Genomic DNA, 576,716 nt, shown 5'->3' on the forward strand with positions numbered 1-576,716 from the left:
ATAGAGAGTTAGAAACATCGATGAGAGAGAATCATCAATCAGCTGCCTCTTGCACTCCCCCTACTGGGGATGTGCCTGCAACCAAGGTACATGTCCTTGACCAAAATCGAACCTGGGACCCTTCAGTCCATAGGCTGACGCTCTATCCACTGAGACAAACCTTTTAATACACCTAACCCACTGAACATCATAGCTTAACCTAACCTATCTTAAAGGTGCTCAAACACAATTAAAAAAAAAAAAAAAAAAAAAAAAAAAAAAAAAAAAAAAAAAAAAAAAAAAAGCAAGCACGGGTACCACAGTACATCTACATCGCAGAGAATCAGCTGTTTGGTGTAGTGATGTGGGCTTGACCAGGATATGTGGCTGATGCCGCTGCCCTGCAGCATGAGTGAGTATTGTCCTGTATCCCACTGGACAGGGGAAAGGTCAGTACATATCCCTCTGCACCACCATAAAGCCAAGAAATCCTAAGCTGAGCCATCATAAGTCAGGAACCATCTGTCCATTTCACAAATTGCTTTCACTAGTTTAAAGAAGTTTGCTGACAACTGTTTTTAAAAAATGTCAGTGCTTTTTCTGCATTCCTGATAGTCTGTTAATATGTTGAATTACACGAGTTGATATTGAATATTAAACTGACCTTGTGCTACTGGCATAGACCTTTTTGTTCATGATATAGCATTATTTGTATGTCTTAACGGGTTCAAGTTTAACTTTTAATTAATATTATTTTTGACATTTCTCTTTATGAGGGATATGCCTTTTATTTTTATAATGTCTCTACCTCTCTCTCTCTCTCTCTTTTTTTTTTTTTTAAATGGGATAACACGTGGCATACAGAATGTGTTGATTTGTGTTGTTGCCAGCTTATTTTCCTTCATAAGTTTTGTGGGGGAATGGGTATCTGAAAATATGTATAGAATTAAATATTAGAATTAAATTAGAAAGGCATAGGGGTCTTATTTGTGGTAAAGTTTCTAAGTATAAACTCTATTTAATAAATATAAGACTATATGTTATATATTCTTTCCTATGTAGATTTTACTGTTTTTGCCTTTAAAAAATTAGTACATTTTAACTGTTTTTTACTCTTTTGGCTACGATTTATAGCAATATCTTATCTTTTGATGTCTCTATGGTATATAGTGTATTCCCAATTTTGTTCTTAATTTTGGTAATTTGTGCCTTTTCTAGTTGCATCCTTATAAGTATGGCTGGAAGTTTATTAAGTTAGTTGATTTTTCTCAAGAAGAAATAGATGCTTTATTGATCTTTCTCTGCTTTCTGTTTTCAGTTGCATTTTTGAAATTAGTAATATGATTTAAAAGTTTTTCTTTCAGTTGCCTTTATTTTTCTAACTGCTTATGTTGAAAGCTGAGCACACTGGTTTTAAAATATTTACCATGTTTAGTCATTTCTTGGCCCTCTTTGATGAAATAGTTTTTGTTGTGGTTTTAATCCTCACCAGATAATATGTTCATTGGTTTCTAGAGGGAGGGAGAGAAAGAGTGAAATGAACTTTGGTTGGTTTTCTCTCATATGTGCCCCAACTAGGAACAAACCTGAAACCCAGGTGTGTGCCCTGACTGGGAATCGAACCCAAGAGCTTTCAGTTTAAGGGATGAAATTCCAGCTAATGCAGCAACACTGGCCAGGGCAGATGATGAAATAGTTTCAATGTCCTTATTCACTATTTTTTTCATAGTTCCTTGTGTATTTATTTGAAAAATGTTTAAACTTAATGAACGTTTCTTCTAAGCTTTGTTCGATGTCAGTGATTGGCAAACGGTGGCTCGTGAGCCACTTGTGGCTCTTTGGCCCCTCGAGTGTGGCTCTTCCACAAAATAACATGTACACTAATTAAGTTAATAACGTACCTACCTATGTAGCTTAAGTTTAAAAATTTTAGCTCTCACCAAAACCGGTTTGGCTCAGTGGATAGAGCGTTGGCTTGGGGAGTGAAGGGTCCCGGGTTCCATTCCGATCAAGGGAATGTACCTTGGTTGCGGGCATATCCCCAGTGGGGGGTGTGCAAGAGGCAGCTGATCGATGACTCTCTCTCATCGATGTTTCTAACTCTCTATCTCTCTCCCTTCCTCGCTGTACAAATCAATAAAATATATTTAAAAAAGAAAATTTAGCTCTCAAAAGAAACTTCAATTAGACTGTTGATATTTGGCTCTGCTGACTAATGAGTTTGCCGACCACTGTACTATGGGATCAGAGCCAATTTTATTCCACAACTAGAGGCCCAGTGCACACAATTTGTACACTGGGGGGGGGGGGTGTCCCTCAGCCAAGCCTGCACTCTCTCCAATCTAGTACCCCTCGGGGGATGTCTGACTGCCAGCTTAGGCCTAATCCCACAGTCGGACATCCCTCTCACAAGCTGGGACTGCTGGCTACTAACCACTCACCTGCCTGCCTTCCTGATTGCCCCTAACCACTCTGCCTGCCAGCCTGTCTGATAGCCCCCTAACTGCTCCCCTGCTGGCCTGATTGACACTTAACTGCTCCCCTTCAGGCCTGATCATCCTCAACTGCCCTCCCTTGCAGGCAGCTGTGAACCTGGCTTCTGGCTGAGCGGCGCTCCCTTGTGGGAGCACAATGGCCACCAGGGGATAGCTCTTGCATTAAGCATCTTCCCCCTGGGTGGTCAGTGTACATTATAGCAACTGCTCGCTCTGCCATTTGGTCGAATTGCATATTAGCCTTTTATTATATACTAGAGGCCTGGTGCATGAATTTGTGCACTTGGAGGGTTCCTCAGCCTGGACTGTGGGATCAGGCCGAAACTGGCTCTCCATCATCCCATGAGGAGTTTTGTATTACAAGAGGGCATAGGCCAGGCTGAGGGACCCCACCCGTGCATGATTGGGATCAGAGAGGGAGACACAGGTGGTTGGCCATCCAGAGAGGGACTGCAGAAGGGCTCCAAGGCTTGTCCAGGCCAACTTGCTCAGTCCTGAACTGCCAGACTCCAGCAACAAGCTAACCTACAGGTCAGAGTGTCTGCTCCTGATTGTCCATGCACTTCATAGAGACTGGTCAACTGTCTGCCCCCTTGTGGTCAGTACCTGTCATAGTGAGCAGTTGAGCAGCCTTAACATATCATTAACATATGATGCTTGATTGGTTGAACAGACAACTGGACTCTTAGCATATTGGACTTTTATTATATAGGAGGATTGAAGTAAAAAATATATGTGGCTTATGAGAAAATATTTTATTTATTATATTTAATTCAAAGAAAACTATGTAACATTTTCTTTATTAAAATATCGATTAATTTTAGCTATTAGTTAACTCCACATAAATATAAATTATATTAAAGGCATACTCTATAATGAATTAGCTATGCATTGTTTTTAAAAGTAAAGCAAATCATCAAACTCACATTATATTATTTCTTTTTAAATAAATTAATAAAATTAGAACCAACATAGAATTATAAATGTATTCTAATGCAAAATTAGGATAGAAGAAAGAAAGAGTTCATCAGGGCCTCAGAGAGGACCAAACTGAGATTTGATTCTTAAGGTTAATTCCTTTCACATCTCACTAGTATGCAATGTATGCCTGGGCTAATCTGCTGAATAAGAACGCAACAGCATAAAGTATGTACAGTAGGGCAAAAGTAGCTTTACAGTTGTGATTAAGAAATAATTTATTCTTTATTATTCTTTATTAATTATTGTATTGTTTTCCATATAAATAGCTGTAAGCCTACTTTTACCCAATCCTGTCCAGGACCAAAAGAAGTTCACATTATTGGAGAAAATAGGAAGACAAATGACTTGGCATGAAGCTGGATAGAGCTTAGACCATCATCTAAGTAAACTATGAGGAAATTTGTGTATTACTAATTTTTGCCTTTATTTTTTGAAGAAAATATTTATTTTTTATAAGAAAATATTGCTTTTCTTTTCTTGATGAATAAAATAATTAATTTTATAGTTCAACATGACAACCTTGAATGAAGTGTACAGAACTGCTAAAAGAGGTTCTTAATTGAATAAATAATGCAGATTTTATTTTAATAACCTAGCTGAAAAATAAGGACAGCTCAAACTGCATTGTAGCAGTATGACATAGATAAGTGGAAAGATTTGAAAAATAATTGGGAAGTAAAATGCACATCATGTTGCCGAAACCGGTTTGGCTCAGCGGTAGAACGTCGGTCTGTAGACTGAAAGGTCCCAGGTTCGATTCCAGTCAAGGGCATGTACTTTGGTTGCGGGCACATCCCCGGTGGGGGGTGTGCAAGAGGCAGCTGGTCGATGTTTCTCTCTCATCGATGTTTCTAGCTCTCTATCTCTCTCCCTACCTCTCTGTAAAAAATCAATAAAATATATTTTTTTAAAAATGAACATCATGTTGATATTAATGATAGACATGAGAGAATTCAGCATAGTTTAAAGCAAAGGCAGGCAAGTATTATATTTGAACTTTATGAATGCAGCAAAAGAAAAGCACTCAGAGTTCAAAATTGAATAAACGTTTGGGAGAAAACTAAGGGAATATCCAAGTTTTTTTTTTTTTATCTGACAGTAGTATTGAATTTAAATTGTGAGCTGGTTTATTGAAATTTGAAATAACTGGTTTATTTTAGCAGAAATGAATATGTGTTATTAGAGGAATATCTACTAGAAATAAGGCCAAGTTTTCAGGAAAAGTCCAATGGCCATGATTAAAGCCATCATTCACAGTATAAAACATATTATGTTTCATACTGTGAATGAGTAAACAAATAAATTAATGTATGAGAGGAGATGAAGAATAATAATCATTATCAGTACTCATGTGGTTGAGAATGAGAAAATCTTGTTCTGAGAAACATTGATAATAGCCATAAGAAAGTTACTGATAGCCTCTGGTGGAATAATTTCAAGGATATTATACTACCAGAAAAAGAAATAAAGTAGTAATAAAATAAAATGTAGCATGACCATTATCATGTGTAACAAGTAAAACCAAAAGCAAAATTAGTCATTGTCTGATAAAATTCATTACGTTTAGTAAAATATCACTCTCTCCTCTATTGAGAGTAATCAGTCTGAATGCTCACATTAATAGAGGTGCTTCTATATTATAATTCTTGAGTACTGCTCATCAAAATAGTTTCAGTGCTCCTCTAGCTTTATTATTTTACTAGAGGCCATTTGCATGGTATTTGTCCAAGAATAGGCCATTCTTCCCCTGGCTTTGCTGCCAGTTACCCCGGAGCCATCAAGTCTCCTGGCCAGTGCATTGCTCCTGTAGCTCCCTCTGCACACCCCCTCATAGCAGGTATCCTGCCCTGCATGGCCACTCTTGCCAGCATATGCAAATTAACCCACCATCTTAATGTTGGGTTAATTTGCCTACTCATTCCCGATTGCCTGTGGGCAATGGTCAATTTACATGTTTGTCTATTATTAGGTAAGACTAGAGGCCTGGTGCACAAAATTCCAGGAACCCTCAGGGGATGTCCAATTGATTGCCGTGGGGACAGGAGAGGCTCTGGCCATCACTGCTGCACACACTAGCCCTGAGCCCAGCTTCTGCTGAATGGTGCTTCCCTTGTGGGAGGGCATTGACCACCAGGGAGCAGCTATTGCTTTGAGCATCTGCTCCCTGGTGGTCAGTGCATTTCATAGCAGCTGGTCATTATACCATTTGGTTGATTTGCATATTAGCGTTTTATATATAGGATGCTGTCAAATAATTGTATATAACAATCCTATCTAATAAAAAGCAATATGCAAATTGACTACACCCACAAGCCATGCCCACCGACCAATCAGGAGAAAATATGCAAATTAACCCAATCAAGATGACTTCAGCCATGGAGCAAGCAGGAGGCTTGGGTTTCCATGGCAATGCAGGAAGCCAGGCTTTCTGCCTGCCCTGGCCAGCCCAGTCTTTTACTCAAGGCTATAAAGTTTCAATTATAGAAGATAAATAAATCCCAATAAAAATGGCCATAGCGCTGCAGAGAGCAGGAGGGTTGAGTTGTCCCCGGCGATGGAGGAAGCCAAGCTTTCCACAGCACTGGCCTGCCTTGGCTTCCGCTCAAAGCTACAAAGTTTCAATTATATAAGATAAATAAATTTCAACAAAAATGGCTGTGGCCATGGCTTGGCTCTGCTCAAGTATACAAAGTTTTAATTATAAAAAATAAATAAATCCCAGATACCAGGGCCTCAACTTGGGTCACCAGGGGCGTGGCTGGCCTGCAAACCACCCTGTAAATGGCCTGCAAACAGGGCCCTCACCCAGTCCATCCCACCCCTGAAGGGAATCTCACCCTGATCCAGGACACCTGTAGGGAATGGTTATAGGGTAAAGCCTTGGACTAACCTGCTGGCAAAATCTCAAACAAGTCCCAGTTTGGAAGGCACAGCCCTCTAAGCATAATTAGGCTTGATCTTATGACAGCTCCCTAGATCTTTCCTGGGGAGCTAATGGGCTATGGGAGGGACAGCATGTGCTGCCTAAACAAGTGAAACCTATAAGAATCTTGTAAATTACCTTGTTTTCCCCTGACTATAAATAAAGCATCAGCTTTTCAGTCTGGATCTGTTCTGTGGCCTCAGCCAGGCACAGAAGATCCACCTACACCCAGCTTATTCTTTTGTCTGACTTTTTCTTCATCCTTCACCAGCCCACCCCCTCAGGCTTGCTGAACCTTGGCTTTGTTGTGGCAACCCAGACACCCTTCAGGGCAAACCAGCTCTATCCCATCTAATCCTATCTGCTAAAAAAATAATACGCAAATTTCCATCACTACAACACACAAGATGGCTGCCCCCATATGGTCAAAAATGACTGCCACCATGTGGACACAAGATGGCCACCACAAAATGGCCAGCAGGGGAGGGCAGTTGGGGGACAATTAAGCCTGCAAGGGAGGGCAGTTAGGGGGCAATCAAGCCATCAGAGGAGAGAAGTTGGGGGAAACGAGCCTTGCAGGGATGGGCAGATGGGTGGGTTTCAGACCTTCAGGGGAAAGCAGTTGGGGGAGTCCAGGCCTGCAGGGGAGGGCAGTTAGGAGCAATTGGGCCAACAGGGGAGCAGTTAGGTATAGATTAGGCTGGCATTGGAGTGGTTAGGGGATGATCAGGCTGGCAGGCAGAAGTGGTTAGGGTCAATCAGGAAGGTAAGCAGGTGAGCAGTTGGGAGCCAGCAGTCCTGGATTGTGAGAGGGATGTCCAACTGCCAGTTTAGGCCCGATCCTGGTTGGATCAGACCTAAAGGGGCAATGAGACATCCCTTGAGGGGTCCCAGATTGGAGAGGGACACCACCCCCCATGCACGAATTTCATGAACAAGGCCTCCAGTTCAATATAATGATGACCTTTTATTTTATTGATTTTTCAGAGAAGAAGGGTGAGGGACAGAGAGCTAGAAACATTGATGAGAAAGAAACATTGATCAGCTTCCTCCTGCACACCTCCTACTTGGGATGTACCCTCAACCAAGGTACATGCTCTTGACCAGAATCGAACCTGGGACCCTTCAGTCCACAGGCTGACGCTCTATGCACTGAGCCAAACCAGTTTTGGCTCTTTAGTATATTACATCAGGAGAATGTGAGTGAATTTTCTAAAGCTACACAGTTTATCTGTGGCTGAAATGTAGTGGAATCTGACATTTGTTTTATTCTTTATATTTCCATGTATTTTCATTATTAAAATTCTTCTATGTTATTTTGTTAAAACTTGACCACTTCTTAAGTTATATTAAAATACTTGCTATTAAGATAGAAATAAATATTGGTTGAATTATATTCCCAAAATAACCTACTTAATATGCTATTGTAGTACTATTGGAAAATTTATTATTATTATATTATTAATTATTATTGTTTGCTAAAGGTCAAGTACAATCAATCTTATCTGTTTTCTGCCAGGTTTATGTATTTATGTGTATATCTGTTTGTGTGTGTGTGTGTGCGTGTGTGTGTGTGTGTGTGTGTGTGTGTACGTGTGTGAATATGTGTGTGGGGGTAGCATTGGGAGTTGTCCATTTTCTCTCTCTATACATATATTTGAAAGAGGGTAGGTCAGAAGACAAAATAAAGTGCAATAGCTATCAAGATTGTATGTTGTCTTATTTGTTCATTCTCTCTATACCAGTAAGACATATCCCTCTGTATGGATTATTTGTCTGATAAGCAGACTTTAAAGAGATTCCAGTATAGCTTTGGTGTAACTGATATAAACGCTGGCTTTAATGGGGAGCACTATGTTCCCATTAAACCCGGAAAGCTCATATCAAAGGGTAAAGAGATAAGAAAAGCATGGAGGCTGCCTTGTGTTTCTTCAGCTTCCACCTGCCATGCTTGCTGCTTTGAAATATTTATGTCCCTCATTGTTCTGTCAAGTAGAAGACATCCTTGTTAACATTTAGACATAATTTAGGATGCACTTCACAAGCAAACTGTCAAATATTTATGTCTAGTGCTCATTACTTACAAAGCACTTCATGTATGCATCTATTTTCAATTATTAATGAAGAATTTGGACAGGCATTATTTTTATTATCTGTTCTTCTGAAGATTGACTTTTCATATTCTTCCACACAAATATCCTGAGTGGTTTATTGCTTGGTTGAAAGAGATTGTCTTTTTTTTTGTTTTGTTTTTTTACTGTTTTCTTTTTTTTAATGAATTTGTTTTGTGCCTATGTTTATAGAAAAGTAGATTTAAGAACAACATAATATAAAATTAAATTATTTACAAAAGTACACAGAAACCCATCTGCTCAAATGTAGACTGCCCAAGTTTATTTTTTTAGTATATTTTATTGATTTTTTACAGAGAAGAAGAGAGAAGGATAGAGTTAGAAACATCGATGAGAGAGAAACATCGATCAGCTGCCTCTTGCACACCCTCTACTGGAGATGTGCCCGCAACCAAGATACATGCCCCCAACCGGAATCGAACTTGGGACATTTCAGTCTGCAGGCCGACACTCTATCCACTGAGCCAAACCGGTTTTGGCCCAAGTGTATTTTTGAAAGAGAAATGTAGTTCAATGTTAAATATGAACATTTATGAAATTGTCTATTCTTTTAGCCATGTATGGCTAACAGCAAAGCCATCAGTAATTATAGATGTCCCCACTTTTTGGAAATTTCCTTTATACCATTCCACTTTTACAGAAGACCTAAATTAATACCTGTTTTCACTAACCGAAAGAAATATTAAGTGGATTTTCACTTCCATGATTAAAGGCAAAAAGCAAAACTAGCGTTCAGCATTTGTCTTGCAGGGAGCCAGTTCCAAGGTAGTGCAGTCCAGCAGCTGAATGGTCCAGCCGAGCTGCTTCCCTGGCTCTGCACTCAGCATCTCAGCATCATGCAGCCCTGGCTTTGACCTGTGTCTGTGAGCATCTTTGCTTCATTTCCATTTATTTTGTGCATCTGTTAACAAGATATGCTTTGAGATCATTGTTTCTTCCCTTTACATATTTTCAGCTTGCCAAAGGTTTCATAGAAACCCTCTACTTTCTGATAGAGGAGAAACCAGTATCATGAGAAATGATATTCTTTCCTTGTCTAGTTAATACAGTCATAGAGGCTCTGATGCACAGTTACATAAATGGGACCAGAGGAGCAGTGCTTCTTAGTGGAGTTAGGAATCATGTCAGTTTTAAAATTTCTCACAACTGCAGAAATGATAGGATAAATTTTGATTTCAATGCCACTTATTGCTGATTTTTCAAAACACATGAAGAACATAGAAATAAGTGGTCATTTACAGCCTCCAAATTAAATATTGAAACTTGGCATTGCGGTTAATTTTATTTCTGATGCATCTGTGAAAATGTGTAATTTCTTATCTCTGATAGATTAAATAAGTGGAATAATGATTAATAGAATTTGGCTAAGCTTTCCTACCATAATATTTTCCAGTTCTTAATTTTTAATATCCTATCTAATAAAGAGGGAATATGTAAATTGATCATCACACTATCACAAAGATGGTGGTGCCCTTAGCTACAAGATTAATAGAAGAAGAAATTAGACAAATTATAGGAGGTGATCGCTGTTATGAATAAGGAGCCAGAAGAATTAAAGTTTGAATGCTGTGTTACAAGAATGGTTTCTCTATAAAGGGGAAACAGTAGCAAAACATAAAGAAAACGATGAATCAAACAATGTAAATATTTTAGGGAAAGGTTTTCTAGTCATAGGCAGTAACACTTGCAAGGAGCCTGAGACACAATTTGACTGGTTGCTTTCTAGGGATACCAAAAGGATGTTGTGCTTTATATGGATAAATAAGGGACGAATGTTAGGATATTATATAAGGAAAAGAACGAGAATTGGTGGAGATAGAAAATGTCAGAGATTTCTGATAAAGAACAAAAAAGATCTAGGAGAGAGAATTGAGATGACTGTGAGCAGAGGTGTATAATTGGATTATCTATAACAAAAAAGCCTAGGATAGGATCACCCGGATTTGTAAATGTGCAAATGAAAATGAAGCAATGGAACATTCCTTAAAACATTTTCTTAAAATCCAATTCTTGAGGACAGGAGGGTAATGGGAAATAAGAAAAAAAGTAAGGGGGCAGTGGATATTTTGAGAAATAAGTGAGTTTTACAAAAATAAGGTTTTGTGACCTTGAAAAAAGTGAAAGTAAAATTCTGATTATAATTGGTTTGAAAAAATAATACATTTAATCAGAGAAAATACACTCTCACCCCCCCTTCCCCCGCCAGCACTTTTTTCTCCTGGTAAACTTCAATTTAAAAAAATGGACAATATTAGAAATAACTTATTGGGTGGCAAGAGGGATTTATTTTGATAGCATGGGGATTGTTATACCTCAGTTTTCCCTGCTGTGCTCTTTCAAGGTAGTGGTCGCTGCTGATTGGTTAGTGCCAGGACAGGAGGTGGTTAGTCACTGAAGTTGGTTCTGGTGTTGCCCACTTGGTTTTGCTGCTTTTCTGGGCCTAGATCTGAAATCCAACTGAAGCCTACATGGTTTCTCTGGGGAGGTGACCTTCTGTACATGATTGTAAATCGCTCTGCCAGTTTGTTCAGCTATCTGTCTCAGTTTCCAAACTATTCCACTTGCCCTGGGTTTCTGGCCTGTCTCAAAATGAGTCAAGTGGAGTTCTATGGAGAAATGAGAGAAAATGATAAAGAATTAAAGGATTGGAGTTCTCAATGAGATAAAATAGTTGTAATCAGGATTTTAATGGGTTCTAGCTGAAAACATAAAGGCTGGTGTTCAGAGTATGTTGTTTGACATTTAGGTTATGAGAGAGATGCAATTATTGGTAATGATAACTTCTAGGGTATGGCCACATTAACTGTGACTCTGGTGAAGGATAGAAAAACATGGAAGGAAAGGTAAGATTAATTAGTTTAATATTGAAACCATCAGCAATGTGGTCAAAAGGGGTGATAGAGAAAGAGACCGAGCCATTTAGAAATACTTTAAGGACTGAAAAGGACAATCCAGTTGACTGCCTACCACAAATTGTCACAGATGCATAAACTAGTGTGATGAGCCTTAACAGAATTGTCTTCTTTCAAGATTATTTTGTCTTAAATTTTCTTCAGGTTGATTAAGATATGGCCAGGTAAATATTTTTATGGTATTTTCCTGCTTGGAATTTTCTGAACTTCATGGATCTGTGGTTTCGTGTTCCTCACCAATTTGGAAAAATATTTAGTCATATTCCTTTAAATATTTCTTCTATACCTTACTCTCTTCATTTGTTTGTATTCCCATTATGTGTATTTTACATTTTTGTTATTACCCTATAGTTTTGGAATATTGTATTCTGTTTTTTATTGTTTTTATATTATCTTTATATTTCATTTATGGAAGTTTCTATTAACATGTTTTCAAGTTCACTGATAATTTCTTCAGCTGTATTCCAGTCTGTTAATGAAACTTCCTTTTTTTGTTATAATGTTTCAATTTATTTCTGATTCTTTTTTAGGAGTCTCCATCTCTCTGCTAGAGTACTCATCTGATTTTCAATGTTATCCACATTTTCCATTAGAGTTTATAGCATTGAAACCATTGCTGTTTTGAATTTGTGGTCTGGAATTTGAATATATCTGCCATGTCTGAGTTTGGTGCTGATGTTTGATCTATCTTTTCTGACCACGTTTTTTAGTATGGCTTGTAATTTTTGTTAAAACTGAATATGATGCACTGGGTAAAATAACTCAGGTAAGTAAGTCCTTAGTATGAAGTTGTACACTCATCATGCTAAGAACTACACTGCATTCACTGGACATGGTAGCTGTTGATGTTAAAGTCTGAAATTCCCTCTGGTGTCCTTGATTCTGTCCCCCACATTGTCTTTAGGTTCCTCTGCACTCCTTTTTGACATCTGAAATGCAGTTTGTTCCCTTGTGTTCCTTCATTATTATACAGTTTTACTCAAGTGGTGATAAGGTATGTCTGAAAGCCAGGCATTCTATAGTTCTATATCAGTCTCCGTTTTTTAGTGAAATCATACCTTTGAGCTGTGACTTACACAAGTGATGCTCAATTTAGTTTTGTTGGTGAAAGAAGATGACCAGAGGAGGCTTAAATTTTATATTCACCTTCCCCTAGTTCAGTTAGACTGATGTGATATCAGTTTATTAGGCTCAAAAATACTCATGCGTTCCAATCCAGTTAAAAACAAATGCTCTGTGTGAATTCCAAAATATCTACTTTCCTTATCTCCCTGCTGGAAGAAATAGGCATTTATTTTTTCTGATCTTCACAATGAGAATTTGAGAGGGCTCCAGTAAATAAAATTCATAAAGTGTGGGGCCCCTGGAGATTTTATCTCTGAAATTTGTCCACATTGACCCTTTAGAAACTCACAGGTCATTCCAACCCTGATAGTGCTTCTAAGTGCTCTGCTCTGTGCCTCTGCTTCAGTGAGCTATGATGCTCTGTAGCCACCTGTCTTTCTCTTCAAGTCTGGGGGCAGTGGCTTACACTGCACCTCAGTTCTCTGATAGGTCAGGAACAGCTGTTGATTTTCAGTATATTCAGTTTTTCTTCTTCTTCTTCTTCTTCTTCTTCTTCTTCTTCTTCTTCTTCTTCTTCTTCTTCTTCTTCTCTCTCTCTCTCTCTCTCTCTCTCTCTCTCTCTCTCTCTCTCTCATCTGTGGATTTCTATGCAGATTTTTAGGAAATATCAAAGAATCAGGTATGGAACCTGCAATAAAAATTAAAGATCACTGCCTTGCCAGTGTTGTTCAGTGGTTAGAGTGTTGGCCCATGTCCTCACCGAAGGATCTCGGGTTTGATTCACAGTATGTATCTGGGTTGCAGGTTCAATCCCTGGCCCAAGTCCAGGGAGGTGCTTGAGACAACCAATCAATGTGTCTTTCTTACATTGATGTTTCTTTCTCTCTCTCCCTCCCTTTGCTCTCTCTCTAAAAGAAAAAAACATTAGAAAAATATTCTTGAGTAAGGATTAACAAAAAATTAAAAATAAAATAATTAAGGATTACTCCAATTTTATGTTATACAAAGTGTGACAGAGAATTATGTTTCAAGCCAGCCAATATAATGCCTCTTTTTGATGCATTATATAATGATAATAAACATTAAAAAAAGAATTAAGTACTGTAGAATACATAATATTTTATTTAAGATTTGTGAAGAATGTATATAACAACTCAGTTTAATTATATATTTCTGACGTGAACATACACTTCCTGTTAACCTAATTGAATTCTAAAACACAGTGTCTCAGCAACCCTAGCAGGTTCCCTTCACAGATCACTAATCCCATTCACTGGTTCCAACTGCTGTATCATAAATACCAGAGGAGGTCACCATCCATCACAGGCGCATTTATATCATGGGGCTGCTAGGTCATGATGTAGACTCCACCTCAACATCTGTGGAGAAGAATGACAAGTATACAATTTTGGAATATTGTGCGCAGCATTTAAAATAATAAGGATTGGCTGTGAAGGTAATAGAATCTTGAAAAGTAGTGTGATAGGAAAAACTGCAAACCTAGCAAAAGCACAACTATACTGATTAACTCAGTTGGAATCTTTAGATACTATCTTAGACAACCATGACAGTTCAATGAACATATATTTTTATGGGACCCATTGAGATATAGGAATGGGCATAGTGAGAAGATAACCAAAACAATTCTCTAGTTTTAGCAAAGAAGACAATGGAAGGTTTTGCAGCTATTATACACACCATCTAACTAGGATTTTTAAGAGGTTAGACAAATAAGAGATTTCTTATTCTGCACACTATAATAATAATTTATACTGCCCTACCACTGGAAATAATATCATTTGTAAACATGTTTCTGAGGATTACCAGTCAATAAAGAGTTTCTTTAATCTGCCTTTTTATCTACTGCATAAATGCGTAGCTTGCATTTTTCCTAAAGTTGTGTGAGAATCTTTAATTTACAAGTAGATAACAAGATGCCCTAACACTGTATGCCCTGGTCATTTTTCATATTGTCATTCTCATTACCCATGAGTATATTTGTTCTAATAGCCTGTAATTTGCCCTGAGAACTAAGCCATTGTTCAGTTATAGAGCTAATATAGGCCACCTTTTTAACCTGAAAACATAAGTGTGCAATTAGAGATGAAACATATTCTGTACTAGTTCTTAAATTCCAACTGCTGGCTAGAGCCATTAGAATCAAGAAAAGTTGTGGTTATTATGAAATAATGACATTTAGGGCATAAAGATCTTATAAATGGAAGAAAATAATATTAAGGAAATAGTGGCATTTAAAAGTGAGAGCTTTGTTTCATTGTATGAATATTTAATTGAAGTTTCAGATAAAAATGAATATAAAGCATTTGTAACAGTTCACAGCTATAAATAAAAGGATGATTCAATCTCTTTTTATTGGAAACAGCGCTATATCAGAAGTTAAAACTTTTCACAAATTTCAGCAGACTTAGGAACAGAAATTTAAACTAAAAGGCAAAGTTGAAAGGTAGATTTCAAGAGAAAAAAGGAGGAAATCATTTCCATTGGATAAGCTCCGCAAAATCAAGGCTGAGTGACTATTACAGGCAAAGGAACATTAGGTACTTAAACGTTTTTAGTATTTTGGTGAGCAGAAAATAAAACAAAGTTTTATTTAGTCTGGATATTTGGGTTCAGTTTATACAAATTACGGGATGATATAGTTTTCTTTTTAAAACTAAACAAAATTTAACAAAAGTCCAATAGTCTCTTGCTCAGGCAATATTGTAAATCCATTTGGAACATAATGCAAGAATAACAGAAAATCTCATTAAGATATAAGATAACTATAATGTTATATTTACCAATCCTGAAATCACATTCCAAGAGTAAAACCCACTAATGGGATCATTAATATAATTATTCATTATAACCCAGATATAGACATAATTTTTACTAGAGGCCTGGTGCATGAATTCATGCAGGGTGGGGTACCCCAACCCACCCCTGCCTGGCCGGCTATTGGGGTCAATTGGGCCAATGAGCCTGCGGGTAGGACCCCAGGAGAATGGCTGGCAGCAGCAAATTGGCCGGCCATGGGAGGTTGATTGTAGGAGTGCACTGACCACCAAGGGGCAGCTCTTGCATTGAGAGTCTTCCCCCTGGTGGTCACTCCATGTCATAGCTACCAGCCAATTGTCCAGTCATCCGATCATCACAGTTGCTTATGCTTTTATATATAGAGACAAGGGGCCCAGTGCACAAAATTCATGCATTGGGGATGGAGGGTCCCTCAGCCAAGCTTCCCCCCTCACACAGACTAGGAGCCCTCAGGGCATGTCCTACTGATGGCTTAGACCCATTGGTAGTGGGCCTAAGCCACAGTCTGACCTCCCTTTGAGGGAGGCAACCAGGCTGTTCAGGGGAAGGTGCCATCCCTATCACCCCACTGATGCAGCCACTGCCAGTTACCACAGCCATCAAGGTGTGTTCCATTACACGGATTCCAGTCCCTTCACCATGAAAAAAATGACAACTTTCTTTAAGCATTTTCAAGATGTGTCTTTCATAGGATATGACATTTCTTTTCTTTTCTTTTCTTTTCTTTTCTTTTCTTTTCTTTTCTTTTCTTTTCTTTTCTTTTCTTTTTTTTATCCTCACCTGAGGATATGTTTTCATTGATTTTTTTCCCTTCCATCTGATCACAGGCTCGGCCACTACCCAAGTTGAAAGCCTCTACCCCAGCCTTTAGGCTTGAGCAGGGGGCCACCTGCACCTCCAATCACTGGCTCGGCCCCAGGCTTTAGGCTTGGGCAGGGGGCTCTCCAATTCCCTGAGGGGTCCAGATTGTGAGAGGACACAGGCTAGGCTGAGGGACCCCCACTGGTGCACAATTAGGGCCAGGGAGAGATGTGGGAGTTTGGCCAGGCAGAGAGAGACCAAGGGAGGGCTCCAGAGTATTTCTGGCCTGCCTTGATCAGTCCCAATCGGCTGGACCCCAGCAGCAAGCTAACCTAATAGTTGGAGAGTCTGCCCCCAGGTGGTCAGTGCATGTCATAGCGACTGGTTGACCAGTTGACTGTTTGTCCCCTGGTAGTCAGTGCACATCATAGCGAGCAGTTGAGTGGCCTTAGCATATCATTAGCATAGTACACTTCGATTGGTTGAACGGCTGAAAGGTTAACCAGACACTTAGTACATTAGGCTTTCTTTATATAGGACTAGAGGCCCGGTGCACAAAATTTGTGCACTTGGGGGAAGAGGGCTCCTAGCCTGGCCTGTCCCCTCTCGCAATCTGGAAGCCCTTGGGGGATGTCCGACTGCTATCTTAGGCCCACTCCCTGCAAGCCCAAGTGCTGCCACGGAGTTGGGAGAGGCTCCCACCACCACAGCTGCTCTCGCCAGCCATAAGCCTGGCTTCTGGCTTAGTGGTGCACTCCCTGTGGGAGCACATTGACCATGAGGGGCAGTTCCTGCATTGAGCATCTGCCCCTGGTGGTCAGTGCGTGTCTTAGTGACCAGTTGTTCTGTCATTCCATAGATTTGCATATTAGCCTTTTATTACATAGGATTATTTTTATTATGCTCTTTATAGGCACTCCTTAACAAACATGTACTCTTTGTCTTCATAGGTAATACATAGTTTATATAGAAACTCTTTGTAACCTTGATTTAATTTTCTAGTCAGTGATAGATCCATATATGACAGTGGTCCCATAAGATCTTAATGGAGCTGAAAATTGTCTGTGGTCCAGTGATATTGAAACTATCATAATATTGTAATAAAAAGGTTGCAAAAACCAACTCTTTGGTTGAGATGCCAAAACCTTTAACCTATGTGTGGATGAAGGTGACCTTGAGGAAATCCTAATGTCACCCTCATCCTAAGACATTGATTAATGAGTCGTTGGAACTGAAATAGGAATGCATAGATGAAGAAAAGGCAGGAGAAAAGTAACATGCAGAAGAAAGAGAAGTTGTTCCAAGAAAATTCATAGTGAAGGGGTTATCTGCCCATTTATATACATCAACTAGGTCTTTAAAATGTTTGAAAACATGGACCCTCAACATGGAAAGATTTTCATTGATAGAAAGGAATGTTCATGGTGCATTATCTGGTTACAGCTAATATATGTATACAATATACAAAAAGAGCGTAGTATGGATATCATATTCTAAAATTGTATACCTGAAATTTATATATTATTAACCAATGTTATCCCAATTGATTTAATAAAATATAACAGTTTTTAAAAATGAAACTGAGTAAACCACCATTGACATATTTCTAAGAGTGACACTTCCTCAAAAAAGAGCCTGAGGCAGGTCCTTCAGGAAGTATTATAGTAAAAGGGATTGTTGTCATTGGAAATGACAGCACTATGTGTGTGATTGACCCTGAGTTCCCTCCATTGGGATAAGATATGTAGTGAAATATAGTAATATTGATGATTGTGACCCTGTGTAGATCTAGGCTAATCTGTATATTTATGTCTTAATTTTTAAAAGAGGAGTTTAAAAAGTAACATAAATAAATAAATAAATAAAAAAGAAAGAAAAAAATGTGTATATAATAAAGATATAAAGAAAAATATTTTTGTATAGCTGTACAATATTTATGTCTTTTAAACTAAGTGTTAGCATAAAAAAGTCAAAAAGTTTAAAAATATTAAAAGTTTATAGAGTAAAAATGTTACAATAAGCTAAGGTTAATTTATCATTGATGAAGATAAATTTTGTAAAATTAAGTGGAGCCAAAGGTACAGTGTGTATAATCCTGCAGCAGTGTACAGTAATGTCCTAGGCCTTCACATTCACATTCACTTACCCAGAGCAACTTCCAGGTCTGCAAGCTCCATTGATAGCATGTGCCCCATATGGGTATATCATTTTTTACTTTATACTATATTTTTAATGTACATTTTGTATACTTAAGATTGTTTAGCTCCACAAATATTTACTGTTGTGTTACACTCCCCTAAAGTATTAAGTAACCTCACACACTATCAAGGTCTGTAGCCTAGGAGCAATATACAGGTGTGCTGTAGATTATGTACTCTATGTTCATGTAAGTACACTTTATGATGTTTGCACAATGATGAAACGGCCTTATTGACACATTTCTCAAAATGTGTTCCTGTAATGAAGCAGCATATAACTACATACTATTTTTTACAACTGTGGTGCAAGTCCTGTGACAGAGTAGTGACTTGCTTGTGGACTCCTGCCCTACTTTGCTGTTCCCATTACGTTAGTGGCTCCTTTCCAATTTTTTATGCAATCTGACAATGTATACTGCGGGTGCAGACCAATTCCCAGATATCTAGACCCTGCCATTGCAGTGTCTCCATGTCTGTCCATCCCAGGTCCCAGTGCTCAGCACATGTCCTAGTTAATTGCTTCCACTTTCTGAGTACCATCAAAGTGCAACTCCCACCCCTTCTTTCATTTTGTAAATGACAGTCAAGGCATAATTCAAGTTCATGATTATGTATTAAACATGGTTAGTTAAAAATAAACATGTAGAATAGATCCATGTTATCCATAATAAAACTTCTGATTTATGGTCTTCCCATCTTCCCAACAGTATCTCATTAGTGACATACATTGTTTGTGTTAAGTCATAGGAGACTCTGAAATCTTATGAACAACTTCTTTTAAAAAAAATATATTTTATTGATTTTTTTTTTTACAGAGAGGAAGAGAGAGAGATAGATAGTTAGAAACATCGATGAGAGAGAAACATTGATCAGCTGCCTCCTGCACACTCTCCACAGGGGATGTGCCCGCAACCAAGGTACATGCCCTTGACTGGAATCAAACCTGGGACCGTTCAGTCTGCAGGCCGACGCTCTATTCACTGAGCCAAACCGGTTTCAGCTGACCAACTTCTTGAGTGTAGCTATTGTGGGAAGACAATATTGTGGTGCATGACAAAATATGATATATTTTAGATATAAAGTGATTTGTCACAACATCACCACATTGCCTTTGTCTCCCTCCTCCCCCCTTCTTCCCCCCCCCCTCCCCTACCCTCAGCCTCAGATAATTTCAAGTAGTTGGGCACTTTCTACTCTTAAGAGTTTGTCTGGTGCTCACTATTTCTAACTATTGCTGGCTGTTTTTGCCCAGTGCTTCTTATAACTCAAAATAACTCTTTCCTTAGAATTGAAGTTAAAATATTTAGTAAAAATGTTTTACATAGCAATTAAAAAAAACAACATTCAATTTATTAACTAGATTATAATTATTTATTTCTTTGTTTTCTTTATAGTATGGTTTTAAACAAATTATTACATATAAAATACTTTTATCTTTCTCACTTTTCATTATAAAACATTAACATTATAATGTCAGTAGTATTGTGCCTACAAAATACATCAATTTGGAATTGCATTAATAGCCACTGCCTTACTAGAGGATAGGAATCAGCAGTTCAATGAGTTCCATTTAAGTAATATTATAACTAAGCTGAAAATAAATTTAAAATCTTGCCCAAGTACAAGGGACTTTCTAGAGTGGTTTAAAATAGTCCTACTTTAAAACAAGCAAATGATCACTTAGAATGAGGAATGTCCATTTCTGTGCTTTTCTTCGTGAACTCAAAAACAGAACAATCATGTTTCCTTTTTCCTTATTAGAATAAAGAGGGTTAATATTAAGATGATCATACTTCTGTGCCTATAGGTAAAAGGAAACCTGATATTCAAATTAAGCAGCCTTTTTCTCATTAAATTTTATATTCCTCCAATCCTGGAGGGAAAAAAAGACAAACTACACCCAAACATAGAAGAAAAAATAAAACAAAATACAGTGCATTAAGTAGAAACTTACACATTACATAAAATTGCATTGATTCTCATTTGTACAAAAAGTTCCAGAGGCAAAGTTTGATCAATTACCTATATCTTCATTGTAAAAAAGAATAATAATAATAAAATAAAAAACACAAAACAACCTTTAAAAAACTGAATAGTGATATCTACAGAGCTTTCTGAAACTTCATGTTGTCGATGCATCTTTGTTTTCAGTGGTTATTATTGAATTGAATGTGATTTAGCTGAAAATGTGTTAAATGTGATTTAACAATATCCATATATTATTCCCAGCCCATTGTCCCAAAATAGCCTAGCTCTAGATCTAATTTAGGAAGCATAAAATTGACTTCAGAAGGGATAGCTAATGATCTTGTGCCTCTGTGAATGTCCAATTTATGGACTTGTTCACTGAGTAAATGAGATATATATTTTTCTTAAAAATGTGCAATCTGGAAGCTTGACAAATTTTCCATTTAGATCATATCATAGATACTGGTTTTGATATGGCAAAACAGGGAATCTAGAGATAGATTTTCATTCATATTCACAGGTTTTATTTTTTGAGAAAATTAAAATTTATTTCATTTAACTTAAATAGCTTAGATGGAATAAAAAGCAGTAAAATTTGCCTTCCCAAATGTGAGCAAAATTGGTCATTATCTCCTCTGACAGAAATAATACTGAGGTTTATAGACTGAGTTTTTAAATAATAATAATAAAAATTACCATATACTTCTTTCAAACCTATGACACAATTAGTTCTTCCCTGGGGTAGTTGAGGAAGTGATCAATACATTAAATTAATTTAAAAATTTTGTACATTCTTCTTAATATTGAACTTTATAACCAAAGGAACTATTGTGACAAATATATAAAGTGCTTTATTTCTAAAAGCTTAACCAATTGACTAAGAAGTTCAATTAAGACACAGAATTTTTTTAAAAAAATTGTTTAACCACTATTTCATCAGAACACCTTTATATGTCTTGTTAAGATCACATGCATGTTAATTAGCCAACTTGCCCAGATGTCTTGAGCCTTTATCAGCTTTCTATTTACTGCTAAGTGTGGCCCTTGCGCACTGATACGGAGTTGACTTATTCTGATTGTTTCTCTTCCTAATTGTGTGATTGAAGGTTTATACTACTTTTTAATTTCACACTGTAATTTTTAATTTTTTATTTGTCTTCTGTTCCTGTACTTAAAAAAATAAATCCATTAACCTACTTTCTTTCTCCTTCTCCCTCCTCCTTTATTTTCTCCTTCTCTCTCTCTGGCTCTTGTCTTATTTCACATCCTCATTTATCTGTATGTCGCAAGTGCACAGCATTCAGCTTTCTGATTTTTGTCTTGAGAAGCATCATGGTTTGTCAAGTGGTTTCAAGTGTCTCATAACTGGACCACATCTATTCTAATCCAAATGTGGCCACTTATGGATTGTATGGCCTGGGCATTTACCACAAGCTATCTGTGCCTCAGTTTCTTTATCAGATCAAGGGCACAATAATAGTACCACTTTAGAATGCTGCTGCAGACATTATACATTATTATATGTAAAGCCTTAGGAAAATGCTTGCCATGTAACAAGTTCTATATAGAATTCTAATTTATTATCATTATTATTATTATTATTAGTGTTATTACATTTATTATATTATTATATCACTATTATTTATATTTTTCTTCATTTCAGCTTATTTTAATCTTCCATTTTTATCCAAATCACACAGGAATGCTTTTTATTTCTTAGAACATGATGCACTTTTGACTCTAAAGAGATAGAATTGCTAGAGATTATTTTTTTTCATAAGGAAAGGGAATTCCTTTTATGACTGGCTCTGGGATATCAATAGGTTCTTTGAATTTAATAATTACCCTTGCACATTTATAGTAAATTGAATATTATCAAATAGAATATAGGATGCAGATCCAAACTATATGTAAACAACTCATACCTATAAGATGCTTAAAATATGTACACATATATCCCATTGATTCTGTTCCTCCACTTGCATATTCCTTTTCTAGGAATAAAGATGGACATAAAATCTGATGAAAATATTAGAGACTAAGCTTTCATCCATTCTCTCATCACTTGGATAGACACTGAACTTCGTTGAAATTACAGTTTAAAATTATGCTACAATTGTGTTGCTATTTTTAAATTAAGAATTAGAACTCTGAGTCAGAAAACAAGGTAGCTATCACTCTCCAGATAGTCATTAGCCTCACATAGAAATTACCACAACCGAATCATAAAGCAAGTAACATTTATGTGAAAATCCATTTATTCTTTATTGATTTTAAGCTTTTTTTAAATTCTTTTCATTGGTACATTATATCAATTTATTACTGAGGTTTGATTAAAATTTTTTTGTAGTTAACATTGTATTATTTTAATGTTGTTTTTATGATTATTCTCTTATTTCTTATATCAGTGTGTACACTTAGCAATTATACTATAATGTTTTATTTTAAGTAAACATTTAGATAAAATAAGTCAAAATGAAGAAAAAAATACCCAAAATATGGAATAGTGAATAAATTTAGATGTAATAATCACAAAATGATATTAGAATGAATAGACATATTTTAGTGAAAATGGCAAGCATATCCTAGTGTTAGATGAGCACAAAACAGGTAAGTGGACCTGGTGTTGGATAGTGAAAGGGAGGTTTAAGTTGTCATGCAACATTTTCTAGGAAAATTGGCATCAGAATTGCTCAAAGAATTATTAATAGAGGCCTGGTGCACGACATTTGTGCACTGGGGTGGAGGGAGTTCCTCAGCATGGCCTGTGCCCTCTCACAGTCCAGGACATGGGGAGTGGGCCTAAGCCAGCAGGCAGACATCCCCTGAGGTAGGGGTGTCGAACTCAATCAGAGAAGGGGCCAAAATCTAAAATCCAGCCTAAATTGCGGGCCGAATGGTTTACTGAACAGTCATAAACTGACAATGTCATAAACTGACAGCGGAGTGCAGTGATGACAGCGCGGTGCGGGCCACATTGCAAGGCCTGGCAGGCTGGATTTGGCCCGCGGGCCGTGTGTTTGACACATGTGTGCCTGAGGGGTCATTAGTGCTGCCAGCAGAGGTGGGAGAGGCTCCTGCAACCACAGCTGTGAGCCTGGCTTCTGGCTGAGTGGTGCTCCCCCTTTTGGAGTGCACTGACCACAGGGGCAGCTCCCGTGTTGAGTGTTTTATCATTCTGACAGTCAGTTGATTTGCATATTAGCCTTTTATTATATAAGATGGTGCTTAAGTCAGAGCAGGAAGGGAGGAAGGTGTAGAGAGACTGCTGGTGGTTTGTTTTCCCTTCTTAGTATTTGTTGAATGATACCTTTTCAAATCCTAATCTTTCTACCAGCTGTTTCCCAAGCTTAGGCTGTGTTTTTCTTTATATTTATTTCATAATTAACTTCCCTGAACATTTATAATTTCAGTGTTGGTGACACTTCAACAGAGAAAACTTACCTGACTCAGCACAATGGATAAAGCTTTCCTATGTTATTTTTCCTTAGAAGCCTTTTTTTTTTCCTTGAGAGCATTTATTATATCATTGTTTGTAACTATAGATCTTTCTGCTTGTTTACTATGTGTCATCATCTCTAGATGGTAACTTCATGACAGCAGGGCTAGTTTTCCTATGTTTTGGCTAACAATATATCCCGAGAAGTCCTGCAGATAAATGCAGGTTGCTGAATAATTATTTGGTGAATAAATGAACGAATTAAATGTGGTAGGCAGAGAAACCAGTATGATACTGGGAAAAGTGCATGTATTTCAGATTGGTTTTATATTAACTCCAGAGTTTTGCAAAGAATAGTGTCTAAATAAAACACTGTATTATAATGCCCTGTATACTTGTCTTCTCCCCTTCATTATTGTCAATCTGTGGGTAGGGCCTTTACTTTTTCATTATACCTTCAGTGCTTAGAATAATGTCTGTATCAAAGTCGAACAAGAAGCTGTTTTTACCTGTTAATATACATTTTTCCTCTTCTATCTTTCCTTTCTCACTCCAAAACTTTGTATTGACTGAGTCTCACAGAGATACAATGGATACAATAGAAATGTGATTCTCAGAGTTTCCTCACTAGCATAGCTGGACCATAAAAGGGTGGATTTGAAGATGAGAACAAATAGGTAATTATATAGCACAGCATCCACATAGTATGGTTTAACAACAAAAAACTAACAATGATTTTTTTTCCTTAATAATAGGCCATTTTTTATTTTTTACAAATAAAATTACTCTTCACCAGATTATAAAAAGCCTCCATAATCATTCGGTAGGTCAGCATCTAGGAACAGTCCCAATATCCAGTTCTAGCTATGTCTGCATCTCACATTCATTCATAGACCCACCTGAATAATGCTGTAAGACAAAATTGTAAAATAACCACTATCAATGATCTTTGTGTAAAGTAATTAGGGGGAAGAGAGAAAATCAAAAATAAAATTATCAATAAAAACATATATGTAGATATAAACTCATATGTAGATAATAACCAAAGGAAAAATATATATAGCTGGTACACTTCTTGTTCCTATAACTGGTCATGAATTCTTAGTTGATTTGCTACTATCCACTCCATGTTTTCTTTGCTTTTAGATAAAAGCTCAATAGGCCTAATTGTTTACCCACTGGAATGACAAAACTCTTCATTCCTGGAGATACTGAATCCTTAATGGCTCTTCCTATGTTGCTTTGTTGTAATTTTGTATAAACTTTTACTATTGGACAAAGAAGAACTAAGAGGCCTCCTGTAGATTACAGACATAATCCTCCCAGACCCCCTATTGGGAAATAGCAATGCTATTTCCCCTTAAAATCATAATCAATCACCCAGAGTAGACTAATACTCCTTTTGTGCTAGTATAAGATCATAAAACAACAACAAACAAAGAAACAAATAAACAAAGCTAACAGCCTAGTTCCAGATTCAATTTCTAATTTAATGGAAATATATGTGTCCTCTCTAAAATATTCCTCTTAGGAGCCATGACCTCAACACCAGCAGAGCTCAAACCTGTCTGAATGAAATTGAGAGGGAAATGAGGTGAAAATGTTAAGTGTAATCATGAGAAAAACCACTTTTATTTTTACTACTTTATTCCCATACCAATATATTCTGCAACACATCTCGGGATATTGTCTGCCAAATAATCGGTTGAGTTGTCAAAGGCATGTCCTTATACCACCATGCCAGGTGCTCTTGGCTAATGGGGTATGTCATAAGACCTATGGATTCTGTGGACATTTGCTATAATATCTTACTTATATGGTGAAATCTGTACCTCTATCAGAAATTCTTGTGTACATAATACCATGATGGCGAATGAGGCAGTTGACAAGTTCATAGATGATAGTCCACAGATGGACAGGATATTAAATCTATATCCACAGTATATTTCTATTTCTTTGACAGCAGATAACTGACCCCATGATATAATTTATACAATGTAATTAATCTATCACCAGGAAATGTTTCCACATGCAGAATAGGATTTTTTCTTTGCTATAATAGTATATATATATATATATATATATATATATATATATATATATATATATATTTAACTTGGGTCCATTGTTTAAGCACAGAGTAGCTAAAGAGATAAACTGAATTATACCACAATATTAGTCATCTTGCTCACGTGATGATTTTTGAAAACCTCCTTTAGAGAGTATACATATGGAACTCAACAATCTTCACAATCTTAACCATTCTTGGCATTTTATACCAATATTTTTTCTTCTGACCTCCTTGCTATAAATCCTTAAAGCCTGTTCTTTTTTATCATCTATTCAGATTCCGAATAAGTTCTTATAAATTCATGCCAGTCTTTACTTCCAGGAATTTTTCAGCCTAGATTAAATATGAAACCAAATTTACTGATGGAATTTCTACTCACTGGGAAGATGTAGCTCTCATTGTCTTTAAGGACCACCTCTGGATTAGGATATATTTCTGCATCTATACAGTTACTGTTGGAGCCAGTATAACATGTAGGCCAACTATAAATCAGGAGCATGCCTTTTATTTCTCAGTCAACTACCCATAAGGTACTATTTATAAGACCATAAGTCCCTTAAGGGAGATAAACTATATCACAAGGGTTGATATGATGCAGTATGAGCCACCAGCTCTTGCAAGTTCTATCCATCTTTCAAACTTTTCTTAACTTCTTATCTTCTATTTTCACTTGATGATAGATTGATTCCCCATAAGAACAAGATTATGGTTTGGTGGGAAATAAAACAGCCAATTCATGATGAGCATTTCAATTCATGTGATTATTGATTTCCTATTGTTAGATTACAGTGACTACCAGAGTTGGCTAGAATCCCAGGGCTATTTCTCAAAAGGACAGTGGTTATCAGAGAGAGAGAAAAAAATGAATTTGGTCTCAAAGACTAGAAGTTTGTGCTGTTATTCTCTTATTGGGGAATTCCAGAGGCTTCATGCAACATTTATTTTTTAATAGAAATTTTGAATTTCATTGGCTATGCTTTCAGTCTCTATCAGAGCTGAATAAAAGCTAGAAGCTATTTCTCAAAAGGAGAATAGCTATTTTCTAAAGATTATATAGACTTACTCCCAAGTCCTAGGGATCTATGCTGTTATCCTCACACTGTTTACCAGAGGTTCAATGCATCATCCATGTTTGCCACAATAACTTTAAGTATTATTGGATACGCTGGGTTTTGAGTCCCAAGTGGAAGAGCAGCTTTCACAGCAGTCTGGACTTGTTGCCAAGCCTTCTTTTATTCTCAATCCTGCCCAGGACTATCGTTTTATGAGGTACTTTGGAAATGTGTTTGAGGAGCCCACTGAAAATATCTCCTGGCAGAGAGCAGATAAGTTTGTGTAACCCTGAAATAATACTGCAAATTTATACTTTTAGCCCCGCAAGGTAAAACTCAAACTGCTTTTAGGATTGCTTACTATTGGTGTAGGGAGATAATAAAAGTAAATTCCAGATGAAGGGGCTCATATTAGGTCCCGGGCTGAAGTGTTCTTTTCCAGTAAATATAAAATATTTAGAACAGCAACCAGAGTCATCGGTTGATTTAGATGCTAATAAAACAGTTACTCTCCAAGATCCATGCACTTGCTGCAGAGATCACGGAATCTTTCTATGTTCATTTAGTTAGCAGCCCAATGGTGCAATCTATGGAAGTCAATTCCAGTTTTTCTTCTTCTCTTTATCCAGAAACCTAAACAATGTCTATTTACCCCCGTCACCCCCTTCATTCTGGAGTTCTGGCAGTTGGAAGGAAAGTATAGCCACACGTGATTAATCAAGACATAATTAGCTCAGGATAATTTTAAGTGATTATGTCCCTCAGCTTTTCTGAAACAGAAACAGGTATTTTCCAGGATAGGACTTTACAAATTTGTGTTTTACAAAACAGTTAAAAAAAAAAAAACTTAGAAAGTTAAACACAGGGTGAGCTACTTCTGAATTTGCAGAAATTGCAGAAAGCAACCAAAGATCCTCTCTGCTGCATGAGACATTGAAAGCACTAGTGTGGTTTGCTGCGCTCCTCCAAAAGCTTCTGCAAGCCTCCCATTAGCCCTCGGCCCAATCTACTCCCCAGCATCAGGGGTTTGAAGGGCTCTCTCTCTGCTGACTTCATGATCTCCAGTAAGTGCCTCCCTTTGGAGAAATCAGAACCAGGATTCTGATAGCAAGCTCCTGTGCAAATTATAGTTTTAATGTTCGCGTCCTAGTGCATCAAGGAAGCACTTAAAAAGTCTGGGGTTGAGCTAAGTATCAGTAGACAATATCAGACACAGAAATCTTCATTCTGTAAGAATCTGTGAGTCTTACTGAGAAAAACATTAATTATAGGAATTTTCAGAGTAAGCAAAGATTTACATTTTATCTTGTCATACTGTATCGATCACTGTGGCAAAAATTACACTCCACAAGGTATGCACCAGAATACTCATTGGCTATAACCCAAATGGCTATAATCCAACACTAATGGTCTGAAAACAAGAGAAACAAGAGTGTATCTTGTTGAACTCATTAGAATTTTTTGTTTTTCAGTAACAAAGCTCATTTTCATATTTTTAAAGTCTTCTGTGATTACAATGGTTTCCTCTGGGCAAACATTAGCATTTTCTAAGAAAAAGCAAAACCACTGAGCCAGAGGGAAAAAGATTGGTGAACTATTTTTAAAGAACACTTCTTTAAAAAAAAATATAACTGGAGAATGTATGATCAGTAACCTGGATATGATTGAAGAAAGCTGGAAAAATTACAGGCCAGAAAATAGCTAATGGTCCCTGGGTCCTACATATCCATGCAGGAAAAATTGAAACTTGTTAAAGAAAATACCATTTTCCTTATAGTAAAGAAAAAAAAAAAGCTGAAAATTAGTGCTTACTTAGGGAATAAGCTTATTAGTTTAATGGGACACATAAGATTTGAAACTCATGTTAGATTTACATATAAAAAAGATAATTCTCAGTATACATCTAGGAGAAAATAAGAACTTAAAAAAAAGAAAAAAAAAGAAACCAAATACAACAAATGATTACATAGAAACATAATTCAGTTAACTAAGAAACTTTAAACTAAATCTAAACTACTTCACATAAATTGGAGAAGTCATTGGATTCAGGAATTCAAAACATGTTGACTATTAAAATATTACTTAAACATTTAAAATTCTTAGAAGATATTAGTAATTTAGAATTTCAAGTAATAATCTGGAATGCAAATATATAGAACAAAGAAAAAAGAATACAGTTTAAAATTACAACATTAAAAAACAAAAGAACAAATAAAAAGTAAAAGCTTGCACTGCAAAAACAATGAGAAGCAGATTGATGTAAAACTTCTTCGCTTTAGCACTGGATGATGTAAGAAAAAGGAGGACTAAATTAAAAGTGCTAAGAAAAATTTATTTTGAATTTTAAGCCACCTACTTATTAATATAATATTAATAGGAGATATTTTCATCCACATATGGATTCAAAGTTTAATTACTTAAAGCTTGCTAAAAGTATTAACTTGTAGAAAAAATTTACAAAGGCCATATTGTGTCAAAGAGAAAAAATGATTCTAAGAAAGAGGAATGTATGGGAAAAGAGACAAAATAGTTGACAAATCAGTAATGATTATAGATTGTGTAAACATTTGCTTACATATACTTTTTTTAAAAAGCCTGGATGGAAAATCCAAATGATTTCACTTTTGAAAGATGCAATTTTTGTTAAGCAGTGAAGGCATTTGTAATGAACATATCAATAAAAAGTACATCTATACTAATAATAGGTTAATATGTAAGTTGGTTGGGATGCCATCACAGTAACGACCCATCAGCAGGCTGCATGTGCAGCAGGCTTGAGCAGACAGGGGCCGGGGCAGGACCACGGGTGCACAGAGAGGCCTCTGCCTGAGGGGTGGCTCCTGGGCAAGCACCAAAGCTTTGGCAAAGTGACTGGCCAGGAGGCGGGTGGGCCCAAGGGGCACAGAGCAGTGTTGAGTCAGGTGCACCAGAAGGGGCTTGGGCCTGAGAGGGGCAGGAGGGCGGGTATCTGCCTCACCCACAGAGAGCAAGGTTCTGATATGGCCCCAAAATGCGGGTCAGCCCAGCGGGGACCAAGAGGCTATGACTGCAGCATGGAAGTATGCCCATTGAGGAGCAGTGCCACCTCAGTGGAGGGCACTGCACTGCTGGGTACCTGCCTGCGCTGGTTTGGCAAAGCTCCCAGCACTAACCAGGCATTTCACCCTGGTGGCCGTTTCCCTGTGGCGAAGGCCGCTTCACCACTCACCTTTCCGCTCCATGGCGAGACTGGTAACCGCCAGGCACCTGCACACTTGAGAGGTGGTGACTCCTGCGCCCACCTCACCCCTAGTTCCCACCCCACCCTGTCCCGTGGTGGCACACACCTGCTCTGTGAGTGCAAAGACTACCACTTGCTCCCAAGAAGGGGGGGGGGGGGCAGTAAAGATTGGGGGAGGGGGCAAGAGGAGAGGAAAGAACTTGAAGCGTCTGCACTGAAGAGGTGTTTGAAAACGAGGCCTGGAAGCCTGACGGGAAAGTTTGTTCTGTTTGCCCCATGACTGCCCCTTAGGAAGGACAGAGAGCACAGCTGTGAGGGCTCCCTGTGCACTGAGTCAAGTTCCAGGGCCAACTGGGACATATAAGGGGTTCTTAGGAGAAGAACATGAAAATAATAATGAGGCTCAGAAAGATTTGCCCAGTGGCTTGATGGTAAATGAGAAGTCTCAGTAGGCAGCCATCATTGATGAAAGACAAGAATTCAAATGGCTGGTCAGAAAGACCTTAGGGAGAGCATATGGCATGGAAGCCTTAAAGGCTACTAGGGAAGAATGGGATGCCTCTGACTGCTCAGTGGTGGAGTGTTTCTGTAATCTGGGTTGTCCTCTGTGCCCCCGCCTATTGCTGGTGGAAGTGACCTTCATGAGGTACTGTGGAAATAAGAATTTTCTGAGGCCCCATGAGAGGATAATGTATTGTGGAAAGCTTTATTTCTATGGAATTAAATCCCTCAGTTTTCAAAGTTCCATCTCCCTCCATTCCTCCATGTAAACAAACAAACAAACAAAAACAAAAATATTTTTTTTTTCTTCAGCAAAAGACAAAACCAAAGCCCCTGCCCAGAGCCCCTGCTCCATATTCCAGCATCTGGCTTGGTTAGCTTGTGTCCATAGCAGTAGTCCATTGCATATGGGGTGGGTATGGCCCTGGGCTAGGAGGCTCCCATAGCCACATAGCTATGGAGAGAGTATGAGTGAGTGCAAAGAAGCAGGAACAAAGCAAGAGGAGTAAGAGAGAGGGAACCTCTTTGTCTGGGGATTGTGTATTCCCAAATTTTTATGGGCTTGCATTGGGGTCCACTCTTCTAACCAATGGTCTTTGTATCCAGGTTAGACTAACAGGCAAGCACCTGCCCTATGTCAGTGGACTTCACTGCCCAGGCCCCAATTTTCCCCTTTCCCAAGTGATTTGCTGGGAATGGACCAGAGGTTCTCTAGGGAGTGTTAAGTGGCTGCTCCCTGGTGTAGCTGACCAGATGACCCTGCTTACAATATCTGGCCTCCCTTTTACTCTATTCCTATATTAATATTAATAACTAATGGGAACAGTTACCTATTAACAGTAAGGCCCTTATTCCTCTTGGCTAGGGTGCAGACCAGTGACTCAGAGCCCCAAGTTGTTGAACATTCAAGCTAGCAGAAAGAAAACTTTCTTATGAAGGTATTTGACATTAATTATCTATGGAGTAGAAGTAATATTGATCATAAGTTGCATTTTTAATATAATAAGAAGTGACAGCAAACTAAAATCAGTGAATATTTCATTTGGTAATTTGCAGTTATTTCATAACCTTGTTCATGTAAAGATTGTCAAATTAGAATATTGGTTTCCTTATAAATACATGAATAATGAGATAAAAATTGATGAAAAAAGTAAGTCATATTTTCCTAATTTGAATTAATTTTCAATTCTGCACACTGGGTATTTTTTTACCCAAAGAACTTTCTGCATGGAAGCTTTCATTACATAATTATGAGGAAATATATAGATTTATATATCTTTCATTTTATGGACTTTGAGTACTTAAGGAACAATTGGCATATTAAATAGCTGAGAAATAAAGAAATCACTCTTCTATAATTACTACTGCAGAGTAGTAATTGGTCTACACAAAATTTCTGTTTTACCAGCTTATCTGAAATAATTTAAAGGTAGGTGACAGACAAAAGGAAAACTGTCACATAAGCTCATTCAGACAAATGGATAAATGTTTAGATGATTTTAGACTGTCAGTTTGAATGTAAATTAGGTTCCTTAGAGGTATAACATCAGTGACAACTCAGTTTGCAGATTGACCTCATGTACTCAATAGTGTCATTGGCTTACGATTTACCCAGATCATGTAATAAGCATTTTTAACTGACTATGGCCCATCATAATGCAAGCATAGACATTGAGAGATGGCAGTTCTCAATTGTTCATTTTGTATTTGGGGAGCTGATAAAAATAGTATGTCAAAGTCAAGGGAATTAAAACACTGAATAAATTAGGAAAGGTGAATGCTTGCTATTATAGGAACATGACATCATACTTTTTTTTTTTAATCAGAAAGTTTTAATAGCCACTAAAGTTCTCTTTGAAAAGTCTTCTTACCATCATCACTAACCTTTTAATTAGTGGCTTGATAATTAGGCAGGAGATTTCTTACAAACATAGCTGCCGCACAATAATAATCAGCCTCATAATCATAGATTGTATTGAGAATAATACAATGAGGTCATTAAGGACATGAGTTCTGGAATCACACATACAAGTGAGTTTAATCCTTGAGTTTCCCATTTGCTAGCTAGGAACCATGCAATTGAGCAAAGAAGCTTTAAGGCAAGTTTTCTTTTTCTTTCTTTTTCTTTTTTTTTTTCTTTTTTTACCAAGAGGAAGAGAGAGGGGTAGAGAGTTAGAAACATCGATGAGAGAGAATCATTGATCAGCTGCATCTTGCACACCCACTACTGGGGATGTGCCTGCAATCAAGGTACATGCTCTTGACCAGAATCGAACCTGGGACCTTTCAGTCTGAAGGCCAACGCTCTATCCACTGAGCCAAACCAGTTTTGGCAGGCAAGTTTTCTTAATTAAACAGAAGAATCTATAGTAATAATACTCTCTAGTAAAAGAATAATATGCAAATTGACTGCACCTTTGCTACACCCACAAGCCATGCCCACCAGCCAATGAGTTATGAGTATGCAAATTAACACAACCAAGATGGCTGTGTCTATGGAGAGAGCAAGAGTCTTGAGTTTCCTGGGCAATAGAGGAAGCCAAACTTTCCACCTGCATTGGCCAACCCAGGCCTCTTCTCAAGGCTACAAAGTTTCAATTATAGAAGATAAATAAATCACAGATACCAGGAGCTCTGCTTGGTTTACCCAGGGTGTGGCCTGCCTGCAAACCACCGCAGGCCCCTCACCCAAGCTGCCTCACACCATAGCAGAATCCCCACCCTGATAGAGGACAACCTTCAGGGCAAACCAGTGGGCCCCCACCCATGCACCAGGCCTCTATCTTATCTAATCCTATCTAATAAAAGAATAATATGCAAATTGACTGTCACTCCAACACACAAGATGGCTATGACCAGGTGGTCAAAGATGACTGCCCCCATGTGGACACAAGATGGCCACCACAAGGTGGCTAGTAGGAAAGGACAGTTGGGGACAATCAAGCCTGCAGGGGAGAGCAGTTAGGGGTGGCCAGGCTGGCAGAGGAGGGAAGTTGGGGCAACAAGGCCTTCAGGGGAGGGAAGTTAGGGGTGACCAGGTCTGCAGGGAAGGACAGTTAGAGGCAAGCAGGTTTGCAGGGAAGCTGTTAGGCATCAATCAGGCTGGCAGAAGAGGAGTTAAGGAATGATCAGGCTGGCAGGAGGAAGGGATTAAGGGCAATCAGGAAGGCAGGCAGGGAAGCAGTTGGGAGCCAGCAGGCCTGGATTGTGAGAGGGATATCCGACTACCTGTTTAGGCCTGATCCTAAATGGGCAGTCAGACATCACTTAAGAGGTCCCAGATTGGAGAGGGTGCAGGCTGGGCTGAGGGACACACACCCCCATGAAGGATTTTCTTGCACCGGGCCTCTAGTCTATAATAATAAAAGGTTAATATGCTAATGAGACTGACATCTTCTGGACATCATTCCAGACTTCCTTCCTGACAAAGCTGGGGCTGGAGGGAAGCCAACTCAGGTCCTAGGTGCCTGCCAGTGGCTGGAGAAGGGAAGCCTGGGTCCCGGGTGCTCAAGGGAAGCCAGTGCTGCCAAACAGAGGAAGAAAGGACTACTCTTTCATTATTTTTTATGCAATGGGCCTCTAGTAAGACTATAATAACACAGACAGATTTAAAGAGATTTAAAAAATAATAATAACATGTGAAATGTTTAGCATAGTGCCTTGTCCATAAAATGGGATTCAAAAGGCAATTATCATGTCATTAGCTTTATTATCATTGTGACCAAATTTATCATAAAAACCAGTTAAAATTATTTCCCCACATTATTATATAATTTTTTTTCTATATTAGTAACTTTTGGGGTTATCATTAATTAATAATAATTTTCCAGTAAAAATAATTATCAATATTTAAGCACATTGCATTATAAAAATATTAATTTATTTATCATACAGATTAATTGCAGAAAAATGCCATAAAGAAGAGAAAAAGAAATACTGGATGACATATAAGTACTCCAACTTTATGACATACTCCAAAAGCAAATGATTTGCAGGCACACTTGATTTTCATGTCAAGTAAAACTTGAGTATATCACACAAAAGAAAACTAAATAAAAAAATTTATATTCTTTGAACATATTCATTTTTCTTATTTCTTTTGTATATCCAATGTCTGCTTTTATGTAAGTTTAATAACCTAACTGAGTTTAAATACCTAATGTTTTTAAAATGAAAACACCTTCATAAATACACTACAATATTTCATATCTTATTTCTATTATTTTATTTGCCTGATTTTTTGTAGTTAGAAAAAAAAAAGGTTAATGTAAAAAGCATCTTGTAAACTTTTACTATTAAAAAAAATACATAAAAAATAAAAATAAAAAAATACATCATGGGCAGACTAAACTTTGATATTCTTCTTCTACATTTCATGTAAATAAAACTTTTCATTATTGATCCAATATTAAAATCAAAGTGGATCTCATACCCAATCTTATGCTTTTTGACCAAGTATTGCCTGAGTACTTATCAACTCCAATAACGGAGTTTCAGTTCTCCATTAACACAATGCCACTGTAATTTTTCAAGGAATATTATTTATTGTGATTTTCAGAGGAAATGATGATACACCTACATAAGGATTTAACATGCATATAATAAATCTCTACCTCTCACTGGGTTTAATTACCAAAGTTTCTCTAAAAGGAAATTAAAAGAAGAGTGTAACAGCCTTTGCAATGATGTAACATGATAAAAAGGCAAGGCGGCAAGACATGAGGCTGCTGATTGAATAGAACCTAGTAACAGTGTTTACCCACTGACAAAAAACTGACATGGTGACTCAAAATATCTATTAGCATTTGGCATGGTGATCTTCATAGTGGCATAATTGCAAGAAAAACTTTATTTGCATTAAGATTAAAGGGAAATAATTGTAAAGATGAAAACTGTATGTAACATAATACTGAGCCTGCTTTTGCGAATGGTGTATTATAGCAGCCTTATTTGAGTTTCTGTTAATTACTTACTTGAAATTGCAATGAAAGTGGCCAAGGATAAATCACAAATTATAAATAACTTACTGAATAAATGACAAGTTCTTGCAATATTTAATCATACTTAATTTTAGTTCTATAGAGGTTACATCTTTTCTCTTTCTTTTCATGCCACTAATCTAAATAATGTTGCTAAGAGTACAGTCATAACTGGCATGTGTATACCATTTGTAAGACAAGCACACAGTTAACGGGCACTATAAAAGACACAATGCTTCCATTGCAGAATGTATATTTACAATAGAATTTAAAAAAATGTAGTGCTAGATCTCAAGAATACCGGAAAACTTTTGCAAGAAATCAGCAAAGCTTAGCAGTGAGATATTTTGAATGTCATCATAAGTAGTAGGAAATCAATGAGTGGCAGTGCCCCCATTTGATCTTTCAGTTTCAAAGTATGAATTTTCCTAAAATTCTGCTTATTTTATTATTTTTCTTTTACTCCCAAATCGATGTGCTTACATTGATTTTACCTTTGCTTTACAAAATCTCTTTTATTTTAACTCTTCAGTAAACATCAAACATAAATTATTTTTATATATCAATAATATTGCTTGTTGTATAAAAGGATAAAGATAAAAACACTTGACTACAACAGTTAAAATGTGGTTATATGGTCTGAATTATAGTAAAGGTACCAATCAACCACAGAGATAATTTTAAGAAATATATATATATATATATATATATATATATATATATGCAAAATTAAAATAAATACTTTAAATATTTTCTGAATTAGGCAATTATAATTTTCTTTATGTTTATCCAGTATACTTTCACATATGCTGTATTTTCCTGTATGGACTCATTTATTTCTTTATTAATTAAGTAGCATCAAAAAGCAATAACCTATTGCTTTATATGTCAATTGGGATTATTTCTAGTTGACACACATCCAACTTGATCCAACCGAAGCAAAAGAGAAAGTATATTTGTGTGGCTTAACTGTGAGAATGAGAGAATAGGTGCTGCCTTCCAAGGGAATTAGCGTTGGGCACAAAGCTCACTTCGGTTCTTTCCACTTTTCTCTGTGCATGTAGGCTTCTTTCTGTTCTGTCAGAGATGAACTTTCTCCTCCTTGCTAAGGATATGCCACTGGTAAGTTGACTCTAAGCTTCAGCACCCTACTGAAAATAACCTCTTTTCTCATCTCCTGTTCTAAAAACTGCAGGAAGAATTCTGTTGTCCCAGCCGATTAGCCAAACATTACACTGGAGAGGGCATCCTGGAGAGGTACCAGACTGCTTGTGAGAGGATGCAGGGCGGGCTGAGCCCCGCCCCCTCCACCCTGGCCAGTGCACAGATCTCATGCTCTGGGCCTCTAGTATAGTTCTACTCTTCATCTAACTAAACTCAGTTTAATAACAATAACAGCTTAAAATACATGGGAACTTTTAACTTAAGAGTGTCCTTAGGAGGAGGTGAGTCATTTTATTTTTAACATAGAGTGTACAGGGACCTTTATATGCATGATGTGTACCTCTAACCTGACCATTCTCTTTTTTATCATTTGTATAAATACTTAATTCTTAGTCTCCTTTGAGAGGAGCGAGTGCTGACAGTGAACTGCTTCTGCAAGCTCGCCTGACTAGCAAGGCAGAGATTGTTAATAAAATAGGAGTGTCAATCCTAACCCATTCTACATCTATCCTTTACTTTTAACTTTAGAGGTAAGTTTAGATTACCAAATTCCTCTGAAGCATGAACAAAATTGGGTTTTATGACATAAATATTGCAAAATTAGAGCAAATATATAGCCTCTATGGTTCTCTTTATTTTTCCCATTCTTTCTTACTAAACACATATATTCTTCTTATAATGGCAGTAGTATTATCTAATGGATAGAACCCAAATGACCACTGTTTGAATAGGTTCTTCCTTTACAACAGCAGGACTACAGAGCCCCTTCCAGTTCTGTCATTTTTGTCGTCCCCAGGTAGTTGCATTAATAATGGCAATTATTCTTTCCTCATTGTTATATGTTCACACCAGAATGACTTGGGACATTTTTGTTTTCATTCTCACTTTTCGAGGTAACGCTGAGGGTCTAGCAAATTGTGCTCGCCAGACATTTCCAAAGGTGCCAAATTGGCCCTGAATTTCTGAGCAGCACCTGGCCTCCCTGGAGGCTTGTGGGAGTCCATCTTCTCCAGGGCTGTCCTGCTCTGTCAGATTTCCTTCTCGAGGCTGATGCCTAGAGTACACTTGATGCACTTATCACTGTCACTATAGGGATTCAAACCCATTACTGAAGTAGGAGGTGGGATATATGCCATAGCATTATCTAATTCATCTTTCTCTTTCACCCCCCATGTTAAAACGCCTCCCTTCTCAAGCAGTTACAAAATAAAGCTTCCTCACTAATGTTTCCTGTACTCAGAGAGAAACTGGGGATAGTAGGAGATGCTGCTTACATAAGCAAAATCTGAACTTTAGCTCACCAGCTGAAAAAACCTTGTAAGAAGAAAGTAATTCTCATTTAACTGCTCCACAGGATGCTCAAATATAATTTCTCAACCATCTACATTTGTAACCAATTGATTATTCTTACATTCACCATAGAATGTATTTGAAATGCCTGTGATAGTTCCATTTCTAAAAATATTCATGTATTCATTTATGATTACACACAATTCACAACTTCAGAAAAAGTCAGCATAGGGAAAACATAATATTAGGCAACAAAAAATACATAATCACACAGTAATCAACTGAAAACCAGTGACATTGTCCCAGTGCTTTATTTCCTACATAAATACAGCATAAGTCAGAATTGAAAAGATTTCATGTGCTGCAACTAGAATATGTTTTATTTTTGGTATTATTCAGGAAGGGGTACTCTTTGCACAACCAAACATTCTATGGAAAATATTAATTTAATTTAATTTAATTTTTTTTAAATAATTTTCACCTGAGGATATTTTTCCATTGATCTTTAGGGAGAGTGGAAGAGAGAGGGAAAGACAGGAAAATCCATGTGAGAGAAACACATCAATCACTTGCCTCCTGCAGGAGCCTGGACCAGGGCCCAGGCTGGGAGGAACCTGCAACCAAGGTCTGTGCCCTTGACCAGAAATGAACCTGGGACCCTTTGGTCTAAAGGCTGATGCTCTATGTTAGTGCAATGGCAATTTTTTTAAGGTCAACTCAATCTACATATCATTAACCATGTTTCCTCATCACTGTTTGGTAAACTAATGTAATGTACAGGATATAAATGAAGAAAAGCAATGAAATTACAGCCTACTTGACCGGAATGTTGCCAACGAAAGCCTGCATCAACCCTGCTAACTTTATAGAGCTAATTTCAATGAATTTCAGGTAAAATTAAATTTTGTTTTGTTTTATAATCCCTACACACTAGAAATTTTATAATCCCTGCACACTATAAATTAATAAAATACCTACACTGAGTGTATAAATTATACCTTATTGTTGATATATAATCTGTTAGAACTCAGTTCCTTCATCCTGCTCCACAATGCTAACTGTCAGGGACTAGACTTTCTTAGATGTTGGCTATTTGATGGAGAAGCCAGGAGAAGTTGTGGGTATATAAGAGAACCTTTATGTAGGAGCCAGCAGCCATGTAGCCATTGCTAACAAGGAGCAACTAGACAAAACGGTTCTTCAAAGCAAAGTCCCACACAGTAAGTAGCCACATACCACTAGGTAACAATACATCTTTCCCACCCAACAGCAGCAACCTCTGTACTCCACAGCCATTATATGAGTAGTTGCATGTGTGCTGCTGGCTGGTCAGTAATACATCTTCCCCATAATACAACCCCGTACTGGCTGGTCAGTAATGACTTTATACTACTTAGTCAAAAGAGGATTCTTTTTTTTTTATAAATATATATTTTATTGATTTTTTACAGAGAGGAAGGGAGAGAGATAGAGAGCCAGAAACGTCAATGAAAGAGAAACATCGACCAGCCGCCTCCTGCACATCCCCCGCCGGGGATGTGCCTGCAGCCAATGTACATGCCCTTGACCTGAATCGAACCCGGGACCTGTCAGTCCGCAGACCGACGCTCTACCACTGAGCCAAACCGGTTTCGGCTCAAAAGAGGATACTTGAAAAATAGTGACTTCAGTCTTTTATGTTATAGAAGGGCACACTTGCACAGTGTACATGGAGATTACTATAGCCTTGCTCTTGCACCTGTGTATGGTCTTGAGGCACCCTGATTAAGATTCCCATGTTCAGAGTGGCCTTGAGAATCCTGCGTACTCTGAACAAGGCCTCTACACTTTAACTGGCCTTGAGCATCTGGTGTACTTTGAACAGGGTCACCATAAAATCCTATTAATATATTTACTTTCCTTCAAAGCTAGTTTTATGCCATGTATTTTTATTAGACTGCTCAGTATTTTACTAAATACAAATAAATAAGAATTTTAGTGTAAAATAAAACAATGACCTGTTTATCAATTTATTTATCATCTATTAACTAATTTTCTTACTTAATGGGAAGCTTACTTTCTTCATATGTTTTATAAAACATTGATTCCCAGTTGCTGGAGGCTTATTCTGGTTTTGGTCTTTCCCAGTTGTTTTTGTGTTTCTTTCTCTGTAGAGGTATGCATATGTGTGGCTGGGTAAGCGATTCATCTTTAAACCACTCTCACTAGAGGCAGAGAAGCAGATATCAAACATGTGTAACTTCACGCCCTTTCTTTGATTTTCTCCCAGAGATGTCTATTTACACAAAAATTCAATTGATAATACAATATTACTGAAGCTTAAAAGTGATGAATATATGTTTACTTTACAATAACAAAAATCCCTGAGTAATGAATATTTCACCACCACCATGTTCCTAAATCTTCTTAGCCCTCTACCTCTTAGACCTTTAAACATGAGCTATATGTTTGAATCTCTGGTAATCTATTTTTTTTTTAATATATTTTATTGATTTTGTCCAGAGAGGAAGGGAGAGAGATAGAAAGTTAGAAACATCGATGAGAGAGAGTCATCAATCAGCTGCCTCTTGCACACCCCCTACTGGGGATATGCCCGCAACCAAGGTACATGCCCCTGACCGGAATCGAACCCGGGACCTTTCAGTCCCCAAGCCGACGCTCTATCCATTGAGCCAAACCGGTTTCAGCTCTGGTAATCTTTTTCTGTTTCTCTGATTTCCAAAACCATCCCTCTTGACTATTTTGAGGAAACACAGTACTATTTTATTATTGAAGGCAATTTTATTCCTTATTCCGTACTAGGTTGAAGGCCCACTTTTACAAATTAAAATATACATTGATGTGTTAGTTAAAACAAGGCCTTCTATTCTGATTAATTTCCAGTAAAATACTTTACTAAACTTTGGTAATTCAAAATTTTGTTATTACTGTATCTTGAGCAATATTTGTAACAGAAATTGAATATCTTGAGAATTTAGTTTCTACTGATAATAATCACACTGACACCATTGAACCCTTTGTCCTAAAAGGCTATGTCATCTACAATCACTTTTATAAATGTAATGGTGTTTGCTCCTTACAACACTAAATAATAACCATGAGTTAGGGTTTTTTTTTTTTTTAATTAATTAGTTTATTTTTAAATAAATTTTAATTGATTTCAGAGAGGAAGAGAGAGACAGAGACATCAATGATGAGAGAAAATCATCAATGAGCTACCTTCTGCACTTTGGACCAAGCCCACCATCTAGGCATGTGCCCTTGATCAGAATCTAAACAGGGATCCTTAGGTCCACAGGCCAACACTCTATCCACTGAGCCAAACCACAGGTGTCCCACTCTACCCCGCCTTTCCATGCCTGCATATGCAAATTAAGCCACCATATTTTGGGTTAATTTGCATACTCACTCTTGATTTGCTGGTGGGTTTTGTAGAGTTATAGTCAATTTGCATATTTCTCTTTTATTAATGTAGATAGCTATTTCAAGAAATTTCTTTTTATAAATATATTTTATTGGTTTTTTTACAGAGAGGAAGGGAGAGGGATAGAGAACTAGATACATCAATGAGAGAGAAACATCAACCAGCTGCCCACTGGGGATGTGCCCACAACCAATGTACATGCCCTTGGCCAGAATCGAACCTGGAACCTTTCAATCTGCAGACCAACACTCTATCCACTGAGCCAAACTGGTTTTGGCTCAAGGAATTTCTTACATAAAATTACCTATTTGGGCAAAAGTGAAAATTGTTCTAAGTTATTGCAAAAACATAATTTTATATCTTGATAAATTTTAATTATCAAGTGTAATCTCTTTCTAAGAGGAACATAAATATTAAAGGCAAAATATTTTATTTTATTTTCATTTAACGTTTTAAATTTTTGCTTTAAAACTGTTATTTCTAAACACAGAGTGCAATTGAAAATGAACATACTATAATGGAAAGGAGATGGTTAAGATAGAGCAGATCAAACATGTAGTCATTGTCATATGAGAGTAAACTGTGTTTCAATTGATGCAATCTCACAAAACTTGATTTTATTATGAATCTACTAGAAGCCTGGAGTATGAAATTTGTGCATGGGGGATTGAGAGGGGAGGTGTATCCTTCAGCCCAGCTTGCACCCTCTCTAGTCGGGGACATCCCTCTCACAATCCAGGACCGCTGGCTCCCAACCACTTGTATGCCTGCTTGCCTGATTGCCCTTAACTGCTTCTGCCTACCAGCCTGATCACCCCCTAACAACTCTCCTGCTAGCCTGATTGATGCCTAACCACTCCTTTGCCAGCCCAATTGCCCCTAATTGCCTTCCCCTGCAGTCCTGGTCACCCCTAACTTCCCTCCCTGCCAACCTGGTCGCCCCCAACTGCCCTCCCCAGCAAGCCTAGTGCCCCCCAACTGTCCTCCCCTGCAGGCCCAATTGCCCCCAACTGCTCTCCTCTGCTGGCTTGGTCACCCCTAACTGCCCACCACTGCAGGCCCTGGTCCCTCCCAACTGCCCTCCTCAGCCAGCCATCTTTCAGCAGCATCTTGTGTCCACATGGGGACAGCCATCTTTGACGACATGTGGGTGGCCATTTTGTATGTTGGAGTGATGCATATTGCTCTTTTATTAGATAGGATGATATACCAATCCATAAACATGGAAAAGTTTTGTTATGCTGTATATTGTATAGTGAGCAAACTAACAACATTCCTTTGTTTTGTTTTTTGTGGTTGTTGTTGTTTTTTAATATATTTTATTGATTTTCTACAGAGAGGAAGGTAGAGGGATAGAGAGTTAGAAACTTCGATGAGAGAAAAAATCAATCAGCCGCCTCCTGCACACTCCCTACTGGGGATATGCCCACAACCAAGGTACATGCCCTTGATGGGAATCGAACCTGGACCCTTCAGTCCACAGGCTGACACTCTATCTACTGGGCGAAACTGGTTTGGCAACACTCCTTTGTTTTGTGAACCAGCGATTTATCCCAAGTATACTAAAATGCTGGGAACATTTTGTATTGATTTCAATGAAATAAGTAACTGAAATTTTGTAAGTAGGCAAACAATGATCTGGACTATGTCACTGCATAATCTGTGAAAAGCATTAATGCATAATGTTCTCTCCATGGCTATATGTTAGACAATGAAATTGCAGTTAGTGGTGTAGCAGCAATAGAATAGTACATTTATATGGTCCCCTGGTGTTCTGAGTTTATGAGCTTCACTGATCAGGCCAAAGTGACTTGATTTGGGAAAGAATAAGACCCCAAAATTAAATATTATTTCAATTTATAAGCAATCCTTTGTTTGGGAATTCTAGGTTCCATTTTTCTACATGACAGAATGAAAATAAAATGGATTATGAAAAAAAATGAAACAGTAATGATTATAATATATCTTCTAACATTTTTAATCCCTTTCAAATGAAAAAGAGATGAGACTTACTATTTCCTAAACTTAATTTAATGTTAAGAAAGGTACCATTTATATTTTATTTTTTGAAATACTTCTTATATTCACTTGTAGCTTCACACCTCTGATAATTATATTAAAATTGATTTAACCATTTCATAATATTATAATACTGATAATAATGGCTAATAATAATGTAACATGATATAACAAGCTTTATTTCAAGAATGTTATATTTATTAATGTCTTTAATCTTTACAGAAATTTAGAAGATATAATTATTTAACTCCATTTAAATAAAGATAATATGGTCACCAAGAATTAAAATAATTTGTCCATTTTACATGGATAGTCAATGGCACGATCAGGATTGAACCAGGTGACTTAATGTTCAGAATCTGAGTAATTAACTACTCTACATATTACTCTTCTTTTTACATGCTTTAATACACAATTTTAGACTTTAACCTGTTTACAGGTTTACTTGCTATTAAAGGACTTATGGAGTATTTTTATTGGTTACAAAATATACCATGTGCATTTATAGTTTAGTTTATTTCAAAGTGAAAATGACTAAAGTGCAAGCTATTGAAATGCTTATGATATTTTAGTTTTATTTAATAAAAACTAACACAATTTTCAAAATAGCAATTTTTATTTAAAAAAATAAAATAAGTAAAACTAAAAATATTCCTACTTTTTTCCAAAATGACTGCCATTTTTAAATTTTTCTGACTTTCTTATTAAAATAATGAAAAAGTTTATGTTGAGAATGAACTATAGTTTTAAAGGGGGCCCTCCCGTTGTTTACAGTGGGGAATTACATCGATGGAGAAGAACTTGCTTTCCGTGAGACATCATCAGAAGCACTAATTTTCATTATAAAATTTCTGCCATATTTGGTTACATAGTTGGGCCTTCACACTTGAGAACTGTAATAGTTTGACATATATAAATATTTTCATTAGCAAATAGATAAGAAAGTGTGATTAAATACATTTCCTTTTGAGATTCATTAATGTAATGAATTTTAAAATCTGGACTACTTTTAAGTGAAAACAAAAAAGAAAAAAAATCCAAAGACAAATTAACTCTAAATAGGGAAGTATAACTGTCAATGATGATAAAATGAAATAAGCACCTTATTTTTTAAGAGAAATTATAACTTAGTGGTACTTCAGTCACATAAAATAATATTGTAACATTTTCAAATTCAAGAAACTGCTTTCAGCCTGGCCGGTGTGGGTCTGTGGTTGAGCACTGACCCATGAGCCAGGAGGTCACGGTTTCATTCCTGGTCAGACAAATGCCAAGGAGGCTTCCTCCCCAGTGTGGGGGTGTAGGAGACAATGGATCAATGACTCTCTCATCATTGATGTTTCTATTTCTCTCTCCCTCTCCCGTCTTCTCTCTAAAATCAATAAGTAAGAAACTGATTTTATCCCACCAAGTAAAAACAATACATATTTACAGCAATGTGTACATTTATAGATTTCTCCGTCTAAAGGGCCTTCCAGTGTGAGTAGCACAAATACATGACAAGCTTGGTTAAAATTGAAGTATTTAGCTGAAACAAGAATATCTCTTCTCCACCTGATCTTATAAAAGACTATAAATTAGTGGTTTAATTGATTATGTGAATTTCCTTCCCTGTCTCTTCCAATCCCATTCCTTGATAGAAGTGTTAATGAGAAATGAAATGAGTAGAGGGTGAACAAGAAGAGAAAAAAAGTATGGTCCCTGGTTAATCACAAATTAAATTGTGCCTTTTTCTGCTGCCTTCCTTTGTGTCAAATGAAAGTGACCTTCCGCTTAATCACTTTCTTCTTAATGCAAATATCTTAAACATTTACTTTAGTAGCAATTCTACAGAACTGTTTATTGAACTTAGTTAATGCGCACAACTTTAATATATATATATATATATATATATATTGGGTCGGCAACTAAGTAATTGCGGGTTTCACACATATATGGCTTCAGTTGAATTTTTAGGTTTGCAGACATAGTACAAATGTAAAACACATTTTGTATTTGATAGTTGGCTATTCAGCTGTTAATCAGTAAAAAAAGTTTTTTGATCTGTTTTGTAGTTTTTGTTTGGCGTTCGTTGAAAAATGGAAAATCAAAAGGAACATTTTCGTCATATTTTGCTTTTTTATTTCCGCAAGGGAAAAACGCATCACAAGCTCATAAAAAGTTATGTGCTGTTTATGGTGACGAAGCCTTAAAAGAACAGCAGTGTCAAAATTGGTTTGCCAAATTTCGTTCTGGTAATTTTTCACTCAAAGATGAAAGACGCTCTGGTCGTCCAGTTGAAGTTGATGACGCCCTAATCAAAGCAATAATCAATTCGGACTGTCACAGTACAACACGTGAGATTGCAGAGAAGCTTCATGTATCACATACATGCATTGAAAATCACTTAAAACAACTTGGCTATGTTCAAAAACTCGATACATGGGTTCCTCACGAACTGAAAGAATCACAGTTAACGCAACGCATTAGCAGCTGCGATTTGCTAAAGAAACGTAATGAAAATGATCCATTTTTAAAACGACTGATAACTGGCGATGAAAAATGGGTTGTTTACAACAATATCAAGCGGAAAAGATCGTGGAGCAGGCCAGGTGAACCAACTCAAACAACATCAAAAGCTGATATTCATCAAAAGAAGGTTTTGTTATCAGTTTGGTGGGATTACAAAGGAATTGTCTACTTTGAACTCTTACCACCCAACCGAACGATAATTCTGATGTCTACATTGAACAACTAACGAAATTAAACAATGCAGTTGAAGAAAAGCGGCCCGAATTGACAAATCGAAAAGGTGTTGTATTCCATCATGACAATGCAAGGCCACACACATCTTTGGTCACTCGGCAAAAATTAATGGAGCTTGGTTGGGATGTTTTGCCACATCCACCATATAGTCCAGACCTTGCACCATCTGATTACTTTTTGTTTCGATCTTTACAAAACTCCTTGAATGGTAAAAATTTCAATAATGATGATGATGTCAAATCGTACCTGATTCAGTTTTTTGCTAATAAAAACCAGAAGTTTTTTGAACGTGGGATTATGATGCTGCCTGAAAGATGGCAAAAGGTCATTGATCAAAATGGGCAATACATTAAAGAATAAAGTTATTTAGTTCCATGAAAAAATTGTCTTTGATTTTCTTTAAAAAATCCGCAATTACTTAGCTGCCGACCCAATATATATTTAAATTAAAAATCAGTAGATACAATTTGTTTCTTTTTTTATGCAGTCTTCTGAGATATAACATGCTTGATAGGTTTTACATAGTCAAGAGCACTTTTAAGACATTATCATAAACAATGATACTGGAGTGCTAAACAAAGATTGAACCGTTCTAGACTCTATGGGATAAAAAGGACTGATATATATTTTAAAATAATGAATTGCATTTTCCCCCAAATAAGCAAAAAAAAACCTAATTTTAAAATCATTGTAAGCAAATTATTATCAGTTTCAAAGCAGAGCAGTAGATTTTCTTCAAAATGGTCATATTTATTAAGTTTAAGCAAGTTCAGTATACACAATGTATAAATTCTGAATAGTAATTTTATCATCATATTGAAAAGTTGCATATATGTCTTCCTGTCATACGTGCATGCAGGTGTGTGTGTGTGTGTGTGTGTTTGTGTGTGTGTGTGTATGTGTGTATGCCTGTGTATGTGTTTGCCCAAATATGCACTTTGTCCTTAGTGTCTTGGCACTGTTTTTGCTCCTAACTCTATCTCTAGGGCCAGAACCTAAGTACTATTTTCCAAAGAACTCTCAAGGCTCACAACTTTAAGGACACTTTAATATTTTCAAAGGAAAATATTAAAGGGTTATGACAAAATAGTGATTTTATGCATAAATTACCTCTCCCATTAGATTTCAAAATGAGTTTTCCAAAGTTCAAGCTAACTGAAAATGAGATTAAATTTCATATGTTTTAATCCCTGTGCTGGTGAAGAAATTGTGCTCTCAAGGCTGCTTAGCCTTTGCTGTTGTCTTTCATTATTTATCAAAATTTATTAAAGGGAAACCATCTTGTTTATTTCTATGAACCTTAAAATAATTTATTTGAATTTAGAATAATCATGTAGCTAAGAATTTGCACATAAAATAATAAAAAAGTTTATCTTAAAAAGCTACCACCATATAAATAAATTGTATATTAATATACTTATATGATAAAAAGAAGAGGCTGTAATACTTATTAAACACAGTCATTTAAATTGTACAGAAACTAATTATAAAAACCATAGAACAATGTCAATATTTACTTTTTCTTTCCTATAAATCTCATTCTATTAAAATCAAAACATAAATGTAATTTTTAAGTTATCTACTATAGTAGAATATTTTTATAATGTTTCAGAGAAATGAAATATATATATTTGCATAATACTAGAAGACTTTTTACTTATAGGTACTTTATATGTCGAATATGATATTTCTATAAAGCAATAATTGTTGATCCTCATTTAATGACACAAGCATCCATTTTTAGCTTTAAAATTTTATTTTAGAAAATCCATTTTAATAAATGTCATTTATCAAAAATATTGAAAATACACTTAAGAAAATGAACTTTTTGTGTCTATTGCTATTTGCTATAATGAATTTTATGGGAAGAAATACTTTAGACATAATAAGTAAAACTTTCCAGTGGATAAGACGATTTCAACACCAATCACCTTACATTCAAAAAGATTTTTCAAAAAAACTATTTTCTTGGTAATTCTAAATAACTATCCACTATCACATACACTGCCTATCCCTTTTTTTGTTGGAACACATTTTATCATGAGGATGGATTGGTCCATTCTAACATAAGCTTGAGGCCCACCCCTCTGTGCTCTGGAGCCTGAGGTAGTGCAGCTGGTGCTTAGGGACTCCTGTCTGAATTCTACTACACAACCGATCTCCATGCTCCAACACCGGCTGATACATTAACAGTGTTATTAACATTCCAGTACCAGTGTATGTCAGGATTTTAAATACGTATGTTACATATTTAATTATGCCCATGCATCAAACCAAAGTGATGGGTTGCATAATGGACACCCTACCTGATAGTTTCTCTGTGAAATAGCAAAGCTAGTACTAGAAGCATAATTTCTTAAGTTACACTGTGATGCCTACATGTTCACATTTGACTGTAAGAACTTTCAATTTAATCCTTCTGAGTCTCACATCACTATTTGTATAGTATATTTATATTGAGTAACGCTCTGCTTTATTGATGTCTCTGCTTTGGCAGACACTCTGCACTCAGCACAACTTTACATTGCATGTCTTCATTTTGAGCTTGTATCTCACTTTTTTCCTTTCAAAGCTATCTATATATATTAAGATGTAATATGTCAATTAGCCAGGATGCTGTAATAGTCACATCTGGCTCAGGAGGACATTATGTATGCAGAAGTATGGTGGGAGGACTACTTGTGCTGTGAAGCAAGCCACAGATGGCACAGCCTTGGAGCAGAGTCAGGGCCAAGCCACCGCCAACACCTGGCCCCAGCATCCCCGAAGGGGAGGCAGTGAGATGTTCCTAAGCCGCCATTGCCACCTGGTCCAAGCAGGTCAGGAGTGGAGGCAGGGAGGCATTCCCAAGCCACCGCTGCCCGAACCCAGCAGGCCCGCCTCTGCCTGTGAGCTGCAGAGGAAACACCTTTCTGACTGCTCATTGGCTAAGCCACTGGTACACTACTCACAGTGTTCTTGGTAACTTGGGTAATAAGAATCCAAGAAGGTGATCTAGGGTTTTTCCACCTCATTCTTGGAGGAAAAAACTAAGTTCTGCTACTGGAGGGCTAAGAAATGTCATATCCTGCTCTACCCAGCTTGGCTCAGTGGATAATGCCTACCCCTGCCGACCGATGGGTCCAGGTTTGATTCTAATCAAGGGCATATACCTAGGTTGCAGACTCCTCCCTGACCAGGGCCCAGGTCAGGATTCATGCAGTAGGCAATCAATCAAAGTGTCCCTCTCACATTGATGTTTCTCTCTGTCTTTCCCTCTCTCTCCCACACTCTCTAAAGGTCAATGGAAAAATAGTCTCAGGTGAGGATTGAAAAAAAGAAAGAAAGAAAGAAAGAAAGAAAGAAAGAAAGAAAGAAAGAAAGAAAGAAAGGAAGGAAGGAAGGAAGGAAGGAAGGAAGGAAGGAAGGAAGGAAGGAAGGAAGGAAGAAAGAAAGAAAGAAAGAAAGAAAGAAAGAAAGAAAGAAAGAAAGAAAGAAAGAAAGAAAGAAAGAAAGAAAGGTCATATCCTATGAAAGAGACATTTTGAAACTGCCTAAAGAAAGTTGTCATTTTTTCGTGGTGAAGGTACTGGAGTCTGTGTTGATGAAAACACGTTGGTGGCCAGCAGTGGCAGCAGCAACAGGGTGATGGGGGTCGTGCCTTCCGCTGATCAGCCCACAGAGGGAAGCCAGACTGTGGCTTAGGCCTGCTCCCCACACAGAGCGTGCCTATGCTGTCAGTAGGACATCCCCTGAGGGCTTCCAGACTGTGAGAAGAGGTAGGCTGGGCTGATGATCCCCCTCCCCTGCCCCAGTGCATGCACCGGGCCTCTAGTAGACATATACTATAGAGTTTGGCCATTTACAATACAAAGACAAGACTCAGACATTATTTCCTCCATGATACCCTACTATTTATTGACCTCATGAAAACCAAGTAAATGTAGTAGTTAATAGTACTTTTGTGGGTTATAACCACACTCTCCTTATTATGTAAGCAGCCAAATTTTCATATTGTGATTAAATTGATCTTAGGATATTGACTTCAAAATTCCAATTATATCTTAACTCTTAACATCTGGGTGTCTCTTATAACCTTTCTGAATGTATTTCAATTTCTTTTTTTAAATTACTTTATTGATTAAGGTATCGCATATTTGTCCTCATCTCCCCCATTCCCATCCAAAATCCCTCCCCATGCTTGCACCTACTTCCTATTGTCTGTGACCACTGGTTAGGCTCATATGCATGCACACAGTACTTTGGTTGATCTCTCTTCCTTATCCCCAACCCCCTGAGATCTGACAGTATGATCGATGCTGATCTTGTTCATCAGTCTATGTTGTTCAACATTTCCTCTAGATGAATGAGCTCATGTGATACTAGAAATACACTTACAAGAACCAAAAATGAGACAAGCAATAATGGTTATGCTGAGAGGCAAATGAATCAGTCTTTAGTGAATTCCTTTCTGGGCCAAGAGTTCTTTTGAGTCCCAATTTCTATGTCAAACAGTCCCTTATGTGTACATGTCAGCAATGATATTTCAGTTCTGGGTGGTGGACAAATGGTGGTAATGCAGGTCCGACTCTCTCTGGTTTGGTCCTGGGCAACCTGAAGTGATGCACAGCCACTGACTGCTACTAATATGGCAAGGCTTTGTCAGTGTCTTCCATCTCTGGAATGTATCTCTTCTGTCTTCATGGCTGGTGCAATCCTCTCAATTCCTCTCTGTTGCAGGAATCCGCATGATCTTGGAGTTGTTTTCTGAAAATACACAAAAATATTCTCAACGAAAAGTTAATAAAGGAAATTTTTCTATAAATTTGACTTGTGATCCTTTTTGAGTTTTTCCCAAACAATTTCCCTTTGGCTTGTTTTGAAATTTTAATTCCAACTGGCATTTTTGTCATAATACTCATTGGTCAAAATTTACTAACACCTGGAAACATACTTTATTGTATTTTCATGGTTTAGTGACTGGCATAAGGTGAATGTAGAGAAATTTTTCAGGGCTAGCACTATTAGGAATATTACTTATTTTAAATCAAGGGAAAAGAAAAATGTCTTGTTATGGTGGGATATAGGGAAGATAAATGGTGATGGAAGGAGATTTGACTTGGGATGGGGACCACACAATACAGTGTACAGATGTTGTGTTGTACAATTGCGTACCTGAAAGCTATCTAATTTAGTTTTAGCTCAAAAATTAACAAAAAGGGAAAAATAAATTATATATACTTTTGATGAATAGCACTGTACAATGTCCATCATCACAACTGTTAAAATTTTCCCACTCATTTAGCTATTATGAACTAATTGATTTTGTAGAGAGAAGAAATCGGCAAAGAGCAATTTTGGAGGGCCTGGAAATCATTTGAGAATAGTAAGCTTTTGTTTTAAGTTTTAACCACACCATCACTACTATCCTAAGAGATGATTTTAAAGCTTAAATTGAAAATTGCTCTTGGGCTGAAAGCTTATATGCCAAATGAAATTTCACTAAAGTAGGAGATTACAAGTGCTGACAAGTCCTTAACTATAGTGATGCTAAAAAAATTACTATTATAAGAACACTAAAAAAAAACTACTAGAGCTCTCAAATTCCCCCTTCAGTGTTCACTTACTTAAAGAAAGCATAAATATGCAACAAGAGAATGGAAGAGTTTTTTTTTTTTCTTTTTTTTTTTTTTTTTCAGAGGGGAAGACTATTGAAAATTTTAGAGTCACTTTGGGACATTGCCGGGATTCATCACACCATAGAAGAGTTTCTTCTGTAGCCATGGGAAGTGGGGGCAAACCAGAAATACCACGATGACACAGCTTTCTAGGACTCTGTTGGACTTCATAACTATTATATTGTTTTATTAAAAGTGAACAGCTGGCAACTTAATATCCCCCCATACTGAGATATTGTGTGAACTTAAGGGCTCTTCTGGTTTCCTGTTATGAGGCTAATTTAGTAATTGCAAGCACAAGCACATATAGGGGATGCTTTAAAAAGTAGATCATTGTTTGGCACATTGCTTTCTGTGACCTAGTAATCATATTTCCATCTCATCCATATTTATTTTAAAAGGGCAGTCTTATTTTATCAGGAAGGCAAGTATAATAACAAGTGTACCATCCTTGAGTTATGAAAAATTTCCCCTTTCACCATTTATTCAGGAATTCTAAGTCAGAGCTCAGCATTTTCTTTTTCATGAGCCAGGTTAATCCGAGTATTTTCTCTGTAACTGCTACACAGACACCTGCCTTATATCATCTCAGTTTTGTAGCAGAAGAAAATATTATTTCGGTTTTGGGTCATTGTGCCGGTATCTCACTGGTAACCTCATGCACCCTTTGATAATATTACAATATATGCACACTATTTCTGCTGAAGTAAGTCAAATAACACAAATAACAGACAAATGAACTGTTCTTTACCTCTTTATGTTTAGGGGCTTATTTCCTTTGAATCATAGTTAGGTAATATTATAAATCCTTCAATTTTGCACTAACCTGAATACTTCCCCAGATAACGGAAGAAATACAGGTTTGTTTTAGTAGAACTGTGAAGAAAACAATTCCTTTTCATAAAATTACCTTCCTTAATGACGATTTTGAGGCAAAATAATAGGCCAATAGTGTATCGATTTTTGAGTCAAGGAAAGCTGTTTGCTGCTTTTCACATTACCACAGAAGAAGCCCAATACAGTTTAGGATCTCCCTTTCCCTTAGCTCTTTCATTTCAATATATAAACATAATTAGTCCCTCTTATGTTCACAAATAAACAAAAATATTTTCTACATGTTTTCCTTGAAATCTCTTACTCTGGACTTCTAGTAATTTTTCAAAGCTTCTGGTCAACCTTAGTATTTTTATTCCTAAATTAACTCCAAGTTCAAAAAGTCAACAGTGCATATGGATTCTACCTTCTCATTACCTCATTTATTCTTGTCTTCAATGGATTTTCAGTTTTACCTTTCTCTCCAGATTGTAGCCTAATCTGTGGGCTCAGCCCCACTATTCTTCCATTGATGGCCTCTAGCACCAACAACATTGTCTGGTCACAGATGACACTTAATAAATGTGGGTTAAATTAATGAAGTTACCTATCTAAGTATATGTTTTATGTGTATAGAAGCTTCATAAGTGATATTTTAGAAAAGTTCCATACATTCTCTTCTTAAAACTCTATAAGTAAGTGTTCTATTATCAATTTCAGAAAACTGTTAGAGAGATCCAAGTAATTTAGATAAGGACATCCTATCTAATAAAAGAAAAACATGCAAATTGACCGTACCTTTGCTATGCCCACAAGCCAATCAGTGTGAGTATGCAAATTAACCCAACCAAGATGGGGGTGATTTGTATATCCAGGCCAGAGCGAAGACTGAAGACAGTGTAGAAAGAAGCCAAGCACTGCCAAGGGAGCAAAGCTGTGGAGAAGCAAGCAAGTGGGGTGGTGGAGAAGGGAGGAAAGCAGATGGGACTGCCTACCACAGCAGGAAGACCTATTGCCGGAATCTTCCTGCAATGGGCCTCTAGAATATAAATAAATATTTGAACTCACTCTAACTTTAATCTATATGTTTTCTTTTAAATACCATGCTGATAAAAAATATAACAATAAAAACATCAATGCTCTTGTTTTCTAGTATCTTAACTACTGATCTTGGCTGTGTCCTATACATGTTTCATACCTAGTTGGTGATGCTGAGTCCTTGAATTTGAATGGTTTCTCTTGAATTTTCTCACTCTAAGATAAATTAGCTATTCTCAGAATTGTTGCATATGCCTTGAAAGATAGTGGTTATTAAATTTGAAATTTTTAAAGAACTAACTAGACACTGACTGAGCTATAGTCACTTTCATTACTTTCCATTCTCTGAGAAATGAGATTTCCTTATTCAATTATATAATTTGTAAACAAATTTTATTTTGGTTATCATAACACTGGTTTGTCCCTCAAAATATTGGTTGGACATTTCAATATAGCTAAAAGGCATGATACTATACAAATAAGCTTTCAATATATAGTTGTCTGTCTATTCTTTTTTAACATTATTCTTGAGGCAAACAGAATAGATTCTGAGAAGGAAAGAAATATTATAAAATTTTAGTATAATTAATGTACAGTAAACCTTTTAAATTAATATATAGATGGGATTTTGTTTTGTCTATAGAGGAGACATATTATAATGACCAAAGAAAGGTCAGTATTGTCCCAGCAGAGAAATCAGATACTTTAAGTAACATCTGGTTTATTATCTATCGGTTATAATGGGAAATCATTTAAACACAGAGTCTTATTTTTATAACAATCATTAGAGCTATCAGTAAAGATTTTATGATTATAGTTTTGCACCTTGAATATTTCAGAAGGCACATAAGCCAAGCAAATGTTTTTGAGAACTGATGCTCTTAGCAAAGGAAGTGCTTAGTCAGGGGAATTTTGCTAAGCAGATGAAATGTAAGGAAAGATACAATTCCAGTCAGAAAGGACAGCATGTGCAAAGACACATAACATAAACAGATCTCCAGAGGTTGAGGGGCTCTACAGTGTCTCTATAGAACAGTGTCACGGGAGAGTGATAAGAAGGAGAGTGACCTGAATAGAAAGGGATTCTGTAGTTAAGTTTAGAAAAATAAACAGAGGTCAAAGCATGAAGGGCCTGTAAAATATACAGAAGCCTTTATATGTTATAATGCAAATTATCGGTGCACAAAGTCAATGCTTCCATGGATGGATCAGACAGCTGGCATAACTAGAAGAATCTAGTATGTTGGAGCAAAAGTAGTAGCCTAAGGTACTCTAGAGAGGTCAAGGGCATAAAAATTCTAATTAAAACAACTTCAGCCCTAACTGGCTTGGCTCAGTGGATAGAGCATTGCCCTTTGGACTGAAGGGTCACAGGTTCGATTCCTGTCAAGGCCATGTTCCCAGTAGGGGATGTGCAGGAGTCAGCTGATAGGTTTCTCTCTCATCAATGTTTCTAATTCTCTATCTCTCTCTCTTCCTCTCTGTAAAAAATCAATAAAACTATATTAAAAATAAATAAATAAAACAACTTCAAAAATGTTTCTTATGATCAGACACATTTGGGGGAGGCACTATTTGGCTTGTCAGAGGGCAGTTAACTCATATAGAGCATACAAGAAAGAGATATTTAAATGTTTCTAATATTGCAGTGATAAAATAAGCATTATATATTCTTTAGAAAGTTAAGTGAAGCAGAAATGTGGAGGCTGGGGAAGAGAATTACAATACAAGACTTCCTGAGACAATTATCCTACAAATGTAATTATCAAAGATAATTAAATCTTGGCTATAGAAGATAGAAAGAATTCAATGAAAAGGGGAAAATGGAGGAGAAATAAAGTAGTGAGAATAAAAGGAAAATATCTATTAATGGAGGGGTGATAAGACAGATTGAAAGTCCTATATTTTAACTTAGGCATCTACATGGATAATTTTATGGTGATTTTGGGAGGAGGTTGGCATGTTGGAGAGAGGTAGGAGACACAAGGAGTTCAATGAAGTTGCACACCTGAAATTTATATAATGTTATTCACCAGTGTCACCCCAATCAACTTAATAAAATACTGTTCTAAATTCTGTATAATAACTCAATGAGATTATTTTCAACACGGATATGGAGCTTGTATGAGTTTTGAGTCAGTGAAAATATTAAATTATTACTGACATGCTAATAATTTGTGATCAAATAATTATGAACCTATATCACATGTGTCAAACACAAGGCCGGTGGGCAAAATCCAGCCCGCCAGGCCTTGCAATGTGGCCCGCACCGCGCTGTCATCACTGCACTCCGCTGTCAGTTTATGACATTGTCAGTTTATGACTGTTCAGTAAACCATTCGGCCTGCGATTTAGGCTGGATTTTAGATTTTGGCCCCTTCTCTGATTGAGTTCGACACCCCTAACCTATATGAATAAAAACTCTCACAACTATGTATTTCAAGAAAAAATATTATGTGTGCTGCTCTCATACCCTTTCACATGGACCAGCTAGGCAAACGTTAAACCTCTACAATTTTAGGATCAGGGCTGGGCCAGCTGTGGGGAGGAGCCCAGGGCAATTGGCTGGCAGATCCCACCCCTAATTGGAAGTGGCACTAGCTGTGGGGAGGGTTATGGGTCGTGGTTAAGCTCATATATTTTCTTAATAATATAGACAGAAATCTCTGGCACTTTGGAATTGGGTTTGGAGTTTAGCTAGTCCTAATGAGTGACAATTAATGGAAACAAAGTGTGTCTGTTTGTGGCCCATTTATTTAATTGCTTGCTCAAGACGTCATAGATTTTCTTCCTGCCAAGGTGACTACAGGAGCATATCTCAGAGTGGAGCCTGTTTTAGTGTGGGGCTCTGAGGGAGGCCAGAATGCTGTTCCAACCTGCACAAGGGAAGTAGTGTGTGCCAAGAATAGGTTTATTTTTGTGTTAGTCACAAAATTTTTGTTTTCATATGAGAGGACATATTTAGTGCATTATAATCTAACCCACGTGATGCACTTAGACCTCCCCTACATTTAGGCAACTATGGAAATCTGTAGTTGTTTTGTAATGGATTTAAATTTATTTTGTCCATGCCCAACACATCTTTGGGAACGGGAAAGGGTTGTGTGTTTTCAAATGCATAATTCTCTGATATCCTAGCACTTGAAGAGCTGCTCTCATAGCCTTTCACATGGATCACCTAGGCAGACGTTACCTCTCTACAACTTCTTTGCTACCTTAGGCACAGGAGTATACCTTGAGTAGCAAGGTCTGGGCGCCTTCTACTTTTGGTGTATTTCAAAATTTACTCAAGGTTTTTGTTTTGTTTTTAAATCATGCCTCCTCACACAGAATGTGAGTATGGTAGAGTAAGATTGAGTGAGGATCACTTTTCAGGTATACATATTATATTTAATTTTATATTTCTCTTGTCTCAACTCTTTCTTATTAATTAATAAGCTTGATTTAAGGTCTTTATTAGTTTTATAACCTATGATTGGGGTCATAGGCCAGCAAATAGTGGCTCGCAGACCAAATTGGCCAAAAGTAAAATATTTTTATTTTTCTTTGGTCAGCCACTAGATTTTTATTTTACTTTATTATTACTTTTGGTATAATTATGGACTCACAGAAAGCTACAAAAATAGTGCAGACACACTATATATACTTCACACAGTTTACCTCAATTTTACCATCTTACATAACTATAGTAAAATATCATAACCAAGACATTGATTTTTTGGTAAAAATAGCCTACATAATAAAACCCTAATATGCAAATTGACCAAACAGTGGAACAACCAGTTACTATAATGTGCACTGACCACCAGGGGGCAGATACTCAACACAGGAGCACTGCTCAGCCAGAAGCCAGGCTTACAGCTGGCAAGTGTGGCAGTGGTGGTGGGAACCTCTTCCGCCTTCACAGTGTGAGGGGAGAGGGCCTAAGCCAGCAGGCCGACATCCTCTGAGAGGTCTCATACTGTGAGAGGGTGCAGGCCGGGCCAAGGGCCCTCTTTTTCTCCCCCAGTGCACGGATGTCATGCACAAGGCCTCTATTAAATAATCTGTAAAATGTATTCCAATTTCTCTAGTTTATGCATACATTCATCTGTGTGTGTATGCATGTGTGATGTTCTATGAAATTTATCTAATGTGTAGATTTTTGTAACCACTGCTGTAAATATTCAAAACAAAAAGTCATTATGCTGTTAATAGTGGTGACCCCTTTCTCCCCAACATTAATTACCAGAAAGCTCTAATCTATTTTTCATCTCTCTAATCATGTCAATTTAAAATGTGTCATATGATTAGGATCATACATAAGATGCCTTTAAAGATTAGCTCCTTTATTTTTAATATTCACCCAAGGGAATGCATACATTGATTTTTAGAGTGAGAGAGAAACAATCGCCAGTGCCTCCTTTACATGCCCCGATTATGGATGGTACATGCAACCTAGTGTGGCCTGACCAGGAGTCAAAACCGCAGCCTGTGGTGCACTGTATGACACTCAAAGCAAGTCACCCAACCAGAGAAAACTCGGCTCTTTTATTGCTTGACTGATACAGCTTATTATCCTTGAAATACATTAAGGACTTCTGTGTGTCAGTTAATATTTAGCTTATTTTTATATGCAAGTATTATTCAGTGGCTTAGATACACTACATATTTTTTTAACCATTTCATGTTGAAGGACAGCTATTCTTTTTTTTATTTTTGTTATGACAAATAGAACTGCTATGAACATTTGTGAAAACATAGTTTGAAATTTTCTAGGGCAAATTCTCAAGAGTGTTATCACTTTGGCATAAGGTAAGTATATATTTATTTTTATTTGAAAATTTAAATGATTTTTTCAGAGAGGCTTCAAATCAAGTGATTTACAGCCTGGCTAGCATGGCTCTGTTGGTTATCATTACATGAATCAAAGGTAACTGGTTCAGGGCACATGCCTAGATTATAGGCCCAGTTACTAGTGGGGGTGTGTAGGAGGCAGCCAATCAATGTTTCTCTCTCTTGATGTTTGCACCTCTCTCTTCCTCTTCTTCCTTTCTCTGAAATTAAAAACAAACAAACAAACAAACAAACAAAAAACAACCCACAAACATATATACATTTAAATCAGGGAGCTTGCTACAGCTTAGTAAGCAAACAGCAAAATATTCTATATGATACAATTCAGATAAGGCCTGTTTTGTTTTGTTTTTTGTTATTTGTTTTTAATATGAGACAATGGTGTAGGTTACAGATATTTTCTTTGGATCTATCTCTACACAAATTAATTATAATACATATGGTATTCCAAGCCAAAAATATCCTGTTCCCCGTATTAAAGATTGTTACTGACTTTTCTGATGCTTTGACACTTATTCTCTCCTGTAAACTCTTAAATGATTAAACATTGTGAATAATTCTATATTCCCCCTTTTCTAAAAATTATCCTAACAGTCAAAACAATCATTTCCAAGTTAGCTCTAAAATAATTTTATTACTGCCTCTAAAATTAGAGGATAAAACTTTTCCCCACTGTGTCAAATCAGAAAGGGCAAAATAGGTCCATCATATATAAAATTTCCTCCAAAGACTAGACGTGCAATTGAGAAATAGAGTAGCACCACTTAGAAATATAGGTATCATTTCTGTGCTGAAGATTAAAACAATTAGTCATCATGTTGCAGTGTATAATTAGGAAAAATTTTATCTTAGTAATGAGGTGTGTGTGGGTTTTTTTGTTTTGTTTTTTTGTTTGTTCTGTTTTGTTTTGTTTTAAACAGAGCCTTTTTTTTTTTACCTTTTTTAAAATTGTTAATCCTCATCCAAGGATATTTTTTTTATTGATTTTTAGATAGAGTGGAAGAGGGAGAGAAATGCAAAGAAAAATATTGATGTGGAAGAAACACATTGAGGTACGTGCCCTTGACTAGAATTGAACTTGGTACCCTTCACGCTGCAGGCCAATGCTCTATCCAGTGAGCAAAACAGCTAGAGCAGTAATGAGGTTTCTAAAGACTGAACTTTAATGGAATCAAGATATGAAAATAAGATTTTAATCCTGTTTACCAATTATACCAAGAAAATTGATACAAGATCATCATATCTCACTTCAAAGGACAATACAAAAAATCAAATGTGGCCATTTAAGGGAGCTTAAGCACTGGGTGAGTAAATCTAAAATACTATAGAATCCTCCCCAGTCTCACCTGTGGCTAGAGAAAGGCATTGTTTAGATGTTTGAATTTACATCAGAATATCCTGCTTTATTTTACTTACTCTCATATTTTGTATAAAATTATTACAATTATGACACGAAAAGATGTTGCTTTAAGTCCCACTCACTCCTACTTGGCCAGAGTTTAAAAACATTTAGTATGCTAATAGTGCTTTAAACAAAAGAAATATATTTATGACATGTTCAAATACTGTGGAAGTGCCTTGGTGAACAGTTGAACAGGACAAAATTTGAGTCTCAACAAATCATAAATTTACTAAGGAGATATAAACATTTACACACATTACTAACTAAATATGTGTTTACTTAGGAACACAGGTAAGATAGCAAAGGATTCCCTGGAATAATATTAAGTAAGTAATTAGAGAATTAGAGTTTTTGCAAAAGAGCAGGCATAGGAGTGGGTTTTAAAAATGCAAATTTAAGAAGGCAAGGTTAATGGTGAGACACTAAAAGAAAATAAAGTGCTGAGATACAGTTTTTCTATTTTTTCATTTGCAGTGAACTTTTTAAAAATTCTGCCTCATTAGATGGAAAAAGACAGGTAATGATTTTTCTTTTATTTGCTTCTATCTTTCATTTTTAAGAGTTTATATTTCTAAGCCTACAAATTCACGAATTCTTGCTTCTGCAATAACCTAAAGTACTGTGTGTCTTATACATTTCCATCTTATTGTATTTATTTTTATGTATTTGCATTGGGGCTTTTTATATCTTCCATTTCTCTATATAACATGTTCACTCATCTAATTCTGAATATATGGAATGCAGTTAATATTAATTTTTTTAAAAAATAAAATTTTATTTTCAGACACTCTTAGATTTACCTGAACGTTATAGTGATCGTGCAGAGAGTTTGCTTACACCAAAACCTACATCAGATTTCTTCTTTGGTCAACAGTTTACATCATGTGGCACATTTGTTATAATAATTGATGCAATGTTATTAACTAAAATCCATAGTTTACATTGGATTTTGTTTTACCAAATGTTCTCTTATGTAATAGAGTATTGCATGTAGGATATTATAGTACATGTATTAATCATGTCCACTTAGGCTCCTTTTATCTCTGATGGCTTCTTAGGCATCCCCTGTTTTGCATAACCTTGCCAGTTTCAGGTATTTTATAAAATTTCCTCTATTAGGCTCTGCCTAATATTTTTCTTCTGATTACATTGTCATCATCTATTTCTGAAAGAAGAGCACATATATTTAAATGTTATTTTTATCACATCATATCAAGAGTGCATGCTATCAAAATGACATAGCACTGTGGATGTTGGCCTTAATGACATGACTAAGAAAAATCTTGTCAGGTTTTTTGATGCTACAGGTATTTTTTATTTCCCTTTTATACACTGTACTTTTTGGAAGAGAATCACTATGTGCTGCATACATTTACAGAGCAGAGAGCTATGTGAAATTATTTTGCACAAGAGATTTGTTCATGCATGAGCATTTATGAATTTTTATTTAAACTTATGGACAAGCTGAAATTATTTCAACTTTGACCATTGGGAGCTTTATTCATTAGGCTCCTATGTCCCTTTGATAGAACCCTGTCACTGTGGGGTTTTTATTAGAATACTGGAGGCCCAGTGCACAAAAATCTTGCACTGGGGGTTCCCCTAAGCCTGGCCTGTGCATTCTACAGGATGGAGCCTAAGCCAGCAGTCAGACATCCCTCTCACAGTCTGGGACACCTTGGGGACTATGTAACAATGTGACCAGTGGTCAGGGAGGAGCCCAAATCCTGGGTGCTACTTGTGCTCATCCCAGTCCACTGTGCCTGCTGCCATGGAGTTGAGAGAGGCTCCCACCATGGCAGCTGCACTTGCCAACAGTGAGCCCAGCTTCTGGCTGAGTGGCACTCCCCTTGTAAGAGCGCACTGACCACCAGGGGGAAGCTCCTGCATTGGGCGTCTGCCCTCTGGTGGTCAGTGCATAGCATACTGGACAGTCATTCCAGTTGTTCCACCATAATGGTTGCTTAGGCTTTTATTACAATATATAGGCTAGAAGCTCAGTGCACAAATTTATGCACCAGTGGGGTCCCTGGCCTGGTCTGTGGGATTGGGCCAGAAATGGCTCTCTGACATCCCCAAGGGGTCCTGGATTTCTGGAAGGCACAGGCCAGGCTGAGGGACCTCACCAGTGCACAATCAGGACCAGGTATGGACACAGCTGGTTAGCCAGCCAGGGAAGGACTGCAGGAGGGCTTTTGGGCATGTCTGTCGCATCTCATTCAGTCCCAATTGGCCGGACCCCAGCAACAAGCTATCCAACCAGTCAGAGCATCTGTCCTCTGGTGGTCAGTGCACATCATAGTGATTTTTCAACTTGTTGACTGTCTGCCTCCTGATGGTCAGTGCATGTCATAATAAGTGGTTGAGCATCCTTAGCATATAATTAGCATATTATGCTTTGATTGGTTGAATGGCCTACCAGTCGACTGGACATTTAGCATATTAGAATTTTATTATGTAGGATTAATGTCTAGCACTACAAAATGCTTCAGTGTTATCTTGTATATTTCCTACCTCAGGTCTAGAATCAGCCATTTACCCAAATGGTTCCTCAATGTAGAAATGCATTAGAAAATATGATATCAGAAATCATGGTTGCTAGGTGTGTACATACTACTGGGATATAGTAGTTTCTAGGTGTTCTCAGGTGACAGAATAAAGATATACATGCATGCATACTACATTTATAGATGTTTCTATATGTAACCATCTGAATCTATGTTAAGTTAAACATGAGTTCTGCTATATTTTGAATGTTGGTGCCACACCAAAATTCATATATTGAAATCCTAATGATCAATGTGATGGTATGAGGAGTTGAAGTGCTTAAATCATGAGAGTGGAGCTTTCATGATTGGGATTAGTGGTTTTATAAAAGTGACCCCACAGAGTAACCCTTCCACCATAGGGAATTGCAACAAGAAGTCATTAACTTGGAAGAAGGCTTTTATCAGACTATGCTGGTGCCCTGATCTTGGACTTTCAGCCTCCAGAACTATGAGATATTTCTGTTGTTTATGATACTGCTGTAATTAGCTAGTTATTAATAAGAAAGAAGTAAAAGGGAAGGCCAGACACTATGGGCATATCATTTGAACAGCTTCACCAGGAAACTGCAACTTTGTGCTCTGCAGGAAACCACGGGCCTAATCCTTGCAAAACACTGAGGGAAAGAATCCAACAAATGGAAGATAGAAACATGCCCACTAAAGCTGGGATGACACAAGGAAGATACTTTTCTGTCAGTCACACCCGGGAACAGGAATCACTGTTCACAATGGGCGTGGCCACTACAAACCCACAAAAGTTTGGGAATACATAATCTCCTAAACAAAGGAGTTCACTTGTTCTCTCTTTTTCTAAATATGTTTATTGATTTTAGAGAAAGAAGAAGGGAAAGGGAGGGAAACATCCATGTAAGAGAAACATCAACCAACTGCCTCCTGCATTCCCCCTACTGGGGATTAAGCCTGTAACCCAGGCATGTGCCGTAACCAGAAAGTAATGGTGATGCACAGAGCAGCCATGGAAAGAGTTTGCTCTTTTGTTGCTCTTGTTGTAGTTGGTGTGCTTGACTCATGACTATTGCTGTGCTTGACTCTTGGCTGTGCGGCTCTTCTTCTCCTGCTTCCCTGCATTTCTGCTGTGGCCCATGGCCATGTGGACCCACATGCGATGGACTAGTGGGCTTCAGTGGGAAGCTAAGCTTGCCTGATGCTGGACTGGACCCAGCACCTACATGGAAAAGAAACTCTGGACCTGACTCAGAGTTTAGCTCTACTGAAGCCCGGCTACACTTCTATGACTGAACAAAGGGAAATGCCACTTTAGGAACTCAGGGATTTAATTTCATGCAGATAAAAATAATGCCTTCTTTTCTGAGAGGCTCAGAAAATTCCCTTTTTGAAATATCGCAAGAATTTCACCCCCATCAGCGTCCAGGAGAGAGGAGCTTCTCTTCCCTTTGTTAACATTGATAAGTTATCCAGTGGGTGGTACTTTGTCATATTAGCACAAACTGACTAATACAGGTTTATATGATAGATCCAACGCTAATCCACTGACATGTGAACTGTTCTGGCTAACTTTCCTTATTTATTAATAAACTAGAAGCTCGATGCATGAAGATTCATGCTAGAATGGGCTTTCCTTTCCCTGGCTGCAAGCAATGCCTTTCCACTCTGGCCCAGCCCCTTTCTACTCAGGCCCCAAAGCCACCTCTTTCTGCTCTGGGAGCCACTTCTTTCCGCTAAGGCCCTTCCTTCCCTCCCAGCCAGAGGCCCTGAAAGACCAGGGGTGGGGCAGAATGCCTTCATCCTGCCCTCATCACTCTTTGGCTGAGTATGCAAATTAACCACAACAATTGGTTGCCTCCCACACAGACCTCAACTGGAGTGGGGAACCTGTAGCCCAGGTTTGTGTACTAAACCAAAATCAAACCCACAACCCTTCTATTCTTTGACTAATGCTCTAATCACTTGTGCTGGCCAGGGATGTTCTGTTTTATTTTATTTTTTTAGCACTCTTTTTTCTTCACATTTTAGTTTGGGGAGTTTCTATTACCTTTCTTCAAGTTCACTGTTTCTTTACTCTGCCATATATAGTCTACTGTTGAACCGTCAAAGGCATTCTTCATTTCTGTTTTACTATTTTTTATTTATAACATTTGGTTTTTATTCTTTCTTATTAGAGTTTATATCTCTCTTTAAACCACCTATCTATTCTTTCACATTGTCTATTATTTTTATATTAGAGCCCTTAATGTAATAATAATAGCTACTTTAGATTCTGAATTTTGTATTCTTTGTTTTCCAACATCTTTGTCAAATGTGAATCAGCTTCTTATGCTTGTGGTGTTGTTTCAGATTTATTTGCTTCTTTATTTTGCCGTTATGCCTTGCGATTATATTTTGAAAGCCAAACATCGTGCATTGGGTGATAGAAACTGAGACAAATAGTCCTTCAGTGGTAGATTTTATATTAATCTCACTGGGAGTTTGTTGTGTTTAATGTTTGGTGTATCTGTAGGTGCCAGAAGCTTCACATTTCCCTGGTGCCCTAGTTCTCATCTCTCCTGTTGATTCTGGGCTTTCCTAAGTACATCTCTGAGGGTTGCAGCTTTTGCAACTGTAATATATTATCAGCAAAGTGGAGACCTAATCTCATGCTGGCAAGGTATGTGTAAGGGGGAACATATTCTATAAGTATGATTAAATCTCAGCTTCTGTGGGCCTGTGTCCCTTGTGTTTAAATCATTATTAGTGCTTCTCAAAAATGTTCTTCTACCAGATGAGACATAAAGGCTCTAGGGGGCTGGAATTGGAACAGTGCCCTTCCTCCAATTGGGATCAAATTCTAGCAAAATATTTTCTCCTGCAGAGCAAACCTTCCCAAAGAGAACACTCGCAGTGTATTTCATCATGGTTATTCTTATCCCCTCCTCTGCCAGAGCCAGGAACTTACCTTCCCCAGATCTTTACCATATAACCTTGTGATTTTTCCAGATTTCCAAATAAGGTCATCATCACAGGTTTCAGGTGGACATAGTTTTGACATGGCACTGTTCCATCAGTACAGTGTTCAATTTGTTTGTTTTCTGTCTTTCAAGAATCATTTTCTGAATACTGTGGTTTCATATATTTTTCCAGCTTTTCAGTTCTTTTCACATGGGAGAACAATCCCATTCCTTTTACTCTGCCTTAACAAGTAGCAGAAATCCTTCCCATCATTTCTGTTGGCCCAACACCTCTTCAGTAATTTAATTGGAATTCAGTGCACAACTTCCTTTTAAGAAAATATTCCACTGCCTAAAACCTACCTTAAATACATAAAAAATGTTAAATATGTCTTAGTAAAAAAATTAAAGAGGGCAAATGTTCAAATGCATTAGTTTCATGTAAATTGACTTGGTAAACATTGATATTTCTATATTATAGAGGACTGGAATGCACAATTTGTTCAGTTGTTCTTAGCTAAGTTAAATGTGGCACACATGAAATGGATATAGTGGAATGAAACAGAAAGTAAGGATTTCAGGAAAGTGTTTGCTATGGAAGTAAAAGGTCTCCTGACAATTTGTTGAGAAAGGATATAGTTAAATCACTGCTAGGGTTGAATTGTTATAATTGACAGTGTGCTGGGGAAAATTAAAATATTATGAAAATACAAAACAAGGGCCACAGCTAAGTGGTATAACTATTGCTATAATATACTCATGATTACAGTTTTAAAGAGTGTTTTCTGGAAAATCACTCATAAGTTCTTATGAAATGGTAAAATGAAGTAAATCATAGTTTGTGATGAATTTGTGATATAACTGTAACTATATAACCTTACTCTCATACTTCTATGATGTCTTTACTAGACTACTCTCTTTTTATCTGTTATGTCAGAATTCTATGATATGATTTTTGATAAAGTCATTTTATGAATATCAAAATGAAGATAAAATATTGTTAGTGAGTGGTACACACTTTTCAATATTCGATACATTTCCAGGTTTTAGAGTTTTAACATATTCTATGTATTCAGAATTTCTCTTAAGCAATATGGAAAATCTGACAGTGTATGAAGTTGACAGTTCACCACTGGAGAAACATGACTCTTGTATAAAAACATGAATCAGCCATAACCGCTTTGGCTCAGTGGATAGAGCATCAGCCTTTAGACTCAATGGTCCCAGGTTCAATTCTGATCAAGGGCATGTACCTTGCTTGCAGGCACACCCCCAGTAGGGGGTGTGCAGGAGGCAGCTGATCAATGTTTCTAACTCTCTGTCCCTCTCCCTTCCTCTCTGTAAAAAAAAATCAATTTTATATATATATATAAATTTATATATATATAAATAAAAATCAGAAATTTGATTTATATAACATGTCATAAAATGTTTTGGTTTTGCTTATCATATAATTTATTCTGCTTTATCCTATCTAATGCAGTTTCTCTGAAGTGTGTTTAAAACATTTTTACTGGACACATTTTTTTAAAGAGTTATTGTTTTTATTTACTTAGTTATTATTTTTAAAATCCATACCTGAGGATATTTTTCAATTGATTTTAAAGAGAGTGGAAGAGAGAAGCAAAGACAGAACCAGCCATGTGAGAGAAATACATTGATTGGTTGCCTTCTGCATGCACACAACTGAGGAATCCTCAACCTGAATCAAACCTGTGACCCTTTGGTCTGCAGGCTGATGCTCTATCCACTGAGCCAAACTGGCTAGGGCTGGATACATGATCTTAAACATTCATTTAAATGTGCTACAGTCCAAACTTTTTGAGGTTTTCCTCAGAGAAAATTTATTTTAAATGTATGTATTTTGTGACATTAATGTTATTCCTGGCTATATTTTACTTCTACTGTTAAAATATCAATATTACACATTTTTTATGCTTTTTTTCTTTATTGATTAAGGTATTACATATGTGTATTTATCCCTCATTGCCCCCCCCCACACTCTCCCACTCATGCCCTCACCCCCATGATGACTGTGTCCATTGGTTAGGCTTATATACATGCATACAAGTCCTTTGGTTGATCTCTCCCCCCTACCCTCACCCTCTCCTACATTCCCTCTGAGGTACAATGATTGTTTATTTGTTATATAAGAGGATGCATTAGCTAGAAAAATTATTTTTACTGATAAAAAGTAAATAAAACTTACCTAGATTTGGGACTATTTTAAGAGCTTGATGTATCAACATTATTTATTAAAGGAATCAAATCCCTCCATTTAAATGAGTTTCCTAAATTTTCAACTCTAACAAGTTTGAATTTTTGTATTGATAATCAATTATAATTTATAATTAGCTATTCTTTTTTTTATTGATATACTAGAGGCCTGGTGTACGTATTCGTGCACCGATGGGGTCCCTTGGCCTGGCCTGCACCCTCTCGCTATCTGGGACCCCTCAGGGGATATAGGAAGCCTGGTGCAGAGATTCAGCCTGATCCCTATAGGCCAGGCTGAGGGACCCCACCAGTGCACAAATCCATGCACTAGGCCTCTAGTATGCATATAAGATCTTTGGTTAATTTCTTCCTGCCCACCCTCCTATCCACTTCCCTCTGAAGTTCATCAATTTGTTCTATATTTCCATGTATATACATTGAGTATCTGCCCCCTGGTGATCATTATATGTCATAGCTATGGGATGAATGGTCGAATGGTAGGATAGTTGCTTAGACTTTTATGCATATAGATTAGAATTAAAATATGTTAAATGCTTACTCCATTCACAGATATGTTAAAGGTCATAGAATGGAAAAATTTTAACAGAAAATCTATTTTGTTCAAATATCTTTGATAACCAAAGGAGGTATATGGAGAACAAATTGTCCTTTACAATCCAGACTATATCATTCAAGGACTAAACATAGATTTGTAAACAATTGCTTTTAAAAATGAAGTGTGGTAAAGACTACATTCTGTGTGCGCAAACTACTGGTTTCACAAAAGATGAAGTGTTAATTCTGTCTAATCCAGAAGGTATATGCCTTACAAACTTTAATTTTTTCCATAAACTATAAATGTGTATCCTCCTGGCAGAGATGTAGGAAATGTTTATTTAAGGATGAGAGAATAGAATGTATAAAAGCATGGATGTATACTAGTAAAGTAGCATATATACTGGGAATGGTAGAAACACAGACTAGAAAGGGTGACATAGGACAAGAGAAAAATAGATTAATTGATTGAAGAACTTGTTAGAGTTTAAAGGTTAATTCTATATATAATGGAGTCCCATCTGAGGGTTATACCTCAACAACATGATGGTATTATTTTTCTCTACTTAAAAGTTTATTGTTGTTTTAGTTTTTGTTTTATTTTTGCTATTGTGGATGTTAAGGGAACAGAACAATATAATCAGAGATTATCTAAGCTTTTTAGCTAAAATGACTAATATAAGATTATATCAACTGTTAATTCTTTAAAACTTATTATAAATAAATAATTATTCTAATACATTCCCTATTTTCAAGGTGAGCTCAAGGAATGTATATAAATAGGTGTCTAAAAATTTAACTGAAAAAATTATATTAAAAATATTAAGGTGGTAAGATTTTAATGATCTTCAATACTTTTTAAATCCATATTATTCAGAAAAATATGTGAAACTGAAAACATTCTTCTTATTTGTATACTCAGGATGTAGGAACCTATCTTACCTTATTCAGGGTAATATAGAGAAAATTAAAAATCAATGGAAAGTCATCGTCTTAGAATTTGCCAGATCTTATCCTGTTTCCTTCCTAACTATTCTTACATTTTTTTCTTCCCAATACAGATTTATTTGTAATTTTAAGGATTTGGTTTTACTTACTATTTAATCTCACAGACAAAGTCTGAAGGGCATGGATAAATATTCCAGATCCATTCATTTCTCACTATGTGCTGTGAGTAAGGTTCTCTATATCTAGATTCCACTTTATTATTTCTATAATACAATGTGAACTGCAGAATCCATATTATAATATGAGAGACTATTTAAATGAAGTTATGCAGGAGAGATTTTTATTTCAGTGTCTGACATATGATTGTAGTTTAAGAAATCTTGGAACTTACTATTCCTGTAGGGATAGAAGCTTCTGAAAATGAGTTTTGGCTTAGATAACAATCTATGTTTTGGTAGAAATAACTTAAAAAATTGACATGCTTAGATAAACAGCTACTTTATAAGTTGTCATTTCAATGTTTTATGTAAAAAATAATAAATAAATTATATATTTATTCCACAAAGTGTTGACATTTTTATTTACACACAGAAATAAATATTACACACAGATAATAAATAGAAATTTCATATGGTTTAGTTTAGTCTCTTTTAAAAAAATTGTAATCTTATTTTTTTTCACCATTGAGCACACATTTGTTAGGCACTAATGTGATAGAAAGCATTCTATTCTTAAGAATGAAAGCAAACACTGATCTGTGGCCCTGCCATACCTATGAATTTGGAGGGAGGTCATGGTTTGATGCCAGTCAGGGCACATGCCTGGGTTGCAAGCTCAATCTTAGGGGTTGGGGGACAGGGGCATACAGGAGGGATCTTATCTATGACCATCTCTCATCATTGATGTTTCAATATTTCACTTCCTATCCCTTCCTCTCTGAAATCAATAAAAATATCTATATTTTAAAAATGACCTTGTGTTTGCATTCCAGAAATGCTAGTAAACTCCAAGATAGAAATTAAACACACACACACACACACACACACACACACACACACACACAGTGTGATTTCCACACCTAGCCTAGAGGATACAGTCTGAACATCATAATAACCTTCAGAGTTGAAAAAGATATATACATACACAGAGGTAGAGTGTACTTCTCTGACTCTAGAAGTATGAAATTATACAAGTAATGTTTCATGGGGGGTAGGGTGGGAAAGGAGATGGGAAATAAAATACTTTAAAAAAAAAAAAACACGCAAAAGTCTAATGGGCCAAAACCGGTTTGGCTCAGTGGATAGAGCATTGGCCTGCGGACTGAAAGGTCCCAGGTTCGATTCCAGTCAAGGGCATGTAACCTTGGTTGTGGGCACATCCCCAGTAAGGGGTGTGCAAGAGGCAGCTGATTGATTATTCTCTCTCATCAATGTTTCTAACTCTCTATCCCTCTCTCTTCTTCTCTGTAAAAAAATCAATAAAATATATTTAAGAAAATATTTTTTAAAATCAAACGGAATGATTCATGTACTTAACATGGCAATTTTGTCCCATGTAATAGCGTGTGTGTGATTTTTTGAAGGTTCTGTATGAATTCGTGTCACAATAGTTTTATATGCCGTGTAATAGAAATTATTATTTGAAAGAAGGCACTTTCCCAAAATAGTGATCCAGTGCTTACTATGTCAAATTTTAATTTGAAAAAGAATTTCAGGTTTTCTGCACAAAGTCCTCTATTTTAACTTTCAAAAATAGCCAGAATAAATTCCCCTTTGTTAGTACATATGTCTTCATTCAAACCCCATAATATCTCAAAAATTAACAATGGAAACATTCTAAATCTTGAAAACCAAGGGCTTTGTGCTACTTTGGGTAATAGATAATATTAATGAATATTTATTATATTAATTTAGCATTTTTCACTTTTCAAAGGGTTTTGAAAATAACATTGGCATATGTGTACCTGTTCTCTTTCTGTGCCCTAGATGAATTAGTTCCATGTGTAAACTTGCTTCTAAAATATATCCTTATGTTCTTTTTTTTCCCACTGTTCTACTTTTATGTGTGTATGTACATTATTGATAGGTAATGAAAAAAATTGTATCTATAATTTTGCACATGCTATAGCATCATTGGGTGTTTAGCAGTAGAAGGCAGATATAATTTTTAGCTTTGATATTTACTTTTATAAAGGCACTGAATTAAAAAGAAGGTAGGGGGGGAAAAAGAAACAGAAGAATTAATCTTAAATACACAAATATGTTAAATAATTATCAGTCTCAATTTCCATAGAAACATAATCATGATAGTAGATTTGATGAGGATATATTAATCTTTTCTCTTTTTCTAAGTTTAATTATCACTACTAATGTAGTAATGGTATCAATAACAGAGTTTTCATCTTCTGCAAAGAGCCTTTTTTTCTGAGTTTGCTCTTTGATTGCTCTGCCTTTTTTGCTGTTACAAATCAATGTTAGACATAGCAGGTCAGACCTTAATGTTTTAGACTGGGAAATGTAAAATAAAACCTAAGATTGTGGCCGGCATGACCTGATTAATAATGTGCATTTTTCTTCTTCACATATTGGTGGTATAAATTTTGGTGAATTAAAATGTAGCATAAACACTCCCTGTATTATATAATCACCCATGTATTTCTTTGTAGCATCCAGGGTTTACATCGTTCCTACTCACTATATTATTAAGATATTGCTCTTAAGATATTTTGTTAACTCAAATTAATAGTTCATGTTAATTAATTTTTTGTTTCAAGTGAAAAGGAATATATAGATATCTTTGAAAATTAACAAATCTTTAAAGAACACATTAAAATAGTTCACAAGTTTAACAATTAGACATTTTAACTATTTTTTTAAATCAACTTAATAGAGGTGTGTTTAACCCAACAATATGTACCCTCTTTAAATGTGCCATCTGATACATTTTGACAAATGTCTATGTCCAGGTAATCACCTTCACAATCCACGTATACAACACTCCTATTTCGCCAAAAAGTTCCATTGTGTCTTTTTACAAACAATGGCCCTGTTCAAAACCAAACTCAGGCTTCCTCTTCCCTGCTTTCTGTCATTTTAGTTTAGCCTATGTAGAGGGTCATGTTAATGCAATGATAGCTTCACCTAAAAACATTGTTCTTTTCATAGCAAACAGGTTACATTGTTATAAATATCAGTACTTCAATATTAAAGGTATTTACAAACACTTCTCTGAGTACATAACAGAAGAGGGGTCCCATCCAGCCCCTAAAATCACACTCTTACAAATAACAAAGGCAAAACCAGTGCCAGCAATGTGTGTGTCAGCGCCAGTTGGTCCACATCCTTGTATGATACTCGCATTTCACCAAGGAGAGATTATGAGTATTGTTTGTGCTAATTGGTCATTTGCATATCTCCTCTTGAAGTCTACTAAAAAATGTGTCCTTATTTTAAAATTGCGGTAGTAGCCTAATTTGTGAGTTGATAATTTGATAAATTATATTTAGTATATGTAAAAATTTCATAATATTTAATAATATTTACTCTGTGTATGCAGAATGAGAGGGCACAATATTTTAATAAAGTTCCAAATTATGCTTTTTAATGTTAATTTTTAATATTCTTATTAATTTTTATGTCCTCTCTAAGAAGTATTTGCCTATCTAAAGTTCATAAACATTTTTCCTAAATGTGCTTCATAAAGTTTATATTTTTATATTTTATGGTTGGCTATACATGTTGACATAATACAGTTTATTGTGTGAGAGATGTCCTAGTTCATTATTTTTCTTATGAATATCTAGTTATCTCAACACCATTTGTTTCAAAGACTCTCCTTTCTTAATAGTTACATCAGTGTTTTGGTTTAAAAAACATTCAACCAATGAATATATAAATAAGTAGAACAAGAAATCGATGTGTTTTTTTTTCTCTCTCTCCAGTCCTTACTCTTAAAATCAATAAAAACTTTCCTTTAAAAACAAAATAGTGACCATAGTTATAGATTTAGTTCTAGATTATTTAATCTCTATTTGCATCTGTGAATCAATTCTGTGTTCCTAAAATAATTAGTTTTTCATGTTCTCTTGAACTTAGACAATTACTTCTGCCCATTTTTTGCTTCCTTTCAAAATATTTTGCTTACCTAAGATTTTTTTTGCATTTCCATATGAATAAGACTGTAAATTTATACTTAAAAAGTTATGATGACTTCAATTTATTATGAATTAAATTTATAGATCAAAGTGTATAACAATGTGGACAAAAATGATGAATTTTAAAAATTATGTGAGTTCTATGAATTGTTCAGTTTACATGTCTTTGTAGTATTTTTCTTTTCCAAAGTGATCTGTGATATCTTCTCTGGTACTCTGCTCCATTAATCCCAGACTCCTTAGACTACCTGAATCCAATTGCTGTGTCTCCATCTCAGTGAAAACTGTTTATTCTGCTTGGGGTCCCTGTCTTTACTATCAGAAAACTGCATCCAGATAAAATGCATGAGTGGCTAGGTAGTCACTATACTATTTTTCTTTCTATCATTGGTCATTGTCCTGAATTGCCTATTATCCAATTTCTAAAAATCATTTCATACATTTCATCTATATATTCTAGTTAATTATGAAGAATAGGAATATATGTTAATCAGACATGCCATTATAGTTAGAAACAAAAGACATATTATCATATTTTTACTATTAATTTTATGTTCTTATTTAATCAGTTTATCATTTATTTATAACACACATTATAAAGTATTATCCTATTAAATACTTAAACAATCCTATTACATAGGTATTCTTAATCTCACATTTCAGATGAGAAAATTAAGGCATGATACAGCCAAATCACCTGCCAAAGATCAAACATCAAGGAAATGAGAGAGGCAGCACTTGAAACTGGGACATTTGCTTTGAGAGGCAGGATAACTCATTGGTTCATTCTAATAATTATATAAACTAAGGTATGCAATGAGTGTTTGGTACATATATTCTAATTTGGTTGGCATCACAGCGAGTTACATAATGACTCCCACAAAAGATATGTTCAATTCCTAACCACCAGAACCTGCAAATATGATCCTACTTAAATAAAAGTTTTGCAGATATAATTAAGTTAAATATCTCCAGGTAAAATGATTCTGGATTTAGAGGGGCTCTAAATGTCTTTACGGGATGAAATTGGAAGTGTATTTCCAACATAGAGAAACACAATGGAGGCCATGTGAAAATGGAGGCTGATTTGGAGTTATGCTGTGATAGGCGAATGAATGCCAATGATTTTGGCAGCTAGAAGCTAGGAGAAAGGCATGACATATATGCTTCCTCAGTACCTCCAAAAGGAACCAACCTTTCTTAAAACTTGATTTCAGACTGCTGGCCTTGAGAACTGTGAAAGAATAAATATCTGATATTTTCAACCATTAGGTTTGTGATCATTTGTTATGACAACCTATAGAAATGAATATAGACATTATTCCTGTGCATAGTATTACATCTGATTTTTTACCATTTGATTTAATATGTTGATGGCTTCATAATGTTTTAGCTTTTTTTCTATACCATACAATAATGTAAACTATTAAGTTGATTAAAATTTGCATTATTAAAACTAATATTCCAGTTAATCTCTCCCTGCATAAACATTTTTACAGATTTCTGTTTTATTAAAAAGCATTTATAATTACTTACTTATACCTAAGGAATACAGACAAAAAGACAACGTAAATTACTGTGGAAAATGTGAGCATTGCATATCAATTATAATTTGTCATTTTAATAGTACCTCTATTGTCAATTTTGTGTCACAGAGTAGTAAAGTGCATATAAAAAGTTTGTAGATTTAAAAAATATTTTAAGTTCACATACAAATAGAAATTTTAGATCCTTTATTTTAGTTTGCAGTTTAAGCTTCTTAAAAGCTTCTAATTTATTATTCTCTAATACATATTAGCCATTATAAGAGACATCAAAATGTAGACTCTTAAATACTCATAAAATTTCAGGATAATGAAAAGAGTTCATGTTAACTAGATTTAAATTTTTATTGGTTGTAGGAGTAATGGGTTCAAAATATTTTGAAATTATTGGGAAATGTATAAATACATATTAACAGTCAAAATTAAGTTTGGGAATATTACTAACTTTTTCCATGTATGAGTCAAACAAAGATCATGATTCCCAAAATAAAAAAAGTATTTTCTACAAAATTGGGTGTCTTTATTTCATAATTATTGACTTGAAGAATGATTTATACTCCCTCATCCCTCCTCATTATTATTGACTTCCAAAACATAAAAAAAAACTTTTAAAATACTTTTTGATACTGATGAATGTCTTATGGAACTCATCTATTCCGACACTAGTTATAAGTTGATAGTGAAGTATGTAAAAGTTGGCTTTTAATTTTATTAAAAGAAAAAATGTTATTCAAATCTTGAATTCTGTTAAAGTATGTCAGTGATTTACCAATCCATGAACACACAAAGTAAATAGAGTTTGTTGACCTGGCACTAGCAGAACTAAACACTAAGCATAGAGAATATTGGTTAATTTATTATGGAAGGTGCCACCAGGAGAAAGTCAGAACTCCTCTGGCATATAGGCTACAGATTGCTAGTATATAGGGGGAAATCTCAAGACAAGTGATTAAGGGGTTCAGGGGTCATGCTGAGTATTGATTGCTTGGAGATGAGTTAAGGCTGATAATTTCATCAGGTCTTAAGGATAGTTCTGAGGTCTTTTCTGGCATCCCTCCATCCAGTCTCGTGGGAAAGGAACCACCTTAGGGTTCAGAAAATGAAACATGACTTAGGTCAAGATGTTTCCTTTAGCCTGCCAGAGTGGACCTTGTGATCACAGTTAGGTTCTGGATACTGTCTTCTGCTGCCTTGGGGGCTGCCATTTATAGAGGGAGGGAGTCTAGGTCTATGTATACGTGTGTGTGTGTGTGTGTGTGTGTGTGTGTGTGTGTGTGTGTGTGTGAAGAGGAAGGAGAGAGAGGAGAGAGAGAGAGAGAGAGAGAGAGAGAAAGAGAGAGAGAGAGAGAGAGAGAGAGAGAGAGAGACAGAGAGAGAGACAGAGAGACAGAGAGACAGAGAGAGACAGAGAGAGAGAATTTGTAGAACTAAGATCTAAAACTAAATTTATAAGGTCCCTTGGTTTCAATTGTGATCATAAAATTTCTCTCCACTTTACCTATTTTTCATCAGCCAAATTATGCTGCATGTCTTTAATTATGATCATAAAAATCTCTAGATGACTACATATATGTGCTTGTATCAATACAATAAATAACTTGTATTAAACATATTTCTTCTATGTGTGATCTCTGTAACATATCTTCACCTTATTTCATGTATCTGTAAAATAAGAAAGTTGTGCCTCATATATTTATAAATTTTTCTAACCTCAAATTTCTGATTTAATAACATATCCATGTATGCCTGGGCCCGTTTGGCTCAGTGGATAAAGCGTTGGCCTGTGGACTGAAAGGTCCCAGGTTCGATTCCGGTCAAGGGCATGTACCTTGGTTGCAGGTACATCCCCAGTAGGAAGTGTGCAAGAGGCAGCTGATCGATGATTCTCTCTCATTGATGTTTCTGACTCTCTATCCCTCTCTCTTCCTTTCTGTGAAAAATCAATAAAATATATTAAAAAATAATAATAATAACATATACATGTATATTCCCGTACTGAAACTAGTTATTGTGATAAAATAATCAGTTCACTGATGTAACAATATAAATAACATGATAAATTTGTTAGAAGTATCCTATGGACTTCTCCTACATTAATCATTAAAGATAAATGGTCTCCTATGAAAAAAACTCACACAGAAAACATACAAAGGATCCAAATTATATGTGCATACTTGTCTTTTCTAGTTGGAAGGGACTTTTTTGCTTAAGTATAGTGTATCCTAGAGCATAACTTTGCCTCTGAGATTTCGTTCACACTTATTGAGCAGTAACAATGGTATAGTTTCTAATAAGGGATTTGGATGTGGCAGAAGTGTATCAAAGCAGTTAGTTCTGCCAATTAGATAAATGTTGTGGAAAGTGAATCTCCTACCACCCTGTGGTAGTTTAGAATCATTGCATATTTTCAGACTTCATTTAACTTGCCTGCTTAATCAATGCTTTCTTTATGAATATGTATATCAAGAGATTTTTGTGATATATAAAGAAAGTACATAGCACACCAAATATCTTACCTATTTTTTTTCTGGAAAAAAATTTGCTATATACAGAGACAAATTTTTAGATTTGGAACCAACAGTATGACACTTTCAAGTTTGTCATCGATAATTTAATTTGGAAGCCTTAGATTTTATTTTATCCTGTCAGAGATCTCTCAAAGAAATTATCACACTAAATACAATTCATTTCCATGCTGATTTATTTAAGACAGAATAATCTCTTCTGAATTCCCCTAAAATCCCCTTATCTTATATTATTGTTTTATTTCTGAATCAAGATAAATTTTATTTTTTATTTTTCTAATGAAAAATATTAAAAGGATAACTATTGATTTAAAAGAGATTCTGTAGGAATCATAGGTTTAATTTTTGTTCTTATAGTTGCTCTAATGCTTATCTGTGGCATAGTAACAATAAGCTATTACATATAGTATTACGTGTATAAATTATTATTGAACATTTACCATACAAAATTAAGGAAACAAAGCTACATGATCTAGCTTACATGTGGAATCTAAAAAACTTGAATATATAGAAACAAACAAAATAGGATTGTGGTTACCAGGGGCTGTGAGGTGGTAGAATAGGAATTCCTTGGTCAAAGGGTACAAAATAGACTTAAGTTTTTTTCTTTCTAGTTGTTTACGTAGGCTGTGTAGAAATACAGCTGATTTTTAATTTAATTAACATACATCCATATACCTTCAAAGCTCATCTGTTAGCTCTATGAAATTGGTGATATATTCTTTAGATATTTCATGTCTTCTGCAAATAATTTTTTTTAATCTACATGAACTCATTTTTTTCTTTGCTTATTGAACAGACGATGATTTTCAAAACAATATTTACTGGAAATGATGGTAGTGAGCAACCACGTAACTCTCTAGATTTAAAGAAAAATATTTCCAAGGGCGGGGCCAGCTCCTGGTCACGGAGACAGCACTTCCAGCGAGCATGGAGGCCTGAGTGGAGAGACGCTGTGATTCCAGGGCGCCATTCCGGCCACCATTGCAACGGCCAAGAGGAGAGGCTTGGTCTTCCTGGTGTTTGTGGCAGGTGTAATGAGCAGCCTACACAGGTGGCTGCAAGTTGGGAAGATGAGAAAGTGACAGAAGCATCTTCAAACAGAAGAAGTAGAAGCTGCTAAAGCTGCTGCCTTGCTGGTGAAGCAAACAGAAATGGAAGTGAAGAGGGAAGCTTCTGCAAGAGAAAGAAGCTCTGTTGCAAGAATTCAACTTTGTCTTCCTGATGGTTCTTTCTTTACAACCCAGTTCCCTTCTGATGCTCCTCTAGAGAAGGCAAAGCAGTTTGCTGCACAGACTGTTGGCGACACAACTGGTAATTTTTCATTACAACAATGTTTTCCAGGAGAGAATTTACCAAAGAAGATTATAAGAAGAAATTTTTGGATTTGGAACTTGCCCCAAGTGCTGAAGATCAAAGCATCTATGGTACATTCTTCTATGAAGACTTTTTGACATTGTTGGGGACAGTACTTTACCCATTCCTTGCCATCTGGAGATTGATTAGCAACTTCCTATTTAGTAATCCTCCTCCTGCACAGACCTCAGTGAGAGCATCTTCGGAATCCTCAAACCTTGCATTGTCCAGCAATTCAGAGAAAAGGGAACCCGTCAGAAAAAGAGTGCTGGAGAAACAGGGAAAAGACTTTAAAAAAGAGGGGGAGATATATAGATTGAGGACTCAGGATGATGGCGAAGATGAAAACACTTGGAATGAAAATTCTACTCAATAGATGTAGTGTGACAAGTACCTTATGTGAAATAACCATTGTTTCTCTTATGATTTAATTCAATTAAAATTCTACTGGAGAGGTGGGACTACTGTATGTTTTTTAACTGATCTACAAAGTGTCTCTTTATTCCTGCTTAGTGGGTTAAAGTTGTTTAACTCAGACAAGTCAAGAGATAAAATAACTCGCTGCTAGGTCCTTGCATACGGTAACCAGCCTAAAAGAGTCAAAAGGTCTACCACAACCTCCCTTCATTGGCTTTCTTACTCAGTATTTCAGATACCCGTTAGTCCTGTGCTCTCAGATGATACGTTCTGTTTAGAACTATTTTGCTCCAGAACTCGTAAGCCCACACAGAGTAACTACATGTCACTGTGTAATTTGACTCTGATTCAGAGCATTTAACTAGCAGATGATGATTTATGGATTTTTTTCTCTCTCTGCTCATCAGCTGCAAGTAAATTCTTGTAGTTTTTAATCTTAAACTTTGAATAAAAAATATCTTCCGAAAAGAAAAGAAAAATATTTCCAGCAAGCTTCCATTTGTAATGATATTTTCCTATGGTCTTTTATGATGATCTTCATCAGTTTAAGAAAGTTCCCCTAAGATGAGAAGATCTTTTAAAATAAATGCATATCAAGTATTACAAATGTTTTTTCTATGGCTAATAAAGTGGACAAATGCTTCTTCTTTTATCAGTTAACATGGTGAGATGCATTTATAGATTTTCTGACATTAATCTAGCTTTTATTTTAGAAATAAATATGTTAATTTTGGAGCATTCTTTTTAAAAATAATTTGGAATTTGGGATTTTGCTTGCTAATATTTTGTTTAAAATAATACTTTTATTAAAAATAAAAATAAATAAAAGAATGCTTTTATATATCTGCTATCATATAATACTTATTACTTTGGGACACAGCATACTATTCAAACTATCAATATAATTACTTCTTTATTTTAGAAATATATACTTTGATTTTTAAATACTCATATGTTTTTGATTTGATTAAAATATATATCACTTCATTACTATTTCCCTAATTACTTTGAATATTTTTTCTGTGTTTTATTCTGCTTAAATATATCAGGTCTTTTCTTTTGGTTTCTAAGTTTATTTTCATCAGGGCCTATTATCTAATTGTGTTGCTAATGGCATAGATACTATTATCATTTGATTTTTCTCTTCTTATTTATTTTAAGCTTTATCAGTTTATTTTTCATGATATATTTTCTTATATTTTTAAATTGTACTATTTTATGTTTCTTCATTTTATGAAGTACAAAGGAAAATAATTCCATCATGTATATTAATTTTAGTTTTATTATTTTTTGCAGTTGTTCACATATTTTAGCACCAATTCAATATAGTATTCTTTCTACTTACTACTATAATTTTTTGGGGGAACCATTTAAACTTATTTGAGAATTGCAAGTGTTGTCTGTTATATTTTAAGGATGACTTGATGGCTGCAAAACTGAAAGTTATGGATTTAGGTATGTTGGTTAAACATACTTATTATTAATCTTCCTAAATAATTGCATCTATTTCAGTTCTGGACTAGCAGCAAGAATGGCTTATAGTCTAGTGGTGACTTAGCATTTCTTTTCCTTCAAAAGATAAAGTCAACAGTGGTGCTTGACTCACTTTTCCTACCCTTAATGCATTAATCTCTTTAAAAACACAGTTTATCAATTACTAGTTTTTGGCTCTGCCTTCCCTGATGAGTTTTGTTTAACCACATGTAGAAAATCTCTGAAAACAGTAAAAATAAAAAAGAAAGAAAATAAGTATCGGTTTTATTGTTTAGAAAGTACAACACAGTGTTTCACAGTGTACACATGAATTAGCCTACAAAATCTAATTTATATCCTAAATGTCACTATTTTTCAATTGATAAGATTTACAGTAACAAGTATTTTCTAGTATATCTGAAAAAGGAGCTTCTTTTTCGCCCCTTTATTTTTTTAGTGTTCAGTTTTGGTTTTTTTTTTTAGAAGATTCATGTGGGACTTATTTAATCGGTATATTTTCTCCACTATTTTATTATGACTAGAAAGTAAAATTAGGGACATGTTATGCAAATCTTACTTGGCTGGAGTTGTTATGATCAGTTTCAATTAGAGATTAGTCAGTCAAGAAGATGAATTCACTCCACACTCTTTTATGAAGTACCATGCTAAGTGTACAGAAAGCATTGCTGAGGATATTAAAACCTATAGAAGGAAACCAAGAACATTTTTATGGCTGTGTGTCCCTGAGAAAGTTAGTTAACCTATAAAAGACTGAATTTCTTCATCTAAAATAAAAAGATAATAACTTACTGGTCTATAATTAAGTGCTTATGCCCTGATAAGGCAAAAACAGAACAAATAAAATAAAACATTGACATTATTATATGAAAAGTGTATTGAGCTTTTTCTTAATGTATGCAAAGAAAATAAAAGAAAAGAAGATATTAATACATGAAATGTAGATGATTTTATTTAGCAAATTTTTTAAAGATATGACAAATGATCTCAATGAAGTAGTGTATTAATTGTGCATATGGTACATAAGAATTTACTGCTTTGATTATAGCAACAGATCATGGTTGTAGTGTGTTCCAGTTTTTATATACTTTCTGACAGTATTATTGATTCAAGACCAACATTATTTTAGTCTACAATCTAGAAAATTGGTAATTCATAAGTGTACAAAACTGATACAGATATCAGTAAATTACAATAAGATTAGATCAATAGTTTTCAATTATTTTTAGAAAAACATGTTTATTTTTCCTAAGTAGCTATTATGAGGAATAGTAAAACAAATAACTGAAATGCATGGCAGTTTTTATTAAGAACAGGAAGGTGAACCGTTGTCCCACTAGGAGATAGACTTGTCTCTCAATTTGTTTGTCCCATAAAAAGCCACAATGCCCAATATAGTGCTCACTGATATTAGAACGCTGAAGAGGAAAGGCCAAGAGCTGTGTGAAATTTTCAGTTATCATTCAATTTAACATCGAAGTTAACATGTAAACATTAGTTCCTAAATAAATCCCTGTACCCTACATTGACTTCTGAGCAGCTTTTTTAATATCAGTACCAGGAGAGCATCCCTCACAGTGAGGTTCCTGAGTACAATTAGATATCCAGCATTGAAGGGATGTGGGTTATAGCATAACTTTCCCAGATTGGCATATTTACAAACTCAGATTAACCCAAGCAGTCCTTAAGTAATAAACTGAAAGGATGATAAATTAAATTATTTTAATATGCCCTAAAGTATAGCACATGATAATTTAAAACACAAATAGGAATCCCTGACCAGTGTGGCTCAGTTGGTTAAAGAATTGTCTCATACACAAGATGGTTGTGGGTTCAATTCCCAGTAAGACCACATATCTAGATCGTGGGTTCCTTTCCTGGTTAGGGCACATGCAGGAGGCAACTGATCTATGTTTCTTTCTCCCATTGATGATTCTCTATCTCTCCCACCCTCTCTATAAAATAATTTTTTTAATTAAAACACTAAAAGGAAGATAAAAGCAACAAGTGTTAATAATCAGTTATATTCAGAGATAATAACCCCTAAAAGTAAAGCAATAATTTATTTCAGAATTATTTTATTTCCTGTTGTGTAAGCATGCAGATTTCTCAATATCTTTTAAACTGGACTCTTTTACAATTGCATAATAATTTTTCTCAATGAAAATGATACTACTAATCAGGGATTGGAATAAGGAGTGTTATTCAGTATTTATTGTCTACTGTGAGAAGAAACTGCTTACAATAGCCCTATAAAAAACCACTGTATTTCATCATATACAATTTTCCTAAGAAAGTTCAGAAAAATAAGAAAATTTGTCAGGGGATATAGAGCTAGCCACTGGAAAGACACAGGATTCTGCTTTAAAGCTACTTCTGTCACTTACAAATGATAGATCACTCTTCCTAATTACATGTTACTGTAAGTATAGTTTACATATGAATGTATATGTATATGTGTATGTGTGTACTTACATAGATGTCCAGAGTTTGAATTTATACACAATAGGCTTAAACAATTTTCTTCAGTTATTTCCTGCATAAAATGAATAAGCCTCTACTGAACAACTGTCCTTAAGTTATTGATTATATATTATTAAAATGTATAATTTTATATATGTTTGTGATATAATTACAGAATTGTATAAAATTCACTTTAATGAGACTTATTTAGGAAATTTCTGACTATTATTATATTGTGGTTTTTTTCTAGTCAGATGATGAATTACTATGTTTTTCTAAGACATGAAAAAAGCATGCTCATCACAATAAAAACACAAAATCAAAAGTCAAGACAAGAACAATAAATAAAAATCAAGGAGATCATATAAAAGCTAAGGTGATTAAAGTGCATCTTCCACTATGTTTTTACATATTAGAGTCTCTAAAATAATTTTTCCTATGTGATCTTCTAACACAGTGAACTATTTCTTATTTAATGCTTGAAACGCTATACCTACCATTTCATGATGGCTGATTTGTAATTTTTCTTGCATTTTAATGCTAAACTTAACTAGTGACTGGAGGAGGCAAAAAAGAACAAGCTTCTAAATTCATATATTTCTTGGTCAACAAAGCATATACACTTAGTCTGTAATAATGCCATGCAAATGTAAGTATATATTAAGAAAAAAGCTGTGGCTATCATGGAGAAACCAAAATTCCTTTAATTTTCCCTAAGTAAAATAATAGACCAAAATTTTAATGAGAGAATTAAAATCAAATAGAATTAATATTTACAGATTTTGGCATTCAAATTTTGTATACATTCATAGAATTTTTCTTTTTGACACTGATTTTGCTCAATTACCTAAGATCTTATGCATCTATTTCAGAATCCTGAGCAATAAACAAAACTAACTGAATAATTATAATTATTTAATATTATATTCAATGATCAATCATGAAAAAAATAAAATAAATCAAAGTCTAAGTGTAAGTACTTAGTTGCTTGTAGCATAATAATTATTTTAGATTTGAGATGCAGTTATCTAAAACAACAATATTTAGAAAACTTTACATAAATTCTTAGGTATAAACCCTTATTCTTTGAATAGAATGAATTCTGTAAAGTCATTATTTTGTTATTTCAGTAATTTCAATGTATATTTACTTGAGAAAGTGTTAACATCCTTATCAAAGTTTATTTTATTGAGGAATTAAATTCTCACAACCAATACATAATGACTATATAGCACATTGACCTCAAATTGTATTTCAAATACATTAAAAAATTATTTGCTTTAATGGAATCTTTAAAAAAAGAGAGAAATTTGGCGGGAGTATTTTTGTTAGAATAACAATACCCAAAGAATATTTTAGTATATTGCTAGAAGGATATATATTTGTACAATTTATTTTTTACTTATTATTTTAAAATAGATATACAACATTCAGATTGGGGGATCCTTTTACCCCATTATTAAAAATTAATTAGTGTTTTAGATAAAATATGTAGTTGAGCCCTAACCGGTTTGGCTTATTGGGTAGAGCATCAGCCTGCAGACTGAAGGGTCCCAGGTTAGATTCAGGTCAAGGACCTTGGTTGCAGGCACATCTTCAGTAGGGGGTGTGCAGGAGGCAGCTGACCCATATTTCTCATTGATGTTTCTAACTCTCTATCTCTCTCCCATCCTCTCTGTAAAAAATCAATATTACCTGGAAGTAATTAGGTTATTGTCATGCATGGTTTAAAGTATAGAATACACTATGACATTGCTGGTCTAAAAAATATTTTTATATGAATAGTAGGTATTTAATACACAGTTACTTAATGCCAAGCACTACTTAGACAAATCATTATTTTATTTAAGTATAAAATTAAATTTATTTCCCAAACTCAAGGCCTGATGAAAGCATCCCCTAAGAATATCCAGTTCCATTTGCTTGACTTATATGATTACCAATTTCTCATCAAATTTGATTTCTACATCAGAACTAACCACTGTGAGAAAATGACTTGTGCAGGCAACCAGCATATTGTAAATACATAAAATAGCATTCTGTCTTATAAAGCACTATCATGAGAGTAATTCTTGTGGATTTCTTACTTGCAATCCAATAAATCCTCTTTATAACTCTGTATTCTCCAATACATTTTGGTACACTGAGAGCCAAAGTAAAGCTTACAATTTTAACCCTTCCATGCCTAGCACAATTATCGTGTCATTATGGGCATTAAATAAAGATTTGCTAAATGAGCTAATAGAGCAATAAATGGATGAAAAACAAAACAAAAACTAACAACGCTGGAGACTGAATACTGCACATGTGATATAAAAGCTCTCTTTTGAAATCACAAAGTCACCTCTCTCTAAAACAATTTTCTCTCTCTCTCTTTTTAAAATATATGTTATTGCTTTTTTACAGAGAGAACGAGAGAGGGATAGAGAGTTAGAAACATGGGTGGAAAAGAAACATCAATCAGTTGCCTCCTGAACACCCCCCACTGGGGAAGTGCCCGCCACCAAGGCACATGCCCTTGACCAGAATCGAACCCGGGACCCTTTAGTCTTCAGGCCGATGCTCTATCCACTGAGTCAAACCGGTTTCGGCTAAAACAATGTTCTCTTACCAGTTTCATTTAACTCCCAATACTATCATGTGGCAAATTTTTTTAAATATCATGAATAAATTGATTTTTGGAAATGTGAAATATATTTTTTCATTTACTCATCAACCAATACTTATTAAGATATTGAATGTATACTATGTGGCAAAAATCATACTCATGTTTTGTATGAATAGGTGTCAATATTTTTCCATTTTTTGGATTTAGACATAACTATATGTAATCAGGATCTAAAATATAATTGTAAAATATAATTTTAAAATACTTCACCAATAACATCATTTAAACAAAATTATTGTCTTAAAAAATCATATCTGAAAAATATATTGATAACTTTTCTGAAGGTCACTTCTTAAATTCCTTGCATTGATCACAAATGTACTAAAATTTCCATGATAATTTATATTAGTGTCCCCCCTCCAATAACTTATGCATTAAAATAGTATTAATTATATTCATTTTCTAATTTATAAAGACACAGAGAAATAATTATAACTTTTAGTTTAAAAAACAACACCTTTAACCTATTATTTTCTTCAAAGAAAGAATACCGCATCCACCTCTCAACCAACTTATATATAAGATCTTACTGTAATCTTTATGCCGAATATATATAAAGAATTTAAATATGCTGACATTACCAATATTTATGGACATTTTCCTTAAAATTAGGATTAAAAAGGTTATGAATAGAAGTCACAGAATACCTTTTCGGAGACATAGTTTGTGGAAAGTTGTCACTCTTAATGAGATATTCTTGACAACATTTGGTTAAGAAGTCTCTGTCTTGAGGAATGCATTATGATTCCCTGATTTCTATAAAAGCTCCCACATATCATGATGATTAAAAAACTTTTTATCTCTATGTAAATAATAAAACTATTCATAAGAGAACCCTTCTAGAGGAAGTTATTTCTATATTCTATGTGGTTCTTGAAAAAAACATATTTATTTTGAAAAGTTATATAAGACGATAAAATATCTTACTATTATTTCAAAGAATATCTTTTGCTAACGTAAGGATAGAGATCATCAGGACACTATACAATTGTGTAAAATTAATGTTTTTTTATTCACCCACTCCAAAAACTATGATAGTACGTATGGAAATCAATTCAATAATTTAGTTCCTCTAGCTAGTGTTGTGGCATCCCAGTACTTTGTAATTCTAACCTTTCATTTTTCTTCCCATGAAAACACTGCATTCATGATTTTTTTACTGTGATCTCTGTTTATTATGAAAATCAACATTTCTTTTTCAATTTTATCTTCTCCAAATGCATTTGCTTTACCACTATCCAAGGCTATTCAGTAGATAACACATTAGCAATGAATCTTACTACCTGCATTTTATCTACTCTGAAGTCAGGAACCCTTTTTCTTATCTCTATGGATGAAGACTTATCAGATTCTAATTAAGGAGATAGTTCTTTATAAAGTTCTATCCTAAAAAAATAAAAGGAAAAAATATTCAATCTAACTCTAAGGATGATTTATTTTCCTGATGCCTGGCTCCTGGAATGAATGATATATCAGCAACTAAACTCGGCCATGGCTCTTATAATTTGTCTTCCAGGAGAGATGATAATCACAAAACATATTTTTACAAAGATGTGAAAAGTCTATTGAAATTGGATCAAGGATAACAATTGAGAGGATGTAATTATAACTGTTGAAATTTAGCCAGAATTTTTACACTTCTTTCTAAGACAACAGGTTAGTAAAGGCTAATTCTCTACAACATTTGGAAACAAAAGCAAAAACAAAACTACTCGTAAATTAAATTACAATTTGCACTATATGAAAAATGAATTTGAATGTAAAACATCCTCATTAAATAATTGAATTTGTGCCCTTGTCTGGTGGCTTAATTGGTTGGAGCATCATTCCATACACCAAAATGTTTTGGCATCTCTCTCTCTTTCTTCCTCTCTCTCTCTCTCTCTCTCTCTCTCTCTCTCTCTCTCTCTCTCTCTCTCTCTCTCTCTCTCTCTCATCAATAAACATATCCTCAGGTCACAATTCAAATATTAATGAAATTTTAAAATAATTGAATTTTCTTTTAAGCCCCTATTAACAATGCAGTTACAAATAAGTGGTATTGATTTACAGAAAAGAACAAAATCTCACATTTCTGTAAAATTTACCAATTAATTATAAAGCATAGTTTATTTTCAAATAACTTCCATAGTTAAACCTATCATTCATTTATTTATTCTATTAGTGCATTATATTTTATTTTATGATCATTTAATAGATTGGGGTGACCATAGTTAATATGGTCATACAGGTTTCAGGTGTGGATTTCTATGTTACAAATCTTAATACTGCACTGTGTGTCCACCACTCAAAATAAAATATTCTCCTGTCACCATATATTAGAAACCTGTCATTTAGTTAATCAATTATATTCAATATTACCTAAAAGATTTTTATTAAACAATCTCTGCAAAAAGTTTTATGTGAAAAATGAGTATATGTCTGCAATTAGAGAGATGTCATTATAATATTAATTTTCTCATTGTTAATAACTTTTAAAAATAATAAGTAAGTTAGAAATAATTATAATTAAAATGTTCTTAATTCAAATATTTAATTAAAACAAGGAGAATATTAACAATACGATTAAATTCTGCCTAAATCTATGCTTATAATTACTTTAAAAGTCTGACAATGAAATTGTTTTCTCTTTCTTCTATTTCTTCCTCTTTAAAGTTTATATATCAATCACCTGGATTTGGTCCTAAAGGTGTAACCATACATTTCTTTTGCAGGATGTGTTAATGGATTTGTGTCCCACTTATGTCTGTGTGAGTTTATTCGTTTATCATCAAACCCCAGACTGCCAGGCAGGAGTAACCTTTCTGGTTCCTGTTCTGAATAACTGAAACAATAACTTTCATTTTTATAGTGCTTTAAAGATCACAAGATGCTTTCACATACATTATGTTTTTATTGTCACAAGAGCTCTGGAAATTCTTATTGTTAAATCTATTTTACAAATAAAGAAATAAAAGCCCAATGGTTAATGTCATAAATCTCATAAGTTTTATTTATTTATTTATTTATTTATTTATTTTAAATTTTTGAGTCAAGCCCAGACTGGTATTGCTCAGTTGTTTGGTTGGGTGTCATCCTGTGCATCAAGACACTTATTCAGTTCCTGGATTGCTGGCTTGAACCCCATTAGGGGGCATGTAGGAGGCAGCCCATGGATGTTTCTCATCTCTCTCTCTCTCTCTCTCTCTCTCCCTACCCTCTTTCTTCCTCTTTCTTTAAAATCAATAAAAAACATTTTTTTTTAAATCTATAAATCAAACCAGGTCATCTGATTTTCAATCTACTAATTTTGAATCCACTAAGTTTATTTTTCAAATACTCTAGAATTGCAGAAGTGTTGATTTCACTTTCTTTCTCTGAATTTTTTTTTTAAAGTAAAATATATTGACTAGTAAACACTAGAGGCCCAGTGCACAAAACACATGCATGGCCTCTAGGCCTGGCCTGCTTGCCTATCAGAGCCAATCAGGGCCTGATCAGGGCCTTCTGCCTGCTGGCTGGGGCCTTCATTTGTTCCATGCTGCCCCCTGGTGGTCAATACATCATAGCAAGCTGTTGAACTCCTGGTTGGTTGAATTCCCAAGTGGACAATTTCCATTTTAGCCTTTTATTACATGGGATGACCCCATCATTGCTATGCCTGCTTTGATCAGCACCCTACAGTGACAAGGGTATACTATCATAACTTACTGGCTGAGAGCAAGCATTGGAAGAATCCTTTCAAGTTCCTGAATGAAATCTTGAGAGTAATTTGATTTGTGAGCCGATCTCACATCCAGAAACCAACTGGACTATATGGGACACAGGAGGAAGTTCAGCAGGACTGAGGTCTGTGAATGGAAGTTGCTGCTGTTAAGATGTTAATGATGATAATGTTTCTTCCTAAAATTGCAGCATTTATAAAAACTGTTTAAAATATATTTTTGTCATATATTTTATATATGATACTATCATTTATGATATATCATAATACATGTAATGTCTCTTTTCAAACAGTAATTGCCAAAAATAAAAGAATTTGTTTATTCTTTTTTTTTCCCTTTAATCCTCACCAAAAGATCTCTTTTTTTTCTATTGAGTTTTAGAGACAGTGGAAAGGAAGGAGGGAGAGAGAGATAGACAGAGACAGACAGACACACACACACACACACACACACACACACACACACAGAGAGAGAGAGAAAGAGAGAGAGAGAGAGAGAGAGAGAGAGAGAGAGCATCAATGTGAGAGAGACACATCAATTGATTGTCTCCTGTCTGTGTCCCGACTAGGGTTGGGGATGGAACCTGCAACTGGGGTACCTGCCCTTGACTGGGAATTGAACTCACAACCCTTTGGTGTGCAGGCCGATTCTTTAAACCTCTGGGCAACACCACCCAGAGCTCTGTTCATTCTTTTGTATTTATTGTCTAGTTTGTGTCAATTACTTTCCTGAGCACCCATAACAGTACAAGAGCAAAGTAAAGTATTATCTCTCTTGGAGTATTTCTTTTAGTGAGAAAAAAAAGACATACGCAAATAAATATGGGAGAACTCTGAACTCTTTGCTTTAGTAATCTGAAGTTTTTCTCCCAACTGTCATGTAAAATTTCTTGAAAATGTGATTCAGTAATATTTCTCCTCCTCCACACCCCAATCAGCTTACAAGTAAACCTTTTCTCCATTATGTCTTAGAGACTGAGTGATCCCAAGTAATGTTTCATAATTTTTATTTTGAATATCAGGATCAAAGTCTTAATGACATCTAATATAGAATACAGCATATATAGCTATATTACTAGGATTTCTAACTGGAGTCATTCTACTAATTAACCCGTATTCCTTTTTTTTTTGTTTTGTTTGAATTGATAATTTGATGTATATTTTATATTTTATTGATTATTTTTTAAACATTTTTTAAAATATATTTTATTGATTTTTTTTTTTTAACAGAGAGGAAGGGAGAGGAGAGATAGAGAGTTAGAGATGTCGATGAGAGAGAGACATCGATCAACTGCCTCCTGCACACCCCCTACAGGGGATGTGCCCACAGACAAGGTACATGCCCTTGACCAGAATTGAACCTGGGACCTTTCAGTCTGTAGGCTGATGCTCTATTCACTGAGCCAAACTGGTCAGAGCGATTTTATTGAATCTTAGACTCATTGGTTTTAGATTGGCTGATTAGGCTATAGTCCATGCAATAAGATAGAAAAATGCTCTCAATTAAATTAGTTCTCAATCCATAAAATAGTCACATGACTTTTTGGTTGCTTAAAAATTTCTTCTAGTTTGTGGAATTTATCAATTTCCTGTGCCTTCAGCTTATTTCTTTATAGGTGACTTCTTTAATAACCATCCTATATAATAAAGAACTTATATACTAATTAGACCAAACTGCTGAACAACCTTTCAGAAGTCCTTCTGGATGATCTTCCAGATTAACCTGGGGCTGCAAGGGGCTTTGAGGGCCATCCGAGACTGAGGGGCTGTGAGGGCTGAGCCCCTTGCACAAATTTCATGCATCAGGCTTCTAGTCTCAAGAATAAAATGTTAGTGTTTTATTTGTGATACACTTTCCTTATTTTAGGTTCTGTAAAGAAGATGGTTGTTGCTTTACAAGAAAATATGGAATTGCAATAAGTTCTCCAATAATTAAAATTTACTTTTCTGCTCCCTTGATTTTCTACAAACCCAGCAACAGTTTTATTGCTTATAGTTTTGTAATGGTTAGAAGACATTATAATTAGCTATTAAAACCACAGCATACATCACCAAGAGTAATCAATTGTGGTGATAAAAATGTAAATAAGTCTGACCCAGATTGCCTGTGTACAACTAAATTGCATAACTACAATTTTAAAAAACTTTTGTGTGACACATTCTGTTGTTAAATACTATGTTAAAATGTGAAATAAATCAATACATCATAGAGTTAATAAAATGTAATAGTGTGTATGTGAAATTTTGTATGTATACACTTATATAATAACTAGAGGCCCGGTGCACAAAATTTGTGCACCATGGGAGGGGTGTTCCAATGCCCAGCCTGAACCCTCTCTAATCTGGAACCCCTTAGGGGATGTCTGACTGCCAGTTTAGGCCTGATCCCTGAACCGGCAGTGTGATATCCCTCTCACAATCCAGGACTGCTGGCTCCCACTGCATACCTACCTGACTGCCTGATTATCCCTAACTGCTTCTGTTTGCTAGCCTGATAACCCCCTAACCACTCCCCTGCTTGCCTGATCAATGCCTATTGCTCCCAACTGCCCTTCTCTGCCGGCCTGGTCACCCCCAACTGCCCTCCCCTGGCAGCCCAGTATTCCTTAACTGGCTTTCCTGCTGGCCTGATTGCCCCTAACTGCACTATCCTGCAGGCCTGGTCACTCTCAACTGCCTCCCCTACAGGCCTGGTCCTTTACAACTGCCCTTCCTTGTGTAAGAGTAGTAATCCATAATTCCCATGATGTTCAACGGCCAGCTGTAATAGAAAATATTTAAGCTATGTCATCCACATACAGGCTTAGCATAAATAATTTCAAAATACTACTCATCTTTTATTGTTCAGTATTACTAATTAATATGTGTACATCAAGTGATTAACAATTTAGAGTAGATAAACTAGTGGTCTCAATGCACTGGCATTTATATTAGACAAATCTACAGAATAATGTACTGAGATAAATAACAGATGTTTTTATAAGCAATCATTTTATTTACTCTTGGGAACCTTATTTTTTTAAATACAAGTTTTATTTTAGACTAGTTTTAACTTATAGCAAAGTTGTGAAGACAGTACAGAAAGTTCCCATATGCTTCACTTTATTAACATCTTTCATGATATAGTACATCTGTCACAATTAAAGGAATAATACTGATACATGATTATTAACTAAAGTCAATATTTGATTCCTACTTCCTTTGTTTTTACCTACTGTTCTTCTTCTATCCAATTATCACATCTTTGAAACCACTTGCAATCAGTTATGGCTCCACTGTGCTGTGACAATTTCTGTTTTTCATGACTTTGTCAATATTGAGGAGTACTGATTATGTATCTAATATTGGAATGTGTCTGATGTTTTTCTCATTAGACTGGGATTATGTATTTGTGTGAAGTAAACAACAGTTGTAAAATGCCATTCTCATCATATCACATTAAGAATACATATACAATCATGGCTCCTCACTGCTGGAGTTGACCTTCATCACCTGGAGGAAGTCATATATGTCAGGTTTCTCCACTGTAAAGATACTCTTTTCTTCCTTTCCACACTGCGTCAAATAGTGAAATCAAAAGGTTATTATGTCCAATCAGCTTTCTTATAACCACTCCCCTTTCTTTAATGTGAGCAGTCAGCTCATTTTATCTTCAAAATGTAGCAAATTTTGTTTTTAAATGAAAATATTTTTTCATGCTTAACCATGAATTTAAACTTTTCTTAAAACTGGAAACTAGAAAATTATGAAAATGTCCTCATGCTCTGAGAAAGTCCATGGACAGTCAGATACTGACTTTTTGTTTCATGGGAGGCAGAGTAACCAGGAGACAAATGATGATTGAGAAAAGCAGGTGAATGTGATTTTGTGGCATGATTTGTGGCATATATTAAGTATCATCAGAGATTATTAACAACTTCAAAACATTTGAATTTCATGCATTACTTTTAGAATAAATTTTGTTTTTTCTTTGGAGAATCGTTTTCAGTTAATTTAGCATGAGTTTAAGTAATATTGTTTGACCATCACTATAGTGATGTTGACACTATGAATGACTAAATTTTATTGATGTTACAGAAAATATCACAACAGCAACTTGAACTTTGAAAAAGAGGAATATTCTCCCCTTTTTAGCTATTTTTACATCTCTGTGTTGACTCCAGCTTTAATTTTGGGAATAGTCGTGATTCAATGGATTGTGTTTTGTGATTTGAAAAAGGATTTTTTAAATTAGTTTCCTAAATGTTGGATCTTACAATTTATTCTGGGATATCACAAATCTCTAGAAGATTACACAGACTACGTGTTTTGTTAAAGTAGGTTGAATTTAGTTTTGTTTGAACTTTCAAAGACTTTGATGCTTCTTAAAATAATTTAAAAGAGATTAGTATTTTGATAGAGTTTGAGGAGATCTGAAAAATATATATAGGGTGGCAACAATTATAAAACCTGATGATATTTGCTTATTATAAAAGGAAAATATTCACTTTGCTTGAAGATATCTTAAATGAATACTGTTTTACTCCACAGCTGGCACTAAGCACCTCAAGCCATTAACATAACAACAAATAATAAAACACACACACACACACACACACACACACACACACACACACACCATGAAGTTTGTGTGATCCATCAGTGAAAGCTAAATAATGACTACATTTTTGCTCAGCTATGGAATATCAGACTTTCACTGGGCTTATACTGGAAGCTCTCTCCGGGCCAATGAGTAAGGGCTCTAGTTTAACAAACTGTATCCAGCCATATAAATTCATTCTGTCCACAGTACACACTCTCCATTCTCAAGTAGCATGCCATGCCATGAACTCTTCTGACTTTCTAGAACATATCCCTGCCCTGAGTGTTTTTTCTTTTGTGACTCAGTGAACTGATTTCTGTTGTTGTCATATGATTTGTGCTCTCTTTCCTAGAAAGTAAATTGACTAACTGTGAACCCTCGTGCACTCTCACCTCCAGTGCTCTTTGTTTTATACTTTCACAGCATTATTTTCTTACCCTCTCTTGATTCTAAGATACATCCATCATTTTCATTCCTATTTGTTTACATCACAGAAACCAATGGCCTCCTATTAATATTTTTCACTTCCTATTTTCTACTTTGTTTCAATAATCTGCACTGACTGCTTTCTTACTAATCCAATGTTGGTGTACCTTAAGACCAAAATTTAATAGATTAAAATAACTTATTATCTCTTACAAATGTCTGGGTGACTCAGCAGCGCCTTTTTTTTTCCTTTGAGTCTATCATGTCCTATAACCAGACGTCTGCTGAGGCTTCAGCAATCTGAAAGCTCAGCAATGCTGGATGGCCAAGGCAGTTGACCTGAAAGTTTAGCAGTCAATGTTAGATGCTGGGTGGGAGCTCATCGAAGGATATTGACTGAGCATCTTCATTCACGGCTCCCTGTGACTTGTGCCTCCCTACTCCCTCCTTTGAAGATGGAATATAAGAGTGAATGTTCTGAGAGGCAGGATGGGAAGTTACCACAAAAAGGCACGTCTGAGTCTGGCATATTTAACACTTTCACCTCATGCTATTTGTCAAAGTAGACATGTGGATCCTCTTAGACCAAAGGGCATGCAAAAATTCACTTCATCTATTGATTAGATGTAACAAATCCACCTTGAAGAGCACAGGCAGGGAGGTATTTTGCTGAACCTTGGCACACCGACTTTTAATCTTTCCACCTAGTAAACTGATTAAGCACACACACACAGTGCACCCATGCACGAAGAGAGAGAGAGAGAGAGAGAGAGAGAGAGAGAGAGAGAGAGAGAGAGAGAGTAAATAAAGTGGAGACAGTTATATGGTACTATATATATATATATATATATATATATATATATATATATACATATATATATATATATATATATATATATATATTTCATTGATTTTTTACAGAAAGGAAAGGAGAGGGATAGAGAGTTAGAACACCCATGAGAGAGAGACATCCATCAGCTGCCTCCTGCTGGGGATGTGCCCTCAACCAAGGTACATGCCCTTGACCAAAATGAAACCTGGGACCCTTCAGTCTGCAGGCCTATGCTCTATCCACTGAGCCAAACCGGTTTGGCTGATACCACATATTTTTGTTTAATTCATTCTTTAGTTTGATCATAGCAAACATTTACTTTCTTATATGTCTGCAATGTTTTTACAGTATAAGAAAGCATTCAGAGTCCTATGCAGACAATAGTTATACAGGCACAGAATTCACACTTTGGAGTTTAACTTCAAATGCCATTCTCAGAAAAAACACTGGTTTATAGCTTTGAATAATTTCTGATTCTATGTTTGGCACTAATATTTTGGGTGACATTCGCCTTAAGAGGCTGACTATGCACATAAGAAAGACATTTCCATTTCTTTTGATTGTCAGTATGGATTAAGTATCCATGAAATTGCCCAGCCCCTTTGAAATTAGATTATATATTCAGATTATGATACTATTTTTGGAGTAGTTTTGTTCTGTGTATCATCTGTGCATGCTCATGCTAACACTGCATGCTAAACAATATTATCTATACAGTGACTTTCAATACACAGTTATTTTTGTTTTGTTTTCTTCTTTTTATTAACCATCTCACAGCAAGAGTGTGCATGGCTGGATTCCAAAAATCATATTTATTGATTTAATTTGTAAGCAGAAAATTGTTGAACCTTTCTAGGTAGGTGGGTTTTTTGAAAATGATCAAAGTGTTCACAATGTCTGAAGTATTTCTTTATAGATAAAAAACAAAACAAAAACTGTTTAATCTTCAAGTGGCTGTTGCACTGGCAGGTTGAAGTACTGTGCAACAGTCATTATAAGTTTATTCTGAATTGTGGTTTGTCTCCTGTTATCAAGGCTTGTGAATACAAGCAGCAGAAACCTCTTTCTTTGAGTAGGACACGATTTTTACTTAGCGGGACACTAAGAATGTGACAGCTTTTGATTTTTTATCTTTGCAGAGATGGGTAAGATGCTCTGCAAAGTGGCAGGAGACAATAATTGTGATAAACAGTACTGAGATATTTGTTACTTTATTTTCTCTCTCTAAAGAACCATGCTAATATTGAATAAGCATGGTTCCACAGAATCTCCACAAATTTACATATGAGAAAAATGCAGATTACACTGTGTGTAAACTTCCTCATATTTAACTTGAACTTGACATTAGGAAGAGCTAAATGTGTACACACAATATTAAGGTAAAATATTGTTGTTTTTTATAAAATAATTGGCTTTGGGATAGATAAAACTTAAAACTATACCATGTCCCTTAAATAAAGATACTATTTTGAGGTTATTATAGCACATTATTCTTGAGTCACTATTTTATTCATTTTACAATTGATTCCTATTTCTGTCATGCATAATGTTTCATTAAATTCAGAATTATCAAATATTTTAAATTGTATTGCATTTTTCTGTCTAGTTTGTGCAACATTTACATGATAATCTTGACACAATGTGAAAATAAATCGTACTTGGGAAATAAATAGTACACTTTTCAGTCATTGTTATTGTTAGTAAATTAACATGATTTTGCTTTGGGTTCTAAAATAACACATTTATTCTTATTTTTATATATTTTGTCTCATCTATTGTTGCCAGACTCCATTCTCATTACTAAGTTATTAAATAACCTAATAAGCAACGTGCTAAATACATAATATTCAAATACACTTGACAGTTTGTGTTTTGAGATAACATTTTCCTGTTAGTTCTGGTCATGTGAGCATTTTGATAACAGGAGTTATTATTTTAGTGTTGTTTGTTTTGTTTGTTTTTTTTATTCCCAAGCCAGAACAGAGGGTCTCAGGTTATAAGCGCTGTACAATTCCTCTTTGTGGTGAGATAATTTACAATGAATAAATGCATTCTAAATACCTCTGAAGAATGTTATTAAAATCTATAATATAATGCATCAATTTAAAAGTAGAAAATAACATAAACCCTACTCAAATGTGTTACATTTCTTATGTACCACGTAATGAGTGTCTATTTATTTATATGACTGGTTGCTAGCAGTTATTCTATTTTTAAATTATTCTTTTGATGCAATATTAAACTAGAAAGCTTTTCATTGTTCCTTAAAACAGCCATTTTCAGAATTATTTTTCAAAGTGTCCTTAGGGTTAAATGTTTTCCAAAGTTTCTTAAATAACAAATAATAAACTGCAATAAACATTCATCTTGTACATATGTTAATGCAACCCTTTCACATACTTGTAACCTAGGAAAACTCAAAGAGAATGAGCTCATTTTATCATTTTTAAAACTTCTCAGAAATCTCAAATTATTAAAGGTGTCTTTCTGATGATTATTTTTATATGGCTATTTAACCCTTTTTTTCATGGGGTAGCTAAGGATTCTTCATTGTGAATAGACCTGCTTCCAGGTTAGGAAACACAGACTTAAGTTTCTTTGTAGCAATAAAACATTTGAATTCATTTCTTCCAAATTAAGATGTTTAATAAGGATAATAAAAGCAGAAAAATATAGAAAGGGTGACAGGATGCAAAATATTGTGTGTACTTACACATAAAAGCACAGGTAAATTAGTAAGATGAACTCTCAGGAAGAAAGAGAAAATAAATATGGACAGAAAAAAATAAAACATTAAATGTATGTAAATGCAGCAAAAACAATGGCATATTGTTTTCACTTTGAGCAAGAGGCATGAACATAGATATCATGGAACAACTCAGAAAAGGATTTATAATAATGAAAGCATAATATGTTAATTAGACCTGTGAGCTGAATGACCTTCCAGATGACCTCTGGACGAAGCTAGGGCGGCAGGCACGGCTGCAAGGGCCAAGCCTGTTGTGTGAGTTTCATGCATTGGGCTTCTAGCGAGAAAATAAAAAGGTCTAATGCAGTAATACAGACAATAAATAAATCAAACCATGTCCAGTCATGTTAAGAAATGTATGTTCTAAATTTATTCTAAATTAATGTACTTGAGGAATGTGTGTGTTTGTGTGTGTGTGTGTGTGTGTGTGTAAGTGTGTCTAGTTTTCTATTTTTTTAAATATATTTTATTAATTTTTTTGCAGAGAGGAAGGAAGAGGAATAGAGAGCTAGAAACATTGATGAGAGAGAAACATCAATCAGCTGCCTCCTGCACACCCCCCACCGGGGATGTGCCTGCAACCAAGGTATATGCCCTTGACCAGAATTGAAACTAAGACCCTTCAGTCCGCAGGCTGACACTCTATCCATTGAGCCAAACCAGTTTTGGCTAGTTTTCTCTTTTTTTTATTTTCACTTCTAACTCCAGTGGTAAATTTTGAATGAAAATACATATGCAGAATTGAAATTGGGGAGAATTAAAGTGTATTTTCTGAATGTGAATAAGTATTTTTGGTTCATGAGATCACTATCTTATTAATAAAAGCCTACGTGGTTCTCATGCCATGATACCATGATGCCCTCATGCCCTCACAAGATGGCTGAGCACACAGTGGAGGTGAGGTTCTCCGCAACCCCCTATGTGCACTTCGGAGGCTGGATCCCAGGCTCCGGCCTACTTCTTTGGGGCGATCAATCACAGGGCTCCTGTACTGTGAGAGGGCACAGGCCAGGCTGAGGGGACCCCCCCCTTGAGTGCACGAATTTCATGCACTGGGCCTCTAGTTTTTATATTAAAGTTTCTGACAAATTAAATGGTTTTCTTTTGTTCTCCATGTGGTTATTAAAATATATATATATATATATATATATATATATATATATATATGTATATATTATTTTTATATATATTGATTTCAGAGAGGAAGGTATAGGAAAAGAAATAGAAACATCGATGATGAGAAATAGTTATTGATCTGCTGCCTCCTGCATGCCTCCTACTGGGGATTGAGCCCACAGCCTGGGCATATGCACTTGATTGAAATCAAACTCAGGACCTTTCAGACTGCAGGCTGATGCTCTATCCACTGAGCTAAACTGGCTAGGGCATGTAGCTATTTTGTATGAGCAGGAAGTTATTAGCTTTTTCTAAGCATAGATCCATACTATGTTCACTAAATATTTATATGATGTTTAATATCAAAGCACTGAGTGAATTTCTCTAATACTTGAAATATTTATATCTTCCTCAGAAATGTATTTACTTTTTCTATAAGTGTAGTCATCATGCTTTTTCCTTCCTTCTTTTCCTCCTTTCCTGTTTTCTTGCTTCATAGCTTACTAGATATTTTTCTTCAATGTTAAAAGAAATGATTGCCATAAATATTTAAAACTTCCACGTTAGTCTTTTTCATTTGTGTGTAATTTTTAATTTATTAACCTGTTTTCACTTAGTTCTTCAACCATAGTTAAGAGAATAACATCCTATATAATAAAAGCTCAGCAACCATATGGTGGAAACATCAGAGCAACTGTTGACCAATTGCTATGATGTGCACTGATGTGTATATTGCTTCCTGCATGGGCCCTGCCCAGGGCCTGCATAGGGGAGGAGCCTGCAACCAAGGTACGTGCCCTTGACCAGAATAGAATCTGGGACCCTTTGGTCCACAGGCCAATGCTCTAACCACTGAGCCAAACCAGCTAGGCCTGTTTATGGTAAAGAATTAACAAGTAGTCTGGATTAGTTTAATTTCAATAAATTTAATCTTCATGGTTTTCTTAATGTACTCTTTATTTTTGCAGCACTAAGTTTCAGATAACAAATATGGGTTTTAACAACAATCTGAGTCAACATTATAACATCTGAGGGAGCATGATATTTCACATAAAATTGTAAACAGAAATTGTGTTAACTTATGGATGTTGTTTATTTTCTAGTTGTGTTGCCACAGTGTTATATTATAATAGACTTACTAGTAAGTATTATAGTGATTCCTTGGAACCTTGAAAAGGTGGGGTATTTAATAGATTTTATGTGTTTTGCATTTTACCAATTCAGGTATACATAAAGTTGACTTAGTTGTAGAAATGTAAATTTAGGTCTAAACAGTTATGTGAGTCTGACTATAGGTCTAAACCCAAACAGATGGAAGAATAAGAATGAGAAAGAAAAGTATATTCTAATAATGCATGTTGGCACATAAATATTTTTGTAAGAAAGAAAGAGAAATTTTTTTTTCCAAATCCAAAAATTGTTTTTGAATTCTCTAGGAGAAAACAGAATTGACAATGCAATGATTTCTAAAACTATTTTATTTTATACTAGAGGCCAAATAAATGCATGAGATTCATGCATTCAGGAGGGGTGTGTCCTTCAGCCCAGCCTGCACCTTCTCACAGTCCAGGAGCTCTTGGGGGATGTCCAAATGATGGCTTAGACCTAAGCCACCAGTCAGACATCCTTAGCACTGCTGCGGAGGTGGGGGAGGCTTCTGCCACCACAGCTCTGATCACTAGCATGAGCCCAGCTTCTGGCTGAATGGTGCTCCCACTGTGGGAGTGCTCCCCTGTGGGAAGCTCCTGCCTTGTGTCTGTCCCCTGGTGGTCAGTGTATGTCACAGTGACCGGTCGTTCTTCTGGTCATTCTACTGTTCAGTCAATTTGCATATTAGCCTTTTATTAATAGGATATTGTTTAATCCTAACAGGAAGATATGTTGTGTTGTTTTTGTTTTTGTGTGTGTTTGTGTGTGTGTGTGTGTGTGTGTGTGTGTGTGTGTGTTTGTTTTTAATTGTCTTTAGAGAGAGAGACAGTGAGAGGGAGAGAGGTGTTTGTCTCTCGAGAAACATCAATTGTTTGTGAACCTTATGTGACCCAGCTGGGGACTGAACCACCAATTCAGACACGTGCCCTGACTCTAAGACCTTTCATTGCAAGGGATGATGATACTAGTTTGTTGGAGCCACACTGGCAGGGCAAAACTGTTTTATTTTAAATTTAGAAACAGATTATCTTCTATTTTATGACTTTAAAGAACTGTTATATATGTACACATACAGATACACATATACCACATAGCCATGCACCCAGAGACATTATAAAGCTATTAACTCTGTCTTTTATGAAGGTGCTATTATATTGTACTTTAGAGCATTGAAAAATGGTATAATAGCTTTACGTATTGATTTAACTTTTCTATATAGACAACAAAGAAGCCTATATATTACACAAGCAAAAAATTCAATTGAATAAATATTTATTGAACACCAATTATATATAAAGCAGTGCAATAACTTCTTGCAGAAGGCATAAACAAGAGTAATCCTTTGGTGTAAGAAGCTCACAATTTAGTAGATATGATAATGCAGTTTAAAAATATTTATTCCAAACTGCAAAATGGATAAACAAAAGAAAAATTGATATGAGCAAAGAAGCTTAAAATAGTCTTATATCCCTTTGTGTCCTATTAGCTTTCTCAGAAAGGAGATGTATGTAGGTTTCTTATTTGTGGTGGTTCTGACTCTACTCCATAATCTTACTATATATTTTTTCCTCAAATAATATATTGTTTGACAGTCAAAGAAAAAATTGTGATCCATAAACCGTGTCCATTTGAAAAAGGTAAATACTGATCTGGTTACTAATATGTTGGAAAATATTGAAAGTATTGCTTTAAATCTACTCACCTATTTTACTTAAAATATTTTAAATAGTAATATAACCAGTCCATTGTTAAAACCTTTATTTTGCTTCATGCTTATAGTTCTCTAAAAGACTCATGGAATGTTGTGCTTTGTAAGTATGATCCTGTGCTACTTTCTTGACTTGCCTTGGTCCTTCCCTCTCTTCCCTTTAACAACTCTTTTTTATCATTATGTATGTAGCTGAGAGTTACCACCTCCATAAAGCCTTTCCTCCTTTAAGCAACTCCCTCTTGCCTTTGTATCGGGTTTTTAGTACTCCAACGTCACACAGAATGGTAACAAGACCCTCCACTAACCCCCGGAGGAGGGAAGGTCTGGGTCTTTTCATCCTTGGCATTTGTTTTTAAACCAGTTTCTCACACATAACTGCATTCAACAAATGCTTGTGGGATAAAAATGCTAGTAACAGAGGGAAGAACAGAAAGACTAAAGATCTCACCCTCCCTGCTGGGTTGCTACTGAGGAAATTACTGTAAATGTACTACCATTCCTACATGGTTCAGGACTAAAACACAGCCTGTAAGTATTCTCCTCAAAGGGACCTTTCACATTTGGGGATCAAATCTTAGCTTCAAAAGTTAATTGCTTATAAGTCTGTTTAAAAGTATTACTGCAAAAATTAATTATGTGAATTGAGTGACAAAGAATTGAATGGCACCTTTTATAACTACTTAAAATGTAGATATGGATTAATTTTAACACATTTTTTAGCAAGACTACAGGAAAAAACCTCTCCCATAATTATAAATTCAAATAAAGTATATTAAAGTTCCATTTGCTCTGCTTCTTCTTATCCATATGCACCTTCACGGATTCATAGGCCCATTTTCTTAATGTACCCATTTGAAAAATTGCCACTTGGAACAATTAGGCATAATGGTGAACACAAGAGTAGAGCTCATTTCAGAGTCTTTGTCCTTGCAAGTGTGCTTAGTAAGATAAATAACAACAACAAATCAACATAACAACAACAAAACAAAATACAAGGGTGTTACAGAGTTTGAAAATATAAACCACAAAAGGGTGCTAATGTCATCTATAATAGTAAAAGTGTAATATGCTAATCAGACTGAACAACCTTCTGGACAACCTTCCAGGCAACCATGCTATGACTCACACGGGCACCAGGCCAGCCAAGGCAGGCGCCATGCCATTGGTCGAGGGCCTGGCCATCACCCCATGTTTGCCCTGCAGAAGGAGGCCCAGGCCACTGGCTGGAAGGGCAATCAATTAGGGGGCTCCACAATTGCCCCAAAGAGGGAGGCCCAATCCACTGATCCATGGGCTGCATCCGGTGGGCAGAGCCTACCTCTGTGAAGGAAGCCCAGGTCCCAGGTGCCAGAGGGAAGACGGTGCTAGGGACCAGGGGAAGGAAGGCCTACTCTTGCAAGAATTTCATGCATTGAGCCCCTAGTATAAAATATTACAATATAAGCAAATACTGTATAATTCTTGGTACTAGGAATAAAAAAAAATGTAATGGAACTTTGGAAATACCCAAACTAAAATTGTATTTCTTCTTCTGAGAAGTGATTTTTTTTAAACAATGTATTTCAAAGATAATCAGTTATCTAGCTTCTAATACATGACAGTTATCATTGGAGTGCTCTATTTTATTAACAGTTGTAACATTTAGAAGGGCATAGACCCACTGAATGATCTGAATCAAATTTTCAATAAGAGTAACTATATTTCTCTTATTTTAAGGAGTTACAAGCAGAGATCAGCGGTACACTGGTACCCTGAAGAACAGAGGGTCTTCCATTCATTTATCCCTGTTCTTTAGTGCACTCACTTTGTTTCAAGTTGTCTGTCCTTCAATACCATCACCTCTATCACCTTAAGAGTAAGGAATTATTTCCTAGGTCTCTGCCACCACAGCTAAATTCATATTCACAGGGATAAAATAGCCAGTAAACTGATCACCCCGGTCAAAAGAATACAACCACATGATTTTCATGAACAGGGCTCATTGCTGATGTATATTACTTTGCTTCTGAATACTGAGCAAACACAAAGCTTGGCTGAATACAATTGAGTTTCTCTTAGCCAAATTGAGAGATGGAATAAATATTAAATGGAAAAAAGCAGTGTTGCTAGGGCATTTATTATACTAATCGAAACAAAACATTATTGCCTGATACAAATAACCTAAGAAATATACCTCAAAACAAATCCAGAAAGAGAAAAAAACATTTCCAATTCCCCAGGGATATTTCCAAACGTTATGAAATCAAATAGTTTAAAATAATATCATGCCTTGGTTTTTCTGTAAATGTTAATCAACTGATGAATTCTGAGAGACTGAATGGTTGAAATTGAAATGAAACCCTGATGATTTCTTGATTGTAATATACTATTTATTGCTATAAGGGGAAGGGACACTAACTTTTGAAGTAAACAATTCCAACAAGTATATTAACAAAAACTGCAATTTTTTATCATGCTGTTTGAGTGACACTGCTTGGATTTTACTTCTTAATACATACAGCATGCATAATGGATCATTCAAAGCTTCTGGCCTGACCATTGAAGATTTAAAATTTAATACATAATAATATCTTGTGAAACCATCTTTACTTTTGTATAGCCTGTCTTTCAATGATTATAGCATTAGCAGTAGTTTCTTCTGAAATATTTCTAGGATTATTTCTGTACAATCTTATGAGAACCTAATTTTAGTTAAACCTTTTCACATAATAGCATAATGTTATTCTTTTTTACAATATAAACAACTGAGGTTTCTACTATAATGAAATTTAATAACACGCTTCACTGAATATAATGTTTTCACTTGTTTTCTGTTTTATTTAATCTTCAAAAGGTACATATTACCTAAAATTTAATGTAATTTTATTGGAGTATCTAAAATATAAAATATTTATAGCTCACTAAGAAAGCAGATAAGTATGTATTTTAACATTTGCATAGTCTATAACAATTTTGAAAGATATTTTGTTCTTAGTGCATTTATTGTGTATGTGGTAATAATGCCTGTATATAATTTTGTTATCATATAAATTTTACTATCACTGAGTGTCTGTTTTATCACTTACACATGCAAACTTAATTTGAAAAAGCTTTAGAGTAGGCCTATGAATATTACATGTGTATATTAGAAGTAAAAAAATGTAGTTGCTATATACATAATTGAAGACTATCTTAGTAAGAGATTGAACATTGAATTATACTTTCTCTTCAAATTCTCCTCATTTTCATGTTAATGTCTTTGCAAATGTCAGCTCTGTACTTTTGTGGTTACAAAGTTTCCAACAACTATCCATAAATAATGCATCAGTGACAATATTGTTCTAATAACTTATTTAGGCCATAATTAATTCACAGCTCTAGGCATATTTAAATGAGGGTCTTCTTTTTAAGTGTTTAGTTTCAGTGCTGTTTGTTTAGTCAATCTGAAAAAACAAAACTCAAAACCAAAATAGAACACTTCTTGTGGTTAGTTTGGAAATTACAATCTACAAAAAACATGCTCTGCTAAATGAATTACCTGAAATATCTGTATCCTTGTAAGATGTTTTTCACCTTCCCTTTAATTTGCTCTGGAGTTTTAATTGCTGTCTATGGATTCTCCTTTCCTATTCCCTAATTACCACTTTTCATGCAGAGGAGTTAATGGGGTTATAATCTCATAATTAAAGAAGATAATTTTAATTTATCTGATGACTTTTTATTATGATAATCTTGTTAAGATTATGGTGTTTCATTTGTTACTCCATGTGAAGAGTTGGTTTTGTGGGAGCAGGCTGTGCTACTAACTAATTTAAAAAAGTAGAACACTTTAGCCAGCAAAATTTTATTGCTAATGTAAGACCAATGTTAGTTTTAACTTTCTGTAAATCCATTGAATGAATAGGGTTTGCCATATGTAATACAAGTCACCAAATAAAAGATACAGCTTCATTGAGTTCATATCTGATTTCATATTTATTAAATAATTAATCTTTCCCGATTGGACATCATTATGCCATTCTGCACAGCACAAACTTAAATGATAAACTCCTTAACTTATTTAGCAAACATAATAATATTGAAAAATTCAAATCATAACAATATCCCATGCATGTAATGTGCTACAAGTAAGTTTGCATTTGTATTATGTATTAAGATGTACTTGTGAAAGAATAATCTTCTTGATTGTGCTGAGTCCTCAATGGTGTTTGACATGGGTAGCCTTTGTTTGAATGTTAACAGTCAAAGGCAACAATGCAATATCGGGTGGCAATATCCATGCCTTCACGAATTATATCTGGTAAGTGCATTTACACTTACACAATTTTACATATTTATGTTCTAAGAGATATCTTTTGCTTAACATCTGTTTGTCTAAAGGATTTTTTTCCCAAGTAAACAGCTGGGTATTTTTACAAAGCCTGCCTTTATCTTTATGGAATAATAGGTCATAGAAAACCAAGGGAGTTCAGATTCAGTAGCTATCTCTTCCCTATTTAAGAATATTTTGAACCAATCAACATTCATTATAAACTAAATTAAATCACTACTATTAAAAATGAAAGGAAGATGCTCTGAATGCAATAAAGATTGATTGGTGAGTTTCTTAGAGAATAGAATATCATTGAACACTTTTAATCAAACTTCACTATCACTTGTTGAGACTCTTCAAAACTATGGTCTTGTTACAGATCATGAAGCAATCTATTAATTGTCAAAAGATTTATCTGGTCTTATTACATGAGACATTGTAAAACTCTTTGAAGATCCTAACAGAATGAAAAAAGTAGTGAGTATCACTACTATATGATCCAGCAATCCCACTTCTGTGTATATACACAAAGGAAATGAAAACAAAATATCTGCCTTCCCTCATGTTTTAAAAAGGTATCTACCTCCCATGTTTATTGTAGCATTATTCACAATAACCAATAAATGGAAATAGCTTATATGTCCATCAACAGATGAATGGAAATATATAATGGAATGCTATGTAGCCATGATAAAGAAGGAATTTCTGCTATTCTGATGACATGAATGGATCTTGAGGATATTACTAAATGAATTGGGTCAGATAGAGAAAGACAAATACTGTATGATATTGCTTATATGTAGTACAAAAAAAAAAAAGCTGAACTCATAAAAATAAAGAGTAGAATGATGGTTGCCAGAGGATAGGGGGGTGAGAGGACTGTGGGTACGTTCATCGAAGGGTATGAACTTAGAGTAAGAAGAATAAGTCCTGGAGACCTAATGCACAGCATAGTGATTAGCCTCTATATTATAAATGCAAGTTAAGATAAATGTCAAGCATTTTTATTACTACATTATGTACAGCACTTCAAAATTCCCAGAATATTAGATCTTAAATGTTACCAACACAAAAAGAAATGATAATTATGTGACATGATAGAAGTGTTAGCTCATGTTAGGATGATAATTATACTATAATATGTAAATGTATCAAATCAATACTTTGTACACTTTAAATTTATACAAAGTTAAATGTCAATTATAAATTTCATGAGCCTCTAAAAAAGTAGTTAATAAATTTAATGTCATAATAAATAATATGGAAAAATCTAATAAATTACACCAGAAAAAAACGAGTAAATGCATATATTTTAGTGAGTAAAACATTCTAGAAAAGGATAAAACTTACACATAATCTATAATAATAAAAGCAGAATATGCTAATTGACCAGACAGCCAAATACTTTTCCGAATGTCCTTCCAGATGATCGCCCAGACAAAGCCAGGGCTTGGCCAGAGGCAAGCCACCTTGGCTGCGAGGGCCAAGCCCCTTGCACGATTTTATGCACTGGGCCTCTAGTATTCGGTTTAACTGTTCATGTTATACATAAGTATGTTAAGAGGCAAAATAAAAACACATACAACTTTATAAAGAGAAGCACTAAACTAAGGGGAAGAAAATTTGAGCATATTTATTTTAAAACCACATTTGATTATTTATTAATGATTTGAGGATAAAAATGCATGAAATTTATCTTAACTTGCATTTATCATCAGTGTTGTTGTAAATACATAATTTGTTTTATATTACCAACAAAAGCAGCTTACCCATGGAATAAACTTAGTAGCACTCACTAAAACAGAATTTACTTTAGTGGGGGGAAAAAGTGATAGAATGGTTGAAAACACACTGTTTTCAACATTTTTGTACTATATTTTGGAAAATATTAATAAAATGTTTGTGTGCTCTACTTAATCAACAACCCAGTAACTCTTAAAAGCAAGCAACTCTTCTTTTAATGCATAAGTTATTGAATCAATCAATATTGGGATAAATAAAATAAAAAACAAATATTTTGAAATTAAAATTTCAATTTAGATAATTATGTGATGATTTTTATACTGGTAATATAAAATATCAATATTTCTATAATTATATTTGCATTGTGTGTAAAAATTATGGTTGACCTTTAAAAATCTGGGTTAACCTTTAAAAATCCTACTATTGTCTGCATCAGATATTCTATCACAAAATTTTGATAATTTATATGGCATCTTTCTTAGCAAAGCTTAATGTAGTTTAGTTGCAATGTAAAGTCTATTAAAATATGTGTTAATATTAATTAACTAGCTCTCAATTTTTAAAGTTGCTTTCTTTCCAAAGGTTGCAAGAAATTATTTATTGTATGTCCACCTCTAATATCCATGACCTAGAGAAATTCTTACATAGTACTTGTGCATAGATGTGGTTTTTGCTACTGGAAACCCCCTTAATATTTAGTAAATGTTTAAACAGAGCATTCATGACCTAAAAATTCAACTATTTTGGTCAGCTTACTGGAAAAGTCCTTAATATGAGGTATTTGGATTCTTGTGGTGAATAAAACGCAAAATGCATCCTATCTTCCTCTCTAAAAAGGGAAGAGTGATGAAGAAACACTGGTAATTACTTTATGCAAACAAATTATCATATCTGAAATTTGGGCATACTAATTATCTTTTTGCCATGTTTTTGAAAGATTAGGGGGAAAAGGTGTTTATGAGAAACTTTGGTATAATTTTCTAGCCTTTCAGAGTTGCTCAATAAAGATTTTTTTAATACTATTTCATTGTATATATAAACATTTTTTGTTTGTTTCACAGAATTCTATTTGTATGGGGTACTCATAATGATTATGGGTCTTAAATTAACAACAGCAAAAACAAACCAACAAAAATGCATAGCCATTTATAACTATAAAAAATTAGAGAGAGGTTGAAGTAAAGATGAAATATTTATTGACAGTAGGATTTAAAAAATCTTTATGCAGTTTTTAACTTTTTAAAAAATATGTTTTTATTGATTTCAGAGAGGAAGGGAGAAGGAGAGAGAGGGGGAGAGAAACATCAATGATGAGAGAGAATCATTGATCTGCTGCCTTCTGCTCACTCCACTACCCAGAAATGTGCCCTGACTGGGAATCAAACTGACCTTCTGGTTCCTGGGTAGACACTCATCCAGTGAGCCACACTGGCTTGTCCCTTTATTTTTAAGTGATGGAGTGAAATTGGGGGGATGGAAGAAATTAATCAAAGAACTTATATGCATATATGTATAATCATGGACACAGACAATAGTGGGTGGAGACCTGGAGAGGGGATGAGAGTGGGGAGGAGGAGTCAAGGGAGGGGAGAAAGGGGGACATTTGTAATACTTTCAAAAATAAGATACATTTTAAAAAAGAAATATCTTCCTAATAAATAAAAATTATAACTCTTTCTGAAGAGTTGCATGTAACTAGAAACTTTCAGAATGTACTTTGGAAGAAAGTTCTTCAAACATATTCCACGTCCAGTATTAATTTCTGACCCAACTTCTCCAAACCTGCTTTATCCAGAGTCATCTTCCTCTCAGACAACAGCAACTCCATCTTCTGATTTCTTAGAAAAAGAAAACAAACAAATTACATGGTATTGTTCTTTTTTCTGTCTCTTTCCCACTGCTTGTGTGTGTCCTAGAATCTATTTTCAAACGAAGCCTGAGTGTGATCATTGCTCAGCTTCTCCTGTGTGACAGCCTGTCTAGACAGTATCATCTCCAGCGAGCCTGATTATCGAAGTCGCCCCCTAATCAGTGCACTAGCCCTGATAATTCCAATAGTCTGGAATATTACAGAACCCTTCTTATTATTACAGCAGCCCCTAGTATTGCAACAGCCCTTCATTACTGCAGTAGTTTCTTGCTTGTTGGAGCAGCCCATGATTATTTCAGTGGTCTTCTGATTACTGCAGTGGCCCCTAATTATTGCAGCTTTCTACATTATTGCAGGAGCTCCTCATTAATGTGTCAAAGTAGTGGCCTCCGTGTTATTGCAGAAGTTTCTCATTATTATAGTAGCCTCCTAACTGCTCTCTCTCTCTCTTTTTTTTTCTCCCCCCAAGCATTGCTCCTCTTTAATCTCTCTTGTACATTACAGTCAGCACGATCCTGTTAAACCTTAGGTCAGACTACATTGCTGCTTTGTTGAAAATGCTCCAGTGCCTTCCATTTCACAGGTAATAAAAGCCAAAGGATGTAGATGCCCTAAAGATTCCGCCACTGTTCAGTAGTAAAATCTCATGATTTTATATTCTGCTGTAGCCACACTGGCTTCCTCTGTTTGCTACAAGCATGATAAGAATGCTATGGACCTTAGTTCTTGCTCATCTATTAGGTCCTGCGTAAGTCATTTACTCTCTTAACTTTTGCCTTCTGTTCTCAATGCCACGTTGTCAATGAGGTTTGCCAGGCAGGCCACTGTTTAAAAACACAGCCCTTTCCCAACATTCCCTATCTTCCCGCCCTCATATATATATATATATATATATATAATTGATATTTTACAGAGAGGAAGTGAGAGGGATAGAGAGCTAGAAACATCGATGAGAGAGAAACATCGACCAGCTGCCTCTTGCATACCCCCTACCGGGGATGTGCCCACAACCAATGTACATGCCCTTGACCAGAATCGAGCCTGGGACCTTTCAGTCCACAGACCAACACTCTACCAAACTGAGCCAAACCGGTTTCGGCCTTTTATTTATCAGTGCTTAATATATATTAGCTTCTGTCATACTACACGTCTTTTTTACTATTTATCATATTTGTTTGTTTCTCTCTCACCCCAAATTATGCAAGCTTCATAAAGGTATGTATGGTTCTTACCAGTTTTCTAAAATATAAAGAAAACACTCAAATATGAAATTCATTTGGAAACATAGCAAATATGCGGTGAATTAATTAATCTCAAGTGAATGATTAAAGGTTCAACTACTGAAAAGAGGGAAACATATCTGCTTCACATCACGGCCAGGAAACTTCAAAGGATGCCAAACTTCTTGTTATCAAGCCCATTCTGGAATGACTCTATGGAACTGTAACAATCAATCCAAGGCTGATCCCAGATTGTTCTGTAAAAATATTACCTTGCTGAACTCTCCCATCTTTGATATTTTAACTTAATGATGAGACTAAGAATTCTATTGTGGGAGAGGACAGGGTTTCTCTGCTTGTGAGAAAGTACTTCTGAGAATGAGAGGATAATTCATTCTAAAGCTGTAAAACCTGGCCATTCTCTCAGGATAGATGTTGGGATTGCCCACAGGGGTAGGTATGCATTTTTTTAATTAATATATATATATATATTAAAAGGAAGAGAGATAGATAGAAATATATCAATGAGGATAGATAATCATAGATTTCCTGCCTCTTGCACACCCCACAATGAGGATGAACCCCTCAACCTAGACATGTGCCACAACTGGGATTAGAACCATGACCTTCTGGCTCAAAGGTCAATGCTCAATCACTGAGCCACACAACCTGGGCAGGCAGGTACACATTTTCAATGTGGCAGTTTGCAAATGATCTGGTCTAGGAAATTCCCAGGTTTAAAAACAGTGAAGTTAGGAACCATGATGAAATAGTGAGGATAGTTTTTCTTTGAATTATTGGTATTGTAATGTGAGAAGCATTTTTAATGTCTCCTACATTGGAAATACTTTTGGTAACTCCAGTTCTTCTATCTGTAGTTAGGAGCACATTGTGGGGAAGATGATTCAAATGCAGACATAAGAAAAAAAAACTTTTATGTCAAAATATATTTGAAAATGTGAATATTAAAAATAGTAGAAAACTGATGATTGTTAAAAACATACTACTTCTTCATAGGCCTGCATATCCTATATATAGATATTTGAACTAAGATATACTAGTATACTAGAATACATCCCTACTTCAATTAGAGAGGGCATTACAATATCACAATTTTTTTTAGCTCATCTTCTTTTGGCAAAATTATGAAAGTAGCATAAGATACTAGTGATATATATATATATATATATATATATATATATATATATATATATGGCCTAAGAGACTGAATAACTGAACAACCAGTCGATGGTCTCTGTGATGTACACTGACCACCACGGGACGGACACTCAGTGCACTGGATAGGGCTCCCTCCTGCCTGGATCAGGCTCACTCCTATTTGGATTGGGCCTGCAGAGATCAGGTAGAAGCTGGCTATCTGACATCCCCATGGAGTCTGGATTGTGAGAAATCACAGGCCAGGCTAAGGGACCCCACCAGTGCACAAATCTGTGCACTAGGCCTCTAGTAGAGATAAGAAAAAGGTATGTAACATATATATTTTTTGGTACAAATACTAAGTCACTAGTTAAAATGGGTGTCATTGGTAGAGCGTCGGTCTGCGGACTGAAAGGTCCCAGGTTCAATTCTGGTCAGGGGCATGTACATTGGTTGCAGGTACATCCCGGTAGGGAGCCTGCAAGAAGCAGCTGGTCGGTGTTCCTCTCTCATGGACGTTTCTAGCTCTCTATCTCTCTCTCTTCCCCTCTGTAAAAAAATCAATAAAAATATATAAAATAAAATAAAATAAAATAAAATAAAATGGGTGTCATTTCAATTGTTAATCATGATAAATATTCAGCCTTTTCCCATTTACTTAGATAATTTAAAAAAAATTTTAGATTTTTTTTCTTATTGAAAATTACAGTGTCGTTTCATATTCTTATATGCCCCTTGGCTGATGATTTTCTAAAAAAAGAAATCAAAATAAACAGGAAGCTATCACATTTATAGACATATAATACAAATGTGCAAAATAGGAAGGTTTTCAATTTCTTGGATGATGCAGATTTATGCTACTTGACATAATTCACTTTAATTTTCATACCAGTTTTGTGGTTAGAATTAGTGGCCTCTAATCATTGCTTATTGATTCAACATCTTATCCAGCCTTTGACATTTGATATACAAAGCAATCAAGTTTCACTACTTGAAAGTTTTTCTGCAAATGAAAGTCTCCACAATTATGGAGGAAACAAATTAATAGACTACTTTTGGATAAGCATATCTAAGTTGAGTTTTGTTACTTTAGCCATTTTAATTCTTATATATTCTCCCTCTTTTGATATAGCTCAAGAATAAACAGAAGATAGAACAGAATTTTTAAAATCCCATGACTTATATTTAAAAGATAGGGAAAATGGTGATTCAATTAAAATGACTCTTAAAGAGTAAGCACAAAAGAAAGAGAGAGAGAGAAAGAGAGAGAGTGAGAGAAAGAGAGAGAGAGAGAGAGAGAGAGAGAGAGAAAAGAAGCTCACATCATTTTCTTTTAATTAGCTTTATTAACCATACATTCATTTTCTTTTTATGGGAATGAAAATCAAATTAGCTATCTAAATAGCTAATACATAAAGTGAATTAAATTTTAAGATTATGGGTTTTACTTAGAGATATTTGAATGTATTGTTTTTATAGCTACTTTTTAATAGTATAAAGGATAGCACATTTGTGAAGTGTCAATTAATATTTAATACTCACAATATATTTGATTTTACTTACTAGTCAAGACAATTACTGTTTATTTAATTTTTAAATTTAGCATTTTAAATAACTTAAATATTTAGAAAATTAATTCAAGTTTGAGTCCTTGTAAGATTAATATATGCTTCTTTTCAGGTGCTTGCAGTATCAATAAAAGAAAAACATAGCATTAACATTTTAGTGTCTCTCATTCTAGATGCTTTTTACCAGTATAGAGGAAAATGGTATATTATTTTAGTGTTTGAATAAAATTCAAGATATTTTAGTTTGACTCTCTTTTTAACAGATTAGAAAACTGACACAGACAGAAAGTGATTTGACAAGTTTGCACAGTAAGTTAAAGAAAAATTGGTAACTCATATAGAAATGTGAAAGTAATTTAACTTGGGAAATAAATGATTCAAATAATAAATATTTAAATAAGTACATCCTATTTTTGGGATACATCTCATGCATTTCATGTCATTCTAGGTGTTACACATGTATCACTCAACTCTCACATTAATTTTCACTTAAGAAAAAGTTATTGTTATCTTCATTTACAGAGTGTGGAATTCAAGTGCAGAGAGAATTCAGATACCTTTCTAAGCACATATTAAAGATCTAGGTTTTAAAATCAGTTTTGTTTGACTTCACACTCTAAATACTTAAACATGGCTCTCAACAAATCAAGCTTCTGGACATGGAATTTCTACTAAACACTATCATTCTACAGTTTTGTTTTCCCTCTATACTCTCTGCTACACCTCTACTTCAACACTTATATTCTTCAACCTATAACCCTTGTATCCTTTTTATTTCCATTACTTCTACAACTCCTCCCTACCCTATCCAAGTCATGGCTATTCTTAGATCATTAAATCTTGGAATTGGATGGGACCTTAGGGGTCTGCTCTAGCTCTTTCATGTTACATATTCGGAAATTGAAATGTAGATACTTAAAATTACTTGCCTTAGGCCCTCCAGCTAGTAAATGATAGAACTATATAAATGAAAGCATACCTCCTAAAAGTTCTATTCTCATGACAGTAAACTTATTTCCCTTCACATAATGTTTACTCTACAACAGTAGGAACATGTCAGTTCACAGTTGTTTTAAAAGGATGCCTTAAAACTTGAAGGGACAATTTGGGTTTTATTCTGTTTTTTAAATTTCCTTTCATGAGGTGATTCGCTAACAAACTTAAAATTATAAGCATAAGAGTGAACCATTGACCTTTTAAAATATTAGAGAATTAGCTGAAACCGGTTTGGCTCAGTGGTAGAGCGTTGGTCTGTGGACTGAAGGGTCCCAGGTTTGATTCCGGTCAAGGGCATGTACATTGATGTGGGCACATCCCCAATAGGGGGTGTGCAAGAGGCAGCTGGTTGATGTTTCTCTCTCATCGACACTTCTAGCTCTCTATCTCTCTCCCTTCCTCTCTGTAAAAAATCAATAAAATGTATTTTAAAAATTCTAATATATATATATATATATATATATATATATATATATATATATATATATATATTAGAGAATTAGAACATATGGTTGCTTTCTTAGGATAAAATAAGGATGACAATTATACTACCATATGAACCAGGACCATAAGTAATAGCTGGTTTATAGACTCTTTAAAATCTTAGAAACTTAATTCAATAAATTTTTATTGTTTACTCAAGTCACAATTGGATGATACTTGGGTGACTCCACTGGACAGATCTCCTCATTGGCAATTGAGGGAGAGTACCAGCTCACTATTAGGAAAGAACTGTTCTCTACTAGTAGCTCCTACAAGTTGTCTTCTAGATCCTCTGTATTCTTCCAGTCAGTGTGCAGACAGGGATGCAGATCCTGCAAATTGTTTTACAACAAGGCTTGGATTCACACACATTGTTTCTGACCACATTACATTTGTATAGAATCTACTTTATGTCCCTAACATAATTATAAGAAAGACTGAGGAAGATAATCTTTCTGTGTATCTAGGATAAAGAAACTAAACTGGTACACATCTTGTCATTGGGTACCTCGGATTAAGTTCTACTGTAGTCTATTCAAAATGGAATAATAATCTGGTAACTAAGATTATGCTTTTAATCAAAAGTATCCAAAATCCAAACAAAATGGACAAAATTATGCAATATAAAAATTGAATTTTAGCCTAGCCAGTTTGGCTCAGCAGATAAGTCATCAGCAAGTAGATTAAAGGGCCCTGGGTTTGATTCTGGTCAAGGGCAAATACCTTAGTAGCAGGCTTCTCCCTGGCCGGGCTCCAGGTCGGGGCTTGTGCAGGAGGCAACCAATCTTTGCATTTCTCTCATTGATTTTTCTGTCTTTCCCTCTCTCCCGCTCTTCCTAAAAATCAATGGAAAAATATCCTCCGGTAAGTATTAAAAAATATACATTTTATAAAGACACATCTTAGTCTTTCATATATACAAGTGCATACAACTTTTTTCAGTTATGCATGTCCAAATAATTTTACCAGGCAGGTCCAACCTGTCATTCAAATATAAAACTTTGTGTGTAATATCTGTGTGCTGTTACTTTACACCCTGGGTATATTTTACTAAATCTAGCTTTGATTAAAATTTGGGATCAGAAGAAGCGTAGGCCTTTTGCACTTCTTTCTAAATGCATATTCAATCTCTATGTGTATCCCAACCCTCCTAAAACATACATGTGGCCTGCTTATCTTTTCATCTCCAAAAAAATTTACCAAATAGATGTAGATTATTTCCCATCTCTATTCAAATTATTGGCAAATGGCAAATGTAATATAGAACTATTAAATATATGTTGTTCTAAATTGATATACTGTAATAAATTGTAATAAATAATATAATTAACAATTGCAAAACATCAAAATCTTGGAAAACAATATAATACTACAAATCTACTAGAATGAACCATTTTTTTCCTGGAAATGATTTTTACTAATAGAAAGAACCCCTCAGACTCACATTTTATCATATAACTTTATCCTACAACTATAGTTGACTTGGTAAAGGTAGAGAGTTGACTTGGTTAAAGACAATTACAATTTGCCTCCTAGAAATATGAGGAGATCTTCAGAATTAAATTTAGGTGTGTTTGTTTTAATTTTGTTTTTGTTTAATGTATTTGGAACATTATAACTTTAACATAAGAGAACTATAAAATTTGAACTATCTATATTTTGCCTTGTGAAGTTCTGCTCAGAATATACGTAAATAGAAAGAAAAGTGAATGAAGCTGATATACAGAGAGAAGCACAACATACAGAAGATCTCTGGTTGCTTTGTCCAGGGACTAAGTAAAGCTTTTATCTAAAAAGTAGGATCCGTAAATTACTGTGAATTACTTACCTAATATTTATTTTTGAAAAGATGGGTTAGCAGATTTCTTTACTTAAATCAAAAGAGATTCAAGTAGAACAAATTCTACTTCCACCAGTTATCTGAACAGACCTCGTTGCCTTGCATATAGTCCCCACAATGGAGAACTCTCAACCCCCTGCTTTCCACTCCTTTGTTCTATTTTTTTTTTCCTTTTTCTGTTTTTTTTCTTTCTCCTCTCACCTTACCAAAAATCCCTCCCCATGTCCAATTGTTAAAATGTTTTCTAGTGACAGGACTCGGCCATCTTCTCAAACTAACCCACTCTTTAATAAACCACGTTTTTCTTCCACCAGCTTCTACGCTTAGTTATTGGCTTTTGAGCAGCAGGAGATGAACCTGGGTTCAGTATCATGCTGGTCTGCAATCCTACTGAGAACTGAGCTTTTATATGAGAAGATATAGAGTGCCCCAAAAGCTTTAATTGGTGGGGAAATTAGCCTGTGGAATTCATTAGGGGAAACCTATTTTAGCCCATTCTGAATGAACCATAGCACTAATAAAGAAATCTTGTCTCAAGGTGCAGGAGTGTAATGTTCTCTTTGTTACGAGCTATAATTGGTTAATGTATTAATATTTGTGACTCTCAAGAAAAGGGACTTCACTTGTTATTAGCTTCACAAATATATGTAACAGTAACAAACTCTTTGCTCACCAGCAGGTTCTGATAATTGAGTGTCATGGTTTACAGCAAAGAAATATCAATAGAATATGGTCCTATAAAATGCAAACATTCCCCTAGCTAACAGTGATAGCCAGAAATCTTTCCCAAGGACAAAATCACACAAGCCTATTTGTTTATCAGTGAGAAAATTTTCTGTAAAGTGGGCCTTTACAGTATAGGTAGCATAACATATAAAGTAATTAATTAATTCCTAGATTAAAAATAAACAGACTTCATTCAGGAGATTAATAAAAGCCAAAAATGAAAGGCTTATATCATTTCTGAATTATAGAGCAAATTTTTATAAATACTAAACTATAATACAAAAATGAATAAATATAAAGATAATAAAACAATTATTTTTGTACTCACTTAAAAAATAAAGAAAGCTGTATTTCTTCTTTGAAGTGGGACAAATTATGAATGATTTACATAGGGAAGACATGGGAGAAGGACAACGCTATGAATGCAGCTTTATTAAAAGGATCCATCATAAATCATCTTAACCATCTAAACAATTATTCAACCTACAGATCATTTTTATTGTCACTAGGAGCAAGTTAAAAGTGACAACCACCTAAAAGTTTACATGAAAAACGCATGTCCTTCAAATTTGTAAAATTGTATTGCATTATTTATTAATTGAGTCCCTCAACTTTATTTTTCTTGTTTTTCTCTTAATAGAACTCTTATTATGCAATTCAAGGAACTCCCAGACTGCTCCACTAATTTCCATTAATTTTCTTATCTTCTTTTTTTTTATTAAGATATTATATGTGTACATACCTTACCAATCCCCACCCCACCTCCACTCCCATATATGCCCTCCCTCCCCAGAGTTTTTTGTCCATTGGTTATGCTTATATGCATGCATACAAGTCCTTCGGTTGATCTCTTATCTTCATTCCCCTGTTTGCACCTATCAGTATTTTGTTGCCTTTGGGGAGATGTCCTCACCTTGATCTTCAAACTTCCTACAGAGTTTTTCGTTCCTAATTGCTTGTCTGTGTTCTCTGAGTGATCTTATTTTTTACAGGATCCTGGTTTTTGTTGGCTGATTAGAGTATATTTCTTATATTTCTAAGCTTATTAATAATATTTGTATGGGAAATATTTTCTATGGCCTCTGTTTCAAGGACATTTTCTTTTTCTTACTATTCATTTGTTTTGTTTGGTTCTCTCCACTTTATGTACAAAGTTTTAAATATTATTTGAAGCTCTTTTGTACATATTAATCTAATCAGGCTAAAAGCTGATTATAGGTTCCAAATATGCAGATGGTTGACCTTTGGTGTCACTCAACTCTATTCTGGTTGGGTTGTCCTAGGAAATTCCCAGGTTAATATCAGTAGAGGAATGTATAAGAATTTGTAAGTGTACATTTTGATTAATTTTTGCAAAGATTATATAGCCATTCAGCCACCACTCAGAACAAGAAGTAGAACATTATTAGCATTGAAGACACCCCATTCCAAAATCAGTCATCATTTCTTCTTCCTCCACAAGTATTTCTAACAAAAAAAAATTATGTTACAGTTCTAAATATAGGTCATAGCATAAGTCATATTATTACATGTATGGAAAATTTGCATTAGTAATGAGATTATGTTAATTATACACTGTTATTTGTCAGGGCATGAGAGTTAATCAAGTTATACATTGATTTTAAAAAAGCTTGCAATATTGAAACAAAAATGTGGTGATTGTGTACAAGTTCATTGTCTTACAAAACCAAAGAACGGATTTGCAGACAAAAACGGAGCAGAACCAGAGTTTATTAAGAGAAGCCAGTCCTGGAAAAGGTGCAGTTGGAGTTCCAAAAGCAGGCCAATGTCCAGAGCTGCTTCTCCATGTTGAAGCCAGGTGTAATTCACATCCTTGAGTCCAAGTGTGGAATCCCAGATGGCCACATGCCAGTGGGCACAAGGAGCGTGCATCTCCCCCACAGGAGAGTCAAGAACCCATTGTTTACCAGAGAGAGAGAGAGTCTGAGACGGAGGAAGTGCATGCTTTTTTATCTAGGGGTAGATGTTTGCCTTGCTAGCTTCTGATTGGATCTTTCAACGAGTTTTGTTTTAGTACTGGTCTTGGAATTGGTTATACCTGGTATGCCTCATTGTCATGTGATTGGTTATCAGTAAGCGGCCTGTCTTAGTAATATCTATGCATTTTTAAAGGCTAAGTCTTCACACATGTCCTTCTTTCCCTGCTCAGCCCAACTGAGTAGTATTAGAAACCCCACCTAGATAGGTCCCTGATTCTACTTCCTCTCCCACCCATAGTCCCCTTCCTATCTGATTAGATTTCTTCTGTATCCTCTTCAGTGTTTCCCAAACTTTTGACATATGTGTACCCCTTCTATAATTTTCGTAACGCTGAGTACCCCTCACACTCAAGAGAATATAGAATTAGACGCAGCTAAGCACGGTGCAGTGCATATCCCCACCAAACTCCGGTGCAATGTGCACCCCCACCAAACTCTTCCCATACCCCTGGGGGTACGTGTACCACACTTTGGGAAACACTGCAAACATTTTAAATAACATATTAGGTCTGAGAGAAAATGATAGCAATCCACCATATTATTCTGTCTAGAAATACATTATAGAAGTTTGGAATAATTGTCTAGGCCTTCTATTTTAGAATATTTTTTTATAACTCTCTTGACTTACAGAACATATTATTTATTTTATGTTTATGTATGCCAGCTTTAACTGCAAAACATACTTTTAGTGCACTACAATATTTGAATCAGGACCAAACACAGTACTTATTTTCTAGTTAGTTACATAATTGAATAATTATTTTATTGACATAAATTATAATATTGAAAAATATTTTACCTTTTGAAAAATACTATTTTTAAGTATGTGATATTTAGATACAGATTATATATAGACTAGATATACACATGTAAATCTCAAGAGATTTATCTCATTTGAAAAACATTTATATATGTATATATATATATATATGCATATATCTATACAAATGCATTGCATATCCATCTTAGAAATTATAGTAATATATATTATATTTGTATATATTTCAAGAAATTTGTGTGAAACAATATATATTATGTTGCAACACATGGATTTTTTTAAGTGTCTATCAATAATAACTTTTTTTTTCATTTTTTATTAAGGTATTATATGTATACATATCTTACCATTGCCCTCCCCGCTTCGCATACACGCCCTCCCTCCCCAGAGTTTTTTGTCCATGGGTTATGCTTATATGCATGCATACAAGTGCTTCTGTTGATCTCTTATCTCCCCCATATCTCCCTACCCTCCCCACTGTAATTTGACAGTCTGTTGCTTTACTGTCTCTGTATCTATCTTTTCGTTCATCAGTTTATAATGTTCTTTATTATCCATAAATAAGATCATGTTGTGTGTTTTTTTCATTTACTGGCTTATTTCACTCAGCATAATGTTCTCCAATTCCATCCAGGTTGCTGCAAATGATGAGAATTCCTTCTTTTTTATGGCAGCATTACAGTTCCATAAATGGTAATCTTTTAATGGGCTTGACTTTTTACAAACACTATCTTCTTGCAAACACTATAGAAAAAAAAAAGCACACTGAAGATTATGCTCTTATTTTATTTATATTTAAGCTATTCTTTTTCAATGCTATGACAACAATACTTATGAAATGAAGTGGTTTAGCAAACATTTATTTAGCTTACTATGTCCATTACACCATTCACCAAGACACAGCTGCTTTGATTGAGGACCTTATGTTGATCATAGTACTTCAAAGTTAAATTTTGTTAAGAATTGCAATATTTATGTGGATTGTATAATAAATACAAGCAGGTGATGCTCATTTTATTGTGATTATTTTCTTATTAATGTAGATTCCTCTTCATAAAATTTACTTTTTGGAATGCATTCCATTACTCATTTGCCTACTTAGTAATAATCAACAGATGGTATTCTGTTTTCTTTTTCTTTATAGAATACTAAAATATAAATATCCTATATAATAAAAGCTTAATATGCTAAGTATCCAGTCCTCTAGTCATCCATTCAACCAATCAAAATGTAATATGCAAATGAATGTTAAGGCCGCTCAACTGCTCTCTATGACTTGTACTGACCACCAGGGGTTAGCTGTTCCAATCAGTAGGTTAGCTTGCTGCTGGGGTCCAGCCAATCGGAACTGAGCGAGATGGTGTAGACATACCCTGGAGCCCTACCATCGTCCCTCCCTGGCTGGCTAACCTCCCATGTCCCTCCCCAGACACAATCACGCATCGATGGGGTCCCTCCGACTGGCCTGCAATCCAGCTTGCAATCCAGGCTGAGGGACCCTCCCATCCTGCGAATGCACCAATTGCATGCATTAGGCCTCTAGTAAACATATAAATCATATAAATCTTATATGACTTAGACCTAAATATTAGGTATCTTTATTTTTTTATTTTTTTAATATATATTTTATTGATTTTTTTACAGAGAGGAAGAGAGAGGGATAGAGAGCTAGAAACATCAATGAGAGAGAATCATTGATCAGCTGCCTCCTGCACACCCCCCACTGGGGACATGCCTACAACTAAGGCACTTGCCCTTGAGTGGAATCGAACCCGGGACCCTTCAGTCCGCAGTCCGATGATCCATCCACTGAGCCAATCCAGTTTCGGCTATACTACGTATCTTTAAAGTGAATTCAGTTTATGTCATATGTTATGATAACGCCTTCAAAAGAAGTTGAACAATATGAATATTTTCTTCTCTACAATAGAAGGGAAGATTGGTGATATTAATAGCAGTTGTGATATTTATACTTCAAAGACAAACTAATCATTTATTCCTCCCATTTATCAAACTACTTGCATATGCTCTCATCTTATGCATCCTGTCTCCTCTATTTAAAATCTCAAATAAGTAATCTACATTCCTCTTCATCTTTATTGTTCATTATTATTCCACTTAAAATGTGTAAGCAAATTTCATTAGTAGTTTAAAACTATTTGGTTAGTATAGAACAATATAAAATTAACTGTCCACTCAATGCACCAATGTATTATATAAAGAAACCTGCTAAACATTTATTTTTTTAAGAAAATTCCAATCAATTATCAACAAATAATAACAAACTCCATATTGCCCTAAAGGCTTGTGCATTTATTGGAGAAGGTTAAAGAGTTGCTGAAAAATACATTAGGGGTTAAATAGAACAGTACAGCAAATGAAATAGCCTAGAGGGAACTACGATGAGGAGGTCAGTTCATTTAACCTGGTGTGTAGACTCTAGATTTCTGGGAGAGAAAAAACCCTCCAGTGAAGACTTGTATACAAATTCTAAACTTGAGTCAGCAATCCAAATCACTTCCATTGTATTATAATTTCCAAGAGATTAATTTCATTTGAAGTCTAATTTTTATCTTTATGTATTTTTGCACTATTCAGTGCTACAGGATTTTGCTTTCAAACATAAAGAAAAGTTACCTTTGTGAAAATTTTCTAAATTATTATAAGATAAATATTAAGATGTTTAAAATAGGAATGGTCCAAAAAACCCCATAGTAATTATAATCATCCCTAAGTAATGATTTAGTTTTTTTCAGTGGTTAATATTATAGCTTCTCTTTCAATGTACAGAAAATTTCCCAAGAAAATTTTAAGAAGGGCTATTTTAAGATGTTAGAATGGGAGCTTCCTAAGCCAATAACATGTGTTCTTTGGATCCTAATGTAGTCTTAATACATTAATAACTGATGATAATATTAGACTACTATAGGCCTGGTGCACAAAATTCATGTATGGGATGGGGCGGTATCCCTCAGCCCAGCCTGCACCCACTCCATTCTGGGATCCTTCTCACATCCAGGACTGCTGGCTCCCAACCACTCGCCTGCCTGCCTCATAGACCCTAACTGTTTCTGCCTGCTAGCCTTGTCACCTCCTAACCACTCCCCTGCCAACTCCCCTGCCAACCTGGTCCCCCCAAACTGTCCTTTCCTGCAGCCCTGGTCCCCTCCAACTGCCATCCCCTGCAGGCCCGGTCACCCCTAACTGCCTGCCCCCTGCAGTCCTGGTCACCCTTTAATGCCCTTCCCTGCTGGTCCAGTCACCCTAACTGCTCCCCCCCTGCTGGCCTAGTCTCCCTCAACTGCCCTCCCCTGCAGGCCTGTTCCCTCCAACTGCCCTCCCCTGTAGGCCTGGTCCCCCCCAATTGCCCTTCCTTGCAGACCTGGTCCCTCCCAAATACCCTCCCCTGAAGGCCTGGTCACCTCCAACTGCCCTCCCCTGCTGTCCATCTTTGACCACATAGGGGTGGCCATCTTGTATGTTGGAGTGATGGTCAATTTGCATATTACTTTTTTATTATATAGGATGATATATGTGAAATCTTTTTCAAGCATAAAATAAACAAAAAAGTATGTTTTCTTGAAAGCATTTTACAAGCAGGGAGATGGAGGTTGTTTAAGACATTATGAAGACTGTCTTCCTTTCCGTATCATAAACTACTGAGTATATGAAGGGAGTTGATACTATTGAACCAAAATGCAGGGTTTGAGACCAAGTTTGCTGTCTCACAAAATTGAAGAATGAAGTTCTGGACAAAAATAATTATCAGAACTGAAGTTTATTGAGAGAAGGCAATCCTGGAAAAGGTGCAACAGGGTTTCCAGGAGCAGGCCATTGTCAGGCACTTCCTTTCCACGTTATAGCTGTAGGTAATTTATTGTCCAAGCAAGTTAAAGTCTATGAGTCCCTGTGCGGAGCCCACATGGCCATAAGCCCGGGTGGGCAAGGGGATGTGCTCCCCACCACAGGAATGAACATCTGGAATCCTTTACGTGTCTGGGAGAAGGGGGAGGGAGGGAATTTGTCCACTTTTTAACTTAGAGGGTGGAGACAGCTTTGCTAGCTCCTAATCTGTATTTTAAAAGAATTCTGTCTTAATAATATTCATGGGATTGGTTATCTGCAAGCTGTCTGTCTTAGCAACATTCATACATTTCAAAACTCATGTCTTCCCTGTTCACACTTCCTTCCTGGCCCAGTTGGATTCCCTGATTCTACTATCTCTGCCCCCATGGTCCTTTCCCTATCTACTTAGCTTCTGTCTGTCTTTGTTTCCCTGTTTCCCCCAAAATAAGACAGTGTCTTATATTAATTTTTGCTCCCAAATATGTGCTAGGTCTTATTTTCAGGGGATGTCTTATTTTTCCATGAAGAAGAATACGGCACACATTTATTGTTAAATGAAAATAAAGGAAATTTATTACCTGTATACGGCACGGTAGTACGGTAGTTGTCAACACAAACCAGACAAACTGTGAATCCTACAGTATGTATCAAGAATTTACTCATTTATTCAATGACAATCATGTCATCATCTTCTGCAACATCATCATAACAATCCAATTCCTGAATTTCCTGGTGAATTTCTTGTGACTCCATTTCTTTGAGAATCAGTGGACCAAATCTCTCATATTTAGCCTAGGGGGGGCCTTATTTTCGGGGGGATGCCTTATATTTCACTAGGAAGGAAACCTGTAAGTAGGTCTTATTTTCGGAGGATGTCTTATTTTTGGGGAAACACGGTAGTAGGCTTTGTTTTACTTCAAACTCACTTTCTTTTCCTTCTCTTCAATAATGGTATAGCTTTTAAACACTATCCAAAACTGGCTCAGAAATAGTAGTAAAAAATGAAGATTGCCCCTGATATAGAGACATTAAATTGTCAGTGGTTTCAGGTGTTGTTAATCTACCACTGTCAATCCTGTGAATCACATTTTTTCACTCTCCATTTCTCTGCAGTTATTAACTGTGTTTTGTTTGTTTGTTTGTTTTGTTTTTGCTTTTAAGAAACAATAACTTTCCCGTATCAATTGTATTTGGTAACTCTAAAATACAGTTCAGGCCAGAAAAGTAAAAATAAAATAAAATAAAATAAAATAGTAATAAAATAAAATAAAATAAAATAAAGGCACAGGAATATTTCTTATAAAACCTGGGCAAGACTTTAAAAACAGGAGAAAAACCATAAAATGTGATTTAGAAATATTTAAAACGAGTTGTTAAAAACAAACAATTCTAAGATATGTGTAATTCAGTGATCCTATATTATACAGTAGTTATTTTTCCCCTGAACAGTTACATTCAGTCTTTCATCTGATAGCCCAAAGCCTTCTTTAGTTTTAATTTGTGTTTGCATCTATATTTCATATAATGCTTCCTACTTGTAATGGAAAACATATCTTACAGTTATAATCTTTCTTAACCACGTAGATAGTGTGTCCAAAAACAACATATATACACGTAACAGCTAATAGGTCAATTGATGTTTCTTTCTTTTTAGATTTAACCCACTGAGGAGGTAATAATTACTCAAAGTGTGTACATATTTTGGGAAAACCACATACATTTATTTCAGTGGATGCCAACTTTTTTGACCCTAAACCAACTTAAAAAAAAAAAAAAAAGCCTTCTTATCTTCTTATCTTTCTGGATTTCTCTGTTTCTATTGTAATTGTTATTAAAGAAAAGAAAGAATTACCCATAGTCACATAATTCTTAAAATTGAATCTTTTCTGTATTTTGATTATTTTGGTCATAGTAGCTATAAAGGGACTTGTTGTCTTTTCAACTACTTTAAGAAATCCTTTACAAATCATCAAAATAAAAAATCAGTTTTAAAACACAAGTCAGTCCTCTCCCTATGGATATTTCTACCTCACTGTTGAGAATCATTCAGCTCTGTATAACATGAGAAACACATACATTGATTGGCAGGCTATGGGGTGGGAAATCTGGAAGAGCAGAGGCAGGGCATCTTGATGGAGCTGTTAGCTAATGCTATGTGGTAATCATCTTTCAATGCATAAATGAGTCAAGTCAACGCGCCTTATACCTTACACTTGTGCATTATATGTCATTATATCTCATAAGCTGGAAAATAAATAAAATAAAATGTTCATTTAAGAAATAGTATATATGTAAAATGATTTTCCCCATTAATAAACTATTTGGAATTCGATAAAACTATTTTATATGGATTAAGTAGATCTTTAATATTTTAATCTACCTCAAACCCTGTTATTTCCATATCTATTCAAGTAGTTTTTAACACACAAATACACAGACAATTCTTTAATTAGAATGTTCTTTATAGTGGGCAGATAATGGTCCCCAGAGATACTCACAGCCTATGCTCTGAAACCAGAGCATATGTTCCTTTGCATTGTAAAGGGGTGTTAAAATGGCAGATTAAATAAAGGTTGCTAGGAATGACTTTAAAGTAAAAATATTATCCTGAATTATCTGGATGGCTGAATGGAAATATGAAAGAAGGAAGCAAAAGAGGAAGTTAGGTGATATAAGATAACACTTGACTTGCTATAATTGGTCTGAAGGTGGATGAACAGGTTAACAGAGAAGGAATTCAAGAATTTTAAAGGGCAAGAACATGGCTTTATCCCTATAGCTTCCAGAAAGGAATGAAGCCTTGCTGACATTTTGATTTTGTCTAGTGAGACCTGCTTTGGACTTCTGATCTTCAGAAATGTAAGAAAATCTTTTATGTTGTTTTAGACCACTAAAGTGAAGACAATTTGTTACAGCAGTGATAGAAACCTAATGCACTGTTCCTCATTAGAAGAGGGACTCTGCTGAACAGAGTTAGATGTTAAGTTACAAAGTGTTTACGCGTAAAAGACCCTGAAATCATTAACCTGAAGTGTTATGTATTTCATGTTTTTCAGCTTCCCTTTTACACTATGAATACCAAACAGTGTTAGATACAGTTCTTAGGTGCAAAGTGAAATAGACATGGATAGCTTTGGCAGACATAGCTTTTGAAAGATTATCAGGTGACTCATAAACAAATAAAATGCATTGTCAGTCACAGAAAATATACAGAATTAATTGTGGGAAATCATACAGAAGACATTCATGTTTGGACGCTACCTACTGCCATGGATGGACTGCCAAGGTCACCCTTCAGCTTCTCCTCCTTGATATGTGTCACTGCTCCTGCCACTGTAAGAAGTCTTTCACATGTTCCTTTGTCTTTGAGACATTGTTCAATATTCAAAGTCCTAGTGTAAACTTCTGGAGGGCCAAACCTAATGTGCATACATGGTGTAGATTAGTGATTTCAACGGGAATCTTGCAAGAGGCACATGTGTGCTGCAAACATTTTTATAACATGCAATACCTGACTACTTAGTCAATGGCACTGACCTCTTTTAACAAATAAAAATAAAGATGACAACAGCCAACACAACAATAGCCATCAAGTGTGAATGAATCCAATGTATACCAATTTTTTTGTCAGATCAGCAAAAAGTATACTTTGTGATATGCCGCAGAATTTTAGTAAATAGTTTATGTATGCCATGAGATGAAAATGGTTGACAATTGGTGGTCTAGATGACAGGAGAAACTAACAGGTCACTTTGACTTTGGGGGAAGATCCATCCCTCTCTTCCTACAGAACTCACAGGAGAATTTCTCAAACTGAAGAGGAGTTTGACAAATGTTCTGTTACATTAAAAAAAATAGTATTGTTATTGTTATGTTATCCCATTGTAGTTGTGAGGAGGTTGAGGTTCAGATTAATGTTAATTAGGCCAAAGCCATTTATGTAGCCAAAAATAAAGAATCAATCCTTAGATTCCTGATCCTATCTCATTTTCTGCAAACATGACCCCTACAATTCAGCATATAGTTCATGTCCTGGAGTAAGAAAATGACTTCAAAACTCTAGCAATAATTAAGCATGAATATTGGCTTCAGAATAAGGTATATGGATTTCTTCAATCCAAAAAATTTTATAATTAAAATATTTTTCTTATATGCCAGCTCTACTACTTCTGTTGGTGGATGCATTCTCACCCGCAGTATTATTGAAATAATCAAATCACTAAAACTTCTTGATTTCAATAACTACATTAAACCCAAGTCCTGATGATACTAAGGAAAAGCTCCAGCTTGCCAATGGGAGGTAATAGTTTCTGTTTAATTAAAGTTCAGTTCTGTCAAAACCGATTTGGCTTAGTGGCCAGAATGATGGCCTGCAGACTGAAAGGTCCCAGGTTCAATTCTGATCTAGGGCAAGTACCATGGTTGTGCCCACATCCCCATTGGGGGGTGTGCAGGAAGCAGCTGGTTGATGTTTCTAGCTCTCTATCCCTCTCCCTTCCTCTCTGTAATAAATCAATAAAATAAAAAATAAAAATAAATAAAAAGTTCAGTCCTCTATTAAGGCTGTAGCTTCTCCCTCTGCCTTATTTTCCAAGATCTGCATACAGAGGCAGAGGGTCATTGACCTCTTAGGGCCTGACGTCAGGGGAGTGTGTGGGTACCATGCAACTCCATGCATATCCTCAACCAGTTTTATTCTGGGTTCTTGCCACGGGTTCACCTACCCCTGCAGCTACTGGTGCCATTGCAGCCTGCTCCTCCAGTCAGTGCTGGTGGTGCTCAATCATTCATCTGCGAACGTTCATCCAGCTCACAGGAATTGCCCTTTCCTCTTCTTGTTGCAGATTTCCCTTCTGTCACAACTTGCCTTTCAGTTACTATGTGACCACTGCTCCTACTACAAAAACTGTTGGGAAGTCTGCAGGGAAGAAACCTAACTTACACAAGGGGATATTTCTAAAAGTTTGTTTCATTAGAAAAGCGTCTCCTTAGAAGCACTTTATAAAAAGAGTTTTTTCTAACAACTGTCAACACTAGTGTCCATTATATTAATTTTTGTATACTATTTTATTACATATAATTATAAATATAACTAGGGGCCCAGTGCATGAAAGTTCATGCACTGAAGCTGGGCCACCTCAGCCTGGCCTGCCCCCTATCACAGTCTGGAAGCCCTCATGGGTGGGAGGTGACCAGGTAATCAGGGGAAGATGATGCCCCATCACACCTCTGCTGCTTTCAGGGCCTCAGCCGGCCAAGATGGCAGCACCCATTCCCCTCAACACTGCCAGGGTTGCAGGCATACGGAGCAGCTGGGCCTGCTCCCAGGCAGGTCCAATCACACAGCAAGCCTGCCTCCGGAGTCTCCCAGTTTCCTTAGCACCCCCAGCCGTTCAGGGCCAGATCGAGGCAAGCCTTGGATGTCGGCTGCCCAACTGCCCAGGGCCGGCCTGAGGTGCAGGCAAGCCTTGGATAGTCTCTGCCCAGCCGATGCCCAAGTGCAGGCAAGCCTCAGATGGTGGTTTCCCAGCTGCCCAGGGCCACCCAAGATTCAGGTAACCAGGGTTGGCTAAGGTTTGTGCTGCTGGCAGTGGCAGAAGCATAGGTGTGATGGGTGTGCTGCCTTCCCCTGATTGCCAGGTTGCCTCACGCTGCTGAGGCCTCCTGGACTGTGATGAGGGCAGGCTGGGCTAAGGGACCCCACTCTGGTGCACTGGGCCTCTAATATTAATATATATATTCACATATGTATATATCATAGGCACCTCTTACCAACCCCAGAGAGGTGTTCCTGGAAAGGACAGCCCCGTGAGCCAGTGGGAAAGAGCTGTCCCCAACCTCGATCCTTGTCTTCTCATCTAAATGAATTCACACAAGAGACCTGGGCTGCGTTTTGAAAAAAGAATTTAATAAGGCGATCAAAGCATGAATCTTTATTGGAGAAAAGCAATAGCAAAGCAAGCAAACCTGTACATCTGACTTATGTAGTACATACAGGCTCTCAGCTCCTTTAAAGAGCTGGTTGGGTCGGGGTCTGAAGCCTTATATACCCTCCTGTCTAAAAGTCTTAAAATGCCTCTGCTGACTATTTCGGTACAGATTAATTCTCAAAGTCCTTTTTTACCATGTTGTGGCCTTACCAGAATTCATGAAAAGCACCTGGCAACCTTGTCTTGCTAAGTCTCGATGCAGCTGGATATCTGCTTAGGGAGTAAACTGGTCCTTTTCATCCTTTCCCCTTTTCCTCTCCCTTTCTGCATTCTCTCATTAGGGAGGTGTTTTGTTTTGTTTTGTTTTCTGTTTTACCACTTGCTGTGATGTCCTTGGCTAGGGAAGGTAATGGTTTGTTAGTAACAAGCTGGCTACAAATTGCCCACACTGTTGGGCCTTGTTTTAACTTTCCTGTCTCAGTTTCCCTATCCTCCTTCCTGTAATCCTGTAGCATATATACAATATATGCTTTGTACATGTGCTTTCATTCTACCATTTTCCTTTTCTTAAATTAATTTACATATCCTTTAAACAGGGTTCCTACTTTTTACCCTTTTGAATGTTTCACTAGGAATCTGTTTACCACTTTGATCAGCTTGTGATCTATTTATAAATTAGAAAACACAGATAAATGAAAACACATCAGCTGAATAGGCACTCAGGGATAAAATGGTTACTCTTAATGTATCTTCTCAATTAGGATGGTTTGTGGTGTTCTAACAGTCCTTTCTTTATCATTCATGACTTCGGACTTCTGAAAATATCAATATTTAATTTCATTTCTTTGTACCATATCGAGCATAAATTCCTTTATGTGCATTTCAATTATTATATGTATTTTTCTATTTTTGTCTTTTAGTGACCAAGTTATCATTTTAATATATTTCTAAGGAGGTTATCTGTATATTAGTTCTTGCTTCATTATCTTTGCTGAGTCTCTTTAAGTTTCTGTAGGAACGTTTTTATTACTACCTTTGTCAGAAAGAGATATTGCTGGCTATGCAACCTAGACTAGAAGTAAAAAAAAAATGTAAAAAATCATGATTCTTTATTTATGCAAAATTAATAACACATATTCTCCCTAAGAACTTAGGTTTAACACTAGGTTTAGCTTAAATTAAAATATTAGATAGTTAAATCATAATTTAGTTTACATATTTATATAGAGAGAGAAATATCAATTGTATTTTTGCACTTTGTATTCTGAAATAATTTTCAAAATTTACATTTTATTTAGAAAATAAATTGTAATTTCTGTTATTCTACATTGGATTTAATTGCAAAGAAATATGCATTCTACAATATATCTTTTCTCATACCTCTATCAAATTTGCTTTCTTAAGCACATGTAATAGTTAGATTAGAATCTGTAAAAATTAATAAAGCTAAAATGCATCAACTTAAAAAACTTTCAGTTAATCATTCTTTTGGTGCTCTTAAAACAAGTGCTTCTATAAAACTGCATCACATTTAAATGCCGATTCCATCATATATGCTTCACACTCTTTGTTTCCCATGATGATTGATTGGTTTCTGCTGCAGTACAAAATGAAATTCAAATTTGTAATTTAAATAAATGTAGCTTCCCTTATATTGCATCCTTTTGAAGTAAAAGAGCCTCCACCGTCATCCATAAAATCATCCCCAAATGTGAGATTGTGTTTCTCTGTGTAGTGAGGGGCATCAGGTCATCAAAATGAGGACCATGGAAATGAAAAACTAATTTTAGTAGTCCTGGCAAGACCTCTGGGGATGGAATATTTTAAAATGTTTAGAAAACTGGAAATCCTCAATGTAAAAAATTAAAAGACTAACCTTTGTCTTAACAGCATCCAATTTTCAGCATCCAACATTCAGCAAAATTCTCAGAATGAGTTCACTCAGATGCATAACCCATGAGGTCAATCAATGAACAAATTAAGCAGTCAATCTTCAGAGAGTTTTGAAAAACTGTTACTGCCCCAAAGAGTTACTGAGAATGTTGTGTGTTGTCTTATGCAAACAGCAGCAAACAGCCACCTTAGGGACAGGAATTATGGCTTCTTTATATTGTGTTTCCTGGACTGGGGCGGGTGGGATTAAGACATTTCTGGGAAAGTAAAGATAGTGAACAAGAATTATCAAGGGCATATAGAGATGAATTCTCATGGACAGGGACTTGGGTGTTTGTGCTGATATAACCACAAATAAGTGCAGGAAGTCCGTAGATTTGGAAATCTTCAAGGCTAATCACATTGGTCACAGTGGTGTGGTGTGCTATGGTTTGAAATGGTGTTTGCTTGTGTGTGTGTTGGGTGGGGGGGACTTTCAAATTCTGCTTATGCAGATCTAGGGCTTGTGTAAAAATTGTTTTTATTTGTAAAATGCCTATATTTTATTCAAATATTATAAAATAGATTTTATGAGGGACACAGTTTCATGATCCCCAGAATACTAAAAAAACAAGGAACATCTGACCATCTAATTTCTTTGTTCCTATTACTTTTAAGTTAATGCTAAGAGGCATGGTTCCAAGACATGAATCACAGTCTATATGGAAGTCTCATATGACATAATTTACTCATATTAATTTATAGAATTTTATTTATGTATTCTCCTACATTATCATATTAGAAATTAGATTCCTAAAGTATGAAGTATTTGTGGAAGTTAACCACATCCATCCATATAATAATAACTGGAAATATATAATACATGGCTAGTGAAAATGGACTCATTGAGATTGTATTACCTGAGTTCTATGTTAGAAATGTCATATGTGTCCTTAGCAATATTTGGCTGTAAATTTTAGTCCATCAGTCTATATAAGAAACTTATCTTTTCTCCTATGAACATATGTGAGGGTCATTGTCTAGTCATCCATATTATTCTTAATGATGACAAAGTGAAAATATGTGATCTATATTTTTAAAGTCAGAAAATTAACCAACACCTACATATTTGTTTAATGAAAATTATCATTTATTTATTTCTGTTTTTCTGACAGAAATTTCTTTCATTGAAAGTCACAGCATTGCTAAAATGTAATAGCATAATATTTAGTTTTAAGATTAAACTATTTTTAAACAATGCTCAATATTTCTATTCATGGATATTAAAATATGTGATAGAATATAAGTGTGGTAGGTGGTCATATAGATATTATGGTTTTCTGCCAATAATGAGTAATAACACATATATGTAGATTTAATATCAGCATCAAAAATAAGAATGCACTTATTCATTCCATATACCCTGAATATTGTTATTATTTAAACTTAAAGTAATTTTATCTTATTAAGTAATATCAAAAGATTTTTTATTTGAGCAAGACAATATATTTTTAACCACACACTCTATTAGCTATATTTAACACACACATACGTATTTAGCTTGTGTTTATTATTTGACAGGAAATTGTATAAGTTTTTACATACATCATTTTATTTACAATGCAACAAAATGCTAAAATTAACTTATTTTAGAAAAGGAAACTGTGACTTTTTAATTTTACAATTTGTATAATTTGATTTAACTACAAATGATAGGCATCAATTTTTGAATCCATGTTTTATTACATCTATATTCTACAAGGCCAGTGGCCATAATTCCAGAACGCCAGAACATCCAAATGACCAGTCATCAGGAGGTGCATGGAGCACCTCTAGGTCCTTCCCCCAACCCACAAGCTGCTTGCAGCGGTGGGGCTAGCTCACAGATCACGTGGCACGGTGGGACTCGCGGCTTGTATGGTGTGGCAGGGATTGTAGCTCTCATAGCACGGTGGTAAGCTACTTGTGCATGCATGGCAGATCTGGGGTCCCACTGGCACAGCAGGTCTGAGTCTTATGTGATTTCATATGCAGGACCTCTAGTTTTGACATAATAAACATTCAGATACTTTATTTCCTATGATCCTCATTTAACCATCTCGATAGCCAGATTTTTCTTTATTTCTTTATTACATAAGTCAGAGCTAACATTCTGAGACAGAAACTTTAGGACTTTAACACTAGGGTAAGAACAAAAAATAGCTATTAATGGTTTAAAGTGATAAAAGATGTGGTTGTGATGGTACTTTGAACATTCAGAAATATCAAGATATTATAGACAATAGATTCCTACATGTGTTTTAGTGAAGAATGAAAAAGTAAATGGAGAGAGAGTAAAATGCATGAGAAAGAGAATCTATAATAATAAAAGGGCAATGTGCTAATTAGACCAGAGGTCCTTCCAGATAACCTTCCGGATGAAGCTGCAGCAGCAGCCCTGGGGTCAGGTAGCTGCTGCAGCTGTGAAGGCCTACTCCTGCGCGAGTTTTGTGCATCACGCCTCTAGTTGTTTAATAAAGAATATACTGAGGTAAAATGACAGAAGAACTTATCAAAAACAATGGTAGACGGTTTAGCTAAAAAAAAAAAAAAAAAAAAAAAAAAAAAGGCGAAGCCAAGGAGGTAAGGGGATTTAAAATATTAGAAAATTATGAGGTGGATGTAAGTAACCTGAAAAATAATGGGTGAAAGGGAAGTTTAGTAAATACAAATCCAATTGCTTTGAGCCCATAAGGAAATCAGGAATAAATTCTTGAACTAAAGTGAAAAGCTTAAAGTGGGTATAAGGATGGTGATAAAAGGTTTGAATTAGCACTAGTGTGGGAACCTTGCAGTCAAAATTAAACAAACAAACAAAAAACAAACAAACAAATAAATAAATAAAATGACTCACAAATAGCACTGGGTCAGGTAAAGCTACTTTATGTTGAATATTTAGTTTTTGAGAGATTATTTTAATCAACCTGCCACATCTTCCTGAATGACATGCATACTGAATTATCAACATGCTGAGACTTTTAATTTTCTAATTCAATCTTAATTACTACATGAATTTAAAAAACCTGCTTTTTTGTTTGTAATGCAGTACATTGTTAAATATTGCTCATAATCTTGTAATTTACATAGATTTGCCAACTGTGCACTTGAATAGATAAAAAGGACTTTTTAAGTTGTAGAAAATTTAAAATTAACAGAGCTCTAAGTACTCTTCAAACAAAGGCATATGTTTATAAAGATTAGTAATTCTCTCAAAGAATATTTTCAATTAAAATAGAAAAATCTCTAAACAGAGATTTTTTTAAAGGGGAAAAAATCAAAGGTACCCCTTTTAAAAAATATGTTAAAACCTTCTTCAGTTTTCTTGTCAAAGAACTGACTTGCCAACTCTGCATGCTATCATAGATGAAAAAGATCTTTATAAATTATAAACAATATAATTAATAGAGCACTAAAGAGTCTTCAAACTATTTTAAACAATATTTTAAATGATAAAAATCATCTACACAATATAATGTTTAAAAATAAGATGTCCCTTTTTCTGGAATTTGAGAACAATGTTTCATGAAACTGTGTTCAAAGAAATGGACCATCAAAATGGATTTTTAATTACAATATTAAGCAGGTGGACAATGAACTAAGATGATAATAATGAGAAAATATCCATTTCCAGAGTAGAGGAAGTTTGTTGGTCAAAGATAAGAAGTAGAAATCTCGGAGAGAGGGTGTTAGCATAATTTGCTAAATATTAATATAAAGAAAGAACTCAAGGGAAGTCAGACATTATTAATCATGGTTAGCTGGGGCCACTGAACCTGTTTGCTTCATACCCCCAGGTCCCACAACCCCCAGGGAACCACAGGTCTATTCCCTGCAGATCACCAGGGGGAAGGATAGAGCACTGAAGGGGAGGTAGGCACATGGGCAATGAAAATCAAAATGGCACAGTATAAGTACGTGACCATAGAGGCCCATCAGTCTAACCTGGAAAAAAAAAATGGCTAGGGCATGTGACCAATGCAAGCCTGAGAAAGCTCAAGAAGATGACTGTATATTTTGGAAAAAACTCCTATTCCTACCAAGGGGGAGAATATATAATCCCAGAGAATCAAAGAGGCTGAGTGCTCGCTCTCTCTCTCTCTCTCTCTCTCTCTCTCTCTCTCTCTCTCTCCCCACACTCTGCCAAGTCAAGCATTGTCTCTCACCTGGAATGTGCAACTATGCAGGTGTACTAGCAACCGGGCCCACAGACCACATGGGCTCCAAAAAAGCTAAGGTTTAATATGAAGCAGAAACTCTGAACACTGGCTTTTCTTTTGTTTGGCCTTAATGAAAACTAGGTTGTGCTTTTTCCAAGGCGAGAAGTAGAAAAATGAAAAGCAGGGAAACTAGGAGGGGAACTTCTTTGATTTTGCATCATGAATAAACCTAGCACACCACTATCTCCTATGCATGGATTTGTAAAATGCTTTTCTTAGATCCTGTAGAAGAGCCTAATTCCCACCAACATAGGGGGATGGATTACAAAGAAGAAGAGCTTAAGATGTGCAAATTATCTATTATAAAAACAGTCACAGAATGTGAGGGACAGTACAGAGAACACAGTCAATAATCCTATATAATAAAAGGGTAATATGCAAATAGATTGAATGGCAGAACAACAGAACAACCAATCAAAGTGTAATATGCTAATCACATGCTAAGGCTGCTCAACCACTCAGCTATGACATGCACTGACCACCAAGGGGCAGGCAGTTGACCAGACAACCAGTTTCTATGACATGCACTGACGACCAGAAGGCAGATGCTCCAACCAGTAGTTTAGTTTACTGCTAGAGTCTGGCCAATTGGGCTGGGAGAGATGGGTCTGACATACCCTGCAGCCCTCCAATGGTTGCTCCATGGTCCAATCGTGCACCAGTGGGGTCCCTCAGGCTGGCCTCTGCCCTCTTGTAATTTGGGACCCCTTGGGTGATGTCAGAGAGTTGATTTAAGCCTGATATTGCAAGCCACTCCTCTTGAAGTTCATGGCTGGCAAGTACTGCTGCAGTGGAGTTGGAATGAGTGGGAGTGGCAGGTAGGAGCTGCAGGTGGCATTGGACTCTGGGTTTCAGCCCCATCCTGACAGGCCACCCAGAGGGACACCGACCATGCACAAATTCGTGTGCTGGGCCTCTAGTGTTGTAATATTAATATATAAATAGTGTCACATTATTGGTATAATCACTTCATATGTTATATAAATGTGTATTTTCTGTTGTACACTTGAAATTAATATATATCAAGTGTAATTAAAAAATAAAAAAACATATTTTAAAAAAGAAATCTCAGAGATTTAAGGGAACAAATTGTTAACTGACTAAAATGTGCCATGCTCAAAAACATTTCTGAAATTATAATAGTGTTATTACTAATTTAATTATATGAATATACAAAAATTTTAAATATTTATGAACAAAATGCAAGTAAGTTCTAAATATATCATTTTATACATAGAAGAATTTTCACAAGTGTGGTATAATTTTTTTTCTCAATTTGGACCTCAGTCTATTATATATTTTTATTTCACTTTTAATGCTATCTTTTATGCATACTGAAAATATACTTAATACACATTCTATATAATAAAAGGCTAATATACAAATTGACTGAATGGTGGAATGACCGCTTGCTATGATGCACACTCACCACCAGGGGAAAACACTCAAGTAGGAGCTGTCCCCTGGTGGTCAGTGCACTCCCACAGGGAGTGCGCAGCTCAGCCAGAAGCTAGGCTCATGGCTGTTGAGAGCAGCAGTGCTAAGGATGTCCAAGTGCCTGAGCCATCAGTTGGACACCCCTGAGGGCTCCCAGATTGCAAGAGGGTGCAGGCTGGGCTGAGGGACACCCCCACAGTGTACAAATTTCTTGCACTGGGCCTCTAATATGGATTATAAAGAATAATACAATAAACATCTGTGTACACACCCAAGCTAAATGTGAGAATATTACTAATATTATTGACGACCATAAAACAAATGTTCTGTATATTTTGTTTTCCTTTTTGTGAGTTATTTAACATACCTACAAATTTAGCATAATTTTCAGTGTTGATATAATGGATTTTTCCCATTCAAATTATATTTTGAAATCTGTGCAGCTACAAATTGTTGAGTCATAATCACTCATGAATATAATTTTATTGGTTAAAAATGTTAAAGTTTATATTATTTGGCTGAAAACAGTTTAAAAATATATAATATACATAGAATTTGGCTATTAAGTTTCAAAGTGCCTATTGTCTAAACTTTATTCTAAGTGTAATTAGTATGAATTAAAAAATAGGATTACACCTTTGGTATTTTCAAAGAAAGATTGTAGTTTTAAACTTATTTTACTAAAGAAGTGTAAAGACATATTGATGTATTTTGAGATTTGAATACTGCTTGAATTTTCAATTGTAAACAAAAAGAAAAATAAATAAAAACTTTAGAATATATCTGAGTTCATGCACCATGCAAAAGATTACCTAGCATCAGCAAAAATAAATAAATAAATAAATAAATAAATAAATAAATAATAAATGAAATAATCCTAAGTATCAATGAAATTAAAATAAGTTCTATGTGCCTCAAATTATGCCACTTTTATTCTTTTGTTAGGATCAACTTCAAGAACTCTTGAAGGGAATGGAAAAAAACAAAATCACATAGAAATATTACTGAACACATACATTTAATTTATTTTAAATCTCAATTACAATCTTACTAATGAAATAGTGAATGTAAAATTAAACATTAAAATCTTAATAAAAATATGGTTATAAACAAAATTTAAAGTTAATTTAAAGTTGAATTTCACATATTGAACTGTCAGAAAATGTTACCAGAGAATACATTGAATTACTCAATGTTTCTTGGATTATAACCTGTCACTTATAGGCAGAGGAGATGGGAAAATAATTAAAAGTCAGATTGCTCATATTTACTGGGTGAAGTTCAAGTTGCCATTTTCTAGGAAATGTTCAATATGTGACCAATGTTCTCAAAGAATAATAAAAATGTTTACAGTGTCATACAACTAAGTGTATCATTTCTAATTCCAAATCCATTAATGTTTCTTTTAATACCATCCTGGAGATGATGATGATGATGACTGTAATTATTACTATGCTTTGAGATTATTAGTGCTATATGTCTGAAATATGGTTTTATCAGTCATGGGTTGATATATGTCTGAATTGTTCATATGGACTCTTGTAGATCTGTGTTCTTTTCCATGGTCCTCGAATACTGGAAGTTAAGGTTTGTGGAGCATCTGGAATCAAACTTTACATGTATATTTGTGGATGATTCAAGGGAGAGGACTTCTAAAATTTTTGTTTGTATTCTCCAAATTATTAGTGACTTCTCAAGATGTTTATAATAGATGCTATAGGAATTATGAACCATTCTTTTAACTTTTTCTACTTGAGAGAAAAGAAGCTTTTTATAACTTTATTAACACTTTTTATAAATTTATAAGAGATGCTTGTGAAAATTACTTCTTCCATTAATTTATTTGGATTGCAAAAGGATATGGCAATAATTCCAGTCCAATTGTATGTCAATTCAGTTGAGTTCAACTAACACCTACTTAGTATTTAATCTGCACTAGACATTCAAACAAGAACCCGAGATTTAAAGTTGTATAAAACATCATCTCTCTAACTCTTTGACTACTACAAAGCTTAGAAAAGAAGAAACGCATATATTAAGTTACACACAAGTGCACATAAAGAACAAATATATAAGTTATAATTTATATAATAAATAAATAACTTATAATTTGTTAGATTGTCTTAATTTACCCACCCTATTTTTAATGAGTTCTGCCTTGTGTCCTATGGTGAATGTAGACAAATATGAAAACTTTGCTTGCTTATTTTCTAAGAGGATTCATAATAAAGATGGAATATATCAAAATATGAATCAATAGGAAAGTTAGGTAAATGAGAAAGGCAAAGAAAAATAATTTTGTTATATTGGAGTTGTTAAGAATGATAATAGGTTTTTCAAATTACAGCAGTTACAAGGAAAATTGTTTCTGAGTTTATGACTAAAAAAATCAATTTTAACGGTTAAGTTTCTCATGAGAGACATAAACAAAATATCCAATAAGGATGGACACTGCATTTCTTTGCTAAACATGTACAGATTGTGAGAAAGTGACTTGAAACTTTTACCAAAATTTCAGACCTCTGCAGATTTTATGGGAAGAAAAGGCACCAATAAAACTGTCTTTGAAATGAGTTCTCAGTATCATGGAGAGCAAATTAAATGTGTGGTAGTTGTCATGAACACAAAAAATACTAAAATAACTGAGAAATAAAAATTAAAAAAAAACTTATGGTATATAATCATAGTTCAAAATCAGGCACAACTTTGGTGACTGACCTGTATACACAATGGAAACACAAAATAATATCCAGAACAAAGGGAGGGGAGTGTGTATTTGAGGGTCAAAATAGTATCATAGATACTTTTTAATCGTAAGGCCTGCTAAAAGCCAAATGTTGTTTCCACTCTTCTTTATTTTTAAGATAGCAAAGGTAATGGTTTCAGGGAGGCAGGAGAGTAGGGTTGATAAAAAAAATAAAAAATAAATAAAAAACAGAAATGTATGCATTGAGATTTGCCCCACATATACTTGCAAGTCCTATTTGCAGAAGGCCACTCAACAAGAGAGGATAAAATATCATATGACGACACAGTATGTAGTATAGTACCTTCTACAAGGTAATGCCTATTAAAATAAAATAAATGTGTAAAATAAGCCCATCTTGTATATATTCACTTGGTGTTAACACCAATCATTATAGAGATCAAAGTAACTTTCTAGATTAAATTTAGTACTAAAAAACCTTTGGGAATCTTTTAAAATTTATTTCAGAGAGAGGAAGGGAGAGGGAGAGAGATAGCAGAATCAATGATGAGAACCATCTATCTGCTGCCTCCTGCAGGCCCCCAAATGGGGATCGAACACCTAACCTGGGCTTATGCCCTGACCAAAATCAAATGATGGAGTCCTGGTTCATAGATCAATGCTCTACCACTGAGAAACACAAGCCAGGTGGAGAGTTTTACTTTAAGATGTTTAATCTACTTAATGACAAACCAAGATTATCAAGTCAAATTTATGAACATTCAAAGTGGAGTAAGTACCAAAGCCAAAGGAATTGCTAGTCTCTTACTAAAAGGAGTTGTTTTTTTTAGGGGTTAAATAGACAGGTTTAGGAATTAGGGGATCCATGGGGAAGAACCACAGGACTGCAAAGCTGGGAGCTCCAGAAGGTTCACAGAATAAATGAAAGGAACCCACTCATTCATAGAGGAAAGAGGAAGGCCAAAGGGAATAGAAAAGCAAAAGGGAGAAAAGGAAGGGAACCACAGGTGGGGTTTGAGCTCTGAAGCCACTATATTGACCAATCAGAGGGGATATCAGGACACTAAGAACTGAAGCCTTTATAACCCTTAAGAAAGAGGGACTCTCTCCCCAACATAGGAGCCTGTGCCTGTTTCTCAATAAATTTCCCCCTTTTCCTACACCACCTTTTGTCTGTGGCTTCATTCTTCCAATCCACTTGGGCAAGAACCCGGGAGGCCATCTTTGCATCCTGCCCAGGGGAACACCATGCGTTCCAGTTTAATTTCCGATTTTCATTAGGATGAACCAATATTTGGGTGTTTGGTGGTATCTGAGCCTGGCATCGTTGAGAAAAATCATGTCCATAACACCAGAAACTAACTACCATTTCTTAGGTTTAATCCTCCTGTAGCTGTAAGCACTATATGACACTTTAGATCCATTTCCTACTTTTCAGATCCATTTCCTACATAATTCATCACAATGACAATTTTAAATAACTTATTATTTTGACATTTTGGTTACACCTTATTGGCCCTGCCTTTTGAGGTCTGTGGTGTAAATATCTCTTAGCTGGCAAGTTATCCTATTGATAATTCTTTATTTTCTAATTTCTTTTGCAGGTTAAAAAAACAAACAAAAAAAAAAACCACATATTAGGCATACATCAAGAAATATTGACTAACGCTTGTTTTAGTCTTGGTGAAATTTAAGAAGATTTGTTTTTTTTGTTATATTAGAGATTGTGACATTTGCCATCATTTTATAGGTATTTAGCATATTTCCCTGAGGCCATCTAGGAATAGAATTTCAAAATTACACTGTTAAAACAGAGATTATTTATGATTTTAACTTTCTTACCTTTTGGATACATTTTAGTTGCCCAGTGTACTCACATGCTGCCCAACTATCAAATCTGAAATGATCATTTTAAACTTTTATTAGTTTCAGTTCTAAGCCTTATAGGTAAAATCTAAATTTAGTTGCTAGCAATTTTACTAACCTAATAAGTCCCATAGATTTCTCAAGAACTGTTTCTAATAACATTAGCCATGAGATCATATGCTGAATCTTAAATATATAAGATGCTGCCTGGCTGGTGTGGGTCAGTGGTGGAGCATGGACCTATGAGCCAGGAGGTCATGGTTTGATTCCTGGCCAGGGCACATGCCTAGGTTTGGGGCTCAATTCTCAGTAGAGGACATGCAAGCTGTTGATTTTCTCTCATCATTGTTTTTGAGAGAGAGATGTCTCTCATCATTGTTTGATGTTTCTATCTCTCTCTCCCTTCCTTTCTGAAATCAATAAAAATATATTGTATTTTAAAAAAAGAATGTACAATAAATCTTACTTGGCCATGGTGCATGAGCTTTCTAACATGATGCTGGATCAGAATTGCAAGAAATTTGTTGAGGATTTTAGCATTTTTTTTCATTGAGGATAATGGCCTGTAATTCTCTTTCTCTGTAGTCTTTTTCTGGTTTTGGAATTGGGGTAATGCTGGCTTTACAGAAAGAGCTTGGAAGTGTGCTTTCTTCTTGAATTTTTTTGGAATAGTCTGAGGATAGGCTTTAGTTCTTTGTATGTTTGGTAAAATGACCCTATGAAGCCATCAAAAAGAATTAGCCTAAATGTGAACTATATACTAACTGACAATATTTGGGGGTTCTCTCACATTAGGTAAGAGCGGGTATCTCTTAAAGTAAAGGTGCATTATGATTTTACGTATCAAAATAAAAATGGACAGAACAGTGTTCTTAGATTTTGAAAAGCCAAAGTGATGACCACCTGTCATTTTTACTGGTCAGCTTCAACTAGCCCCTTCCTCAGTGGGACCAGTCCCAGTTTTGAGGCAATAGCTTGAATCAAAAGTTAATTGTCGTGAAGCTCAGTCTAACAGATTCTCACATATGGAATTGTGAATCTAGATCATTTAATGCAAAAGAAGAAAAGTTTAAATTTTCTTAAGCTGGCAGTGGGACAATGTTTAGTGTGGTAACAGAGAGTCTAGTAAATTTCTGTCCAGATGTTTCTGCTGCTAAGTGCTCTGTGTCTCGCTTCTGTACATTTTCTTAACCCAGATTCTCCATCCTGCAATCAATATAATGATTCCAACCTGCACACATCCACTGCATTAAACTTCTGTTTAAACCAGCCTGAGTCTGTTTCTGTTCTGTTATAAACAAAAATAACTCATCCCATACTATTGTTGTCTTATCATTGTTTGTATTAATAAATATATTCCAGCCTATATTCAAGAAGAGGCAAGAAGTGCAGCCTAATAGGGAAAGAAATAGTTCTGTGCTACTTGTATATTTAACAAACAATATAAGTTAGAATATGGTGGCTCATATTCCCACAGCTTAAAAGTCATTTCAATTAACAAAAAGGCACAGATGTGTATTTTCTTTTGTGAAGTTAATAAGTATCATCAGTCAACATACTGTCCAGGAAAGAAAATCAAAAGTTTTTCACCAATAAAATTTCAAAGTCAGCTTGACTGTGCTCTTGTGTGGCACTGCTAATTAACCTTTTCATAATATATACACCCTTGAAAGCCTTGCCATTTTACTATTAGCATATCTTCATTATGAAGCTGTCAATGTCACTGCATACAGAATGCCTTTGGATCTTTTGTAGCAAAGGGCTATGATCACAAGGAGGAAAAGGTGAGAACAGATATCTTTATCAAGTGAAAATGTGAATACCTACATATTAATACAATATTAATTTGAACTAATTTGGATTATAAAAATAGCCAGTTTATGCCATGTTGACTTGAAGAATTTAGTGAATGGTCAAAACTGTGAGGTTTCCATCTGTTTTACAAAATAAAAGCAAGTATACACAATGTCTCTATCTAATGGGAAATGTATGTTTAATAAGACAAGCAATAAAAAGCCTCAAAATGTAAGATTTTTGCTTTTATTAAACAAATGCTTTATATCATTATGTGGTAAGTTCTACTTCTTTTGGAAGGTTCAGGAAAGGAAGTTATTTACATAATTCCATATTACAGTGGCAGAGATGAGAATAGAAAAGAATTATGATAAAAAGGTAAAAGTTTGTATATTCTATAAATCCTAAAAAATAAATTACTGATATTTAAGTTTACACAGGGAATGACTATACATTTTTGTGAATATGAATAAATTCAAACTTACACTTAAGTTTTGCAGATAATAAATATGTCACATAGAAGGTATACAAGTGAGACTATTTTAACAAAAAGTAATATGTGAATATTTTCTGGGAATACTACCAATTATTTAATTATCTGATTCTGATTGGAGAGCTACTATAAGTTGTGGTTTGTTTTTCTGAAATAATTAGGATGTTACAGTAATTTTTTTTTAAAAAATATTTTTTAATTGATTTTAGAGAGGAAGGAAGAAAAGAGAAACATCAATGATGAGAGAAAATCATTGATTTGCTGCCTCCTGTACTCCCCATGCTGGGGATGATGTCCACAACTGGGCATGGTCCCTGACAAGGAACTGAACCGTAACCTCCTGGTTCATAGGTCAGTGTTCAACCACCAAGCCATGCTGGCTGGGATATTATGGTCACTTAAAAAATGTTCAGTGCCTCTTGGTTATTGTAATGTGTGTAAATGCTATTTTCTCTTAAGAAGTGGAAAGAATCATAGAGGGCATGACATTTCCCTAGTAAATTTGTGAGAATGTGAACTAAAAGAAGCTCCTGTATAAAAATAAAAGTAAAAGAAATTACAAACATTTTCCTTTAGAAAGGCTTAGGAAAATTGAACATTTTTTAAATTGCCAATACCAAAGAAGCATAATCTCATTGCATTCTGAATTACAAAATAATTATATGTTCGCAAACACATTTGACTAGGATTCTTAATAGTGGATAGTGGGCATCCTTAAAAGTGATTTTTACTATTTATTTAAAAATCCTGTTGGATTTTTGGTATTTACATTAAAGACTCCTTTAGGATTTTTCTTATCACCCCCCCCAAAAAAAATTTTCAAGGCCAATTATATTTAAGACTGTATAAATGAGATTTTATTGTGTGAGCATTCCATACATTATTTAATGAATATGTCAAATCACTTAACCCTTCTATAATATTTTTTTAAAAATTGAGAAATATAATTTTATAGTTAAATTTGTTTATTTCAGTACTAGAAGCCCAGTCCACAACATTCATTCACTGAGAGGGTGTTGTCCCTCAGCCCGGCTTGCACCCTCTCCAATCTGGGACCCCTCGGGGGATGTCTGACTAGCAGTTTAGGCCCAATTCCTGTGGCAGGCAGACATCCCTTTCACAATACTGGACTGCTGGCTCCCAAACGCTCACTTGCCTGGCAGCCTGATCACCCCCTAACTACTCTCCTGTCAGCCTGATCTATGCCTCACTGCTCCTCTGCCGGCCCCATAACCTCCAACTGCACTTCCCTGCAGGCTTGGTCCCCCCCAACTGCCCTCCTTTTCAGGCCTGGTCCCTCCAACTGCCCTCCCCTGCCGGCCATCTTGTGGCAGCCATCTTTGACCACATGGGGGTGGCCATCTTGTGTGAGGGTCAATTAGCATATTACCTTTTTATTATATAGGGTTTTAATTTTATTTTGTAAACTATTTTTTGTTACTCTGTTCATCTTTGACTGTCTCACTTTGCAATTTTTAATTTTGTCTTAATGCTTTTTATCTATTTGCCGTGCTTTAATGCAATTTTTAGGTCATCCTGTAAAACACTGAAAAGAAAAGGAGATATTGAATATCCCCTTACAAGGGATATATCCCCTTACAGATCTTACAAGGAAATACTTAGTATGTCACTATTAAGTACAATATTAGCTGTAGGTTCTTCATAAAAGCTTTTTGCATTGAGATATTTCCCATCTTATGAGTTGCATGAGAGTTTATGTAATTTAATTATATAATTTATTCAATAGCTATCATTGAGTAACTAAATTTCTGATTTTTAATGGGATGTTTTTATATGGTTCAACATTTATTTTTCTGGCAAAAGATTCTTCTTAACTAGTAAAAATGTTAAGTAAAAAAATTTTAACATATATTTAATGTAAGGTTGTACAAGTTCTATAATGATGATTACATGTTTGTATAAAGATGTATCCTTACCCTTCAACCTGATGATTATTATATGTGAAACTAGTATCAGTCCCAGGCATTAATGATAACATGTTTTTGTTTTTAATGACTTAATAGCATTATTTTCTTTTATATGACAATCACAATAATATACTATTGTAATTTTTGTTCTTTTTTTTACTTTTATCCCCATCAACTTTCATTTGGCAAGCAGACTTTATAAGGCTTTAACAGTTTTTAAGTGGTTTATGGGAACTTGTATGTGCAAATTCTGTTAACAATGAGTGTTAATGGATATATATCCGTGAATGTAAAATTTTGATGAATATGTCACACTTACTATTTTTCTCTACTTGGTATCTTCAAAAGTTGTCACTGGTATATCTCACTGACAAAAGTTATATTAATAGAATAATATGCAGGGAAAATTCCATTAAACTTTCAGTTTTTAAGAATTCCATAATTAAAAGGCAAAGCTTTATTTCTTTTACATTAACACTATTGGGTGCCTAAAGAAGTTTTAAAATTCCTTCTAGAACATTTTCTTCTAGAAACTTAAATGACAAAATTCATATATCTGGAGGTTTTGTCTCTCACACTTTGATTCCATAAATTAATAAGGACAACATGTACAATAGACACAATGTGCCACGCAAAATAAATTCTCATAATTTTAGTTGCATTAACAGAAATGGTATGCAGTTTGAAATGCACTATACTTTTAAACAATGAAACAAAAAGCACACCATTAAAGTTGCATGCAATCTACAAAATACTGAAATGTTTGACATTTACTATGACTTTTTAAAAAAAAGTTTTTAATATATTTCAGAGGAGAAGGGAGTGGGAAATAGAGATAGAAACATCAATGATAAGAATAACTGATCTGCTGCCTCCTGCATGCCCCTCACTGGGGATCAGGCCCACAACCAAGAAACGTGCCCTTGACTGGAAAGGAAACAGGGACCCCTTACTTCTCAGGCTGATGTGCTACCCACTGAGCCAAGCTGACTGTGTATTGTGACTTTCTAATTACTGGTTTGGAACATAAGGGCATGGATTATTCATTTCTTTAAAGATTTATCCTGTTTTTTTTTTGTGTGTGTGTTTTATTTATATTATGAGCTTGGTTAGATCATTTAAATCCTAGTGATCATCAGAGTAGTGTGTAGATCTTGGTCTCACCTCCAGGAATTCTGAGTCAGTGGTTTGGGTAGGTCTCAGGAATTTGAATTTTTAAAAATCTCCCAAGTGGCCAAGACCAGTTTGGCTCAGTGGATAGAGCGTCGGCCTGCAGACTGAAAGGTCCCAGGTTCCATTCCGGTCAAGGGCATGTACCTTGGTTGTGGGCACATCCCCAGTAGGAGGTGTGCAAGAGGCAGCTGATCGATGATTCTCTCTCATCGATGTTTCTAACTCTTTATCCCTCTTTCTTCCTCTCTTTAAAAAATCAATAAAATATATATATTTTTAAAAATCTCCCAAGTGAAGCAAAATGAATGCTGGTTAAATAGCACTGAGGTAATAATATCAGAAATGTGCTATATTATCAGTACACATCACAATTGTTCATATTCTACTCAAATATTGTAAAATGTGTTGTATTAATATACCTAAATAAAAATATACTAGTATATGTTCTATATAAGAAATTATATTTCAAACAAACTTTTAAAATACACACATAGATACAAGTAAGTAACTTTCTTGGGAACAAAAGGATATGCTTCCTTAGTTACCTAGTTCAAGCTACCATTAATTCTCATCCATTTCATCGTAAAGAATTTCCTAACTGGCCTTCCTGCCTGTAACTTGTTATCCTCTGATGATGTCTGCAAGTTGTTGCCTGATTTTTCTATAACACAAATGACCAAAATTATATGTAAACTCTCCTTCAGGATAGAGCCCATGCTTCTGACTTTACATTAATAATATTTATGATTGCATTGCTGCCTCACCTCTGCTCCCAACTTCAGGGAACGAGTTACAGTTCCATCTTTATTTACTGGCCAAGTCTTTGCACAGAACATTCTTAAATCTGGGATTCATCTCCATTTCCTTGTAACTTTGTCTTGAGAACTCTTATTCAACTTCCAGATACTGCTTTCTCCAAGAAGCCCTCCCCACTCCTTAAAAAAATGAATTTCTCTTGTGCTCAAGGAGTGAGAATACAAGAAACAAAACAGAAAAGAGTGTATGAAGAAATATACAATATTAAAAAAAATGTTACTCTAGAACAGTGGTCAGAAAGCTCATTAGTCAACAGTGCAGCAAACCATGTCTCGTGAGCCGCATGTGGTTCGATAGTCTGTTTGCTAACCACAGCTCTAGAATATTAAGCAATATTTCCAGACAGTGGGAGCTATGCAGTCATTGGGTATATGACATAAAAATGCCCTGGGTCAAACTATTGTAATGCAAGCTATATATAATTAATCATTTGCTATTAAATAGATGGGGACAACTTCCTTTTTTGTATTATATAATAAGATCCTAATTGCAATATTTTTTTAAAATTGTATTTAATAATTGCATCCAAAGTAATACTACATCTTGCTATATGTGGAAACACACTGGGTGACACAGAAGTATATTGGCTTATATAGAAAAACTTCCATAATTGTGTTTTTAATCAAGGCTTTCAACTTCTGTGCAAACTAGAGACTTGGAGAGTTGCTAGTACACTTTATAAATTTGCTGTTTTATTTTATTCAGCCCTAATGATTTTCATTATCTCCTTAGTTGATAGAATCCATTTCCAAAACCAATAATCTCTTGAAATCCACTGAGCCACAAATTACTCATTAGAGAAAATTTTCAAAGATCATTACCTTTACCATAGATTTCCACTTTTCATCTCCTGCCTACTTGCTTGTAATGCTCCTCATAATAAGGGGAGAGGAGATTAGGTAGTTATAAAGAATGGATTCAATATAATACAGACCAATGACTTGTTTACCATTTAGAATCACTGCTTTTTATTAAAACTTAATATTTCATCATTTAACATTATTTTATATTTGCAGATCTAATATATTATTACTAAAATAAAAATGAATATGAATTATACTGTTCTGATAGTGTCTGAAGTATTTTATGATTGTATTATAATTATAAGAGAGGGCCCAATATCTATGAATATACATATTTGACAAACTTCCTTTTAGAGGAGAACAGTGATAGTAAAATAATTATTTAACATGTTTAACTTAGAGGATTCTTAATATAAGAACATGGGTTTACAAGTATAAAGCTTTTATATTTATAGTAAAATAAATATCCAATTTTTTAAGAAATCATGTCTATTGATGCGACTCAATAAGAGAAAAGGAAAAATTCCATCTTAACATGAATTTAATCACTTTGAATGAAATGGATATTGCCCTCAAAATCTCTGTGTACATATTCAAATGATCAAAATGAATGTTGAAATGATTGGAAGATCAATAAAATCTGAGTAATTTTGTCAAATGAATATTGCCACTAAGAAAAATTTCATGCCACTTAATGATACTTTTATTTTTTAAAACATTGCTATTGAGAGATTTTACAACTCTTGTTTTAGGAAATCTTGGTTTGAATATTGATGTATTATTTATTAGCCTTGTGATCTGACAAATTATTTCGCTTCTCTCTTCCTCCTATTTTTTCAGTTACAAAAGAATCACAAAGCTCTGAGCACAGTACCTGGCACATGGACATTTAATGGATGCTTGATTTTTTACTTTAAGAGCAACTCAACCTACATTTTCTGTTCTGGTCATTTTCTCTGTTATGATTGTTAACTGGCAGCAAATGCCTCCTCTAACACAGGGGTTGGCAGTGTTATTTGTTTACTTCTCAAGTCTCTATGTCAAACAGGACACAAGCATGTGACCCAGGCTCCTGCAATCAGAAACATCATGCCAACGTGGGCTCAGGAACATGAACAGACAAAGGTCAGAAACAAGAAGTGCTGTTTTGTTAATTAATAGAAAGAACTGGAATAGAGGTCAGAACATTACCAAAATAATTTTGGGTTATTATCATGGTAAGTCTGGTGTTAGGCAATATTTTTGTACTGGTCATTAAAATAAGCTTTGGGGCATTTTTCTTACAGCTTAGCATCTGACCTAGTTCCCAGCTTTTCTAATGATTCTTTGAAATGCCCACTATCCTCTTAATAAACCCCTTTCTGCTTCACCCAGCAAGACCTGCCTGAAATGCTTACAAATATGAGCATCCTCTGCTGCAGAAAGTGGTCACTGAATGTTAAGTACTATTTTCTTATAAAGTGGAGCAAGTAGTTTACAGGATTTATTCAATAGACGTGCAAAAGATTTCATTTGTAAAGAAGTGGGCTGCACTAGATGACCTTAACTTTACAACTAAAGAAATTCTTGTGACTCTGACATATCACACTAGAGGCCTGGTATACAAAATTCATGCACTTGGGGGAGAGGGGAGTCCTCAGCCCGGACTGCACCCTCTCTCAGACTGGGAGCCCTCAGAGGATGTCCGACTGATGGCTTAGGGAAGCAGGTCTAAGCCTTCAGACAAACATCCTTAGTGCTGCCATGGAGGCGGAAGAGGCTCCCACCACCACTGCTGCCATAGCCAGCCATGAGCCTGGCTTCTGACTGAGTGGCACTCCCTCTGTGGGAGCACACTAACCACCAGAAGACAACTCCTGCATTGAGCATCTGTCCCCTGGTGGTCACTGTGTGTCATAACGACTGGTCATTCTGCTCATTAGTCAATTTGCATATTAGCCTTTTATTGTATAGGATGAGTGTTATTATGGGCAAGGGGTCTATTTCAATTTTTTTTAGGTAGTTAAAGGGAGGGGCAGAATTTTCACTTGAGCCTGAAGCTAAAATTACCCTTAGATCAAAAATCTGCATACCACTGAGACACATATGGGTGAGGCTCATTCTGAACCCCCACACTGCTCTATTATGTGTATAAGTATTGGGAACCATTTTATCTCCTTAGTGAAAGGAACCTTTTGTTATGTTACAATGACTAACTTTATCTCGTGAGTTGTGTTTTGTCTTCAAGCCTGTATCTAGTATTCCTACAGCAACTTCACCTCTTCTGTTCAATATTTACCTGGCATATCTTTTATTTTATTTTTTTCTAAATATTTCTATATTTTTATGTATTAGATAGGAATAACCCATGGACACAGACAATAGTCTGGCTGGCGAAGGCCTGGAAAGGACGGGTGCAGGATGGAGGGGATCAATGGGGGAAAAAAAACACATACACAAAAAAAACTAAAACAAAGGGACATCTATAATACTTCCGACAATAAAGAAACATTTTAAATAAAGGAAAATATCTTAATTGAAAAGAGTTTTATGTGAAATAATGTAAGTAATTGCTCTACACTGTACTTTATATTCTCAACTCCTCCCAAAGAGATAATAACTGACCTTATGTTCATTTAACATTCATTAACCCTATGTTCACTGACTACAGGACTGACTTTCTCCACACTGGCCCAGCACTAACTGCCATGAGGCCTGCTGCTGGCCAAGGGTTCGGTCTCCATGAAACTCGGGTCAGTCTTTGCATCAGAGGAGTGGACTTGCTGAGGCCTATTTGAGAGTTGCCTTCCTTCCCCTGGCTGCTGGCATTTCTTTCACTCTGGCCAGAGCCGCCTTTCCACCTTCCCACACCGCCCAGAGGCCTGGAGTGTCTCAGGTGGTATAGAACACCTGAGTTGTTGCCTCTGGCCGCTCGGCACCTGAGTATCCAAATTAACCCACCATTTTTGTTGGGCTTATTTGCATATTCACTCCTGATTGGCTGGTGGGTGTTGTGAAGGTATGGTCAACATACATCTTACTCTTATTAATGTAGGCTAGGGGCCCGGTGCATGAAATTCGTGCTCTGGGGCGGGTCCCTTCAGCCCAGCCTGCCCCTTCTCACATACTGGGAGCCCTCAAGGGATGCCCTACTGACGGCTTAGGCCCACTCCCCTAAACCACAGTCTGGCCTCCCTTTGTGGCAGACAACCAGGCTGATCAGGGGAAGGCACCAACCCCATCAATCCGCTGTTGCAGCCACTGTAAATCACCACAGCCACCAAGGTGTTTTCATCAACACGGACTCTGATCCCTTCACCATAAAAAAATAAAAACTTCCTTTTGGCATTTTTAAAATGTCTTTCATAGGATATTACCTTTCTTTCTCTTTCTTTCTTCCTTTCTTCCTTCCTTCCTTCCTTCCTTCCTTCCTTCCTTCCTTCCTTCCTTCCTTCCTTCTTTCTTTCTTTCTTCCTTTCTTTCTTTCTTTCTTTCTTTTGATTTTTAAAGACTGTGGAAGAGAAAGTTATTGTAAATACAGAGAGAAACATCAAAGTGAGAGGAACATTTGGCTGGTTGCCTCCTGCATGAGTCCTGACCTGAGCCTCAGCCAGGGAGGAGCCTGTAACCTAAGTACATGCCCTTGATCAGAATCTGATCCAGACTCTGTGGTCCACAGGCCTAGGCATTATCCACTGAGCCAAACCAGCTAGGGCAAAATATAACATTTCTTAGCCCTCCAGCAGTGAACCTTTGTTTTTTTCTTCATGAGTGTTTTGGAAAAACCCTAGATCACGTTTTTGGATTCTTATACACAAGTTAATAAGGATATTACCAGTGGCATACAGGGAGCTTAGCCAATGAGTGGTCAGAAAATGTGTTTCCTCTGTAATTCACACTTATCTCCTCTGATCTACAGCTCCACCCCTGCCAAGGCCTAAAGCCTCCAGCCCTGGGCAGGGGACCCCCAGCATGCTCCAATCATCTGGCTCTGCCCCAGCCAAAGCCAGCAAAGGCAGGCAGAAAGATTGGCTTCCTCCATTGCCAGGGAAACCCAGCTTCCCTCCTGCTCTTTGTGGCTGCAGCCATCTTGGTTGGGTTTATTTGCATATTCACTCCTGATTGGCTGGTGGGCGTGACTTGTGGCCATGGCTTGTGGGTATGGCGGAGTAAAGTCATGTTACTCTTTTATTAGATAGGATAGGCCTGATGGATTTGGAATGTAGCTTTTAGCATATATATATATATATATATATATATATATATATATATATCTTAGATTCTAATCTAATTATACCTAGAATTGGTAACTTTTAAATATCTAATCCATATGCAAGATAAAGAGAGCACTAGATCCTTATGGAAACACATAAAGAAGAAGAAGGGCAAAATATTCTTAATTCTGAACTTTGAAAAATAAATGTGACATACAAAGGTTCAGGAATGTGTATTAATGATATCTTGTACTTTGCTGCTATATTTTCTCTCAAAATAGAAATAATAACATTCAAAAACATTCAATAAATGACTATCCTAATTATTTTATGTCATGCTTACTTACATTAGATAAAACAGACTGTTTTCATGCCATTTCCCTACATAGTCCTTGTGCTAATTAATCCGGCCGTACAAAGCCGTAAAATGAGCACTAAAAAGACATAAAAAATAATTGACCTCCTGAAGGCAACTTTCTTGGCTTTTCCTGGTAGGATATGGATTCATTAAAGTACTTGCCATTACTTGTGTTCATTAAAGGAAGAAACAATCTATTTTGTCATCCACAAACCAAACAAACTTTCTAACCTCTTGTTCCATGTTGAATTTTTTTTTAATTGGCCTGACCCTGACTATCTTTCAAGCTTTTTAAAGAAAAGAAAAAAAAAAAGGTAGATCCATGTGCAGTGAAATTAAATGTGCCTGGCACAATCTCCTGAAGTGGCCCTGGTAACTATGAATCCAGAACATACAAAACATTCAGAGTTCAAGTGAGTATGAATTATATGTGACTGCTGCACTGCTAGAGGCCACAACTAATCATTGTGGTTCTGAAGAATATTAATAGATGTTTTATACATTTTGGCTAATGACAAAATATTTTCTATTAGTGGCAAAATTTATAAAGTGTCATAATATAGAAATTTGTAAAAATATACAGGTAATAAAATGACTAGCATAGGCTTAATATATAATTGTCATTATATAAGAGGTTATGATTAATAAAGAAAAAGCTCTAGTAATTAAAGAACTTAAGTGAAGAAACACAAATAGATGATAAAAATATGTTCAAATGTTTAAGCAGTAAAAGACATATGCATATTTACCTTGTAACATTGTGTTTTCCATATATGCAAACTTGAAAAAACAAACAAACCGATATTTAGTGAGGAAAAGCTGCAATGGAAGAATGAGTATTATATATTGTTAGGCATGATATAAAACTTTCAGCTGGAAAGCAAGCACCAGAAGCCTTTAAACATATATCTTCCCTTTGACAAAGTGATTCTGCTGCAAGAATCTTCCCTAATTGAATAATCAAAACTTTTGGCCCCAGCCCAGCCTGCATACCTCAGTGCTAGAGCATTGACTTATAAACCAGGAGGTCACAGTTCAACTCTTAGTTGGGGCATATGCCTAGATATAGGCTTGATGCCCAGTGTGGGGTATGCAAAAGGCAGCCAATTGATGATTCCCTATCATAATTGATATTTCTATCTCTCTCTCTTTCCCTTCCTCTCTGAAATAAATAAAAATACATTAAAAAAAACAACACAACAAACCAACCTTTTGGCTGCCTTCTTATGACATTGCTTTAGACTTCTGACTTCAATTCTTGACCCAATTAAAATTAATCTCAAGACTCCTAACCCTATACAATGTTCTGTCCTTCTGACTTTTGTGACATTTTTCTGATGGGCTATGGTATCTGGAGGATTTGCTTGCTTTTCTTCTCATTGGGGCCTAGGGATTGTAATGGCGTGCTACTATCAGTCCTCAGTTACTTTGGTATCACTGTAGTTCTTCTCAAACTACACCTTTTTAAATATAAAAATTATAATAAGCTCTCTCACATTATCTAATTTTGAGTATGCCACTCTTCCTGTTAGAGTCTTGATAGAAGTATGTGTGTAAATTTATAAATAGTATATGATATATTCATCATTTTGAATTACTTTCTCTTCTTTCTCTATATTTGGTTTAAATCTTATGTAAATGTATCTGCCTTTATCATTTTAAATTATATATAATCTTAAATTGAATATATGCATGTAAATTGTATATGTTTATATTTTTCTCATAGTTTTAAACAATTGTGAACACATTTAAGTAATATGCATTAAAATAACTTTTTCTTGTATCAATATTTTTAATCTAATTATAGCCATGTCATTTTTATATTCATACATTAAGGACAGATTCTTGCTAAATTATATATCTGTAGTTATACCATAACTAGCACTATTCCTTTTAGGTACTGCTTAATTTGAAGAACATTGATCTTCGAGGACATGTGCTCCCCTTCAGAGTATTCTGTACAGTTGCTATGGTTGCCATTTTTTTCTGGGAGTTTCCATATTGCATCTCTGGGGCTATGTGATTTCCATTTAAAAACTTGTTGTTTATGTTTCAAAAAAGGAAAAACTTTCATAGTATGTTCTATCCTGTGATATAGAGGAAAAAATAGTCCAATTTGTATAAAACTGGAAAATAATCTTCCAATAGGGAAAATTCTCTGCAATATGAAGTAACTAGAAATAGTTACTCAAAAATTTCAAGCTTTCCTTATGTGAGGGTTAAAAATGCATGTTCTTTGATTCATGAGCTCTTTTCAGGCAACCACAAATATAATGTAGATTTTTGTTTTTTATTTTAGAGTTTAATCATGCATAATAAAAATTACATATTGCATTAAGTAGTCTCTAAATATGACCTTAAACTATTATTTAATTTTATTAACTTATTCAATATCTTATTATCTGGGAAAACCTTGACCTGGGTAATCAGCATATATTTATTGAACACCTATGTGTTAAGCATATATATGCTCAATAAAAACATTTATTCAAATTTATAAAACCTTGAATATATTCATTTAATCTTCAAACATGTATTTATTTTTTGCGGGGGGAGGGGAGGGGATTAAGAACACCTCTTTATTGGGATGGTAATAGAAAGCAGTTTTGTAGTTAAAAAAAATAAGAAGATGGTTCCAGTGCATTCTCCTTCTGCTTCATTTCTATTAACATTAGGTGCTCAATTCAGCATCAGCCAGAAAATGACAGAGAAATGATCACCTTCTGAGATCACTCTCCGTCTGTTTCTTCTAAATCAGTGGTTCCCAATGCCAGGCACATGCCCCACAGGGGGGCAATTAGATTTTTTTAAAAATATATTTTATTGATTTTTTACAGAGAGGAAGGGAGAGAGATAGAGAGCTAGAAAAGCCGATGAGAGAGAAATATCAACCAGCTGCCTCCTGTATACCCCCCACCGGGGGGTACATGCCCCTGACAGGAATAGAACCCGGGACCCCTCAGTCTGCAGACAGATGCTCCACCACTGAGCCAAACCGGTTTCGGCAAGGGGGCAATTAGATTTTTAAGAGGGGCAATTGAAGAATGAGTTCCTGACAGTGAATTTTTTGCATTTCTTATGGTTCTAGGGGCCTCATATACAGTATATAAATATATATTGTGACATATTAATATATTTCAGTTCTCTGTTATATGTTCCAAAACTTTACTTGCTATTTTTTATCTCATTTGGTATTATTATTATTATTTTTTTTAACAATTTCTCCCTCAGTACTTCAACTGTCCTTTTGTTCTTTGTTTTTCTCTTTTATGAATGCCATGTTCTTTGAAAGCTTGTTAATGGCCTTTTAGGCTTCCTCCATGTGAATAGGCGTTCATTTTTTAAGAATATATTTCTTTATTGATTTCAGAGAGGAAGAGGGAGAGAGAGAGAAAGAAACATCAATGATAAAAGTCATTGATCAGCTGCCTTCAGCATGTCTCTGTTATGCCCAGACTTCGTGATCCCCAAGGACCACCAGGGAGCCAGGTCCAATGCAATAAACAAAAGAGCCTCTTCCATGCTAGCATGGGCTCTGTCCCACTCATGCCGACCACATGGCGGAAGAGAGGCCGAATTTCTCCAAGCCCCGAGGTTTTACAACGGTGGTGATGTCACTGCTTTGGCTGACCCTGATTGGTTGGGTGAGGGCTAAGGTCCAGTTACACAAAATGGAGGATAACTCCACCTTGCCCCACAGTGGAGTCTGGAGTTTATCCTCACCCTGCCCTGCCCTCTCATTCCCCCCTTGTCTTATGTGCATGAGTCAAATTATTGACTCAGCCTATTTCCTTTCAGAATAAACAACAAATACAGTTACCAAAACTCTTAGTACCACAGTTCCTATTAGTATTGTCCTCACTGAAGTCCAGTTCCTCTCCTGCAGGCATCAAGTCTCCTCCTGGCCTGCATGTAGCCCAGGCTGGGGATCTCACAGGTGAGGCCGCTAGTTGTCAGGATCCAGGCCATGCAGGAGCTGGGAGTCATGTAGTCAGGTCTGTGTGCCATTTCAACAGCCGTGGGCATGCTCAGGATAACAGTGTAGCGTCCCTTTGAGTCCTTGGGCAGTGAATTTTTTTATCCACACTGAGTTCCCAGGCTACAGGGTCTACGGTGGGCACTGGGAATGCATCTGGAACAAGCAAACTGCAGAGCCTGTAAGGACTTGAGCAAGAAAATGGTTACCATACATCATCCCCCCCCCCCCAAAAAAAAGGGAAACTTGTCCCAGTAAGGGGTACACCTGTGGGTTGGTCTAATTTTCACTGATTTTGGACACATTTAGTTAACCCCCTTTTTCAGAGTCTCACTTTTGCCTGTCCTAAGGCTTGAGCTATACTTTGAGATACCTTGGCTACAAAGGTGGGGCTGTTATCTGATGCTGTCAGCCCGAATCTAGGTATAATCTCGGTCCAGAGAGCTCATTCGTGGCTGCATGGAGCTGCTGCCATCATCACCAGACGAGGTAGAGGCAGCGGTAGTCACCCTGGACCACACCATTCGGGCACAGTTCCTGAACTTTTGGCCTTAATCTATGCCCTTTGATGGGGACACTGTGCCATCCACGGCAGCCGGAAGGAATTGGCTGAACAGAAGCAAGCCACCGAAGGACCAGATGATTGGTGGACCCTCCAGATGATAGACTGTTAGTCCCAGAGGCTCTAGGTCAGAGTTTCCCAGTGACACCAGGTTACCCACTTAAGTGTCACCAAGACTTTGGAGCTTCTGTGAGGCAGAGTTGCTAGAAGTACTGTCTGTGTACAGGTAAATGCTAAGCAAGGTAAGGGGGTCCCCCTGAGAATTTGGGTCCCAGAAAACTTCCCCAGGAGAGCATGGGTGGGTGGATTTCAGAGATTAAACCACCAGTATTAAGGTCTAGTTTTTGTAGACATTTCAGATTAGGTTGAAGTATACCCCACTAGGACAGAAACTGCCTCTATGGTAGTCAAACATGTATTTAAACAGGCACTAAAAGACAAAGAAAGGCATTCTTCACAACTTCTCTATCATTAATAAATTCAATGTACTATTATTTTTCATGAATCTACTTTATTTTATCTATGCTCCCCTATACACCATAACTTGGGAATTTTTCTATCCGAATTTCCTTTGTATCAAGAACTCTTATAACAGTTTCCATCCCATACATAGGACTTATTTCATTATCTTCTTATGTAATGCTCCAGCAGTTCTTATCTATTCCAGGGTATGAAATGTGGTGCCACTGTGCCTTTCCCAAGCCAGAAAGGGTGATGCCTAAAGAAAGATTTCCTAAACAAATTAAAATAAAAAATACAATCTTAAACTTTGATTGAAATTTTAGACTTTTAAGGGACTTATGAATAATAGAAAACTTTAAAAGTAATGGAATGTTTTTAGCATTCCGTCTCCAAAATAAATAAATAAATAAATAAATAAGATATATATATATATATATATATATATATATATATATATATATATATATACACACATACACACACACTACTTTTTTATATAGTGTGCTTCGTTTTTTTTGGAGGAAGTTCAGAAATTTGAATACATCTCTATCTTTACTTTATACCATATTATCAACATACACCAAGGCAAAACCATTCACTTAATCATTAATCAGTGAACAAAATGAGTGGACATTGGAGATTTTATTTTAAAAATAAAAGTTCATAGCCCATGGACAAAGACAATAGACAAGTGAAGGCCTGGGATGGGGTAAGAGATGGGGGTGGAGAGGTGCAAAGAGGGGGGCAGGGATGGGAGACATCTGTAATACTCTCAACAATAGAAAGATTTTTATAAAATAAATATGAGATTTAAGCTGAAATATTGGAAGTAAACAAATCTTCATAAGGTGTGGACATTCACAACATCCTTCTCTAGCCTGCCAGCACAGTTAGCTGGAAACTGAAGGGGTGAGCTTTACTGATTCCTGAAACAGGCCCTTAGAGCAGTTTGGCTTGGGGATTGTAAAAGCTGGTTGGTTGCTTGTTGGCCTTGGCTAGGCGTGATTGGCCCATCTCCAGCTTGGGCACTAGTGTCTGACTAGCAGCTCACAGGAGAGGGAACCCAGCAGCCAGTGGGCAGCCTGATGAGTTGTGGGGCAGGTTCCCATGAGTGTGTGAGGTTCTGCATGCAACCCTGATTATCCCTGTGTCTCAGGGAATTTGACATTAAATAGCAATAAAAAAATATATCATGACAGGTAGACAGAAAGACTCTGGAAGAAAGGATGCTCTCTGTCTCTTTTTATTTTATTTTATTGATTTAGAGTGTGTAGGAGAGAACATTGGTTTGTTGTTCCATTTACTTATGCATTTATTGGTTGATTCTTTCATGTGCCCTAACCGGGATGAACCTGCAGCCTTGGCAAATGGGGAAGACACGCTGACTAACTGAGCTCCCCAGCCAAGGCTGTGACGTTTTCTACGGTCAGTACCTCCGGCAGCACTTTCTCCCTTCTTTTGGAGCAGAGGTCCCACGTGGGAATGATGCAGCATGGCTGATTCTAACCGGCCTGTATTTCCACTGACTACAGAGGCAAGGGAACACAAGTTCTTTTCGTTTTCTTTTTTTTTTTATATCCTCACTGTTTTGTTTGCTAGTTTGTTTGCTCAGTGTGTTTGACTTGTTTTAGTTTTGTTACCATACACATATCACATAGCAGAGAATGAGAATGAGAAACTATAAGCATTTTAAATCATTCCCATGAGGGTACTTGGAGAGGGAGTTCTCCATCACCCTTGAAAAATAAACTGGCCAAAATGCCAAAGTTCTCAGTGCTGAGAGAAGAAATGTAAGTGATTACCAGGGAGAAAATAAATCGCACATGTCAAGGAAGTCTAGTCAAATATCCCCAGTGGGTGTCTCTAAAGAACTCACAAGCTCCAAAAAAGCAGCTTGCGCTTTATTATATGTCAAGCTCAAAGTGCGCCTGTCACCTTGGCAACTACAAAGACCGGAAGTAAGAAAACCTAAGCACGTAGATGCCAGGAAAGGAGGACCGTGTGGCACCTTAGCTCTCCTGCTTTGCCATCTCCATGCCACTTTAGAGTCACAAGAAGCAGTCTCCTTAACGGGGAACGAGACATAGGGAACCTCGACAGGTGAAGGGAGAAGACTGGTCCAGCTACCTTCCTTCCAAAAGGCTCTGCACAGGGCTGGAGCTAGATAAGGCAAAGAAGCTGCAACTGGAGGCTTGGAAACTGGTCATTCCATGCACTGGAAGCTTGAAGACTGATCAGTGTTGCCATGTATAATAATGGCATGGCAATGATTTTGTGATTGATGATGAGGAGACTGACTTCTATTACTGAGAGGAACTGAGAGCATTGTGAGATTTGACCTTGATGTTATCATAGTAGCAATTGTTTGAGAATAGATTCATTAGGGAAGTCATAGTAAAAGTAAAGTTATGCCATGATTCTTAGTTTAACTCTCTATGACATGCACATATGAACTCACCAATTAGTCGCTGTATGTCAGAACAAAAATGTTATTGAAGCAATCTAAATTTGGATAAATAATGGATATTGCTTTAATTTCTGCAGTTTATTTACTTCTAATAGCTCTAAGATGTTTAAAAGTGAACCTAAATAACATATGCACAGACATGAATGGTCTGTGAATTCAATATAAGCATAATTTTCATAACTTATTTGCAATACATGAGAAACAATAAACTGTCTTTTTTTAAAGTTCTGAAACATTTGGTAAAAATATTGATTTATAACTTCCATTTATGTGTATAAAAGAATCCATTTATCACTTCTCCAGAGCGATTTTTAAATTTCTATGGCTATGTGCAAACTATTTCTCCCATGAGAACTTACTCTAAGGAGATGCAAATAGGAGAGCATTTATTTTTTCCTGTACTCAGAATCGTTAGCCCCGTGTAAGAAATTTCCAAAATGTACCTGGGCAGTGAATCCCACTGCTGTCATTGACACTTCTCTGCATTTTCTCAGAATCTGTAAATACATCTCTGAGTGGGATTTTAGAAATAATTGCCCCGTCTGAATAAATATACCCTGGAGCTGTTTAAATATCTAAATATTTTGGACAAATACATTTGCACAAAAATTGTAGATTCACAATCTGTATGCTAACCTGCAAGGGATTTGGTTATTCCTCTACCCTGGCATCAACTTTCCAGAAAATAAAAAAAAAACATTACATTTTAAAAGAAGCTTTAGTTGCTCTATAGACTGTGAACAGAATATGGTTGAACTTATGATGGTTTTCAGTTTAAAAATCAATTAATGAATATGATGGTGTTACATATTTGATTAAATAAAAAGAAATAGAATAATTACTGAAAAATAAAATATTCAGATGCTCAAGTAGTAGACATTGCAGTGAATGTGATAGACATTAATACTTTAAGTAAAATGTAATAGGATAAGTACTACATAACTGTCAGGAACAAATTCTTTGGGGAATATAAGGGAAATATCATTGAAATTATAAGAAATTTAGAAAGAAAAATTATGTATCATAAGAGAGAAAATATTTGACTAACCTTAGAAGGTTAGAGATTCTTTATCTTTAATTAAGGCAAAAATATACTGTAAAAAGTTAAGTAAATAACTCAATAAATAGTAATAAATATGCAATCAGCAAGCAATTAAATGGGCAACTTGATTTCAATTAGAACATTTTTTATAACATCAAGTGTATGCATAAATATTTGAATGTGTGGAAAATTAGAATAGAAACCAAGTTTCCAGATTTCACCAAAATATCGTAAGCTTTTCTCAGGCTAAGAGTTTTCTACTTTATCATATAGGATAATCAGGTAAGCTTTTCTTTGTCAACAGGCAACTGAAACATTATGAAAAAAATGATTGCAGAGGTAAAAGAGTAGATAATAATTCTAGTAGCTGAATACCAAAAGAAAGCTTAGATTAAAAAACTGCCCAGTGCACAAAATCATGCACTCAGGGGTCCCTCAGCCTGGCCTGCAACCTCTCCCAGTCCGGGAGCCCTCAGGGGATTTCCTTAGTGCTACTGCAGAGGCCAGAGAGGCTCTTGCCACCACTGCTGCCCTAGCCAGCGCTACCCTTGTGAGATCTCACTGACCACCAGGTGGCAGCTCCTGTGTGGATCGTCTGGCTCCTGGTGGTCATTGCATGTCATAATGACCAGTTATTCCATGTTTGATCAATTTTCATATTACCCTTTCATTATATAGGATTAAGAAGGGGTAGATTCAAGAAATATTTGGCCAGTAATGTCTAGATTGCATCCAAAATTCAGTTGTTGAGATGGAAATGAAGTTTGTTGAATTGGAGGATGTCCTTTAAAGGAAATAGATTGTAGAAGACCTAGCAGCAGCAATATTCAAACATGAAGGAGTGACACAGTTTCAGTTCTGTTTGACTACTTTACTACTTTTTTTCCCTGACAGCAAAGGGCCTAGAATCACACATCTACTTTTTTATTCTTTTTTCCCCCCTCTTTCTACTCTTATCAGAATATTTTTCCTTATATCTGAATATATATTTTTAGTTTCTATTTAAAAACTTTCAGTTTCTATTTATATTTTCTTCATTTCCAATTGAAGTTTATTTGTATTCTTTATATCCACTGTGAGTCAATAAATAGAATCTAGTTTCAGGGTACTCTCATTTCATCTAGCAAGGATCTCTTTCAGTAAGACTATAAAAATGCCTACCTCTTATCTTTAAAAATTTGCATGCATTACATTTACATAAATGGTTCTTTGCTAAGTCAACAACTCTTCAAAATTCCTAAAACTTGCCATAGCTTCTTCAATTATTGAATCTCCTAACCCTTAAGGGAAAAAGAAAACTCCAAATAAACAAAACAAACAAAAAGCCCCAAGGATTTTACAATTTTACTACCAGCCTTATATGTCATTGAAAGTATTCCAAATTGGGATATTTTATTTTGAAATAAACTTTTTTTTTGGTAACATTTCTTCCTACTGATAATCTTAGATTGCTATCTCCATCTGCCATGAGTAAAATGCTATTACTTGCTAGTACATCATTAATGTCTGCTACACATTTTCTCTAGCCCTATTTTTGTTTAAATTATTAAAATTGGAAAAAAATATTGCCCTTCCATTTAACACAAAAGAACAGATATATATTTTGTAACTATCAAATTCAGAGGTATTATATTATTTTTGGTCTGCTTATGGAAAGGGCCAATGAAAGAATACTCTACTAAATGTGGAGCAAATCAGAGTATACAAGGAAATATGACATGACCCATTTGTGAATGTATTTGGTAAAAATGGTCTAATGTAGCCACTTCCTAACATTAGAGTGCCAGTAGTCCAGTGTTGTTAAATTATTGAATTCAGATATTCAGAATAGAGATAAGCAAGGTGGTGTAGAACGTAAGAAATTTCCTATGTCTCTGCAAATACCTTAAAAGGCATTTTGATTTTGGCCAGAATGTTTGTAGGTAGTGGGAGTATACATGAAAAGTTTACTATATTTCTTCTGTAAGCGATAAGTAGAATTCAGAAAAAGATAATAGTCTGAATACCAAAAATTATAATAATTAACTTTAAAATAGTAAATTATTTACTAGCATTCATCTTCAACTCCTTAAAATGTTAGATTGTAGAAATTAATATAAATTTATTTTACTGTATTTTAAATTGCTTTCAGATAAATTGATTCATTTTACCCTCAGAATAACTATGAGCTAATTTCACATGTTTTGATTCTCTCTTTAACCACTTGATTTGGTTCATATGGTTAATCTGCAACTCTTATCACCTAATTTAATAATACTAATGAAAGGAATTTTAGGGATAAAATCGGCAGGTTTAGGGAATCTTAGGAATAAAGGGGGTCCATGGTGGATAAATGCATAGGTGAGGGCTTGGAGCTGTCAAAGGCATGCATTCAGGGAGGATAGAAAGGTGCCACAGGATAAGGGGAAGAAGACATGCATTCACAGAAGATATAGAAAAGTCACATAGTATCTGAAAAAAGGAAACATACTTTTACAGAGAAATGTTGGCAAATGCTGGAGAAAGGGAAACATGTTCACAGGAGTTAGAGAAATGTTACAAGAAAAAAGGGAGAGATAGAGGGTTACAACACATGGGTTTTGGACTTTGAAGCTGATAGTCTGCCAAAGACTGACAAATGAGAAGAGCACAGAGTCATAAAATGGGGAAGGGGTCCAATTAGAAGGGAGCATGAAGAGACAAAGAACTACAGCCTTTATAAACCTTAGAAAAAAGGAGCGTGGTGGCCCCTCTCTATGTGTTAGTTTGTATTTGCTTTCAAAAATTTCCACCCTTTTACTAACAATACCTTTTAGTTCTTAAATTTTATTCTTCAAACTTCATGAGGCAAGATCCCACAAGGAGGAGATCCGCTCCCTGCACCCCATGTTACATATAGTTACTTAGAAAATATCTCAATAGCCAAACTTAATTTTGGAAACATAAATGTTGGCTGTGGTAGCTCTGGTGCTCACTGGGAAACACAGTATATCATGCATTTTTTAAACAAATTAGCTTTTGTATAAAATATATTGAATTCAGATAAAAAAGGTGTCCAGTTGTTATTGTCATAAATATCTAGTTATTAATATTAATAATAGTAAGAGAGCAAAGGGGAGGTCAGACATTATAAACATAGTCACCTGGGAAGCTTCACCAGGAAGCTACATCCTGTACCACCATCCATTTCCTGTAGAGCACTTGGGGAAGGGATTGAGCAAAGAGGGATGTGTGCATGCACAGTGAAGTTGTGATGATAGAGGGAAGGTGTTTGCCTATAGGTCTAACCTGGGAAACAATCATTAGCTAGCGGGGTAGACCCCATGTAAGCCTGCAAAAAAAAATTGGAAGCTAATCAGTTATTTTGAATAAGCTTCTTGTTCCTTCAAAACCTGAGAATACAGAATCCCAGGTATACAAAGAAACCTGCTCTTTTGTGGTCCCTTGCTTTGTGACCTGCCCCTGCCCTGTGTGCTCATCTATTCTCTCTTCATATCCATGTTGCCTTAAGCAGCTGCATAAAGCAGAAGCTATGGGTAATGGCCTTAATTCTGGCCTGCTGAAGATAAGATTGGACTTCATCCATGGCATGATGAACAGAGATGGAAACTTGGGCGGGAGGGGAACCCTTTAATTTTAAGTCATCAATAAAGCTATCCACGACACCCCATCTTTCCATGGAGGCTTCCGGAAATTATTTTTCCTGCAGCACACCAAGAACTCCACTTTTACCGATAACAGACTTCCTAGAAAAGCTTCCAAGAGAGATAAATAATCTTACAATACTTTTGCATAGCATCTATATATAAAAGCCTAAGAAACCAAATGACCAAATGACCTGTCGAGCAGTTGCTATAATGCACACTGACCACCAGGGGGAAGACACTCAATGGTAGCCAGTGAGCCCCCACAGACAACCTCCCATAGTCTCCCCCCACTCTTCTCCAGCTGACCCCCATCTGCCCCCATCGCTGGCCAGGTCGAGGACCCACTGGTGCATGAATTTATGCATCAGGCCTCTGGTTTATTACATTATTTTGTAGTTGTTATTTACATTTTCTATCACTAACAAATGGTGTTAATTTTCTAAAGGGAAAATTTATCTCTTTTAAACCTTCATTGTGCCTAGAAAAATTTATGGTGCCTTTTTGATCCTAAACAATTTTTTTGTAAGCATGATTGGAACTCTCCTCTTTGCCCCATGTTGACCAAGGGATTTTTACCATCATGGAAATTTCAATTAATTCACAGATCTTGAGATTTCTCCCTAAAGCAATTAAACCCTGGAAAGAAGAGAGTAAAATAGAATTAGCATGCTATAAAAGCACTGGTAAAAACCTGCAAAGCTCTATTAATTCTTCCATCTTTTCTTTACTGCCAAACCCCAGAATTGTCCTGTTTAGGGATGAGTGCCTTCATTGACAAAGACTATACTATATTTACATGCCCTTGCTATCTGATCTGACATAATGTTCTTGGAGTGTGCTCATTATTATTGTTTCCTGACTCTCACAGATAAAATGTGCCATCAATTCTTCTTTGCTTATAGTAATTTATATCTATGTTTATTCTGAATATTTCATGGCTTGTATTTGGATCATATTCTATAACATTTGCATGTAATCCAATTCTTCCTGGTTCAGAATATCTCACTCTATTTAGAAACAACTTAATTTTTTTTTACTTTTTACAATGATATACTAGAGACATTTTTCAACCCTATGTTTTCTCAAATTTAAAATGCATTCCTGATGACTTGTGATTTACAGCTCACAGCTTAAAAGGTCTGTGAATGCATTAGTAAATACGATATTTGTATTTCAAAAATTTCTTGATTTATTTTTAAATTGCTGTTACATTTAGAGAAAACATCGTATGTCATTAAGGAAAAGTCTATCAAATATATTTCAGAAATTATATTTTAGCCACAAGCACTGCCAATTTTGGATATGTTTATATTATTGAAGTAACTAGGCAAAATATAAAAATATTACTTTATAAAAATAATATAAGGACAATGGAAGTGGTATCAGACCAGTGATTAAAAGTATTTTAGGATGACAGAGGCTAAAAAGGTGAGGAGCAGAGGTTTTTATAAAGTGGTCAAAATATTCTGTATGCTATCATACTGATAGGTACATGCCATTATGCACATTGTCCTTTTCTGCATAAAGAGTGAAACTGTTTGTATGCAAACTGAATACATTGTTTAGGAAACTGAGGGATATCAGAATAGGATGCAGCATATGACAAAACAATCTAGCTGTATTAAAATAAATGAACCAAACTCACTACATGGGATGGGAAAAAGATGCAACCTGTGACATTGAAAATGAATAGAGTCTGTAAAAATGAAGTCAAGTAGAACTGTGTATAAGAACTCTACTCTAATGGGTAAAGTTGTTTCCCATGGGAATTTGGTTAACAAATCTGAAACCACTATACATGTACACCAGAATTGAACAGTTAAGTGAGTAGCAGGTGGTGAGAGACAAGATTTTCACTCTTGAAGTGGGATGTTACACACAAGCTAGGAGAGGAGCCTAGAATGATCCATCTGATGATGGATTAAAATTGGAGACCTTTACATAAATTCATATTTAGCTTAATAGAGATGCAGATAGATCCATATAGATATATTCATTAATATGTGTATATACAGATTTGCAATACAAGGAGGGGACAACAATTAAAAAAGAATATTGATATTCTTGACATATTGGAGTGTATTTCTATATAACTTAGTAATCCAATGTGATAAATTGAGACTGAGTTAAAATTAAGAATACAAGTTTCAATTTAAAATAAGTTTAATATAAGCTATCATTTTTACAAGAACTTAAAAGAGTTGAGAGAATAAAACAGGTAAACCACATGGGATGTTAAATCTTCCCACTTCTAGGTTTACAGATGTGTCAGAATGGCTGACTTAGATCCTGCACACATAAGAAAAATGGGAGCAAGAGAAAACTGCCAGGGTGTGAAATGAAAGCTACAGGATACATCTGAATAAAGGTGCACATATATGTGACATATGACAGATTTTTGGAGCAATTTTATATTGTCAACCTTTACCCTCTAAGAACTATTTATTTGTTGACTGGATGAAGATGGGTTAATGAGAGAATTTAATGATAAGTGAAATCAATGATTCATAGTGAATACATGAAAGATTATTAAAAGCTAAATGTAAGCATAAGTGTTAAATGAAGTAAGGAAGGTTTAGTCCACAGAATCCATACAATCAAGTTTTATATACTTTTTAGAGGTAGATTTTAAGCTTCCTAGAAATCACTATGATGATTGGGAGATCTCTTGGTAAATACTATTTTTCTCTGTTACTAAGCCCAGAAAGATTTTTCCTTCATCAGTTTTCATAAACTGCATTGCTTATTTTAGTTTAGCTTATCTTAACAATCAAAATAGTAATTTACAGGTGTGCCTTATAATTAAAAAAAATGGTGCATGCAATGTTACCAATTATTAGCTCAAAAGATACACTATTGAATTTTCACAGCATAAAATTTTACTTTTCATTTTGAAATAGCATTTTCCTCCCAAAATTAATGTAAATAAGTAGGTTCAGTGAATCTTAAAGTTAGGATTGCAAAGTGAAAGTAGAAAAATCCCAATATTTGAAACAGCCATTTAAAAGGAGGATGGCATCAATGTTTCATGAACCTTTGAAAATTATTCTTCCAAATTAAAGTTAATAAATGAATTATTCAATGTTATATTTTCTTATTTTGCACTGTATTCACAAAAACAAATAAAAAGAAATATTTTTTGAATACTGCCCATTCCGGCAACCATATGACCATAAAAAAATGATTATCCCATTCAAAATTCAGAATCTACAAAGAGCGTGGAAGAGGGAGCAAGAAAAGAGGGGAAAAAAATCTGCTAAGTGGATTTTAATCAGGATTATCTTGTATTAAATAATTATTTGTGCCGAAACAGGTTTGGCTCATTGGTGGAGCGTTGGTGTGCGGACTGAAGGGTCGCAGGTTTGATTCCAGTCAAGGGCATGTACTTTGGTTGCAGGCACATCCCCGGTGGGGGGTGTGCAAGAGGCAGCTGGACAATGTTTCTCTCTCATTGACGTTTCTAGCTCTCTATCTCTCTCCCTTCCTCTCTGTAAAAAATCAATAAAATATATATTTTTTAAAATAATTATTCATAACCCACTGGATATCCTGGGATTCTTGAACAGAAAGCTATCCTGGGATTCCTGAACAGAAAATTATCCTGGGATTCCTGAACAGAATCACAGCACCTTCTCAGCCTATTGTCTTTCCATGTTCCATTTTATCTTCCTCACTCAAGACACTGGTGCTGTAGTCATACCCACTCTCTCATCACTCCTATGAACACTATTATGGGTGAACTAGAGAAACAGAGTTGAGATGAATGTGCAAAATGTACAGACAAATAATCTTATTTCAAAAATTCAGGATTACTTCACAAAATCCTCTTTTATAACTTCTAATATTTACTAGAAAAAAATGTTATAAAAAAAAAATGTTTACCAAGGATGTTAGTATTTAAAAGTATACCATGCAATTAAAATACATCAGCATCAGTAAACTGACCTTTTAAGGAAAATATATATAATGTTCACTGTGTTTCTTTATATTTACTATTTTTAAAAAATATGTATAATGGTTAACATGGAAACTTGGTTCATTATATTCAATTTTATTGACAAGGTAGGCATTTGGGGGGAAACATTAGAACTTTGCTTTCTCCCTCTTTCTAAACAACGTATTGTTTATTTGATAATAATTATCATCTAATTCCTGGTGTTAACATTAATTACTTACCTTGAACTTCAAATACATGAAATTAGATGTTTTTTACATTAAGTATCATAATGAATTAAAATATTATATTTACTATTGACAAAATTCCATTTGGAGTAGAATTCACTATCTAAATAAGATCCTAACACAAAGAACAATTCAAGTGATTAGGAAAGCTTATGAGAAGTTGTTTCTAGCCATGATATTTCAAGTGTGCCTGGTACAGAAGCTGGAATCTGATTTAATTGTAAATTTATAATATCAATATATTGGTTCACATTATAGAGTATATAAAATTTTTAAGGTAGTGCTTTCTTATTTATTTATTTATTTATTAAGTCCTCACCCGAGACATTTTTTCATTGATTAAAAAAAAAAATTTTAATGTTGAAAGTATTACATATGTCCCTCTTCCTTCCCCATTGACCTCTTCTAGCCCACTCCGCACCCCACCCTATGCCTTCACCACACTATTGTCTGTGTCCATGGGTTATGAATATATGCATACAAGTTCTTTGGTTGATCTGTTCCCAGCCATGCCTTCCTCTGGGATCCCATAGCCTTTTCCATGCTTTCCTGTATCTTGATCTATTTTGTTCATCAGTTTATTTGTTCATTAGATTCCACATATGAGTTAAATCATGTGATACTTATCTTTCTTTGACTGGCTTATTTCAGTTAGCATGATGCTTTCCAGTGCCCTAATGCTGCTTAAATAGTCAAGGGTAGTGATCAAACTTTAGGTAACTCAAACTTGGAATAAATATGAGAAGACTAGAGATATGAGCTCTAGGCCTAACTTCTAGAAATAAATTTTGAATTACTAAAAATTACCACCTGGTTTAAGGAAATAGTTATTTTCTAAGAAAATTTTGCTTTGCTCCAAAACAATCAGACTCTACTTTATATTTACCTTATTATAGACTGCTATAGGATACACAGAGCATACCTATCTGCAGTAGATATTTCAGGCATAATTGGATGCAGGCCAAAGAAAAAATATGCACTCCATCTGGGAATAGCTAGAGGACCATTGGTTGCTGAGGATCCCTCTGTATGCAGAGTGTCAATGGTCAGTACCTAAATGGCCAAGAGCAACATACTCAGAAATGAGCTGTATATTGTCTCCAAAGTCCAACAAGATTCATCTTATACTACTTTTATATTACTTCATTCATTTTGCAGGGACTAAACTAATATGCCCCTAACCTTGCAAAACAGACATTTCAGTAGCATGGGGAGACCTTCCAAGTTTCATAAGTGATGTGGGTCAATATTATGAAAATCTTCAAGTATTAATTATGGACAGCATAGGAAGTGTTGATAAAGCCCCAAGCAAAGTTATTATAGTTTTGAATGAAGGTACGCCTATATTTCTGCCATGGGAATGCAAACTGCTTCTGTTTTCCTCAAGTTATATTCATAGAGACAAATCATTTATAAAATTATTGGTTTTTCAACAGATACCAGGGTTGTGTTGATTTGTTCCATTAAAGAGTCTTTATATGAAACATCAACTGCAACTAGAATTGTTGCCCAATTCAATTTACAACAATCCACTATAATTTTTCAATATACATCTGCCTTACTCAAAATCAAAATGTGTAATTAAGTGACAGTGTAACAGAGGTCTCTTATTGTGCCTTCTTTTACACAGTAAGACACCAGTTTGTGCTGCTATTCCTGCAGGTCTTTGGTTTATTGCTTTGATAGTAAAGTTATATCCAAAATTTCCCCTTGGCATTTCTAATCAAAACCCCTTACCAGCAAAAATGTATTTAATGATTTAGCACATAAGGTTGAGGAAATCTTCAACAATGTAAAGTACAATGTACACAAAAATTTAGTATTTCAATTAAAGATTCATAGAAAATTTGTCCACTTTTTCAACATCTTTATAATAAAATTTCAGGTGAATGGAACAGAAAATATGAAAGGAGATACATTAATAAAAATTATTGTCTAATCAGATAATACTCATAAATATTGTATTTGAAAAGGCAAACAAATTGCCAAGCTAGTTAAAAGCATAGTAAGATGGATATGTTTTCTAAAATATCACAACATGAAGCATAAAAGAAGATTGAAAAAGCCTCCAGCAAGAGAAAGTGGTTTGGTTTCAAAAGAGCAAATATTAGATGTCTATTAAACTTGAATTTATATTATTGTAAAATAGAAGATAATTAAGCTTCTTAAATTTCAAAAAATATCTCAGACTTCAGATTTTATATCTAGTTAAAATATAAATCTGGTGAAAGTGAATCAGGTATAAGAGAGAGATAAATAATTTTTAGATACCCCCATTATTCACATATTCTTCTGATTAAAAAAAAAGAACAATAACAACACAATTTGGAACTTTCTTGCAATCACTATGGCTTAAGACATTTCATATCTCAAATTTTTAAAAAATGTTTCACATACAGATATAAACTTTAAAAAAGTCATCCACCATATTGCTGTTCATGTTTTTATTTTATTTCATTATTGTTCCTTTTTTCCCAGTTGCCTTAAGATAAATTAAAATATTGTTGAGATTCTATTTTAAATTCTATTATTTTTATGCCATAAGTAGTGATAGGTCTGAATATTAATACTATGTATTCTTAACTTCTCACAGTTTTCCTTTACATATTAGAATATCACTTCATATATCATATAAGAAGCTTGCCACAGTATAACTTATTTGACTCCTACCGGTTTTTGTATAAATGTTATCATATAACTTATTCATAAAATTATAAATTCCAAATTGCAGTGTTATTATTTTCCTCTATCAATTATCATTTAAATATTTTTTTATATTTAAAGAATACTTTAAATGTTTACTCACTTCATTGTTTTTCATTACTTCTAAAGATCTATTTCTTTAGATAAAAATATTTTTTCTCTATAAAGTTTTCCTTAATTGGTAGAATTAAAGGACCTACATCTGAGCATCAGTGACTGCTAATGCCATAAAAACAGAAAGATAGCCATTATATATTGCCAGATAAAAAATAATACACAGGCACATAATGCATGATTTCAGTATTAAGATTCACAGGCAGATCTACCCCTAAGAACTACATTGTGTTTCTTCCAAAATGTACTTCTTTTGTGTCTTGTACCCAGACTCACTTTTCTTGGTTAATAAATTTAACCAGGTAGCAAAGATAATTTATTAATTTATTGATGTATTCTTATAGGGTATTTCTGTTTTGTTTCTCAGCCAAGTCTGATTCCATTTTGTAAATGAAAGTCGTTTTGTTTTCTTTTGAGACTCTTTACTGGCAACATTGGGAGATTGGTTTTGCTTATGCTGTCTGACCAAATGGACGGTTTCAGGGGGCAGACACTGGTTGTATCTTTCTGTTTATCCCTGTGTTTTCTCCTGTTGGGGATTCTCTGGATTTTTAGAAACTGTTCTCTTTGACAATAGATCATGAGAATATGATTTTGAAAATGGACAGCAGACCTCTAATGCAAGGATGACAAACTGCTCATATTACACATTAAATCATTAATTATGTATTATCTGATTATTGGATACAAATCTTAAGGTTTGTGTTGTTTGTACATTCTGTGAATTTGGATCACTAAAAAGAAAAGGCTTAACTTCAAAAAGGGTCATTTGAATAGAAATCAGTTCTTGCTTCAAGGAAATCTCACTTAAGGAGATTTCCCATCTCTACCTGATCGTTCATACCAAAACTGATGCAGCTGATTGTTGAATTTGGTTAGAAATGCAGCAAATTGTTGCCTGTGTTTTCATTTGACCAGTGGCTAAAATTGAAAAAGTAAGGCTACTGGTTCTCTATGGTTTTTTGTGGTGAATTTGTGTACACCTAATTTTTAAAGCTTTCTTCCTCTCCAAAAAAAGAAAATATTTTGCTTTTACAATAGTTTGCTTCCAATTTAGTCCTTTTTATGCTATTGCTGGCTTTTTAAAAAGCTTTTGAAGATTAATTGGTCATGTAAATCTTTCCTTTGTGTGCAATTATAGCGCTATCTAATTGGAACAGATCTATTACAAAAGGTGTGAAATGTATACAAAGTTTTAAAGATTGACAATATTATTGCGTGATTTAGAGAACAGAAAGCTCTAACTATTAAAAAATGGCTTTCTTGTGAGAAAATTGTATAAATGAGTCTGAATTAATGTCATAATCAATGCACATAATATGAAATAATTCTGGCTTGTGAAGTGCTCGTTCCCTGCCTTAGATATCAGAAGGGTTCCAATTGCATGGCTTTTCCTCATTTATTTTTGGGAAAGAAACACACAAAACAAGAAATCCTCATGGAAATGAATAATATCTAGGCAAGATATTTTCAATAATTCTGTGTCTGCCAAACAATGTTAACCTTTTTTTTGACCCACAAACTCTAGACTAATGCTTTAGCAAACACCAAAAAAGAAACAGGGATATATATAGATATAGATATAGATATAGATATAGATATAGATATAGATATAGATATCCTTTGACCATAAGCCTCTTATCCTGAATTCCCTGGCATTCTAACTAATACAGTTCCATGTATATGATTATACTTCTTCCCCTCACCTTATAGTAGCTTCCATCACAAACATGATTTCAGTAATGCACTCTGATATCAAAGAAATCCTGAGATTGAGGGGAGAACTCAGTGTGGCCCAGGAATTCCTTTGTAGCAGAACTTCATTGCTATCTTCTGGAAAGTTATTTTTTGAATATTTCTTACAAAGTGGAGTATACAAGTATAAGAGAATTATTGGGCTTTGAAGATCAGTTGGGTCTTTTTGTAATATGCAGGAAATAATTTAATATTGACAAACAGAGCTCATTTAATTTGTAGAATATCCCACATTCTAGAATTTACAGATTAGAAACTCAATATAGAGCTCTGCATGTTCCTCTGGCCTCGATCTTTCATTAAAATTGGAAGCTAAATTTAGAAGCTTGAGCAGTCATAGATTTGATTCATTTGACAAGACCATTGGTGGTGTTTTATTTCTTATCTGGCAATATATAATGGCTATCTTTCTGTTTTTATGGCATTAGCAGTCACTGATGCTCAGATGTAGGTGCTTTAATTCATTAACCATAGAGTTTGACAAGTTTGATAACATCCTTCCTGCTAGATTTGGACACTAGGGATACTTATTGCTACTGGGTTAGTAATTAAAAGTTCTTCATTTTTTTATCCCTTAACTCTCCAAAAATCATACAGTAAAAATTTGTTAATAAATAAATTTTCAATAAATATGTTTACACATTTGAACATTTGTTATGGGCTGCAAACCTTGCACAGCTCCTCCGCTGCCTGGAGGCAGGAAGCCTGGGACAGAGGGAGGTGGAGTAGGTCACCGAACAATGGGTTGGTTGGAGTTTAGAGGGAGGTGACGGTTCAAGCTCTGACCAAGTATGTCCAGGCGTTACACCTGTGCACTGAGTTTCTTGGAAACGGCTGAAATAGCTTTTGTAACCTTTAAGTTGTCATTGTAACTGTCCTAACTCCCTCTTGTGGTTTCTGAGTATAAATTTTCTGTAACACCTGTGGTCTGCACTGCAGTTTGGCCTTTATTGCAGTGAAGTGCTGCAACTGTAGTAGCTAGCCAGCTTAATAAAGGCTCATAAATTTTTAAAAATATATTTTATTGATTTTTTACAAAGAGGAGAGGGATAGAGAGTTAGAAACATCGATGAGAGAGAAACATCGATCAGCTGCCTCTTGCACACCCCCTACTGGGGATGTGCCCACAACCATGGTACATGCCCTTGATGGGAATCGAACCTGGGACCTTTCAGTCCCCAGGCTGACTATCCACAGAGCCAAACCAGTTAGGGTAAGGCTCATAAATTTTGATCTCTGTCTCTGGTGGTCGTCTCTTTGGGCTGCCCCATAACACATCAATTCAACATAGAACCTGAATACCACTACTTTTTCTAGAGACCCTGATTATATTCATTTAAGTATATTTTACATTAATTGAGAGAAAATGTGGGCTGCATAGTAACATCTTATTCTGTGCTTCTTATTAAGTAGGAATTTCTTAAACAATATTTAGCAACTCTCTCATAGCTCAGAGATATTTATGAGTTTTATTTATTCTAACTATCCTCATTTGTTGAGGTAGGAGTAGATAACAGTTTTAAAATTCATATATTTAATGCTAAGTCTGTTTGCTGGGTTTAGAAAATAAATGCCTTTTCAATAATATAAATGTAGTCAAAAGTTGTAATTCATTCAAATACTGTAGAAATGGCAAAGGTATTGATTCATTTTAATCAATGTAGTGGTTAAGGATGGAATAATAGCCATGATGTTTTATCGTGTACATAATTTGGTTTAAAAAGTGTTTTTAAGGAGGTTGCAGTCAAGTTAGTAGTGTAAGTAAATGCAGTACTGGAATCATACCACAATCACATCACAATTACAACTAAAATACAGAATAGCCATTTCTGCCTGAAATCTAGCTGACCAGAATTCCTACAATTAAGGATATAAAGAAGATACATGAAGATTGGTAGTAAGGGAAGAGGCACGGAAAATGCTGGCCCCACACCCACCTGTGGCAGATAAAGTTGGGTTGGATGTGTAGATACCCCCTAAGGAGCGAGAGGTCCTAACCCCACACAGAAACCCCAGCCTGCAGTTCCAGTGCCTGTAAGAGAAGTCCCCATAACTTCTGGCTGTGAAGACCAGTGGGGACTATGGCTGAAGTGAGATGGAGGCTACTGGCATTCTGGGCATTCTTAAAGGGTCCACACATGTGTGTACTCCGACTCAGTTGCTTTAAACTAAAGCACTGGAGCACCAGCTCCAAAGGCATGAGGGACATACGAGGAGGAACTGAATTTTTTAGCATCAGGGCCAATTGGAGAAGCAGCGTTCTCTCAAACAGAAGTGCTGACAGAAGCCCTTGTTTTTTGTCTGGATCCTCTCCGCATGGAGCTGGTAGGCAGGCAGCATATTTGAGTCTCCATCCACCTAGCTAAAACAGTTTGCCCAGCCCTGGTCATTCCCTGTGATGCTGTCCTCTTCAATTTCCTGGCAAATCCAAGCCATTTCCAATGACTTTTTTTTCACACAAATGGACTGTCTTGGCTAATGCTCTAGACTTTCCTAAAATTTCTCAAACAAGCAGCATCTGGCCTTGGCCTGCCTTGTACCTCTAACTAAATGGGCCTAAGTCTGGCATTAGCAATGGCTGGCCTTGGTTTGCAGCTTGGCCTTGCCTGACAACTTCCAAGCCCATCACAAGTAAAAGCCATCTGAAAATCACTTTGTAGCTCATGCTAGGTGGCCCCAGGCATGACACAGGTGGCAGCTAACATTGATTTATGCATCCCTGGAGACTCCAGAGTCTGCACATGTGTGTGTGTGATTTGTTTATTGTTTTTTTGTTGTTTTTTTTGTTTGTTTGTTTGTTTGGTTTTTTTTTTTATTACGGTGAAACTGGCCTCATACAATGACTTGGGAAATGTCCCCTACTATTATAATTTGTTGAAGAGTTGGTTAAGAACTGGTATTAATTATAGTTTAAATGTTTGGTTTAATTCAATGGTGATGATAGTAGGACCGGGCTTTCCTATGCGGATTGTTTTGATTATTGATTCTATCACTTAATAACTGGTATAGGCCTATTCAGATTCTCTATTTCTAATTGAGTCCATTTCAATTGTTTGAATCTTTTTAGAAGTGTGTCATTTCATCTGTTACCTAAGTTTTCACACATAATTATTAATGCTATTGCTTTATACATTTTTTATTTCTGCAAAGTCAATAATGACCCTTTTTAAGTGAGTATTACCAATAATTTACATCTTATCTCTTTTTTCCCCCCTTGAATAATCTAGTTAAAAGTCTTTTGATTTCTTAAAATTTTTTTCAAAGAAACAGGTTTTTTTTTTTTTTTTAAATTATCTACTACTTTTCTAATACCTAGTTCAGGTATTTCCACAATATTCTTTATTATTCACAGATATAGCCTCAGCAACAGGCAGATGTTGCCAGCATGACAATTGCTGGCATTCTACATGTCTTGGGTGGCGGGGGGGGGGGGGGGGGCGGGGGGATAGTCCTTTGAGTAGCCAGAGAAGAAAGAGAACTTCATATTTTTGGGTGCACCAATGGGTTCTGGAATTTCTATCTCAGTGGGGAGGAAGGAGTGGGCAGGTCTCTGTTCAAATAGCATGGACTTTTTCTGTTCCTGTCAAAATGAAGTATATTTTATTGAATAAATATTTCTGAGGCTTTTGGACTCAGACTGGAATTACACCACCAGCTTCCCTGAGTTTCAAACCTGTTGATGGTATGTAGTGGTACTTCTCAGACTTCACAGTCATGTGACCCAATTTTTAAAGATAAATATATGTATTCGTTATCTATTGGTTGTTTTTCTTTGGAGAAACCCAATATACCCTGGCACTAACTTTGATATTAATAATTATACCATTCAACCCCATGCTTCAAGTTTCGAAAAATTGTCCCTCTTCCATTACTATACTTGAAGAAGGGCCAAAATGACATTGCAGCACATTGCAAAAGTCATAGAGTTTTGAAATCAGATATACCTGTAAATACTTCTTATGTTTGTCAGTATTATGTGTGAATGGGTAAACAACTATAATTATGTAATTGCAAAATGAGAAAAATAATTTTCTCAAGATTCTATTAAAACACAAACTTGTTTATCTTTTTCAATGTGATTTTATTCTCCCAGGAAATTAGTGTTTGTTGATGTAGCTCCATACTAAATACTAAATAGATATTTCTGACAACATGTGTCAAAAGATTTATGATTTAAAGATATAGTTGGCAGGAGGGATTTTGTCGTATATTGATATCCACAAGAGTACTTTACTGACAGTTTATAGAAACTAGGCAAACCATGTTTTCCCTTTCTATTTGCTGCTTACAAGCTGTTAAGAGCTTTGTTCCATTTATATATATTTTGGTGCAATAGTTGTGACCTCTGATTTCAATAAATGATATACAAGTTATTGTATCAATCACGTTTCAAACCACAGTGAATAATAAAACCCACTTTAAAATCTCAATTTTGTAATGTAGGACCTGCCCTTAGAAGATATAGAGGCAAAATTAACTAAACAGTAGACAACATAAAATGATACAATTCTAAGAAAATCTGTTTCGGTATGGGATTGCCACATATACCATTCTATTATCTATTTATCGTTTCTATACTAGCCTATTCACTATCTAGGATTCATGTCTTATGAGTTAACAAGATTATGGCTGCATATAAATTTTAGTATCTCTGATAAATATGGAAAAGAGGTAATTATCTCGTATGTAAGATAATATGGCTAATCTTTGTATTTAAGCATGATTACTCAGACATAATTTTCCTGGCAATATAGAAAGTGAAATGCTGGTGTACTTTCATTTAAAAACTGTCAGTCTTCTACATTGTTAAATACTAATCTATCTATATACTTTCAAAGCATTCATCATTTATTATCAAGACAGGTATTTTTTTTTTTTTTACTACAACTGAATTAAATTGAGGGGAATGAAGCAAAATTTTCTTGATTCAGTTACATCAATTAATTTATGCAATGCACTGTGGTTGAGGAGGTACATATAAAAAAAACAATTCAAATACCACTTTATTTCTAGAATTATAGTTTTTGTTCCAACCATACCAGGTTGATATTGTATATGTGACATGAGTAATGCAAAGACAAAGTGTTTGCTTTTTAAATGTATAAAAAAGCAGAATCCAATATGATGAATGTGGAGCTCTCTAGAGGATGGGACAGGTACTAGATGAAAAATTGATTAAAATATTTTTAAAACTTTTCCCACTTTAAAAATACTACTTCATTTTCCTGGTAAAAAAATAGTTTAGTGTCTGGAATCAGTCCTAGTTCTTGGCTGATTAGATTCACTGATTAAGTTTCTCTAACTGATTAAATTGCTTGGCTAAATGTAGGTCAAAGTCACACTAGCAGAACTTTTAGCATTTAACTATTATTCTAATGCAATTAGACTATAGAACTTCTTTACTTGAAAAACTTGAAATTGTCAGCTGTAGCTATGGTTGCAAAATAGTGATTAATTCTAGATACTGACATTCCTATAGCAATATATTTCAAACAAACAGATTTCAGATTTACCAATGCTCCCCAGATCAGTATAGTTCAACAGGCACAAACTTCATTTTGAAGAAGTTTGCTAAGTTTCTGGTATATATTTAGATTTTTTCCCATTTTTTAAAATTATTTGGAGTATTTTACTCTGGTTTATAAATTAATTGTTTACTCCATGAATAATTTTTTAACTTGAAATTGTCTAATACTATATCTAGTAGAGTATCATTAGAATAATTCCTGTGTGAGATTTGGTATTACAACCTTCACTACAATAGATTACTGGCTCTCTTTTGTTGCTAATTTTAGTACAAAACTGTGAAAGATAATTATTTTAATGGGAACAACTGAACTACCTTTTTATGGTAGGAAAAATTTAAGAATAAATGTCTAAAAAAGTGTTAGAATCATTTTTTTCATAATGATTTTAGTGCTTATTAGACATCAGGTATGAATTAGAAAATAGAAAAGCACACATTAGATCCTCAACTTCATTAGTCAAAAATAAATGCAAATTAAAAACACAATGACATGTCAATACATATTTACTGAAAAGGGAAAATAAACCAACAGAAACATTAGGAGGTAAAACAACCCCAACAATATCAGGTATTTGCTAGGTTGAGAAACTCTGGAGCTGTTATATAGATGGTGGCAATGGAAAATGGTATAGTCATTTTGAAAAGCATATGCTTACATAATGTTCCAGTAATTCCACTTCATGGTTTTTAGATTTTACCCAGTGAAATGAAAACATGTTTACATGAAAACTAGCAATGAATATTCATAATGGATTTATTTGTACTCATCTAAAACTGTCAACAATATAAATGTCATCCAACTGGTGAGTCAATAAATAAGATTTATTGTTTATATATTAGACAATAAACAAAACAAAAATACAGTGGATGGCAAAAGTAGGCTTATACTTGTGAATATACAAAACACAATTTATTTTTGTATTACATATTTTTCCATATGAACAACTGTAAACCTGTTTTGTTTTGTTTTTTCCCAGCCCTGTATATTAAATAAAATAAGCTTATTAAAAATACAGCTCTAACTGGTTTGGCTCAGTGGATAGAGAGTTGGCCTGCAGACTGAAGGGACCAGGTTCAATTCCAGTCAAGAGCATGTACCTTGTTTATGGGCATATCCCTAGTAGGGCATGTGCAGGATGCAGCTGATTGATGTTTCTCTCTAATTGATGTTTCTAACTCTCTAATCCTTGCCCTTCCTCTCTGTAAAAAATCAATAAAAATATTTTTTTAAAATACAAACCATGGGTAATTCACAAATAAATTATGCTATTTTAATATATCCAGACTCTAAAGTGTATCCTATCTAATAAAGAGGGAATATGTAAATTGACCATCACACCATCACAAAGATGGTGGCACCTATAGCCACAAGATAGCTGTGACCAGTACCCCAGTCGGACATGCCCTCAGCCCCCCAGCCACCCAGGGCCAGCCCGAGGTGCAGGCAAGCCTTGGATGGAGGCTTCCCAGTCAATGCCTGAGGCACAGGCAAGCCTCAGATGGTGGCTCCCCAGCCACCCAGGGCCGTCCAAGGCTCAGGAAACCAGGGCCAACCGAGGCATGCACTGTAGGCAGTGGCAGCAGCAGAAGTGTGATGGGGGCATTGCCTTCCCCTAATCATCAGGTTGCCTCCCACTTCTGAGGGCTTGCAGACTGTGAGAGAGGGCAGACTGGGCTGAGGGAACCCACCCTTCAGTCCATGAGTTTTCATGCACCAGGCCTCTGGATGTCATTATGATAAACAGTATCTCACCTATCTTCTTTCTATGAATGACATATTTCATAATACAATTTAAAAATAATACCTTCCATTGATAGTAGGTGCTTTAAATATATTTTCTAAAAAAGTAGAATAAGAGAAAAGATTTTAATTTAAATTAGACTTCATAATTTAGTATTTTAATCACTGACAACAATATTTAGTTGATTTGATTAAAAGATAGGTTTTTAAAAAATCTACCTTTATAGACTTCTTAAGAAGAAAAAAGAAATAATTTAATGTTAGAGTAACTGAAGTCTCATTAATTAATAAGTACGGTAATTCATTGTCTGTAATAGTATATTAAGAAATTGATTTCAACTTTGGGAGAACATTGGAAATAGTACTAATACATTAATTATCTTTAACTATATTTTCTGGATTTTCCATATTTTTCTGTTATTATAGTATATTAAAAATCATATTGACCAAAGTACATCCTAATATATAAAAACCCTGGGTCATAATGACCAGTAATGACTGAGACTCACAAACTGAAAGTCAGCACTGACTGCTTCCACTGCAGGCAAGGTGCCCAGTGCTGACTGCTGAGGGGGTTGTGAATCAGGGCCATAGAGAGGCCTGAAGAGAGAACCAGGGACTGATCCATTGCCTCTGTGGCAGCTTTTGATCAGCACCTGCCTCTGTCCTTCTCTCCCAGTCTGGGCAGCAGCCACAACTCCATTTCTTTCCAGGCCTCCCCCAGGGCTGCTGATCATCCCCGCCTTACTGATCAGTCCCTGTTGATAGACCCAGAGACACTGACTGGCATAGAAACTGACCAATCAGAACCAAATCTGGGTCAACTGTGAAGAGTCAATGACTGCCTAGGAGGCATAGTTTTTGATGCTGACTGGCATAGAAACTGATCAATCAGAACCAAATCTGGGTGAAGTGTGTGGAGCCAAAGGCTGCCTAGGAGACAAAACTTTTGATGCTGTCTGGCATATTGAAACCAACCATTCAGAACTCAATTGGCTGGTAGAAGAGGGCAATTAGGGGAAAGATCAGGCCTGAAGGATAGGGTAGTTGGGGGCAAGATCAAGCTGGCAAGAAGGGCAGCTAGGAGCAAGATCAGGCCAGCGGGAGAGGGCAGTTGGGGGAAAGATCAAGCCGGTAGGGGAGGGCAGTTGGAGGTGAGATCAGGCAGGCAGAGGCAGTTGGGTTTGAGATCAGGCCTGCAGGAGAGAGCAGTTAAGGGCGATCAGGCAAGCAGCAGGTGAGCAGTTAGGAGGCAGTGGTCCCAGATTGAGAGGGATGTCTGATTGCTGATTCAGCCCTGCTGGCAGTCGGACATCCCCAAGGGGTACACAACTGGAGAGGATACAAGCTGGGCTGAGGGAACCCTCCTCTGTGCATGGATATCATGTACCAGGCACTAGTGAGATCATATCCTCACAATATGTTTGCCAATATCAAGTTCTTTATTTTAGAAAAGGAAATAAATTTAGGCAGAAAATAACTATAAATATCCAATAATTTCTAGGGAGATATACACATATATTTAATTACATTGTAAGATGATGGATATTTTTAGAGTTATTTTTCCTATCCCAATATCCTATCTGGTTTAACATATTTTTCCTTCTATATCTCTTGTATAACTCATCAAGATTATGACCCAATCAACTAGAAGACACACTACCATAGTGCTCATAGTAAGAACTACAGTTTTCTAAAAAATGAGCACATAAATTTAATTCTAAACACCTAGGAAAATGTGTGAATCTTTCTCTGTGCTCTTGTCTTCTATTACTTGAGATGAAATACTTTTAATGTAGATTTTTATCTGTTAAGAAAATAATTTGTACATGTGATCATATTTTTTTCTCATTAGAAGATGCATTAATTAATTAAGACAAAATTATAAATTCTTTTCATATTGATTTTGCTTGTTCCCCCCTTTCATTTGTTATTATGACAAAAATTAAATATTTTCAGTACTATTAGAAATAAAATATTGCCTCAAATAATTTTACAAGTCAAAAGAAAATTCTTCAGGTATTTACTATAAACTCTTTAGAAAAATACTTCTATTCTTTGATGCAATTTTACATGTTTAATTATTTTTTATACCACAAATGTTTCTTTCTTTCTTTCTTTCTTTCTTTCTTTCTTTCTTTCTTTCTTTCTTTCTTTCTTTTTTCTTTCTTTCTTTGGTTCTTTAGTTGCCAAATTAGGAGCCTACAACTCCATCACTTTTAAATTTTAAAAAAGACAGATTCAAACTGTTGGTTGCATTATTTTGAGTATTATTCCTACACACAAGGGAATGAAGCATTTTTATGATTCTTGGATGTCCACAGTGCCATTACCAATTAAAATACTGACTAAAGGTCATAAATGTCTTTCTGTAATTATTGATATTTTTGTAATTCCTGTGTATAATATTCAACAGAAAAATCTAGGTACTTCTGACTAATTAAAAATAGTTTTCTTAATATATGTTGAAGGTAAAGAACATAAGATGCTGATATGTAGCATATTATCTGAATTTGTTGAAGATGTGGTCTTTGCTATAATGCAAATTAAAAGGTCAAAATATTGAAACTAAAATTATTGCATTTACTTTATGTATGTTTGCTTTACGTGTGTATGTGTGTGTGTTAAATTAGAAAATTAGAATTTGAGAGTGAGATTCCTGGCTCACTTCAGTCATCCTCATACCTACCCCAAAACAAATCTGAAATATATATAGTAATTTTGGAATTTGTTCTAGATCTCAAGGTATAAGATTTGTCAAGGCTTATTTATATTGAAAGATTTTCTACCACCAAACATTCACAGGATGAGTTGGGATAAGAAGTTTTTCAAAATAAAAGTCAATGTTGTCAGCAGCAATTTGTTTCTTTAGTTTGAACTTAAATTCCATTTTCTAAAATAGATAAGATCATAGGTATTTGTTCTCAGGGAAGTGAGCTAGAAGAGGCAACTTTGGAAGTTAATGTAATTAAATGATTTTAAAGAATACTTTGAAATCCACAAACTCTGAGTAAGACTTGATGCAGATTTCTTAACTAACATTGTATAGAAAATGTAAAGAAGAAAATGTAATATTTACAAATTTTATGAGCTTAACTTATATGTTACTTTATAACCATAGTCAGTTTGGCTTTAATATGCTCGATTTTAATATATGAAAACTGCTTGGAAAAAATAACCCACTATTTCATGTTTGTCTAAGGGAAATAAATATTATGATTATTTGTAGCAATGTTAATTTGCCAAAGCAAAAAAAAGAAAAAAAGAGTATGTATATTAACCCTTTGCACTCCAAACCATTCTGGACATTGGCTACCAGCTACTCGACGCTACTTTGCGGCGGGAAACGTGCGTTGAATTAACTCAATTCCCCGTAATCACTAATAAACTGCAATGTCCCCCCTGAGAGGGGACATCCGAGTGATATGCTAGAATTCCGATGTCCCCTGAGAGGGGACAGCAGAGTGCAAAGGGTTAAATAAGATTTTATTACTGAAAATCTAGCATTGAAGTTGGGATTAGTTCTACTTTTTTAAAAAATTGAGTCTATTTTGTATGAAGGAGAATACTTTCTTGTATACCAGATAACTCTAGAACCTGGATTGTCACTCTTATAGAAGAGTGTAGGCCCGATGCACAAAATTCATGCATGGGTACAGTCCCTAGGCCTGGCCTGTGATCAGAGCCATCTTCCTTGGCTGCCCACAGCTGGCTGAACCCCTATCACCACCCACCCTGGTTCCCCCTTTGCCATCTGGCAATCAGAACCTAAAGGCCCAGGGGAGGAACTGAGAGGTTGGCTGTTCCGGACTGTTCACCAGCCTTCCCCCTACCATGGGTGGTCCTCTGTGTGTGGGACAACCAGCTGGAAAGGGGCCTTGGACTGGCACCACCTGTGTCCCCTGCCACCTACACCTGGCTCCCCTTTCACCATCAAGTGATGGGAGCCTGCCAGCTGGGGAAAGGAACCAAGAGGTGGTCAGGGCGCCTCATAGTGACTAGTCCAGTGGTAGTTCTGGTCATTCTGCTATTAGGGTCAATTTGCATATTACCTTTTTATTATATAGGATGTGAAAGTCATCATACTTAAATCTAATTACAATTTATTAGGTAACTTGACACACTAAAATGGCTTCATTCCTTTACAAATAAGATCCATTTATAAAATATAGATATTAAATTACTAGTGAAACACTGTATTGTTGAAAATAATGCCTTTTATTACTCTGATTAAAACGTTTTTATAGAAGCCCAGAGATCAATGACCTCGGGAAAATTCTAGCTTCATAATAACATGTTTTGGTGTATAATAATAAAAGGTGTCTATCTAGGGAGTTATGCCAATCAGCACTTCCAATCTAAACTGATGAAATTCCAGCTGGTTGCAAACACTTCTTCTAACTTTTCATTTTCTTTTCTCTGAAGCCAAAGTTGTACAGCAATAAATTGTGGTAAAAGGCAGAGTTGTGATAATGTTACATTTATTTCAAGATCATTTGGTCATTGTAAGTGGAATTTTTTTATTTAAGTTCTGCTTTGGGTTTTTGACATTTCATTAACTTATTTTTCTTTTCAACACTCCATAATACAAATATCCCCAAATATAGTTAGGTAATGTTCCAGTGCTTTTTCTATTCTAAATATGTTGAACCTTCATGATTCTTTATTTTGAACTATACAAAGTAATATAATTTATTTTTAATTTAATTATCTGAAAAATCAATCAACATATTTCCAGTCTGATATGTATCTACATTTTAGACCTACAGTATTATTTTTATACTAGAGGCCTGGGGCACCGATTTGTGCACTAATGGGATCCCTCAGCCTGGCCTGCACCCTCTTGCAATCAGGGACTCCTCAGGGGATGTCAGACTGTGGGTTTCAGAAACCAGCAGTCCAACATCCCCCAAGGGATATAGTACTGTGCAAAGTGGCAGGTGGCCAGGTAGGAGCCCAAGCCTAGGCTGGGCACTGTGCTACTCCCACTTATCCTGGCCCTGGTGCACCTGCCACTGAAACTGCTGCTGCACCATTATGCTGCTGCAGAGACTAGAGCAACTTGCACTGCCACATCTGCACTCGCCCGCCCTGAGCCCAGCATCTGGCGCCCATCGGTCAGCTGAGCAGTGCTCCCACTGTGGGAATGCACTTATCACCAGGGGGCAGCTCCTGCATTGAGCATCTGCCCCTGGTGGTCAGTGCTCATTATAGTGACTGGTCAACTGGTCTTTTGGCCTTTCGGTCACTTAGGCTTTTATATATATAGATTCCTCAGAATAAATATGAATTTGGAATTTGTAATTCATGTGATGAACTGATAAAATATTAGAAATTATGACCAGAGTAGTAGGCAGATGATTTAGAGATATTTTACTCCCATTATGGAAAGTACAATATGATAATAAACACCAGGAACTTAACACCAATTAATTTTTGAAAAATAAAAATTATGAAGTTACATTTTCTAAGTTATGTTCTTTTAACTTTTAAAAACATCTTCTCTAATTAGGATTTTCCCATTCATTACTAAGAAATTAAACAGAAAAGAGACAAGGGTATAACAACTTTCAGAATGAAAGTAGCATATAACCAGAATATCAAACAAGGCAAAAGAGGTTAGAATTATGGGAATATTTATATGCTATACTAGAGGCCCAGTGCAAGAAATTTGTGCACAGATTGGGTGGGGGGTGTTCCTCAGCCCATCCTACACCCTCTCCAATCTGGGACTCCTCGAGGGTCGTCTGACTGCCTGTTTAGGCCCGATCCTGGGCAGTCAGACATCCCTCTCACAATCCAGGACTGCTGGTCCCCAACTGCTCTCCTGCCTGACTTCCTGATTGCCCCTAACCACTTCTTCCTGTAAGCCTGATCACCCACTAGCCAGCCTGATTGATGCCTAACTGCTCCCCTGCCAGCCTGATTGCCACCATCTTCCCTCTTCTGCCGGCCTGGTCACTCCTAACTGCCCTCCCCTGAAGGCTTGATCATCCCCAACTGCCCTGCCTTGCAGGCCTGGTACCTCCCAACTACCCTCCCCTGTTGGCTATCTTGTGGTGGCCATCTTGTGTCCACATAGAGGCAGGATCTTTGACCACATGCGGACAGCCATCTTGTGTGTTGGAGTGATGGTCAATCTGCATATTACTCTTTTATCAAATAGAATAGAGGTCTGGTGCATGAGTGGGGGCCAGCTTGTTTTCCCTGCAGGGTGTCATGGATCAGGGTGGGGTTCCCTTGGGGAATAGGGTGGCTTTGGAGAGGGGCCTGTGGAGATTTGCACGCCGGTCACACACCCCAGTGACCTAAGTGGATGCCCTGGCATCTGGGATTTATTTGCCTTCTAAAATTGAAACTTTGTAGCCTGGAGCAGAGCCTAGCCTCCTGCTTGCTCCATGGCTGCCGCCATTTCTGTTTGGATTTGTTTACCTTCCATAATTGAAACTTTGTAGCCTTGAGTGGAGGCCTAGGCCAGCTACAGCAGGTGGAAAGCTTGGTTTCTTCTGTTGCCTGAGAAACCCAAGCCTACCTTCTGCTCTTTGTGGCAGCAGCCATTTGGTTAGGGTTAATTTGCATACTTGTTCTGATTGGGTGGTGGGTGTATTGGAGTGGTGGTTAATTTGCATATTACTATTTTATTATGCAGGATATGTCATTAAAATTATGTATAAAAATTTATATGCTCTATTTGTTAAAAACAAATATAAAATGTATGGTACCAGATCACTTTCTCTCCCTGATATTATTCAAGATATTTATTTTCTAAAAATATTTAGAAAATACATACCCTGAATGGTTTGGCTCAATGGAAAGAGCATCGGCCTGCAGACTGAAGGGTCCCAAGTTCGATTCCGGTCAAGGGCATGTACCTGGTTGTGGGCACATCCCCAGTAGGGAGTGTGTCAGAGGCGGCTGAATCAGTGTTTCTCTCTCATTGATATTTCTATCTCTCTATCTCTCTCCTCCCTTCCTCTCTGTAAAAAATCAACAAAATATATTATAAAAAGTAAATACAGAATGGTACATTCTGATATGCTTTTTGTTGAATTTCTTTATTTCTCTATTAGTTTGTTTTTAAATTTACCTAAGACTTCCAGTTACTATAGTTACTCTGGGAAATATCCTCACATTATAAAACCCATGTACGATTTAGAATGATTGACAGGTTCCAATGTTGAGCGATCAAAACTCTACCAAAAAGGGGGCTTATGTCAAAATTGATGCACAAAAGATATCCACAGAATTATTTTATATATGTCTTACTAGGCATATATTTTGACTCAGTGCCTAATTTGCATGAATTTTGGAAAATGTTGCATATACCAGAAAGAGTAAATAATGAAGTAAAACTGAAAGTGTAAAATGCATTGACTGCAGAGAGCACAGTTGGTGATATGAAGATGTGCTGCACTGAAAGGGAATAAAACAACAGAGGATTCTCTCAATACTTCTTGGAAGATAGCATGATCAATAATAGAAGACTTTTACCACTAAGGAATAATGGAAGGAATTAAATAATCGCAGTATGAAATATGAATAGAAATAATACAGTTTTTTTCTGAGGTTACCATGAAGGAAGTTGTAGATAAAATGTCAGAATTAAAAACAATCCTTTATAAGAACCACATGAATATTTTCTTTAAAATAGACACACGCAGTTAAGACAAATGCCACTGGACACAGTGAGAGCTTCTGGATCATAAAATACATTAATAAATGTCAAGTGTATTGGTATTAGAAGTTATGGATGCTGAATGGTTGTAAGTTAATAAAAGTAAAAGCACAGTACTTAATTGGCATGATTATTTACAAAATATTCCCTGTAATATCTGTTGTGATTGCATGGTAGAGCTGCATAGCTGATGCAAAGGTTAGTAAAAGATTCTTTGTCACATATTTTTCTGTCATTTAAAGTTTACTTTCTTCTCTCTTATTTTTTTTAGGTTTGTATTACATTTATTAAAATAAGACCATGGGTTAATAGAAGCAGCAAAAAAAAAAGACAACAAAGAATCATAATGTAAGCTATATAAAACCCCCAAAGCATCTAATCTATTCATTCACTAGCTAAATGAACTTCTGTAGCAATGCTTTTCCATTTTTAATATTGAAACCCCCCCCCAAGTACTTTATAACGCAATCAAGTCTGGCAGGTTGTCAGGCTTGCACGTAGGGATGGCTTCAGGCCGGTGGGCTGTGCAGTCCCCAGGGCTTGCACTTGCAAAGGTTCCACACTTGGTTCAATGCTCTATCATGGCTGACCTAAAATTCTTAAAATTTTTTGAACAAGAGGCCCAGCTTTTTATTTTTCACCAAGTACTGCAAATTATGTAGCTAGTCCTGCATGCCTCCCTTTAAAGTTGAATATCTATTTCACTCGATTGTTCCACCTCTCCTCAGAGGCACATCTCAGTGAAGCTCCTTTGCCAGTCTGTCTTTAGGATCAATTGCTACCACTCTTTCATTTCCTCTGTGAGGAAAATTTCTGAGGGATAGTTTAAATTGTCTAGAGATGTGACATCATATGATTATTATTGTTGCCCAGGGATCCTTCTTATTGTTCTTCTCAAGTATTTTATTGCTGCCGCTTAATTTGGGGCACTTAGGGCAACGGAGGTCTGTGAGGAAATGAGGGATGTAATGCTTTTACAATTATTACGGGAAATTTTGGGGGGAGAAACCTAGGAGGGAATTGGTGAAATGACCTGGAGTTTAGGAGACTGATTTCAGATGTGAGTCATCAGCCTTTATGTTTTGTGTGTGTTTTTTTTGTTTGTTTTATTTTGTGTGTGTTTTTTGTTTGTTTTTTTTTTGTTTGTTTGTTTGTTTTCTGAAGGTTGTGATGTCAGCTTTAAGAATGAGCGGGCAGAGTAAAAAGTTCAAGGCCAGCCGAGACCGGTTTGGCTCAATGGATAGAGCGTCGGCTTGGGGACTGAAGGGACCCGGGTTCGATTCCGGTCAAGGGCATGTACCTTGGTTGCGGGTATATCCCCAGTGGGGGGTGTGCAAGAGGCAGCTGATCGATGACTCTCTCTCATCGATGTTTCTAGCTTTCTGTCTCTCTCCCATTCTCTCTGTACAAAGTCAATAAAAATAAAAAATAAAAAAATAAAAAAAAGTTCAAGGCCAGATACCTGGAAAATGCTGACTTAAGAATCCCAAGAGAAACCCATACTAAAAAACAGCATACAGAGAGGTTGAGAGAAAGAAGAAAAAAAAAAAATTTGAGGCAGAATACAGTAACAACATTTAGAAGATTTCAACTCCTTTAAATGTATTTTATGCTATTGTCACATTGGACTATTTTCCACTATTTGAAAGACACTTAACCTATCTGTTTATCATAAATTCCCCATTTTTCTTATAAAAACCTTGTTCACATTAAAGATCTAGCTCAAATATTAATCTTTCTGTGCTTTATTCTCTGGTTGTCAGACAGGGTTGTTACTCTGCTAATATTCCTAAAACTTTCTTTCTACATCTCTTTTATTCCCTCGTTTGTCCTTGTCATAGTTTTCTGTACTTTTCTCATTTTTCCTCCTGCATTATAGATGTTTTATGGATAATTCTTGCCTAAATACCCCTGTCTCTCCATCAGAAAGTAATATAGTTCACTGTGCATATCCATGAATGTATGTTGAATGAAAATTAAATTGTTAGAGTTGAGCTGTGCCTAGCCAGCTGAGCAGAATAGCTGGAGGCCCTGGCCCAGAGCCTGTGTGTGCCTCCAGGCACTCCAATCCAAGGACTTCAGAGGGCCAGGCCCATGCAGGGATGCTGCCATTGGAGCAGGCACATTGGGGTTCTTCAACTTTGCAGAATGCTTTCAGGCCCAGGCCCAGAGTTAGTCTTCCTGCCACAAATCTCCTTGCATCCTGGTGTGTGCTTCATAGTCTTCCAGGATCTCCTGGGTGAAGCTCTCTGTGGATGGGATTTTAAGGGTTGGACCCTGGGGCAGAATGCAACTAACAGTAATATTACAACTCAGAAGATTGTTAGAAAGATTCTTATTGTTAGCAGATCCAGGGGCATCTATTGGCAGTACAAGTCAGGATTAATCACTGGCCTGTTTATCACATTGACTGGCCAGCCTATCATTGTCCAAACTGACCCTGTGACCCAAGGTCAAATCAACAGGGAAATATCTGTAACTGGGACATGGAAAGTGTAGCACATAGAGTTGGACCCATAAGCGTAGGTCCAGATCTGGGTGGGGAAAAAGAGATTCTGCAGGTACAGAGCCAACAGGATCACACTCAGCAGACCCAGAAGCTGCCAGTTGTCACTGCCAGCTAGACACAAACACAGCAGATCTCCGTCCAGGAGAAGCAAGTAGCACAGACTGCTGAAGGTCTGACTATGTCCTATCAGCCAATTAATGCAGATGGCATCACTCTCTAGCGAGGCACGGCCACCACCAGCAGCCAGTTTGGCGGGAACTCAGACTGATCAGACAGGAGCCAATAACCACACAAGCAGCAGTGGGAAAGGGTCTGTCACTGTAACTCCACCAGTATATGTAAGCAGTTCAGCAGGGATGGCCATGACGGTGCCGGGAGCTGGCTCGGTGTCTGTTCTCCAAGCAATCCCGCCAACCGGGACAGAGAGGCTTGAAAACAAGCCACCTGATGCAAATGCCAAACAGTACCAGTGTCTTTGTACAAGTAGCAAGACTTGGAGAAGAGAAATCAAAGGAAAGAGGAAATACCTGCATGAGCTCTGCCACAGCACAGAAGTGGGGAGAAAGCGGCCATTTTTCTCTCCAAAGGACTAGTTCCCAAACACAGGAGCCACACCAAATAAAAAGAGCAATGACATGGATTCTGTGTTCTCACGCCAGACCATGTGATGAAGATGATCAAGGTTGTACTCCTTGCCACTGTTTGCACTGCTCTGGGAAAGCAATCCACTCTTTGAAGGGATGGATAATCACATTCTGCTCTTCTGTGCACAGCGGAGACCACTAGTTTTTCATACAGAGACTTGGTGTTATAATTGTAGCAATGTCTGACAAATTGAAATTGCAAGCCTTTCTTCTCTCCCCTCCAGGCCAGACCTATTTCTGACGGTGTATAACATTGACATTTCATAGATTAGGATGAATCAAAGGTAGTCATGCCAGCCCAGCCATGCACAAGCACCGGGATGCCAGCCATCCGGCTCAGTGAGGGAGAGCAAACTTCTCACTGTAAACTGCCATCAAGGCAGCCACAGCCCACTCCTCCCCACAGGAATCGATTAAACAGTACTATACATCTCTCTCCTCCTAACCGAGTGGGCATTTTATATTCAAAGATGGCTTCCAGGAAAAGAAATTCAAACTTGCTATCTGAGATTTTAATATATACACACATATATTTTTGGCTTAAAAAAATTATTTTAAAGAATGCTCTGAGAACCAGCAGATCAGAGTACATTAAAAGTTGACTTATGGCAGACAAGGAGTCCTGTGGTCTTTTTGATGAATATGTTGAAATGAAAGAGATTTATTTACCAGAGGATTTATCAGATTCCCTAATATTCTTAAGTTTTGTGAATATCTAAAAGGGAGATAGAGTGTTCAGTACTTGCTAATCCTCTGACCATAATACATATTTTATTCAAGTGGCTAATAGAACCAACTTTTCCATGAAATACATTTTGAGAAATATCAAGTTAAGATTTATTTTTTTACCTTATGGAATAAAATTTTTAAAGCTACCTTGCCTATATAAACATGACATTTTTATTATTAGTGAAATGCTTTGATAAAAAATAAATGTTTTATTTGATCTGATTTCTCTGTATTACTAATGTTTTCATTTTATGCATAATATATCTTTGCAATGTTGTGGCTACTGGTTGCTGAAGTTTCATAGTTGTATCTCTGCAATGATAACTTAGAATATTCTGAGAATTCACATTTTTTTTTGTCTTCCTAACTCTTACTCTTCACATTTTATGATATCATTATAAATGTTTTTTTTTTATTCAATTTTCTTTCACTAAACCAGTTTACCCTCTTCTTACATCTATACATATTAACCCAAGAAAACTGGAATTCACCAAGGACTCCCTCACTGTGGATATCTGCAATTCTTGAATATAATTCCAGGGAATCCTATATAATAAAGAGCTAATATGCAAATGGTCATCATGCTGTGATGCTGTAACTACCTATCAGCAGGGACTTGAGGCTGTATGGCACAGAGTCCAGGTGGGGGACATGAGGGCGTGCCTCTGCCCCAGTACCAGGACATGAGGCTGTGTCCTTTGCCCCAGGGGGCTTGATGAAGGTGGGGCCAGTTGGACCTTGGTATCTCCCAATGGGAGTGGGGCTGGCTAGATACTTCTATTACAGAAAAAGGGCAAATAGCAATATTAGAATATTTCTTCTAATTAATTCCTTTTTAATGTGCATGGATTTCGTGCACCCGGCCACTAGTATCTAAATAAATCCTACAACCACCTGCAAACTCCATTCTGACTTCTTCCTAATTTTCATTGTATCAGAGAGGGCTTTCCTGGATGCCTGAGTCTAAATAAAGCCATTCATCATTTGCTTCTCCCTGTCTCTTATGATCTACCTGTGGAGAAAGGCAAGTGTATGCAAATGTTCTCAAATATATGTATTTACTTAGGCACAATAAATGATGAGTCTTCAGGCCTGAAATAAAGAAAGAAGCTCTAAACATCAATAAAAATAAAGCAAAAATTTGATGTAGTCCAATGTGTCTTTTTTGTTTGTTTGTTTTTTGTTTTCCTTTTTTCTTTCTTTTTCTCTCTTCTCCTCATCCTCATATTTCTCTGGTAATCACCATATCATTGTCTGTGTCTATAAATTCTGTTTTGTTATACATTTTTTGCTTAATCCTTTAATTTTTATACCCAGCCCTACAAACCTTTCCCCTGATAGTTGTCAGTCCATTCTCTATGAGTCTGTTTCTAGTTTGTTAGTTAATTATGTTTATTAGATTGCACATATTCTATATAATAAAAGAGTAATAAGCAAATTGACCATACCTCTGCTACAACCATAAGCCACACCCTCCAGCCAATCAGGAGTGAGTATGCAAATTAACCCAACCAAGAAGGCTGCAGCCACGGAGAGAGCAGGAGTCTTGAGTTGCCCTCAGTAATAATGGAAACCAAGTTTTCACAGCTCTGGCCTTCCTTGGCCTCTCCTTAAGGCTGCAAAGTTTCAATTATAGAAGATAAATAAATTCCAGATACCAGGGCCTCCTTTTGAGTCACAGGGGGCATGACTGGCCTGAAACCTCCAGAAACCCCTCCCCAAGACTGGCCCAAGCCCCAAGGAAACCCCCACCCTGATACAGGACACCCTTCAGTCGGCCCCCACCCATGCACCAGCAGGCCTCTGTCCTATCTAATCCTCCTATCTAATAAAAGAATAATATGCAAATTGACCATCACTCTAACACACAAGATGGCTGTCCCCATGAGGACATAAGATGGCTGGCAGGGAGGACAGTTGTGGGTGATCAAGCAGCAGAGGAGGGTAGTTGGGAGGGAATAGGTGTTCTGGGGAGGGCAGTTAGGGGTGACCAGGCTGACAAAAGAGGGAAGTTGGGGGCAACTGGGCCTGCAGGGAAAGGGCAGTTTGGGTGGACCCAAGCCTGCAGAGGAGAGCAGTTGCGATAGACCAGGCCTGCAGGGGAGGATAGTTAGGGGCAAAAAGGCTGACAGGGGAGCAATTAAGAATCAATCAGGCTGGCAGGGGAGTGGTTAGGGGCAATCAGGTAGATAGGCAGGCAAGCAGTTGGGAGCCAGCAGTGCTAGGTTGTGAGAGGAATGTCCGACTGCCTGTTTAGGCCTTATCCTACCTGGATTGAGCCTAAACAGACAGTCGGACATCACTCGAGGGGTCCCAGATTGATGAGGGTGCAGGCTCGGCTGAGGGATCCCTCCCCCTGCACGGATTTCATGCACCGGGCCTCTAATGAGTGAAATAATAAGATGCTTATCTTTGTTTTTGTTCCCTATGCTTTTGGTATTATGTATAAGAAGTCATTGCCAAAACCAGTGTCATGAAGCTTTCCCCCTAAGATTTTCCTAGTAGTTTTTCAGTCTCAGATGTTGTGTTTGTTTTTTAGTTATTTTGTATATTTGTGCACTTTTGTGTGTGGTGCAAATTAAGGGTGAAATTTTATACTTTACATATGGATATCCTGTTTTTTTGAGGAGTCTATTATTTCTTCATTGGGTATTCTTGGCACTCTTGTTGATATTGACTATAAATGTGGATTTATTTCCGAACTCTCATTTCTGTTCCATTGGTGTGTGTGTATATATATATATATATATATATATATATATATATATATATATATATATATATATATATATTGGGTCGGCAGCTAAGTAATTGCGGGTTTCACACATATATGGCTTCAGTTGAATTTTTAGGTTTGCAGATGTAGTAAAATGTAAAACACATTTTGTTATTTGATAGTTGGCTATTCAGCTGTTAATCAGTAAAAAAAGTTTTTTGATCTGTTTTGTAGTTTTCGTTTGGCGTTCGTTGAAAAATGGAAAATCAAAAGGAACATTTTCATCATATTTTGATTTTTTATTTCCGCAAAGGGAAAACGCATCGCAAGCTCATAAAAAGTTATGTGCTGTTTATGGTGACGAAGCCTTAAAAGAACGGCAGTGTCAAAATTGGTTTGCCAAATTTCGTTCTGGTGATTTTTCACTCAAAGATGAAAAACGCTCTGGTGGTCCAGTTGAAGTTGATGACGCCCTAATCAAAGCAATAATCAATTCGGACTGTCACAGTACAACACGTGAGATTGCAGAGAAGCTTCATGTATCACATACATGCATTGAAAATCACTTAAAACAACTTGGCTATGTTCAAAAACTCGATACATGGGTTCCTCACGAACTGAAAGAATCACAGTTAACGCAACGCATTAGCAGCTGCGATTTGCTAAAGAAACGTAATGAAAATGATCCATTTTTAAAACGACTGATAACTGGCGATGAAAAATGGGTTGTTTACAACAATATCAAGTGGAAAAGATCGTGGAGCAGGCCAGGTGAACCAACTCAAACAACATCAAAAGCTGATATTCATCAAAAGAAGATTTTGTTATCAGTTTGGTGGGATTACAAAGGAATTGTCTACTTTGAACTCTTACCACCCAACCGAACGATCAATTCTGATGTCTACATTGAACAACTAACGAAATTAAACAATGCAGTTGAAGAAAAGCGGCCTGAATTGACAAATCGAAAAGGTGTTGTATTCCATCATGACAATGCAAGGCCACACACATCTTTGGTCACTCGGCAAAAATTAATGGAGCTTGGTTGGGATGTTTTGCCACATCCACCATATAGTCCTGACCTTGCACCATCTCATTACTTTTTGTTTCGATCTTTACAAAACTCCTTGAATGGTAAAAATTTCAATAATGATGATGATGTCAAATCGTACCTGATTCAGTTTTTTGCTAATAAAAACCAGAAGTTTTTTGAACGTGGGATTATGATGCTGCCTGAAAGATGGCAAAAGGTCATTGATCAAAATGGGCAATACATTACAGAATAAAGTTATTTAGTTCCATGAAAAAATTGTCTTTGATTTTCTTTTAAAAATCCGCAATTACTTACTTGCCGACCCAATATATATATATATATATATATATATATATATATATATTTTTTTTATAAGAGTGCCATACTGTTGTGATTAGTGTAGATTTATGACATATTTGGAAATCAGTAAATGTGATGCCGCCAGTTTTATTCTTCTTTGACAAGTTTGTTTGGCTACCTGGGGTCATTTTTGGTTTTACAATATATAAATTTCAGGGCTTTTTCTTTTTTCCTAACTCAGAAAAAAAAAATGCCATTGAATGAAAAAATATTTGTAAACCATATGTCTGATAAAGAGTTAATTCTAAAATATATAAGGAACTCCTACAATTTAACAGGAAAAAAACCTATTTAAAATGGACAGAGGACTTGAATATACAGGTGTTTTTTTTAGAAAATATAATATACAATGTCCAATAGACATATGAAAAACTGTTCAACATCATTAATAATCACAGAAATGAAAATAAAATTATATATCATCTCACATTTGTCAGAATGTCTATAATCAAAAAAGGGGGGGAGGGAAGGTAAGTATTGGCAAGGTTATGAGAAAAGATAAGGTTTGTATATGCTGTCAGTATAAATATAAATTATTTTAACTATTGCACTATGGAAAACAACATGGAAGTTCCTTAAAACTAACAAATATAACTATGATGTGATTCAGTAATCTCACTCTTAGATATATATCTAAAGGAAATTAAGTCAGTATTTTTAAGAGATATTTATGCCCTCAAGTTCACTGCAGCATTATTTACAATAGCCAAGTTATGGAAACAATCTAAATGTTTGTTGACAGATGAAGGAATAAAGAAAACATGATTTATACATACAATAGAATATTATTTAACCCTAAAAAAGGAAATCTTGTTATAGGTGATAACCTGAATAAACATTGAGGAAATTATGTTAAATGAAATAAGCTACTCACAGAAGAACAAATACTACATGTATCACATACAAAGGAATAAAAATGGGCATTCTCACTGGAGCAGAGATTACTGGAGGAAGGGGAGAGGGAATTGCTGCTCATTGGGTATAAAGCTTCAGTTATGCAAGATGATTAAAGTCCAGACATCTCTGTGAAATAAATAATAAATCATTAAATAACTCTTGCTGCCTCATCTGTGAACTGTCAGTTGAAGATAGAAAAATATGTTAAGTTCATTTCCCTCTTTTAAGGCCAATGTTAAATGCTAAAATTTTTGGGTGGGGTCAGTGACCCCCAAATTATCATAAATATTTCCAATCTAGTAAATAATATTTCTTCCCATTAAATAACCAAAAAGGATATGTAAAAAGAAAGTAGGATGTTTACATTCTAACTTCTTCTTTCCAGCAGAGTGTGGAAAAAAGCCTCTTTCTTGTGTGCAATTGAAAAGCAAAAGCCAAAAACGGAGTCTTTAGTGATATAGAATGCTATAAAGATATATATATATATATATATATATATATATATATATATATATATGTGTGTGTGTGTGTGTGTGTGTGTGTGTGTGTGAAAAATATACATTCAGTTCATTAACAATGCAGTTTCATAGTAGAAATGAGATAAGTAATATTTTATTTGAAGAATAGAAGTTGAGGAATGAGTAGATTGGGAGGCAACAAAAGGAACAAATTATTTCAAGAATTTTGGTTGTAAGAGAGAAAAAAAAAGTTTTATGTACCGCTGATTATAGTGATTGGTGGTGGTGTTTTTAAGACTGGAAATTCTTGAACAAGTTTTGGGTCAAGAATAATTAACAACCAAATAGGTCAGATAATGACCCTACTCACTGAGAATAGAATTCCTAGTGGATAATCGGTTCAAGGTTAGGGAAGCCCATTTGTTCCATTTTGAAAAAGTTGACCTGATACATCTGTGATAAACATTCTGGAAAAGCTCAAAAAGCATCTGGGGTATGGATATATTTAACTCAAAGAAGAGGTCAGAAAACCATTAGCATAAACGTAGATATATAAGCTGTCTATAGCCCTCATTTTCTATGGAAAGGATATTCTCCATTTAATCTAAGAATAATTTCTTCAACTGGATTTTAATTTCTGCCCTTTTTTCTGCAATAAGACTCTTGTTTAAATAGTATCAATATCACATTATTTTTTATTTGTTTTTGTGAAAAATTATATTGAAAAATAAGTACTTTTCTTGAGTTATTGCATGAGGAATTATTTTCATTTTTCCCTGACTATTCAAGCAGCCAAAATACTTTTTGAAATGTATTTTAATCAAAAGGTTGGTCAACACAGCATAGAAAGATTCAATTGAGATTTTTTTCATTGCTAGTTAAACCCATAGCAAATAAAAATTACTGATAAAAATATGATGTTATAGATATTTTCGAGTCCAACATTGGCTTTGAATATCAAGAGCCAAAACATCTGAGGGGCTCTTAACATGACTTTTGCATGTGAGAGATTTTGTGGTGAATTCACAGCAAGTGAAGGGTGAAGTAGAGGAGTATTAACATACTAATGGCACCTAACAAAGATTGTCACTATATTGGAAAGTAGAAGTAGGTTCAATAGAAATTTTAGGATAGATTTAGGAATCCAATAGCAGATGATACTTGTTCCTACATCTTTTCTTCAAATAATGAAGCAGTCAGCTTTGCAGAATATTTTATTTTTCAAGGCAGAAATGATCTGGATAAAAGTTGTAGCAGAACAGAGTATCAGAAACAGGAGTAAAATGGTTCCATGACCTGAGTTTCTTTCTGCAGATAGAGAATTCCTAAAGTCACTAAATGTATCACAAATAGAAGCAATTAACTGCAAATTTATCTTGAATTTTCAAGCAATTAGAAGAATCGTGTATGTATAAATCAAGAAAATAATTGGTCCAGATGTAGAGATATAAATTATTACATTTATAAACACTTATTAGATGTCTAATATATATCAATCCCTGCATTATGTTATAGAAAACAGGGGTAAGTGGATCCATAGGATTCTTAAACCCATAGATCTCACAGTGGATAAAGAAGGGAAACCATTAAATAGGTCTTGTAAATTTGATCACAGATTTATGATAGAAAGGTCAGGCTACTCTCTGAATGTACAACAGGCAGACTTAACATGGACATGTGACTTATAAACACCTGCCTGGCAAACTGTGACATTCTTAAACCAAGTCCTTAAGAGGGAGTTAGAGTTAAGAAGTCAAAAGAGAAGGTAATTTCTTGAGGGGAAAGGGATAATAAATATGTCTTAGACATAAAATAAAGGGGGGAAAATGAGGGTCATGTGATACAATAAGAGGTTATTATTAGTATAATATATTGGAATTTCATTTTTCAAATATATACTAAGTGCAATTATGTTTTAGCAACTGGGCTCACAGTAATAAACAGATTATTCCACAAAACTCCTCACATGAAAACACATAAGTAGACCTTTAGAAAAATGTTCTAAGATTTATAGATACCAGACATTATAGAAGTCTGAAAGGGGCACCCTAGTTTTTGACATTTGGAAAGTCTTAAGGAAGATAAGACTTACCGTATTTTTCGGACCATAAGACGCACCGGACCATAAGACACACCAGTTTTTAGAGAAGGGAAATGAAGAAAAAAAGATTCTGAAACAAATAATATCCTAAAATATTTTATGTGCATTTAAACCCAACATCACAGTCATAAACACATGTAATCAACCCTGTAAAGTAAACAGCAGCATTTAGAACCATTTTAGAGCCGGGCAAGCACACAGAGACCACACAGAGCCGGGCAAGTAAAAAAAACTTTTTTTTTTTACAGTATATGTGTAGGCTATATTTGGACCATAAGACGCAGGGACTTTTCCCCCCCACTTCTGGGGGAAAAAAAGTGCGTCTTATGGTCCGAAAAATACGGTAATTGTTATTGTTAGGGGGTAATTAAAAGTTCAGGGCAAGGTGAAATAATGATCACAGACATCATAGCTAAGTCATGTCAGTGCACTGAAACAGGAGCAATGTAAAAATGCACACAGTTCATAGTTCTGGAAGATGAATTCTGGGATGTGTGAACAGGAGACAGGAAAAACTTTGGATGCTCATCCCTTGGTACTCAGCACTTTTTTGCAGAGGTTCTAAGGTATTCTGAAAAACTTTAAGAAGCTAAGTCAGAATTATGCTAGAAAGAACACATTATAATTATGGTTTGGAGTCTATGGACAAAATAAATTAAAAACAAGAGCAATCGAAAGTCATCACAAAATTCCAGAAGATAAATTATGAGTACTTGAGATAAAGCAATAGCATTCCTTTGTGTGTACTGCCAGCTAACATAATTCATTGGCTACCTAGGATTGATTTCCCTTTTGCTCTATATTAACAGCTCAAAAAGGAAATTTTTGTTTAGATAATAAATAAAATTTTTTAAAATAACCAACAAAATCTGTAAAAATATTAAATTATCTAAGCTCATAGACACAGAGAACAGATTGAAGGTTGCCAGAGGTAGATGGAGCTGGTGGAAGATATGGGTGACTATTTTTTGTTTGTTTATTTTTTCCAGTTTATATTTATTGAATTGAAACAAACAAACAAGCAAACAAACATTATGCATAATCATGGAATCACAAATTCAGCAAAAAACACAATTGACCATTATTTTGTCACAATTCTCCTTATAATTGATGCCACTTTTTGTTGAGTTTTGTTTTTCTTCAGCAAAAACCATCCCAAACTATAAAACAAATATATTTGGAGTCATGTAGATAACTAACAATCACATTTAGGCCACATTTTATACCTTTTTTAGAAGATCTTGTCTCTCTTTGCCCTCTGCAGGTTTTTAAGAATTATCACATTTTATAAAATCTGTGAAATTGAATCAGGCCAGTTTAGGCACAAAGGGAAGCATTGACTTTCAATGTCCTTGCTTTAGCCTATTTTATCTGGCCTTTAAAGTTATTTTTATGTTGTTTTGGTACTTAATTTTTTATAGCATGTGAAAACGTATTTGTCTGCCAGAGCCTGGAGAGAATTACAGAGAAGGCTGACAGATGACTGTGTCATCATTCTAAATGTCATTACCCTGGCCCCTGTCTCCAGAGCAAACAAAAATACATATATAAGCGAGAAAAAGTTGGATCCAATATAAATATGTTTATAGTGACTTAATAATATCTGGTTACTTAAATAATATTCTTTGGGGTTGTACAGTTAATATATAAACTAATGTGAATGCTAAATAATAGTTTTTATTCCTCTATATCCCATCACAAATATATTAACAATAAAAAATTACAGAACATGTAAAAATAAAGTAGAATATTTCGTGCAAACCTATGGTGAATGACACAGTTTTAATTGGTGATGCTAAAAACAAAGCTAAAACTTCCTAGATAAGCATTTTGCTGCTTTAAAATATAGAGCAGGTGTACTTAGCAAGGCAAGCAAGAACAAAGATGTTCTGTCACTAATAACAATCGAATGTTCACCCTGTATGTTTTCCCTGTTTTTCTTATTTGTCCATGCTCTATATAATTGCAATTTATTTAAAAGGCACACATCCGTCTCTCTTTGTCTTTGTTTGTGCATCCCTCTCTCAGAAAGGATTCCCTCCCACTGTCTTTAACTGGTGAACAGCTTCTCATTTGCCAACCTTAGCTGAGACTTAATGAAGTTTCAATTGAATCTCATAGGTGACAGAATTAACAAGCTTCTTTTTTTCTGACATTTAATGAGATGGTAGCGGTGTAAGAGAAAGTAATCTGACCATTAGAATTCCCATGGCACTTCGTATATATCACCATTAAGTACTCTGTAGGAGTAGTGTATTTATTATAATATAACGCAAATTAAACTTAAGACTCAGAACTCCTTACTTACATAGGCCACTTAGAAGTGCCTGTGCATGATTTTTTATTTGTATCTTGAAACTTTTTTAAAAAGCACTCCTCCCCCCTTCCGCCCCCGCAATTGAATAAGCTTCAAAACTGAATATGTACTCTTTTCTCGTTTTGGTTCAAACTGATCTGCTCTTCTAATCTGAGATTTGTCTTATGCATTTATTTCTTTAGTGATTATTACTTTTTTTATATATATATTTAGCAGAGTCAATAAAGTTGTGTTGGAGAGATCATATTACTGACTTCAGGATGCGAAGTGGGTATACACCTGGAAAGGAGAGGGTATACATCCTTTAGGAAAAAGAAAAGAAGAAAAGCTGATCCATTTACTTCCCTGAGACACCCAAAAGATAGAACTAGAAAATGGTCATGTTAGCCCATACAGGTAGACAAACAATTTGACCAATAAGTTTAAGTTTATTAAAAACTCAGCTTCGAGTTTGAGGTAAACAGGGAATTTACTTGGTGGGTTCATTTTATTTCCAGCTGTGTGGCTGTGTTTACAGGAAAAATCACTTTCAAATATTTTTATAGTAGGGAAAGCCTCTGTAGAGAATTGAGTTATTTGAGAGTACACCTTGGGGAAACAGGAAAGTGATTTCTCTTCCTCTGGCACTGCTCTATCATTATCAGTAATCTGCTTTTGGGAACATTGTCATAAACCGGACCTTAGTTTCTACAATTCACATGTATGTATTTGTAGTGGAAAAAATACTGTTTGCTTGTAAAATTTTCAGGGTAAAGTTTAATTGAACTAGAACAATTATTCAAAATATAGCAATTGAGAAATAAGTATTTTAAAATTATTTTTATTATATATTAGGTGATTATTAGTAGTTTGGACTTTATACTCCAGAAAGATTTACTTAAATCCTGTGATAAAAAAATTAAAGTGAATTTTATGATCAGAACTAAAGTACTCATGTGTTGCTCTTCATTTCCTACTCTTTAGCTCTTTTCTATCTGTACAATATATTAGCGCATTCTTTATAGGTTTTTATGTCTTTCTCTCAAATATATTATTTAAACAACAAAAAAAAATTAGGATGATTAATGGTCATATTTTTAAACGAATTAATCATGAAATGTCCTTGAGCATTTGTTTTTAAGCTAATAGATTTTACATACTGATATCTTCATTTGTGCTAATTTCTGCTTATTAATAAACAATAATTTTTCATAAAATGGGACAAGTATCAAATTATTGTTATATTTATATAGTATTAAATATATTATATATTTATTTTATATTGCATACTATGTATTACATATTAAAACATAACTTGGGTAGATTTTAAATAATGACCTACATTATGTATTTTTAAATTACTTTCTAAGGTCTTGTTATAGAACAGTAAGAATCTAGAAAAATTCCAGTAGAAGTGGAATGGGGAAGCTGAGACAGTTAAACAGCAGTTTGCGTCCATCTAGTAAATCCTAACTTCAGCAAACCAAGGATACTTTAAGATTTGCACTTCTCCGCCCCCACCCCCACCCCCTCAACCAGAGGGTAAATAGCATAAACCTCCCTACTCAAAGAGGCAGAGACAGATAACAGAGATCCAATTAAGTGCCAATTGCCAACTACACCCATAGATTGAGAGAATAAATCTCATCAGCTTTATGCTGATGTATATTCCATTGCTCTGCCTTGAAGACCTCCCCTAAACTTCCAACCTATAAAAACCCGGAAAATGAAGGTCAAGGTTTGCTTTTCTATATTCTGTTTCTTGTTTTAAGTCTTACCCTCAAAAAGACAAGAACAGAAACAGATTCAGATGCAGAGAAACATCAATCAAAACCTCAAACCTCAGGGAAGAGGGCCGAGGGTGGGGGTAAAGGAGAGAGACCAACCAAATGACTTATATCAGTGTTTTTCAACCTTTTTTGGGCAAAGGCACACTTGTTTCATGAAAAAAATCACGAGGCACACCACCATTAGAAAATGTTAAAAAATTTAACTCTGTGCCTATATTGACTATATATAAAGTAATTCTCTTGAATAGGAATCAAATAAACACAAAGAAAGTATTTTATAATTACTTTATTATGAAATATTAAGTAAACAAAATAGTGAAAAATTATAAAATTCTTGTCTTGTCTGCACCTACGGCACACCAGGCAACATCTAGTGTGCCGCGGAACAGCGGTTGAAAAACGCTGACTTATATGCATGCATATAAGCCTAATCAATAGACACAGACAACAGAGGGGTAAGGGAATGAATGGAGAGTTGGGGGGTTATGGAGAAATAAAGACACATATGTAATACCACAATCAATAAAAAAATAAAAAAATAAAAAAAAAAGGCAACAACAACTTGATGTGGCTCAGTGCTTGGACATGGACTTAGGAACCTGAAGATCACACTTCCATTCCTACTCAGGGCACATGCCTGGGTTGCAGGCTCAATTCCCAGGAGAGGGCATGCAGGGGGCAGCCAATCAATGATTCTCTCTCATCATTGATGTTTCTCTCTCTCCCTCCCCCTTCCCCTCTGAAATCAATAAAAATTATTTTTTAAAAAGACAGGAACAGAGGTATCCTCATCTCCTCTTCTTTTTTCCCAGCCTGTAACTCTAATCAGTAAGTATTAGATAGGTATGTGTCAATTGAAATATTAGCTTGAGCTTAAGGAAATAGGTACATTTTATATTACTAACCTTTCCGGGAAAGTATTAGCAATATGCTCTATCAGTCTTAATCATTTCAATGACCTTCTTGATTTAATATATTTAAGTTTTTTTTTTAAATTTGAGATTTCTGTCAGAATAATTAAATAACTAGGTAAGGCATGTACCTAAACAAATTAGGTATTTTAATGAAACATTATTCACAGTTCATTAGATAAAAGTCAGATTTTTTTATTAACTTCAGTCATTCCAGAATTAAGTTCAACATTAAACATAATTTAAATTTTAGATTTAAATTGTTCACAATATAAACTACAATAAATTCCACATTAGTGATGTCCTTTGTGTCATATTGGTAGGTATAATTTCAAATTATTTGAATTTAAAAGAAGTAAAAAATTCACTTTATAAGGACTAAGTAGTTGAAGTAATGAGAATTTAAATATTGTATTTAGTATCCTTTTTTATTTGCATGTAAACTGCTATGACTATCACAAACTCTAGATGGATTTTCACAAGTGGTTCATGTCTATTGACCAAGATGACAATGCTTCCCTCAATTTTGCTAAAGTTTAGATACTCTTCTACCTGACTGCAAACCCTTTTTCTTTCTTTTCTTTTTTTTAAATTATATTTTATTGATTTTTACAGAGAAGAAGGGAGAGAGGGATAGAGAGCTAGAAACATCGATGAGAGAGAAACATTGACCAGCTGCACACCTCCTACTGGGAATGTGCCCGCAACCAAGGTGCATGTCCTTTACCAGAATCGAACCCGGGACCTTTCAGTCAGCAGACCAACACTCTATCCACTGAGCCAAACTGGTTTCGGCTGGAAACCTTTTTCATAGAGCATATACTTTGGTAAAATTGTAAGTTTTTTCACTATCTTTTTGAAATATAGGTGATTATTAATAGTTTGGACTTTATATTCAAGAAATATTTAGCAATTTATTTCTCAGTCTACGGGTGTAGATAGCAATTGGCACTTAATTGGATTTCTTTTTCAACCCAGCAATTTCTTTCCCCAGGACATAGGAGCTATCCCTTTGAACTATGACCAATCAAATAAGATTGTTGGTGCCTATGTTGGTGCCTTCATTTGGGCTGGTACCTTGCTTTACTGAGGCAAGTTTCAAAAAAAATAGGAGAGTAGAGCATTATTCTTCTGCATCAAGTTGGAATTATTTCATAGAATCATGTAGTCAAGTTGGGTTAGCCTCCCACCATAAAAAGTTAACTATCTCAAATAAAAGTTTTCACCACCTCCTGATTGGGTGTTATCTATTTCCTCCACTAGAATACAGAATCCTTGCAGTCAAGTGCCATTTCTATGTTGTCATTTTACTATTGTTATTATTTGTACATTAGGGTACCTGGCATATTTAATATGGAATGGCCAAATACCAAACATTATGAAATAAAGCAAATGCTGAATAAATAAGATAAAAAAGCAAAGGGAATTGTAGCTGGAATTACTGGACAGTTATGACTTAGTGGAGAGGAACATGTGGGAGAGAAAAGCTATTGCAATTTTATGGGCAGCAGATGAGCCAGTGCAATGCAGTTTTACATAATTGTTACTGTAAATTCATATTTACAATATGGGATTTTAAGGAAGGTTATTATGAATTGGAAAAATAAAATTTACTTTCTATTATAATATAATACTATTTAAAATTTATAACATATAAATATATCTCTCTCTCTGTCTCTCTCTTTCTCTCTCTCTCTCTCTAATTTCTCTCTTTCTATATTTCTCCAAATGATTTTTGTTAACACTGGAACCTATCAGGCGTTCTATTATTCATCTCTATCATGTTCTGCCGATCTTTATTTCTACTTACATGATATGTAAATGATTTGTTTTTATTCATATAAGTATGGATAACAGTGCAGATTAGGGAAACCATTGTCATTAAAAGTTATAGATAGGAAAGAAGAAAATTAAATTAAGAGCCCATAAAAACCATGAGAGAGTATTTCTGAAGTATGAGTTGAGGTAAACTCATATAGGCTTCAGTGTGTAGAGAAGCAGTGACTTAGATTACAGCATCATGATAAGCATTTGTCATGTAAAACCAACTGCAAACCAAATCACAGGCTACAAAAACTACCAGTTTTACATGAAACAAAGAAGAGAAATATCCCCTTGCATCCTTCTAATTCAGCTTTAAAAAAAGAACAACAACAAAAAACACAATGTTATTCTCCTGGGAAGTGACTCACCCAGGAAAATGAAGGGAAAAAAAGAGGGAATTATAAAAGTACAGTCATTCCCTGGTGTGCTAAATACCAAAAATTAATTGAACACAATATAAAAGAACTTGATTTTCATTATAGTCAATTTTGAAGTCGGTACTGCATACAAGTTCTTTGCTTGATCTCTCCCTCTTATCCCCATCCTTTCCTACCTTCTCTCTGAGGTTTGACAGTCTGATTAATGCATCTTTGTCTCTGGATCTGTTTTGCTTCAGCAGTTTATGTTGTTCATTATATTCCACAAATGAGTGAGATCATGTGATAATTATCTTTCTCTGACTGGCTTATTTCACTTAGCATAATGCTCTCCAGTTCCATCCATGCTGTTGAAAATGGCAATTATTACTTCTTTTTTACTACAGTGTAGTATTCCATTGTGTAGATTAGGGGTGTCGAACTCAATCAGAGAAGGGGCCAAAATCTAAAATCCAGCCTAAATCGCGGGCCGAATGGTTTACTGAACAGTCATAAACTGACAATGTCATAAACTGACAGTGGAGTGCAGTGATGACAGCGCGGTGCAGGCCACATTGCAAGGCCTGGCGGGCTGGATTTGGCCCGCGGGCCTTGTGTTTGACATATGTGGTGTAGATGTATCCCAGTTTTTTAATCCACTCATCTGATGAGCATTTAGGCTGTTTCCAAATCTTAGCATTGGTAAATTGTGCTGTTATGAACATAAATGTGCATATATCCTTTCTGATTGGTGTTTCTAGAAGTGAAATCACTGGGTCAAATGGAAGTTCCATTTTTAGTTTTTTGAGGAAACTCTATACTGTTCTCCACAGTGACTGCACCAGTCTGCATTCCCACCAGCAGTGCAAGAGGATTTCTTTTTTCTCCAAATCTTCACCAGCACTTGTCATTTGTTGATTTGTTGATGATAGCCATTATGACAGGTATGAGATGATGCTGAATTGTCATTTTGATTTACATCTCTCAGATGGGTAATGACTTTGAGCATGTTTTCATATGTCTGTTGGCCTTCCTTATGTCCTCCTTCAAAAAGTATCTATTTAGGCCCGTTGCCTATTTTTTTATTGGGTTGTTTACCTTTTTTTTTTTTTAAGTTGTATGAGTTCCCTGTAAATGTTGGAGATTAAATTCTTATCAGTGATATAGTACTGGAACTACTAGCCATAGTAATTAGACAAGAAAAAGAAATAAAAAGTATCTAAATTGGAAAAGAAAGACATAAATCTGTCATTATCTACAGATGACATGATACTCTACATAGAAAACCCTGAAGACTCCATCAAACAATTATTAGACTTAATAAATGAACTTGGCAATGTAGCAGAATACAAAATTAATGCCAATAAATCTATGGCATTTTCATCCACCAATAGTGAACTTACAATCCCATTTACAATCACACAAAAAGTAAGATACCTAGGAATAAACTTAACTAAGGAGGTAAAAGACCTCTACTCAGAAAAGTATAGGACACTGAAAAGAGATAGAAGAAGACATAAACAGATGGGAGAACATACCATGCTCATGGATTGATAGAATTAACATCATTAAAATATCCATACTACCCAAATAAGTCTATAAATTCAATGCGCTCCCCATTAAAATACCTACAGCATATTTCACAGACCTAGAAAGAACTCTCCAAAAATTCATCTAGAATAAAAAAATAAAAAAAGACCCTGAAGAGCTGTAACAATCCTGAGAAAGAACAATGTAGGAGGGATTTCAATACCAGACATCAAGCTGTATTACAGTGCCACTGTTCTCAAAACTACCTGGTACTGGCACAAGAATAGGCATATAGACCAATGGAATAGAATAGAGAACCCAGAAATTGACCCAATCCACTGTGCCCAATTAATATTTGACAAAGGAAGCAAGAACATATAATGGAGTCAAGACAGTCTCTTCAATAAATAGTGTTGAGAAAATTGGATAGATTTTCTCAAAAAAAAAAAAAAGAAAGAAACAAGACCACCAACTTATACCATACACAAAAAATAAACTCAAAATAGGTAAAGTACTTAAACATTAGACGGGAAACCATAAAAAATATTAGAGGAATCCATAGGCAGCAAAATCTTAGACTATGCTGAAGCAATATCTTCATTGATATGGCTCCTAGAACAATGGAAACTAAGGCAGAAATAAACAAATGGGACTACATCAAAATAAAAAGCTTCTGTAGAACAAAAGAAACCATCAACAAAACAAGAAAGTTCACTGCATGTGTAAACATATTTGCTTAATTACATTTTAAATTCATTTTTTCTCTTATATTTTTAAAAGTTATGAACTATCATTTAATTGTTAATTTTCACTTAAACACTGAATTTCTAACTTGCTTGATAGAATAAACTTTTTGCTAGCTTGAGAGGCTCATTACATTCCTACTTTTTACTTATGCCAACCAGAGAAGCATAAAGGTGGTTTTGAGTTTATTCACACAAATCATTCAAGTAGCCAAAAATATCATTCTGGATCTCTTTAGTGAGACAGAATCTCCCTGCAACTGTAAAGATTCTACATTTATTTTGTTAATATTTCCCTTGCCTTTCTTTTATTGCTTCTGATGAGGTGCATATGCAGTATTTCAACCTCAAATAACCCATGCATCCTACAGTACTAAGTTTTGAAATTATTATAAGGAGAACGGCATATGCTCCAAATCTCTCAGGTTGTAAAAATTGTGTTAGTGTGATGGGTCATAAATAATAGAATTTATTCAGTAAATTATTTAATATTTTTATATGGATAACAAATTATAAATGCTGAGTAGCTCTAGGAAAAACTTTTTTGAAACACGGGAGAAAGGATTTGTTAGATGGTTTTCAGTTTAAAGACATCACACACCTAAAGCATGATTGAAAAAGATATTGACCAGGGTGAAAATCCCTGATTAGAGATAGTAGTTTACTTTGAGAGAACAAAACATTTCAATGAACAAAATGATATTTGACAGGCATGCCTCAGAATGATTAAATGTCTTAGAATCATTTATTATGAGTTGCTTTATAAAAAGTTAAATTTCCAATAAAATAATCATTTGCATAATTTATGTAGAAACATATTTTGACCTAAGTTCTCAGTACACTGTAATAGGAAACGATTTCAGAAATAAAAATATGCACAAAGCCACTGATGTTGAATTATGGCACCTTGAAACATCTGAGTGTCATTATCTAACTAGAATAATTGTTAATTTATCTGGAAATAACCCTTGAAATATATTATCTTTTCAATAAATTATCATTTTTTTCTTTGTTTTGCTTCTATATGTCCTCTAAAGTTTGTATGTCACAAACCCCATGGTTTCTTATTTTAGTGAGAGAAATTTCTTTATATCCTATAGAATAGTCTATATACTCGAAAGAAAGGAGAAAGAAGGAAGGAAGGAAGGAAGGAAGGAAGGAAGGAAGGAAGGAAGGAAGGCAGGCAGGCAGGCAGGCAGGAAGGAAGGAAGGAAGGAAGGAAGGAAGGAAGGAAGAAAAAAAGGAAGAAAGGAAGAAAGAAAGAAAGAAAGAAAGAAAGAAAGAAAGAAAGAAAGAAAGAAAGAAAGAAAGAAAGAAAGAAAGAAAGAAAGGAAGGAAAGAAGGAGGAAGGAAGGAAGGAAAATAAGTTTGGAAAAGGTAAGCAAATGCAGGGCAACCTGAGTAATATTCAGAACACAAATATATTCATAAACGAATATATAGGCATTATATTCATTTATGAAGAACAATTTTATTAGTAAATCAATGGATTATTTTTAAGCAGAATTCCAAACAGAGCAAATGGAAACTGTGAAAGTTGAGGTAATCTCATGAAATATTATATTTCAAGTGTAAGGACAAATACAAATTAAAAATAAAAGACTCAATTCTTCCCGTTGAAAGTCAGGGAAGAGATTAGAGAATCTGTAATTGCAAGTACTTCCACCATTATCCTCTCTTTAAAACATGGATACAGGTACACCTTGGAGATATTGAAAGTTGGTCTCCAGACCGCAATACAGCAAATATTACAATAAATGAATTACACAATTTTTCCAGTGCATATGAAAGTTATGTTTATATTATACTTTAGTCTATTACAGGTACAATATCACGGTGTCTAAAAGTATATATACAAACCTTAATAAAAACTACTTAATTGCTAAAAATTGCTAAACATCATTTGAGCTTTCAACAAGTTGTTATCTTATTGCTAGTAGAGAATTTTACCTTCAATTTATAAAAAACCACAATGCCTACAAAGTGCAATAAAAAGAATATATAGCTGTATATTTTAAAACTACAGAGGCCTTTTCTCAGTTTTACGACCCAGGATTATTCTTATCAAGGCCTCAGTAACCATCTCATTCCAATGTAAACATCAAAGAAGACAGAACCCCTAACTATTAGTCTCTCCAAGAGGATGGGCCTTAACTTCACTGGGCACCTTGCTCCAGGTTACAAAACTATGCCCTCTCCTAAAAACATGAGAAATTTGTTTTCTTCTGGACAAAGCCAATTGCATAACACAGAGGGTAATCCCTTTTACTAGGTGAAACTAAGATGAATGTGTGACAAAAGGTGCTGTCATGTTTATCATGAGAACATATGTGTCAAGTGTTCCATCTCTTGCCTATATAAAAGGGAGGGATTTCTTTCTGTATTTGCAATCTTTAAGTGGATTTACTGTGTTGTGCATCACATTCTAGTTTAATACTTTTTCAATTTAAAAAAAAACACAAAACAAAACAGTTTTCTTTGTCAATTACCTTTATGAAGAGATATTCTTGATTAGGAGAAGATTTTGTTTTTAATTAAATTTCCTCGTCACAGATCATTCTTAGACATCTCTGTCTCCTTGGCTGTTATTATTTGCTTATGATCAAAAGATGTAAAATATAGATAAATATTTTTATTATAATTTCCTTAACATTTATAGAAATAGTATCATTAGGAATTCTATGTATCAAAAATAGCCTTTATAGAGCCACTGTGCTAAAATTTTGAGTTTGATCTATAAGATTTTCAGTCATTTTTTAAAGACTTTATTTTCTTAGAGCAAAGTTTTAGGTTTCCAAATAAGAGAGCATTACAGAGATTTCCTATAAACTTCCTGGCCCCTGCTTGTATAGCCTCTCCTATTATCAATAATACTCACCAGAATGAAATGCATTTCTAACCAATGATGAGCTTACGTAGACATGTCATAATCATTCATGGTCCATGGTTACTTTCTGATTCATTCTTGATGTTAAAATATTCTATGGGTTTAAAGAAATGTATGTATAATGATTTTAGTTATTTTTAAAAATGAATTCCCTCACTCCCACATGGAAAGGCATACTGGAATCTATATAGATTATTGAAAAAATTTCCTCTGTCATTTTTCAATGATTTTTTTTGACAAGTTGTTAGTAGCATTGCACTCTTGTTCTTCAATTTTAAACCGCCAGAAACATTTCTAACAAATGTTTAATTTCTGATAATTTGCACATACCTCACACACCCTGTAAATAATCTATTCAGGATAATTTCCTGACCACTTCTAAAATAACTGAATGGTTTTCCCACAATAGGTGACTCTTAGATGATTTAAATTCAGTAAAGACCCTTTACATTACCATTATATTGCCAGATCTAATGTAATTTGATTATATAGTACACATACACAGCTAGGAAAAAAACATCAATTATATCATAGATACTAAATTTGATCATATTCTATTAAAATAGTGTATTCAGTTCTAGAAAACATTTTAAAACAATTCAAAGTTAACCTTTTTAAATTTTGGTAGAATCAATAAGTTGGGGAGGAATGCTAAAACTCATATGAGAACAAATTTTCTACTTCATCATGCAAAATTTTAATAATGTACCATTTGAAAATGGCATGAGAAATACTAGTGTAATTATGTTAAAGACTTTATCACCCTAGAGACTTTTTAATATAATAGAATTGATAAGACGTGTTCACAAATATAAATATATGAGTAGATTTACTGCAAAAGAAAAAGTAGCCTTTATATAATCTCTCTCTCAGTCACTTCCTTTATACCCCAAGGCACTTTTAAAAAGTGTGGGAAGGAGCCAAAAACATAAAACATAGGGGAGAAAAAGGCTCTTCAATAAATGATGCTGGGAAAATTGAAAAGCCACATGCCAAAGAATGAAACTAGACTGCTGTTTGTATTCAGATGCAATAATTAACTCAAAATGGATCGAAGTCCTAAATATAAGACCTGAAACAATAAATTAATAAACAAAAGCATAGACACTAAACTTATAGATCTTAGTGTTTGAGTGGATTTCATGAATATCACCTCACAGTCAAGGAAAATAATAGCAAAAATAAATGAATGGGACTATGTCAAACCAAACCATTTTTGCACAGAAAAAAATAAATAAAAAGACAAGCAACCAAATGGGAGAAGATATTTGCAAACAATAGCTACCACAAAGGGTTATTATCTAAAATATATATAATTCGTACAAATCCTACATAATAAAGAGCTAATATGCAATTAGACTGAACAGCAGAACAACCATGGATGGTGACCTTCCAATCAAAGCTGGGGCTGCGAGGGCTAAAGCAGCCAAGGCTGCAAGGGCCAAGCCTCTTGCACAAATTTTGTGCATCAGGCCTCTAGTCAACAATAAAAAGGCAAAAAAACAGTCCACTTCTCCCAAATAGGCATATAAATGGCCAACAAATATATGAAAAGATGCCCAAATTCACTAGCTATTAGGAAAATGCAAAGCAAAACTACAATGAGATACCACCTCAGACCTGTTAGAATGGATGTTATCAATAAGACTATTAATAATGAGTGCTTGAGAGGCTGTGGAGAAAAAGGGACCTAATTTACTGCTGGTGAGAATGCAAAATAGTACAGCCACTATGGAAAGCAGTATGGAGGTTCCTCAAAAAACTAAGAAAATAGTTCCCATAGGACCCAGCAACCACACTTTTGGGCAACCCAAAATTTGAAAGCATTTATTCACAAAGATATATGCACTTCTATGTTCATTACAGCATTATTCACAATGTCCAAGACATGAAAACAATCAGTGTCCTTTGATAGATGACTGGACAAAGATGTTGTGCATATACACAATGCTCAGCCACAAATATATATATATATATATATATATATATATATATAAATTACATAAAGTAAAATGCTTCCATTTGCAACAACATGATGGATTTGAGAATAGCATATTAAGTGAAAAAAGTTAGACACGAAAAAGTCAAGAACCACATGATTTCACTCATATGTGGGATTTAAAGCTAAAAGTAACAATTGAACAAAAAAGACAAAATAAAACAAATAAAATGTAGTAGAGCAGAAAACTGTATGGTAGTCATCAGAGTGAAAGGGGATTGGGTGTGGAAACAAAGTGTAAAGGTGGTCAAATATATGGAGACAAAGAATATCTGACTTTGAGTGGTAAACACACAATAACAAATGTAAGTGATAAATCATAGAGTTGTACACCACATAAATTTTTTAACCAATGTCACTTCAATTAATTTAAGCTTACAAAAGAAAAAGTCGGGGGGGCAGATTTTTATTTTATTTTATTAATAAAGTGGACTAGCACTTCTTTCCTAAATAAGAAATGCTTAACTAGTCAATGGCACATGTGGACAATCACAGCCTTCCTTATAGAGACAGTAGGCTGTTTCAACAAGTAGACAAAATCCTGATGGCATTGAGTTTGGCACACTCAGCTCCTTCTTCAAAATTTAACAGCCAGCTAACTCATTCCTCCTCTCCTGGGGAAAAGTGAGTGGAGATGGCAGTGTGAAGCTGGAAGTGGTGTTCAACTTCTCCTCCACAGAAACAGAGGGAATAAGATGTGTGTCTTCCTGACCTTTTGTGTTAGGATGAAAACTCAGATTTCCTGCTGAAGGGATGTAGTGGACTGATCACTCTGGCTGTTTTCCCTTCTGGATCCACCACAGTGTTTGTGAGAGGTCGTGCTTCCCACAGCTGATCCCATGGGCAAGGTGAGGTACTAATTCAGGTGCATTCCTGTAGGAGGCTGGACTTCTCCAATGGGCAACTTTGACTTCAGGACACACATCAGCGTGGGCAAAACACTTTCTTAGAACTGCTCTGTAGCCTCCGCCCAATGCTCCTCATTTACCCCTCTCCCTTCACTGGTGGTAGGTTTGTACCAAACCTGAAGTTTCTCCCCACCTTTTCTTTCAGTTTCTTTTTTGCTAATGGGCAGTTTTTTAACTACCTGGAGTAGTTAACCATTGATTTGATAAGCTTAAACTGGAGACAGGAGGCTTATCAAATTGGAAATTAGATAAGTATATGAGCTTCACCATTTCCAATGGGTGAGACGCAATATAATATGGCGCTGTAATATTAAGATAAAGTTGATCTTAGCTATAGTAATAACAATCCCAAAATATTAGTGGCCAAACAATATGAAAGCCCATTTCTCATTATAGAAATTGTTGAATTTCTGATCAAGGAGTCTGTCCCCCAGGCTGTAATATATCATGGCCATCAGAAAGGTGATCATGGATCATTTACTTGAATTAAGTGTGAATCAGAGTTTGAAATTACTTCTCAAACTTTTCTATATTTAAAAATACATTGTAATTATTGAAATAAACTACTAGTGCCTCGATAATTATGAATATTTTAAGGGATTAAGAAGCACTATTTGCTGAATAAAAAATTCCGATACCAAAATCACAGTTGTCTATCAATAAAGTGATTAAATCACTGCTATGTAATTAAAAAAGAAAATATATAATTTCCCATTACTATGAACATTCATTTAGTGTCCCAGAAATCTTCTCCTAATATTTACTTTTCTAAAAAAAATTATAAAATCAATTTTTTTTCTAAATTATGTTACCATTTTAATAGAAGAAAGTTTTTCTCAAACAATATCTTGTTTTATATTAGATAAAATAAATTCAAATTTATTTTATTTCACTTAGCTTTCAAGTGAAAATTTCTTTTGAAACTACTTGATAAACATTGAAATGCATGATATTTCCTTTTCCTTATATTTCTAGTAAACCATAAAATTGGAAGCAATATTTAATGAGAACATTATCCACTAAGCCATTTGGGCTCACATGGATTACCTTTGTACCAGCTTTCAACTTTTAGTTCATTTTCTGGCCATCTCATCTCCCATGGGCTATAACTTCTAGTCCATTGTGAAGATTGGTTCTGCCCTTGCTGATCTTATACTCATTTATGTTATCCATGATTCAGCTTGGCTTAATTTTGCTAGCAAAATCTTGCAAGGGAAATTTTATAACTGGGGGCCAAATATATATGCTTTGAGGGAGGATTTTAATCAATTTGTAAATAAGTGAATTAAGAATATTAAGAGATTGACCTACATAAGAAAAATTAAAAGTCTGAAACTGCTGGTCTGAATAAAATATTTGAAAGTTGAGAGCCCATTAAGTAATCAATGTATTCATTCTTCACACTTAATCAATGTGAGAGTCAGAACAATTGATTGAACCTGGGAAAAATGTTCATAGGTCTCCGGAAAATTTTCTTCAATTAATTATGCCTCCCACTTTGAAAATGAAAATTACTAAACTCCTGGGGTTGAAGAGGCTCTACCAAAATGAAATCTTTATAAACAAAAGCCAAGGAGAAAGGAAGAATAAGTAACCAGAAAACACAAATAGGTCAAATGGCAGTTTGGACAATATTTGGATTATTATTTAATTATTGTTTGATTATAAGAGGCCAGTGTGCCAATCTCATTAAAGATAATAGAGCAATGCATTTGAATCAGTATTGTTTTTGTCCTGGCTTCAACTGATTTCATTAATATGTCACACAGAACAATCAGATGATCATTTAACTAATGAAGTATAAGAGACTCTTAGAACAAACACATTAGCATGACAGCGCAGCATGTCAGGAAACACTCAAAGAAAATATGTCAGCATACTTTTGCCTTTTGTAAATGACAAAGAAAATCAGCTGCTTTAGTCTTTTTTTTTTTTCTTATCAAACAAGTACATACAAGACTCCTTTATGTTCCACATTTAAGAACTGTCCTAAGGAAGAGATAAAACCAGTGACACAATGAGAATCATCTTCAAACTGGGACAATAGAACAGAGTTAAAGAGGAATTAAGGTAGAAAGAGAGTAGTTAATGAAAGAATAGCTATCTGAGCTAAAATATTTCAAATGTTATGACTAGATTTGTGAAATGTCAGTGTTTTAAAAGCATTGGCAAATGCAAATGCAATCCTCAAGCTTCTATCCCTATTTTCTAGTGGGTTGAGGCATGATGTGTACATAAAGAGAAATAGTATATTTTTGAGTTATAAAAATACTCATTAGACAATTTAATGAAATAACCTATCATTGTCATTATTTCCTTAAAAGAGTGCTTTTATTTTTCAAAAGCTATTATGTCTTAAAATAAGTATATTTATATTGATGAAAATTTAGCACTTATTGCTCTTTTACAAAAATTTTTACACATAAGAAAATATTACTGTTTTGTATTTGGAAACTAGTTATATACAGTGATTGATAAACTCATTTGAGGTGATACTGTGCATAGCATCTTGAAAAATCACTTTTCTTTAAAAATTTTTTTTTACTTATTTCAGAGAGGAAGGAAGAGAAAAAGAGAGATAGAAACATCAATGATGAAAATGAATCATTGATTGGCTGCCTCCTGCACACCCTGCTCTGAGGATCAAGCCCACAACCCAACATGTACCCTGACCAGGAATTGAACTATGACCTCCTAGTTCATAGGTAGATGCTCAACCAACTGAATGGTTGGGTTGTATTTTTAAATTTTATAAAATTACCTTAGTTCTTCTTGCTTCTTATTTTTTTAGGGCACAAGTATGGTGTGGCTGAAACAAAGTGAAATTGTAACTATTGGAGTAGTATAAACTTATTTATATTAGGAAAGAGAGAGCATCTATCAGTACACATTATTTAAACTTTACTTTTTAAAACTTTTTGCTGATTCTATTATTCACTGTCAGATATATCTGACCTGTTCTATTTGCCTTAAACTTTAACTTCACCAGAAAGTCTATCAGAAACAGCAGAGTATACTCTGAGCTCTTTCACTTCCCTTAGAAATCATCTGTGAAAAAAATCTCCTATTTTCATAAACATTGCTCTATCATTCAATTGAACAGATTATTGCTACTCTGTTGATAGTGTGGACAAAAATAAATGAAGTTGAATTAAATATTCTCAGGCAATTGTTCCAAAATACAAACACACACACACACACACACACACACACACACACACACCCCACAGGCACTAAATTCATTTATAAAGACTATTCTGATCTATCTTAAGTGTCCTAGAACACTTACATTAGCCGAAAGCTGGACAAAAATCACCTGACACAATGAGTATACTGTGTATTGTCAGTTATTTACTCTCATGATTATACAATTGACTGGGAGCTATGGCTTGCTGCTACTGCCCAGCATCATGAGATGTTGTCTTATAGTATGGTGTTAGCATAGGAAAAGAACACCTTCCAAAATTCAAAGTATGGTTTCTACTAAATGCATGTTGCTTTTGCACAATTGTAAATTCAAAAAATTATAGGTCAGGGACTATCTATATTTACATTAATGCCTCAAGTTAGAAACTTATATAGAGAAATCCACTTGGATTTCTGTTATAGACCCTGATGATTTATAGGATTTGTGGCACTGGTTTGGTATGGTATTTTAGTGGACATTGTTGAGACTTACAATGATTGAGACTTAAATTAATTCTGAATGAGACAAGTTGAATGAATTTTTGTGACAGTCAATGTTCATCAGATAAATCAGAGTCACCAACAAAATGGTGACGCTCAGAAAAATTCACCAGAAGCAAGGAAAGAAATTTGAGGTGAATATTGATAGGATAAAATTTGTTTTAAGTTTTCATGTTTCTGCCTGACTTATGAGAAGAGTAACTGATTGTCTTTTCTCTATGGTATCTTCTCAAAGATATTTGTATCACAAACAACTTTGGAAGATGGAGATTATGAACAACTATTTTCAGAACACAGAATAGTTTTGATTATAGCCTTGGAAAAGAAAGATAGCATCTTCTTTTTGTAGGAAATAGCGTGCATGTTCACTGAACATTATTAAAAAGTTAGGATCAGTAAGCTCACGGTTTCTCTTCTGTAATAAAACCATCTCTGATCAGGTTTCATCTGTCTCGCTCCATGTAACATTGTAGAAATTGTTACTTGTGGAATTTACACAAATTCTGATACAAATTCATAGCTTTTGCTGTGAATAATACACTTGCTTTGTCCTTGAGCCAGAAATCTTAAGTCTTCTATAGGAACAATGAAATGGTGGCAGGCTAATTTGTAAGCTAGAAAGTATTATAAAAACTTAAACCTCTCTCATTCTTGACCAACATGTACAATATATTAAATTGAAATATCCTATATCATAAAAGCCTAATATGCTAAGTGTCCAGTCATCTGGTCATTTTTTCAATCAATCAAAGCACAATATGCTAATGATATGCTAAGGCCACTCAATCACTCGCTATGATGTGCATTAACCACCAGGTGGCAGACAGTTTACTGGTTGACCAGTTGCTATGACATGCACTGACCACCAGGGGGAAGATGCTCAATGCAGGAGCTGCCTCCTAGTGGTCAGTGCACTCCCACAGGGGGAGCACCGCTCAACCAGAACCTAAGCTCATGCTGGCGAGCACACAGAGGTGGTGGAAGCCTCTCCCAGCTCTGTGGCAGCACTAAGGATGTCCGATTGGCAGCAGTTAGGCATCCCTGTGGGCTCCCAGACTGTGAGAGGGTACAGGCCAGACTAAGGAACCACCACCCTGAGTGCACAATTTCCTGCACCAGGCCTCTTGTATAATATAACTAAATATAAAAGATTGAACACATTCTTTAAGGAAATACCATAGTGTATCTTCATGTCATTAAAAATGTTCCTAAACAGGACATACAAAATTGGCTATTAAAATTTTTAAAAAAATGATAACTGCAATTCCATTAATGCTAATGGCTTAATTTCATTAGGAAAATGCAGGATGGGCTTAATGGAAATTTCATGATTAGTATTGCCAGAGATAGATGAAAGAAACTCAAAGTAATTATTTCAGATTATGTCATAGAAATTGAAAGAAACAGAACAGAAGTGATATTACCTTCAGAAGAGACAAATACAATATTTCTTAGGGGTAACCAACACCAAATTATATTCCAAATTTTCCACAAATTAATCTCAATCAATTATGGAACCAAAATTACATTATTTTTGCATTATTTTAGTAAAGCTTGAAATCATCTGGTCCTTATCCCTCTAAATATTTCCATTTATAATTTTAAGAACAGAGATATTTGCTTACATTATCATATAGTAATTACCAACATAAGCACATTAACATTCACCTAAAATGATTATCTATTCTGCAGATATTTTTAAAAACATTTCCCAGTTGTCTCAATAATGCCCTTATGGTGTTATGTGACCATGCAACCTTGGTTCTTGACTTCTTGAGGGGAAAGATTTCAATCAAGAGACAAAGTGTAGTAAATTAAGATTTCATTCACTTCAGAAAAAAATATACTTAGGACAGTGAATCAAGGAAGGACATAGAAGGCCAAAACCAGTTTGGCTCAGTGGATAGAGCATCAGCCTGCAGACTGAAAGGTCCCAGGTTCAATTCTGGTCAAGGGCATGTACCTTGGTTGCAGGCACATCCCCAGTAGGGGATGTGCAAGAGGCAACTGATAGATGTTTCTCTCTCATCGATATTTTTAACTATCTCTCTCCCTTCCTCTCTGTAAAAAAATATCAATAAAATATATATATTTTTTTACAAAAGGAAGGACATAGAAGAAGCAACAGGAGAGCCTAGGAGGGGCTGCTTTGGCTCACTGGGAAGTTAGAAAAGGGGTCCTTGGAGACAGGTTCAGTGGGTTAGCCTGGGACCAGCTGCCATTGCCTATTGCTCCCCTGTTTGTAAGTCTCATGGGGTCCCTTAAATAGAAGAGGGTGAAAGAGAATGGCATGGGCATGCTCCCCTGGGAAGAGCACACACTGAGTCCTTCATCCTGGATGTATGTCTCTCTCTAGCAGGTGGAAATTGTAGGGAATGTGTTAGGGGAGGGTCTCAATAGAATACTCATCAGTTTTCCCTGGGTTCTCTTTTAGGGCCATGGTCTCTACCAATTGGTTGACCCCAGGGCAACTACAGTCTTTCATTGTCTGTATTGACCATGCTTTTTTTTTTTTTTTTTTTTTTTTCTTCTTCAATAATTCTGTCCATTATTTTATAAAACATCTGCCATTTCTTCATGATTATATTAAAATGATGCATTTTTGGCAGTATATGACAGAAGTGATGTGTGTTCTTTTTAGTGTATTGTTATTAGAAGTCTCTTGGTAATGGTTTGTTTCAATATTGGATGTTAACTTTGATTATGTGATTAATGTAGTTTATGCCAGTTTTCTTAGATTAATTTTTACCTCTATGTCACTATACTTTAGAGTGATGCTTGGTGAACATGTATATGTGACTAATCATCAAACTTTTGCTCACTTCACTTTATACATCCATTGATAAATCTTATGTAATTTTTTATAAATAGTCATCTTTATATAAATAGTCATCTTTAAACTCAAACATTTCCTCTACATTTATAAATTGATATAAATTTATATAGTCATCTTTAAACTCAAACATTTCCTCTACATTTATAAATTGACATTAATTATAAAAAGTTTTTTTTTCAAATATTCAAGCTAACTGATATTTTAAAAAGCATTCTCATATTTACATTGTGACTTTACCTTATCTTTGACACCTTTCATAGTATGCTGATTTACTAAGATTGTGGATGAAAAGGGGCCACATGTTGACCTGACCAACTCAGGGAAGGCCTGCATGGCTGACTTACAAACTCAGAGACCTAAAGTAACCACAAAGGACGGTCTGAAATTAAAACTTGTTTAATTAAAAGCAGTTTATGGTGGTTTGTCATGTCCCAGACCGGTATATTCCCTAACAAAGGTCAATCTTTGTCGTAAGTGACTCTGGTGTTTTTTTTTTGTTTGTTTGTTTTTTGTTTTTTTTTGCATCAATAATAACAAATCTATGGAATGCCAAAGTAATTTTTCCTTTCCTGGAACCCTCAAAGCACAGGAACTGCTCTGCAGAGACCACAAATCGCCTGATGTTGTTGGACTAACTGTTGACTGTTGACTATCCTGCACCAAACTACGTAAGTAAAAGAAGGATGTGTCTATAATTTTATTTTTATCCAATCCTAGAGGCTACCCTACTTTTCTTTCTCCTGCCTCCCTAATATATCACCAATGGATTTCATGTAATCACTGATGTCTTCTTTTTTAGTTGTAATGTGTAAAATAAGGTGCAAAATTAACATTATCCAGAGCAATATCTCAATCTGTTGAGATTTTGCTTGACAGAAATTATCAACAGTTTTGGCTTAAATAAATTCATGAAAATTCTTCACAGGTTTGAATATATTTTAATTGACCTAAATAAGATCCTAAAAACTATGCTCTTTCACAATTTTAATGTACATTGTATTTATTTTTCTTAAGAAAAAAAAAGAGAATTAAGCTTTTTCAACCATGATCTAAAGAGTCCATTCTGGAAAATAATCAGTTTCAGAGTGTTATGAAATATCTCTAGTTTTCTTTCAAAGCTATATTAACCAATTTAATACTTCTCCAAAAAAAAAAAAGCCCCCTTCTTTTCATTCTGAGAACACTATGCATTATTTTCTTTTATTATCAATCTCTAATTTACTAATGCCTTGAATACTTATTTAGAGTTACTATATTTCTTTTTTCTTTAATATGTTTTTATTGATTTCAGAAAGAGGAAAGGAGAGAGAGAAAAAAATATATATATTAATATATATATATATATATATATATATATATATATATATATGTATATATCAATGATGATAAAGAATTATTGATTGCCTGCCTCCTTCATACCACCCATTGGGGATGGAGCTGATCAGGAATCAAACAGTGACCTCTGGGTTCATGGGTGAACTCTCAACCACTGAACAACACCAGCTGGGTACATTTTTTTTTAATTGAATTTATTTCTTTACATTGGTTAATAAAATCATATAGGTTTAAGGTGTAAAATTTTATAATACACCATCTATATGGCATATTGTGTGTTTACCACCTCAAGTTATGTCTCTTTCTCTTTTTATTTATTTTTTGTTACTTTCAAAAATATTTTTTGACTAAAGAAAATTTCAAATAAATACAGATGTAGAGATGTTGCAGTGGTGAAGTCACATGTCTCTGTTATCTAGTTATATAACTATTAACTCATGCCAATCTTATTTCATCGCTACTTTGACCTACTTCCTCTGGGTTATTTTGAAGAAAACCCCAGACATTATTTAATTTTATCTATAAATTTCTGAATATAAATCTCGGAACGATAAGGTTCTTTAAAAAAATCTTTATTGGAAACCAAGATGGCAGCATAGGTAAACAACTGAACTACTGCCTCGCACAATAATTTCAAAAATACAACTAAAAGACAAATGTCTACCACCCAGAACCATGGTAAAACTGGCTGAATGGAAGTCTTATAACTAGAAAGAGAAAGGAGCACAAACACTGAAAATTTGTGGTGCGGAGGCACACAATTCGGGCTGGTGGCAGGAGACTGGGTGCATGGCTTTTTGTGAACCCAAAAGGAAACAAGCTCCTGATCATTCTAAAATCCAGTTTCTGGGGACACGCAGGGGACCCAGACTCCTACGGGGAGAAGCTGGTCTGTCAGCCATCAGGTAGAAAAGTGAAGGTGACTTTTTTTCAGAGGTGTGCGCAGCAATCATTGTTTACTGTGCTGGAGCGTGGGGATGCAGGGACGCGGAAATGCGGAAAGGCAGAGAAGGCTGACAGCAGCCATGGCTATTTGCCACGCCCCAGACTAGTGACCACGCCTCACCCTGAGTTCCTGCCCCACATATTTTACAAACCTGTCCAGGCTCTACACAGAGGCTTTTGCATATAAATGGCCTGCCCTGTGGCAGCTTAAGGAAATAAACTGCAGCTCCAGTCAGACTGCTCCAAAACCACCAAATCCCAAGCAAAGAAAAGAAAACTGTAGTTCTTGCTGTAGCTCCTGCTGGGTGGCCTCAGACAGTAGCTGACCTACACCCCATTGGAGATCTAGAAACTAGTGTATCTAGTGGTTGGTGTGAGACAACACCAGATTTCAACTACTCTCCTAAGGGACACATTCAAGAGGCAGACTCAGTGAGCACCAAAGCCCTACTGGAACAAGTCCTGCCTCATAAACGTGTCTCCAGCACAGCAATTCTTCTATTATAGACACGGGGTCCTCAGCGCCAATTGGCCTGGAGGTCAATTCCTCCCAGTGACACCAAAAACAATCAAGACTTAACTACTAGGATGTACACACAGTCCACAAAGGGGTGCAACAAGAGTGTCCACCTCAGGTAACTGGGAGGCTGACCCATTGAAACATATAGGACACTCAGCACACAAAGCTATGCTACCAACTCAGGGAAGCAGCAAAAATGAGGAGCCAAGGAAACAATCACAAATGAAAGGAATGGAGAAAAACAAATGACTGGACATAGAATTCAAAACCACAGTTATAAGGTTTTTCAAGAATTTCCTAGAAAAGGCTTATAAATTTAATGAGACCCTCAAGGATATGAAAAAGGACCAACTAGACATTAAACATACACTAACTGAAATAAAATATATTTTAGCAAACTAGAGGAACATAAGAATCAAGTCAAAGATTTAGAATACAAAGAGGCAAAGGACACTCCTCCACAGAAGCAAGAAGAGAAGAGAATCCAGAAAGTTGAAGATTGTGTAAGAAGCCTCTGGGACAACTTCAAGCATACCAACATCTGAATTATGGGAGTGCCAGAAGAAGAGAGAGAGCAAGACACTGAAAACCTTTTTGAAGAAATAATGACAGAAAACTTCCACCACCTGATGAAAGAAATAAACTTCAAGTCCAAGAAGTGCACAGAACCCCAAAGAAAAGGAATCCAAAGATGATTACTCTAAGACACATCATAATGAAAATGCCAAGAGCAAAAGAAAAAGAGAGAATATTAAAAGCAGCAAGAGAATAGCAATTAGTTACCTACAAGGGAGCACCTATACAATTATCAGCTGATTTCCCAACAGAAATTATGCAGGCCAGATGGGAGTGGCAAGAAATATTTAAAGTGATGAATAGCAAGAAACTACAACCAAGAATACTCTACTCAGCAAAGCTATCATTCAGAATTGAAGGTCAGATAAAGAGCTTCACAGATAAGAAAAAGCTAAAGGAGTTCATCACCACCAAATCAGTATTATATGAAATGCTGAAAGGTGTTCTTTAAAAAGAGGAAAAAGAAGAAAAAAGTAAAGACAAAAATTATGAACAACAAAGACATATCTATCAACAAGTGAATCTAAAAGTCAAGTGAATTGCCGAAACCGGTTTGGCTCAGTGGATAGAGTGTCGGCCTGAGGACTGAAAGGTCCCGGGTTCAATTCTGGTCAAGAGCATGTACCTTGGTTGCGGGCACATCCCCAGTGGGGGGTGTGCAAGAGGCAGTTGATCGATGTCTCCCTCATCGATGTTTCTAACTCTCTATCCCTCTCTCTTCCTCTCTGTAAAAAATCAATAAAATATATTTTTTAAAATTAATTAATTAATTAATTTTTAAAAGTCAAGTGAATTAAAAATCTGAGGAACAGGCCAAAATCAGTTTGGCTCAGTGGATAGAGCATCAGTCTGCTGACCAAAAGGTCCCAGGTTTGATTCTGGTCAAAGGCATGTACATTGGTTGCGGGCACATCCTCGATGGGGAGTGAGCAGGAGGCAGCTGGTTGATGTATCTCTCTCATTGATGTTTCTAGCTCTCTATCTCTCTCCCTTCCTCTCTGTGAAAAATAAATAAAATATATATTTTTTAAAAATCTGAGGAACAGAATAAACTGGTGAATATAATAGATCAGGGGCATAGAATAGGAGGGGATTGACAATTCTCAGGTGAAAAGGGTATCTGTGTGGGGTACAGGAAGAGACTGAACAAAAATCATAAGTCTATGGATGAGGACAGCAGGGTGGGGGGTGGAGGTAAGGGCAAATCTTAAACATACTTCAAGATTTATAATATAATTTATTTCTCTGTGTTTTTTTATTATATAAATATGTATCACAACAAATAAAAAATAAGTCCCATATATCTCTGTAGCAGCTAAAACCAACAACATAATGCTAGCTGGTTTGGCTTAGTGATTAGAGCATCGGCCCTCAGTCTGAAGGGTCCCAGCTTCCATTCCAGTCAAGAGCATTTACCTCTGCTGCAGATTCCATCTCAGGCCCCAATTGGGTGCAACCAATCGATGTGTCTCATGTTGATGTTTCTTTCTCTCTGTCTCTCCCCTCCCTCCCACTCTCTCTAAAAATGAATGGAAAAAATATCCTTGGATGAGGATTAACAAAAATAAACCCAGCAATATATGTTAATGTGCTCTTTCACTCAATTTAGATTGATAACAGTATTATATTCTATGAGATTTTTATTTTTTTTAATATATTTTATTGATTTTTTACAGAGAGGAAGGGAGAGGGATAGAGAGTTAGAAACATCAGAGAGAAACATCTATCAGCTGCCTCCTGAACACCCCCTACTGGGGATGTGCCTGTAACTTAGGTACATGCCCCTGACCAGAATCGAACCCGTGACCTTTCAGTCCACAGGCCATGACCTTTCAGTCCACAGGCCGACACTCTATCCACTGAGCCAAACCGGTTTCGGCAAAACTTTTAATTTAGTTTATTTTTATATGCAAATACACAGAAAACATAGTCCTCTGAATATTATTTATACTTTCAGATTAAAAAAAAAAAGAATATGATTTAATGTCAGTCAATGTACTTACTATGAGAAAAATGATTATAAATAAGTTAATAGAATTAATAATATAACCTAGATGAATATTTGCATTTATTTTCACTGGCCAAATTGAATGCGGGCAATTAACATCATAGACTCTATACTGAAGAAGAATATGATTTCTACCTCCAATGTACTCATCTATAGAATGGGAAAGTGAGAATAATTAAAAGAGGTATTCAGTGTCTCCAGCATACACAGGGAGCAGCAAAAGTAGGTTTATTGTAGTCAGTATGCAGAACACAGTGTTTATTCTTGTATTGCTATTTACTAATTATTGTATTATTTTCCATATGAACAACTATTTTTGCCTCACCCTGTGTTTAATAAGATCTATTAAAATTATTCTCAATATTATGAAAATGACTGAAGCCCTCCACATTGAACCAGTGTTGCAAAAGTCTGTATCTCTGTCAATATAACATGATACTTGATACAGATAATATGAGAGCCACACTGAAAGAAAGTAGAATAGTAGAATAGTATGGAATAAATTTCAGACTTCCTCTGCTTCTAAATTTAGTTGTCATTTGAGCAAATTATGTAACTTTTGCCTCTAGTTCTTCATCTGTAAAATATTATATAGCAATGTAAATTAGAATGATATTGAAATATATAGCTTTGAAATTGTTAATTTCCAAAATCTATTTTTACCTGACGGGGAGATAAAAGCTCATTAAGTATATTTTGATGTCTACCCTTGATATAAGGCAGAGATCAAAGTGAGGTCTTCTAAGCTAGTATTTATCAAAGTAGAACTCTGACTTCTCCTAAGCAATTGTTCTCAGTAAGATATACATTCAGCCAGAAAGGGAACATTTGTCTTTTCCTTTAACTTTTTCATGGTCACTATTTTGTAACATTTCACCCTCTGGAGAAGTACTGTCTACTTTCCGTCAGTCTCATTAATAGTCCCTTCAGTGAACTCCTGGCTGAGGCCTAGCTCGGCTGCTTTTCTTCAAATGCAGTCTGGCAACATTGATAGAGACAACTGATTAGGCTAGGGTGGTTAGACTTTTAACCATCTGCTTTCACAGCAAAGTACAACAGCAAGCCTGCAGGCTAGGTACTAACAACAAATTCCTGTTTTGAAGATTGTAAAACTAGATGAGTAAGATCATTGTCTGATCTATATGTTATAAAACCAGGCCTAGTATTTGAAGGATAGTCACTAAATTATGCAGATACACTGGCTGGGCATATTTTGTACCTTTAAAATATTCATAATTAATGGAGTGGAATGGAAATGAAAGTATATAATAATTTCATACTTCTAGGAAGAAATCGCAGGAACTTCTGTGTATACAGGAGATTTTCTGTTTTGGGAAAAATCTCTATCTGTAAAATTGGCACATAAAATTTATATATGTGTGTGTGTGTGTGTGTGTGTGTGAGAGAGAGAGAGAGAAAGAGAGAGAAGAGAGAGAGAGAGAGAGAGAGAGAGAGAGAGAGAGAAGCTGTCATTTTTATTTGATGATTTGCATTTAGTCAGTGTACATGAAAGTATTTAGCAAATGAAAAGCTAAATTTTATATAAAAGGTATGTTTTCTTGATAGATCTCAAAAATAACATCTTCTATTACTATTCCATTGAAAGGCCAAATAACTCATTTGTAAAGATTTTTAAGCAATTTAAATTTCAGACCAAGATATGAAATTATTTAAACAAAAATGGCATTATTTCCAACCATTCCTTAAAATACAAATATATCCAGGAGAGCAACAACTTATACTGAGCTGCTGGAAATATATGTTAAATTTATTGTTATATTTTACAATTAATATGCATGTATAAGACATTGGCTCTTATGATCTCAAGTAAATAAAGTCGGACATTTTAGAATGAAAAAAAATGTTTTATTTCTATATTCTGAAGTATTTCACTAGCCATCAAAAGCATGTTTGCTAGCTGTTTCTGCTTTATAAACTGGATAGGGACTTCTATGCCAGATGTCCTGTTATTCAGCTGATTCATGGATGTGTTTTATAATTTAAAACTCAACTCTCTCCATTAAACTTATTAACATGAACCAATATGCCTTTAATCAAAATGCTTGTGTTTTAACTTTATTACAATTGTGTCATGAATGCAAAAAGAAGAAAACAAAATGTTGTCACCCCAAAATATGCCACTTTGGCATGAGATTTAGTTTGAACTCAAAGCAATTGAAACCCAGAAGACTGAGTGAAAGCTTTTCCTTTCCCCATCCACCACCTAAATTTACAATGAAAAGAGCTATTACCAGAGGTACGCTTTTACCTCAGAGATTTAGCTACATAACAGTAACCTTCCTTTTCCAAATATCCTGACTTCCTTCCTGTGAGTGACAGGAAGGAATGTGTGTGTGTGTGTGTGTGTGTGTGTGTGTGTGTGTGTGAGAGAGAGAGAGAGAGAGAGAGAGAGAGAGAGAGAGAGAGAGAGAGAGAGAGAGAGAAATAGAGAGACCACCCCAAAGACTCCAGACTATTTTGTTCTAAAGCACAAAACTTTGCTTTCCCCACATTTATCACATGTCCAAACACAAACTATTGTATACTTCAAGCAACATGTATTAGGGAAGGAGAATGCAGCTTAAAGCACAGGGTGGGGTGTCAGAAGTGAGTAAGGCCTCTCATGCCCCCAGCTGAAGCTCCTCGGGGCCTGCTTCTTTGTGAATCTACACTTATCGCTTGGCCTTGGCGCCTGGGAGGTTAGGGAGTGCAGCATTATCCTGGGAAGGGAAGGTCTCCGGGACTGTACCCATGGTACTCGCCCCAAGTTTCATTTCCTTACCCTCTTGGGTTGCTTTCCACCCAACCATTGATCCAGTTAGTGGGGTCCGAGGTCTGCAGCTGGATGCCTCCAGGCGGAGAGCACGCTGGGGGCTGGTGGTCCAGCTCCGAGGCCCCTGCGTCCATGCCCCACCCCTGCCAGATTCCAGCCTGAGGGCAATGGCTCCAGATATTATACCTTGCTGTGCACCAGCCTCAATCCAACTGAGTGTGGGGAGAGATTGGGCAGCTCAGTAGCAGGCAGCTCTGTGGCTAGCACCTTTGAATTGCATGCCACTGAGGGGAAAGAAAAGGCCTCCCCAGAAAGAGGTTTTTCAAAAGCCTTCAGGAAATCACGACTGTTAAATAGCAATCCCATACCATTTGGGGGATGTCCAACTGCCAGTTCGCCCTAAACTGCTGCTGACACTTGGTAGTGCTGCCACAGAGTCAAGAAAGGCTCCCGCCACCACAGCTGCATGCAGGCTAACCATGAGCCTGGCTTATAGCTGAGTGGCTCTCCCAGTGTGGCTTACCCCCCTGGTGGAGCACACTGACTACCAGGGGGCAAATTCTGTGTTGAGCACCTGCCCCCGGGTGGTCAGTGCTTATCATAACAACTGGTCAACCTCTAATGCTGGTCATTCCAATCAATCCGCCATAAAGGTCACTGGGCTCTTATCTACACTAATAAGAGAGAAAAATGCTAATGGACTGTACCTTTGCTATGCCCACAGCCCAAAGCTTCTGAGTTGAGCAAGTATGCAAATTAACCAAACAAAGATGGCAGTTAATTTGCATATGCCGAGGGAGGGAGGATTAAAGACTGAAGACTGCATAAAAGAAAGAGGGAGGGAGCCGGGACCGGTTTGGCTCAGTGGATAGAGCGTCGGCTTGGGAATTGAAGGGTCCCAGGTTCTGTTCCGGTCAAGGGCATGTACCTTGGTTGCGGGCACATCCCCAGTAGGGGGTGTGCAAGAGGCAGCTGATCGATGACTCTCTCTCATCGATGTTTCTAACTCTCTCTCTCCCTTCCTCTCTGTATAAAATCAATAAAATATATATATATATTGAAGAAGAAAAAAAAAAGAAAGAAAGAGGGAGGGAGGGAAAGCGGAAAGCAAAGCAATGGCAGGAGGGAAAGCATGGGTGGGGTTGGCAGCAGGCGGCAGCAGTGAAAAAGTGTGGGGCAGCAGCAGAAGGGAAAGCATGGGGCAGCGGTGGCAGGAGGGAAAGCCCAGAGGGGAGGCAGTGGCTATGGGAGAGAAAGCATAAGGTGGGGGACAGAGACAGTGGGAGGAAAGGGAAAGTACCATGTGGCTGCAGCTGCTGCGGGAGGGAAAGCAGCTGCAGCCACCTGGTGCTGGGAGAGAAGGGTGGCAGTGGCGGAAAGAAAAGCGTGGGGTGAGGGGTGGGGGGCAGAGGCAGCAGGGAAAGCACAGGGCAGGGGCAGGAGAGGTGGCAGTGGTGGGAGGGAAGCCTGCTTGGAGCCCTGTTCTTGCAGGAATCTTCCTACTTCAGGCCTCTAGTCTATAATAATAAAAGCCTAATATGCTAATTAGACCAGACATCTTTCCGGGTGTCCTTCCTTCCAAACAAAGCCACATTGGGCAGGGTCCCAAGGCAGAGGCCCGCAGCTGCTATGGCAGGTGGGGGCTGAAGCACAGGCGGCTGCCACAGCGGACAAGGGCCTAGTCCTTTGCACAAATTTTGTGCATTGGGGCTCTAGCATATATAGATTTAATTGAAAAATGTCTCTTCATGTGAAATACAATTGCATGAGAATTTTCAAATGCAGGTATTTGAAATATATAGATTCTAGAACATGGTTATTAGAGTACGTTAATTTCTTAGCATATTGTTTATAAGTAATGATAGAGAAAATTACTCTTTCAGTAAAAGGAAGTATGAATTAAAATTGAATAAAATAATTTCAAAGAAAAAGACTTTAATGACTTCTTAAATCATAACAGCTATTGTTATGTTTTGCACAAAGGATTTTGTATTCTATTATCATCATAATTTCTCTTTGGACTTTTAAATTATGTTTCCATCTAAAAATTCAATGCATTTCAGTCAATAGTCTTATTCTTATCAAATAAAAGAGTAATATGCAAATTGACCATACCCCCACTACATCCAAAATTAACACCCACCAGCCAATCAGAGTGAGTATGCAAATTAATGCCAACCTAGATGGCTGTGGCCACAGAGAACAGGAGGGAGGCCTGGGTTTCCCAGGCAATGGAAGAAGCCAAGCTTTTCACCTGCCCTTTGCCGACCTAAGCCTCCACTCAAGGCTGCAAAGTTTCAATGACAGAAGGTAAAGAAATCCAAACAAAAATGGCAGCAGCCATGGAGCAAGCAAAAGGCTTGGCTCCACCGCAGGCTACAAAGTTTCAATTGTAGAAGCTAAATAAATTCCAGGTACTAGGGCCTCCTCTTGGGTCACCTGGCAGTGTGGCCTGCCTGCAAACCACCACAGGCCCCTCGCCTAGGCCACCCCACACCCCAAGGGACCCCCCAACCCTGATCTGAGACACCCTTCAGGGCAAACCAGCCAGACCCTATCTGTGCACCAGGCCTCTATCCTAATAAAAGAGTAATATGCAGATTGACCATCACTCCAACACACAAGATGGCTGCCCGCATGTTGTCAAAGATCCTGCCCCCATGTGGACACAAGATGGCCACCAGAAGATGGCCAGCAGGGAAGGGCAGTTGGGAGTGACCAGGCGGGCAGAGGAGGGAAATTGGGGGCAAACAGGCTGGCAGGGGAGCAGTTAGACATCAATCAGGCTGGCAGAGGAGTGGTTAGAGGATGATCAGGCTGGTAGGCAGAAGCGGTTAGGGGAAATCAGGAAGACAGGCAGGTGAGCAGTTAGGAGCCAGCAGTTCTGGATTGTGTGAGGGATGTCTGACTGCCCATTTAGGCCTGATCCCTAAACAAGCAGTTGGACATCCCTCCAGGGGTCCCAGATTGGAGAGGGTGCAGGATGGGCTGAGGGACATCACCTCCCACCCCATGCACATTTTGTGCACTGGGCCTCTAGTAAAAAAATAAAATAACTATATTGTGTTTAATCACTGGAGTTGTTTTGAGAATCAGGTTCACATTGATAAAAATAATAAAAATAATAATTTAGGTAATTTTAAAAATACAACAAGATATAATAATTATATTGCACAACTATGTTCTTCAAATACCTGATATTAGGACATAATTTATATGTAATTGAAATAATTTTATTAACCATAATGGTCATTAATCAAATTCAAGATAGATGAATTGATTAATAACTCTTTGTGAAATTTTATGAGCTACCTTTTTATAAGGACTGAGAAAAAATACTTTGTTATATAACTTTTTAAAATAATATAGATACAATGGATTATTATATAAATTTTAAATTTAGTGTTAGTTTAGATTAATATAATTTTCAAAAATTATAAATTGTAAGAAAACAATTTAATAGATATTTATTAACATTAAAATATTTCTAAAGGCAATTTAAAAAATTAAATACAAGCTATACTTTTATAGAGCAATTCACTAGAATATATCATGTATTATGCTAAATTAAATTTACTCTATTTTCTGTGGTATTTGGGGCTAAGAATAAGTTAAGACTGAAATAGGGACTCAAAAGAATTGTTGGCCCAGAAAGGACCTCACTACAGACTCATTCATTTGCCTCTCAGACAAACCATTATGGCTAGTCTCAATTTTGGTTTTTATAAGGGGATTACTTGTATCACATATCTAACGCATCTAGGGGAAATAATGAACAAAACAAATTGATGAACAGAAACAATACTGGAGACAGAGAAGCAGTGATTAGACTGTCAAACCTCAGAGGGAAGGTAGGGGAGGGTGGGGGCAAAGGGGAGAGATCAACCAAAGGACTTGTGTACATGCATATAAGCTTAACCGGAGATCATGGAAAACAGGGGGTGGGCATACATGGGGAGTGGTTTGGGATGGGAATGGGGGGATAAGGACAATTATGTGATACCATATCAATAAAGAAATGTTAAAAAAAAAAAAAAGCATGTGTAAATTCAACATATAAGCTATACATGGGGTTCTAGGTAATACTTCTCTAATAATATCTACTTTTTATTAATGTATTAACAACAGCTGTTTAATAGAAAGAAAATTTTTTCTATATTATTCCTCCCATTTTTGGGGGGAGGGGTCCTAATCTAAATACTGAATCCGTTGAAAAATTTTACTCTTTCAATTCATTTACCAATCACATTTTTGAAGTTACTTCCTTTTCTGTTTAGGAGTGAATAAAATATTCTACCTTTACCCTTATGTGCTAAACAACAACAAAAATGACAAATATATTTTTAAAAAATAACTGTGGCTTCTGAGAAAAAGGAAAAATATGAGGTGAGAGATACTATTAATTATTCCCTATGGTTTTGGCTAGACTAAATTTCAAGATTCTTGCTCTCATAGTTCAGGAATATTGCTCAGCTGAGCAGATAGATATTGAAGTTTGGAAAGGAAAAATGGCTAGAAAATAACAAAATAGAGTATATATTTATAGAAACTTACACAAAAGAATAACTCACAACACTGCAATAGGGATCTAATTGAGTCTTTGACTAGACAACATTCTACATATTTGTAGGGTGAAAACAGATGGCATTGGGAAAGAACAGCATTCAAATAAAGAACAATTACCAGAAGGTTTTTAGGTATGAGCAATTCCCATAATTCACACAGTGCAAGAATTTAATGGAATTTCCTCTATCTGAAGTGGAGAATTCTCACTGAGTACATGAAGCATACGGTGTACACTTCAGAAGGAGTTGCATTGCTAATGATGCTAAATTAGTCTTAGAATGGAGGCTACCACCAAAGGAGTAAACAAATGCACAGGAATATAACTGCATTCCAAAAGATATCAATCAGCTTTTAGACGAATAACACAAAAGTCAGCTCTTCTATGTGCAAATCACAGCACTCAGAACCCCATAAAATATTACTAGACATATTAAACAGACAAATGGGACCCAGAATTAGAAGATATATCACTCATTTGAAAGTGACCTAAAAATGGCAAAGAAGATAGAATTCACAGAAAATGACATTAAAAGAGCAGTATAAGAATGTGTCGTATACTGAGGGTTGAATATAATGTGGGGAGAAAGGAATAATATTAAAAAAGACCCAAAATGGAACTAATACAGATGTAAAATACAATATCTGAAAATTTTTAATTTGAAGGGCTGTAAAACAAGTTTAAAAACCACAGGAGAAAGAAAATCAGTAAATTTAAAAGTGTAACAAAAGACATTTTCAAAAGAATATATCAGAAACAAAAATAGGGTGTAACACATGGTGCCATATCACATGATCTAACATTTAGACACACAAAGCACACACACAAACTCACATACAGTATATTCCAAAAGTGGAAGTGGGGCAACAGAACAAGTATTTAAATAAATAACCTCTGAACATTTTCCAAATTTGTAAAATCTATAAACTTAGAGATTTCAGAAACTAAAATATTTTAAATACCATAAATATAAAGAAAACCATTTCAAGGTACATTGCAATCAAATTGGTAGAGGACAGTGTTTAGGGAAAAAAAATATTGAAAACAATAAATGATAGAAGATAAATTACATAAAGTAGAAAAAAAAGATAAGACTGACAACACACTTCTGGTCAGACATAGTTAAGGTAGAAGATAATGTATCAATACTGTTAAACAGTAAAATAGTCCAAAAGCTTTAAAACTTGCATATTTTCTTTTTCTACAGAGTAGTTTTGGAGACTATTTATTTATTTTTTTATTTATTTTTTTAAGGATTGGTGCATAAAATTTGTGCGTGGAGGGGGGATTTCCTCAACTCGGCCTGGACCCTCTACAATTGGCGACTCCTTGCAGGATGTCTGACTGCCATTTTAGGCCTGATCCCTGGGATCAAGCCTAAACTGCTGTCATACATCCCTCTCACAATCTGGAACCACTGGCTCCTAACTGCTAACCTGCATGCCTGCCTGACTGCCCCTAAGAGCCTCTACCTGCCATCCTGATCACTCCTAACTGCCCTCTCCTATAGGCCTGATGTCACCCCAACTGCCCGCCTCTGCTGACCAATTTGGTTCTTATTGGTCAGTTCCTATGCCAGTCAGTGTCAGAAGCTCTGCCTCCTGGTAGCCATTGGTTCCCCACAGCACCCACTTTTGGTTTCGATTGGTTGGTTCCTGTACCAGTCAGGATCTCCAGGCCTGTCTCTGAGCCTGATCAAAGAGGTGGAGGCTGGGAGAGAAAGAAAAGCCAGGCTGCTGGAAAAGATCAGAAAGAAAGAGGGAGAGATAGAAAGAGGTAAGTACACTGGTCAATAGCTTCCACTGAGGCTGCAGATCAGACCCTGGCTCTCTTTCTGGGTCTCAACCACCTGGGCAGTCAGTGTTGGGTCACCAAGCGGTAGCGGGGCAACCCAGCACTGACTTCCTGATGGTCTACGTTTGGTCTCAGGCTCAGCCTCTTCCCAAGCCCCAGGCTTTAGGCTTGGGAAGTGCCTCTCCCTGCCCTGCCCCTTTGATCACAGGCTTGGCCCCTCCAATGGCTGGCTGGGAGTGACCTGGGTTCTGAGGAGGTTCCCCAGATACAGGTATATATGCAAACTAACCACCATCTTTGTTGTATTAATTTGCATACTCACTCTGATTGGCTGTGGGCATAGAAGAGGTATGGTCAATTTACATGTTTCTCTATTATTAGGTAAGATATCTATAACATATATAATATTATAATAAATATAATATAATATAATTAATATAATATAATATAATATAATTGATATAATTAATATAATTAATATAATATAATAAAATATAATTAATATAATTAATATAAATTTTTTCCCTGCTGTCCTCAGTCTTCCTTCCTAAACTCACTGTGTGCCATTCTTTCCACTTACTGGTGTAGGCAATCTAGGATATATCTGTGGATTTTCCCATGAAGCTTTGCTTTCCAGAACTACTTTTCTCTCTGTCCTTGCTATCTGAACCAGGTTATAGGGATTTTTATTCCTTTAGGCCATAACAAAGTGCCCGGTACACAGAAACATTACAAAAACAGTTAAATTTATTAAATCTTCAGTTTTCAGGAATTATTACTGTAGCTCTGTCCTTAATGGTAACATTGTACCACCTTCTTATTGAGTTTTCAAAAAATTGGATGATTTGCAATTCTGCTACAACCATTTTTGAGCCATAAAATTCCAAAGATGTGCCTGAATGCCAAGGAGGCTTACCACTTCATGTCCACAGAAGCTTCTGGGCCTCTGCCTAGATGTGTGAAATTGTAAATTTCTGTGCAAAGCTTCTCAAAATTAAGTATGTATAAAAGTCACCTGGAAATCTTAGATGGTAAATCCTTATTCAGCAATTGGAGTGGCACTTCACAATATGCACATCTGCAAAGATTTCATGATAATGCTGTTCTGTGGGCTACACTTTAAACAGCAACATTGTTGAATACTGCAGCAGCCGATACAGTAAATGCAATTTTTTAGTTCTAAAAATATGTTAATATATAATATGTGCATACTCTATGAATGTGGTAGACATTTTAGGGAGGACTGAGAAATGTTTTAAGTTGAAGTAATCTTTTTTAGATGAAATGGCAGGGTTCATCACCCTTAAAATATCCTTTGCTAACCCCCGTAAAGAGATTAACTAGCCTTTTACATTAGATACTAGTCTTATTTCCTATCTATACCTCCGTACCTTCCTTTCCTTAACATGTGCTTTTTATTGCTGATATTATCATAAAGGAACTTACCCACTTCGATAGTACTCAGCAAGGCACTTTCTTAAAGAAAAGTACTTTCTTTCATAAGGGAAGTTCTGGAACCAGTTATCAATAACACAATTCTTACCCCATTATGCAATATAGGTGCCAAAGGTCTATATATTACTGAATTCATTTAAGACTACTCCTCAGTTAACAAACAAAAATAAATTTAAAAAAACTATAAAACAGTCTAGTCATTTAAATCACTACAAAGGAATATTTTTTTCCCACTAGAAATGTATTTTCAAGTTGGTAAACCTCTATATAAAAGTATTTTAGTTTTTATTTAAATATCATTGTTTTATATTTTTAGAAAACAAAAAGACATATCTTAAAATGAATAATAACAGAAAATTGTTTTTAAAAAGCCACTCTTCCCGTTAAATTTATATAAGATGAGAGTTTCCAGGATATTAGAATTGGTACTTTTGTGAGTATTCAGAAAGTTTCTCCACAGTCAACATGTTGCTAAAGTAATAAAAGCAATCTATTGATTTTTTTTATGAAAAATCATCTTATATATAAAGATAGACATATTCCTTTTCATGCTACTATTTCTTGTATTCTTTAGTTTTTGTTCTTTTTCTCACTGAAAAGTAACATCTTCTCTCATTCACTCTCTCATTTTCCCTAGCTCTCTGCTTTCTGCTAAGAATAGATGGATCTTCCATCATAACCTTCAGCTTTCTGACAGTCTGATCAACTTCTGTTACATTCAGTTTTATCACACGTTCTGTTAACCACTTACAGGAAGTATGTAGACAAATTTCACAAGCAGAGTAACATTTATCTTTTACATCTATTACTTGTTGAAAAATTATTCATATATGCCAAAATATATTGCTATAAAAGGAAAATAAGTTGAAATCAGAAGCCAATTCTCAGAAGGAGAGAAATTGTTCAAAAGGAAAGACCTTATATTTTTTTCTAAAAATGAATTTCCTTTTATAAAATAAAAGATAGCAAAAAGCGATACACTAGTGATATTAGAGAGAAAAAAGTATTACTGCTACATACAATGCAAGGAACCCAATGTTCCAAAACCATACATCATTTTTTATTTATCTAAAAATATAATGTAAGCCTAATATACAAATCAACCAAACAGTGGAATGACTGGTTACTATGATGCACAATGATCATCAGGGGCAGATGCTCATTGCAGGAACTGCCCCCAGCCCACAGGCCTGCCAAGGCGGATGCCAGTGCCCCCCCCCTCCCCATCACCCTGCTGGTCATCCTGCATAGGGAGGGGGCCGATAAGCAGGCATTACCAGCCTAGCCAAGGTGGGTGCCAGCAGGACCCCCCTGATCGCCCCACTAATTACCCCACAGATTGGCACTGATCATTGGCCAGGCCTAAGGACCTTAACCATGCAAGACTTTTAGTTATATTTTAGTTATATAATACTAGAGGCCAGTGAACAGATTTGTGTATGGGTGGGGTCCCTCAGCCTGGCCTTTGGGGATCAGTGGACCTCCACCACTGCCGCATCAGGCCTTACCTGCCAGCTCATTGGCTCCCAGCCTGCTGTCTGCGTCAGTCCTGCACACAACAAAGTAGTATGCAAAATGGCAGGCAGCCAGGGAGGAGCCCAAGCCCAGGCTGGGTGCCACGCTGCTCCTGCTCATCATGGTCCCCCTGTACCTGCCAACACCATTCAGGCATGCAGGAGCAGTGTCTGAGGGAGAGGCTCACACCTCGCCAGTCATCAGCCCAGCATCTAGTACCCATCTGTCAGCTGAGCAGCGCTCCCTCTGTGAGAACACACTGACCACCAGTGTTGAGCATCTTACCCCTGGTGGTCAGTGAAGGTCATAGCTATCAGCCAGTTGTTCAGTCATCTGGCTGTCCAGTCATCTGGTCAGTTAGGCTTTTATATATATAGATATTCATTTGCTGACAGAAGAATTATTTTCATATGTACATTCTTTTTTTTTTATTATAATATCTTTTTATGGTCTACTAGTTTCTAAATTGATAAAAACTATGAACAAAAACAAAAAAGTTACCCAGTGAAATATATTCTAATCCTCCGGGAAAAGCCTTCAATTATAAAGAATATTCCTAAATATAAAACATATAACTAGGAAATACAATATTAGATTTTATCTAAATAGTATTTTATGCATTTAAAATACATTAAATTCACCTTAGGAAATGAATAAATCAAAAGTAACAATATGCTATATGAATGTACATGTGAGAGGTAAAAGCATATTAATTTGACAAAAATATTATTTCTGGAAGAACACAGAGAGTATTAGCAAACAGAGTTGTATGATGATGCTTACTGTATGGAAAGAAAATGTAGGAGAGACATCAAAGGAATGGCAGCATGAGCGATCCCCTTGGTCTTATTCCTTGAAGTTTCAATAATTTAAATAGCTGTAACTGAACAGAGGATTTCCTGCTCAACATACAAACACACCTGAGATATCTGCACATTGAAAGATCTCAAGGTGGGCAAGGGGAAGAAAACCCGAGAGGTGAGAAGTGAGAAGAGGTGAGAGCATCCACACACGGCTCTGCAACCAGGAGCTCATGGTGGAGCTCAGTCTGGAGAAGGGAAGAATCAAGTTGTGGCTGTCACTTTCTCTTTTTCTTTTTGTTAATGCTTACCCCAGGATATTTTTCCATTGATTTTTAGAGATAATAGAAGGGAGGGGGAAGACAGAGGAAGAGAAACATCTATGTGAGAGACACATTGATTGATTGTCTCCTGCATGTGCCCCAACCAGGGGCTGGGGATTGAACCCTGAGAAGGTACTCTTGACAAGTGTCAAGCCCAGGACCTTCAATCCATGGCCAATGCTCTATCCACCGAATTAAACTGGCTAGGGTGTGGCTGTCACTTTCTCCCACTGGGAGGACAAATAGACTTGGTGGGAATTTCTGTAGGAATAGGCATTTATGAGCTGAAGCTCAGCCTAGAGACCTGGACAGAGACACAGAAAGGCGGTGTAGGTGCGGTTGTCCAATGGTCAGCATTCCAGAGAAACAAAGCCCTGGATCCTGGCCTCTCCTGAATTTCCCAGAGCTCACCTCCCCTTGCCCTCAGTGTCCAGTTGCTGAGTTCATTATTTGCAAACTTGAAAAGTTGTATTACATAATCACTTTTCTCCCTGAGCAAAGTGTACCCTGTGTACCCTGTGACCGGTACTAGGATTGGGACATAGCGGAGACCCCATGGAGACTCAAGGTTAACATTACAGGAAGAGCATTACAAAAATAGTTGTATGATGCACAGAAGGCTGCTGGTACCCCAGCCAACCCACCCTCATCCATTGAGGCCTCACTGATGGCATTGTCCGGCTACTGAAAGTAACACAAGATTTTGAGCCCCTTTGCCAATCACATTCCCTTGCTGGACCACATGACTGTAGCAACTGGACCACAGAGGAGGCACTGACATACCAGAAGACAGCATCCTGCAGAGATCTAAAAAGCCATAAAAGGGCACGAGAGGTAAAAACTTGAGATTCATCATCACCTAATATGAAAATTAAAGACATCACCACTAAAGATGAAGAAGTCTGTTATCTTCACACTAGTCTGCTAGAGAGATGCCACACATACATAAATGCTTAGACAGAAAAGGAATCCATCAAATAGCATGAATGACCAAGGTAGTGAGGCAACTCAGAAGCAAAATAGAAAATATCCAGAAAACAAACTTAAAGACATGAAAATGTGATATAAATGACATAAAATTTAAGATTGCAGTTCTGAAAAATCTCAGTGGATGCAAGAAAATGCAGTCAGGCAGTTTAATGAGCTCTAAAAATCAACAACAACAAAAAAGGACTTTACCTAAGAGATAGAAACTTTCAAAAATAACCACACAAAAATTCTGGAGATAACACAATAAAAGAATCAATAATAAACATAAAGATGGTAATATGCATGTCACAGAGTTGTGCTGAAGATGAAAAAAGAATATTTGTGCATATGTTATCATTGTAAATATTTATTTTTCTTAAATCATCTTTAATTTTTAGGACTTTAGCAGATTTAGTGAATCTGAATCTTTTATTTTATGTTCAACACATAGAGATTTCCAAGTGATATTTCCAGTGGCAATTTTTTCTATACAAACTTATGTTTTTATTTATAGTGTCAGTTCCTACAAATAATGTCAACATTGAATACACTTTAAATTACTTAAATATTATTTCATGAAAAATATAGCAAACTAGTTATAAACTGAAACTGAATTTAGAATAGAGTATTTGTTTTTGCTCAGCTAAATTAGTAATGTAATCTTTAAAAATATTAAAATTGATAATGATCTTGCAATCTGATCATTTGACAAAGCACTGATGCATATAGAGCCAAATGATGTAAAGAGGGGAAAAAGAAAAAAAGAGATCAGTCCTGTTTGAATAATGGACATGTTTTCGTCATTAATGTCAAATTGTACTTTCTTCTCCAGTGAACTGATAATTACATCATTATTTGTCTTTAAATTTGAAAGATAGAATAGTGTCATTTACAACAACATAGATGGACCTTGAGAACATTATGCAAAATGAAATTAGTCAAACAGAGAACACTAAGAACTATATGATTTAACTCATATGTGGAATATAAAACTGAAACTTATGAACAAACAGCAGTGTGGTTGTTGCCATAAGGAGGGCATTGGGGGAAGAGAGAGGTCCTAATATGAGGTGCCAGGAGGAGATTTGACTTTGGGTGGTGGGCACATGGTCCTATATACAGATTTTTTTAAATTAGGAATCCATACATGTAACCTATATGCTCATGTAGACTAAAGTTACCCCAATAAAACTTAAAATAAAATATAAAAGAATACAATCAATATGGCCTATGCATCTGGTAATTCCTACCACAGAAATAGATGAGGTTGGGCTTTTAGATATATCATCAAAGCCACAAGAGACATTATTGAGTGGTTTTTGTTTGCTAAGGAGACTTGATGTTTGGCAGTACATTGTGGTTCACAGACAAGGCCATGAAGGATCAAAGCATGCTTATTGTTGCTGTTATGACTGGAGTAGGAAGGTATTTTTGAATGCATCAATTTGTCAAAAATAAATAAATAAAAACAAAATTAGAAAGACCTATCCTCAGCTTAGAATGCACCATTTTAGTAGTTTTATTGACACCAGAAAATGTTGATATAGCAGTAACTTGGACTGTATTAGTAATCCTACTGCTTAAATATGCCCTCAAATAGTTCATAGCTAATATATATATGGTAGGCCATATATATATAGTTTAAAGTTACTAATAATGTATACTACATGACAAAATGTTTATTTACCTTTCATTTACATCTGATCATTTAGGAAATACCATTAAAAAGTTACTCAAATGTTATTCATAATGTGATTCTGGTAGTTGGAATAAATCAATAGCACCTTAAAGAAAATGTTAATTACAAAGTTATACCTACTCTTCCAATCTTTTGCAATCTGTTATAATAGCTATAGAAAGGATAGACACTGGTGAATTTGAAAATTATTAATTCCTTTACTAATATTTGTTTTCACCATAGTTTAGATTACAACTGTGATTCTTGTCAGTATAAAATATCCCAGCTATGAAAATGATTAAGGAGATTTAAATAGCAGTAGCAGAATTAATTTGGATATCCTCTAATTTCTGCAGATCGAAAGTAACTTTGTACCATCCAAATCACAAATATTGGATTTTTCTGAGACAGTGAAATAGAACAATTTGGAACACTCAATTAAAAGTGAAATGTTACATTCATTTTTATAAGAAACCCATATTGTTTGTCTGATCTGAACTAATATAAAGCACATGCAATTTATCAAGAGTTGTCTTCATTTGTATTCTGGGAAATTAGCACTAAGGATATATCATTTTAGATAATTCTTATCAATGAAGTAATAATTTGAAGAGAATATGTATTAGAGAATGTAAACTTAATTCTTAATTTAATCTCAATGAGAGAGTTAAACATAGGAAAAATATACTTTATTTTTTTAAAATATATTTTATTGATTTTCCACAGAGTGTAAGGGAAAGGGATAGAGAGCTAGAATCATCGATGAGAGAGAACCATTGGCCAGCTGCCTCCTGCACAGCCTCAACTGGGGATGTGCCCACAACCAATGTACATGCCCTTGATCAGAATTGAACCTGGGACCTTTCAGTCCACAGGCCAATGCTTTGCCAATGAGCCAAACCGGTTTTGGCAGGAAAACTATACTTTAAATGATCATTATGTACTAGTCAGTTTCTTTAGTTTTATACTTGAGATATGGGAGCCACTCATAAGCACATGCAAATTTAATATATCAATAAATATCTAAAAGTTTGTTCTAATCCTACCTAACAAAAAGTAATATGCAAACGAACCATCACTCCTCTACACCCACAAGCCACACCCACCAGGCACGCCCTCCATCCAATCAGTGTGAGTATGCAAATTAACCCCAACCAAGATGGCTGCCACCACAGAGAGCAAGATGGAGGCTTGGGTTTCCCCAGCAACAGAGGAAGCCAAGCTTTCCACACACCCTGGCTGGCCCAGACCTCCACTCAAGTATACAAAGTTTCAATTATAGAAGATAAATCCCATGAAAAATGGCAGCAGCCATGGAGCTGGAGAGAGCAAGCTAAGGTTGCCCCCCCCCCGCAATAAAGGAAGCAACCTAAATGTTTACCAGCTGATAGATGAGTAAGCATATTTTGATATGTACATATCATATAATACAACAAAATAAACAAATAAATAAAATATTAACACAAAAATATTATAGATTAATTTTAAATCACTATGCTAAGTCAAAAATGTCAAAGTATAACTAGAAAAGTCAAAATGATAGTGATAGAAAGCAGATCTTTGATTTTTGTGGGCCAAAAGACAATGGAATTGATTGACTAAACAGGACCTTTGAAGTACATTTTAGGGAGATGAAAATGTTTTATAACTTGATTTTGGTCGTTTTATAGCTGCATAAAATTACCAAAGACATAAAAATATACTTTTTCAATGTGAGGATTTTATTGTATGTTTAACACACGTTCAAAAGCTGAACTAGCCCTGACAGGTGAGGAACCCCCAAATAATACAAATCAGATCTTATGAGGACTGGTGAGGACCTGTCATGCCTACTCTGGAAAGAGGAAAAGAGAAAGAGAAAGACATTTCTTTATTCTTTCCTTTTTGCTGTTGTTGTTCATCTTTATTTCCATATCTTTTTGGTGCTTATCAATATAAGCACATCTTAAAGAAAAAGCAAGTTCTTCATCTTTCTTCCAGTAATGTCTTTGAGGAGGGTGATGTCTGCATACAGAGTGTCTCCTGACACAACAATCTTAACTTGCCATAAGTGTCATTGCTCAGAGGATCTGAAATATATATATGAAATTCCTGGAGAATTCTCTCCCACCATATATGTTATTTTATATACTTGTTTTATAAATTCAAAATTGTCATATTTGTATTGTATTAAAATAATAGTCTATGATAAGCATGAGACTGTCAATCAGAGATGAAATTTGCAGTTTTAATCCTTAGTTTCAAATGTATTTTTATATTTCATTATAATTATTACTTAAGGCAAAAATCTTCACATATAGAGCTAAATGCTAATGACAACAGGTTTTAGAGCTTACTTGTAATCTCAAACTATCCTTGAGAATCATGACAAATAGCAAAATAGCTTTGTTTTAAAGTTAAATTACATGCTACCAATATAAACACTGTTTAAATACTTGTAATAAATAGAAATATCAAACACATGTTAAATAACACTTAGAATCAAAACTGACGTTCTTCTATGGGATGAGAGCACTACCAGAGTAGAAATTATTGGATTGTGGAACAAATCTGTAAAGAGGATTTGTTAATCATTTAGAAGAAGCAGCCAGGGTCTAAATTTAAAAAAAAAAAAAAAAAAAAAAAAAAAAAAAAAGGTATGAGCTTCTATTTTATCTAAAATAGACTTACATTTCATCTCTGATACAACTTTCCCAAGGGGAGGCACCAAGGCACGTGGATAACCATTGATCACATTGGATAGCTTCCTCCATGGGTAGATAACAATTTGTCTTTATTGAATAGTCCTTTATTTTTGGATACGGATTTATTTTCCTGTTTGCTGTTCTTTTGCAATGACAAATGAGGGAGAAGCATTGTAATTCTCACTGTGTTGGGGGTGGGTAGCAACATTTCTAAGTTGTCTTTTAATTCATTATCTTTTTTTTTTTTTTTATACCCAACCTATTAAAAAACTCAGCTTACACCTCAGGTACATAGAGTTTTGTAAAACAACTCAAGAAATTTGCTCTTCTACTCGGACTTTATAAGCCAGTGATTCTTGTCTCCAAGTTCCCCTATTTAATCTTTTTCTTTCCAGTAATGAGCTGACCCTGACAAGAATATACCAATTATCTTAACTGAATTGTGGAGAAAGACTATTAGTTCCTTTATCGGTGATGAGACACCTGTGTCAGTGAAATGGCAAATTACAGCGGGCTTATTTGCTGCAGCAAGACACCGCAAACTCTGTGCTAATATGCTGTCATCGTGATTTCAGCATTCCAATATCTTTAGGATATAAGCTGAATTTGAAAGCCACTGAGTTGTTTCTAATTTTTCTTTCATGCCAATGTGCCAATTTATCTTTTGGTTATCTATTGCTGCACATTGCTACATAACAACGCAAGCCTGAGTTGCTTAGAACAAGATCAATGTATCATTTTTCTTGATTCTCTAGGTTGCCTGGGCCATTCCTGGATTGTTATTCAAGATCCAGTCGCTTTGTGGTTGGGACTGAAACTGAAATTGATTTGCCCTTTCCAAGTCTGCAGCCTTACTGCTCTTCACTGTGGCCTCTCTCTTCCTAGCAGGGCCTGGGATTCTTAAAGGGGTAGCTCAGAGGCAGGAAGGGGAAGCTGCTACTCCTCAAATGAACTCAGAAATCCTAGAATCTTGGTCTGCAAACTGTGGCTTCTTAGCCACGTGTGGCTCTTTGGCCCCTTGAGTGTGGCTCTTCCACAAAATACCACAGCCTGGGCGAGTCTATTTTGAAGAAGTGGCGTTAGAAGAAGTTTAAGTTTAAATAATGTGGCTCCCAAAATAAATTTAAATCATTGTACTATTGATATTTGGCTCTGTTGACTGAGTTTGCCAACCACTATTAGAACAGCATTCAACAGCCTTCTATGGTTAAAGCCAGGAAAAGAAAGAATGAGAAACAGCTTACATAAGAAAGAGGATTTGGGGTTTCTTTTGTGTGTGTGTTGTTTTTTTATTGTTGTTTGTTTTTGTTTTTTTCTTTTCTGTGGAAGTTGGAATTTTGGAGACTATCTGCTGTATATGTCTCATTTGTTTTACATTCAAACAGCATTAGAAAAAAAAATCCAAACAAGTATAGATTTAGAGGCATTATAGTTAGTTAGTCCTTATATTAATTTAAATGATAAGGTTTGTCTGGAGTTGATATTCGTTATAAGGAAGAATAGAACTTTGGAAATGTGATCATGTAAATATATAAATGTTTCCATTATGAGGAAGGAATACCTTTATCATTGCAGTGGCTGAACTTTGGGAAGATTAACACTAATTTTATAATCTCATAGAGATCTGTGGCAAGATTAATAATTGTCCCATGGACTCAGGTGCTCTTGGACCACATAGATAGGCAATACATTTTCCATGCGTCTTTGCAATCACTAGTTATGTGTATCTCAATCTCCTGTCATACCCACCTAACTTGCTTAAAAGTCAATTGATTAACTTTTATGCCCTCTTCTTCCTTTGTGTTATCTGGAATGCTGATTTGCCTGCAATCTTTGTTAGTTTGTTTTGTTTTGAAAATATAAGTAAGAATAATACCAGATGGCAGGTGGAACAAGGAAGAAACCAGGATCCTTGATCCTTTGAGTAACAGAGGGCTTCCAGCAGAACTTTTAAATGACGGAGAAATAAAAGTTGTCTTTTTTCTAAACCACTGCACTTCAGTAAGTTTGGTAGGGATCTCAGTCCTTTCTAAAACTATTATAAAATTGTACCACAATTTTTGAGAAACTATGTAATAGTTGAGTTAACCTCACTTCAAATGAACATGAGACTAAAATACATTTTGCCTTGGAAATGATCAAAATGGAAATTGAAACATTGAAAGATGTATGAGTAAAATAATGGAGTAAATAGGGATGCTATTTTTAACTTCTTAAATTTGATTTGATATTAGGAATGATTATATATCTTTTAGTCTCATTGAAAGGGTTAGCTAGCTAGTTTAATTAGTCAGTTTTAGGAAATTTTAGGAAGGAAAATGACCCATAAAGGAATACATAATGGAGACTTAAAGACCCAAGGTGTTTATCTTACTTGTAAAGAAAATAAAGAAATGCCACAGGCCCGTGCAATTAAGACAGCCGTAAACCAAGGACAGACAGGAGTATCTGCGGCTTGAGCAATTAAAGTGACCATAAGGTAGGCCAAAAGTAGCCTTGGCCTGAGCAGCTGGGAGGCTATAAGATAAGGCCTTCTCTGCCAGCACCACTAGGAGAGCTATAAGATAAATCAACAGTGACTCCAACCAACAAGCTAAGGGAGAGAGAAGGTGGGGACACCACATGGGCTTTGAGCTTTGAAAACTATTATAACTCTATGTAGCAAAATGACCAATAAGAAGGGGTCAGGCCGAAACCGGTTTGGCTCAGTGGTGGAGCGTCGGTCTGCGGACTGAAGGGTCCCAGGTTTGATTCCGGTCAGAGGCATGTGCATTGGTTGCAGGCACATCCCCAGTCGGGGGGGGGGGGGGGTGTGCAGGAGGCAGCTGGTCGATGTTTCTCTCTCATCGATGTTTCTAGCTCTCTATCCCTCTCTCCTCCTCTCTGTAGAAAATCAATAAAATATATTAAAAAAAAAAAGGGGTCAGGTTCAGACCAAGAACTGCAGCCTATTTAATGCCTCAAGACAAAGAAGCAGTGGCCACCCTTCTCAGAGCCCCTCTGTCCGTCCAGGGAGGACATATTGTAGTTGTAGGTTTAGAATTTACAATTAGGCTGTAGAGGTAGTGTCTGCTTGCAATAAAGTTTCTGTACTTCTGACCTTTTTGTTCGTGGCTTCATTCTTCAAGTCCATCAGGACAAGAACCCGAGGAAACAGATCACCCTGCTCAACAAATCAACCCAAATCATCATTGAGAAAAATTCAAGCATTGGGTGAATTTTAATTAGAGGTAAGCAAATGATAGAAAAAATATAGAATATACAAGCATATAGATCTATGTGTGCAGCAGAGTCTCAGTAGGTCTAAAATAAACAATAGGCAATGTTAAAATATGTACACAGATAATAAATTAATAAAAAATGTAAAAAAATAAATAAAAGTAATGTAAAGGCAAAGAATTTACAGTGAAAAGAGAAGACACCAGAAGTCATTCAGCGGAGAGTTTTCCAGGGAGTTGTCTTCTCTATCCTATATAATAAAAGCCTAATGTGCTAAGTATTAGGTCGTCCAGTAGGCCATTCAACCAATCAAAATGTAATATGCTAATGATATGCTAAGGCAGCTCAACCACTCGCAATGACTTGTACTGACCACAAAGGAGAAGATGCTCCAGTGGGTAAGTTAGCTTGCTGCTGGGGTCCAGCTGATAGGGACTGAGTGAGATGGGCCAGAAGCACCCTGGAGCCTTTCCGCATTCCCCTCCTGGCTGGCCAAACTTCTGTGTCCCTCCCCGGCCCCTATTGTGCACGAGTGGGGTCCCTTGGCCTGGCCTGCACCCTCTCTCAATCCAGGACCACTCAGGAGGTGTCAGAGAGCCAATTTTGGCACAACAGCTGAACAACTGGTCAGTGTGACTCACACTGGCCACCAGGGGCAGACACTCAATGCAGAAGATGTCTCCTTGGGTCCGTGCACTCCCACAGGGTGAATGCTGCTCAGCCAGAAGCTGGGCTCAGGAGCCTCTCCTGCCTCCATGGCAGTCAAACATCCCCCGACGGCTCCTGAACTGCAAGAGGGTGCACGCCAGGCTAAGGGATCCCCTTGAGTGCATGAATTTTATGCAGCATGCCTTTAGTCCTGTCTAATAAAGAGGGAATATGAAAATTGACCATCACACACATGTGGTCAAATTCTTGCCAGGCTACTCAAAAACAATAGCACACAGGGTGCTAGGCTCATAGGCTCCTGCCTGAAGACCTCCTGTTTACCATATTTAACCCATCTGGGCTAGGGTAAACAGCCTTCCTGAAGGAGGTTTCTAAGGTTTTCTCTTAGTCTCCCATTTCTTTATGAACAATTTATCATCAATATCCCAAAAGATCCCCATCATTATTCTAAAAGGCAAAAGTCATATAATAATTTTATATGAGTTTTTCTTTCAGAATAGTATTTGCCTTCATTTAACTTTTCCTATCTACTGTAAATGTGCATTATAAAATAGTAATACAGAGATATAGAGCATGTCTCTATCTTTATTGATTTGTTCACATGCATAAACATATAATAATGGAAATTTTCTCCTAAGAAATAAAATCACATAGACGCGTGAATTTTGTTCTATTAGGTTTTATTCCTTCCTTTTTATTGATTTTATTTGTGATGCTTAGTTTTATTATGTTATGTATAAATACTTTTAATTTGTCAATTTTTATTTTTAATTTGGGAACTCAGGTACTTCAGAAATTAGTTTTTCATTTAGTGCCTCCAAATTATTTCCTCTCTTTTCTTTTCCTGGTATCTTCTGCTAAATTTTACATATCTAAAGTTCAGTTCTCTTATTTCTCATTCCTTGTATGTTAATGTTGTTATGTTGTTTTCGTGATAATCTTTTTCTTAATTCACTTAATTTATTTTTCACCAGCTATAGTCTGTCATTATTTTAATTTAGTTATTGGCTTCTACTTCTAGTTTTATTTTTAAAACACTTGTTTCATGGTTTTAATCCACACTCTTGCTGATTTGTAGATAACAAAATTAACTATGTTATAAATTTTTCATACTGCCCTATCATCTCTAATTAATCCCACGCAATTTTTTTTTTTCTGAGTGTTTTATTTTCCTCCCATTATGTTGACTTTCTTCACATGTTTTGTACTACTAAATTGATGGTTATCTTATGTAGAAGGTATCTCTTTATGTTTGGTTTTACAAGTTTCCACAAGTCTCACCTTGGTTGATTTTCCTTGCTAAGATCACTTTATTGTTTGGGGGAACGGGCTCCCTATTCTGTGTGTGTGAAATGGCATTGAGCCTCCCTTCCATGCTGTGGACAAGCTGCTCTCTCCGGACGGAAGTCCTGGTGGGTGGGCAGCGCTGCTCTGGATGTGCTTGTCATGGCCCGGCCCTCTTAGCTATGGACATAGGCAGCAAGGCCCCAGACTCCGGCTCTGTGCCTTACAGCCAGCTCGGTGCTTTGCCTTTCCCATCTGCAGTCTCTGTGAAAGCTTTTGAAAGCAATTCATTTTAAAGTAACATTTTAAGGCAGGGATCCTCAAACTTTTTAAAGTGGGGTCCAGATCACGGTCCCTCAGAGAGCTGGAGAGCCGGACTATATGAACTACTAATTCCTACTGTAACACCAAGGCTGCGCTCACTGCCCAAAAAACCTGGCGGACAGGATCAGACTCCTCTGCGGGCTGCATGTGGCCCGCGGGCCGTAGTTTGAAGACCCCTGTTTTAAGGTAATATTTTTATTTTCAATATTCTTATCTTTGGCTATTCTCCATGATCATGTATTTACATATTTGTGTGTATTTCTGTATGTAAAGCTTTTCTATTATTTGAAATACAAAGAGGGATTTTCAACATATTAACAATATTCTGTCTTGTACAATACAATTCTATGTATTTTTGTCATCTAAACACTTTTATTCTTTTTAAGAACTATCAAAAATATATTTTCTAAACTCCTTGTGGGAACTTTAGTTATTGAGGACTTGAATTTCTTACCAATGGGAATCTACTGTTTCTCAGTTATAACCTCAGGTTTTATTTTCAATTTGTAACAATTTCAGTGTTTCAAAGGGGAATATTATTAATATAACTCATATATTTAGAAAAATAATACATTTTTTTCTTTTTGCTACAATTGCAGACCCCTTTCTCTGTCCCAATAATTGAATACTGTGTGTATCGCTCCCAGCTACAGTGTAATTATTTACTAGCAAGAGTTATGATATATAATATGAAGGTATAAATAAAACACTGAAAATTTTTTCTGCACCAAGTATATTTTACTTTCATATTGTTTTACAATAAATGGTTCAAGTTCTCACTTTTAGCTGTAAGAAGTTATTAATAAAGTCTGTAGTGTCTGCACTAATTTTCCCCTTGTTATAAATTGTTACAGCATTGACATGTAGCTGCTGTAATAACTAGTCACTAGCTTAGAGCAACATCTTAGGCAAAATGTTCCAAGAAATGTGAAAGACTAATTTATTTTGTTTGCATAGAAGTCTCTTAATGGAAGAAACCTGAAAATATGATTTTGAGTGAAAAATCAAAATTTTATGTGATAATAAAACTACTTAAATCTTATTTATTGCAGGAAAACCCTGATGTTCTGCTGTATTTGTAAAGACTATTCATATCACTGTTCCTCTTGGCAATGTAGCTAAATGATTTATCACAGCTCTGTCAGCATTCATCTACATGAGGTTTTCTAACAGAGTATGGAAAGACATGCAAGCCAAAGTGAATCTTTATGACTTAGTCAGTGTACATGTGTTTGGTAGCATCAATGATTAATATCTTCATGATACATATCCACAACACTGCCCTGTTTAGCAAAAGGGAACTGAAACCTATTAACTTTCTTTTGGACACACACACACACACACACACACACACACACACGCGTGCGCGCTCGCCACACCACACCTCAGTATCTTTGGGATAGTTCCCTTGACTCTTCAAGGTTATAATTTGTTACATCCTTCAATTTTCTAAAACATTAAATTTATCTATCCACTGTGGTGAGGAATATGATATGTGAACTTTCCCTCTCCATAAGCTATTGAGAACCTTATATTTTACACTATATTTTTTTCTGTTGAACATAGAAAAATTAGTGTGTGGGAAAGAACTAAATTTGCATTCTTTTAGGAAATTTATTGGGAGATGTCCAACTATAAATTGTGAGAGTTCCAAGGATTGATAAATAAGTTTATTAAAATCCATAAGAAAGTCCCTATCAAATTGATTTGATCCTCTACCAATTTTGTAATATTCTCTCAGGTATGCAGTGAGGTTACCAGAAGTCCAAAGAAAACATATGCTTAATATTGGCTTGGCCATCTAACACTTATTTCTTTGTCAAAATAAATATGGTATAATTCCTTTGAGTTTGCCTCATACTTCCTAAGATATGCCATATTCTTTAATGTTGTCACATTTTCTTAAAATATGACTTAGAATTATTTTTTTCCTCTAACTATGTTGTCTGAAAATTTAAGTTAACTTGATATAAATCATGGTAAAAATTTATCCTAGTGATTAACAAATTCAACTCTGTGTATTGTTGACTGACTCGCCATGACCATAGAATGAGAATCACATACAATATTAATAAAAAATACAGCCATCTTCCTGATTGTATCTTAGATATCCTTACTCAAGCATTTTATATAGGGCCAGAAATCCGAGTTTTGCAATTTACTCTCATGTACAACTAGATTTGGATACAAATTATCTACTACTATAGTAATCCTCTAGTATACATAAATAAAAGTAAGTATATTTGATAATTATGTTAATAGCATTTACATTAGCTTTAGTTAATAAAATTGCGCTTTGTTTTTATGAAATTATCTTAATAGAAAATTCCATCAGAAGCAAAATATATATGATCTGTGTCTATACAATGAAATCTACTAACTTATTTACTTCTAGATAGCTCAGATTATCACAAATCTCCTTTTATATTTTTCTTCCAATTCCTTTTATTTAAATAACTTCTTTATAACAACATTTACATGGCATTCAACTCATTTGGAGTGTACAACTCAATGGCTTTTATTATAACCATGGTTATGTACAACCATCACCACAATTTTATGATCATCCTCCCAAAGTTACAACACATACTTTAGCTATTTCTCCCCTACAACCACTCCTGGCCCTAACCAACCTCTAATCTACTTTCACTTTAATTTGTCTAGTCTAAGATAATACAATTTTTCTCACTTTCTGTTTCCACCACACTTCATAGAATACAAAAGTTAGCATTCCATTCTGGGACAAAGATTGCATAATGTCAGAAAATGACTACCTACCTACATGCATATAATAACTATGAAGGGAGAGAGAGAATTACTCCTTCTTTCTTTAGTAATTAATTAACTGGGGGAAGAAATAGCACTCATTATCTTAATAATTCACCCATTCCACAAGCTAGAATGAAGTAATTTTACCAAAACGATCCAGTGTTCCTTACTGGATATAATATTTTTTCTAATCTAAACATGTATTTCTAGTCATTTGTTTCTCCATATATTCTCCAGGCACATTGGTTTTAACATTGAAATCTGCAAGTGATTGTTTATTTTCATTGAAGATAAATGAAGATAAATGTCATTCTTAATTTTTGTTGGGTATTCATGTTGACATTGCTTTCTCTCATTTCTCAGCTGTCTTCTAAATTATTCTAATAATGAAATTTTAAATCCATGGTTTAAAAAGTGATTGCTACCAATTTTGAATAAGAGAAAATAAGTGAACATTTGAGAATTTTCTGGAAATTCAACAATCAATAATTATATTAACACTTAATATTTATGACATGTATGAATCAGAGTGTTTGACAAGTGGCTGAAATTTACTATTTTGGTGAGCCAAAGCATGAAAGTGAAGGAAAAAGGAAAAATAGAAAACAAAAAGATGGTCAATATTGCAAAATGAGACATGAGAACATTATGAATTTATGAGCAAATTTTAAAAGTTGGTATTCATTGGGATTTATTTGTATCACCATCCTAGAATGGATCTTAGAAATCCCTAAATTGTGCTCGATTCTACAATCCACCTCAAGCAAATGCTCATATACAGTAATTTTCCAAATTTTGTTGAATCTAAAAAATAACTTGTCAAATATATTCTGGTCTAGAACTTTTGTGTTTCCTCACTAATTGAGTCATGTATTTCCTCACTAATTGAGTATTTAAGCTGCTTCTAGATAATTTAGAACCAAATTAATTGTATCAATTAATATTACAGATGTATTGCAGAGCCAATAAAATTCTCATTTCATATCAAAGCAAGCATATATATGTTTCTTTTATATGAAATAAGAATTTTACTGGCTCTGTAAAAAAAAATAGGTTATTTAAATTATTTTCTTTCTGTATGTCTTCTTTGGAAGTTGAAACTAACTACTCAACTTCTTTTTGGGCTTTGGACTCAAGATTGATTAAACTGGGTTTTTTAACATGACTATATGTATGACAATTTGGTCAAATATAAATTTTTTAATCCTCACATAAGGATATTTTCCATTAATTTTTAGAGAAAGTGAAAGTCAGAGAGAAATATTGATGTGAGAGAAACACAGATGGGTTGCCTCCTGCATGAGCCCTAACCAGGGCCCGGGCTGGGAGGAGCCTGCAACCGAAGTACATGCCCTGGACTGAAATCTAAGCCAAGACCTTTCTACCCACAGGCTGATGCTCTATCCATTAAGCCAAATCAGCAAGGATTGGTCAAATATACTTTTATTTCAAATTGAAGAAAAATAATCAAAGATTTTGAATATAAGATGATTTTTGGTTATCAGAAAATAATTATATTTTAGTTGCTTCTTTGATTTAGGCATTACTTGCATTGAGACAGAATACAATTAGGTTTTACCCATCATACCTCTCATAAACCCATACAATAAATTGTAAAAGATTACACAATCCTTTTTTTTTTTTTTTTTTTTTTTTTTAATATTCCAGATTGCTTTATTTTGACCTGCTGTCAGGAATAGGCTATAATTACCTTAATTGACTGAAGGCTTCCACAGACAATCTTTATGCCATTTAATTTTCTGATCCTTTTACTCAATGGGGAGTAAATTTATTATCATAGCTAACATTGTGGATGGCTCAGCTGGCATCTGTATCCACTTGAAAAAATTGCTTTCCTGACCATCATGTTAAGTATGCTCATACAAGGAATGTGAGAGATATATTGAATTATTTAAAAATTAAAGTTTTCATAATTAAAATGCAGGTAACATTTAGTTGAAAACATAAAGAAGGAAGAGTCTTCATGTGGTTTTAAACCATCAGATAACTTTTTTGATGTAAAGTGTTTTTTTTAATTAATCACTCACATTATGTTTAATCCACAAAACTCTAATCTTTACTTTTTGTATCATTCCTGTGATCAAAAGGAAACATCTTCACTATGTACATATTGCATTGTTACAAATTAATCTGGAATAAAACAAAATGAAATGATCAACTATACATCCTATATAATAAAAGGCTAATATGCAAATCAACCAAAGAGCAGAGCAACTGGTTGTTATGATACATACTGAACACCAGGGGGCAGACTCAACACAGGAGCTGTCCCCTGGTGGTCACAAGCTGAGCTTATGGCTGGCAAGTGCAGCAGCAACAGCAGGAGCCTCTCCTGCCTCTGTGGTAGTGCTAAAGATGTCCAACTACTGGCTTAGGTCCACTCCCTGTTAGTTGAACATCCTCTGAGTGAGTGCAGGCCAGGCTGAGGAACTCCCCCCTCCCCCACATTTATATGAAATAAACCATTAAAATACAACACAGAAATGCTCTTCATATCCCATTTTTGCCATAACCCATTTTTTGGAGTTGTAGACTATATTCTCAAGTATAAGAAATCAAAGCTATACTTTCACAATTAAATAATTCATGGGAAAATCATTGTAGATGAGTGAAAGAAAAAGAACAAAGGGGATAAGTTTCATTTGGTTGCAGAAGAATTAAGTGATATAAACAGGATTCAAAGACAAAACAGTATTTGTGATTTTAGCTGTTCACTGGCTCTCAATACCTGCTTTTATACATTTAAGTCTAGTATATCTCGACACTTTTTGGTCAGAAATATATATTGTATCATTTAAAACAAAATTGAGAGAACAGACAGTCATAAAAAAACTAGATAGAGGACAGGGGTGTGTGTGTGTGCGTGCGTGCTTGCATGTGTGTGTGTGTGTGTGTGTGTGTGTGTGTGTGTGTGTGTAAACTAATTTCTCAGTCCTCAGGTCCTTAGCACCTAATATTTAAAATATTATGAACATAAACCTGATGGCATATTAACAGTCCTATTTAGTTCTCTTTTTTAGGCCTCTAAACTTTATTTGCTTTGCATTCACAATGGCTATTACACACTCTACACTGACTTAAAGCTCTGCTCTGTTATGACCAGCTTCACAAATGTAATACCATACCAATACACATAAAATATGTTTATGCTTGACTAATTTATACCTTACATTTGAATTGCAAAAGAAACTTAAGACCACTTTCTTATAAAGAAGTAAAAAAAGAAAATAGGTAAATTATTATTTGATAAACTACCGTGTTTCTCCAAAAATAAGACATCTTCCGAAAATAAGACCTAGCACATGGAAAGATAAGACATCCCCTGAACATAAGACCTAGCGCAACTTTGGGAGAAAAAAATTAATATAAGACACTGTCTTATTTTCAGGGAAACAGGGTATTTAGCATATTCTGTGTAAGAATCAATGTGTTAAATGTACCTTAACAGTGATAGATAAAATGCCATTGATCCCTATCTTATAAATAAAAAACTACGCTTTAATGAGGTTAGGGCATTAGTCCGATTTCAGACCTGGTCAACAGTTAGGCTTAGAAGAGAAGTGTTTTGTCTCCTTTTTTTTCTAAAGTCTCTTTCTAAGCCTGTCTCCTAAAACATAAAATTGATCATAATTAATTATTGATGAATGACATCAATACTAAGTAATCATAGTGTCATGTTTTCTAACTTTGTCAAGATTTTATGCTGCACCAATTAAAACAGTTGGCAATTAATACTCTACAAAGATTCCCTTTGAGTATTACAGTTATTGACATGTTCACATAATTCTATAAATTCTGTTTCTCAATAAAATTCAAGTAAAATTTATATTATTGTGAAGGAAAAGGGGGCTATATAATAACCTGATAAGCTCAGGGTGGGCACATGGTAGGACTGACAATTCAGTGACCAAAAGTAACCACCCCTATAGTCAGATCATAAATTCCCAACTGCCTGTTCATGGAAGATAATCAAGTCCTAGGTCTATAGCTTTCCTTGGCAAAGGTCAAACTTTACCTTGAGTGATCCCTGCCAATTTTCTTACGCATCTAGTATAACATACCTTTAAAATTCTTAGGTAGGCATTAGATATGAATGAAATGGAGCAAATGGAGCCAGAAATCTAATTAAGCCAGATTAACTAGGAAGCTATAGATTCCAGGTACTCCAGGGGATAGATAGCCTTATTGTTTCACTGATACAAAATTTTTGGACTGGAACTCGGATTCTTTGTCCACCAGAATCAGAGAATGAATCCACAGACAGAAAGTGGTATAGCAAAGGTGGAGATTTATTAAAGAACAAGTACAGACTCCCATGTAGGGAGAAGGAAAGAGTCCCACAGAACAGACTCCGAAGTAGGGAGGGGGAAAGGATCCCACGGAGTTCCTTTTCCCTCTGGCTTATAAAGACTACAGATCCTGGTGCCCAGATATCCCCTCTGATTGGTCACTATTCCCTTGGACTGGTCACTATAGTAACTCGTGGGCTCCCCTCCTTCCTTATTGTCTATTCCCTTTAGCCTTTCTTCCTCTCCTTCTGAATGAAGGGCTTCTTTCTCTTTATTTTGTAAATCTAGGCCTTTTGCTGTTCCCAGCTCCCTCATTCAATGGAAATGTACCTGTTCCTGCTTTTCAGCTCCCCCATTCTATGGAAATATACCCTCTGCTGCTCTGCAGCCCTGTGCTTCCTCCATGGTGCCCTTAATTTTCAAAATTTCTAAACCTGTCTTATTTCACCCCAAAAATCCCTGTTTCACCACCAACGGGATTAATAGCCCTCCATTCTCCCACAGGCAAACACAACTGGCTTTCCAATCTCCCCAGGGCACATCCAGCCTGTTCCCCCAGATTGAGAGGACATGGGGACGGGGGAGAGAGAAATAAAGGGAAAGAAATTGCTCTACTGAGTCATGTAGTAGAGGGTGCACATGACTCAGCTCAAGCCCAAGAAGAGCTAGGAAAGAGATTGGTCAGTTTAAAAGAAAGCCTGCTCTTTCCCAATCTTAAAATAATACAATCAAAGCTTAACAAAGGCCTGGGATTATTTAGTTCATGACCACTTTCTCCTTAGCAGCTCTACAGGCCTGGCAGCCATACAAGCCCAAGTGCAATGCCAGGCATGGCCTAACTGCACCCTTGATGGTGGTAAACGTGCAGAAGTGGAAATGAGACACAGCAGTTGTAAGAAAAGGTCCTGGCCCTCCTAGGCCTCACAGATATAGGTCTAGGCTTGTAACAACAGAGACTGAAATCCTTCCACTGCAGTATAGAGCTGAACCACCTGTTCATGGATGATACATGGAGTACCTGGGGACAGTTCTTAATTGTAGCTCCAATAAACCTTGCCACTGATAGATCCTCTCTTCCCCCAACTGGTGAGCAGAGTATGACGTAACCGGCATCTGCTGCCAGGATATCCCTGAGAAATTGAACCACTGATCAGCACATGCTGAGGGCCCTGGGCCCCACCCCTTCCCGTTCCTCCCCTTAAAAGGTGTGTTCACCACCGCTGTCTTCCGCAGTCTGTGAGGCAGGGCAGTCCAACTGGGTTCTTCTCCTCTTCCTTCTTCTCCTCTAATCCTGTTTTTCTACCATCCTCCGCAATGAATTTCGCTCATTAGTGCAGAATAAACTTCTTCCTTTAACATGCCCTGGTCCCCAATTTCCCTTCCCTGCAGCTCGAACCTTACAGCCACAATTACTCACACCTCCTATATGAATCTTCCACAAAGTTGTAAGAAAAGCACTTTGTTTCTCTTGTTGCTCTCTTGGATCTTGGCTCATGGGGCTCTCCTGTACCTGTTTTCTTCATTCACCTCTGTGGCCCATGGCCATGCAGATCCCACATGCCATGGACTAATGGACTGCAGCTGGGAACACAAGCTAAGCTGCCTGATGCTGGAGTGGGATGTGCAAATATAGAAAGGAAATTCTGGACACTGGCTCTGATTCTAGCTCTCTTAAAGGCAAAATGAGACTTCTTCCTTGGTGGGACTAAGGAAAATTAATTGTGGAAACTCAGGGGTTTTATTCCACAGAAATAAAGTTTCCTATAATATTGTACCCTCCCACATAAGTCTCAGAAAATTCCTTTTCTTAGGTTATCACAAGAAGCCCATTCCCACTAGCAACAAATAGAGACATGGACCTCTCTCCACATAACATAATTATTAATAATCCTGAATAATAAAGATGCAAATGGTCATTATGCTGTGAAGAATAAAGACCAACCACATAATGATGGGATCATGGATAATCAGGAGGGTGGGGTAGGAAGCAGAGGGAGCTACAGGAGGGCAGGGCAGTGGGCAGAGAGCTGCAGGATACAGGTGGGTGGTGGAGAGCTACAGCAGGGAGTAGGACAGCAAGCTATGAGGGGGGTCAGTTGGAGGAAGGGCAGGGGGGAGCTTCAGGAGGGTGGGGCAGTGAGCAGAGAGCTATTAGAGGCTGGCAGTAAGCTACTGGCACACAGATTTGTGTGCAGGGCTACTAGTTATTTATAATGAATAACCATTAATAAAGTAACCACTACCATACTCTTCGTTTTTGACTAATATTAGATAATATAGAATACCATCTTTTAGTACAAAATATGAAAGGTATTCACATTAACTTAGTAATATTTAACTACCTTATAACATCTCCACACTAGAGCAACCTAGAAGTAAGTATATACATAAGTATAAAAATGCATCTACTTATTTTTTTCTATACAGGAGACCATCAACGAATGATGGCTGGTATAAGTAAAAATAAGCCATTTGAACCTTTTTTTCCCCCCACTTAAACTTAATACAGGCATATGCTCAAGTGTATTTGGAGTTGTGGGGTTGGAGAGCCAGTCTTCCTGGGAAGTACCAACCTGGCTTCAAAATTATTTTGGGCTGAAAATAATTAAAGCTCTACCAACCCAGAAATATATTTTTTTCTTTTCTGTTATATCTGTATTTTCTATTTTCTTCTTAAATAGATTTAGATAGAAAATAAAAAACTTCTTTAGCAAGGTAATGCTAGGATACTCATGCTTGCACATTCATTTTAGCTAACACATATAAAATAAGTGTGACAAACAGGAAGGATCCATGGAAAAATATGTTCACTATATTTCCCTCTGTCCCATTGTTTCCAAGTTGCCTAGCAAGATATTGTTTGCCACTTTTATTTTATTTTATCTTATTTTTTGGAGGAGTGACTATTTTTTAAATTAATTAATTAATTTATTTATTCAATCCTTATTGTTGAGATTATTGCATATGTAACACCACCCCCCCACCCCCGCCAAAGATCTTCTCCACCCAGTTCCCACCCCACCCCACCTCAGGCTCTCGCCATCCTCATGTCTGTGTTCTAGGTAATGCAAACATGCATACAATTTTTTTGTCAAATCTCCTCCAGCACCTACACACACCCCCTTGGCTCTGAGAATCCTCAGTCTGTTTCATTTCCATGTCCCTAATTCTATTCCCATTCGCCAATTTATTCTGTTCAACAGATTTGTTATTCATTTGATTTTTAGGTTCACTTGCTGATAAATATGTATTAGTGTCACTTTGTTTTCATATTTTTAATCTTTACCTTTTTCTTCTTCTTCCTCTTCTTAAATATAATAATATTCTTCAGCATTTCATATAATACTGGTTTAGTTGTGATGAACTCCTTTAGCTTATCTTGTCTATGAAGCTCTTTATCTAAATGATATCTTTGCTGGGTAGAGTAATCTTGGTTGTAGGTTCTTGTTATTCATCACTTTGAATATTTCTGGCCATTCCCTTCTTGCCTGCATAGTTTCTGCTGAGAAATCAGCTGAAATTCATTTGGGCATTCCCTTGTAGGTAACTCACTGTTTTCTCTTGCAGTTTTTAAGATTCTCCCTTTGTCTTTTGCCCTTGACATTTTAGTTATGATGTGTCTCGGTGGGTCCTCTTTGGATTCCTCTTGTTTGGGGTTCTCTGTGCTCCCTGGACTTGTTAGTCTATTTCTATCACCAGGTAGGGGAAGTTTTTGATCATTATTTTTTCAAATAGGTTTTCATTTTTTTGCTTCCTCTCTTCTCCCAACACTCCCACTATGAATGTTGGTATGATTGAAGTTGTTACAAAGGCTTCTTATACTATCTTCATATTTTTGGATTCTATTTCCTTTTTGCTCTTCTGCTTGGGTTTTTGCTTCCTCATATTCCAAATCACTGATTTTATTATTGGCATACTCTACTGTTGAATCCCTGTATATTATTCTTCATTTCAGTTAGCATATGCTTAATTCATTTTTCATGTCTTTGATGTTCTCATTAGTTTATTTGAAATTCTCACTAAGTTCAATCCTCACTAAATTTCCTGAAGCTCTCAGTAAGTTCCTTGAGCATCCTTATAACCATTGTTCTGAACTCTGTATTTAGTAGCTCACTTCTTTCCATTTCATTGAATTATTTTTCTAGAGATTTCTAAAATTCTTTCATTTGTGACATGTTCTTTATCTCTATATTTTGGCTGCTTCCTTGTGTTTGTTTCTAAGTATTAGGTAGAGTACTATTTTTCCTGGAATTGGTAGAATGGTCTTGTGTAGTAGGTGTCCTGTAAGGCCCAGTGGCTCAGACTCCCCAGTCACTTGAGCAGGACACTCCATGTGGGCTGTGTGCACTGGCCTGTTGTAGTTGAGCCTTGATTGCTGTTGGCATCACGGAGTAATTGACCCCCAGGCCAATTGGCTGTCAGGACCAGCTGTGATTACAGTGGAAGAGCTGCTGTGCAAGAGACACTCCTATGTAGCAGGATGTACTCCATGGGGCTTTGGTACTCACCGAGTTCGCCCCTTTAGTGTGTCCCTCATGGATGTGGTAGAATTGTAATCTGGCGTGATCTTCAGCCATCCATTGGGTACCCTGACTAGGGTCACATGGCATAAGCTGTAGAAAGATCTACAGATGGCTACTACTTGTGTTGGGCTTAGAGCTGCCCAGGAGAGGCCAAACTGTGAACCTTGGCAACCTGCTCCTTAATGAGAGGTGTGGGGCACACTGAGTCCACCTGCTGCTTATGAGAGAGATTTTAGGAAAGTCTAAAACATGAGCTAGAACAGAACATTCATATGTAAAAGGCACTGCAAACTGTGGACTCTTGTGATTCTGTTACTGAATCCAATGAATCCAATGGCTCCACCAAAAGTGTTTTCAAAACCTGTGTCTCTTCTTTTCTAATTCAATTATGTTTTAATTACATTAATTTTTATTCTCTATTAGATTGAAATATTTCCTTGTTTCCTTCCATTTGCTAAACATTTACATTCTAATAACTTGAAAGTAAGTCAAAAGAGAAAAAATTAAATGACTAATTGTGATGCCTTCATATTCTGATGGAAATGATTTTTGATTAGAGAAGGTTTAAGGTGTTCATATTCACATTTCACTAGTTCTTTTTTAGGAAATGCAACCTGTATTACCAGAGTGCAAATCTAAAATCAAACCAAAACCTTAAACTCTAATCTTGCTAGATTGAGTACTGCCTTTTATCTTCTTTCTTATAAATATAAAGATAAAATAGAAACTCAGCTGGATGCACCCTTTGGCAATTATTTCCCCTATGATCCTCACACCAGGATAAGGGTGACATGTGAAAAGACTTATGCACTCTGATAAAGATTCTCAGTATGAAGTCGCCTTTGCTGTATTTCATTCTGACAATTCTTACACTAACATTTTTTGGTGTCTAATTTAAAAAGTGCCATTTCTTATAAATGGTTAACTATTAAAGTTTTAGAATCTTTGGCTTCATTTTGCTTTTATCATTGACCCAATGAAGAACAAAGGTTTCTGAGTACGATAATTTCATCATTTATGGACCTTGTAAATTCGACAGTACATTACATTAAAAAGATAAGTCAGAAAGATGGTATTTATCAAGGTAGTTATAAATAAACTAGAGGCTTAGTGCATGAAATTCATGCCTGTGGGCAGGGGGTTCCCTCAGCCTGGCCTGCACCCTCTCCAATCCAGGACCCCCCCTTTGCTGGGTTCTTATCAAATAAAATCTGTGGAGAAACAACTAAGCTCACCATGCATTTAGGCTTTAAAGACTTAAAGTTGGGAAGTATAGAGTGTTTCTGAGGGTCAGTGGCTGAGAGGCAGGGAAGATGCAGGAATGCTCAGTGCCTGGAAGTACCTGAGGGTCTGGGATATGCAAATCTGCTGGGGGCAGGGTCAGGCCCTGTGCTCTGAGAAGTCAGGTCTAGAGAGAGGGCAGGGGTGTGTTTCCAGGGTGTCCCTTCCTGGGAGGCTCCTCCTCCTCCCCTTAACTCCTTCCTGTCCATTTGGATAAAGGGGGTGGGAAGCAGGGACACAATGCCTGGGTGGGACACCCCTCAGTCCTGGATCCCTGCGGGGCAGTGGAGGGGTGCTTGTATTGGTTTCTTTGATTCTTCTTACATGTTGAAGCGGGTGTCAGGGGAGTTGTCTGCCAGACAGGGTTTCCTTCTGCTTGCTCGCCAGAGCTGCCCCATGTGATGCCTTTCCCCTTTCTTGCCTGCTGTCCCGAGCTAAGGCACATGAGATCGCCAGGGATGAAACTGGGAACCTTGTTGTATTGTGTGGAGATTGCACTTCACAGGAACCTACCTGATCCACGGAGGGTTGGGGTCATTCACTGCCTGAAAGGCTTGATTTAAACCAAGCCTCAGCTTGCCTACACTGTCCCCCCACCCCCCGCTGGCCTGGTTGCCCCATTCAGCCTGCTGTTCAGTCATTTGGTCATCCCTCACAAACACCACCACCACCACCACCACCACCACCACCACCCCCCACCCCCCGCACCCTGACAGCCTGGTCACCCCAACCTGTTCTGGAACTGTGACAGAGTTCCAGACAATTTGCATATTCCTCTATTATTAGTATAGAAAAGCAAAAAGTGCTATATAATGAAAAGCCAATATAAAAGTGGGAGAAGAATGTTTACTTCTAAATAGCATTCTTAGGATGAAAAAAGAAAAAAACTTCTTCAAATATCTATCTCTAGAAATGCAAAGAACCATAGGACATTTTGTTTTCCTTCTGAAGTGTTTAGTATGCAGAGCTCAAGGTCAAAGTGTTCTCTTAACCCATGGCTCCAAAGAAATATGTGAGAGTAAAATATTGGTGGGTGATTAGTCATAGTAATATGCTAAAAGATCTATTATTCTTTATCATAGAAAAAACTATTTTTTCTGTTATGGTAGCTTTGTAAACATTTTCAGGTAATGTTGGATTAGTGAATTCTAAAAATACAAATATATAGGATTGTTATGGAATGATGGAAAATACATTAATATTTAAAATAGAACACTACTACATGAGTTATCTTTTATTCCAAACCACTTCAATGATGTAAAAAGACCATTTCCTCAAAATTGTGTATATCAGCTGTACAATCAGGTAGGATTATTCAGTGTGGCCTCATCTATAATTTGGATGACTGGTGCTGTCTTCACATGTGATGTCTTAGTGTCTATCCACACAGGCTTTTTTTTTATCCACACATATAATTTTTTCCACATTCTATTAATCTGTATGACCCACAGGCCAGTTCAGTTTTTAGAAGTGGATAAGCAAGACAGTCATCCTGGAAAATATTGTAGACACAGAAAGAAGTGATTCATGTACATTCAGAACTGTTCCTATAAACGTCTATTTTACTTGCCAAGAATATTATTTAATCTCAGATAATCAATAATATTTGACTCACAAACACTTTTACGTGTACTCCAGGGCAATGCTACTTGTGGTTATTTCTTCTAAATGGTAAAAAGCATTTAGTACTAACCAGCACTAAAACCATGTAATAGCTTTAAAATCATCTATTTAGTTTATGCACAGCTGTAATAAAATGTTATTATTATAATGAAAACATAGATTTAAAAATTTATCAGTGAAAACAAATTCACAAGAATAAGTCTGTACACTCCCAGGAGTTAAAACAGATCTTTATTTATCACCAGAAAGAACATTCCTTTAGAAAGTGCCTATATGACCACGTGCTGAGACATAATATGAAATATGTGAAAGAATAAAGTGTTTTCAAGAAAAAAAATTCAAAGTAAATTGAAGAAAGTATATGGTTTATTAATATTTTGTGTTATTCATCAATCATATTTTTGAGATACTTGAATCTAAGGGAAAATAAAAGTCTTACTATAATTCTATGCTCTTCCCAAAAAATATATTTTTATTTAGTTTTAAATTTAAGAAACTTATATGTCATAAATCACATCCAGGAAAGTTTGTGCAGGGTAAGATTTTTTTTGAGTGATATCACATTATAATACTTTAAAAAATAATTTTGATAAATATGTATATTTTAGTAGAACCATAAGAAAAGAAAGTCTTTTATAATCCTAAATTTCATAACAGAGTTTTTAATCCATCGGAACATTTTACTGTCTACCTATCTTGTTCTTTCTCTAGTTCAGGTTTGTTGATTATTTCATGCTGTTAAAAACATCTGATACAATTCCATGATCAGCAAGACCCCAGGAGAAAATGAAAAGGGTTATATCAACAGAGAGGGTGGTGATCTCCCACTGTCTTTTCCTGTTCATACATTGTATCTCTTGGATTTCAAAATAAAACACTTTACTTTCTTTGTAATATTTTCTGTTTATATGGTCCTAATAGTAGAAATGTAGAGATTGTATATATAGGGTATCACCAAATTTGATAACACTGACAGACTATATAAAGATTGCAAATTTCCATTCTAGTGTAGTGAATAAAATGTACTGTTAAGTTTTGTTTACTTTATAGATTCATATTTGTTACATTTCTAAATAGAGAAACAAGAGCACTTTCTGAGTAATTTCTGCAATGAATTTGCAAACAGCATATACTTCAGTAAAAAAAAAATCAAGCTCTGGTCCTGACCTGTGTGACTTAGTTGGGTGAGCATCATCCATGCACCAAGAGGACTCCAAGTATATTGCCAGTCAGGGAATATGCACAGGTTATGTGCTTGATCCCTAGTGGGGGGCATGCAGGAGGCAGCTGATCAATCATGTTTTCTTCTCATTTATGTTTACCTCTATTTCCCTCTCCCTTCCTCTTTTTCTAAAATCAATAAAAAACAAAACACCAAAATATATTCTATTAAAAAAAAATCAAGTTCTATTCCCTAAAAACGAATCCATATTTACTAAGATATATGTGATATGGAATGTGCTATATAATAATTTTAATAGTTCATTTAAAAATCAGTCTATAAAATTAGAAAATAATAAACAGTAGTAAAATTTTAAATTATACACAGTATACACAGAATAATAAATTGCAAATGAATGTTATATAAATTATAATGTGTGATATCATGATCCCATATATAATTCTCCCATGTCCACAAAAGATCTCTAGGAGTATGTTTACATGAGAGAGCGAGGAATTTTCTGGAAAACAGTAGCTGGTAAAGAGGAAGAGATGGTGAGGAATTTTTTTCTATGAGTAGTGTCTTCATCTTAAGGAAAAAAGTTGTTTAACAGAGCATGGGGAATGTCACTCAAAATAAAACTCCTTTTCCCATTTCACACTCAAGGACACATTCCTCTCCTTAAACTCCCTAGATAAAGTATACTATTACAAAGAACAGTCAAAATTATTTTCAAATCAAAAAGCTGTGAGAAGATTCCAAGAAAAAGGCAGAATTGCCTTTATAGCAAAATAATAGAATGTGTCACAATAGTGAAATAAGGAATTCTCTCTCCTTGGGTGGGATGAAAACCGGGAAGGGCAGTGATGTTGTCATTTTATTATTTTTTTTATATTAACAGTTGATAGGAACTGCACTATGAATACTATTAACTACAGAAACAGTTATTGAAAAATATCTAGTCAAGAACCTGACACCTGTTAAAGTTTAATTAAATATTTATGTGGTGATTGAAACACATAAGCAAAGCTTATGAAAGAGATAGCTGATTAGAACTGATAAATGAATTCATTAAAGTAGCAGGATACAAATGAATATTCAAAAATGGGTTTCATTGTTATACACCAATAATGCACTATCAGAGAGTAAAACTAAGTGGGGGGGAAAAATCCTACTTACCATTGAATTTAATAAAAAAAAAAAAACACCTAGAAGTAAATTTAACCAAGGAGGTAAAAGCCCTGTACTCAGAAAATTACAAGACATGGAATAAAAAAATTGAAGAAGATACAAATAAATGAAAGTACTATGTTTATGGATATAAATAATCAGCATCATTAAAATGTCCATACTAATTAAAGCAATCTAAAGATTCAATGAAATTCCTATCAAAATACCAAGGGTATATTTTACATATCTATTATCAAACATTATAAAATTTTATATGGAACAAAAAAAGACCCTGGATAGCTGCAGCAATCTTGAAAAAGAAGAACAAAGTTGGAGAGTCACACCACTTGATTTCAAACTATACTACAAGGCCATAGTAATGAAAACAGTGCAGTACTGGCATAAAAACAGAAGCAAAGACTTAAAGGTCAATGAAACACGGTAGAGAACCCTAAAATAGGTCCATGCCTATATATGGTAAACTAATATTTGACAAAGTAGGCAAGAAGATGCAGTGGAGTAAAGTCAGTCTATTCAATAAATGGTGTTGGTAAAACTGGACTGATACATGCAAAATAATGAAATGAGACCACTTTTTACACCAGATACAAAAAATTAAAAAAAATTAATTAAAGATTTAAATGTAAAACTCAAGAAGAAAATATTGGCAGTAATATCTCAGACATTTCTTTTAGCAATATTTTTCTTTCTGTTTTATCTCATCAGGCATAGAAAACAAAAGAGAATATAAACATACAGGACTACATCAAACTAGAAAGTTTTTGTACAGCAAAGATAAACATCAACAAAACAAAAAGACAACCTACCGAATGGGAGAAGATATTTGCAAATGATACTTCCAATGATTAGTTAATATCTAAGATTTGAAAGATTTACTAAATTAAAAAAAAAACTAAAAAAACTCAACTAAAAAAAAAAAACAATTGGAAAAAAATGGGCTGAGGACGTGAATAGACACTTCTCCAAAGAGGACATATAGATGCCCAGTCCCATATAATAAAAGGATAATATGTAAATTGTCCCCTCAACCAGGAGTTCAACCAGAGGGCAAGGCCAGCAGGCCAATTGCCACTGCCCCTCCCGCTGACCACCCTCATTTATCATCAGCCCCCCTTACCCCTATTGGAGGCAAGGTTGGTTGGCCAACTGCCCATGGCCCCTCCCCCTGGCCGTCCTTGCACCAATTGACCCTGGGACCCACCATGCATGAATTCATGCACTAGGCCACTAGTAGATATATAAGATGCTCAAACCTACTGGTCATCAGAGAAATGTAAGTTAAAATCCCAATGAGATATCACTTCATACTTTTAAGTATGGCTCTCATCAATAAATCAACAAACAACAAGAGTTGGTAAAAATGTGGAGAAAAGAGAATACTTCTACACTGTTGGTGGGAATGCAGATTGGTGTAACCTCTATTAAAAACAGCATGAAGTTACCTCAAAAATTAAAATATAGAACTGCCTTAAAACCCAGTAATTTCACTTCAGATTATTTATCTGAAGAAACCAAAAACACTTATTTGAAAGAATATATGTACCCCTTTATCTATTGCAGGAGTATTTATAATAGCCAAGATATGGAAGCAACTCAAGTGTCCATCAATAGAGGAGTAGATTAAAACAAAATGGTGGTACATATATACAATGGAATAATACTTGGCTATAAAAAATAGTGAAATATTATTATTTGTGATAGCACAGCTGTACTTAGCGGGTATTATGCCAAATGAAATAAGTCAGTCAAAGAAAGTCAAATATCATATGACTTTACTTATATGTAGACTCTAAAGGAAAATAAACAAACATCCACCAACAACAAAAAGAGAAACAGACTCATAGATGCAGAGAACAGATTAATGGTTGCCAGAGGGATAGTTACCAAATAGTCACAGGTATGTAAAGTATAGCATAGGAAATACAGTGAATAATATTGTAATAACTATGTAAGGTGGCAAGTGAGTACTGAAAATTTCAGGGAAACACTTTACAAAGCATATGATTATTTAACTACTATGCTGTACCTGAAACTAATACAAAATAATACTGAATGTACACTGTAATTTAATTTTTTAATTAAAGAAATAAATAGTTGTTTATTCAATTGCATTAATAATGCCTTTGAGTAGGGTAGCATGCAGGTGGTGGGAATGGTAATATTCTTGTTTCTTGTTTAGTAATTAATGATAAGTGTACCAGCTCCAGAAGGCAACGCTGATAACATTGGAGAGAACAAACTCAAAAGCATTATTATAAAACTCATTTTCCTTGATGACAATCTTTTTCATGTAGCAAGGATGATGATTCACCACCAGTAGGGGCCTTGTCAATGGACATAATTGACTGACAGGAGCTAGAATCATTAAATCTAAAGTGATGGTGGAGAGATGCTTTCTTACATACACACACACAATAAAGCTGTTATATGGGCTCAAAAATTTACAGGGAGGAATCTGAGGACATTGGTTGATATTCAAATAATGGTGATAGGGGCTGGGATTATGGTAATAATATATTGCTTTTGTATTTGACATTTCATATCAATTTAGAGTTCAAATGTTTTTCATTTTGAAATTAAATGATTATGACTATCAGCCTGCCTATTGAAAGATGATGTGTGACCCTGACCACTCTGGAGCTTATAAACATAATTTAAACCTAATTGTATCGTATGGTCATACTAGAGGCCAAGTGCACAAAATTCATGCACAGGGCATGTGCCCCTCAGCCCAGCCTGCACCCTCTCTAATCTGGGACCCCTTGAGGGATGTCCGACTGTCCGTTTAGGCCCTCTCACAATCCAGGACTGCTGGCTCTTGACTGCTCACCTGCCTGCCTTCCTAATTGCTTCTAATTGCTTCTGTCTGCTGGCCTGATCATCCCCTAACCACTCTCAAGCCAGCCTGATTGATGCCTAACTGCTTCCCTGCCAGCCTGTTTTCCCCTAACTGCCCTCCCCTTCAGGACTGGTTTCCCCTAACTGCCTTCCCTGTAGGCCTGGTCTCTCCCAACACCCGTCCTCTGCCTGCCTGGTCACTCCTAACTGCCCTGCCCTGTAGGCTTGACCACTCCCAACTGCCCTCCCTTGCAGGCCTGGTCCCTCCCAACTCCCTTCCCCTACTGGCCATCTTGTGGCAGGCATCTTCTGTCCACATGAGGGCAGGATCTTTGACCACATAGGGGCAGCCATCTTGTGTGTTGGCGTGACAGTCAATTTGCATATTACTTTTTTATTAGATAGGATAGAGGCCTGGTGCATGGGAGGGGGCCAGTTGGTTTGCCCTGAAGGGTGTCCGGATCAGAAAGGGGGTTTCCTTGGGGTGTGGGGCAGCCTGAGCGAGGGGACTCTGGTGGTTTGCAGGCCGGCCACATCCCCTGTCAACCCAAGGGGAGGCCCTGATATCTGGGATTTATGCATCTTCTACAATTGAAACTTTGAAGCCTGGAGCAGAGCCAAGCCTCCTGCTTGCTCCATCACCACAGCCATTTCTCTTGGGATTTACTTATCTTCTATAATTGAAACTTTGTAGCCTTGAATACAGGCCTGGGCCTGCCATGGTGTGTGGAAAGCTTGGCTTCCTCCATTTCCAGGGAAACCCAAGCCTCCTGCTCTCTCTGTGGCCCCAGCCATCTTGGTTGGGTTAATTTGCATACTTGCTCCTGATTGGATGGTGTACTGGAGTGATGCTTAATTTGCATATTAATATTTTATTAGCTGGGATATTTCAAAGGGTGTGTTTGGTTTGCTTGTTTTTCAGAATTATGTTGCAAGCTTTTAAAATATGCTGATGTTCAGATCTCATCCTCTACAGTTTTGAAGTGGGGCCCAAACATGTATTTTTTAAAAGCTCTTCAAGTGATTCAAATATGCAGCTAAGTTTAAGAACATAAAAGCTCTGAAAGGTTTCTCTGTTCTATGGACAAGATTAAGACATCCCATTCTCCTGAAATCATCCTCTCTGGCTTATGGTAATGAGTCATAAGTACTCAAATAATTATAATATAATTTTAATTTTTTGGCACTAGTAAATCAAACAATGCTACATACTGGAATTACCTATTTTCAGAGTTACAATAGTCCATGGGTAAGTTATTTCCTATAGACATTCCATGGGCTCATAGTGATGCAGGATTTTTGGGCTGGAGCTTGCAGTATTTCCATGGGCAGGATGGCTTCCCCAGGCTCTTTATCAGTAGGAGTCAAAGAATGAAACCATGGAAGGAAGATGGTATATAAAAGTTAAAAATTTATTGAAGAACAAGCACAGATTCCCACATGTGGAGGGAGAAAGGGTCCCACAATACAGACTTCCAAGTGCGGAGGGGGAAAGAGTCCCACTGAGTTCCTTTTTCTTGGTTTATAAAGGCTGCAGTTTTTGTGTCTTGATATTCCCTCTGATTGGTCACTATTCCCTTCTGATTTTGGTTACTATAGCAACTCCTGAGTTCAAAGATCAAACCTCACTTGGGATGTGTGAGGCCTTCCTTCTTCATAGTTCTCCTATTCCTTCTGGGCTTTCTTCTTCCTTCTTTATTTTGTAAATAGAGACTTTATATTAATCCTAGTCCAGTTATGGAAATTTAGCTGCTGCCTCTCCCAACTCCCTTATGAAAATATAATCACTGCTTCTTCAAACTTCCCCATCTTATGGAAATGTAAACTTTTGTTACTCTGTAGCCCTGCATTTTTTCCATGGACTCCCTTAATTTTAAAAAATTTCTAAACCTGCTTATTTCACCCCTAAAAATTGTTATTTCAATAGTTATAGTTTTTATTTACAGAACTAAACTTTGAAAAACAAAAAAACAAACAAACACATATTAATAATGAAGGATACCAGATAGGAAAAAAATAGACCACAGACTGTGTTAAGGTCAAAGTTGGAAAGCTATTTATAATATAAATTATAAATTTGTACTGAAAATCTCAGAGTTAAGGTTTGCACTCAGACTTGTTTGGGTCCCTGCTGTTTTAACATCAGGATGCTGTTATTGTTGTTTTTTTCAAGTTTCTCTCTCAGCCCTAATTGTGTTGTAGAGGACTGAAGAAACCCAAGCAACACTTAGAGAAATGGAGTTACACAGCTTTATTAAGCCAGTGGTCTCAGAGGAGTTGCCTCCAAAGTCTGAGCAAACCAATATGGTGGAAGATCTTTTATGCCCTTTGGTTTCTTTGTCCCCCAAATATGGGGGCTTCTGTTAATCCTAGTCCCCTGCAAATTAAGCTGCTGCCCCTCCCAACTCCCTTGTGGGCTTTTCCAAAACCCCTTGTGTTGGGAAGAAGGCCTGGAGACCATATCTAAGGGCCTGACACTAGCACTGACAACTCACTCTGGGGTTGTGAATTGTTCATGGTTTATGACCTCTGTTAAACGTGAGCATTTAGGTAACAGGTCTTGTAAGACCAGGTTGTGGAGAAAGGGGCAGTGACTTAATTATAGGTTATCAAGAACGTACATTAGGTTACTGCACAGATTCAGATTTCTAGCCTTCCCCCCCGCCCCCCCCCAAGGTCACAGTGGAGTTAGCCTTTTAACCTTCTCATTTGATTACATAACACAAAATGGTAAATTATGCAAAATTCTGGTGCTTAGTTACCAATTTCTTGTTTAAATACCAATAACCCTTGAAGATGGTGGAAGATAGTGTGTTGAGGTCAAGAAAGTTGGCTTTCATCTCTTATATTATTTTTATCTATATGTAAAAAATTTAAATCTTGAAATATTGCAAGTAAGGATGTAGAAAAAGAGGAGTTATTATTGGTGTGAAAAGGATGAGAGGGGATGGAAGAAGTCAAATATAAAGGAAGGTCAGAATGTAGAAGGCCAGAGTGTAGAGACAAAAAGGAGAGAATAAGTTGGAAAGATAATAAGGAGGAGAGTAAGAGCAGGATAGTGAGCAAGCAGCCAGCTTCTCTTCTTTCATGCAAGTAGGATTTTGGCCCTCTCATATGGCAAATCCACACTGGAGTGTGATCTTACTGAGCAAAGTGGTGATTTTTAGATCCTACTCATTTTAGATGTGAATAATTGTTTGAATATCACTTTTTAAGAATAACCAAATTTCTCAAAAGCTATTTCTTGAGGTGTCCTTCAATTATCACTAAAGTATTTTATATCTTCTAAGAATCATTTTCCCAAATCCAGTTGACTATGCTGTATTGTTGAATTCACAGTGTAATTACATTAAGTTTATCTTATTGTTTGTTAAGCCAGTTCTATAGTAACTTTTCATCTCTACATTTTTACTTTGTTGTTGTTGTTGTTGTTGTTGTGCACAGCAAAAAACCATGCTCCAAACAGCACAGCCTCTGAGACTATCATTATGCATGCACAGCTGCATCTTGCCTAACCAGTGATGGTGGTGATTTTTCACTAAAGAAGTCTGCATCTACTCATTATCCACAGGACAGTCTTCCTTGTCTTTATTTGTGCACAGCTCAGGAGTTAGACCTCCTGCAAGTTGCAATTTAGATGTAAAAGGAGTTTATTTTAGGAATGTTCATTTTTCTGCACAAAGGGTACATCTTTGTTGAAGTGCATGCAAAACCTCCACAGTTTTAATGAGAATTCTGTGTGCACACCAAGAGGAAATGGGGACACCTTTGGTCACAGACAATGTCTCCAGCGGTGAGAAAGGCATATTAACTTTTTGATCTGGCAGTTATCAAAGTCAGCATGAGCTCTCCTTTCTCTCAGGTAGGAACTGCGGGATTTGGAAGCTGATTCTCACTCCTCAGGGAGCATAATATGGAAGAAAGTTATCAAAGACAGATCATAAAATATTTATGAGGAACTCATGTCTATATTTTGCTTTGCTAGTGCCTATGATACAAATAGTGTAGAAAACATGGGCCCTCCATTTTAAACAGTTTATAATCTGAAGGAAGAGATAAACAAAAACTGGGGGGTGGAAGGGGAAGGAATAAAAAAATAAACATCAACTTTTTTTTTTTTCCCCTCAGTGGTATTTAGTAGAAGCCAGCACACATAGTAAGATAGTCACTGTAAGCCCACATATTAAATTTGGCCAACATTATGCCTGTTCATAAATTTTTACAGAAAGCTACTCATTTAACATTTTATACATATGCCTTGTTCTGCTATAATTGGCAAAAAAAAAAAATGCTATACAAAGCAAATACATGATTTGTCTTCAGGAACTATTTAGGAAAAAAAAATATAGGAAAAGTCAAAAAGATATTTACTAACTCAACTAGGACATACTGACATGCCAATACATATTTCATGGATACTCAGTACTATTTCAAGACAAATGATAAAAATCCAGGTAATCATATTTTGATGAGGAGTTTTTCCATTATGAGATAAATAAACATTGATTTAAAAAAAAGAGAGAGAGAGAGAGGAAACCCTAGCTAGTTTGGCTCAGTAGATAGAGCATTGTTCAGACATAGACTGGAGGGTCCTGGGTTCGATTCCAGTCAAGGGCATGTATACCTCGGTTGCCGGCTCCATCCCTGGCCCTGGTCAGGGCACATGCAGGAGGCAACCAGTCATTGCGTCTCTCTCACAGAAATGTTTCTCTCTCTGTCTTTCTCCTTTCCTTCCACTCCCTCTAAAAAATCAATGGAAAAATATCCTCTGTGAAGATTAACAAAAAATAAAAACAAAAAGAGAGGAAAATATTATGGTTGGGGAAAACATTTGAGTAAAGGTTGATAATGAGAAATAAAAATGGACTAGGATACCTGTCCTGAAGGAGGGTTTGTGTTAGGACTTGGAGAGACAAACTGGGTAAAACAGCTGTGATTTATTGTGCATGACCACAAATGTCCAGTTAAGGTGTTTGAGCTTGTTCTAGAGAATTATGAAGGCTTTGGAAGTGATGAAATCTAAACTAATTCTATTTAAAATAATCTACTACTTTTAGATATTAAGAAAAAAAAATGTAATGCAATGTTCATGAAGCAAATATAAAGAGAAGTTCAATATTATGATTAGTATAATAACAAGTATATGCAGGAGGCTGCTGGTAGGACAATATTCAGAAACACATTATTCAAATTTAGTTTAGCCTTGGAAGATACTTTCCTAAGTTATTTGGAATATAATCTGAAGTGAAGTGAACATATTTTAAAAGAAAAAAATGGTCGTTGATTGGTTGGATTGGGAGTTTCTTAACTGAACATGGGTCATTGTGGAGGGGGAGGAAAGCAAAAGTCAAGTTTGTGCATAAATTACATTTGCTATGACAAATAGCACAATCACCTTTTTACTGGACATACTGGTCTGACCAGCCAGATTTTCTAGACTGCAGGGATGTAAATGTTAACTCTCTGTGTCACATAAAGCAGCTGAGCCAACCTTAAGCAAACTTCAGTTTTTAATGGGCAGAAATAATTCTCTGCTTATTTCTGAGTCATGCACATCTGATATGTAAGTAGAGGTGAAGAACTGCACCTGTCTCTGATGCCGGTGGTAGGAGATCCTGTGGGAGCTCTGAGGTCTGTTTAGAAAGTGAGTCACTGTGATATGAATCCTGATTTTCCATATGATGTAACTGCATTACCTGCTTTTTTCCATAAAACAAAACAACAACTTTCTTTTTTGAAGTTTAGCTGTATTTTATTGGCATACATTAAACTTATATTTTAACTTGGGGGAGAATAGATATCTTTATAATATTATGTTAATGCAACTAAGAATGTGCAATGTTACCGTGTTTATTCACATCTTATTTTTTTTCCTTTTAATTGAATGTATAAGGGTGACACTGGTTAACAAAGCAATAGAGGTTTCAGGTGCAAAATTCTACAACACATCATCTGTACACTCCACTGCATGTTCACCACCACAAGTCAAGTCCTCCTTCATCACCATTTATGCCTGTAACCTCCTACACCCCCCTCCACCACACCTTTCCCAGGCAATCCCCAACACGGTTGGCTATATCCATGAGTTATTTCTCCCTCTTTTTCTTTTATTTTAAAGCAATAGTATCCAAATTATTTAAATCTAGCTTACTATGCAAAACATCTAGAGACTAAAAGCTTAACATTGAGAGAAACAAACAATCAATGCCATTATGTCCTTTCAAACCCACTAAATGACAGTTTGCCTGTTTTTTCCTATTCTGGTACTTAGAATAGTAATTAAACTGATTTATTTACATGGACAACTAATAGTGTATCATATAATGTACTATTAAATCTGTACCCTTTTAAAAAGGTGTGCTATTAATAATCACACTAGTACACCAGATGTACACTGAAATATGGTCACTCTGATAATAGAAGATCAGAATGTTCTTTCTTCTATATATATTTGCTCAGGATAATTTAAAGGCTCATTAAATAAGTGTTTCAATGTTTAATGTTTTGGAGTAGTGATAAACAAATGTTTCTGGGAAAATAATAAACAGAATTTGGAAACCGACAACGTAACAGGGAAACAAATTTAAGACTTAAAAAATCAAATAAGATTTTTTCACTGTGCATAATGGAAAACCTTAAAGAGACATGGGATTTTTTATTTTTTAAATTGTTTATGTAAATCTGGAGATAGATGGTTGCCAGCATTGGCCTAGTCTTTAGAGAGTTAATTATGTTAGTCAAGCAATACTGTATATACCGCAATGATATTATAGTATGACATCAATACAACTTTAGGAGTATCAATGCCATTAGTAGGAATAGGAAAGAGGAATTGTATTTGCTGTAAGAAAATGACAAGAATTTATTTGTAAGTTTGGATTTTTTTTTAATATTTCATACAATCAGTTTGATGTAAAGGAGAGACATAAAATTACCCATGGAAAGTTGAATATATGTAACTGGACGGTTCTGGGAGGATGTCAAACTTAAATTTCAAAGTTGAAACTCATAAGAATGAAGCCATGGTAAAAAAAAAAATGTCACAGAAGACAAAAAAATATACTGTGAAAAGAGGAGAGAAAAGATTTTCTTTATTAGGGAATATTTACACTTATGGCTTTAGACAAGCAAAAAATGCTTACCATGCAAAAATACATTTTTGTTTGGCTTAATTTATAGTTCAATAAGTCTCTTTTATCAAATTAAATCTAACTTTTCTTAAAATAGTACATAAGAGTGTATAGTAAAATTCCCAAACTGTGCAGCTACCATGGTAAATTAAAATATTCCAAATTGTTAAATAAATTTTGAATATTATTGTTCAACTACAAATAAAAAACATTATCACAACAAGTACAGACACAGTAACAAGCATCATAATTAAGTGGAGGAAGATATTAGAAAATCAATTTTATTTACCCTTCCAAGTGTAATAAAAAATGAAAATTTTAAAGGGATAGCAGATAGGTTTGAATCCATGTGTTTATAAGAAATAAAGAACTCATAGTCACATATAAAAAAAGAAATAGGAAAACAGGGAAGGCTTTTCTATCCATACATAGGCAGCGGCAGCAGCAGGTGCAGCTGGTTGGGCATGTGGGGCGAGGCTTGCTGAGGTGGTGGCAGCGCACAAGGCCACGGAGGGTGGGGGAGGTGGTCTTGGGCATGGTGGGATGTGGGGGACTGGCAGGGCACATCCCATCCATCCCGCCCATCCCACCCTGCTCGCTGCAGGAGGAAAGTTGGGGGGGGGGGTGATGGGGATGGCGGGAGGGAAGCCCTCCAGAAGTCTTGCAGGAATATTCCTGCAACAGGTGCCTAGTAATATATAAGATAGTCAGGCTTTACTACCTCATTTTGCACTTAAAAAAAGTGTCAGAATTTGTAAAACAAATAAATCTTGCTAACCAATATATGCACAATTAATAAGTGGTAGAACTGAAATTCAAGTTATAATTATTTAACTTTATTTACTTTACGTTTTCATTTGTTTGTATTCACGTGAGAACATTCAACCGTATTATTTACTTCATTAGCTTTTCCAGATAAAATTAGCCTGGTTTATGTAGAATTGCATGTTTTTTTCTGTTATCCTTTATATTGTGGGCTTAACTGGAAAAGTCCTACTGAAAGAGATAAAATTTCAACAAAAGCATATTTACACATCTTTCTTATGAATTTCATCTTATTTCTTAACTAAGAAAAAGTTTAATTTAATTTACATTATTTACATATATATTTCAATAAATTTTATTCTTTTTGAACTTTAGAAATATATATATTTTATTGATTTTTTACAGAGAGGAAAAGAAATGGATAGAGTTAGAAACATCAATGAGAGAGAAACATCGATCAGCTGCCTCCTGCACATTCCCTATTGGGGATATGCCCACAACCAAGGTACATGCCCTTGACCAAAATTGAACCTGGGAGCTTTCAGTCTGCAGGCCAATGCTCTATCCACTGAGCGAAACCGGTCTTGGCTGAATGTATTTTTTTTTTAATTCTCTTCTGGGAGTTCTGAACCAATACATTGGATTAAACTATTACCTAAATGCTGAGAAATAAGCCCTCACATCTCTATTTTTAGCCATTCAATCCTTTCCAAATTAGAAGAGATGTATCCAAATTCTTAGTGGTAGTTCTGTCAGAAGTTCTTCAGGTAACTAGAATCTATTGTATTCAGAATGTGACACATTATCTGTCATGACTTTCCAAGGCATTTAGGTCTATGAGCTAAATCAAAGCAACAAAATGGAATTTGAATGGAATTTTGTTCAGGGTTATGAACACTGTCTCGGCCTTGGAGAATGACCTTGATATAAGAAGATTCTTTCTGAAATTTGTGTTTGCAATCTTAGAATTTGAATTTTCTAACCATTTTTATGTATTTTTAATTTATATCAACATAATAAAAATCTAAAACCAATATTAAGTAATAATAAATAATTCTTCAAAGATTTATTTAAATATTCAATGTCTACTTATGATGTTAGGTACATCTACCCAAATTATGAGTTCAATGAAACTGATTCAGGTATTTTTGGACTGAGCTAAGTGTTCCCTACAGTGAGTTTTGCAAGTATTCCTGGCAAGTTCCCAGAAGTTTAAGGTGGTAGTCTTTGTCTTACTAACTTTTATAAAAATATTCATACCAAAAAGTACAGAAATCTAAAGTATACTTCATAAATTATCAGTTGTGTCATGGAAAGGTATAAGAGGATGAGGCACTATAGGAAAGGAAGACTGAATGTCACATATTTAAGAAGGAGAGGGAAATACTTGTTGTAAACAACTGTCTCTCTGTGCGAAGCAGGGACCTAATAAAATATAGGATTTAGAGAAGCAAGAAATTCCAGGATTGGTGGTCTTTCAGATAAGGTTAATGTCAGTTGTAGAGATGTGGTTTAAGTGAGATTTTTAATTGGTTGGCAGTATATTTCCTGTAGTGAGGCTTTAACTGATTGGTTCATTTTCAAAAGTATGGAGCTATTGCTGAGAAGTTGACTTTTAGATAATGGAATTGGTTTAAAGCAGAGGTTCCCAAACTTGTTTGTGCCGTAGACCCCTTGCCATGTTTTTCGGTTTTGGGTAGACCCCCTACTTACCTGATATTGATTTTTTTGTAAATTTCTAACTGTAGTGAAGTTTAGTGTTAAAATTTAATAAAAAATAATGTACCTACTTTTCTCCGGCATTCTCAAACAAAATAACACTGATTCACTATAATTTGTATGATAAACTACCAGTTTATATATTTTTTAAATATTTTCTCAGCACTTTCCTATTCAAGATTCAGGAAACGAATGAACGTATTTTTCTCACATTCATATTTATAGAGTGACGAATTGAACAAGTCGGTGCAAGCTCGCGAAGCTTTGAGACAAAAATTGGCAAGAATGTTTACTGCGTGTATGCTTGTAACAAGATGATACTGGTATATCATTATGTGCAGGTTTTTATCCTACAACTTACACAATTTTATAAACATATATAATAAATTTTTTACTTCATAGGTACATTTATAAATAATGTATATGTTTTTATATTATAAGATAATATGATGTAAGTAAATAGGTACTATCAGTGTATGTTGAGATCCACTATCGTGGACCCCCATTTTCATTTCATGGACCCCCAAATTTTTTTTTCGCTGACGTAGACCCCTTGCAGGTTGTCATAGACCCCTGGGGGTCAATATAGACCACTTTGGGAATCACTGGTTTAAAGCAACCATTGATTAAACTGAGGGTAGTCACCAATCAATTAAAAAACTAAATCAAAATCTGGTGTTTATTTGTTATCATAGCTACAAAATAATGTTGAAAGGATTTGTGTGTGTGTGTGTGTGTGTGTGTGTGTGTGTGTGTGTTGGGTTTTTTTGTGTGTTTTTTTGTTTGTTTGTTTGTTTGTTTGTTTGTTTTGTAAAATCAGAATTTGGGGGGTTGAAATAGGCAGATTTAGGAAATTTTAAAAATTAAGAGGTCCATGGAAAAAACACAGGGCTATAGAGTTGCTAAGTTTACATTTCCATAAGACAAGGAACAGCAGAATTTACATTTTATAAGACAAGGGAGCTGGAAATAGCAAAAGGTAACATTTACAGAATAAAAGGAAGGAGGAAGAAAGCCCAGAGGGAATAGAAGAACAATGGGGGAGGAGAGCCTCAGGTGCCCCATGTTCTCTACCTTTGAGCTCAGAAGTTTTGATAGTGACCAAATCAAAGGGGAATGGTGACCAATCAGAAGTAATACCGAGGCACAAAGAGCTGCAGCCTTCATAAACTGTGGGAAAAGGGACTCAGTGCAGCTCTTCTCCCCTCTCCAGGGGGAGTCTGTGCTTATTTTTCAATAAATTTCCACATTTGCTATACCACCTTTCGTCCGTGGTTTTATTCTTCGACTCCTCTGGACAAGAGCCTAGGAGACCATCCTGCTCAGGGAAACACTGTGAGTTTCCAGTCCAAAATTCCCATATCAATGTCTTCCCTTGGAGCATGGGAATTAAAAAAAAAAAAGTTTAATATACATATAAAAGGGTGTACCTATTTAATATATATGACTTGATGAGTTCATGAAATAAGTATCCATCTGTGAAATCACTGAAGCCACTGTTGGAAGTTCATTGTTTTAATTTGCATTTACTTGCTATCTAATGAGTTTGAAGTCTTTTTTAATACTGACAATTTTTACATTTTCTACATAAATTTTAACCCATGCATGTTTTAATATTGGGTTGTCTCTTATTTTCCATATTTAGGAGTTAATTTAGATTATGGATATGAGCTCTTTGTTAGAAGTAAATATTGAAAACAGTTTCCTCAATGTTGTTTGCCTTTTACTCTCCTAATGAGATCTGTTTATTAATAGAGATTCTTACATTGAGTGCAATCCAATTAATTAATTTTTAGTAGCTTTTATTTTTTTAGGTTAAAGTATCCTTTACTATCCTAACACCATAAACTCATTTTCTTATTGTTTTCTCAAAACCTTACTATTTTACTTTATATGTTTTATTATATGTTTTATTCTATTGTCTACCTTGCATTAGTGTTTTCTTTTTTGTTTGTTTGTACAGTGTGAGATTAATTTATTTTATATTTTTCTTCGTTTTTAATTTTTTTAAAAGTATAGATGTCGTATCATATGCTTGGAAGTCTTTCCTTTGTCGCTAGATTGCCCACTTTGTCAAATAAAGTGTTTATATAGGCCTTGGAAGCTTGTATTCCTCAGCCAGTTTGTCTACCTTTTGTGTATGTCATAATACCTAGTTATTCTAGACTAGAGGCCCGATGCATGAGATTCATACACTTTGTGGTAGGTCCCTCAGCCTGGCCTGAGCCCTCTCTCAATCTGGTACACCTCACTCCTGCATTGAGCATCTTCCCCCTGGTGGTCAGTGCACATCATAGCAACCAGTCGTTCCTCCTTTCAGTCGATTTGCATATTATGCTTTTATTATATAGGAAAGCTGGTTGAGTATTTTTCTCTCAACTTTCCTGTTTTCAAAATTCTAGTAGCTATTCTTGGTGCTTTGAATTTTTAGATATTTATTTATTTATAAATTTATTTATTATGTTTTATTGATTTTAGAGAGGAAGAAAGAGGGAGAGATATAAATATTAATGATGAGAGAGAAGTGTTAATTGGATGCCTCCTGCATATCCCTGACCTGACATGGAGCTCACAATCTGGGCATGAGCCTGACCTCCTGGTTCATGGGTCAGTGCTCAACCACTGAGCTACACTGGCCCGGCCCAGCACTCAAATGAAGCTGCCTGCCTCTATCTTTGGTTAGGGATGTGACACTGCCTGTGTGAATCCTTGTTTAGCACTCATGTTGTGGCGGGGGGAGATGGGTGTCATGCCGGGCTTGATGGGGGACCTCAGATCACGCCCCCTGCCCCAGTGCTGGGCCAGGAGACCTCAGGCCACACCCCCCACCCTGGCACCAGGCAGGGAGACCTCAGGTTATGCCCCCTGCCCCAGCACCAGGCCGGAGGACCTCAGGCCACATCCCCTGCCCAGCAGGGCTTGACAGGGGAATTCAGGCTGCAACCCCCTCCCTCCCTGGCACTGGGACAGAGGACCTGGAACTGCACCCCCTGCCTGGAAGGGCTTGACAGGGGTAGGGCTGGCTTGGTCTGTGTCTCCTTCATTTTTGAAGTGCATGCAGGTAGTGAGAAGGGATTTGACTCTAGGACCTGAGACTTGCCTCAGACTCTAACAGGAGAGATATTTTATATATATTTTACTAATTTTATTTCATCTCTGACACTTCTATTATAGAAAAAGGGCAAATAGCAATGTTAAAATATTTCTTCTAATTAACTCCCTTTTAATGTGCACAAATTCTGTGCACCATGCCACTAGTTAAAAATAAATGTCTAATAAGTATACTAATACACAGAGAGAATGCTTTCAATATACAATGAAATTCAAAGTATATTAATGTTACATATATTTGTAAATAATTATATTGGTATGACTAAGTTTTCAGGAATAAAAAAAAAATTAGAAAGCAAGAATATTAGGAATAGTGCAAAAAGAGAACAGAGAAGGAATGTAGAAAATGTGTGGGGGTTTTTAAAGAAAATTTGAGGATTATTATATACATTAACAAAATATGAAAACCATTTATTTAACTTTATACTCTCAGAATGAAATTTAAATTCAAATAATGTTGTCTTAATTTTTGTTTGCTTTTTTTCATTTCTTTTAAAAATAAATTAACTAATAGTTTATGCCTACCTGATGAATAACTGTAAACTTGTAACTTTAGAAAAACAATATGTTAATATGTAATATTTCTTATTAAATTGATGAGTTAATTAACATTATAGGGGAACAAAAATTTAATTAACATTATATAACTGTTTGGGTAAAGTAAAATGTTATAATATGTAAAAATTTTTTAAATAATTTAAATAAAGATATATGTAGAATGGAAGTTGGTACTGAAATTAATTCTCTTATAATTTATTTGATGTACTAAAGCTTTTAAAGTTTATTTGATGTACTGGAGCTAACCAAATATACACAGAAATATGTTTGCACTAGCAGTAAAGAACATAAATATTCATTAGCAGAAAGTGTTGAGGCATCACTCGGTACTTCAATTATGCTTATTCAATCTTATCTTCCTTCTGGTTATTCTTCATTTAACCACTTATGTCTCAAAGGCTTTCTGACATGAAGAAAAAAATGCAGCTTGAAGCAAAATCTGAATGCGTGAATGCCCTCAATTCATACACCTGGTTGTACTTTCACAATTCATAGAAGCAATTTTGTGAATTACCACTGCATCAGTGAAATGAGGTGAAAAACTAACATTGCATTTTACCTTAGGCTTCTCTCTTCCAGAAAACATCAGGGGCTTGAAAATGAGATTCTCTAATTCTTCATTTATCATATTTGTCAATTTCTTAAAGTAATTGTCTGCCATTCCCCATAGAAACATGACATTTCCACCTCCCTAGGTATTTGCGAAGTAGAAGTACAAACTGTATTTGTGAAAGCACCAATATATAAAAATATAGGTCCCCATAGCTCATGTCATTGCTTTCTCTGCTCACATAAAATTAATAATACAAGCTTTAATTATCCAGATAACATTGTCTCATATGGAAAAGCTCATTTTGCAATTTTTCTTTAAAATAATTATGATTAAATAAAATTGTGCTTCTTCACTTTGTAAGAAAAAGAGGGATATATTAATTATGTAACTTAGAGGATCTTAACAATTTATAAGTGAAAACAGAGAGAAAAATAAACCTACCTTGAGCCATCTCTGATCTGCTTTTCACTTCTTCAAGGTTTTTCCTTACATTTTCTAATTCTCTTTTTCTCCCTCTCTCCCATGCTACTCCAACTCAACAGATTTTTAGGAAATTAAAAATCTTGAGTTAGAACATGTCATTTTTATTTCCTGTTTATACCTATGATATTCTAAGGATTGGTTATTTTATCAGGCTGGCTAAATTTCCCCATTTGGTAGAAGACTATTGTTTCTAGAAATTGGGACTATCATTCTGCATGGAAAGTTAGTAAATTGAATACTTTGGTTCAGTGATTGTATCAATCCTACCTAGTGGAGAAGGTTATAACAGAGTTGTTTAATGCCCAGGAAATACTACTTTAATCATTCAATTCTAGTTATATATTGGTGACATGAAAATGAATTTCATGACATAAGACACTAAAACTATTTTTTGTTTTGTTTTGTTAATCTTACCATTGACTTTTGAAGAGGATGGAAGGGAGGGGCAGAGATACACAGAGAGAAGCATCAATGTGAGAGGAGCACATCGATTGGTTGCCTCCCACATGCTCCTGGACGAGGACTTGGGATCAACCCTACAACTGAGGCATGTGGTCTTGTCCAGTATTGAACTAGGGACCCTTCAGTTTAAAGGCCAATGCCCTTCCCACTGAGCCAAACCAGGTAGGGCTAACCCTATTTTTAAAATTTAAAAAATTCAAAACAGAATTTTCACACAAAGTTAGGTGGGAAATGCATTGAGAGCTTTGAATATATAAATGTGTTTGCATATGTCATTGTGCCTGGAGTTATTGACTAAATGCTTTAAAAAGTCAAAAGAATTTTCAGTCATTTAAATAAGATGTATCTTGGACTTAAAGTGTGATAAGTTTGTTTTGGAAGCACTTGAATGAAAGGGAAAAAAAATTCATTAAAATGTAGACATTGCAAACATTATGGTCAATACCTTAGACATCTCAGGGATTTTTAAATGCCTTGTAGAATAAATAAGAAGAATAAAAGTTGTTGACATAGCTTGATGAGTTGATTTTTTTCTCTCTTATTCTTGCTTTGAAGGGAGTGGCTGATACAAGCTGTTTGCAATTTTGCTAAGCTTCTAATTTCCACTCTCATTTTAATTAAAATGCCTACTAAAATATGGCTCCTTACTTGTGGAGACATATCATAGCAACTGAATTAAGTAGATAGAAAACATATTTTAACTAAACAAGTTATTATGTTTCCTGTAGTACAGAGCATGTAAAATTTCCAGCAACTAGAGTAAAATCCTGATATTAAAAAAATAAATAGATAATAACTAAACACATCTATATATATAAACCTAAGCAACCTGACAAGGGTCAGAATGACCAGAAAGACCAGAATGATGTGCACAGACCACCAGCGGGCAGATGCTCAATGCAGGATCTGCCTCCTAGTGGTCAGTGCACTCTCACAGTGAGAGCACTGCTCAGCTGAGACAGTCCTGGCAGCCCAACAGCCCACTGGCCCCCTGGCCAGCTGGCCAGCTGGCAGCTACTTACTCCCTCAGTAGTCCTACAAATCCAGTCTCCAGAGAACAGGCCAGGCACTGACAGACCAGCACCTAGGGCACAATCCCAACAGTGCTGCTGGCTTCCTGGAAGTTAGCCTCAGGCACTGCAGCCACTTCCCCTCCTTAGAAGCTCCATAAGGAAGAAACAGTATAAAAGCGGCTGCCAGGTGGCTCCACACAACTGGCATGAATGTCAGTGGGACGGATATGGATCTCTGGCTGGCAAGGGTGTCCCACCATCCTCCCATCCCGAAGGCTGGTCGCATCCAGGCCCTGCCCCTCTCAGGACTCCTCTCCTGCACAACTTCCTGCACTGGGCCTCAGGTTACTTTACAGCTTTGTTCACTAGTCTGTCTCTTTATATATTTTATCTGATGACATATAATTTTTCAAGGCAAGCAATAAATGGTTTACAATCTAAGATGGAGTTTATGAAATTACATTTATAAGAAACACTAGTCTACTTTTTTTTTTTTTAATATATTTTATTGATTTTATACAGAGAGGAATTGAGAGGGACAGAGAGTTAGAAACGTCGATGAGAGAGAAACATGTACCAGCTGCCTCTTGCACACCCCTACTGGGGATGTATCTGCAACCAATGTACATGTCCTTGACCGGAATCGAACCCGGGACCTTTCAGTCCGCAGACTGACACTCTACCACTGAGCCAAACCGGCTTCGGCTACTTTCTTTCTTGACATTGGAGGAGATACAATACTTGGCTCAGTGGCTACTAAAGAAAAAAAATACGCTTTCAATGTTAAGCTTTCTTCTTACCTGCCCTAAGAATTCAGACAAATGTGTTAATCATTAATGCATTTTTCATTAACCCAACTGGTGCTCCTATCTCTCAGTTCCTTCACCATCTGGCATATTTTTTTGAAGGTGACTTGTTACTGAATAAATTTCATTCAAGCAACTCTTGAGCAGGAACAAAAGCTTTTCTAAGTATATATGCATTAACAAACAAAGTATATTTTCTAACACAAGTAATTCTCTAAAGGTCATCCTATATTGTCTCAGGATTTTTGGTATTTGATGTACTTAGCCTCCATTTTAATTTAACTTAAAACATTTATGACAAACACAGAAAATGCTACAGGCATAAAAAAGGTTCACAGAGAATTAATTAGATCAATCAGGATAAACTTGAAAAATGGCAGGGAAGTGAATAGAAGGTCAAAGACAAATATTCTTCTGCTGAATATACACAAATTTTTTTAGTGCTAAAACTGAAAATGGATTTATGAATAAGGAAACTGTATGTTTTGACATTTGCAGGAACATGTTGTAGTAATAGCCACAGGAGGCAGTCTAAAATCTGACTGATTTGGATAGAAGATGAAATAATTATACTTAATGTATATAATTCTTTCCTTACACAGACAGTTCTAAGAAATAGGAATCAATCCAGAAATACCATATTCTGAAGGCAAATAGTGATTTTATGATTCAAGAAAAAAGAGTAAAATAAATAAATACCACATACTTGCTAATAAATGAATGAAAACTGAAACAGCATTCAGGAAACATATACGTTAGAATTAGTCTAGCCACTCTGTGATTTAGTTGTAAGTCTGGATATATTTCAGCATTAATGCATTTTGATGTCATAAATATACTTTATAGATTTATTTTAACTTAATGGCAACTTGAATTAACTGATGGCATTTAAAAAAAAGTTATAATGGTATATATTTTAAGAGCTTGAACATATCAGATATCATTCTATACTATTTTGCAACAGTATATCTAATTATCACAACTCATTGTGAAAGCTACTATTGCTTTTTACCTCCCTGTCTTTTCAGTGAGGAAATTGAACCTTAGAGAGATTTTAATATGTGTCTCAACTCTATGTCAGTTACTAACTTGATACTAGTTATGTCTTAGCCTAAAATAAAGATTAAAGCTTTACTTTGTGTTTACAAATGTATACAAGAAGTATTATATTGTTTGTTACCAATTTGTTTCTCTACTTCATTTCATATAAACTCAAAATTGCCAAATATTGAATAACATTCAGTTTATCACCAAATTAAAAAGAGATTTAATACTTCCGAATGCTGTATGGACTACAAATGGAATGTTTCATGACTGATATTCAGGCTTTAAGGGCATCAATCACTTGACAAGTACCATACTGAAGAGAAAAATAATGTATTTTAAAAATAAATTTGGAATGAAAAGAATGACTTCCTAATGTGGACTCATGACAAGATTAGAGGGCAAATGACTGGCACTGGCTCTGCCACTAACAGTCTCAACAGCTTCTTGAATAAAAGTATCCAGTATTTTCAGCCTCATTCATCTCTACTTTCACTCTACAAGTATTTAATAAAGACTTATGATGTGCCAGACACTGAAGCAGCACTGGGAATAAAGCGACTATAACAGAGCCATCAAAAGTCCCGGTGACATTTATAGGCATTGGGCGGCGTGAGATAACTTGGGAAGTGAGTGCAGAAAGAGCAGAGAAAATATTTGAAGTCTGAGTCCTGAGACATATGAGAGATTTGAGGCCCAAAAAACGAGGAGGCATAAGCAAAGGAGAGTGAGAAGCAGCTGTCAGTGTCACAGCAGCAAAGCCAAGGAAGAATGTTGCCCCAGTGTGGGGAATGAAATAGTTGTAGAATGAGTGGAGTGATACAGTGTGTGAAATAAGTATGCTAAGTCAACTTAGATAAGACCTGAGAATTGACACCTGTGCTCCTGCTGTGGGAGACAGGTATCTTGCCTCATGCTCTCAATAGGGTTTCCTTACTCCGTCAGAGTTGTACTTCCAGTTTGATGCTACAAAACAGGGGCACCAACAAATATCTACATTTACTTATAATAATTACATAGAGGGGAAAAAATTAACTACCAAAAATATACTAAGGTTATGTGGTTGACACATCTACACTAATAAAAGAGAAATATGCAAATTAACCATCACTCAGTAGATGGCTGGCCACGGAGCCAAAGGAAACAGGAGGCTTGGGTTGCCCCAGCAATGGAGATAGCCAACCTTCCTGCCAGCCCTGGCTGGTGCTGGCTTCCACTCAAGGGTACAAAGTTTCAATTATAGAAGATAAATAAATCCTAGATACTTGCTTCTAGCCAGCCCTGGCCTCCACTCAAGAGGTGCTGAAAAAAAAAAAAATTAAATAAAAAAGGAGAGGCTGAGGGACTGGGTCCTTGGGTTGCCAGGAAATGATCAGGCCAGGATGGGATGGCAGGGGCAGGGCCGTTGGGGGTGAACAGACCAGCAGGGGGGCCAGGTGGGGGTGAGAAGGCCATCAGTGGGAATCAATTGGAGGTGATAAGGATGGCAGGGGGAGCAGTTTGGAGTGAGCAGACCAGCAGGGGAGAGGGGGCAGTTGAAGGTGAGCAGGCTGGTGGGGGCATTTGGGGACAAGCAGGTTAGCATGCAGAGTGGTTAGGAGCAATCAGGTGACTGCAGACATCCCTCCCACAATCCGGGACTGCTGGCTCCAGCCACTCACCTGCCTGCCTGCCTACCTGATTGCCCCTAACTGCCCCCCTCCTGCCTTGCTGGCCTGCTCACCTTCAACCGCCCCTTTCCCCTCCCCAAACCCCCCCCCCCCCCCCCCCTCTCCCGCTCCCTTGCTGGCCTGCTCACTCCAAACTGCTCCCCCTGCTGTTCTGATCACCTCCAACAGACCCCCACTGACGGTCTTCTCTGTAAACCGGCAGTAGGACATCCTTTGAGGCTGTCCAGATTGGAGAGGGTGCAGGCCTGGCTGAAAAACACCCTCTACCCTCATGCATGAATTCTGTGCACCGTGCCACTAGTAATAATGTAAGCACAATTAGTTCTTAAGATTATATTTTAAACTAAGAAAAAGCATGCAAATAAAAAAATCAGCATAACTATGTAATGATTTTTTTTTTTCCAATTTCAACTTATTTGACAGCAGAAGACAGACACTTACTTTTTTAACTTCAAAATGGCAATGTTAATCTTGATTTTTGGTGGTTATTATATGTAGCATAGTATATGGGGAAGTATATTAAACTTACTAAGTTTATTATAAATAGGGAACTCTATTGAGATTATTTTTTAATCACTTCTTACGATTGTAAATGGTAAAATGCAATTATTATATTATAATTTATTTTACTAGTAATTCCATTTTATTTGTGAATTTAAACAAAATGTGATAAAGTTTTTATTTTAAGTTGTAGTATCTATAGTTGTTAGTTATATTAATTGTGTAAAAATTTTCAGGAGTTAAAATTAATTCAATCTGCTGATACTGGTTTGGCTCAGCGGATAGAGCATCAGCCTGCAGACTGAAAGATCCCGGGTTCAATTCCTGTCAAGGGCATGTACCTTGGTTGCGGGCACATCCCCAATAGGGGGTGTGCAAGAGGCAGCTGATTAATGATTCTCTTTCATCCATGTTTCTAACTCTCTATCCCTCTCTCTTCCTCTCTGTAAAAAATCAATACAATGTATTTTAAAAATAAATAAAAATAAATAAAAATAAATAAAAATAATTCAATCCTCAGAAATTTTGGAAAATAAATCTACTCAGAGATTAGAAGACTACAAGATTCATGAGGACATGCATATGTATTGGCCATTATTGTTTTCATAGAATTTACTAAAGGACCTTGTAGAGGACCCCCGGGGAAGGCACAGGATATTCCTTTAAATTGTCAGCTCCAGCCACTCACCTGCCTACCTACCTACCCCCAGAGTCATGCTCATAGTTACACCTCCCCCCAAGAGGTCAGGGGGTGTTATTATTCAGTTTATGACTTACCTTTGTCCAGGTGTCAGCAGGAGTGGGTCTAGATATGTAAATCTAGTAATGCTAGGGCCTAGTTAAGGATGCAAATAAGCTCCTTTGATCCTAAGTTTTGGTGTTACTGCCTGGATTTTTGGGATATAAAAATAAACCTGCTGCCTGGCTCAGGGAGTCGCTGCCTCTCTATCAGAGAGAATGGCGCCCACCTAGGTCCCAGCTTTATAAGTCTATTTCTGCATCTTGTTCTCTATCTTTCTTTAATTTCTTAATCCTCAACTCCTCCACTCAGCAACCAGACTGTTTCTTTTTCCGTGCAGGATGCGGAAAAGAGAGAAACATCTCTCCCCCGACAACACGTGGAATAGTGTAGTCATTCAATACGTATTTTGAGTATATTTATAAATATATCTTATATCTATGGAAGGAGATTCATTTTTATTAATATTACCAAAAATGATCTTGCTTGAAATTTTTGAGCACACATTTTACAACTGGTCAAATGAACAAGTAATGTTACAAAAATAATAAACAGTAGTTACAATTTTGAAATTTGAAATTGATTTGATTGAGTAAAGTTCTATGCAATCCAGTTTCATCTGGTCTGTGTGTTTTCTCATTTTGTTTGTTTCTAGAAATGTAAAATACTGTTCATTGACCCTTGAAAAAAAGATATGTTTTAAAAGATTAAATCCAAGCATACCAGGCCAAGCAGATGACAATCTATCTTTAAACTGTCTTAGAGGAACACAACCTGGTCACCCAGACCTCAATCAAAACCCATGAAAAGGTTTGACTATTAGGTAGAAATTCTCCTCCTTCTCATTTCTGTCCCACCTACTCTGGTTAAAAGAGATGAGAAACATTGTCCTTAGCAACCATTTGTATGCGTGCCTGAGTTTATTTTTAGTTATGTCTTATGAAGAATAATTCTCTGTTAACTTTTTTTTGTATGGGATTTTTCAATTTTTGTCTGATTTTATTGTTTATAATATGATTTATTTTGTGGGATCATTATTTTATTTTATTTTGTATTTTATTTTATTGTTCTTTCCCTGATACAGTTGCTTCTCTTTCTCTGCAGTGTGTGTGCTTTTGAGTACTTGTGTATCTGTGTATAAGAATCTAGGGAGTATTTAGTAGAGCGCTTTTATTTTTTTATTTTTTTTTAACATATTTTTATTGATTTTTCACAGAGAGGAAGAGAGAGGGATAGAGAGCTAGAAACGTCGATGAGAGAGAATCATCGACCAGCTGCCTCCTGCACACCCCCCACTGGGGATGTGCCCGAAACCAAGGTACATGCCCTTGACCGGAATCGAACCCGGGACCTTTCAGTTCGCAGACCGACGCTCTACCACTGAGCCAAACCGGTGCCGGCAGTAGAGCGCTTTTAGAGGTCTGATTCTCATGAGGCTTGTATTGGATCTGAGAATATCCAGAGTTGACCTCAGTCTAACTCAGTGTGAGAAATTTGCATGACATAAATTAAAACTCATTAAATAAATCGGAAGAGAACCAAGTTAACACAGCTTCTAATAGTCCCATAAGGTGTTACAGTTCATCTGACAAGATTATAAGGCTATTTCATTAATATGAATCATTATGCTCCCTCTTAATGTTCTTCAAAGTGAGAATGTTTACTTTAGCTCCCTGGAAGCAGTCACATTACCACCAGTGATAATTGCCATTATTAAAACAAAACCTTAGAAGAGCGGTAATTTGGGTGCTCTTGTAGTTCTTTCACAGGAAGTGTTACTTAATGAGTGGATGTTACACTTACTTTAACAGAAGCACCTAATAGTGATAAACTACCGGGTAACCTCCCACTGGGAAATGCCTCACCAAACACTACAGAATTCCACATTCCACAAGAAGGGGTTTTAATGCACATATAAGTGTAGTCATAACAATTTCAACTTGGTTAGTTATCTGTGTTTTAGTCAAGAACAAACAAGTACAAAATAAATTACATTTTGAGTTGAGCAAAGGGACATTGTCAACTGTTTTTGTTTTTGTTTGTTTGTTTGTTTTGTTTTTTAAGTGATAGTTATACTCTTTGATTGGGGAGAAGGCATGTTAAATATATCTATCTCATTGCAAAACTTAAAGACTTATAGGCTGTTGGATAATTGTTTTAAAATACTGATGCAGCTATGTGGAAATTATGGTGATAAAATATAGTTATTTTAAGTTTTTAAATATCTTGAATATGCCTAGTATTTTCACAAAATAATCATTTAGACCAGTAGCTCTCCTTTTTGGCTGTCCTTCGGCATCACTTCAGAGCTCTAAAAACCCTGGTGCACTAGAAGCAACCCAGCCCAATTAACTCAGCATCTCCAGGGGTGCAATCCGGGCATCTGTAATTTTTAAAGCTTCCCAGGTGATTTTACTATACAGACAAGGATGACAACCACTTAGTATGATCTGAATATATGACAAGGCTTCAAGCCAATGCGGAAGACATCTCAGCAAAAAAAGATGAATTTGTGAGTTCAAACAAAACATGATTTTTTAACTGACGTGTATTAATAAAATATTTTTAAGAGAATATGTATGATTTGAATTATTATCCCAACTAACTACCCATTTTAAAGAGACTTAACCAATATTTTAACACTTTCCTTTGTGCATTTGCAATAAAGATTAGTACCCTCTAAGGTTATTTCATTTATCCCCCAATTCAAATAAATAGCCAGTTTATTAGAATAAAATTACATTTGATTTTTTTTTCTCCTCAACACATAGGGTATACTGGAAGTGTTATATTACTTTTCAAATAGGGGGAAAACTACAGTTCCATTTTATGATAATAAGAATAGTTTAGAGCTTTGATCATATAGGTATTTATGGTGGTAAAGTAATATTTTGAAGACATTTACATATATGTTAAAAGAAGATAATATTTGATCCATTTGTATATTGTACTATTATGTAATTTTATTTAATATGTATGAAGACAATCATTGTTACTTCTATTTTCAGAAGGTAATTGAGGCTATTAATTATCTTGTCTAATATTTCATACTTATTTAATTCTAAGTAGTATTTGAGCTAAGATTTCCTACTTTTAACAACTGGAGACTAATAAATTCAATGACAAAAAATAACATAAAACAGTGACTTAAAAATAGTAATTTGTTATTTCTCGGGATTTGGTAGGTTGGGAGCCTGATGGTTATTCTTCTTTTCTTACCTGGAGACATCTGCTGCTATCACCTGCCATCTAGACTAGAGGCAGAGTTTGTCTCAGCCTGCAGTAATAGTTCATCATACACCAGCCTGCCATGACCCAGGACACACTAGTACTAGATATTTGTCTTTGAAGTCTGTGAGATGAATTTCAACTTCATATTCCATGCCCAAAACACATCTTCTGTCAGGAGCCGAAAAAGAATTAGTGACTACATCTTAAAAGACACCTCCATCTTAGACACTGAGTTTCTGACTTACCAGAACTCATGTGACAAGCTGCGGTGTGGCAGTTAACTAGAAACAATCTAAATGCCTAGCAGCATATCTGGCCATTGAGCAAGGCACACCTGTTGTGATAACTCGCCCCGCCCCGGAGAATCTCTTCTGTATCCTCCCCTGCAGACACATCCTGCTGGTACACAACCCTCCCCACCCTGGAATGTCTCCGTGGCAACTTCCCCCTACAGCCTGTGTACATATATTGCGGCTGCAACAAATAAAATTTGAGGCTTGATCAGAACCCTGTCTTGCCTCCATTTCTCTGTGTCTCCTGTCCTCCCTCATTCCCTTCCAGGTGTCTCCTCGTTCCCACCTTGCTGTACCGCTGGCCGGGGCAATCTTCTATAATCTCAGATCTCTGCATTTATTTGGGGTAGAAAAGTTTTTCTATGATCTGGTCAGGCACTTGCTGGCATCTGAACCTTCTCTTCACTCCTAGGCTTCTCCCTTCCTATGCTAACTCTAGTTTCTTTTTGTCATTGTTTGCCATAGAAACTGTATCCCATGATTAAGGCTTCATTTTTTTTTTTTTTTAAACTTTAATGGCCTTTCCATTGTTCAAAAAAAATGCCCACTTTGATAAATTAATTTCTTGACTTTCAAGATTATTTTTCTGCTGTAAGTTTCTGGAACATATTTTGAGACTACATACCTAGTAGTAATTATTATTTTCATTATGTAATCTAACCACCAAAATTTGAATGCCTCTAATTCAATAAACGGGTTACTAAATCTGTCAGATTGGGGTACATTATGTTGCTCTAGAACCATAGAAGCTTCTAAGGACAGACGTTTATTTCCTTTTCCTACTTAACTTCCATAGTTGCTCTGCTCAATGTCATTTAATTCACTAGGTAAATGACAGAAATTTCTATCTTGAACATTTCTATACATTAGAGTAGAAGAATAGGGACATCTGCACTTCAAGCTTCTATCACAAAATAACTCAGATATTTTTTTCTACATTTCATTGGCAACAATGGTCATCTGAGATGTACAGGGAGAAACTGCACAGTCTTCCCATAGATAAGTGTGATGGAAATCTAGCATGTTCACATAAATTGAAGGGCAAGCTAAACTTATGCTGCCATATTGGGTATTACTAATACCTATTACTAATTATATGAAATATCTGCCAAAAATCTCAGCACACGTTTTTAAAATAAATTCTCACCGTAATTTCATGAGTAAAATTTCCTAGACTGCACAACTTTTATTCACTGTTCCTGTATTAATATAAAATTGTGATTCCTGATGATGTGCTTTTTGACAAATTACTTTACCACTCATATTTATAAAATAAGATTATTATAGATTATCTCATAGGTATATTTGTATAGTATGTATAATACTGATCCTTCTAGTTTTTAACTCATGAAATAAATCTATTCACGCATCCACCATTCAACAAACATGTACTGAGCCTCTAATATATATCTGAACAATTCCTCTGGGTCACACTACTGACCAAAATAAACATATGACCTGCTTTCATGAGGCATACTCCCTAGAAGAAAATGCAGGCAGATCACTAAGGTAATAAGAAAATTCTAAATAGAGTAAGAAGAGTTACAGATGTGTACAATAGCAAGATATACTTTATTTTATTTTTTATTTTTTTAAATATATTTCATTGATTTTTAACAGAGAGAAAGGGAGAGAGATAGAGAGCTAGAAACATCGATGAGAGAGAAACATCAATCAGCTGCCTCTTGCACACCCCCTACGGAGGATGTGCCCGCAACCAAGGTACATGCCCTTGACCGGAATCGAACCTGGGACCTTTCAGTCTGCAGACCGACGCTCTATCACTGAGCCAAACCGGCTTCGGCAGCAAGATATACTTTAATTTGTGAATTTAGGGAAGGCCACACTGAGAACCCATTCTGAAAGAGATCTGAAGGTCGGGTTGGCAAATTGTTCCCCAGAAGCACTTCACAGCAGAAATGCAACATCTTCTTCACCATTACCATGTAATCAGGCATTTGTTTCATCTTTAAATCCACCATCACCCAATGCACTACTGTACACTAAGAAATGATCACATTTTTATATTTACTGACAACTAAAGTCCAACTGTAGTTGTTTAGCACATCCCAGGTATTTTCTGACTAAGCAATTTATGGAAAAGCATTGTGGTAAGCATGCCTGAAAGACGGTGAGCTCTGCAGAAAGAGTGTTAATATTCTTTGGAGCTCTAAGTGCGATGACTTGTCTCCTACCACCCACAACTGTCCCTCCTGTCTAATTCTAGATGAACACAGACAGTTCTAGAAGCTTGTAGCCAATGAAACTAGTACACTTTGTGGCCTGTGGTAAAATTGCTCTTTATCAAGTCAATTCCTTTTGAACTTGGCTTACACAGATGTCCCTGATTCATCACAGCTGTCATTCTTAATACGACATAAACATTGTCTAACTTCACAGTCAATATAAGTGTGCAAGATTTGTTTTTCTATATATAGTAAATGGATGTAAAAAAGTGATGTGAATCATTTCCCCTATGTAGATATTTGAATACTGCTTGAACAAATTTTAAATAGCATATAGGGGTTAAGTGTTTATAACTTTTGCTTCCTCTAAATTGATTTTTCTTAGAAATTTTATGAGTAGTTTATTACAATTTATTTTTACAAAATTATTATTTTATAGTTGACATCACTAGTATATTTTCAAGTATGTAGGAGGTATTTTGCCTTACAAAGTTTTGGCATTACAGTAATAATAGTAGACAGATCTTCATTTTAACAAAGTACTCACAGGTAGTGAGTAATACTTTATTGCAGATAAAAATCTTTGGAAAACCAACTTAAAACTACAAAGGAAGAAAAATGGAAAGGAAACAAGTCGTCTACAAATATTTATAAGTTTGTCTTAGAGAAAATATTCCTCTAACTCATAATAATAAATGTTAAACCAAAAATTTTAAAAATTCAAAAATATCATTACAAGAAATGAGTTTCTTATTTCTAATAGTACTTCAACAATTAATTTGGTAGTACAATACATAAAATAAAAACTCATGTGTATGTGTGTTGAGTTAAACTAAATAGAATTGCTTCTGATGAACTTTATTTTTGGTCAAAATGATTGCTGGCTGCAACAGACTATTTCATGAACAAAAACTGGCATGAGAAAAAGAACTACATCTAAGAATGAGACAGGAGAAAATGCTCTCATTTTATTCCATTGATTATTCTTTCTTGAGAAGAAAAAAGAGTGTAAATATTCTATTGTTTCTGCAACTCACAATAAGTGAATTGTTTTCTCTCCAATCTAGACTTTACTTTTTGGAATTTAACGTAATTTATCCTTGGTCTCTTTGTTTTTTTACTGTTCTTTAAAGTAAATTGTGGTTACTATTACATTATATTGAGTGTATTTCTCCTGGTGGAATAAAGAGTGATTAACAATCTATATTTCTGTTAGTATTATAGTATTCTTGTTTTTGAAATACTTTAACCACATCATCACATCTCATCTTCTATTGAACATTTCCACTATTTTCCCCCTTGTCAGACAGTGGTTAGAATTGTATAGTTAGAGCCAACAAAAAAATTTTTTTTTGGTATCTGTAGTTATATAAAACCAATCTGCTATTCAATAAAGTATATTTTTTTAAATTGGCAATACATCAGAAAAAAAAGACATTAAGAAAAAGACTATTCAGCCGAAACCAGTTTGGCTCAGCGGTAGAGCGTCGGTTTGTGGACTGAAAGGTCCCAGGTTCGATTCCGGTCAAGGGCATGTACATTGGTTGCGGGCACATCCCTGGTAGGGGGTGTGCAAGAGGCAGCTGTTCGATGATTCTCTTTCATCAACGTTTCTAGCTCTCTACCTCTCCCCTTTCCTCTCTGTAAAAAAAAATCAATAAAATATATATTAAAAAAATAAAAATAAAACACAGGGGAAAAAAAGAAAAAAAGAAAAAGACTTTTCTAAGGATCCATGGAATAAATTGCATCAGAGGATAATTAAATTCTCATTACATGCTGTCTTTTGACTCCTTTTACAATGTTTCATTAAGTTTTGTGTGTGTGTTTTTAATCAAGCAAATACAGTCAAAATATCCAAGAATATATAGCTATGAATTGAAATGGAAGTCTTTAATGAATAATACATATGGAAAAGGCAAAATTTACTCTATTTACCTATAACTATATTTCAATATTCTTTCAATATGTCTTTTCTGATACCATTTGAAACTTTTTAGTATACACTGCCTATTGACTGCAAGTGAACTTAAGTTTTTATATTTAGAATAATTTCTTAAATATATTATGGCAGCTTTTAGGGCCATATCAATGATAGTTAAGTTGATTTAAATGTTTTGCTAATAATAAAGTTAATGTATGAGTGTTCATGTAGTGTATTTATATTGTTTTCTTTCTTTAAGTAATGAAGGACAAATGAGTAAGTAACATGGTTTTAAAACCCCAAATAGCTTTTATCCACACCCCATTTGTTACTGTTGACAGAATTATGAATCTGTGTTAAAAAGTTTAACAATGCCCCCTTAGCTGGATATTAAGCAAGAAAAAATAAGAAAAATATAATTTGTAGCAAAGTAAGCATATATATCAATAGTATGATAATAATTGATATTTTGTGTTATTTACTATAGCTGCCATTTATATAGTCATTTTTAATTAATATGATCATTCTTCTTCATAATTTCTCTTATTACTTGATTTATAATTACTTCCATTCAGCACTATTTGACATGTTGATTAATGACTCATTTTAATATTTTATTGATGGACAATTACCATATTTTCTGGCGTATAACATGACCCCCCTAATTTTACAGTTAAAACATAGGTTTAGGCCTATATTCACTGTATAAGACTACCCCCCACTTCCGAGGCAAACCCAGTTCTTTTTTTAATAGACCGCCTCTCTGACTCTGGCCAATCTGAGCAGGCTTTTTTCCGTTTCAAAAGTCGTCTTATACACCGGAAAATAGGGTATCTGTACACATTTAAACTGTACAATTTGATGAATTTTGAAATATTCATCAATGCTTGATATGAACATTGCAATCAAATTAATGAATTTGTCCACCAACGTAATCCATACAGACAACTCCAACCTCTGATCCCCACAAGCATTGAGTTTCTTTCTGTCATTATATATTAGTTTGCTTTTTATAGAATTATATATGTATTTTGTACTCATTTTGCCTGTGGTTTTTTTTTGTATATTAATCATTTATTACTTTTTATTCCTAGTAGTATCTCATTTTATGGATATACCTCAATTTGTTTATGTATTTATTTCTTTTTTGATATTTGGGTTGTTTCCACTTTGAGGCTATTGCAAACAAATCTATGAAAATGTATGCATAATATTTTATGTGAACATAAATACTGAGGAATGGGATGACTAGAACTTTTAAAGGCTTAATTTAAGTCAGGAAGAATTAGTAAAGGCTATATTATAAAAGGTAGTAGTCCAAACTTCCTACCATTTTAATAAGCTGTCATTTTTAATGAATGGACATTTGTCCCAGTTTATTAAGTACATGCAAAATAATTGCTCACAATTTCTATAGTCTTTTACAAAGACTATAGAAATAGAATATTAAAATGTTGTATTCATTTGTTTATTAAAGAATTCTATTGTGTCCAGTTTCCTAAATTATAAGGTAAACAGTATCTAAGACTCCTGTACTTATGTAATTGAATAGGTATTTCCAACTATTTCTTTATTACTCTAAAACATGTGATACATATAACTGTTTGTATGCTAAGATTATGTATTCTGAAAATAGTATGCAAGTCTAAGAAGTTCACCCTTTTAATATTACTTAACTATACACACAGATATATTTTATAAACACAAGACTATATATTTTAAAAGCCCCCAAAAGTATATTGGGGTTTTTTAAAATATGATTACAGTCATACTTCAAAGGTAGTATGGTTTCAAAAGTAAGTGATTATTACTTTTGTTTTACACTTATGATACTTGTATGAAAAAAGAATCACTTAATGGCTATTATAGCAATAGCCATGTAGCTTAAAGTCATTATTTTAAAAATTTCAGTTAACCAATAATTTATAAACATCTCTATAGCTTAAAATATTACTTTATTTGGTAATTTCTGTACTGCTTAAATTCTCACACTTTAGAGAATATATTTCAACTCTCATTTTAACATTTTAACAGATTGCTCTGTACATGATTATATTGAGTCTGAACACTTTGTAATTTTACCCCACTAACCTAGTAATCTACTCTCTGAAGATGACTACATTCTGTTACCTGGATCTTCATAATAGTCTCTATGCTGCTCTCTTTGCTTTCACACTGACCATGGAGGAGAGAGAAAAATGCTTTATGAACAAAAAGCATTTCATGTTGAGCTTCAGCTTAAAACACATTTAGAGCTTTCCAAAACAATTTAAGTCAGAAATGCCTGACAATGTTCTACATGTTCCTCTTGAGATATTTCTTTATCCTTTGGTGTCTGCTATATCTGAAGGTGAGCAAGAGTTATGATTGTCTTATTGCATTTCAAGAATATAAAAACATCCCCACACATAGTAGGTACCCATGATGTATTTCTCTATTTAATCAATAAAAGTTTGCCATTTTTTTGCCTTTAATGTAATTGTCTTCATGTATTCTTGTTAATCTAAATTGCAAAAGTTTTATTTAAAGTAATGGATAGTTGTTGACTATAAGTGTCGATTATAATGATGAGAAAACTTGCCCAGGAGTATCTCTTGGAAAAGCAAATTTATAAGTAGTACCTATTCCCAGGGGTCAGAGAACAAGCGAGTTACAGTGAATGTTTGCAAATGTACTTTGCAATAATGTACCAAAAACTTCACACTAAATTAGCTGAAGCTGAACTTTATCCAAAAATCTAAATGGAAGTCTCAAATAAAGACACAGAAGAATGAAGAGGGTGAGAAGTAAAAGCTTCAGGTGGTTTGTTCTCATTTTAATAGGGATGTTGCTAAAATTGGATTCATTAAATGTGAATGTACGAGCAGGAGCTCTCTGAACTTCTATTTTTGTTAATAGTGTAGATTTGTCTGCCTCTCTTGGATGCAGTCCCAAAAGAACAATTCTTCTGAGTGTGGCTTCTCTGTTCCCTGAGGTGATAAAAAGAGTTGCCCCTGGTGTGCTTTATTTATACCAAGTGGGGAGAAATTATGCTGAAATCTGAGAATTTTTTGGACTTCCACTTTCTACAATGCAATCTTTACCTTAAACACTTGTCAAGACAGATGTACAAAAGCTATTGTGATTTTTTAGAATTTAAAATAGTGACTACTAAACTAATGACCTGTGGAGTTGCTTTGTCCAACAAAATTGAGTCAAATAAAATCTTTCCTTTCAATTAAGTAATAAAGCTTTGAGAAGATGATTCATCGCCATCTAAAAGAAGCATTGCTTTTTATTAAATATTACATTTATGCCATAGTAAAGTGATGTCAAATAAACAAGACTTTCATCAATGTTATTTATTTATTTATTTACTTATTTACAGTGGTGCCTCGCATAAAGAACGCCTCGCACAGCGAACGCTGCACACAACGAACATCATTTCATGATTCATGCAAAGAACTTCGTTTCACACAACGAAGTCGCCCGAACTTCCACGACCGCTTTGCCCGAGCTTCCACGACTGCTTCGCCCGAGCTTCCACGATCGCTGCCGATGTATTGCATCCTTCCGCGCAGGCACTGCAGGCAGTCGTTAGTCACTGCGCTTAACTTAAGCACGTATCGCGGCAATCGTTCTTCATTACAAATTAAATCACGCACGTATCACGGCAGTAGTCCTTTTAAGTTAAACTCAATATTTTTTTTATATCATGGCTTCTAAAAAAAGCAGGAAGGTGATTTCTGTTGAAATGAAACAGGAAATAATTAGAAGGAGTGAATGTGGGGTAAAACAGTGTGACCTCGTCAAAGAGTTTGGCCTCAGCAAGACCACCATTTTCACCATTTTGACAAATAAGGATGCAATCAAATCAGCCAAAGTAGCCAAAGGAGTATCAAAACTATTTCATGAAAAACATAGGTCTTCAATCCACGAGGAAATGGAGAGGCTATTAGCGATTTGGATTAAGGACAGGCAGGTGAAAGGTGACGTGACAACCCAAGATATTATCTGTCACAAAGCCAAGAGAATTTATGACGATCTAAAGAAAAACGTCCCTGGAAGTAGCAGCAATCAAGATAATGAAGAAGAATTCAAAGCCAGCAGGGGGTGGTTTTTTAGATTTAAGAAAAGGTGTGGAATCCACAGCGTTACTATGCATGGTGAGGCTGGCAGTGCTGACAAGAAAGAAGCAGAAAAGTTCTCTATTAACTTTCAAAAATGTATTAAGGATGAAGGATACTGCCCACAACAAGTGTTCAATGCCGATGAAACGGGTCTTTTCTGGAAAAGAATGCCGAGCAGAACCTTCATTACAAAAGAGGAGAAGAAATTGCCAGGACACAAAGCCATGAAAGACAGACTTACCCTTATGTTTTCGTCTAATGCCAGCGGAGACCTCAAGATCAAACCTCTATTGGTTTATCACTCTGAAAATCCAAGAATTTTCAAGAAAAATAACGTTATTAAGTCCAAACTGCCCGTCCATTGGAAGTCCAATCAAAAAGCCTGGGTGACCCAAGTTATCTTCAACGAATGGATTCTGGAAAACTTTGCTCCTGCCGTGAAGAAATTCTTGCTGGAAAAAGAACTGCCGCTCAAAGCCCTTCTGATACTCGACAATGCCCCTTCTCACCCAAAAGACCTAGAGGAAATATTGCAGGAAAATTATCCTTTTATCAAGGTGCAGTATTTGCCACCAAACACCACATCCATTCTTCAGCCAATGGATCAGCAAGTTATTGCGAACTTTAAAAAACTCTACACTAGAGCCCTCTTTAATAAGGTGTTTGAAGAATGCGAGTTTGGTGGAGACAATATGACTGTCCGAAAGTTTTGGAAGGAGAAATTTGATGTCCTTATGGCAATACGACTTATACAGAAGGCCTGGGAAGAAGTGTCACAAAGGACCCTCATTTCTGCTTGGAAGATGCCTGTGCCTTCGTGGACCCAGGAAGAAGCAGTAGTTGATGACACAGAAGTGGTGAAGGACATCATCACAGTGGCCCAAAGGTTGGAATTAGAGGTAGAGGAAGAGGATGTAGAGGAGCTTATTGAGGAACACGAAGAAGAGCTGACAACTGAAGAGCTCCAAGCACTTCTGGTCCAGCAACAGGACAATGCTCAAAGGGAAGCGTCATCTGATAACGAGGAGCAACAATCAAACAATCAACCAATCCCAACTGCTGACATCAAGAACATCCTGGTCAAATGGAAAGCAGTTCAGGAGTTTACCAATGCCCACTATCCGGATTCAGCTGAAGCAAACAGTATCAACGATCTTTACTCCGATACTCTTGTCCGTAATTTCCGGCAGATGTTGGAGAAAAGAGAAAAACAAACGACTTTGGACAGGTTTTTCATGAAACCATCGGCCAAAAAGCAGAAAATGGATGAAGATGTGCAAGATTCGGTAGACTCTACTTAGTCTGTCTTAAAATTAAAAAAATGTGTGTGTTTTTTTTTAAAAAAAATTATGTTTTTAGATGTATCTAAATAAAAATAATAACAAAAAATTTATCTTTTTTTATGTCATCTTAGCATATTTTATGCTACAGAACGAATTATTTTTTTTAACATGTATTGTTATGAAAAAACGCGTTTCACATAACGAACTTTTCACATAACAAACTTGCTCCTGGAACGAATTAAGTTCGTTGTGTGAGGCACCACTGTATTTACTTACTTATTTATTTATTTATTTACTTATGTGTGTGTGAGTTATGAAGTGTTTAATTCAGCATAATCTTACATACTCTGTTTTATTTGGAGACATAATCTATGTGCTTAGAAGAGTATATCTAATGTATTTATCTTTAATGGTTATATTTTTAAATAGTTTAAAAATATGTTAATGTCTTATGATTGTTTACTAGGTATGAATGGGATGGATTTGATACATATTTTTTGCTGTCCTATGTAACAACAGGCTAATATGCAAATCGACTGAACCTTAGAGTGACTGGTCTCTATAATGTACACTGACCTCCAGGGGGCAGAAGCTCAATGCAGAACCTGCCCCCTGGTGGTCAGTGTGCTCCCACAAGTGGAGCACTGCTCAGTTAGAGCCAGGCTCTTGGCTGAGGAGCACAGTGGCAGTGGCTGGAGCCTCTCTCACCTCCAGGTTGCACTAAGGACCCCTCAAGGGATGTCCACCTGCCAGCTTAGGCCTGCTCCCCTAAACCAGCAGGTGGACATCCCCTGAGGAGTCCTGGACTGCAAAAGGGAGCAGGCTGGGCTGAAGGACTTCCCCCTCCAGTGCACAAATGTCATGCACCAGGCCTGTAGTATGATATAAACATAAACATTCTAAAGTATAATATTTACTACATTAATATATATAAAGAAGTGTGTAAAAATAATTAAAGTAATCTCACCCATCCTGTTTTTCAATGCAATGTATATGGTAAATATTCCCTAATTAAACCAAAAATTGGTAAGCTACTTTTACAGAACCATTACTGAAGAATTACAAAGGTAAAAATACCTTTGAAAGATTTTTTTTCCTCAAATTGTCTTAGTATAGATATATTTTCCAAAAGGTATCTGCCTGTACAAATGCAATTGTCAGAATTTTTATATTTATTCAAACTTATTTCACTTTTGAAAAGGTTTTATGTTATCAGGATTTTATTTACTCTCATATTTAAGTGTAGACATTTATATTCAAACTAGAGGCCTGGTGCACGAATTTATATATGGGTGAGGTTGCTCAGCCTGGCTGGTGATCGGGGCTGATCAGAGCCGGCCAGCCAAGGAGAGGAACAGGGGAAGGTTGGTCATCTATAGGGGGTTGGCTGTGGCAGTGTGCTGACCACCAGGGGGCAGTTCCTTTGTTTAGGTTCTTCCCCTTGTTGGTCAGTGTGTCATCATAGTGATGACATATATGCTAAGTGCCTGGTGATCCAGTAGTCTGTTCAACCAATCAAAGCATAATATGCTAATGATATTCTAAGGTCCCTCAACTGCTCACTATGACATGCATTGACCACCAAGGGGCAGATGCTCTGACTGGTAGGTTAGCTTACTGCTGGGGTTACTGCTGAGGTCCAGACAATCAAGACTGAGCAAGACAGGCTAGACACACCTTGGAGCCATCCCACGATCCCTCCCCAGATGGCTGACCTTCTGGATTCCTCTTTAGCTCTGATCATGCACTGGTGGGGTCCCTTGTCTTTGCCTGTGCACTTTCACAATTTGGGATCCCTGGGGGCATATCAGAAAGCTGGTTTTGGCTCTATCCTGCAGCCAAGCCGAGGGACCTGGGCTCATGGCTAATAGTGTAGATTTGTCTGCCTCTCTTGTATGCAGTCCCAAAAGAACAGTTAATCTGAGTGTGGCTTCTTTGTTCCCGAGGTGATGGAAAGGGAATCATCTGCTAGGCTTTATTTATATTCAAGTGGTGAGAAATTATGCTGAAATCTGAAAAATTTTAGTAAATAATAAGAATTTCATTAACAGTCATTGAGTGGCTTCCCTGTGCTAGACACTGGGATCATTGGTTCTTATGAAATATCTGTCTATTCAAAAAAATTGTAAAATGAAAAAGCCATTCTTATTATTCCCATTTTATGGAGGAGAAAAGTGAGAGGGATAATGTAACTTGCTCAAAGTTGTATATCCACAAAGAGGAGAATTGGAATATAAGTCACATAATTCTAATTCTTGGTGCTATAATTCTAACAAAACAATCATGTTAATACAGGCATTACATGTCTAATTTTTTTTTTTGGCATAGAAAGATGATGATAATCATGAATATGATAATAATTTTATGTTATATAAGCCATTTTAACTTTAAACATCTGATTGGCAGACATGATTTATCCCATTTACAAATCCCAAAGGGAAGATTACAGTTCCCTTATTTTTCTGATGCAAGCTGATTCTTCAGTTCTGCTTGACAAACTTGAAGACCATGGATCCATCCTTACTTCACCTTCTTACCTTATGTAACTATTCCCAGCATTTTGTGACTCTTTTACTGCATATTATATAAATCTAGAGGCCTGATGCAAAGAAAAAGTACACCACCAGTCTAGAATCAAAGGGTGAGGAAATAGACTTTTCTCTTAATGGCACATTTTGCAGTCACATTGCAAATGGCATGCATAGCATAGAATAGAGAATGATCATTTTCCTGATAATACTGATATGTTAGTTTGTAATTGACATTTTTTAGTTTACTAAAGTTTAAATAGCATGGTGAATTGAAAATTTGTAATTATGTCTGAATGACTATATTAATCAAAAAAGATTGAAGAAGAATAGTCTAGTAACTAGTTAATAAACTATTAAAATAACAACTATAATAAAGGTTTTATCAAATTGTTTATTAGGACAATAGTTTAATACTAGTATACAGTTTTCAAAAACATAAATAATAGAATTAAGTGCAAAGTGAAAGATAAAATTCTTCATATTTTCTCTAGAAATGAAAAAAAATCTAAATTAAATTATTACTATTGTAGTAAACTAAAATGCTCTCTATAATTATAATAGTCAAAGAGTTAAACATATAAATAATTATCAGAAGAGTTTTATCTTGTAATTTTCCCTTCAAATGTAGTAACCAATTTTAATATTCAAACTTGTGATTTACATAGTTTACATTTACACATACAAAAATAATACTCAATTCAAGAATTTCAAGAAATAAGCATATATGTTATAAAAAATATGCCGTATTTTCTGGCATATAAGACGACTTTTGAAACGAAAAAAAGCCTGCTCAGATTGGCCAGAGTCAGAGAGGCGGTCTATTAAAAAAAGAACTGGTGTTGCCTCGGAAGTGGGGGGGTAGTCTTGTACAGCAAATATAGGCTTAAACCTATGTTTTAACTGTAAAATTAGGGGGTCGTCTTATACGCCGAAAAATACAGTAGATTTAGAATGACATTAGTGGTATGGGAAGAAAAAAGAAAACAAAGTTTTTTGTTGTTGTTAATTCACAGATTTTAATTACAACTTCCAAGAGCAAGAAGGATTTTAGATATAGCATTAGTGAATTAATTTTGACATAGTACATTTTATAAGCCCAGTGACCTCAATTATGGAATAATGCATGATGGCAAATACTCATAATCCAAGAGCCTGGTATTATGTCTTAATTTCTGAACAGAATCCAATACTTAGTTAATAAGTCTAAATCAAGGTTGTATTAATTATAAATTGTCACATCATTCATCTTTATTTCTGTGTATCATAAAAAGGAATTTCTGTTCTTAAAAATGCATTTGTAGCATATCAAAAACAAACTATAAAGTATTTTTAATTTTTTTATGAAGAAAAGCATAATACTTTTCTCACCACCATTCACTAGAAAAAAGCAGAACACTTTTCTGTGACTATTTTAATAACAGTCAAATAATTTATGTCCAAAGAACATATTTTAATCCCTTAAAGTTAATACATGGTTAAGAGAATTATACTGTCTGCTTAATAGAGTCTTCTTAATACCTGGCAAAATGTAGTTACTTCACAAATATTTGTTTAACAATAACTGCATAAATCATAATTGAAAGTAAATATTAAACTGTCAACAAGTTTTAATTTAAATTGTTAGGCCATAGTTACTTAATTATCAAAGGCCTTCTTTAATTATTGACAGAATGAGCACACAGGGTATACAATTAGTCCAAGGACACATTCTAAAGCAGATGCTTGTTTTTCTCTTTCAGTTTGGTCTCTCCTTCCTCTCACAGACCTTCCTGTCCCACACATTATTCCTCCCTGTCCTCTCCCACCAGCCAGCTCAGGGACACTGTGATCAGCAACTTTACTGAGACCTGATACTCTATGTGCCCCGGGGTTGCCTGCTGACATTAGGTCTTGTTGATGCAATCATGCTTCTTCTGATCTCTGTGTGTATAAAGATTAGCCCATATCTAGAGGTCGCAGGATAGGAGTTGCCCAGTCTTACCATACCTGGAAAGATGAATGACTTCAGATAAAAAAAGAGTAAAAGAGAATTTAGACAAAACTGGGTTTAAGTAGAGTGAAAGAACATCATTAACTGAAAGACCAAGATGACGTCATGTGCTCTTCTCTATTCCTGTTCAGGGAGAATTCCGTTAGAAAAATTTTAAAAAGTGAAATAAGCCAGTAAGAGAAAGACAGGTACCATATGGTTTCACTCTGTGGGAATTTAATGAACCAGCAAATAAAATAGAGATAGACAGACAGAGAGCAGGCAGACAGCTGCAGTGGAGGGGCAGTGTTGGGGGCGATGTAGAGGGATTGAGCAAAAATTAAACAATAAGCAATAAAATGTGTATTAAGTAAAAAAAGAACACCAAGAAAAGGAATGTCTCTGCTTGCTTTGACATAAAGTTTATGTAAATCTGTAATAGGACCCTGTGAATTCCTCTTAAATAGTTTTTTTTTTTTAGGTAATTTAATAAAAGATCTTTGTTGTTGGACATATCACCCATGTCCCCTTTTCTCCTCCATTGACCTCTTCTAGTCTGCATCTTACCCCTCACCCCAAGCCCTCACCTTCCTACGGTCTATGCCCATGGCTTATGCATATATGCATACAGGTTCTTTGGTTGATCTCTTCCCACCCATCCATCACCACCTCTCCCCTGAGATTCCAGACTGTCCATCTTCTATGTCTCTGAATCTATTTTGTTCATCAGTTTATTTTGTTTATTTCATATTCTTTAAATGCTCTGGGAAAAGTGAACAAAAGAGGAAATGTGGTTTATGATTTTTAAATGATAAGACATTGATATGTGTTACCCATTTTATTGATACAACTCAATTAATAAAAGTTTGTTCATGATTAACTGAGGCTTATGACAGCCATGACCCTGCTTAAAGGATTTGTTATCTCCTTTTAAAGTAATGTTAACACTACTCTGCTCAATACTATTATATTTTCCAGTTGACTGTAAGTTTTCTTATCATTAAAATCTCTGAAATTAGACACAATGGAAGGAAAAATACCGTATTTTCCGGCATATAAGATGACTTTTGAAACAAAAAAAGTCAACCGAAAATCGGGGGCAAAAGACCAAAATTGCACAAAAATTACCTGCAGATCTTGACAGCAAAGTAAGTCTTTGCTTTGAAGTCAGGGGAGTCTTATACAGCTATTGTAATATAGGCCTAAACCTATGTTTTAACTGTAAAATTAGGGGGTCATCTTATACGCCGGAAAACACAGTAAGTTATTTTCTCAGAGGTCTTTGTGTCAATGGTCCCAACTCAGGTTTGAACATTTTCTTGAAGAACACACAAGACACAGCATGTTGTCATTCATGTTTATGGCTGCAATTAATTGCATCAACACAATACAAAACAAAGGAGCAAAGGGAAAAGGTACACCAGGAAAACTTCAGAGGAAACCAGTCACAAGCTTCCAAGAATTCTATCCTAGTAGTAGTCACATTGGACATGTTGATTTGTTTTAACAATGAAGCTCTGGCAACACATATAAAATACTGTCTACCGAATGTGAGAATAAACAAATCTTTTCTGTCAAAGAACAGTTTAGACAGCCGCCATTTTGGATTGCGTAACTTGGCAGCCGCCATGTTGGCTGTATGGCTTGCAGCTCCCCTGGGGGCCGCCATCTTGGAAACAGCAAATGCCACCCCCTCCCTTTGAATTAGCCAATCTCAAAAGACTGTGCGCCTGAGCTCCAATCAAGAGCAAGGAACATAAGTCAGACCATGTGTGTGCATCATTCTATGTAGAAGTAAAGATATTTGCTATCCTGGCTCCTGAGTATGTTTTGTGTTCTACCAGGTCCCCTGACTTGGGGGGAAGGCAGGGACTTGCCTTATTTCTAACACAAGGAGGTTCACTGGAAACCCAGTGCCCAGGGTTTTTATTGGGGATGGTCACTCTCTACTTTGTACATACCAAAACTGCAGACTTTCAAAAGGTGTGCGCATTCAGTATAAACCATACTGTTCGCACAGTCTAAGTACCATGAGCCACTCAGGAACCCTTCCCCAACTCCAAGTCATCAGGTACCAGCTAACAAACGACTTTATGCACAGTCCTTTCCAAGAACATCAGCCTCAGACCTGCTAAGTTAATTCTTTTCTGCACAATCATCATTTGAAAAATGGAAATAAATTCTTACTGTAAATGTAATATATTTTGAATAACAATAGATGCCGTGTTGCAGGATTATGTCTCATATCCTGTGTATGTTATTTTTTAGATATCATTTGCTTTTATTATTGATCTAAAGTAATTTTGTGTACTGTGATAAATATGAATAGAAAAAACATTAACTTCCCTCCCCCCTGTCAATATTTTTAAATCTTGTCCTGACATTTGGTGAAATAGGTATAATGTGTATTCTCTGGCATTCAAAAAGTCAGGCTAACAAGACTTGCATTTGTATGTGAACACTGAGGATGCTGCAATAATGCATCAGAAAAGATGAACCTCTGCTGACAACTTATATTTTTCACCTATTTATGTATTTATTTAATGATTGTCCTCACTAAAATGTAAAATACATAAAAGCAGGAATCTTTATCTTTTCCCCATTAATATGTTCTCCTATCTGAAATAGGAAAATGATAAATCAATGATTGATAAATATTCAAGAATGAACTTGTCTGTGACAAATTTTTAGTTTAGCCCCCAGTGAACTATACATCTTGATACTGCTGTCCTGTTATAGATTCTTATATGAGTTCTGGTTGTGGCTTGTCATTTACTTTAACCAATAGAATATTCCAAAGGTGATACTGTTCAAGTATCAGACCCAGGTCTTAAGAAACCATGGCAGCTTCTGCTTTTGTGCACTTGAAATGCATGAGTGAAATAGAGTTTTGAGAAACTGAGCCGCAAAGCAATTATTCCAGCTACCCTGTGGTGAGGGCTTATGGAGAGACAATGTAGAGAAAACTAATAGAGCAAGAGAAAAGCTCATCCATCCCAAAGTCTCAGGTGAGCACAGCCCACGCACCAGCTGAATGCAGCCACACAAGTGAACATCACAGGACCAGGACAACAGCTGCTCAGCTAAACCCAGTCTACACTGATAATCATGAAAAGACATTGTATGCCACTGAGTCTTAGTGTGGTTTGTTTCACAGCAACAGAAAATAAACAATACTTCTGAGCAAATGGAACCACTACATTTTTACTTTATCTTTTTCTTTATTACTTTGTATTTATTTATTTATTTATTTTTATTGATTATGGTCTCACATAATTGTCCTTATTCCCTCATTCCCATCCTAAACCCCTCCCTAGATATGCTCCCCCCCCCCCCCCCCCCCCCCGTTGTCTATGGCCACTGGCTAGGCCCATATGTATGCACACAAGTCCTTTGGTTGATCTCTTCCCCTTACCCCCAACCCCCTTTACTTTCCCTCTGAGGTTTGAGAGTCTGATCGCTGGTTCTCTTTCTCTGGGTCTATTTTGTGTTGTTCTTTATTTCCTCTAGATGTGTGAGATCATGTGATCCAAGAAATACCCTTGTAAGAACCTAAACTGCAACAAGCCATAATGGTTATGCTGAGAGGCAAATGAATCAGTCTGTAGTGAGTTCCTTTCTGGGCCAACAGTTCTTTTGCGTCCTAATTTCAATGTCAAATAGTTCCTTATGTGTACATGCCAGCCATAATATTTCAGATCTGGTTGGTGGACAAATGCAGGTCTGCCTGTCTCTGGTTTGGTCCTGGGCATCCTTCAGCAATCAGCAGCTGCTGTCTGCTGGTATGCTGAGGCGTCGTCAGCATCTTCCATCTCTGAATTGTGTCTCTTCTGTCTTCATGGCTGGAGCGCTTCTGTCTACTGCTCTCTGTTACAGAATTCCAGATAGTCTCGGAGTTGTTTTCTGAAAATATACAAACATATTCTTGACCAAAAGTTAATAAAGGGATATTTTCTTTAAATTAAACTTATTTAAAAATTCTTAATAGTGCCTTCATTTTAAAAGTTCTTGTACATTTAACTAAGGCAGGAAGGACAGTGCCATGGAGTCATTTCACTAAGTAAAATTTATAAGGGTTGTATCACATTTAATATAATCTAATAAGCTCCAAAAAAATCTCATTGAATTCCTAAATAATAATTATAAATAATAAATTCTAATTTATCCCACATTTTATATAAGAAGAAATGGAGATAAGGCTATTTTCAAATTCTGTGATGACTTAAGGAGAATTTGACTTTGGTTCTTGATATAATTACAGTATACTAACTTAGGTAATTGTATTAATCATGAAATTATTCTGATGTCATATAGATCAGTTAGGATAGTCTGGCTACATTGTGATAACAAATCATAATAGATTGATAAAGGATGTTTCTCAGTCCCAACCATTCTCTATCTTCCAAGGGTTATCTCCTCATTTTATATTCCTTTGGTCTCAGTGACACTTCCTTATAAGCATTTCCTTACATGCTTACATGGGCTGGATCTAGAAAATCAAGAATGAAAAATTAAATGCTCATACCCAGAAGACAGAGCTATTACTTTTGCTCATACTCACTGTCAAAAACAAGCCATTTAGCTGTTGCCTAATTTAAATAGAGCAGACAATTTAAGTTCTCAGTGCCAGAAAGGGGAAGAGAAACTGATGTTTGGATTAACTGCAGTACCATGTTACCGTAAACTCTTAACTCTGTTGGGAATATTATTCTTATTTAAAGAATCCAATTTTTTGAGTTAAAAATTTGGTCCCAATGGTAACTACAATCATACACAATATGCCATAATTTATTCAAAGTGAAAATCTCTTGAAAACTCCACAACTTCAAAACATAGAACCTAAACCTGAGTAAGAAAAATTCATAAGAAAATTGTTTTTTCTATAGATCTCATATTGATTTATGAAGGTAATAATTTTCAATTTAGCTGTTAAAATGGACTATTAATAATTCTTGACATTTAAAAGATAATTTTTTCCTTCTTACAATTAAAATAAATCTATGACATTTTCAAAAATAAGATATATGTTATAGTTATGACAGGAAAAGCATTTCATACAATTTTCTTAGGAAAATGTAATTGCAATAAAGTTAAGACAGTCCTTTAAGGATATTTTCTTTTTAGAAATAGTCAATCAAAATTTAATCCAAATGACTTAATATTATTACAACAAAAACCTATTGACAATTTCCTGATTTAATTAATTGATAATGGAATTATTTTAAAATGATCCTGAAAAATCTACAATTTTGAAATAAATAATTTATCACTACTACATATAATTATGAAATCATTTTGACTTGTGACATTATAAAATTATGCACTTAAGTTAAAGTTTCTTAAATATAATCAGGTGGAACTATTTTTTGCAATATGAGGCATGATGGCTTCATATACATATTGCAGAAAGCTGTCTAGAATATAATAGCTATCTGATATGCATGAGGAATATAGCAAATCCAGATGTCAAATTAACTTTTGCTTCTTTGGAATAGAGCAAAACATTACTATTTTGGTGAGGGTGTGGTGGGTCAGGGAGTCTGCCTCTACATATTGTAAGATTCCTGAATGTTATCCAAATAAAATTGGCAAATGTCATCTATTTTTTTTTTCTATTACTTTTTAAAGCTTTATAATTTTTTTTTTTTTTTTTTTTTTTTTTTTTTTTTTTTTTTTTTTTTACTGTGGACTTCAGGGACTCTACTAAAGAAAAAATAGTGGCCATTTAGCTGTTCAGAGATGATTTTTAATAAATATAAATCCACAATTTTATAAACTCTGAATTACTCAAATGTTTCAAGACTAATGAACAAAATTGTATTCTTTATGCCTTTCATTGTTGAAACCAAATGATGAAAATTTTAAATATTTTAATAAAAAGAGAAAAAAAATGAAAAAGTGGTGCACAAGATGAAAAAAAAAGTTACTATAGAAAATGTACTTACCAGTTAGCAATATGAACTTTTTTCTTTGCTCTATGGGCCAATAAAATTATTTTTTTCAAATTTTAGCTAGACTTTTAGAAATTAAATATATTATCCACTATATCAATTCCAAAGTCTATTAAAATTTATTTTATTTTTAAAAATACATTTTTATTGATTTCAGAGAGGAAGGGAGAGAGAAAGAGAGATAGAAAACATCAATGATGAGAGAGAATCATTGCTTGGCTGCTGCCTGCACACCCAACACTGGGGATTGAACCTGCAACCTGGCATATGCCCTGACCGGAATTTGAACCATGACCTCCTGGTTCATAGGCCAATGCTCATCCACTGAGCCAAACTGGTCAGACAAAAATTAAATCTTAATATGCACTTCACCATTACCTAAGAATTTTAAAACATGAATGTAGGACTAAAATTTTGCCTATCATGTCTTGCTATGAAATATCACTAAATCTTTACTATAATTGGATTAGGAGAATGTATATTCTCTTAATCCAATTATCCAACTAATTTGTGATCTTCTGATTAGAGAATCAACTCATAAGGCACTCAATGAAATTTACTGAAATTTTTAGATGATCGAAAATATGGAGAACCAACACAAGGAATGCATTACTAATATTATCAGAATTTTTGAAAGGCATTAAGGGCCCTAAGGTTTATAAAGATCAATGTGAAACCAGAATGTGGTGGTTTGAGTTCCTTGGCTCACAAAACCAAAGAATGGATTTTCGGACAAAAACAGCAGAAGCACAGTTTATTGGGAGAAGCCAGTCCTGGAAAAGGTGTAGCTGGGGTTCTAAAAGCAGACTAGCGTCCAGAGCTTCTGGTCCATGTTGCAGCTGGTTTGGTTCAGCATCCAAGCGAATAAAGTCTATTAGTCCATGTGTGAAATCCCGGATGGCCACAGGGAAGCACATCCCCTCTGGAACCCAGAACTAGCCAGGGACAGGGAGAGAGATGAAGAGGGAGAGGGAGAGATGGAGAGAGAGAGAGGGAGAGGGTGAAGGAGACAGAGAGAGAAGAAAGAGGGATAGAGAGGGAGAAGGGGAGGGAGAGGGAAGGCAGAGAGGATGAGAGAGGAAGCTATGCTTTTTTTATCCAGGGGTATATACATGCCTTGTTAGCTCCTGATTGGTCCTTTCAAATAATTCTTATTTAGAAATAGCCTAAGGATTGGTTTATACACCTCAGTGCCTTGTGATTGGTCATCTGCAAGCTGCCTGTTTTAGCAACATCCACACATTATAAAGCTCAGGCTCTCATGGTGCCCCCTTTTCCTGCCCAGCTAGGTTGCTTTAGCAATTTTGCCTAGCTGGGTCTATCTTCTCCTCCCAGCAAGATCTAGTTTTAGGCCATTTTGTCTGTCTCTGTGTTTTTTTTTCTGAACAAGGCTCGGTCAGCAAGTTGTATTCTGTCCGTGTCTGCAAATGCTCCTTTTCCAGCCCCTGTGGTCCTGTCCCTGTCTACCTTGCTTTTCTCTGTCTTCTCAAATGTATAGACATCATTCAGATGTCAAAATCCTGTTCATACTAGGAAAATACTTATTAGAAAAAATTACTTGGTTCACATAAAGTTTCTAGAGTACATTTTTAAGTTAAAGGAGCAAAGCATAGATAATGCAATTTGTATTTTCATATACTATTGTTTGTAGTTTTTATTTACATGTTTGTATTTTGTTTTATATTTTTCTCCACTTTAAAACACACTAGAAAATATGCATAAAGCTTTTATTTCTATTTTAAAGCATTTTATGTTTTCAGCTTTTAAAAAACCATTTAAAAAAAACACATTTTCCTAGAATTTCTGAATCTGTACTTTTACAGTCCTAGAGTGACTTACTTCATTATGATAATCAGAAGTAGTTGAGATATTTGTAGAAAAATTTTAAGTTCTAAATAGCATTTAATACAGTGCAATATCCTTTGTTTCATATCCACAATACTATTATCAACTTTTCAGTATAATTTTGGGGTTCCTATAACTCACTCATAACAATTTAAAATTCAGAGCAATAAAATATAAAAATGTAGAGATTTTTTTAAAAAACTGTCTTGAGCTTCTTCAATATCTTTAAAAAAATATTTTATTGATTTTTTTTACAGAGAGGAAGGGAGAGGGATAGAAAGCTAGAAACATTGATGGAAAGCTAGGAACATCAAAGAGCTGCCTCCTACACACCCCCTACTGGGGATATGCCCGCAACCAAGGTACATGCCCTTGACTGGAATTAAACCTGAGACCTCTCAGTCCACAGGCAGATTCTCTATCCACTGAGCCAAACTGGTTTCGGCCTCTTCAATATATTAAGGGTATTATCTTATTTAGACCTTTCAATAAGTCTTTTTGTGGATATTTTATTCCCACATATCAACAGCTATAAAAGTCATAATTCATATTATCCTTATTATTTAATATTATTATTTCATGCAGTTTTCACAACATCTAGCTCTGAGGATTGATATCCTTTTTCCTATTTTTTGATTGATTTATACCAGTTCTCACCATATCAAAGATGACAACATGCAGAAACAGAGAGGTTATGTAACTTGCCTGAGATCAGACAGCTTGCTTGTGGCCGTACATTACTAAGGCTCTCTTAGAGATAATGTTATTCATTTGTGAAAAGTATGACTCACTTAGATCCTTAAATAGCCACAGCAATTTTAATAAACATTTACTTCAATTTATTTCTTTTTTGTATCATCTCTACTCCACTCTTTCCTTTCATTCTGTAAGAATTTATTTCTCATATGACGGTCTGAGATTAATTTTAGCATTACTGAGTTGCCCTAATAACGACATAGAATACTTGAGAGTGTTCTAGGATAAAGAGTCAATAAACACATGTCCCCTGGTTTCTGCTCACATTCATTGGATACAGATGTCTAAGAGCAACCTTAGATGTTTGCCAGTAATTAGCCCCTTCTTAGTTAGAAAGAAACAATGCAGCCCAATGAATTTTTGTATGTATTGGCTTTGTTTGATAAACTCAATACCAATAACAAACCAAGGAAATACATAGATATCATGATTTTCATTCTTTTTATTCTATTCAGACAGAAATATATATCTTGTAAGTATAGTTTAGGAACAGGAATCTAAGTATGTCACCTTGGTTTCTGCTGAAAAATCAGTCCTTAAATGTAATGGTGGCATTCTAGTCAGGGCAGCTATACTTCTGCTTTTGCCACAGTAAGCAGCAATCAGTATTTCTGAGCAGCTGCTGTGATTTCAGACTCTCTGATAAAGGTTTCACTATTTTCAGACTCTGGCCTAATCAAGTCAAGATATCAGGTTTTGTCAAACTGCTGAGATATTTAGAAACTCAGCAATCGGATTCACTAAATAATCCTTTACAATAGCAACAGGACTCCTCAGACACTTTCCCTTTTCAATAGGTTTAGGTGAATCATCTGATTGAGCTTGACCTCTTGTCTTCCTGTACCAGCTAAGACAGATTCCTAATTTAAAATTACCTGGGGAGTGAAATCGGTAGCATCTGGAAGAGAAGGCTTTGTAGCATCTGGAGCGATGAGAGCTTTTGATCCCCATTTCCCTGTAGGTCCCTGACTTTGCAATTACATTTGAAGGACTTCTCTATTGAATAATAGTTCCAGTCAAAGTGATATAATCACAGGAAAAATATAAAAACTTAAATGGAGACTTCCCTTTTCTATTAATATTCTTAAGAAAATAAATGTTATTTCTGGCCTAAATAGTTTTATTAAGTATATTGAGGGTGCCTTGGCTCTTATTAGGCATTTCATAAAAAGTTCTTATCCAATATTTTAAAAAAGTTCATATCAGTTGTAAAGCAAAAAATATACTTTTTGAGACATATACAACTAAAATTCTTTCTGTTAGCACCATGAAGCAGCATTATTTCAATTCCTATAATCAATTTTGTTCATTTTAAAAATAAAGAAATGTTTCTGTAAATTATATTTATATTTTTACTGCAAAGTAGCGAAGGACAAAAATAGAACAGGAGACAGTACCGGTTTGGCTCAGTGGATAGAGCATCTGTCTGCGGACTGAAAGGTCCCGGGTTCGATTCTGGTCAAGGACATGTACCTTGGCTGCAAGAGGCAGCTGGTTGATGTTCCTCTCTCATCCATGTTTCTAGCTCTCTATCCCTCTCTCTTCCTCTCTGTAAAGAATCAATAATATATATATATATATATATATATATATATATATATATATATATATATATATATATATATATGAAAGAAAATAAAATAGAACAGGAAAAGATGAAAGAAAATAAAATAGAACAGGAAAAGTACACAGTGGCCCAGAGCAGGCCTTATGGAGAACTGACATAGGAGTAAGTACCTGAGAGGGATGAAATAGCCAACTATGAGTTTGTCTGGAGGCTATTAAAATAAAGAGAAGAACCAATTCAACAGGCTTGAAGTAGGAGAGTGCTTGACGTGTTTGAGCCACCTGAAGGCTAATGTCACAGAGCTGAGTGAGCAAGTGAGAGAGCAGGACAGATTGCAAAAGGGAGGAAACAAAAGCTCTGATGCTCTAGGATCTTGGAAGGACTTTGGCTTTCACTGTGGAAAATATATGTTAACTGAGGAGGAACATGATCACACATACTTTTGAGTAAGATCAGTCTGACAGTTTTGCTGAAAATAGACTGAAGGGACGTGATGGTGAAAAAGCAGGCAGGCAGCTTAGGAGGCAATCACAGTGATGCAGGCATAAGACATTGGTCCCAAGTAGAGTAGCAGTTGAGGTATTTGCGAGTGTTGTTATAGTTTGGCATTCGCTATGACTATACTTGATAAACAATCTAATGCGGGAACACATTCAATATATAGACTCAGAGCAATAATGTATTCCAGGGATTGGGATCTGACATATTGGAACACGGAATTTTCCTTTATAGAGACAATGTTGGATTGTTACTAAAATACCTTGCCTGTGGTGATGAAAATGACACCAAGAAAACTGGTGCTCAAAATTGTTTCCTTTCACTAGCATCCAGAAGTCACTGAAATTTTAGCTACACTTCAAGAGCATGGCATTTTCTTCAAGTCTTGTTTTAAAATATAAATATTTCTTGTGTAAGGGATTGATGGGATAAGAGAAAAACAGCACCCCTTTAACAAATTACTAGTTAACAGTTTGTCAAATCAGTGAGCTATTATTGATCCAGAGTCTGAGGATTGAAACTACAGAAAAAAAACACAAAGGAGACACTACAATAAAGGGTATGGAATTGGTATAGGAAAACTTTATGAGGTACTAAAGGGTAGTAAATCTAGAAGTTAGGATGAGGGTGTTGAAGGCCATTGTAATAGGAGATGATCTATATAAAATACACTTAATCTACTTCTATAATTTGCCTTAACTAAAATAGTCTCATTCTTTATTAATTAAACACTGAAAGAAAAATAACCAACAAAATTAAAGCATATCATACTTCTTTATCAAAGTGGTTTTTCAAGATTTCATACCAAATTATTGTTTTATAGGACACTGTTAAAGGTTGTATTATAGATAGACATATCAGACCTTAAAAGCTTATCCTGTTATTATAAGAACTAGAGGCCCAGTGCACGAAATTTGTCCCTTCAGCCCAGCCTGCAGCTTCTCACAGTCTGGGACCCTTCAGGGGTTGTCCGCCTGCTCGCTTAGGCCCAACCGGGCCTAACCTGGCAGGTGGACATTCCTCTTGCAGTCTGGGGCTCTCACAGTCCAGGACCCCTCTCTCCTTACCACCTGTCTTCAGCGAAGGCAGGAGAGGTTCCCACCACTGTGAGCCTAGCTTCTGGCTGAGCATCACTCTCCCCTTGTGGGAGTGCACTGACCACCAGAGGACAGCTCCTATGTTGAGTGTCGTCTGCCCCCTGGTGGTCAGTGCACATCCTAACTACCAGTCGTTCTGCCGATTGTTCTGCCGTTTGGTTGATTTGCATATTAGGGTTTTATTATATAATAAACACCTAAGGTGATTTGGTTAAATAACTCCATGTGATAAAGTAGAAAACATACAATACTGTACTTTAACAATACTTAGTGGTAAAGTGAGTCATTCATTCAATGTTTATATAATTATTTGTAGTTGTCTAATCAGCCTTTAAAAATTTGAATTCTTCTAAACAAAATATAACTGCCATCAAATCTGCATTATTCTTCTCTGCACACAAGATTTACCATGACTCTCTAGAAGTTTATTATATTTTTTGTAGGATATGTCTAGTCAAAGATATCCATGGTTTTGAGACATGGGGTTAGGGGCATAGACTTTTCTTCCATAGGTCCTTACCCAATGAAGTTTGAAGAATAAACTGGCAGACAGAAAAGGTTTCTTTAAAAAAAAAAAAAGTGGACATTTATTGGAAGCATACACAAACTCTGTCTAGACAGGGGTGTCTCCAAAGGGGACCACCTGCGGAGGAGCCCCCCAATGGGAAAAGCTAGCTCTCTCTTTCTCTCTAATGGGAAAAATCCAAAAAATCTGAGTCTCTTTGTCTTTGAGTTTATAAAGGCTATAGCTCTTTGTCTGAACCTGACCCTCTCTAATTGGACCCTTCATTAATTTTAGGACCCCCTTGTTTTCCTCATTGGTCACTTTGCTACATAGTATCAGTTTCAATGTTCCAAAGTTCATAGTGGTCCACCCACTTCCTACCCCTCTTATCTTGCAGCATTCCTCTATTCTCTGTGAAAATATGTTTCATTCTTCCCATTATCCTGCGACTTTTCTTTAACCTTTGTGAACAGATGTCGTCCTCCTCCCTTATCTTGTGGCATTTCTCTATCCTCTGTACAAGATAAGCATTTTGGCATCTTGGAACTATTTCTGCCCTTCACATATGCATTCCTCTCCCATGGACCCTCTTTATTCCCAAAGACTTGCGGTCCCATCTCTAAAATTCATGAGATGATTATGATACCATCTATCTCTTAGATCTAAGAAATGGAGAAATAGTATTCTCTTTCAAACTATCCACATGACAATCCCACAGGGTGAATGAGCGCAGTATTTTATGTAAGAAATCTTCACCTCACTGTACAGACTAGGCCGTGCTTTCTAACACAGTAGTGTTCAAGAACAACTTTAAATAATTGATTACTCAGGTGTCATTACTACCTTGTGATCTTGAACAAGTAAACTCCTTTCAATTTTTATTTCTTCACATATAAAGAAAGAGAAAGTAAGGGACAGCCAGGTAATAGAACAGACAAGTGACATAGGGGTTGTTTTCCCCCACTCATTTCTCTAATTTCAGATTAATGTGCAGAAAAAATAATTTAAAAATAAGTTTAGACACACATTTACATCAAAGACTATCTAGTGTGCGCCATTTGCGACCATTATGTATTAACCACATGTTTATCTCCAAGGTTTCTTATAGTAGGACAAGACTATCAGACCAATGCTATGGAATATATTAAACAAAAAGTAATGTTCTGTAACCAAGGGTGTGTGAGTTGTTTTTGAGCAGACCATACCACTCTGTCAGCATTATTTAGTAACAGTAACTGCAATTTCATTTGAGGCTGGTCTTAATAAACTGAAGGATTTTGAAAGATTAGGCTGGTTATGTAGCTGGAAAGTGCTTATATAACCAGCTCACATAAGAGATTCCACCATATGCAGACCTTGGACTTCCTGATACTAAAGAGTACCTGCAGGTGCTAATAGAGATTCAAGATTTAAAGGCCCTTGTGATCCAAAAGTGTGAAGATGAATAAACCTATATCTCAGGACAGTTTTCAGGGTCAGTGCTTCTCCTGTTGCTGGTATCTGGAATAATTTGTTTGGATAGTAAAGCTATCCCATGGATATGAACACGGAGTACATTGAGTACAAGGGAATAATTGAGTTCAAGAAGTCAATACAGAGTAAATAATGCATACCATAATGCAAAAATCAAGGCAGATAAATTTTAGGAGCAATAAATAAAAATGGAATCCAAGTCTTAAGAGAAGCAGAAGCTAACATTTATCTATGATCATAGAAATTGGTTATAGGATTTAAAGGCCTATGGTGAAGAATCTGAATACTTCTCATATAAGAATTGAGTCTAGGAAATCACTGCCTTTTAGCTGACAAGCCCAAAGGCTGAAGTATTTCAGAATACCTGCAATCATGAAGCATTGGCTCTTTGAGAAAATTAGAGCTAACAGAATTGATGACAGTTCTCTGGAATAGTGAAAAGACCGATTGAAGTATGTTCCATCTATGAGTAGAAAAAGCATCATTTGCCAGAAGTTAAAACTATTGTCCTCTGCATTAACATAAGCTTAATAAAAAGAAGGCTGGCTTCTTTATATAGTCTCAGGACATGACTGACAAAATCCAGGGGCTATATATTTCTTTATTCACCCCAAGGGAGAAAGAAAAGGTTATATATTTAAGCTCTCCTAGAAAAGTTTAAAAAAAAAACAAAACTCTTCTCCTGATTGTAGACCATGATCTGGGTCACTTCTCCACTCTGGGAGCAATTACTGTGACTGTGGAATGAGATTGCACAGATTTGGGTTAGCTTTTTGCAAAGCACAGGGGATTCATGAAGGGAAAGATTTGTAGACCAAATGATCATTATCAAGACAGAGGGAAGGAGACTACAATTCCACTTAACCAGGAAGTTTAACAACTAAGCCTTAGAATATGTTAATAAGAAAAATTTTTTCCAGGGGCCTCAAAAGATGTTTCATTTGACTTTTTTATTAAAGAGAAATGTTTTTTAAATTTTTAAAATAAGAAACATAATAAGGAATATATTTTACATCATAGCCCCATGAATACATATCTGTGGATCTATGTTTATGTATCCATCATTATAAATATGTATAACAAATCAAATTCTCATGAAAAATAGTTATTTACATGTATGATGTTTATTTTATTTTATTCTTCATTTTTATAATTCTGGTCGTAGCCAGTTATTTTAATCACATATTAATTAATCTTCACCTGTAGTTAAAAATCTGCATTAGACGAATGACATAAATATATATATATATTTAATATAAATATTTAATATAAAGTACTTCTAATCTTGAATTTGGTTCCAAATTTCAATTACTATGTGAGAAAATATAATTGGCTGAAAATCAGATATTATAATTATGTCTTTATAAACCCACCTCAGGCTAGGTTAGCTATTCACAGAAGAAGAAAACATAAACTCAGAAGCTACTCTAAAATCTTCTGCTACAATATTATGTTTCTATAGGAAATAATTATTTAGTAATCAGTAAGACACTTTCTTAGTGTTCCAACATCCCCTCACTTAACAAAGAACGTTTTAACTAGTTAGTATTTTTTTATGGAGTATTATTGCATTTGTTAAACATACTAGTCAAAATTGCATAAAATAGTTTAGAAGACAAGTTTTGACTGTGTGTGTGTGTGTGTGTGTGTTTGCTTGCTTGTGTATGTTTGTCTGTCTCATTGAGTTGGAGAAGGACTAGTATTTTTGACCAAGTTCTGCAGCAGAATTTAACATATGTTATTCTATCTAAGCTTCCTGTAAGACTGACATTCTGTCTCAGCTTTAAAGGTCAGTAAACAGAAGCACAGATAGTTTAAGGGGTACACCACAGATCACATAGCCGATTAATGATAAAGTTAACACTGAAATACAATTCCCAAAATGTTTTATTTTACTATACTACTTAAGGATGTGAAGGAATTACTCAAGCCCATGTAATGGCTTAGCAAATTCATTCGAGGTTAATTAATAAGGTTTCCATTTGAAAGGACTGAACTATCCAGTATGTAAAATCTGGCATCTGTAATGAAAAAGAAAGTGGAAATCATCAAGTTTGAAATTTAGACATCTCATGCCTTGTTATAATTAGGGAACTATTGCTACTGCTTTTTAGTTTGAACTCAAAGTTCTGTGTCTAGTGCCAGACCTGACCAGCAGTCTCTGAGTGATGGATGAGTGGATTACTCTGATACTGTTTCACTGTGAAAGAGAAGGCTAAGGGACAGCCTGTCTGAAGGAGCTAGAGTGCCTAGATTGCCTGCCTTGTTAGGCTTTTTTGGGAATTTTTATCTTTAGATACAATACGGAGGGTAAGTAATCTTGGGAGGACACATGTGGTTTACATTGTTCTCTAGACAAGGGCATCTACGAATTTACATTAAGGATTCCAGTAAATAGCCAGGGATCTGCATATACACAGGCTTCTTTGGAAAGGTCAAGGAATAATTATGGGTGCCACCTCTGACATTCATCTAAGTCTCTCCTAAGTCACAGTTCTGACAAACAGGGCAGGCAGCCTTTCACACACTTCCCTTCTACCAGAATGTCCTCCTTACAACTTTCCAGCCAAGTCTTGTGTGCTCCTGAATAGTCTAGTTTTATTCTGCTAAGAGTGTAGCATAACAGCAAAGGAAAGGAAAACATATAGAGTGTTGCTGTCTTCTTTACAATAATACACTTGTAAATATTAATGCAGAGAAAATAAGAGACATAGTCTTGTGGGTAAAAAATAGTGACTAAGAACTAAACCCCCTTCCTAGGCGAGTGTGAAGGGAGTGAACATAGTCAGTTCACTCAAATCTCATCGTCCATGTTTTCTCCTAGATATTCCAAAGCCTATTTCCAGGACTAGTAATTCAAATCCCCTATTTAAATAAAATCTATTTTAATTAAAGATCAAAATATGATCCTTCTATTTTTAACAAACTGATAAACCTTTAAGTTGATTCCAACTCTTGCACCGTTATTAAAACAACCTTGACAAAAGGTGCCACGTTTTGAGGGAATCTTATCCTTGAGGAGTGATTTAAGAATCTTGGTTTAGAGTTATTGGCTTGCTATTTTTAGAACTTCCCTTCTCATGTATCTTTATTGATTCAAAGTGCCATTAAACTTCTGGAGCTGTAAGGAAATTGTCTGCTCACAACTCAAGGATTTTCTACTATGGACAAAATCTTGGATACTTCAGTTTTTCATTTTATGGAGCTGAGGGAAATTGCTCAAGTGAAGTTTAAAGTGCTGAGTTAAGAAATAGCCTTGAGGTTTTACTAAGTAGACACTACATTATAGTTGACAGTCCTTTTTGGAGTTTCCAGGCAAATATTAGTTTTTAAGTCAAGCTAACTAAGAGTTAGCTATAAAGGGAGGGGGTTGCTATTGTTTGTGAACCCTAGCCAGACTCAACATAAAAGAAAACTGAAATAAAGTTGCTGAACAACATAATCTGGGAAAGCCACCACCATATTATAAATATTATTGTCTTTTAATTGAATGAATCCAGGAAGACTGAATTTCTATAACATTAACCCCAGTGTACAAAATGTACCGTTACCACAGAGCAGCAAACTGGTATCTGCTGGTGCATATTAGCTGGACATCAACCTTGATCTCCCAAGGGATGCAGAGGTTAAAATAGAAATGCAGATTGCACAAAGGAATGATTGTGCAATGAAGGACACAAAGAATTCTAGCATAAATGCAAAAACTGGCATGACAATTATTACTGATAGTGAAACGAGTAAAAAGCTGTTTGAGAGACTAAAGTTGGTGACAGCAGATGAGAGAGAAAAGATTTGCAAGAAAAAAATAATCATGAGTGATCTAGACAGTAATGTGAGTGAATCTAGGAAAATAGAAAATATGGAAGTAAGGATATATGTTGAGGTAATGCAAGTAAGATGTAACAAGTAAAACCCAATTTTTTTTTTAAACATATTGCTTAGTGGAAGAAATACTCATTTCTAACTCCTTTAAAGACTGACTTGTACATCTATCACTGAGTTCAGGTGTCACATTGCATAGCATGCCTTAATTTCTCAAACCCTGAATTACAGTTTCAGGGAAGCTGACAGCCGAATAGAGGGATGGGTAAATAGCAAGTATATTAAAAACAAAATAGGCTTAAGAATAGGAAAAAAAAAAAAAAGAAGAAGAAGAAGAAACTATAGAAAGTAAGCTGTACGGGTTGTCTAATCACTATGCTGTATACCTGGAACTAATACAAAATATGATTGTATGTAAACTATAATTGAAAAATAAATTTAAAAAGAATGTGAACTGATCGGTTGCTGAACATTCAAATGCATTCACTCTGAGGAAAGGGCAAATTTTAGGCATAGCATAGAGTTAAAATTAAGTCTTCCTGCCTCAGTTCCTGCCTGCCTCCTGTGATGGGTGGGAGGGGCAGTGCATTCTAACCAACGGGATGAGCAGAAGGAAAAGTTCTTGCTCCTTCTAGTCTTAGTGCACCCTCTACTCCCTCACAGTTGTGCCATTTCAAAAGAGAGATGAGCCCAGCTAATGATGCTCAGTAGTTAGCGTGGACCTATGAATCAGGAGTCAATGGTTCAATTCCCAGTCAGGGCAAATGCAGGGGTTTGTGGGCTCAATCCTATGCAGGGGACATGCAGTAGGCAGCCTATCAATGGTTCTCTCTCATCATTGATGTTTTTATCTCTCTCTCCCTCTCCCTTCCTTTTTTTTTCAAATAAATAAAAAATATATTTAAAAAGAAGAATTAGAAGAGAGATGGTTCTTAAAGATTCTAGTTCACAGTAACTTGAATGAATAGTTAACCACAAAGGTAAGTGCTACTGCACATGGAGCTTCTTTGCTGCAGAAAGTTAAGACAACCTCTCACATTCAGCGCTGGCAATTGAACACATGGTTTTTCTCTGCAACACTAGAGAAATCCCAGGCCTCAAAGGTACATCAGGCCGCTCCTGTAGAACAGCAGATTAGAAGTGAAAGAACCACATTCAACGCACAGATTCTTTTTCAAGAAGACTCTAGGGAAACTCAGAGACAACTGGGGAAACAAAAAAAAAAAAAACAAAGATGAGAGGGAATTTGAGCCTCTCACACCTACAGCAACAGCAATAGTAAGCAGTCTAACTCCTAGCCAAATAAACATAAAACCTCGCATTTTTAAAGCTTATTTACCTCAGTTGTTTTTACCCAGTACATCATGTTCTACTTTCTACAAAAAATTGCAATGAAGCTAAAAGGCAAAAAAGCATAGCCTAAAGAAACAAAGTATGCATCAAAACCAGACTCAGATATGACAGTGATATTGAAATTATCAGGCAGGGAATTATTTAAACTACAGAAAATCAAAAGCAAAGAGAAAACCATGAAAGAAACCTGAGGAAAAATACCTACAGTTCTACCAGTATTCTTTGTAGTGGCTTGGGTAATGGTTACCTTTTAATGCTCACTCTTTAAACTCATCAACCTGCACATTTTTCTGTATACATGTTATTATTTTATCCTTTAATAAAATTTTATTCAAGTAAATTCTAGGTGCACTATTTGTGTTTTTAACATTATTATAAGTCTGCAACCCACATGAATAAAATTAAAATGCAAATATTTAGAAAATAATGTGTGTCCAGCTGATGAGGCTCAGTAGTTGAGTTTCCATCTATGAAATAGGGGGTCAAAGTTTGATTCCAGGTCAAGGGCACAAGGCCCAGGTTGTGGGCTCAATCCCCAGTAGGGGGCATATAGAAGGCAGGTGAGCAATGATTCTCTCTCATCATTGATGTTTCTATTTCTTTATCCCTTTTTCTTTCTACTGGAAATTAATAATAATAATAATAACATATATACATATATATATATATATATATATATATATATATATATATACACACAGTGGTGCCTCACACAACGAACTTAATTCGTTCCAGGAGCAAGTTTGTTATGCGAAAAGTTCGTTATGTGAAACGCGTTTTCCCATAACAATACATGTTAAAAAAAATAATTCGTTCTGTAGCATAAAATATGCTAAGATGACATAAAAAAAGATAAATTTTTTGTTATTTTTATTTAGATACATCTAAAAACATAATTTTTTTTAGAAGCCATGATATAAAAAAATATTGAGTTTAACTTAAAAGGACGACTGCCGTGATATGTGCGTGATTTAATTCGTAATGAAGAACGATTGCCGCGATACGTGCTTAAGTTAAGCGCAGTGACTAACGACTGCCTGCAGTGCCTGCGCGGAAGGATGCAATACATCGGCAGCGATCGTGGAAGCTCGGGCGAAGCAGTCGTGGAAGCTCGGGCGACTTCGTTGTGTGAAACGAAGTTCGTTGTATGAATCATGAAATGAAGTTTGTTGTGTGCAGCGTTCGCTGTGCGAGGCGTTCTTTATGTGAGGCACCACTGTATAAAACTAATGGATGCTAAACTCAAAGTTATGCCTCTTATTAGTAGATTTAGGAAATTCCTTAGAATACATTAAACCAGAATCTAATCCATAATTAACTACTTTTTCTATAATTTCCGATGGGTGGTTATTTCACCTGTGTATAGATGTTTTCATTCATAGGTATAGCATCATCCTGTTCCTCCGACCACTCTTTTATGCTACTTACAAAGGCTACAGATGTGATGATTGCTAGTTCCTACTACATGTGGGATAAAAACAGAATTCATTTGTAACAACCTTATTTTATAGATAATGTAAATAAAGCACATTCAATACATATATATCACAGAAGATAGAGCTGAGTAATCATGGCCAGGTTTGGAATATAGGGCAATGGAAAAGATATCTGAATGGTGACATTCAAAATGTACAATGTTGAAAAAAAAGAGAGGCAAAGGAAAGACAGTGAGGAATTTTCTAAAAAAGGGAATGGAGTCTATAAAACTAATTGTTGCTGCTGAGATGTATTTTATTTGGGAGAATAATGTAATATAAAACCAAAAAATACCTTAAATCCAGTGTGGAGATTTAAAAAAAAATTTTTTTATTTAAAAATTTTCCCACCACTATTTATACCTCTATGCTCTCTTCCACCTTCAACCACCGACCTCCCTCACCCAGCTCCACAAAATAGATCACCACACTGTTGTCCATGTCCATGAGTACTCTTTTTGTTTTTTCTTTTTTGCTTAATTCATTCACCCTCTCCCCCAAACACCCACACCTTTCCTGCTCTCTATCTATGAGTCTGTTTCTATTTTTCTTGGTAGTTCAATGTATTCATTAAATTCCACATATGAGTGAAATCATATGGGACTTGCCTTTTTCTGACTTATTTTCCTTAGGACAGTAGTCAGCAAACTCAATAGTCAATAGAGCCAAATATCAATAGTAGAACAATTTAAATTTCCATTGAGAACCAAATTTTTTTAAATTTAAACTTCTTCTAACGCCACTTCTTCAAAATCGCATCACAGGCCACGGTATTTTGTGGAAGAGCCACGCTCAAGGGGCCAAAGAGCTGCATGTGGCTCGCAAGCTGCAGTTTGCCTATCACAGCCTTAGGATAATGCTCTCTATACATTGTGTCACAAAAGGTAAATTTTTCTTCCTTTTTACTACTGAGTGTCATTCCATTGTGTAAATGTAAAAATCAGTGTGGAGATTCTAATGTCAAAGTAAATGGTTCCATAATAGGCACCTCTAATTATTAGAATATTTCCATGAACCTGATAAATGATTTCTTGCCTAATTTCCCAGGTTATTGTGTCTAGTACAAATTTGAAGAGATTGTGGTACTGGACATCTTCGTCTTTGTCATGATTTTAGTCTGGAAGCATTCAGGTTTATATAAGTGTATCAGATTGAGGAAATTTCAATCTCTTCCTAATGTGTTTATATCATGCAAGTAATTATGTTGAGTGATAATTCAAATTAAGATGGTCATATGTATTTTGTCCTTCAGTTTATTATTTTGGTATTTTATATCGATTATTTTTTATATATTAATCCATTCCTGGGATAAATTCCAATTAGGCATGGTATATAATTCTTTTTAAACTGGAGGCCCAGTGCACAAAATTTGTGCAAAGGGAGAAGGTGTTCTTCAGCCTTGCCTGCACCCTCTTGTAAGTCAGGACCCCTCGGGTAGAGTCCCTAGGGCTGGCCAGAGATCAGGGCTTATCAAGGCTTTCCTTCCCCTGGCTGCTGACAGCTGGCCCTGCCCCCACTGCTGCCATTGCTTTCCATCTGAGCAGCACTGCCCCCTACTCCCCTGCCACTGGTCACCTCCCTCTGTAGACTACGGGTGTGGGGTGTGATTGTTTGTCTGGCCTTTGCCTCCTTCTGCTGGGAGATTACTGGTCCTCCCCAGACACCTGCCACAGCTTTGCTAGCCAGTGGCCTGGACCTTCTCTGCTGGCAAATCCATTGCAGGGTTCCGCCTTGATTGGCCAGCAGAGGGAGTCCCCACCCATCCAGCTGGAGTTCTGCGATCAATCACCATGCAGAAGGTGGCCTGGTCCTCCCTCTTTGGGGCAATCACAGAGCCCACACACTCCCACCCCTGATCAATCACCCTGTCACCCAGTGGCCTTGGCCTCCCTCTGCAGGGCAATCATGAGTCAATGGTGGAGTTCCCTGACCAATCGCATCACACCCACCTTGGCTGGCCCGGCACCAGTGCATGTATGGAAGGTCATCCAGACATTGCTTGTGCTCTTCGGTCATTCAGTTGATTTGAATATCATTCTTTTATTATTATAGAGGTTTCTGGATTCAGCTTGCTAGTTTTTTGTTGAAAAATTGTGTGTCGACATTCATAAGAGAACACAGTGAAATATACTGTAGTCCTTAACATTCAAATTAATCTGTAATTGCCACTCTGTGATTGCATGCATATATATATATATATATATATATATATATATATATATATATATATTGAGAGAGAGAGAGAGAGAGAGAGAGAGAGAGAGAAAGGAGAGATATCGTTAATGTTTCAACCACATAATAATAGAACTTCAGTATATCAACTGTTCATGTCAGAATGTGATTTTACAAATTATCATTTATTACTTTCATATTTGAAATTTGATATTTATAAATAGTACACTATAATTATGAAACTAACTTCTACTAATTATGATTAATCAAGCTTTCAAATATGTAAAATGGTAAATACAAGTAATACATTTAAACAATAATGTTATCCCTGTTATTATCCATATAGGAGCATTTTAGATATCAATTCAGTAATACTGGAAATAAGAAATACATCACTATTATACTGAGCAACTATTCTTGCTAACAGTGATATAAACATTCAAATTTAGACTGATTTTATAGAAATTGTCACTAAGCCGGAAGCTGAAATCTCTTTTTCATCCATTTTACATGTCTTTGTCAGGAAATATAATCAGTTATGCAGACTGATTAATGTTTCAATAGACAAACTGATTGATCACAAATGTGTAGCTGTAGCTATCTTGCTGCAAAATAGTAAATCAGTGAGAAATGATCTACTACTCCCAGAACATTTTTGTTTCTTTTCTTTTTGAAAACAAAATTGTATCAAACCTGCTTATAGTTTTACACTGGTATTTTTATTTTATTTTTTATTTTTTAAAGCATTTTTACCTTTTTAAAAAATATATTTTTATTGAATTTTTTTATTTTATTTTATTTTTTTTTTACAGAGAGGAAGAGAGAGGGATAGAGAGTTAGAACATCTATGAGAGAGAATCATTGATCAGCTGCCTCCTGCACACCCCCTACTGGGGATGTGCCTGCAACCAAGGTATGTGCCCTTTTTCAGAATCGAACCTGGGAGCTTTCAGTCTGCAGGGTGATGCTCTATCCACTGAGCCAAACCGGCTTTGGCTACACTGGTATTTTTAAATCAACAACTTCAACAAATCTAATATGATGAAATGTAGTAGCTTTGATTTGAGTTTATTTTTTATAGATACACCTGACGTCATTGACTCCACTCTTGTTCTTATTCCCCATCTGTTCCCTAATATTCACTCAAGTAACATTCTGGTTTTAATGCATAAATGGATTCTTTATAATTCATACCTTTTTCTAGAATCCAACTTTAAATTGAGTTATGAGAATTATTGTTATTTACTATGATGTCTTGGAGCAGAATAAACATATGATTAGGAGCCAGACCATTTTTGATCTTATAACTAATTATTTATAGAAACCTGGGTATATTATCCAAACCTATATGGCTCATCCACAAATTGGGAATAATAGCCATTTTCATCTGAGCATATCCTGAACACTAAATGTGAGAATATATTTAAAAATCTAGGATAGGATCAATTTAGTGACATGTATATTTTAAATGGTTATGATTATTCTTATGAGAAGCAGTATAGTCATTATTTAAGATACATATTTAGATACATGCTTGTATCTAAGCTTTTATGTGTTAATAACACTTATTTTCTTTATCCCCTATACTATTGTTCTCTAAGATTCTGTTAATTATATTTATAAATATTAGGATTAAAAATAGAATAATAAATTGAAAACAAAATCGCAGAATCCTTGCCAAAAGTATATTTTAATGTTTCTCCATTTTCTCTATTTTCCAATCCTTCTCTCAGTTTGCTTTCAGAATTACATATATGACCAAGTCATCCCTCAATTAAGCCCCATTACTTCCAAAATAATAAATAAACTGTATTTACTAAGAATTTATTTCTGGAATGATCTCACTCTAATGCCTCCTCTCTTTTGATAGCATTCCTGCACTTCACTTGTCTTTATTCAGTATGAAAGAGTTTTGTATTCTTTTTACATGTCCCTCTCCCTGTCCAAATGGTTTTTATCTTAGTTTACCTAAAGAACATCAACTTTTCTAAGATTCTTTCTAAGTCACTTACTCTGTATGCCCTTAATGTGCTCATTTCTTTTAAATATATTACTCTTCATTCTGTGGTGTTGAGTAATTCTCCTTATACTTCTTTATAGAAACTTATATTGCATCTAATTTATACTGCCATTTTTATTTATTTTGTTAAGCTAGTGATTTGTTTTAATCATTTTATGATAAAATTATTTATATTTAGTGATCATTAAGTCTAATGATATAACTTCTTTAAAATATATATTTTATTGATTTTTTACAGAGAGGAAGAGAGAGGGATAGAGAGTTAGAAACATCGATGAGAGAGAATCATTGATCAGCTGCCTCCTGCACACCCCACACTGGGGATGTGCCTGCAACCATGGTACATGCCCTTGACTGGAATCGAACCTGGAACCTTTCAGTCTGCAAGCTGATGCTCTATCCACTCAGCCAAACCGGTTTCAGCTAATGATATAACTTTTGATTAGTTTGTCTTCACACTACCAGGTCATATCCTAGTGCCTCACATAGTGCCTCATTGAGATAGTTGGATCTCAATGGTTGGATTGAATGAAATAGTGATTTGATTGTAAAACTAATATAAATTCAATTTGTATTTTTTTTATTTGTTCAGGCCGTCCATCATACCTGTGGACCTCCCACAATATGAATATTATAGGCTTAGTAGTGGGAACAGTAGAATGATTAAGATTCATTCCTCAAATAGCTTAAAGTCAATATTATCAGAAAATAGGCATCTAATACTGTTTGACCAAATTTAATCTTTGTGGAAGGAATGATTGCTAAGAAAATATAATGGTCGTTTTTATTTTTAAAATGATATTTTTCTTCTGAAAAGTAGTCAAAGTAGAAACAAGACATTGGAGCAATATTAGCAGGCGAGGAAGCTGCAATTAGGAGTTTATATCTTTTCTTTCTGCCTGAATAACTCACCTAGTTGTTACCCTGGCTTTTATCTGTGTACAGAAATAGATAAAAGCTTGGGTAACAGCTAGGTGAGTTATTCAGGCAGGATTAGAAGGACTTATTAAAAATGAACAAAAAAATTTATGCATGCTTACAAGCTGTTGCTTTTTTTTTTTTTGATTTTAACTTTGTTTTTAAAAAATAAGATAGAAAGGGAGAAGCTTACCACATAGGACAGTGATTTTCAACCAGTGTACTGCAAGAATTTTTAAAAAACATGCAATACCTGATTAGTCATGGGCACTGTCTTATTTTCCCTTTGATTTTTAACTAAAAAAAAATGACAACAGCCAACACAAAAATAGCTCTTCTGTGTGAATGAATAAAAATGATTCATTTTTTGTCAGGTTGCAAAAATATATTTTTTGGTGTGCTGCAGAATTTTAGTAACTAGTTTACATGTGCCATGTGATGAAAATGGTTGCAAATCACTGACCTAGATGAAAGTGACAATATGTAGTGGAAACCTCAAATGGAGGAAAACAGGGAATGGGTACTTACAGATACACCAAAGAAACCTTTTTTCTGTAATATTGGAATAAAGACATTCATAATAGATATGTAATAAATTCTTGTTGAATTGTTTTAATTAATGTAAAAAACTTTTATGACTTTTAAGTGACTGACAAGTTTTGATCAGAAATTTCAGGCATTTTCTTTACTTTAAAAAGCTGTAGGCAGCTCATGACACTCACTTTTCTTTCACCTCATTTTATTGGCCAGAACTCTTCAAAATAACTTGATGTGAGCAAGGGCAAAAAATTAAGCCATAGTTGTTTATATTCTTACTGATGAAAGAAATATTTTTTACTTAGCTTATTCAATCAGATATATATATATATATATATATATATATATATATATATATATATATATATATATATCAGAAAGGACACAATTTTTATACCTGTATTTATAGCTGTGAAAAAAATTTTCTTCAAGGCAGATATACTCTTATTAACCTGATTTAGATATTGTATTAGCAATGGAGATATTAAGATGAAAAATTCTTCATAATAATGTCTTCTCTATTTACATAGGTTAAATATTATTGTAAAATGTTTCTTACAAACAAAACTATCATAATGGTTATAATATTGAAACATTAATGCTTTAATGGCACTAATGTATTTTCATAATAAAAAGATCACAGCTGAAAAAGAAATAGAGGATTTTTATATTTTACATTATTTTTACAAAATCAGGTAGTTACTTATTACAAAATATGATAGTAATTTAATTATAAAATTTAAAAAAATAATGAAAGAACACTAACAGAGTACTAAAAACATTACTAAGCAAAAATTGATTGAATAAATTTAATGCAATTGGTAAAAACATATTGAGGATGTAAAGTAGAAATGTTTGAATTGTAGTTTATTGTAGCTCTTTAATTAAACATAAAATTTTGAGAAAATGTAATAAAACATACTTTACTTATACCTTTCTCTTGATGTTATGAATATGAGTAATATTTTGGAAAATATGTTGGCAATATAACCTTAAAACCTTAATTCATTTATACCATTTAGACTAAATGTTTGTGCCCGTTCAAAATATATACACTGAAATCTGATGCAATGTGATGTTATTTGAAGGTGGGGGTTTTATTTGATACTAGTGGCCTGGTGCATTAAATTCGTGCATGCTGTGTGAGGGGGGTGGGGGGGTTGTCCCTCAGCCTGGACTGCACCCTCTCCAATCTAGAACCCCTTGGGAATATCTGATTGCCAGTTTAGGCCCGATCCCCGTAGCAGTTGGACATCCCTCTCACAATCTAGGACTTCTGGCTCCTAACTGCTCACCTGCCTGTCTGCCTGATCACCCCTAACCATTCTGCCTGCTAGCCTGCTTGCTCCCAACTGCCCTCTCCTGCTGACTCTCTTGCTTCCAACTTCCCCTCCTTGCTGGCCTGATTGCCCTCAACTGCCTCTCCCCTTGCCAGCCTGCTCATCTCCAACTGCCCTCCTCTTCTGGCCTGATTACCATAAATGTGTCTACCTCAGCCCCGCAACCATGTCTGGAAGGACATCCAGAAGGTCTCAGAGAAGGTCTCCTAGTCTAATTAGCATATTAACCTTTTATTAGTATAGATGGTAGTGAGTATGGGTTTCTCATGAATATAATTAGTGTCCTTATCAAAAAAGACTGCAGAGAGCTCCCTTGTCCCTTCCTCCAAATGAGTTGCAAGAAGAGTGCTGTCCATCAGAGAGCCTTCACCAGATATTGAATCTGTCAGTGCTGTGATCTTGGACTTCACAGCTTCCAACCCTGTGAGAAAAAAACATTTCTGATTTCTTGTAAGCAACCTAGTATAGCAGCCCAAATGGACTGAGAGAACCACTTTTCCAATATTCATGTTTAATAATGCCTTATATAACATGATATGAAAATAATATAATTTAAGTAAAAGTTATTTAAATTATGTTATCATAGAGGTATACACTTTGAAACCTATGTGATCCCATTAACTAATTACATTTAATAAAAAAAATAAATTATGTCATCTATAATTTTAAATAGGTAGAAAAATCAAAATACCGAACAACAGGAAAATAGGCTACTAGGGTGCTTACATTTTTAGGATTTTAGGAGGCGACAATGTAGTGAGGGCGGAACCCTCATGAATATGATTAGTGCCTCTATAAAAGAGACTTCAGAGACCTCCCTTGTCCCTTTCTCTGTGTTAGGTTTGCATCATTAACAGTGGAGTTATTGAAAATTAAAATTGAAAGATGATGTGGCAACATGGAAAAGTTTATATAGATTGCTATGAGTCAAAACAAAGCACACAAAATTTTATATCCCATGATTTCAACTTTGTGAGAAGGGAAAAACTAAGAGGACTAATTATTTCCTCTCCTGTAGTAATTCTGTAAGTGTAGTGATTTTATGAGTGGGCTGTCTATAAATTTGATTGTTTTGGTTCATTATATCATGTATTGATATTTTTATACTAAAAATAATTACTTTTGATATTTAAAAAGCCCTTAGAAAATTAAGTTTAGGAATTATTTCTATTTTATTTTAATATTTATTCCTAGTTTTGTATTATTTGAACTATTCCATAAATCATATTTTAAAGGCATATAATGGAGTAACTCCTTCTCCTTCTTAAAAATTGTGGGTTTATCATGCCATTACTCTGAATTAATGATTTTCTTTTAAGATAATTTTATTGGTTTATGCATTTGCTCAATCTATCCTAGGAATTATGAATACTCTAGAAAGAAATCAGGGAGTTTTTTTTAAGTTGATATATGGTACTCAAACTCAATAATTTGCAAACCCAGCAAGTTAAATTACCAAAAGGGAAAAAAAAATGTAGAAGTTAATTTTTTTTATGTTACCATTGAAAGTTTAAAATATAATTATGACAGGATGACATTTTCTTGCTTTTAGATGAATGATTCAGAGAAGGACTAATGGAAAAAAAGATATTTTTGTTAATCAAATATCCTCATTTATCAAAGTTTTATTAATTTTCTATCTGTTTCCCATTGGAACTAGATATAATACATATTTGTAATTCCTAGTAAAAGCACCCCATATTATTTTTCATTTGTGTTTCTATTGAACTATTTTCTAATGATAGTTGCATATAATATCTTATTACTTAGGTAAGTACTATTAATAATGTTCCCATTCATGGATGTATGTATTTTTATTTCAAATTTATTTTTACCATAAAAACATTTATTTTAAATGATTGCTGGTCAGAAGAAAATACATCTTATTTTATCAATGAAATTTGATTATAATCTACCTTGGAGAAATATATATTCTATCTAACAAAAGAGTAATATGCAAATTGACTGTCACTCCAACACATAAGATGGCTGCCCCATGTGGTCAAAAATGACTGCCCCCATGTAGACAGAAGATGGCTGCCACAAGATGGCCAGCAGGGGAGGGCAGTTGGGAGGGACCCAGGCCTGTAGGGGAGGGCACTTGCAAGTAAGCAGGGCAGTGGGGAGAGAAAGTGGGGGTGAGCAGGTCAGCAGGGGGGGCAGTTGTGGGTGGTCATGCCAGCAAGAGAGGGCAGTTGGGAGGGATCAGGCCTAAAAGAGAGGGCAGTTGGAGGTGATCAAGCCTACAGGGGAGGGCAGTTAGGGGTGACTAGGCAGGCAGAGGAGAGAAGATGGGGGAAACTGGGATGCAGGGAAGGGCAGTTGTGGGGGGTGGTGGGGGACCAGACCATCAGGGGAGAAGAGTTATGGGTGATGAGGCTGGCAGGTAAGGCAGTTAGAAGTGACTGGGCTAGTAGGGGAGGACAGCTAGGGGTGACCAAGCTAGCAGGGGAGGGCAGCTAGGGGTAATTGGGGTGGCATAGGAGCAGTTAGGTTTCAATCAGGCTGGCAGGGGAGTGGTTAGGGGGTGATTAGGCTGGAAGGCAGAAGTGGTTAGGGGCAATCAGAAAGGCAGGCAGGCAGGCTGGAAGGCGAGCAGTTGGGAGCCAGCAGTCTTGGATTGTGAGAGGGATGTCCAACTGCACATTTAGGCCCAATCCTACCTCCCTGTGTATGAATTTTGTATACCAGGCCTCTAGTAAATATATAAATTAAGATCAAAACAAATATATGGACACACACACACACACACACACACACACACACACAAACATACACATTTGAAATTTGATAGAGAATGTAAATATTCTCCCAGGTAGTTTTTTCCATGAAATTTTATACAATAATTTTTATATTTTTCTATCTTTACATGCATTTAGTATAAATGTGTGTGTATTCTATCAAGTATATATAAAATCTATATTGAATATGTATCACTTGAGTTTCAGCATTAGCATACTGCCATGTGATCACATCTTTAAGATCAAAAGTAGTTTGTAATTGAAAATATTTAATATAATATATAACTTATTCTTTTATTTAAGCCCTTATCAATCTGATAATCACTAAAGATATTTAATTTGACATTTGTTTAACAAAGAACGAAACAGGCTGGTATGGTCATTGAGGAGAGTAATTTGAAAATATTTGTGTGGACAAGTGTATGTATATATACATTCATATTCTTGAACAATATCATAAAGAAACATTCATATAGTTTCATAAGATATGCATATAGAAATATATTTGTGGCAGTTGTTTACAGTAATAGAGAGTAAGTAGCAATGTGTGTTTTTACCATGCAGTTCTTTGACTCAATAACCTCAATGCACACCCAACACCATCAATATGATGTGAAGCAGTGCTGAATGAAGAAAAAAATTCATGTATGACATATATAATTAACTATGTTTTAAAATAGATATTTACCAAATAATCCAAAGGGACAATTAGGGTGGTTAAAATTTTTGTAGGAAATGGGTACATAAAAATATGACACGCAAAATAGAAAGTCTTGCCTATTGCAATGGAACTTAAAATATAATTAACTGAATGTTCTCTATCAAAGGCCTTAATTGGATCCTACGTTAATCTGTTCATTCCAAAAGATTCAACAGAGAAAGCTGCAATATTGCATGAAGGTGTTTTTAATAAATTAACTACTCTTTTGGTTATTCCTTGTCTGGGGAGAAATGTCCTTATTTAATCCTAGATTTTTAAAGAAAGCGTTTTAAAAAACAAATTTTGATTGAGATAAAATAAAAACACCTTTGGATTACAATCATAAAAATTGTGTTGGGATTTCTCCCTGGATACAAATGACCAGACTAAATTTTAGGGGCTGCCTTTTGGTTGGCTTTTTATCCTCTACCACCACCAATACTACCGTAATCAGTTCAACAATGGTGCTTTCTCAGACTCAGGGCAGGGGAGAGAGGGGGGAGGGACTAAGATGCAGAAATTCATGTATAGTTTTCTTTCAAAGTGATAAAACCTGCAGCAGTGTATTGTGTTAAAACTGTGTCTTGGGTGACATACTCCTTGGCCTATTGTTATAGACTTCTTAACAAAGGTAGCAACTGGCTTAGCTTGGTAAGAAGTCACATGGGGATCAAATTATCTCCCTGCACATCCAGCAGTAATACCATGTAGTATCCACTGGAAAACAAAAACCTCTTGAAGAGCATAACTGAGAAATATGATGATTGGTTTTATTGATTTGCCATGATTGAAGAGGAGAAAAGGAGACAAAAGAACAGAAAGAAACACTGTAAGAAGAGCCATTTGTTAATGTTTATCTATAATAAAAATAACAAAGTGTTGTTCCTGGAGGTACCTAATATCAAATTAATCAAAACTATAGCACATAGAAACGTGAGGAACAGGGTATTAGTTTCTTACTTAATTAGAATTCTCTTTTGATGTTTCAAGAAGAAATGAGTGCATTTGAAGTTTGTTGTCCACTTCCCCCCACCCCCGCCCAGTCCTACCATTCTGCATTTAAAGTATATTACTGTGTCATAATGTTTGCATTAACCTAAAATGTAGTGTATCTAAACTTTGTGTGTATAAACCTTGTTTTTTCTCTGGTGTCCTCATATTAGTTTGAGGAGAAATGGTAATGTCTGTATTCCAGACTAGATTAAATCTCAGAAGACATTTTAGGAGATTTTTCTTTTTTTCTTTCCAGAAATAGCTTGAGGAAGAAGAGATGCAACCTCAATGCAATCACAGCAGTGACTCTTAATTCATTTTATTCAGGTAGATAAGGTTATTAAATATTTCACAATCTTGTAACTTGTGCCAAATGTGCCCATACAATCTGGACGCTACATCTAAGACTCAGTGTGCATCGCCTGGCTGGGACCTATTTGTCACCTGGGAAGATGATACTGAGTTTCTACCCAGCAGGGAAAATAACAACAGCAATAACAGCAAACCCATGCTGCTAATCTCTTGGCACACTTTATCCGGGATTACAGTTTAGCAGTCAGGAAATTGTTTAAACGCCTGGGAGAGCTGCAGAATCTCCCTGGGTACGTGCCCGGGAGAGCATTGCCCGAGACCCCTGGCCTCTCCTCAGCAATCGAAAGCCTTCGGAAGATGTATTAGTATTTATAAATATTTTAGTTAAGAATCACCGACCAAATACTGCCCACTTCTAAGAGGAAGCATGGAAGATGTTTATTACTCTGCCCCCCTTAGTCCTCGTGGACTGCATAAAAATGAATACTTAGTGATACTGAACTACTGAGATAAAGACAAAAGTGTGAGAAGAAATAACAGAAACTGTTCTACCCTAAATTCCACTATTATTTTTATAAAATATATTAAAACACAAAGGAAAGCCAGTATATCTGTTGTTAGAATTAAACAACAAAACAAAACAAAAAAAACAAAGAAACAAAAACAAAACAAAAACTTTCTAAGCCCACTTCAAGGACAAGGTCTGTGTCTTATTATTTCCTATAGGTTTGTCATCAAGTCAGTTTCTCTATAATCATAAAGACTACAGCAGAATAAATGTTAAAAGAAACACTTCTAAATAAATGAAGAAACTATAACCAGAGATCTGAGAAAAAAAAATTGCATATAGTAAGTACTTAACCAGAAGCATATTTTCCCCCTGAATCAAGTATTTCTTCCTGTTCCTTATTTCTTTGAATTATACCACCATCTAGCCAAGAAAATCCTAGGATTTTAAAAGTCAAATATGCCTTCTGATGTCTCTCCTATATTATATATCTACTCCATCCCAACCCTCCTATGGTGTAAATCACTCCACTTTCACCTGCTTGCACCGCTGTGCCATCTCATAACTGCTCTGCAGTTTTGTCTGTTTCCAGTTCATGTCCCATGTTGCTTTTAAGCTTATTTTTCTAAAGCAAATATTAGATCAACCTTCCTATATCTATTACAAATTAATTAATTATATCATTTTGTCTGCATCAGGAAGTCTAAATAAATTACTGTGGTTTATTTATGTTTCTAGAAAACTCTGATCATTAAATTATTAACTCACATATTTGGAAGGTAGGGTGACTTCAGGGTTTACTCATTCCCACCACAAATAAGGTAGCAAAGGCATAATTTCCCCTCATCTGACTTATTTGCCTATGATAGCAATACATTTATTTTAATGCATGTTTTATTCATTAACTAAAGATGACTACAGCAAACTTTCTACATATTTGAGAAAAAAGAAGTGTGTTTTTTAATCATGAAAAATGTCTTTCTAACTTCCTCCCCATGTGACAATTGAGGCATGTGCCCAACTTTGAAGCAACCACCAGGGCTATAGGAATAGGATGCATTTTATTGGCTCAGCTCAGCTAAACTATATTTTGCGCCTGGAACTAGAAAGGCAGCTCATAGAGAAAAGAAGCAATGAATGGTGGGAACATAACTATATGTTCTCCACATGCTGCTAACAGAAAGTCCTGCTTCTCTCTCTGCTTTGTTCATTCATGCATTCACAATGTTCAGATATGCATTCACATATCTGACACAAAATGCCCCTTTACACATGTTCTTACAAAACCCTCCTCTGGAAGCTCAGGAAAGTCATACAACGTGAAAAGGCATTATATAGTTTGTGTTTTGGATTTTTTTTTTCTTTCTGAAAAACCGAGCTCTGGTTTCAGTTCATCTATAGCATTAATCAACATTGACAAGAGGAAGGGAAAATTCTGTGTAGCTCCAGCCCCAGGGACCCTCTAAATATAAACTAAGAGACTTCTAGAGAATATTGCCCACCAGGAACCAGCAATCTCCAGAAGTGTGAGATAGAAAATAAAGTTATAATTTGAACCCGATAAGTACTGTGTGAATCTTGCAATCAATAGACACACAGAACACAATGATGCTAACACATCTTTGACATAGCACTTCTTTCTGCAAATTCTATTTATACTCTTGTTCCCTCATTTTGTTATTTTACCTTTTTAAGCTCCTAGAGCTAGAGAATAAAAAAAAGTATTCTGACAATACTATTATTTATATCTGTATCTATCATCAAATTGCACTCCTTGAGGGGATGAATTATGTCATAGCTTTTTTTTTCTTTACTGTGTAGAGTACAATAGTTACTCTATAAAAGTTTATTGAATTTATAATTGATCAATCAGTCCACAATTAGCTCAGAATTAATATGAACATTTAAATTGATCTTTACTTTTTTTAGGTTACACATTTCTATGTGTATGGCATGATAATATTCCAACCTTTCTTTACAATAATAGAAGTTTATAAAGTTTAAAAAATATATGGTACTTTGACCATTTTTGTATAAAGTTTGTAATTATTTTTCTGGTAATTGAAACTATTTCTAATTAGCACAATAGGTCTTGAAAGGAAGTGAATAAATTAACTATTATTGCCTTTCTTCCTATCTAGTTGCTTTGTTTAAAAACAAATGAATAAATAACACCAAATAAAACTTATGTTTACATAAAGATTTGCATATTATCCTTCTCCCTATGTCTGGGACTCCTACTGAAATAAAAGTTTCATTTGAACTAGAGTAAAAAATTTTCCTTGAGACTGTGTAGATTCAAGTCATTGTAGGTAAATCTTCCTTTCTGATAGCTATATATTTTCATTTAATTAAAAAAACTGCAATAATTTAGTTATTGCTTTCCAAAGGTTTGTTCTTCTTCTTCTTCTTTTTTTTATCACGGTTTCCTACCTGATTAACTTCCCCCATGATTTAGTAGTATTTTTTTTTTGTAGGAAATAAAAACTTTTATTGTTCACAATATGAGTGTCAGCATTTTCAATAACAATATGATCTTTTATATTTGCTTGGTTTAGTTGCCTAAGCCAAAAATCTGTATTCAAATGTATACTATCCCTTCCTCCTTTGGTGTTTTACTTTGTATGAGATTAGAAAGATGGAGAAGCATAATTTAAGAAATTTTTAAAACTTCTTTCGGCAAACTTTGATTTTCACTAAATACCAGTGAGAAATTGTTCATGATGTTATGGTATACACAGAGAAATATAAAATAACAGCCTCTGCCTCCACAAAAAAAAAAAAAAAAAAACCCACAACACTACACAGTAAAATGGTTCCCAAAGCAATAAGCATCAAAAGATATCTACAATGGCATGTTAAAATAATAAGTGGACTAAGAGATGGCTTCAAGCTGAGAAAATCAGAAGAGAATGGGTGGTTATGGTGTTTTAGCTGGGCTTTAAAGTAGTGTGATTTGCATATCCGATATGGCTGAAAGACACTGGAGTCAGAAATTATGCAATCAGATCGTAAAATTAGAAAACACTGCTGTGCTGGGCATCTTGTGGCACTGCCAATAAGATGCATGAAAAGATAGTAATGAACGTTGGAAATGACTACCAGCATGAGTTACTTTGGTCTTCATTTCCTTGGAATGATTTTCATTGTTGTTCCATTAGATCCATAAGAACTGTGTAGATACTTTTTAATCTTTAATTTAGGTAGAGTTGATATACAATATCATGGTAGTGATTTGAATTTTTTGTACCATACAATGTGTCCTTTGTGACAAAAAGTCCAAAGAAGCTTTTTTACCATCAGTAAATTTGGGCTAAAAACAAATAATATGTTGCTGTGCAAATGTATGATTTTAACCCATTATATTGATTTGCTTATTTGAAGTGGTTAAATATTGCTTTTATTTATTTTTTCTTCTACATCTAGTTTCCTGCTATTGGATCTCTTAAAATATTTATTCCACTATATGGAATGCAGTCAAAATAAATCATGACTATTCCTGTGCAAGAATAAGTATGAGTTCTTGGCTAAAATAAAATTTGTTTATGCTTTCCAACTATTTGTGTTAGTGTTAGTACTTTAAATACTAACTGGCAAGTATTTTAAATATTCATGAGTCATCTATAGCAGTGAAGAGAATTTTTTTTAAAGCTATGTCTAGAAAATTATATTTAGCAGTAAATTACCTAAGGACTTTTGTGAAGATCTACATACCATGAGTTTTGTTTGCTGCCATATTAATGATATGCTATAGCAAATTCACAAACTTGATGAACTGTTAAACTTAACAATAAACTCGAGGTATAGGAAATAATATAAAAAATATAAGTCAGGCTATAAAGGAATAATATAAACCTGCTGACTGAATAATTCACTATGGCATATTCTGTTTTGTTTTAGCATTCTTCAGCTGAATTACCTCCATTTCATCCTATTTTATTTTGCATTTCCACTCTTTTATTTTTCATACAGAGAGAAACTCATGCTAATGAACTATCTTGCTGAGGGTAACCCTTAAAACATGGTCCTGCTCTGACAGAGCTGACCAGGGAAGGATGAATTCTGCCCTTTGCTAGCCTAGGGCCTCTTGGAAAATGCAAAAGGAATCACTGGGCTGCTTTTAGGGTTGAGATAGCCTTCTGGGGATGGAAACCAAGAGGAGCTCAACAGTCAGAGTCCACTAGGCAGCCCTGGGTCAGTCCGTTTGGAAGGAGGACAAGAGAGGGGAAAAGGTGACGATGAAATGGCCATGTTGCCCAATGATCACAGGCTTGGAAGGAAGATATTAGTCTATTCAAAGAGAAGTGATAATCTGGTGGCTGCATTGACTTTTTGCAAGTTAGGAAGCTATAATCTTTTTAGGACTGAAAGATTACTCAGGAGTACAAGCTTTGCAGGAGCTAAAAATAGTTCAACTTTTGTGGCTTCATATCTAAAATTGTACATGAGATACACTTTAATTAAAATGACTTAAAATGAATTAACAATTCACTTTCTTGAGATAAGAGATTTTCAAGTATCTGTAATATATATCTTATTTTAATTTTAAGACTGCCATGAAACATACCTCTACAATATTCATCAGAAAAATCTAATAGCTTTACAGGGGATTTAAAATACTCTTCCACAAACAGACATTAAAATTTCAGAAATTTGCTGTTTGAAAAATCAATACTAATAAAAGGTTAATATGCTAATTAAACCAGACATCTTCCAGATTTCCTTCCTGACAAAGCTGGGAGCGTGGCTGGCCTACATACTGCCCTCAGTCCCTTGCCCAGGCTGCGTGCCCTCCCTCCCCCCCTCCCAGCAGGGCCCTCCACCCCTATCAGGGGCCCCCTGGCCTTTCACCTAGGCTGACCCTGACCCCAGCAGGAACCCTCACCCAAATCTGGAGTTTCCTTCAGGGCAGGCCAGCTAGCTCCTACCCATGCACCAGGCCTCTAACCTATATAAAAAGGGTAATATGCAAATTGACCCCAATGGCAGAACAACCGCTGGACAATTCACTATGAGGCGCACTGACCACCTCTTCCTCCTTTTCCCTGACTGGCAGGCCCTGATCGCCAAATCCCAATCTGTGATGGGGTGGGGCCAATGAGCAGGTTGGAACTGCTGACCTCTAAGTTCCTTCCCCTGGCCATCAGACACTGATCAACCCTCAGCAAATGGGGAACTGGAGTAGATGATGGCAGGGGCAGGGCCAGCTGCAGCAAGCTGGGAAAGATGGCCCTGATCACAGACCAGGTCTAAGGACCATACCCATGCATGAATTTTGTGTGTCAGGCCTCTAGTCCTATCTAATAAAAGAGTAATATGCAAATTGACTATCACTCCAAGACACAAAATGGCCACCCCATGTGGTCAAAGATGGCTGCCCCCATATGGACATAAGATGACCTGCAGGGGAGGGCAGTTGTGGGCAGTTAGGAGTGACCAGGCCAGCAGAGGGCAGTTGGGTTAGACCAGGCATGCAGAGTAGGGCAGTTGGGGGACGGGGGAGACCAGGCCTGCAAGGGAGGACCATTGGGGAGGACCTAGGCCTGCAGGGGGGGAGGGCAGTTGGGAGGAACTAGATCTGCAGGAGAGGGCAGTTGTGGGCAATGAGGCCAGCAGATGAGGGCAGTTGGGGGGGATCAGGCCTGCAGTAGAGGGCAGTTGAGGGGGAGCAGGCCTGCAGGGGAGGGCAGTTAGGGGCAATAGGGCAGGCCAAGGAGCAGTGAGGCGTCAATCCAGCTGGCAGGAGAGTGTTTAGGAGTGATCAGGCTGGCGGGCAGTAGCAGTTAGGGGCAATCAGGCAGAGACAGGTAAGCAGTTGGGAATCAGCAGTCCTGGATTGTGAGAGGAATGTCCGACAGCCCATTTAGGCCGTATCCTGGTAGGATTGGGCCTAAATGGCAGTTGGACATCCTTTGAGGGGTTCTCAGATGTAGAGGGTGCAGGCTGAGCTGAGGGACACCTCCTGCCCTATGCACAAATTTTGTGCACTGGGCCTCTAGTAATACATATAATATCAATAGTACAGCTTGCTGCCATTTTCTTAATTTCTGGTATGATACTTCCAGTTTTACTCACCACTGTTTTATCAATATCAATGCAAATGTCAACACAGCAAGAAAATAAAATAAAATCTTAAAAATCTATAAAAAGGTTTGATTTCTGAAATCCCTGGTATGGATCATGAGTTTTATTGAAGTGTTATTGTGTTGTTATTTTTAATATTTTCAACTAGTGCTTTAATTTATTTTTAAATAAAAATTCTTCATTGGAGGAGTTGTCTGCTTTTGCATGGATAATATCAACTATTGATAATTATTATATCTATTATTTCATTAGGAATATCAGATTGTAATTTTTTAAAAACATCATTGCCCCACTTTAGAGGCTTTTAGTAAACCTACTTACTGCTTGAGAATGAAACGTGGGGCTCGGGGTGCAGACTTTTCTTCTATGGGTTCTTGTCCTCGGGAAGTTTGAAGAATAAACTTTCGGACAAAAAGGCTTTTTTAATAAAAAATGCAGAAGTTTATTTTAAGCAGATACAAATTCCATCTGGGCCCTTTCTTCCTGGAAAAAGCCTGTTTTCTCTCTCTCTCTCTCTCTCTCTCTCTCTCTCTCTCTCTCTCTCTCTCTGAAAATTTAAAATAATCCCCCTCTTGTATCCCTTTGTTTCCAGTTTATATATGCTGCAGTTCTTTGCTTGAATCTGACCTTTTGTTATCGGTCCCCTTCCTTAATTTGAACAATCCCCACCCCTGCTTTACTTATTAATCATTCTGCTACATAGAATTCATTTCAAAGCTCAAATCCCGTGTGGTACTCCCTGTGTTCTCTCCCCTTATCTTGCTGGCTGGCGTCACGTTTTATTTATATCATGGTTTCTCCCAGTTGTGCTGGCAGAGAAAGCCTGATCTTATAGGTCTCCCAGCTACTTAGATCGGGGTTACTTTTGGTCTAACTGATGGTCACTTTAATTGTTCAGGCTAGAGATATCCCTGTCTCTCCTTGGTTTATGGCTCTTTTAATTGCTCAGGCCAGAAATGTTTCCATCTGCCTGTGGCATTTCTCTAATAGAAGTAAGATAAGCACCCTGGTGTCTTCAGGTCTCCATCTATGCATTCCTCTCCCATGGACCCGCCTTATCTCTTGACTCCCTAAACCTTCCTAATTAAGCTAGCTATATAACCCTTTCCAAAGTAAGCCAATATGGGAAAGAATATGCATTTATTGTTTTCTCTGTGTAGCCTCTAATAACACAGTTCTCCCACCACCAATATTCTACATTTTATATTCATATTTTAAAATTTAAAGTAACTTTTTAAGCATTATATATTCCAAATGGAAATTATTATATAGCAATCAGAAAAAAAAAAGATTCTACCACATCCAATTGGGCTCAATAATAGACTCCTCCAGGGTGGCATCATGTTGGTGAATGATTTGTCACTTCCCAGTGTTGAGGCCTTAATATTTTCATTCTCAAAATCTAAATTAGAAAATAAATAAATAAATAAATAAATACATAAATAAATAAATAAATAAATAAATTTATTTTACTAGACAGTGTCACAATGTTACTGATCAAAAAACTTCAAAAAGCCAAAATGCAAAATGTCAGAGTTTGGAGTAAGAAAATATTTTATTAATCAGGAAGGCACCAATGGAGAAAATGGGAGCAGTAGTGGTTTCTCTTACCACGTACGGAGTTGAGACTTCTTTTATGTCAAGGGAAGAGGACATAAGAGGGACTGTCTTTGAAAACTCAAGCCCCAAGCAGAATTCCTCTAATGTCTAGAATGTCTATATGCAAGACTAAGCAATTAGCCTAAAGGCCATGGAAATAAAACAGACTTGAACAGAATGAATCAAAGAGAGACCCAGCATTTCACTCTGTTATATAGTAACTATAGCAAAAATCACAAATTCTATATAATAAAGAGGTGATATGCAAATTGATCCTCACACCTTCACAAGATGGTTGCCTATGATCAGGCTGGCAGAGGGTTTAGTGAGGGACAACCAAATGGCTGAATAAGCAGGCTACATAAGGTGACCAGCTGGCAGAGGGTGTGTGTGTGTGAGGGGCAGCCAGGCTGGCAGGGGGGATGTTAGGGGTGACCAGGATGTCAGAGGGGTCAGTGAGAGGTACCAGGCTGGGAGGAGGGAGAGTCAGGGGTGACCAGGCCAATAAAGAGATATATGTAGGGGTGACAAGGCCAGTAGGGGAAGCAGTTAGTATGATTAGGCTGTCAGGGCAGGCAGTGAGGGGCTACCAGGCCAGTGGAAAGGCAGTTGGGGTGAACAGGCTGGCAGGGTTACCAGTTTGGTGCAACCTTGCCGGCAGAGGAGGGCAGTTGGGGTGACCAGGCCAACAGGTGGGGCAGTAAGGGGTAACCAGGAAGGCAGGCAGGTGAGCTATTAGGAGCCAGTGGTATGGGATTGTGAAAGTGATGTCTGATTGTCGGTTTAAACCAGCAGGTGGACATACTCCAAGGAGTCCTGGATTAGAGAGGATGCAGGCTAGGCTGAGTGTGAGAAGGCTAAAAAAGGGCTAATTCCAATGTAACCCTGATATTTGGAGGGCTAGTCTGAAACCATGCCAGCAAGCTCAGTGTACATTCTTGATAACCTATAATTGTCACAAACACCTTCCCAGATACTGGTCTTGCAGAACCTATTGCAGAGGCCATAAAACTGTGAGCAGTGCACAGCCCCAGAGGGAGGGTTATTAATGTTGGTGCCAGGCCAAACCATCAGATATATCCTGAGACTCCCAACACCTGGGGCCTTCTTGCAAAGTGTATGGAAAGAGACCGGAAGCATAATCCATGTTTTTGGGACAAAGACCACAGGGAAATATAAAGAGAACACAGGGGAATATAAAGAGAAGCCCCTTTAATGTTACTTCACTCAGATTTGGAAAGTTATTTGCTGAGTCTGCTGGCGTATTAAACAGTGTCTCCTTTTCTTTAAAGCATCACTTGGGTTTTCTTTGGTCTTCTGCAACAAGGGAATCCTCCCCCACAATGCCCAAATTTCATGCACCAGGCGTCTAGAGTAGAATAATATTTAGTAGAACAATTAAAAGAATGGAATCAAATAATATTCATAATTAAAAGAATGGAATCAGATAAAGAGAATGTTACTCACCTCTTAATACATTCTATTTAGCCTGGGCATGTAGAACCCTGAGGGCAAGAATTTTTCTTCCATGAATAGAACTAAAGTGAATAGTGTTAACAGTCCCCTCTCTTATGCTCCTTGAGTGTGTGTGTGTGTGTGTGTGTGTGTGTGTGTGTGTTTATTCTTCTATTGTTGACCAATTCTGAACAGGCCACAGAAGTTATTTGGTATTGGGTATGATATTGTGATTTATAATAAGAAAGATATTTTCAAAATTATGGAAAATCTCTGGCTGGTGTGGCTCAGTTGGTTGAGTGGCTTCCATGCACCAAAAGGTTGCAGGTTCAACTCCCAGTCTGGGCCCAAGTTGTGGGTTCAGTCCCTGGTTGGAGTGTATACCAGAGGCAATTGATCAATAAGCAATGTATCTCTTTCACAAGGATTTTTCTCTCTCTTTCTCCTTTCTCCTTTCACTCTAAAAAAATCAATAAAACTTTCGTTGTTGTTGTTTTGTTTGTTTGCTTTTTGTCTGGTGTTATTTTTTTTTAAAGAGAAAAAATAAAATAAAAAATAAAATAAAAAACCCCTCTGGCACAGAGCTCCAAAAATCACTGGAATTTCTTAAGAGATGAGGGCGATAAAGGTATATTTTGTTATGGTAATGAGACAACTTCTAAAAAGTACATAAGTAACCTAAAAATGGTGGCAGGTTGCCAGAGGGCCCAACCATGTGATTAGAGGGGAAGCAGTTTCAGTCCTCTTTTATACTCCTCACCAACCTCCAAGGAGAAAAAAAAAACTGTAGGTTAAATCAATCACCGAGGGCCATAACGTAATTAATCATGAGGATGTAATGAAGCCTCCATAAAATCCCAAAAGGATAAGCTCTGGAAGGCTTCTAATTTGGTAAACATGTAGGGGTGCTGGGAGAACGGTGCCCTCAGAGAGGGTGTGGAAGATCTACACACTTTAGCCATACCTTGCTCTATTCATCTCTTTTATCCAGTTGTAAATAAAGCATTCCTTTGAGTTCTGTGATCTATGCAAGCAAATTAATGGAACTCAAGGAGAAGGGGTCATAGAAATCACTGATTTATAGTCAGTGGATCAGAAATACGGGTAACGACATGGACTTGAAGTTGGTATGTTAAGAAAAGGGCAGTCTTCTGAGACTAAGGCCTTAACCTGTGGGATCTGTTGTTATCTCTTGGTAGATATTGTCAGAATTGAATGGGACAACTAGCTTTTGTCTAAGACTTGCCTGAGGCAAAAGCCACATATTAGAATTAATAACTAGAAACCTGAAGAGAAACCTGAAGAGAGCTCAGAGTCAGACACTTCCTGGGGACTTATTTTTTTTTTTTTTTTTTTAATAATGCTCTATTCAGTTCTGACCCATTATGGATAGAATTATATTTTAACAATCAAAGACATGTTATTTCCTTTTCTTAGGAAGTGCTTTAGTTTTAGTTCCAGTGCCATTGCTAATTACATTACAACTCTTTAAGAATTATTGGAACAATAGAATCTGCCTCCAAGAAGATTTCCTCAAAAGTTTAGGCAAGAAGGAGGTAAGATGGCGGAAGAATAGATGGGCGGATTCTGAGCCCTCTCCCGAAGCAGAAAGAGAGAGCAACTGAGGGTCTTGTGCTGTGAGTGTTTATTGGCAAGCTGGGAAACAGCGAACACCAGAAGAAACTGCTGGGGGGCTGCTGACAGAGGTGCCCCTCACAGGGAAGCACCCATGCGGGCTGTGTCCCTGCCCGGAGCTACCTACCGGCTTGGACGGGGAAACCTCGCCATCTTGAGAGGAAGATAGGATCGTGTCAGAGGCCTGAATATCCACAGCCGCAGCGACCACCAAGCATCTGTGACCCCCAGAACGCAGATCCCAAGCGGCGCGAACACTTGCCCTCACAGGATTGCCCCACTGCTCAGCGAAAAGGTCAGATTTCTCGGGGAGAGGGTGGAGAGCACTCGCGGCGAAAACAAAAAGCCTGTGCGCACAGAGCGCGCTCCCGGAAGCTGGAGGACAGGGGTGGTGATTACAAGTAGAAGCCCCCGCTGTTGGGCGGTTGTCACCCTTGAAAGTGGACAGGGCTCCTAACAGGGGAGATATCTAAAGAGCAACACATTTGGATCCGGCTCGGAGGGATATCGGAGAGTTGCGGAAGATTGCAGTTGCTTGGGCCTGCCCCCTCCCCCCTCCATAGTTCCTGCTGCAGAGAGGGCGGAGAGAAAAAAAAAAAAAAAAGCTGGAGAGGCTCTAGACTAGAGTCTGGAAACTCAACCTAGAAACACTGCCCCCAGAGGCTAATTCACAAATTGACTCTAGTGTAATAAAAACAAAGCAAAACCTGCCTAAAAATCAGGACTGGATCATAACAATAGAGGAAGCGAATGACCTTCATTACTGCTAATTTTAATTAAATTTTTAAAATTTTATTATTATTTTTTTTTAATTTTTAAATTTTTGTTTTTTACTTTTGTTTTCATTATTTACAACGTTTACTCAAGAAACTATTTTTTTTCTTTTTCCTCACTTGATTTTATCTTGATAATTATTACATTGTATATGTAATCAACATTATTACTACTACTAATTTACCTTTTTCATCTTATTTTCTTTTGTTTATTTTTATTATTTTTATTCCATTTGATTATATATATATATATATATATATATATATATATTGTTTTTTTATTTTTTTTTAATTTCAGGATTACTGTTCTACAGTCTTTATCTATCCTTCTTTCTCCAACGCTTTATTCTATCTCAACCCTACCTTTATGCCCTCACCCTCTTTCCAATCTTTTCCTTTGATACCCTGTTTATCTTAACCCTTTCCTGCTCTAGATTTCCCCCATTCCATCTGTCTACCCCCTCCTAAAATTTTACCCTACTTGTATATATCTAATTTCCAACTACCTGCTCCAAACCCATTCACACCTCCCTCGCAGTTGTCCTAAAAACAAAAACAAAAAAACAAAAAAAACAAAACAGTCTTACTCTCTAACTCTGAAGTTGTATGTTGAATGTTAACTTTACTGAAGTTGTATGCTTTTCTTTTATAAGATTGATTTGCCTATGCTTTTTGTTTGATTGCATGTTTTTGTTAGCTGGGTTCTAGTCACCCTTATTGGTGGTTATTAATATCGCAAACACATTTCGATTCAGTGCCTTGTGTGTTGTACCTGGTTGTGTTGTATTTTGTGCCTTTAAATCAAAGCAGGAGAGAGAGAACTACACAACCAGACATCATAGATCATGGGGAGACCAAAAAACAGCCCGCATATGAAAGAAAAGCAGGCTTCACCAGAAAAGGAAGTAAACGATATAGAGGCAAGCAACCTACCAGAGCAAGAATTCAGAGTAACGATCTTAAGATGGCTAAAAAGAATGGAAGACAAATTTGACAATTTGAGTAAGACCCAAGAGGAAATGAAAAAAACCCAAGAGGAAATGAAGATGACTCAAGATGAAATGAAAAATGACATCGCTACTATGAAGAACTCAATAGATAGCATCAAGAGCAGACTAGAAGAAGCAGAGGATCGCATCAGTGAGCTAGAAGACAAGATGGAAAAAAATACCCAATTAGAGCAGCTTCTAGAAAAAAAAATTAAAAAGCAGGAGGAGAGCCTACGGGAGCTTTGGGACAATGCAAAACAAAACAATATTCGAATAATAGGGATTCCAGAAGGAAAGAAAACCGAGGTAGACATGGAAAATGTATTTCAAGAAATAATGACAGAAAATTTTCCTGAGATAGAGAAGAAAAAACCCACACAAATCCAAGATGCTCGCAGAGTCCCAAGCAAAATGGATCCCAGAAGACCGACGCCAAGACATATTATAATTAAATTGGCAAACACCAATGACAAAGTTAGAATCTTAAAAGCAGCCAGAGAGAGACAGAAAGTTACATATAAAGGAACCCCCATCAGACTAACAACTGATTTCTCAACAGAAACTTATCAGGCCAGAAGGGAATGGGATGAAATATACAAAGTCATGCAAAGAAAGGGTCTGAATCCAAGAATACTGTACCCAGCAAGACTATCAATCAAAATTGAAGGGGAAATCAGGAGCTTCACAGACAAAAAAAGACTAAAGGAATTTATCTCCACCAAACCAGCAATGCAAGAAATGCTCAAAGGTCTACTGTAAAAATAAATAAATAGGAAGCGAAGAAGGAACACAGGGGTATAGAATAAAAATGGCATCAAATGAGTACCTATCATTAATAACATTAAATGTAAATGGTTTAAATGCTCCAATCAAAAGACATAGGGTAACAGATTGGATAAGAAAACAAGACCCATACATCTGCTGTCTACAAGAAACCCACCTCAGAAAAAGAGATGCACACAGACTGAGGGTGAAGGGATGGAAAAAGGTTTTCCAGGCAAATGGAAATGAAAAGAAAGCTGGGGTAGCAATACTTATATCTGACAAATTAGATCTCAGAGTGAAGGACATAACAAGAGACAATGAAGGCCACTTCATAATACTAAAGGGAGCAATCAAACAAGAAGAAATAACCCTGGTAAATATATATGCACCCAATACGGGAGCACCCAAATACATAAAAAAACTGCTGGAGGACATTAAGGGAGAGATTAACAGCAATACAATCATAGTAGGAGATTTTAATACCCCACTGTCACCCTTCGACAAATCATCCAAACAAAAAATCAGCAAAGAAATATCAATCCTAAATGACTCACTAGACCAGATGGAATTAATTGACATCTTCAGAACATTCCACCCCAAAGCCACAGAATATACATTCTTCTCAAATGCACATGGGACATTCTCAAAGATAGACCACATTTTGGGACATAGGCAAAGTCTCTTCAAATTCAAGAAGATAGAAATCATATCAAGCATCTTCTCAGACCATAATGGCATAAAACTGGAAATTAACTACAATAAAAATAATCCAAAGAAATCAAACACATGGAGACTAAACAGCATGCTATTAAACAAGGACTGGGTTACCAGAGAAATCAAGGAAGAAATTAAAAACATCCTGGAAACAAATGACAATGAAAACACAACAATCCAAAATCTATGGGACACAGCAAAAGCAGTTTTGAGAGGGAAGTTCATATCCTTACAAGCCTATTGCAAAAAACTAGAAAAAAGTGTAACAAATGATCTAACTCCACAACTCAAAGAGTTAGAAAAAGAGCAACAAGAAAAGCCCAGTGTAAGTAGAAGGAAGGAAATAACAAAAATCAGAGCACAGATAAACGACATAGAGACCAAAGAAACAATACATAAGATCAACAAAACCAAGAGCTGGTTCTTTGAAAGGATAAACAAGATAGATGGACCTCTAGCCAGACTAACCAAGAAACAAAGAGAGAGGACCCAAATAAACAAAATCAGAAATGAAAGAGGTGAAATAACAACAGACCCCACCGAAATACAACGGATTGTTACAAAATACTATGAACAACTCTACTCCAACAAACTGAACAGCCTGGAGGAAATGGACATATTCCTAGAAAAATATAATCTTCCAAAACTCAATCAGGAAGAATCTAAAAATCTCAATAAACCAGTGACTTGGGAAGAAATTGAAACAGTCATCAAAAAGCTTCCAGCAAACAAAAGCCCAGGGCCAGATGGCTTCACAGGAGAGTTTTACCAAACATTCAAGGAAGAACTAAAAACTATCCTCCTCAGACTATTCCAAAAAATCCAAGAGGAAGGAACACTTCCAAATTCCTTCTATGAAGCCAGCATCACCCTAATACCAAAACCAGATAAAGACAACTCAATGAAAGAGAATTACAGACCAATATCCCTCATGAACATAGATGCTAAAATCCTCAACAAAATTCTAGCAAATCGACTCCAGAAGAGCATCACAAAGATCATACACCACGACCAAGTAGGATTTATTCCAGGAATGCAAGGATGGTACAATATCCGCAAATCAATAAACGTGATACATCACATAAACAAATTGAAAGATAAAAATCATATAGTCATATCAATTGATGCAGAAAAAGCATTCGATAAAATCCAACACCCTTTTCTGATAAAAACTCTTAACAAGGTGGGAGTACAAGGATCATACCTCAACATAATAAAAGCTATATATGATAAACCCACAGCCAACATTATACTCAATGGGCAAAAACTAAAACCATTCCCTCTAAGAACAGGAACAAGACAGGGATGCCCACTCTCGCCACTCCTGTTTGACATAGTACTGGAAGTACTAGCCATTGCAATTAGACAAGAGGAGGAAATAAAAGGCATCCAAATTGGAAAAGAAGAAGTAAAGTTATCCTTATTTGCCGATGACATGATATTGTACATAAAAAACCCAAAAGACTCCATTAAAAAACTAATTGACTTAATAAATAAATTTGGTAATGTAGCAGGATACAAAATTAATGCCAAGAAATCCATGGCTTTTCTATACACCAACAGAGAAACTGCAGAAACAGAGACTAAAAAAGCAATTCCATTTACCATCGCACCAAAAAAATTAAGATACCTAGGAATAACTTTAACTAAGGAAGTAAAGGACCTATATGGGGAAAACTACACGACACTGAAAAAAGAGATAGAGGAAGATGTAAGGAGATGGAAGAACATACCATGTTCATGGATTGGTAGGATCAACATCATCAAAATGTCCATACTTCCTAAAGCAATCTATAGGTTCAATGCACTCCCCATTAAAATACCAACGACATATTTCACCGACCTAGAAAGAACTCTCCAAAAGTTCATTTGGAACAATAAAAGACCCCGAATAGCCACAGCAATCCTGAGAAAGAAGTGTAAAGTAGGAGGGATCTCAATACCAGACTTCAAACTATATTACAAAGCCACTGTTCTCAAAACAGCCTGGTACTGGCACAAGAACAGATATATAGATCAATGGAATCGAATTGAGAACCCAGATATCAACCCAAATCACTATGCTCAACTAATATTTGACAAAGGAGGCACGAATATACAATGGAGTCAAGACAGTTTCTTCAATAAATGGTGTTGGGAAAATTGGACAGACACATGCAAAAGAATGAAACTAGATCACCAACTTACACCATTCACAAAAATAAACTCAAAATGGATACAGGACTTAAACATCAGACGGGAAACCATAAAAATACTAGAAGCATCCACAGGCAGCAAAATCTCAGACGTATGCCAAAAGAACTTCTTCACTGATACTACCCCTAGGGCAATGGAAGCTAAAGAGAAAATAAACAAATGGGACTACATCAAAATAAAAAGCTTTTTTACAGCAAAAGAAACCATCAACAAAACAACAAGAAAGCCCACAGTGTGGGAGAACATATTTGCAAATGATACCACTGATAAAGGTTTAATCTCCAACATCTACAAACAGCTTATACAACTAAATAAAAGGAAGATAAATAATCCAATTAAAAAATGGGCAATGGACCTAAATAGAACATTTTCAAAAGAAGACAGAAGGAAGGCCAAAAGGCACATGAAAACATGCTCAAAGTCACTAATTGTCCGAGAGATGCAAATCAAAACAACAATGCGGTACCATCTCACACCTGTCAGAATGGCCAACATCAACAAATCAACAAACGACAAGTGTTGGCGAGGTTGCGGAGAAAAAGGAACCCTCGTGCACTGCTGGTGGGAATGTAGACTGGTGCAACCACTGTGGAGAACAGTGTGGAGTTTCCTCAAAAAACTGAAAATGGAACTCCCATTTGACCCAGTAATCCCACTTCTAGGAATATATCCCAAGAAACTAGAAACACCAATCAGAAAGGATATATGCACCCCTATGTTCATAGCAGCACAATCTACAATAGCCAGAATTTGGAAACAGCCTAAGTGTCCGTCAGCAGATGATTGGATCCAAAAACTTTGGTACATCTACACAATGGAATACTATGCGGCCATAAAAAATAAGGAATTCTCATCATTTGCAGCAAACTGGATGGAACTGGAGAACATCATGCTGAGTGAAATAAGCCAATCAATGAAAGAGAAACACCACATGACCTCACTCATTTGTGGATAACAAAGAGCATTATAAACTGATGAACCAAAAGATAGATATAGAGACAGTAAATCAACAAGTAGACTGTCAAATTACAGCGGGGAGGGGAGGAAGATCTGGGGGAGATAATAGATCAACCGAAGGACTTTTATACATGCATATAAGTATAACCAATGGACACAAAACTCTGGGGAGGGAGGGGATGTGTGGGAGGGAGGGTGGGGGGCAAAAAAAAAAAATCAATAAAATATATTAAAAAAATAAAAAAAAATAAAAAATAAAAATAAAATAAAAAATAAAAAAAAATAAAATAAAATAAAATCTTGAAAAAAAAAAAAAAAAAAAAAAAAGTTTAGGCAAAATAGCTGAAACCGGTTTGGCTCAGTGGGTAGAGCATCGGCCTGTGGACCAAAAGGTCCTGGGTTTGATTCCGGTCAAGGGCACATACCGTGGTTGCGGACACATCCCCAGTGGGGGGTGTGCAAGAGGCACCTGATCGATGTTTCTCTCTCATCAACATTTCATATAGTTTTATGAAAAGATACTTTGGCTTAGCTTAGCTATGTATGCCTTCAATATTAAGTACTAAATATAAAGTTTTAATGGCACCCTTTAGAACTGATGAAAAGTCAAAATAAAAAATGTTATTCTGAATTGCACTTAACAGAATCAACCAAAACTTTAATTTTGAGGAATTAATGTTTAAGAATTATTTGTTCATAAGAACATTTTATCCTAATTTTAAATTCCATATTTTGATATGAACACAATATTTTGGGGTATATATTTTGGATTAATTTACCTTTTTTAATGAGGTAAACTTCACATAAAGTAGAATTAATCATTATAAAGTGAAAATTCTGTATCATTTAGTACATTAACAAGGCAGTGCAGCCATCATCTACATCTAGTGCCAAACATTTTTCTCACTACAAAAGAAAGCCTGTTTATTAAGCTGTCATCCAACTCCTTGATATTTAAAGGTATTTTAGATTTTATTTTTTAGGGCGTACATTTGTTTATTTTTATGTGTACTTTCTTTGCTAGATTACTTTGTTTTATTTTTTTTATATGTTTTTTTTTAAATTGATTTCAGAGAGAGGAAGGGAGAGGGAGAGACAGATATAAACATTGATGAGAAAGAAACACTGATCAGTTGCATCCTGCACAGCCCTACTGGAGATCTAGCCCACAACCTGCGCATGTGCCTGACCTGGGACAAACTGGCCACATCCCAGTGCACAGGATGAGGCTCAACCACCTGAGCCACAGCTGCTGGGCTAGATGATTTTATTTGAAGCATTATCCCTGGTCTATAAAAGAAATAACCTTTGGATCTCAGATTTGTCTTCTGTTTTAACTTTATATTTTATAAACTTGTCCAGATATTGTGCATGTTAAAAATACCCAAAAATAATACATTTGATTTTGTCAATTATAGTTTTAATTGATATTATTAATGTTAAATTTGTTGACCTTAAACAAATAGACAACCAGATACGTCTCCAGCAATATGAATTTATTAGAGAACCAAAAAGAATTTCAATTTGGAAGTCTAATAGCAAACCATGCGCAAGTCCAGAGAATAAAGGAGGAAAATGGTTCTTTTAGAGATTTTGGAAGGGCTGTTGTAAACAAAGATTCCATTAGGGGAAACTGAACTTTTGAAGTATATCGACTTTTCCGTGTAATCTCCCATTGGCTGAACAAGGAGGGCAAGGAGGAATCTTTTCTTCCTCCTGCAGAGGTACTGAACAGTATCTCTTCCTCTTGGAGATGCAAGTTGTGGCTCTGTCTGTTGGGGTCAGTCGTGTGTGTTAAGGACACATCAATGTGAAAGAGAAATATCCCCCTGCTGCCTCCTGTGAGCCCCCAACAGGAGGTTGAGCCACAACCCAGGCCTGTGTCCTGAACAGGAATGGAACCAGCAATCTTCTGGTACATGGGACAATGCTCATCCAACTGAGCCACATGGACCAGGGTCCCACTCTGTTTTAAATAAGGTTTTATTTATTAATTTTTACAAATTATTTAACTTTAACACTTTAAAATATAATTTTAAAGCTTTTGCAGAAAATGGCATATTTTAGAACCTCAGTAAATATCGGCTAAATGAATATTCACTTCTGAAGAGAATTGGAAAAAAATCTTTTTTTATTGTACTTGTTTTAACTGAGATTCATAACTTCAATTATTTAATGAGGGAGTAATAATATTAAAGCAAGCGTTGTCAGTGAAAGACATGTTGAATATTCCATCTGTAAGTGTAAGAAATGGTAAAAAGCAATCAGGGCACTGATGACAGTTTAGCCAAGGGAGATAATCCCTATTTCATCAACTACATTGAAACAACTGGGTTTCACATTTCCTCCTAAGCACTTTGCACATGTCACAGCACAAATTAGTGAAGTCTAAATTTCAGTTTAAGGCTCCATGTGTCATTTAATAGCATACATTTGCTAACTGTAGCCAAAAAGCAGACTTCTTCAGGGACTCTGGAGCTCCTCATTTACATAAGAATGGGAAGTTAATTGTGTTACAGATATTCTGGTCTCCCCAAGGAGTTCATTAAGCATGCTGAACATGCTGAGATTATAATTTAGCTGTCACTTCTGAGAAACTGGGAAAATTCAACTTCAGATACAACACCCTTGGCAATAACAAGCATAATTTAATGTATACATTTCCCTAAATCAGAGATGGGCTTCTATTGAAATTTATAATATCTCTAATTTTTGTAATCATTATGAAAATAGTATATAATACCTTAAAACTTAAGGCTTAAGTGGACTAGAGTCCTAGCAGCCCACCCACTCCTGTCCTTAAAAATATGGGTACATTATTACCCACAGGTTTCAGTTACTGAAAACATTTTATGGCATTATGGGGTCAACTGAAATGCCTCATTTGCATTACTGAAAGTTGTAAGAATAAATAAGAAGCAAAACTGGATAAAATGCAAATATTTAAAAAGAAAGAAAATATCATATAGGTGTATACATGTATATACATGTATGCATATGATACTACCAGGTGTGTGTGTGTGTGTGTGTGTGTATAAATCTTGAGGGAAATTTAATTTTATAAGCATTTTCCAAGTAGGCATAAATAGGTGACAACCTGGGATTGTTTTTACTATGACAAAATGTACTAGGACATTGAGAATTTTAATTGGATGATCCGTTTCTATAGTATGGGGTGAAAAGCGTAATTTTCCTCCCATTTTCTAAAGTTTTCTAGCTGGGCTAATAAACTAACAGAGACAGATTAATAAGAGAAAATGCCCAAAGTTTATTTTATGAATGCACATTTGGTGGTACCATAATAATAGAGATGCAAGGACAGATTGGCAGTTGAGTATTATATGTTATTCTGGAGCCAGTGAGAAAGATGGGTTTTGGTTTGGGACTTAAAAGGCAGGAAAGCAATTTACACAGAGATGGAAAGCAAATGGTGGATAAATAAATGTTTGCCTGGCCATCTTTACCAACAATAGGGCACAGAGAGGACTTTGAACAACTGGGCTTTGCTAGGTATGTGCCTATCGCATACTAGTTTATATTAAACTACAGTTATCTATGATGATATCTCTCTTCCTATAGCAGATCCTTTATATAAATTCCTTCATAGTTAGAAGGGAGGTCAATTTTTTTTCTGAGTCTTTTGTTCCTTAATAGCCAGCTTTAAAAAAATCAATATCCCAAAAGCCACAGTTGTGTGGTTGCAATCTCTGCTTCACTTCAATAGTAAAACTGTTCTTCCCTTTATAAGATGCCTTATCCATTTAGGAAAAAAACATTTAAAACTTTAAGGAAAGAGGATTTCTCTTCCTAAAATTGTTTTAGTGTGTCCATGTAATAAATGTCCAAACCTTTAGAAAATTTTTATTTTTTATAAGAGTTTATTTGAGCCAAACTGGTGGCATTGTCAGGAAGCAAGAGCTTAAATGCCTTGGATAACCTCCCTCTCTCTCTCTCTCTCTCTCTCTCTCTCTCTCTCTCTCTCTCTCTCTTACATACACAACATCAACACAGACACACACACACATAAATATAATTTTTTTGTGTGTCATCCTGAGCAGTGAAGGGTTGCTGCTTCAATTCCCAGTCAATTCTCAGTCAGGGCACATGCAGGCTTGATCCCCAGTAGCGGGCCTGCAAGAGAAGGCCCTTTGATGTCTTAATTAATATTTCACTCTCACACTTATGTTTTTCTCCCTCTCCCTTTCTCTCTCATTAAAAAGTCAATTAAATATTGATTTACCAGTAGAAGTGGAATTCTTAGGGTATCACTGGAATAAGAATTTCCAGAGGCCCCCATGAGAGGATAAGTAATTGTAGAAAGCTTTATTTCTAAGTAATTACATCCCTGAGTTTCTAAGACCCCCTCTCGCTCCTTCCCACCATGGAAGAAGTATAGCTGAGGCTTCAGCAGAACTAAGATTAGAGCCAGTGTCTTGAGTGTCATTTCCACATCAGAGTCATGTCCAGTCCAGCATCAGGCTAGCTTAGCTTATGTTCCCCACTGCAATCCATTAGTCCATTACATGTGGGGGTACATATAGCTGTGGGCCATACAGTGAATGCAAGGAAGCCAAGAGTGAGCCACAAGCTGAGAATCACAAGAGCAATAAGTACAACAAGAGAGCGAACTCCTATATTTAGGGGATTATGTATTCCCACTTTTGCAGGCTTGCATTGATCCCACCCAATCTGGCCAATTCATGGATCCTCAGGCTTGACTAAGAGATAAGTCCTTTTCCGAGTCACCCATGCATCTATCTCCCATTTATAGGATCCTATCCCCCAGTGGTCTGCAAAGAATGGGACAGTGGAACCTTCAGGAGTGTGTAATTGCAGTTTTCTGGTGAAGCTGCCTCAATAACATGCTTACAAAGACTGGCCTTCCCTTTGCTCCTTTATATTATTAACTCGAGGCTCAGTGCACAAAAATTGGAAGCCCTCAGGAGATGTCCAGCTAACGGCTTAAGCTGGCAGTCGGACATCCTTAGCACTGCCAGGGAGGTGGGAGAGCTCTCCGCCACCACCTCTGCACTCACCAGCATGAGCCCAGCTCAGGGCTTTTGGCTGAGAGGCACTCCCCCCGTGGGAGTGTACTGGCCACCAGGCGCCGCCTGTCTGAGCGTCTGCCCCCTGATGGTCAGTGTGTGTCATAGTGACTGTGGTTCTGCCATTCAGTGGATTTGCATTTTAGCCTTTATTATCTACTAGAGACCTGGTGTATGAAATTCATGCATGGGGGGTGGGTGCCCTCAGGCCAGCCTGCACCCTCTCCAATCTGGGAACCCTCAGGGATGTCCAACTGCCCATTTAAGCCCAATCCTCAGGATCCAGGACCACTGGCTCCGAACTGATCATATGCCTGCCTGCTTGGTTACCCCTCACTGCCCCCTCTGCCAGCCTGGTCGCCCCTCACTATACATCCCCTTGGGCTCCCATATATATATATATATATATATATATATATATATATATATATATATATATATATATATATTTACTAGGGGTTCACTGCATGAATTCGTGCACCTTAAAAAGAGCCGTGGGCTGTGATGCTGCAGTGGGCACAGAAGCTGGTCTCAGCCCATCCTCCGTGTCTCCACCATGTCCCCGGTCCCCTGTCTGCCCGCAGCCCCAAACTTCCACCAACACTCCCATCTGCTAACAGCACTGGCCTCACTCACAACCCTTGATAGCTTGTAACAATGGGGGCCAGTGCCAATGTCAGAGACAGCTGCTGGCCCCAACTGCCCCTTGGGAGCAGGGGGAGATGAAGAAGCCCTGAGGGGCGTTTGGGGCCAGCAGCTGCTGCTAGCAACCACTGACAGCACCAAGCAGTCAGGACCAGCACTGGGTGCCAACAGCGGGTGTGAGTGGGGCTGGCACCAGCAGCAGGTGCGAGCACCCAAGGGGACCATGTCACACAGGAGCAAAGAGTTTTCAGTAACTACCAGAGGCTTGTCCTGATGACAGCAACCTGCACCCCACCATGATCTGGTGCCCCTACTCACCGGCTGCATCATCCACTGTGGCCTATGCCAGCCATGTTCTGAGCTCTGCTGCCTGCTGCCTACACCCACCATGTTCTGAGTGTGCCCTCTGGTGGTCAGCACATGTTATAGCAACCAGTTGTTCTGTTGTTCTGTTGTTCGGTCTATTTGTATATTAGGGATTTATATAGAGAGATGGTATACTCCTCACTTTTGCTTAAATACACACATACACACAAAAATATTATTTAATTCTTTCAAGTTTTTTTTTTTTCTAAAATTATATGAATGTTGTAAAAAATTTAGGGTATTTTGTAACTTGCTATTACTAAACATTTTATTTTGAATGTTATCCATGTGGTTTTACAGGCATTTTATTATCAACTCCCATATAATGAACTTTCTCTTATTTATAGTGTATGTCTATAAATAAAACTTGCATCTTATAAAATACCACATTTGGCCTGGCTGGTATTGCTCAGTGGTTGAGCATCAACCTATGAACCAGAAGGTCAAGGTCAATTCCTAGTCTGGGCACATGCTCAGGTTACAGGCTTAATCCCCAGTGGGGGAAGGGTGTGGGAAATGATTCTCTGTCATCATTGTTTCTGTCTCTCTCTCCCTATCCCTTTCTCTCTGAATTATATATATAACTTCATCATCCATTGCTAAACAACATTTCCCGTGTTTATATATTTTAATTCTGTAACTAATGACACTGTGCATTTTGCATATCTTTACTTGTATCCTACTGTAAATATAATTCTGAAGTTAGCATGGGTAGATTATTGGGGTATGTATTTCCCTTTAATTAAATTGCCACATCACTCTTCTTTATGATTGCATTATTTACTTTAATACTCTCAATTTATGGGAGTGTTTTTATCACAGCTTTCTTGTCTCTACATTTTAATTCACCTTTTTCGTTGTTTTCAAGGCCTCTGGAACTACTTATTGCAGTAGCACCCCAAGAATTCTGCTCCCAATAGCAACAGCCAAAGACCATCCACACATTTCTCCTATAAGAATATTAATTTTTTCCTGCATGTCTAATGTTCTTTCGTGGTGTGTTATTAAAGAGACTATTCCTCAGGCTGAATGTGTGTAATTCCCAATATCAAGTGTTGTATATTTATTTCTCTCATAAATTTGTCAATAGTGTTAATAAGTTTGCCTAGTATTTGCATTTTATGCTGGCTTATTTAAGGTTGAATATATCAGCATTTCATAATATCACACAAAACATCCCCTCTGGATGTACATTTTCTTGTGAGCTGAGGAGCAATGAGAAGATCGGGGGCAGTAGACAGCCTGGGCATGGAACTACGAGATGGTACAGTGATACACACTGAATCAGAGACTTAAAGGTTTTGTATCAGAATAAAAGGGAGAGGATCTATAGAAGGGCATAAGTGAAGAAGATAAAATAAAAATGCAAAGGAAACACTCTGAAAATAAATGTCATAAATTTGATGTATCTGTTAACCTCCCTCCCTGCCAAGATAGCAGCATCTTTCAAGTATTTCATAGGCAGAGTGATTATATGGCAAACACTAAAAACGAGGTGTTATGAAGAATTCTCCTTGTATAAATAAACTAAAATCTATTTTACTAGTGGTTTCTTGGGAATTCAGCATAAACACCAGGTTTTGGCCAACTTCTTCCTTGTTGCCATTCTTATTGCCTCTAATTTCTCCTCCAATTACTAGACTAGAAAAAATGCAAACATCTGTATGTTTAAAAACAAAACAAAACACACACACACACACACACACACACACACACACACACACACACACAGACACCTGTAAAATGAAATGCATTCCCACATAGCAGATGATCATGAAAACAAACAAAAAAAAACGGTGTGAAATATAATAACTGATATCATTAAAAACATTTGTCTGATTTTCTTTAGCCTGATTTCTTTGGGACTATGATCCCTAGAATTGGGCTTATTCTCAAGAATGATTGTATATTATTTTGGTTATTACTGTGATTACTATCATGTGAAATGAATTTGGCAGTCACCACGTAGTGTTAATTTCCATTATTCTTACACAGTGTGACACATTGGAATCAATGGCAGTAAAACAACTGAAATTGGATAGAGAAGTCACAGTAGATATATGTTCCCTGGACACACATTCCCTATTTTACTGCCAAGAGAAAACTGAAGTAGTTGTTGACATCCCCGCTAAATCACATAAAAGCATGTAAAACAGGCTGATTTGTTTGCCTTAATATTTGCCTCCAAGAAAAACATATAAACTGGCTAGTATGAAAAATACATTATGCGATTTAAAAGGTATTCAAAATGTTTTGAAATAAATTTATCAGTTTATTTTGTAACATGTATTGTGTTTTGTTTTTATATGTCTAGCAGAATATTCTTAATGTTACTTGAATTTCTGTAAAATCTAATCTGAAAATTGAAAATCTTTGAGTTTAGAGGATGCATTTTACTGAATTTTATTATTGGAGATATTTGGATTACACAGGCGAAATTATACCCATTGTAATTGTCTACATAAACAAATAAATATTAGAAGTTTTCTCTAAGAAATCTATTCACCTCACTACCAACATAAAGCGGCTTTACTGTATATTTATTACTTGATTATTTTATTTTGTCTCTGTCTTGCCAAACAACTATCTGTTGTTGAGTTTTTTCCCATATAACTCCCTGTTTTTTTAACATAAGAGAGATAAGTGATCAGGTATTGTGTTTAAGGGCGGGAATAAATGAGGTAAAAAGCCCAAGATTGGATGTAAGTGGTAAAGTGGAACACATACTTCATTTTCAGGATTGCCTTATAATTGCTCATTTGCACATTCTATGAAGTAAAGCAACTAAATTTGCCCACTGTATTGCCAATTAAATTGTTTAAGAAAAAGATCTGCTGACAACATATTAATGATACATGTTCTTCTCATGCGTATAAGTGCATGCTGCTGTTTTGTAATTGCAAAGTTCAGTTTCTTTTGGATAGGCATGTCACCTTGCTCCTGTTGAGAACATTTCTAGTCCTTGCTTAAATTGTCTCCAATGAGTAATGTTTTAACAGACATAACAACATTTAACTGTTTTACTCTTAAAAGTATATGCAAGGCCATAATTTAGTTCAGTACTACTTATGTTTTCACCTCTTTTACAACAGCTCTTGAGATTGCCACCCTAGAAAAAGAAAATTACATTCACGGTTCTTTTTCAGTAAACAAATCTTAATTTTGGGGAAAAATGTTCTTATCTTGATTATTAACCTGTATAACATCTTTGAACCAGGACTTATTGAGCATGTCTATATTTTAAACATTAGGTACTTAGAGCTTATTGAGTATTCACATGCTCCCTACTTGGCAGAGTCTATAGTATAGCAAAGTTTTGCTTCAATCATGTCCAAATGTTAAGATAGAAGTAGACTGACAAGGTGACCTGTTTTCTAGTTTTCATCCTACAATGAACTAATGTGATGCTGAACAATTATTTAAATGATGTGGGTCTCAATGTTCTTATCTGTAAAATAAATCTGCTATACTCTCAAAGGATACTAAAATTAATGAGAGTATTTAAATAAATGTGAAATGAAACTAGGTAGTGCCTAGGGCTGAGGGGCAGTTTACTTAATGATGAATTTTAATTGTGCTAAATGCCTCAGAAAGTAATTTTGGTGACTAAAGGTTTTGATGGCTGTTTCAACTTTTACTTTGTAGTGCTGAATGACCTTTTAAAGAAACAGGATCATATGGTATATTTTTAGCTCCAAACTGCTAGTTGAACTCTGGAGTTAAAATATTGCATATTTTGAACAGTGAAATAATGAGCATCCCATGCTACTGCCCTACAATCCCAAAATAGATCTGTAGAGTACTGCTATCCTGGCGGAGTTCTGACAATGTGTACTTTGTTTGGAAGCAATAAAGTATTAAAACATTATAGATGATTCTGTAAAATTACTGTACTACCCTCCCTGAGCTTTTACATGAGAGAGAAATACACATTTATCTTTTTTAAAAATATATTTTATTGATTTAAAAAAATATATTTTATTGATTTTTTATAGAGAGGAAGAGAGAGGGATAGAGAGTTAGAAACATCAATGAAAGAGAATCGTCGATCAGCTGCCTCTTGCACGCCCCCTACTGAGGATGTGCCCACAACCAAGGTACATGCCCTTGACTGGAATCGAACCTGGGACCTTTCAGTCCACAGTCCAATGCTCTATCCATTGAGCCAAACCGGTTTCGGCATATTTTATTGATTTTTTACAGAGAGATAGGGGAAAGGGTAGAGAGAAGCATCTAGAGAGAGAAACACCGATCAGCTGCCTCCTGCACACCTCCTACTGGGGATATACCCGCAACCAAGGTACATGCCCTTGACTGGAATCAAACCTGGGACCCTTCAGTCCATAGGCCAATGCTCTATCTATTGAGCCAAACTGGTCAGGGCTACACATTTATCTTTTAATAAAAGAAATAAAATGCATGCTGGGTGAACCTACTCAGCATACCAACAATGAAGCCATAGTCAATGGCAGTTTTCTTTGTAGCCACTTTACTACATTCTCACCCTATGTGTTATGTCTTTGTCACTGAGGAGTTATGGTAAAACCATTCTGTTTTCTTAAGTAATCAGTTTATTTAATAGCAAGGTTCCCATTTACTAGTTACTGCGATATTACAGTTATTGATTTTTACAAAAACACAATTCAGATCCCTAACACAAGCTTTACATATTGCCTATCATCCTTCTCTTTAATGTCCTAAACTGTACCTTATCCAATCTTCTTTCATACTATTACTAATCTTCTCATTTATTTCCTTACCTCTGGTAATCTTAACTTTCAACTGCTATCTTTTCTATTATATTTTCATTATTATTATTATTAATTATTATTATTATTATTATTATTATTATTATTATTATTATTACTAGTGGCCTAGTGCATGAAATTTGTACATGGGGGAAGGGTGTCTCTCAACCAGGCCTGCAGCCTCTCCAATCTGAGACCCCTCGAAAGATGTCCTACTGCTTGTTTACAGGGATTGGGACTAAACTGGCTGTCAGACATCCCTCCTGCAATCTGGGACTGCTGGCTCCTAACCGCTCACCTGCCTGCCTGCCTGCCTGATTGCCCCTAACCACTCTGCCTGCTGGCCTGCTCACCCCCAACTGCCCCCCACTGCCAGCCTGCTTACCCCCAAATAACCCCCTCTGTCAGCCTATCACCCCCAACTGCCCCCGTGCCAGTGTGCTTGCCCCCTGCTGGCCTGCTCATCATCAGCTGTACCCCTGATGGCCTGCTTGTCCTCACCTACCCTCCCCACTGGCCTGCTGGATCCCAACTGGCCCCCTGCTGGTCTGCTTATTCCCAATGGCCCCACCCCCCACCAGCCTGATCATTCACAACTGCCATCCCATCCTGGCCTGATGACCCATAATTGCCCTTCCCTCTTGGCCTCTAACTGCCTTTACCTCAGCCCCGCCACCATGGCTTTGTCCAGAAGAATGTCTGGAAGTTCTCCTGGAAGGTCTAATTAGCATATTACCCTTTTATAAGTATAGATAGAAGCCTGGTGCATGGGAGGGGACAAGCTGTTTTGCCCTGAAGGGTGTCCTGGATCAGGGTAAGGGCTCCTTTGGGATGTGGGTGGCCTGGGAAAGGGGCCTGTGATGGATTGCAGGCTAGCCATGCCCTCCCAGCAAGGACCCTCACCCCATGGGAGTGTGGTCAGCCTAAGTGAGGGACTGATGGCTGTTTCCAGGCTGGACACACCCCCCGTGACCCAAATTCCCAGTCCCTACTGTTTTTCTTTTTTTCTTTTTCTTTTTTTTTTTTTTTTCAGTGCCTCCTTGAGCGGAGGCCAGGGCCAGCTGGAAGCAGGTATCTGTGATTTATTTTTCTTCGATAATGAAAAGTTTGTAGCCTTGAGCGGAGGCCAGGGCCAGCCAGGGCTGGTGGTGAGCTTGGCTTCCTCCATTGCAGGGGCAATCCAAGCCTCCTGCTCACTCCAGCTCTGTGGCTGCCACCATATTTGTTGGGTTCATTTGAATACTCACTCCTGATTGGCTGGTGGGGGTGGCTGATGGGTGAGGTGGAGATATGGTCAATTTGCATGTTTCTCTTTAATTAGTGTAGATTATTAGCATTATTATAACCTTTAATTCTGGTGGCTGTATGTGTCCACCAAGGCAAGAATGATTTGTCGCGGTTCACAGGAATCATGAAGATTGAGAAGAAGGTTATACATTTCATGCCTATATTCTTTCTGTTAAAATGTATCAGTGGAACAATTCCAGAACTAACAGAAATGAAACTATAGAAGGTTTATCCATAAAACTTGACCATCTTCTGCCCCAAAAATGATACCAAGAAGAAATACTTCGCTATTTTCGTTAGTCAACAGAAGATAAAAAAAAAATGGAAGTGGTAACTTCAATATAAGCATTATTAAATGCTCATCTAAATAATATTGTAGCTCTGGCCGGGTACTCAAGTGGTTAGAGCATCATACTCCAAGTTAGTGGGTTCAATCACTTATAAGAAAATGCCCTGGAACAACAAGTCAATATTTATTTTTCTCTGTCTGTTGCTTTCTCTCTCTAAAATCAATCGATCAACACAAATTTAAATATCATTCCATTCATTCAATTTGCCAGTTATCTATTTATATAATAAATAAATATGCTAATTTACCAGGATGCCATAACAGATCGACTGAACAGGAGGAGGTTGCACGTGCAGCTGTGTGGGCAGGGCATCAGGGCCCCTGCGCTCCTGGGCTGGGGGCGGGCCTGGTCAGCAGCGTCCACAGCTGCTTCAAGGGTCGGAGAGGGAGGCAGGGCTGGACCAGCGATTCAAGGGTGGGCGGCGCCGCGTGCTTTCAAACTGTGCTCCGGGCTCCTCGTCTCTTTATAAAAAAAATAGCTTTTAAAAAAGGTTCATGTTAAATCATAGCATATTTAATATTAAAGATGTCTTTATATCCTGATACTTGAAAAATTATGTAAATTATTTAATTTCCAATGTATTTAACACAAATATTTTGCTATTCATTTATTTCTCATAATATCAGTTTTCCAATTTAGTAAATTTCCAATTTATCATTTACTTTTAGTAGGCTTCTTAGAGAATTAAAAATGCATCCTAATCTGCAGTCTTCTAAGTACCATATTTTTATCTGCAGTCTTCTAAGTACCACTTGAAACAAAATCAATAACTGCAGAAATATGAACCTAGTGACTCTAGATTTATCAAAATAATATTTATATAATCAAGGATTTTCCCCCTAAAATTGTGTGTAATTTTAAACATTTACTTTTGAAACATACTTTTTAAGTTTCATTCAAATGCCTTGAATCACCTAAATTTTATTCATCACACTTGCAAATTTTACCAGGAACATGGTTACAAATAAAGAGCATGAAATTCAACACTGATTTTGTCTAACACAACACAATATCCTGCTGGTACAGCTAGGCATTTGTAACATTGCTTTCTAATATAATAATCTGAAGGATGGTTATATATGAGACATAAATGCAGTCCTAGGATGTAGATTGGAGCCTAAATGTAGATGTCAAAAGAGATAAGGAGAGTTCTAGCCATATGTGTATATGATTCAATGAGGAAAGCTATATTGCTGTCTAATATCAATTATGGTGTTTTCCAATTCAAACTATATATTAGCTATGGATAAACCATTGAACACCAGTGATAGAGTAAGAGTAATGATGAAGAGTAACTGGGTGTTTCATGCCACTTTCTAGGACTCTTGATATAAAAGGCAGACACATTTCTTGGAAAAGAAGGAATGCTGTGGGTTGTTTCTATACTTTCTGAACTCTTAACACAATTTGTAGTCATAGTGTTAGAAATAAAAACCTTTGGTCATCTTCTCAACTTTTAATTAGCAAAATCATCCCTCTTCAAAATTATTTTCTTATATAATCCCTTCTTCAGGACTCTAATGTTAGTACCTTTTAAAAATATGTATTTCTTGTAGAAAGTACTACTTTTTCCCCCCTCATTTACCTCTTCTAGCCCACCCGCTCCTCCCACTTCAGGCCTTCATCCTATGGTTGATAGACACCTAAAGGTAAAATAACATTGTACTTCTAGTCTGCTCTCCAGAAGAAGTTCATGTCTTCAATTACAAGAATGCTTAAACAATAAAATTTATATTATAATATACAAAGTCTACATTAATTTTGCAATATATGAAATTTCATATATATATTTCCCATTAATTATGTGTACTTAATGTTTACTTTTTAAATAAATGCAGGGTGCTTTAAAATCTGTCTAAAAGTTTGCCCAATAATCTCATACTTTATCAATAAGCTGCTGTTATGTTTTAGAAAATGGGAATCGTTCCTGTGAAATTAGCACAGGGATATTTTTCTTATTTTCCTCCTTTACAACAAGTTCCAACATAAAATTTCCAAGCTTTACTAGTAATATTAGCCCTGCATAGGGTGGAGTAGATTTTCTAGTGTTAAAAAACAGAATTTACAATTAGGATAAAAGGAGTCTAGATTGACAATTTACTTAACATGTAATCTTCAATAATTTTCTCATCCCATCTGAATGTGTCTCAGTTTCACAATCTGAAAAATTGTTAATAATAAATTATGTTCTTGAATGATAGAAAGGGGGGAAATGGTATACCTAATAAATGTAGAATGCATAACAATGTGTGTAAATAAATAAACCTTCTTAGAGTAAGATATTATTACTGAATCTCAATATGCACCATAATGAGAAAATTCTGAGCTTAAACATTTAAAGAACATACTAAGAACAACACTATTAATGCTATACCATTCCTAGTAGAAATATGTATCCTCTTCTCTCAATGTTCAAAAGAAAGTAGTTAATTTCAATTCTCTAGAGAAAAATATGAGAAGAATAGTCATAACTTTCCAGCAAATGCCAAATCTCTCCAGCTTCCCCATATAAAACAAGGAGTGAGGCACAACTGAACAGAAGGAAACACATGTGGCTCATCAGCTTAGGGACTTCTGAGTTCTTTATCTTTGAAAAAGCTTCACCTGGATGCCTGTGTTTATCTCTGTAAGGAGGTAAGTGATCTACCACTTGGGTACATCTACACTGAGTGGACAGATTATTAAGATCTCTGAATGCATAATAATTTGGCCATTCAGTGTGTATCCTCCTATGAAATAAAAGGATAGTATGCACTGCCCATGTTCCCTCCCCCTGGCCAGGCTTGCCATTCCCCACCCATGCAGGAATTCATGCACCAATCCTCCAAATATATATATATAAATCTGGCCACTCAGTATATACTTGTTTCTCTCTACCTGCATTTATATGAGGAATTTCCATTTAGAGTTGGAAGTATTAGGAAACAGACTGTCTTAAATCTAAGCTACATTAATCAGGTTTACCAGCAATAAAAATTTACCTAATCTTCATGTCTCTAGTCTTATTTTTTACTAGGGGCCTGGTGCACAAAATTTGTGCACTGGGGGTGGTGTCCCTCCACCCATCCTTCACCCTCTCTAATCTGGAAATCCCTTGGAGGATGTCCTACTGCTGGTTTATGTAGTTTTACATCCCTCTCACAATCTGGGACTGCTGGCTCCCAATGGCTTGCCTGCATGGCTACCTGATTATCCCTAAACGCTTCTGCCTGCCAGCCTGATCATCCCCTAACCACTCCCCTGCTGGCCTGATTGCACCCAACTGATCTCTGCTGCTGGCCCAGTCACCCCCAACTGCCCTCCCCTGCTGGCCTGGTCGCCCCCAACTACCCTCCTCTGTAGACTGATCTCCCACAACTGCCCTCCCTGTCAGCCATCTTGTGGCAGTCATGTTGTGACCTCATGTAGGCCATCTTGTGAGAGGGCATGATGGTCAATTTCCATACTACCTCTTTATTATATAGAAATTTTCAATTGATTCTAACTTTGAATGAATGATGCAGAGGAGCAGTTATCAGTTACTCTTAGAAAAGCTCCAATATTTTTTTCCAAATATCTATCTCATATTTTTGTCAGGTAGTCAATATTGTCTTAGAACCAATGTATCAATATTTTAAAAAATATAAATTTTGATTTTGATGATGCTAAGAAGTAATTAATATTGAGTGGAATTATGAGAGATATAGTTTAGTCTTCACCATTCTTTGTTATTAAAAATGAAGCATAGAATATTAAGAATAAATGAAAAAATTATTAGAACTAATGTAATACTCAATGAATCATCACAAATAATTTCTAATTATCCCAAAATACATTTCCCAATAAGCCAGAATAAATGAATTCAACAAGTATAAAGAAAAATAAGGAAAAATGTTGGTCTATTTGCAAATAGAAATGAATTATAACCTGTAGATCATTATTTATAATTTAAAATCAATTAATCGACAGAAATAATGATTTAACAAATTAATTATTCATATGATATGAATCTACATTTTAACAGAATAAAACATAATTAGAATTGTCCTCATATTTTAACATAATGATTATTAGTACTCATTACTCATGTCTTACTGACAATAATAACAAATACATATCAGTATAAAAATATATCTTAAGTACCAGAATCTGGTGTTTCTCTTCTTCCTTACTAATAGAAACCCATGTTTTGTTGGAGAAACAATTTTTCAGCTTAAAAAGCTAGATTTTCCAGTGTACATTGCAAAGATGGGGGGTAGTTGGTTAAATTGTAGTCAGAGGAGTAGACATAGAAGTTAAGGATACATCTAAAAGAGTCCCTTTAAACATTCTTTTATACATGTTTCATTGTTCTTGCTTCCTGAACCACAAATATGTCTGAAGCCTTAGCAGTCTTTTAAAAAGAAAGATGAAGGCTGAAGAGAGCTAGAAAGAGCCTGGCACTCTGATGACTCAGTGGGGCCATCAAAACAGCCTGGGATATTTCCCTCAAGACTTTCCCATGATATGAAATGAAAGTAAATGCAAGATTTATGATGTTTTTTTATTTTTTTCTTCAACATGCTACTGAAATCAAGTTTTAATACATAGGAATTCTATACTACCTTTAACCAAGTATAGATGGCTGAGAGTTTGAGATACATAGGACATCTCTCAGCAGTATATTGGCTTTGTATGTTGTATAGCATATTATCACAAAATTAGTGACTTAAAACCACACCCATTATTATCTAACTAGAAGCCTGGTGCTTGGGTTTGTGCATTGAAGGGGTCCCTTGGCCTGGACTGCAGGGATCAGCCCAAAACTCACTCTCCAACATCCCCCAAAGGGTCCCAAATTGAGAGAGGATATAGACCAGGCTGAGGGACCCCACCGGGCCTGGAAAGGTCCATGGAAGAGTTCCAGGGCATGTCCAGTCTGTCTCACCCAGTCCCAATTGGCTGGACCCCAACAGCAAGCTAATCTACCAGTTGGAACATCTGCCCCCTGTAGGCATGTTATAGGAAATGGTTGAGTGGTCAGACACTTAGCATATTAAGCTTTTATTTTATAAGATAGTTTTCATTGGTCAAGAGTCAGCACAGCTTAAATGAGTACTCCTCTTCTGAGCTCATGTGGTTAGTGCAGTTTTCAGTTCTTTGACATTTTAGGCTGGAATTAAAATTCCTCAGAAGAGAGACGTAATTTCTTGTCATGTTGTACTCTTCATGAGAATTTCACATTTTAGCAGCTTGCTTTTCAAAGCCGACTGAAGAGTCTATCTAATGCATATAGAGAGAGAAATAACCAAATCATGAGAATGATATCCTATCCCTATTACCTTTGTCATATTTTATTGATTAAAGACAAGCCACAGGTCTCAACTACACTCAAGGGGAGAGTATTTTAGGGAATAACACCAGGGTCTCGGAAACATGGGGCCCATATAAAAATTCTGCCTAGTACACCAAGTCTACAAAGTTATTCTTTCAAATATATTCTGTTTGATGTCTCCATCTTCTTCTACATTAATTTACTAGATAGTATATTCTAGATGGCTTTTAATAGAACCCATTTTAATACTTCATAGGCCCCTTAAACACATCTCAGATTACATCATAACAACATTATTCACTAAACTTTTCAAATTTAAACCATGGTTGAAACTAACTTTCCAGATATAAAAATTTACTTCTCACGAAGAAAAACTCTAACCGAACACAAAGTGATCTTTATCAAAAGTTTCAAAAATTGTAAGGCATTCTAGAGTTTAATATTTCTTTAATCACAAAATTATATTATATAAGTTTATAATAAAAATTTCTGGACAGAGAAATGTCTCCAAATTTACCATTAAGAAGTTTATATCTCTTTTTCCTTGTGTTTATTGCTTTGCCATTTAAGGTATATGCACCGTTGGTAGTGTATAAGAATAAAGATTTCTACTATATCTTTTTTCTTTTTCCCTGTCTATAAACTTGAAAAAATATTTTCTTTTTTTTCCTTCTAACTTTATACTTAATACATTGAGTTGTAATGATCAGTTTTCACATTTACTTTTACTACAGAACTAAGCTGAGATGCTAAGTTTCCCAAGATAAGAGTTTCTCTCTTTTTTATTTCCTTTTTATTGAAATTACTGGGGTTATATGGGTTTCAGGTGCACAGTTCTACAGCACATCATCTGTACACTGTGTTGCGTGTTAACCACCCCAAGTCACATCTTTGTTCATCACCAGTTAGCCACCTGTACCCTCTTCCATCACTTCCCATCCTCCCCTCCTTTTGGATAATCACCACACTGTTTTCCATGTTCCATGAATTTTCTCTCTCCTTCCCCCACCCCCTTCAACTTCATTAAATCACTGTTTGTACTTCAGTGCTTACCCAGGCTACTAAGGCATTCATTCTACCCCCATTATTTCAATTGAACTGAGAAAATGAGGTTTCATAAAAAAAAAAAAATAATAATAAATAAATAAATAAATAAATAAATAAATAAATAAATAAATAAAAAGCCCAGATCAACCAATGAACTCATATGCAGACATGCATAACCCATAGACACAGACAATGCGTGGTGAAGGCTTGGGGGATGTGGGGTGGGAGAGGATAATAGGGGAGAGGACAATAAATATTTATTTTTTAAAAAGCAACAATAACACAAAACATTATGTACTTTAAATGTCACTTTAGACAAGAAGTAATACATTAATATCTGTGTTCTTAGAAACCAGGACTCAGTTAAAAAAAAATAGCCTAAAATCCATGTTAGATATCTAAAGCTAGCTCATATACTTTAAACAGATTTGTTAATATTGCATGACATCTGTATGCTTGTTTTAACTGAACTTTGGACAAGTTAAGATTTAAAGGTTAGAATGTACCAAGATAAATTCACTCCTATACCGTAAGAATAATGATCTTTGTGCTGAGGTGCTCCATATGAAAACCATCAAACAGTAGTCTGTGCTTTCAAAAATCAGCACTAAAATAATAGTTAAAATTGTTAACCTTTTAGGTTGGAATCTGGGAATTTCACTTTGTTTGAATGTCAAAACTGTCAATGCAATCCTGACATGAAAGAGACTGGACACTTTAGTGTATAGACACTCTGAAGTTGTTATAATACATATAGCTTTCAAAATATAAAAATAACTAAAGGTATATCGTATATGTAAGTTTCTCTCTTGGTGTCTCTCTCTGTCTCTCTCTCACACACACACATTCACACACACAAACACACAGACACACAGATATATCAGGATATTTAAAATTTCCCATGTTTATAGAAAAATGTATATAAGCTAATTCCTTATGAGCTTAATTTTTTAAAATGAGTACAAATCCTGAAAACAAAATAAAAATCATACATTAAGAGTATGTTAATGTGCTTTGTATTGTGTGGATGCAAGATATATTATCATGGAGAAAACTATATTTAATTGGATTAATTGTATAGTATGTGGATTACATCACAATAAAGATATTTGTTATTGCTTTAATAGTCATAAGGGAATGTAAAGACACACCATACATTGAAAAAAACCTTTGCATATCTCATATCTGATAAAAAATCAGTACCAAATTACGCAAATATCTTCTAAAACTTAACAATAAAAAACAAACAACCCAATTATAAAATGGGCAAGTGATCTAAAGAGACACTTTACCAAAGAAGATACACAAATGATAAATAAGCAAATAAGAGGATAGCTAGAGTAAATATCATCTGTCATGATGAAATTGAAAATTAAAACGATGAGATATTACTACAAACCTATAGGATGCCCAAAATATTGATCCAGAATATGATAACACCAATACTATATAGGATGTATAGCTATAGAAACTATTATTCCTTGCTGCTGATAGTGAAAAATGGTACAGTCTCTATGGAAAATAGTTTGGCAGTTTTTTGAAAAATTAAACATATCTTTACCACATGATCTGGCAATTGCATTCTTTAGTTTTTACTCAAATAAGTTGAAAATTACGTCCACACAAGACTTGCACATGAATATGTATAATTGTGTGCTTCAATAGGTTGTTGGACAAATAAACACAGGAATGTTACTCAGTTACCCCCCTTCCCCAAAAGAGCTATGAAAATCAAATGGGAATAAAAACTCCATATTGCTAAGTAAAAATGAACTTGTCTGAAAAGCCAACATAATTTCATTTATATGATATTTTGGAAAAACTATACAGTAAAATTATAAATAGTGGCCAGGGACCTAGGAAGGGAAGAAGAAAAGGGTGAATAAATAAGGAACAGATAATTTTTAAGGCAGCAAAACTTTCCATATATATTGTCATGGTGACTAAACAGTGGATACACGTATATATTTGTCAAACCCCATAGAAAATACAACACAAAGAAAAAACCCTACTGTAAATAAAGCATGAAATTTAGTTGATAATACTATATCAATATTGGTTCATCAACTATAACCAAAGTATCCTATATAATAAAGAGGTAATATGCAAATTGACCATTACGCCTTCCACAAGATGGCCATCCCCATGTGGTCAAAGATGGCTGCCCCTATGTGGTCACAAGATGACCACCACAAAATGGCTGGCAGAAAAGGGCAGTTGAAGGCAGTCAGACCAGCAGTTGAAGGCAATTGGGGGCTAACAGGCCTTCAGGGGAGGGCAGTTGGGGGTGACCAGGCCTGCAGGGGAGGGTAGTTGGAAGCAATCAGGCTAGCAGGGGAGCAATTAGGTGTCTATCAGACTGGCAGGGGAGTGGTTAGGGGGTGATCAGGCTGACATGCAGAGTGGTTAGGGCCAATTAGGCAGGCAGGCGAGCAGTTGGGAGCCAGCAGTCCCAGATTGCAAGAGGGAATCCAGATTGGAGAGGGTGCAGGCTGAGCTGAGGGACACCCTTCCTCTCCCAGTGCATGAATTTCATGCACCAGGCCTCTAGTATATAATAAAGGAGGCTGTGTGAATGTTTGCAGGGACAGATGAGATGGCATATGTCTATATTTTCTACTCATTTATTTTTCTGAAAACTTAAAACTGCTTTAAAATGAAATATTATTAATTAATAAAAAGAATCATGAAGTACATAAATGAAACACAAAGCAAAGCAACAACCCAGATATAATAAAGTGAATGAAAGGGCTCAATTATATGGTAATTGACTAAATCAGTAAACTTGAGAATAGATCAACAGAGGTTACCTGATCTGAACAATAAAGGATATTGGTCAGAGAAAATAGGCAAAAAAAATGAATTTAGCTTCATAGACCTATGGGACAACAACAAAATTTCCAATATTTCTTTCCTCACAATCCAAGAAGAACATAAAAAGGAGATTAAAATACTATAAAAAATAATGGCTGAAAATGCTCCAAATTTGGCAAAACACACAAATTTACAAATTCTGGAAGTAGACAAACCCAAAGCAGGATAATTCAATAGAAATCCATAGCAAAGCACTTCATAATTACCCTTATGAAAAGTAAAAGAGAGAGGGGGGAAAAACTGTGAAAGCGTGGAGAGAGAAACAATGCATTTTTGTAGGAGAACACCAATTTAAATGCCTGCAAATTCATCTGAAACCATGGAGACTAGAAGAAACTGGAACACAATTTTCCAAGTGCTGAAAGAAAAGAACTACAAACTATAAATTCTGTATCTAGTGAAACTATACTCTCTGGAATGAAGGAGGCATGAGGACACTTTCAGTCAAAAGAAAAGTGAAAGCATATTTTGCTAGAAGACCTATATTTAAGACTGGCTGAATAAAGATTTTTCTTCAAAAGAGTCATGATAAAATAAAGAATGCTGGAGTATCAGGAAGGAAGAAGAACAGTGTAAAATGCAGAAATATAGGCACATACAATAAACTACTCTTCCCATGTAATATATAAGTCATGTTTGGTGGTTGAAACTAAAATTTTAACACTATTTGACACTCAAAATAATATTTTATTGGAGAATGTAAAGGAACATAAATGAAAATGAAATCTTCACAATTTACCTCAAGTTGAAAAATATGTGATTTCACACATGTATATTTTATTGTTTTATTTAAATTATTTAGTGTTTAAAGTATTACAAATGTCTCTTTTCCCCCATTGACTTCTCCCCAGCCACTCCTACCCTGCTCCCTCCCTAACCCCTCCCCCCCAAACATGTCCTCATATCCCTATTGTCTGCTTACAGTCCATGGGTTATGCTTACTAGTAAATGCATGCATACAAGTCCTTTGGTTGATCTCTTATCCCTTCACCCACTACCTTCTTCAGAGGTTGTACAGTCTGTTAGATGCTTCTATGTCTCTATATCTATTTTTTTGTTGATCATTTTATGTTGTTTATTATATTCCACAAATGAGTGAAATCATATGTATTTACCTTTCTCCAACTGCTTATTTTACCTAACATAATGCTCTCCAGATCCATCCATGCTGTTGCAAATGGTAAGAGTTCTTTATTTTTTACAGCAGCATAGTATTCCATTGTGTGGATATACCACCATTTGTAATCCACTCATCTGCTGATGGACATTTTGACCGTTTCCATATCTTAGCCATTATAAATTATATTGTTATGAACATATGAGTGCATATATCCTTTCTGATTAGTGTTCTGATTTTTTGGGATATATTCCTAGAAGTGGAATCACTGGGTCAAATGGGAGTTCCATTTTTAGTTTTTTGAGGAAACTTCATACTGGTTTTCACAGTGGCTGCACCAGTCTGCATACTCACCAGCAGTGCCACACATATATATTTTCATACTTATAGTAACTACAACAAATCCAATACAAATATCACACTCAAACACACTATAGATAACATAACAGGGAATCTTAAAAATATTAAAGTAATACATATAAAGGCTATAAAAATTGAAAAGAGGAAACACAAAGAAAATTAATAATAACACAGTAAAGCATTAATGTATCAATAATTACTAATACATTATTGATCAATAATGTATCAATGAGATTACATTAAAAAACACTGTATTTAAAAATTGACCCATTTATATGTAACATATTAGAAGACACTCTCACCCCTCTCAAAAATTGATAAAACTACTGGGGGGGGGTGTGAAAGTTCAAAAAGGACATGGAGGATCTAAACAAGATAATCAGTGCATAGGATATAATTAATATATATTGAATAGACCACCCAGCAACAGTGGAATATACAATTTTATTTTAAGTACCAATGGGACATTCACCAGACCAGCCATATTCTGGATCATAAAACAAACATCTATAAACTAGCAAAAAATGGCATTCTATACACTGTATTCTCTGACGATAATGGAATAAAGTTAGAAATTAATAACAGAAAGTCAACAAAATATGTTACATATTCTAAATTATTCATTGATTAACAATAATATTTCCTAGTAGTACTTCATTTTCTGTTGTTTAGTGTATCTATAGGTATATTGAGAAATTTAAAAACAAATTATACATGTAAATGCATTTAGGATAATGTTTACAAAAGAATAAACATATACCCTAGTGTTAGTAATTATTATCATGATTTATAAAATTATTTATTTTTTTATCATCTATTAATTTAGCTATGGTTCTTGTTCAGGTAAGATGCTTATTCATCTGTGTGTCTAATTTTAAAAAATATAAATAATTTATGTTAAATTCATATTAAATTTTTACATTAAGACAACCAAATTGTAATCTCTTTCTCATTTTCTCTCTCACACACCTTCACATACATTAACTACAAGTAATGCAGTAGCATTAGAGCTGTTACAAATAACTTGAAACCATTTTACAAAGAATCTAGAGCAAGATTAAAGGAGGTGAGTGTGTCTATGTGTGCACATGCTAAGGTAGCAGTGCATTTATACTGAGATGTGGTTGGATGCCATTTGAAGCTTTGAGCATAAACATTTCTAACATTTAATATGCAATCATAAGATTTTAGTTTGGCCTAAATGAGATTGGATTTCATATCCTTTCAATCTTATTAAATTTGGCTTAAGGCAGGTGTGGAGAGGAAAAAATAATCTGAAAATTTTAACCCGAAGAACAAAATAGACACAAAGGTTTTGGTTGTTATCTTTTCAAGCTAAACCAAAAAGATGAGTCAAATCCAGACCCATTTACATTTCAATGAAGGCTGTTAATCAGTCAGAGACTTTATTTTTTTAATGTATTGGGGTGATATTAGTTCATAGGGTCATGCAGGTTTCAAGTGTACACTCTCATGATACACTATCTGTGTATTGCACTGTGTGACTACCACCCAAAGTCAAACCACCTTAGAAATTTACAATGCTCATTTCATTTTTTCTTGGTTTCATATAATAATATACTTTACATAATTTACACACAAATTCTTCCTGGAAAACTTTTAAAATAATGTTTACATTCTTATTTGCAAAAGTGGACATCTTGGGGAGGTCTTGGTGTTTATTTTATTTGTTTATTTGTTTGTTTTTAAGTAAAATGAATTCTTAATTTTTCAATAGTTTGAGAGAAGACCGTAAGAGTCAATATTTGTAATAAAAATAAGCAAGCAAATCAATTATGTTGTTTCCAGGAAAGATAAGGTTTCAAAAACAATCACCATGTTAAATGAAAAATTAAGGTATTTTCTCTGAAAGGAAAAACTGGGACCGAATATTTAAAATTGGAAATGTTGAAATTACACTGATCAATTTAAGCCATATTTAGATTTTGACCTTTTAGGATTAACATATAAAACGTTTGGTCTGAATAACAAGTGTGAAAATATATATACCTTGGCTAGGTAAAAATAATGATTAATCATGGCATTATACTACACCTAGTGGCACTGAGAAAAACAGAATATTAAATTCAGATTTCTGAAAGACAAAATTGATTTATATTTAGGTTGAATGTTTCTTGAGACTCTAAAAAGACTAAAACCTACCATATAAAAGAGTGTCTATTTAAAATCTGTATCAGACAAAAAAATTGGGAAAAATACAGTCTCTGCTTTCTCTAACGAATCAGAAAAGAAACAACAAAACTAGAATTTAAAAATAAATGGTAAATAGAGGCAAATTTATAAAAAAAAAAAAAAAGCATTTTACTAAAATTACTGATTAATAAGATAGATGTCTATGTTAGTGATCTTACTATAGAGGTATTGAATGCACTATTAGATGATATGTAACCAGAATAAGATGAAAGATATTCTCCAATTCATTCATTCAGCCAATAGTTAAGCACCATGTGCTAAAGATTGTGTTAATGCTAGAGATCTGCAGGTACACAAGCTAGACATTGTTCTTCTCCCAGGGAATTTACACTGTAGTGGTGCAGATATCGGGTCTAGTAATAATTAATGTCGTTTTAACATTCGTTTAAAATCTTGCTTGGCGTTGACTTGTATTGACATAACCTTCAAACACGTGGTATCTACAGAACGTGTGAAGTGCAATTAACAAGTTTTGCTTGAAAGAGTTTGTGTTTGGTTTGGTTTTTGTTGCAAAACTAGGGCTAAGAAGATGGCTGATGAAGAGCATATTCAGCACTGCATGCTTTACGAGTTCCAATTAGGAAGAAAAGCAAGTGAGGCTGCAAAAAACATCTGTAGTGCTCTTGGTCAAGATGCAGTTAGCGCCAGAAAATGCCAGCGTTGGTTTGAGAAATTTCGCGAGGGAAATTTTTCGTTAGATGACAAGAGTGGTCGAGGCCGTGTGTCCAATTTTGATCAAGAAGCTCTTCAAGCTCTTTTGTTGCAAAATCCTCAAATTACCCAACAAGAGCTTGCGACAACTTTCAATTGTTCACAAAAAACAATTTCCAATCAATTGCGTGCACTTGGCAAAGTCCAAAAGTTTGGAAAATGGGTTCCTCATGAGTTGACCGACAACAACCGTAATCAAAGAGTCACAATTTGCAGTTCGCTCCTCTCTCGTCAAAACCGTTTGCCGTTTTTAGAGCAAATTGTTACCAGAGATGAAGAATGGGTGCTGTATGTTCATTTGAAAAGGCGGCCTCAATGGTTGGACAAAAATGAGGCTCCGCAGCCCACGCCAAAATCTGACTTGCATGCGAAAAAAGTGATGTTGTGTGTTTGGTGGAATTTTAAAGGAATTCTTCATTATGAACTTTTACCATCTAACCAAAGCATTACAAGTGCAGTGTATAGTGCCCAATTGGAAAGGTTAGCCCAAGCTTTAAGAGAAAAAGAACCCGTGCTGATTAATGGGAAGGGCGTAATTCTTCACCACGATAACGCACGACCGCATACTGCAAGAATCACTGCTGAAAAACTGCGCCAGTTGGAATGGGAAGTTCTCCCTCAACCTGCATATTCTCCTGATATTGCCCCTTCCGATTACCATTTGTTTCGTTCTTTGCAAAACTTTCTTCTTGGAAAAAAATTTAATAATGAAGAATGCCTCAAAAATGCATTGACCGAATTTTTTGCATCAAAATCACAAGAATTTTACAATAGAGGGATTAAAATGCTTCCTGAGCATTGGGCACAAGTAGTAGAAAACAACGGCAACTATATTGTTGATTAAATTTTGTTGTATTGTTTAAATAAATTTGATTTTAAAAAGTATTAGGAAACGACATTAATTATTACTAGACCTAATAAACAATAAGTTTTCAAATATATAAACAGGATTTTATTATATATAATAACTTGTTTGGTGGTGTGTATAAGTATGTTAAAATAAAAAAGACCAATGTGGAGAAGCATAAATGAGATGGGACCTTGTATTATTTAATCTTATCAAATGTGGCTGTTATGGGCAAAATCTTTGTGCCCTATCCCCCCAAACACACACACACACACACACACACACACACACACGCACACACACGTAAGCTCTAACACAGAATGTGATGATATTTGGTTGAAGGTTGGGCCTTTGGAAGGTAGGTAGGTTTAGAGGAAGTCATGAAGGCTGGAAGTCAAGAAGAGATACACCCTTATAAGAGGAAGACACAGCACAGTGCTCATTCTTTCTGCCACATGATAACAGTGAAAAGGTGGCCTGTCTGGAAGCCAGGAAAAGGGCTTTTACCCTGCTGGTATCTTGATCTCAAACTTCCAGCCTGTAAGCTGTGAGAAAATAAGTATCTGTTATTAAACCCCCCAGTCTCTAGTAAACTTTTATGGTGTGGGATCTGCTACAGATGTTGGGAGGAGGAATAATCTAGAAATCTTAACCTGAAGAGTAAAGTAGATGTAAAAATTTTACTTGTCATTTTAATGTAAATTAAGACATGAATGATGAGCATGAGAAGTCAGAGAGTTCTGCAAAAGCCAAGGGAAGGCTTTTCAGGAAGAAGAAACAAGTGCAGAGCTCGCTGAACGTTAATGGAAATATCAAGGAACTTGCATGTTTGAGTGAGTGAGAAAGTGAGTGGCAGCAGTTGATGTTGGAGGGTGGGCAGGAGTCAAATTGTGCGAGGTTTTTTCAGACTTACTAAGACTTTGGGTGTTATTCTAAGTGTAACAAGAAGGCATCGAAGGATTTTCAGCAGAATTTGATTTAATATGTAAAATGTTAAATTCTAGCTGTGAGGCTGAGGGTGGCAGAAACGGAATAAAAAGAATGATAAGGAAGCTATTGCAGAAAACAATGTGAGAAGTGATAGAATGTGGATTAGAATTATGGATTGGAAGACAGAGAGTTCAAAATATATTTGTTGAGCAGAACTAACATGATTTCCCGATGAATCAGATTTCAGAGATTTTTTTATATGAACAACCAGATTTTTTGTAGTGTCCTTTAGTAAGATGAGAGGCTGGGGGGGAAACTGATTTGAAAGTGGGGAAAAAGTCACATTTGGACATGATGAATTTGAAATATCATCATTGTCTCACTGACCAACCTCTAAGCAGGCTTCTCTGAGCCTCTTTTTGACTATACTTCTTCTTTGGACCTTGTCCTCAGCCTGTCTAACCCAGTTTTAACAAGAATCCTGCTAAGGGAATGTAGAGAGAATCCTCCTGAACCCTTTGTATCTGATCCTCCTTGACATGTATCCAAGTTACTTATTCCATTCATTGGATACCTTGAGCAAGAATCTTATTAAGTCAGTTTAGCAAGACTCTCCCTACCAATGACCTTTTCTTTAAGTAATTTTCAAATACTGACCCTCTAACTCTGCCCTTTGGGTATACATTCCCTCTTGCTTTTGTTAAGTTTACAATTCATCTCAGTTCCAGATTAAAATATCTTCCCCTTGATGCAAAAGTACTGAATACAATCAGTCTGTACTGCCTTTCACTAGTGTATCTATTTGTAACAGTTTGTATTATTAGGCTATGTTTAATACCAAACATGAATGCAAATCTCTAACAAATACATATTTTCTCTGCAGCAGATAGCCAGTTTGAATATGATTCCCAATTCTTTTCTTCCTCAGTGAAACACCTGGTGAGCAAAATGCAATCAATGGAACCAGAAGTATGTCTGCTACCATTAGAAATAGTGTCAACAATAAAAATAAATAAAATAAGTTGCTCAAAAATGTGTAGACCTATGTGCCAAGTTGAAAGGTGCTTCTGAAACAAGCAAAACCAGAACACCTCCATGGGTCAGCACAAATACTGCTCTCTGTAGAAACACTGGCTGGCCCGGCAGGTTAAGTAAATGGGGTTGTTTTCATTCCAGCACTAACATTCTTTTGTGCTTCCACCTCATGTACGTCCGTAACACTTGGACTCTGAATAATGCTTCTTAACATGTTCAAATGTACTTTGATTTAAACTTATTATAGCTCTGGAAGATAACACATTATGAAATCATTATACTTTAAGGTAAAGAAAATATCACCATGAATAATATACTTTATAATACTTAATGATGCTTTTGCCTGTGCTATAAAAAATTGACTTACTTAAGTTACATTGGCTTACTAAACATAGATTAATATAGAGATATAGATACACTTTTAAGCCTCAAAGCAGAATCATTTGCTTTTTAATTATACTGTATTTTTTTCTGTTTAATAAGAAAACAACAAGTCCCATAACCAATCCACCACTGGCAAAAATGAAGCAGCAGTATAAAAATTCTACTGCTGTTTCCATCAGAAAGTATAATGTCAGTGGTAGTGGGATAGAACAAGGCAACAATTTCACCAGGCAAAACCTGTTTCCTAGGACTGATGTCCAAAACTGTCTGCCTCTACATTGGGTTGATATCAAACTGTATTGGTAACTGGTATGTTTGCTATTCAGCCTGACATACACTCCCTGCCTATAATTAGATTTGGGAAGAAAACCTAATGATATTTCCCTCCCACTATATCTGACAGTAGCAGAATAGAAGACACTTTCTATCCTGTGAAGAGTAGTCACGGCAGAAATTTTCTTCATGGAATTTGCTTACAATGCACTATGACATTTTGAAAATAATAATAGTAGTAGCAATGATAATAGTAATACTATAACGTACAGTAAATGGTATATACCACACCATTTAAAAAAATAATTTAAGTCACAAATGACAAAATTTTCATCTTGCACACTGTCAATTTGTTTTTCCCCCTGAAAAGTTAGAATTGAGTTTTTTGGTCCAAACAATTTATTTGTACTTTTAAAATAATAAACCCCTTAAAGGGGGCATATATTAATACATAAAACAAATTAAATGGCACTAAGTCATAGGTTTTTCTTTACTTATCTGAAAGGTGAATGATTTTCATTCACCTAGAAATATTTTAAACCCTCTATAATAATCGGCTAAAATGTCAACAAAACTATAAAGTTATAGCTGGCTTTCCCCTTCAGAATTATGTGAACCTATTTTCCCTCCTAATATTCAACAAATATATGTATTTATTTATATTTATTTATTGACTATAGACCAGTTTTGAGAGAAGAGATAAAATGGCAATTAAGAGAGATATGTTCTCTCTTTAATTAGGCTCACATGCAGAAGTGAATTTAAATGACTAAATAAGATAATTGTAGATTGTGATAAAGATCATAAAATAAATAAGTAAGGTGATATATGACAAAATATGTGACTAGGTAGGAGTTAATGTTTTTGACAGATAGGATACTACCTCTTATAAAGCTTCAGATTCCTATCTTTAACAAAAACCATAAAAGTAGTATTACAAAACTGTTTGGTTTATAAAAGAATAAGCAATTCCATTATATGTTTATAATGCTCTAAGAGGTTTTAAAATAATTACTTTGGACCTTTGCCATTTTTTAAATTGGATTGTTTGTCTTCCTTTCATTAAGTTGTATGAGTTCTTTATATAGTTTGGATATTAACCCTTTATCAGATGTGTCATTGCAAAATATGTTCTCTCATAGAGTGAGCTCTCTTTTCATTTTGTTGATGCTTTCATTTGCTGTGCAGAAGCTATTTATTTATTTATTTATTTATTTAATATATTTTATTGATTTTTTTTACAGAGAGGAAAAGAGAGGAATAGAGAGCTAGAAATATCAAAGAGAGAAACATCAATCAGCTGCCTCCTGCACACCTCCCACTGGGGATGTGCCCACAACCAAGGTACATGCCCTTGAATGGAATCAAACCTGGGACCCTTCAGTCCACAGACCAATGCTCTATCCACTGAGCCAAACGGGTTTCAGCAGAAGCTTTTTATTTTTGATGTAGTCCCATTTGTTTATTTTCTCCTTAGTTTCCTTTGCCTTAGGAGATCTATCTGTAAACATATTGCTATGAGAGATATCTGAGATTTTGCAATATATGAAATTATATATATATTTAAAAACTATTTAAATTTACTAAAACTGATAAATGAGTTCAGTAAATTAGCAGGATAGTAAATTAATATTTAGAAATTAATTGTATTTTTGAACATTCTTAAATTTACTTTTAAGTAGTATTATTTAAGTTATGATGCACTTTGCATCTTTGTGACTATTTTTTAACATATATATGGTGAATTCATGAATCTAGATTAATATTTTCATATTAAGGCTACTGAGGCTGTGAGGTCAGATGTAGCTACTGTAAGAGACTGTGGGGTCAGAGGCAGCACAAGCTGCTCAAATATAAGTGTGGGGACAGAGGCTGCACCTGCTTTGTGGGAAAGATGATTTGTTAAGTAGTCCGTGAGCAGCTACCTACTATATAGGACTTTACTTTGGAGAACTGCTTTGTCTAATAGTGCTCATTAGCAATGGCAATAAGGGCTACCATAAAGACTCTCATATATCCAAACCTCTCCTGGCTGCTCTGTCTACTACCCGGCATCCCAGAAGGTCCAGACCCTGGCAGAAGGGCTCAAACCCAACACTTGGCCTAGTAGGGCAGGATCAGGACCAGTGCTCCCACACTTGGACCAGGAGGCAGGATGGAGCAGTGAGCACTTCCAACAAAAGTACAATGAGTAGCATCCAGGCCTGGAGCAGCAGGCGGTCCCAGAGCAACCAGGCCCGGAGCAGCCAGGCCCAAAGCATCCAGGCCCAAAGCATCCAGGCCTGGAGCAGCCAGGCCCAGAGCAGCCAGGCCTGGAGCAGCAGCAGCCAGGCCTGGAGCAGCAGCAGCCAGGCCCAGAGCAGCAGCATCCAGGCCCGGAGTATCCAGGCCCAGAGCATACAGGCCTGAAGCATCCAGGCCTGGAGCAGCTATGCCCAGAGAAGCCAGGCCCGGAGCAGCCAGGCCCAGAGCAGCATGTTCCTGCTCATGCATCTGTTAGTTCCAGTCTTCTGCAAAGTCTTGTGCAGCAAGTCCAAGGATTCTGAGTAGATCTACACCAGCAACAAAAGAGACTCATTTATTAGCTAAAAATATTAATATATCCATAATTCTGATTTCTCATTTTGTTGTTTTGCATCGGCATTGTTGTTATTATTTAATAGCCAGAGTTTTGCTCTTGACATTCAAGTTTTGAAAATAGCATGTATGTGGTCTAGTTTTTGCATTGGCATTGTTTGCAATTGTTTTTAATTTTAGAAGCCTATTATTGATGTTTAAATGTTATTTTAATTAGTAAAAACAAGGTGAGATGTAGAGAGCAGCCTGAGAAGGCACATGGACATTCTTCTAATTCTTATCAGCTGAGCCCAAGGGCACTGGAAGAATCCTCTTATCAGTGCTGATTTCTTAATCCATGTGCTTGGAATGAGAAACAAATAGGACCTTGACTCACCCAGGTCTCCATAAGCTAAATCTTATACCAAAAGATAGGGAGCTTACCCAGATTTTGATGAATGGGATCTGGGCTCACCAGAATCTCCTTTTGACCTTAAACTCCTCTTTGGAAGCCAATAAAAACAAACAAACAAACAAAGGAATTAAAAAACCTGATGAACAATAGTAACTGTTGAATATAATAGAATCAGAGGTATGGAAGGGGAGTTGACTGATGATTCTCAGGGAAAAGAGGAGTGGGAGGTGCTGGAAAAGACTGAACATAAATTGTGCACCTATGGATGAGGACAATAAGGGGTGGGGAAAGGGCAGAGGGTGGGGTGGGAACTTGGTGGAGGGGGGAAAAATGAGGAACTTTTGTAATAATATGAACAATAAAAGTTTACTTAAAAAAAAAAAAAGTACAATGAGCAGGCTTCAGGGAGGAACTTGCACTGTAAGCAGGATTTAGGAGTAAGTACTCCAAGAATTAAACCTTGCTCTGACACATATAATCCCTTTAAGGAAATATAGAACTAACTTTATTTTTTTTTAAATTTTAAACTGACCTTTTTTGTGAGTTTATGATTTATATGTCATATTTATCTCTAGAGATGAGTAGGGGTATTTTTTACAATTATTTATATAGAGTAATATTACTTATGCTGAAATATCTAATTCCTACTCTTTATGACATTATTTTGTAATATGTAAGATCCACCTTTTCCAGGTCATGTTTATAACTTTTATTTCACTCATCATAGTCTATCTTTAACACGGATACTATGCACAACTCTTATTCTCTAAAATATTAAATATCTTCAAGGAAATTATATTTATTTGTTATGTAGATTATCTCTGTCACTCTTAGTAGTAGAAGTATAGCAAATGTGGTAGGTACTTGAAAAATATTCTGTGAATTAAATGTGTCATAACTTAAAAATTTTTTAACAGTTAACTTTAGTTTTTTATTTCAGATGGAGACTAAAAATCAATAACAAGTATACCTATGAATGGAGCAAGGTGGTAATTATTGACTATAAGCAAAATGAAATATGGTAGCAATCATACTTGGGTAAAAACTACTGTTTGAATTTTAACCCTACTATTCTGACTTCGACCTTCACTTACTTGCTTTGTTCATCGAGCAATGGGCTTAGGGAGGATGAGTTTAAGTTCTGGGCAAGGTTACAGGCAGAACTTTCTTTTTCATTAAAGAGCCAGCCCTATGTGCACTTAGTGGTTATCTTGATGCTGGCCTCGAAAACAATGCTGTTCTGTCCAATTAAGAAAAGTGAACCTGGCATGGTATTGAGATTGTGGGCATATCTGTTCTCTGGCCTGCAAGGTCAGACAGCTAGGTTTGTCTTCATCGTTCTTCAAACGGGCTAAAACAAACTAGAAAGCAACATTTTATCTAGGAAGAACAGCAGAAAATTCCAAACAACAGTTTGTTGTAGAATGGGGGTTTTCCTTCTCAGAACCTTTAAAAATAACTACCTGCCCCTAAAGAAGCGGCACAGTCGTGTGGAGTCCGCCTGCGTGCGGTACTCTTGCGCCTGCCCTGGCCAGTCAATAAATCCTTGTTTGCTTTTTTCAATAAATTGTCAGCCTCCGGTGGTCTTATTTTGAACCCAGGGTTCAACCCCACAACACAAAAGCCCATGTACATATTTTATATTAATTAAATTTAAAAAAATTAGTAACTTAAAATAATAATTTCTGCAAATATGAAAATCTACCTGATATTACTATATATTAACTAGATTATATTGTTAAATAGCATATTAAACTATGTTTAATATTTAAATATTGAAAATACATTTATTCTTCTTTTATTCATTTAAAAATAATTTATTGATGTGGGCAAATACTGTTATTGGTATTTGGGACAATGCTTTGAAGAAAAATAATGATTTCCTTAGACACATAGAGTTTATATTTTTTATTGGAATGGGTAGTGAGAGCAAAGGAATATAAATGAATGAATAAGTAAATCTATTATAGGCTAAATAGTGAAAATTCCTAAAATAAAAGCAAAGTAAGGAAGATTATCAGTGCCAGGTAAGGAGACATTTCTATTTTGTATAAGATTTGTAAGTATTTTAACTACAGTTTATAGGGTAGTCATGGCAGACCTCATTGCTAGAGTGTGATCTGAGCAAAAATTTGAAAGGAGTGAGACAATCAGCCATGTAGCTAAATGGGGGCAGAGTATTGAGTACAAATATGTCATGGAATCTGGGCACCAGATTGTTGAACAACCAAAGACTTTGTGTGCATATATGCATAATCCATGGACAAACAATAGTGTGGTGAACACCTGAGGAGGCAGAGGACAGTCTAGAAGAGGTTGATGGGGAAAAAAAGGGACAGGTGAATACTGTCAACTATAAAGATTTAAAAAATTAAGTAGATTAAAAAAAAGGAAATGTTTAAGAAGCAAGGGCATCTATTGAATAGCTTGACTGGAGAGGGAGTGAATGAGCAAGAACATTGATAGAAAATGAGATTGGAGGTATAATTTCAAAACACAGGCTGTACTTCTTGTTTGAAAGAACCTACAGTTTTATAATAATAAATTTATTTTATAAGTTGTTTAATTGTATTCTTTATAGACCAAGCATAATTATAAATAATAATATAAGTAACAGTATTTAATTCTTCTAATCATCCTATAAGAAAGCCTAAGAAAGGTCATATGATTTGACAGTCATGAAACAGGTATGTTCCTGAATTGGGTTTATTTTTATGGCAACTGTTTTATTTCATTAATTTTGAAAATTATTGATAATTCATTACTTTAAACTTATTTTAACATTTATATTAGGGTGAAATAACCTAAGTCAAAATTATATTTAACATGCAACTAACAGTAGCCTTGTTTTTACTGAAGTGGCTAAAATACACTGCAAAATAACACTCTAATCTCTGATCCATTGAGCTATACCTATTTTCCATGTATGTGATAATCGTCTAACAACTTCATTTTTGCTCTTATGACCTGTTTGAATTTTATGTCCTTTACAAGTGTTTGTATGCTATATAAATTCAACTTCAAGTTGAATATCTGAATTCACAGATAAAATTAATAAATTAATTATCTGAATTCACAATTAAAGTGTAATGATATTTCCACTATAAATTAATACACTTTAGCTTGGTGAGGAAACAGAAAATAAGTTTGATTTTGAATTCATATTTTATTCAAATATAATTTCTTTTTATGAGACCATTTTCAGAAGAACTATTTTTACTCAATACAATTCCATCACCCATCACTCCAAATAGGATGTGAATGGAAAATGAGAATCAGTGTTAATGTTTTAACAAAGTCAGAACATAGAAGAAATTTGCCTATCAATGGATCTTGTACAGTTTGGATAGATTGTTGATGAACCAGAAGGCTCTTTTGAGTTAAATCTCAGTCATTGAAAACCTTTCAAAAGTGTAGACAACAGCAATGCCTTGCAATTTCTGATACCAATGACAAATGACCTAAATAAAAAATACTGGATTTACATATTCATAATGCAGTTTGAGTACTAATGGTTTTGACCACTAGGGAACTCTTGATTATAATTATGTTAATTTCCAATATGTTTCCCAGTGTTTTCTCTGTAGCAAGTAATTGCTTACAAGAAACTTAATACTTTACATTTAAAATGAAATATGAAAATAAATATCACTTTGTTCCATAGAAACTGTATTATATCAGAAAATATATTCACATAAGCAAATATCAAGATAATTGACGGATTATAATTGAGTTTGTAGCAAGTGTTTTGTTTATATTTAAATTGCCTTTATATCAAAATCACAATATTGTAACATTTCAGTGAAAAATGCATTGATCATGTCCATAAGACAATGCTACATTTCATTTCTCTACCTGAACTACTGATGCCAAGGTTTCTTGATCAACTTGACTGCAGTGATATATATATAGATGATGTAACCAACAAAATAAATGAATTGATATGCCCCTGTCGGATGTAACCTCAGAATAAAACCTGACAATTAATAAGGAAATTCATTTCATCAGTATATAATTAAAATTTGATAATGAGACTATATAGAACCTGAAAAATAAATAATATAAAAACCACCTTTTGTTCAACTTACAAACATAAAATGAAATTTGAGTCTAAATATTTCCATCAGGTTATAGGGATATAATATGCACATTCCAATGTATTTACACACTTACGTTCTCTTCTTTTTAAATAAGCTAGGTAAATTCCTGTCATGGAGCTATTAAACTAACTTTCTCCAATTTACCCAGACAAGAACATCAAAAATGTCTAACTGTAAAGTCAATAAAGTGTTTTTTATATTCAAAACACTATTTGAATACACCAATTTTCTTTTCTTAAATATGGTGATTATAGATAGAAAGGTATGAGAGGAATAAATGAGCACAACAAATACCTATGAAACATATGAATTAGGGAAACTGTGAGGCAATAGTGTATTCATTGTGATGATGACTATAATGTTAAATTTAGAAGATTAGTTTTATTGTGTAGATTGATTTAAATAAAAATAGTAAATTTGTATATTAATTTTAGTTACTTAGCAAATGTTCTTATTGAACAAAAATAAAAGAATTGCTGATTAGAAGCCCAGGGTTCTGGAGCTCTGCTTTATAAAGCTTTCTGAGAATTTGCACACGATCATATGTGAGTGCCTCAGTGGTAACCTTAAAAATAAGGAGTCATTGCTGAAGTTAAGAAAATGACATTTTTGTTCAGCAAGGTTTAACTGGAATGAATAACAATGAGGTCATTAATCAAAACAACGTTAATTCCGAGATATTCCTAATATTTAGGGAAAAAAATATTTCTGCATGAAGGGCAAATTGTCAAGTTAGATAGTGGTAAAAAAGGGAGGAGAGCAAGAAAAAAAAAAGGATCAGTGAAATAAATTTGCATAATGTTGCACCTCACCTTTATCAGGGGAAAGAGGACATTTGATCAGCCCTAGCCTGCTATCCTTTGTAATTGTAAACCTTAATTATTAAATCTAAAACAAAGTAGGATAGCATGGATTTGCATACGTAACTGTTTCTGCTAATGTTTTACTATTATACATACTCCTTCCAAAGTTTCTAAAATAAAAAGCATACCTTCATAGACATATTATTTTATATTGACCTAATTAGTATGGCTTGATATTGTTGCTTTATTATTCTGTCTGTAGTTTTTGTTACTAAAATAATGAGGCAGAGGATACAGTTTGTAGTCCCTGACTCCCAAGTGGCCTATTAGATTTTCCCAAGCCTGAAGGATCTGCAGATAGTCAGTTTCCACAGTAAGTGAAACTTAAAATTGAGTTGTTATCCTAAATACAGCCTTTCTTGCACATCAAGGAGTCTATTTTCTTTCGTCTACAAATTTCCACAATATTTCCCGATCTTGTTGATTGACTCTCTGTGCTTTTCTCACTGTGCTCAAAAAACCTTGCTAAGATGCAAAGTCTAAAGGTCATTGTTTTTGTTTGTTTTTGTTTTTTTGTTTTTTTCTTTGCTGAGCCTGGTTCACTGTTCTGAACTCTGTATTCTACTCGCTCAATCAGAGCTAATTGATCAGTTTTCTTGTGTTCACTTTATTTCCTCTCCACAGCAGTATCTTTTTCAAGGAGGATCTTTTCAGCATCATCCTTGAGATACTGCTGTGGAGAGAAAATAAAGTGAAAACAGAAAAGTTGACTCAAAGTTAAGAAACCCACTGTAGCCAAAACCGGTTTGCTCAATGGATAGAGCATTGGCCTGCGGACTGAAAGGTACCAGATTTTATTCCAGTCAAGGGCACGTACTTTGGTTGTGGGCACATCCCCAGTAGGGGGTGTGCAGGAGACAGGTGATCAATGATTCTCACCGATGTTTCTCTCTATCCCTTTCTCTTCCTATCAGTAAAAAAATCAATAATAAATATTTAAAAAAAATAAACATTGCTAATTTACACCTGTTTCTTTAATAGTGTATATTTTATTAGCCAAATCACATTTTACATTTTGTTTTATTTTATTTCTAAAAAAATATATATTTTATTGATTTTTTACAGAGAGGAAGGGAGAGGGACAGAGAGCTAGAAACATCGATGAGAGAGAAACATTGATCAGTTGCCTCCTGCACACCCCCTATTAGGGATGTGCCCACAACCATATATAAAAAGGAGACATCTGTAATACTTTCAACAATAAAGATATTTTTTTAATGAAAGAAATGTATAATACTAACAATGGTTGGTTCATGATGTTTAAGGAAAGATGATGTCCTCATAGTATAACAGTGCAAGTGAAGCAGCAAGAGCTAATGCAGAAGCTGTAGCGAGTTATCCAGAAGATCTAAGATAACTAATAAAGGTGGCTGCACTAACCAAAGGAAGAGTTAATTGATGCCACAAAGTTCATTATTGTGTTATTTAAGAAATTGTCACAGCCACTCCAACCTTCAGCCACTACCACCCTAATAAGTCAGCAGCCTATGGCATCCAAACAAGACCCTCAACCAGCAAAATGATTAGGAAGTATTAAAGGCTGAGTTGATGGTTAGCACTTTTTAGCATTAAAGCATTTTAAAATTAAGGTATACACTTGCCTTTTTAGAAATAATGCTATTGCACCCTTATTAGACTACACTATAATGTAAACAGAACTTTATATGCAGTGGGAGACAAAAAAAATAAACAAACAACAACCTCATGTGATTCACTTTATGGCAATATTCACTTTATTGCACCCATTCTGAACCCAAACCAGCAATATATCTGAGGCATGCCTGTAAATAATTCAGTAATTTTAAACTTCTACATTAAAGATAATTTCATAAATAAGATTTTAATGCATGCATATCTCTTTCTCATTTTTTACTTCCACTCTATTTTTCAAAAAAATGAAGTTTAAAATTTCATCAAAAAGTGAATTTTTAAACTTCATTAAGAGACTGTGTGTGTGTGTGTGTGTGTGTGTGTGTGTGTACACAATAATCAGGGTTAGGCCTTATGCTGACTTCCCAAGTGGGGAAGACACCCTTCCCTCTAACCCCTTGTCAAGCCCAGAGACAGTCTGCAGGCTAAGCAGAGAAGGTGCAGATGCACCTTGCCAGGCCTTGCTCATCCTGTGCTTTCTCAGAAGCCTGGGGGGCAGGCCCAGGAGGCTGCTGTGCTCCCTGAAGCCAGGCCGGAAGACACAGATTGGACCCCATATCTCACAGCCCCGCTGGGCTGGGGGATGCCTTCTGAGGTCCCCTTCTTACTTATAGGAATCCAATTCTTAATTACAGGAATTAAATTCTTTTTTTCTGCCATTACCTTTCAGAGTTATGAAACCAAGCAAGATAACTTAGGTGTAATTTCTTATTAAAGTATTTTATTTGCTGAATTGTTACTTGGTGTTAATGTGTGTAGTTATATAATAGTCCCAGCCCTAAAGACATTAATTTTGCTGTCTATTACTAACTTCTAAAAAATGTCACCTGACAAAAAATGAATCTTAAAAGCACATTTAAAGTGTTTGTCTATCTACTTAACCACCTTAGTTTTACTGAGAACATTTTTTCCCTCTTTATCAGAAACTTCTTGAGTTCTTCACAGAGGCAGCAACAATAGAAAAATGGCAGTAACACTAGCAGATATTTTCTCCAGATGGCAGTGACTCAATTAACAGCAGGGAAGCAAACTTAAGCACCCAGCTTGCATCCAGTTCAGTTAAAGGTACTCTAAGAATATGTAAGTTTGGTCATCAATTAAATTCACTCTGAGAGACCATTAAGGTATAATATATTGTCAGTATGGCCAAATTAGAGTCCTAAACAAAATGGGCTTCATTTGTCCTCTGTCTGTAGCTCCCCCTGTTGGCAATATCACGCTGTTTACCCATAGCAGATAGGATAATATCTAAGAGTAGTGGCAAATAACTCATCATCTGCAAGGTCAAGACATCTTCATATTTCTACCCAGATGCCTGTGGGTTCCAAGTTTCTATACCATCTCTCACAATTGCAATGCATTAGTAATAAATAAAATCAGGGGAAATATTGCCTCATTTAGAAGCTAGGTGAATTCTCTATCAGCTTCTCTTATTTTTCAGATCAGCCCTCCAGATAAATCTTCATGAAACATGCGTGCAGTTCATCTTTCAGAGTGTTAATGGCTAGCTGTGGCTTAAAATATTACACGATGAACATTTTATTCAGGAGCCTCTGCAGTTGATTAATTCTCCAAAAAACTTTGTGAAAAGTTAGCAGGGATAAACTTAAATTTTGTCAAATGAAACTCCCTTGTTTTTTTACAGGCAAATAAAAAAAAAATGAAGCCAGGTTCACTAGCATATGGGATTATGCTTGAATTGTTGAATTGTTGAGCTTTATAAAATAGAAGATATTAATGTTTATTCTTCACCTCCTTGGTAATCTGCTAGATACCTAACTGTTTAAAGAAACTGCATCGACAAACATCAGAGCTCAGAATCTGAGCATTACACACAGCTCATCATGCTAGGATAATTAAAAAGGAATCCATTCTTAACTCACATCTGTCAAAGATCATTAAAAAAACACACATCTAATTCATAACCAGGACAATACTTCTGAAGGGCTGCATTTCTTTTTTCTTCTTAATTTTCTCCTAAATCACACTCTAAAGAGCTTCTTGTTTGCCAACTGCTCTCAGCAAATCTCTCTATTCCCAGACATATTCTTCACAATTCTGCAGAAATTTTATCTTTGCAAAAAAAAGTAGTTTTCCATTTCTCTTGTCCAGTTTAGAAAATTCCCTGCTCTAAATAAACTTACTTCTAACAAGACTGGTGGTATGGATGGGCCTTCCAGTTACAACATTCTTTGTAGGGGAAAGTAGGTATTTTACTTTTATCATTATTTTTTTAAACCAGAAAGATAGTTGTTTATTGTCATTATCATTCTGTACTGTACATAAGTGTATGTGTTATAATTTTACACAAATGGCAGCACAGTAGGGTTGTTTACACCAGCATCAACACAAATATGTCAAAAATAGACTATGATGATGACTAATTTATAGAATTTTTTTAATATATTTTATTGATTTTGTACAGAGAGGAAGGGAGAGAGATAGAGAGCTAGAAACATCGATGAGAGAGAGTCATCGATCAGCTGCCTCTTGCACACCCCCCACTGGGGATATGCTCTCAACCAAGGTACATGCCCTTGACCGGAATCGAACCCTGGTCCCTTCAGTCCCCAAGCCGATGCTCTATCCATTGAGCCAAACTGGTCTCAGCTGATGATGACTAATTTAATATTTCAGTCTATCATAAGAGTCCATATGCTATAGAATGTTTTTCTGAATTAAGGACAATCATGTTTAAGTCCAAAACTTTTTTCATATATTTATAAACTGAGGTGGTAAAAATGTCAAATGATAAAATCTGTTTTGATTTTGAAACTACTCTTTACCTAAATATTTATGCTTCAGAAGAATTTAATTTTTATGAATAGAAATGTTGAATTTTTACTAATCTATTTTTTAACAACTTGATATCTCATTTACATAAAGTCCACATATTTTACAGTGTATTGTTAAATGGTTTTAACTATATTTAGAGTTGTATAACCATGACATCTTAAAAATGTTTTTATTATTTCCCAAAAAAATATTTAGCTCTTTACAAGTCACTTCCATTTCTCCTCCTCCTGCACTTATTAGCAACCACTAGTATACATTCTGTCTCTATACATTTTTTATTCCATTCATTTCAGATAAATGAAATCAGTCTTTTGTTTCTGACCTTTTTTTAAAACATATTGTTTAGAAGAGTTATCTATGTTGTAGAATATATTATTATTTTATTGCCTATTATTGTTTACAATAGGGCCGACGCACAAAATTCATGCACCAGGGGCACCCTTCAGCCTGGCCTGCCCCCTCTCCAATCTGGGATCCCTCTCACAATCCTGGACTGCTGGCTGCTAACTGCCCACCTACCTGCCTGCTCGATTGCCTTAACTACCTCTGCCTGTCTACTTGACCACCCCTTATCACCTCTGTCTGCCTGCCTGACCACCCCTAACCACTTTCCCCTGTTGGCCTGATTGTCCCTAATTCCTCTGCCTTGGCCCCTGCCACTGTGGCTTTGTCCGAAAGGATGTCTAGAATATGTCCTGTCTATCAGTCTAATTAGCATATTACCCTCTTATTAGTATAGATGGTATAAATATACGATATTTGTAAGGCTATTATATCTCAGAAAAATATAGGACTTCATTCTGGTGATCATGAACACATCATCTTAGCTACAACCCCAAAAGCACAAGTAGTAAAAGAGAAATTTTGTCTGTTGGTTTGGACTACATTAAAATTAAAATATTTTGGGCTCTGCAGTATACCATAAAAAATGAAAAGGTAATCACAAAATGTGAGAAAAAACTTGCACATCACATATCTGATAAGGACTTGTATCCAGGATATATTTTAATAACTCAACAAAAATACAACTCAATTTTTAAAAAAAACACATGATTTGAATAAAGAAGACAAGTCAATGACTAATAAGCACATGGCAATTTACTCAACATCATTAATCAATAGAGGACTGCAAATCAAAACAAGGAAATATCACTTCACTACTAGAAAGGCAATAATCTTATTTAATAAAGAGGGAATATGCTAATTGACCCTCATTATGTTGCAAAGATGGCAGTGCCCACAGCTAATGAGGGAATATGTTAATTCACCACTCTCAAAAATGGCAGTCCACAGTCACAAGATGGTGGCACCCAGTCCCCTCTGCCCTGCCGGGATAGCAGGCGCACAACAACCCCAGGGAGGCCTAGCCTTGTCACGCACCTCCCTCCAGAGTTCCCCAATCCCTTTAGCCCCCCAGCCACCCAGGGCTGGCCCAAGGCACAGGCAAGCCTTGGATGGCAGCTGCCCAGCAGCCCAGTGATGCCCAAGGCTCAGGTAACCAGGGCTGGTTGAGGCTTGCACTGCCAGCAGCAGAGGTGTGATGGGGGCATTGCCTTCCTCTGATCGCTGGGTTGTCTCCTGCCCCTGAGGACTACAGTATTGTGAAAGGGGGAAGGCCAGACTGAGGGATCCCCCACCTCAAGTTCATGAATTTCCATGCACCAGGCCTCTAGTTATTTATAACAGCCAAAAAGTAGAAGCATTTTGCTCTTTAAGAGTAAAATGAATAATAATGTTTTAATCTAATTTTATAAGATTTTAAAATGCTGTGACATTATTAGTGAAAAAATGAAAAATTTCTAAAATCAATATATATTAGTTATTTTATTATAAAACTAGAAAAATAAATATACCCTTAACACCATTTCATTATCTAAACCCAAAGCTCTTTTTTTTTTATTGGATCTAATTGACACTCAGATGGCTTATTGTTACTTTGAAAATAAATCATAATTTATTTTCTGTGACCTTAAAGAACTTCATCAGTGCCTACTCCCTTTTTCAGATCTATCAACTTTCTGACATAATCATTATTGAGTGTGTGATGAAATGGCATAGTGTGTTCATGTTTCCTTTCTCCTCCTTCTAAAATATACATTCTCTCTTTCCCCCATTGGCCCTACTTATAACACAAATGGAACTCTTTCTGTTTTATAATGAATTTATTCATCTAGTCAACATTTCAGTACCTGTCTTGTATTACACACTAATTTAGATTGTAATAATATAGCAGTTAATAATTAAAAAAAGAACTATGTTCTGTCTTCACAGAATTTATGTTGTTATAATCTTAGATAATCCTTGGATAGAATTTTCCCCAGAAAGTGAAATATGACCACCCACTGCTGCCCCATCATCATTTGCACAACTACTGAGCACCATCATTAATTCTCTTTAGGTGAGATCATAGTATATTCTACTTAAAAAGAATATATGTCACATTTTATATCATTTATGGGATTAGTTGTGGGAAAGAATGCAATGTTTGCAACTGAGAATTGTCAGATAAGGATGGATTTTTTTTTTTAAGTGAACCTCCATGATGTGGGGGTCTATCACACATTAGCTTCCTAATGCTCAAGTGGAGACACGAATTTCCATACAGTAAATACTGACAAAAACATCGGTTTCCTTGGCTTCTTGATTTGATGTTGTTATCTATGTCAATAGCTCTGTGAGTCATAAGTCCCTTTTTGCATAGAAATGATACTTGTTCTACCTGGTAAGTGGTTTGATGCTCCACTTTTGAAATATCAAAAAAAAAAAAATCACTTCACTAAAGAGTATACACAATTCAACACTTTTGCTAGGTTTTCAAGAGCTTTTAGAAATGAGTGGTTAATATGTTACTATAAGCCTTTGCCTTTCCTATGAGAATATAAAAAATATGAAAAAAATAATATCTGTAGAAATTTTAATTGTTGACATAGGATATTTAAAGAAATGTAAAATATCTGTATACTTAAAAAAAATTTTTTTCATATGCACATGTGATGAATTTCACCCCATAATGAATGTTTAGGCACTTAATGAACCAGAGTCTTTCCACTGCATAAAATAGAATAAGTAATGTACATTTTAGTACTTCATTAATTCAGGTGACTGAGATACCATTTAGTAAATTAATACTTAAGTGCACTAAATTTCATATACTTATATCAAAGTGAATTTGATGAAATAAACATCCATTTTCTTACTACACTTATTACCTATTACGTTCTTCATAAAGTCTATACTACTGAAATCTCTTTTTGTTTTGTTTTAATTTAAAAAGAAAAGTGATTCTCATTTTTTGACACATCATAAATTAGACTAGATAAAATTCAAGAGAATAGGGAGATAATGATAATTTTACCAATTTTTACTTTAAATAGTGGACAGGGAAGATTTATTAGGTTAAAGGATAGAATTCCACCTTAAATAGGCTTTAAAACAAACAACAACAACAAAAAGAAAGATATGGAGAGCATGTATTGACTCACTTAACATAAAAAATACTGATGTAGATTAGCATGGATAAACCTATGATTCCAACCCTTTCATTATTATGCAGCATTTCATGTTTTTGTTGCTATGTTTTGAAGGTGTTGATTTTAACGTCCCACAGGCTTTTCATTCCTGGTATCCAGGCATAGTCACAAAGATAATTGTTGCCTCCTTTAATACATCCTTTAACTTAGCAAAGTAAATTTTAGGTATCATGTTTTTCTCAATAGGGTTAGCAAAGGTAGCTTCATGATGAACAGAAACAGCACTGGGGAAAGTTATGAAAGTTACCCATCCGAACTACATAGGCTGAAAGTGAAGTGAATGTAACCTGTCTACTTGAAAATGATTGCAAATGAAAAATATCAGAAATTTACCTGGAAGTCCAAATTGCTATTAACATTCTAAACTAATCCTATCTAATAAATATAATCCTATGCTAATTGGTCATCATACCCTCACAACATGGTGGCACTCAAAACCAATGAAGTGGGAATATGCTAAGTGACTACCAAGCCCTCACAAGATGGCAGAGCCCACAGCCAGAAGATGGTGGTGCCCAGTCCCCTTAGCCCCGCCTCATCCTGCAGCATCCAGCCTCATCAGCCTCAGTCTCCCATCCCCTCAGCCCTATAGGGGAAGGCAGCTGGGAATGATCATGTCAGCAGGGGAGCATGTTAGGAGACTATCAGGCTGGCAGGCAGACTGGTTAGGGACAATCAGACAGGCAGGCAGGTGATTGGTTAGGAGCCAGCAGTCCCAAATTATGAGAGGGATCCCAGATTGGAGAAGGTGCAGGCTGGGCTGAGGGACACCCTACCCCCATGCACGAATTTTGTGCACTAGGCCTCTAGTCCATACATAAAATAGAAACCAACCATATAATGTTATAAAAATCCACTACTGACCATTCTTTTTTGAGTGCCTACATTGACTATATTTAGTCTGATAAACATAAGTTTTATACTTGAAATTCTCCCTTTCCTTCTCACCATTTAAATCACATATGTCAAATGCTCTAGTTAGGAATTCTATGTTAAGGATTAAATTAAGGAATAAATTCATTTTACTTGATACAGATTTTCTAAGCTGGATAAATCGAGGAACAGTAAAGGATTAATTAAAATACCCCTGGCTCATGATTTGAAATAGAAATAAAGGTCCTGCCAGCTTTATCCCTCATTTTTATGATGGTCTGCTTGCATATAATTTATTGAAACACTTTTATTTCCCACCGGCAGACCTTTTATAGAATGTCCCACAATAAATTTTTAAAAACCGATTTTAAGTGGTAAATCACATTTCAATATTAATATTAAGATTTAGGAGTAAAAATATCTCCTGTGTATTCCAAGAAAAAAAAAAGGATAAGAGATCAATAAAATATGTCCAAAATATCCAATAAGGCAACTTTGATTTAATTGTTCAGCATACATAGCCACAACCCTGGGTGGGAGAATCTATACATGTAAAAGCCAGCGACCTGAGCACTGTAAGGATGAGAACAACCTGTCACTATGACACCTATTGTAGCCAGTGAACCAGCCCCATCAGGGGCAGGGCTGGCTGGCCAGCCACCTGCATCCCTCCCATCCCCATGTCCAGCCCCACCTCTGAGAAGGCCCCACCACCCCAATCTGCCTGTGGTCCCTCCCCCAGACAGCTCAACCTCCTATCTCTCCCCCACTCCAATGAGGGGCAGGGTCAACTGGCCTACCACCCATGGCCCTTTACCCAAGCCACTGGCCCAAATTGGCCCTCCTACTCCATTCTGGAGTGGGGCTGCTGGCCAACCTCCCCTGGCCCCATTTGGGGGTGGGGCCAGCCAGCCCATCACCCACAGCCTCTCCCCGTGGCCAGCCCCACCTCCAATCACCCCCCTTACCTCAACCTCCCGCCATCTCCTCCTCCTGACAGCCTGGCCCTGATCCACTGATTGGGGCTGGGCCAGCCAGACCTCACTCGTGCACTAGGACTTAAATATTTCTGGGGCCTCTAGTACTTAAATATTTCTGAAAGAACCTTTAATAAATGAAAAATGAGCAATGTTTCCATGTAGTTAAATACAATAAACTGACTTCTGGAAAATCTCAAGAGAAGAGTTACAACACAAAGCACTAAGGAGCAAAACTATGCCTTTGCCGACAGAGAAAAGCATGGTACTTGTAAAAGTTTTGAGTTCACAATAGACAATACCTTCCTGTAGGACATTAAGCGATTATGGAATTGGAACTGTCAAAAATGAACTGCATAAGTATTTTCTGACCCACCAAAATATAATAATGGTTAGGAAGTCATTGCAGCAACCCACTGTACCAGGCAAATGATGCATTTGGAATGAAAAGCCCACATTGAAGGATAAAACCTACATGGTATCTCAATGACTAGCTCAGAAGTCTTCACAACTTACTTTTGTCACACTTAACATTTATCCCTTACCTTGGTCTTTTTGGTTTGAGGGTTACAATAGACTAGGCAGGAAAACTAGATTATAATAAGCTACAGTATCTATATTCCTAAAGCTGATACTGGAGGCATTAATAGTTGTCATTTTCTTTCCTACAAGCCATGCTAGATTTGGATGGCTGATGATGAGGAGGGTAAAGGGAAAAAAAACAACATGAATCTCAATTATAGTTTCAGGAGCAATTGCAGAAGTGGTAACTAATTTCTTCTTCTTGCACTTTGATATTGTCTATTTTTTGAAATTTCAGCTCGTCAAAAACTGGAAAAATCAGTGACAGAGTAGATGTAATATGGGTCATGAGACCATCTGCCCAAAGCAAGAGATGAACTCTAGCAGATGCTCTGGTCTGCCCTTTCCATCTTTTCGGACCTCTCTGATTTCATCCACAGATGTGGAGGAGAGCTCAGTGCATATAGACAAGTGTCACCTCAAGCAATCACGGATCTCAGTTTCCTGTCTCAGAGCTCCACTTTGAAGCCCAAGATGCTGTTCATTATGAGCAGGCCCAACTCGGAAACTTGAGAAAGTTAACTCCAGTGACAATCTTCAAAACATAAAGGAGGGACGAAAGGGCATAGATACTCCAATCTTCCATCCTTTGGGGGGAAAAAGATCAGCAGGGAACTTGAAAAATATCTCAGAGGCCCCATGACAGAGACCTTTATAAGACAGCATTTATTAACATTTTCTCCATCCACGTGTCCCATTTCCTTACTTTTTCATCTTGTATTACCTCACAAAGTCAATTAATGTATCTGTGACTTTGTCTTGTGCTATACTTTCAGAACCCCAAAATTAGCACTATTATAATAGCTAGCGTGCGTTATCCCCTGATTCCTCATTTGAAGCAGCATTTCATTATGGGTTGGAGGATTCTGAAAGGTGAATAAGAATAGCTGACTTAAATACATGACTTGGTTTATCTTTTGTATTTTATTAACAGACTGAATTCACTGAAAATATTATTCTTGATAATTTGGAGGGAGTGGAGAAAACAAAAATGTCTTTATAAAACGAATGAAGTGAGATTCATGACCCCAATATTTCAATGGTCCTGGTAAGGAAGGGACTGAATGCTGCTCCTTGGCACTACACAATTGTATGTCATGACCTCAGAAAAATGTGTGCTCGGCGTAACTGCGCACAGGTGTTCACACTGAGCAGTTTCACATTGTCAGTGAATAAACATAGAATTGCATAACATCAAAGGAGCACTGAGAGTTTGAACAAACCAAATATTAGTAGTGACTTTATTTGATGGAATAAAACTTCTGTACTAATTAAGCACCACTTCGTTATCCCACAGTGTGAGTGACTTCAGTAAATAATAATAATATAGTTTTTTTCTCTCATATTTTTAGGTATGGATCTCTTAATTGGGATTATATTAATTTAAAGATATTAAATCTAAGTTTATAGATTAAGAATCACTGTGCTTAACTCTTACTTGAACTATTTAGATCTAAAGTTGTTGTTATTGATGCATACCAAACATTTTTATAAATCAGCATAGTCAGTGTAGAATATCAAAGGAAAATATCTTCTATTTTACCTGATAATAAAAAGAACAAAAGTAATGATTAGAAATTTGAATAGGAAATAACTTGTTTTATGTAATATGTAGATATGAATGAATTAGATTAGATTTTATTAACTCTAAGATTTATGCTTTTTCATATTTAAATATCTGTAGAGTTATAATATGTCTAATAATTGATGGCTGACCATATTTTAATTGGCAGCGTATTTTCTTTCTCAGAATTGCATATGATACTAGTTTGTCTTACAATTGAGATGGCTCAGATAAGATAAAACAAAGGATATCCCAAATAATGTATACACACACTTTGAATATTTATAAAAGCAATGTTTATTTAAAAAATTTCATTTTTATTTAAAAAATTTAAATATATTTTATTGATTTTTTACAGAGAGGAAGGGAGAGGGATAGAGAGTTAGAAACATCAATCAGCTGCCTCCTACACCCTCCCCACTGGGGATGTGCCCTCAACCAAGGTACATGCCCCTGACAGAATCAAACCTGGGACCTTTCATTCCGAAGGCCAATGCTCTATCCACTGAGCCAAACTGGTTTCGGCTAAAAAAAATTCATTTTTAAAATTGTGTTATCAACTGTTAAAGTGTGTATTTATTTTTTAGTGCATCCTATAGAAATGGTACATTTTAACATTTCTTTAGCCTGTATCATATTCCAGAGTTTAACATCAGTCATTAAAAGGCACGCTTTAAAGAGCCAACTGCTTAGACAAAATGAGAGTGTGAGCCTCATTAGTGTGCACTGAATTGTCGTCTACCACATTATACGAGTTGCCACCAGTCAAATGACCTTTTTTTCACAGAAAACATTTCATTGATTTCCAGAAACAGAGACTATGGTAGTTTTCTAAATTAGCTCAATTGCATAGGGTGTAATTCACAGGCAAACAGTTATAATAGAAGGAAGGGAGGGTATTCTCAGCTTTTCATTGGTAAACAAGAAATGGACAGTAAGCAAGAGAACCTTTTGGAATGACACTATACAGGATTAGTCAATAGTTTCCTTTAAGGTGAAAAAGTTTTAAAGTGGTAATATTTAAGTTCTTTGTATTACCCAAAATCACTTTTAATATACATGTATACATGTATACTTGTAGTAAAAGAAATACATATGGTAATACATTAGGGCACTGCAATATTTTTCAGTGTATCATATAATTTTAAAGATAGGGAGGGTTTTTTTTTTAAAAAAAAAATAACTATTAGAAAATATTAGTTTAAAGCAAATATCTTATGTATTTCCTTATCCCATGCAGGCATATTTGACTACAGATAGATTCACAGTAGTTTTGTGTATTTCATAATTATTTTATTAGTTTTCTACTTCTCTTCATATTTATTATAAGAAGAGTTAATGTGCAGAACTGATGAATTTGCATGACAGAAACTTTCTCTAGAAAACAAGTAAATATACTTCTCTATGCAAATGTATCAGACTGAAGTTACAGTAAGCTCCACTGCAAAGCAGTGGGATAATGTTCATGGTTACAATGTAGGAAAGAAAATGAATATGTGCAGTTCCCATAATAAGGAGAAAAAATGCATGGCTAGATATAAATAATCTGATACACTCAGGTTAAACTTCAATAAGTAGTGAGTGCCAATAATGAAGATAGGAAGGAGAATAAGCTGAAAATAAGTTAAAAGATACGGAAATTGACAAGGATATACATATATAAGGAAAGATAACAATGCATAGAAGCGATAGCCCAAATTTCAAGTTAGAAGGCTAAGTGGTAAAACAACAACAACAACAACAAAAACCAGAGTGTTAGGAGAAAAAAGCTAGATATAATCATAGGTAGAGAGAAATGGAAGCAGATTATATAAATTAATAGTCTGGAAACTGGTAAGTGAAGGATAAAAGCAGAAGATGAGCACAACAAGAAAATGTGGACACCTTATCACTGGAAGGAAAAGAGCGCAGAAGAAAGAAGGAGATGAAAGAAATCAATTCCACAAGAAATGTGACTCTTGTCAGTTATAGGTGGGAGAAATGTTTCATTTCAGACAGCAGGAAATGAAAGCTTGGTAGGTTAAAGCTGAATGACCCTACCAAAAGTTTAAATGAAAAAGTGACCATTTTGATAATAAAAAGAAAGTGAAATAAAATTTTTGATTTATGCTTAAGCCAAGAGTCATGTTATTGCTTCTATGTAATGAATTTTCAGCACAGAAATAATTTATATGTTAAAAATAAAATTTCAGACAGCATATGAGAAAATTCAGAAGATAGCAAATTTGTTGTGAAATGTAAATTCCTTTCCTTCATCTCTCTGAGTTAGAATATTAGACACTGTTATCTACTGTTTTGCCTCAGACTATTGGTAGTGTATTGAGACTGAGACTGACTTACCAAACAGAGAAGTGAAAACCCAAATTATATTAATTTACTCATTCATTTATTCACTCACTCATACACATCCCCAGTTTATTTTGTCACAATAGTATGGTAGGCTTTGGATATTTAGAAATGAATTAGACACAGTTCTTATCCTTTCAAGCTGTGAAGTAAAAAACAGTGGGAGAGAGATAAGAAGTCAGGATCATTAGGGAGAATGATACACGCTGTCATTGATAAATGCACTAAGTAGTATGTTGAGAGGACAAGGTTGGGCAGAATGAAATTCCAGGACAAGAGTCGGAGTAGGCAAATCAGTGCAGAACTAGAAGGGCAAGGAAGAAAGGGCAAATCTAATTCTATTTACATTTCAATGAAGATTAGGGAGACAATTATTAATGGGCCTTTAAGAATTCTTGCATTTTTATTCCTTTCTATGTCATATTTACCATGGTTTTCAGATAATTAGTTTTTATAAAAAGCCTTGAAAAAATGATGGCACTTTTTACTTAAAAACAAGTGAAGGACACAAATTGGGAGGATGATATTTAAGGTGAACAAATGCCACATTTTTCTCTCATATCTATATAAAAGACAAAAACATGTTTTGCATCCCTCAGATACACAACACACAACACACACACACACACACACACACATACACACACACCACACACATACATTTTCTAAAAATTTTGTGAGCCTTTTTTTTAATTATTATTCTGGGAACAGAAAAATGCATAAATTACCTCCAGGATCAAAAATTATTGTAAAGATACACATAAAAATTAGCTACATGAAAACACATTCCCTCCCACCTTGTGTGGTCAATTGTTTGAGTATCAACCCATGCACCAGCAGGTCACTGGTTGGATTTATGGACAGGGCACATGCCCTGGTTGTGGTCTTGGTCTCCGTCAGGGGGGTATGAAGGAGGCAGCCAATGAATAATGCTTCTTTCTCATTGATATTTATATATATGTACTAGAGGCCCAGTGCACAAAATTTGTGCACGGGGCTGGGGGTGGTGTCCCTCAGCCCAGCCTGCACCCTCTCCAATCTGGGACCCCTCAAAGGATGTCTGCCTGCCAGCCTGATTGATGTCTAACTGCTCCCCTGCCAGCATGTTTGCCCCCAACTTCCCTTCTCTGCCAGCCTGGCCAACCCTAACTGCCCTCCCAAGAAGGGTTTATCACCTCCAACTACCCTCCCTTGTAGGCCTGGTCCCTCTCAACTGCCCTCCCTTGGAGGACTAGTGCCTCCCAACTGCTCTCTCTTGTTGGCCATCTTGTGGTGGCCATATTGTGTCCACATGGGGGTAGCCATCTTTGACCACTTGGGGGTAGTTATTGTGTGTGGGAGTGATGGTCAATCTGAATATTACTCTTTTATTAGATAGTATAGAGTAGGGGTGTCGAACTCAATCAGAGAAGGGGCCAAAATCTAAAATCCAGCCTAAATCGCGGGCCGAATGGTTTACTGAACAGTCATAAACTGACAATGTCATAAACTGACAGCGGAGTGCAGTGATGACAGCGCGGTGCGGGCCACATTGCAAGGCCTGGCGGGCTGGATTTGGCCCGCGGGCCTTGTGTTTGACACATGTGGTATAGAGGCCTGGTGTAAGGGTGGGGGCCAACTGGTTTGCCCTGAAGGGTGTTCTGGATCAGGGTGGGGGTTCCCTTGGGGCAGCCTGAGGGACCAGCCTGTGGTGGTTTGCAGGCCAGCCACACTTCCTGGAGACCCAAGTGGAGGCCCTGGTACCTGCAATTTATTTACCTTCTACAATTGAAACTTTGTATTCTGGAGTGGAGCCAAGTCTCCTGCTCGCTCCTTGACCAGCAGCTATTTCTGTTTGGATTTGTTTACCTTCTATAATTGAAACTTTGTAGCCTTGAGTGGAGGAATAGGTTGGCAAGGGCGGGCCATAAAGCTTGGCTTCCTTTGTTGCCTAGGAAACCCAAACCTCTCTCCTTCTCTCTGGGGCTATAGCCATCTAGGCTGGGTTTATTTGCATACTCGCTCTGATTGGCTGCTGGGCATGGCGGGTGGGTGTGGCTTGATTGTGTAGCAGAGTGATGGTTAATTTACATGTTATACTTTTATTAGGTAGGATAGAGGCCTGGTGCATGAAATTTGTGTGTGTGTGTGTGTGTGTGTGTGTGTGTGTGTGTGTATGTGTGTGTGTGTACCTCAGCTCAGCCTGCACTCTCGCCAATCTGGGATCCCTCTCAAATCCAGAACTGCTGGCTTCCAACTGTTCACCTATCTGCATGCCTGATTGCCCCCTAAACACTCCTCTGCTAGCCTGATTGATGCCTAATTGCTTCCCTGCTGGCCTAATTGCCCCTAATGCCTCTCCCCTGCCAGCCTGGTCACCCCCAACTGCCCTCCCCTGCAGGCCTCAGTTCCCCCCCCAATGGTTCTCTCCTGCAGGCCTGTTTGCCCCCAACTGCCTTACTCTGCTGGCTTGGTCACTCCAAAATACCCTCCCCTGCCAGCCGATCTCATCCCCAACTGCTCATCCCCAACTGCCCTCCCTGCAGTCCTGGTTCCCCCATCTACTCTCCCCTGCTGGCCATCTTTGACCACATGGGGGCAATCATTTTGTGTGAGGCTGTGAGGGTCAATTTTCATGTTATTTCTTAATTATATAGGACTAGTGTGGAAAAAAAAAAAAAAATATATATATATATATATATTAAAAAAAAAAACAATTTTATCATGCTAACACATCATATCTCCTGGTAACTATAAAGGCTTTGCAAGATACAGGAGAAGAGAAATTTCAGCTTCCAGGATCAAAGCCCCAGCTACTTTGCCCTGCATCTTCTTTCTTCTGTTACCTTCTTCTCCTCTCCTTTACAGATATCCCTATTTTCTTATCTATGACATTTTCTGACTCACTGCATCTACTTTTTATATTCCACCTGGTTTTCTGTGTCTACTACTATGATAACCCTCTATGACTCTATGGTAGGCCTTAATGCTCCCCTCAGCTTGGCTGAACTTTAGACTGGCTTCTCCCTGACCATAGACCCCAGACCTACTTTATTTTAGAGCATTTTTTTAATGAAAACTTATAATTATGCATCTTTCTCTGCCTCTCCTCCCAGCCTCTTGCAGATTTACAATTCAGAGATATCTTTCTCAGGACCTAAGAGCCACTTCTTCATATATAATTATCATGAAAGATAGAGCACTATCTCTCAGTCTCTGTGGGGAGGTGGGAGACTAACTATACTAACTGTCAATTAGCAAATACAGATGACCTCATCACATCTACCAATGTACATTTAGTGACCTCCAGTAATTTTCCATTAGATCATCTCAACATTTAAAAATTCTTCTGCTTTTTATCTGACTGGAGTTGAGTTCAACCTCCTTTTCCTATTGCCATAGTCCTGAGTAAAGTTTTCCTTGTCTGTTCACCCTGCCCAGTGTATTTTTTTTAATAGTAGACATATATTTTCTATAACAGATGTCCAAACCCTCAGCTCTGAAATGTGGATATATTATATTACATCTCAATAGGGATTTTGTGGATCTAATTAAGGCTAATAGTCCTTAACACAGGGAGATTAACCTGAATTTTTCAGTTGGGCCCAATCTGAGTACAAATTTAGAGCAAAGATCTTTAGTCAGTTAGAGACAGAGATATATGGCAATAAAAATAAAAAAATTCAGAGCTATTTAAGCATGAGTGTTATTTGATGCCCCCTTTGTTAATTCTGAGATATAGGGGTCCATGTGCAAGAACCAGAGAAAGTCCTCTGGAGGTTAAAGGTGAACCCCAAGTGGTAGCCATTTAGGAAATGGGGACGCTATTTCCACAATAGCAAAGAATTAGGTTGTGCCAACAATCTGAGTAGCATTGGAAGCACATTCTTTTTCATGGCCTCTGGATAAGAGCTTCTGCCAGATGACATCTCGATTTTGACATTGTGAGACTCCAAGCAGAGAAACCAGCCAAGTGCATTCAGACTTCTGAAATATGGAACTATGAGCCAATACTTTTGTATTATTATCATCTGACAAATTTGTAGCAATCCTAATATATAAAGAACCAGGGTCTGTAACAACCTAAATGATTAGATGGCTGACCAAACAGGAGGCTATGCAGGCGGGACTCAGTCCTGGGTCCTGGTCCTGGCAGCGGTGAGAATCAGTCCTGGGGCCTGGCTGTGGCATTGGTGGGACTCAGTCCTGGGACCATCACCAGTTAGAAGGCATCTCAGGGTGAGGACCATCACCTCAGCCAGAACTCAAGATGGTCACCTGGCCTGGCCTGGCCCTTCTTCAGAGGAAGCTCCTTTCCTCCATGTACCCTGCAGAGGACAGGCAGGGATGCCTAAGAGGCTGGGACCATGGTGCCCCATCCCTACCCTATTCGGCTGGCCGCCTTCACCTGTGGCCCCCACAGAAGAGTGTATATTAGATCCTTTCCCCTGCTACCTCTCACCACTGTCTCCAACCATCCCTCAGCACACAGTCATATCGGCTATCAAACTTGCCCTACTCACTTACTTTTACCCCCTTCAAGGGCCTCTGCTCTGGATGGGGCCCTTGGAATCCAGGGCTCTGGGGTTTTACAACAGAACTGGCGTGGGAAAGTTTAAACAGCACCAAATATGGCTGATATGGACACCCACCTCTGCCTCAGCGTGACCAATTAGTTCAGTCTCAGAACATGGCACTCAGAGGGGATCCCTACTTCCCCAGCAATGGCATCACGACTTCCTAAATGTCTTTTCTTTGGATCACATACTTTGGAAGAAGTCAGATGCCACTTGTGAGGTTACACATACTTGGCAAGAGTTCCATGCAGCAAGCAGCTCAGACCTCCTGCTAAGACTCTTATAGGCAAACCTTCTTGGAAGGGGAGGCCTCAGCCCATGTGAGCTTACAGAGGGCAGCCCCCCCATCTCACAGCTTTATTGCCACTGCGTGAGCATTCCTGAAACCGTTGAAGGGACAGATAAGAAGTCAACTCTTCTAAGCTACTTATGAAATCCTGACCAAAAGAAAATAAGTGTTAGCAAAAATTTGTTGTTTTGAGGGCTGTGTCTGGGACTGCAAGAGATAAATTATAATACATCTTCTACATAATTACAATTTCTATGGTCCTATCACACATTTCATTCTGTAAAATGCTGTCAAGTCATTATTATTATCTCATAATTTTTTTCTCATGTCCATATGGAGCATAAAATATAAGATTAAATTATCTGTTTCTATACCAGAGTGTGTGTGATTTCCCATTTGCACTGCCATATTATATATAAATAAAACCTGAAAATGTTTTTAAAATCTGTTGATTCAAAGCAGATTTTAGCTGTTATATTGTAATATGTCATCTTTCCTAAGTTGTTCACTTTTTATCACCAACTGTAATAAGGTTATTACCTTCTATGTACAAATATCCACTTTTATTGAAATAAATAGTTTATAGGTAGAAAACATGTATACTTCAAGAATTACATTACTTATTAAATAAATATAGTCTAATGTAATTGAACAACTTATTTCATCAAATTGTCTTGCTACCTAGTGCCTAACATCTAATTTTTATTATTTTACCTGAGTTCTTTGAAGGAATTGTAAAAGGACCTTTGCAGTTATGTCAGCGAAAGCAAGTGATACTAAACAGATATGATTGAAAATCCTATGCTGCATATAAGGTGAAGATTGGGTTAAAATGTGATCTGTAATAAATGGTTTATGATATATGACCTCACTGCTACAAATCTTCCCTTAGACCTGAAATATCATATAAAAGTCAACCATACAAACGACTATACTCTATTCCCTTAGAAAAAATGGGGCCCATACTAAGTTTCCTCTTTGAGAGAAATTGTAACGGGCCACATTCCATCACATCTTCTTTGGTCAAAGCTGAGTAGACCAAGGGACATCAGTTGATCCAGGAGACATAATTCATTAGTTGGATAGTGACCTATGACGTGACCTATTGTTAAAAAAAAATTATGTCCTCAAAGAGAGACAATGTTGGATACAAGGACATCATCTCCTTTGGCAATTATAACTAGAATATATTGGGGGAGGAGGGGATACAAAACAAGCAATTTCTAGTCAGAACAGACAACCAAAATAGATATAGATGTAAGGTCAGAAGAAGGAGAGGCAATGATTGACAGTAAGTGGGTCTAAGTTATGAGTAACAAGAAACTACAAAATAAACAAAAGCCCTAAGTCAAAAATCTATGAAGAGTGTCAGGGACAGATGTAGTAAATTAAGAATAAGAAAAATAAAAATCTCAATAATGACAAAGATTTTAAATCACTAATCCCAAATGAATGATATAATATAAAAATAATATTAATCACTTCCATTCCCAAAAGTCTATCACTATCTCTATAAGCTAAACTTTTTGTTATTACTGTTCTTTACATGAAATTTCATGGCCATTATAACCACACATATTTTAAAAATCTGCAATGCTTGAGTTAGATTAAATATGCCTCTCTTAGCAAAAACCAATATAATGCAACTAATACAGGATGCTGATTGATTATAGCCATTTGCACATTTCTTGATAACCACACATGTTATATAGATTTTCATGTGTATAAGTGCAGACAGGCCAGTTCTCTTTTTGTTCTACCATAGTTATTACCCCTATCATTATTAGATCCATATAATGGAAAACAGTGTATAATTTCAAAAACACATTTTCCTGCTTGGGAAAAAAGTATAATGATAGTGTATTGATTGATATACGGAAGAGTTTTCAAAGTCTATGATTAACTCTAACAAGTATTCATCCAAGATGTTATATGTGTCTGTGTATCTGTGCTGGTACAGTATTGAAAAACATGGACATTAATTTTGTGGTGGAAACTAATGCTCTAACTGATCTACTCACAAATACTGCTAAAGAGGCATTATTCCTACAGCAAACTAAATTTCCAAACACTAGATTTAAATTTTCCACACTTGTATCTATGTGATCTTGGGCAGTAATTTTCTCTCTCTGAATCTAAAAGACTAACTTGTATGGCTGTGCTGCTTAAAATATGGAGATATTATGAGAAGCAAATATGGAAGTACTACATAAATTTTAACAGATAGCACAAATATAAGGCATCTACAAATGACCATGGGCATGCAAACTTGAGAGGGAGTTTTGCACCTGCCACATGTTATATCCACACCACTCAGAACTAGGCAAGATCTTTCTAATAGGAACAGTAAATTCTATCACATCTTTATCCCCAAATCTAGTTGCCTAACATATTATAGTCTAAGAATGACTATTATTTATGTTTTTAATTTTAGGTTTTTTTTAATATTTGTGTTATGTAATAACAGTTATTGATCTAATAACTGAAGGCTTGTAGTAAATATAAAAATATTTTTCTTTATAAATAATTGTTAAATAATTTCCAAATTGGAAAAATAATGTAAAATATTTTTCTTATTTAGTTAAATGATGAACGTTCATTTATATATCTATTTAACATTTGTTTTGTTGCCAAACATATGCCACATTCCTTGGTTCAAGCTGAGTTCCATTAAATAAGAAGCATGTATAACTGCAGTGACATTTTAACCATACCAGGAGTTATAATCTCTTGATCCTGTTAACTTTCCATTTCCGTTCAGCTATATCATATCCTTAGTTTCTTTTGTAAGCAGATTAAAACCCTATTTCAGTAAAATACTTTCAGCTCTCCTGACCCATTTTCCTGTATCATATTTTCTAGGCCAGACACCAACACTGATTCAGCACAAATTTCAGCCTACTCCACTCCTAAACCTTCACTACTGAACATGGCTGGAGAAAACACATAATTATGTTGACTAGTCTAATTTTAAACTCATGATCTTTAAAAGTTAGGAGCACACAAATAAATTTCTCTGCAATTTTTATGCTTCAAACCTCCCTCCCATTCTCACTCTCAGTTTCACTGAGAAAATTGAAACATTCCGATGAGAACTTCCACAACTTTTATCACCACATCTCATATCTACCTTTTCTATTACTGGGGCTTAACTTTATCAGTATTAACCAAAGACAATCTTTTATTCATGAGAAAGCCTATCTTTTCTTACCAATAGAAGGCCATGCACCTTCTATATCTTCCCCAACAACACAAAAACATTGTTATATATCCACTTCTTTTAAAAGCTTCTTTGACCTTGTTTCCCTAGATATCTACTAAAATTATTAGAAATTGTTTTGATTTGTGTACTTAGTCTCTCTAAGTACATTTTCCCCATTCTCTTTCAAATCCAATCAAATCAAGCTCTCATCTCATGCTGTGACATAAACAAGCCAGAAGATGCCACTCTATTTTGATGTCCCCAGTGCTTCCCATTATCACTAAGACAGACTGAACTCTTTTAAAACATTGTTTTTAACTTTATGTGACTGGTTTTATTATATTTTATCATCTGTAAAATTGGTGTCAATGATAAACTTATTACCCAAGGAATTTGTGAGAATTAAATTAAGATTTGTTCCTTATAAAGCACAAAGTAAGAAACAATATTCAATGATTAAACCATTATTATTATTATTTTTTGGTTTTTGGTCTGAATCCTTATTTGGTCTGAGATACAACACATGCCTTAAGAATACCCCAATATTTAAAAATATCCCTATTTCTTTTACTCTTTCTACTTCTCAAAATGAAAATTATAGAAATCTAGTTGTTTGTTGTTGTTTTTTATGTGTGTGTGTGTGTACTTGTTTTTTTTTTAACATCAGAAAGCAGAGCTAACAGATTATTTTCTTTATTACATATAGCCCCAAAAATAATTTTGTTAATTATATATTCTCTCAGATATAAATTTGCATTTAATATGGATCTACAATGCCTCAAGTTTAAAAAGTACATTAATATGATATATTATAGAAATTCAAAAGAGAAATATTAACAAGCTGGAGGATATCTGGTGTTCTTCATATTTCACAAAGTACTTAGGTTCCTATCTCACCTACTCCATGTGAAGTCACTTGGAAATTAAATGTATATCTGTTTCTTTTAGTCTGTAACAAAGCAGAGTATCTTACCATTTTAGTTGAAAGATATACTTCAGGAATGTTTTAAGAAGATTATTTAAACACACAGACACAAAATCATATTTCCTTTTCTCTTAAGCTACTATCACTGTATTCAAACACACACCTAAGTTCAAAATTTCAAGTCATGCCAATTTGTTGTGGTGCTACCTCAGGTACTTGTACACACCCATTAGTGATGTCCATATTCATTATTACTTCTTATAATTCACATGGGTCTGAATCATGCATAACAAAGAAAAGGCAAGTTTTGCTGCCATTTTAGTCAATCATGCCATTACCTCATTTGCATATACTGGGATTTGTTAGGCTGAATGATGGAGTGAGGGAATGAGACTCTTAATTAATTTGTCAGGTAGGAAAACCAATTAGGAAAAGTAACGTATGCTTTATAGTAATGAAGGAACAGTGAACATAGTGTGCACTTATGCAATAGACAAAAAAAAAGAGAGAATGAAGTAAGAGTAATAAAGATGGGGTTAAGAAAATACAGAGTGCTTAAAAACAATAATAACTAAAAGAACTATGCAATGCATGAGAAGCAAATATCAGAGTAGGGTCTTGTCTTGTAAAAAAAATAGTAATATTAATTTTAATCATGCTCACAGAGTGTAAGTAAAGGAGAGACTAATGAATGTGTGTCAGAGTCATAATTACCATAGACACAGAATCAACAATGCAATATGCTTCTTGGTATGCTGGTGGGCATCTGTTATCTCCAATCCTAGGAAAATAGTTGAATTTAACAGATATTTTAATCAGGTCTTCCTCTGTCTTGTTTGTACCACCAAATTCAAATAGCATTCATTATGCAGATATGTATATTTGGTAGATTTTTTTCCACATTAATACATCAGACCCATGTTACCATTTTCTTATATCACTTAAGAGGTGACATTTGGTAAAAGCATCATAAAGTTTATTTATGTAAAATTTTTTATTGTAGTTAAATTTAGCTATTGATTATATTTTTAAAAGGAATTATTTAATAGATTTGATTTAGTATCTGAGATATAATTATAGGTAAAGAATGGATTATAATTAGTATAATGATTTCTGATTAACATAATTTAAAAATTTAAGAATAAATCAATTGTGGGTAGATTATAAATATATTTAAAAACCATAATATCATACTTAATTGAGTTTCTTAAATTCTCTTTATGTAGATAATATAATCTCACAAAGAAAAGTTTTGTTTAGAACTTCTCCAAACAAATACACACCACACACACATCTACACATGAAAATCATATTTATATTGTTACCTTTGATGAGAGTTCCCTGAATGAGAAGAATTAAAGATGAGTAAAAGGCCTAGAATTTGAATATAGCAACAGCAACATAAGGGCAAAGCACACTTATTGAACACCCACCATATTACAGAGAACATATTTCTTCTAAATGTCCCAGCTAATCAATGAGGCATGACATTTTCATCTATTAAGTGAATAAAATGAAGTTTAGAAGTTAGGAAATGGAAATAAACTCACAATGGCTTCAGGGTGGCATTTGAACTCAGACTACTATAACTCCTAAACCTGTGCAATTAATATAAATTATACAGCTTCCTAGTTGCATTTTTTGTACCTTCTAAAATAGTTTGTAACAAATTATTTTGTTAATTATATATTATCTCTGATATCCTCACAACCTGCAAAATATAAGATGTTTTACGTTTTGAAAATCCACTTGGAGAAAATACATACATAAAGGCAAGCCTACTACATTAGTAAGCAAATATTATCTTTCTTTATTTTTAATATTATCTTTCTTATCAAAGTTCAACAGAAGCATAAGTAATTTTAGTTCTAGGTAAGAACAAATTGAAAAGCAAAATATTAAACCAGAATTAAAGTGAGCAAATATCAAATGTTTGATTGCATAATTCATGGTAATAAAACCCAGATGTCTCTATCAAGGGAGAGCTACTGAAGCAGAGAAAAGAAAAAGAAGAACAGAGGATATATTCTATATACAAAATAAAAGATGGTCTACTGCATACAAACTAAATCACCAGACAGAAAAATTGGTTTAACTTACCTAATGTCTTTGATGGCTAGAAGGTTTACTCTGTGTGTGTGTGTGTGTGTGTGTGTGTGTGTGTGTGTGTGTGTGTGTATGTGTATGTATAAAGAGAGAGAGAGAGAGAGAGAGAGAGAGAGAGATTGTGTGTGTGTGTGTGTGTGAGTATGAGAGAGAGAGGAATTTGTCAAAAGAAAACCCTGGAATGTTTCATTATCAAATGCTATCAGTCTATGTTTATATGTTGACCTCCACAGATGATAGCAAATTCATCTAAGTTCACAGATCTGCTTTTTTTACATATATGTTAAAGGTATCAAATTTTCATTTCTAGACAAGAACTTTTTCTCAGCTCCTAACTTCCATTTTCAACTCACTATTAAGGTCAAGTATCCTGGTGAATAGTTTATACGTGTTAAAATTGAATTATACATTGAAATAAAGTTATTTATTTATATATCACAATAATGAATTGCTTTTCTAAGAAGGAAAAAAAAAGACTTTTCTCCATGTCTCTTTTAGTTTAAGGAAATTATAAGAAAATATGTACATCAAATATGGAAAAAATAAGTATTAATATTAGCATTTTAGATAATTTAAATTTTCATGTGATCTTAATATCAGAAATAGACTTTTTATTTAGTTTTGTTAGGTTAAATATAATTAATTTGTTTTATAGTGGTTATTTCAGTTGTCATAAGAATAGAACCATAACTGAATGAGAAAAGAAAGAAAAAATAGGCTAAATATTATCTATCTACAAGCCACTTAAACCTTTATAAATCAAACCAACTTGACAAAGAAAATCCCAGACACAGAAATATTTTCCCATCTTCACTGAGTGGGAGAAAAAATAAGTTAAGATAAACCTAATCTTCAGACACAGGTTAAAAAAGTCAATATTGCAGCTTGATAAGTAGCAGATATAATTTTGAAAAGTTATGGAACCTTCTTTTCTCAAGGTCATTAGGAATAAGATTCTTAGGCTTGGGGAGGACTCAGTTGTATTTTACACTCAAGACAAGAAATACTAAGTAAACTCAAGGCAACTCCCAGTTTTATTTTTGTACTAGAGTCCCAGTGCACGAAATTCATGCATTGGGGGGCGGCTGTCCCTCAGCCCAGCCAGCACCCTCTCCAATCCAGGACGATTGGCTGTTGGCTTTTTTTTTTTTTTTTTTTTTTTTTAATATATTTTATTGATTTTTTACAGAAAGGAAGAAAGAGGGATAGAGAGTTAGAAACATCTATGAGAGAGTATCATTGACCAGCTGCCTCTTGCACACCCCCTACTGGGCATGTGCCCGCAACCAAGGTACATGCCCTTGACTGGATCAAACTTGAGACCCTTCAGTCCGCAGGCCAGTGCTCTATCCACTGAGCCAAACTGGTTTCAGCGAGGACTGTTAGCTCTTTACCACTAGCCTGCCTGCCCTGCCTACCTGATTGTCTCCAACTGCCCTCCCCTGCTGGCCCGATCTCCCTCAACTACCTTCCCCTGTGGGGCTGAGGGGACTGGAGGGTTGAGGCTGAATTAGGTGGGGCTGAGGGGACTGGGCGCTGCCATCTTGTGGCTGTGGATGCCACCATCCTGTAAGGGTGTGAGAGTCAATTAGTATATTCCCTCTTTATAAGGTAGGATTAAAAAATATGCATTTATTTTTTAAATTATGTTTTGAATAAAAATATAAGGGAGTCTCAGAGACTGATTAGCTGGTAATAGGTAGAAGTATTTCAATAATTCTTGTGAAGCAGCAGGGGAAAATGGATTATTGTGTATGTGAGTGAGCAAGAGAAATAGTGGCTGGGCCTGATTATCCCTGCCTCAAAAGGTATGCCACTGCCATGAAGAAATTTCACCTGGTCTTTAAAATGAGTGTGAATGATGTAACATAAAGAGAAGCACAGTCAATCAAAACCCATCAGAAAGCATTATACTTCACACTGTGCTTGGTTTTGTATAAGATCCAATTAAATGGAACTAATGTCTAACCCCACTAAGACTCCACTTTCCTTTTGGAGGTACTTCCTATTGTTTCAGAACAGCTGTACCTATGATCTCCCATTCAGATAAGCATGGACAAGACATCAGGGAAAGTATGGGTAAAATAAATATATTGAATAATTCATACACTTTGTCAGAAACAAAAATACATGTGTGGTACCCTCTTGTGCACAAAAAGGAATAAATTGTTGAGTATCGGGGTACTGTTAAGATTTTAATGAGAATATGTATCAGTATGTCCTATATTATAGATCATATAAAAATTCTTGAAGTAGAGGTGATACTAACAAGTTTATCACAACTTTGCACTATTGCTTTAAGTACATTCAACACATATTTCCACAATCTCACAGGGAGGACAGGGAATCATTTGTGACAAACTTCCACTGACAAGTATAAATTCTGAGGTGACCTTTGCTAATGGGGTTTCATCTTATGATGGATATGAAGTGTGGGAGGTCAGCAACACCCTCTTAGTTAAAGGAGAACATAAGGACACACTGTTTATCCATGTTCAAAATTCATGAACAGAAGACATTCTGTTCCAATCATGATAAACTGTCAGCAACAAACTCACAGAGAATCTTTTCCAGTTTGTCCTTTCAGAATGGTCATTAACCTGACCCACACATCATTTTGGTTTTGACATTTGGAAAAAAATATATAGAATACCTTTATACTAGAGACTAATGAAGAAGTTTAATTCACTATATTGTTGTTCAGGTGTCTTCAGCCTGATATCCATACATATTTTCCTTCTCAGCTAAGGCACAATAAGTCCAAAGTTTTACAAGCCAGCACATACTTTATGGTACAAGCAGGGACATAAACAGAGACTCATAGAATTTTTAAAAAATATATTTTTTTATTGATTTTTTACAGAGAGGAAGAGCAAGAGATAGAGAGTTGGAAATTTCAGTGAGAGATAATCATTGATCAGCTGCTTCTTGCACACCCCCTACTGGGGATGTGCCCACAACCAAGGTACATGTCCTTAATAGGAATTGAACCTGGGACCTTTCAGTCCACAGGCCTATGCTCTATCCACTGATCCAAACTGGTTTTGGCAGAGTCTCATAGAATGTTAGTATCACAGCACACACAGGGCAAGCTGATTGAATTTTGTGTATCCTGGATTGCAATATGTTTAAGTATTACCAAATGACTATTTGGGAAGCTCATGAAACCTGAGTAAGGGGCTCTAGGATAAGTCAAAGTCTATCCTTAAAAGAGGCACACACATACCTTTCAAGAAAAGGAAGAATGGTTAACAGATACTTAATAAGACATTATAACTTACTTATACTACTGACCTAGTCTTCAACTACTTATATAAGGCAGTAGGCCTGCAGGAAGTTTTTAAAAATGTAGGTTGGGACATTGAGAATCACAGATTCTTATTTTTTAAACCAACCACAATAAAAGGCACATAGTTATAAATGATTTTACAAAGGTCATTCAGAGGGACAAGGGTATTTGCAGTGTCATCAGTTTTTCAGTGCCTTTGGTGTTAAATTTGCCACTATTAACTTGGATTATAACACGATATACCGCCCTCCTGAAAAGGAGCTGGCAAGGAGGAGAGAAGAGTATGCCAAGTCCTGAAAAACACCACTTAGATAGTCAGAGAATGACTTGGCAGAGGTGGCAAAGGAGCCGAGTTCGCACCATGACAGGTAAGGGCAGATGAATCCTGTTTGTATTCCACTACGAGTATCTCTGTGAATCAAGATTAATTGTACCTGAGAAACACATCACATACCAATTATGGTCATCAATACAAAAACAGAATTTGGATTCTGATTAATGTTCCCATCTTTTAGGTTCTTTTTCAGTACTAGAGGCGCACTTCTAATAGAGACACACATGCTAAAGGCACCAGTCAGTGTGCAGGAAACCATGTCAACACCTGCCCATAGCCCTCTATCCCCTTTCAAGAAACCAGCTTCAGCAGCTGTCTCTGTTTATTCATTCTGGAAGAATAGATGTCCGTTCTGCCCCGAAGTCCAAAAGGCAAAATGTGACAGTAAATTACCACTCCACTCAACACTGCTCTCCACTCAAGTTCTCTCTCCATTTTTTACTCTTTCTGCCTCTTGCCTCCAAGTTTACATAAATAGTTTCAACCTAAATTCCTCAGATCCCTCACCATTCAAGTGTTTTACAGAATTTCTAAAAAAATGTCTCTATGGGATTAATAACATATTTTCTTATTTAAAATATGTTTTTAATGACTTTAGAGAGAGAAAGGGGAAGGGAGAAAGAGAGAAACATCAACATGAGAGATAACCATGATATCTTCCCTCACACACCCTGACCAGGGTCTGCCTGCAGCCGGGCATCTACCTGACAGGCAACATATCAGTATACAGAACTACACTTAACCAAACCAAATGAGCCACACATTCCAGAGCAACAAATTACTTTTTTAGCTCCCTTGCTTTTCTAGTTTCATTTCCCACTATCTCACCTCCCCAATTATGTTTCATGCAACTCTAAAATAAACTATACAGACTTACACTGAGTGGCCAGATTATTATGATCTCTGAACACATAATAATCTGGCCACTCAGTGTGTGTGTGTGTGTGTGTGTGTGTGTGTGTATATATATATATATATATATATATATATATATATATATATACACTAGATCCCAGGGCATGAAATTTGTGCATGGTAGGCGTGTGTCCCTCAGTCCACCTGCACCCTCTCCAATCTGGGGCCCCTCAGGGGATGTTAAACTGGCCCTTTAGGCTTGATCCCAGTAGGATCAGGCTTAAATGGGCAGTTGACATTCCTCTCACAATCCAGGACTGCTGGCTCCCAACTGCTTGCCTGCCTGCCTTTCTGATTCCCCCTAACTGCTTCTGCCTGCCATCCTGATCACCCTTTAACCACTTCCCTGCCAGCTTGATTGCTCCTAACAGCCCTCCCTGAAGGCCTCGTCATTCCTAACTGCCCTCCCCTACAGGCCTGGGTTCCCCTCAACTGCCCTTCCCTGCAGGCCCGGTCACCCCCAAGTACCCTCCTCTGCTGTCCTGGTCACCCCTAATTGCCTTCCCTTCCCCTTCAGGCTTGATTTTTCCCAACTATCCTCCCTTGCAGGCCTGGTCCCTCCCAACTGCCCTCCCCTGCTGGCCATCTTGTGGTGGCCATCTTGTGTCCACATGGGGGCAGCCATCTTGTATGTTAGAGTGATGGTCAATTTGCATATTATTCTTTTATTGAGTAAGATAGAGGCCTGGTGCACAAGTGGGGGCTGGCTGGTTTGTTCTGAAGGGTGTCCTGGATCAGGGTGAGGGTTCCCTTGGAGCATGGGGTAGCCTGGGCAAGGGGCCTGTGGTGGTTTGCAGGCTGGCCACAACCCTGGCGACCCAAGCAGAGACCCTGGTATCTGGGATTTATTTATCTTCTATTCTTCTATAATTGAAACTTTATAGCCTTGACTGGAGGCCAGGGCTACAGAAAGCTTGGCTTCCTCCATTGCTGGGGAAACCCAAGCCTCCTGATCGCTCTGTGGCCACAGCCATCTTGGTTGGGTTAATTTGCATACTCACTTCTGATTGGCTGGTGGGCATGGCTTGTGGGTGTAACAGAGGTTTGGTCAATTTGCATATTATTCTTTTATTAGATAGGATATATATGTATTAGAGGCCTGGTGCATGAATTCATGTATGGGTGGGGTCCAGCCTGCCTGGCCAGGGGGAGGGGACATCAGTGGTTGGCCGGCCTGCCTGCTGGTTGAACTCCTAGTCGAGGGGACAATTTGTATATTAGCTTTTTATTTTATAAGATATACACTGAGTGGCCAGATTATTATGCATTCAGAGATAATAATAATCTGGCCACTCAGTGTATATTGGCACTTGTGTGTGTTTTTTCACATATCTGTGGCAACCTTACACTCATTTCTAACTGCTAAAGAAAATATAAATGCTTAGTACTAACACAAAAAAATTATTATTTGAATTATCAATAAGATTTATAAAGATACAGCTAGTTAGTTAAGTTAATGTGAAACACTGTTTTATATTAGTTGATCTGATCATTAAAGGATAACTGAATTATCAGTTGAATTATTTTAGTAAATGATCTTTTTGGGACTTAGATTTTTTTAATTTAAATTATTCATTGTTTAAAGTATTACATTAGTCTTCTCCCCCCCCACACACACCGACTTCTCCCCAGCCCTCCTCCCCCAGTTCATGCACTTCCCCCTCCCCCCTACTGTCTGTGTCCATGGGTTATGCTCATATGCATGCATACAAGTCCTTTGGTTGATTTGTTACACATACCCCATCCCCTGCCTTCCCTCTTAGTTTGGATGGTCTGTTTAATGCTTCTATGACTCTGGCTCTATTTTTGTTCTTTAGTTTATGTTGTTCATTTTATTCCACATATAAGTTAAATCATGTGATATTTATCTTTCTCAGACTTGCTTATTTTAACATAATGTTCTCCAGGTTCATCCATGCTGTTGCAAATGGTAAGAATTTCTTCTTTTTTACAGTAGAGTAGTATTCTATTATGTACATGTACCACTGTTTTTTTAATCCACTCATCTGCTGATGGGCACTTATGCTGTTGTAAATCTTAGCTATTGTAAATTGTGCTGCTCTATAGGGGTGCATATAACCTTTCTGACTGATGTTTCTAATTTCTTGGAATATGTTTCTTGAAGTGGGATTACTGGGTTAAATGGAATTTCTTTTTATAATTTTTTGAGGAAACTCCAGACTATTTTCCACAGTGGCTGTACCAGTCCGAATTTCCACCAGCAGTGCAAGAGGGTTCCTTTTTCTCCACATCCTCTCCAGCATTTGTAGTTTGTTGATTTGTTGATGATAGCCATTCTGACAGGAATGAGATGGTACTTCATTGCCATTTTGATTTGCATCTCTTAGATGATTAGAGACTTTGAGCATCTTTTCATATGTTTTTTGGCCTTCCTTATGTCCTCTTTCAAAAAGTGTCAATTTAGGTCTATTTTTATTTTTAATTAGTGTAAAATAAGCATTAAAATGTCAAGATTGAATTCTAAGCAAGATATCACAGATCTGCTCTTTTAGTCTCCTTGTTCATTTTATTAACACTGCTATCCAACTTGAAACATGATACATCTGCAGACTGTGGGAATTTGGGTTGAGATAAATTATCAGCAGAACAATTGCCAAGGCAGCACAGGGGTCTAGTAAGAAACAGGCTCACTTAGGAATTTGAGACCAGCCAGTCTTATAACATCTTCTAAACTAAGGAATGCAGCCAATTTGAATTACTACCAGAACTGACATAAAATATCACACAGATTCAAGGCAGAGATAAAAGATTCAGTAGGGGGAGGAAGAAGAAGAAAAATAGTATTTAATTGTTAACATTGAAGTAATTCAGCAAACTACAGAATTCTTATAAATTTCAATTTTTTTCTCTGGCTTTCTTTCAGAAAAATAAAATAACTTTATCCATAAAATGAGTTATGTTTGGTTTCTTCAAGCCAATCTCATACTGGAAAGAAAATTTTGACAGAAGAGAAATGTGAATTCTAGCTCTGAATTCTAATTGACATTTGGCAAACAACCACATCTTTGAAATCCATGAGTGTAAGGTTGTCCATGATAATGAGAAAATGCCTCATATACTTTTTAAGAATCTGAGTCAGGATATGCAAACCATTGTACCTAATATGTCATACACAATTATGACCTAATACACACACACACACACACACACACACACACACGCACACACACACACAAACACACACACACACACACACACACACACACACCACTAGTAAGAAATAAAAATGCGTCTTTATTTTCAATTTGAGTACCAATATGTACAGTTCATATTCTATCAATTCTGTTATCCAGTTTTGAGACTTCAGAAGTGATTAAGATTTTTTATTCTTCTCAGGAAGTTGCAGTGCTTCTCTGAGATTGGTTACTCAGTTAAGACCTCAAAGTAGAGAAGTAGAATGCCAAATTAAAGTGGGATATTTATGGTAGGCAGATGTTGGACAATGTTACCATGGCCAAAAGAAGTATGGTTGGAGTAACCAAAGAGGCAAGGGGGTTATTGCAGGAGCAGAGGAACCTGGGTGACACTGGTGAATGATCAAGTGGCAGCTGTAGCTAAGTGAGGGTTAGAGCATGAGAGATTCTCTAACCTAAGAACAATGGAAAGTTTTTGAATTGATTTTTTTAGAGTTACAAAATGATCAAACTTGTCTTTTAAAATGACTTTACTGGCTGTAGTATTTTTAGAATGTTCTGAGTAGCATACTATTGATTGATGATGTGGAAAGAATTAATGATGATATACTACAGGAATGGAAAGGCAAAGAACCAGATCATGACCAAAATCAGAAGTCAAATTGTTCTCTCAGAATCAGATAGATTATGCTGCAGGGACAAACAATGGCAGGGTATTTGTAGCTTATCACAACAGAGGTTACATTTCCATCCATGTTACATATCTACTGCAGCTGTCCCTTGTCATTTTAACTTTGGGTCCCAGCTGATGGACTCGCCTTTATCTGGAGCTCTGCTGATAGTCCTGGCAGGAGGAAATTGGCAGAGGGCATGCTGGCTCTTAAAGCTTCGTTGCAAAGTGACCTATGCCATTTTCTCTCATATTTTATTGAGAAGGTCACAGATTCAACTCTGACATTAATGGGATGGGAAATACTATCCAGGACAGACACTGCAGAAAAGTGAATTGGAATGGACTAATAGTGATACAGCCTACCACATGGTAAGGAACTCAGGCTTTATCCATAGCATGAAGCCTATCAGGAACCAGTGAGCAATCTCAAACAAAAATGCATTTTAAATAGTGCATATATAAAAAGTCATCAGATACTAAGTAAGGTATATATAGAAGTCATTAACTATTACTCAACAAACCACAATGAAAAGATAGATATATGTACACACACACACACACACACACACACGCACACACACACAGTCACATATAATTTTCAGACTATATTATTTATTTAAACAAACTAATAACACTGGTAGCTATGTTTGCAGACTTGGTCTTGGTGGCTCCACCAGGCCTATTCAGCCAAATTTTATTTAGACTATCCTTATTTCCCTTCCACACAACTTAGTTCAGAAGGCTATATCTCTTGATCTGTCACTTTCAAACTCTAAGTAGGCAGGAGATACTTCAGATTACAAATGTCCCCGCCTTAAATTAAAGTTTTTCTGGATGTTTTTCCTACTTAAAAATTCTTTAACTTGCATATATTTATATTATATGCATACATATATTTTATAGTAAAGAGTTCCTAAGGATAGAACATTTCAGGGAGCTGCTTTGCTCAAGGTCCTTGAGTACAGAGCTTCATAGTTTGTAAATTTATTCAGATGTTATCCATTTTCTACTAATGATATAGGCAACGTTCCCTCAATAAATTACCTACATGACTCAGGACATTAGCAATTTTTAAAACTTTAAATACAATTTTAAAAGCAATTTTAAATACAAATAAGGAACCGCTGTAAACATAATTGCAGTCTAAGACTCCATGTTACTAGAAGGTATGTACACATGGCAGCAAACATTAGCCAATAACTACAAAACTCTCAGAGTAACTGTTCAGTCTGCTATAGATCCCAATTCCGTTTTTGACCCAGTTCATTTAATGAGCATTTTTTATTTTAAACTCTATTGTATTATTAATGTAAGCAATGAATATGGTTGCAATGATTGGATTCAGATATTATTCATAGGAAAATACTTTAGATATAAAAACAATGAGTACTCAAATTATTAAAAGGAAAAGGGATGTATGATATTCTTCCCATAACAAAAAGAGGCCTATCAACCAAGAATAATGAATTAGTTTAGCAAACTTTTATCATTCAATTATAACCAAATTGTAAAATTCTACATTTCTATAGATTTTTTCAACTATGAAATAATAATAAAGATGGAAGTTGTAGCACTTCAAATAATTAGAGAATATTTTTTAAAACTACAATTATAAATGTCACTAACATGGACTTTCAAGTAAATTTTTTTTTGCTTTTATTTTTTAACTGATATCTACCTATCATTCATATAACCTATCATCTCTCTAATATCTATGTTTATCATTTAAATTGTCAAAATAAAACACAACTTGACCTTCCATAGAATGATGAATATAAATGAAGCACATGTACACAAAGGCTGGGCATGGCTTGAGTTTGAGATTTGGAACTTGACTTGTGGTTGACTAAAGCAGTGGCTAACAGGAGTCAAGTTACAATAAAAATAAGGCTTTGGTTTGAATTCCTGGTGCATCATTTTGTAAATGATATGTCGCCTCCCCAAAAAGTCTATCTATTATCATAGCTTCTGGAAGATAAACTCTAAACCCTTTGAATTCCTAATTGATGTGTTTCTGTTATTTATGGTGGGCCCTTCTAATCACACCTAATAGTTCATGCTAATAGAGTAACTCCTAGTGTCAATAGTTATAGTATTGAGATGTCATAGAATGGGGCTGGCCACACCAGACAGACCAAACTTGTGAGTTGATGGTTGGCTCTTGTATCACATGAGACATCTTCAGAGGGGAGGAGGACTAGAGATTTAGTTCAATCACATGGGTAAAGAATCAATCATTCTTCTTAAGTAAGCTTTAATAAAAATTCTTGAGTTGAAGGTCCAGTGAGCTTCTTGGATCAGTAATGCTTTTTATTGTAATAAAATATAAAAGGAGCCACTCCAAAATGGAATTGGAGCTGCCATCCCGGAGGAACTATCTTAAACACTTACTCCTCAAACCTTTAAAATGTTAAAACCGGGCAAACTAACTTTTGGACTGGGCCCAAGGCAGCATTACATTCCAAACAACTATTTGCAAAGCTAATAGGAAAGCAGACATAACTATGGTAATGAAAATAAACTCATTCTTTAGTACTGGCATTGCTATGTTAGCTTATATACACCCAAAGGAATTCCTCCCTTAGTTTAACTCCCATATAAATTTCTTCCTTCTATTCATATAATTACTCTCCATCTCTTTATCATAAATACCCCTTTCCTTCACTTCCTAATTGATCACTATTTCGTTTCCTGCCTGAATTAGTGCTTTGAGAATAGCTACTTTTTGGATCTTAAATATACATTTGTTTCCTTTCACTTTGATCTTTTATTTAGGTTAATGTATGTATTCCCACACATTGATGGTAGGATATGAAAAGCATCTCAGAAGTCATCAGAGGCTCTCAGACTTCAAATTATGGGTCTCTTCCTTCGGTTCTAATTTGTTTCTGTTTTTACTGTACTAATCACTTGGTATAGTCTTTCCTGAATTCTGTAAGTCATTCTTGTGCAGAAAAGTAGTCATGAAATGCCCAGATTTTGTGTCTAGCTAGTCTTGAATGAAAGTAGCTCTAGGAATGCAAAATTACAAATAATATCTATATATATAAAAGACTAAGTGACCACCCATACATCTGTCTGACTGACTGGCAGGCCAGTACATATGATGTGCACTGGAAATCCTATATAATAAGAGGCTAATATGCAAATCAACCAAATAGAAGAACAACCTGTCACCATGATGCACACTGATCACCAGGGGGCAGATGCTCAATGCAGGAGCTGCCCCCTGGTGGTCAGTGCGCTCCCACAAGGGGAAGCACTACTCAGCCAGAAGCCAGGCTCATAGCTGGTGAGTGCAGGAGCAGTGGTGGGAGAGGCCCTGGGCAGCCCCCCGGTGATCAGTGCACACAGAGGGAGCACTGTTCAGCCAGAAGAGTGGGTCACAGCTGGTGAGTGCAGTGGCAGTGGTGGGAGAGGCCCACAGCAGCCCTAAGGATGTCTGCCTGCTGGCTTAGGTCTGCTCCCCCTAAGCCCGCAGTTGGACATCCCCCAAGGGCTCTTGGACTATAAGAGGGTGCAGGCCGGGCTGAGGGACGTCTCCCACTGAGTTCATAACTTTTGTACACAAGGCCTCTAGTCTGAAATAAGAATAACTTTGAGAAATTTTTCTCTTAGGCTATAGTGTTTTTTTTAGTTTTTTGTTTGTTTGTTTGTTTGTTTTTTTGTTTGTTTGTTTTTTTTAACTGATTTGTAATTATCAGGAGTAATTCTGAGCTATGGCATTGGGTGAAATAGGACTTAAGGTCAGAGGAATTAGGGGTCTGATTACCAAAACTCAGTTCCAGGAAGGCAGATCCAATGAAAATTTAATTTTCTTAAAAATTAAAATGTCAGTTTATGGAATAGTCCACTAAAAAGTGAGAAAACATATATTTTTATCCCTATGCTCTCCTTTACATAAGACAATGGTGGAAAATTAGTATCAAAAGCACTTTATAAATACTAAATATATGCTGTTAATATTTCCTGATAACTGGAAATAAGTGTATTGAATCAGATCTTTCTAAGTATATGCATTGAAGCTCAGCTATTAATTATTTGCATTTTTAAAGTATATATTTTAAATAAAATGTATGCATAATTAAAATATATACACTTGTGTACCTTTATATTAATACTATAATATTAATTTATGTCCATTAAGTATATGAGTATATTTTCATTATATGGATTTGATATCTACACTTAAATATATTCAATATTAAATATCTATAATAAATAAAAGATTAATATACATATTTCTGAAGTTGTTAATTTAATAAATAATAATAAATTAAAAGATTAATGTATTAGGTCTAGTAATAATTAATGTCGTTTTCTAATACTTTTTTTAAATCGAATTTATTTAAACAATACAACAAAATTTAATCAACAATATAGTTGCCGTTGTTTTCTACTACTTGTGCCCAACGCTCAGGAAGCATTTTAATCCCTCTGTTGTAAAATTCTTGTGATTTTGATGCAAAATTTCGGTCAATGCATTTTTGAGGCATTCTTCATTATTAAATTTTTTTCCAAGAAGAAAGTTTTGCAAAGAACGAAACAAATGGTAATCGGAAGGGGCAATATCAGGAGAATATGCAGGTTGAGGGAGAACTTCCCATTCCAACTGGCGCAGTTTTTCAGCAGTGATTCTTGCAGTATGAGGTCGTGCGTTATCATGGTGAAGAATTACGCCCTTCCCATTAATCAGCACGGGTTCTTTTTCTCTTAAAGCTTGGGCTAACCTTTCCAATTGGGCACTATACACTGCACTTGTAATGCTTTGGTTAGATGGTAAAAGTTCATAATGAAGAATTCCTTTAAAATTCCACCAAACACACAACATCACTTTTTTCGCATGCAAGTCAGGTTTTGGCGTGGGCTGCGGAGCCTCATTTTTGTCCAACCATTGAGGCCGCCTTTTCAAATGAACATACAGCACCCATTCTTCATCTCTGGTAACAATTTGCTCTAAAAACGGCAAACGGTTTTGACGAGAGAGGAGCGAACTGCAAATTGTGACTCTTTGATTACGGTTGTTGTCGGTCAACTCATGAGGAACCCATTTTCCAAACTTTTGGACTTTGCCAAGTGCACGCAATTGATTGGAAATTGTTTTTTGTGAACAATTGAAAGTTGTCGCAAGCTCTTGTTGGGTAATTTGAGGATTTTGCAACAAAAGAGCTTGAAGAGCTTCTTGATCAAAATTGGACACACGGCCTCGACCACTCTTGTCATCTAACGAAAAATTTCCCTCGCGAAATTTCTCAAACCAACGCTGGCATTTTCTGGCGCTAACTGCATCTTGACCAAGAGCACTACAGATGTTTTTTGCAGCCTCACTTGCTTTTCTTCCTAATTGGAACTCGTAAAGCATGCAGTGCCGAATATGCTCTTCATCAGCCATCTTCTTAGCCCTAGTTTTGCAACAAAAACCAAACCAAACACAAACTCTTTCAAGCAAAACTTGTTAATTGCACTTCACACGTTCTGTAGATACCACGTGTTTGAAGGTTATGTCAATACAAGTCAACGCCAAGCAAGATTTTAAACGAATGTTGAAAAACGACATTAATTATTACTAGACCCGATAAATATTCCTGAAGTTGGTAATTTAATGAAGAAAATAAAATATAATTCTCCTATTCTAAATATATATATACATATACCTATGTTTTCAATACAAAGAGTCATAAAGAACCAATTTAACCTAATGTTTACAATATTACCATTTTCTATTTTTCTATGAAGTTCTTAATGTGTTTTTTCTACATTCTTTTCAAACCTGTGTAAAAGATCACTCCCATTGAAAGCTATATATAAATGTGGAAGGGTATTTTAAAATCAATAATAACATCAGCATCAGGAATATCTAAATAACATTCCCAAAAACTATTCTTTAAATAAAAATATAAAAACAATTTGGCAAAACCTGCTCAAGGAAACTGAAGACCAACAGAAGTAGAAGGTGATCTCTAGAGTGTACTTTGAGCTTATTTGTGGGAAGCTAAAATGAAGAGTAGCACTTTTATTAGTATTTGGGATGAGCAAACAATCAAGTACATCTTCATGAATGCCAGGAATAAGCAGCTCACTGTCAAGATATGTTTAGTTTTCTAGAGAAGGGGCTTGGGAGTAACTAACTGATTGTGTAACGAAAGAATGCCAACTGTGTGGCAGGCAATGCAGTTCAGGTATTTGTATGCTCAACCTCATCAGTAATGGCAACCTTGTCACTGAATATGAAACAAAATTATCTATGTTATGGCTTTTTAACCTCTGATCTAAATGGTTTTTTAATTGCTTGGGAATTGCTCAACATACATATCTATATTAAAACTATGCTAAGTATATAAACATTAAAATGAACTCTTTGAAAGTGTCATCTGATACTGTTTACACAATTAGAGTAAAAAATGTAAAGTATGAAAATGTTTAAAGTTCATTTGAGTGAGTAATTTATAGTCATCAGCTTTAAACAGTAGAACTAATGAAGCACTGGCGACTGAACACCTATGGCTATGTTCCTTATTATTTCTCTTCTTAAGCCTTAATGAGCTGTAATTATAGTTGCTTGTGTTTTGTCTCAAACATGCTTTATTATAACAAAGGGTAGTGACAAGGAGCTGTATCTCACTCAGGAACACCAGACTTACTACAGATATGTAAATGAGAAGCCGCAAAGCAACAGAAGAGCCTGGAGATGTTAACATCTGTGTGAATGAAGCAGCCATTTCACAATCCAGTGGACCTTAAACACAGCAGACATTGAAATCTGCTCATACATGGGGTGGATTTTTAAATATTCTCAATTACTGCTTGTTTCCCAGCTGCTTCTCTGAACATGGCTTCTGCAATATCACAGAGTCTGCTTTGACATCGCTGGCATGGAAAAATCATTTTTACCCCCAGATTAAATGACCATCCCATCTAATTAAGAGGGCGTACACTAATTGAGCCTCACAACATTACAGAGATGGTGGCACCCACAACCAATAAAGAAGGGATATGCTAATTGACTGCCCTGCCTTCAAAGACGGCAGCACCCACAGCCACAAGATGGTGGCAACCAGACCCCTCAGCCCCACCAGCACGCCTACCTCCAGAGTCCCCCAATCCCCTCAGCCCCCGAGTTGCTCAGGGCCACCCGAGGCTCAGGTAACCAGGGCCAGCCGAGGCTTAGGTAGCCAGGGCCAGCTGAGGCTTAGGTAACCAGGGCCACCCGAGGCTTAGGTAACTAGGGCCACCCGAGGCTCAGGTAACCAGGGCCACCCGAGGCTCAGGTAACCAGGGCCAGCCGAGGCTCAGGTAACCAGGGCCACCCGAGGCTCAGGTAACCAGGGCCACCCGAGGCTCAGGTAACCAGGGCCACCCGAGGCTCAGGTAACCAGGGCCGGCCGAGGCTCAGGTAACCAGGGCCGGCCGAGGCTCAGGTAACCAGGGCCGGCCGAGGCTCAGGTAACCAGGGCCGGCCGAGGCTCAGGTAACCAGGGCCGGCCGAGGCTCAGGTAACCAGGGCCGGCCGAGGCTCAGGTAACCAGGGCCGGCCGAGGCTCAGGTAACCAGGGCCGGCCGAGGCTCAGGTAACCAGGGCCGGCCGAGGCTCAGGTAACCAGGGCCGGCCGAGGCTCAGGTAACCAGGGCCGGCCGAGGCTCAGGTAACCAGGGCCGGCCGAGGCTCAGGTAACCAGGGCCGGCTGAGGCTTAGGTAACCAGGGCAGGCTGAGGCTTAGGTAACCAGGGCCGGCCGAGGCTTAGGTAACCAGGGCCGGCCGAGGCTTAGGTAACCAGGGCCAGCCGAGGCTCAGGTAACCAGGGCCAGCCGAGGCTCAGGTAACCAGGGCCGGCTGAGGCTTGTGCTGCTGGCAGTGGCGGCAGCAGAGGTGTGATGGGATGTCGTCTTACCCTGATCCCTTACCCAGGTTGTCTCCCGCCCCTGAGCGCTCCTGGACGGTGAGAGGGGCCACCTCAGGCTGAGAGAACCCCCCTCGGGTCTCTAGTTTAAAATAATAATAAATACAAAGTTGAATTACAACATTCTCAAAGCCTCTTTTTTGGGGTGAAAATGTTAAAGTAGACTTACTCAGAAGAAGGGAAATATGAGAATGACTTCTGTCAACTTTGGTTGTTATTGTGTGTGTGTGTGTGTGTGTGTGTGTGAATTTGAGAATGAATATTCTATATATCCAACTTACAAATGAATATATTTCACATAAGATGATTAAGTCAATGAATATTTTAGTGAGATGCTTGTGAGTAAGATTGGTTTTCCTGAGCAGGGTGTAAGGGTGGTTTCTTCCCTGGGTTCTTGACCAGGTGGATGTGAAGAATGAAGCCACAGACAAAAGGTGGTAGATGAAAAGGGTGGAAATGTATTGGAAGCAAATACAGACTCCCACATAGGGAAGGGGTTCCCAGGGGTAACTCACTAAGCTCCCTTTTGTTCAGGTTTTTGAAGGCTCCAGTATTTCTCTCTTCATACTGCCATCAATTGGTCACTCCTTTGCAAATTATCAGCTTCAAAGCCCAAACACCACATGGTGCCTCTTCTACTTTTCCACCCTCAGGGGTAGAATTCTCTGTCTCCTGTGAAAATCTGTTTCCTCTTTCTCCCATTTGTCAGCATTTCTCTATCCTCTGTGAAAGTGTGTTTCCTTGTTCTCCCATACCCTGTGGCTTATCCCTACCTTCTGCGAATGGATGTCTTCCTCTCCCCTTATCCTGTGCCACTTTTTTTTCTTTTTCCTCTATGAATGTATGCCTTTTGTCAGCTCCAAATCTTCATCTATGCCTCCCCTGCACCTCCCAACCCCCACCCATAATGGACCCTCTTTATTCCTAAAATTCCCTAAACCTATTTTATCCCTAAAAGTCCTTTCACTTGCAAAATTAAGGGAAAAAAAAATAGTAGAAATCATTCAATCAGAAATATAAAATAAGTAGTTTGTAAAATCATGCTTATTTGTCTTCAATTGACAATTTTAAAATATTATTTTAATATTTATTTAAAAATGAACAGGATCTTCAGGGAATTTGTGATCATTTTTTTAAACTGCATGAGATTTCTACATTAGAAATATTTTGAGAGACCATTTATATATATGAGAAAGATTCTATACTTTATTTTTAATTATTGAAATGCAATCATTTTATTGAAAAGCATAATTTTTAACTAATAAAATAAAACATATATGCCAACAAATTACAAAAAAAAAAATCACATTATATTATGAGTTCCAGTATACAATTGATTTAGAAGTATGCAATTACTAGTTTTTCCAATATCATTCTCCACTCTTAACCTTTTTAATCAAAATTGGTTTTGGTGCTGAATATTTGCAGAAATGCCACTGTTCCCATTTAAAATGTCAATTTCATGACTTTATGAGTATATAATGGTATTAAACTGCATTATTTTCTTTATGTTTATTTCCTCTATAATTTTAATAGACTATTTCATCCATTAGTCACATTTAAAAATCTAGGTGACATATATTCTGAAGTTTACACAAATTATTATAAAAATCCCCTATATATTAGTCTTAAGAATCCCAGATAAGTAATAAATATTTTAAACAGTCACTCAGACTACTTAAACTCTACATTTAGTCCAGTAATTGAGAGTCTCCTTGGGTGCATGAGAGATGATATGTTGCATATAAATTTTCAACTTTTAAGCTTATTAGACCATGTGAGGAAGGACTTTGGATGACACACTTTAAAAGGCTATAACTTTCTCAGAGTTATGTTGCAAGTTATTTTTATTACTCCCAAAACATTTCTATAATGTCACTTCTTGGCCTTTAACAGATTCATGTTTTTTATTTCCTCTATGTGAAAGGGTGTGGATTGGTATGTGAAATACATTGGAGTTAATTCGAGCCATGCTTTGAAGAAGCTTGCTTTTGTGACTCAGAATTTGAGGAGTATTGTGCTAATCATAATTTTGAGAGCTCTTTGTTTTCCTTAAAATGTAGAATATTTGTAACGGAATAGTATAACAGAGTCAAAACCATATTATGCCAAACATAATCATTTATTTGAAGCAGTATGCTAATGACTTTCAAAGGTCAAGTCTATTAAATCTCTCAGAAGACAATTTCTCTCAAAAGGGAATTCCATATAGTATAGTCATTTTATCTGTTATTGATTCATTCCATCTGAAGTGGTTGTAAAATTATATTCCTGCTGCTTTACATTATAAAAACTAAGACACTAAGGGTGGTATAATAAATGAGAACATTCTTACAATGGTCTAAGTAAGCAAAAAATAAACTTTTATCACATATATATGTATTTCTAAACAAGATGTTGTTTATTGTTTATTTTCTTTTACTTTAAAATACAATTTTGGCATTCATTCAGCAATGGCTTTTTATATATTTCATATATATTAGGTACACTTGTAGGTTTTGGAGATTGATTTAAAAAAATGTCTTCATGGAACTTGCTCTGTAATAAAGCAGAAAAACTCATAAACAAATAAATAAGCACACACAGTCAATCAAGCAAACAAGTAAATAATAGGTAAGTGGAACAGAATTCTGAGGCAGGATCATTTTTAATGAGGTGAACAGGGAATGCCTTGCTGATTATGCACCAGTGAAGCAAACATTTGAAGAAATGGTAAGAGGGCTCCATGCGAAAAACTATGGAAATAGTACTAAGCAGACATAACAGGAAGTGCAAAGATCCAAAGATGGAAACATGCCTGGCTTATATCACTTGGGACATTTTGAATGATTATTCTCTTATTAAAAGCATATATTTAATTTTATAACTAAGTATTTACCAAAAGAAAAAAAAGAACTAGATAATATTGTAGTTAAACATAATCAAGAGAAAAAATGTTTTCTAGAATATTTAATATTGATTTTTAAAAAAATCTCTAAGTCACAAAATTAGCTGTCAGTATGTTTAACAAAATGTTCTATGACTCCATTCTCATATGTGGTATAGCATCTTTTAAAATAACAGCAAATTATGATGCAAAGTTTTTATAGTTCATTAGTAACTAACCATTGATTATGTGTGTATGCTGTGTGATGAGGGGAAAAATTGCCCAAAACACTTTATGTGTAGTTATTGGTGGCAAGTGTGTGTGTTTGCATATGCCCGTGATGGGGGACAAAGACAGGACTAGTAAGTTCTTTGGTGCTTGCTGAATATCCAAAGGATAAATATTTACTTAAACAAAAATAAGTGCAGAACTTATATCATAATTGAATATAAAAAGATAATATCCATCTTATAGATATTTAACTCTTTCAGCTTTCCTTTGAATGACAGGTGCATAATATTAAGTTAATGAACCACTCAGGTCATAGCCCAATTACCTTGTAGATGAATGTAAGGCATAACTTAATTGTTTCAATAATGCTTTATTTTATTGCCATCTACTGCTTCCCTTTATTTGTTTTTGCACAAGCGCACTCACCCTGAAATATTAAAATGTGAACATAGGTAAGTGTATATTCTGAAAACAATAGATGCATACATTTATTGCTTCATGAACATTTATTACTTTCATGCTCTTACAATATATATATAGTGTATAACAATATATATATATATATATATATATATATATATATATATATATATATATATAGTTATGATGAATAATTTTCAAAGTCCTATTTAAGTTGCCGTATATAGAACAATGCAATGATGTTTTGGTGGATGGTATTCCACAATTTGCCCACATTACCACCTTATACTCACTGAATTTTTCACTGATAGACTCTAATATGCCTCTGAATTCCTGCTTCTATTACCACACCTGACCATGGCCTGTGTAGGAAGTTCTCTTGGACATTTTCCTAGTAAAATAGCATATGAATGAGCCTATGAATCCACAATCTTAGCATAATTTTATTTTCTGAATTGGATTTAGAGATTAATACACAGTAATACATACAAAGTTAGGTATAAAGTATACATAATTTTCATCTTTGTTGTTATATTTCCTTGTATTTACCAAACTTATCAATATCATTATACCACTTATATTTGTGCATCTGATTTTTGTTGTTGTTGTTGTTCAATAATCTCACTTATTCCCCCTTTCATCTAGGAAAATGTATTGGTTATGAAAAATTATATTCCATGGAGTAATTTTTATATATGAAAATATTTTTTCCATCTGAACTTTTCTTTTGAAATGTTTTTCTTTTTATTGTGTTTACATTTTTGCAAAGTAACTAAGTGGGTAATTTGAAATCTGTATATATATATATATAAAAGGTTAATATGCAAAGTGTACCCTCAGGAGTTCAACAGGGTGGCCAGGACTTTGATTGCTCCCTATAATGTGTGCTGACCTCCAGGGGGTGGTGTGGAATGAAGGAAGGCCCTAATTGGCCCTGATTGCCAGCCACGCCTACGGACCCTACCTATGCACAAATTTTATGCACCAAGCCTCTAGTTGCATATAATTAGCAAACTCATTTCATTTGTCCAAGTATGATGTGAATATACTTTACTTTTTTACTGGAAGCTATCCATTGTCTACAGTGTTTCCCAAACTTTTGACATATGTGTACTCCTTCTATAATTTTCATAACGCAGCTAAGCATGGTGCACCAAACTCCAGTGCAAAGCATACCCCCATCAAACTCTTCCCGTATCCCTGGGCATACACTTACCACACTTTGGGAAACACTGGTCTACACTATCACGAAAATGCAAACAGGGAACCCAGAAGGCTAATAGACCTTGAGCTTTGGCAAGGGCTAAAAGCTATGCACCGATTTTTCTGTCAAGACAATGTGGCTCAAGCAATTTCCTAACTTAATATTCTCAAAGTGAATCTTTACTAATATTTACTGACCTTGAAGATAGTTTGTCTGCTACCAGAATTGCCTGCCTAAGGGCAAGATGTATATTCTAATATTGAATAAAAGCTAACAGGGCCTGAGCCACAGTGAAGCCTTTCCACTTGAGAGAGGTTCTATGCCTGGCTCCTGTGATTTCCAAATTTATATTTCTTGTCTAGTGTATTCATTTGTGCATGGCTCTTCTCCAGTTGTGCAGGTTGCTGCTTTCACACTTTTTCTGTATTTACCTGAAACTATTCAATAATCCTCAAGCAGTATTTTGAAATCTCTGCATTGTTGTCTGATCTATAATCATTGTCATCTCCCAAAGTTCAAATAGGGTCTCAGCTGGGACAATAAAAGCCATGATTCATAGGCTTTGTCTCAGCTGCTTATTTATAATTTGATTAACAGCTCTCTACCATCCCCAAACTAGGCTTTATTCCACATAGTAATCTCTAATTTATACAAGGAGACATTCAAACTTTTTTTTTTTTTAATACAAGGTCAGTCACAAATCTTTTACTCAAAATGACAATAACTTCTTTAAGCATTTATTTCTGCAAGTTAACTCATTTCTTTTCTAATTTTTTTAAATTTTCCCTGTTGCCATGGGAAGAAAGACATGAATTTTAGCCATCATATTAATGTAAAAGTTTAGAGAGATATAACTGTGTGTCTCAGCAACCCCCGGTCCTTGCCTTATATATATATATTTTTCTCATTTTCTTTTGTTATCATGAATCACAGCATATATTCCACTTGCTTAACCTGCTTCAGTGGCTTTTCATTACTTTACCATGAATTCTAGACCTACCATGATGTAAGAGACCTCGGATTACCTAGCCCCTTAATATATTTGAAACCCATTTTATTTCACTCTTGTGTGCACAAACAACACGTAAATTATCTGAGTTTCCTTAAAAAGATATAAAAATATAAGTTTTGTGCATGTATATGTGTGTATATATTTTCTACCTCTCTTCATTAATGGTCCTTACAAAAATGGCAACCTCTAATTAATGAGGACACCTTGCACCCAGATATTGGTTTCTAAATATCACTTTCCAATAAAGGCAATAAACTTATTGAATAAGTTTATTTTAGGACTGTTGCTAAATGTAATAGATAAGTCTGGAACATCTTGTGGTGCCAGGAAGTAAAAAAAAAATGATTGAAAAATTAGAGGAGCATATAAAAAGATTATAGGAGTCAGCAGGATAAATCTGTCAACTGGCCAACTCAGAGTTATTTTGCACCATAACATAAACAATATTGTACTGAACTATAATGGACAGAATAAAATATCCACAACTACATATTAGTATAAATTAGTATAAATCTCATGACAAATATAAGCTAATTACTAAAAATTCTACAGCATACACAATAATAATTTTTTGCCAATCTGGAAAAAAATGTATCATTTTGATTCATTCACACCAGATGTCTATTGTTGTGCTGTTTTGTTTTGTTTTGTTTTTTAGTTTGTTTGCTTTATATTTGACACTCTAAGGCAAAAGGGTCAGTGCCCCTGACTAGATATTCAGATAGTGCACATTTTAAAAATTCTGCCCTCTGTGGCACACTTGTTGAAAATAACTGGTATAAATAATAAAACAAGTGAAGTAATGGAGAAGAAAGGAGAGTTTTCCCTTAGAATAGAGATCAAATTAATAAATGTAGAAAGACTAATGGACACAGAAAATCACTATTGGCAAATATAATGGTCATAAATATTGTAGGCAAGAATAATTGGGAGATGTTATATTGGGTGAGCAAAGGTATAATGACTCCCAGGATATCTCTCCACAAATAGTGATTCATTAAAAATGAAAAAAAGAAGCAACATTTATAGTGGAGAAAATTGTAAGGCACCACCTCAACAAAATGCTCTAAGGTAATATTACTCTTGAGAAGACATATGAACATTATGTACTTGCTGTTATTATGTACATTATGTACTTTGTTCTTCCAGGAAGAACAAAGCAACTCTTGTCTTATATTTCTGCCAAAATCACACAAATTCAGTCTAATCTGAGAATCACATAAGATTCATCTCAGTTCTGTAAAAGACAAGTAAAATGAAGGAATGCCTATATTGAAGAATATTAAGGAGATAAGACAAATAAGAACAATATGAATTCTGCATTTGAGCCTATACTGGGAAAAGAGTAGTATGGGACAATAAGCATAATTTGAATAAGATCTGTGAATTATTCAATAATATTGCATCAATGTGAATTTCCTGGTTTGATAAAAGCACTATGACGGTGAAGGCCTGATGAGGGTGACTGATGTGGGCCAAGGAGGGCAAAAGGGGACATTTGTAATATTTTCAGCAATAACAATTTTAAAAAATAAAATAAAATGCAAATGTCTGGGAAAAGATTCCTGCAATGTAATTTGTGGTATCATGTATTTTTTTGTTTGTTTATTTAAAATTGTCTGGTAATTACATACATTACTCAGAGAAAATTCCAAAATTCTTAACATGGTCTCCAAGGTGCTACATGGTCAAGACCTACCTATCTTTGATTAATCTCTTTTCAAACTCACCCCATTGGCTGTTTCAACTAAAATAGCCTTCTTTTTTCCTTCTTCAAAATTCTAAGTATGTCTTATCTAAAGGCCTCTGAATTTGCTGTTCTCTGCCTAGAAGTCACGTCCTCAAGAATGGATGACTCCTTTTTTCCATCCATTCAAGATTTTACACCATATGAGGCAAAATAACGGCTCCATTATCACTACACATTAATCAACTTTGTTATGCTTTTTAGTAGTATATAGCATGCCTAACATTTTGTCATATTCATTATTTTTTTTAAATTTTAGTCTTTACTCATGAGTCAAAGGCAACTAAATTAATTCAGCATCCAAATTCCACTTTCATTCAGTAAAATTGTTTGAAAGAGAATACCATCTTGTGATACCACTCCCGAACCCTTGCTGTATCTAGGTGAAGCCACATAGTTATTTGTAGCAAATGTAATTTGAGTGCCTTTGTGTCTTTTCTGAGTTAACAAATATATGTATTTTCCCAAGAGGCTTTTTCCTATCTGTCACTTTAATGGAGATGATTCTGAGGACCAAGAAGAGGACTGAAACACAATATGGAAGAATTATTTTTTTCAAAATAGCCAAGTGGAAAGCCAGTTCGCCAGGAGAGTTTTTGGGGACTGTGACACAATAACAAAATAAAGGTAGATAATGTTAAATTGATGAGAATTCAGAATTTACACTTTACTATATCAGGGATTCTAATGAATAATAATGAAATGAGTGTTTTTTAAATAAAGGTGAGCTACATTTTTTGGCTTCATAGTTGATCTGAAAGATGAAGAAAAATTTCCACCATAACAATCAAGACTGAACATGAACTAATTTAAACTATGAATCTAAACAAATGAGTTGAAAAACCAGAATGCTACTTAAGTCTCATATATATATATATATATATATATATATATATATATATATATATATATATAGTGCTTAAAAATAACCTTTTGACTTTTGAGCATTAAAACAAAAATTAGAAATCATTATAGCAAAGCGAGAAGCTTACTAGAATCATATACAGTGCCTGAGGAAGGCATACTTTTCTACTTCACCTTCCCATGCTGTCAAAGAGGAAACTATCAAGGGAGAACTATTCACCCTGACATACAGAGCAAGGACTCCCGGGGAACATGGAGGAGGTAATTCCCACCAGAAAGTGAAACCCTATCGAACCTGAAAGGAGAGCTGTCCTCCAGCCACGCCACACCATGCAACTCAGGCTTCATCATCCCTTTGAAGTAATTAAGTGAGGTGTGGCCCCAATTCCTCGTTTTCTCAAGCTGTTTTGCTGCTGCTGTTTGTTTTTGTTTTCATTGGGGTTATACTTTGTCCCAGCCCAACACCTGTCCATTTGGAGTTTTGGAGTGGCAGACACTTACATATTTTACCTCACAGTTTGTTGCCCAGAGAAGAACTACATAGATCTTATGGAGACAACTACTCGTGACCTGCACTTTAAACTGGTCGCAGTTATTAGAGGTACTTGTGTCATGTTCTTTGAGGAGAGGACAAGATGTTCTGTGTTGGAAAACAAGCATGGGAGAGAGATTTATTTATCACCCTAGGGGACAGTTGCAATGACAGTTAGCCGATCGTACACGTCTTGATCTCCCTCCACAGGGTCTAATTTCGCTCGGAACCAGTTATGAAATCAAAAGTCACAATTCCTGGTGTTGCTCCCTATGTCCTAGGCGGTGCCCCGAGCCTTGTCCTTGTCCATGGAATGTGAACAGAAGTGATCCGTGCCTTTCTAGCTGAAGTAGGGAAGAGGCTGCTGTTCTCTTTTCCTATCTCACAGGTAACTGGAAAGAAACCCATGACTGTCAGGGAGAGCATCAGATTCATGAAGACTGTTGGTTTTTGTTCATTGCTTTATCCACAGCCTGTAGAACAGTTATAAAGGGAGAAGTATAATAATTAATTAATTAAGAAAGAAATGAAGGAAAAGAGGACTTAATATATTTATTGTATCAATTTTTTTTATTATGTAAGAATATTAAAAATAACACTAAACGCATACCATCTATAATTTATCATAATTTCTATGTTATTACTAGAGGCCCGGTTCATGAAATTCATGCACAGTGTGGGGGGGTGCCGGGGAGGGGAGTCCTTCAGCCAAGCCTGCACCCTCTCCAATCTGGGACCCCTCGAGGGATGTCCAACTGCTGTTTAGGCCTGATCCCACCAGGAAGTCGGATATCCTTCTCACAATCCAGGACTGCTGGCTTCTAACCACTCACCTGCCTGCCTGCCTGATTGCCCTAACTTCCCTCCGTTGATGGCCTAGTTGCCCCCAAATGCCCTCCCCTGCTTGCCTGGTCACCCCTAACTGCCCTCTCCTGCTGGTCTGGTCCCCCTGCAGGCCTGGTTCCTCCCAACTGCCTCCCCTGCAAGTCTGGTTGCCCCTAACTACCTTCCCCTGCAATTTTTCCCTTATTATTCTTTATTTTATATATATATATTTTATAAATTATTCATGTCTAAATGAAGCAAAAAATTAATGCCATAGTTCATTGAGACAAATATGTAGGTATTTTTCAGTGTTTATCAATTATTATAGAAAAAAGGTAAATCAAAACCTTCAGGCAACCTATACCCTTGGAAATAAATTTAGAATGAAATTATTTTAAAAATGAAATTATTTTTAAAATAAATTATTTGTGTCATGCAAACTGAAGGAAGTAATACTTGATAAATTTTTCTTAGTTGTTAAAATGCTGAATATAAAGTATCCAATATTAATCCTGAAATTAATATTTCAATGTGATAGATTCTCCTCATAAAAAGGGGAAGATTCATAGGAGACTCTTTGAGGAGGTTAATCATTTGATGAAAAAGGGATTTTGGTTTAAAATTTATTACACATGAATACAGTGGATATGAAATATTTTTTTGAATTAAATAAACATGGATTTACCAAAGAATTACAAAAATCCTGAATCTGCCCTTTAACTGCTCAGCACCTTTTGTGAGTCATTTATTGTCTGAGCATCTAAATTTTCATTAGAATAATGAGCATTCTTTTCTTTTCTGTAATACAATACCATTATTGTATGCAATAATTTGTGAGAAAATAACCTGTTATTGTTAGTTTCTTCTCTATAAACTTGAACCCTAATTTCCTTTAACACCAAATACATGTTGAACATCTACCATGTATTCAGAACTGTGATAGGCTTTGAAGAGACAAATCTTAACAAAACCACATCTTGAACCATAAGGAAAGCATATCAACCTGGAAATATTGTATTTCTAATTTCTATCTTCTCCCCTATCAAGGATAATGATTTATTGTGCCAGGTTTTCAGATAGCAAACTATGAGTATTTAGGTTATAATGCAGTATTATTTGGAAAATGTGTATTAACATCTCTGTACATGTTATTATAAATGGTCTAAAAGTAAGAAACTTGAACTATACATGCATTCTTAGAAAATTGCATTAGTAGATACAGAGCCTCAACTTAAAAAAATCACCCCATCAGGCATGAGCATCAACCTATGAACCAGGAAACAGATTCCTGGTCAGGGCACTTGCCCAGGTTTTAGGCTTGATCCTCAGTAGGGTTTGTGCTGGAGGCAACTGATCATTGATTCTCATCATTGATTTTTCTCTCTCCCTCTTCCTTCCTTTCTGAAATCAATAAAAATATATTTTAAAAAGTCAAATGTTCCCTATATGAAGAAATAACTCAATATGTATATAGTTTCCAATGTAATGTTTACTTTACACTGACTCTCAAAAATGTCAATATTTATTTATTTTACTGCTTTTCCCCCCCAATCATTATTCTTCTGTTATAGTCTGAAGATATTTAATCTAAAGTCATTAAAGTTTTCCAACTACATCAACTGTTTCTCTTGAAATATAAACCATTTTCCCCCTATATCTGCTTCCTGAGCATTTTCTTACACAAATACCAGCTAAGATTGTATTATTCACTTAATGGCAATTTAAAGAAAATATGCATCTCTTGTCATGAGTTTTGCCCTAAAAAGAATGGGGGGAAAAAATGCAAGCCAAAACCGGTTTGGCTCAGTGGTAGAGCATCGGTCTGCAGACTGAAAGGTCCCAGGTTCAATTCCGGTCAAGGGCATGTACATTGGTTGCGGGCACATTCGTGGTGGAGGATGTGCAGGAGGCAGCTGGTCAATGTTTCTCTCTCATTGATATTTCTAGCTCTCTAGCCCTCTCCCTTCCTCTCTGTAAAAAATCAATAAAATATATATAAAAAATAAAAAAAGAAAAATAAATGCAAAACAGATAAGCTATACTGGATATTAGGTGTATTAGAAAGTACAACAAACTATTCAAAGATATACATACCCTAGTCCTAGAAAACCAGGAATATGTTTATTACCTTAAATGACAAAAAAAGAAAAAGAAAAAGAGTGTGCAGATGGGTGGAAGATTAAGATGTTTGAGGTAGGGAGATAATCCGAGATTATGCAATTACCCACTAACTCATTGAAAGGAGAGATCACTTCCCAGCTTTAGTCAGAGAGCTGGGGGGAAGGGATCACAACCTAGAGTAAGGGTGTCGAACTCAATCAGAGAAGGGGCCAAAATCTAAAATCCAGCCTAAATCGCGGGCCGAATGGTTTACTGAACAGTCATAAACTGACAATTTCATAAACTGACAGCGGAGTGCAGTGATGACAGCGCGGTGTGGGCCACATTGCAAGGCCTGGCGGGCTGGATTTGGCCCGCGGGCCTTGTGTTTGACACATGTGATAGAGAATAAAGGAAGGTTTCAGAAGCTGGAAAAGGCAAGGAAATTTCCCATAGAGCCTAGTGAAAGGAATTCAGCTCCCCTATACCTCCATTTTAGCCGAATGACACTTAAATGGGATTGTGACATACAGAACAATGATGGTAATAAATGTATCTTGTTTTAAACCTCTGAGTATATAAAAAAATATGTAATGGGCATATTTCACAGACCTAGAACAAACTTTCCAAAAATTCATCTGGAATGAAAAAAGAGCTTGAATAGCTGCAGCAATCTTGAGAAAGAAGAACAAAATTGGAGGGTTCAGAATACCAGACATCAAGCTATATTTCAAAGCCACTGTTCTCAAAACTACCTAGTATTGGTATAAGAACAGACATATAGACGAATGAGACAGAACAGAGAACCCAGAAATTCACCCAAGATATTATGCCCAATTAATATTTGACAAAGGAGGCAAGACCATACAATCGAATCAAGAAAGTCTCTTCAATAAATGGTGTTGGGAAAATTGGTCAGATACATGCAAAAAATGAAACTAGACCACCAACTTACACTATACACAAAAATAAACTCAAAATGGATAAAGTACTTAAAACATTAGACAGGAGATGATTAAAAACCTCATAAGAATCCGTAGGCAGCAAAATATCAGACATATGTCATAGCATTATCTTCACCTTCACAGATACAATTCCTAGGACAATGGAAACTAAGGGGAAAATAAACAAATGGAACTACATCAAAATAAAAAGTTTCTGCATAGCAAAATAAACCATCAACAAAGCAACAAGAAAGCCCACTACATGGGAGAACATATTTGACATTGTTATATCCATAAGGGACTAATGTTCGAAATTTATAGGGAACTTATATATCTTAACAAAAAGAAGATAAACAATCCAATCAAAAAATAGGCAAAGGACTTAAATAGATACCTTTTGAAAGTTGACATACAGAAGGCTAAGAGACATATGAAAACGTGCTTTAAATTGTTAATCATCTGAGAGATGCAAATCAAAACAACAATCTCAGACCTGTCAGACTGGCTATCATAAAAAATCAACAAATGACAAGTTCTGGTGAGGATATGGAGAAAAAGGGGCCTTCCTGCACTGCTGGTGGGAATGAAGACTGGCGCAGCCACTGTGGAGAACAGTATGGAGTTTCCTCAAAAAATTAGAAGTGGAACTCCCATTTAACCAGTGATCCTACTTCTAGGAACATATCCCAAGAAACTAGAAACACCAATCAGTAAGGACATATCCACCTCTATATTCATAGCAGAACAATTTACCATAGCTGAGATTTGGAGACAGCTTAAGTACCCATCAGCAGGTAAGTGGATTAAAAACAGTGGTACATCTACACAATGGAATACCACTCTGCTATAAAAAACGAAAGAACTCTTACCATTTGCAACAACATGGATGGACCAGGAGAGCATTATGCTAAGCGAAATAAGCCAGTTGTGAGAAAGATAAATATCACATGATCTCACTTATTTGTGGAATATAATGAACATTATAAACTGATGAACAAAAATAGAGACAAAGGAGCATTGAACAAACTGTCAAATGTCAGAGGAAAGGTAGGGGAGGGTGAGTTTAAGGGGGAGAGATCAACCAAAGGACTTGTATGCATGCATATAAGCATAACCAGGTGGTGGGTGTGGCAAGGGGGGAGAGGTCAATGGTGTTAAAAGGAGACATATATAAAACTGTACGTAATATTTTAACAATAAAATAAAATTTAAAAAAAGAAAAAAATGTGTTATGGAAACAGTAGAAACTAATATAGTATGTAAGAATCAGTTCCAGTTAAGTGGTTTTTCTAAACATAGGGAAATGAAATTTGTTTCAGTAAAATTACAAATGAAATGTTAAATATATTGTTAGGTCTATGTATTAGTATTGAAAGTATAATATTAATTTCATAAATTACATTGGTTTAGTATTTTATTAAGTAAGTACTGAGACAATTTACATAAATTCTTGAATAAGTACTTAAATGGGGTTGATCAGTTTATACCATATTCCTGTCTGAAGTGTCATTTTTATCAAAGCAATTCTAATTGTATTACTACAGAGGGTTATAAAAGTCTTAATGTGATTAAAACAACATTACTGAGGATAATATAAACTATAAAAAAATAAGTATATTATATTTGGAAGATCATTTAAAACATATAATTTAATGCAGTTAAATATATTTTCATTTAAGGTTTATGCTCCTCTTCGTTCAAAGTTGCATTAAAGCCAAAATATATTAAAACCATAAATCATATAAAAGTTATTTCAACAACTTATAAAACCACTTGTAAGGCAGCACACCTGCATTAACATAAAAATTCATTTCTACTTATCATGTAAAGGACATAAAATTATCTCCTGAAAAATTAATATGTGCTGTTCTGCCTTCACTATTATCTAGGAGTTTAACATGATTCATGAGGGATAAGAGATTCTGGCTGTTAAACAAACTTTTAAGTATTGGTTTCCCCCCTAATGATAGGTAAAATAAAAGATATGCATTATAAGACATATGACATTATTAGAATTGCTTCTGTTCCCCTGTTTTTATCTTTGGTAATTAATTAATTATTTTTTTATTTAAAAATATATTTTTATTGTTTTCAGAAAAGGAGAGATAAATAGAAACATCAGTGATGAGAAAGCATCATTGATAGGCTATGTCCTGCACCCCCCCATTGGGGATTAAGCCTGCAACCCATGTTGTCCTGGTTTATAGGTGATGCTCAAACATTGAGACACACCAGCCATGTACAATTAATGTTTTTAAATTAAAGGATGAATATATGAGGATACATAGTGGAATTTTCATTAACTCAGAGCTCAACATTTAGCATAAAAGAGAACATCAGAAATACAGTATATATTATCACCAATATAAAAAAAAAATCTTACCATTATTGCATAGTGTTTATATTCTCATGTCCATTCAGAGGCAGAGACTGAAAATATTTATCAGTAAAAATAAACATCAATCATTTTTCAAGAAGTTTTAAGCCTATTGGGAAAATGCAATAAGACAGAAGCTAAAATCACATAACACAGTATTACACTATGAAAAAGAAAAGTTTAAATTTGCAATTAAAGTTCTTTATCAAAATTCTAGAGATTAATTTTGCCAAATATGCAACATAATCAAAGCATCTAATAGTTGAAATACAGATGTGTCACTAAGGGTTAAAGATTGGATTATCCCTAATACACTCTATAGTGACTCTCAAATTAGTTGAAATAGGATTATTCAATTGGCCATTAGTCTTGAAGTGCATATTAATGAACTAGAATTCTTAATATGGAATGTAGACAGTATATTAAGCTATCTTAAAAATTATTTCACAGATAAATGATTAAAAGTATTAACATGGAATATTTAAGAGGGTCAAAACAACTTTGTTCATATTTTTTGGAAACCATCATTTCAATAATGGAATCTACTTGATCTATATTTCATCAGAGACAAAAGTAGGAAGAGAGAGCATAATCAATAAAATTATTCATCTCTTTAGTTTTTTTTATTATTATTTCACTATTAAAGTTGCATTCAAATGGGAGTCTGCCAAATAATCAGCTCAACCTGAGAGGGTCCACAGATAGATTGGGTGCATTTTTTATAGGGCAAAGACTTTCTGCAAAAAACAATGATGATCTGCTCTTAAAATGAACTTCAAGAAAACTGAGATTTTTCTCAGGTCTGAAAAGCTATTATTTTGTCCAGGGTTAGTTCCTATAGATAAACATTGCTTTGCCTGAATTTGCAACACCTATTCTAAACATATGCTCATTTCAACATGACAAATGATGCAATGGTATTGTTACCATTGTAATTAGCAAGTTATTAATATTAATAGTAGAATGAAAGCAAAGGTAAGATCAGATGTTATAAGCACAGTCATGTGGGCAGCTTCACCAGGAAGTTGTAACTTCACCTTCCACAGGGAACACTGGTCCATGTCCTGAAAATCACTGGGGAAAGGGAGATGGACACATTCACAGTGAAGTTCAGGAGACATAGTGAAGGTGCTTGCCTGTCAGTCTAACCTGGGGACAAAAATAATTGGCTTGGGGTGGATCCATGCAAAATCTTGAAAGGATAAAATCCCTCTGACAAAGGAATTCTCCTTATCTTCACCCTTGCACTACTACTTCTCCCTTGTCCTGTGACCTGTGCAAGCTCACCATGTGACTCTACATACAATAGACTGTAGCCCAGAACACAAACTAGCCTAACCAGATACTAGATTGGACTCTTTAAATATGGAGCAGAAACTCTGGGTATGGATTTATTCCTGATTCTGCTGAAGACAAAATGGAACTTCTTCCATGCCAGGACAGAGGGAGATGGGACTTTGAAAACGCAGGGTTTAATTCCACAGAAATAAAGCTTTCCGTGATACCTCATCCTCCCATGGGGGCATCAGGAAATTATCATTCCCATGGTATCCTAAGAAACCCACTTCAACCAGGAAGAGGTGAGAAGAAAGAGGACAACCCACGAATAACAGTATCAGGTACATATCAGGCATTTCAGGGAATTAATCTATCTATATAAAAGACTAAATGACCATTACTTCCGAACACCTAGCCATCCGGTTGTAATGGTCATTTTATATAGATAGATTAATTCCCTAAAATGACTAATGCACACTGACCACCAGGGAGGAGATGCTCAATGCAGGAGCTGCTCCCTGGTGGTGAGTGTTCTCCCACAGCCAACCTCCTGCAGCCTGCCAGTCTCCCACAGTCCTTCCCCTGGCTGGCCAGCTCTTATTGTCCCTGATCACTGGCCAGGCCACGGGACTCCACCCGTGCACGGATTAGTGCACTAGGTCTCTAGTAGGCCATAATTTTACTCAGCAGAATCACTGGTATTACCTACCTATTTCTTATGCCTTGAACAAAATAAAACAACTATTTTCTAAAATAATTATTTCTGCTTAATTTTTCTACCTGAAAAAATGCTGAGTAAGAGATAAATAAGAAAATATTAAAGATAAAACCTCAACTGAACTAGAGGCACACAAGGAAGTTAACAGCTTCTCTAATCTTTGACTTCTTATTCAAGCAGATAAAGGTTCTCATCTTCAGTTTGTGACTTTTTAAACTTTATTATACTTCCATGACAGCTCATTAATCGTAAGGAATACTTCTGCAAAGGTCCCTTAGAACTATGTTAATAATATTAATGATACTTTCATAACAAGATGAGCTACTCAATTTTGACAAAGGATGAACATCCTAAAGGAGTTTCTTTTTTTCTCCTCTTCCCTACCCTATGCCATCACCAAAAAGCAAATTCTGAAGTTTAATCAGAATGACCTTCCAGAATAAAGAACTGTATGAAGACAGTTATAACCTTTTAGAGTTTGGTAATGTCATTTTTATTGATAAACCATTTCTACTACATATTATTTACTACAGTGCAAGTCATATTTAAGGTAATTCAATTTTTTTGATTTTGCTATTAGAAAAATGTTATGTTTTCAAATGATTTCCATATGATGAATGATATGGAAATTATTTGAAAACATAACATTTCTAATAAATGTTACTAAGTTATTAATAAACATTAAAATAATAACAAATGTCCCCCTAGTAAAATTTTTCCATTTTTAATGATTTCTTGTGATTTATGCCTCCATGTCTCTAAATAAGGTACTTCTATTTATTTTATTTTTAATTTAGAAATTTTAGACCGTATTACTTGTCAACATCTATATAATAAAAGCTTAAGCATCCGTTATAGCAGAATGACCAGAACAACCAGTCCCTATGATGTGCACTGACCACCAGGGGACAGATGCTCAATGCAGGAGCTGTTTCCTGGTGGTCAGTGCACTGCAATGGGGGAGCGCTGCTCTGCCAGAAACCTGGCTCTCTGCTGGCCAGAGCAGTGGCAGTGGCGCAAGCCTCTCCCACCTCCACAGCGGTGTTAAGGAGCAGTGAGCAGACAGCAGTAAGGAGTGAGGAATCCCAGACTGAGAGAGGGATGTCTAACTGCCAGACTGAGGGTCATACCCCGAGGCGTCCTGAACTGTGAGAGGGCACAGGAAGAACTGAGCCCCCCCCCCCCCAACCTCAATGCATGAGTTTCATGCACCAGTCCTCTAGTGTTATGATAAATAAGAATCATCACTGTTTCAAATCCTTATTTACTTGTCCCTGCATTTAGTGGATAATTGTGTTTTTGATTTGAATTAAGATGGCCAGTAGGGGAGGGCAGTTGAGAGGGACCAGGTCTGCAGGGAGGGCAGTTGGAGGTGATCAACTCTACAGGGGAGGGCAGTTAGGGGTGATCAGGCCAGCAGAGGAAGGAAGTTGGGGGCAAACAGGCTGGCAGGGGAGCAGTTAGACATCAGTCAGGCTGGCAAAGCAGAGGTTATAAGGGTGATCAAGCTGGCAGGCAGAAGTGGTTAGGGGCAATCAGGAAGGCAGGAAGCTGAGCAGTTGGGAGCCAACAGTCCTCGATTTGAGAGGTATCCCAGATTGGAGAGGGTGCAGGCTGGGCTGAGGGACCCATTCTTCCCCTCCCCCTGTGCATGAATTTCATGCACCAGGCCCCTAGTTATTATTATAATAATCCTACACAATACTGATCAATGCTCTATTTCTTATTTAAGCAGTCTTTGTTGCCTTCATGTTTGTTTCATTGTTATAGTTGTTTTTTTATTTTTCTTTTGTTAGAGAATATTCTGAAATACTGGTGATATTTGTTGACATTTAATTTACTTCATATTTAAAAGTCAAACTAAAAGTTTCATTTTTAAGCCCTGGCCTGTATGGCTCAGTTGGTTGAGTGTCCTCCCCTGAATTTTAAGATTTGATTCTATATCAGGACACATGCCCAGCTTGAGGGTGGGAATATGAGACTACCAATTGATGCTTCTCTCTCATATTGATTTCTCTCTCTCTCAAAAATATCAATAAAAACATATTTAAAAAAGAGTCTTTAAAAATTGAATGAAGTTTGCAGTTAGAGGAAAACCCCAATACTTTCAAGACAGGGTGATAAGTGTAATGGAGGTTATTTTACAAGCGACTACCAAATACCACAAAGTACACTTGTGTTCCTTAGTTTGTGATTCTAGCTGTCACACTGGAGGCCAATATCTTGGCATTCATCATTCAGTATAAGAAAAGTGTAGCACTGCCAGCATGGCTCAGTGGTTGAGCATCGACCAGGAGTTCAAGGTTTCCTTGTCAGGGCACATAGCCGGGTTGCAGGCTCAATCCCTAGTGTGGGGCATGCAGTGATTCTCTCTCATTGATGTTTCTATCTCTCCCTTTCCCTTCCCCTCTGAAATCAATAAAATATATTTTTAAAAATAAATAAAAGTGTAGACATACAAAGTGGACATGCAGAAGGCCAAGATACATATGAAAAAAATGCTCAAAGTCACTAATCATCTGAGAGATATAAGTTAAAATGACAATAAGTTAATCACTTCAAACATGTCAGAATGGCTACCATCAACAAATCAACCAATGAAAAGTGCTGGTTAAGATGTGGAGAAAGAGGAAATCTCATGCATTGCTGGTTGGCATGCAGAACTGGTGCAGCCACTATGGATAACGGTTTATAGTTTCTTCAAAAAATTAATTATGGATCTGCCATTTGACACAGTGATCCCACTTCCAGGAATATAAGAAACCAGAAACACCAATCAGAAAGAATATGTGCACCCCTCTGTTCATAGCAGTGCAATTTATAATAGCTAAGATCTGAAAACAGCCCAAGTGCCCATCAGTAGATGACTAGATAAAAACAAAACAAAACTGTGTGGAATGCTATACAGCAGTAAAAAAATAAATAAATAAAAATCTCTTATCCTTTGAGATAGCAAGGCGGGACCTAGAGAGTATTATGCTAAATGAAATAAGCCAAGTAAGAGAAAGACGAGTATCATATGTCTCACTCATATGTGGAATCTAAAGAACAAAATAAACTGATGAACAAATAGATCCAGTGATATAGAAACATAGGGCTGACTATCCAATCTCAGAAGGAAAGGGAAGAGGGGCATTGATAGGTGGAAATAGATCAACCAGATAATGTCGATAGTGTGGTTAAGGTCTGATGTTGGAGGCAGGTCTGAGCTAGGAGGGATCAATGAGGGTAAAAAAGTCTGTAATACTTCCAACAATAAAGATTAATTTTTAAAACAGGAAAAGGAAAGTACTGATTAATCTTATTCTTCCTCCCATAAACTTTTACATGCCATTGGAACTATCAGCAGGCATCCTTTTTTGTGACAAATTTTAGCCTTTTCATGGATCTAAGAGGATAATTCTTTCATATTTAGTCATTTACTAGTACATTACTGCATCCATCTTCTCTCATCTAAAACTTTGTGTAATTACTTATTTACTCTGTTTTATATTCCTATTTTACCATGGTAATTAATGTCTTCAACTTTACTTTCCCTTTAGTGGGCTTTAAAGACAAAAAAGAATATATGTATGGACAAATTGTCATTGTTAATTAAAGTCAGATTCCCTTACCGTCTTAAAAGCTCACATTACACAAGGATACAAGCCAAATCAGGGGCAGCCTAGGGACTATTTACTAGAAAATAGCTCTAACTACCCATAACTGTGAATTTAAGCACAGATTTTCCTCACTCAGAGGAACCTTTGCTTAATCACATATTATCTCTGTAATTTAGTGAACATTATTCTCCCATATTTATCTCTTCGTTTTTAAAATTTTTCTTCAAATATATTTAATTTCACTTGCATTTAACTTTTTTTAATTGTAGCAAGAACACTTTTTTTTTTAGATATACCCTCTTAACAAAATGGTAAATACACAATATATTGTTAATTACAGACACAATGTTGTACAGCAGAATTCTCGAACTTAACTTCCATAACAAATTTATACCTGTTGAACATCAATCCCCTGTTTCCCTCTTCCATCATGTGGCAACAACCATTCTACTCTCTGTTTCTAGGAGTTTGACTCTTTTGGGAAACTCATAAAGGTGGAATGATACAGTATTTGTCCTTCTAAGTCTTTATTAATCTCACATAACATATTGTCCTCCAGGTTCCTCCACATTGGTGCATATGCAGTATTTCCTTTTTAAGGATCTGTAATATTTCATTTTATGTACATACCACACTTCTTATATCTTCATTTGTCTATGGACATTTCAGTTGTTACCATGTCTTGCCTATCCATACTAATAAAAGGGTAATATGCTAATTATATGAGGTCAAATGGATACTTTACTATGTCCAACTTCCTTCCAGACAAAGCAACAGTGGCAGGGGTCAAGGCAGAGGCTATTAGGGGCATTCAGGCTGGCAGGAGAGCAAGCAGTTAGGAGCAATATCAGGTCAGCAGGGGAGAGCAGTTAAGGGGCAATCAAGCTGGCAGGGGAGGGCATTTGGGAGTGATTAGGCCAAAGGGGAGGTCAGTTGGGGGAAATTAGGCTAGCGGGGGAGTGGTTAGGAGGTGATGAGGCTGGCAGGCAGAAGAAGTTAGGGGCGATCAGGCAGGCAAGCAGAGTGGTTACAGGTGATCAGGCAGGCAGGTGAGCAGTTAGGGATAATCAGGCAGGAAGGTGAGTGACTAGGGGCAATGAGACAGGCAAGCAGGTCAGAGGCAAGGAGCCAGCTTGCAAGAGGAATGCCTGACTGCCAGTTTAGGCCTGATCTGGCAGTCGGACATCCCCCAAGTCCTCCCAGATTGCAAAAGGGTACAGGCCATGCTGAGGGGCGCCCACCTTCCCCCCAGTGCACAAATTTTGTTCACTGGTCTCTAGGTATGAATAATGCTGCAATAAATATGGGCCTGCAGTTACCTCTTCAAGATCCTGATTTCAATTATTTTGGATATATACCCAAAAGTGAAATTTCTGGATCATATTGCAGTTTTATTTTTAGTTTACTGAGGAAACTATACTCTGATTCCTATAATGGCTGTACCAATTTACATTTACATCAACATTGTACATGGTTTCCAATTTCATCACATCCTTGCCAACAACTTTTATTTTATTTTAGATAATAGTATTATAACAGGTAAGAGGTGATATATTATTGTGGACAAAATATATTATTTTGGAAAAAATATATATAATAAATAATATATTATTATGAATAAAAATTGTTCATGTGACTCAGTGATGCCACTTGTAGAAATATATTCCAAGAAACCAGAAACACAAATCAGAAAGGAAATATGCATCCCTATGTTCATAGCAGCACAATTTAGAATAGCTAATATTTGGAAATAGCCTAAATGCCCATCAGCAGTTGAGTGGATTAAAAAAAACTGTGGTATATTTACACAATGGAATAATATGTTGCTTCAAAAAAGAAGGAATTCTTACCAGTTGCAACACCATGGATGGAACTGGAGAGCATTATGGTAAGCAAAATAAATATTATTGTTGACAAAAAAATCCCTATTTATACTCAACTTCATAATCATGTAAAAAAATATCAATACAAAAGTTTTAATAATTTTCTCCCCACCATTTAAGTTCTTCTGGCTGAGCTAATCATCAATTAACAGAGACATATTAACAGGAAAAGAAATCAAATACATGTGCCTGAGGAACAAACATAAACATGAAAATTCCAAACACAATGAGGAGAGATTGGGTATATAACACATTTTTTAACAAAGCAGAAAGAGGGAGAAGCGTAATAGTACTCTTCAAAAATGAGAATGTGTGATTTATGGGTATTTGGGGAGAACAGGAACATAAATGGCAGGAAAATTCTTGCTGGGTAACTCAAAAACAATGGACACAATGGTATCTAGCTAACAAACTTGGAGTCTTCCCGCTAGGGTGGAGATTTTTAAGGTGATTAAAATAAGGTTATTCTCCCAAATCAGTTCTGTGTCTGAATTCCTTGGGCAGGAAAGAGGGGGAAACTTAAAGGTTCTTTCTGAGCCTTCTGTTTTCTCAATAAGCAGCTTGAAATCAATATCCCAAAAAGCAGATTGAAGGCTGCAGAATTTTCTTTCCTTTCACTAGTTCAGTATAAACAGCCTCACATTTCATTTAATTTCTAATTTTAAGCTATTATTCATAAGTTTAAAAATAAATGTAAAAATAAAATCTCAGAATAGATTCCAAAGATTCATTTTAATGTTTCTTAATATTCACTTTATTTATATACTTGATACCACCAACCACAGAAAAATAATTAAGTGTCCACAGCTGCATATAACTAATTGATGACCAGAATTTATAAATGATAAAATTTTTAAAGGAAATGTGCAGTGTATTGGGTTAAGAAGTTTAAAAAGCTTTAGCAAATTTCTGTCAAAAATAAGTTTTGTTTAATTAATGGTGTTCTTCCAATGAGTTGTATATATGCCACATGACAATGTACCGTATTTTTCGGACCATAAGACGCACCGGACCATAAGACGCACCAGTTTTTAGAGAAGGGAAATGAAGAAAAAAAAGATTCTGAAACAAATAGTGTCCTAAAATATTTTATGTGCATTAAAACCCAACATCACAGTCATAAACACATGTAATCGACCCTGTAAAGTAAACAGCAGCATTTAGAACCATTTTAGAGCCGGGCAAGCACACAGAGACACACAGAGCCGGGCAAGTAAAAAAACTTTTTTTTACAGTATATGTGTAGGCTATATTTGGACCATAAGATGCAGGGACTTTTTCCCCCCCACTTCTGGGGGGAAAAAAGTGCGTCTTATGGTCCGAAAAATACGGTATATACCATATGGCAATGTATATATTTGCTATTGAAACACATGATATATAAAAACATCAATATAGGGGATTTATATCATTGTAACTTAATCTTCTTATTAATAATGGAAAGGAGCAAAGGAAAGGCCAGATACTATAGGCATGTCATTTGTGCAGCTTTGCCAGGAAGCTGCAGTTTCATTCTCCCAGGCAGCCACCAGACAGACAGGACAAGGGGAGAGAAGATGCATGCTCACTAAAGTCTGAGTGACATAGGTCTGTTAGTCACACCTGGGAACAGATCACTGGCCAGAGTAGATGTGGCCACTGCAAGCAGGGGAAGATATTTAATCTCCTGAACAAGAAAGTTTGCTCTCTCTTGCTTTGTGCTCTCACCATCTTATGTTTTGGGGACTCTTATTGCAAGAACTGTGCTCTCTTGGCTCCTATGCATTTTCCCACATGGCTCAGAGCTATGTAGACCCAACCATGACTAATGGACTACAGCTTGCTTAAAGTTAAACCAGACCCAGCTCTACAATGAAACAGAAACTCTAGAAATTGGCTTTGCTTCTAGCTTTACTGAAGGATGTAATTGCAATAAAATAAAACTTTCTACCCCATTGCATCTCCCTGAGGGACCTCCAGAGTGCTTATTCCAGAGGTACCCAAGGAACCCCACTCTCATTAACAATGGAGAAGACTATCCATACTTTTCTCCCATAACATAATGACACCATAAAGAATACTTTTGTAAACTACCAACTCAATTTCAATATGGAAACACTTGTTTTCAAAAGATGAAATAGGTCCATTTCATCCTGTTATGTTCCATCTTGGTTTACAAATAAAGAATAAAAATAAATAAATAAATAAAGCAATTCATTTTCCAAAAATAATGAGGAAAACCCTTGACAGAATTAGAATAACCAGTGGATGGCCTTCAGGAGTTGTGCAACAAATGAAACTGTTTTACTCTATATACCACCTTATACCTTTACTGAAAATGAAAACGTGGCAAGTTACACTGAAATATTAATTTGTTATAGCATGAGTATATTTAATGATAGTATTTTAAGTCACAGAAAATGAGGATGTCCACTAGTGAGTAACATTTATATTCTGAAGAATAAACTGTATGTATTGACTAATGTTTTAAAAGCTGTTCCAATCCATTGCCTTTCGTGGAACTCATTCTTCCAGACGGAGTACTGTGTTTCAGAGCTCCCTGTTTAGCACCTTGCCATGTAGTTGACACTTCTGTAGGTCTATCATTCCAATGCTCTGAGCTGCGTGATAGCAAGTAATGGAACTAGAGATTTGATTGCATGACAAAGTACTATATAATGAGAAAGTTGTCAAGCAGTCGAAAATGGAGACAATAACAATAGACTGAGATTAAAAGCTGTAAACATTCTGACTCTAAAACAATTAAACCAAACCAAAACAAACAAACAAAACAACTCCATTTTCATAAAAATACCATCATCTTAAAACGTACATTTTTTCATTTTAATTTCATTTTGAGAAGCTAGATGAATTTGTGACTCTATAACCTAACTTTCTCAGTATGAAAGTGATTTTGTAAATTTTGATGACTGACCCACATTCACTTGATTTGATTCAGTCAATAAATATTCATTGAGTGCCAAGTGCAAGGTCTTAGACTAGTCATTTTGGCAAGTACTCTGGTGAATAACATGCATATTGATACATAAGATATCATTCCCTCCATTTAGAAGATGACATACATTTATGTATATGGCTATATGTGATACAATTTATATTGAAAAAAAAAACAACCAAAGGGTTTGGAGAATATGGGGTTATGCATATAAGATATACATCAATATAAGGGAAAAGTATCTGTAGGTATATTATTTACTTGGATGAGTATTAAAAAGGCAGGAGGATATTGACTATGAAGGGAACAAAGTTTTGCCACCCTGTAGCTGCTGGTTTGGGATATTGATTTAAAGCTATTCATTATGAGATAAAAGATTCAGAAATAATCTTTTTCTGCCCAAAAGATTCAGCCAGAGAAACCTGCTTAAGGAAGATTTTTAGGATGTGCCCTTACCCTAATTTAAATTAAATGTGGCAAATAGAAAGCTTCAAGAGGAGCCTGTTAGCTAAATAACTCCTGTGTCCTACTGTTTCTGAGTTACTTATTAAGTTTCTGATAAATTGCCCATTCTCTCTTCTGAAATCTAAAACCCCATCTCCTTCTTTTCTCCTTTGTCTAAAATGTCTTATATACCCAATGTTGACTCATCGACTTTGGAAATTGGATGCTTATAAAAATTGACCATGAATGTTTATTAAAACTTTGGCTTTCTCCTGCTAATCTGTCTGTTAATTTTCTAATTAGCCCAACAAGAAGAATTTAGACAGTTGGAAGAAAACTATTAATATTTTTTTAGCCCCCACATTACCAGGGCAATTTTTCTCCTTTATATAACATTATGAAGACAGTAAACATTAAACAAAGCATCTCTGGGAATGACTAGTTGCTTTGTGTCAGAGTCTAATATTCAAGCTTTCCTGCTTTAACATCGCTATTGTGGTTTAGAAAATCCTGGTGCTGTTATGGGCACTTACTCATTGGTATACAAGTCATCATGGGAACAATTTGAAGTGGTACTTCTCCCTACCATGAAGAGTAAAAAATAAATTTAATAATGATAGCGGGTAATCCATGACTTCAGCAACATACAGGAGTTATTCAGGAATTATAAGGAAGAGTGCCAGATAGAACTTGATCAAAAACCAGAAACAAGAAAAATCATAAAATGTCCTGAAAAATGTGATGTAAGTCTGGATGAGGTAAAAGCATAAAGGTTTTTCTAACATTTTTAAAAGAGCATGAATATTTTCACAGGAGTGGAGGATTTTAAGTACTATAAATTAAATGATGAATTTTTTCTTCAGAAAGATATAAATTGTATTTGCCTAATATTATAATACAATTCAAGGGATATCATTGTACACAGAAATATTTAGCAATACTTAGTGAATGAAATGAAAGGAGTTAAAGCAGAATTAGGTAGATGGGGTAAGGGGTGGAAGAAGGGGGAATCAGGGAGCCAGCTGAAACCACAAAATGCCTTGCAAAAAAACAAGACAGCAGAAAAACTGGGTGTTTTTAAGAAAGGATGTTTTTCTTGCAAGTGCAAAATATAATGTTGAAAAAGGAGCCAATAAGAGAGTAGCACAGATAGACAAAGAGCTGGCCTTCCGCAGATATAAGGGGAGGAGCAGAGTGCTTGGGGGAAGCCATTTGAATCCCCTCCCAGAATGGGAAGCCTGTGTTTGTTTGCAATAAACTCCTGTCTTACTTCATTTTTCAATTCCCTGAGACACATAACTCCGGGAAGAATTTCTGCTCACTGGTTATGGTAGCATAAAATATATTCCACTTTTATTTGATGTTGAGTTTTAAATAGTTATAACAGTCATATTAATAGCATATAGTTTTATCAGATACCATTAGGAAATATGTAAGTTTATCTAGATAAGGGCTTTTTCTTTTCTAATCCTCACCCGAGGATATTTTTTCCATTGATTATTAAAGAGAGTGGGAGGGAGGGAGAGGGGGAGTAAAAGAGAGAGGGAGAGAGAGAGGGAGAGAGAAAGAGAGAGAGAGAAAGAGAGAGAAGTATCTATTTGAGAGAGGCACATCCATTGGCTGACTCTGAGGGGGCCAGAGGTGGGACCTGCAACCCTAGTATATGCCTTGATGGGGAATCAAACCAGAGATCCTTTAAAGCTCAGGGCCCATGCTCTAACCACTGAGAGCCACATTGGCCAGAGTGGGTTTTTTAATTTTTATAAATCTTTTATTTCACTTAATCCCCAAACTAAAAAATTTGAACTTTGAGAGAAATCAATAAAAACATCAAATGGTATTTAGACTTTATTATCTTTCCTCCCAGTGAGACAACAGAGAATTCTCTAATAGAAAACAATGTTGTTTCTCTCTTTTTCTTTTTAATATATTTTATTGATATTTTACAGAGAGGAGGAAGGGAGAGAGATAGAGAGCTAGAAACGTCTATGAGAGAGAAATATCGACCAGCTGCCTCTTGCACACCCCCTACCAGGGATGTGCCCACAACCAATATACATGCCCTTGACCGGAATCAAACCTGGAACCCTTTAGTTTGCAGACCAGCACTCTACCACTGAGCCAAACCGGTTTCGGCAATTTTGTTTCTCTTATCTTTTCCTCCCCAGCATGAACTGAGCTGGCTCAGTTTGGGATCCTTTTTTTTTTCTTTTTTTTTTTTTTTTTCTTATTCCTACCTAGCTGTTGTTTCCTATTTTAATGTCAATTCACCTTTCTGATTTGCTGAATATCTTTCACATTTTGAAGTTTCAAGAAATAAAATTGTTCTCTGATTTTGAGGCAAGTGGAAATGAGGGAAACGGAAATAAGATAATTAACATCCTGCTAATAAATCACAAGATCTTATCTTCCTAGGACATTTAGAAGTGAACAGTTTATACCTTTCCTCCACCAAAGAGTAGCTTAAATCACCTTGGTAAAGGAGAGAGATAACAGAGACCCAATTAGTGTCATTCCTGCCAGCCAAACCCAGAGGAGGAAGTTTGGTGTGCCCTCCTCTGTCTAATCTCTTTTTCCCAGATTTTCCCAGGCCAGTGCTCTTCCCCTTTTGTGTCGCCATTTTGGCTTTTAACCACACAGGCCTGGTAGTACCAACCACTTTGGGTATCATTTGGCTTCTACTGTGCATGCACTTGGTAAAATGAATACCCCCTACCACTTCCTCCTTCCCCCACCCCACTGGTGGGGCAGGCTCCCCAGGATGCCAGAAAGCCCCCCTTGCTCCCTAGTGGATGCTTTGATGTTTGGTGGAACCATGTGGGTTAGTCCTCAAAGTGGATGTAAAGCCATTTTTTCCAGCTTAATCAGGTATCTGGTTCTGTTCACTCCCTTCTCTTTTGTTAATATGAGACTACATGCCTCTAATAATCCTCACTGCAAGAACTCTGGGACTTGTAATCTTACCAGGGTTTTATTATCTCTCTCTCTCTCTCTCTCTCTCTCTCTCTCTCTCTCTCTCTCTCTCTCTCTCTCTCCCGTCTCTGAATTCAATTTTAAAAAAAATTTAAAAAGAAGAAAACCCTTGACTTTGACTTTTCTCATTGAAAGGTGAGGCCAACATCTCCTCTTTTTTAGTCTGGGTGAACTTTTGCCTTCTTAAATCATGGAGAACTGTGGATATAGCACTATGTAACTTCAAAGGCAAAGGGGCTCTCACTCCTTCACTGTTAAACTTGTTGGAGCCCTAAGCTGCCCTGTAGGAAGTCTGACTATTGAAAAGCCACTATGCTGTAGGGAAGCCCAAACCACATGGACATTCCCACAAAGCACCCCAGATTAGTTCATGGCTGACAGCCAGCACCAGCTGCCAACTGTGTGAATGAGCTGCCTCAGAGATTTAACTCTGGTGAGCCTTCAAATGAGTGAAGCCTCCAATATGATTTTATTATAACTTTGTGGGAGACCCTAATCAAGAACTGACAGATGGCTCTTTCCAAATTCCTGACCTGCACTACTGTGAGCAAGATAAAATAGCTATTTTAAGCTGCTAAGTTTTAAATTATTTGATACACAGACATAGTTACTTTAATGCTCTGCTATCCTTCATCATGTATCATTATGGACTTGTAATTTACTACTAAAAGTTCAATTTCTAGAAATAGAAAGTATTAAACAAAACTATTAAAGACCTAGTATTTCCCTGGCCAGTTTGGCCCAATGGATACAGTGTTGGCCTGAAGATTAAACGGTCCTGAGTTCGATTCTGGTCAAGGGTTTGTACCTCAATTGCAGGCTCCTCCCTGGCCTGGGCCCAGCTCAGGGCCTGTTCAAGAGGCAATCAATAAATGCCTTTTTCTCACATCAATGTCTCTCTCTGTTTTTCCTTCTCTCTCCCACTCTCTCTAAAAATAAATGGAAAAAATATCCTTGGATAAGTATTTAAACAAAAACAAAAAATAACCAAAAACCCGGTATTTATATAAGTAAATAACACCTTATTTGGTAAATTGGTATATGGTGAATAAGAGATGCAGTCAATTATTTGAATTTAAAATAATATAACTGCCCTGGCTGGGTAACTCAGTTGATTAAAATGCTGACCTGAGATGCCAAGGTTGTGGGTTTTATTTCTGATCAGGGCACATTCAAGAAGCACCAATGAATATATGAAAAAATGGAACAACAAATCAATGTCTTCTCTCCCTTTTTCCCTTTAAAGTCAGTCAATCCTATAAAATTAAGAGCTAATAAGCTAATTAGACCAGGTGGTGGAGTGACCTTCCAGAACGACCTTCTGAAATGACCAGTGGTTGGGGGGAAGAGATCAGGGGCTGCAAGGTAGCCGGTGCTGCAAATTTCATGCATTGGTCCTATATATATATATATATATATATATATATATATATATATATATATATATATATATATATATATATATGATATATACACACACACATACACACATAGTAATAAAAGCCTAGGTCAGTGGTCGGCAAACTCATTAGTCAACAGAGCCAAATATCAACATTACAATTGAAATTTCTTTTGAGAGCCAAATTTTTTAAACTTAAACTTCTTATAATGCCACTTCTTCAAAATAGACTCACTCAGGCCATGGTATTTTGTGGAAGAGCCACACTCAAGGGGCCAAAGAGCTGCATGTGGCTTGCAAGGCACAGTTAGCCTATCACAGGCCTAGATGGTCCTCACACCCTCATGCATGACTTCATCACAAGATGGCCACACCAAAGATGGTCACCACAAGATGGCCACAAGCACAGCAGAGGCGGGGCCCAGCGGCCACCTGCATGGTGGGTCCTGGGGTCTCGTGGTTCCACACAGCACAGAGGAGGCTGGTCCCAGCAGAGGAGTCGAGTCACAGCAGGGGAAGGCAGTTGTGCGCAATTGGGCTGGCAGGGTAGCAGGTAGGTATTAATCGGGCTGGCAGCGGAGCAATTAGGGGGTGATCAGGTTGGCAGGCAGATGTGGTTAAGGGCAATCAGGCAGACAGGCAGGGTAGGGGTTAAAAGTCAGAGGTCCTGGATTGTGAGAGTGACGACTGACTGTCCTAAACCAGCAGTTGGACATTCCCTGAGGGGTCCCAGATTGGAAAGGGCATAGTTCTGGCTGAGGGACACCCCCCATGCACAAATTTCATGCACTGGGCCTCTAGTAAATGAATAAAATGTAATATGAAAAATAATATAACTATATCTGCAAATATAACTGTTTAAAAAGAACATTTATGCAAACATTGCTTTTATCCCCACATTATTAACTGTCTTCCATTAAAGTGACAGTTCATGTATTATGTAGGCTTATTCTATTACTAACTTAAATAAAAGTTTAGGGTTAGAATGAGGCTTTATCAATTGCACACAAGATAAGATATAAATAATAATTTATATCAATAAAGAAAGTAGTCTCCATTTCCACAATACACAATGACACATTAAATAACAGTATCAGTAATATATTTTTTCCAGTTTCAAAATTTCTTTTCTTTTTTCTTTTTTAAATTATTTTATTGATTTTCCACAGAGATAAAGGGAGAGGTATAGAGAGCTAGAAACGTCGATGAGAGAAAAACATCAACCAGCTGCCTCCCGCACACCCCCTACCTGGGATGTGCCCGCAACCAATGTACATGCCCTTGACCGGAATCGAACCTGGTACCCTTCAGTCCGCAGACCGATGCTCTATCCACTGAGCCAAACCAGTTTCGGCCAGTTTCAAAATTTCTAATAAAATACCTAAAATTAAAGTGGGTCAAACAATTAAAGATAAAGACCACTTTTCCAGCTTTGGAAATTACTGTGGCAGATGCTGGACCTGATTTTTGGCAGAAGCATGGAGACCAGTTTTTTGTTTGTTTGTTTGTTTGTTTGTTTTTGTTTTATTTCCAATAAACCATAATCTTTACAAAGATACTAACATATGATCAAGCCTCACTAGATGCATAAAATAAGTGAATATATTATTTATTTAATTCCAATATATACAAACAATAGCAGGTTGTTGAATTCTCTGTGATTTCTCTTTGATGCTAGTTCTAGCAATTACAAATAAGTAGAGTTATTCTAATCAGATTCCTCTCATTGGGATACACAAATACTTTATTAATTATGCCAGTCTGTTACAGGATGCACAGAAAAGAAAGCAACTTTGAATTTAGCCAGTCTCACTACACTGTTTCAATTCCAATAAGAAATATAGGCATACTATTGCAAAATTATAGTGATTAAATTTCCATATTACATAATTCAACTTATACTTGAGTCTGTAAAATCATATTACTTCACTTCAAAAATTAATGTGATATGCCAAGTTAATTAAGTTTAAGAATACCAAATAAAAACAATGCTATAATTCAGTAACAATCTAATAACCTCTTCTGCTGTTTAAATGTGCTTGGTCTATCAGATTCTAATTCTTACATAAAAATTAGTAGTCTTGATACCAATTTTTTTTGTGTGGGTCTCAAAATACTGAAGAATGAGTTTGTGGACAAAGAAGGTAAGTGAAAGCAGAGTTTATTGAGAGATAGACTTCTTCTGGCAGCGAGTGGAAGAGGAAGTGGTAGAGGAAGCTGTCTTCTAGGGACAGAGGGTGCTCTCTGTCTACGGGTGTGGGTTCTTCCTGCCTGGTTGGGTTGACCCAGCAACTCCCTTCTAGCTGGGTTTTTGCTCCGCTGGGTTGGCTTAGCAACTACTCAGCAAGCTATATCCTGTTACTCTTGGACTTTCCTATTTTCTTCCCCTCCCATGGTTCTGATCCTGACAACCTAGCCCTCTTCTATCTCCTCATGCTATATAATAAAGCCTAATATGCTAAGTGTCTGGTTATCTGGTCATCTGTTCAACCAATCAAAGGATAATATGCTAATGATATGCTAAGGCTGCCCATCTGCTCTCTATGACTTACACTGGCCACCAGGGGACAGACAGTTGACTGGTTGAATAGTCACTATGACACAGACTGACCACCAGGGGGCAGATGCTTCAACAGGTAAGTTACCTTGCTGCTGTGGTCAAGCCAAGGGGGACTGAGCAAGAAAGGCTAGACATGCCCCAGAGCTGGCCAACCCACAGTCCTACCCCAGCTGGCCAACCTCCTGTATCACTCCCTTGCCCTGATTGTGCATCAGTGGGGGTCCCTTTGTCTGGCTTGTACCCTCTCACAATCCAGGGCCCCTTGAGGGATATCAGAGAGCCGGTTTCAGCCAATCCTGCAGTCCAGGCCTAGGGACCCCTTTGGTGCATGAATTTGTGCACTGGGCCTCTAGTTCTTACATATACATAGATGTTAAAATAATTCATGGGCATAACGAGTGCTTTCTTTTTAGCCTGTTTATTGACCACAATATAATTTATTATTGACATTTTTAATCCAAATTCTTGCAGATATCCACAAAACTTCCAACATCAAGTTCTACAAAGGAAACTATAAAATATTATTTCTAGAGTTTTATGGATTCAGTTTAGATGTTAAATAATAGTTGCAAATTACATATTAAACTTACTTCAATTACAAATATTTTAATTTGTAATATTAAATTCAAATATTTATACTGAACAAGTCCACATAATATATTTTGTGTTGTAGCATTTTTACTATGAAGAAATTTGGAAATCCATTAGTGAGTATATTTCTAGCACTCTGAACTTGGTAATTCAAAGTAGTTAAAAAATCATTGTTGTGCTTTTTTTTTTTAAATGCATGTTTTATTTGTGCATTTTGCAGAGCCATTTTCTTTTCTTTTTTTTTTCTTTTATTTTTTTGTAAATATATTTTATTAATTTTCCACACAGAGGAAGGGAGAGGGATAGAGAGCCAGAAACGTCGATGAGAGAGCTGCCTCTTGCACACCCCCTACTGGGGATGTGCCTGCAACCAATGTACATGCATGCCCTTGACCAGAATCGAACCTGGAACCCTTCAGTCCGCAGGCCGACGCTCTATCCACTGAGCCAAACCGGTTTCAGTTGTTATGCTTTTTGTTATTGAAATAAAATGTTAAAGGAAGGGTGGGGGTGTGTGTGTGTGCGCATATAAACGCTCAATTAATTTGTTTTTATTATAGAAATTTGACTATCATGTTATATAAAATTAATTAAAATATAAACTCTTCAGATAATACATTTTAGCTAGAGATTAAAATATTTACACTATCATACTGCTAACATAGAAATATACTATACAAGTCTATCCATAATCATTTATATCTATCACATTTGAACTCTATTTCTCTAATTTTTTGTGATATTTTAAAAATTGTTTGACATATAAATTTACTAAATTTAAAGTTAGCTAATCTACCTAAATGCAAGCAGTTTTTTATTCAAGAGAAAAATCTATGGAACTAAAGAAAATGGTCAGGATTATTTATTCTGCTTATCATTAGTGTATGTATCTTTATGTTTTAATTTGAAATGTGATAAGTTGCTTTAAATCTCTATCTAAATATCAAATGCATAAAAATACACTAGCTAAAAATAACTGTCAAAATGTTATAGGAATATAAAGATAAATATTTTGGAGAAGACCTTACTAAATGTAATTAAGTATGTTATTTTCATTACACAAAATAATTAATGTTAAATGCACTCACATTTGATAATCATATAATAATGTGTTCTAAAATACAAAGAGGGTAGTTATATTTTGTAGAAATTGTATTTCTAACACTAGACTATTAAAGTGTTCTCTCTCTAGACATGTAAAAATATTTCACTTGTTAATTAGCTTCTTGTCAGAGTGTAATTTTATGACAGTCAGAATTTTAGGTTATATTTTCATCAAGTATTACTGACAACTTAAATTGCTTGATTGCATGTCCCCTCTGTGCAAGACCAAACTTGACCCTAAGAATTACTGACAAGACTTAAGACTTTAATACATATAGAAGCTCTAGACAAGTCTAAAATTTAATTTGTCCCAAAAATTTACTGTTTTTCATGAAGTTTTACAAAGCTAAAGCTAAAAAAAATGTGGACTATTTAACTTCAAAATATGTAATTTTACAATAAAAAAGGCTGATAAATTTCAACATTATTTTCTGTGCAGTTTTAATCCCATCAAAAATACATTAGATAAATCTATTTTAAGAATTTTTAACAGAGCAACAGAGTAGAGGATCATATTGCAGAGATACATTCAATCTATCCTATTTATTAAGAGAATAACCGAGGAACTGGCTATTGCAAAAGAAATGTTTATTCTGAGGCTAAAACACTAGTTTGGTTTTTATTTGGACGGTGCCTCAATATAAGCAACAACTCTGGGCAAGACTTGCCCACTCCCTGCTGGTGCTGGGGATTTTTGTACAGGTCTGTGTTCTCCGCTTTTCTGCAGAAACACAGGCAAAATTTGAAGACTGGGTTACAGGACAGGCAGCCTCAGGTCTTATTTGAGTGAGTGAAAAGTTATTAGGCAGAATAATTTTTCAGGGATCTTGACAAAACCAAAGAGACTAAAAAAGTTATATCACAAATTGATGAATAATTTGTGTAAAGATTAATCTGCTTTTATGGAGAAGGAACAAAGTAGTATTTAGAGTTTCAGAATGTAAAACCCTGTATTAGCAATAACCAGGATAATTCTGATCAAGACTGTGAAACCCCTATGAATCACTCCTTAAAGTTGTTTATAAGATTCGGTATTCTTAATGATCTAAGGAACTGCTCACAGAAAGAGCATGAGAAACATAACAATTGCAGGCAAACACTCACTCTGCTTTCATTTAAACTTGAATGCTGAGACACCTCTTGCTGTTCCGACATAGGAGAGCAGATCAAATTATTGGTTGCCACTGATATATCAAGTCTCTTGCCATAGCAACAGGAAAAGGGCTTTCAAAGACCCAGTAGCTAAGGAAGTAAACAAGCTCATTAAAAAAAAAAAAAAAAAAAAAAAAAAAGGTGTCTAAATTATATATCTCTATCTAAAATACTGAAAAATAAACAGTATTTACAAACTTATCTATTTATCATTTTTATTGGTAAATATCCAATAGTGTTTAAAAATTATTTTGTGAAAAGTTTTTCCCCCTCCTGTTATTATCCCTCATCTGCCAGTTGCCCTTCACATAGGCCAGTATTTCTTGTGCATCCCCTTTCTTATTTATCCTTTCATAGACGTTCCCTCCATAAGCATGTATATGCTATTAATAATAGTAATAATTAAAACACTTAAGCAAAAACATCAAGAATAACTAAAGCAAGTCCTTATCTCTACTTTATGTCGGCCATAGGCTTTATTTGATTTTTGAAAATGGAAAGCTTTCATTGATTCCTGTCCCTCAAGATTTGCATTATAGACCTCCCTTCTTCTCCATCCAAAATAATTATATGCAGCCCTCACTAATAAAGTGATCACATTTAAGACTTAAATGATATCCGAAATAATTTTAGTGATATTTCACAAAGGCAATTAATCCATACTCTATTCTATCCCACATTATCATCCTACATTTTTCCATTCTCTTCCTCTTACTTTTTCAAAAGCACTTGACCTTTTCTTTCCACACTTTATTTTATCCTTCCAATCCTTCTTTCTATTTCTTTTCTTCCCTCCTTTCATTCCTTTCTTCTTTACATCCATTCTTCTTGCCTTGTTTTCCCAACTTCATGAAGTTGTTCACATCTGTCTGAATAATCTCACAGGACTTCCACTGTCTGTGCCCTCTTGCAGTCTGGGAGCCCTCAGGAGATGTCCAACTGATGTGGAGGTGGGAGAGGCTCCTGCCACCACCCCTGCACTCACCAGCCATGAGTCTGGCTTCTGACTGAGCAGGGCTCCCTTGTGGGAGCACACTGACCACCAGGAGGCAGCTCATGCATTGAGTGTCTGCCCCCTGGTGGTCAGTGCGAGTCATAGAGACTGGTTGTTCCTCCATTTGGTCAATTTGCATATTAGCTTCTTACTATATAGGATAGAATGTTCTCAATATATGTTAGTTTAAATGTTGGATGATTAAATATATTAGAGCAAAAGTTTGATGATACCTCTCACATGATTGAAATATTAGAATTCTGTGTGCCCATGAAGCAGTAAGTAGACATGTTGATGGAATCTAAAAGGAGATTTCAGTTTAATATATTAATGATGAAATCAAAAGCAATGTGCAAGAAAAATACCTCATTCATTGTGAGTGTTGCGACGTTCTCTAGGCATTACAAAGAGTATGGTAAAGATTAGATATGAGCATTGATATCTAGGTGGAACTGTTGTCCAGAACAGTAGTCAGCAAACTCATTAGTCAACAGAGCCAAATATCAGCAGTACAATGCTCGAAATTTCTTTTGAGAGCCAAATTTTTTAAAACTTAAACTTCTTCTAATGCCACTTCTTCAAAATAGACTCACCCAGGCTGTGATATTTTGTGGAATGCGCACACTCAAGGGGCCAAAGAGCCACATGTGGCTTATGAGCCTCAGTTTGCCGACCACGGGTCTAAAAGATGGGCTTTTTATTTTATTCTATTCTTTTTTACTTTCCTTGAAAGGAGAAGCTGGAGGACAAAAAGGCCTATGCCTGAATAGTGTGTTTGAGATTGTGACCCTAGAATAAGGACTAAAGAGCAGGTAGAATACGGGGTTGGCCATCTGTTTTGGGGTTATTGTTTCTTTACTCCCTCAAACCACCTAAAAATTCCTGTAAAATGTGTGCCTAGGTGAAAAAAAAGTTAAAGAATTTACCTACCAGTCCCAAACTGCTCTGACCAAATGTCAGGTTACACCTGCATTGAAATTGCCAATGCCTTTCTGAATTCCTCTCAGCTGGCTTCAGTGGGAGACATTAGAGGTGAGACTGAGAGGAAGAGAGGTGATGCCCAAGAGACAACTGATTCCCACAGTTATCCAGATTTTATGCTTCCCTTCAGTGACTTCCAGAGCAATTAATGAGTAGATTGGTTTTCTAATTATTTCATGTCTGTCTGATTTTTTTTGTCTCCTTCATTTCCCAAGTAACTAAGTTATAATATCTATGGGGGAAATGAGTATTGAATACAAACAGCTTCTCTTTGAAATCTGGCTCTCTACTTTATGAATTGGGTCTCATTGGCAAGTCATTTTACTCTGCTGAGTCTCAGTTTAAACACTTTGCAACTGAAAAATAATAACCAACAACCTAATAGTATTATTATGAATGTGCATTGCAATTTAGGAATCAAATGTCTGGCACATAATCAGTGGAAAATAAACACTAGATTTTTGTCTCTTCTCCCATCCTTCAGCCTATTTTCTATTCCCACCTCTTCCAGTAAGTTCTTCCAGCTTCTTGCCTCCATCTCCCAGTAACTGGGCTAATGGGAGAGCATAATAAACTGGTCTCTTCTTTCTGCTCTGGGATTAAATCTTTTGGTCGAGGATGTTCTGTCCCATAGGGAGCCTGTGAAGCTGCAGCTTGCTAGTTAATCAGGCTTAATGTCTGATTCCATTTTCTCCCTTCCTTTGTTAATAACTAACAAGCTCTCTTCTGCAACATCTTCACAGCCCAAAAAATCCTTTGAACTCTATTTGTTTCTCATTATTCCATTAATCCTAGCAACTACTAAAAGCATATTTTTATTGTTTTCATACTTTGTCTTTTCCTGAACATATAGTTGGCATTATATGGTATGCAGTCTTTTGAGATGGTTTCTTTCACACGGTAATATGCATTTAAGGTTCCTTTATACCTTTTCATGACCTGATGACTGATATATTTGTAACACTGAATAATATTCCATCCTATGATGTACCAGTTTATTTACCCATTCTCCTACTGGGGGACATCTTGCTTGCTTTCAAGTTTTGACAGTTATGAACAAAGCTGCTATAAATATCCATGTGCATGACTATGTGTATATAAAAATATCAATGAGCACAATTTCTGAATCATATGGTAAGAATGCCTTTCATTTAGAAAGAAACTGCCAAACTCTTGTCTTTAAAAAAAATGTTAATCTTTATTGTTGAAAGTATTACAGATGTTTCATTTCCCCCCACTGACCACCTCTATTCACTGTCTCCTCCCAGACCTTCACTGCACCATTGTTTGTGTCCATAGGTCACGCATACCTGCATAGCGGTTATTTGGTTAATCTCTTCCTGCTCCTCTTCCCGATGAGATTTTTCAGTCTGTTCCATAACTCCATGACTCTTTATCTATTTTGTTCATCAGTTCATAGTGTTCATTACATTCTATGTAAGTGAGATCATATGATACTTATCTTTCTCTGACTGGAAAATTTTGCTTACCATAATACTCTCCAGGCCCACCATGCTGTCTCAAAGAGAATTCCTTCTTTTTATACAGCCACACAGTATTCTATTTTATAAATGTACTTCTGCTAGGTTTTTTTGTTTGTTTGTTTGTTTGCTTTTATGCACTCATCTCAAAGTAGCAATACCATTTTGCATTTCTACCAAAAATGAAAAATATTGTCCTGTTGCTCCATATCCTTTCCAGCATTTGGTTTTGCCAATGTTCTAGACTTGAGCCCTTCTATAATGGGTTTGTAGAGGTATTTTTTTTTGTCTTTCATTTACATTATTCTAATAAAAAAATATTGTGGAGCATGTTGATGATATGTAGAGATGTCATCTTCTTTGATGAAGTATTTGTTAAGGATGTGGACCCATTTTTAAATCAAGGTGTTTGTTTAATGATTGCTGAGTTTTAAGGCTTTTTATTTTTTAAGCAAGAGGCCCAGTGCATGAAATTCGTGCACAGGGGTATGTGTCCCTCAGCCCAGACTGCACCCTCTCCAATGTGGGACCCCTGAAGGGGTTTCCAACTGCCCGATTAGGCCTGATTCCTAAACAGGCAGTCGGACATCCCTTCCACAATCCAGGACTGCTGGATCCCAACTGCTCACTTGTCTGCCTTCCTGATTGCCCCTAAATGCTTCTGCCTGCCAACCTGATCACCCACTAACCACTCCCCTGCCAGCCTGATTGATGCCTAATTGCTCCCCTGCCAGCCTGTTTTCCCCTAACTTCCCTTTCTTACATTCCTGGACCCACCCAATTGTCCTCCCCTGCTGGCCTGGTCACCTCTAACTGCCTTCCTCTGCAGGGCTGCTCCCCCCCAACTGCTACCCCGTGCAGGCCTGGGTCCCTCCAACTGCCCTTCCCTCCAGATCTAGTAGCCCCCAATTTTCCTCCCTGACAGCCTGGTTACTCCTAACTATCCTCCCCTGCAAGCTTGATCACCCATAACTGCCCTCCCTTGCAGTCCTGGTCCCTCCCAACTGCCTTCTCCTGCTGGTCATTTTGTGGGGGCCATCTTGTGTTCACATGGGGGCAGCCATCTTTGACCAAATGGCGGTGGCCACCTTTCTGTGTTGGAGTGATAGTCAATTTGCATATTACTCTTTTATTAGGTAGATTAAAGGCCTAGTGCATGGGTGGGGGCCAGCTGGTTTGCCCTAAAGGGTATCCCAAATCAGGGTGGGGGTTCCCTTGGGGTGTGGGGTGGCCTGGGCAAGGGACCTGTGGTGGTTTGCAGGTCATCCATGCCCCTCAGCCACCCAAGTGGAGGCCCTGGTATTTGGGATTTATTTATCTTCTATAATTGAAACTTTGTGGCCTTGAGTGGTCAGGGCTGCAGAAAACTTGGCTTCCTCCATCGCCTGGGACAACTCAAGCCTCTTGCTCTTTCCAGCTCTGTGGCTTCCACCATTTTTGTTGGGATTTATTTATCTTCTATAATTGAAACTTTATAGCCTTGACTGGAGGCCTGGGCCAGCCAGGGTGTGCGGAAAGCTTGGCTTATTCCATTGTCAGGGAAACCCAAATCTCCTACTCACTCTGTGGCCATAGTCATCTTCGTTGGGTTAATTTGCATACTTGCTCCTGATTAGATGGTAGGTGTGGTTTGTGGATATAGCTGAGATATGATCAATATTATTAGATTATTAGATAGGATATATTATTAGATAGGATATATTAGATAGGATATATCCTATTATTACATAGGATATATTTTTATTGATTTTGGAGAGGAAAGGAGAAAGAGATAGAAACATCAACATTGAGAGTGAACCATTTACCAGCTGCCTCCTGTATGTCTGCCACTAGGGATCAAGCCAAGAACCAGGTCATGTGCCCTTGACTGTAATCAAACCCAGGACCCTTCAGTCCACAGGCTGACACTCTATCCACTGAACCAAACCAACTAGAGCAGTTTTAAGGATTTAAAAAAAAAATGTGAGTCCTTCACCAGATATGTCTTTTGAAAATATGTCCACCCAGTTTATAACTTGTATAACTTTTGTTTTCTTATATTTTCAAGATGTTTCTGGATGTTAAAAAAGCAGTGGTGGGAAAGGACATCCTTATTCTGTTCCCAATCTTAGTTGGATAACTTCAGACTAGTAAGTATGATGTTTCCTGTAGATGTTCTGTACATTTCTTTTATCAAGTTGAGGAATTTCCCCTTTATTTCTGGCTTACTCCCAATTTTTATCACAAATGGATGTTGGATTACTATGTCAAATTCTTTTTATGTGACTATTGATAGCATCATGCTATTTTGAGTGATTAATTTTTAAGATCTTTGTTAAAATTTTATTTAATTAATTTTTAAGATTCCATTATTTCTATCAGGTTTCAAAATAATGGAATCTCAGAGATAACATAATACTACTATAGAGGCAAGTTTTGAATGGTCAGAATTATTGGATTTAAATCCTGATATTGGCATTTACTATTTATACCACAACTGCCAAGTTACTTGATCTCTCTATGCTTCAGTTTCCTGTTGGCATGATGGGGGCTATAGAGTGCCAGATTCAAACGATTACAGTGTAATTAAATATTTAAGAGACATAAGAGTGTTTGGCACTGATGCACACTATAGAAGTATCCCTGCTCCCTTTCAAGTGATAATCTAAACACCAAAGAAGCTGGTTTATTTAACCTATTTATACATTATTATATCTACTGTGCCTAGAACAATGTCTAGTTCCTACTTGCACTTGAATGTCATTGGTGAAATTAACCACTAAACTATAAAGATATATAAAGAGGACTATCAAACAGAGTTTCAAACTCACAATGATAGTTTTATTCTATAAATAAATTATATATTAGACAGCATTTATTCATTAGCAAGTAAGGCTGCTGCTTGCACATAAAGGCCCCTTTGTGAAAATTAGATAGGATTAGATAGGAAACTTAGAAGCAATCCTATTCCTATAGTATACTGATTTTCCACCACTGTGACACAAGAACTTTTAAAACATGCAGTACCTGACCTTTTTTTGCCATAGAATGACAAATGCTAACACAACAATACTGTCCTTGTGAGTGAATTAAATTTATACCTATTTTTTTTTTCAGATTGCCAAAAAATATTACATATATTTGTTGGTGTGCCACAGAATTTTAGTCATTAGTTTACATATAGCATGAGATGAAAAAGATTATAAATTGCTGCTTTAGTACAAACTATCACTGAGCCAGGGAAGATGGCTTGGTGAGAAAATTATTTCTATTATGTGAGAACAATATTCATCCCACAGCAGACCCTTCTCAATAGATAAATATCACTGAATATTGAGGATATTGGTAAATCAAAAAGAGATAAAAATGGTTAACAGTTAATAAAATCAGTGTCTATTTTAGGATTAATAACTTTAAATTGGTATTTTAAATTGCTACTTCTTTTATTTTCTTTTTCTTCCTGCTTCCTCGGCTTATACAGGCTACAGTCCCTGAGTCATGATATCCCCTCTGATGGGTCAATATTCCCATTCAAATTGGTTACTATAGTACCTCCTAAGGCTCTCCTTCCTCATTGTCCTCCTATTCCCTGTGGGCTTTCTTCCTCATTCTTTATTTTATAAATGTAGACCTTTTTTGGCTATTTTGAGTTCCCTTGTCTTATGGAAATGCAACTGCACCTGGCTTCCTTGTGTTATGGAAATGTATCTTCTCCCCATCTATAGCCCTTTGTTTTTCAATAGACCCCAATTCTAAAAATTTCTTAAGCCTGCTTATAGTCCCCTAAAATTCCTGTTTCATTACCAATTCTAATGTTTGCCTAGATAGTGTGCCTACATTGAAAAAGGAGCTGTAGAGATTCAACATTTATTACAGGCAATTTCATTAAAGTTAAGAGGCAAATGCATAAAAAGAAGCTGTTATGAAATGTTTGACCAGGTCACATGTGAGCAATGAGGAAGAGCAGATATTTTCTTATAATGCTTCACATGTGCTAAAATAATTTTAACTATGACAGCTCATTGGCCTAAAGTTCTAGAGAATTATAAATTTAGCTGGTACTTCTCTATTTTATTGCTGTGAAAAAAAATATGCTTAGAAATATTGTATATTTATAGATCAATGGAATACAATAGAGAATCCAGAAATCTACCCAAGCCACTATGCTCAATTAATACTCAACAAAGGAGGCATGAACATACAATGGAGTCAAGATAGTCTCTTCAATAAATGGTGTTGGGAAAATTTGCAAAAAAATGAAACTAGACTATCAACTTGCACCATACACCAAAAATAAACTCAAAATGGATAAAGGACTTAAACATAGGATGGGAAACCATAAAAGTACTAGAGAAATCTATAGCAACAAAATCTCAGACATATGCCAAAGCAATTTCTTCATTGATACTGCTCCTAGGGTAATAGAAACTAAGGAGAAAATTAACAAATGGGACTACATCAAAATAAAAAGCTTTTTCACAGCAAAAGAAACTGTCAACAAAACAACAAGAAAAACCACTGCCTGGGAGAACATATTTGCCAATGTTATCACTGATAAAGGTTTAATCTCCAACATCTACAGACAGCTTATACAACTAAATAAAAGGAAGACAGATGATCCAATAAAAAAATGGGCAATGGACATAAATAGATACTTTTCAAAAGAAGACAGAAGGAAGGCCAAGAGACATATGAAAACATTATCAAAGTCACTAATCATCTAAGAGATGCAAATCAAAATGACAATGAGGTACTATCTCACACCTGTCAGAATGGCCAACATCAACAAATCAACAAAGGACAAGTGCTAGTGGGATGCAGAGAAAAAGGAACCCTCGTGCACTGCTGGTGGGAATGCATTCTGGTGCAGCCACTGTGGAGAACAGTATAGAGTTTCCTCAAAAAACTGAAAATGGAATTCCCATTTGACCCAGTAATCCCACTCCTAGGAATACATCCCAAGAAACTAGAAACACCAATTATAAAGGATATATGCACCCCTATGTTCACAGCAGCACAATTCACAATAGCTAAGGTTTGGAAACAGGCTACATGCCCATCAGTAGATGAGTGGATTAGAAAACTGTGGTACATCTATACAATAGATTATTACACTGCAGTAAAAAAGGAGTTCTTACCATTTGCAACAGCATGGATGGACCTAGAGAGCATTATGCTATGTGATATAAGCAAGACAGAAAAAGATAAATATCACATGATCTCACTCATTTATGAAATATAATGAATAACAAAAACTGATGAACAAAAACAGATCCAGAGACAGAGAAACATCAATCAGACCATCAAATTTTAGAGGGAAGGTAGGGAAGGATTCAGATAAGGGGGAGAGATCAACCAAAGGACTTGTATGCATGCATATAGGCCTAACCAATGGACACAGACAACAGGGTGGTGAGGGCATGAATGGGGGGAGGTGGGCAGGGAATAATGGGGGAATAAGGACACATATGTAACACCTTAATTAATAAAGAAATTTAAAAAAATATTGTATATTTATATACTTAAGAAATCATTCCAGGTTAACTCTGCTTACAACTTAATGTAGTATGAATGGTAGAGAATTAAAACAACCAAGTCATAATTATATTATCTGCCACATGTTATTGAAATATTTATCAACCCATGAGCAAAGTATGCTCTTCCATTTGTTTTTGTCTTCCTCTACCCTGGGTGGCAGTGTTTCTGTATTGACATCCGGGGCTATGAGTCCTCTCTACCAAGTATTTAGATATTGTTTTCCCTGCCACTCTTAATACTGGCTTGGGGGAGTGGACTGCCACAGAACTGTTTTTTTGGTCATTTCTCCCTGCTCTGATCCTTAGGTTCCACAAAAACAACTTTCCCCTGCAGTCTCTGTGAGTATTTTTAATCGGAAGGTCCTATGCACTGGGCTTAGTAATTAAAAGTAAGGATTTAAAGAGAAAAAAACAGAGTAAGCACATGGACTCACAACTTTTCCCCAGACACTGCCTGAGTCTCTGTGCCCATCTCCACACATGTCTCTTTCCCCTGGCACTGCGCAGCTGGGATACTGGTAGAACTTCAGGCTACTTTTCTGTGCTCAGCCCAGCTATGGGTTGATTTCTAGAGTTCCCTTCTGCCAGCAGCCCTGTGGACCCCCTTCCACATTTGCAGGCTCCACTGACCCTAAAGTCTGCAGATTTTGTGGGGTACAGACTTCCTCTTTATCTTTAGATCCTGCTGTGCGTGTTTCTCCCTCCAGCCTGGATCACAGACCTCACCTTTCTCTGGGCAAAATCTGACCTTTCCGTGAGAAGGTGCAGAGCTCGTCTAAGTCCACAGATTGGCACTGCTTGAGACTGTTCCTGGGTGTTGTGGTTGGAGGGTCCTGGGAGGTATTCGAGTTTTTCCCAGTTGAAGGTAAGGCTAGGATTCTAATCACAGCCACTCTCCCCTTCAAGATGGTGCGGTCTCTATGGCGGAGCTGGCTGATCCAGGAGAGATTTCAACAGCAGTGGAGGCTGCCCGGTCAGGGGAGCCCGGTCTGGCAGTCCCTAACAGTCCCTTGGAACATAGCTGTTTCTCACTCACAAATACACCCGCCCACATGTGCACACACCCTCCTTTCATTCTCTCATTCACACATCATCCTGCAGCCTGCTTTCCCATCGACAGCCATCTGCCTAGTCCAACCCATTTATTGCTTTAAAAAATGCAAAATAGTATAGCCATTTTGGAAAAATGGCTTGGCAGTTTCTTATAAGACCATATGTTTAAGTAATTTTTCTCCTTTGTATTTACCTAAAGTAGTTGAAAACTTATATCCATAAAAACACTTTTTCAGGGATATGTATAGCTGTTTTATTCTATAGTGTCAAAACTTTGAAACAATCAAGATGTTTTTCAATAGGTGAATGGATAAATAAACAGTGGTACCTCTGACAATGGACTATTAGTCAGTGTTAGAAATGAGCTACCAATACACTTACATGTGGACTCTAAAGAATATACAAAAAACAAACAAACAACAAACAAAAATACAAATTTAAAGAGACTAAACTGATGGTTGCCAGAGGGGCGGGTTGGGGACAGGGTGGAAAAGGTGAAGGGATTAAGATGTACAGATTGGTAGTTACAGTCATGGGGAAGTAAAGTACAGTATAGGGAATAGAGTCAATAGTCCTATCTAATAAGGAGGGAATATGCTAATTGATCCACACCCTCAAAGATGGCAACAGCCATAGCCACAAGATGGTGGTGCCCAGTCCACTCACCTCCCCTCCACCCCCAGCCGCCCAGGGCTGCCCAAGGCTCAGGTAACCAGGAACAAGGCTTGTGCTGCCAGCAGAGGCAGCAGCAGAGGTGTGATGGGGCATCGCCTTCCCCTTACCGCTGGGTTGCCTCCTGCCCCTGAGGGTTCCTGGACTGTGAGAGGGGGCAGGCCAGGCTGAGGGACCTCCCTTCCAGTGCATGATTTTTCATGCACCAGGCCTCTAGTATTATAATAACTACGTATGGTGCCAATTGGGTATTGGAAATATCATGGAGGACAACTTGTAAAGTGTGTAATTGTCTAACCACTGTGTTGTACATATGAAACCAACCATATATATATATATATATATATATATATATATATATATATATATATAGTGTGTGTGTATATATATATATATATATATATATATATATATATAATATATGTAAGAAGTGTGTGCTGTGTGAGTGTTTTTGGGCCCAGGAGCTATATTGATTATATATATATATATATATATATATATATATATATATATATATATATATATATATATATCACCCTAATATGCGAATAGACTGAACGGTGGAACAACTGAACAACCATTCACTATGATTTGCGCTGTCCACCAGGGAGTGCCTGCAGACAGGTAAGCCGGGGTGCCAGACCAAGGCGGGGTACCAGTCGCTATCATTGGGGTGAGCAGCAGATGGTTTTTGGAAATCCTTTGCTCCCATGCACCATGGTCTCGCCCAACACTTGCACCTGCTGCCAGTGCCGGCCCCACTCACACCTCCTGCTGGTGCCCAGTGCTAGCTCCCATAACTCAAAGCTGTTAGTGGGTGCGAGCAGAGGCTGCTGGCCCCAATCACCCCTGTGGGCTTCTCAATCTAACCCTGCTCCTGAGGGTCGATGGGGCGGCAACTGCCATTTGCACCCATGGTGGTGCCAGCCCCGCTCACACCCGTTGCTGGTGCTGGCTCGAATTGCTCTGCTCCATCAGTGCGTGGGAGCAGGGCCAGCGCTGTCAGCTTGTGGGCGTGGCAGCAGCGGGAGCAGGGCTGAGGCAGAGAGGACACCAGGGGCCATGTCCGGAGGTATGGAAGATGGGCCTAGACCTGCCCCTATGCCAACTGTGTACTCAAAACCCACATTTGTGCACTGGGCCCTTGGTACAAAATAATGTGGAATGCAAAGTGTAATTTTAAAAGTTTTTTGATAATAAAGTAAAAAAAAAAAAAAAAAAAGAACTATCAAGCCACTAAAGGACATAGAGAAACTTTAAATGCATATTCCTAAGTGAGAAAGGCTGATTTGAAAAGATTATATACAGTGTGAATTGAACTATCTGACATTCTGGAAAAAGCGAAACCACAGTAAAAAGATCAATATTTTCAGGGGCTGGGAGTGGGGAGAAGCAAGGATGAACAAAGTTTAGATAATATTTAGGGCAGTGAAAATATTCTAAATAATATAGTATTGATGGTTACATATCATTATACATTTATTTAAACCCTATTATACCAATAATGACCTAATGTAAACTGTGAAATTTAGGTGATTGAGGCATGTAAATGTAGATTCATTTCTTGAAACATATGTACCACTCTGGTGAGGAATGTTAATAATAAGAAGCGTGTGCTGTGTGTGTTTTTGGGCCCAGGAGATATAAGGGAACTCTTACCTTCTCTTCAAATGTGCTATGAGTTTAAGGAGACATAACAGCTAAACATAATACATGTGGTCTGGCTGATATCCTTGAACAGAAAATTGACCTTAGGCAAACTAAAGAAAACTGAATGAATTATGTATTTTACTTAGTTAGTGATAATGTATCAATATTGATTCGTTAATTATAACAAGTGTATCACCATGATATTAGATGTTGTTATTGGGGGAATTTAAGTCATTTAAACCTCACAACTATTTTAACACATGTAATTGTTTATCCCCAACCCACAGAGGCTGAGGGATAAAGGGTAAGCTATTTGCTAAAGGGGACAAGAGCTAATTTGGTGGGATAGCCAAGATTTAAATCAAACCATCTTGGTTAAAAACAAATGTAAAAAGCTAAAATACATTTTATTAAAAAAATAAAAGAAATTGCAAAATAAATAACAAAATAGCAGAAAGTATTTTAACTCCCTCTCTCCCAAAATAGCATTCAGAATAAAGTACAAAGTAATAAAAAAATGCAACACAATAAAAAATGGGGAGGATATAAAAGAATTCATGTCACAGAATGTATGAATGTTTAATATATAGGTGAATATACTCTAAAAGTCAGTATTTCCTATAGAGAAGTTGTTCTGTTTTGTTTTGTTTTTTTGTTTTTTTTTTCCAGTATAAGAATCTTTTAGTAGAATCTGATTGTGAAAGATTTTTCCATAACACTGACTTTATCAATAACTATTAATAATACTTTATACTTTTTTTTTTTTTTAGCATTTTCTCCATGATTCCATCAATGCATTTATCAATAATAATTATCATTTTTAAGTTGTCTCTCTTGTTTTACCTATGAACATTGTGAGGGCAATTATTATGTTTTTGACTTAAATACCTCTGAAACGTTTTTGCAAATAAATAAATGTCTGCTGAATTAAAAAAAAAAATAATTGTCTTCCTATTGTATTCAGTGAACATTCATGTTTGTAGTGCTGTTAGCACAGTAGGCACTCATGAAAAATTATTTACTTTATTGACACAATTTCTTACTTTAATTTCCTCATTTCATTCTAATGTCATCCTTCAGCTTATTTCTTCATTTACCAAAACACATAGGATCTCAGTAGTAGATATTTGGAATTAGTTCAAAATATTTGAAATGCTTTTTGTGTAGGTTATACCATTTAATTTACTGCATAGGAAAGCAAGATAATTGCTATTGCAGTTTAATGAAATGAACAGATGAAAAGACACTAGTAGACAAAATGGTTATCCAAGTTTATATTTATACTAATAAAAGGGTAATATGCCAATTAGACTGGATAGACAGGACGTCTTCCGGACGTCCTTCTGGACGTCCTTTGGGACAAAGCTGCAGCGGCTGCAAGGGCCGAGGGCCAGCAGCATGGGAGAAGTGTTGGCATGGGAGAGGCAGCGATGTGGGCCGGTTCCATTGCTGCCCCTTCCACAGAGGCAGCCACAGAGGCAGCATCACAGGCCCAGTCTTGGCGCCAAGCCTCTGAAGAGGCTGGGCGGGTGCAACCTGCTGTGCCTCAACCTCCCACAGCTCCTTCCCCAGCCGGCCTGGCCCCAGATCAGCCCCCACCCACTGGTGAGCAGGGGCAGCACCAGTGCTAAGAAGTAAGGGCCAAGGGCCAGCAGCCATGGTGGCAGGCAGTGGCAGCAACAGTCAGGTGACAAGGTGGCTCCTTCTCCTGATTGGCCCAGTTGCCTCCCACAAGGAGCAGGCCTAAGCCATCAGTATGACATCCCCTGAGGGTTCCTGGACTTTGAGAAGGGGCAAGTCATGCTGAGGGACCCCTTCCTGCCAGTGCAGGAGCTTTTGTGAACCCAGCCTCTAGTAGATTATAAAGGGCAAAGCCAGAATCTCAATCAAGAATTTAAAGGAAATAATGAACAACACAAACAGACCCAGAGAAAGAGAACCAGTGATCAGACTCTCAAACCTCAGAGGGAAAGTAAGGGGGGATGGGGGTAAGGGGAAGAGATCAACCAAATACATATGGTAGGTGCACACATATGGGCCTAGCCAGTGGCCATGGACAACAGGGGAGCGAGGGGAGAGGGGCATATCTAAGGAGGGGTTTGGGATAGGAATGGGAGAATAAGGACAATTATGTGAGACCATAATCAATAAAAAAAAAAAAAAGAATTTAAAATCCATTGCTCTTGTGATTACAAACATCTACCTACTTATGTTGTATTCTCTAATTACAAAGTTGTAAGGTGTTAAATAATTGAAGGTTCTTTAGTAAATAATGTGATAGAAATCGTATTTTTATAATCCTATTATAACTTCTTTATAAATAAATAAAATGGAGAAATTATTGATCATTTGTACCAATTTGAAGGAGAAAAGGTGCTTCAAAAGCATTTCTGTTCTAAAATCAAGAGGATGTGACCTTATTTTAAAACTATTGGGTATGCCAAAACCAGTTTGGCTCAATGGATAGAGCGTCGGCTTGGGGACTGAAAGGTCCCTGGTTCGATTCTGGTCAAGGGCATGTACCTTGGTTGCGGGCAAATCCCCAGTAGGGAGTGTGCAAGAGGCAGCTGATCGATGACTCTCTCTCATCGATGTTTCTAACTCTCTATCTCTCTCCCTTCCTCTCTATACAAAATCAATAAAGAATATATTTAAAAAAAAACAACTATTGGGTATATGAGGAAACTCTATGTATTATATTACTAGAAGCCCTGTGCACAAATCCGTGCACCAGTAGCTCTCTGCAGGGTCCGGCCGCTCTGTGCCCACTGCCCAGAGGCTCTTTGTTGCTGAGAGGCCCTCCACGGCCAGGGTGGAACACTGGCCGCATCACCACATCCACAAAGCAAGCATTCTATCAGGTTGCTCTCAGTGTCCGACTCCTACCCCCCAACCACCACCCTGGACTGGGGGACTCTGGCAGGGCTGAGAAGACTGGGCACTGCCATCTTGTGGCTATGGGTGCTGCCATCTTTGTGACAGAGTGATGGTTAATTTGCATATTACCCTCTTATTAGATAGGCTAATTTAATATGTAAGACTATATAATATGCTATAGAAATCTTTTTTTTTTTTCCTCAAATTTAAAAGGAGCCAAGCACAATGGATACGCAAAAACTTAAAACAGATCTTCTTGTTGGAGAGGGATTTCAATTTAGCAGATTACTCTTAAATTGCCTTCCTAGTTTATAGAATTTTTATACATACACGTGTAAAGTCATAATATTAGAATCAGTATTGTATTTTGTCAAATAAATAATATTTCAATGTGCATTTTTTTAAATATGTGATTTAAAACATTGACTTACATTTCATGTAATTGATTCATTCTGAGTCCATGCACACACTAGAGGGGAAAATGGTACCTAGTTGCTGTGTACCATTTCCTTCAAAACTATCTTTCCATAAATATGTAAAATACTGCCCACCAGCTTTCACCAATTCAAATTAAATTCAGCTACCTACGCAAATATGTAGTTACTTACACAAATCAAAAGACCTAAAAACTATACATAAAAAATAAGGTAATGTTTGCTGAACTAATGAAAATTGAAATCTGCTTTCTCTCTGCAATTCTGGCTCCAGGAAATAAAACTTGGTTTGGCTAGTGGCAAAATCTTTATGTAATTAAAAGAGACATTCTCTTTTTTCTATACACAAAACTGCCTTTTTGTGATAAGATGATTTGAGATTAGGGGCTTTTTTAAAGGCCTTTGTCCATCTCCTGCTTCACAGTGTAATTTCCTCAAAGTGCTCAAAGTTGAGGTTTACTATTTATATCTAGCAAATGGTTTAATCTCTATCTATTCTTTAGTGTAAAATATAGATAAGAAAAAAATCCTTTAATATAACTTTTTATGCAATTAGTCCATGAAGCAAAACTCACATAATTCCTTTTTGTGATATTATCACATTTTTCTTACCTTGGTTACACAGAAAGCTTAAATTTATATAATACTACAGTGGCTGTTTCGCTTGACTGTTACTATTTTTGAATTTGTCTCATTTTCATTCATATGTACTAGTGGCCCTGTGCATACAATGTGTGCATGGGGAAGGGGGTGTCCCTCAACCAGGCCAGCACCCTCTCCAATCTGGGATCTCTTGGGAGATGGGAGATGTCCAACTGCTGGTTTAAATCAGCAGTCGAACATCCCTCTTGCAATCCAGGTCCGCTGGCTCCTAACTGTTTGCCTGCCTGCCTGCCTGATTGCCCCGAACCACTCTGCCTTCTGGCCTGCTTGCCCCAACTGCTCCTTCTTGCCAATCTGATTTCCCTAACTGCCTCCCCCTGGCTTTATCATCCCCAACTGCCCCTCACTGCTGGCCTGCTCACCCTCAACTTGTCCCACCTGCCAGCCTGATTGCCCCCAATTGCGCACCCCCAGAAAAAGCCTGATCACCCTCAACTGCCCTTCCCTCTTGGCCTGATCACCCCTAACCGCCTCTGCCTCAGCCCAGCCACCACAGCTTTGTCCAGAAGAACGTCCAGGAAGGTCTCCTGGTAGGTCTCCCAGTCTAATTAGCATATTACTCTTTTATTAGTGTAGATGATTTTTAAGAGTGAGTGATGAGGAGTGCTAATGTCTAAACCCATTAGCACTCTGATCTCTGGAAGCATATGTTTCACAGTAATTTTGTGTCTATTCATTTGGGTATTTGGTGAGATTATTATTGAATAGATTAGGAGGAAGAGTAACAGCAAGTTTTGACGGGTAAACAGATTAGAAAGGAAAATATTGAGAGTGTGGGTCATGTTTGTATCTATAGTCATGTGTTTCTTTTATTACATTAAAATTTATGGCAAAGATAAATAAAATATTTGCCTAAAATTAAAATTTAAACTTATGACAAAAATAAATAAAATGTTTACTTATATATCAAAATTAGAAAATACAGTGACAAGAATGACCAGCTGGCCTTAGACTTTAGGTCTTTGTAGAGATTCTTTTATATTTATTAATATTTGTATGTATTTCAAATTTGACTTTGAACAGTCAGGTGAAAATATACATAAGTAATTCTAAAATCTTTTATTTAGTGGTAAGAGCTTATTACCTTTAAAAATAGGAGGTGAGTTTGAAATTGAGATATTTGGGATTATTTTGGAAGTTTACTAAAATTTTAAGAATTTGAGATTTTTAAAAAAAGATTAACATCATCAAGATCTTTGAAGACAATTATATTAAAATTTGATTAAATAAATAACAACAACTTTAAATGATCTTTCAAATATTAATTATAAGCCCATGTTGATTCTTAAACCGAATGTATGTGCATATATATATATATATATATATATATGTGTGTGTGTGTGTGTGTGTGTGTGTGTGTGTGTGTTTAAAGAGTTATTTTATTACCTTCGTTAGCAAATAAATCACAAATTTATTTTCTGAGAACCATAAAATGAAACCAGTATATCAACAGTATACATGCCTAATCTTTTATCGTGGTGGGTCATACCCCTTCTAAGCATATGTTGAAATTTCTGATGCCTTTTAATGGTATACATCTGTCAAGAATGAATATCTTAAATTAGCTGAATAAAAGTAGTGCCAAAAAAAAAAAAAAATCACCTAGGGAGTTGATAAGCAGGCAAGTTAAATAGGCAAGGGAGACTGTATCCAAAGTACACAAATTATTGCAATAGAGGAGAAAAATCGAACTCAACTGTACTGAAACAAAAGTTGGGAAGATTATCTAGCTTTACTGAAGTATTACTGTCAAAACACACACACGCGCACACACACATATATAGTGTACAAAGAGATGATTTGATATATGTAAACATTGTAAAATGGTTACTTCAGTTGATCTAATTAACTTTTCCACCACTTCACATAGTTACTATTTAATTATTTTTTTTAGGATAATTATGATTTACTCTCTTAGCAAATTTCAGGTGTATAATACAGTGTCATTAACTGTAGTCACCATGCTGTATATTAAATCTCCTGAAATTATTCATCTTAAAACTGAAAGTGTGTGACTTATGCAAGCAAGTCCCCATTTCCTCAAACACTCAGCACCTAACAGCCACTCTTCTATTCTGTGCTTCAATGAGTTTGACTTTTTTAGACACTATATAAAAGTGAAATCATGAAGTACTAGGCTTCTGTGTTTTGGCTCATTTCTTTTAGCATAATGTTCTTCAGGTTTCTATATGTTATCACAAATGAGATTTCCTTCTTTTTATGGTGAAATAATATTCCATGGTATATAAAAAACACACAAACTGGGATTGATGGGGGAAATTAGACATTTTTGGGGGGCTAGGAATCTGAATCTGTGCCAGTAACCTAATGCACATTCTTGTTAGCCTATAGTTTAGTCACTGGCCCTTTAGTAATCTGGTCTTGCAAGACCAGTTTACTACTCCCATTTTAGAGGCCATGATGTATCAAAAATATTTTATTCCAACCACCAGGGTGCAGGTGGGCTGAGACCAAAAAAGGATCAGCAAAGCAATCAGGGCAAGATAGGTTTTTATTCATTTTGTCTGGCTGCAAGCCACTCTGCTCACGTAAGGGTCTGGTCCTTCCTGGGTTCCTCCCATGCCAGCTATCTTCTGATTATCTGAGCTATGCTGTGCTCAAGGCTGCAAGCTTTCTGCAAGATATTTTCTAAGGACAATAAGGTGTTTTTTTCCCCCCATTTCATTATCTTTATCCCTTTTTTTTTTTAAAGGGTTTCCCCTGCAAGGGTTTTCAGTGCTGGTGTCAGATCAGGTCTTTAGGTGTGGTCTCATGACCCCCATGCCACCACCTGGGGCTTTTTGCAAAGCCCACGAAAGGTCCAGAAGTCCCACCCCATATCTGGACGACAAAGAAACCAAAGGGTAAAAAGGGAGAGCTTCCAATATTGGCTTGCTCAGGATTTGGAGAGAAGCAGTCTTCCCTGAGTCACTGTACTAGTACATGCAAAACATCTGAAAATAAATGGTTTTTTCCTGTGTCAACAAGTACTCTTGTGTATTCTTTGGTCACCTAGTAAATTCTGTAATAGGATGAGCTAATGGACAGCATTAGGCTAGGCAATCTGTGTTTGCTGTCATTTGTTAAATTTAGGCTTCTACTCCCCCAAAAGGGCTGGAAGATAGTGCCTTTACCCATATCAGTAATTATGTTTCAAAATAGTATTTCGCAAGTCCCAAGAAATATATTTCCAGGGTGTAACACTGGCAAGAGGCTTGGAAAGGATTGACAATTCAATGGGGCAGAGAAAAATTGTGCACTACAAGTTTTTGAAAGTAGATGCTTCTAAGGAAAGAGTGCAGAGGCTTGGAGTGAGGAAAAAGCTTGTGTAAAGTACAAACAGAAAACATGAAGGCCATTGTAGTCTCTACTAAGAGTTAAGGAAAAAAGTATGCCAGAGTTATTCTTTGGTAAGGTATATTAGGTTAATAATAAAGGATAAAAATGACAAATTCCAAATACATGAGTGTAGAATAAGAATAGAAAAAAAAAGAGCAGAAAATGAAAGATTGATTACATTTCAAAAAAATCAAAATTTTGAATGTATATGATCTTAAACAGCAAGTAAATTTTGATGGGATAAGCCTGAATAGAGTAAGCATTTACTTACCTCTATTTTGTAAGCCCTTTATCATGTAAGCCTTACACATTGGAAATCAATAACAGACATATTTTGGTTTTAACATTTCCAGAATTTTTGTTTCATATCCAAAATTTGAATTATTTATTATTAGCCTAGAGTCAACTAATGACATAAATATATAAACTCCAATTTAGAAATTGAGAGTTAGTCACACACACTTAAATATACAATTATCAAACCTCAAACTATGTGTCACATAGAATTTCGACCGGGGATTTCTGGGCATGAAATGTATTATCCAGTTAATTGGGCAATGAACTAACATGATTGCCAAGTTATATCAGGCAATTTCACAGTACTCAGAGGGCAATTTAAAATTTTACTGCTGACACTGAATTATAAATTATAGCTAAAAAGTGATAGCCTTTGTCATAAAGGACTTCCTTGTTAAATCATTGACTTTGGTAAATCAAACAAAAACAATTTGAGTAAAATTGACTTAGATTGAAGTTATGATAATTTTAGACCATATATATACATGAAATTCGTGTATAGGAAGGGGTTCAATTCATGACCCCTCAGGGGATGTCCTACTGTAGTGGGATATCCCTCTCACAATCCAGGATCACTGACTCCTAACTGCTCATCTGCCTGCTTGCCTGATTGCCCCTAACTGCCCCTCCTGCTGGCCTGGTCACTCCCAACCTCCCCCGCTGCTGGCCTGATCGCCCCACACAGCCTGTTTAGCTGTTGATTCAGTTGCGATGTTTGCTTAGGCTTTTATAATTATAGATATGTGTATAATATGTTTTTGTCCACATATATCTGTAAAACTGATTCAAAAGGTATAGTTACATATTCCCATAAAAGAAAAAAAATAAGATTTTGAAAAGTTTGGGGACTGATATTTTATGCACTCAAATATAGGAATTAACTTTACTGAGGGAAGTGTTAGATGCTCCATCCTGTATTATTCAGAATTATGTTAGCCCATCTTTGTTGCTAAAGAGAGACTGAGCAAATACCTGCTAATGCTCAGTGTATGTGCATATGCTTGGCAGGGCAATGGGGAGGGCATCTCAGGAAAACAGAATTTAGAGGAAGAGGGAAGAGAGGCAGCCAAAAAGAAGCACATATCCATCATCAGAACTACACAGATGGCTTAAGGGGCCTGGGATTTTGGGGCTTGAGGCAAAGAAGCATCACGGGCAACCCGCTTGTGCCCCCTCCCTGCTACCCTCTGCTGGGGGGCATCCACCTATCTCTCAGTAAACTTTTCTTCTGCTTTTTGTCTTTGTTCATGAACTGATTCTTTGATATTGTCAGATAGTGAACTTGGACCCAAACAGAAATTTTGACATCATTACAATATCAATTTTTAAATTACATTTTTTTTAAATCTCAAAAGATTGTTATCAATTTACCTTTTTCTAAGTGAGTTTCTGTACAATAGATATTGATATAGCCCTAGTGGAGTGAGTCTGCCATTGATGTATGAAACTCAAAATTATTTTCTCCTTAGTGAGTGTTTTGCAATGTAAATGCTTGTGTTCCCACCTGTTTTATAAAACAAAGTCCTCAACATGCTCCCTGTAATATGAACATACATGTTATGATGATTCACCATTGAAATCCTTATATTCTACTCCATTGCAGGTATAGTGGGTTCTCGCTGACAATTTGTTAAGGTTTGAGTGTGACTTTGAATTAAATGCATTGCCTTTTTTTTTTTTTTTTATGGTGGTATTTTCATCAGGGATACTAACATTTAGGGGTGAATTGTATTCCATCCACAGATTCAGGATCAGGATTATTATCCACATTTGTATCAATGTGTTTCTGTGCATAGAGAAGTTAATAAGTGCTATGTAATCTGTCTTTTGGTATTAACTATGTGAAAAACACTTTGAAAACTTGGCTCCCTGAGATTCTTTTATGCCTCAAGATAGGTGTTTTAAGATTTTATAATTTTAAGCTGTCCTTCAAAATCAATAACCTTGCAAAAGATTTACAACTGTAAGAGCTTTAAAATTAAGCTAATATTTCCAAACAATTATTTTTTTTGTTTTTTTAATGTGACTTTATTTTGGCCAAAAATACTCATTATATATTTTTTCCTTAAAATTGAAAAATTCTTGCCAAATAGGCAATATGTAAGCGAACAGATAATAAGTATAGCCAACTTACAGGGTATCTGCAATCAGCAAAATCATCATTTAGTCTTGTAAAATTTATTTTATTTAATTACGTAGTTTAAGAACTAAGATTCCAATATTTCTAAAATTATAGAGCTGATAATTTTAAATATGAGGCTCAGTCTACCAATAATCAAGTTATACTAACCTCGCCATACATTATTGAGTGTTATTCTTTCACACTTTTCTACCTTTTTTACATATAGATTATTTTGACAAGAACATGTTGACCTAGGCAGCCTTGAATTTGTTGTCTTTGTAAATACAAACTAAATCCAGATCCAACTAGAAAAGATAATCTCTGAAATCTTCCCTAATCTTTCAGACTCCTCTGTAATATACTTTAATATAACTCTTAAATAATTATATTCTTAATCTATTGGGTAGTTTTTTATTATTGTAGATTTTTTTTTCTGTTAGAACATTGATTTGTAGATATACAAATAAAATTTAGTAGATAAGGTATATGCCAGCATATATGTGATAAATAAACTATACTTTCTTTAATATATCTATGTCAAAACATATTTTATGCCTTAAGATGGATAAAGAAGCAAGCAATAATTCCTTTTTATCATGTTTATTAATGATATACATATGAGGTCTATAAGTGTTCATATTGATAGAATTCAATTTAGAGTAATCAACAAATTTAAAGTGTGCGAGCTATATAGTAGAAATCAGTATTTGTTATTTAATTATGGTTATCATCATTGTTGTTATCATTTGTATTTTATGTCTAGACCTTCAGTTACCTTCCTTGAATAAAAATGAAAGATAAACTAATTTCTTCTAAGAATTTTCTTGAGCACTAAAGGATTCTGATTTGGAATATTTTAAAGATATTTCCAAGATATTTTGAAAATAAAAAATTAATATTGCCATCAGGACATTAAATTATGTTTCTTTTACCTCAATTTCTTTAAACTGTTTGTCTCAGTTGGAAATAAATTCTGGGCAAACACTTATTTTTCTGTAGGACAGTGAAGATTAAGCCCTTGTCTTCTGCATGTATTATAGATGATGACTGGGACTACTTTGGTCTTTTTTATTTCAGTTCTGAAGATTGTAAATTGAATCTAGTCCAAGCTCTCAATTACTTCCTTCTACACTTTCTTTTAAATATATAATGCAGCCTTGGAATTTATCCTATACGCCTCAGACCAAATTCTATAATTTATTATAAATTATGTTTCTCTTTATTTTATGGTCTTTGTGGATACTTGGATATTATCTTCCAACTCACAATTCCCTTTTCAATTTTAGGTACAGAAGAGTTTATTTTAGCATGGAGTTTTAATTTCCAGGCCTCTATTTTCATTCCAAGCTTGGTATTTTTTTATTTGAAAAATCTATCTCTTTCATGTCTCTTTACCATTATTTTATAGTATCTTGCAAGTTGTAAAAGAAGACATTTTTTTTATTAATCACTGAGATAAGTGTTTGATTATCAAAGGACATGAACAAGAATAATAAAAATCTTCAATAGTATTCAACTTTACTACTAATTTAAAGGATACAGGCAATTATGGGACAACTCCTTGGGTCCTTACTGTTATATCAAAATGCATCCAGTCAAGATTGATGATGCATGCGGTACATCCTTTACACAAAGTGAGATATTTTGGTTATGAAGACCTCCAATTTATAGTCTGATAATTTCATAAGTGGCACTGATGTTTTTAATTGCTTCATCAAGCCATACATTTTAGATAAACAATCTGATAAAACATTTTGTAAAACTTTTGTTCATTGGTTTATGTTTTCCTTTCTGCAGGGGAGACAGGAGGAGGTAGGAAGAATGGAAAATAACCTTACATTCCCAATTACACCCAACTTCTTAAATAGATTATTGTAAAGTTTCCTCAGATTTTTGATAAAATTTGTTTCACTAGATATCTCATTAGTGTTCACCTTGTTAAAGGACATTCATTGTTTTATATGTTAGCATATGCTAACTAGTATTATTCAATGAAGCTATGTATTTTTAAATTTTTTATATGTAAATATTCTCTATAACAGATATATAATTTAGGAGAGAGAGAAAGATATCAACACAAAATTACATTCATCAACAAAAAATTAATAAACAATTTATTACTGGTTTATTTTAAGTTGTATTTGTATAATTAAGCAAAATTACTTAGAATTTTAGATCTAACTTTCCAAGGTAGAAATTACTAACAATAACAATACTTTGAAAATATAATTGAGTTATGTACCCAATGATATGAACTATTTTAAATATATCTATTTACATGAAATGAAGGAAACCAGAAAATAATTTTAAAAATTAAAAAAGTGATATTTTGATTTTCTAATATATATTCTGATTTTAATATTTAGTATTTAATGTTACATTTTAGTTAAATTCTAGATCAGAAAAAATCAAGTCATTTCAGAATAAGTTAAATAGTATATTTGGGTAAATGTTATGTTTTAGAGGTTATGACAAGAACATACAAATCAATTTCTTGGATAATGGGATCTGTTTTTCAAAAGAGCAACTTTAAATTAACTTTATTCAACTTAATTTTAATTAATTTGAGTAGGCATCCTTATGAACACATAATTATTATCTCCTAATAATTGTTATTTGATTTTAATCCCTATTTATTGAATGTTTACTCTGAGCCAGATGCTAAATTAATAGATTTATATGTTGGCTACATTTATTTTTACAACACTGAAGTAAATTAGGTTTATTTTTATTTTTTATTTTTTTAAAAATATATTTAATTGATTTTACATAGAGAGGAATTGAGAGGGACAGAGAGTTAGAAACATCGATGAGAGAGAAACATTGACCAGCTGCCTCTTGCACACCCCCCACTGGGGATGTGCCTGCAATCAAGGCACATGCCCTTGACCGAAATCGAACCCTGGACCTTTCAGTCGGCAGGCTGACGCTCTATCCACTGAGCCAAACCGGTCCCGGCAAATTAGGTTTATTTTTGACCCACTTTTCAAATTAGAAAGTTGAATTTTCAAGTAAGTCTTATAAATCATAAAATGTCAAGAGAATTCAAAACTAAACCACTCACTACTGTTTACATTATCTTTTAATCAGCTTTAATGATCTTATTCTATGTATTTAACCAGCTCTAGAAAGATTCCAAAATGTAAGAGATTCCATCTAATAATTCTTGATATATAGGTATATCTGTATGTTCTTTTAAAATCAACTTATCATAGTAAGAAAACATTATTGCAGGTCAGATTGAGAAAGAATCGTGTTAAAATATCTCCTTTGTGCTTGTGAAAGAAAAATATCAAATATATATTAATGCACCCATTTTGTTTTTCAATATAAAAATAAAAAATAATGAAGCTAGAAATCTGAAGCCAAACTATGTTATTTCTCAAGACTAAAGAGCAATAACTGTTAACATACACTTGTTCTTGAAATTTCAAATTGCAATGAATTAAATTTCACATGCACGTTTATAACCGTAAGAAGTAACTCTTGCCTGGGCAGTGTAGCTCAGTCGCTGAGTGTCAGCCTACGAACCAGGAGGTCACGGTTTGATTCTCGTTGGGGCACATGCCTGGTCTTGGGCTAGATCTCCAGTGTGGGGAGTATAGGAGGCAGCCAATCAATGATTCTCTCATCATTGATGTTTCTCTCTCTCTCTCCCTCTCCCTTACTCTCTGAAATCAATATAAATATATTTTTTTAAAAAGAGGTAACTCTTAAAATTCTGAGTTGAATGATATCAACTAAAAACAGCTTAAAAACCTAATAAGTTTTAAAAGCAACATTAGTTATCTGGCATGTGAAAGACAAAGGTGTTCCATATTTGTCTTCACCTTAATTTTTCTCCTTTTACCTTCTTTGAAGCCTTATAAACGTGATGATAAATCTATAATAATAAAAGCATAATATGCTAATTAGACCAGACAGCTGAATGACCTGGACATCATTCCGGATGTCCTTCCAGATGAAGCCACCATAGCAGGTGTGAGGCAGAGGCAGTTAGGGGCAATCAGGCAGGCAGGCAGGCAAGCAGTAGGATCCAGCTATCCTGGATTGCGAGAGGGATTTCCGACTGCAGGTTTAGGCCTGATCCCATAGGAGTCCCGGATTGCAAGATGGTGCTGGTGGGCTGAAGGACCCATCCCTGCATGAATTTCATGCACTGGGCCTCTAGTAAAGAAATAAATTGAGTTATAGTTAATTTGTAAGGATCAATCATTATTTCACTATCTATATTCTTATGTAATTAATATTACAATCTGTTCAAATAGTGGATCATAAATTGTAAATTATTTTTATATGTAACACGTAGCTTTTATAATGCAAAATTGAAAACTTAGAAGTTTTTGTTGAATATGTACAATGTTATTGTCAAAGCACAAACCTCATATACTTTATTCTTACTTTACCCAAAAACTCTACTAAGAAAAATGTTATATAAAATGTGCATAATAGCCCTTGCTGGTTTGGCTCAGTGGATAGAGCATCAGTCTATGGAGTGAAGGGTCCCAGATTTAATTCCATCAAAGGGCACATATCCTGGTTGCAGACTCAGTCCCCAAATGGAGGACATACAGGAGGCAGCCAATCAGTGATACTCTCTCATCATTGATGTTTCTCTTTCTCCTCCCTTTCTCTCTGAAATCAATAAAATACATATTTTTAAAAATGAATAAAATGTGCATAATAAATATGCATCATATTAATCAATTTTTCATTTAAGAGTAAATTTTAAACAGAAAAATAAATATGATGTTAAGGAAAAGAAAAAAAATTATGAAAAACAATCATATATCAGCAAAGAGATTTTCATAATGGTTGGATGATGACTATACTAAGGTGACCAGACGTCCCACTTTTGGCGGGACAGTCCCGATTTTTAACAATTTGTCCCGCGTCCCGCGGCGTTAATTTAAATTATAGCTATCCTTTAAATAAATGTCCTAGATTACCTCAGGTACTTCCTGATGATGGTATTGGGTGGATGATTCTTAATAGAAGCTCTCTGTAATTATGTCTATTATACGCTGTTGAGTCAGTTCCGACTCCTGGCTATCCTATGAATGAGTGATATCCTGTCAACAGCTCAGCTCCTGTAGACTCATGTCTATAGTTTCTTTTTTGTCTATAGTTTCAACCTACCTCATTTCCCCCCCCCCCTATTTTTCTGCTGTCTTCTATTTCCCCAGCATTATTGTCCCAAAGAACCCTGCCTTCTCACAACGCGCCTGAAATAGAACAGCTGAAGTTTTGTATGTTTGCCTTCAGTAATGATTCATGCTTGATTTGCTGGTAACACTCACTTATTTATATTTGGGGAGGTCTTGGGCCTCTGTAGATTTCTCCCACAATACCATATTGAAATGAATCAATGTTTGTTTGTTTTTTGTCTATCAGCCTTCTCCACCAGCCAACATCAGTACACAGTAAGTGGGAATGCAACGGTGAGAATGATTTTAGCCTTGCTCTCTGGTGACACAGTCTTGCTTTTGATGATCTGTTCTGATTCTTCCATTGCTGCCCTTCTGAATCTCAGCTTTCTCTGGGTTTCTTGGTTGTAGTCTTTTTTATTTGATTGATGTCTGAACCAAGCCTGCACTTTCTTCTTTCACTTTCATTAGAAATTGTTTCAGCTCATCGCTACTTTCTGACAATATGGTAGCGTCACCTGCATTTCTTTATTCCACCAATTTTCACTCCTCCTTCCTCTGAGTCTAGCCCACATTTTTGTATAATGTGTTCTGCATACAGATTACACAAATTGGGACATAGAATGAACCCTTTTCTGATAGTTTTGATGTAGAAAATCATTGCTTCACATTATTCTGTCCTGACAGTGGCTGCCTGTCCACAGTTCAGGTTATACATTGGGACAGTCAAGTGCTGAGGCACAGCCACTTCATTCTGAGCAACCACAGCTACCCATTATCCACACAGTAAAAGGCTTTACTCAATTATATAAAACATAGACTAACCCTTTTTCTGACATTCTTTGGGACTCTCTAGTACCCAGAGAATGTTTGCAATTAGATCTCCAGTGCCTCCTCCTTTTCTGAATCCAGCCGGAGCACCCAGCTTTTCTTCCTCCATAGAAGAGAGAAGTAGAAACATTTGAACCCCACTTTTCTTGCGTGGGGAATCAGAGAGAGGGTAAAGGTCCTACAGTTACTGCACTCCTTGCCCTCTTCTTCCTTGAAGATTGGGATGTATATTGAATGTTGCCTGTCTGTAGAACATTGTTTTATTTTTCATATTTTCTGAAATATTTTTGTTAGGATTTTGACAGATTCAATCTCTGTGACTTGGAATAATTCTATTGGTATCCCATCTACCTCTAGTAGTTTATTTCTTTCCAATACTTTTAGGGAAACTTTCACTTCATTTTCTAGAATTATTGATTCTACTTCATAGGGGTATTTTTCTAAGGTATCTGTCATCTGTTTGTCTCCTATGTATAGATTTTCATTATATTGTTCTCACCTTCCCTTTATTTTCCCCTATTCAGATCCCTGTTGGCCTTTGTGTATTTCTAGTCTAGTTTTGAATTCTCCTTTTATTTCTTGAAACTTCTGGTAGAGATCTATTATGTTTCCTTTTTATTTGTCCTTTTCTATCTCCTTATATTGACTGTTTTATAGTTCTCTCTTTCTCTGCATCATAGTCATTGAAAAACTGCACTCAGTATTCTAGCCCTGCTTTAGGCCCCTTTAACTGGCCTCTCACATATAAACTCAAGCTATAGTGTAATAAAAAAGCTGTTTTTGAAAATTCCAATTTACAGAAACAGAAACTAAGTCAGATTTGGGATAAGTAACTTTCATTAGCTCACATCACTGTTATGTATGAATCATCTTCCTCCAAATGCCAATATGCATAAACACTAATACCCACTATCTATCATTTTATTTGGGACACTTCCTGAAAAGCACTGACTGATTGAGAGAAGGTTTTTATGGGGTAAAGGGCTGCATTTCTGAGAAACTCCAAGCTGTTAAACTCCTTACTAACTTTGCTGAGAAAAGAGAAGACTATATATCAGTTACTGCACTCCTGCAGTTAAAAGTGTTAAGAATTATGTTGCATCAGTCATACATGGCAGCTGGTGTCATGCCAAATATAATGGATAAGATTTAGTAGAGATGTGAATCTTTGTCTAACTGATGCTATTTAGAATTTTCCAAATTATGAAGACAACAGTTGTTATATTTGATAAATATAATTCAGAGGCCAGACTATTCCATAGTTACTGGTTAGTGTGTGTGATTCTATGTACCCCTGTATAATTTAAGAAAATTTACCCTGAGAGCAAAGAAAAATATTCCTTTATGCAGTATACATTTATTTTAGATTCTTATAAAGTGGACAATAAACAATATGTATTATTCTAACCTGTTACACAGCAACTAACAGGAGATTAAGACCCTCTCCACGCTCTCACTTGACATTGAATTGAGTAAGTTAAGCAGCAAAGGTTTTGTATAAGAATAATTAGTAAGGCTGCAGACAGACTCCCCCATGAGAAGCCTGTCACCTTGATTCATTATTTATACACTTAAAAAGTAGGACAATGGAGTCTGATTCTTGTCCCTAGGTGCTCCTTTGCACTGAACAAATAACATACCCAGAGCAATGATATACAACAAAATCCAGGCACCAATTTAGTAATTCCTGATTTTCTTCTACCAGCTTTATGTAGGTCGAAATTGTTTGTTTATTTTTCAAGGTCAAATTATGACATTTTTATCAATTTCCAATTTTGACATATTATTAGAGAAACAAGTTAAAGTATTAAGTTTAGGTAGTGTTCTTGTAAGATTAAAAAAACCAAACAGCTGGAGAATGAGGAAACATTGGGATTGATAATTATCCACCTTACCAAAACCAAGTGCTATATTTCGAGCAATTGTATTTTTCTTTCAATTGTTAAAGTACATAGGAATATGGCTTATTTTTCCAAATATATTTTGATATTATTTCAGTGATGAAGGGAAAGAGGAAGATAGAAACATCATTGATGAGAATCATTGTTCAGCTATCCCTGTATGCTCCCTACGGGGGATTTAGCCTGCAACACTGGCATGGGCCCTGGCTGGGAATGGAACGAGCAACCTCCTGATTCATAGGTCAATGTCCAACTACTGAACTACGCCAGCCAGGCATGGCTTCTTTAAGAACAGAAGGGGAAAAAATGCTTGAAATAATGACAGTCTGGAATGTTCAAACAAATATGAATTAATTTTACTTTCTCTAGAGCTCTCAGGAGGAATAATATAGGTGTGTGAACTTTGAATAAGGTATATTTAAGATGAGTGTGTATTATAGGCATAATTGATGATCCTAAGAGCTAATGGAGATACCATGATATTCGATTTATGTTCTTAATACAATCATGTTCTAGTTTTTTTGTGTTTGAGGTATGATTGTAATATATAAGTTCTATATGTTTACTAGTTTGTTATGTTTCTCTGGATATATAACCCTATCTTAATCAGGGATAAAAGTTCCAAAACTTTTCAAAATATCTGAATGCATGAATGAGAAGTAGAATAGAAGAGGAGACTACGGAGGTATTATTAGGTATATACATGGGGAGAAAAGCTCCTAGGAGAAAACCTGTGAGAATGTACTAGGGGGCTTAGTACATTACATTTAGAGAAGGATTCAAGGCAGCATACACTTTCTCTGAGGCACTGGATCTGCCCCTACACAATGTGCGCTTCCTAAAGGCCTCTGATTGACCCCTTTCCATTTCCATATCCTCTAATGACACAAAAGAGACAGGACTTAAGCTAAAGGATGTAATATTTGGGGAAATTTATAAAAGAGATCTGAAAATTTGCATCATTTACTAAAAAATGATATAGACATAGTTCTCTCTTGTAAGACTTTGACTTTCTGAGTACTATATTGTGAATTTTAAAAATTTATAAAGGATAAATTTAGAAAACAGTTATTTAATTTATGATAATTTACAAATCTATTCTTCAAACATGTGTTTTCCCATTTTTTCATTTCCCACTAGTTTTCAAAGACAGACCTATAACACAGTTTCTCCCTCAGCTCTCCTATATTTTCATTCCAATGAAATTCATTTAAAATAATATCTAGATGAGATTCAAGAAAACCCATTGGGAGATAGCATGAAATATGTGAGGTTTTAAAATGTATTACTATTGGCATTGCTTGGCTAATAGTGAGATATATGATGTGAATGCAAATTGAATACTGATATGTTAAAACATTTTTATTTCTATGTATCTTGCTATTCCAATTCTCTTATCTTCAACTCTCTTTCCAGGGAGTAGTCAGAGAAGAATTTATTCTGATGATTAACAAGTGAAAGATTGATTCACATTGTTTATTTATTAAAATTTAAATGTAATTCTTCAGAAGCATGTTTGCTGATCAGTATGAGCCTCCAAAGAAGTTTCTAGGAAAAAATATTGAAGAAACATTTGCCTATCAGTGACTTTGTGATAGACACTATGCTATGTAAGAATATCCTGAACTTCTTAAAAAAAATTTAGAATAAAAACTAGAAAATTAAAGGTTATAGTATGCTAGGATTAATATTAGTATATGTTATCTTTTAGACTTTATTATTTTAATTTAGTTTTTCAGACGTGAAGAGTTTACTTTTTCAAACAACAGAATATTGACAGTTGGTTCACAATTTACTTGCGTGTAATTCACTTACTAGCATATGTATGTTTTGCTGATATTTAAAAAAATGTTTTATGAGAAAAAATGCTTCGTTTTGATAAAATTCTCATAATAAACCCAATCTCTGCTGAACCGATTGTTTGCCAAAACTTCACCCTTACATTTAATGTGGGTCATGAAGATAATTATATAATGGGGTCACCATATGTTTGTGATATGATAAAGTAATTAATACTAAATCTTCTGCTTCTCTCCCTCAAGATTTCCCCAAAGATAACATCACTGAATCAAGCTGGACTCCTGTCACACCATAATGAACAGTTTCACATTTTTTTACAAAAAGCTTCCATGAAAATATATTTTACTTTTATAAAGCGAATGAATGCAAAGTATGCATAAAATATTACCATTAATATCAAATAATCAATTTTCAAAATAACATTATAACATCTGTTTTTTAGAATGAGGTTTCAAAATAGAAATTTGGTGTCATTGTTTCTATAAAATTTCACTCACTAGCTATGGTATAAATGCACAAAAGTTAGTGTAATTCAGACCAAATAAAGAGCAATTTTAAAATTCAGTAAAATGTTTTTTAAACAGTCTATTTGAGTAAGAATAGATACAAATTATTTAAATATTCAGCATGCACTGTTACAAAAGAAGTCATATTTTGGCCAAATGCTCACAATTTTTAGTTCATATTGTGTGCTAAAAAGCAGTTTATGCATTCATGCATATTATTTTTGTTAAGCTTAAAAGTCACTTTTTCTGTAAAACTTTTCAACCTGTATTAACATTTTATGTAATACTAGAGGCCCGGTGCACTAAATTTGTGCACGGGGATCTCTCAGCCTAACCTGCACCCTCTACAATCCTGGAGCTCTCGGGGATGTCCTACTGATGGCTTAGACCCACTCCCCATGGTTCTCTGCTCTCTGTGGGTATGGAGTTTTTGCTGCAGCTATGGAGATGAAGCCCCCATGCCCTTCTCTCCACTCTCTGCCTGCCTCTACCTTGTGCCATGTAAAGGAAGCCCCAATGCCTTGCAGTGTGCTGTCTGCCATGCCTGGGTACTTTGCCAACACCAACACATTAAGAAAGCCCCCATGTCCAGTTGTCCTGGTTCTGTCTGCTGGACCTAGGGGTGTTCCCGCTGCCTCTGCTCTAAGCCCCCGAGACCTGCTGTCTGGACTCTGTCTGCCATGTCTGGGGACTGCCCCACCACTGCAGCACTAAAGAAGCTCCCAAGCCCTGTTGTCTGAGCTCTAACTGCCGAGCCTGGGGGTGCTCCCATCGCCGCTGTGCTAAGAAAGTCCCCAAACCCTGCTGTCTGGGCTCTGTTTGCTGGGCCTGGGGCTTCCCTGCTGCCATGGGCTAAAGAAGCCTCCATGCCCTGCTGTCAGGGCTCTGTCTACCATGTCTAGAGGCAGATGAAGCCTCACTGTTTCTTCCCCCCTTCCCCCCAATGCTGTGGGGCTGACAGGCCCAGACACTGCAGCTGTGGTGGAGCTGGGAGGCTGGATCTGCCCCCAGTGGAGGCAGATCCAGCCTTGCTGCTCCTATAGACAGGCTGGACACTTCAGCAGTGGGGCTGAGGGGACTGGGCGCCACCATCTTGTGGCTATAGGGGCCGCCATTTTGTCACAGAGTGATGGTTAATTTGTATATTACTCTATTATTAGATAGAATGTTCTCTTACCACTCTATTTTTTTTATCAGCAGATATCATAACTTTTAATTATACCATTTTAAGTTAATATATGTCTTCTATTAGAGTGTCCGCTTTATAAATATAAGACCCCATGTCCGCCTAAGTATATGCTGAATATATAAATGAAAGAATGAGTAGATTCTAATGTAACCAAAAAGTTTCTAAATATCAAAAGGTTGCATGGTTTTAGAGCTAACAGTTTTAGAGCTAACAGTTTATAAATGGCATATTAAAATTATCTATGTGCCAGTTTGTTTTGATAACACTTACCATTTTATAATTCAAGTCACTTTAAAATACTCAAGAGTTAGGCTTGCAAAAATGGCATCAATTTTTTCTTCCTAGTGTTTTATATGAGGTTCCAAGGTAAAAGATTCTAAGGATTAAGAAATTTATATTGGGGAAAATGTAGCTTAAACCAGAATATGCCCATTTCAGGGCTCACAATGTCAATATTTTACTGATCATTGGAAAAAGAGAAAAAAAAGTTTTAGCTGACTCTTAAAACGTTTTATAAAATAAAGTTTATTGATATATAATTTATATACAATAAAATCTACAATTTTAGTATAAATTCTATACCTTTTGACAAGTTTATACATTCTTGTATATATTAATGTATTCATCACCACAATCAAGATACAGAAAACATCACTCCAACATCTTCCTTTCAAGCCCTTTCTCAGTCTATTGCTCACAATGCTGATCTGGGTACCAATTGCTGAGCTGTGTGGTGAGAATATGTATAATTCCATGAGAACCTGCCAAATTAGTAAATGGGATCAATAGAAATGAAAAGAACATTTTTATAAGTGGAGTTTATAAATCTAAAAACACATACAAATCAGTAAAAGACTGGCCATATTATCTACAATCTTTTGGGAAATTTAAATAAAAATAGCACTAAAATTAAATATCATTAAACTAGCAGGCTTCCTGAAATGCTCATGGCTGACTCTTCTATCTTTCTCTCTAAAGGACCTGTACTTCCCCTCTTTAGAAAGTCATAGATTGTGTTCTTCGGACGTGATTGGCTACAGGCAACAGGAATATTTCCATCCATACAAATTGTATATGATTATGTAGCTAAACACTGTTAGAATACTTAGAACTTTCCATTTTATCATCAACTACAGACTGCCTGTCCTCATCAACCTCTATATAAACTAAACTGGCCAATTTTCTACTGTACAAAAAACAAACAAACAGGAAATTCTGAGCCTTTTAACATCACCTAAAGAGAACTTATCAGGTATGCTTGATGCTCCTGTATAAATTTAAAGCAAAAATAAATTGATTTTTACATCTTTTTCAGCAAAAAGACCACCCACTCTCAAATGACAAGAATTTCATAATTACAACTATGAAAAGATATTAAACCACAGTTCTTCAGAAAAATTTCCACCAGTGTACAATCTTTAGATATCTGTTGACTTAAGATCAGAAAAGGCAGCAGATTCTCCCAGGTGCATAAAAAAGCCTAATTATCACATTGTCAATATTTTGTCTTATTTTTTATCCTTCTGGTTTATATTTTACACTTTTGACATTACCAGTTACGCCCGCCTTACATAATAATGTCCTTGGGTCTGAGGACACTTTCATTACTGTAAGTCTGAGAGGGGCAGAAATAGGATGTTGGGAAATCAAGTAGAATTGTAAGACCTATTAATCATGCTCTGTTAACCATGACTGTTTTATTCTGATTAAAGAAGGCACATTCTAACCTGCTCAGCAGCTGCACTCCCGACCTGAGTGCTCACCTGAAGATGCCTCTCCTCCTTCCCATTTGTCCAATATCAGGGGAATATTAACAACTTGGTTGCAGAAACCAGAACCACCAGCCCTTTGAAGATCCCCAGCCTTTTGCATATCTTCAGGCTTTTGTAAATCTCCAGCCTGCTTACCTGTTAACTGCCCATTTGGCATACTCTTTTCCCATTGGTAATCCTTTGCACTTCTACCACTATAAGGAGCAGTTTATGGTGGGGTGCAGAGCAGATATTCCAGGATGACCTGCTGCTCTCCCATATTGTCAGCAGTATTGGAATAAAGGCTCACAATGATTCAACAGTCTCTGCTTCCTTGGCCCAAGTAGGGACCTGCAGCATGGACCCATTGGTTGTCCAGTTACAAGTCAACAACTTATCTTTTCCAAGTTATTGTTAGTCCAGCCAATTTAATGAATCATGGGATATATCACCACACTGAAACTCTTGAAACAATTCAAGTATTGTAAGTGCCTGCCATCAATGCTATGAAAGTGAATTCTGTTCAAGAATCTTCTAATCAACACCTAACTTTTTAAAAGTCTTACTCTGATACATTAATAAGCATTTCTGGCATTCTCACTATACACATTGACTAGATCTGCCCAAATACAATCATCCACATCGTTTGTGTAATAGTAAAATTACAAATTAACATAACCCAAAGTTGAAAATGTATTTTTTTAAAAAATTTTTTGGAAATCTATAGTTGTTAACAATGTGTAATTTCTGTGATGAAAGTAAAGAATGATATTTATTTCCTCAATGGGAAATGTGCTTGTTTTTGAAGCATATACTTGAATCTGAGTCTTAATGAAATGTGAGCTTTAAGGTATAGATTCTTCTTTTGTGGGTCCTTATCCTATGAAGTTGAAGAGTAAATTGATAGACCTAAAGATTTCTTCAATAAAAATATGTAAGTTTATTGTAAGCACATCCAAACTTCCTGGGGAGAGGTCCCAAAAGGGAAAGCCCAAGGGGAGGGATCCCCAAATAGGAAACACCTACTCTCTCTCTCTCTCTCTCTCTCTCTCTCTCTCTCTCTCTCTCTCTCTCTCTCTCTCTCTCTTTTTCGCTCTCTCTCTCTGAAAAGGAAAACAGAATTCAAAATCTGTCTCATGTCCTTTAGTCTCCGGTTTATATATGTTGCAATTCTTTATCTGACCATGACCTTCTTTAATTGGATTCTTCCTTAATTTAAGACCTTCATACTTTCTTCATTGGGCACTCTGCTACATATTGTCAGTTTCAAAGCTCAAAGTCCAAGAGTTGCTCCCTCTATCATGCCCCCTTTTTTGCAACATTCCCCTATCATCTGTAAAAATACGGTCCCCTCTTCCTTCTGTCTTGTGACTTTTCTTTATCCTCTGAGAAAGCATTCTGGTATCTTGGAGCTATTTCTGCCCTTCACAAATGCATTCCTGTCCCAGGACCCTCCCTCTCCCTGATACTGTCTGTCCTGTTTCTAAAATCCCTTTCCTTAACTTAGATGAATGCAAAGTCATTTTTAACTTAAATAAGTTGGTTCCTGTTCTTGCTCTTGGTACCTGATGAAAAAAGTAAATGTTCACAAATGTTCATCATTGAAACTGTAACTTTTTTCCCCCTCAAAAAAATCTCTTCCTTTTTAGGAATCACTGAGTTTACCTGGGGACAAATCATTGTACAATCTTTAGCATACAATTATTTTATACCTCACAAACATATCCCTCTTTCCCAGAGGAAAATTCTCAAACCAAGCAGGAGTTTCAAAAAAAGGGTTTTCATCTAGTCATGCACTTGTGTTACAAGAGAGAAAAAATGCTGTTATATCTTGTTTTTACACGTCTTCCAGGCAATTCTCAAAACAATTTCAGAGTTGCTGACACCTTTTTGCACTCCCAAGCCCTAGCATCGGTGGTAACCTTAGAGTAGGCAGATGGAAAGATACGAGTTGGGAGAGGCTGGGAGAGGCATCAGGTGCTTGGAGGAAGTGGGTGTGAGAAGTGACAAACTGAAAACAGACAATGGAGATGGCAGGCCCTCTGTGAGCAGGAAAGGTTCAGAGCCCTCCAGGAAGTGGTCTAACTGGTGGCATAACCCCGACTAGATGGAGTCTTACAGCTTAAAGATACTTTTTTTTTTTTTTTAGGCATACTGAAGGAGGTGACTTGCTCCTTGCCTATGGGCATTCCAGCCTAGCAGTATAAATCCTCAGAACTCTCAAATACAGGAGTGCTCAGTTTGGTCTCAGCCAACTGAGCTGCCTGCTCAGGTCCTGTCTAAGTGTATTGCTTTCCTATAAATAAACATTGCCCATTTTTGCTGCCATTTGTATTTCTTGTTTTAATTCATTCCTACAAGGAAGACAAGAACTAGCAGGGCAGAATACTGCTGTGACCACGCTGAGAGTAACATATTAAGACTTAAGTCTACAAAATAATTTTTTAAAATACTCATTTCTTTTTAAATTTAAGAATCTTGACACTTGAAATAAAAACATGTCTCTGGAGTGTCATAAAGACCTATACAAATAGCTCAAGTGATTTAAAATATCTGCTAATTAGGCTAGTTTCTCCAGCTATTCTTCATCTTCAAAGCACTTCGGAAAATATGACCTATCATTTTGTGTGTGTGTGAAATTACTCTTACAATTCATCTTTCAACTCAAACACCTTAAGAACTTCTTAAGGTCTCTTCCTCTGATGAGCCACTACATATAGCAGGTAACCTAGGTTCTCTTCAGATTTTCACTCTGAATTTTTTTAACATTCTTCAGTGAATAAAGTTAACTATTTATTGGTATTAGTGAAAGAAATTTTAAGTATAAACTAGGCAGGTTTGGGAAGTTTTAGGAATAGAAAAGGATCCATGGAGGAGGAATCCATAGGTGAGGGTCTGGGGCCACCAGAAGGCACAGGAATAAAAAAGGTAACACAGGACAAGGGGAGAAGAAGGCATACATTCACAGAAGATAAAGAATAATCACAGAGTATGGGGGGAAAGGAGAGGAAGCAAACTTTCATTCAGGATAGAAAAATGCCTACAAACAGCAGAAAGAGAAAAACAGATTTTTACAGGCGATAAAGAACTGTTACAAGATAAGGGGGAGAGAGAGTGGGGCACCACCTGGGTTCTGGGCTTTGAAGCTGATGTTCTGCAAAAAGAGGGACCCATTAGAAGAGCATAGGATCATAATTGGAAGAAATCCAATTAGAAGGAATCATGAAGAGACAAAGAATTACAGCCTTTATAAACCTTAGAAAAGGGGGGCTTTGTGACTTACCCCCTTGGGACTCCCTCCTTAAGTAGGAGTTTGTATTTGCTTCCAATAAATTTCCACCCTTTTCATCTACCACCTTTTTCTGTGGCTTCATTCTTCCAATCCATCTGGACAAGGACCCAGAGAGAAATCACCCTTGCATCCTGCTCAGGAAAATCGGAATCATTATCTAGAACTGTTTTTTTTCAACTACAATAATTTTAGATACCAACATTTTACTGGAAAGAAAGCAGTATACTATAATAACGTCGGGACTTTCTTTATTTATAAGGGAAGCAAAATGTTTCATGAAACCAAACATCTTGCAAACTCTGAGGGGAGACAGTCGCATTTGCTACCCCAAAATATGCCTTTATAAAATGTTTATTATTTTGAGCAGGTTATTTTAAAGAAACAAAAAACTCAGGAAAAGCCTTTTATCTACCCTTAAAGAATAAAGAATTTGATAGAAAAAAAAGAAAAGAAAAGAAAAATCTGGTTCAGAAAGGGGATAACTTAGGATATTATGAGCTAAGTGTGTTAGACAGCGAGGAACAAAGTAAAATCTGTTTGTTAGACTCTCTCCTCCTCTGGGTCACATTGTTTCTGACTCTGATGTGCAGGAGAATTTTCCAACAAAGACTGGCCCCTTCTCATCTAGTTGTGAATTGTCAACCTTCTCTTTGACGTCCAAACTACTACTCAATGTTCTCCTCACCTCAAGATGGCAAATACGCCTCACAACTACCCCATTTGTCCTTGGGACCCATTTTCTAAGGTTTATTTTCTCCTGCTAATCTGTCTCATTTCAATTTCCTTATTAGACAAGCCAGAAGAAATATGACAGAAAAGAGAGGTTTTCTTCTTCTCGGAAATACAAACACAGTAATTCCAAGATAGACATTTTGTTTCCAGATAGGAAGACAAACCATTAAATATATATATATATATATATATATATATATATATATATATATATATATATATATATATATATCTGCTTCTTTCAGAAAGTTATTTGTGGCAGACTGTTATATTGAATTTCACTATTTTTACAAGAGAGACAAGTGTTACAGCATGGCATCTATTGGTGAAATTTTGCTGATTTATCAGCATGGGTTGAGATGATGCTGTTTTCAGTTTATTACATTAAACCTCTTCCACCTCAGGTGACATATCATCAATACATTAATACATACAACTGTTCTGAGAGGAACCTTTTCAATCTCTAATTTTACATCTTGTGTCAGCATTTATTTGCTATTATTTTACACTAGAGGCCTGATACACAAAAGTTGTGCAGCCCACCCTGCACCCTCTCCAATCCAGCACCCCTCGGGGGATGTCTGGCACTCAGGACCCATGGCTGTTGCCAGCAGGTGCCTGGGATCCAGGCTGCTTTGCTCCAGCCCTGACTTGTCCAGAAGGATGTCTGGAATGACGCCCATAAGGACCTTCGGTCTAATTAGCATATTACCCTTTTATTATTATAGAATGCTAAAATTAGGAGGTACTCCCTAGTTTTTCTTTTTCTCATTAGAGTTTTTCTTTCGGGGCTATTAAATTTGGTACCTAAAATATTTAATTTCCAGTCTTTTCACTAAATGACCCCTTTAAAATTATTTTTGAAGGTCTAATGCCTGTATGATGAAACCAAAACTTTTATTTGTAAAGTGTTGAGATTTTTAGCTATGTGTCTTTTTAATTGTTGCAGTCTTTGCTACTCTTTTAAACTGTTTGGTATGTATAACACAATGTAATATAGCTTCTTCCTTTTGTGTTCTCCTTCCTCTAATAATTGTGATACTTTTATTGAATTTATTGTCGTGACATTGGTTAATATAATTATATAGATTTCAGGTGTACAATTCTATAACAGAGCTTCTTCATTGCTAGTCCATGTAAATACATTGATATGTAGCTTTAATTTCCAGGACATTTTTTTGTGTGTGATTATTGATGAATATGTTCTCCAAGTGGTATTAAAGTTGTGGAAATGCCTCAAGAAATTGTTATTCTTAGTCATTAACCTTACAAGTATTTTCTGCATGCCTAGTCCTAGAATTTCTCTTTCATTTAATTTCTCATCTTACTGTTGCCTATTTCTCCACATATAAACTGCTTAGATCCATGCCTCAATATGATTATGAAGATAATAATCAGATGGATAAAAAAAACTTAAATTCAATGCAAACTCCAGATCTTAAAGGAGAAGACTATTCCAAGCATAAAAAGTAAAATAATTTATGAAAGAGTATCTTGATATATATAAATACATACAATTAAGTAGATATTTTTCTAATTTCTGTTTAGTTTCTATACAAACATAGAATACATGTAAATTACTGGAGTTTCACAGACAGTAAAGATATAAACCTATAGCTGAGAAAAATGTAGTTAAGCTAAATATAAATTATAAAAACACTTAAGCTGATATCTCATAAATTGCATGTTTTATGAATGAGAAATACATATATGAAGAGATTACTATCTCTCAGAGATTAAACAGATGCAAAGTACAGAAAATCATTGTAATGTGAATGAATGACATCATTGATAATGCATAAAGCTTGTTGTAGGTGGGTGTTAATACTACATTTATGGTGGGATTGTGCATTGTTACATTTCAGCATTTTAAATCAAAAGTTTGCTTTGAAAAACAAAGCACTTCTAGAATGGTATCATGATAGCTTTGCAGAACTCCTTTCTAGTGCAGCAATCATACTGGAAATTCTGTATACTCACACATATACACATACACATCCATATCCCCAATACATACACATACACATGCCAATTTATTACCTCTGGAAATTGTCCTAAGACCATATGGGGGATTTTTTTTTATCAGTTTGATGATTATCTCCATGAACTTGTTGAGGCATAAGTCTAAGCAGATATTCATTTTTAAAAAAAATCTAGCTATTGATCTAGCTCTCAATATGTATTAGGGAAAATTCCATGTCTTTTTTCAAAAATTTAATCTATTTTATACTGAATTTATAGACGATATTGCAATTATTCTGTAACACTGAAACGTATTAGTTTATTATACTCACTAATGTACAAAATTCAGATGGGAAAGTTCCAGGGGTGCAGGTATTTGAGGGCAAAACAGTTCAGGCTGAAAAACTACCAGTGGCAGGATGCCACACAGAAAATACTTTATTTTCTAGTGAAATGGGATGTCAAAGTTTGGTTTCAATTGGAAGTAAAACAAAATAATGGCAAAGAGAAGGAAACATTGCAGAGGTAAGGTTCTTTAGTGGTATTTGTGCAAAAAGTGAGATCTTATCCTAGCAAGGAGCAAAGACTATTCATCTATAGCAGAATAGGGACTGTAGGAACAGATCGAAATGGTAAAGAAGCAATGAGACTTTGTGGAGATTCAATTTCAATTGTTTTAATTTCCTCACTAAACTAAGCATAATTGCCATCAGCTATGAGTGGAAGTGTGAGACCATGTTGGAAGTTTGCGAAGAGAAAACGTGTAAGTATTATTTAACTGAGTGGGAAATAGATTGGGCTAATGACTATAAGCCAAGGATAAGGTGCTTTATTTTTACACTGTGTTATTCTTTGTCCAAAGCTTTATCTACCAGGTAAAATGCCACACATCTCTTGCAGTTAGTCTATAGTTTTCCTACATTGGTTTGTGTGTTTAGCCTCATTTTGAACCAGATTTATAAATTCCAACATAAAAAAAAAAGATTCATTAGTTTTCCATTTGAGACATATATATATATATATATATATCAAGGACTCTTGGATATATTATTAAATAAAGATCTTTATGGTCCTTTCAAGACAGGACTTTGAATCCTGTCATCAACTGCATGCACTTGGAAGAAGTATTTTTATGCTTCTCAAAGCATGAATGTTCTAACACATTTTACATTCTACAATACCTGGACACAATAAGTTAAATATAGAACTGCAATCTTTACTTCAATTTTTGGTGCTCTTATGTATTTAAACCTCACCATTAGTTCACCTTTGCTTATTTAATTTCCTACACAATCAGCCTTAATTGCTTGCCTTGTCGTATGAGTATGCTGTTCAATAAAGCAAAGCAATGAAGCAAAAAATAGCAGGACCTCTTAGAAAGGTTAAAAGGAAACCTGTAGTCAGACAAGAATGAATAACACCTACATGCTAATTACCATTGAATAGCTGAGACTTATAAATAGTGAAATGTTTCACTAACTCTATTATAGGTAAGTTTAGATTTTTACATGGTCAGGTAAATGAATAAAATAGTAGTCCAATATCTGCTTCATGTTAATGTCACCTAATTATAAGATTTTATTAATTTTTTTCCCTCAGGAATGGAACCAACTGTATGTGTACTTTTTACAAAGCCATAGAATTATAATATAAAGAATGTATAACATTAAAAAATATTTTATATTTACTGTTTTGGAAAACTTCCTGAAACCTTGTGGATGTGTTCTTTTAAAAAAGATTAGGAGACAAATTGTGTTTCATTATTATTTGTTGTTTTCCTTCCACCCTTTCATCCACTTTGATTTTATCTATATATATTTATCTATCAATCTATATCTAATTTATCTATTTATTATTGCTTATTGTTTTAAACCCAGTCCAAGATTAACATTATTTGTCAGTTTTTTAAAAATAATTTTGCACATCAAATTTCATGCATCTACTTTCATGTCTGATGTACTTATATTTAGAAATAAATGATATGCTTATCACAAAAGTAATAAAGAGTTATGAAAGATATCACTGAAGGTGTCCATACCAATAAGCTATAGAGAGAGTCACATTTTAAATTGTGTTGAAGCATAGATTTAATTTAAATATTCAAAGAAGGAAATAACATAAATTTTGGAAAGTGAATGTATATGAGAAAGCACTGGTAGTTGAAAATTTTTAAATGGTGTATAGATGAAAGACTATGCATATGAGACTTTTAGTGAAAGTTTGTATTGTGAAATGAAGAAACATAATTTTGAACCTATAATGTGGGAGAGAATGTAATATGAGTTAAATATAGAATTTGGGTATTATTCTGTATTCAAGGTTTTAAGTGTTCAAGTTATTAAAAAGTAAAAATAAAATAAAATTTATACTTTAAGACAATGGATTTGGACATTTTGAGATTAATTTTTACGTCATTAGTTCTCAATCACAAAAAGTCCATGTGGTTACGTCCTCTGCTAGGAAGCAAAGGAAGAGGCTGACGTGAGGCAGACATAACTTCTCAGGATCTTGGTAAGTGAGGTTATTTTGATCTTTCATTACAATGTGTGCATTATTATCACTAAGTAAATCTATTACCCAGAATGTTGATAAGTTTTTCAAGACATAAATGGTTGTAGTCAACATAGCTTTTATAGTACCTGCATACAATCAGATAAGTTAGTTACAGAACTTCAAAGTGTTATGCAAGTGGTATAAAATGAAGCACTTTGGATAGTCTAAAAAAAACATTAAGTACTAATTTTAAATTTAAAAGAAACTCATTGACTCATATAAGTAAAATGTACATGCCAATTTGGCGAAGCAATTACCAGGGACTGCATGTTTGTGTCCCCCACCACCCAAAGCTTATCTATTAAAACATCAAGTTCAATGTGAGTTACTTTGAAGAGGGACCTTTGGAGTCTAAATTGATAGAGCTCTCATAAATGGGATTACAGCACTCATAAAAGAGGCCTCAGAGCCGAAACCGGTTTGGCTCAGTCACGCAGGGGTCCTCAAACTTTTTAAAGTGGGGGCCAGATCACAGTCCCTCAGAGAGCTGGAGGGCCGAACTATATGAACTACTAATTCCTACTGTAACACCTCTGCTGCGCTCACTGCCCAAAAAACCTGGCGGGCCGGATCAGACTCCTCTGCGGGCCTCATGTGGCCCGCGGGCCGTAGTTTGAAGACCGCCTGAGGACTGAAGAGTCCTGGGTTTGATTCTGGAGAAGGGCATGTACCTTGGTTGTGGGCACATCCCCAGTAGGGGGCGTGCAAGAGGCAGTTGATCCATGACTCTCTCACTCTCTCATCGATGTTTCTAACTCTCTATCTCTCTCCCTTCCTCTCTTTAAAAATTCAATAATATATATATAAATTATATATATATATATATATATATATATATATATATAGAGAGAGAGAGAGAGAGAGAGAGAGAGAGAGAGAGAGAGAGAGATCCCTCTCCCTCCAGCTACTTGAGAACACAGCAAAAAGACACCCCTCTAGGAGACAGGAAGTGGATTTTACCTGACACCTAAACTGCCAATATCTTAATATTAGACTTCTCATCGGCCAGAGTTTTGAGAAATACATTTCCATTGTTTGTGAGCCACCCAGTCCATGATGTATGTCATAGCAGCTTAACCAGACTAAGATAACTGTGGTGCCAAGCTTTTTGGTGAAAAAGTATTCTAGGTGTTGCTCTAAAGGAAATGTTTATATATAATTAATCTCTACAGTGCTGATTTTAAATAAAAGAGATTGCTCTGGTTGCAGTGTGTGAGCCTCTTTCAAACAGTTGAAAGCCTTAAATTTGCCTAATGTCATTGTCATTGCACTATGCTTCACATTCATCTTGTATTTTTCCTGCTGTAGACTAATATCACGATGTTTTTAAGATACCTGATTTCTTTTATTTAAGAATGCTACTTTGAAATCAATATCTTTTTTGTGTGTGTGCTCATTGCTATTAGGGTATCACACCTTCTAGACTGTCTTGGTGAGTGAATGAGCTATGACATATATATATATATATATATATATATATATATATATATATATATATATTCTTATATATGCATTAGTGTATATATATATATATTCATTATATATATATGGTTTAAAACTTTTTATAAAATTATCCAAAAATTAAAATATTAAATATGGTAAGGAAAAAAATTTTGATAATAAGAGTTAGCATTACATCTGGCTGGTGTAGCTCAGTGTTGAGGGCCAACCCACACACCAAGAGTTCATAGGTTTAATTTCTAGTTAGGGCAAATGCCCGGGTTTTGAGCTCAATCTCCAGTGAGGCCATGCAGGAGGCAGCCAATCGATGCTGATACATTAATGTTTCTATCTATCTCCCTTCTCTCTTTAAAATAAATAAAAAACATATTTAGAAAGAAAACAATAAGTAGTATAGGGAATCACAAACACAGTAATATCTGAATAATAATGCTATAATGAGAGATTATACTATGCTTCTTAGTCTCAACTACAATCAGGAATTCAAATTCTTAATTTTTACTAAAATTGTTTTTTGCAAGGTTAGCAACAAGCTTAACTTGGCAAACACATTTGTCATTTTATTGTCCTTATCTTAGTCAAATTATCCACAGCATTTTATCTACTTCCCATTCTGAATTTGAATCATTTTCCTGTCAAAGCTTTCCTAATATTCATACTCCTAGATCTTCTTTTATCACACCGGTTTGCTAATTCTCAGTATTTGTCTTTGGCCTCTCCTTATACAGTACTAGAAACCACTAAAATGTAAGCTAAGAGTTGTGTTTGTATTATTCACTTAACATGAGTGTGAGTGGCAAAATTTTGGGGACCAATAAATATTAGTAATATAAAATATTTTATGAATGTGGATAGAAGCCTAATCTGTGAAAGTATTATTTTCTAAAATACAATGTTGTGACTTGAAGAATTATATACTTTAGAAGATGACTAGAGTTAAGTGTGCCATAATTATCTAGTGGAATGAATACTTGAGTCTTTACCTACCATGGTGCCCTAATTTTCCTCAGAAAATTATACATTTTATCTCCAATGGATATCTGGATATCTTGTGCCTAAAAGAGTGCCTGGGATGTAGCAATTGCTCAATGTTTTGTTATCAATAAATACATGGCTGAGCAAGCATTTTTTATGACTATTTCATATTCTCAGAATACAGGAACTTGAACTCTAAAGGGATAGACTGATATGATCTACTGAAGGAATGGATATCTTTGGTAAGAATCTGAAACATCAAGCACTTTATTTGTCCATCCTATATAATAAAAGGCTAATATGCAAATAGACCAAACAGCGGAAGGACCGGTCACTATGACATGTACTGACCACCAGGGGACAGACGCTCAGTGCAGGAGCCAGACTCATGGCTGTCAAGTGCAGTGGCAGTGGTGGGAGCCTCTCCTGCCTGCATGGCAGCACTATGGATGTCCAAGGGCTCCCAGACTTCAATAGGACACAGGCTGGGCTTAAAACTGGCCTGCCCCCCCCCCCCATCCCCAAGTGCACAAATTTCATGCACAGGGCCTCTAGTATAATATAAAAATACTATTGTTTTCCTTCAATTTTATTAAATTAATATAATCAAATTAATTTTGACTTGTCAAGTTGTGAATTTTCAATGCTACTTAGGTGACATTTAATAGCCTATATTAGTATTTTGTTAAAGAACTTTTATTTTAATAACCAGGAAGAGAAAGTGTATGTAAGTAACTTTAAAAAACTTGCATTGGCTTCAGGGATAAATTAATACAGAGGAGTCTATTAACCCAATCTGAGAAAACAACATTCTAAATATCACTTGAATGTGTAAGAAATAAATTGCTTTTAAGAATTACATTCAACAATAAACTTTCAACATACTTTTAAGGAAAAAAAATGCTTAGGTATGCTAATATATTTTGTAGAACGTTACTAGATGCAGTTAAGTGCTTATACTTAATAACTTTGCTCATTGGACAACAGTGGGTACCTGAAGGATATTATAAAAATGTTTGCCATTGTCTATCAAATTAAGGAATTCATCAAGTTAAACTAGAGACAAAACTTGTTTGTTCCTGTCTTTCTCTATGTCTCATCAAATCATGTCTGATTATAGCTAGATTCCCTAGTATTTAACTATTATTGAATGCAGTAATGAAAGAAGCCGTGGAGATACTCAATTATCCACACAGCGGGTGTCCAATGGAGAAGCTTCTTCCTAACCTTTTTTTCTGTGATAAGATAATTACTGTCTGGTGCAATTGCTACTAATATAAATATTCACTGATTGCAAGCTGTGGCCTCAAGGCTGTTACTGAAAAAGCTTCTCTGTGACCCTGTGGGGGTGCCATTGCTCATTTCTAAACAAATAAGGCCTCAGCATCCCAAAGAACCATCAGCATTTCCATATCCAGAAAATTTAAATAAAATTAGAACACAATTTCTGGTGAAGCATTATGAATCCATTTTACTAAATCAAATATTCAGTAATGTTTCTTACTTTGTATTTAAAAGACCCAAATCATCATCCATGAGAAAATGAATCTGTGCTAGGATGATTACCCTGTTATATTTTCATAAATTATTTTTAAAATGTAATGCAGATTCTTCTCTCCAGGCAGCGTTTTAACTATCTATATTGTTTAAGGAATGTTTCCTTACTCAGAGTAATGGGATCAATTAGAATTTTTAAATATACAAAAATGTTGATGGCAAATACCACCAGATGAGATGTGTATGCTTTGTCAATTCAGTGATGAGAAATGTTGAAGATTTTGACCCTCAGAGGTTTCATGATTCTTTTGAGTCAACAGAGATAAACATTTGCTCAATTTGGATTTAATGAAGTACATTAATATCCTCCTCAAACTCCTTAAAATGTTGCTAGTTCATGTATGTCTGCACTTTTATTCCTTTGAGAATTACAATATGTGATTCAAACTCCTTATAATAGAGACCAGCTGGTGAGAAAACATATTTTAAAATAAAAATATTTTGTACTCTGACTTTTTTTGGTACAGAATATATACTCCAAAGTAAATATTGCTTTCTATATTCATCAGTTAAGTAGACCCAGCATCATATAATAGTTTAGTTCCTTCATGGGTAATAAATAATAGAGACTTAATAAGATATTATATATAAAATTACTAAAATTTCTTTATCTCGCAAATCTTCCTAATGTGACTTTGTTACAGAATTTACAAGGTGACCAAAAAATACACAGGAATACTTGGAGGTCCAGGATAAACCCATTTATTTTCAGGTGTTTCCCATGTACTACCGTGTTTCCCCGGAAATAAGACATCCTCCGAAAATAAGACCTATTTACAGGTTTCCTTCTGAGTGAAATATAAGGCATCCCCCCGAAAATAAGCCCCCCCCTAGGCTAAACATGAAAGATTTGGTCCACTGATTCTGAAAGAAATGGAGTCACAAGAAATTCAGCAGGATATTCAGGAAATGGATTGTTATGATGATGTTCCAGAAGATGATGACATGATTGTCATTGAATAAATGAGTAAATTCTTGATACTGTAGGATTCACAGTTTGTCTGGTTTGTGTTGACAACTACCGTACTACCGTACCATATACAGGTAATAAATTTCCTTTATTTTCATTTAACAATAAATGTGTACCGTATTCTTCATGGAAAAATAAGACATCCCCTGAAAATAAGACCTAGTGCATCTTTGGGAGCAAAAATTAATATAAGACACTGTCTTATTTTCGGGGAAACACAGTAGTACAGTGACGCAGGGGGTCAGTTCTCCAAATCCTGAGTCCCCCAATATGGAGGAAGCTTTCTCTTTAGACTCTTTGGTTTCTTTGTCCCCCAAATAAGGATAAGACTTCTGGACCTTTCACAGGTTTTGCAAAAAGCCCAGTATGTTGAGATGGGGCCATGAGACCATACATAAAGGCCTGGCCTAGAGCCAGTGCTGATAACCCCCTCTGGAGGTTGTGTATGGTTCATAGTTTATGGCCTCTGTAAAATGTGAGTGTTTAGGTACACAGTCTTGTAAGACCAGATAATTAAGGAAGGGGCAGTGACTAGATTATAGGCTAACAGGAATGTGCATTAGGGATACTAATGAACTAGATACAGAATCAGGTTGCTGGTTTCTCCCCCCTCCCAAAAAAAATGTCTTATTGTCCTCATTAACTTTTGCAAATATTACTCCAAATTTAGCACATTCAATGTTTCCTCATTCCTCATGCCTCTTCTTACTGAGCTTAAAATTTGAACCTATTCAGAAGGCACTACTTTCCCCACCATCCTCCTGAGTGGTGGTTCTTTACTCACAACTTTGTTTGGAGAGAAGATTGGGCCACTGTCTATGTTATCCACTGCTTCTTTTGAAACATTATTCACTTATTTTCTCATTAAAAAATCCAACAAACAAACTACCGTGTTTCCCCAAAAATAAGACATCCTCCGAAAATAAGACCTAGCACATGGAAAGATAAGACATCCTCTGAAAATAAGACCTAGCGCAATTTTGGGAGAAAAAATTAATATAAGACACTGTCTTATTTTCGGGGGAACGGGGTAGCAACTCTGTTTTTGAGATGGAATCCATGCCATTCATGTATACTTTTATTCAATATCAATAATTATTATCAACTTATGTCAATTTTTATTTGCTGTTTCCCAGAAGGAATTTAAATATTTAGAACTTGATTCAGTTTTCCTCTCTACCCATTCTTTCCATCATCAAAAAGAAATCAATATCATGAACTCTCAGTTGCTTGAATAACTTATTTGTGATTATTTTTTCTTCTATTGCATCTCTACCTCTTCCCTTTCTAGAGAATCCCTGGTACATACATCAGTATTTGTTATTGCTCCATTGCAAATTCAATAATTCAAATATTTCATTCCTTGACTACTTTCACTGCATTTAGATTGCTTGTTTTCTGACTCTGTCATGGACACAACTAAAGCTTATTTGACTTTTTGTCATTGGCAGTGCTAATCAGTTATCACTAGTGAAACCTCTATTTTCATGTGCTATGCATACCATCACAAAACATATACAATTTAATTTAACATAAACAAAAAGGTCTGATACAAAGTAGAATATAATCACTCACTTCTTAAGGATCCCTGTAACTTACTTGTCATCACTCCATACTATCAGAAGTGTCTCCTGAAGGAGACGTTTAACTTGGACTGAGTTGTCTTATTCAAATTGGTTAATTAAGTCACCTGCCCCTTTTCTATCAGAGAAATATGTCTGAATATAAGAAAAATAAGAGTGTCATCTCATTTCTTAGTCCTTGTTTTTACCTTATAATATATTTCTCTTAACTTTGCTTAATATCTTTTTTCCCACATTATCTTGATTTTGCCTACACATTTAGATCATGCTTATGTTAATATCAAGCAATTTCAGTTTCTTCTTTAATTTGGCCTCTTCATTTTGAGTCTCATTTACAAACTTTATATCTGGTCCATTTCCAGGATGAATTTGAATATGATTTTAAAAAAGTTATTTACATTGTAGCTCTCAATAACAGAACAGACTGAATAAGATGTTGGACACTATGAGCAGTATAGGCAGAAAACATGGCTTCTTCAGGATGTTTATGGTTAACAGAAGACATGCTGTCAGCAATCCCTCTGATTTCAAACTAAGTGATCATTAATTTTAATTACATGTGCAAAAAATATGCACAGCAGCACCTAGGTTCATGCTTACTTGAATATCTGAGCACTGTAGCAGAGTCAAGTCAACACAATAAAAGGTCACCATACTTTCAGTGCATTTGGGTTAACCAATCATGAACTAGTGGTCTAATTATCACATCATCTACTTTTTGTACCTGAGTGAAAGAAATTCATTACCAATCAGGATCAAAACTTTTAATATTTAAAACAAAAGAAGTTTAATTATTTTCAGATTTGTGATCTCTTACCTGGGTCTTGATATGACAAATGACTAAGGATGCTTAGTCACCAAGTGACACCAATGCCGGCCAAGGATACCACATCCACAGGAGGAGCATACAGGTGACTGCTGTTGACATTGTGTTCACACAGGTGAACTTCAGCTGTACAGCCTGCCTGCCATGGCAAGGAGTACTGAACTTTGGATATCAGTCAGTTGTAGACATAAGCACCACAGGACTGGAATGATCCAATTCTCAGAGGCTTATCAAAGGTTTATAAAGGACAGGCACCCCACTTTACAGACATCTCTCTTAAGATCTAGATGGACAAAGTCATAGTTTCCAATATAATGACTGAAATTCACCCAGTTCCCACATGAAGTGGCTAAAACTTGAGGAAAAGTTACGAATACAAACAAAAGAATAGCTTATCATTTGATAATAATCAAAGTAGAACAGGAGGTACGGTTTTAGCTTCATCTTGTGTCAGCTAAGACAATAATTTCTTCTGGAAGCCAAATATTATCTTTATGGTGAATAAGTATGAACTATGTTGATATATAAGTACCCTTATTTGATAAGATCAGGGATACAGTTTCACAGCGGTTTCAGCATGAAAATAAATATCTAATTGAAGTCCATACTCCCGCATTCTGGTATCTAAAGCCAGTTTTGTTTTGTATTCTAAGAAAAAAAAGAGCATTACAGACAGCATATCACCATTAATATCAATGATAATACTTTCATTGTAGAGGTTCCCAAACTATCTCAGATCACCACAGCTTTAGTTATACAGCAACTTTTTCACTATACCCCAGGCCAAAAGAAATACCTAACAGTCCTTTTAGTCTACTAAATGTACTGTATAATTGTGTTTTAACAACTAAGTAGTTTTTCACAAAATATTCTTGAATTTAAGAGTCAGATTTGACATTAAACTCTCATTTCTCATTCCACATTAATCTTCACATGGGACTCACTATTATCACAACAGTTGCTGGAATCCAGCTGAAAAATATGTGCTGTTATTAAAACAAATGTAGCACTTTAAATATATATATATAATTAATTGATTTTCACAGAAGGAGAGGAAAATAGATAGAAACATCAATGATGAGATAGAATCATCGATCAGCTGCTTCCTGCACACCCCCCTTCCCCCAATGGGGATTGAACCTGCAACCCAGGCATGTGCCTTTGACCAGAATCAAATCTAGGACCCTCAGTCTATGGATCAATGCACTTTTACTATGGAAACTATAAAATACCTTGAATAAATTTTCATGCACTTTTCTATAGGTGTTGAATGTTACCCTGTTTCCTTTGAATGTTTAAAATATCATGCTGTGCCTCACATTTTTAGACCAGAGGGCCTATTAATCTGGCATCTCTTATTTGTTGCTGTAAATTTGTTACCTTGAGTTATATATGTTAAAACTATATATAACTCATGGGGAAGATGTTCCACTGGTACACAGTAGGTATACATATAATATTTTAAACTTGGGGAAGGCAATAACTAGTGTCTTTTTCCTACACTCAATCTTATTAACAAAACTGTAGCTATTAATTTTCCCTATAAATTTGTTATATATTTTCATTCCAATCTATAATATTCATCCCTACCATTTTTTAATTGCCAACTCATGTCACAGCTCATTCGCCAGTGGATAATTATCTGGTAGATTTGCTGGTCTTTCAAGTTAACCTGCAAACATTTCTTGTATAAGCTAAAGAACTAGAAAAAGATGTGACAATCATCTCTACAGAAAAATTTTTATACTCAGAGATCAAGTGTGTTTATCTTATTGATTCTTCAATAACTTTTGAAAGCCTATTAACCTTGAATACATATTCATTATTTTAATAAGCAGTAATTTAATATCTGCTAAATATAAGATAATTTAACAGTCTTGTGATAAAATGGCAAGAAACATTTTGTTGCCTGAACATCTTAAAACCTATGTCAAATTTGCATAGAAGCATGAATCAAATTAGAATGGCAAATGTTTTGAAAAAGCTTTCTAAGCAATGTTAAGCAGTGATGTTATTCAGAAGCTATGAACATCAACAATCCAACAATTTTAGGCCCTAAGTGGTCTGCCTTCTCTTTGAAAAATTCAAGGTCAAGTTATATATTGTTCTCCTCAATCCCTCAGTTATATTTATTTCTTTTCATAAGCCCTGTAATGTCCTGAGACAGTGCCTGCCTATCTTCTCATATGAATAACAATCCTTTCCTATCCTTGGAAGGGAAATTTCACACTGTCCTTAAAATAGTGACAGTAGGAATCATCCCTTACTATGTGAATGACTTTATATTAACATATGCTGAGGGCTTATGAATTTGAAATAATGTTGTTTTCATTTGTTACCTGGACATCAATAATTGTCAAATACATTATGAAAATATAACCTTTTTGTAATATTTATCCCAACTGTGGGGATGATCAAGTAAACATTTTATTGTTTACTTTGCTTATGGTTTATTTTTGCTCACTGTTAGATAAATGCCATATACACTAGGGCTATGTTCCCCAACCAAGTAGCACAGGGTGATGAAGTCATACAACATGGGTAGTTAAGGACACATTATTAACCATGTTCAAGACTTTTTCAGGGATTGCATAGCTAGTTAAACTCTCTGATAAAATGTCATTGTGATATTTTTAGGTGGCTTTGGAAAATACTGAAACTATGAAGGCCAGTATTTTCATAGACATGCATGTCTGTTCCTTTTTTCTTTTCAAAAATAACCAAATGCAACAGATGTCCAAAAATAATATATTCATGAAATATGAATTCTACTATACATTGCCAGTTAGACATTAAATGTTTTTTTTTGAAAAATATGATAAAATAAATTTATGTTGCATATTGTAATTAGCTGAGCACAAACCACACAGAGTAATAAAAACGTAATAGGCTGTCTACCTGAAACTACAATCAGTATACCTCTCTTTCTCTTTCTCTCTCTCCCATACACACATTTAGACAATAACTTAATTTTACCCAGCTGATGTAGCTCAGTGGTTGAACATCAACCCATGAACAAAGACAATAATCTATTTTTATCATGATTAATCATTATTTTGCTTTGTTTTAATTTCTGTTATAATGAGCATCCCTAGGTAATTTTGTAAAATTATAATTGTATTTAATATCTATAGAAGTGTAGTTAGAACAATTTGAGAATTAATCCCTGGCTTTTGTCACAGAAGAATGAGTCCAGTTCAGAATCATAAGCCTGTTGTAAAGAAGTTTAAAAAGTGCTCTACTTGAATAATCTGCTTCCTGAGACCATTTATCAGGGTCAAGAGTGATTGAGTACTAAGTCAGGCCACAGACCATTTGGCCATCTATAACTGTTTTAATTTTAGTTACATAGCATATCAAATAGCTGGTGGATTTTTTAAAATAAACACACACAAACATTATAAAAGAAAAAAATGTTACAGTTTAGAGTATTATCTTTTAGAGCACATCTGATGATGACCTTGTCATCTTTCATTTATATTTATTACTAGAGGCCCGGTGCACAAAATTCTTGCATGGTAGGGAAGGGGTCCCTCAGCCCAGCCTGTACCTTCTCAAAATCTGGGACCCTTTGGACATCCTTCTCACAATCCAGGACGCTGGCCCCTAACTACTCGCCTGCCTGCCTGATCACCCCTAACCGCCTCTGCCTGCCTGCCTGCCTGCCTGCCTGATGGCCCCTAACCACTCTGCCTACTTGCCTATTGGCCCTAACTGCTCACTGGGGAGCTGCTGGCTGGGGTGAGAGGTTATGGTCACTCTGGTCATTCTGGTCGTTCTACCGTTTTGGTCGCTGGGCTTTTATTATATAGGATATTTAACAATAACTCAGGCTAAAGCTCTTATACTAGAGATATCATTTAGAATGTTATGTGAAAGTAAACAGTTGAGTTGCTCTCTTCAAGTTTCTCTATTTGAAACCCCAAACCAATCTGCCATGAAGAAACAATGCCCCACTTCCTATACCCGATGCAATGCAAATCATTAAGCTTGTATTTAAGTCATTTTAAAAAAATAAAGCAAACACATTGAAGGGTACATGTCGTATGTACATTTTTATGATTTTTAAGTGAATAAACACACATACCCACAACTCAAAATATAAAATATATAAAATAAGCAAGTGACCAAGAAGCCTTCCTCTTGCATCTTCCCAGCTATTATCAATAAGAAAGGTAGTTAATCTGGTTATAATCATTATACATTAGTTACATCTGTTTTTGACTTTGTATAACTGAAATTATACTGTACACACCCTTTTTATCTGGCTACATTTGATCAATGTTATGTTCATGATATTCTATATTTTAGAGAGTAACAGTCCTTATTTTTCACTGCTGAGTAACCTCATATTACACAGCTTTACACTATAATTAGTAATCAATTCTAATTCTGAATGACATCTGGAGTGTTTCCATTTTTGGCTATTACAAAAAATGTTGCTCTAAAGATTCTCATAATGTTTATTGATGCACATTCCTACATTTTAGTTGAGTCTAATTACTGAATTGATTTGTCATGGCTGATGCATATGTATTTTCAGCTTCAGTGAGAACTACCAAAACTTTTCCAAATAAATGAGGCTAAATATTTCCCCACCCGTAGCATATGAGATTTCTAGATATGCCATATTTTTTCCAACACCTCGCAGTATAAATATTTTTTTAAATGTTATTCTGCTGAGAAATTCATCTCATTCTGGTATTAATTTGCATTATCAGCAAGTGATGTTTAACAACTTTTTTTTTTTTTCTGTTTACTTGACCTTACCATATCCTCTATTTTTTTTAATGGACAAATATTTACTTCCATTCAATGGGTTGTCTTTTCATTTTGTTGATGGTTTTCTTTGCTGTGCAAAAAGTTTTTAGTTTGATGAAGTCCCATTTGCTTATTTTTAAGCTTTGTTTCCCTTGACCAAGGCAAAATACCAGGGAAAAATATTGCTATGAGTAATGTGGGAGATATTACTGCCTATGTTTTCTTCTAGGATTCTTATAGTTTAAAATCTAACATTTAAGTCCATTTTGACTTCATTCTTGTGGATTGTGTAAGACGATGGTCTAGTTTTATTTTTTGCACATATCTGTTCAATTTTCCCAACATCATTTTTTAAATATACTGCCTTATGCCATTATATGCTCTTCCCTCCTTTGTCAAATATTAATTGAACTTAATGGCTTGGGTCAATTTCCGGGCTCTCTATTATTTTCTATTGTCTGTTTGTCTATTTTTTAAAAAAATTATCTTTACTGTTGAAAGTATTACAAATGTCCTCCTTTTCCCCCCTAAGTAAACATCTCTGCCCCTCACCTATTCATTCCCACCCTCACACCTTCACCACAGTATTCCATGTTCATGGGTTATGCATATATGCATATAAGTTATTTTGTTCATATTTTTTTTTTCTGCTTATTTGGCATCAGCATATCTTCTTTTTAAAAGTACCTACTCATGCATTTTTGCCTGCTAATTAATTAATTAATTAAAAAATAAGGACCTGCTACCCTTTGAGATAGCATGGATGGACCTGGAGAGTATTATACCAAGCAAAATAAGCCAGTCAGAAAAAGACAAGTATCACATGATCTCGTTTACATGTGGAATCTGACGAATAAAATAAACTGAAAAAACAAAATAGATACAGAGACGTTGAAACAGACTCTAATCTCAGAAGGAAGGAGTGGCTGTAGGTAGCTGGGAGAGATTAACCAAGGAATTTACATGCATACTAGAAGCTCAGTGCACAAAATTCATGCACTCAGTGGGTTCTCTTAGCCTGGCCTGCACCCTCTTGCAGTCCAGCAGCACTGGGGGGGATGTCCTTCAGTCAGACATCATTAGTGTTGCTGCAGAGGGGGGAGAGGCTCCCACCACACTGCTATGCTTGCCAGCCATGAGCCTGGCTTCTGGCAGAGCAGTGCTTCCTTCTGTGGGAGAACACTGACCACCAGGCAGCAGGTCCTGAGTTGAGTGTCTGCCTCCTGGTAGTTAGTGCATATCATAGTGATTGGTCGTTCTGCCTTCAGGGTGAAACCAGCTCTCAGACATCTCCAGAAGGGCCCCAGATAGTGAGAGAGTACAGGCCAGGCCGAGAGACCCCACTGGTCCACAATCAGGACCGAGGAGGGATAAGAGGTTGGCCAGCCATGAAAGGGCTCCAGGGTGTGTCCAGCCTGTCTCACTTACTTCCGATTGGCTGGAACCCAGCAGCAAGCTAACCTACCTATCAGAGTGTCTGATCCTTGGTGGTCAGTGCATGTCATAGCAACTGGTTGATTTGTGGACTGTCTGCTCCCTGGTGGTCAGTGCATGTCATAACAAGTGGTTGAGTTGTCTTAGCATATCATTAGCATATTATGCTTTGTTGTGTTTTGTTTGTTTGTTTGTTTTTGTTTTTTTAATATATTTTATTGATTTTCCACAGAGAGAGAGAGAGGAATAGAGAGCTAAAAACATCTATGAAAGAGAAACATTGACCAGCTGCCTTCTGCACACCCCCTACCGGGGATGTTCCTGCAACCAATGTACATGCCCTTGACTGAAATCCAACCTGGGACCTTTCAGTCCGCAGACTGAAGCTCTATCCACTGAGCCAAACCAGTTTCGGCAGCATATTACGCTTTGATTGGTTGAACGGCCAGCCAGAAGATTGGACACTTAGCATATCCGGCTTTTATTATATAGGATATGTATAATCCATGGATAGACAATAGTGAGGTGAAGGCCTGGGTATGGAGAGGGCAGGAACAAGGTAGAGGGGTCAATACAGGAATAGGGAAGATAACTGTAATATTTTCAACAATAAATATATTTTTTTCAAAAGTATCTATTCAAGCATTTTTGCCTGGTTATTTATTTTTATATATAGTATTTATAATGAAGTTGTTGAGGTTATATTGGTTAATAAAATTATGTTGATTTTAAGTGTACTAGTCTTAAATATATAATTTGTATATTATATTGTGTATTCACTATCCAAAGTCTAGTCTCCTTCTGTCACCATTTATATCCCTTTTTCCCTTCTTCCGCTTGCTCCTATGCACATTTCCCTCTGGTAATCACCATGCTGCTTTATGTGTCTATGATTTGTTTGCTCTTTGCTTAATTTTTTTTTCACCCATTTCACCTAGCACCCCTTTCCCCCCTGCTCTGCCACGACAGCTATTAGTCTGTTCTCTGTATCTATGAGTCTGTTTCTATTTTGTTGGGTTGGTTATTTTGTTCATTACATTCCACATACAAGTGAAATTATATGGTATTTGACTTTCTCTGACTGGCCTATTTCACTTAGCATAACATTCTCTAGGTCAATCCATGTTGCGGCAAAAGGTAAGATTTCCTTTTTTTTCTTTTTCACAGCTGACAAGTATCCTATTGTGTAAATGTTTCACAGCTTTTTGATCCATTCATTTACTGATGGGCACTTGGGCTATTTCCAAATCTTTCATCTGTTGTTTTAAAAAACTTGATCTGTCTGCACTATTTTATTAAAATGTAAAAATAGTATTTATTCTATAAATGAATCCTATATTAAATATATGTTTGAAAATTATTTGGCTTGCCTTTTTGGCTATCTTAAGAGCAGACTTTTAATGAACTGAAGTTTTTAATAATTTCAATCAAGTTCAATTTATTTCCCTTTCTTTTATTGTTTTTATATTCTCTTTAAGAAAGTAAACTCCTAAGATAGTAATGATATTCCTTTATATAATTTTCTAGTAACTGTTACGCCCAGACTTCGTGATCCCCAAGGACCACCAGGGAGCCGAGTCCAATGCAATAAACAAAAGAGCCTTTTCCATGCCAGCATGGGCTCTGTCCCACTCATGCCGGCAGCATGGCAGAACAGAGCGAATTTCGCCCAGTCCAGAGGTTTTACTCAGGTCGGTGGTGATGTCACTGCCTCGGCTAACCCCGATTGGTTGGGTGAGGGCTAGGGATAACTCTGCCCTGCCCCGCAGTGGAATCAGGAGCTCATCCTCGTCCTGCCCTTTCATTAACTTAATTTTTTTAACTTTTCAGAGTTAGCTATAGGATGCAAAAGCGTCAATAATTTTTCATAGATATATCTAATAGATGAGAAACACTACTAAAAATGATATGTTCCTTCTTCCTCCCAAACTCCAATGTATCCTTGTGTTTTTTTCTTTTAATTTACTTTTCAGTTATAGTTGACATACAATATTATACTATGTTATATAATACTAGAGGCCCACTGCACAAAATCCGTGCACGCAGGGGGATGTCCCTCAGCCCAGCCTGCACCCTCTCAAATATGGGACCCCTTGAGGGATGTCCGACCAACTGGGATTGGGCCTAAGTGGGCAGTTGGACATCCCTCTCATAATCCAGGACTGCTGGCTCCGATCCAATCACCTGCCTCTACCTGATTGCCTCTATCCACTTCTGCCTGCTAGCCTGATCACCCCTAACCACTCCCCTGCCAGCCTGGTGGATGCATAACTGTTCCCTGGCCAGCCCGATTGCCCCTAACTCCCCTCCCCTGCCACTATAGTCACCCCTAACTGTCCTCTGCTGGCCCTGTCACAACTAACTTCCCTCAATGCTGGCCTGATTGCCCACAGCTTCCCTCCCCAACAGGCCTGTTCCCCCAAAAATGCCCTACCCTGTAGGCCTGGTGTCCCCCAACTGCCCTCTCCTGTAGGCCTGGCTCCTCCCAAACTGCCCTTCCCTACAGGCCTGTTTCCCCCAAACTGCTCTCCCCTGCAGTCCTGGTCCCCCCTAACTGCCCTCCTCTGCTAGCCTGGTCACCTCCAACTGACCTCCTCTGCTGGACTGGTCACCCCTAACTACCCACAATTTCCCTCTTCTGCAGGCCATCTTGTGGCGACCATCATGTGTCCACATGGGGGCAGCCATCTTTGACCATTGGGGGCGGCCATCTTGTGTCTTGGAGTGATGGTCGATTTGCATATTACTCTTTTATTAGATAGGCCTAGGGGTCTAGTGCACAAACAGGGGCTGGTCTTGGCCCATCCTCCAGACCCCAGCCCTGACCCTCCCACTGGCCCTTGGTCCTCTGTCTGCCAGCAGCCCCGCTCCCACTGCTGCTGCTCCTATGTTTTGAAAGTGCTGGCCCCACTCACATCTACTAATGGTGCGAAGCAATTGGGATCAGTGCCAGCAGTGGGTGCAAGTGGTGGCTACTGACCCTCAGGAGCAGGGGGAGGTGGAGAAACCCTAAGGGGCTATCAGGACTGGCAAGTGCCGCTCATACCCACTGATGGCACCAAGTGATTGGGCTGGCACTGAGCAATGGCAGTGGATGTGAATGGTAGCAGCTCTGGTGCCTGCAGCAGTCGTAAGCAGGGGTGGCACTGGGCAGGTATGAGCACCAAGTGGGACTGTGGTGGGCAGAAACAAAGAATTTTCAATAAGCACCAGAGGTTCACCCTGATGACAGTGACTGACACCCTGCCTTGGTCTGGTGCCCCCACTCACCTGCTCCACCGTCCTGCCACAGCCAATGCCCACCATGTTCCATGCTCTGCCTCCTGGTGGTCAGTGCACATCATAGCAAACCAGTTATTTGGTTGTTTGGTTGTTTCACTGTTCAGTCTATTTGCATATTAGGGTTTTATATATAGTAATTAAGCATTTATATCCCTTATGAAGTGTTCAACCAAATAAGTCAGTACTGATCTGACACAAGGCATCCCTGTCTTAAATAGGTGATTATGTGTGAGTTCATCTCTAGATTCCCTATTATGTTCCAATGTTTTATTTTTCTCCTTTCAGCAACAACTCTTTACTAGTGCAGATTTATTAAATATCAATATATAATAGGGTAAGTTCTCCAACTTGCTTCTTCATATATATTTCCATATCAGTTTTAGAATCTTGTAAATTTACACACATGATTAAAACTGCACACATGTACACAACACACACACACAACCACATGTACATTCCTTTGCAGAGATTGTTATTAGGAATGGATTGAACTGATAGGGAATAGATGAATTAGGGGAAAATTTACATTTGAATGTTGTTTCTTCCCATTTAAGACTGTAGTGTAAGCATGTCAAACTTGCGGCCAGCAGGCCTATGTCTAGTTTATTTAACTGCTTGCTAGTGTATCCCTCCATTCTTTTAGTTGTGTTAAGCTTTTTCTCAGTAATAGTTTATAGCTTTATGTGTAGTCTTGTACATTTTCTCTTATTTCTTTCCTTGGTAGCTTATGTATTATGTGCTTTGAAACTACATTTAAAATTTTTAACTTTTGTTTATCATATAAAATAATATAACTTTTATATTTACATTATAGCTAATTTTTTAAAATTCACTTATTAACTTAAAAGTTTCTCTATATAATGCATTTAGATATAATAAAGATCTCTCTGACTTCAACCTCTTTGCTCTTTCAAAAGCCCAATAGGACTTGAAAAAAAAAAAAACTTGAAAAAAATTTAAGATATATATTTTTTATTTCAGAGAAGAAGAAAGAGGGAGAGAGAGATAGAAACGTCAATGAGGAGAGAGAATCATTAATCTACTGCTTTCTGTATGCCCCCTACTGGGGATCGAGCCTGCAACACAGGCATGTGCCCTGACAGGGAATCAAACCGTGATCTCCTGGCTCATAGGTTGATGCTCAACCACTGAGCCACACTGTCTGAGAAGGACGTTTTTATAAGTCTTTTCTTCAGGTACCTAGTAATTAATATGGTAAACTAATTTGAAGAAGTTTTAAAGGTAGCTAGTGAAGGCTGAACTATTAACCTCCCCAGTTAGTCATTTTACTAGAGGACATTTTTAACTGACACTATGATAAATCAAACTAATGACTCAATCAAAGGGAAGTAGAGAAAGGCTCTTCTGGAGGATATTTTCAGGACCCTCAACTACCCTTTAAATCACATGTGCTAAGTGATGATTCATTCTACCTATTTACATAGCCATACCAAATTATACTACCCTGGACCTGTCCAGTTATCCTAATCACCCTGCTGACTTATTTTAAATAATGCAATACAGAAAATAAAAGACACTGTTACTACTTAACTTACAGATTAATGTTACACCTCCAATTTGTCAAACTTCATTTTGAAATGATGAATAGAGCATCACATTGTATTATAAAACAGAAAGAGGCAATGCACCCTCTCAATTGCATATTTCAGAGCAACTAAAATGTAAATGCTTTCAAATTAGCCTATTCATTTCCAAAATGTGCTCCTTTAACCTTCAGTGATCCTGTTGCTGGAATCAAATAACAAAATGTCAGTAGTCACTAAGTGTCTCCCTGGTAACCTATTTCATTTATATCCTGGAAAACATTTAGCCCTATAATTCTTTTGTTTTAGTAAGATATTAATGTACTTATCACAACACTAATTTTATGTTTTGTTAACTGATTGAGTCAACTTCTAAAGTAAAAAAAAAAAAAGGAAGGCAATTCTAATTATTTCAATAGAAATAAGCATTATGAAATTTTAAGATAACTTAATTTATTTGTATGTATAGAAAAGTGAATTGGAAAAAAGTTTGAATCCCATAACACACACCTTCCCAGAGGAGGTGAAAGCAGTGTCTTGCCTTCCTGTTTCTCTCTCAGGTGTAAACAAGTTTTGTATTTGTATGTGTGGCTTATCAGTGTATTCTCTTTGAATTTTTTTTTTCCTTTTTGCTGCTGATTTTATTGTGTTAAATGATCCCTAAGGGTACTGCTGAATTACTCTGTCCCTAATCATTAGAATGCTGGGATGTGCCTTAGAGAGAACATATGCGTTAGACAAGTTTCCTTCACATATGAGTTATAGTTCTCTTGGCCATAGTAAAATGTTAGTGAGAAAACACCATATTTTTAAAAAGAGATAAAAATCTAACCAGAGACTCGCAAAAGCTTACTGATGCATGTCCCCTAAGAACCATTGTTTATTTTTTATTAATATACTGTTTACACAATTTTAGAGAAAACAATTAATGAGAAAAAAGAGAATGGCCTATATGTGATTGAAAACATCTATGGACATAGAAAGTCCATTTGAAGAGAGTAACCTACCAAACATTGATAAAGCTTTAGGCATGTCACAGATCCACAGCACCATCAGAGAAAATAAATTAAAGTAATCTGAGAAAGTTCAACAGGTAGCTTCTTAAAAAGCTTCCCTATATGTAAGAAAGTTCAAATAAGAAATAAATAAATAATTATTGTAGACATACAAATATAAAATATACTAGAGGCCTAGTGCATGAAATTTGTGCACAGGGTGTGTGTGTGTCCCTCAGCCCAACCTGCACCCTCTCCAATCTGGGAAATCCCTCTCACAATCCAACCACTTGTCTGCCTGCCTGCCTGCTTGCCTGCCTTATTGCCCCTACCACTTCTGCCAGCAAGCCTGATCACCCACTAACTACTCCCCTGCCAGCTGATAGGGGTCTAACTGCTCCCCTGATTGCCCCAAACTGTCCTCCCCTGCAGACCTAGTTGCCCCTAACTGCCCTCCTCTGCTGGCCTGGTTACCCCTAACTGCCCTCCCCGGAAGACCTGATCACCCCCAAAACCCCTCCCTTCCAGACCTGGTCCCTCTCAACTGCCCTCTCCTGCTTGCCAACTTGTGGGAGCCATTTTTGACTGCACGTGGGTGGCCATATTGTGTGTTGGAGTGATGGTCAATTTGCATATCACCTCTTTCTTATATAAGATAGAAATATTGCCATTATAAAGAATGAAAACTTTCCTTAAAATCTTTTTAAATTATAAAGGTGTATCATATGTGTGTGTGTGTGTGTGTGTGTATGTGTTATATACCTTTTAATCATTATGAACTAATCATCTATAGAACATTGCTAGCACCTTGATCTTAAAATTCCCACTCTCCAGAACTCTGAGAAATAAATGTTTATTGTTTAAGAAAAAAAAACACAAAACACATCTGTTTACATCAAGTCTGCAATCCATTCTAAAAATGGCATAATAAAAATAAATTAGGAGTTTAAATTATATAAGGTCTGACCCTAATGTTTTTCTCTAGTTTAAGATGGACAGGTTTACCTGAAGCCATGTACATTTTAATATCTGAGAAGAAAGTGATCAAGAAAGAGGACTCCAAAACCACAGTGCAAATACTGGATCGTAAGTCAGTTACATTAAAAAAAAATTCTTTATTGATTAAGGTATCACATATCCCCCCATTACCTCCCAACACCTGACTCATGCCATTGGAGGGGGGGGATGTTAAAATATGTACATAGATAATAATTTAATTTAAAAAATCATTAAAAAAATAGAATGCCTCTAATTTGACAGGCTATTTGATATCTGTAGGCAACAGTTTTCTCATCTGCATAATGCATATTTTAGTAGTTACTTCATCATTAAGTTTTTGAGAAATGAGACCATTTATAAAATGTGTTCACATACTTCAGGAATAATTTTAGTAAATATTAGCTATGATTATTGAATGAAATTATTTGACATTGTTTGACAATTAATGAAAGAATATATACTATTTGAATTAGATTTGTAAAGGTATTTATATGTTGTTAGTATGCAGTTGTTGGGGTTGTCAATATATTTAACATGTGTTTTGTACACATGAGGTCAAGATAGGTTGACAGAACTTGCAATGATTGGAAAATTTCATTATTTTAGTTGATGATTAATTTAACTAGAAATTAAAAGAATAACACTCATAGACACAGGCAACAGCATGGTGATTACTAAAGGTAAATTGTGGAGGTAGAAAGGAGTGTAGAGGGGATAAATGGTGATGGAATACTTGATTTGGGGTGGATAAAATATCTATGGCACCTTTAAACAATGGAATACTACACAGACATAAAAAGGGAATTTTACTCTTTGTGACAGCATGTTTGGACCTGGAGAATCCTATGCTAACTGAAATAAGCCAGTCGTCAAAAGACAAGTACCATATGATTTCCCTCACATGTGGAATCTAATGAACAAACTGAACTAGCATTTTCAGAACTACCATCTCATATCATTCATCCTACAGCCCACTGGTTGGAACGGCAATACAACTTACAGATGTTGTATTATAGGATCATACACTTGAAACCTATATAAGTCTATTAACCAGCATCACCCAAATAAATTCATTAAAAAGAAAATGTAATTTTAATTGGACGAAGTTAAGGGCACATAATCCACTGATGATCAATTAGCGATAGTCAATACTCATAAACTGTTGGATCTCACTAGTAATCTGACAAATGTAAAATAACAAAGTAATAACCTTTACATTCTCATGAGAAAGATAAAATTTTAAAAGACTGATAATGCCAAGTGTTGATTCCTATGAAGGAAAGTACAATCTCTACAATAAGACCTCAAAAGTGTTACGTCAATTGGGAAGTTGAAATTTCAACTACATTCACATGCAGCTAAATCAAAAGACAGCCCTGGCCAATTTGGCTTAGAGTAGAGCATTGGCCTGTGGACTGGAGGTCCTGGGTTAATTCTAGTCAAGGGTACGTACCTTGATTGGGTTGAAGACTCCTCCCCATCCCGGGCTCTAATCAGGATGCATGCAGGAGGCAACCAAATGATGTGTTTCCCTCACATTGATATTTCTCATCTTTCCTCTCTCTTCCACTCATAGGGAAAAAATATCAATGTAAAAATATCATTAAGTGAGGATTGGGGAGGGGAAAGCCTTTAAAAATGTTTGGGTTATTGTCTTTGCTGTTCATTAATGGGCTGTAGAATGAATGATATGAGATGGTAGTTCTGAAAATGCTAGTTCAGTTTGTTCATTAGATTCCACATATGAGTGAAATCATATGGTGTATGTCTTCCTCTGACTGGCTAATTTCAGTTAGCATAAGATTCTTTAGGTTTACCAAGCTGTCACAAGGGATAAAATTTCCTTTTTATGGCTGTGTAGTATTCCATCGTGTAAAAGTGCCATAGCTGTTTTATCTATTCACTAGAGGCCCAGTGCAAAAAATTCATGCACAGGGGGCAATGTGTGTGTCCCTCAGCCCAGCCTGCACCCTCTCCAAACTGGGACATCCCTTTCACAATCCAGGACTGCTGTCTCTAAACCACTAGCTTGCCTGCCAGACTGATTACCCCTAACCACTTCTTTGTCAGCTTGATCAATGCCTAACTGCTCCCCTGCTGGCTTAATTGCCCTTACTGCCCTCCCCTGCCAGCCTGGTCACCCCCAACTGCTCTCCCCTGCAGGCCCACTCACTCCTAACGGCCCTCCCCTACAGGCTTGATCACCCCCACTGCCCTCCCTTGCAGGCTTGGTCCTCCAAACTGCACTCCCCTACTGGCCTGATCACCCCCAATTGCCCTCTCCTGCTGGCCATCTTGTTGCAGTCATCTTGTGCCCACATAGGGGCAGCCATCTTGTGTGTTGGAGAGATGGTAAATTTGCCTATTACCTCTTAATTATATAGGATATACTGATGAACATTAGGGTTGCTTTCAAATCTTGGCTATTTTTAATAATGCAATAATGAACATGGGGGTGCATGTAGTCTTTCAAATCAATGTTTCAGGTTTTCTCAGATACATTCCCAAATGTGGAATTGCTGGGCTATAAAATAGTTACATTTTTAATTAGTTGAGGTACCACCATAGTGCTTTCTACAATGGCTGCACCAATTTGCATTCTCAACAACAGTGCAGGAGGATTCTCTTTCTCCACATCATCCCCAACACTTGATGTTTGTTGATTTATAAATGATAGCTATTCTGACAGGTGTGAGGTAATATCTCCTTGTACTTTAAATTTGCATTTCTCTGCTATCTGGTGACGTTCAGCATATTTTCATAGTCTCGTGGCCATCTGTGTGTGCTCATTGGAGAAGTGTCTATTCCTGTTCTTTACCCATTTTTTTTTAATTGGAGTATTTGGTTTTTTTGTGGTATTGAGTTTTGTAAGTTCTGTATAAATTGTGGATATTAATTACTTATCAGATGTATCGGTGAATACTTTCACCCATAATCCTAAACCAGATAGTCCAGTGTAAACTGAAGATACCACAGAAGATTCTAAGGATTTACCATCCCACAGATCAAAGCGTGATGTCCAGCTAGCCACTCAAATGGTGATTGCCTCCTCAATATTCTTAAAGAAGAAACTAAAGTATGGAATGAGGGCAACAAGCTAAATTTAGAAGAAGAAAGACACAATGGGACTCAAATTTATCCTTCAATTAATTTATTATGAAAAGTTGAAAAAGGCTATAAATTATAATTTTTGAAATATATTTAAATATTCTCAGAATTAAAGCCTTTCAATGGTTAAAATAATTTATCAGTATTTTGTTATTTTATTAATATTTAAAATCAATATTATCTTTCCAAAATATAATAATCTTATACTTTTTTTTAATACTGAAACATTTATTTTAATAATTTAAATCACAATCATACTTAAAATGCTGCAATTCCATACACTTGCTTGGTTTAAAAAATATTAGTAAGATATACTATATATTAAAATTTTATTATATTAAGTCAATTACTTTAATAAAAACTAAATTATTTAAAACATTTAATAAGTGATCGAAATACTACTAAAGTTAGACTCAGGAATCCAATCTTATAGTTTAAAATTTTTTTTTCTTTTGTTACTAACAATATTCAGCATATTTGTGCATCTTTCATTTGGACATTTACATACTCTGTAATAGTGGAATTCAACCCTATCCTAAGTTATCAGGAGCTAATGGTGTATTTACTCCTGACTTCAATTAGGTGAATTAGCAATAAAAATGTAAGTCATTATAGAATAGAGTCCACTAAGACCATTGTGTTTGATTTTGATTTGGTTATAAGCTCTATTTCAAAATTCCATTAGCTAAATTAGAGGTTTATCCTATAACCAATTTTTCCTACATAAATGGCAACTCTGCATTTGTGCTGATTGTCACTGCATAATTTTATGAGCTTGTCATTTAAAAAAAATAAATGTAATTGTACCATCTTATAGCAGAGACAATGAAGCTATTCAACTATACCCTACTTCCTCACATATATTCACATGAATATTACATTTTTTTTCTACTGAATGGTTGTGGGCATAATGAGATTACACCTATTCTTAGTACCTTTCTAGATAATAAGAAGCCGCTACTGTACAAGATCATTTTCAAAGTCATTGAAAAGTGGAAAATGACTACTGCATGCCAATAATGAGGGCACAAGTAAAATTGCTATGAAATTTCTTCACTCTCTAGTACCAAGCTATATAAAGAGGAATTGAGAGACACCCATTTTGTTTAACTAATGAGAAAATACGTGGAAAGGGGATTTTAATGGCCATTTTTAAGAAGAAATAACCATTACATTAACTTCAGAAACTGCTAAAAAGATTAACACTTTAAACAGGGTACCACTTTTATTTACCAGAATAAGTAGCATGACTTAAGTTTGACGTAGAGTTCAAAACTGGAAAAATGATTATATATATCCCATTTAAAAATAATATTATCATTCATGCACAAATTATAAGTTAAACTTTGTAACTTCAGAGAAACCTTTCAGGATATTGATAACCTTTCACTATCTAAAGGTTTCCCTTTCTGTCTGTCTGCAATAGGTAAACAAGCAAAGGGCCGGTAATGACTTTTCTTCAGAAGAGGCATCAAAAACACATAGGATAAATTTTTAAAATATATTTTATTGATTTTTTATAGAGGAAGAGAGAGGGATAGAGAGTTAGAAACAGTGATGAAAGAGAATCATCAATCAACTGCCTCTTGCTCACCTCCTACTGGGGAAGTGCTTGCAAACAAGGTACATGCCCTTGACCAGAATGGAACTTGGGATCCTTCAGTCAGCAGGCTGACGTTCTATCCACTGAGCCAATCTAGTTTCGGCACCTTGATTCTGTTTCTGATGTTTTATTAATTGTCCTAAATCCCAATTGCCTTGTTGCCTTTCAAAAGGATAAAATACCCATGTTATCCAGACTCCTATTTTATTTTCCCACCTTAAGTCCGATTTCTCCATATTCTTCACTGAAGTCCTACTGATTTAGTCCTGTAAGCATCTCATAACTTTCTTTCTTCTTTTGTCCCTTATAAAACCTTCTCCACACCATTCCAAATTCAAGTGTATAACTGATTCCTCAACATATATTTTAGTGGAAATGCTGAGCCTATCTATTGGGTTCTAACAGTACTATCCATTCTTTAAGTGACCTTGAGTTGACCTGATGCAATGTCTGTCTACTCTTGCAAACATGTCTGCCACTTCCACAGGGCACCTTACCATTGTTCTTTCCTGACCATAAACTCTCCTGAGAGCTGTGTCCATAGAGGCAATTTACTGAGAAATAAACAGCATATAAACAGATATGCTTACTCTTGCCAAGGAGGAGCTACTTAGGAAGAAATTATGCCAGTGACCACATCTTGAAAAATTATGACGTTTTCAAAAAAACCTAGATATTATTTACATTCCTCTTATGTATTAAACACACACACACACACACACACACACACACAACACACACAGCAAAACAACGTTCTTCACAAATATAATCCATTAGAACTTCTTTTTAATTTTTTCTCTTTTTAAGCCTCTCAGATATGAATGGAAGAATTTGGAAACAATATAATAAAAAATACTAACCATATCACTCAGATATACTAAGATTCCATAATTATGGTTAAAAGTTATTTGTGATATTTATATTCTAAAATTACTTAGGTTGTCTTCAGTGATTTATAGATGCTAAGTTAAGATATTAAACCTGATATCCATTTTGAGAATAATCTTCTTTATTTTCAAATCATTCTCATTACATTAATACTATGATGATTTTTAATTAATTGAATATTTATGGTCACTATAAATGCTTACATTTATTTCAATATGTCTAAGATAAAAATTAAAAAAAAATAACTTCTATTACTATCAGATGTCTTTCCAGTTTCTTTTGATGTATAACTAAATTTTCAAGGTCCAAATAGTTCCTGAATCTAATTGCTACATTCAAAAATAACAAAGGAAATCTTATTGACATTTATCTAGTCAAAATCATTATAAATAAATGATTTATCCTAAGATTATCTTATCACCTCTTAACAGTATTAGAAATTGCCCCATAGACAAAAGTAAACAATTTATGAACAATAAAGCAGATTGAACAGTTTAAAATAGTTTTGGCATGCTATAAACATTTTACTCTGTCCAATAATATTTTATAAGTTAAAAGTTATTCTTATTTTTAAATCATATATTTTATGTGAAATATTATAATTTTATCATTAAAAGTATTTCACCTTTTTGGAGTCCACAGTGTATTAAGGACATTCTTTCACTGACAGCTGACATAAATTCATTTATAGTGAAATATTTAAGACCAAAAAAACCCACAAAATACTTTTTAAATGAGGGCTTAAATATTTTTGGCATTCTTATGTGTGTTTTTTGTTGTTGTTGTTTTGTGTGTGTGTGTGTGTGTGTGTGTGTGTGTTTTAATGCCCCTTGCTATTCCCAGAAGTTGTATTTTCTTTTTTTTCACATGAGTCTTAGAACCCATTTTAGTTACGATGCTTTTATTGATTTTTTACAGAGAGAAAGGGAGAGGGATAGAAATCTAGAAACATCTTTGATAGAGAAACATTGACCAGCTGCTTCCTGTACACCCCCCACCGGGTTGTGCCAGCAACCAATGTACATGCCCTTGACCGGAATTGAATCTGGGACCTTTTAGTCCGCAGACCGACGCTCTATCCACTGAGCCAAACCGGTTTTGGTAATTTAAATATATTTTTATTGATTTCAGATAGGAAGGGAGAGAGAGATAGAAACATCAATGATGAGAGGGAATCATTGATTGGCTGCCTCCTGCACGTCTCCTAGTGGGGGATCCAGCCCACAACCTGAACATGTGCCCTTGACTGGAATCAAACCTGGGACCTTTGAGTCTGCAGGCTGACACTCTATCCACTGAACCAAACCAGCTAGGGCAATATATAATTTAAAAATGCAAAATGAAACCAAACTGAGACACCATGCTTTTCATACCAAGAAAATTTAAGAACCAAAACTTCAATTTACATTTTCAATGAAGATGTAAAGAAGGTTAACGTCTTTGGAGGATGATTTGACTATACCTATTAAACATTAAAATGCATATAACTTTGATACAGCATTTAAACTACCTGAAATTTCAGATGGACATTATAGCATGTAGGTTATCACTGTTGCAAAAAATTATACTTGCGGGAGATAGAAACAATTAAATATTTCTCAAAAAATAGTAAAATATAATTCTGATTCATGTAAGGTGATACCGTATTACCTTTTGCTGCTCTGTCCAAGTCACTTTGACAACCAGAAAAATTCATGCCCCAGGTTCCGTGAGTTTACAATGTTTCCAGTGAAATAGCTTCAATAGTTGTAATCACCTCACTTGGGAGATTATATTTTCATCTGGGAGTCCAAGGACAGGTCTTGTCAATTACTTCCTGATCCCGCAGTACAAAAACAGGCACTCTGGCTTTAAGTTGAGACAACTCGATGGTGCCACTCACACTCCAGAAATCCCCATGGAATCAGGCTGAAATGTATTTTCTTAATTAACCATGACAACAAAACAAGCCAATTTTAACACCTATCTTTGTACATGAAAACTGTTATTTTAGTTCTATTTTTTTCCATTTCAATTAAGACTATATATTTTTTAAATGTATTAGTGGCACTTATAAATTGAAAAAGGTGAAATCTAGAGATTTTATATCCCATGGAAAATTAGGTCACAAATATTATACCAGGATTCCTTTGTCCAATTTATTTTGTACCAATATTTCTTTTAAAAACAGGAGTTGGCAAAAGTAGGTCTGCAATTGTGAGTACATGAAAAATATTATATTCTTGTATTATTTAGTAATTATTTTATTTTTTCCATATGAAAACTGTGAGCCTACTTTTGCCCACCCCTGTATATCAGCAATAAAATGAGTTATAGAAAGACAGAATAATGGTGATCATTTAAATTTTATTAACTCTTACCCATTAAATTTTTTTCTCTTTTTTACAACTGTGTTCCATTAAACTCTTAGAAGGGGAAAATTATTGTCTTTAAAGGAATATTAAACACTTTAAAGAAAGTAATTTTGGTTGCTGCACTTTGCAGGTCACAGATTATTACAGACTCATATAGAACATTCCAGGTTGTCAGTCTGCACAAAGCCACAAAGGCATTTCAGCACATTAGTCAGTTATTTTTTATGTCTATAGCACTAAAAATGGCTGTTATTAATCCTATATAATGAAAGGCTGATATGCAAATAGAGCAAACAACTGAACAACGGAACAACTGGTCACAAGGATGTGCACTGACCATCAGGGGGCACATGTGGGAGATGGTGGGCATCAGCGGCAGACAGCAGAGCACAAAACATGGTGGGCGTCAGCCGTGGCAGGATGATTCAGACCAAGCTGGGTGCTGGTCATTCTCATATGGGCAATCCGCTGGTGGTTACTGAAAATTCTTTGCTCCCATTCTCTGCAGACCTCTGGTGCTCTAACCTGCTGCTAGCACCTGGTGTCAGTCCCAATTGCTCACTGCTGTCAGTGGGTCCAAGTGGCAGCTGTGGCCTGAATTGCCCCTGAGGGGTTACCCATGTCCCCTGGTTCCTGAGGAGTGATCAGGGCAGCAGCCATCGCTCGCACCTGCTAATGGTGCCGGCCCCAATTGCTCTGCACCATCAGTGGGTGTGGGGTGTTAGCAGGGCTGGTGCTGTCAGTGCATGGGAGTGGTGATGGCAAGAGCAGGGCTACAGGCAGACAGGGGGTGGGGGACTGTGGTGGGAGTGGCTGGGCGGGGACTCAGAGGTTGGGCCGAGACCAACCCCTCTGCCCACTGCAGCCTAATGGCTCACAGTTCCTTTAAAGGTGCACAAATTTGTGCACTGGGTGCCTAGTGTACATATATTTAATTGAAATTTGAAATACATTTTAACATGTTTTACATATTCATTTTTCTGAATCTGACTTTAAAAGTGTTTCTTTAATACATATATATGGAAATTCAAATTCTGTTAGGTTATAAAAATTAATAAGGATTTATCCAATAAAATATTTCTTAATTGTCTTATTGTCAAAAATAGCACCACTATTTATCATCTGTAAAAACAGTTATTTAAAATCCATATATTTGAGTTTAAAAATGGTGAATAAAAAAGCCATGTCATTGATATTGAAGAATATAATTTTCATAGCAGTAAATTGGCATTAATGAAATAATCATCTATACTAATAAAAGGGTAATATGCTAATTAGACCAGACATCATTCCAGAAGTCCTTCTGGACAAAGGTGGGGCTGGAGTGCAGCCTGGGTCCTGGGTAAGTGCCAGACCCCGAGAGAAGCCTGGGTCCCAGGTGCCAGAGGGAATCTGGTGCCAGCAGCTGGGTGAAGGAAGGCCTACCCTTGCATGAATTTCGTGCATTGGGCCTCTAGTGAAATATATATTGAAAATGTGAATAGGTTCTATGGAGATGAAGGAGCTATGAAGTACATATAGGAAGCCAAGAAACATTCTGGTGGGTGGGATGGTTCAGAAAACACTTCCTTGCTTTCCATTTGCATTAACAGATATCACATTTTGATTAATGCTTACAATTTAAATCTCTGAGAAGATGACTTGAATTATGGGTCTACAGACATTGATTTTAGGCCACCTGTTGAGAGCTGATGAAATAATCCTACAATTAAATTAGAAACATAAAGTATACTGAAAATATGTGATTTCCAAAATCTCCTTCAATACCATTGAAGGCAATACATTTAATTCAGTTTTTATATATAATATATAATAGAAATTAATAAAATACCTGTCTTCCAAAAATCCCATATTATTTTTTGTGTGTTTGAGAGAGATCAATGCACATGCTCAAACATGCACACACACTATAAATTCAGAAAGAGGATAATGTCTACTACTACATTATGAACTATATGTTGGCTATAATTATAAATGCTTTTCTCGCTATTGATAACTGATAGGATGATTCTCTTTTCTTTAGGTGATTTTTAAATAAAATTTAATTCATAATATTAAGCTTGTTTAAGATTCATATATTTATCTTAAAACACATTATATGGAATTGATTTTTTTAAAAAGTCCTAAATTTCCACTTATTTCACTACAACTCATATTGAGAAACTGTAATATTAAATTTGGAGGATTAGTGCTACAGTTAAAGTTACTATTGTAAAGGGTGGTAAAAACAATGATTTTATTTCAATGGTGTATTTAAAAAAACAAAGAAAAATAGAATTTGGTTAAAACAAAATTAAGGTTTTTAAATATAATGTAATATTGTTCCCCAAGTATAACCAAATGGTTATAATTCCAAGGTAATCCATAATTGTACTATGCACAAAGGGATATTTTTCAAAATAGAATTAAACTTCAGGAGATATATTTTAAAATATCTTAAATGTCATTTTGGCTTATTTTTTCTTGCATCAGTGTCACATTAAATTAGACAGTTAAACTATGAACAAAACACTCTGTATTTAGATTCTATTTTGTGTGTTTGTCAAGGAAAAATCTTTTTAGTCAGCTCTGGACTCTAGGAAAAAAGCCAACCTTAAATTATTTGGCTCTTTACACAGAATTTGTGTACTTCATTCATCCATCACGTATTTGGCACCTTTGTTAGAAAAATTTTAGATGATCCTTGAAGAAGATTGATGGGGCAAGATTATTTGAACTAAGGGATCAGGCCTAAACTGGCAGTCAGACATCCCTCTCTAATCTAGGACCCCTGGCTCCTAACTACTCACCTGCCTGCCTGCCTAATCACCTCTAACCACTCTGTCTGCCTATCTGATCACCCGTAACTGCTCTCCCCTGCAGGCCTGATCATTCCCTAACTGCTCTCCCTTGTCAGCCTGACTGCTCCTAGCTGCTTACCCCTGCTGGCCTGATCACCCCTAACTACCTCTGCCTCAGCCCTGCCAACTTGGCTTTATCTGGAAGGACAGGACGTCTGGAAGACAATTGCTCTAATTAGCATATACTCTTTTATTAGTATAAATAGATAATTGGTTCATCTCTTAATATAGGTTTCCCATATTAAGACATGAACCAGTTTAGGCCTAATCCCCCAAGATGTCCTGGGCTGAGGTATCTCTCCTCTGTGCACAGATTTTGTGCACTGGGCCTCTAATAAAGGCTAATATGCTAAGTGTCCTTCTTACCATCTGACCAGTTTCTATGATGTGCACTGACTACCAGAATGCAGATGCTCAACACAGGAGCTTCCTAGCTAAAGTGACTTGACAGTGATGGTTCTCAAGTGACTCAACCTAAAATCAGAGAGAAGGAAGCCCAATGAGACCACTTGATTCCACCTTTGGCAGTGGGTTTTGTTTTTGCTGGGGCACTGTTGGCCCCAAATCTGATTTCCTGCACATTTTCATTTTCATTACACACCCTGTGCAACAGCAACTTGGCAAAGTGTCCTCTTGTACTGCAGGACCCCTCAGGAGATGTCGGCTAGCCAGTTTTGGCCCAATTCCCAGAGGCCAGGCCAAGGGACCCCACCTGCTGGAGGGTACCCACTTATTCCTCAGAAGCTCTTGGAGCCATGATGCCACCCTAGGTGCACCCAGTTTGGGAGGGACTGCAGGATTTTGGCTCCAAGGTACGTCTGGCCCCTCTCACCCAGTCCCACCTCACTTGCTACCTTCTAATTAATTTCCTATCAGTGTGCATCAATCTGTGCACCAGGTCACTAGTGTTTAGTAATTAGCAACTTTCCTACTTTCAATAGCACTTCTTCAACTTTCCTACTACCATAATCCTTATACAATTTACTCTTAATAAGTATTATTTAATGATATCTAACTTTTGCATTATTAATTGTTGAGTTGCTAATTTCCTTGTTAGCATTCCCTTCAAATTGAGTATCTGGGCACAGTGTTAATTATATTCTGGACAACATCAGATGTAAGATAATTATAGAGCAGTATAGAAAGAAATTATTTTCTGGATTAAATCATTTGAAAATGGGGAGTAAAAATTTAGTAGATCAGATATTTCTTTTTTTTAAATGGTCACAAATATTTGTGTAATAATTATTTTGAAATTTGGCTTGAATAGGTTATATTTTTCAAGTTAACAAAACATTTAAAAAAATCAAAATTATATTAACAATCCTCAATCTTCTGACAACTTTAATTTTTTATATTTTATAAATAATAACATCAAGTCTCTTGCCTATACCAGCAGGTTAATCATATATATTCTCATTCATCAGAACACATAATATGCAAATCAGTTACGCTAGTGTGTTATTTATTTCACAGTTTTGGCTTATATGCCTCTATTTTCAAATCATTTGTTAAAGAAGATGGAAGTAATACACGGATTAGGAAGACTGTTATAGTTTGTGTATGCTATGACATTTTGTCTTTCTCAACCACTGAGCCATTATTTTTATTGTTCAAATCACATTTTAATGTATTACTCAGAAATACACATCTTTTGCTTTATGTTATATATTTTGAAAGTAACTAGTAAGTCTAAGCTAACTCTCTAGTAAAGTATGTTGTATGCAAATTAGTAAAAATAAATATAATTGTGTTAGTTGTCTCCAGCTTTCCTCATTGAACTTCTAAGTAAAAGCAGAGTGTGAATTTATTTTTTGTATCTTCTTATTCCACTTATTATCTATACCTATTTGGAATATGTAGGCATTTTATTGATATTGGTTCTCTAAATATTTTGACTTCTGTTTTCCAAAAATAGAAGCTAAATATCTGATTAACATAGATTTTTTTTTTCCATTTCAGTGAATCCCAGATGACATGAAGAGTTTTTATCAAAATTCTCATCTATGTCAAATATTTCTCTTTGGTAAAAAATTACTAAACTCTTACTTCTTCTCATCAATTTATATTTCTCCAAAGAGAAGAAATTGGCAGGAAGACAAGAATTTCTCAGTTATTCTGTTTTAGTTAATTTAATTGTATTATATTTAAATGTCAAAATAAAAAAAAATGAGCAATGCATTATTTGTTTTTCATGTAATTTGATAACATAAATGGTATACTTTAAAATGAATAAAAATGTAATCACGAGTTATAATACTGAATGCAGTGGCTTCATTCAATAAATAGTGGTACAGAAAGAAGCAAAAAAATCATGTGCCTTCTCTCATGGATCTAATACTTTAATGGGAAAAAGTGATAATAAAGAGCAAATTAATATGTAAATAGGGTAAATACTGATAGTAAAAAAGGAACTTAAACTATTGATATACTAGAGAAGTGGTTGTTCATTTTAGCTACATATTAAATTTATCTGATGAGATTAAAAAAAAATACTGATGCCTCAAGTCCATCTTTGCATTGGCTTAGAGCATGGGCCTACGTATAGGTTTTTTATTGTTGTTTTGTTTAAAAATTTCCAGATGATGTTATTGTGCAGGATTAATTGAGAACTGTAATAAATAATTATATGGATAGGCATACTACTTCAAATTTTCTAGGCAAGGGAAGATATCTTTATGAAAGTTGATTTTTAACAAATTTAAAATAAATTAAAGAGGTAATATGCAAATAAATTAAAAAGGTAATATGCAAATTGGCCTTCATGATCTCACACAAGATGGCCACCCCCATGTGTTCACAAGATGGCCACCACAAGAAGGCCAGCAGAGGAGGGCAGTTGTGAGCAATCAGGCAAGCAAGGGAGGGTTGTTGGGGGTGACCAGGTTGTCAGGTTAGGACAGTTGGGAGCCACCAGGTCAGCATGGGAGGGAGGGCAGTTGGGGGGACCAGGCCTGCAGGAGAGGGCACTTAGGGTCAACCAGGCCAGCAGTGGAGGTCAGTTAGGGGTTACCAAACTGCAGGGGAGGGCAGTTGTCAGGGACTAGGCTGGCAGGCAAAAGTGGTTAGGGAAAATCATGCAGGCAGGCAGGTGAGTGGTTGGGAGCCAGCAGTCCGGATTGTGAGATGGACGTCTCAGATTGGAAAGGGTGCAAGCTGGGCTGAGGGACATCCTCCAAGTGCACAAATTCATGCATTGGATCTCTAGTTTAATGATAAGGGGTCAAGCATGAAAACATGAACTAGTTCAACTCCTCTGAGGCAGGTGAACCATGGAGGTTAGGGGACAGAGAGAAGGTTGGTATGGCTGGCAAGTGATGAGTGCCAATAATGTATGTAATGAGGTCATAGAGATCATTTACTCATACATGAGGTCCTATAAGCCACAATAAGGAGTTTTGAATTTCTTCCTACTACAATTGAAAGCCATTGGAGTGTTCTAAATAGAGTAACATAATCTGATCTATATTTTTAGAAGATGCTGACAGTTATGAAAAATGGATGGAAGAAGTAAAAAAATGTAAAGGAGAAGGTCATTTCCAAAAATTGTAAGGTGTATAATAGTACATGATAGTAATTTATAACAAAGCAATCTGAACGTCATATCCTACTTTTGCCAGTAAGTAGTGAATTGGATGAGTGATGAGTTGGACAAAAACAAGGTGACATTTCTCTGCTGCAAAACTACTTTTGTTGGCCTCACCTTAAATTTCTGAAGCACTCACTCTGCAGAATGAAAAACACTGAACCACTTCAGTCAAATCTCCTCCCTTAAAATGTTTTATGCTCCCTATGTACTAGTACATTGTGAATCGATACCTCTATTACATAAATTGAAGTAGAAATACACAGTGACTTACTTTCAACAACTAGAATGCTCATGTAGTATCACTTCCTACACTCTTTATTTCTGGGAGATCCTCAGAAATATTATTTTGATGGTAAGACATTTTGCTATTTTTTACATACATTTTTACAAAATGTATGTAAAAAATAGCAAAATGTATGTAAAAAATAGCAAAATGTCTTATCAAAATGTTACCTTTTGTTGTTTGGTTGAGCTGAAACTAATACACTTGATCAGCTTATACATAAAGTCAAGTTCAATTATAATAGAATTTTAATAAAATTTATTATTATTTTACACCAAACATTTAATCTTTACTATTTCCAAGTCTCTACTATTCACTGAGCACCTGATAAGGCATTATATAAGTAATAATGTTTAGTTTTTTGAGTCCTTATAAGTATTTATTCTCTGTAAGGTTTAAATAATTTCATCTATTTGTATACATTAAAAATGCCAGAAATTATGATATACAATGGTACATCACAGTATGATAAGAAATATCACAGGATGAGTATCATATGTTACTACAAAGTAAATATTTATGCTTCAAAAGCTTTAGCTTCACAACATGTACTAACAAGATTTTGAAATATAAACTATTTGACTACTTCTTATATAACTATTTTTAAACATACTGCCTGCCCTGGAAGGCTCATAGTTCTCTCAGTGAACAGAATTTGGCAAGGAGAACAGTAGAAGATAATTCTCAGGCAATAGGTTGGTGTCAGGATCTGTGTAATGAAAATTCTGGAGTGAGTTACCAGGGTCCAGAGCCTATTTTCAACTGAATGCAACTTCAGAAAATTTCCTCAAGTTTTATAAAAAATAATTTTGGAAACCAAGGCAATAATTTAAAGCACAATAACTCATATTACTAATTTATTACAAAGAGAAAGGATAATTCTTTCTTTTTAATATTGAAGAAAAAATTATGTGCTGTGATCAAGAGAAATATTCCCTATTTGATGTTCTAATAGGAGACATATTTATGACTTTGTACACAAATTTTTCTCCTTGCCTGCAGTTTTCATTTAAAATTAACAACAAAAAAAATTATACTAAAAATACTATGTAAAAATAATATAAGGCATCCAATTTATTTCTGAAATAGGAACATGAATCATCATCATAATTATCATTTTTGTCTTCATCACTTATTATTGAACATAAAAATTGTGGGTTGATCTATTTTACACATTTCACACATATTACCTCTTCCAATTATTGTAACCACTAGTGGCCCAGTGCACAGAATTTTGCACATTGAAAGGAAATCAGGAGCTTGCGCCCACATGTGCAGGGACTTTCCACATCGCCATGAGCCACTGGGAAGTCACGTGGGGCGTCTGTCCTCCTCCCTGCAGCTTCCTGAAAAAATATTTCCATATGTCCCTTCTGCAGCCAGGAATGTACCTTGCCGGCAGGGAGGTCCCCAGTGGATGCCTTGGGCGATGATGGACACTTTCCACCACTAGGAACAGATAAGAGATGCTCTGATGTGAGCAATGCAAAGTTGGGGATCTCAAGGGTTGGGGGGTGCTCTGTTGCCCATGGCCCACCTTACCGATCCATGTCTCTTTGACTTTTACCCCTATTGTCAGTCGCCACCTTGTGGCCACTGTTATATTGCTGCCTTCCTCTGTAGTTCCGCAGGGGTCTTCAAACTACAGCCCGCAGAGGAGTCTGATCCGGCCCGCCAGGTTTTTCGGGCAGTGAGCGCAGCCGAGGTGTTACAGTAGGAATTAGTAGTTCATATAGTCAGGCCCTCCAGCTCTCTGAGGGACCGTGATCTGGCCCCCACTTTAAAAAGTTTGAGGACCCCTGTCAGGGGAATCGGTAAGAGATGAGATTTGATCTGGATGCCCAAGGCAGAGTTCCAGGAGATATCAGGTTCATCTTGGTTATTCTGACTGTCCATGCTTCAACCATTCTCCAGAGATTGTAACTGCAGGCTTATGGGGTACAGGGATGTAGCAGTGTGCTAAGTGGGAGGCAGCTGGAGAGGAACCAGAGCCTGAACGGGGCCTGACACCACATCACTCCACTCACCCTGGCCCCACTGTGCCTGTTGTTGCCACTGCCTCTCAGTAGCACATGAATTATCAGTTATGAGCCTGGCTTCTGGCTGAGTGGCATTCCCACTGTGGGAGTGCACTCACCACCAGGGGGCAGACGCTCAATGCAGGAGCTGCCCCCTGCATTGAGCGTCTGCCCCCTGGTGGTGAGTGCATGTTATAGTGACTGGTCAACCAGTCGTTTTGGTTGTTCCAGTTGTTAGGTCGTAAAGGTGGCTTAGGCTTTTACATATATAGATGTAATTAAGGAGCACTGGCATTTTCTCAATTTTAAAATTATAAAATTTACCAATGTCACACAATTGGAACAGTGAATTTATTTTAAAATGCTAACATTCTGAATATAAGTGTCAGAGTTAGGAAAGATGACTGTCTCTAATTCTGTATTTTAAAAAGCAGTAATAGTTCATAAATAGAAATAAAAGCAGAGATAGAAAGACATGTGAGAAAGAGTGAGAGATGAAGAAAAACAGAGTTGGGTATCATGAGACTAAAATATTAATGGCTTATTATACTATTTTGTTTAATAAGTCTTTTTTATATTTTGCTTTTAATATCTCAGTAATGTCCTGGCTGGTATGGCTCAATTGGTTGAACATCATCCTATGCTATGCATTGAAGTTTGCTGGTTCTATTCCTGGTCAGGACACATGCCCATGTTGGGGTTTGTTCCCTGATTGGGATACATGTGGAAGGCAACCAATTGATGTTTCTCTCACATAAATGTTTCTCTCTCCCTCTCCCATCCTCTCCCTGTGGGTATGGGGTGGAGGGACTCAATGGGAAAAGCGGGGACTTCTGTAATACTTTCAACAATAAAGATAAATTGAAAGAAAAATAAATAAATAAAAACGTATTTTTTTAAAAAACATTCCTTAAAAAGACATATCAATAATGGTTATGTCATACCAAAACAATTGTTTATTCAGTCCATTATCTCTAATGACAGCAAGAAGAATATATTTTTAGAAGCAATAATAATTATCTTCAGCATATAAACCTTATGATGTTAGCAATCAAACATCACCAGTTTTCAAGGATCACTGTATGGAATTATTTTTACTCAACCAATAAGAATTAATTTACAATTCACTTTTTCATTGCCATTATGGATATATGTATCCATATAGAATAAGACTAACATCATTTAAACTGTTTGGTTTTTCTGGAGAATAGGACACCCAAAAGCTTAAGGTTCAGAACAGATTCAAATATTTGCTGTTTTCTTTTTTGAATACACACACAAAAACAAACAAACAAACAAACAAACAAACAAAACAAACAAACAAAAAACCCTCAAAGTTCCCAGATGCTGAAATTAGATAAAATGGAGCAATGGGTTTTGGCTGAGTCATTTATGTAGAACATGATAATGGTTTCCTTTCTACAGAGTGAGAACAATAATGACTTTTTTCCCCTGCAGCAGTCTTTTGAATATTAATGATGGCTACAATTCTCACATTGAAAAATGTTTATTGACTCCAGATTTTCAACCAAACTGTGTGTTGCTGGTTTTCTGTTTCTACCCTGCACATAAAAAGGAGATAACTCTTGGGGTCCTTGAATCCATTGAGTAATTTATGAACTCTAATCAGTTTATTTACATTTTCTTCAGTTATATCTAGCTAATGTATCACACCTAAAGGGATACTAGAAACATTGAATAAGATCACTGAATTAAATTATAAGAGAACTTCCAATCTTGTATCTCCATGTCTTAATTTTTCAAAAAAGAAGTAGTCAAATAAATCTTAGAAACAGGGGAAAAGTAAATCATCAAGCTTACAACATGAGGATAGAGCCTGATTTTGTATAAGACATTCAGCTTTTTTACCTAACCTCAAATTAAATTAATTTCTCCATAGCTTTTTAAGATTAAACTCATTTTAGTTTAGGTAAGAAAACCAATTTAAAAATAATGAAACATATAAAATATACTTTTATAGAGCCACTGTCTTTTTTTAAAATACATTTTTATTGATTTCAGAGAGGGAGAGAGTTAGAAACCTCAATGATGAGACAGAATAAACAGTCTGCTGCCTCCTGCACTCTCCCTACTGGGGATCAAGTCCACACCGGAGCCTGTGTCCTGATTGGAAATTGGACTGTGCCCTCCTGGTTCATAGGTCTGTGCTCAATCACTGAACCAAGTTGGTCAGGCAAGAGCCACTGTCTTTACAAGTTTTACCTTTACAATATCAAGACAAATTACTCTCCCATCCCATAAAATCTATTTTCAAGTTTTCTTCAATACTATTCTCTTCAGTGTGCTTAGAAGCCATTTCTCAGATACGGTGCTTCTGACTGTAATGTTAGGCACCAACCACCATGCTTGTAGCTTGAGTGCATTGACAGACCTTTTCTAAACATTTCATTTGTGGTTCAAAACAGGCTTGATGCTCACTGAGCCATTGACAGCCTCTTGAATTCATGTTTAAACTGCTTATCAAAAGCCAGCATTATTGCTGTGAATGGCATTGAACTCTGAGCAAGTCAAGCAAAAGAAATCAGTCTAGTACCTGCTTTGAAAGGCACTTTTTTTTTCTAAGATTCTGTTTATGAAAGATGATTCTTTTCTAACCATAACAGGAAAAACATTAAGTAAAAATATGGATGATGTTCTTAAGAGAACATTTACAAGGTCACATCTGTTCAGCATATTATAAAAGACTGAATCAAGATATAGGTTTAAATTTGACAAACTGGAAGGAAATAGATCCTTTATTTAAAAACAAGTGAGTAAGGAGCATTCTGACAAGTAATTTCCTTTAACTTTATCCCACCGCAATCTTACTAAAGAATGCTAATACATTCCTAAATAAAAGATCAATATTTGACAAAGAACATCAGAATTCTTAGAGTAAAATGGGCCCAGTTTTATCATTTAAAATAAATAAAAGTAACAACCACTGTTTTAAGCTGAATTATATCATCAACTCCTTCAAAATATACAAAAATATCCCAAACTATATTGAAGTCCTAACTCTCAGTAACTCATAATTTGCCTGTATTCTGAGGATAAAATCTTAACAGAGATAATTAATTTAAAACTGAGGTAATTAGGAGAGAGTTCTAATTCAATTGGTTCTTATAAGCCCTTATAAAAAGGCAAAATTTTAAATAGACATATCCAGAGAGAGGAAATGATCACCCTCTATAAGCTAAAATGGAAGTCCTGAAATAGATCCTTTCCTCATGGCTCTCAGAAGTAATCAACCTTGTCAACACTTGATCTTAGACTTCTAGTTTCCAGAACCATGACAAACTGTGTTTCTGTTATTAAAGCCACCCCATCTGTGATGTTTTATTACAATAGCTTTAGGGGGGGAAAATTCAATCACTATAAAAAAATTTACTCCAGAACTAGATAGCAAATAAATTTGTGTTGTTTTTCTTGATTGTCTATTATCATTATCCTATATAATAAAAGCCCAGCAACAGAATGGCAGAATGACTGAAACAACAGCGGCCCCTCACTCTGGTTGGCCCCACAGCTGATCAGCACCCATTGAGGTGGGCTGACTGGACCCCACCAGTGCACAGATTCATGCACCAGGCTTCTAGTTATCAAATAAATAGAATTATGCAAATAAATGCATAATTCAAACAGATGCACACTAGCATTGTATGAGAGTAAATATACACTTAGAGACATGGTTCTATTTATTTGGTGGTATACATATGTGGAATACATATACATGTATGTGTATATCCTATATAATAAAGAGGTAATATATAGGATATAGATAGCAGATCCCAGGTGGTCAAAGATGGCCACCACAAGATAGCCTGCGGGAGGGCAGTTGGGGGCAACTGGGCCTGCAGGGGATGGCAGTTGGGGGCGACCAGACCAGCAGGGGAGCAGTTAGATATTAGTCAAGCCAGCAGGGGAGGGCAGTTGAGGGGTGATCAGGCTGGCAGGCAAAAGCATTTACGGGCAATCAGGTAAGCAGGCATGTGAGCTGTTGGGAGCCAACAGTCCCGTATTTTGAGAGGGATGTTTGACCTAAACCAGCAGTCAGACACCCCCCTGGGGTCCCAGGTTGTAGAGGGTGCAGGCTGGGCTGAGGGACACTGCTCTCAGTGCATGAATTTTGTGCACTGGGCCTCTAGTATATTACATATTTGTGTTTTTGTATACCCGATAAAACTATATTTGTGCATGAAAAAAAATTAAAATATGTCCAATTTAATTGCTTCTTAACTTCTAACTATATAACATAAGAATTCCCATTTAAAAGGCTTCTCTCCCTAGTCATTTCTGGTAGTCCTTTGGGAAATTTCATATATAATCACAAATACTATTTTTATTTTTTCTATCTTCCTTCCATTTTGTTCCCCTGTGTGATGCCAGCTACTTACAAAGTCATTTGAAACCTGGCATTGCAATTTCACTGCTGTCACTGTTCTTGTTAAGACTGAGTTCTGAGCTGAAGGTGCCTAAATGGCATAGCCTCCTCTTTCCTTTCTGTGCAAAAAAATTAGAAATGTTCGTCTGTCCCTCATACTTCCCAATTTGCCTGTGGCCTGTTCTCATGACAGGAATTAATTAGGGTTTGATCTTCTAACCCCTTTATTAGAGGAACTAAGAAATATTCTATACAGAAGTTGATTCCAGTGTTCAAGTGATTGTTTACTTATCTCTTCCATGCAGGTTCCATTGCCTTTAAAAGCATGTTGATATTTAGATCCTTGAGGTATAAACACCCACAAGTTCTGGCCTGTCTGAATTATTTTTCCTTGAACATTACTATTTTGGGTACAACCCAAAGTCCTATTGTATGCCTTTCTATGTATGCATCCTTATACCTACATAAATTACCAATCTGAGGAATAGTATTATATATCACACCTAATATATGGTATATAAAACTAAAAACTTATATCTACACTAATATTGTTTATAAATAAATTGAAAATAATTAATCCTTCATACCTAACAAGAGAGGTGCTTCAGCATTTCAGATAAGTTAACAATATTATTAGTGGTTTGGCTGTTTTATCCTATTGTTAAAATGACATAATTAGGCACACTGTATATAGTCGAAACTTACTTAATAATTGTTTCTTGGAATGAGAAAAGAAATAAGTCACATGTCATACCTAAGTAATGTCAAATTTTAGGTATTGAAACAGTATATACAATTGATAGCCAAAAGAAGATGATTATAACACAACTCCATTTTCTGGTGCAAAGCCAATAGACTGTACTGAGGCAATTTCCCTGGTGTGGCAAATAAATTTTCACTCCTCTGATTGAAACAAAATTTAATTTGTAGTTTCACAAAATTATAGTTTTCTCTTATCTGCACCAGCTCTCCTCCATTTGCATGGATAGTCAAGAAACTGCTGCAATATAATTGTAAAAGAAAAAATGTTCAGCTCAAGCCCAAATCAATGTCTTTAAATAAGTTTTGCCTCCCAGGAGTAGAGTAGACAGGTGAAGTATCTATTTATGAGTACTCAAGGGGTATAAATCAAAATGGTGTTTAAATCTCAGAATCCCTTACCTACCTAAGGTGTTTCTTTGTTGATGACCACTTTCCTACTCAGTAGACTGTGTTAACATGCTTATTGTGTAAAATCTTGACAGATTTATGGCACTCATCCCATAAATTTGCAAGGCTTTCATTTATCTTGATTCAAATTGTTTTTTACTATCTTCATTAATTGGAAACTGTCCTTTCATGTAAATTAGGCTTTGGTTAGGACAATTTTGAGAATGTAAAGTAGAAAAGGCAGATTTTATAAAATAAATAGTAAAAATTTTGCTTCCAGTGAGAGAGAGAAAAAAAAGCCCAAATTATTTTATATAGTCTATAATTTAATTATAAGTGAAGACTTTGCTTTCAAAATGTCAACTCTCTCTGAAGAGAATAAGTTTAAAATTTGTGTTTATCATATACATACTTGTCTAAATATAACTGAGCATTTGATGCCTGATCAATTATCTACATTATCATGAGATGCCATGTATGATAAGATAAAAAGACCGCTGATTACTTTCTAATGGTGTAAATCTTTTGGGACATATTTTGTCTCTGTAATCCTTCAGCCTTAAATAGGTAATATGTATAGTTTTACATGGTCCAGTTCTTATTTTACAGTGAAGTAATAAATATTTGTCTTGTATATTATTTGGTAAACATACAAAAATGTTTGACTCAGGTCATTGTGCCTTTAAAGAAACAACAGTGAACCTGGAATGCATCATTAGAACAGCCATGATAACTGTATAGTATTCAAACAGTTCTTCTGTGTACACATTTTAGGGAAGTGATGTGGCAGGGATTTTTAGAAGCAGCCAAAAGAGTATAAAGCACTATTCTGGGACACAGTGTAGCACATCATGTCCTGTAATGAAATATGTGTTATGAAACTTATTAAGCTGGAAGGATTTTTCTCATGCGTTATTTTCATGGAGGGTAAGCAAAGATACTTCTAGAGTAGAATGAAAAGACTCTCTAAAAATCTTAGTTACAGAAAAAGGCCTTTGACTTACAGAAAAATCAGATTAACCTCTGGTCTTATTTCTGACTATCCCCAAAGCTATATTGATATCAATGTCCTTCTGTCCTTTTTCCTAGCTTTTTTAAATTGAAATTCTCACTTCAGGGATATATAAAAATCACAGAGAAATACAGAAACAAAGAAGCAAACAGAAAGATGACAACAAAAGTTTTCTGGTGTTAAGTACATATAAGTGGTCTCTATTGCTGTGTGTCCTTAGAAGTGCATGAAATCTTAAATTCTTTAGTGGCAGCTCTTATTCTGTATATACATTCTAATATTTGAATACACTCAAGGATAAAGTTGTGTCTCTATATTACATAAACTGCATTAATATATTGAGCTCTCAGAAAGCAACTGAAAGTACTCCCTTATAAGGGAGTTCAACAAGACTCAAAACACACCCAATCAGTTTCTTGAGTGCTGTTAGCATTTTTCAATTAATTTGAAAAGACAGAAGGAAAAAAGATACAAATAAAAATCACTAAATAAATAAGTGATATGAACAAAAAAATAAGAGAGAACATAATAAAGGAATCTCAGTGATTCGAGTGCTAAGAAAATTTTCTTAGAACATGGCATTGTAGTAGGAAAGAACTAGGCTAGGTGTGCTGGCCAGGGCAGTCCAGAGAGAAAAATGGATGGGTAAAACTGTGGTAGTTTTAGACCTCTGAATAAACTTATCATTAAAAAATATTAATAAGTTAGGGACATTAGTTCAAATTTTCAAAAATGTTAATACTTTAATATAATTTACATATGCAAACTTCTATGGTTACCATCTGCTAAAGGAGATGATTACGTGGAAAGAGACCACAACTGTGAGAAATATGGAAGAGGGTAGGTCGTATTAAAGTGTGAATCTCCCATTGTCTAATTCTAATATGTCTTGTTAATATTCTAGTCATGAGTATAAATTATAAGTAAACTAAAACCTAGATTATTTGGTGATAGAATAATCCATGAATGTTACATTTCAAGTCCATGTGAAAAATATAGAACTTAAAACCCATTTAAAGGCAAGCAGTCCTCACTGTTTAAATAAAATATATTTTTTTCATAGAAAGATCTCATGTTCTCAAAAATTTGAATTGTTCCACATAACCTGAATTGAGACACAGGAAAGAAAACTTTTACTATAATAGGAAAATACATTCTTCCCAAAGAGAACATCTTTCTGGAAGGTTAAAAGTCAGATACATGAGTCAGGTATGCATGGCTTTTGACTAAAGACAGTTAGCCTTGGAAGTAACCCCTATTACTAGTTTGCTTCCGTATAGAATGGTAACACATACAAAACAACTTCTGTTCTATCTTTCATACCTTGATTATGAATATAAATATTCTTTCTTTTAATAAGTTTGAAGTGCAATTATACAATGTCAATATACTTTTAATATTGCATTTATGGGCTATTTGATTACCATATCTTTCTGCGTCTCAGTTTCTTCATAAAGTAATAATCATGACTGTAGGGCATGCTTGTTTCAAGGCATATTGGAATTTGTGATGGGAATTTTATTATTTAAATTTACATCCCTTTCTATACCCTCAGAACGGTGATCTCTCTCCAAATAATCCTTATATTTGAGAGATGTAATGGATAGGAATCTACAGATTTATTGAAATATATTATTTTTTTTATTAAAAAAGATATAATGTTCATGTGAATCTAGTAGTTTAAAGCTTATAGCAGTAAGCACTTTGAAATAATCATTTGGGGGAACCAGGTTTCAAAAGCTAAGCAAAATTTGATGTGAATAATTACAGAAAACACTAAATAACGGCTGAGAGTAAGATTTTCCTTTAGCTTCTTCCATTAATGGAGGGACAAAAATTGAACAAGTAAGATAGGGAAGAACATAGCAGTTGGAATATATACCATATATATGACTGGATTTTGTTGTTTGTTTAATCCTGTTCTTATTTTTCCTAATTTTTCTTTTTCTTTTAGAACTCTACATACCATTATGTAATGCATTTTTAATTCTTTGCAAAAATATTACCTAATAATATCTAATAATAGTGTAATATGCAAATTAGTTGGGACAACATCACAATAAAGACCAAACACCAGACTGCATGCACAGTAGGTGCAGGTAGGCAGGGACTTGCAACATTGAGGATGTGATGATTGCTGCCACTTGCATTGTTGGCCTGGGGCTCAGGCAAGCTGCCAATGGCCGCTGCTTCTGTGAGGGTCCAAGGCTCAGGCAATGAGAGCTGGACAAGGCTCAGGCAAGCTGCAGTGGCTGTGAGGGCTAAAGCTCAGCCAGCTTTTCAGCTGACAGAGGCTGCAACAATGAGGAGTGACGGGGGTAGTGCCTTATCCTGATCAGCCAGTTGCCTCCAGCAGAGGCAGGCCAGATTACAGTTTAGGTCCGCTTCCCATAGAAAGCCATCAGTAGTACATCCCCTGAGGGCTCCTGGACTGTGAGAAGGGGCAGGCTGGGCTGAGGGACCACCCCCCCCCCAGCACACAAATTTCATGCACCGGGCCTCTAGTTTTTATATTAACAGGAAATTTTATATCTCTCTCTAGGTAGGAGGGAAGTTATTTCTTCATAGATTTATTGGCACCAAGGCCAGAATGCTTTGGGGAGCATCTAACTAACTAGTCTTGAGAAGTTGCTTAGTAAAGTTGAAGTGAAAAATAAGAGCCTTTACCTCCACCAAGTGTCCTTAATTCCCTACCATTCTCTTTAGATGTTCTTATTATCAGAATCTTTGCAGAAGCCCACTGTAGCCTAACTGAGGCATGCCATTAAGGTTTTCAAGAATAAGTTATAGAAGGCAAATTTTTTTAGAATATATCTTACATACACTTCACTCAATTATTATATAAACTGATTCAATGAAATATATAAATTTGGAAGGAAGGAAGGAAGAAAGGAAGGAAGGCATTCAGAAGGCATTTAAAATGAATTCATGTGCTATTCTCTATTAATTGTTTATAGTAGGTTCTGAAAATCTCAGTGTATCATAATAGAAATTTATGTTTTGCTCATATGACCATCTCTCAGGTGGGGTTTTCCAAGTCAGCAGCCAAGTTCCTCTATATTCTAAGTCAAAGACAAATGATTCCTTCAATTTGAAACTCCATCACCCTGTAGTGCTTGACTTTCATCTATACCTAGCTGTAGAAGGAGAAAGAGCAAGTCAACAACCTGCCCCATAAATGCCACTATAAACAAGTGGCACACTACTAACAAATCCCATCTGACTGGTGAGAGCTAATCACCTACACACCTGAGTTAACGTGAACAGGGAATGCAGTCCCAGGATGGTCAGCCACTTCTGTGACAAGTTATATCACAGCATCGATCATAAATTTGTGGGTCAGCTATGTTCTTTTCATTTGAAATTCTCAACAGGAGGCTGAAAATGTAGGCAGATTTCCAAAATAATGTCATCCTAGTAAAAGTAAAAATTCATAAATTTTTAATAACTCAAGAATGATGCAAAATTGTTTTGTAACTGTATTCTTCTTTTTGTTTGGATTAGGGTTAAAAGGTGGAACTGCAGGAGACAGCCACAAAGTGTTTTTGTGTTTGTGGGTGTACCATTTTTAACATCTAAGGCAGATACTTATGTCATCCTATTGTTTTGGCCCTATAAAAGGGGATGTATTAGAAATTTCTAAGACTTTCATGTAAGTAATCTACAATGAAAGTAGATAGTAATTGGTATGAACAAAATAATTAGATGGACTACTTTTAGAACTTAAATTTGATTAATCACCCATATGAAATTAAGTAATCTTTTACCAATGAATGTCAATGAGTCTTTTATAAGAAACTGTAATATTTTTTAAAAGTTAAAAATAGTAATACCTTTATATTTGCCATACTGAAATGTTTTGGCATATATATATGCCAAATATATTTGCTATTGGCTAATTTTTATTTGGTTTATGTATTCCTATATATTTGCTATTGGCTAATTTTTATATATTTGCTATTGGCTAATTTTTATGTGGTTTATGTATTCCTTTATATATTTGCTATTGGCTAATTTTTATGTGGTTTATGTATTCCTTCCATATACCTTTTATTCTATATTAAAAATAAATTATAGGATAGGTAAGATATAGAAAACAAAGCTAATTAGAAGAGATGTTTGGTAAGTGGAAAAACAGGAGGCTTCTTTATTGCCCATCAACAAGGGAAGGTTTGAATAAATAATGATATAGCCATGCACAGCACTGCTATGTGTCTTTAAACTGTAATGACCAAGGACACTAAGTACTAATATGACAAATACTTCAGACACATATTCAAACAAAAATGCGAAGTGCAGAGCATTGTAATATAGTACAATTTGGCATAAAGAGGATGAATGATGAATAAGAATATAGATCAATGTATGTTTTTCTCTATTCTCATCTCAGGTTCTATTAAGTGTCATTGCTCAATTCTAAAAATCTCTCTCCACTATGGCTAGTTATAAAGCCTGGTCTTTCTTGTTTAATTCCTCCCAGCGCATTGCCATCTTGATGTCTGATTCCTCATCTTTATTTCTACACAGTCCCTCTCCTCACATGTCTGTTTCTGTTCACAGTGTTCCCTTAGCCCTCATCACAAAATCTTAGAATGGTACTTAACTCTTTCCTTTTCCGCACTCCATAACTTTTCTACATGAGTGATCAGTGCTCATAAATTATTTCTTATATATCCTTCAATTTCATCTTTACTGCTGCTTTCCAAGTTTAGGTCCTTCTTCCCATCTAGATGATTCTTGAAATTAATTTCCATAATTTTAGGCTTGCCTAAATTTAACCTGTTATATTTTAAGCAGATTATCTAAAATATGGTTTTTAAAATTATGATCATTCTCATCCTAAAATTTATGACTACCTTAAAAGAATAACACATTAACACACTTTTTTATCAGTTATTTTACTTATTGGGATTTAGAATTTGGGGTATGTTTTCATATTAAATCTGTTTTTGTGTTCAAAAGTACATGATCTTTTAATAAACATTTAATATACAAGAATCAATATAGAGATGAATTCTATAAAATAATATAATTATAAAAGCACATTATTAATTCATATAAGTATCTTAAATGATATTAGCTTTGAAAATAAAGTGAATAAATGAATTCTATGACTCACTCTAAAAGTTTTTAAAAAAATATATTTTATTTAATTTTTACAGAGAGGAAGAGAGAGGGATAGAAAGTTAGAAACATTGATGAGAGAGAAACATCGATCAGCTGCCTCTTGCACACCCCCTACTGGGGATGTGCCCACAACCAAGGCGCATGCCCTTGACCGGAATCGAACCTGGGACCTTTCAGTCCTCAGGCCGATGCTCTATCCACTGAGCCAAACCGTTTTTGGCATAAAAGTTTTGAATACCTACTATTCAAGGCACAGTAATAGACATTATTGTGAATACAAAAATTATTTAGACATATTCTATTTGTAAATGATTAATGAATGGGCTGTATTTTTTTTTTACAGATCTTTAGTTGAAATAGAATGAGGTAACATATGATGAAGCTAAGTTATCTGGAACATAGTAGATGTACAATAAATGATGAATATAACATGTCTAATGTTTCAAGCCAAAGTAGCTTAGGAAGACTTTACGGTCATTAATAGAATAGGGTTTCAATATGGGTGGAAGACACATTTATGAGAGCAAATAAAAATTCAAATGGTAGTGCTTGCTCTCTTCTGAGAAATACACTTTCAGTTTATTTGTAAATTAATGTTTTCTTTTTCAGTAGTGAATTTTGTATTTCATAAGCCTTAAGTATATATTTTAACACATTAAACAAAGAAGTATGAAGCAGAAGTTGTAATTCTCTACAGAAATAATATAACTTCCAAGTTACCAATGTATTGGTATCTATGCCAAAGAAAAAATAAACCAGGAAAGTTAAAGAGGCAAGAAAGACATTGTTTAAATCCATTGTAATAGGGAGAAAGTTTGATCTCAATTCTATCAAAAGAAAAAGGAAAGGGAAATTCTAAGCACTGAGGTGAGCTAGTGGAAAAGTGCTGGATGTTGGGAGGAGGTTGGTCAATGTGAGTAGGCCAACTGCTTTTGTTAATTGACACATAAAAATTACCATCTTACTCTCCCAAATCGACAGGGAGACCTGGGAGGTGGGGTTCTGTCTTTCTTGTTGATTATACTTAAAAGGGGATGGCTCCCAGGCCCCCCAAAAAGATATTCCAAGGCTGTATACCTAGCAAGCAGCTGGGAGAAGATTTGATTCTTAAATGGGTAGAGAAAGAATTTGTAATTGCAAGTTTCCTAAAGTAAATGCTCTAAGAAAAGGAAAGTCATGGACCAACAGTCACAAAGAAACATTTAGTCAAACACAGGGAAATGTTAGGGACATCATGATCTTTTACCAAGTCAAAGGGAAAATGCTCATTTATGATTTGGAAGATGAACTGTTAAAATTGAGTAAAATGATTAAACATTTACTCAGAGGAACATATATGCTATAATGAAGGACTAATATACAAGAACCAATATAGAAATGAAATTTATGAAATTATATTACACACTAGAGGCCTAGCACAGTAAATCGTGCACAGGTATGGTCCCCACTTTTCCCAGCAGCCAGCCCTGGTATCCTGGTTCCTCCTTCACTATCCAGTGAGGGGAGCCGAGTGGTCGGCCATTCCCACTCATTTGCTGAGGTCTCCCTCTGCGTGTGGGGGAGGACCAGTGGAGTGGAGGCCTTGGCCTGGCAGCACCCGCATGTCCTACCACCCACCCCAGGTCCCTGTTCACCATCAGAAGTGATCAGAGCCTGCAGGCTGGTGGGAGGGACTAAGAGGTCAGCCTATTCTGCCTATTCACCAGTCCCGTCCCGCTGCCACACACCCCAGTTTCCTGTTCTCTATCCGGTGATGGGAGCCTGATGGCTGGGGAGGGATCTAGAGGTCAGCTGTTCTGCCCATTAGCTGGCCCCACCGGTGCTGCAGGTCGCCCTCTGTGTGTGGGGCGACAGCAGCGCAGGGTCCTTGGCATGGCGCAGCCGACATCCACCACCCACCCCGGGTCCCCATTCACCATTGGCAATCAGAGCCTGCCAGCCAGGAAAAGGCTAAGAGATGGTCAGTGCACCTCATAGCAACTGGTCGAGCAGTCATTCTGGTCATTTTGCTATTATGGTTGCTCGGTTTTTATTATATATGATTATATAATTATAAAAGTAGCACAAAATCAAATCATATAACTATCTTATTTGCTCTATATCAAAGAACAAAACTGTTTTACATTGTGAAAGACTGGTATTTTGGTAAAAAGAATAATTGCTCTCACAGAATTTAAGAAAACTTCAGTTACATTACTACATAGGCATAAGCTAAGTTGCTACAGGAAACAAAGATTCTCTCATAGTTCAAAGTTTACAGTTGTTTGTACCTTGTTAAAAAGTGGGAAAATAGTTGTAGAAAACATGCCAAAAATCAGTTAGAGATCCAAATAGTGAATTGCATTATTAACATAAATACAATGGTATTCTTAAGCACTTTGTGGGATTGTATTTTTAAATTATTCCAAATTATTCAGTAATCGCATACCCTTTCATTGTGCAAAGATGTCAGAGACTGATAATGATGAATGATCGCATATTCAGTTATTTAGTAGATAATAATGTCCTATTCACAAATGAATAGCTTTACCTGCTAGTGATTTTTTTAAAAATTCTTTGTAAAACTGAGCTGATAAAATAAACTCTGCTGCTACCACAGTTACCAAATGCTTCTTCTGAATCCCAATGATGGCAGAGGCTCATAACACTCTATTGATACCAGGTGTAAACTATAATCTTAAGGTAATGATCCAAGTTTTCAATTCAAAGTAGAAATCACCCTATTGTTCAAGAATACATCATTTTTTTATCTTAAGTATTCTCTTGGGTCATTGAAAGATAGTCATGAGATTAGTGCTGAAAAAGGAACAATACCAAGTTGATTCAAATTCTCTTTCATTTGACTGCATTTAACAACTAATCTCTTTGATTGGTAAAATATCTTTATAATCCAATTCAATATAAAATCAGAATTGGGATAGTTTGAACTTTTTCCAGTTATCTGACTGCTTTTCAGTTTTAGAGTTCAAGGCTGTAAGGGAAATTCTCTGAACAAACCAGTGGGAGTCATCTTTCTTAACTCTAACCCCTCTGTACTGTTTATAATCCCACTTAAAATAAACATTAGATTTTTTTAAAACTTTACACACAGATTTATTTTCTCCACTAAGTAATAAGCAAGATAAAGGTTCTAGTATTATGTCATATTACTTAATTGTATTCTTATTACTTATTTTGTTATTAAAACTTTGTTAAGATTTGCTGTCAATAAACTGTTTATTCATTGTGTTGAAATAATACTTTAGCAAAATTTTTCTTATAACTTCTATTGTACCTTTTATATTTATGAACTTAATTTTATAAATAGACAAACAATCTATGAATAGACAAAATACATCATAGTGCTGCCTCTTAGAAGTTGCCCACTACTTGTTGAATGAATGGATGAGTAATGGCTAAAATGGCTAAATTAAATCAGTCAATCTTAGAACTAGTAAATTTTTCATTGTTTACTTTAAAATATTTAATAAAAGATCAGTATCTCACTTAGAACTAGATTTTTTAAAATAACAGTTTACTTTAAAATATTTAATAAAAGATCAGTATCTCACTAACTGCTTCTTTTTTGTTGCTGTTAAAAATTATGCAACTATTTTTCAAATGTTTTAAGGAAATTAAATGCAAATTGAGTAGAAAATGCCAAGCAATAGTGCCTTTCCTACTTTCACAAAAGACTTTAAAATTATCTGGTTTTAAACCATATCCAATTGACATGATAAATATTCCAACCTTCTGGGCTAGGAAAAACAAACTAAACTCTTGAGCTACTGGATGAAATGAAGGTGCACAAAAAAGTATAGATATAGCCTTAGCAGTGATTTTAACTACCATTCACTTGCAGATTCTAGTAGATACATTTTGACCAGTGAAAATACATAAATATCAATATCTATTTTCCTTGAGTACATGAAAAATAATTAGTTAAATCTACAGTAGACATAAGTAAAAATAAAATGTCTTATCTGATTGATTCTGATATATATATATATATTATATTTTAATAAACCTCATGCCCAAGATCATTTTTTCAACTGCTTTTTTGAAAAAATATTTTTATTGATTTCAGAGAGAGAAAATTATTGACTGGCTGCCTCCTGTACTGGGGATCAAGCCCACAACTTGGGCATGTGCCCTTGACTGAAATTGAATTGGGGACCCTTCAGTCTATAGACCAGCACTATATCCACTGAGTCAAACCATCGAGGGCCCAAGATCATCCTATGTAATAAAGAGGTAATATGCAAATTGACTGTCACTCCAATAACCAAGGTGGCCGCCCCCATGTAGTCAAAGATGGCTGCCCCTATGAGGACACAAGATGGCTGTCACAAGATGGCTGACAGAGGGCAGTTGTGGGCGATCAGGCCAGCAAGGTAGGGCAGTGTGGGGTGACCAAGCCTGCAAGAGAGGGCAATTGAGAGCTATCAGGCCTGCAGGAGAGGGCAGTTAGGGGTGACCAGGCAGGCAAAGGAGGGCAGTTAGGAGTGACCAGGCCAGCAGAGAAGGGCAATTAGGGGCAATTGGACAAGCAGGAGAGGACAGTTAGGGGTGACCAGGATGGCAAGGGAGAGCAGTTAAGTGTCGATGAGGCTGGAAGGGGAGTGGTTAGGGGGTGATCAGGCTGACAGGCAGAAGCTGTTAGGAGCAATCAGGCAGGCAGGCATGAGAGCGGTTGGGAACCAATAGTCCTGGATTGTGAGAGGGATCCCAGATTGGAGAGGGTGTAGGTTGGGGCTGAGGGATACCACTCCCCTGTGCACAAATTTCATACACCAAGCATCTAGTTTTTATTATAATTCTCAGATCATTCTGTAGATGCCCTTTGCACTAACACTTAAAATAATATTTTCTCTAATACAACATCATTGTTTTTTATTGACTTTATTGGGGTGACATCTATATTATAAAAGGCCTGTGGCCATAACTTCATAAAGACCAACTGCCAGACTGTGAACCACGTAGGACTGGGTGGGTGGCAGTGGTGGCTGGAGCGAAACAGCCCTGATGGCCACTCCTGGTGGGGGGGTGGGGCTTGTGGCTCACACAGCATGGCCCACAGGCTCTGATTCAGCAAGGATGGTGGCCAGCGGGCAGGAAGGGCAGCAGGCAGGTGGGCTGGGCTGGGTGGTTTCATGTGCTGGGCTTCTAGTTGGTTAATAAAACCAAACAGGTTTCAAGTGCACAGTCCCATAATGCATTGAAAGGAATTCAGAGACAGGATAGGCAATTAGGGAATAAGGAGGGGGGGTGGGAGAAGAAGACACACATTCACAGAATATGGAGAAATGTTACAAGATAAGAGGAAGAGGTGAGCATATGTTCACAGAGGATAGAGGAATGTTATAAGACAAAGGAAAGAGGAAGTGGGAAGGGCACCAGATGGGCTTTGGACTTTGAAACTGATACCCTGCAAAAGATTGACCTGTTAAGATAGCGAGGGATCCTAAAATGGAGAAAGGGTCTAAATAGAGGGAGCATGGATAGACAAAGAACTTCCAAACTTTAAAAACCTTAGACAAAGGGGTTTGGTTGGTTACCCTCTTGGGAATCCTTCCCTACATGGGAGTTTGCTTCCAATGAATTTCCATACTTTTACTAAGTCCTTTTAGACTGTGAATTTTATTTTTCAAAGTTTGTGAGACAAGAACCCACAAGGACAGTCTGCTTGCCAAACCCTAAGTTGTAACATCATCTGCATACTGCACTGTGAGTTCACCACCCAAAATCAAGTCTCACGCCCTTGCCTCTTCAATCTACCTTCAGACCCCTGTCTCTCTGGCAATGACCATACTGTACAACATAAGTCTTAACTGTTGTAGAGTATTAAATATTTATTTACTACTACATAAATATAAAAATTAAAACATAGTTTCCAACAATTATAGATTACCATGCAGTTATTTAATTATAAGAAATATTTAAGATATTAATTTTAGTATCAGAGAGGGAAAAAAACAAAATAATTTTTAAGTTTATATATTAAAAGTAAAAACTTCCCTGCTATTTTGATGGGTTAATTCAGTTTCCTCTTTTCCAATATCTATATTGTTTTCTTGCATGATTGGACTGAATATTTTGCTAATCTTAGTAACTACCCCCAAATATCCATGGATCAAATAAACAGACCAAAAAATATATACATATGTTGCTTCACAGTTCTTTTCTTGGGCACAGTATTTGTGCTGGGCCACTTTTCTATTATATTTTCATTACTTCTTGTTATGATTTCAGACTGAATTAAGCCACAGTTTGAGCTTTCAGTTTATGCGATGATGATGACACTATTCTGCAAATAATAGTCCCTTGTCTCTTTTTTAGTCGTCTGTTACTGATAGAGCATGAACAACAAGATCATAAACATTCCTAATTAAGCCATAAGACATGGCAGGTTGTGAATTATGTTGTAATATTTCACACCTAGCGTGTTGCTATGCATGAGGCTGAGGGATCTGAACTATCAATGCACCTAAGTGTGAATTAACACAGTGTAATCCATGCCCTGGAGTATCTCTTTGATTATGAAAGAGTGGGTCTATTTGATAATAAAAACTAATAATTTTATTTTGTGTCTCTACCTACTTTAATTGTATATATACAGTTTAAACAATATCATTTTTTTAGGAAAATGGATTTTTCAAATACTTTAAGATAAACTATAGAATATAATATCTGAAAGCAAAGAGAAACACTATTGAAATTTACTTTTTTAGGACACTTATAACAAGCTGCTCACTTGTTATCTCAACATATCCCCATTTTGACAATGATTGACATAATTTTGTGAAAATTGTTTTAAAACATTTGAGAGTAACTCTTTCCTGATGTCCATCATAATAAAATGAAGTTTGAATGATTCTATTTCACTCAATTATTACCTTAATGCTATAAGCAAATGCCAAGTATAAAAGTATGTGTGGGGGTAATGGTTAAAAGGAAATACCATAGGAGCAGATGACTTTGAAAATATAACACAGCTAACAATTAGTAATTAATATAGCAATATATTTTGGCTACTATGATAGTGCTCTTTGTTATGCATGTACTTTAAAATAGAATCACCAAAGACAGAATTATAACTATATCATAGAGCTGAATACTTTATCTTTTAAGTGACTAGTCATAATAAAAATAACTATATATATAATCTTATATAATGAAAACCTAATATGCTAAGTGTCCAGTCATCTGGTCAGCCATTCAACCAAAGTGTAATATGCTAATGATATGCTAGGGCCACTCAACTGCTCACTATGACATGCACTGACCACTAGAGGGAAGATGTTCCAACTGGTAGGTAGCTTGCTGCTGGGGTCTGGTCAATCTGGACTAAGAAAGATGGGCCAAACATACCCCTCCCCAGCTGGCCAACCTCTTGCATCCCTCCCCAGCTCCGATTGTGCACCTGTGGGGTCCTTCGGCCTGTCCTACACCATCTTGCAATCCAGGACCGCTCAGAAGATGTCAGAGATCCGGTTTGGGCCCCCTACCACAGGCCAGACCAAGGGACCCCACTGTATAAATTATAAAATTGCTTAATTGGTAATCAGGAAATCAATATTAGGGTATTTAAATCTATTTCAATGAAACTTTGTTTAGCATTTCTTATAAAGCAAGTCTCTTGGCAATGAACTCCCTCAGCTTTTGTCTGGGAACATCTTTATTTTTCATTAATTTCTGGACAACTTAACTAGATAAAGTATTCTTGGATGGGAGTTTTGTTTTTTGTTGTGTTTCCCCCCCACACACACACCAGCATTTGCAATATACAATATTATCCCACTCTGCAAAGCCTGCATGGTTTCTGCTGAAAAATTAATAGCCTTAAGAGGCTCCCTAGTAGGAAATGTGTTTCTTTTCTCTTGCTTAAAACTTCTTTCCTTTGACTTTTGATAGTTTTATTATAATATGTTTTGGTGAAGCCATCTTTGGTAAAGGCATTTTTAGGTTGAATCTGTATTGGAACCTAGAAACTTCATGTACCTGCAAGTCTATAACTTTGTTTAGATTTAGGAAGTTCAGCCATTATTTCTTTAAGGAAGCTTTCTGCTCCTTTCTCTATTTCTCCTACTGAGAGTCTCATAATACAAAGAATGTTTTGTTTGGTGATATCCTTTCATTGTAATTTATAATTTTGTGTTTCTTTTTGTGGTATGATGTTTCCTTTATTACTTTGTTTCTGATAGCCTTATGTTAGTGCCTACATATTTTATGGAGCAGGAATCCCTTTAGACTTTATGGGCCAAAATTCACCTTTGGGTGGAGGTGAGCAATTTTCTTACGCTGTAAGGATAAAACCCTATAAATGTTTTTCTTCCTTACACTAGGAACATTTGCTCTTATGCAAGTGGTACTAATTTAGGAACATTTCCTCATCTTCCTTTAACATGATTTTTTCCAAAGGAAATAAGAGGCAGATATGGCTGCCACTATATTTAAACTCTGAGTCTCATAGTTTTTTTTTTTTTTTTTTTTTCCCCTCTTATGGTACAAAGTCTAATGTATGTTCAGATAAACATGTGGCTCTCATTGTATCACCATGTAGTGACTTGGAGCATGAAGAGACAATATAAAATGTATGTATTCTTTGTTTTAAAATGATATATTCCTGGATTCTAGAGGTGTAGACATAGATCTAGAGAATGGCACTCAATAATTACATATTTGGAAAAGTCAGTTATTGATTTATTTTTCTGGTTTGTCTTGTGCAACTATAAAATATTTAAATAGTTTGAGTACTTTTTAACTGTCTTTCTTCATAAATCCTATTGCATGGCATTTTAAACTATATTAACTAATTAACTGGTGAAAGTGTCTGCATTAGAGCAGTTATTTTAGGATTAGAAATTGAAAGGGTAATTTTATTTTAGTAGTAGAATCAATAAAATTAATCATTCACTAAAGGTACAGAATAGAAAAAAAATCAATTAAAAAACAACTGGAATGAGAACGTTGTTGAATCTTTTGAAAATACAATCTTTTAACTGGAAATGGGTGAAATTGACAAAGTAAACTAGGGAAAATAAAAGGCTGATTTCTTAATTCTGAGAATGCTTGAATTTATCAAATGGCAGGAAAAAGAACCCAGGTGTCAGACATATAACAATGAATATGTTAAGAGAAAAATTAGAAAATTCAATGAAATGGAAAATGAAAAAAGCCAATGAGAATAAAGAATTGTGCAGAGGTATCTAAAAAAAGAAGATTATCATGATTGT

Source organism: Pipistrellus hanaki (assembly GCF_964339955.1).
Source record: "Pipistrellus hanaki genome assembly, chromosome: 3".
Taxonomy (NCBI): Eukaryota; Metazoa; Chordata; class Mammalia; order Chiroptera; family Vespertilionidae; genus Pipistrellus; species Pipistrellus hanaki.